This window comes from Homo sapiens, chromosome 18 (assembly GCF_000001405.40).
Source record: "Homo sapiens chromosome 18, GRCh38.p14 Primary Assembly".
Taxonomy (NCBI): Eukaryota; Metazoa; Chordata; class Mammalia; order Primates; family Hominidae; genus Homo; species Homo sapiens.
Genome location: NC_000018.10, coordinates 73,981,002 through 74,537,528, shown reverse-complemented (window position 1 = coordinate 74,537,528; position 556,527 = coordinate 73,981,002). Strand labels below are relative to the sequence as shown.

At 43.4% G+C, this 556,527-nt stretch overlaps 7 protein-coding genes, 1 long non-coding RNA gene and 2 pseudogenes across 30 annotated transcripts in view, besides 52 other annotated features; 4 read left to right on the top strand and 6 right to left on the bottom strand.

Annotated features, from left to right (window-relative positions):
* The window catches only part of CNDP1 (carnosine dipeptidase 1), a 52,713-nt gene extending 49,684 nt beyond the window's left edge, over positions 1-3,029 (bottom strand). Inside the window, exon 1 of the mRNA NM_032649.6 lies at positions 2,838-3,029. Within this exon, the coding sequence (NP_116038.4) occupies positions 2,838-2,861 (24 nt within the window). The 5' untranslated portion in view covers positions 2,862-3,029. The remainder of the gene's footprint in view (positions 1-2,837) is intronic.
* On the bottom strand, positions 14,075-41,166 carry CNDP2 (carnosine dipeptidase 2). Of its 8 annotated transcripts, NM_001370249.1 has the most exons (14): positions 41,098-41,166; positions 39,934-40,020; positions 39,179-39,413; positions 37,496-37,592; positions 36,057-36,200; positions 31,518-31,680; positions 28,601-28,689; positions 26,516-26,716; positions 24,997-25,081; positions 23,810-23,970; positions 21,137-21,301; positions 18,889-19,030; positions 18,433-18,580; positions 14,075-17,530 (listed from the first exon to the last, which is right to left on the bottom strand). In NM_001370249.1, exons 4-14 carry the CDS (start codon positions 37,553-37,555, stop codon positions 17,461-17,463), a joined length of 1,428 nt encoding a protein of 475 aa, NP_001357178.1. In that variant the 5' UTR covers positions 37,556-37,592; positions 39,179-39,413; positions 39,934-40,020; positions 41,098-41,166; the 3' UTR covers positions 14,075-17,460. The 8 variants fall into 8 exon arrangements, with proteins under 8 accessions (NP_001357178.1, XP_047293580.1, NP_001357183.1 ...); XM_047437624.1 differs by having other exon boundaries at positions 39,179-41,166; NM_001370254.1 differs by lacking the exons at positions 39,179-39,413; positions 39,934-40,020 and having other exon boundaries at positions 26,296-26,716; positions 37,496-37,647.
* Positions 26,524-27,023: an enhancer, noted in NCBI's record as "H3K4me1 hESC enhancer chr18:72177741-72178240 (GRCh37/hg19 assembly coordinates)". NCBI's record gives its function as "activates a minimal SCP1, AML or CMV promoter by ChIP-STARR-seq in primed H9 embryonic stem cells {active_cell/tissue: H9 hESC(primed)}" and the evidence as "EXISTENCE:reporter gene assay evidence [ECO:0000049][PMID:30033119]".
* Positions 27,024-27,525: an enhancer, noted in NCBI's record as "H3K4me1 hESC enhancer chr18:72177239-72177740 (GRCh37/hg19 assembly coordinates)". NCBI's record gives its function as "activates a minimal SCP1, AML or CMV promoter by ChIP-STARR-seq in primed H9 embryonic stem cells {active_cell/tissue: H9 hESC(primed)}" and the evidence as "EXISTENCE:reporter gene assay evidence [ECO:0000049][PMID:30033119]".
* Positions 37,729-37,898: an enhancer, noted in NCBI's record as "active region_13499". NCBI's record gives its function as "activates an Ori minimal core promoter by ATAC-STARR-seq in GM12878 lymphoblastoid cells {active_cell/tissue: GM12878}" and the evidence as "EXISTENCE:reporter gene assay evidence [ECO:0000049][PMID:35858748]".
* Positions 37,939-38,138: an enhancer, noted in NCBI's record as "active region_13498". NCBI's record gives its function as "activates an Ori minimal core promoter by ATAC-STARR-seq in GM12878 lymphoblastoid cells {active_cell/tissue: GM12878}" and the evidence as "EXISTENCE:reporter gene assay evidence [ECO:0000049][PMID:35858748]".
* Positions 40,058-40,157: an enhancer, noted in NCBI's record as "active region_13497". NCBI's record gives its function as "activates an Ori minimal core promoter by ATAC-STARR-seq in GM12878 lymphoblastoid cells {active_cell/tissue: GM12878}" and the evidence as "EXISTENCE:reporter gene assay evidence [ECO:0000049][PMID:35858748]".
* Positions 40,541-41,053: an enhancer, noted in NCBI's record as "H3K27ac hESC enhancer chr18:72163711-72164223 (GRCh37/hg19 assembly coordinates)". NCBI's record gives its function as "activates a minimal SCP1, AML or CMV promoter by ChIP-STARR-seq in primed H9 embryonic stem cells {active_cell/tissue: H9 hESC(primed)}" and the evidence as "EXISTENCE:reporter gene assay evidence [ECO:0000049][PMID:30033119]".
* Positions 40,541-41,340: a biological region, named in NCBI's record as "H3K27ac hESC enhancer GRCh37_chr18:72163711-72164223".
* Positions 40,651-40,700: a silencer, noted in NCBI's record as "silent region_9544". NCBI's record gives its function as "represses an Ori minimal core promoter by ATAC-STARR-seq in GM12878 lymphoblastoid cells {active_cell/tissue: GM12878}" and the evidence as "EXISTENCE:reporter gene assay evidence [ECO:0000049][PMID:35858748]".
* Positions 40,831-41,340: a silencer, noted in NCBI's record as "silent region_9543". NCBI's record gives its function as "represses an Ori minimal core promoter by ATAC-STARR-seq in GM12878 lymphoblastoid cells {active_cell/tissue: GM12878}" and the evidence as "EXISTENCE:reporter gene assay evidence [ECO:0000049][PMID:35858748]".
* Positions 41,611-41,880: an enhancer, noted in NCBI's record as "active region_13496". NCBI's record gives its function as "activates an Ori minimal core promoter by ATAC-STARR-seq in GM12878 lymphoblastoid cells {active_cell/tissue: GM12878}" and the evidence as "EXISTENCE:reporter gene assay evidence [ECO:0000049][PMID:35858748]".
* Positions 43,752-43,801: a silencer, noted in NCBI's record as "silent region_9542". NCBI's record gives its function as "represses an Ori minimal core promoter by ATAC-STARR-seq in GM12878 lymphoblastoid cells {active_cell/tissue: GM12878}" and the evidence as "EXISTENCE:reporter gene assay evidence [ECO:0000049][PMID:35858748]".
* Positions 56,812-57,490: a transcriptional cis regulatory region, noted in NCBI's record as "candidate enhancer chr18.1476 targeted for multiplex CRISPR interference". NCBI's record gives its function as "positively regulates DIPK1C gene expression with high confidence in K562 cells {active_cell/tissue: K562}" and the evidence as "EXISTENCE:mutant phenotype evidence [ECO:0000015][PMID:30612741]".
* DIPK1C (divergent protein kinase domain 1C) lies at positions 72,881-102,754 on the top strand. 3 transcript variants are annotated; one of them, XM_017025551.3, is made up of 4 exons: positions 72,881-73,015; positions 90,246-90,923; positions 95,413-95,577; positions 100,810-102,754. In XM_017025551.3, the coding sequence occupies exons 2-4, from the start codon at positions 90,471-90,473 to the stop codon at positions 101,026-101,028; spliced, it is 837 nt and encodes a 278-aa protein (XP_016881040.1). In that variant the 5' UTR covers positions 72,881-73,015; positions 90,246-90,470; the 3' UTR covers positions 101,029-102,754. The 3 variants fall into 3 exon arrangements, with proteins under 3 accessions (XP_016881040.1, NP_001037834.2, XP_047293255.1); NM_001044369.3 differs by lacking the exon at positions 72,881-73,015 and adding an exon at positions 80,221-80,467; XM_047437299.1 differs by lacking the exons at positions 72,881-73,015; positions 100,810-102,754 and adding an exon at positions 80,221-80,467 and having other exon boundaries at positions 90,246-90,936; positions 95,413-95,526.
* Positions 91,858-92,359: an enhancer, noted in NCBI's record as "H3K4me1 hESC enhancer chr18:72112405-72112906 (GRCh37/hg19 assembly coordinates)". NCBI's record gives its function as "activates a minimal SCP1, AML or CMV promoter by ChIP-STARR-seq in primed H9 embryonic stem cells {active_cell/tissue: H9 hESC(primed)}" and the evidence as "EXISTENCE:reporter gene assay evidence [ECO:0000049][PMID:30033119]".
* Positions 124,157-124,915: an enhancer, noted in NCBI's record as "H3K27ac-H3K4me1 hESC enhancer chr18:72079849-72080607 (GRCh37/hg19 assembly coordinates)". NCBI's record gives its function as "activates a minimal SCP1, AML or CMV promoter by ChIP-STARR-seq in naive H9 embryonic stem cells {active_cell/tissue: H9 hESC(naive)}" and the evidence as "EXISTENCE:reporter gene assay evidence [ECO:0000049][PMID:30033119]".
* On the bottom strand, positions 124,320-128,081 carry LINC01922 (long intergenic non-protein coding RNA 1922). The gene is made up of 2 exons (NR_131977.1): positions 127,998-128,081; positions 124,320-125,939 (listed from the first exon to the last, which is right to left on the bottom strand). It is a non-coding gene; the product is annotated as a long intergenic non-protein coding RNA 1922 (long non-coding RNA).
* Positions 124,916-125,674: an enhancer, noted in NCBI's record as "OCT4-NANOG-H3K27ac-H3K4me1 hESC enhancer chr18:72079090-72079848 (GRCh37/hg19 assembly coordinates)". NCBI's record gives its function as "activates a minimal SCP1, AML or CMV promoter by ChIP-STARR-seq in naive H9 embryonic stem cells {active_cell/tissue: H9 hESC(naive)}" and the evidence as "EXISTENCE:reporter gene assay evidence [ECO:0000049][PMID:30033119]".
* Positions 133,977-134,477: an enhancer, noted in NCBI's record as "H3K4me1 hESC enhancer chr18:72070287-72070787 (GRCh37/hg19 assembly coordinates)". NCBI's record gives its function as "activates a minimal SCP1, AML or CMV promoter by ChIP-STARR-seq in naive H9 embryonic stem cells {active_cell/tissue: H9 hESC(naive)}" and the evidence as "EXISTENCE:reporter gene assay evidence [ECO:0000049][PMID:30033119]".
* Positions 147,173-147,699, top strand: FAUP1 (FAU pseudogene 1; annotated as a pseudogene).
* Positions 153,213-154,071: an enhancer, noted in NCBI's record as "NANOG hESC enhancer chr18:72050693-72051551 (GRCh37/hg19 assembly coordinates)". NCBI's record gives its function as "activates a minimal SCP1, AML or CMV promoter by ChIP-STARR-seq in naive H9 embryonic stem cells {active_cell/tissue: H9 hESC(naive)}" and the evidence as "EXISTENCE:reporter gene assay evidence [ECO:0000049][PMID:30033119]".
* Positions 172,573-172,742: an enhancer, noted in NCBI's record as "experimental_50354 CRE fragment used in MPRA reporter constructs". NCBI's record gives its function as "activates a minimal promoter by MPRAs in K562 erythroleukemia cells, with activity observed for the introgressed 18:72032107 variant allele {active_cell/tissue: K562}" and the evidence as "EXISTENCE:reporter gene assay evidence [ECO:0000049][PMID:34662402]".
* Positions 172,573-172,867: a biological region, named in NCBI's record as "Neanderthal introgressed variant-containing enhancers experimental_50353 and experimental_50354".
* Positions 172,698-172,867: an enhancer, noted in NCBI's record as "experimental_50353 CRE fragment used in MPRA reporter constructs". NCBI's record gives its function as "activates a minimal promoter by MPRAs in K562 erythroleukemia cells, with activity observed for both the introgressed and non-introgressed 18:72031982 variant alleles {active_cell/tissue: K562}" and the evidence as "EXISTENCE:reporter gene assay evidence [ECO:0000049][PMID:34662402]".
* On the bottom strand, positions 178,340-221,690 carry C18orf63 (chromosome 18 open reading frame 63). The gene is made up of 14 exons (NM_001174123.2): positions 221,420-221,690; positions 219,530-219,695; positions 216,938-217,016; positions 214,775-214,831; positions 209,471-209,582; positions 208,493-208,534; positions 206,587-206,663; positions 198,705-198,814; positions 195,401-195,497; positions 195,203-195,288; positions 193,827-194,010; positions 183,261-184,283; positions 182,983-183,072; positions 178,340-181,048 (listed from the first exon to the last, which is right to left on the bottom strand). Exons 2-13 carry the CDS (start codon positions 219,661-219,663, stop codon positions 183,016-183,018), a joined length of 2,058 nt encoding a protein of 685 aa, NP_001167594.1. The 5' UTR covers positions 219,664-219,695; positions 221,420-221,690; the 3' UTR covers positions 178,340-181,048; positions 182,983-183,015.
* Positions 188,405-188,574: an enhancer, noted in NCBI's record as "experimental_50347 CRE fragment used in MPRA reporter constructs". NCBI's record gives its function as "activates a minimal promoter by MPRAs in K562 erythroleukemia cells, with activity observed for both the introgressed and non-introgressed 18:72016275 variant alleles {active_cell/tissue: K562}" and the evidence as "EXISTENCE:reporter gene assay evidence [ECO:0000049][PMID:34662402]".
* Positions 221,313-221,482: an enhancer, noted in NCBI's record as "experimental_50341 CRE fragment used in MPRA reporter constructs". NCBI's record gives its function as "activates a minimal promoter by MPRAs in K562 erythroleukemia cells, with activity observed for both the introgressed and non-introgressed 18:71983367 variant alleles {active_cell/tissue: K562}" and the evidence as "EXISTENCE:reporter gene assay evidence [ECO:0000049][PMID:34662402]".
* Positions 226,496-226,665: an enhancer, noted in NCBI's record as "experimental_50334 CRE fragment used in MPRA reporter constructs". NCBI's record gives its function as "activates a minimal promoter by MPRAs in K562 erythroleukemia cells, with activity observed for both the introgressed and non-introgressed 18:71978184 variant alleles {active_cell/tissue: K562}" and the evidence as "EXISTENCE:reporter gene assay evidence [ECO:0000049][PMID:34662402]".
* Positions 227,541-227,710: an enhancer, noted in NCBI's record as "experimental_50330 CRE fragment used in MPRA reporter constructs". NCBI's record gives its function as "activates a minimal promoter by MPRAs in K562 erythroleukemia cells, with activity observed for the non-introgressed 18:71977139 variant allele {active_cell/tissue: K562}" and the evidence as "EXISTENCE:reporter gene assay evidence [ECO:0000049][PMID:34662402]".
* Positions 236,848-237,048: a silencer, noted in NCBI's record as "peak3184 fragment used in MPRA reporter construct". NCBI's record gives its function as "represses an SCP1 promoter by STARR-seq MPRAs in K562 erythroleukemia cells {active_cell/tissue: K562}" and the evidence as "EXISTENCE:reporter gene assay evidence [ECO:0000049][PMID:32103011]".
* Positions 244,478-244,647: an enhancer, noted in NCBI's record as "experimental_50307 CRE fragment used in MPRA reporter constructs". NCBI's record gives its function as "activates a minimal promoter by MPRAs in K562 erythroleukemia cells, with activity observed for the non-introgressed 18:71960202 variant allele {active_cell/tissue: K562}" and the evidence as "EXISTENCE:reporter gene assay evidence [ECO:0000049][PMID:34662402]".
* Positions 245,007-245,066: an enhancer, noted in NCBI's record as "active region_13495". NCBI's record gives its function as "activates an Ori minimal core promoter by ATAC-STARR-seq in GM12878 lymphoblastoid cells {active_cell/tissue: GM12878}" and the evidence as "EXISTENCE:reporter gene assay evidence [ECO:0000049][PMID:35858748]".
* Positions 245,356-245,525: an enhancer, noted in NCBI's record as "experimental_50303 CRE fragment used in MPRA reporter constructs". NCBI's record gives its function as "activates a minimal promoter by MPRAs in K562 erythroleukemia cells, with activity observed for both the introgressed and non-introgressed 18:71959324 variant alleles {active_cell/tissue: K562}" and the evidence as "EXISTENCE:reporter gene assay evidence [ECO:0000049][PMID:34662402]".
* CYB5A (cytochrome b5 type A) lies at positions 245,566-286,683 on the top strand. 4 transcript variants are annotated; one of them, NM_001914.4, is made up of 6 exons: positions 245,566-245,782; positions 274,052-274,180; positions 276,585-276,614; positions 280,676-280,699; positions 281,754-281,788; positions 283,864-286,683. In NM_001914.4, the coding sequence occupies exons 1-4, from the start codon at positions 245,654-245,656 to the stop codon at positions 280,682-280,684; spliced, it is 297 nt and encodes a 98-aa protein (NP_001905.1). In that variant the 5' UTR covers positions 245,566-245,653; the 3' UTR covers positions 280,685-280,699; positions 281,754-281,788; positions 283,864-286,683. The 4 variants fall into 4 exon arrangements, with proteins under 4 accessions (NP_001905.1, NP_683725.1, NP_001177736.1 ...); NM_148923.4 differs by lacking the exon at positions 280,676-280,699; NM_001190807.3 differs by lacking the exons at positions 276,585-276,614; positions 280,676-280,699.
* Positions 245,605-245,774: an enhancer, noted in NCBI's record as "experimental_50301 CRE fragment used in MPRA reporter constructs". NCBI's record gives its function as "activates a minimal promoter by MPRAs in K562 erythroleukemia cells, with activity observed for the non-introgressed 18:71959075 variant allele {active_cell/tissue: K562}" and the evidence as "EXISTENCE:reporter gene assay evidence [ECO:0000049][PMID:34662402]".
* Positions 246,380-246,987: an enhancer, noted in NCBI's record as "H3K4me1 hESC enhancer chr18:71957777-71958384 (GRCh37/hg19 assembly coordinates)". NCBI's record gives its function as "activates a minimal SCP1, AML or CMV promoter by ChIP-STARR-seq in primed H9 embryonic stem cells {active_cell/tissue: H9 hESC(primed)}" and the evidence as "EXISTENCE:reporter gene assay evidence [ECO:0000049][PMID:30033119]".
* Positions 251,475-251,644: an enhancer, noted in NCBI's record as "experimental_50293 CRE fragment used in MPRA reporter constructs". NCBI's record gives its function as "activates a minimal promoter by MPRAs in K562 erythroleukemia cells, with activity observed for both the introgressed and non-introgressed 18:71953205 variant alleles {active_cell/tissue: K562}" and the evidence as "EXISTENCE:reporter gene assay evidence [ECO:0000049][PMID:34662402]".
* Positions 255,923-256,450: an enhancer, noted in NCBI's record as "OCT4-NANOG-H3K27ac-H3K4me1 hESC enhancer chr18:71948314-71948841 (GRCh37/hg19 assembly coordinates)". NCBI's record gives its function as "activates a minimal SCP1, AML or CMV promoter by ChIP-STARR-seq in naive H9 embryonic stem cells {active_cell/tissue: H9 hESC(naive)}" and the evidence as "EXISTENCE:reporter gene assay evidence [ECO:0000049][PMID:30033119]".
* Positions 261,376-261,545: an enhancer, noted in NCBI's record as "experimental_50279 CRE fragment used in MPRA reporter constructs". NCBI's record gives its function as "activates a minimal promoter by MPRAs in K562 erythroleukemia cells, with activity observed for both the introgressed and non-introgressed 18:71943304 variant alleles {active_cell/tissue: K562}" and the evidence as "EXISTENCE:reporter gene assay evidence [ECO:0000049][PMID:34662402]".
* Positions 268,253-268,422: an enhancer, noted in NCBI's record as "experimental_50263 CRE fragment used in MPRA reporter constructs". NCBI's record gives its function as "activates a minimal promoter by MPRAs in K562 erythroleukemia cells, with activity observed for both the introgressed and non-introgressed 18:71936427 or rs4891537 variant alleles {active_cell/tissue: K562}" and the evidence as "EXISTENCE:reporter gene assay evidence [ECO:0000049][PMID:34662402]".
* Position 268,337: a transcriptional cis regulatory region, noted in NCBI's record as "Neanderthal adaptively introgressed variant 18:71936427 (GRCh37/hg19 assembly coordinates) or rs4891537 in the experimental_50263 CRE". NCBI's record gives its function as "modulates activity of the experimental_50263 enhancer by MPRAs in K562 erythroleukemia cells {active_cell/tissue: K562}" and the evidence as "EXISTENCE:reporter gene assay evidence [ECO:0000049][PMID:34662402]".
* Positions 269,132-269,672: an enhancer, noted in NCBI's record as "H3K27ac-H3K4me1 hESC enhancer chr18:71935092-71935632 (GRCh37/hg19 assembly coordinates)". NCBI's record gives its function as "activates a minimal SCP1, AML or CMV promoter by ChIP-STARR-seq in primed H9 embryonic stem cells {active_cell/tissue: H9 hESC(primed)}" and the evidence as "EXISTENCE:reporter gene assay evidence [ECO:0000049][PMID:30033119]".
* Positions 286,314-287,249: an enhancer, noted in NCBI's record as "NANOG-H3K27ac hESC enhancer chr18:71917515-71918450 (GRCh37/hg19 assembly coordinates)". NCBI's record gives its function as "activates a minimal SCP1, AML or CMV promoter by ChIP-STARR-seq in naive H9 embryonic stem cells {active_cell/tissue: H9 hESC(naive)}" and the evidence as "EXISTENCE:reporter gene assay evidence [ECO:0000049][PMID:30033119]".
* Positions 294,621-294,915: an enhancer, noted in NCBI's record as "tiled region #12176 K562 Activating DNase matched - State 5:Enh". NCBI's record gives its function as "activates a minimal TATA promoter and a strong SV40 promoter by Sharpr-MPRA in K562 cells {active_cell/tissue: K562}" and the evidence as "EXISTENCE:reporter gene assay evidence [ECO:0000049][PMID:27701403]".
* Positions 299,398-299,897: an enhancer, noted in NCBI's record as "H3K4me1 hESC enhancer chr18:71904867-71905366 (GRCh37/hg19 assembly coordinates)". NCBI's record gives its function as "activates a minimal SCP1, AML or CMV promoter by ChIP-STARR-seq in primed H9 embryonic stem cells {active_cell/tissue: H9 hESC(primed)}" and the evidence as "EXISTENCE:reporter gene assay evidence [ECO:0000049][PMID:30033119]".
* Positions 309,727-310,023, bottom strand: RN7SL551P (RNA, 7SL, cytoplasmic 551, pseudogene; annotated as a pseudogene).
* Positions 339,272-339,928: an enhancer, noted in NCBI's record as "H3K27ac-H3K4me1 hESC enhancer chr18:71864836-71865492 (GRCh37/hg19 assembly coordinates)". NCBI's record gives its function as "activates a minimal SCP1, AML or CMV promoter by ChIP-STARR-seq in naive H9 embryonic stem cells {active_cell/tissue: H9 hESC(naive)}" and the evidence as "EXISTENCE:reporter gene assay evidence [ECO:0000049][PMID:30033119]".
* Positions 371,060-371,229: an enhancer, noted in NCBI's record as "experimental_50247 CRE fragment used in MPRA reporter constructs". NCBI's record gives its function as "activates a minimal promoter by MPRAs in K562 erythroleukemia cells, with activity observed for both the introgressed and non-introgressed 18:71833620 variant alleles {active_cell/tissue: K562}" and the evidence as "EXISTENCE:reporter gene assay evidence [ECO:0000049][PMID:34662402]".
* Positions 373,928-373,987: an enhancer, noted in NCBI's record as "active region_13494". NCBI's record gives its function as "activates an Ori minimal core promoter by ATAC-STARR-seq in GM12878 lymphoblastoid cells {active_cell/tissue: GM12878}" and the evidence as "EXISTENCE:reporter gene assay evidence [ECO:0000049][PMID:35858748]".
* On the bottom strand, positions 376,998-389,006 carry TIMM21 (translocase of inner mitochondrial membrane 21). Of its 2 annotated transcripts, none has more exons than XM_005266689.5 (6): positions 388,420-389,006; positions 382,305-382,384; positions 382,126-382,223; positions 379,442-379,515; positions 379,253-379,358; positions 376,998-379,153 (listed from the first exon to the last, which is right to left on the bottom strand). In XM_005266689.5, exons 1-6 carry the CDS (start codon positions 388,554-388,556, stop codon positions 379,049-379,051), a joined length of 600 nt encoding a protein of 199 aa, XP_005266746.1. In that variant the 5' UTR covers positions 388,557-389,006; the 3' UTR covers positions 376,998-379,048. The 2 variants fall into 2 exon arrangements, with proteins under 2 accessions (XP_005266746.1, NP_054896.2); NM_014177.3 differs by having other exon boundaries at positions 382,322-382,384.
* Positions 381,427-382,626: an enhancer, noted in NCBI's record as "BRD4-independent group 4 enhancer chr18:71822138-71823337 (GRCh37/hg19 assembly coordinates)". NCBI's record gives its function as "activates an origin of replication core promoter dependent on BRD2, P300/CBP, MED14 and CDK7 cofactors, and independent of BRD4, by STARR-seq in HCT116 cells {active_cell/tissue: HCT116}" and the evidence as "EXISTENCE:reporter gene assay evidence [ECO:0000049][PMID:35650434]".
* Positions 385,813-387,012: an enhancer, noted in NCBI's record as "BRD4-independent group 4 enhancer chr18:71817752-71818951 (GRCh37/hg19 assembly coordinates)". NCBI's record gives its function as "activates an origin of replication core promoter dependent on BRD2, P300/CBP, MED14 and CDK7 cofactors, and independent of BRD4, by STARR-seq in HCT116 cells {active_cell/tissue: HCT116}" and the evidence as "EXISTENCE:reporter gene assay evidence [ECO:0000049][PMID:35650434]".
* Positions 388,756-388,845: an enhancer, noted in NCBI's record as "active region_13493". NCBI's record gives its function as "activates an Ori minimal core promoter by ATAC-STARR-seq in GM12878 lymphoblastoid cells {active_cell/tissue: GM12878}" and the evidence as "EXISTENCE:reporter gene assay evidence [ECO:0000049][PMID:35858748]".
* Positions 388,926-388,975: an enhancer, noted in NCBI's record as "active region_13492". NCBI's record gives its function as "activates an Ori minimal core promoter by ATAC-STARR-seq in GM12878 lymphoblastoid cells {active_cell/tissue: GM12878}" and the evidence as "EXISTENCE:reporter gene assay evidence [ECO:0000049][PMID:35858748]".
* Positions 389,006-389,125: an enhancer, noted in NCBI's record as "active region_13491". NCBI's record gives its function as "activates an Ori minimal core promoter by ATAC-STARR-seq in GM12878 lymphoblastoid cells {active_cell/tissue: GM12878}" and the evidence as "EXISTENCE:reporter gene assay evidence [ECO:0000049][PMID:35858748]".
* Positions 389,695-464,161, top strand: FBXO15 (F-box protein 15). 10 transcript variants are annotated; one of them, NM_001142958.2, is made up of 10 exons: positions 389,695-389,859; positions 397,217-397,327; positions 401,663-401,767; positions 406,871-407,113; positions 407,915-408,124; positions 411,428-411,554; positions 412,958-413,040; positions 414,019-414,161; positions 455,478-455,602; positions 463,799-464,161. In NM_001142958.2, the coding sequence occupies exons 1-10, from the start codon at positions 389,744-389,746 to the stop codon at positions 464,066-464,068; spliced, it is 1,533 nt and encodes a 510-aa protein (NP_001136430.1). In that variant the 5' UTR covers positions 389,695-389,743; the 3' UTR covers positions 464,069-464,161. The 10 variants fall into 10 exon arrangements, with proteins under 10 accessions (NP_001136430.1, NP_689889.1, XP_047293297.1 ...); NM_152676.3 differs by having other exon boundaries at positions 389,695-389,988; XM_047437341.1 differs by having other exon boundaries at positions 389,695-389,988; positions 390,410-397,327.
* Positions 389,816-389,965: a silencer, noted in NCBI's record as "silent region_9541". NCBI's record gives its function as "represses an Ori minimal core promoter by ATAC-STARR-seq in GM12878 lymphoblastoid cells {active_cell/tissue: GM12878}" and the evidence as "EXISTENCE:reporter gene assay evidence [ECO:0000049][PMID:35858748]".
* Positions 496,437-496,566: an enhancer, noted in NCBI's record as "active region_13490". NCBI's record gives its function as "activates an Ori minimal core promoter by ATAC-STARR-seq in GM12878 lymphoblastoid cells {active_cell/tissue: GM12878}" and the evidence as "EXISTENCE:reporter gene assay evidence [ECO:0000049][PMID:35858748]".
* Positions 496,437-496,735: a biological region, named in NCBI's record as "Sharpr-MPRA regulatory region 9472".
* Positions 496,441-496,735: an enhancer, noted in NCBI's record as "tiled region #9472; HepG2 Activating non-DNase unmatched - State 12:CtcfO, and K562 Activating non-DNase unmatched - State 12:CtcfO". NCBI's record gives its function as "activates a minimal TATA promoter and a strong SV40 promoter by Sharpr-MPRA in HepG2 and K562 cells {active_cell/tissue: HepG2 | K562}" and the evidence as "EXISTENCE:reporter gene assay evidence [ECO:0000049][PMID:27701403]".
* Positions 525,112-525,281: an enhancer, noted in NCBI's record as "experimental_50059 CRE fragment used in MPRA reporter constructs". NCBI's record gives its function as "activates a minimal promoter by MPRAs in K562 erythroleukemia cells, with activity observed for both the introgressed and non-introgressed 18:71679568 variant alleles {active_cell/tissue: K562}" and the evidence as "EXISTENCE:reporter gene assay evidence [ECO:0000049][PMID:34662402]".

The window sequence follows — 556,527 nt, the reverse complement described above, 5'->3', positions numbered from 1 at the left end:
AAGAGTTTGCCCAATCTTGGGCTCAAGATCCCAAGAATAGAATTGATGACTTTCTTTTCTCTCTCAGTATTAGAAAAAGGTGATGGTAATAAGTCAGCAATAGCGACAAAAACAAGCAATGGAAAAGGACTCCCTATTCAATAAATGATGCTCGGATAACTGGCTAGCCATTAGCCATATGCAGAAGATTGAAACTGGACCCCTTCCTTACATCATATACAAAAATCAACTCAAGATGGATTAAGGACTTAAACATAAAACCCCAGACTCTAAAAACCCTGGAAGACAACCTAGGCAATACCATCCTGGACATAGGAACAGGCAAAGATTTCATGACAGAGACACCAAAAGCAATTGCAACAAAAGCAAAAATTGACAAATAGAATCTAATTAAACTTAAGAGCTTCTGCACAGTAAAAGAAACTATCAACAGAGTAAACGGACAACCTACAGAATAGGAGAAAATATTTGCAAACTATGCATCTGACCAAGATCTAATATCCAGTATCGAGGAACTTCAACAAATTTACAAGAAAAAACAAACAATCCCATTAAAAACTGGGCAAAGGACATGAACAGACACTTTTCAAAAGAAGATATACATGTGGCCAACAAGCATATGAAAAAAAGCTCAGTATCACTGATCATTAGAGAAATGCAAATCAAAACCACAATGAGATACCATCTCACATCAAACAACTGTATTAAAAAGTCAAAAAATAACAGATGCAAGTGAGGTTGCAGAGAAAAGGGAAAACTTATACGTTGTTGGTAGGAGTGTAAATTAGTTCAATTATTGTGGAAAGCAGTGTGGCAATTCCTCAAACAGCTAAAAACAGAACTACCGTTTGACCCAATAATCCCATTACTGGGTTATATGCTCAGAGGAATATAAATCATTCTACTATAAAGACACATGAATGTGAATGTTAACTGCAGCACTATTCACAATAGCAAAGACATGGAATCAACCTAAATGTCCATCAATGACAGACTGGGTAAAGAAAATGTGGTACATCTACACCATGGTGAATACTATGCAGCCATAAAAAAGAATGAGATCATGTCCTTTGCAGGAATATGGATGGAGCTGGAGGCCATCATCCTTAGCAAACTAATGCAGGAACAGAAAACCAGACACTGCATGTTCTCATTTGTAAGTGGGAGCTAAATGATGAGAACACATGGACACATAGAGGAGAACAACACACACTGGGGCCTATGGGTGGAGGACGGGAGGAGGGAGAGGATCAGCAAAAATAACTAATGAGTACTAGGCTTAATACCTGGGTGATTAAATAATCTGTACAACAAATCACCATGACACAAATTTACCTATGTAAGAAACCTGCACATGTACTGCTAAACCAAAAATAAAAGTTAAAAAAAAGTAAAAGAATAGCAAAGGGGAAAATATATAGTACAATCTCTTCCTCTCTTTCATATCAAAGGGTATTATATTGAGTCCAAAACAAAATATTTCCTTCTTTTTTGTTTCAGACAGGGTCTTACTCTGCCTCCCAGGCTGGAGTGCAGTGGCGCAACCATGGCTCACTGCAGCCTCGACCTCCCAGGTTCAAGCCATCCTCCCACCTTGGTCTCCTGAGTAGCTGAGACCACAGGCATGCTCCACCCTGCCTGGCTACTTTTAAAATTGTTTGTAGAGTCAGGGTCTCACTATGTTGCCCAGGCCAGTCTTGAACTCCTGGGCTCAGGTGATCCTCCTGCTTTGGCCTCCTAAAGTGTTGGGATTGCAGACATAAGCCACCATGCCCAGCCAGGGAAATTATTTTCTTTCATGTTGCTTTTAACTTTAATGTTTTGAATAGATACTATCATGACACAGTTTAAAGATTTTTTAAAGTAAGACAGTATTCAGTGAAATGTCCTCTTCTAACCCCCACCCCAATGCCCTGGCCAGTCATGGGTTCTTTAAAAAAAAAAAAAAGTCAGCAATGGAAAGCATGGCCAGACCACAGGGTGAGGTTCTTTCTCTCAGAGCAGTGATTTTGCAGCATGGTGTGGGAATCTCATGGTCTTGCAGGTGGGCAAAGCCCACTTCTAGAATCCGGCTGTGGTCAGGTCACCACCTGCCTGCTCACTGTGTCTCCAGCCTCGCATTTGCATGTATTTGTTTCAGTATGTCTTTTGAGAGTCTTCTACGTATCAACCTTCCACAAAATTCTGAAAATTTCTGTGTGTGTATGTGTGTGTTTGCAATGGAAATAAAAAGCGTCCATGAATTTTATCTTTCCAAGTAGTCTGGAACACAACCCCACAAAACCTCACAGCCAAAGGTACCTGCCTGCTTGTTTTCCTAGAGAGAAGCCTTCCCGCCACACCCACACTCAGGTTTGCACCTGAACCATGGAAACCTCGCCGAGAAAGGCCTGGGGTGATTTAGCCCGGTGATTAGCTCTTGCAAACTAGCCCTTAAGTCGGGAACCTGGGACCAGGACAAACAGCACACTGTCTGTTACCATTATTTAGGCAAATTCTTCCAGGAAGCAAACTCATTTTTTTTAAAGAGAAAAAGTACAGAAAAAAATTGATTTAAGAAGACTGAGTTCATGAACAATTTGAATATGAACTACTTGACAATAATGCCATTTAATTATTGTTAAGAACACACAACTACCCAAAAGCATTACTGATAAAATATAATTCCAAATACCACATTCCTCGGCCAAGACAGCACCTAAGAACACCATGAGGAGCAGCATCTGGGGCCACGCTGGGTGCCTGCCCTGCCCAACTGGGCTTAACGCACATGCTCCCGGGACAAATGGAATTCTGGCACCCAATGCACGGACTCTGATGGAGGAGGTCCTACTCACCATTCTCCCGAGTTTGGGATCCATTAGGCTGGAGTTCTGAAGCCTCTAGCAACTTTCCCAACCTCCAAAAAATGTGGCAGAGGGAGTCCCATGAAAGCCCCAAGAGGGTGACATTAAATATCTCTCTGTGCCCTGACCCACGTTGTCCCCCGGAAGGAAGACGAGGCTGGTATAGTGGAGCTATTCACATCTGGAGAACAAAGCGGCTTCGGAGGTATTCATTCAGCTCAACTGCAGAGGAAGAGACAATGCATCTCATACGCGCAGATACGGGATGAGGCAGTGGCCCCAAAGTCATGTGATGTCACTGGAAGCCAGCAGCCTGGCCCAGCCTGCGACTCCTCGGGTTCTTCTTTGGGGGCACTTGTGTGTCATCTCTGAGAGGGAGTAGGGCCCCGGCCAGCAGGCAGAGCTGAGCCAGCGGCACAGCCCCCTCAGGTGACAGCCCCCTCACATGACAGGCCCCCACACACTGTGGCTGTGGGCCCTTGTGATGGAATGTTACGGCCGAGGATTAGCTTCCTAGGGCTGTGCAGGGGCCGAGGGTAGAGTTTTCCCAGCTCTCTGAAGGTTCGCTGCAAAATCAGCTTGCAAAGGGCAGTTGAATTGGAGAAGAGGCATAACAGATTGATTTGCTCCTAGTTTTAAGTGACATGGGAGCCTTCAGAAGGAAGGACCAATCCCTAATGGGGTTGGGAAGCTGAGACACCCTCTTGAGGTTCCACAAGGAGTGGCGGCTTAGATTCTCGCGCAACAGGTTATGGGAGGAGAAAAGAGGACTTCAGCTGAGGGCAATCAGCGCTCACGAGGGAGGATTCAGTGGGCTTGAAGAGCACGCCACGGTCTTCGTTCAAGTCTGCTGGGCCCCGGAGCAGACAATGGTCTTGACAAGTCTGTCCAGCGTGTTCGGTGTCAGCCTTCCTTCCTGAGATATGGGTTCAGTTAACGAAAACTCAGGGAAGGGACTAGAGGTCATTCCTTTCTTCTTTGGTGGGTCAGACTTGAAGGAGATAAGGACACTTCAGGAACTCTGGGAGAGATGGTGGGGGTGGGGGAGCCGAGAGGCCTTGAAGTTCCTTTTCAGTTCAGCTTGAACAAAGCACCATATTTTGGGGTATTGGCTTCTGAGCCCCAACATCTGCTCTAACAAAAGTACCCTACACTGGGTGGCTTAAGCAACAGAAATCGGTCTCAATTCTGGAGACTGGAAGTCTGAGATGAAGGTATGGGCAGGGCAGGTTTCTCCTGAGGCTGAGCGGGAAGGGCGTGCTCCAGGCCTTGACCCGCGTGGCTGCTGGCCGTCCTTGGTGTCCCTTGTCTTGTACAAGCATCACCCGATCTCTGCCCTCATCTTCTTATGATGTTCTCCCTGTGTATGTGTGTGTGTCCAGATTGTCCCTTCTCATAAGGACACAGTTGTGTGTAATCAGGGGTCCATCCTATGCCCATGTGACCTTATCTAAAGATAAGTAATTCAATCTGCAATGACCCTATCTCCATAGAAGGTCACATTCTGAGGTCTTGGGGGTTAGGATGTCAACATATAAATTTTGGTGGGAAGGTCAGGGGACAGTAGAGAAAAGGAGGCAGCAGGGCACAGGCCAGAGCCTTGGGTTGAGGGGTCCCGGGGCTTTTCTGGGGGACTGGGATTCTTTTGCATCATTTCTCTCTGAATAACTCTTGCAGGGATTGGCACACTGGAGACTTACTCTAACTGTTTGCTGAATGAAAGGACAAATAATCAAATAATTTTTACCAACAAAGAAATCTCTGGAAAGGCAGAGTTGGAACTCATTATCCCTGCTAGTTAAGGCTAGCTGTGGCTATCAGGGCCGGGCCCCTCTCCCTTGCAGAGGGGCAGCGTCTCCACCAGCTGCGTCTCTGCACCTCCTCCCCATCCTCACACCCTTTCCCTGACACTTGCCAGGCCGGGCTCCTTGAGCTCCAGGCCCAGCACAGCAGCTCCCAGGAAGTGGGCCTGGCCCTTCTTCCGAAGGCCAAGTTGCTGGGATCATACTCAGAATTCCGAGGGCTGGAAAGGAAGGAGAGGGTGAGGCTGGGCCCAGGTGTGGGCTGTGATCCTAGGAGGGTGGGGGCCCTGCTGCCTGCAGTCATCAGTGGAAAACCTTGCCCCTACCCAGCCAAAGTCACCTCTGGCAAGAGCATAGCGCACGGGCGAGCCCAGGGCTTCAAAAGCCCATGTAATTCAGATCAGAGAATTCCTCTTTCTCAGCCTCTGTCAAATGCACTTTACTCTTTCCTTGCAGAAAATATGTGAGATATGAGTGTTCCTCACAATAATTTTTTTTCTAGAAAAGAGGAAAACAGAGCTGGCTCAAATATTTTGTTAGAATCCCAGCACTTTGGGAGGCTGAGGCAGGAGGATTCCTTGTCAGGAGTTGGAGACCAGCCTGGGCAACAGAGTGAGTCCCCATCTTTATAAAAATTAAAAATAAATCAATACAAATTTAAAAAATGTTTTGTTAGTTGATTACAAAAGAAGACATTTGATTCTATTACTAATATAGTTTGGAAGGAAGGAAGGAAAGACTCCAACAGATATTAGCAAGAACGGAAGCCAAACACAGGTCCAGGGGAAAGTGCTCCTACAAGAATTCCAATTATTTTGCCTTCTCAGTCTTCCATCTTCACAGATCTCCATCTCGATGCCAGTTAAATCTGGGAGACAGTGGAGAGAAGAGAGGGGAGAAAGGGAGAGAGGAGAGAGAGATGGTGGTGGAGAGAGAGAGGGGGAGACAGAGAGGGAAAGAGACAGACGAAGAAGCTACTCTGGGTTCCCTACTCCTAACACATGTGAACCTAAGCTAGGCTGTGCTTTTCAGCTTCCCAGGTTTCCATTGGAGAGTACGAGGGGCAATGCCTGGAGCTAGTTTTCCCTCTAACTTTGCTGTGTCAGAGGCCACCACCTGTGTCTGTCGGCGGAGTATGATGTACACCACGTCGGCAGAGAGAAATACATCCTAGGTCTGTGCCTGGTAAGTAAGCTCTGTGCCAATGACATGCCCCATTTACAGACCTCGCTTGGTCAAAATCCTATCACGATTCTTCAGCCAGATCCCCTAGCACCTTCCATACCTTTCATAAGGCATCATCACTCCCCAGGAGGCACTTTACTCACTTACAAGCAGTCTTCTTTTGCATCATTTCTCTCTTGATAACTGTTGCAGGGATTCGCACACTGGAAGTTACTCTGTAACTGTTGAATGAAAGGACAAATACTTTTTACCAACGAAGAAACCTCTGGAGTGGCAGAGTTGGAACTCATTATCCCAGCTAGCTGGGGCTCATGAAGGCTTCCTGAGCATGCCTGGGGCCCTTTTCCCTGCAGTGTGGCATCTTTCTGTATCTGGTGTAGCACAAGCACGTAGCGCCCTGCAGTCACACCCAGTGGAGAGAGAAATGGACCTCAGGCAGCCTGTACTCCCAGGAGGGAGGGAAAGATCTGCTACCTCAGCGGTATTCACCAGCTTCCATTTTCTCCTCTTCCTCAACCATCTAGACCAAGCTACTGCCACCAAGGATCTGTGTAATGACGCACCACGATGCCGATCAGTCTGAATCCTGCAGCACTGAAAACTTCATGCTTTGGTCTGCAAAGAGTCCTCCCTGACTCCAGGACTCAAACAGAGCCGGTGGGAACCACCTCTCCAAGTCTCCCATTTACTTCCCTGGAAAGAGGAGAAAGTAACCTACCTTCTCTGGGTTCAATGAGGCAAAGCTGGTTATTGTTATGATTAGAGATGAAAACAGACCTTTTGCCCTGTCTTGGGACATTAAAACATGTCCAAGAGGGCTCTTAAGAGATGAAGTTGACAGTAACAGCTTCCATTCAAGTTCTGGGAAAATAAATCTCCACACACACTCTCCCGTCTGTCCCTTCAACTCTCTATAACCCCACAGAAATCTAGCTTTTCCTTCTCTCTTGGAAGCTTTCCCAGAAGTGGCAAGCCCAGGTGTGGCCTGCACGCTGTGACCTTCTTGCCCTCTGGGAGCCCTGTCCGGGCAGTGGAAACAGTGTGTATCACAACCGGCGCAGGGCCGAGTACACAGTACTGGACACAGTAGGTGCACAATGAACAGGAGCTGACATGATTCCAGCTCACCCCAGACTCCCCCAGGCCTTGCCCACCTCAGTGAGATTTCACGAGCGCATCTTGGCTGCTGCTCTGCGTTGGGTACAATGGCGGAGCAAGTGCCCAAGCCCTGCCTTCAAGGAGACGGGACAAATGTAGGAAATGGCCCAGCAGCATGCAGCTAACAGTTAAGTGACTCACGTGGACAGAAGTCCTGGGTTTGAACGTGGAAGAGGACGCTTTGGGCAGATGCTGGGGCAGATGCTGGGGCAGGCGTGGGGAGCTGGAGGAGGTGAGCCTTCCTGGAGGGCAGGTGGGACTGGAGAGGTCGGGCCCTCCAGCGGGAAGCATGCTAGAATCACCTGGGAGCTTCAAAAAGGCCAGCGGCGAGGCCCACCCCCAGAGAAATCATCCGATTTCAGATGGGCAGATGAGAAACAGGGATAGGCAGAGGAAGTGGGGGCTTCTGGGTGGGGATGGGGCTGCAACAAGGGCAAGCGGGAAACCCGTCTTCTCAGAAGGGGCGCCCATTAGCAGAAAGCAAGATGCAAGATCCGAGGATTGGATGGGGCTTCGGATCTCCTGGTCTTTTCCACTCCATAGGGCGTCCAGGCCCTGACCTCCTCCGGCGTGGCTCCAGCAGCCTCACCCTGGCTGGTCTCCCGGACCCCAGGGGTTCAGGCCACAGGACCATCTCATGCGAACATCTCAGTCAAAGCCCACTCTGCGCCCTTTTGGGTGGGGTTTGGTCATGACCATCTGTTGTTCTGAGGAAATTCTGCTGTAACTAAACCACTATTTCTTTTGAGTTAGCACCTGTCTGTCGAACCAGACTCCTGTCAAAGGCCATTTGAGGAAACTCAGACTGACAGAATTCTGCATAAGTGAGTGAAAACTCCACTGTCTTACCATGTAGAGTAGTAACAGATTCTACTACACGCAGGCGCCTATGATACTGAAGAGTCATCAACGAGGAACCACCTGCCCAGGGGGCCCTGCAAGCCTGAGAGGGTCCACAGTTGCCTCCTGATTGTGCAGTGGTGAAAGGAACAGGAGGGCCGTGAGCACCATTTACCAGGACTGCTTTCTCCCCCCGTGCTGCATGCTTCCCACAGCTTTGGGGCTGATGCAGATGGTGAGTTTTCTTCAAAACATTGATAACAAAGTGTGTTCCATGGGTATTTCCTCTATCTGTTATATACACTTTAAAAAATTTAGTTGACAAATAAAGATTGTATATATTCAAGGTGTCAAATGCAATCATTTGATATATGTATACATTGTGTAATGATTATCCCAATCAAATGAATGAACACAACATCACCACCCCTCCCGTACAGTAAATCCCCAGCACTTGTTTATCTTGTAACTGAAAGTCTGTACCCTGTGCTCACCATCTCATTCCCCCTCCCTCCAACTTCTGGCAACCACCATCCCAGTCTGTTTCTATGAGTTTGACTTTCGAGTCCACATAGAAGTGAGATTTAACAGCATTGTATTTCTGTGTCTGGCTTAGTTTAACTTAGCTTAAAGTCTCCAAGATCATCTATGTTGTCACAAATAACAGGATTCCCTTGTTTCTATCTGGCTGCATAGTGGTCCATTGTGTATATAGACTACATTTTCTTTATCCATTCATCTGCCGATGGACTTTTAGTTGTTTCCCTATCTTGGCTATTGTGACTAATGCTGCAATGAACATGGGGGTGCAGACATTTCTTTGACATACTGATTTCATTTCCTTTGGATAAATACACAGAAGCAACAAGGCTGGATCATATGGTAGTTCTAGTTTTAGTGTTTTGAGAAATTTTTATAATGGCTGCACTAATTTACATTCCCACCAACAGTGTGCAAGGGTTCCTTTTTCTCTACGTCATCTCCAACACTTATTATCTCTTGTCTTTGCCATACTAACAGGTGTGAGGTGATACCTCATTGTGGTTTGGATTTGCATTTCTCTGATGGTTAGTAATACTGAGTATTTTTTTATATACTTGTTAGCCATTTGTAGATCTTCTTTGAAAAAATGTCTATTCAGATCCTTTGTCCATTTTCAAAATTGGGTTACTTTTTTTTTTTTTTTTTTTGCTACTGAGTTGTGTGAGTTCCTTATATATTTTGCAGGTTAACCCCCTTATCAGATATGTGGTTTGCAAATATTTTCTCCCATTCCATAGGTTGCCTTCTCATTTTGTTGTTTCTTTTGCTGAGCAGAAAATTTTTAGTTTAGTGAAGTCCCAATTGTTTATTTTTTCTTTTGTTACCTATGCATTTGGTGTCATCGCCAAAAAATCATTGCCAGGACCAATGTCATGAAGATTTTCTTCTGTGTTCTAAGATTCTTATGGTTTCAAATCTTACATTTAAGTCTTCAATCCATTTTGAGTTGATTTTTGTATATGGTGTGAGCTAAAGGTCCAATTTCATTCTTCTGTATATGGATATCCAGTTTTCCCATTGTTATTTATTGAAGAAACTGTCCTTTCCCATATGTTCTTGGCACCTTTGTTGAAAATCAATTGGCTGTAAGTGTGTGAATTGATTCCTGGGCTTTCCATTCTGTTCCATTGGTCTAAATGTCTGTTTTTATGCCAGTACCCTATTTTGGTTACTACAGTTTTATAGTATACTTTGAAGTCAGGTAGTGTGATGCCACCAGCTTTGTTCTCTTTTTCAAGGTTGCTTTTGCTATTTGTGGTCTTCCATGATTCTACATAAATTTTAGGATTTTTTTTCTATCTGTGAAAAATGCCATTGATATTTTGATAGGAATTGCACTGACTCTGTAGATCACCTCGGGTACTATGGATACTGTAAAAATATTAATTCTTCCAATCCATGAACGTGGGATACCTTTACATTTGTATCTTCCTTTTCATCAATGTCTTACAGTTTTTGGTTTACAGATCTTTCATCTCCTTGGTTAAATTTATTCCTAAGTATTTTATTCTTTTTGATGCTATTGTAAATAAAATCATTTTCTTAATTTCTTTTTGGGTAATTTATTTTTGGTGTATAGGAGTGCAACTAATTTTTATGTGTTGATTTTGTATTCAAAATCTTTACTGAGTTCATTTAGTAAGTGAACTATTCATTAGTTCTAAGGGTATTTTGGTGGAGTTCTTCTGGGGTTTTCTATATGTAAGATCATAGCATTTGCAAACAGAAAATTTTGCTTTTTCCTTTCCAAATTGGATGCCTTTTCTTTCTTTTTTTTTTCTATTTGTTTTCCTTGGGGCAGGTGTCATGGTATAATTGATGTAATAGAGGAACTTAAAGGTTGACATCCAATTTGCAAAAAACTGATTATTGTTTTCTAACATCTGTTCTCCCTCTCCTACGTAGAATCTTTAGCTAGGCATATTTTCATCCTCTCATACAGTTGGATGTGGCCATCTGACTGTTTTCTGGAGAGTAGAGGCAAGGGGTCGAAACTTTCAATTGTGGCTTGTGCCTTCAAATGGAGGGATCATGTCTTGCCCTCTCTTTTCCTCCTTCCCACTGGCGGCTCCAGCAGGAGCTGGTGCAGAGATCTTGGCCTGTGAGATAAAACTGAGGAAGGAAGAGGCTCATAATGGAAGGAATCCAGGTCCCAAATGATAGAGGAGCCCCCAAAGCAGCCCTGAACTTGCTGCTCAGACTTCTGTGTGAAGAACAAATGCGTAAACCCTCACCCCATGGAAGCCTTGATCATTTTGGTCACAGTAGCTTAGACTTATCCTCATTAATTAATACACTGTTGATTAAGGATCCTGAACATTTCTAGCATGACTTATCTGGCCCAGACACCAAAAAATAACAAGCAAAGAATGAACTTGACTTTCTCTAAATCACATGGGGACGTTAACTGTTCCTTCAGGTCAGAAGGGCTCACTGAGCTGACTCTCTTCTAGGTTAAGAATGTGGCACAACAAGTTCTGTCTTTTTCTACATCAGACAAGATTACGGTGTTTTTCTCACTGGCCAACTTTGTGCTGTGGCCTGAACTTGATACAGGACAGGCTTTTGCTTTTGGCCATAGAGAAAAGGCTCCCAAAGCAGCATCTCCTGGAACTGTTTGTTGATGAATGCAAAGACCCTTGAGGGAGATCTGGGTTACATAAGCACGTGAAATGATTGCTATCAAATTGTTTTTTTAGGATAAACCTGAGAGGACTAGCTGCAGGGCTTAGGGAGGACTTGGGAGAGGTGGGGAACATCTGCTGCTGAAGACCCTGAGGGATGACCCCAGGGCAGGCACCCGGGGAGCAGAGGTATTCCAATTTCTTCCCTCCTTTTTAGTAAGTGCTGGGCATGAGAGGTCTGGGCAATGGCACCTCTTTTTCCCATCCAAGTTCCGACCTATGAGTCAAAATAGCAAAGCGGACTGTAATTAATTAAGCTGATATTTTAAAGCACGGATTGTATGTGTAGGTAATCCTATGCCGATTCCCAGAATGAGGCAGCCTCCCACTGCAGCCCTGGAGGGACAAAGAAGAACATGCCCCTCGTGGACAGCTTCCTGCAGAGGAGCTCCTGTAGCCGCCCATGCTCTTGGAAGCATGGTGACCAGCAGCAACTGGAAGCCGGCATTCCCCTTGACGCCCTCCTGGGGAAGTCTCATCATGCAGTGCCTTCAGCAAGACACTTCCCTGTACACAACTTCCCTGGCATCCCTGGGGGTCACAGTCCAGCAAGTTCTCCACAGGGACTTCTCTGCCGGGCACTGGGCCAGGGCTATGCTATCTCCAGCAAGGTCTGGACTTAGCCCTGAGGAGCGGCTCTTCCTCGGCCTCTCTGTCCCAGGAGTCATGGCTGCTCCCTACGTTTGCCCTCCCAACTCTCGGATTCTACAGGTGTTTGACTATAAGTCTTATCTCTAACCTTCAGGATCTGGAAGCAAGATCATTTTTGTATTGATTGGGTCTAGGGAGAAATGCTGAGATACCATGTCACACCCACTAGAATGGCACGATCAGAAAGATTGCAGGTGTTGTTGAGAGTGTGGACAAATCAGAATCCTGGTACACTGCTGGCGGGAATGTAAAATGGCGCAGCCACTTTGGACAACAGTCTAGCAGTTCCCCAAACAGCTAAAGATGGAATTCCCATATTGCCCAGCAATTCCCCTCCTAGGCATATACCCAAGAGAAATGAGATGTGTCCACACAAAAACTGGGACACGAATATTCATGGCAGCATTATTCATAATAGCCAGAGTGGAGAAAGTCCAAATGTCCACCAACTTATGGATGGATAAGCAAACTGTGGTCTATACTTAAAATCAACACTACTCAGCTATAAGAAGGAATGAAGTACTGACGCATGGGACACCACGGATGAACCTTGAAAACGTTATTCTGAGTGAAGGAAGTCAGACACAAAGGCCACGTATTAGGCCAGGCATGGTGGCTTCATGCCTTTGGGAGGCTGAGGTGGGAGAACTGCTTGAGGCCAGGAGTTCGAGACCAGCTTGGGTAATATAGCAAGACCCCATCTCTACAAAAAATTAGCTGGGCACGGTCACGCACCCTGTAGTCCTAGCTACTTGAGAGGCTGAGGCTGGAGGATCACTTGAACCCAGGAGGTTGAGGCTGCAGTGAGCCAAGATGGTGCCACTGCATTCCAGCCTGGGTGACAGAGCAAGACACTGTTTCTTAAAAACAAACAAACAAACAAACAAAAACCAAAGGCCATATATTGCATAATTCCATTTATATGAAAGTCCAGGCCAGGTGCAGTGGCTCACACCTGTAATCTTGGCACTTTGGGAGGCCGAGGTGGGCGGATCACCTGAGGTTGGGAGTTCGAGACCAGTGTGACCAACATGGTGAAACCCCATCTCTACTAAAAAACACAAAAATTAGCCGGGCGTGGTGGCGTGCGCCTATAATCCCAGCTACTCAGAAGGCTGACGCAGGATAATCGTTTGAACCCGGAAGGCAGAAGTTGCAGCAGTGAGCCGAAATCGCACCATTGCATGCCAGCCTGGGTGACAGAGCCAGACTCCATCTCAAAAAAAAAAAAAAAGAGAAAAGAAAGTCAGTAGAGACAGAAAGTAGATTAGTGGATGCTTGGGCCTGAGGGAGATAGGGTGATTGTGTGGGGGAGGTGATAGGTTACAGGTACTGGGTTTCTTTTGGAGGCAATGAAAATGTCCTGAAATCAACTGGTGATGGTTGTGCAACTCTGTGACTATACGAGAAGCCACTGAATTGTTCACACTAAACAGGCGGATTGTTTGGTCTATGAATTGTAACTTACCAAAGCTGTCAACAATAAATCACCATGGGGGAAACCGAAAGGAGAAATGCTGAGACCTCAGTGGGAAAGGCGGGAGGCCAAGTGCACACCAGGAACAACTGGCCTCCTGCCATGGAGGGGAGGGCATGAGTGTCCCCCAGCGAGGGGAGGGGAAGAGGGGAAGGCCTGGGTCCCAAGGCTGCCTCCCAGGAGCTGAGTGATGGCAGGCCATCACAAGGTCTCTCAGGCCTGTCCCCTCTATAGCACAGGGAAAAAACCTCCTATTTCACCGGGATGCAATGAAACATTAGACAAACATCTTTAAAGCCCTTTGTAACATGAATTCTATAAATAGTAATGAACGAATCCTTTGGGAAGAACTCTAACTCCCCCTAAAGGTACTGTCAATCATTTTTCAAAGGGAAATGATCCATAAAATTGGCAGCTCCTTACTTGGGTGACACAGTAGCAATTTTCCTCTTCAATGTCAGGCAGCAGATATTTACTTTCTCACATTTTTCCATTTAATACAATTTCTTGCAACTGTTAGGCCAGTAGATAGTGTGGACATAAATCTATTGTTGCCCTTCTAGAAATATTCAAATAATTTGTATGTGAATCTCCAGACCACCGTTGGATTCATGGACACTTTTCAAAGGATGTTGTCTTTTCAGTAAATAAAAGAGTTTGATAATATAATGTTTAAAGGGCCAAGTGACTGCAGTTTTCAATGCCTCTTGATGTATGAAACACCTTTCTCTAAAGGACCTAAGATATATCTGCTTTTTGAATAAAAATTAGAAGTGACATTCAGAGAAAGTCTTTTGTTTTTAATAAATTTCAATATTCCTATCATGTACCATATTGTAGTAGTCTGAAAAAAACTTTAGACTTGCTTTAAAAAAAACTGGTCCCATATTACACCAGCTGAAACAACAGTATTTATTTACCACGCCTGTTTCCCACTTGAGAAGATCCAGCTCCATGCATGAGTGGGAACCGTTCTTCATACTTTGCAAAGGGGTCACAGGGTCATTTCTGTCTTCATAACCTCTCTGGGAAAGTGGTTTGTGCTCTTCTGACACAGGACGCTGAGGCTCAAGTTCACAGAACCAGCCGTTAGTCAGACCCATTCAGTCCAGGGTTTTACAAAATTGTTGTTTACATCAAAACCAGCTAGTGGCATGCCAGCTCAGCTTCTAACATAAAGCAGTCTGGACGTGTGCAAATGTCCATGCCACCCCACTTAGGCATTTATCTGATCATGGGCCAGGCTTGGGTCGGGCACTGGGAACGTGGAGCTGTCGAGATTGCCCTTGTGCTCCTGGAAATTCCACGAGGGACTGAGCTTGCAGAGATGGAGGTGAGCATTGGCACTTTACCCAGGAGTCATCGGCCTTCTAGTAGAACACCACTCTGATTTCCTCCGGGAGATCACCCTCCGCTAGCACTTCCAGAGGCGACGACCTCACACTTGCTTCCAGGGGAAGCTGACTGGCCTGAGCCACACAGGCTGCTGCACGTGTTAGCACGGTGACCGCCGCAGGCTGCTGCAGGTGTTAGCACGGTGACTGCCGTAGGCTGCTTTTTGCTGCTGTAACACAATGCCCAAGACTAGGTAATTTACAATGAGCAGAGATGTATTGGCTCAACGTTCGGGAGGCTGGGAGGTCCAAGGTGGAGGGACCGGAACCTGGCAAGGGCCTTCTGGCTGTGTCATCCCACAACACAAGGGCTCAGAGAGGGGTAGAGAGAGCAAGAGGAGGCCAAACAAGCCCACTCCTACAATAACAGCATTCACTCAGTCAGGAGGACAGGGCCCTCATGGCCTGACCAGCTCTTGAAGGCCCTGCCTCTTAATACTGTTACAATGGCTATTAAGTTTCAACACGAGTTTGGGAGGAGCCAAACATTCAAAGCATAGCACCTCTCAGCATGGGTTCCTGACTAACGGGGGCCCATATGCAGCTCGCATGCATGAGACACCAGCAGCTACTCTTAGGATTTCTGGGGGAAGACCATGCAGTTCTTTTTGCAGGATTAGAAGCTGAAAGAATGCATTTCTCACAGTTCTGATGGAGGAGTTGAGTTGGAGCCACAAGCCCAGATAGCACTGAGTGCTGGGTCCAGCTGTACCTGAAGCCGCTACCCTTGTCTTCTTTTTTTGTTTTTACTTTGAAATGACAGGAGACTTAGAGAAAAGATGCAAAAGCCATAGAGGGTCCCCAGATACACTTCACCCAGCTAACCTCTTATGCAGCTACAGCACAATGATCAAAACTAAGAGATTAACATCCACGTAAAACCAACTACAGATTTTCCTCACATTTCATCCGTTTGGGTTTGTCTGATGTTTTGTCACGATGAGTGTGATGTTCCCAGAACTGGCATGTCCTCCTCAGGGAGTGGTGTTGGGGGTGCTGATGTGGACGTGTCATTACTGCTGAGGTTCATTTTGATCTGAGGGTGGTGCCTGCCAGGTCTCTCCACTGTGAAGTTACTGTTTTCCCCTTGGGAGGTGCTTTTAAGCTAAGCAAATATCCCGTTCTTTAAACCTTTGCCTACCAATTTGAGAGTGTGTCAGGGGTCTCACCTGCAGCAGCAAGTGCTCCAGCTTTGATCTCCCACCTTCCTCCCACATGAGCAGAGATTCTTCATCCAGGGGCACTGGTCCTTCTCACCCACTTTGTCACTTTATTTATATTAGTATGGACTCATGGATTGTTGTTTATTCCATGGTAAAAATCCAACACTACTGCTATTTTCTCACTCCAATTGCTCCCCTGGGCCCCTGCAAACTCTTCCAGGCTGGCTCCTGTGTCCTTGGACGCAGCCCCACGCCCTCAGGAGCGCATCCTTACGTTCCGATGTGAGAGGGTCCAGACTCATCTTGCATCTTCCCTGCCCAGCCCTGGAACCAACCACTTCAAGGAGCCTTTTCCTTTCATTGAGTTTACTCTGTTCTTTTATGTCAAGTGGGCCAATCAATTCTTTGTTTAAGCCAGCTGGACTTCCTGTGGCCCCACAGCCGTTAAGGAGCAGAGACAGGGACACTTCTCGGAACATGCAGGGGGCCACGAGTGAGCCTCCACTTGTGTGGACGAGGGAGGGAGTGCTCGCCTGGGAAGACCTGGGTTCTGTTTTCCGGGTCCTGCCTGCTGTCCCCTGCCCTGAGCTGACACCACCAACCAGACACCACTCAATAAGCATGGTGTGCACGCGACGAGCAACTGAGATGGAGCGATTCTTTTAGAGGTGTCATGTTTACTTTTTATTTAGGAGTACAAACTGAGACAAAATCATCCTTCCAGTTAGTGAGGTTTTGAGGGATCATACTAAAGAGAAGACAGGAAAATGCCAGTAATGGTGAAGGTCTTGAGAAAAGGACAGGACCCGCAGATAGCGAGAGATCAGAGGAGGCCCTAATTTCTTTCCTCATTTCCTTTCCAAATATCCCAAATGTGCAATGCATCACCTGAGACAGAAGGCAGAAAGCATCAAGCTCTCTGTTTATCCCAATTCAATGACAACCAGAACTTATTTTTTTTGAGATGGGGTCTCGTTCTGTCGCCCAGGCTGGAGTGCAGTGGGGCATTCATGGCTCATCGCAGCCTCCAACTCTCAGTCTCAAGCAACCCTCCTACGTCAGTGTCCTGAGTAGCTGGAACTACAGGCATGCACCACCACACTTGGCTCATTTTTAAAAAATTTCTTGTAGAGACAGGATCTTGCTACATTGCCCAGGCTTGAGTGCCGTGGTGCATTCACAGCTCACCGCAGGCTCAAACTCTTGGTCTCAAGCGATCCTCCTGCCTCAGCCTTCTGAGTGGCTGGGACTACAGGCATACACCACCATGTCTGGCTCATTTCTTAAACTTTTTGTAGAGACAGAGTCTTGTTTTGTTGCCTAGGCTTGTCTCAGACTCCTGGCCTCAAGTGATCCTCCTGTCTTGGCCTCCCAAAGTGCTCGATTATAGGTGTGAGCCGTGGTGCCCGGCCGACAACCAGAACTTTCCGCAGACCTTGTGCTTTTGGACCTTGGGTATCTTCTGCAGGTCAAGCCATCCTGACCACTCTGAGAACTTACCCAGGGTGACTCAGCTGTCACTCCAGGTCACTCATAAGCCCAACGGGTAGCTCCACCCGTGGACAGCTGGATACACTTGTGTCTGTTCTCTAAAGTCATGGATGACCTGACAAGAGGGAAAGGAAAGAGGGAACCTCCACTTCCCTGGGCAAGTTGGAAAAGGGTGAGGTGAGGGCAGGATTCCTTCTCATTGGAGATGGCACACAGAGGGCTTGGCCTAGTCCTTCAGCTGGGAGACCTCATACAGGTACGCGGCCAGCATCTTGGTTCCCTCTATGTAGTTATACCTGGTAGAGAGGAACACATCATTGTGTTGGCTGGTGTCGTGAGCCAACACCCAGGTGTGGGGTGACTCCTCCCGAGCCCAGACACACTCTGCCTTCTTCCTGGGGAGCATCCCCCATCCCAGCTTGGGGGCCCTGAGCCCTGCTTGCCTTCAGAATTCAGCACCCCGGTTCTCAAGTGCAGCTTCAGTCTGACTGCCCAGCCCAGAGACCAATCCTGGTCCCCTAGTGCCCCGGTAGTAAACGTCAAGCTCGGATCGTGGGCTCCTCCCATTATCCGCTTGTTTCTGAAGACCAGGCCTCCCCACTGGTCCTCGCAGCCAGGTCTCTGTCACCCCTCCCTCCTTCCTGCAGGGTCTTTGCCTCTGTCTTAGTCCTTGATCGTCTGCCTTGGTTACCCCAGGATGCATTCTTGCCTTCTGCCCTCCTCAGCAATTTTAGGGGCCAGAGGCCTCCCCCGGAACTACCCAAGACCCCTGCCTGGTGGGCCCCTCCTGCTCCCAAGGCTGGCTCAGAGGCTGCACCCGCCCCGTTGTGGGAAGAATTCCCATCACGTCCGCCCAAGTCAGGGATGTGTCAAAGCAGCAACGTGTGCAGTTAGCAATGACACTGCAATTCCTCAAAAAGGAAACAGAAAAATGAACAGGAAAAAAAGGAAATGGAGAGAGGGGTAGATGAAGTGCAGAGATAAACACTGCATGAACCTTGTTTTTAGCACCCCTCTCCTGCAAGGCCTCGTCCTGCCTCCCATCTGAAGTTCCCACTTCACACAAATACAGGAGGGCAGGTCACGGGGCCATCACCCCCACCTGCTTCTCTTGGCAGCTGCACACGGGGGGAAGGGGAAGGGGCGAGAGGGACGCTGTGCAGGAGACGCCAACCTGGGCCGCACCCTGGACTCTCACCTGTTGAGCTTTTCATTCTGGGAGTGGGCTCCGTCATCCGCTGACCCCACAGGCAGCAGCATGACGTTCTTGCCCGTGGCCTCCTGAAAGGTCAAGGTCACGGGAATACTGCCGCCTTCCCTGGTCAAGTCTGGCTCAACACCAAAAACTGGGGGGAAATGAAATAAAATAAACGGTGAGCTTTGGGGCCCTAAGGCTGGGGATCTGTCTCAGACCACTACTCAGTAGCACTCAGTCAGATGCTGTGCAAGGCCCTGGGGACAGCAAGCCCGCGTTCAAGGTCCGCCAGGGGTCCAGGCTCATCCCACACACTAGCTGTCCTCATGCTGACTTAACTACACGCCCCCACGATACAGCAGCGCCCCCGACATAGCTACACGCCCACGCGATATAGCAGAGTCCTGTCAGACGTGCGAAGGGCCCTGCGCGGCATCATCCACAAGGAGAGCGTCCAACCTGTCTTCATGGCTCTTCTCCCAGCCAGGTAATGAGGGTGACTGAAGTCGGAGACCCAGGGCTTCCCACCGTGGCCCATGTACACCTTGAACTCATTGGGGCTGCGTAGTTCAGCAAACTTCTTAGTTAGGTAGCTTGTGACCTAAACCACAAATAGAATAGAGGTATACAATGCTTTATAAGCTTGCATTTGATCCAGTGCTAGTGACCTACGGGTCTGCTATCATGGGTCTACAGCGAGCTTACAATCGGCCTCTGACAGGTCTGTGATGGGTCTATGCTGAGTCTACGATGAGTCTCATTTTCTGTTGCTTAATACTGAGCTACATAACTAGAGTAAGGAAAGAGGAGACTTCTTTTTTTATTTTTTATTTTTTCTGAGATGGAGTCTCGCTCTGTTGTCCAGGCTGGAGCACAGTGGCGTGATCTCGGCTCACTGCAAGCTCCGCCTCCCGGGTTCACGCCATTCTCCTGCCTCAGCCTCTCTGAGCAGCTGGGACTACAGGCGCCCGCCACCACACCCGGCTAATTTTTGTCTTTTCAGTAGAGACGGGGTTTCACCGTGGTCTGGATCTCCTGACCTCGTGATCCGCCCGCCTTGGCCTCCCAAAGTGCTGGGATTACAAGTGTGAGCCACCGCGCCCGGCCAGAAAGAGGGGACTTCTTATCAAAAAATAAAACCCAGTTATTTCAAAGTAAAAGACAAAGTTTTAATATCAAGCAATTCACTCTTTCCAAAGATCTTCTAAATGATGATACTATTTAAATTAAGTTTAAAAACAATCTTCCCTGACCTGCTTTATATTATGGACAGAATGTTTGCGTGCCCCCAGAATTCATATATTTAAGCCCTAAACTCCATTATGACTACACTTGGGGACTTAACAGAAGTAACTAAGGTGTGAGACAAAGTCACAAATGTGAGAAGCTGCGTTTGCGCCATTCTGCTTGCCGGCCTTTCACAGGCTCCACCCTGCCACTACCTGTAGCTCTCAGGAAAGATGCTTTGAAGACAAAACGGGGGAGCACACACCACCCCTGCCTCTTGCCCGAGTCGCTGCATTCCTTAGGAGATAAATGACCCTGTCCTTACCTTTTCCCACACATAAGATAGCACCTGACCGCATTAGTGGTTGCGCCTCTGTGACCTTTGACCACATGTGCTCTTACACCGAGGCTCAGTGTGGCTTGGCTGGAATGTAACATCTGAGCAGGTGCGATGTGATTCAGCACGCACCGAAGCTCCTCCACCTGCAGATGAGCTGCGGGCTGAGCCGCTCTCTCAGAGCAGCCCAGCCAAACCTCTCCAAGGCTGCTCCTGGGCCCCGGGCCGCAGTCCGCATTCCTCAGTGAGGCGCCTGAATAAAACTAACTTGAATTCTTTAAAAGCCTAGCTTTTTTTCTTTAGTAGTTTTTTTTTCTCTTTCTAAACCTTATTTAGACAAAGGTTAAATGAGGCCAGAAGGGTGGGCCTGGGTGAGAAGATACCGAGAGCCTGCCCTCTGCCATGTGAGGACAAGCGAGGCCAGCGGCCACGGCCAGGAGGAACCCTCGTCAGATGCCACAGCTGCCGGCACCTTGGTCCTGGACTCATCCGCCTCCGAAACAGTGAGGAATCCGTTTCTGCCACGTAAGCTATCGCGTCTGCCACGTAAGCTACCGCGTCTGTGGTCTTTATTGTGGCAGCCTGAGCAGACCGAGGTACTTCATAAAATCAATGACCACAGGCTACACTGCATCCAGACCCAGGATAGAGCCAGGCGCTGACCCGGGGACACCTCCTCGTGACAAGACCTCAGTATTCAGCATGAAGGGTGAGCCCCAGGCTCCCATTCCCAGTGGGAAGACTCCATCTCCCCAGGAATCCCAGCTGAGGGGGACAGTCAGAAGCTGGGCTGACCTCCAGCCACCAGAGTCCCCTCCACAAGGCACCATGGTAAGGGGCGGCTCTGGGACTCTGACCAGAACACGCTTGGTCCAAAGTTGGTGTTTGGCCTGGAGCCTTGAGGTGAGTGAGGTCAAAGGCCAGATTTTGGCCTGCCTCATCAGTAACAAAGGTCACTTACATGTGATGCATTATCTTTGATTAGCTTCTGAACCGTGACTGTCATAATTACTGACTTGGCCAGAGCCAGGAAGCGGGGGCATGCATGGCCCGGGTGTCTGTCGAGTAACAGCCTATATTACCCAAGTCTCTGCCCGGACACAGTAGCTCTTGGCCCCCACCCCGTGTCCCAGCCCCACATGCCTGCTCGCCGACGACTTCAGGAGTCATGTTCGGCACGAGCCTGATGGAGAACTTGCCAACCACCTTCCTGGGAATCACGGTCTTGGCCCCAGACCCAGAGAAGGCGCCTTCGATGCCATGGAGGGACAGAGACGGGTACCGCCATCGGTGCATGAGGATGTCTTTCTGCAGAAAAATCAGAGGGTCAGGGACACCTCAGGCATTCAGTGCCAGCCCTGTCTGCTCACCGAGGAGCTGGGAATGTTGTCTGGGAAATGAGCGGTATGAAACAGGGCCTGGCCCAGGAGCCTGACAACCACAGGCAGGAGGTCCAGGTGCAGGTGCGACTGCAGTGAGTGACTCAGCACAAAGGAGGCCCCTGACAGGCTGCACACCCTCAGGTGAGGCATTTCACTGCCCGTCGCTGCAGCGTGGGTGGCTCAGGTCCACCTGGCAGAACTAGGCGAGCCACGCTGGCCACTGAGCACCTGTAGAACTGGGGGTGTCAAGGTCCCACAGACTTTGGAGCTCTTGATGAGCCAGAGGCACCAGGAGTAAGAGGGGATGCAGCCCAGGCTGTGTGCAGGCCTCTCCCAGGCCCATGGGACACAGGCGAGCAGCCCGTTCCTACTGAGAGAGGAGAGCCAGGCTGACCAGCACATCCGGTATGGCCCCCTGAATACCGATGATGCCATCTCCTCAGACCAGGAGAGACTTCATCTCCTGTTTCCCAAGTGTGTCATCAATATCATGACCTTCCTGCCTGCCCCCGCCCCCTGCATCCCTGCAGTAGCAGAAGGTGGGTCAAGAGAGTAGGTGTGCCCCCAAAGGGGGCTTCCAGAAGGTTCCTCAGTGACTTATCCACTGAATGTGTAGATTTCTGTTTGTCAACCAAACAGCTCAGTGTTATCTGGGAGGAACAGACAAGGCCCTAAAACACTGTACACAGAAGCAAACACGAGCCTGAGGGTCAGGGCAGGAGAAACAGACCCACCTTCTCCCAGGCCCGCTCCTCCCCGTGCCCAACCCCTCGGTCCCTGACATCACTGTCCAGTCACTGCCGGTGGGGACCTTCTCTTCCTATTCCAGAGGCTCCTCCCTGATGCCAGCCAAGGCTCCCGTGCCTGCAACAGCCTAACGGGTCTCCTAGCTCCACCGACTCAGCTCTGACATCCTGACCCATGATCTTTCCCAATGTGAGATCTGATGAACTCAAATCCTGGCCGGGCTCACCATCTCCTGGAAGACCCGGAGCTCCACAGCAGCGCCCAGGCCATCAGGCCGGCATGTCGGTCTCAGTCCCAGGCCTCACCCTGCTGCCCATCTGTCCCTAAGCAGCTGATATGTCTGTGCTCCTGCTGACCGGGCATGCCAGCCTTGCCCTGCACCTCTGCTGGCTGACAGGACCCTGATGAGCCTCAGCCGCTCCCAGCACCATGACCCTCCCCTCGTGCAGGCCCACAGCCTTTGGTACTGCCCAGCGTGGCCCTCAGCATATCCTTCCAGAGTTCTTGCCTGTCTGTCTCTGGGAGACAAAACTCAAGAGCCCAGCCGGGCCTTATTTCCCTTGTGTCCCAGGGGCTGAGTTGCTTAATTCAACTGATGCTGGCTCAATCAATGGCACAGAACTTTCATCTATACTGCATAACCCTACAGCCTGCAGAACTTACATCCGTACCGCATAAACCCACAGCCTGCGGAACTTACATCCATACCACATAAACCTATAGCCTGCAGAACTTACATCCATACCACATAACCCTACAGCCTGCAGAACTTACATCCATACCACATAAACCTATAGCCTGCAGAACTTACATACGTACCACGTAAGCCCACAGGCTGCAGAACTTACATCCATACCACATAAACCTATAGCCTGCAGAACTTACATACGTACCACGTAAGCCCACAGGCTGCAGAACTTACATCCATACCACATAAACCTATAGCCTGCAGAACTTACATCCATACCACATAAACCTATAGCCTGCAGAACTTACATACGTACCACATAAGCCCACAGCCTGCAGAACTTACATCTGTACCGCATAAACCTACAGCCTGCAGAACTTACATCCATACCACATAAACCTATAGCCTGCGGAACTTACATCCATACCACATAAACCTATAGCCTGCAGAACTTACATCCATACCACATAAATCTATAGCCCGCAGAACTCACATCTGTACCACATAAACCTAGAGCCCGCAGAAGTTACATCTATACCGCATAACCCTACAGCCTGCAGAACTTACATATGTACCGCATAAACCTACAGCCTATTAAGAGAAAAGTCATGACCCACTTTTCCCCTAAGTTAGGTAAACGTTCGGCACAGTTTCCACCTAGCACTTGGCTCTGATGTGGCTTAAATGAGCCCTGGGCCCAGCGGTAAGGAGGTTACTCTATAAACACAAACACAGCAGAGCCGCTGCCAGCAGGAGCCAGCCCATGTCCCCTCTGCATGCTTCTCCAGGTCTGATGGAATCAAAAGTAGATTTTGAAACTAAAAAATTCCAACGACCAGCAACCTGGTCACAGTCTGCTTTCTGAGTGACTCATGTGCATCGGACATTCCAGCTCTTCCCTCAGAGACCCCCTGGACCCAGGGAAGGTGACAGGGCCTGGGGGACACCTGTGTCACAGCGTGGCCTGGGCAGGTGGCAGAGTCGAGCCCTGAACCAGACCTTGTGGCTGTGCAGGAGGATCTGCGCCCCCACATCCTTGGCAAACTCCTCTATGTCAAAGTCGATGTCGTCGTACAGCTTGTGCTCCTCTTCCGTGACGGCGGCCACGGCCTCGTTAATGCCGGGGATCAGGATGTTCCCCCTCTTGTCCACCAAAGAGCCTGAGGGAAGCCGGAGAGGGTTACAGCACTCAGGGGAGGCCGCACCAAGGCGAGCTGCTCTTTCCTGCACCGACCCCAGGAAGCCAGGCTCAGGAGAGATGCGGCTCAGGCCCCACAGCCACGTGGCTGAGGAGGGGCCAAGAGCAGCCACAAGCGTCCACAGAATGATGCTCGCAGATGCATCCCATGCACATATCGCCTGTCAGGCACCGTCCGGGGCCTCAGGCTCAGCCAGTGATGTAATCAGCCAAACAGCCAATGAGGCAGCAGCTTGGGCATTCCCATTTCTCAGGTAAGGAGACTGAGGAACAAGTGGGGAAAGGAAATTGTCCTTGGTCATAGACCACGACGCAAACCAGCAGACTGGCTTCACGCAGCCCCACTCTAACAACCACCACACTGCCCCATGTGCCTTTTTAATGCGCATTCCACAAGAAACAAGCTGCTCCTGAGCTGAGGGGGGTAAACTGTGGGTATAACAGAGTGGACGTCACGCAGGCAGCTGGCGTTGGCAGGGAGGAATGGAGAGCTTGTGGAAGGTGCGGGAAGGGAGGGCTGTGCTTGGCCTGAGAGCAGGAGGACACCGGGAACAGCACGATGGGCTATGCCCGCTCTCAAAGAGCTGATCAGGCGGGGGGACCTGGATGGGGCCAGTTATACATAAGACAGGCCAAAACACACGCCCTGAGAGAGATGGAAAATGACCACACCAGAGAAAGGACAGCACCACGTGCCTCGAGGGGCTTGGCCAGACAGGACCTGGGGGTGACTGAGTTGGGTGCTGGAGGCAGGGCAAGGTTTCACCAGGTGGTGACAGGCACAGGAGGGTTTCAGGGGCAAAAATCAAACAAGGGGGCCTCTCAGAGGGACAAGTGAGTGGAAGGAGGGAGAGGCACAGTAGGAAACTGAGACAGAAGTTGGTTCATGTGGAATGCTGAAATGCACCCAATGCTGATGACAGACAGCCTGGAAGTCACGCCCATCCACTTCCCCTCAACTGCGGACTGAATGCCATCCCGCACTTACCCATCAGCAAAATGAGATCAGTCATGGCCTCATGCACCGAGCCCCCGTACACCCCAGAATGGAGGTCTTTGTTGCTGCACTCCACCTGCACGGAAACAAAGGCCACTGTGTCTGGCTGCCTAGTGGGAGCTTATTTTTATCATGTGACAGTAAATTCAACAAAGAGCATTTACAAGGCCTGACAATTTCCCAAATCAAAATTTGCTCCCTCAGGGAGCAAAGCAAGGCATTTCCCAAATTAAAAACCTAGGCAGGAACAAAAACATACCAGCTTATCTGTGGCATATGCCAACCACAGATAAGACGGTAACACTAGCCACAGGTACAAGCATTCCACAGGGCAATCTGCCTACCACTCAAAGCCTTTGCTAGAAGTTTAACAAAGACCCTGCACCTCTGCTGAGAGGGCAGCCCAACAGGAATGAGACCCACCACAAGCCTGGAGCTGGAGACCTGGGGTCGGACCTCGCCCTTGCACTGAGCAGCTGCATACCCAGCGTAGGGCAGCTGCCTGCTGAGTGCCCGGCCTCCTCGCCTGCAAATGGGAAGAGGCGTAGTGCTCCTCCCAGCACTGGGGATGACAGGCAGCCACTTTTAAAACCAGAACAGTACCTTGCTCAGAGTGAGGGCTCAGGGCAGCAACTGCAGTGATTTCTAGCACTGTTCAGGTTATAAATGACGTCTGCAGACAGGACCTAATTTAATCACCACAGTCATCCTGTGGGGTATTGGGAGATGACCACCAGCCAGTGAGTGGCAGAATCTAGCCAGGCCTGTCCCTTCCCACTCTTGGTGCTGCCTCGGTTTCTCTTTTTTTTTTTTTTTGAAGTGGAGTCTCGCTCTGTAGCTCAGGCTGGAGTGCAATGGTGCAATCTCCACTCACTACAACCTCCACCTCCCGGGTTCAAGCGATTCTCCTTCCTCAGCCTCCCGAGTAGCTGGGATTACAGGCACCTGCCACCACACCTGGCTAACTTTTTGTATTTTTAGTGGAGACGGGGTTTCACCATGTTGGCCAGGCTGGTTTCAAACTCCTGACCTCAAGTGATCCATCTGGCTCGGCCTCCCAAAGTGCTGGGATTACAGGCGTGAGCCACTGCACCCGGCCTCGGTTTCTCTTTTTCCCGTGCGTCACTTAGTCATGGGATAAGGAGCCTAAGTGCTAACATATAAATATTTCCACCTTCAAAAGGAAGTGTTTCTAAAATGCTTTGTATGTGTTTGCATCTTCTGAAATGAACTAGCATTTAATCTCCTCTCAGCCGCTCCAAAGCAACATTACAAATCACACTGTCCTACCTTGATGCTGCTGTGAGATTAACTTCTGATCACTGGAAGTGTTGCTGTCCACCCTGGTGTAGGACGGTGGTTTATGGAAGCTGGGAATTGGGGCACTAAGTGAGCCCTGTGCTTCTCCTTCCTGTGCACCTGACTTCTGGGTCCTTGTCTACTTTGCGTTTGGGAGAACCGGGAGATTCAGGGGTTAGAAAGAAGTGACCCGTACAGCTTGGCACTGTACCTCGATGAAAAAGTAGCAAATGCCCCTGAGGCCGTAGGTGATGCAGGGCTTCTTCTTTCCCAGCCAGTAATTGTCAGAAATGCAGACATAGTCCACATCCTTAAAGAATGTGTCTTTCCGGGCAAAAATCAGCTCGTCTAGGCCCTCAGAGCCTGACTCCTCCATGCCTTCGAGGCAGAATCGGACGTTGACAGGAATCTCCTGTGAGAAGGGAACAGCACGAGTGGATATTCAGCTTTGCGAACCTTCCTTCTAGAAGCCACACTCAGGATTACATATTTCACATCTCCGGCATTCTCCAGACAGACCACATGGGCCTCCGTGTGCACCTGTCATCACCCCCTCCCCAGGTACTGCCAGGCCGCTGTGGCTCCAGGCCACTTGGACTGGTCCAGTCTCGCAAGGTGGGGCTCTCTGGAGTCACCCCACATGACCGAGGGGAGCTTCCAGGAAAGCCTGTGCTGCTCCCTCTGCAATAAGGGCCACGACACGAGGAACACCACGTGAGTCCTGATTATACCAGCGGAGCCACCGACACGAGGAGGTGCGGGTCCTCCTGTGTGACCTTCGCTGCTCCCGGGCACAGAAGCGCTGCTCTCCCCGAGGAGCCTGATGGGAATGTGCCCACCTTGCCGTGTGTCTGGATCATTGTGGCTTTGCAGGTGCTCTCCCGACTCTGACCCCCACACCCAAAGGTGAAAAATGAGGTTGTGCGTGAAGCTGGCGATTTGCCAAAGGCCAGGCAGGCTAAAGAACATCAGGGCCTAAATGAGGACTCAAGGCTACTGAGTCCTATTTCACGACCACCCAGGCTGCCCCCAGACAGCCCTGTTCATGGATGTGCTTCCTCCCCTGCCTCCTCCTCCTCTTCTGCCCGTCACATGAAATCTTCCACAGGACCTCTGCCCGTGCACAGCCACCTGTCACACTTGGTTGCCCCAGAGCCCGAGGTGCCTCCACTGCAGCTGAGGCTGAGGGCTCCACGGGGCCAGAGGTTGGGGAGGCTTCCTAGTTCCCGCCCAGCATGCAGGCTCGGCCGCACCAGGCCAGGTGGTTCTGGGTGTCACCTCCCCACCATGTAAAGTAATCCCCCGGACCAGCAGGGCTAAGACCCTTTTCAGACCTAACATTCCATGCTTTGACAAAAATGCTTATCTTATTCTTATGTCACCATGATACAAGATAAAAGCAAGATGCAAAGATGTCTATACAGCATGATCACAACTAGGAAAAAAGCAACAGAAAATCTTGGTAGATTTCAAAATACTAACTGTCTTTGGATTCTAGGCAAGTATTTTTCTCTCTACTTGTCCGTTTTTTAGCAAACTTTGAACAACGAACAGATATTTCACAGGTAGGAGAATGCTTTTTTTTTTTTTTTGAGACAGAGTCTCGCCCTGTCACCCAGGCTGGAGTGCAGTGGCATGATCTCGGCTCACTGCAACCTCTGCCTCCCTGGTTCAGGCGATTTTCTTGCCTCAGCCTCCCAGGAGCTGGGATTACAGGTGCCCACCACCATGCCCGGTTAATTTTGTAGTTTGAGTAGAGACGGGGTTTCACCATGTTGGCCAGGCTGGTCTTGAACTCCTGACCCCAAGTGATCCACCCACCTCAGCCTCCCAAAGTAATTCCTCCCAAAGGAATTACAGGTGTGAGCCACTGCACCCAGCCAGAGAATACATTTTAAAAATCAGAATTTATTTTTAGGAGGACGTAAACCACACAGAGACAGTGAGGGGCCTGTGTGATGTGACAGAGCCTGCACTATGTTCTGGCAAGGGACCACACTCACAGAGACAGGCAGGGACTGAAAAGTCACATTTCATGCGGTGGCAAAAATCACGCTGAGTCGCCAATATTGTGACCTTTAAGCAGCTGTAAAACAATTACACTTTGAATGTTTCCTAAAGCTGGAAAACAAACCTATACTCTTACATCCGAGTCATCTGTGCTGATAAGGGCTGGGGGACGCTTGTCTTATCTTTTCCTGTGAGCTTTATAAGCTGTTGTGTGAACAGAGAGCCTGTCTTTGTATGGCTCAGATGGAACCCAGGACTCAGGCAGAAGTCAGCGTGGGGGGCATACCTGGCCTGTTTTCTGATACGCTTCCAGGGCGTTTATCCAGCCGGCCACCGGGCCCTTATCATCAGTCGAACCTCTCCCATACAGCTTGCCTAGAACAGCAATCCACAAATTCATAAAGTGATGATTACAAGGAACCCAGAAGCAGCGTGTCTCAGGTGCACATCTGATAACCCCTTAGCCAAGCAAACACGAGAGAGGCTTCCCCTTCCGATCAGGAGCCCCCAATTTCCACCCAACACTATCGTTAAATTTGTCAGAGAATTTGGCATCATCAAAGAGATAAGCCACGTGGATGCTCCCAAGAACCCCTTCCTTCTCCCACCGTGGTCACGGTGGTCAGGTGGGGGCATGGCTTCCTGCTGGGTCAGGGTGGAGACCTCCAGTCTAACTCCAGGGAGTCGCAGCCAGCTGCTTAGTTCATTAAAACCCATTTACCAGAAGCAGCGGGGAGCAATGGGGACAGGAAGCCCAGTCACTTAGGAACCTCAAGGCACCGTTGTCAAAAAAGAACCATAATCTCACCCCCACCCAATTGTGACACCTAATTTGATAAAAAAACAAAGAACATGTTTATCATTTAACCTCTGCTTCTTTCTTTCTGTAGTTATCACTCTGAAAACTACAGACAAGACGCTGCTTCTAATCAGCGTCATCAGTCACAGCGGCCCCTCACCACAATTGCTTCTGGGGAAGCTGACAACACAAGCGACAACTTGAAGACAAGGCCCCACGCCTCCTCCATCCTCTGCCACGCAGTCCCGGCCTCATGGAACCAGAGGAGGGAGCCGTCCTCAAGGCGTGGCCTTCTCGTGGGCCTGGGTCTGCGTGGCCAGTCTCCTGACCTCCCGGGGCTCAGCCTGCTTCCCAGGTCCCGCAGCCTCAGCAGGCCCCAGCCCAAGGTAGTATGAGGCTGAAAGTCATCACCACCTGGGGAATTTCCTTTGACGAATGAAACCCAACTTTTCACAAAAACTGAAGATCAAATATAAGCTTTTCTAAAACAACAATCCTTATCCCTACAACAAACACTGAACAACTACAGCGGCTGGCACGGTGCTGGCTCAGAGCTGCCGACAAATGTGACCTGCCCCCACCCTCCAGGGCTCCCTGACAAGGAGAGGGAGGCCGGGCGGCTGGCAGTGAGTGAAGTTTTCCCACAGTACAGGTGCTCTTCTAGGTTCCTTGACAGTCAGGAGCCTACTGAGACTGGGACAGGGAGGGCTAAGAGGATGGCTGGAGGCAGGCCTCACAGAGGACGAGGCAGCGGTGATGGGGCTGACGCCCGCGCAGGTGCCCAGGTGCAGTTTTGAGCAGCACAGGCTCCTGGGGGCTGCACGTGGTCCCGTGTGGCTGGGTACAGGTGGGAGAAGGGGCAGGCAGAAGGCAGGTGAGGGGAGGGACCCTCTGTGCCATCCTGAGTCCCCCAAGAGGAGTCAAGAAGAGAAGTGGCATGTTGAGGTCACTCTGGGAGCAGCCCAGAAAAGGAGTGGCACCGTGAAGGCCCAGAAGTGGAGAGCAGGACCCAGCCACGGAGTGGGTGAGGGGGACAGGGAGCTTTCAACGTGGGAAGGGCAGTGGTCCCAGAGGAGAGCCTGGCAGGGATGGGGACCCAGTTCCCAGTGCAGGTGGCAGAGAGATGGTGCCATCCGCGGAGACTGTAAGACAGCGGACAAGGAGCAAAGACAAAGACTTCTGTCCAGAGAGAGCGAGTTCCAGGAGTGAGGGCACGGCCAAGCAGACAGGTGGGTCTGACGCTGGAGGGGCGCCCAAGTGCACAGAGAGGGTTAATCCTACAATCCACCGCAAGTTAGTAATTCCACCGTGACAAGGACAATGACATGGAATTACATCTCATAAAAAATGTTGCTTTAAGTAAAGTCAGTTTCAGTTTTGCACAGTAATGAACACAACTGACACTGGGCCAGGAAAGGTTTGAACACAGATGCAATGATCCAGTTGGAAGGGCTTCGATGAGAAGAGCCTGGAACTTAGCCCAGAGGGGCCCAGCATGAGGGTGGGAGGATTCCTCATCTGGTCAAAGCCTCCCGTGCAGGCACATGTGGAAATTCAGAAATGAAAGCAGAAGGCCTTTACACCAGAAGGAACAGGAAGAAAAGAGGCTGGCCTGCGGGGTCCCTCATAGCACGGGCCTCAAAAGGCCTGCAGGTGCCAGGCCCACGGAAGCACTTGGTGAATAACAGGGACATCGCCACCCCCACTGGGGCAGCCAGGGTGAAGGAGGCCACTAACATATACCGCAGAAGCAGCTGTTGGTAAGGGCCGGGGAGGGGGACAAGGGGACAGGCTTTTCAGGAAGGCCCTGCCTGGATTCCAAATGTGCATTCTGAGAAAAAGCATCAGCAGTAGAGGAAGCCTGGCAGACGCCAGCCACGGGGGGCTCATTTGCACAGGAAAAGGCAGGCTTTCTGGAAGTTCAGCAACAGAGGCACCTGTAAGAAACCTCCATTTCTAGCTTACGTTAAAAACAGTCTGTGCCCGGCGTGGTGGCTCAAGCCTGTAATCCCAGCACTTTGGGAGGCTGAGGTGGGGGGGATCACTTGAGGTCAGGAGATCAAGACCAGCCTGGCCAGCATGGTGAAACCCCGTCTCTACTAAAAATAAAAAAACTAGCCAGGCGTGGTGATGGGCGCCCGTAATCCCAGCTACTGGGGAGGCTGAGGCAGGAGAATCGCTTGAACCCCGGGAGGCGGAGGTTGCAGTGAATTGAGATCTTGCCATTGCCCTCCAGCCTGAGCTACAGAGTGAGACTCTGTCTCAAAAAAAGATTTTTAAAAAGTAATAAAATAAATAAAATAAAATAAAAACAGTCTGTACTGGAAACAGAAAAACGGACTAGCAATGACTTTCCAAAAGTCAGTGCCTTTCCTCTGGGCACGCATAGGCGCGCGGCGCTCACCGTCTCGCTCCACCAGGGTGAAGGGCTCGCTGTCCCAGCCGTCCTCCAGGGCTGCAGGCTGCACATCCAGGTGCCCGTAAATGCACACGGTCTTCTTCTGTGGGTCGGAGCCCAGCCTGCCGAGCAGAATAGGAGGGAGCGGGATCTCCGAGCCATCAGGGAGCTGAGCATGGAGAGGAAAGGAACCAAGGACAGCCTTTGTTTAAGAAATTCAGTGCTTAAGGTGGAGATTATTAAAAGACCTTGAGCTTCCTTATCTGTCCTTATCAATCAACCTCTATTGTAGAGTTTAAGAGCACACTGTTCAATGGAGTCACTAATTAAGATTTACTTTCTTACTTTCTTGTACTCCAGAGCACATGTACATGTTTGCCAATTGCAGGCAGTTTGGTAAATTTTTTTTTTTTTTTTTTGAGACAGAATCTTGCTCTGTCACCCAGGCTGGAGCGCAGTGGCGTGATCCCAGCTCATTGCAACCTCTGCCTCCCAGGCTCAAGCGATTCTTAGGTCTCAACCGCCCAAGTAGCTGGGATTACAGGTGCCGGCCACCATGCCTGGTTAATTTTTTGTATTTTAGTAGAGACAGGGTTTCACTGTTGCCCGCACGGTGGTCTCGAATTCCTGAGTTCAGGCAAACCACCCACCTCGGCTTTCCAAAGTGCTAGAATTACAAGCATGAGCCACTGCACCTGGCTGGATTTGGTAAATTCTTAAAGGCTGGTTTTTCTTTGACTTTTATATAACAAAACACGCAGGCTGAGTTCGGGATGCAACTTAGTTTATTATTTTCTGAAATGATGGTTAAAATAAACTATAATCTTAAATCAGAAGAGGTATTTTTGAAATTCTGTACATTGATTACAATTATGCATGGAAAATGCCATAAACCAAGATATATATAAAAAAATCTTTATACCTAAATTCACATTTAGCCATTCTAAAAAGTTAGTGATAGCAGGTACGCCTTCTGAGCTTTGTCCCAGAAGCACTACCAATATTCCACAATCCCATAGGAATGGAGAATGGGACAGGCATCCCAGCCCACCCCTGCATCTAAATGGAGGCAAATCAATCTTAGGTCTTTTCCAGTTTTCACATCAGGTCAGTGGTCTCCACCTTTTACTTTAGACTATGGCCTACTCAGGCTGTGCAAAACTCCTGTGGCCATGTAGCTCCTCTACCAGTGCCTATATTCCAATAGGAAAATACCCCATGATCATCACAAAGTGTCACAAGCAAGTGGCAGGAGATGCTTTTAGCTGTAGGAGGAAGAGACTGTTCATACTAAAACATGACATACATATATATTAGTCTAGTTGCTAGAAAATACTGTTCATGAAAATAGGTATTAACAGACACAACGCAAAAACTAAATTGATAATGAAGTTAAATTAACAGTTTGCAATTAAGAGGTAAAATGAGCAGTCACTGAAATGACAACTGGATCAGGACAGTGCTGGTGATAGGCTGAGAAAAGTGTCCCTTCCAAACTGCAGGGCCTCCAGCTCTAAGTGTACAAGCACTTTACGAAACTGGGCAGGTGGCTGGGATTCTTATGGGATCCAGGATTTGTGTTCCCAGTAATTTAAGTAACCCCTGCAACCTGAAGGCTGCTAGTGTGCTGCGTGTGGCCTGACGCCCCTCATTTGTCCCAGCGGCAGTGTGGCTGCGTGTGCAGTGTATGGCCTGACGCCCCTCATTTGTCCCAGTGGCAGTGTGGCTGCGTGTGCAGTGTATGGCCTGACGCCCATCATTTGTCCCAGCGGCACTGTGGCTGCGTGTGTGGCGTGTGGCCTGACGCCCCTCATTTGTCCCAGTGGCAGTGTGGCTGCGTGTGCAGTGTATGGCCTGACGCCCCTCATTTGTCCCAGCGGCAGTGTGGCTGCGTGTGTGGCGTGTGGCCTGACGCCCCTCATTTGTCCCAGCGGCACTGTGGCTGCGTGTGCAGTGTATGGCCTGACGCCCATCATTTGTCCCAGCAGCAGTGTGGCTGCGTGTGCAGTGTATGGCCTGACGCCCCTCATTTGTCCCAGCGGCAGTGTGGCTGCGTGTGCAGTGTATGGCCTGACGCCCCTCATTTGTCCCAGCGGCAGTGTGGCTGCGTGTGTGGCGTGTGGCCTGACGCCCCTCATTTGTCCCAGCGGCAGTGTGGCTGCGTGTGTGGCGTGTGGCCTGACGCCCCTCATTTGTCCCAGCGGCACTGTGGCTGCGTGTGCAGTGTATGGCCTGACGCCCCTCATTTGTCCCAGCGTCACTGTGGCTGTATCTGTGCCTCAGTTCTCACCAGGACAGCCTGTACCCACCAGGGACAAAGAATTGTGGCTGAAATCTCTCTGCTCTGGTCCCAGGGAACCCATGGCTTTGGCAGTCCCAGCTGGCCCTCAGCTTGCCTGAGCAGAAAAATGATTTTCAAATGACCACAGATTTTCTCTACATAAATTCCTGTTCAATAGGGCTCCTCTGAAATACTTAGGCATTTTCTGAGAAACTGCTTTGGCCCACAGGTAAAATTGTTCTGAAACGCCCAACATCACCTTTCCTTCATCAGCTGAAAATACTCTGACTTCTGCACTGACACAGGAAAACACCCACTTCCACCTTCACCCCTGCATCAAGTCATCATCACTCTGAAAAACAGAACACCACTGCCACATGGACATGCGGGAAGAGAACAGAAGATGTGTGGTCACCCCACACCGCAAGCATCTCTGCAGAAGATTCCACCAGTGATGAAATATTTCAATTCCTTGATAAAAATCAGTGTTATGTAATTCAAAATAGTATAACAGTAATTTAGTTTTTTATGAAAGGCCCTTTCTTAAGAATTGCACAGCAATGTCAGTGATCAACGAAGTAAATATAACTATTGTAATGAAACAACTCCTAAAAATGATTTACCTCACCTAGATTTTTCAATATATTAGGAAAAAAAAAAAAACGAAAGGGAGCAAGGTGAGTCTGACCCTAAAAAGAAACAACATGAAGAAACTTGGTTTAGTCTCCCAAAGATGGGGGGAAAATTGGTGGGAAGCTATAATATACCCTAAGTCAATTATTAAATTTGTTTTCAGAAGAAAACCTCAAATGAATAGCACTGCCTGGGGAATCAGGAGGCCTGGGCATGAACCTGCTCTGCATGAGCCTCCTGTGGGCTCCCAGTGGACAGAGCTGCCTGGCCTCCACTCTCTCCCTCTGATGAAACGAATGCGCTGAACTGAATGGCCACACTCAAGCTTCTAGTGCTGTGATTTCAGATTGACACCCAAATCATCAGGCCAAAGAACCGAGATAAGCCATAGCTTATCATTAGATCAAAGAATATAAAAGAATATTACAAACTTTGAAAATATATGGCATGAAACATGCAATTAACATAAGGCTGAAATCATTTGAAATAAACTAGTGAAATAACATACAGTAAGAGGCCGGGTATGGTGGCGTGACAATTTGGGATGCCAAGGCAGGTAAATCGCTTGAGACTAGAAGTTTGAGACCAGCCTGGAAACATGGTGAAACCCCATCCCGACAAAAAAAAAAACCAAAAAGACAAAAAAAACACACATATATATACACACACACAGTAAGTCCTCACTCAACTTCATGGATAGGCTTTTAGAAACTGTGACTTTAAGTGAACAAAACTACCTTATTCAAGGACCTGTTGTTGTATGTTGTCTTGCTTAAAGTTGCAGTTTCTAAGAACCTATGGATGACGTGAGTACTTACTGTACCACAAAGTGAGACTGTTCATTTAGCAAGAAAACAAACCATTCTCACCTGTCAGAATCCTGCACTGAAAAACAACAGACCCCCACACAAAATATCTCTTATGAAAAAGTGGCTCACACCTGTAATCCTAGCATTTTGGGAGGCTGAGGCAGGCGGATCACCTGAGGTCAGGAGTTCGAGACCAGCCTGGCCAACATGGCAAAACCCCGTCTCTACAAAAAATATAAAAATTAGCTGGGTGTAGTGGCGCTCGCCCAGCTACTCAGGAGGCTGAAGCAGGAGAATCGCTTGAACCCGGGAGGCGGAGGTTGCAGTGGGCCGAGATCACGCCACTGCACTCCAGCCTGGGCGACAGAGGGAGACTCTGTCTCAAAAAAATAAAAAAAATAAAAAAATAAGGCTCAAGGACGCAGCACTGTGTGTGAGGGGGAGCCGGGGGTTGGGGGGAGTCTTTATAATTTTTAAATGGACTTGAATAAAGTGTAACTTCCTAGTTTGAAAGCTTATGGATTGCTGGGAGGGGAATCTCAGCCATTCTCTCAGAATGACTGTTACATTAACTTAGTCCTGAGTAACTGTCAGCAGTTCTCCTTCCTGGAGAAAAATGCTGAGTGCCACAAAACCTTTGCCCCAATCCAACTGAAGCAGTCACGTACAGAACTTACCATCCAAATCAGGCCCTTCCTTTTTTGTTTTAAAGGTGAGTGGGGTATGTGAAGCAAAAGATCTTTTAAGAACTTGTGGCGTCTTGTCAACCCCTCAGGCAGAATCTGTCTACGGTCCTGCAATGCAAAGAATGTTGCCTCCTACCTTTTGTTTTCCGATATCCACCAGTTCCACAGAGCCCCCCAACTGCTTAACATCTGCAGCAGCAACTTCCATCATCCTCCTGATTTCGCCTCTCTTCTCCGGCCACGCAGACACACTCTGGATAGCCACCCATTTTGCGAGTTTCTGTTTGTGGACAAGAAGCAACGAGGGATTCTGAAAAGGTGTCCTTGAGGGAGAAGAGGCTCCCGTAACGTTGCCACATTCCAGGCTCACCCTCTGTGGCTGCTGCAGTTGAACAGGCTGATTGGAAATAGGACAGACCCATCACGTGTGCTTTGGGTTAAAGATTTTAAAAACTGTTTGTACTGAGGGAAGAGAGAGACCCTCTCATATTGTTTTACACTCAGTACCTGTTTAAAAACAAACAAAAAAAAAACAAGGAAGTGAAATCAAAGACAGGCAGCCCGGCGCCAGGCCCAAAACCGGACCCGGGCCTGCCTGGCCTAAACCTAGTAGTTAAAAATCAACTCATGACTTAAAAACCGATGTTATTCATAGATTCCAGACATTGTATAAAAGAACACTGTGAAATTCCCTGCCCTGTTCTGTTTCTCTCTGACCACCGGTGCATACAGCCCCTGTCACGTACTGCCTGCTTGCTCAAATCAATCACGACCCTTTCATGTGAAATCTTTAGTGCTGTGAGCCCTTAAAAGGGACAGAAATTGTGCACTCAGGGAGCTCGGATTTTAAGGCAGTAGCTTGCCGATGCTCCCAGCTGAATAAAGCCCTTCCTTCTACAACTCGGTGTCTGAGAGGTTTTGTCTGTGGCTTGTCCTGCTACAGTACTAACCCTGTACCAAGAACTAGAGTACAAAAGAAAAATGTCACATGGTTTATTTTTAACAATTAAGGAGGAAGTAAATGTAAAATGTACCAGGTTCCGTAAATAAGTTTTTATCTGAATGTGACTAAATTACAACTGAAAGATACAGAAAATACCCAATGTTGCCACAGTCCAAATTAGCTTATTTATCATCCCGACAATGGCCAAATTTTCTAAAGTATAATTTTAGCATGAGAATTCTAAAGATTTCATCTGTAATGTATGTACGAAGAATAACTTTAAAACATAATGCTCTAAGTTAACATCAAGAAACAGATTAATATATAACTATTGAATTACTTAGAACATACTTAATGCAAACTATTTAATCTGTAACTATCACAAGAAATTGTTGATGGAGATGAAACAAAAATTTCAATTAGATTTGCTATTCTTAGAAACATACATTAACACTTTGTCAAAAACCAAAAGTGTAACCTATGCCATAATAAGAAGCTAATGAACAGATCTCTAGGCAGATCTTCTAACCCTGGATTTAAATGGCATAATTCATATTAGCTCTTGACAACTTCTCTGGGCCCCATGGGATTAAATCAGATTTTACTGTTTCCTAAAATGAATATTCCCTTACCTTAATGTAGCGATCCTGATTTTCATCTATGTACTTAAACAGGGTAGTGAGGGCCGCCATCTTTCAACCAGACCCCAGACCGCAGATCTCGAAGGTTCTTGGAAGGAAGAGCAACTGGTCAGTCCTGTCTCTAGTGGAGACTGAGGGGCGACCTGCCCAGAAAGCACGTGTTCAGAATTGTAAATTGTTGCCCCACCCTCCCAGCCAGCACTGCAACACCCAGCCAGAGACGCTCCAGGAAGTGACTGCGGCTTCAGAGACAAAAACTTTGGGAACCAGTTAGAGGCTGGGGCTAAACTTCCCTTCTTTACTTGGAAGGAAAATTACACAAAATTCCGTGTCAGATGGCAGGTAACAACAGAGGGAGGGCCTGAGTTGAAGAAAATACAGTGAAAACTAAAAGTAGGCACTTTTAGTTTTACTGGTACTTTAATAAAAATTTTTACACTCTTAAAGCACAAAGATAAGTTTCACTTTCTGTTATTGCAGAGGATATAGTCACTTCAGGGATCCCAGCAAGAATGTCACATCCTGTGTCCACCACCACAAACCCACAACACAGACGACAGAGCCCAAGGAAAACCAGATTCAGTTTAAGAAAGTTGATGATCTTAGTCCAGAAACAGCCAAAGGGCATCAGCTAAACCTCCACAAGCACCTGACCAAGAGGCCACACAGGCTCCAGCGCGCATGCTCTCACCCCACTTCCATGTGTGACACCCAGCAACTTCCGCCCCACTCACAGATAGAGGTGAAAACACATCCTCAGACTCTTTTTGTTAGTCACAATGAATACAATGGAAAATTGATTCTGGTATTGGGACTTTTATAATTGGCTTTCCGCAGCAGAAAGCACACAGCTGTACGGAGCAAATTCAAAACTGCGGGGACATGAAGTGCCTCAGAGTCACAGCTGTGGAGTGACAGGACCCTACTACAGCCTCGTGTCTACATGCCAGACAAACGCCTGTGCATTGACATGCTGCAGGTAAAGAGCATTGTTTCCTTGGTATAGGCTTTCAAAGTGATTTCTCAACAGAGAGGTGACTTTATCCACCACGACACCAAGCGTGGCAACTGTTCAAAAGTGGCTGTTGCTGTGCAGGGTGATGAAATCGCAGGGCACTGCAAGTTGCAAATGTGATTTCTATGTGGGTGGGACATCCAACCACTGCCTTCTCAAGTGCCCTCTTCCTCCTCTTCAAACACTAGCCACAGAGCATGGAATGGTTATATACCTCCCAGCCAGCTCGGATCTTTCTGCTGAGGCACTCATTTGGAGGAGCCTCAAGTAAGATGGAGCCCATGAGCACGCTGGAGAGGCGTTTATCAGTGTTAATAAATAACACTGTCATCCACCTGTTGCCAAAAATGTACGCAGGGAAGCTACCTGTTCACATTAAAGGAAATCCTATTTAGCAGGACAATATGCTACATGTGGTGATTTTCATCTGGGTTCCTGGTTATTAAATGCCACAAATCCCAAGCTCACTGTGGTACATTCTCATTAATATTATTCTCTTGTAGTCAAATTAACCAGTGGCATTGTAGCTAAAGTCACTCAAAAATATAGTCACGTGCCACATAACATTTCCATCAACAACAGCGGTGGTCCCAAAAGATTATAATGGAGCTAAAAAATTCATTTTCTGTCTAGATATGTTTAGATACACAAATACCTACCACTGTGTTACAACTGCCTACAGCATCCAGTAAAGGTACATGTACGGGTTTGTAGCCTAGGAGCAATAGGCTACACCATATAGCCTAGGTATGTAGGAGGCTGTACCATCCAGGTTTGTGTGAGCGCAGCTCAGGATGTGCACACAACAACGAATCGCCTAACAATGCATTTTCTTGGAATGTATCCCCATCCTTAAGCAACATATGACTGTAATTATCTAAGTTACGACTTTCACTAAAAGAGAGGAAACAGGGATCAGATTGTTCCACCATCAGAGATGGGCTAAAAAGCAACTCCTGTTAATCACTCATCCAGTCAAACCAGGCTAGGCCAGGTTCCAGTTTCTCCTCCCATTCACACTTCTGGGTTACTCCTGTTTCACTTCCCCCCACCTCCCCCGTTACAAAGCCATTAAATGGAACCATTTTTATATGCTCTGGAGAACACCACTAATTAAGGTAAAAGCAGTATGCTGATTTAAGCAAAAGCATTATCCTTTTAAATGACACCTCACTCCCCTCTAAAAATCTAAAGTTCATACGGAGTAACTTTATTTATTTATTTAGAGACAGGTTGTCATTCTGTCACCCAGGCAGGAGTGCATTGCTGTGATTTTGGCTCACTGCAACCTCTGTCTCCCAGGCTCAAATGATCCTCCTGCCTCAGCTTCCCAAGTAGCTGGGACTGCAGGTGCGCACCACCACACCCAGCTAATTTTTGTATTTTTTGTAGAGACGGGGTTTGCTCGTGTTACTCAGGCTGGTCTCGAACTCCTGGACTCAAGCGATCTGTCCGCCTTGGTCTCCCAAAGTGCCGAGGTTACACACATGAGCCACCATGCCTGGCAAGGGAGTAACATGATTTAAATGTTGAGACTAGTGGAGGGCAGGAGAAATTGCTGTGGCACCTGGAACCGTCAGTAGTACACACAAATGAGTCTTCTAGTTCTGAGAATCTCAGTCCCTGTCCCTTGATAATTGAAGGCATATATAACACAAATAACTGAATCACACCTTCATGTCTGATTAAGAACCAATAAAAGAATCTCCAATCTGCCCAAGCTAGAACTTGATCCCTAAGCATAATGTGGACTTCTCTTCCTCCACTCCTGCCTGCAAACATTAGGGACAAGGAAGGTATTGGTAGCAGGCCCCGGGTTCTCCGCCTCTTCCTGCAGTCTATGCTTGGATGATCTACGGAATCTGACCTTGGCAGGCGGTGGGGAGTTTGGTTTGGTGGCCCTGTCTGTGAGGACCAAATATTGTCTCTATTTCACAGATGAGGAAACTGAAGCCAATTGAATAAGACACCTGCCCCAGACCATCAAGCTGGCATGGGAATTTTGTCTCCCCTCAGACGCTTCCTCCTATAGCCTTAAACGCTGCCTCAAATGCTGGCGGGAGCTAGGGACGCTGTCCAGGGCCCTTTGAACCTGGGAGGCTTCTGTCCCGCCACACTCCCCACCCCAGGTCTCCGGGAAAGGGATCCGTTGGAGAAAGGCTGGAGTTCTCAGCAGGCCCCTGGGGAGGGGTGTGGCCTGACCAGCGCTCGGCTCCCCGCAACCCCATCTCCAACCCGGGTCGTTCCACTCGACTCCACCAGGGAGGGCCACGCAGGCTCAGGCCAAGTGCGCCGCCCAGCTTGTCCCTGCGTACCGGGGACGCGCTCGGCGCTGCTGGGACACGAGTGGCCCGGAGGTGCGAGAGGCCCCGGGGCCATGGCCGTCACGGGCCTCCGCCCCCGACCGCGCGCTCGGGAACAGCCCGGACACCATTGTTCCCGCCTGGCTGCGGCCGGGCGCCCCACGCTCCCCCACGAATGAGGCGTGACTCTCGCCGCTGACCCGGGTCCTCCCCGCCCAGCCCGTTCCCAGCTCAGGGCGCCCACCCGGGAAGGAAGGTCCATCAGGAAGACCCACCTGGGAAGGAAGGCCCACTAGGCAAGGCCCTGTTACCAGCAGCAAGCGCGGCGCCGGTTCCGTACCACGTGTCCCGGCCACGACCCCCGGCGCTGGCCCGCCCCGCGGTCGCCCTGGCCACCAACCCCGCCTTGTCCGGAGGGCAGGCATCGCCACGCCCCCGCCACGCCCACCAATCCAGCCACAGGCAGAGGGGTGGTGTCACTCTCTCCCCGCCCCATTTCCGCCCTGAGCCAGGTGCGGAAGGTGACGTCACCTCTCCCAGCTCCATTTCCGTCCCGCCCACCAATCCCGGCCTGGTCCACAAGGCTTTCGCCTCGTCGCCCCTCCCCGACGGTAGACGGGGATGTGGGCGTGGCGAGGGGGCGGAGATTTCGTGGGTTGGGATTCAGGGGAGGCAGGGCACACGGGAGCGCGTGTCCGGAGCTGTGGGCTTGTGCTGTGCTTCCCGGTTGCTCTTGGGTGGGCGGGGGGCCTGGTGCTTCAACGGTGGGGTCCGAGAAGTCGCCTGCAGTGCGGCAATGGAGTCCAAAACTAGGGGGCCCTGACTCCACCCTCTGATCTCCCAGGCTCCGGAGGTCCCACGACGCTCCCATTCCCTTGCGCATCCAGCACTGCACTTTCCGTTGCGTTTCAGTCCCGGCGGAGTCGGGGCACGGACTCCTGCGGGTCACACAAGCTCCAATGAGAGGTCGGTCTGAACTGGATTAGGAAAGCGTTCGCCAGCATCGTTACCAGTAGTGGAAATATTTTAGTATTTGTGTCCCATGACCCTAGGAACTGATGAAGGAAGCAGAGCCAGCACCGTGTTTGAGCGTCTGCGACAGCGCTTTCCTTTTTAATCTTAACAACAATTCTTGGGGGTAAAATTGTTATTCCCTAGTCTGCTCACTTTTCCAATAGAGTGTTCTCAAAAGACTTTCTTTAAACTTGTACCACTACCACATTCTTTAAGGAGTGATGGCTCGGGAGTTATTATTTTTTAAAAATGAATTTAATAGTTGTAAGAGATGTATACGTTCCCACATAAAGTAAAATGTTAAAATTGTCTCCTCCCTTAAAATTTACATGGTTTGTTTCCTCTTTTTATATTTATTTATTTATTTATTTATTTATTTATTTAGAGACAGAGTCTTGCTCTGTTGCCATGCTGGAATGCAGTAGCCCAGTCTCAGCTCACTGCAAGCTCCGCCTCCCAGGTTCAAGCCATTCTGCCTCAGCCTCCCGAGTAGCTGGGACTGCAGGTGCGCACCACCGCACCCAGCTAATTTTTGTATTTTTAGTAGAGACAGGGTTTCACCATATTGGTCAAGATGGTCTCGATTTCTTGACCTACTGATCCACCCGCCTCAGCCTCCTAAAGTGCTGGGATTACAGGCGTGAGCCACCCCGTCCCCCCCATCCCTGCCTCCTCTTTTATTTTTTATTTCTATTCCACATCCCTCATAGAATTTTGTTAAATGTAACATTTTTATACTTAATAGTCTTACTCATATCCTAATCATTTCTCTACAACAGACTATGATAAAAATTTAAATTAATATTTACTTTGCTATAACCAGATGAGATTAGGCATGTTCAGGGTGGTATGGCCATAGACACTTTGCTATAACCAAAAAGCTTTAAGTATTAACATTTTTTCTTCTGGATTAAATTCTCATAATAATTATTGTACATGAATGATAAAAAGAAAAAACTATATTACACATTTTGCAAACATTGCAAAAAGTAAACATTGGTGGAAGATACATCCTTTAATCATATCTACTGGGCTTTTAAATAAATTCGTTCAGGTATCCATAAATGAGATTATTGCTGAAAAGAGGGTTTGGTTAAAAAAAAAAACAAAACACACACACACACACACACACATATGTATATAGCAAAAAGAAGTGATTTAGAGTAGAAGCCATAACACACTACTGTTACCAAAATTTAATAGGCTCAAGGTAAGAATAAATAATGAGCAAAGAAGTAGTTGAGAACTTTAGAGCAATCAGATGCTTCAGTCCAAGTGAAAACATGAAAATGCATTTGCAGTACTCAGTGTTGAAGAAGTTGGTGAACATGTTTCTCCTATGAATCTGAATAAATGTTAAGAAAATACAAAACACAACATTTACCCTTAATATAGAACCCTGTTACCTGGAAATATGTTAATTGTCATTATTCCCCTGGGAACAATGTTAAGTCAGTACCTGATCAGTGTCCTTGATTAAGGAGTTGTCCTCCAGTGATACCATGTGGCATTTCAAATTGTCCCTTTGTCTGGAGCATGCCAGGCTTCAAGAGTTGATGACATACAGCATCAGGAACAATGCCTGGCACTGAGAAGGTGCCTCATGAGTGTTAATTACTCATCCTTGTGCAGGGACCAGGACTCCTAGGAACAGGAGACCCTGGCTGAGGTCAGCAGGTCAGTTGCACCGCCTACATGCTCTAGGAGAGAGCCTCTGGAAAATTTGAGAAGCTGGAGGTTGATGCCCTTTAGAACTCTCTGAGTCCCTAAGTTTCCTTGTGCCCTCAGTCATCTTTCTCAAGACCACTGCCTTACACAGCTGGTAATGCAAGTAGCTGGTATTGGAGCCTGTGTGCTCAGTTCTGATTTTCCAGCAGGTGGCCCTGCAAGTCCATTGCTTCTTAAAGTGTGCATTGCAGGTGGCTCAGTGGCAACAAACCTGAGCTTAAAGAGCTACATAAATGTGTTCCTATTCCTCTCTGATGATTTTGAGGACAACAGGGACATTATGAGAGAAAACAAAGAAGTATGAGGATGAGTGACCACAGGTTAAGTACTTCAGAAAGAGAAAGGCTGTGACTGTTCTCAGAACTTAGGGAATGCAAACATTGTAAAAGTCACTGTTGATAACAGACCCACTCAAAAAACAAAATTATTTCAAAATAAAAAATTAATTTAATATTATGTGATTATTCTAATAAAAATGCTATGGTACAAGAACAACAACAACAACAACAAAACATTAGATCATGCTTCCAATTGCCGAAATTTGTAGTTCTCAGCATGAGATGGAGTTTAGTCTTCAGAATCTGTCATGTCTGTTTAACCAAACTTTTGTTTTTATTTTTTTTTTTTGAGATGGAGTCTCTGTTGCCCAGGGCTGGAGTGCAGTGGCATGATCTCAGCTCACTGCAACTTCTGCTTCCCAAGTTCAAGTGATTCTCCTGCCTCAGCCTCCCGAGTAGCTGAGATTACGGGCGTGCACTCCCACGTCCAGCTAATTTTTGTATTTTTAGTAGAGACTGGGTTTCACCATGTTGGCCAGACTGGTCTCAAACTCCTGACCTCAAGTGTTTGCCCACCTTGGCGTCCCAAAATGCTGGGATTAGAGGCATGAGCCACAACACCTGACCTGTTTAACCAAACTTAACATACAGACAGTGGGAGCATGCATTCCCCTGGAAAACAGAGAACTTTCCTGGGAACAGAGACCACTTTGGAGAGTATAATTCTTCTCCAGAAACCCATATTCAGGGAAGGAGTTGATATTTATGTTAGAGAATCCCTGCCAAGTAGGAAGGCATAAAGAAGAAAGCAGAGTATAAAGAGGTTAGGAAGGAACAACTACACGTAGACGTCACATTTCGTTAGCTGTAAGCAGTTGGTCAGTTCCAGTCCACTCAATAGTTGGTCTCCAGGAGACTCTCTGGCCCTGTGTTCATTCCCATGGCATCACCCAATCTAATTCTCCAGCTCCAAATGATCATATTTTCTCTGACTGGCATATCCCCCAGGCCCTTCAAATATCAGTATGTCCAAAGCCAAACTTGATTTTTCTCACCTCCTGCCACCCCTATGGTAGGCAGAATTCTAAGACTCCTGGCCCTCCCCTTGGGCACTGGTGGGGCTGACCCAATCAGGTGAGCTCTTTGGAAGAGGGTGCAGAAGTCATAGATGAGAGAAGTCAGAGAGATTTGCAGCTGCAGCAGATGTTCTCCCTCTGGCCTTGAGGAGTGAATGCCACATTGTGGAGGGGGTCAAATGGCAGGGTACGAAGGGCGGCCTCTGGGGGCAAGGGCCTCACTTATGTGAATTCTGCCAACAATCCAAATGAGCTTGAAAGCAGATTCTTCCCCAGTCGAACATCCAGATGAGGACACAGCCTGGCCCACACTTTCAGTAGTCTTGTGAGACCCTGAACAGAGGGTCCAGCTAAGAGTAGCTCAGATTTCTGAGCCACAGAAACAGAGACAAGAAGCAGGTGTTGTTTGAAGCTGCAAAGTCTGTGGTGATTTGTTACAGAGCAATAGAAAACCAATACAATCCCACGATGGCTCTTCATTTAATTTGCAACCTTCCAATCAGTTAGGGACCTTTTGGACTTTACTTCTGAGATGACTTCATTTGCTCCCTCTCTCCATCCTCTTGGCCATTGCTCAGATTTGGGCCTCTCTCTTTGCCCAACTGGACCTCTGCTTGTCAGTGGCTGCCATGGCCCCAGAATAAAATGCAGACATCCTCACATGGCACCTAAGCACATCTTGATCCACCTAGACCCACTTCCATCTACATTTTCTGGACATTTCCCTCTTTATTCTGCAAGCAGAGCCTGAGAAACCTACCAGGAGTAGGAAAATACATGTTTTCTTAGTGGATTTTGCTTGTCCCATATATTTGAATGTGTTTCTTGCACAGATACAATTTTAAACTTAAATATCAGGAATTATTCAGTACCTAAGGGAATCATGAATCAATCTCAATGTACTTCACATTTCACATATCCTTTCTCATCAAAGTACCACCCGTGTGGTCAAACTTGCTACAATTCTTATGATAAACATACCTCACCTTAAACATATTGAATTCAGAATTTTTGAAATTGAGAAATTCAAGAATTGGAAATCTCTGATCTATAACCTTTAACATGGTTCTGAGGCCAGTAAAACTGGTAATTTTTAAGGTTATCTCATTCAGATGATCAGGAAAGTAGACCGTTACCCACTGTAAGTCTTATATCAGTGCATATTTATTATTATTTTGAGACGGAGTCTCACTCTGTCTCACCCAGGCTGGAGCACAGTATGCTCTCAGCTCACTGCAGCCTCCACCTCCTAAGTTCAAGCAATTCTCCTGCCTTGGCCTCCTGAGTAGCTGGGATTACAGGCACGTGCCACCACACCCAGCTAAGTTTTGTATTTTTAGTAGAGACAGGGTTTCACCATGTTGGCCAGGCTGATCTCGAACTCCTGACCTCAGGTGATCCATCCACCTCGGCCTCCCAAAGTGCCGGGATTACAGGCATGAGCCACCGCGCCAAGCCTTTTTTTTTTTTTTTTTTTTTTTGCATACGTATTATTAAGCCCTATGTGTACTTCCCTTTGTTTTGCTATTTCTTTGGTTGCATGCCAAATCTAATTTTCACATCATGGTTTGTGAGCTGATTAACCTGTATAGTTGGAACTCTTATGTCTTGTGTAGCAATTGTAATATGCAGACAGCAAACTCTTAAAGAAACAATAACCACCATATTGCTCGTCTTATAATTTAGAGACTTTTCCCATGTGTGAGTCTGTCATCAGAAAGAACACCAGAGGCTGTCACTGCACACACTCTGAATGTGCCACCGTAACAGAAAATGCAAAAAAGGAAATAAAAGATGGCCGGGCACGGTGGCTCATGCCTGTAATCCCAGCACTTTGGGAGGCCGAGGTGGGCAGATCACGAGGTCAGGAGTTCGAGACCAGCCTGACTAACATGGTGAAACCCTGTCTCTACTGAAAATACAAAAATTAACCAGGCGTGGTGGTGCATGCCTGTAATCCCAGCTACTCAGGAGGCTGAGGGAGGAGAATCTCTTGAACCCAGGAGGCGGAGGTTGCACTGAGCCGAGATCGCACCATTGCACTCCAGCCTGGATGACAAAGCGAGACTCCATCTCGAAAAAAAAAAAAAGAAAAAAAAGAAAAAAAAAGAAAAGCTTTGATTTTACTAATAAAGTAGAAGAATGTTTCCTCTTTTAAAAGTAGCATGGATTATTTAACATGTTTCTTTTTAGTAGTTACATTTTCAGGGAAAGATATTATGTTATTTTATGCTTTTATAAAAGTACAGGACATTTAATGGCTTGGTCTAGAAGGTTATATGTGTGTTTTCTGATTTTTTTTTGTTGTTGTTAACAAGCTGATTTAAAAAAAGCTACTAGGCCAATAAATCTTAGTCCCGACTATGCCTCCAGAACTAACTTTCTTAGTAAATTTTATTGCTTCATGCCATGGATTAAATATTTGTGTATCCCTAAAAGTCATATGTTGAACCCCTAATATCCTATCTGATGGTATTTGGAGGTGGAGACTTTGGGAAGTAATTAGGTTTAGATGAGTTCACCAGGTTGGAGTCCCCACGACGGGATTAGTGTTCTTATAAGAAGAGGAAGAGACTTTCTCTCTCCCTCCCTCCCTCCCTCCCTCCCTACATCCCTTCCTCCCTCTTTCTCTTTCTCTTTCCCCTCCCTCCTCCCTTGTTCCCTCCCTCCTGGTCTCTCTCCCCTCTAACGACACAGTAAGAAGACGGCCATCTGTTAACCAGAAGTGGACCCTCATCAAACATGAAATTTGTCGGCACCTTGATGTCGGACTTCCCAGATTCCAGAACTGTGAGAAAAAAATGCCTGTGGTTTAAGCCCTCCATGGCTGTGGTGTTCGGTTATAGCAGCCTGGGCTGACAAAAACATCTCAGTTTATAATTTCAGCTTCTTGGCTAAACACTTAGTTCTCATATTAACCCTTAAATATCAAAGGATGACGGGAAGTTGCAGTTGTCTAGTCTAAGACCAAGCAGTCAGGAACGTCCTCTGAACACCTCATAGATCAGCTGGGGTTTTGATTTGGCAAAGTTCTCAATAAGAATTTGAAGGCTATATGGTTGCATTCTCATATATTCCTCAAGAACATATAGATTATTATAGGAAGAGCCAACATTCCTGGGAGGGCAATATCACAGACATACTGATTGTCTTTGCATTTTCTCCAGACCCTCTCCTGTCTCCAGTTCGCCAATGGATTTGTCACTTCTGAATGTGCCCAGCTGTTAAAGAGCAAACTCCCGAACCTCCACAAGGTCTTCCTGTGCCTTGCCACTTTCACCAATGGATCTAATTCCGGTCCATCTAATTTCTCCAAAGGGTCCCCAGTCCTCCTCTGAGAGGCCAGCATTTGCCTCCTCCCCTCCACCTTCAAGGTCCTTTAGTTACCCAGGTCCATAGGCTTTCAGGATATCACTTCCTTTCGAATTTAACAGGTCTGACCCAGAACTCACGTCACCTGAGGAACGGTCGGCTTTCTCATTGTGGATTCTGCTCGTTAACTTAGGGCTGCTGTACAAGGTGCCATAAATCAGGTGGCCCCAAACGACAGCCGCTTATCTTCTCACAGTTCAGGAGGCCGGAAGTCTAGAATCAAGGTGTCTGTCCTCAGAGTTGGCTCCTTCTGGGGCTTGAAGGCTCTGAGGGAGGGCCTGTTTCATTGTTTTCTCTCCTTTCTGGGCTGTGCCAGCAATCCTTGGTGTCTGCTGGCTTATAGCTGCCTCACTCCAGTCTCTGCCTCCATCTGGACATGGCCATTGTGTGAGTCTGTTCTCACACTGCTGTAAAGAACTACTGAGACTGAGTAATTTACAAAGAAAAGAGTTCCGCAAGACTGGGGAGGCCTCAGGAAACTGACAACCATGGTGGAAGGTGAAGGGGAAGCAAGCACATTTTACCATGGTGGAGCAGGAGAGAAAAGGAGAGTGCCACACACTTTCACACCACCACATCTCATGAGAACACACTCAACGTTACCAGAACGGCAACAGGGATATCCGCCCCCGTGATCCAATCACCTCACACCAGACCGCTCGCCTGATACATGGGGATTGCAGTACCGGATGAGATTTGGGTGGGGGCAGAGACTCAAACCATATCAGCCATCTTCCCTCTGTGTATGTCTGTGTCTATGGCCTAGTAAGAAGGACACCAGTCATTGGATAGGGCCCATCCTAATCCAGGGGACCTCCTTTTACTTTTTTTTTCTTTTGAGACAAGTCTCTCTCCGTCACCCAGGCTGGAGGGCAATGGTATGATCTCAGCTCACTGCAACCTCTGTCTCCCGAGTTCAAGTGATTCTCATGCCTCGGCCTCCTGAGTAGCTGGGACTACAGGCACCCACCACCATGCCTGGCTGGTTTTTGTATTTTTAGTCGAGTGGTTTCACCATGTTGCCCAGGCTGGTCTGGAACTCCTGACCTCAAGTGATCCGCCCACCTCAGCCTCCCAAAGTGCTGGGATTATAGGCGTGAGTCACCGCGCCCAACCCCTTTTAACTTTTTTAAAAAACGTAATTTTTTTTTTTTTTTGGTAGAGGCAGGGTCTGCCTGTGTCGCTCAGGCTGGTCTCAAACTCCTGGGCTCCAGTGATCCTCCCACCTCAGCTTCCTAAAGTGCCAGACTGCAGGCGTGAGCCACTGCGCCTGGCCTGACCTCCTCTTAACTGGATGGCATCTGCGACGACCCCATTTCCAAATAAGCCACATGCATATATTCCAGGTGGGCATGACTTTTGTGGAGACACTATTTGACCAGGACAGATCTATACTTATTTAAATATGACTGACATGATTTTCATCTGAAATGGCTTCCACATTCAAACACTTCTCTTATTTGCACAGCTGCCATTCTCTGGGCCTTTCTCTCCTTGTGTCTCAGCTGCGGCACCCAGTGTGCTAGTCCAGTGCGTCCCTCCCGTCACTCACCACCAGTCCATCCTACTGTATGGGTGGGAGACAGAATACCGGCTTGCCTGGCTACGCACCTGCTGCATGCAGGGGGCTGCAGAAGCGCCTTATGTGTGTTAGAGAATTTAAGCCCCAATGCTTTATCTGCAAAACACGATTTAATTTTTTTATAACTATACTTGATTGTTATCTCAAAGGCCCAGGTCTATCTGATGTAGAAACTAATAGAATCCTTTCCAGATAGAGGCACTCACTCCAGTGAATTTTCTTAGTTCCCATGGGACCTTAGTCGTAGTTAGAATTCATGTCCCTCCCCTCGCCTCCTGTTTTCCCCTCTGCCCCAGGTTGATGTGAAGCTCATGGCTGATGCCAGTGCTGCTGTCTATGGACAGCAGGTGTCTTTTCAATTTGTGTGTCCCCAGCCGCAGGGGGTACGAGTTCTGGCCTAAGTGACAGCAACAGGATAGATGAAGGACTGCAGGGACCAAGTGACCCCTGGATTCCTGCTTCACTTCATCCTGCCACAGTCTCCCACCTAGTAAGTTGTGTGTCCCTGCAGAGAGCATTTATGAGCACAGAAAGTGGGAATGTGCTCTCTGCCCAGAATCTGTTTCTCTAGAATAATGGCTTGTACATGTGGGACAGTACAACACCCCACAGGTAGTAACTTTTGTACCTAACAAATAACCGTGTGTTTTCCAATTCCTAGCCCAGGAAGATGCTTTGAGAATGAGATTGAAAGCAGGTTGGGGAGGGTAAGGCAGCTTCTTCCTTGCTCTCTGTTGATCTTTAGTCTTGTCCCCCCACCCCACCCACCCACCCACCCAGCCTTTACTGCAGGACAGGCTCCTTTAGGGTCGGGACCAGGCCTAACATATTTCCTGAACCTCCCTGGGTTAGACTTTCAAGCAGCCAGGAACAGAGTAGCACACAGGTTGCTAAGGCTACCGGGGCTTACCAGGGAAGAGCTTCTCACGGTGAACTGGGAGAACACGCTGCGTGGGACGGCCAGCCCCCCTCTGATGACCGGCAGCTGCAGAGGCGTCCACACCATGGGATGGTCAGCCCCCCTCTGATGACCGGCAGCTGCCGAGGCGTCCACACCACCCGGCCTTTGTTCCCTGCTGTCTGTCATTCTGCTGCTTCCAGTTTCTACTTGGATACTTTGTTTCCCACATCTCAGGTTGAAATTTCTCAAAAGAGAGCCTGTGATTCATTTAGCAAGTTATCATTAGAACTAAACTTCCCCAGCTGGGCAGGATGCTCACTCCAGGCTCCCTCCAGGCCACCAGAGCCACTGGCCCAATCCCACATGCTGATGGCTGCCTTTGGGTCTGGTGCCCACCTGGCAGAACCGCACAGCACACAGTGCAGCCATCTGTGCTTGGGGACCCCCTAGAGCAGTGTGGGCATGGAGGGCCTTCTGGGACTTGTCCCAGGACACGGGCTGCACAGCTGGCACACCCCACAGGGCCTGTGGGACAGCCCAGCTCACTGGACACATGGCAGGACAGGCCTTTTGGCCATTTTCACTGGCTCACTAGGGAAAGTGCGGGAAAGAAGCAAGCAGCAGGAGGCAGAAGGTTCCCGTGCCTTCTTTCCCCACAGTTTTGGGATCAGGTTGGGACTCTCTCTCTGCATTGTAAAAACAGAGCTATTTTTATCCTTAAGTTAAAAGCTGCCGCTGGACTCAGTGCATGCTTCTTGATTCCATGGTCCCCAGGCAGCATTTTTATCCAAGAATCTAGAGGGGCCAACCTGGGCAGAGAAGTTCAAGTAGGCAGTTAAGAAGATGCAAACAAGCATACAGAATTAAGCCCTTAAAGTCTTGTAAATCACTACTTTGAAGGAACTCCAATTATTCCCATGACTACCCTCCACCCAAAACAGCAGCAGCAGCAGCAAAACCTAGTCTAAACATTTTCTATGAGTACTTCTTGCTCTCTGGTTCAGAACAATTATATAATACCTTAACTCTAAGTATGTTAAAGAAAGTTAATTTAATGAATTCAAAAAATTGGCTGCAATCTCCTCCAATTCAGTGAAATCTTTCTGCACTATGCCACAGATTTTCACATTCAAAAAGCTCAAAAGAGCTTCAAAACATAAGGCATCGCTTTTTCCACTAGTACTTACAGGCTTTTTACAAAGGTCAATAAAAACATCATGGAGGCCGGGCGCGGTGGCTCACGCCTGTAATCCCAGCACTTTGGGAGGCCGAGGCGGGTGGATCATGAGGTCAGGAGATCGAGACCATCCTGGCTAACAAGGTGAAACCCCGTCTCTACTAAAAATACAAAAAATTAGCCGGGCGCGGTGGCGGGCGCCTGTAGTCCCAGCTACTCGGGAGGCTGAGGCAGGAGAATGGCGTGAACCCGGGGAAGCGGAGCTTGCAGTGAGCCGAGATTGCGCCACTGCAGTCCGCAGTCTGGCCTGGGCGACAGAGCGAGACTCCGTCTCAAAAAAAAAAAAAAAAAAAAAAAAAAAAAAAAAAAAAAAAAACATCATGGAATGAGAGTAAATCTCAATGTGGCTGTGGTTAGTGGTTAGATCTGTCGTTCTGGTTTTTTGTCCTGTGCTGTCATGTCTGCGCCTTCCGGACAGTATGTTCTCTGTTTTACTGCCGTTATTTTTAGCCATACATATATTTTTTTTACTAGAGATAGAGTTTGGCTGCCATGTGTCTGAATAGGAGTCTTGTGATCAGCTTAACACTGCGTTTTTCTTTTTTAACGTTTGTCTTTTAGAGATGCATTACTGTTGATGTGTTAGTGTGGCACATAGATTTTCAAAATATGACATTTTGAAAGACTGTTCTGAAATATCACTGTACGTCATGCCAGCACAAAGCACCAGCCAACACCGAACTTTGACCTCAAATACTGAACTAGCCACATGCCTGGCTCCATATGAATTTGAAGAGTAAGTGAATAAATGAATGGGTGGATGAAGCTATTCTTTCTTTGCTTCTTTCCTTCTCTGCTTCAGATCTTCCTCTCAAGCAGGTTTATAGCTGCAGGAAAGTTACCATGCTTTCTCTTCCCCCAACTCTTCCCACACTGGCAAGCAGAATTATATATATACAGTGAGAGTACATATATAAAATATGTATTGGCCAGGTGGAGTGGCTCACGCCTATAATCCCAGCACTTTGGGAGGTCAAGGCAGGCAGATCACCTGAGGTCGGAAGTTCAAGACCAGCCTAACCAACATGGAGAAACCCATCTCTACTAAAAATACAAAACTAGCTGGGTGTGGTGGTGCATGCCTGTAATCCCAGCCACTCGGGAGGCTGAGGCAGGAGAATCACTTGAATCTGGAAGGTGGAGGTTGCAGTGAGCTGAGATCATGCCGTTGCACTCCAGCCTGGGCAACAAGAGTGAAACTCCATCTCAAAATATATATATATATATATATATATATATGTATTATCTATGTGTATATGTACACATATGTGTATTTATATATATTTATGTAGACTATAAAGGTTTGAGACTCAAGATTATAGTTACTTATAATCTGAGACTGCACATCTGAATAAATGCATAAAACTACTTTTGCAGGTTATAAGTGCCTATAGGCAATCTAATTCTATCCAAGGCAAAAAATAAGTATAATCCCTGACCCCAGCAAAACTGCAACACAGTCCAAAATTTCTGCCATATGTACAGTCCTTGGACATAAGGAAAGAAAGCCCCTTCCTCGATTCATGTACAGGTTTTGAGATGCTGGACCAATCGCCAGCTGGGTGTGACAGCTGTTTAAATAGCCTTCACATGGTTCTACGTTTTCAGGTATACTTGAATTGAATCTTTAGATCGTATATGAAACTAAATTATGGTAACTTCCCTTGAGGTTTCTTGCAGTCATTAAATCGAAGAAAAATGCAGAAACGCCCTTTAAAAAATACCGTTCAGTCCAGGTGTGGTGGCTCATGCCTGTAATCCCAGCACTTTGGGAGGCCTAGGTGGGTGGATCACCTGAGGTCAGGAGTTCGAGGCCAGCCTGACCAATATGGTGAAACCCCGCCTCTACTAAAAATACAAAAATTAGCTGGGGTGGTGGCGCACATCTTTAGTCTCAGCTACTCAGGAGGCTGAGACAGGAGAATTGCTTGAATGCGGGAGGTAGAGGTTTCAATGAGCCAAGATCCTGCCACTGCACTCCAGCTTGGGTGACAGAGCGAGACTCCGTCTCAAAAAAAAAAAAAAAAAAGAAACAGTACCGTTCAAAAATTGTAATGCTTAGCAGTTCACAAAGTACGTTTCATTATTCATTTCATTCTTCGATCCTCAGAGCAAACCTCGAGGCTATATTTTTTCCTCTGTAATCTGCCACCTTTCTAGTTACTTTCATTTAACCTGCATGTGTGGCAAGCTGAGGGTGGTGGCTGAGAAGAGGGGCTGTCTTGTCTACATTTGTGAAAACATCCTTGTTAGGCTTTCCAAAACCCTGAAAGGTGACTGGACTCATGCATTTTTGTCTTTTATTGAAAAAAAAAAGACGCTCAACATAAAAAAGTTAACTTTGGCAGAATTTCCAAAATATAGTTTAATTCTCAAAATGTAGTTTAATTTCCATTTGGCATTTCTAAGCACGGCTTCACAAAGTCCCCCATTTTTTGTATTTCAAAGAGAAAACCGTGAACTTCTTGTTGGGAGAAATGGTAGCACTCCACTTGTGGTTAGAGGTTCATGTACCTGAATACATGAAGAGAGAATTTATGTCATGCTGCGGCCCATCACACGAAAGGAGACTTCAGGAAACACACAGGTCGGAAGCGGGCAGCTGCCCCATGAGCAGCACAAGGGGAGCTTTGAGAATCCCGGGCTCTCACACGGATGCCCACGCTGGGAAGGTCTGAGATGGCCGGTGGCCGAGTTTACTTATTGGGTTCTGTTTTCATGTATGCATTGTATTATGACAATAGCTTGAATAAAATGATTTATTTTTATCATAATCATTTGCATCTATTCTACTCTACTAATGTATTTTCATTACCATGCCGTTGTGAGCTTCAAGCTAATTTTGAAACTTTGCAACTAATCATGCTGATTGACAGGTTTGTCACCTTCTACAAGGTGACAAACTGTCAGGATTCATCTGTGAGCCTGGGGTGAGCCTTCTGGATTTATGTCATCCCTAGATACTGCAAGAATGCCATTATTCATTTCCCATTTATTTTTTTAAAAATCCAAATATTTGAAGGTTATATTCACTAATTAATCAGGAAAAAACCTTTGTTTTATGTTGAATCTTGCTTGTCCTCACTCCTCGTATTGCATGGATTATGTAGAAAAGAACTGAATGCTGGATTTAATTATAAACATACAACACTTGTTGCAGCTTACTTCAGATTTAAAATAAAGGGACTAAAACATAATAAAAATATATATGTGTTCACCCAAAATTATACTCATTAATCAATAACTCGTAGTAGATTTCTGCCAAAGCATCTCTGTTGTACTTACTGTTTCACGATTTTTTATATCATCACTATTTCTAAGCCAAGGTGGTTTATTCTTCTGCAAGTAAAGGCAGTTAAGAGATGATGGTTTCAATTTCCCTGTTTTATTTTTAATTAAGTATTATTATTTTTTTTAAACAGGGTCTTACTCTGTCACCCAGGTTGGAGTGCAGTGGTGTGATCTCAGTTCACTGCAGCCTCCATCCCCGGGTTCAAGTGATTCTCCTGCCTCTGCCTTCTGAGTAGCTGGGAGTACAGGCATGTGCCACCATGGCTAGCTTATTTTTGTATTTTTAGTAGAGAAGAGGTTTTGCCATGTTGGCCAGGCTGGTCTCAAACTCCTGACCTCAAGTGATCTGCCTGCGTCAGCCTCCCAGAGTGCTGGGATTAGAGAGGCATGAGACACTGTGCCCAGCCTAATTTTCCCTTTTTGATGGACTGACTTTCCAGTTACCTTCCATTTTCTTATTTGAGAAGAGAAGGGTATATTTGGGGATTTAAAAACATTCATAATTTCTACACCTTTTATTGGCAGTTTGAAACTATTTTCCCAACTTGCTTTTTATGTGAGAGGAGAAAAAAGCACTAGCCTGTTTCAGAATATAAACAGCTTTAAAACCCTTGATAAGGGCTGGGCGCAGTGGCTCACGCCTGTAATCCCAGCACTTTGGGAGGCCGAGGCACATGGATCACAAGGTCAGGAGATCAAGACCATCCTGGCTAACACGTTGAAACCCTGTCTCTACTAAAAATACAAAAAAATTAGCTGGGCGTGGTGGCGGGCACCTGTAGTCCCAGCTACTCAGGAGGCTGAGACAGGAGAATGGTGTGAACCCGGGAGTTGGAGCTTGCAGTGAGCCAAGATTGCGTCACTGCACTCCAGCCTGGGCGACGGAGCAAGACTCCGTCTAAAAAAAAAAAAAAAAAAAAAAAACCCTTGATAAGCAAAGGGAAATTGAAACCATCAAAAGTTCCTGCAAATATCCAAAGTTCTGTGTGCTTTAGGTGATAGCAGTCTACCCAGGGCCAGAGGAATGGAAGAAAGCAGGAGGCAGGCCAAACGCCAGCCCACGCCCTGTGCCTCATGTGTTACCACACAGAGTCCGCAAGCAGAGACCGGAGATTTTCATTCCTTCTTCGGACATAGCAAAATAACCAAATGCATGAAGAAATGTTCACTTATGTGACTGCATTTTCTGTTTGCATTCAAATACTTGGCACTGTCAGTGCCCAAGTAAGGTTTTCAAAACAATGTTTGGCTCAGAAACATCACTTACCATTAAGTCTGAGTCAAATCAATGTATTACCTTTCCTGGACCCATTTGCTTTAAGGTCTTGCATTTAATTAGGAAATGAAAGCCACGCTGAAAAATCCAGGCATAAACAGGCAAGTTGCAGTGTTTTTCTCTCTCAGTACCTTACAGTCAGCCACACACTGGAGACTTGGTTTATCAAAGTAATTTATTTCCATGTATTTTGGGTGCCTGGGGCTGTGGTAACAAATTGCACAAACTGGATGGCTCACAAAACCCAGAAATGCATGGTCTCACAGATCCAGAGACCAGAAGTCTGAGGTCAAGTCACTGTCAGGGACACGCCATCTCTGCAGCCATGAGGGAGAACCCTTCCTCCCCAGCAAACCTCAGGGCTCCTGGGTCACGTCACTCCAACCTCGGCTCTGTCTTCACATGGCCTTTGTCCCTGTGTGTCTCTGTGTGCCCCTCCTCTTCTTATAAGGACATCAGTCATTGGGTTTAGGGCCTGCCCTAATTCAGTACGACCTCATTTTAATGAATTACATCAGTAAAGGCCCTATTTCCAAATAAAGTCCTGTTCTGAAATCCAGGTGGACGTGAATTTTGGGGCATGCTATCCTGAGTCACGTATTATTTACATAGGGTTACAAAGCAGATTCTGTGTTCCTGGCCTCCTGAAACCACTTTGACTCAATCCTCCAATGGCTCCTATTATGGTTTGGCTGTATCCCCAGCCAAATCTTATCTTGAATTCCCACATGTTGTGGGAGGGACCCTATGGGAGGTAATTGAATCATGGGGGCAGGTCTTACCTGTGTTGTTCTCGTGATAGTGAATACGTCTCATGGGATCTGATGGTTTTAAAAAGGAGAGTTTCGCTGCACAAACCCTCTTCTCTTGTCTGCTGCCACGTGAGACATGCCTTTCACCTTCAGCCATGATTGTGAGGCCTCCCAGCCATGTGGAACTGTAAGTCCCTTAAACCTCTTTCCTTTGTAAATTGCCCAGTCTCAGGTATGTCTTTATCAGCAGCGTGGAAACAGACTCATACAGCTCCTATGCCCAACCATGTCTCACGCTGCAGAGTCAGCCAAACAAACCCGCTCATGAGCAATGTCTAGGGCAGCTGAGGGTTACTGGTAGTTCTAAAAGGAAGAAGAGAAATAAAAAGAGGAAGAAAAATTGGTGGGAAATGGGAAGAAAAGAATGCTTAGCGGAGACCAGAAATTGTAGCCAGGAGATGACAGTGCGAACCCCTAGCCGAGGGGCTGACTGTCAGGGCACAGCAGCCTCCCCTGGGCCAGGGTGAGAAATGAATACCCCAGCCACCCACAGTATCGCGGGTGAGTTGCTTTAAGCAACTCATGTGAAGCACAAAAGCATGAGCGAAATGATGCCCAAGACCGGGTCTTCCAGTAATTTCACTGCATGGAACTGTAGTATAGAAATGCTAGTTCCGTCAGGCATGCGGCAGATAACTGCCATTCATCCACGGAGTGTTGGGAGCAGGGCTGGGGAGTCCTGGCACAGATAGCACAGAATGTACAGCCTCTGCCAGCCCACTGTCTAGAGCCTCGTGGCCCTTGAACATAGGAGTCCCTCCTTGGAAGGCCTAAGAACACAACCAGTTATCCACACACGAGAAGCAAGGATGGCTTGTCAGTGACGCTTGATTGATGGTTGATTAGCACCAGAGAGAGCCCAGCCTGTGCTACGATATTGAAGCCGAGTCATAGACGTTATCTACCATGAAATCAATAAAATTTAAGTTGCAGGGCTCCTCCCCAAAGGCTCCTTCTAAATAAGCATTCACTTTTGTGCTTCATTCTTTTACGTGTAGTTTTGAGTTCCTTTTCTTAGGGCAATCCCTAAATTGCAAAACCTTCATGTTGCACAAGCCTGATTCCAGCCTTGGGCTAATTAAGGAGGGTGGAGCTGCTCAGAACCATCAGGCAAAGACAGCTAAGGCACCTGGGTCCCAGCTGCTGCAGCAAATCACTGCCCAGGATATCACATGGGCCCCATTCTGGAGGCTTCTGCCATCTCCTGATTCAAGTCATGATATCTATTTCCAAAAACCGTTTAGCTCTTCGTTGTACTTAATTTGACAAAATAAAATTTAAGAAACCATCTGCGTCAGCAGTTCCACTACCGCTTTTAGCTTAGGATATTGATAACCTTCGAGAATTATCTCGGTCCATGGACAATCTCTTGGGAAGCTTTAAAGAGTACAGCCATATCCCCAGTGCCCCAGAAAGTCTAGGTGACTGGTCTGTGGTGCAGCAAGAGTGTCAAGATGCTCAAGCCGCTGGGGTGTCTCCAAGCCCGGTAGGTCTGAAATCCAGGCCTGCTTTCTGGAGCATGGTGGGCCATTAGGACGGGATGTCTGGGAAGAAGCTAGGGAACTTTCTGTGCACTCAGGGTAATGGGTCATGGGGTTCTGGGCCCATGAAGGAGCCAGGGAGGCAGCTGGGGCATGGGCGGTGGGGTTTCTTCTCCCCATCACTCCTCCTTTGCGGTGTGTTTATGAGATGTGTAAGGAAGGTTTTCCTTCTTTTAGAACTGCGGGTCCAGTGAGGCCTTGGAGTTGGGAGTTGGGTCAAGGGGCAGGAGCAGGCGGGGGCAGAAGTGGTGGGGGGAGGAGTGGGTGGGGGCAGGAGCAGGTGGGGGCAGGAGCAGGAAGGGCTGAGGCTGCAGGCAGGGCTGGGGGCCTGTGGCCAGGGGTGTGAGGACCAGGCCCAGGCAGAATTCGCTTGACCACAAGGGCGCTGCTCTGGGATGCAGTGTGGCCCCAGGCTAGGGAGGCAGCCCCTCTCCTACTTGCATCCCAGGCCAGCAGCACTCTGATGTTGCAGGGCTGTAAGCATAGGGAGCACCCAACTCAGCCTAGAGGGGATGGTGGTGCCCTCAGGTGCTGGAGCTGACAGGAGGGCCAGGAGACCTGGGGTCAGTGTGAGGCCCTGAGCCACCCCATTGGAGACACAGAACTATGGGGGACTTATGGGATGGGCAAATGTATAATGTTAAGCCGACTGGAGTGCTGCGTGGCTAGAACGTGGGCGTAGAGAGGAACTGTGTCATTACTTCTTAGTCACTGTCGGCTAAGACTGGAAACATATGGGTAACTGCTAGAGTCTGAACGTATGTATCCTCCCAAAATTCATACGGCGAAGCCTAAATCCCCAATGTGATGGTATTTGGAGGTGGAATCTTTGGGAGGTACTTAGGTTGTGAAGGTGGAGCTCTTAGGAAGGGAATTAGTGTCCCTATAAGGGGATGAAGAGATCAGAGCGCTCTCTCTTCACCAGGTGAAGATACAACAAGAAGGCGGCCATCCATAAAACAGGAAAAGAGTCCCCACCAGAGCCAGGCCACGCTGGCACCCTGATCTCAGACTTCCAGTCCCCAGAACTTTCAGAAATTAATGTTTGTTGTTTAAGCCACCTAGTTTGTGGCATTCTTTTAGAGCAGCCTGAACTACGGCAGAAATATTAACATAAACTTATCTTGCAATTTGGTGGCTTAAAAATTCCCTCAGTACAACTGAAGAGAAGTTCCCAATTAAAGATTTTACTGAACAGACGGGCTCAGTTGTTAAATGCTGCTGGGAACCCTGAATAAAGTTTTATTTCTCTTTAAAACACATGTTTCCTATTGGATGAACATGGGCAAGAAAAATTAAGTCATGAATTCAGGCAGGTAACCTGGTCATGGATTATTATTCAGGGTTTCAAGCTGTGAACAGTTGTTGTCACTCACAATTCAGGTGTCACTTTTCACTGTGCTTCTGAAAAGAAAAACAAATGAATCAGAGCTTGGCTTTATGGGCATGAGGAACTCATCCTTAAATTAGCCCACAGTGGGATTTCAGCTGAATGTTGGAAGTGTTCCAGTCTCGCCTTTAAGTCTGCTGAAAATCCACAGGAGATACTGGAAAATCCATTTGCATTTAGCACCTGTGTTTGCCTCATAACTGTATATTATTATGCTCTCTAGATGTTGAAAGTGCCTGGAGAACTTTCCTTCCTCTGGGCAAATAAAAGGCAAATAAAAGTTGTGTATACCGTATTAGCTTCCTGTAGCTACTGTAACAAATTAACATAAGCTTAGTGACTGAAAACAGGAGGAATTCATTCTCTTACAGATCTTCAGGTCAGAAGCCTAAAATCCAGGTATTGGCAGGGCTGGTTCTTTCCTGAGGCTTCAGGGGAGGATCCATGTCCTTGCTTCTTCCGGCTTCTGAAGGCCACCGCGATTCCTGGGCCTGTGGCCCCTCCTTCCATCTTCAAAGTGCATCACCCAACCCCTGGCTGCATCCTCACACCTACTTTTTCTGACTTTGACCTTTTGGCCTCCCTTTATTCTAAGGGATCTTCTGATTACAGTATTGGGTCCACCCAGATGATCCAGGATAGTCTCCCATCTCAAGATCCTTCACTTAATCACCTCTGCAAAGACTCCTTTGCCATATAAGGTAACATATTCACAGGTTACAGATATTAGGACATAAGCATCTTTGAGGAGGAGGGGGTCACTATTCAGGCCCCCACACTGTGAGGTATTAGTGGAAAAGTCTGGGAAATGAACAGTCAGTTCTCAGACCCATCCTGCAGTATCCGGAAGGACCACTGGGGGTCTCTTGCTTCCGCACAGCGGGTTTTTGCTTGGATGGGGGATTCGTGTTCACTTGGCTCACAGAAAACATTTCTTCCCTTTCCCGTTCCTCCCTCTTTCCTCTCTCTTGTTAATAACCACCTTGTTTTATGTGTGTGATGAGATGTTACATGAGACTTCCTGTAGCCTTGGAGTTTTGACAGAAAGCTCGAAGACCAGAATAGAATAGGTCCAAGTACTCTGACATCTCAGCGTGAGGGGCTAGACTAGCCAGCAAGACTTGCAAAGGAGATGCCCAAATTGGGTCCTACCAGGGTTAGCCCTTCACCTCTCCCCAGTCCCCTGGTTACCAGCAAAGCTAAGACTATTTAGAGAGGTTGTCTTAGTCCATTTGGGTTGCTATAACAAAAATACCACAAACTGGGTGACTTATAAACAATATAAATGTATTACTGACAGTTCTGGAGGCTGAGAAGTCCAAGATCAAGGTGTTGGCAGATTTGGTTCATGGGTGGCGCCTTCTCACTGCATCCTCACATGGCTGAATGGGACAACAAGCTCCCTTGGGGACAGTTATCAGGGCACTAATCCCATTCATGAAGGCTCTGCCCTTATTTCCTAATCATCTCCCAAAGGCCCTACTTCCTATTCCCACCTCATTGAGGATTAGGTTTCAACATATACATATTTGAGAGACATAAACCTTCAGACCATGGCAGAGGTTGGAGGCAGGTGAAGCGAATCTCTTTGGGGTGAGTTGTCGGGGTGCTAGAATTTGCTCTCCTCTCCCCACTGGGAAGGAGAGGAGGTGCTTGGCCTGTATCTACTGATGTGAGTTTGATTTATGCTGAAAAAGCCTGCAGATGAATGTCTATGGCTGCTGGCTGCCCTAGGAAAGCAGAGAGGAAGTGGCTGGGATGGGACTGGTCTGTTTCTAGAGTTTCCCATGGGCCAGGTATGGATCCCATGGAAGGAATCAGACTGGATCATCTTGTGAGGGCCTCAACTGAATAAGCCAGATTGGGTGGCCATGACAAAACACCATAGTCTGGGTGGCTTAAAGAATGGGAGTTCTTTTCTCATAGTTCTAGAGGGTGAAGTTCAAGATCGAGATGCTAGGAGATTTGGTTCTTGGTGGGGACCATTTTCCTGGCTTGTGGCTGGCTGCCTTCTTGCTGTGTCCTTACATGGAGAGGTTTGGGGGGCCGGGGAGAGAGACAGAGAGAGAGAGAGAGAGAGCGCACATGCTCTGGTCTCTTCCTTTTATAAGGACACTAATTAACTCCACCATAGGGTCTCCACCTTCATGACCTCGTATTAGGTTGGTGCGAAAGTAATTGCAGTTTTTGCTTCCTTTTTTCTTTTCTAATAATCCTAATCACCTTCCAAAGGCTTCACCTACCAATACCATCACATTGGGAGTTAGGGCTTCAATGTATGAATGCAGGGAGGGGTACGCAAACATTCAGACTATGCACCACTCACGGGAACCACCTGGAAGGGGCAGGGGCGGTGGACACAGGTACAAGCAGCCAGAGGAGCCATCAAGGAAATTGTAGGAGAGACACTCAGCTTTTGGAGTGTCATCTCTGAAGAGCCTGTAAAGCATCCCTTGAGGGAAAACCCCCCAGCATTTGAAATACACGATATCTTGGGGGCTTCAATGTCAAATTACAACTGTCCTCCTCAAGTGAGACCCTTCCTGCCCAAGGCTGCCATATGCATGTGAAATCACTCCCTGGAGTTTTGCAGTGTGCAGCCTGCACCATCACACAGGGCAGCATGGCTTCTCACTGTTGCCTACTCCACCATTGCAGGGGCCTGAAACATCAACCAACAAGAGGGGGAGGGACAGCCAGTTTCTGCTAAAATGCAGACTTAGCATGGGCTCTGGCTGTCTTTCCATAAATCAACCTTGGATAAAAGAGAAAAACCTGGAATCAAGAAAACCACAAACAGGCAAATAAAGAAGCCCCTGGGGAGAGGGGAAGGCCGAAGGCTGCTTTTGTTGGTGTGGGAGAGGTTGGGGGGAAGTGGTAGCTGGGGTGGCTGTGAGGGGGTAAGTTAATTGAGAACAAAGCAATTTAAGTTCTCCTCTTGCCTCCCTCATCAGTGCATAGGGATAATCATCGCCCAAGACCAACAATGGAGGTTGTCTGTGGGAGTGGAACCAGGGCAGCACCAAAGCCTTGCTGAGTGACGAGGTGATTCATGCATTCATTTACTCAACAGATATTTACCAAGTTCTCTCTAATCTGGGCCCTGGAAATATAGTTGCACTCCTGGATCTATATTCTTGAGAGGAGACAATATTAAATAACAGAAGCAAAATATATAGTATGTAAGATAATAATGAGTTCTAGAGAGAAAAAAATTAAACAGGGACAAGTAGTGAAGGTGATTTTTGGGTACAGGTCAGAAGGAAGTGAGGGAGTGAGCCAACAGGACTTCTGTGGGATGAGCATTCCTGGTGGGCTCAGTAAGTTCAAAGGCTGTTAGGTGGCCATGTGCCCAGTGCTGCCAAAGAACAGCAAAGGAGCATGTGAGGCTTTCATGGAGAGAGTGGGAAAAAGAAAGCCAGGAGGTGGGGTCTGAGAAGTCACCAAGGGCAGAAACTGTAGAAAGTGGTGAGGATTTGGGCTTTGCTTAAGGGAGATGGAAATCCATGAGAGGGTTTGAGCAGAGGAATATCTGTTCTTGAGTATGAGCTGCAGCAGGACAAGGGTAGAGGTTGGCTGAACAGTTAGCTTACTGTGAGTAGAGATGTGAATGGGTGGCAGTGCGTGGTGATGAGTAACTGAATCTGAATAGATGCTGAGCAGAGCCAACAGGATTTGATGATGAATGGGGTTTGGGAGTAAGAGAAAGACAGAAGGCAAGGAGACGCCAAAGGCTTTTGCCTGAGCAATGGCAAGAAGGAAGTTGTTGTCTCCTGAGTTGGGGAAGAATGCAGAGGGAGTTAGTTAAGGAAGGAAGAGCAGGACCTCCGTTTCAGAAAGGTTAGGTTTAAGATGCATATTCGTTATCCTATTGGAGACCGATTAAACAGGTCAGGAGTCCAGGTCACAGGCCAGAGCTGGAGATACAATTGTGGTAAGTCATGAGCACACAGAAGGTACTTAAAGCCATGAGAATGGATGAAATCAGCAGGGAGTGTGTGTAAGTAGAAAGGAAAAGTCCAAGGTTTGAGCCCCTGGGCACTGCAACATTCAGAGGCCGAGGGGTTGAGAACAAACCAGTAAGCAGAATGAAGCAGAAAAAAGGAGGAAAACCAGGTTAGATTGTGTCCTGGAAGGCAGAGGAATAACAGCATCTAGGAGGAGAGCGTGATGAATGTGGTCAAATGTTGGTGCTCACTCAAATTAAATGTCAGCCAAGAAATCACCGTTGAATATAGCAAGGTAGAGGCAATCGGTGACTTGGAGAGGAGGAGCACTGGTGGGTCATCAGAGTAGTAAGGGCAAAACCATGACTGGAATGGATTCAAAAGACAACATTGACAGAGAATAGATGATTTTCTCAAGGATTTTTGTTGTGCATAGAAGGAGAGAGATTAGGCAGAAGATGGAGGCAAAGAGTTTTTGTTGCTTTTTCCTTTTGTTTTTTAAAGAGGGTGAACTAAGAGCATGCTTGCATGAATGATGAGCTTTGTGCCATTTGAACTTGACCTATTCTCATATTCCCTTTCCCCAGCTCTGCAGTAGCCTAAAAAGCTGCTCAGCCTGGCAGTCACTGGAGAGGTTTGGAGTTATGCAAAAAGTCCCATCCCCAGAGAATTGTCACTATTTGACCTGTCTGGAAGCTTTCTGGAAAAGCTTCGTTTTGTCTCTATTTGACCCTATTTGTCTTAGTTTGACCTGACTCAGAGTTCATGCTGTAAACAGCCCTATCTCCAGAGCATTCCTCAAAAACAGTCAGTAGCAATTGTTTAACATTGTATCCTCCTGAGGTGGTGATAACAGTTAGGACAAAAAAACCTTAAAGAAAAAACTAATGAGTAAGATGACTACGGAGACTTTGAAAAACTCCAACATATTTTTGGGAATTGAGAAAGCCACACACAAATGCAAGGCTTTGTGCCTGCCCAGAGAAAACCTCAGAAGGCTCTAATGTCTCATCTCTGGCTGACCTTGAGGCTCTGAACAAGCAGGAAGTAAAGACTAAGACAGAGTTGTAAGTTGCCTGCAAGAAGAGATGTGCTCCAACAGTGGTTGTACATGGTGAAGAACACAGACTTCATATAATTAGTCCAATAAACTCATTAAACAAGCAAATAGCAACAACAACAACAAACAGAAAAAACAACAAAACTTGGGAATAAAAGAAGAATCTTAATTCCAGATCTGACACACTATATTATTCTAAAGGTACAGATTTCAACAAAAAATGCAAAACATGTAAAGAAGCATGAAAGTATAGCCCATACACAGAGGGGAAAAAAAGCAATCAATAGAAATATCTGAGGAAGCCCAGATGTTGAACTTACTAGACAAAGACTTTAAACCAACTGCTATAAATATACTCCAAGAACTTAAGGAAACCATGCCTAAAGGATTAAAGGAGAGTATGAGAATGATAGCTCAGCAAATAGATAATACAAACAAAGTGATCAAAATTGTAAAAAGGAACAAAAGGAAAATTCTGGAGCTGAAAAGTTCAATAACTGAAATTAAAATTTTATTACAGAGGCTCAGCAATAGATTTGAAATGGCAGAAGAAGGAATCACTGAGCTTGAATATAGGACACTGAGATCATCCAGTCTGAGAAACAGAGGAAAATATGCATTAAGGAAAGTGAAAAGCACTTCTGGGACCTATAGAACACACTTGAACACACCAATATATGCATGATGAGAGTGCCAAAAGGAGAGGAGAAGGAGCAAGAGGCAGGGAGAATATTTGAAGAAATAATGGCTGAACTCTTCTCAAATTTGATGAAGATACTAATCTACACATCCAAGAGGCTGAGCAAACCCCAAGTTGGACAAACTCAAGAAGACAACTAGATACATCATAGTCAAATTGTTGAAAGACAAAGACAGGATCTTGAAAGTAGCAAGAGAGAAGCAATGTGTCATGTGTAAGTCGTCCTCAAAAAGATTAATAGTCAGTTTCTTTTCAGAAACCATGAAGGCCAGAAGTCAGCAGAATGACAGATCTACAATTCTGAAAGGAAAACACTATTAATCAATAATTCTATATCTGGCAAAACTATCCTTCAAAGGTGAAGGGGGAAAACAAGACACACCCAGATGAACAATCAGGAAGTTTATAACTGGTAGACTTGCTCTACAAGAAATGCTAAAGGAAGTCCTCCAGGCTGGAATGAAAGGACATGAGGCAGTAACTCAAAAGCATATGAAGAAAGAAAGAAGAATGGTAAAAGTAACTACCATTTATATATTTATTAATATACACTTATATACAAATATAAAAGCCAGTAGCACTGCATTTTTGATTTGTGACTCCTCTTTTTTCCTACATGATTTAAAAAATAAGTGTATAAATTAATAATTATAAAACCATGTTGATAAGTTTATAATGTTTAAACATGTAATTTGTGATAATAGCACAAAGAAGAAGAGAGAGTAGAGCTATATTAAAGATTTTATATGTGATTGAAATTAAGTTGGTATTAATTCAAACTTTATTGTCTTAAGATGTTATTGTCATCTCTATGGAATCCACTAGGACAATAACTTCAAAAAAATGCATGCATATATGCTGGGGGGAAGAGGAGAGAGAGAGAAAGAGCAGGGAAATTAAAATATTATACTACAAAATATCTAACACAAAAGAAGGCAGTAATAAATAGGGGAACAAAAAACTCTAATACATATGGAAAACAAGTGGTGAAATGGCAGATATAAAGCCTACCTGATCAGTAATTACATTAAATGTAAATGAACTAACCACTCCCTTAAAAGGCAGAGATTGGCAGAATAGGTAAATAAATATGATCCAACTCTATACTGTCTATGAGAGATACACTTTAGATTCAAAGACACAAAGAGGTGAAAAGTAAAAGGATAGAAAAAATTAAACCATGCAAACAGTACCCAAAAGAAAGACGGAGTTGCTATACTAATAGAAGACAAAACAAGTTTTATGGCTTTTTACTAGATACAAAGAATGACATGTTATCAGGTTAAGAGGGTAAATCATCAGAAAGACATAACAACTGTAAACATACACCTGCCTACCAACAGAGTCCCAAAATACATGAAGCAAAAATGGACAGAACTGAAGTGAGATACAGAGAGTTCAAGAGTGAGACTTCTAATCCACTTTCAATAATGGATACACCAACTAGATAGAAGATCAACAAGAAAATAGAAGACCTGAACGTCGTAGAAACCAATGAGACCTAAAGACATGAATGAACACTTTCAATAATGGATACACCAACTAGATAGAAGATCAACAAGAAAATAGAAGACCTGAACGTCGTAAAAACCAATGAGACCTAAAGACATGAATGAACACTTTCTCCAACAACAACAGAATACACGTTTTTTCTCAAGTATATTCTCCAAGCTACATCATATGTTAGGTCATAAAACAAACCTTAGCAGGTTTAAAATGACTGAAATTATACAAAGTATGTTCTCTGACCACAGTGGCATAAAATTAGAAATCAATGAATGAAGGAAATTTGAAAAATTTACAAGTATTTGGATATTAAATAACATACTTCTTGATAATCAATAGGCAAATATAAAGAATCACAAAGACATTTAGAAAATACTTTGAAACAAATTAAATCAAATGTACAACATGCCAAAAATGATGAGATGCAGCTTAAGCAAGAGTTAGGGGTGAGGGGAAGGGTGACTATAAACTAGTAGATGAGGAAGTTTTTTCTGGTGTCAGAACTATTTTATATCCTGATTGTGGTGGCAGTTACACAAATCTATACATGTGTTATAATTCATAGAACAGTACACATTTTCACACAAAGGCTTGTTCTGTTATGCTAATTTAAAAATAAAACTGTAGAAGCTATATCAGAATTTGTACAGATGATTATTATGTATCTTAAATGATAGATATCTGCAAGACCTTCATTAAAGAAGAACTCCTTAAAGCTCCTGGTACCAGCCGTATGCTTTCTTCAGTTATGCAAATAAAATATTTGATTTAATTACAGGAAAAAAAGTAGGAACAAGACAGGGATGTCTACCACTACTACTACTGCAACAACTACTACTTCTAAACAACATTGCACTGGAGGTCCAAAAATAATTGAAGACACAAGGATTGGAAGAAGGAAATAAAAACATCATTATTTGTAAGCAGGGGAGGAGGGAGACCAAGAAATAGAGAGAAAACTGATCATACCCCTCCTTCTTCAGCGCAGATGTTCTGGTCTGAGACTGACCTGAGCCAAGAGAGGAGAGAATTTGTAATGAATTCTGGAGTCCTAATGTTAAACAGGACTAGACGCTTTACTACCTAAAAAAGAGGCTATTGTTTAGCAGGGAAAGTGACTAATCTATAAGAGTTGCCAAAAATGTCAGGAGCCAAGAGCATTAAAAACACTAGATGCTGTGAACAAAAAGGTCTGCTTTCTGATTGCACCATAATAAGACAAGCTAATTAAGTATGCTGATGAGATGTTCACCCCCTGATATGATAAAAGCAAGAGAGAGACATGGAAGGGAGGCCAGGACCTGCTCTGCAACTTCCCTGCCCCAGTTCCCTCCATCTCCTCCACACAGAGGAGCAGGAAACACAGGCAACTTCCCAACTCAAAGTAAACAAAGCCAATACCTACCCTGCGTTCCTGGAATTTACAATCTAAGACAGCATTGATGTGAAGGGGCATGTAAGGCTTATGGACAACTAAACAAGCCTTTCCCATTAAAACTGGAACCCATTAAAGAAAAAGGGTAAGTGCATTTGGCAGAAGGCATGAGTGAACAAGGGGAAAATGACATGATAGAAGGAAAGAAACTTGGCAGCGAGGCTGGAAAGGGAGCCACAGGGCATGCTGGAGGAAGGCCTGTAGGGAATTAGATGATCAAGGTATTGAGTTAATTGATCTGTGCAGATGAAAGTCAACTTTATTTTTTGGCTAGAGTTATCTGATTCCTTGCATTGAGTGGCATTTGTTGTATGAGATTGTCTTCCTGAGTAATACTGTATCTTGGCAAGCTTGTAAAATATAGTTTTTAAACTTAAAAAAAAACACATGGCTATCATATCTTAGTTGCAACAGAAGAGCCATAACCCATGCTTTATAGAGAATCAGGTTTTTTTTTAATTTCACAAAGGCAATCATGCTTTATCAAAAGACATTCTTTACTGCTTGATATTTTTATTTATTAAAAAACAAGTTTTCTAGCAAGGAATCAGACATTTGTATACCAATGTTTATAGCAGCACCATTCACAGTAGCCAAATGGTGGGTGCAACTAAAATGTCCACCGACCGAGGAATGAATAAGCAAAACATGGTATATACAGACAACGGAAGGTGATTCAGCCTTAGGAAGACAATTCTAAATGACATAAGCATCACCTAAAAGACAAATACTACATAATTCCACTTATATGTGGCCCCTAGAATTGTCAAATTCATAGAGACAGAAAGTGGAATGGTGGGTGCCAGAAGCTGGAGGGAGCAGAGAAAAGGGAGTTGGTGTTTAACGGGTACAGATTTTCAGTCTGAAAAGATGAGAAAGTTCTGGAGATGGATGGTGGTGATGCTCATACAACAATGTGAATGCACTTAATGTCTGTACACTCAAAAATGATAAAATGGCAAATTTTATGTTATATATATTTTACCATAATAAAAGAATTATGTTTTATAATGGGGAATTATGTATCTTGCAGTTACTTGTTTTATCATTAAAAATTAATATCAACAAAGAAAAATATATAATATCATTAATCTATTTATGAGCTGCTTTCATGGTTTATCCTTTACTGACTTTTCTTGCCTTTACTCCTTGTTTCGGTGGCAAAATTATCTAGAAAATTTAAAAAGTGCATATTGACTCAGGAAGTCATGATCGCCTTTCCTCCTTTTATGAAGCACTATTTAGTGAGGTAAAAGTTGCAACTAGTGGTAGGATATGAGCAGTAGGCCTTAAGAGAAATGAAAAAGTGTCTTGGGTCTCGGTTATGTCTGTAGCAGAGGTATCCATGGAAACACTATGGAACCAATGTAATTGTAAATTCATTTACCAACTTCTCCTGAAGTGACTTTTATTTCCCAGTATCATCTTTTGGGGTGTTGTCTTCCACAGATTTGCTATCTGCAGGGAAAGTATTCTTTGGAAGGGCTTCCTGCTGATTCTGAATCTCAAAGTTGGTGAGTGAGAAGAGCAGGCTGAGCCCTCTTCACTGCTATCTGAGGACCAACACCGTGCAACGGGCAGGATGCTGAGTCCAGGAGGAATGGGAAGTCCCCCATTAGTGGGAGGACCAGGTCTGTAACAGACACACAGATGTGCACACACACAAACACACAGTTAAACACACGAGGAAGTGTTAGAAGGTGCTGGAGGAGGGAGGAGTCAAGTGAGGCCCCAGGAGGTGGTACTGGAGGTGGTCTTGAAGGATGAGCAGGGGCCCAGGAACAAGGGAGGATCAAGACTTCCAGTGACAAATATCGAGGAGCAGATGGAGACCATGGGGATTGGAGACTTGTGCAGGAAAGGGCGGGAATTGCACCGGCTGGGAGCAGTTAACAGGGCAATCAAAGGACCCTGGTTGGTTTCCTTTTCCAAGAAAATAACTCATAGCTTGACAGAGGCAGGATTAGAAGAGGCCAGCCTAGAGTCTGCGGCCCACGTCTACAGAGATTACAAGGGAGCTGAGCAAATGGCAGCCTTTGGGGAGAGGAAGAGATGTTGTCATAGTGGTCTAGATAGGACTTGCACACTGGGTACGAGGCCTGAGAGGCCAGTGAAGATCTTTCTTTTGTGTCCCAAAGTGCTGAATGATGGCAGTGATCCCCCAAAACTAAGTCAACACAAAAATAATTCTCCACCATAAGTCACATGCAAGGGAGTATATCAAATTTAGCTTCCCATGATGATTATTTCATTGCCTTTCATGAACTATCCAAAATCAAATTATTTTTTAAATTATTTAATATATTTAATTTAATAATTAATATAATTATATTTTAAAAATTATTTTGAGTTTTTGTGCCATCCTTGTGCCTTCAACATTGTAAGTGTGCTTATGATGCCCATTTAAAATTCATTTAACATCATGTGTCATCAGAGAACTGTAAATTAAAACAATGAGATACCACTACACATCTGTTAGAATGACCAAAATCCAGAGCGCTGACGACACCAAATGCCAGTGAGGATATGGAGCAACAGGAACTTTCATTCATTGCTGGTGGGAATGCAAACGATCCAGCTACTTTGGCAGACAGTTTGTCAATTTCTTAGAAAACTAAACATACTCTTACCGTATGATCTAGCAATCATGCTCCTGGCTATTTACCTAAATGAGCTGCAAAGTTAAATCCACACAAAAACCTGCACACATATATTTATAGCATTCATAACTGCCAAAATCTAAAAGCAACCAAGGAGTCCTTCAGTAGGTGAATGGATAAATAAGCTGCAGTACAAGCAGAAAATCAAATATGATGCGCTGATGAAATAAATGAGTTATCAAGCCATGAAAGACATAAATGAAGCTTAAATGATTATTGCTAAATGAAAAAAGCCAATCTGAAGAGGATACATGCTGTATGATTTCCTAGGAAAAAAATCAGTGGTTGCCAGGAGTTAGTGGGGAGGGTGAGATGAGTAAAGTGACATGTAGAGGAATTGTAGGGCCATGAAACAGCTTTGTATCTATATCTGTATCTGTATCAACTGTATCTGTATCTGTAACTGTCACTGTGTCTGTATCTGTAACTGTCACTGTATCTGTATGTGTATCTGCAACTGTATAGTATCTGTATATTTAAAACTGTATCTGTATTTGAAACTATATCTGTGACTGTAACTGTATCTGTTACTGTATCTGTATCAGTAACTGTATCTGTAACTGTATGGGTACCTGTATTTGTATCTGTATCTGTATTTAAAACTGTATCTAGGCCAGGTGCGGTGGCTCACGCCTGTAATCGCAGCACTTTGGGAGGCCGAGGTGGGTGGATCACCTGAGGTCAGGAGTTCGAGACCAGCCTAACCAACATAGAGAAACCCTGTCTCTACTAAAAATACAAAAATTCACTGGGTGCGGTGGCACACGCCTGTAATCCCAGCTACTCGGGAGGCTGAGGCAGGAGAATCACTTGAACCCGGCAGGCGGAGGTTGCAGTGAGGAGAGAGAGCACCATTGCACTCCAGCCTGGGCAACAAGAGCAAAACTCCCTATCAAACCACCCCCCCCACCCCCCACTTGCCACACACACACAAACTGTATCTATAACTGTATCTGTAACTGTAACTGTAACTGGATCTATGTTTGTATCTGCATCTGTGTCTGTAACTGTAACTGTGTCTATCTGTATCTGTATTGGTAACTGTATCTGTATCAACTGTAACTCTCTATCTATAACTGTATGTATAATTGTAACTGTATCTGTATCTGTACCTGAAACTGTATCTATATCTGTAATTCTAATTATATCTGTGTCTGTATCAACTGTAACTGTATCTCTAACTGTATCTGTAACTGATCTGTATCTGTAACTGTCACTGTATCTGTATCTGTAACTCCATCTGTAACTGTTTCTGTATGTTTATGTTTGCCTTGTATTTACAATGGTGGATCCATGTCATATGTTTATCCAAATTCACAGCATGTAGAGCACCAAGAGTGAACCCTAATGTGAACTATGAACTTCAGGTGATAATGACGTGCCAAGTGTAAGTTTATTGATGGTAGCAAATGTACCACTCTGGTGGGAGATGTTGATGTGGGGGAGGATGTGCCTGCCAGGGGGCAGGAGTAGATAGAAAATCTCTGTACCTTCTTAATTTTGTTGTGAATCTAAAACTGCTTTTAAAAATTCTATTTTTAAAAATCTGGTGTTGGGTGTGAGAGAGAGGTGGAACCAAGGATTTTCCTGGCTTTCTGTATTAGGAGGTTACTAGGTAGATTGTGCTTTCATTGGTGGATTTAAGGGCTCCCAGGAGTACTGGGTTTGAGCAAAAGTTGTCTGAGAGTAGAAAGGCTATGAGGCCCTTTTTGGGGAGTGGGGCCAGCTGCCACCAACTCTCCTATGCAATAGTGCAGTCTTCACTGATGAAGCCAGTGCTGTCTTACACCAGCATCCGGAGAGCTGAGATTAAAGGGGGTGAGGGAGATGGTGCTGATGTGACTCTATGGCTTCTTATATGCTGACCTTTAGTAACCACCTGATCCTTTGGTAAGGGGAATCTAACTTCAGAGCCATCAGAATCTTTAAGAGATTATTTGGCAAAGCAGCCATAGCTTTTTGGATGTGAACATCCTGGGCCCACCAAAGAGTAAAGAGCCTTCTTCTTCCGTCTGCTGCTGAGAAGAACCCACCCAGTCGGTGCTGATTTCGTGTCAGGCGAGCAGGTCAGGCTACAGGCTCTTTTGGGCAGGCTTAACAATGGAGCACTGCTCTCTGCAAGAGTTGCACGTTATTTGCTGAAAGAGAAATGACAAATCCTAGGATGTCACTTTTTCCTAAGGACCCTGGTGTGAGAGTTCCAAAGCCAAACAGCACGATATGTTTTCCCCTGCGTTGTGCTTTCGCCTGAGTAGAGTGGGCTTGACAGGAATCTTCATGCGCTTGCCTGAAGACAGTGCCGGGTACGTGGGGGTGAGGGCGGGAAGGAGTAGCATCAAGCATCAGTAGGACTCCTCCTGTCTCTCCCTTTGCACTGGAGGGAAATCTCAACCAGCAGCTGTGTCTCAGTTGGAATGAAAATACAAGAAGGGCGGCCAAAAAACGGTTAGGAATTTCCTAAAGCTTAGTCCCAATGAATGCAGTGCAACTGTGGGTGGTTAGGAAATCCCAGAGGGTTACAAACCAAGCTGAGTCCTATAAGGAACAAAGTGCTTCATTTTGTAAAAAGGTTTCCAGCCAACCTCAACAAACAACAAAAGCATCGCAAAACGGAACAGCAAAGACTCCAGTGAGTGGTTCTAGAGGTATGACATTCAAAACAGCCAAGCAAATAACGTTCAGCATCTTCAGTTTTCCACTTCCCAGGCCTTCATCAATATGGTAGTTGTTCTAAGATCAAAGGATAACACTGTGCTCATGTGTACTCCGGGAGCTGGAATCCCCATGGCACCCACAATGAAGATGGGGCACCCCACGTTCTTGGGCTGCAGCTCCCCTGATAACTCCATGACAAACAGTATTTTCCTCACCTCTTGTGCAGGCTCTTGCCACTAGGTCAACCCAGGCAGTGCCACAAAGTTGAGAGAATGTGGACTAAAATTCCTAAAATGTGGTTCTATCATAAAAGGACCCAGCTGCAGGACAACGAAAGAATGATTACTTAAATTGCAGGGTGACTTCTAGCTATCAAAAATAAAAGCTATGACTCTTCACAGGGAAATGCAATGTAAATGCAGACTGAAATACCACCGTGCACCCTCTAGGATGGTTATAAGGAATATGACAAGTGTTGATGAGGATATGGAGAAACTGGAATCCTTAGACGTGGCTGATAGGAATGTCAAATGGTGCAACCACTTTGGAAAATAGGTTGGCAGTTTTTTTTTTTTTTTTAAGCAAAACATATATGTACTATGAGACTCAGCAATTCTACTCCTAGGAATTGAAGAGACATAAAAACATACGTCCACATAAGACACATGCATATGTGTCACTGTGTACACAGTGTACAATAGCCAAATAGCAGCACTATGTACAATAGCCAAAAAGTAGAAACAATTCAAATGTCCTTCAACTGAAGAGCGGATAACACTGTCTGGTGTATTCACACAGTGCAATGGAATGCTGTTTTTAACACAAAATGAACAAAGTAGTGATACATGGTGCAAGACGGATGACCCTGAAAAGCATTAAGTGAAAGAAGCCAGGTGCAAAAGATGCCTGCTCTATGATTCTGCTTATATGAAGTGTCCAAAAAACCCCAGCTGTAGAGACTGATTAGCAGTTGCCTGGGGCTGGAAGTGGGAGCATGGAGGGAATGCAAGTGAGCAGGAGGGAGCTTCCTGGATGATAGAGACGTTCCACAGCCACACAATGTTGGTGATGGCTGCAGAACTCTGCACATGTCTTGAGAATCACCGAATTGAATGCCTAAAACTCAGGAAATTTCATGGTATACAAATTATACCTCAATAAATCTGCTTAAAAACAATGATAGTAGTCAGGCACCATGGCTCATGCCTGTAATCCTAGCACTTTGGGAGGCCAAGGCAGGAGGATCCCTTGAGCCCAGGAGTTTGAGACCAGACTGGGCAAAATAGCAAGACTCCATCTCTACCAAAAAAGTTTTTTTTTCAATTAGCTGGGAGTGATGGTGTACAACTGTGGTCCCAGCTACTCAGGAGGCTGGGGTGGGAAGATGGCTGGGCCTAGAATGTAGAGGCTGCAGTAAGCTGTGGTGATGTCACTGCACTCCAGGCTGGGCAGCAGAGTGTAACTCTGTCTCAAGATAAGTGAATAAATAAATAAGATGACGACTATAACCCAGCAGTAGTCTGAAGACCTAAGGTGTGGAAGAGCTATGATCCCCCTGCCCTTATAAAGGAGGCATGGGCCAGGCACAGTGACTCACATCTGCAGCCCCAGAACTATGGGAGGCAGAGGCAGGAGGATTGCTTGAGCCCAGGAGTTTGAGACCAGCCTGGACAACGCATTGAGCCCTATCTCTACAAAAAATAAAATTTTAAAAAATTATTGTAACCAGGCAGGAGGATTGCTTGAACCCAGGAGTTGGAGGCCACAGTGAGCTATAATCACAGCACTGTACTCCAGCCTGGGCAACAGAGCGAGACCCTGTCTCAAAAAAAAAAAAGAGAAAGAGAAAGAAAGAAAGGAAGGAAGAAAGGAAGGAAGGAAGGAAGGAAGGAAGGAAGGAAAGAAGGAAGGAAGGAAAAGAAAAAGAAAAAAAGAAAAGAGAGGAGGCATGAGGTTCAAGAATATGTAACCTCTCATCCTACAGGCAGGAGTTGGAGGGGCAAGAGCTGTTGTCCTGAGTTCCTGGGCAGATGGTTGAGAGACTCGCTCAGGCCTGCAAGATGAGGAGATGAAAAGTCATCAGGAGAAAAAGAAAAATGACAGGATCCTGTGCCTTGGCCCACTCCAGTTCCTCTGCTATGGCTCTCACCCGAGTCCTTCTGGGGATCCTTATGGACATTTGGAGTGCAAGACCTCACCCGTGGCCCTGGGACTGGCCTTCGTGAGGGCAGCAGCAGCAGCAGCCCTGGCTCTGGCAAAGCCCCATGGGGCAGGGATAGTGGAAGGGACAGACAGTGACGGACACGCAGCATCTCCCTTTGCACAGAACCCACTGGAGAGCTGCTTGATGGTCTCCCTCACCAAGGAGGGCTGAGCCCACTTTCTCCCATCTTTATATCTTCGACACCAAAATAGAGGTGCTCAGTAGTGCTTTGAATGAATGAATGAATGAATGCATGAATGAATGAATGAACTCCTATCAAGTTAAGCTTTATTACAGAAAAATGAACATGGCTGGGAGATCACAGCAGACGAAGCAATAAGTCTTTCAAAGTGGTTCAGTATGGCCGAGGCTGTATCTTTCCTATGTCCCGCTCATTGGAGCAGCTGCAGAGACCAGAGCGGCGGAGGCCAGGACTCCCATAACTGAGTCTCTTTGGGTAATTCTTCTCTTTAATAACACGGCTTTACTATTACACAAATAATATGTGCTTATCTGAAATAAAATTAGAAAATTGACGTAAGCAAAAAGAATAAAATAAAAATCACCTGCAATCCTTCTACCTGGAGATAACACTAGCAACATTTTCATACCACTTTTCAGATTTTGTGTGTGTGTACATTGCATTAAGGATATGGTATGCTTTAAAAACAAAACAAAAACAAAAACAAGTACGATGGAATCACACGGAACATAATGTTTTGGAACTTGCTTTTTCCCTCGATGATATCATGAACATCTGTACTGGTCAAGGCTCTTTCCATTGTAAATGACAGAAACCCAACCCGAACTTGCTTAAGCCATGAAGAGAATGTATCATTTGGGTAATTGGAAAGTCGGGAACTCGGAGGACATCCTCAGAAGTCCCTCTCCATTCCTCCCCCTTCCTCTGGGCTGGCCTCCCCTTCAGCAGATTCTCCCCTTGTGGTGACTCTTGGCCACCACATCCTCAGAGCCTGGCCATCTCAGCCCAAATAAAGCTTCTCTTTCCCAACTGTTCAGAAAAAGCCTGAGAAGCCTGCGTGCTTGGCTGGGATTGGCGTGTTGGGGCCTGGGCTGCCTGACTGGCCCCTGTGACTGGGGAATGAGTAGCTGATCTCAGCCCAGGGATCGGGAGCCCACCCTGGGCTGGCGCTGCAGATGGGGTCAGAGCTTGAGAGGGTGTGATTTCCCAAGGAAGCTCTGTGCAAGGAGGAGGGGAAGAGGCGCAGGACAAGGAGAAACGGCAAATTTCTCCTGTAATATCTTTCCTGCCCACATACACCTCACATCACAGTTTTTATGCCAGCATCATTTTCCCACCAGCGGAGGACTAAGGCTTATTTCACCAGTCCTCATGGCACACAGTAGGTTACTTCCAATGTTGCTATTACAAACTGTGTTCTAAAGAACATCTTGATGCTAAATATCTGCCTATATCCTACAAAAATTCCTAATTACCTTAAATCAGTGCAAAACAGTTCATAAGCTTTACAAACTAGGCAGCTTCAGGGCCCTAGGCAAAACTGCAAAATAAACAAAACTTCCTGTGGTATCAACCTAAGCTGCACTCTCCACCTTGTGCTAGAGAGCACCATCACTTCCGTGTTAAAACAGTGCTGAATATGAAAAGGATTTCTTTACTGTGGGATTATAAGTTTATTTTCTTCTGAATACTTTATAAAATGCCAAAAGAAGTGGGCTTCATAACGGATTTTTAAAACCCACAAAAGTAAAACACCATGTAGATCTGAATGTGGTTAATTTTGATTTCAAGTTCTGCTTTCCCCCCTGTAATTTCTGTTCCTATGTTTTAAAAGATAAGTAGTCACACTGCTTCATCTCATTCTTCCCATTCCTGCACTCCCCTCCCCACACCAAATACAATTCTTGGGAAAGGAAAACAACTTCACATCAGGTTGAGATTTCTTTTTCTCCTTTTAGGTACAGGGTCTCGTTCTGTTGTCCGGGCTAGAGTGCAGTGGTGTGATAACAGTCATTGCAGCTTCAAATTCCTGGGCTCAAGCAGGTCCCCTGCCTCTACCCCCAGAGCAGCTAGGACTACAAGCCCACATCACCATGCCTGCTAACTTTTTTTTTTTTTTGCCCAGGTTGGTTTCAAACTGTTGGCCTCAAGCAATCCTTCTGCCTTGGCCTCCCAAAACACTGGGATTGCAGGCATGAGCCAGCAGGCTTGGCCTTGAATTGAGAGTTTAATGCAGTATTTTACTAGGATGCTTTCTATGCTCCACACCTATTTTGAAATGAAACAACACAGTTTCCATACAGCCAGCCTGTGAAAATATGGTACTTCTGGTTGGGCGTGTGCTGGGATGGATGGAGGTGGGGGGAAGCTTCACACAGAGAGAGCTTCACCTGGCCTTACCGCTGTTGATTGAGTGACACCCAAACCCTGCTGTTGATTGAGTGACACCCAAACCCCAAGGGTCTGTTGCATTCGGGGCATATTTGTGATGTGCCCGAAGTGCTTCTTGGGGCTCAGGGTTTGTTCATCTGATGTTTGGTCATTCCTGGGGACTCCTACCACCGAGCCAGCCATAAAACAAAGTTAAAGCAGCGAGTTGCAGAAGAGACAAGGGCAAGAAGCCAGCTCCTGTGGGACAATCACAGCACGCAGTGATCAGGGCATGTTTCTATTATCTCTAAACTCGGGAACGGGTCATGTGAAATTCAGGCGCAGGGCAGGCGGGAGAGCGATCCGGGATGGGCTGGCACGTACTGGGCACTGAATAAGCTTTTGTTCAGTGAATGCAGGAGCCCCGGGCGTGGCGGCTTTCACAGCCCCTCAGCTGTGACAGTTCCCCTGGGGTGGCGCCGCCTCCCCCTATCCTGGGGAAAGGCGTTCAGGGAGTGAGAAGCATCCCTGGGTGGGGTGGGGGATGCTGGTGAGAACCAGGGACGCCCTGTGGGCCCAGGGCCAGCCTGCTTTACAGAACAATTGGGATGGGAACACGGATGCCTGCTCTCCCAGATGATACTGCGAATCTATAAATATAGACTTAGACACACGTGGTGGACGTGTTCTCCTCCCCGGGGTAACGGAGATGTTTCCAGAGAGCAGATCTTTGCAGCCCTGAGAAGGACGCCCGAGAGTTTGTGCAGCCTGGGAGACGGCGGGGGGTTTGATTCAGGGGTGCCCGTGGGAAGGGGAGGGCTGGGTCGTCCCAGAACCTACTGACTGTCCTCGACCCCCGACTCTCTGCATGCTCCGGATCTCACTCCCGGGAGGGCCCGGAGAAAACCCAAGTTGGGGTGAGACTCAGAGGGGGGCGGTTCTAGTGGAGAGGTAAACGGGGGGGGACAACGCTGCAGCCCCCTGGGGCGAGGGTGCGCTCTACAGAGCGCTGGGGGCAAGGGCACCTGGCCTCTCAGAGAAGTTGGTGGGGGAGGGCAATGTGACAATTAAAGATATGTAGTCTTGAGGAATCAGTCCCCAAAGAGAGAGGCGATTGAATCTACCCGGATTTCGTTTAAGTGGGGAGCTGGTCTTCTTGGGGGAAAAAAGTGCAAAAAGAAAAGTAGAGAGGGTGGAGCAGGGGATGCGGCGAGTGGACCCCCAGTGGGTGCTCGGGGCGCGCGGGGTGTTGCTGCTGCTGGACGCCCTCCCCGCACCTCCGCCCCAGGCGCGGGGCCTGCCCCAACCCTCGCGCGGCCCCTCCCCCGTTCCCCCTCCCCGCCGAGCGGGCCTGAGCCGCGGAGCAGCTACGCGAGTGCGGAACTCGGGGCGCGGGCGGCGGTGGGGCCCGGGCGCGGGCAGGGCTGGCCATGGCGCGGGCGGCGGGCGCGCGGGGCCCTGCCGGGTGGTGCAGGAGGCGCGGGCGCTGCGGGCGGGGCACGCTCCTCGCCTTCGCCGCGTGGACCGCGGGCTGGGTGCTGGCGGCCGCGCTGCTGCTCCGCGCGCACCCGGGTGTCCTCTCCGAGCGCTGCACCGACGAGAAGAGCCGGCGCATCCTGGCCGCGCTGGTAGGTCCCGCCGCCGCTCTGCCCCGCGCCGCGCGTCCGGGGAGGGGGGATCACACCCGCTCCCGGTCCCCAGCCTTCCCGGGGACTTGGGTGGCGGTGGCACCCGCCGGGGACATGGGTTCCCGACACCTGCGTGGAGTGCCAGAGGCGCACGCCCCGGTCCCCCGAATGGGGACGCAGCCGGCAGTGCTCTGTGGGCGCGCTGGGGGTGTCTCTCCCCTTTTCGCCAGAATTCGCCCTTTGTCCCCAGACAGCCTCTCCGTCCTACCCTCGCCACCCCTGAGCCCGAGCTCCGGAAGAAAGTTTGCGGGTCTGATCCGAGTGTCCAGGGAGGTGCCGCGTCCGGTGTCAGGCCGCCGGGCTCGGGGCGCAAGCCAGTGCGGGGTTCGGGATCCGGGGTGCCACGCCTCTGTCTCTCGGGTCCGCAGCGCTCCAGCCCAGCCCGCGTTCTGTGATTCCACCCTGAGCTGCCAGGTCACCCCCTATCTCACCGAGCCCATGCGGAGGGCTGGTCTGACCCCGGCCCCCCTGCGCTCCAGAGCCCAGGCTCTCCGCGGTCGCGGTCTGTGGGAACCGACGCAGTGTGCGCTCGGGCGAGCAGAGAGCGCTGCGGAGGCGGCTGGGACCGGGAGGATCCCGGGTCCCGGTCCTCGACAGGCGCCTCCTAACCTGGGAGGGCCCGAAAGCTCGCACCCAGCAGCTCCTCAGCTGAGCCAGAGAATTAGGGAGAGAAAGAAACATTTCGCATTTTGCAGACTGCTGCGTACGCTGGGCTCACATCATATGAATGAAACGCCCACCTTTAGTTGATTGGAAACTTGGCTAGCCGTTCTTTCAGGCGCAAAGGAGACTTCAGTAAAGGTGGGAGTCCCCTAAATCCCAGAAAGGGGAAGATAGTAGCAGCTACTCTTACATGACTTCTTAAGCGATTATTCATTTCCTAAAATAGTGACCATCTAAGCATTTGGTTTGAAAAGAGATCTATTTTCTAAAAAATCTTCAAGAAACACATGGGAAGTTTTCAGTCCAGTTGCTTACATATGGGTGGGCCTTTTGAGATTGTAGATTTTCAAAATGTGGGACCACAAAGTTTTTAAAGTAAATGATTTTTTAAGTGAGATTGAAATTGTTTTTTAAAAAAATGAGCCAGGTATACTAGCTAAGACAAGTTATGCTCCTAATTGATTCTGACGCGTGTCATCGTGTCATCGTGAATTGAACATAGGTGAGTCACTCATAGATTCTATTGACCCCTTCTAGTGTTACACTGAAGTTTTAGCAAGTTTTGTTGTTGTTGGTTTGGTTTTTTTTTTCTTTTTCTTTTTCTTTTTTTTTTATGGAGTTTTGCTCTTGTCTCCCAGGCTAAAGTGCAATGGCGTGATCTCGGCTCACCGCAACCTCCACCACCATGCCTGGCTAATTTTGTATTTTTAATAGAGATGGTGGTTTGTCCATGTTGGTCAGGCTCGTCTCGAACTCCCAACCTCAGGCGATCCGCCCACTTCGGCCTTCCAAAGTGCTAGGATTACAGGCGTGAACCACCACACCGGGCCAGTTTTATGAAGTTTTAAGTTGCAAGAGCTCTTTGATTTTTCTTAGTAACCCATAAAAGTCCTTTTCATTTATAAATTTTTCCCCCCTGGTTTTCTTTTTTTGTGAAGGGAGTGCTGATAGACTAATTATAGTAAACAAACATTGATGGTTTAACTAGAGGGGAATACCTATTTACAAATTTAATGTAGTAATCCTTTAGATTAAGATAGAAAACGAATGCCATTTTTCATTTACCTTTGGTTAAGTGAGGAAAGGCTTAATAATGGAAATTAAATCGTCTAGTATAATTTAAGTAATTGCTAATCATGACTTTCCCAGCATTCCAGGTCATGAATTAAAACCAATTCTGTTTAGAGGCTTTACCAATATATCTTCAATGGCAGCCATATGGAATCATTTCTAGTCAGACATAAAGCTGGAGAGGTTGGTTCTGCCCCTGAAGATCGAAGGTTTGGCAGTCTTTCCTATTGCCAAAAGAACGATGTCGGAGGCCACATCCATCTCCCTAGGTGTCGATGTGACGCTGTCTCCACGAACTGGTTTGTGGGGGAGCAGACTTTGCCACAGGCCCTGTTTGAGTTCCTTACTCTTTACACATTCTCAGAACTCTTTCTCCCCCTGTCTTCCTGCCACTTCCTTTTCTACCGTTTTCATCCTGGATGTGTTGATGCGAGATCCACACAGTGCCCTGGCTCAAATTTTACCCAGGACACTCTCAGGACAGGGTTTAAATACGACCCCAATCTTCACAATCCCAACTCTGCTGGGCTGAGTTGCCAAGTAGAGGTTGGCATTGTGGCTTCCGAGGACTTGAACTGAATTGAGCCTCTGTCTCCGCTCCCCTGGCACTTTCCAATTCATTCTGCCTGGCTTTTATCCGTAATAATAAAACTGGTTGTTATTTTCCTGATGGGCCTCCAGACTCTCATTAGCTTTCACTCTGAATACCAGAGCACAGAAGAAACCACTTTGCCAGCTGAGCTGAAGGGAGACTTTCTGGCAGCGCCCAGGGAGTTGTGGTGGATTCCCCACCCCCAGTAGCGGGGGCTGCCAGTGTTCCCAGGCTCTCGCCTGGCGGGGGGCGTTGCTGGCCTGGCAGGGGTGAACCCACCTGTAGGATAAAGGAATCAGAGGAAAAAGCTTAGGGACGAGTCAGGGGATGGGGGTCAGAGGTCTCCATGTTCTCCCCAAGCCCACACTCCACCTCCCCAGGGAGGTTCCCCTCTAGCCAACCACACCCCCCTGACAAGTTTCTAGAAGAGCCAACCTGAATTGTTCCAAAGGAATTGAGTCCCTGGTCTTCCAGCTTGGATTTTCCTGGTCAGACTCTAGGGCTCCTCTTAATGGCAGCTTTAATAGGAACAACACACTGTAATCAAGAAATAGGTGCACTCAGATCTCTGGAGGCCCGCTTTTCTAGTGGGCTGTGTCAGCAGGCCCAGCCAGCTGGGGAGCTAGCTTGGTGCTGGATCACTGATACACCTGGCTTCTCATTCATTCTGCAGGCTGAACTCTTCACACAGAGGCTGAAGATGTGGGCTGCTGCCTGTTGACTCTTCCTCTGGGAAGGCACTGTGCGAATTGTTTCGTGGGGCTTATTTCACTGAATTCCCTCAACAACCTCTATGAAGTATTTGCTTTTAGTATCCCCATTTTACAGATGGCAAAACTGAGCCCCAGGGAGGTGAAGTGACTTGCCCTGCTTCACACGGTGAATATGGTGAGGAGCCAGGACATGACTCTGTGTAGTCTGATGGTAGCAATGACGTGACAGTAAGTGGCTTCTCTAATAATGGAAACCCTACATAACAACTCGTATACTTAACCCTTCCATAGCAAATCATTTTCAAAGCATGTCAAAGATATTCCCACAGACTCTGTTGTCCTGAAGGCTTAACTGCCTTTTGGCTAGTTAGGTCTTGATGGAATTTCATGTAGTTGTCTACATTAGAGATTCGGTTTTAATAGGGCAGGCTTATCTTTCTTTGCTGCTGTGATAGAAACTGTCAAGGTCCCAATGGGACTACAGCATCCAGGGCTCATATCCAGAGAGATTTCTCAGCAGCGAATGGTTCTGCCTGAATGCTCGGCCACATTCCTAAAGTAGGGAGCGGTTACACAGTGGACGAGCTAACTGAGCTGAGATTCTGCAAAGCACAGCATAGCTACTTCGGGAAGGAATACCACTGTGAAGTCTGAATGTTGCTAACTGCCTAGGAGCTTAATGCTCCTTAAAAACAAACACACAAAAGGAAACCCGGCCCTCAGACATGACCTCTGGGACCTTATCAACAGTTTTTCTAGACTAGAGTGGACAGGTTTTGTTTTTGCCTGAGAACCATGACATAAATTAGAGACATACTAAGCAATGATTGCAAAGAGTGCTGCTTACCAAAGCTGGGGCTGATTTGATGGGAATGTGCATCAATGTAGATATTTTCACATCCATGAGAAGCACAAATCCACTGCAAATGTTATTAAATTTTAAAAGCACACTAGAGTTAGCTGCAATGAGACTTTAACTTGTTTTTTTCAGTTTATTTTCAACTCCAATACCTGTGGATTTTATATGCGCACACATTTGGGTACAAAAATGTACCTGTCTTTAAGCTGGCCTTAGGAACTCCTCCTACGCACAGAAGGAGTCTGAGAAAGACTGATTTTTAAAATGGACCTGCATAAACAACTTCTATTGAGTTAAAAAAAAACCCAGCTATTTCAACAGGACATGCTGCTAATAAAATGATTCTACTATTATCTTTAACATGATGAAAGTTTTTGGAGTTTTTGTTTGTTTTCTTGAGACAGGGTGGCTCACTGCAGCCTCTACCTCCCAGCCTCAAGCAATCCTCCTGTCTCAGTCTCCCAAGTAGCTGGGACTATAAGTGTGGCCCAGCTAATTTTTTTTTTTTTTTAATTTTTGTAGAGACAGGGGTCTTGCCATGTTGCCCACCCAGGCTGGTCTTGAATTCCTGGGCTCAAGTGATCCTCCTGCCTCAGCTTCCCAAACTGCTCGGATTACGGGCATGATCCACTGTGCCTGGCCCGATGAAAATTTTAAATTCAAACTTGCAATTTGTACATTAAGTTGACTGTTTTTTTTTAAAAGGCTGGATGAAATCTTTTTCTGTGCTTAGCAGGCACAGACATGCAGAACAATGCTGCAGACTTACTTTAACACTGGTAAGCCATGGGAGACGAATTTTGCACTCTACATAAGAAGAGTAGGAACTGAAACGCCAAAAATACTTCATTGTAAAGGATATCAAGGAATATCTGTGCCATAACCACACTTGTATACAGACGGTCCCTGACTTTTAATGATTTCACTTATGATTTTTCAACTTTATGACAGGGTGAAAGTGAGATGCATTCAGTAGAAACTGCACTTTGAGGATCCATGCAACCGTTCTGCTTTTCACTTTCAAGGCAGTTTTCAATAAATTACGTGAGATAGTCAACACTTTATTTTACATAGGCTTTGTATGAGATGATTTTGCCCTGCCATAGGCTGACGTAAGTGTTCTGAGCATGTTTAAGGTAGGCTGGGCTAAGCGATGATGCTCAGTGCGTTAGGTGTATGAAACGCATTTTCAACTTACTCTGGGGTTGTTGGGGTATCATCCATTTTAAGTTGAGGAAGAGCTGTGTGCGTTTTAATGCTCTCTTAGGACAAGCGCGGTGACTGGGATACTGAAAAGTTAGGTTATAAACCCAAGACCTTACCTGTGGAAGCTGGCAGGTCTGGTCAGCGCTTTTGTCACCTGCTGCACTTTCTGCCCTTTCTGACACCCAGTGTCGCCGCAAGAAGCAGGCGTCAGGGAGGCAGGTTTACAAGTCAATGTGCTGATCTTCAGAAAAACAGCCAAAATGAACGTTTCCTTCCAAAATCCATGAGCTGGATGCCAAATTCAAAGTTATACCATTGTTCTAAATGTCTCACAACTCCTGTTTGGAATCGCCCTCCAAATTCACAGGGGCAAATCTCGTATAGATTTGTATTTCATCGATGAGGCACAGTTTGTGTTAAACACGGTGCTGTGGGGACCTGGCCCAGTGATGCACTCACATGGCCATGATTTAATGAGCACTGGGGTAGGAGAGGAAGACAAGAATTCCACTTAGGGGTGGGACTGGCTTCCGGGCAAAGGTTGATTTGGCCAGGCCGGGTAGGAAGCGTGTAAGTACAATGGAGACACCCAAAACGGCATTTCGAATAGCGCAGCCCAGCCTGTCAGTAGGTGCTTGCTTCAACTGTGCCCTCTCCTCCCAGGGGCTGTTTCTGGTTCTCTGAACACACAGGGCTACTTTGAAACTCGGGGCCTTTGCACAAGTTCTTCTCCGTGACTCAGCTGCCCTCTCCCTTGTCTGCTAAGGCAGACTTCTAATTCGCTTTCAAAATTGAGCTCAGAGGCGTCTCCCCCAGGAAGAAGATGCCCCGGCCCCCCACCCTTTCCTGGCCAGGGCTGGAGAGGGAGCTAGCTTTGAGCGAGCCACCTTAGGCCGGGCACTGTGTTGGGACTGTCTCCCTGTGACCTTGTTTGACTCCATTACACAGTACCATTGTCCTCATTTTCCAGACTCGGAAACAAGCCACACAGCAAGCCAGGGGCAGAGCCCAGAGGCAGACCCAATCTGTGCCAAGCTTAGCCTCACTGTGGCCCTGCCCTGTCACTCTAATGTCATTTAGGAATTTCGAAGCCTGTCCCCTCTGCTCCGTGAACTCCGGAACCTGGCAGCTGTGGCCAGATGGTGGCCCATCCAGGCTCATGCACAGCTGGGAAAGCTGGAGCTGTTGATTTGGGAGTGGCCCAGTCCCAATCCCAGTGAGGCAGAGAGGAGGTGGCTTCTTGGCCGGCAGGTGTCTCTCATGGCTAGTGGCTATGGTGGCCACAGTTCAGATGAGAGGGGTGAGGGCCCTGGCAGTCACAGTAGGCACCCTCCTCACTCTGCTTTTCACAGGCTAATGGAAAACCAGGCCCAGTGTCTCTGACATTTTTCTCCTGAGCCTCCTCTCTCAGTTGCAACCAGGACCACATCTCCCCGCCCTCCCCTCCTCAGCACTGTGGGACTCTGAAGCTCCCAGCTTAGGATCACACCTTTGGCTGCACTGGAGTCCTGTTGTGTGCTTTTCTTTCTTTTTCAATGGTTCTCTACTTTATGCAAAAGTACTTTTGATTAAATTAGATATGTGATAACACTATAAAATTTTATGGGAGTGAATCCAACTATTTTGGGTATCATGCTTACAGAAGCTTTTTTTTAATTTAAAAGGAGATCAGGAAACAATTTTTTTTGCACTTTCTTATCAGATTTATAGAGACGTGAAACTATGTAAATACCAGAACAAGTAGGGGACAAACCCCAACAAGTAAAATGAACAGCCCTTACTGTTCCTGCCATCTATATCTTCTTGCTCACGGTGGCCTCAGTTCCTTATCATTCGTCCTCACCTCACCTCTCAGGGCTCTCCTGAAAGGTCTCAGAGGAGCCTGACCAGCTGCCGCTTTCCTCCGAAGGGCGATGTGGAGGTGATCGCAAGCAAAGCATGCTGGGCGCAAAGGGTCCGGATCCTCCCATGCACCTTTCATGACCCCGTGCCTGGGAAAGAGTGACCCGGGTTAAAGCCAAAGAATGACATTTAACCAAGATTCTGTTGAGTTCAATTCCAAGATGAACACAGGAGGTGCACAACTCCAAATGTGTTTAAAGCAGCTGGTGAGTGTGTGTTCATACAACTTCCTAAAGGATGTGGGTTTCCAAAGACATAAAGTCAGCCCCAGGCAAATAGGGTGGTGTCACTAGCTCCAGGGCGAGGTTCCTGAGTTTCTATCTACAGGCCTGTCTCGCGTGCATCATTGTGTTAGCCAAGCAAGACCCCCCTCATCCCCGCCCAATGCATTATACAGAGATCTAAAATGCAGCGGCTGGCAGGAGCACCCCCGCAGCAGGAAGCCAGGGGGGCAGTCAGACAGCTTGGCATTGGCCTTTCAGGCTGTTGTACTACCTGAAATAGTTCTGAAAAATATCTAGATACCTCTTTTAAGCACTGGGAGTGCTTCTTTTCAGTAAGCGCTTTGAACGATTAGCCTGCAGTGTTTATAAAGGCCCCCAGTCCCTCTCTTATCTGCTGTTTTGGGGCCAGGTGTGTCTCAAAATTCAAATCTTGTTGAATGTTAGAAAGATCATATAGTACCTTATATTTTGCTTATGGGGCAGTGCCAGTAATCAAGTTAATAATTCTACAGCAAAATGTATGCGAATTCACATCAAGTCAAACACATATAGATACAAATAGGCTCGTGTCTTTTCAGCTGGGTTTTGACACCACATAAGGTCAAATGAGTCATGAAAAACTCGTAGTTTTCAGAGGCTTTTTGACTTTGGATTTTTTTTTTTGAGACAGATTCTTGCTCTGTTGCCCAGGCTGGAGTGCAGTGGCACAATTTCAGCTCACTCCAACCTGCGCCTCCCGGTTTCAAGTGATTCTCCTGCCTCAGCCTCCCTAGTAGCTGGGACTACAGGCATGCACCACCATGCCCAGCTAATTTTTGTATTTTTAGTAGAGACCAGGTTTAGCCATGTTGGCCAGGCTGGTCTTGAACTCCTGGCCTCAAGTGATCTGCCCGCCTCGGCCTCCCAAAGTGCTGGGGTTACAGGGGTGAGCCACCATGCTCAGCCTGATTTTGGAATTATTTATACATCTAGACACTGGAGGTCCAGCTTTTGACCTCAAGGAGCTACTTGTAATCTGCTTGGAATGGGTAAAGCTGATCTACCTAGCCACCTGCGAGGCTGGGCAGTATCTGATTATGAACCCAAGGCTGTTCCCAGGCTTCTCCTGATGCCTGGTGCTCGTGCATACACTGTGGTGTGCACACACACTTCCCTCTTGGCCAGTACAATCATCATGCAGGGAGGCAGGGAGTGTGACGCAAGGAAGGAGTTTGAGGCCCAGAGCAGGTAAGGATGTGGCAGCGTGGTTAGACCATGGAATCCAAGCTCAGTGGCCCTTGGCCCCATCCTTTGTCCCAGCACCAAGCTGCCCTTTGCTACTGTTGAGCCTTCAAGGTCCTTTCTCACAAATGAAATGGGGTGAGAACAACAGCTTTGGGATTTGGTATTTCTCATGCCCTTAGAGGAACGAGGGTGACTCTGTTGTTTCATGTGCTATAGAAGTTCCTGGAAGGAAGAGCGGCCTTTATTTGCTGACATGGAGGAAGATTCATTTGTCGGGGAAATGGGCGGGATTAGGAAATACACTCAACCCCTAATCAAAGTGGTCCCATGGTTTAGATTTTCTGAAAAACAAAAGAGAGAAGAGGATGACAGTCTTCTCCTTCCTTCCATTCTGCACTTCTTCCTTCCCTGCCTCTGGCAGGATTATCGGGCTGGACGGGCTTCTCAGGGAATTTGTGGTGTGGTGGGGAAGGTCGCCAGGTCCCCTAGTGGCTCCATCTTAAGGCCTCCTGAGGTTTAGGAGAAACACCCCATCCGGGGGCTCCTGGACAGCCTTGCTCACCGCCGCTCAGATGCAAACACTCCCTACTCTTTTATCCTGCATGGGTCCTCCTTGGTCCCTCCTCTTCTCCAGGTCACCAGCCATGAGCCCTGTGCCCACTCATGTGTCCTCTAGAGGCTTCTCCTCTAAACATCTGCAAACCTGCAGCCTGCAAGCTTTATAGGGCACTCCATTTCATGTGGAAAACAGTAAGCTCAAGGAATGTACTTGCAGGAAGGGTCATTACTGCGGTCAAGCCTGGGGGCAGATAGGGCTCCTGGGGTCCCCTCTGCTGAGACCTGACCTAGCTGCTTAGATGTGGGACTTAGAAGCTCTCCCAGTGACCCTGAAGTGTAGGCAGAGTCGAGAGCTACTGGCCTGGTCCAGCCCCTTCACCTGTTGGTTTCCTGGCCTCTGGCTTTCCCGGAGTCACCCAGCTGAACGATGGGAAGTCGTGCTTCCCGGCCGCAGGTGTCCTGATTCTGTAGACCCGTCCTAGGCCTGACTGAGTCGTGTAATGACTGTGAGCGGCTCCTTTAACCTTCCTCTGAATTACTCACTGGCTGAGTGGCCTCTGAGATCCACAGGGCTGAGGTTTCTCTGCACAGCTGGATTATCAGCGTCCTGAGGGCAGAGGCTAGGCTGTCCCCTTCCCTAACCCGAGCCGAGAGACGGATGGCACCAGGCCCTCCCCATGGTGACCGACTGTTCCCTTCCTTCCAGTGCCAGGACTACCAGGGCGGCACGCTGGCCGGGGACCTCTGCGAGGACCTGTGTGTGGCGGGAGAGCTGCTGTTCCAACGCTGCCTGCACTACAACAGAGGCAAGAAGGTGCTGCAGGCCGACTGGCGCGGCCGGCCCGTGGTCCTCAAGTCCAAGGAGGAGGCCTTCTCCAGCTTCCCGCCCCTCAGCCTGTTGGAAGAGGAGGCAGGGGAGGGTGGCCAGGACATGCCCGAGGCCGAACTCCTCCTGATGGTGGCTGGGGAGGTCAAGAGCGCTCTGGGCCTGGAGTTGTCCAACAGCAGCCTGGGGCCGTGGTGGCCGGGCAGGCGGGGCCCACGCTGGCGGGGACAGCTGGCCAGCCTGTGGGCCCTGCTGCAGCAGGAGGAGTACGTCTACTTCAGCCTGCTGCAGGACCTGAGCCCACACGTGCTGCCCGTGCTGGGTTCCTGCGGCCACTTCTACGCGGTGGAGTTCCTGGCCGCGGGCAGCCCCCACCACAGGGCACTCTTCCCCCTGGACCGGGCCCCAGGTGCCCCTGGGGGTGGCCAGGCCAAGGCCATCAGTGACATCGCACTCAGCTTCTTGGACATGGTGAACCATTTTGACAGTGACTTTTCCCACCGCCTCCACCTCTGCGACATCAAGCCGGAAAACTTTGCCATCCGGAGCGACTTCACAGTAAGTGGCGCAGGTCGGTGTGTTTATGTGCAGAGAACGGAGCTCTCGGGTCTGGAGGGAAGGAAATGAGAAGGTTTCTGAGCTCCTGGCCTGAGTTAGCAAACTACTGTTGCTTCTGCAGCCTTAGAGAACTCCCACCTACCAGAACACTTCCTTCCGGGTGTTAGTAAGGAACAGATGCATCTCCAGTGAGAATCTGAATGAACGGAGCCCACAGTGGGAGGCAGAGGCCGGGCCAGCTTCGTCCTCCCAGAGGGCTGCTCTGGTTCCTTCACCTGAGCTCTGTGGCTGCTTTGAGCTCACGTAACAGCAACCTCTCCTGCGGGCCTGTTTAACTTGTGCGGAAAACAGTCCGCAGGAGGCAAGGAGCTGCAGAAGACCATGAGGGAGGATGGCCTCCGGTGTGGAGAGGCTGCTCTCAAGCTGCCCATGCTCTGTGACAACATGTAACTTTTCCCAGTGCTTTTTGTCTGGAGAGGTTCCAGTCAGTTTCCATTCCGTATGTAAGACTTCTAGAGGAACAAATGGGGTTTTAGTGCCTTCCACAAGGGAAAGCCCTGCCAGGTAGAAATATCTGTCACCGCACCACGGGGCACGTGGGGCCAGGCAGCTGCGTGAGAACAGGGAGGTGTGCAAGAACGGCAGCAGGAGCCTCAGTGTCTCCGTGTAACACAAACCCCTCTCCCTTCACCCAGCTAGGCGAACACTGATGGGTCAGATTCATGCTGCTGCGATCATCCCAGTGCCCTCACGCTGTGCCAGTCGCTGGGACCATCCAACAGGAAGTAGTAATAAGACTGGCAGGCATGTCATGGGTGCGGGATGGGTTTGGGGAGGGCGGAGTGCTCTGCTCCCCCACCTGCTGTAACGAGTTCATTCTTAGGCGGCCAGTGCCGGCAGCTGAACGGCCAGACCAGCTTAGCTCGTCACCTGGGCATGCTGGTCACTGTGGAGCCTGGCTCATGGTGGGGTCGTGCTCTTCAGCATGGTTGCAACATAAAAGGACAAAAAGCAGGCACTGTGACTGCCAGTCATGGCCTCCAAGGCAGGTGGCATAGGAATGGCATGGTCTTCTGAAAGCAGCTGGAAAACTAAATTTGCTGCCGGTGTAAATCCCTTCTCTAAGCATGCCCTCATGCCTGTGAAGGGCATCATACATCTTACCCTCAGTGCTTTGTCCTAATGCCTTGCCCCCTGCTGCCCTGGAGGGGCTGACAACCTACGGGTGCCTCAAAGTGTGGCAAGGAAATAACTAGGAGGTTCTGGGAGGTTCCAGGAGGTCTGTGTGCTGGGCTGGCAGCTCTGGGGGAACTCACCCGCGTCTGCAATTCCCTGAGTGCCATGTGCGTCTCCCAGACACTGTCCTGATATGTGTGTTGGGGGGAAACGACCCACAGCCACACTAAGGCCTTGGGGAGGAAGTCAGGGAGTGTCCACGTACAACCCCCACCCCCAGCTCTGGGCAGCTGCGGGCCAGTTCTCGCCACTCAGTCACTCCCTTCTTCCTCCAGCAGGTATCAGTGGGCATCAATGAGTGGGACCCAGAAGGTGCTGTAATTGTTGAGGGAATTTCAAGGATATCTGCTTCTCGAAGGAGCTGGGGCTGATGGGGTCTGTGATGCCGAGTGGGCGACATCAGATGCTTTTACCTACATACTTGTTGATTATCCAGTTACTGGTTTGTGGGAGCCCCCTAAGTTGTGCCTCCAGTATCTTGCACACCATCAGCAGAAAATATTTGTTCAATGAAATCGTGACTATGCGTCCTCAACCTAGCCCCAGACTGTGTTTTGTCGGCTGGTGCTGCACCGCTCAGGGCTCTTACCTCCACTGCAGCCTTGGCCTGGACAAGAATAGGGAGGGGAGGGCAGGAGGAGTCCCCTTCACCAGTCCGGTTCTCGACCCTTCTTGCAGACCCTGAGGTTCAAGGAGTTATTTTACCCAAGACTGTACAACTTTTAAGTGAAAACCAACAGTATCTGCTTCACCAGAGAGCTCATTTAGAAATGCAAACTTTCAGATGCCACGCCAGACCTATTGAATCTGAAACGATGGGGTGGGAGCCAGCAATCCCTGTCTTCAAAACAAGGCTTCTAGTCGATTCTCATATGTGCTTAAGTTTGAGAGCTAGTGATCTCAGAGTCCCGGCGGGTGGGTCCTGCCTTTGAGCCCAGGTTGCTGGGCTGCCCTGGCAGAAGGAAGGGGCGCCTCCCAGCAGAGGTGTAAGAATTGGTCATTCACAGTCATTCTCTCATCTGCAGGGCAGGTGCCCACTTGCAGATCTTGAGAAAGTGTCCAGTGGCTGTAAATGAATAACTAGGAACCTTCATGATCTGAAACTATTGCCAGCCAGTGCTCTTTTCCAACAGATGGTATGGCTTCCTACTCCAGGGCCACAGTTTTTGGTGAAGAATGAAATAATTCTCATTCATCTTCCTCCTCTGATGCCAGGAGGAAGTCTGAAGAAGATGAGGCAAGTTAGGTAATTTTATGCAGGAAGGACTTTATGATTCTCCTGATATTAAGAAACATGATGTAGGTTTTTCTGTTTTTTTTTTTAATACTGTTCTTATTTTAGGTGCATAGGGTTATGTTTATAACAGCTGCAATCCATTCTAGACCCCATACACTAAAAATTAAAAAATAAACCTGGCTCTCCCTGGGAGATGAGAAGGAAACTATCAGAAATGGGAAGGAGAAGTTGCAAGAAGCTAAAATTCTGAGTAGGGGCCCAGGGGAGGCTGGGGAGATCGGCAGAAACCATAGAAAGAATAGAAGAGTCGTGTAGCCCCAGTAATGAATTATAAAGATGGGAGATTCATTAGCATAGTCCTTATTCACTTATTAACCAGAGTAAATAATGAAATCGGCTATTTGTTGTGGCTAAATAATGGGATAGGAAAGATTAAAATGAGAAGTTGTTTACAGCACCTGAATTAGTAATTAGACAAAACCCCTTACATAGAGAAAAGGTCTATATTGTTTATCTTCATTATTCTCCACATATTTTGAAATAAATAATTCCCCCTACTCTGTTTTACTAAATAATCCCTAAGAAACTTCATTGCCTTCTAGCATCAATCCTGAATGAAAAACTAAAACCAAAACCAAAAGGTGCCTCCCAGACTGCGTAGAATTGAAGAGGGAATGAACAACAAATGCAACCCTTTTTGAAACTCCCAGGGGGAGACAGAAAGGCTGGTATCTCGATGCTGACCTGTGAAGGCTTGTGAAATGCCACTGACTCCATCAAATTCATCAACTGTCCTAGTGGCTGTTTAATACCTCGAAGCTATAAACGGCTTGATTTGGGCAGATTCCAGGTTTTCTCAGGTTTGAGCTCATCTGTTTTTGTTGTTGCATCCAGGTGGCGGAGGAAGAGCTGCATAATTTAGAAGTTATTCTCTCTCTGGTTTTGAAGTCTGTTTGGTTGGATGCCAGGGAGATAAATCTGAAGTTCCAGGGGTCATCAGGTTCTCACAATGACAGTGGAACTCAGGCGTCGCTCCTGTTCAGGGCCTCTGCGTATCAGTCCTAATTCGATAACTTTGATATTTCCCCCACTTTGTCGTCTGACTGGTCAGTCCAAAGCCAGCTGACTCAGGTAACAGACGTGTCATGAAGAGAACGTAGGCACTGCCCGCCTCAGTTTCTCCATCACACCCGGAGACCAGCCACTCGAATGTGGCTTCCCTGGATAGCTTGTATTCACGGAATAGGTTCTCTGTATCTTACAGCTTTTACAGTCCTGAATCTTGAAGGTCACAGACCCAAGTGATAAGGCAGTAGAGGGGAAATTCATGTATAACGCCTCTCAGAGATTCTACTTGCAAAGCTGAGAAAGTGTCTAAAGATGAAAAGCAATACTTGTGGTGATAGTTCCAAATCCTGGGCTTTCACCCATGGCTGCAGAGGTCCTTTTTGCAGTTAAAGCCTTCCGCTGTAGCTATGACAGTTGCCTGTGTAAAAGAAAATGCGGCCGGGCACGGTGGCTCATGCCTATAATCCCAGCACTTTGGGAGGCCGAGGCGGGCAGATCAGGAGGTCAGGAGATCGAGACCATCCTGGCTAACACGGTGAAACCCCGTCTCTACTAAAAATACAAAAAAATTAGCCGGGTGTGGTGGTGGGCACCTGTAGTCCCAGCTACTCTGGAGGCTGAGGAAGGAGAATGGCGTGAACCCGGAAGGCGGAGCTTGCAGTGAGCCCAGATCGCGCCACTGCACTCCAGCCTGGGTGACAGAGTGAGACTCCGTCTCAATTAAAAAAAAAAAAGAAAAAGAAAAAGAAAATGCATGCAGACACTTTAGGGGATGAATCCACTCCCCAGGGCATGGCTGGGGCTTTCCTCTTGGCTCTTGGGACTTCTGGGATCACCTGTGACCTGGACAGTGGCACCCGCACGAGGTGAACAGAAGTTGTGAACAGGCTCCCTCTCTGCAGAGCCCACCAGTAGCCCTTTGATAGCCCCGTGCTGTTTTGATTACAGGTGGTGGCTATTGATGTGGACATGGCCTTTTTTGAACCTAAAATGAGGGAAATCCTTGAGCAAAACTGCACAGGAGATGAAGACTGCAATTTCTTTGACTGTTTTTCAAGATGTGATTTACGAGTCAACAAATGCGGAGCGCAGCGCGTAAACAACAACCTGCAGGTATGAGAGTCCGCCAGGGCTGGGGGAGGAGAGGGTGCTCTTTGGCTGTTTCTGCCCGCTAGCTCTTCAGATACCCTCAGTGGAGCTCAAGGTCGACCTTTTCAGGCCATCCATCTGGATCGATGTGGTCAATAAAGGCAGGACGGTGGGGATGGGACAATCGTGCTCTTGGTTGCCTGCCCCCAGGGTTGTTGGTCAGGCGACCAGGGGCATCTGATGAGGGAGTTCCCTGCAGAGCTGGCTGCTGGGCTTCCTCTTGCCCAGGCTCCACCCCACGTATCTACAACCTCTCATAAACATGGGCACATACACTATGAGAATCCTGAGACTAATCCATCAAAGATAATACTGAGAAGGGTGCAAAGCAGTCCTGAGACACTGGCCTAACTAGAGGTTAGACAGAAACCACCATCCAGACAGGCCAGAGGTCAGGACCAGGAGGTGGTTTAGACAGGAAGAAAGGAGCCAAGTCCAGGAGATCAGCTACAAGTGGAATACATACAGGGTTCAGGCATTCAGAGCTGGCGGGTCTCAGGTCCCCCATCTGGGGTTGGATCATCTCTCTTCTTTTGGCAGAAGCTGTCTCCTTCTGCCCTCACTTGAGGCTCTCAGGTGAGGGAGGATGCATCTGGGCCCACAGGTGCTGATCATACCCGGAGGAGGCCCCACAGTGTCTAGGCAGACCTTCCCCATGGCCTGGTTGCATGCGATGGCTTACAGAGGCTCTGGACCCACACTATCCAACCCGCTCCCCTAGTGGGCCCTCCACTGTAGCTTGTCCTCCTCATTCCTTAAACCTGAAAGGCCAATGTGAGCCCACTGCAGACCCAAAACGCAGGTAAGGTGGGAGCAGGAGAGGGGAGCCCAGCATGGTGCTGCATCAGCTGTGATGGGGGATGATTTGGGAAGGCTGGGACAGGTCCGCTGTTAACCTAGTGGTCCCAGCCAGGCCAAACAAACACCCCGACTCTGCCACCCCAGGGTCTACACAGACCTTCTGGGCCAAAGAATCACTGAGTAATTCCCCTTTCAGGAAGCCTAGGAATGTAGTGGCTTTCAGAGGCGTCTCCATCCCAGCCTCTTTAATGTGGACTCACACCCTTGATGGGGTTCGTCATGAAATCATTCTTCTTGAGCTGTGGGAAGAAGATAACTTTCACCTGAGCATCCACCGCCTTGCGATCCCAACCCTCAAAATGGGAACACAAACGCCTGCTCTTTGCAATGTAACGAGAGGCTGAGTTTATACCCTTTCTGTAGAAAGGGCTCTTACCGATTCATTAAGGGGCAAGAGGAACACACAGAAAATTGGCAGGAGAACAGACACCGAATACACAACCAATGAAATCCAAATGGCCAAACAACTTGGAAAAGTATTTTATCTTACCATTCAAAGACATTCAGATTAAAATCCAATGATAGTAAATTTCACTTACCAATTGGGAATAGTTCTTTAAATGCTATTAATTAACAGTTGAGGCTTCAGGGAAATAGAAAAGTGTCTATATTGTTAACGTGATTGTAATGAATTACTTCTCTCTTGAGGGGATGTGGCTGTTAGACATAGCCATGCTCTTTAGCTGAGCAATTTTATTTGTGCACATATCTGGTTATTGACTTTGAATACAGTCCTAGAAATGAAATTACATTTTCTTTAAGGATATGAGAAAATATGAAGCATTATTAGGTGAAAAAAATGCAGGTTACAAATTAATATTTACAATACGATCCCATAATCCTAGCACTTTGGGAGGCCGAGGTGGGTGGATCACAAGGTCAGGAGATCGAGACCATCCTGGCTAACACGGTGAAACCCCGTCTCTGTTAAATATACAAAAAATTAGCCGGGCGAGGTGGCGGGCGCCTGCAGTCCCAGCTACTCGGGAGGCTGAGGCAGGAGAATGGCGTGAACCCGGGAGGCGGAGCTTGCAGTGAGCCGAGATTGCATCACTGCACTCCAGCCTGGGCAACAGAGCGAGACTCCGTCTCAAAAAAAAAAAAAAAAAAGTATACGATCCCTTATATACCAAAATGTCAAAAGCAAGTATTTATGGAAGGTAGGATTACAATTTTCTTTATCTATTTTATATTTTCTTACTTTTTTACTTTTTATTTCTGTTTTATTTTATTTTAGAGACAGGGTTCGCTTCATCACCCAGGCCAAAGTGCAGTGGCACAATCATAGCTCACTACAGCCTCGAACTCCTGGGCTCAAGTGATCCTCTCACCTCAGCCTCCCAAATAAATGGGACTACAGGTGTGTGCCACCACATGTAGCTAATTTTTTAATTTATTTTTTGCAGAGACATGGTCTCACTATGTTGTCCAGGCTGGTCTCAAACTTCTGGTCTCAAGTGATCCTCCCATCTTGGCCTCCCAAAATTCTGGGATTACAGGCTTGAGCTACCACACCCAGCCTTAATTTTCTGCATTTTGAACCCAAATTACCCCCAAAATTCTTGCTCTATATAAATTTACAAATCAATGAAATGGAATAAAAACTGTCTCAGAGATAGACTAATGAAATACGGGTATTTAGCCCTGATAAAGGGGGCCTTGTAGACCAAGGCAGGGAGAGCTGGGTTGCATAGTGAACGGTGCTGGTAAACTGGCTGGCCAGGCATGACAAACACCATGGTAGCTCCCTCCTCCTAACCTCAGACTAGATTCCAGATGGCTCAGATACTTACACACAAAAAGATGAAATCTTTAAGGTACCAGAAAAAGCTGGGAGAGTTTCAAATATTATTCTAGTGTAGAGAAGGCCTTTGTAAGTATGAACAAAGCCTAAGAGAAACAGTTGACAAATTTAATTATCTTTCAGAAAAAAAAAAACAAAAAACAAAAACCCATGTTGGCATAAATAAAATTACAAAAAAAAGGAGCAAATTTAAAAGTTAAATGAGAAAATTTGCAAAACATTTGTAGTTCTTCTTATAGACCAGGAATGTAGAGGGTGGAAGGGGCCTTATTCCCTGCTGCTGGGGCTCATTCTCCCCAGGACTGGCTTCGCCAAGGGGAGACCCACTTTCCAGGGGCAGCATCTAGTGATTGGTTAAAGAGGGTGGGCCCAACACCAAGCCCCCCTATGCCTCACTAAGGGACAACTCCATAGAGACACCCCAGCCCCACACATTTACTTCTTCCTCAGTTCCATGGAGTGTGGTTCTCAAGGACAGGCCTCAAAGAATCCCTGCATGCAAACCTCCGTCTTGGAGTCTACTTCCTGGGGAACCAACCTAAAGCAAGGGCAATATCCTTAAGATATAAAGAGTATCTACAAATGAACACAACAAAGGCCAAAAATATAAACTTGACCATTCATTGAAAAGGAAGCACAAATAACTCTCAAACTAAGAAAGATGCAAATTAAACCATTTTCACCCACCTGTTGGCAAAATGAATCTGTGGCGTTTGCGTTGGAGAGGCTAAGGGAGGACGAGCAGTCTTGGATACATTGCCGGGGAGTGTAAATGAGTAGAAATTTTATGGAGTCAATTTAACACATCTATCAAAACAAAAAATGCACGTGCCCTTTGACCCAGAAATCCTATTTCTAGAAATGTAGTCACATGCACAAAATGCAATAGCATATATCTGCAAGACATTTATTGCAGTATTATTCATAATGCAAAAGTTATTATGCAACCTCAAGTCCATCAATAGGGAACTGGTTAAATAACTTACGACACACGCACACATTTTAGAAGTAGCCATTAAATCACATGGGATATCCTCATAAGAACTGATTTGGAGGGATGGCTGGGCGTGGTGGCTCATGCCTGTAGTCCCAGCACTTTGGGAGGCCAAGGCAGGTGAATCGCTTGAGCCCTGGAGTTCAAGAACAGTGTTGGCAACATGGCAAAACCCTGTCTCTACAAAATATACAAAAACTAGCCAGGCATGGTGCTATGCCCTTGTAGTCCCAGCTACTCAGGAGGCTGAGGCAGGAGGATCGCTTGAACCAAGGAAGTCAAAGTTGCAGTGAGCCAAGATGGCACCACTGCACTCCAGCCTGGGTCACAGAGTGAGACCTTGTCTCAAAAAGAAAAAGAAATCAATTTGGAGGGATCTCCCTCATATAAATGGGGGTGGAAATTTGAGAACAGTGTGTACAATATATTACCTGTGTGTAAAATGAAAGGAAAAGGAAGTGTGTATGTCAAAGAATGTCTCATTCTCAGAGCGGGAGCTGAGCATCGGGGTGAGGTGGAGCCTGAGATCACGGTCTAGCCTTAAGAACATTTTAAATTTTGCACATGAAAATGTATTCTCTATTTTAAAAAAACCATAATTAGGTTTTGAAAAGAATCCTTGCTTTTGCAGGGATTGTGAAATGGAAGTTGAAGGTTTTTGTCCTCTATGAAGCAGTAGCTCTTTACAATGGAGGCATTTGTTAATTGAGTCTGATATAAAGTGTGATGTAGAGAAATAAAGCATGATGCATCACGCAGCTCGCAGGTCATTTCTCCCAGCGTGGGGGAAGCTGTAGGAGCTATAAAACAAACAACATGTTTACAGGGAGAAATTTCTAGTGATCCTCAGCATCACTGAATTTCATACCCGATTAGAATTAAAGAGAGTGTCTAATTTTTACCTCTGCTCCTAGAATAACACATTTCACAGAGCCTTCAAAGAGCCTTATGCCTGCAGTCTTTTCTGTCAAATATGCCTTTGTTTCATGAGCCTTAAAGTGCTATACAGGCAGCCATACAAGTTCACACACTTCTCCCTCACGCACCATTTGGCCCTCTGGACAGCCCGGTCAGATGGTCATTGTTGTCACTAGGACCAGCTTGTGGATAAGAAACCTCATCTCCAGGTGGTAACAGCAAAGCCGGCCTCCCTCAGGCCTGCAAAGGACCAACTCCTTCTGCAGCAGTGACTGTCTGTGACTTCTGCTTCCCTTCCTCCCTAGAAATGTGTCCAGTCCTTTTACAGTGTCACCCAGAACTTTGTCCATCTGCTAGGGGGCTGGAAAGGGAAGTTTCTGCCTCACACAGATGTTGGCTTCTCCTCTCGGAGGCGTCTTTTGTTCATGGTGCTGAAGGGTTTAAGGGGCAGAAGTGAAGGCATGTTTCCAAATCGGATGGTCTCTGGAGTGTGCTCCCTGAAGGACGGGGGTGGGGGTGGGAGAGAAGCTGAAATCTGTTTCAGAACCAATCCTGGGCTTGGGAAGCTTTTAGGAGGATTTGCTGCCCTAAATTAACTGTCCACCCTTCTTTCCCTCAGGTCATCTGTGACAAAATATTTCGCCATTGGTTTTCCGCGCCTCTCAAGAGCTCTGCGGTCTCTTTCCAGCTTCAGCTGCAGTTACAGGAGGCGGTGCAGGAATGTGCAGACCCTGGGGTCCCCAGTGGGAACACCCGGAGAGCAGCCTCCAGCGTGTTCTGGAAGCTTCGCCAACTCCTCCAAGCCACACTGAGGGAGCTGCAGGAGGCAGAGAAGTAGCCACTCTCTGGCCTTAAACATGCTCACACAGGAAAAGTGACCTTGGCTGGATTTCTTCTGCCATTGTTTTAAAGATGAGCCATTTCCCCTGTGCTCTCTGGGGTGCCGTTCTGGTCTCCACATTGTGGAGTGGCAAGTGCTGCTGCCAGAGACAGTGCTCCCTCGCTCTCGTCCCACCCTGGCCTCTGACCTGTCGCCTTGTGTAAAATGAGATGAGGGAGGAGGTACAGACCTCCCTTCAGGAGGGCTCTCGGTCAGAAGACACCAACCTGTGTGCACTTATTCTCTGCAGAGAGCACTTGTACCTGGTTATCCCAGCACGAGTTCCAGCTGTTCTTTCCTGTAAATCGTTACCACGTTAAAAAGTGTGCGTGTGTGCATACAAATGATGTGTATGCCTGTGTCTGGGTGCAAATGAGCATGTGAGCATGTGTGAGTGTGCCCATGAGTGTCTGCATGTGTGTGAGTGTGCACAGGTGAGTGTGCACAGGTGAGTGTGGTGTGCTCATGAGGAGTATGAGTATGCCTGAGTGTGAATATGTATGAGTGTGAATGAGTGTGTGCACATGAGTGCACGGGTGTCAGCATGTGTATATAAGTGTGGGCATGTGTATGTGATTGTGTGAGTGTGGGCAGGTGAGTGTGTTGGGGATGTGGGTTAGGGTGGGGAGTGGTGCTTTCTCTAGTGTGTCCTCCGGAACATCTTGCCTACCTAGCAAAGAAGTGTGACCATTCTTTCGGAATTAAATACAATAAAAAGAAAATAAGCTGCATCTTTAGGGAAGGGAATTTGCATTGGAGAGCGTGTGTAACGGCAGCTTATAGTATTTTTCATTTTGTGGAATCCACCAAGGTTATGGATGGGTTTTAGGGCGCCTCGTATTGCAATACACCTTCCCCTGGGCAGGGACTTGTAGGTTGGCTTGATGCAGCATTGTCTTCACCTTCAGAGAAAATTTAAAGTAGAGCAAATGCTGAGGTCTGCATTGACTCCAGGCAGGACCAGAGACCAGCACCTTTCTTTTGATGGATTGAAGACCAAGTGATAGGCATCAAATCCTATGGTGGCATGATACGCTCATCAGTGGTGATCCCAAGGAGGCTTTTCCAGCAAAATACAGGCAGGGGGACAGGCCAGGTGAAGCCAGTGAGCTTTCACTTAAAGGGACCTGGTTTCTACCCATAACTGTGACCCACGAGTGCTCAACAAACCAACGGGTCACCCCTTTTCAGAAATCCCATGAAAAGGGAAATCGAGAAAGATGAGAGAATCAGGAAGTCATGTTGGCAGTTTACACATTAAAGAAGACAAATTAATCGGACGTTGTGAAAGTCACAAACTGACACATTCCAAATGGTCTCTTATCTTGGCCTGCAGCCCCTTTCTAAACCAGAGAAACGGGAATGCCTTCTTCCAGACTTTGGGGTCACATTTACTGACTCTGCCCTTCAGGGCACGCTGAGAAATGGTGTGTGAGGGACTAGCATGATCAGAGGCCCCCAGCTCTAAATTCTGCCTTCCCCAAAGACCTGTTGGAAGGCCCACTGCCAGCTGTTATTCTTACCCATCACCACTGGGGATCTTCCAAATGACACAGAGTTCCATAGAGGGCCTCCTCATCATGGACATGAAGACTCGCTTTGCAATTGTATTCTAGCAAGAAGGAAAAAACCCATGTCAGTCACCCTGTGGCACGAGCAAATTAAAACCAAAGTTCAACGGCCAGGCCTAGGACTAGTGGATTCCAAAGGAAAGGGCGGGCTTCGGGCTATTGGGTGGAGGCTCCGATTTTCCCCAGAGCTGCGCTGGGTGCAATGCCTTTCTGTGGTGGTCGGGGCATACTTTGGGCCATGCTCACCTTCTAGGCAGGTTCTCTACAAGCAAAAAGGTTTACAGGAAGACGGGTGTGAGATGGAGGGGGGGAAGGAGGGAAGCCACCAGGGCTTTGCCCTCTGTGCCCTTTAAACAGTGGGGTTTCGCTCTGGGAGGTCAGAGTGGGTCTTTTGTGGGTAGACGCTGGGATGCCAGCCATTCATTAGTGGCCTGAGCTCACTGACCAGGCAGCAAAGCCAGCCTGGAAAAGAGAAATAGTTAGTTTTCATTTCAACCAAAATGGAAACAAATTGTTTTTGTTTACGATGGAGACTGTGCAATATATAATTATCCAACACAATTGTGGTTTTATTGCTGAAAGGGAGCTGTTTTATCTCTTCCCTTTATGTTTGGCTACACAGTTACACACACACACACACACACACACACCCTTTTCCATCCCTGCCTGGGAATTCCCATTAGAGCAGTGGCTCTCAAATTGTGGTGAAGCTCAGTTTTGTTTTTAATTTTGAAACCTTGCAAATCAATGCTTTTATATAACATAATAAATTAACACTGTGTATATCAATATTTAGTATTTTGAATATGACAAATCGGTTTTTTTCTGGCTGATCTAATTGAGCAACAACCGCACTCGTAGAGGAAAATGTCTCCCTAAATGATTTCTATGTTTTGTTGTAATAACACATAGTAGACAGAACACTCTCAGAGACATGTTGATGGGATCTGAAAAAGATTATAAAGTAAACTCATCAAGCTCAGGCTATTCCTCTTTAAGTTGTATCCAAATTAAAGCAAATGGTGCTTTATTCATGTCCAGTCCTTCATCAGGATTCCATTGCCACAGTTTACCTTGACAAATTGTAGTTAAAACTTCATTTGATGAAAAGAAAGAATTCCATAATTGTATACTCCATTGGCTTACAGCTGACAAACCTTAATACACGTGGGTTGTATAGAAATCGTAGGTGGCTCAGGAGACAAGTTCGTGGATACCTAGACTGGTCAATGAGTCAGTTGGCCAATGTCAACTGGCAATGTCACATAACATCACAAACGTTTACAAACACTGCCAATATTGCTAAACCCTCCTCTCAATTCTCATCTCACATGAGACAAATTAAAGCTAACAGTTCAGAGACATGCTGCCTCCTAGAAGTCCACCAGGCTTAGCCTCCCATGCATCCTGCCCCATACTAAGGCCCAGCCTGCTCAGCCCTTCCAGAGTACCTATGATGAACATCCAGGACATTACCTTAAATTACTGGAAGAATAACTCTTTTAAATCTTGATTTGGAAGCTATTCTTTGAACAGCAGTAAGTGGAGGAGTTGGGTTGGAGATTTCTAAAACCAATGACCGCATAAAGATACTCTCGCATTCACCACGCTAGCCCCTGTGGTTGGCAAACAAATGCCACTCTGGCTCTAACATCTATTGGTTCAGTCAGAAAAAAGAAATGCGCCCACCCGGCTCACATTCATGGGCTGCTCCTCCTTAAAACCACCCTTTTACTTCTGTACCTTAAAAAAAAAAAAAGCTATCTGTGTTACAGCTGAAGCTGATGGAGCTGATTATTGATTTTCATTTAAAAACTTACCTCTCAGAGTCCCTTCCTTATCTTCTGAAATGGGCATAATCACCTCGATCACAGCCTATTGTGAGGATTTAAGGAGATGATGAGTACCAAGCCCTTGGCACAGTGTCTGCTGCAGAAACAAGCACAGGAGTGTTCCTCGGTAGCAGTGGACAAATGCCAATGAGAAGGACTCCAGGTAGGGGACCAGCGTCTGAATCCCACTACACCTGCACTGTCTCAAGAAGACCCAGTGGGTTTTAGCTTTGCATGACATTGCACCTGGAGCCACTCTCTGTGGATGCTGGTCTTGGCTAAACGGTTCATCCGGGTTTTCCTTATTGACTTAAAGCAGCGGTCTCCAACCCTTTTGGCATCAGAGACTGGTTTCATGGAAGACAATTTTTCCACAGATGGAGTAGCGGGGGTGGATTCGGGATGATTATTGTGTACTTTATTTATATTATTATTACATTGTAATGCGTAATGAAATAATTACACAACTCACCATCATGTAGAATCAGTGGGAACCCTGAGCTTGTGTTCCTGCAACTAGATGGTCCCATCTGGGGGTGATGGGAGACAGTGACCGATCATCAGGCATTAGATTCTCATAAGGAGCATGTAACCTAGATCCCTCACATGTTCAGTTCACAGTAGGGTTCACAGTCCTGTGAGAATCCAATGCTGCTGCTGTTCTGACAGGAGGCGGAGCTCAGGTGGTGATGTGAGCCATGGGGAGGGGCGGTAAATACAGATGAAGCTTCACTCACTCATCCACTGCTCACCTCCTGTTGTGCAACCCAGATCCTGATAGGGCACAGACCAGTACCCGTCCATGGCCGGGTGTTGGGGACCCCTGCATGAAAGGCGACCAGAGAGTGCATCCAGCTGGACGCTGCTATCAGCGACATTGACATCCTCAGCTAGCTTCTGTTGCCGGGCCCCAGCACACTTTGATAGGTGTTGACAAATTTTTCTTGAGGAAGACTACACCAATTTACCCCCCTGCCCACATGCTTTTCTCATATCCTTACAAAAACTGGATATTATTGGTTGATTCTGTTTCTGCCTATTTAATAGAAGGGGGAGACACAGATCTTATCAATTCACATTTCCACTCACTGGTGAGGCTGTGCTCATGTATTAGCTACATGCGTACTTTTTTGGTGAAGTGTGCACATACTTTGCTCATTTTTCACTAGGCTGTCTTTTCAAGAAATGATTAATCCAGTATATATGCTGCAGATATTTTCTTCCAATGCATGGCCTGTGTAATTATTGACTGCCACTGTCAGTGAGGAAACAGATGACTGAAGCTGGCTACCCTTTGCTAAGAAACATTTTTTTTTCACTGTTGAGTACACTTTAGGGTAAAAGGCTGCCTGCCTGTTTTTCACCCCCAAGTCGAAGGGCTTTCATGCTTGTTTTCTAAAATGCACCCAAGGGACCTGTCTGCTCCTGGGCCACGCCCTCTGCTGGACTAGCTGCTTTTGCTTTGTGAAGTGAGAATACCCAGGAACGATTTGTCCCCACTCTTGGATCCTGAAACCTGCCCTGAGGGCTTTCGATTCCCAAGGTTGGCCTTCCTTCTGCTCCTTGTATTTTTCCAGTGGGGCGTAGTTCACTCTTGCACGTTGCTGAGGCTCAGCCTTTCAAGAAATCCTACAGGACACTTTGAAGAGCAGAGAAAGGCGTTTGCTGGGCTCCACTTTGAGTGTCTCGTCTGAGCAGCTGACGTGGCCTGTGGTGCTGGGCCCATATTAACTGCAGTAGGGATGGCAGTGAAGCAGCTACATTGTCTGAGATCTATGTTCCTGGGGTTCCTTGTTGTGCGCCAGGAAAATTTAGAACACGGACACACATGAGGAGTTTAGGAGCAGAGGTTTGATAGGCAGAAGAGAAAGAGAAACAGCTCTCTCCACAGAGAAAGGGGTCTCCAAGTGGAAAGGACCAGCTGGTGGCCAATGTGCTGGATTTTATAGTCTGGTTTAAGAAGGGGGTGTCTGATTTACAGAGGCCTCACAGATTGGTTGGATCAGGTACGACATTTACATAGTGAGTGGGGAAGGCTGGTCACCCCACCCTAATCTTATTATGCAAATAGACTTTCCAGTGGATCGGGGCCATCTTTTCTGCTCTTTACTGTACACGTGCTGGCAGAGAAGGGAAGATGGAGTTGCTACCCTGGAGATATCTAGTCCCTTGCTCCCATCGGCATTCACTCATACAGACTCCCAGCTTGCTTGTCTCTGTTTGCAGCTCGACTTTACAGGCTGCTCGTTGTTAGAAAATGATTTGGGGCTGCTTTGTCATTAAAAAGAAAGGCCTTACCGAGGACTCCCTGCCCTCACTATCTGCCTAAGTAACTTCTTCTTAACTCATGTATCAGCAGGTTTGGGAGGCTGAAGAAAAGACCCAGAGCCAGCACACAAGACGTAGAGTTCATTGAGGGGAACTTTTATACAGAATGATCCAGCAGTGCTGGGCTGGACAGGAGAACTGCAGTCGCTTGCAAAAGGCATGCAGTTTATATAGCACCTTCACTGAGCGCCCTCCCAGGAACAACCTCCACCCGGCAACCTTCATTTAACCCAAAACAAAGGGCCTCTATCCTTGGTACTGCTCGCATTCTGTGATGTGGGCTGGGGGCTCAGATGTTCCTCTGAGATAAGGAATGAATCTCCAGGATGGCCACTCCCAGATTCCTTGGCTCTGAACGGAGCTAAGGAATCATGCATACATGGCCATTCTGAGGGTGTGCTTAAGTTATCACTGTCAAGTGCACCTGCCATACATGGCCAGGAGTCCAGGAGCTCACAAGCAGAGCACTTTCTTCCTGTCTTTGGAAGTCTCTGTGCTCCAGAAGCTCACCCACCCTTCTCTGCTTCTCCTGCCTCTTCCTTGGGTTACTCTGGGCTCAGACTTTACCTTTTCCTCCTCTAAAGTCACTGGCAGGCTGGGCATGGTGGCTCATGCCTGTAATCCCAGCACTTTGGGAGGCAGGCGGATCAACTGAGGTCGGGAGTTCGAGACCAGCCTGGCCAACATGGCAAAACCCTGTCTCAACCAAAGATACAAAAATTAACTGGGTGTGGTGGGACACGCCTGTAATCCCAGCTACTCGGGAGGCTGAGGCACAAGAATCACTTGAATCTGGGAGGTGGAGGTTGCAGTGAGCTGAGATCATGGGACTGCACTCCAGCCTGGGTGACACAATGAGGCTCTGTCTCAAAAAAATCAAAAAATTAAAGTCACTGGCATCCATTGTATTTCCTACATCTGGTGGCTAAAACATGAACTCTGAGATGAAAATCTGAAATTCTTTTCTCAGCAGCGTCGTCTATCAGTTTATTGATACTGGGCAAGTTACTTAACCTCCCGGTGCCTTAGTTTCCCCATCTGCAAGCACATTAATAATTGTAATTGCCTTATCTCACCAGGGCTGTTGTGAGGGTTTAATGGGACAGTGGACATATCAAGAGAGATCAGTAACTGGTGAGTGCTGACTATTTTAAACCACAAGGTTGGCTTTGATGTAGGAAGTAGTCTCTCCCGCTTCTCTTCCTAACCCCTTCTCACAGCACCCTTGAACTCCTTTCTTGGAACAGACTCTGTTCAGTGATCTAATGCTGCAGCGACAGCCCCATCCCCAGCCCTCTGGAAGCCACATCACACAGGGGAATCCAAACACGGGCTCCAGCTGACACAGGAGCCTCCTCAGCCAGCAGAGTTTGGGCCCCACCTCCTGTCTCAGGAAAGAAAGCCTCAGGGGTGGGGAGCCTGGTACATGTCTTTCTATCACATTCCACACGTGATTCTGATGCGTATCACCTGTCTAAGAACTTACCGAGCTTCCCTGCCTGAGAATGGTGGGCTCTGCTGTGGAGCTGTGGACTGCAGAGAACCTTCTGGCTGTGCAGCTGAGAACTGAGTCAATGCAAGAGCTCCTGGCTCCTGCTTGACCTCGAGCAGCTGAGGTTAGCAGACGGGCAAAGCCTGCAGTTCCTCTGGAGTGGAGGAGGCAGCAGCTTGGTTGTTGTAGACGTCATTTGCCCTGTGGGCAAGAGCCAGTTGTCCCTGGGCAAGCTGGGCAGCAGGATGGAGGGTTTCCCTGCAGAAGCGGCCCTGCCAGCCTGCAGTCTCTAAGTTCATTTCTCTCTCCCTCACCTCCCTGTTTGGCCACCTTGGCCGCTCATCCTTCTCCACAGGAGATGGGCAGGAGGTCGGTTTGTCCCACTGCGATAACAAAGCTTCATCACTCCAAGCGAGTTTAGAAAGATGTTCCCAGATAGGCTCAGGGAGGGAGGACTGTAGGCTAAGGCCTTAATACATGAGATGGACCAGGGTACAGTTGTGGGAGGGGCCTTGGCTTACCTGATAGAGACTCTGCCCCTGATCTGAGAGGGTCACAGCTCCCAGGTTCTGTGTGGAGGGTCTGAGGCAGGTGGGAGCCATGCTGCATGCCAGGGAAGTATAATTAGGGAAGATGCTGTCTTTGAAAGAAAAATCAATGCCCTTGAACTCATTAGCCAGCAACGTCACAAACATTTAGAACAAGAGGCTTTAGCTAACATAGCTAGTGTGAAAAGGGCAAACAGGCAAACCTATTTATGAAAACTTAAAATAGTTTACCTGAGTTGTAAGAGCTATGAACTTTAATTCACTGTGGAGGCTCAGAAATCCCAGAGAAGAAAAGCAACATCTCTACTAAGAACAATTTATAGCCTGGAAAAAAAATCCTGATGTTCTGCCTTTCATAATAATGTAATTTATGCAGTTTCTTGGAAGGAAAGTAGCCAAATTCTTAAATGCTTCTTTAATAGCATAACTTCAGAAGTGCTGTAATCTGGATCACCGAGGGGTATTTATAATCCAGTTTGCTAAGGGAAAGAGTGTGCACACTGGCTTGGTTGGGTCCATGGGCACCAAGAGCAGGCCGACTCTCCCAGACTCTGACCAAGGAGGTCTTCTTTCTTGTTCATGATCAGTGGTGGGACCACAAGGCCTGGGCTGGACCAGGGCATCATTTTTTCCAAGAGCATCTCTGTTAAGGTGCAACAGCCTGCCAGCTTCTGTAGCAACTGCCTCTGGTTCCCCACTCTTTGCTCCTGCTGGGTTTAGAGCTCCAAGTGCTCACTCCAGCCTGCGGGGCATCATTTTCCTCTCTGCTGACACCAGCAGAAAACCCGCGGCCTGTGTTTGACTGCTTCTGGTTAAGAAGCCACCCCCAATCCCAACACACACACACACTCACGTGCACATTTGTACATGCACACACACTCGTGCAAGCCCACACATGCACACACACCATCACACTCATGCACGCATCCTCCTTCTCACACGCATGCTCACACACGCACAGACACCATCATAATCATGCACACATCCTCGCTCCCACGCGCATGCTAACACATGCACACACACCATCACACTCATGCACGCATCCTCACTCCCACGTGCGCGCTCACACGTGCACACACACCATCACACTCATGCACGCATCCTCGCTCCCATGTCCGCTCACACGTGCACACACACACCAGGAATCTAGTTCAGAACTGCCGCTTGCCTCTATGGCTCTAGCACCGTCAGGGATTCCATGAATCAATGGCCGCCGCCTCATTCTGCCTCTCTCCTTCCCACATCATGAACGATACAGACCTGTTTACCCTTCCTAACAGGACTGGCACCCATTTCACTTAAGCGACACTCTGCCCAAGTCACTGAAGGTTTTCTGTCTGTGGGAAAACAAAGGAAACCTACTTTTCAAAATTGCTACTGGTGGAGAGTCACCAAAAATAGGAAACTATGAGTTTTACCTAGCACCAAAGCAACAGCGCAGTCACGCGTTCCAGAATAATCAGCCCTTTACAGAATTTGGGTGGGAAACTAATAACATTAGCATCTGAGATCATTGTATAGTTCATGACACATTGTTGTCATCTGTTTCCCTTTGTCTGTGAGCACTCGCCAAGCTGACGGTGCGTGGACACTGCCCATCCGAGTGGTACCCACAGACCCCCGGGCTCTCTCCCCATCACTGCCCCTGCAGTCCTATTCCATGTTCAAGGTGAAGCCAAATACAATTTTATTTCCCAATCCACACTCCCCAGTTCCATAAGAATCAATCTTCCTTCTTGTTTGGTTCTTAACAGGCTTCACAAACTCAGTTCTCCAAAATGGAATGTGTCAGCTCCCCAGACCAGGGGCTCCTCAGGGCTTTCAGACCCCTGTGCCCCATCCTGAAATGGGGGTCCATCAACACCATCTCTTCCCCCATCCCCAGTTCCCCCACAAGCCCATCAGTGCTTTCCAGTTCACTCCATCCATTCACCTCCACCTACCCTGGCCCAGCCCCACTCTCCTCTGGTACCTGGATCAATGTGGCAGCCTCGTCAGCAGCCTCCACAAACCCGCTCTTAGGTGGAGAAGTCCAAGGCTCTGTTCACAGCCTTCCCTCCTTCAAACCTGATTCATTCCTTCCACACATTTTTATTGAACACCTACAATGTGCCCGGCACCCTGGGGACAGATCAATGAACAAAACAGGCCAAAAATCCATGTCCTCAAAGAGCTGATATTCCGATGCATGGGGATGGGTGTGCTGAAGGCAGATAATAAATAACAAATAACAAATACAGCAAACAGCAAGTTATGTTTACCTTAAGCTAAAACATGGTGAGCACTCTGGGTGGAAGCAGAGCCAGGTGGCCACGTAGGGATATTGTCCGGGGAGGAGAGCGTCTGGGTAGGGACAGAGCCTGGCAAAGGCTGTGAGGCTGGACCGTGGAGGTGGGAGCGGTGTGGCAGAGGAGCTCTCTGGAGGCCAGAGATGAGCAGAGGTTGATGAAGAGGTCAGGGGAGGTCATCCCACAGGCTGGGCTCTGATTCTGAGGGTGGGAAGTGGAGAGGGGGTTTGGAGACTGTGTCGAGAACAGGCCTGGGGGAGGCAAAACAGGAAGACCAGGGTGAAGGCTTTGGTGGGAGCTCAGGGCATGGCTGGGCCCAGCGAGGCCCCGTCGGGGAGTGGCGGCCTCTGCATGGAATCTGCCGACAGACCAGGCGTGGGCTGAGAAAGGACCCCGGCAGCACCCCATGTTTTGTGGCCACTGGAGCGAGAAGATGCAGTTGTTCTTCATTGAGACTTGGTGTCGCTGGGGAGACCAGGAGCCCGCTGAGTTTTCAGCAAGGCAAATGTGGGTGTCTGTCCACCACTGAAGCAGAGATATTGAGTAAACCGAGGGGTATTCCCGGGGAGGAGGGCTAGAGACATCAAAAGTGGTCAGCGGAGGACAGTGTGAGTCCTCAGCAGTGACTTTCCCATTGCCCCAGGACTGGACCGAGACAAGCCCTCTCCATGTTACACTTTCTACCCTGCACCCCACCCACCTTCTTCATCCCCTCCCTGGGCTCTTCCCCAGGGAAGTTATCCCATGCTGCAGGCTTAGCCCCTCTCTCCAGGGTGGCCTCAGCTCCTGACGCTGCCTCCATAGCACCGCACAGTCGGTCACCACTTATGTAAGAAGCCCCGCCAGGGCTGGAGCCACGTCTGTTTGCTTCTTTTTATATTCTCCCACCAGGCACAAGGCCTGGCCTGGAGGAGCTGTGCAATAAACACAGTGGCTATTGACTGAGATGAGGAACCTGCTGCAAATGTCTCCTCCTGAGATCTGTGAAACTCAGGAAGGTGACTTGCTAGGCTCAAAACAGTCATCAAAATGTTCCCTCCCTGATGGGAAACTGACTTCCTGATGGGAAACTGACTTCCTGACAGGAAACTGACTTCCTGATGGGAAACTGACTGACTTCCTGATGGGAAACTGACTTCCTGACGGGAAACTGACTGACTTCCTGACGGGAAACTGACTGACTTCCTGATGGGAAACTGACTTCCTGATGGGAAACTGACTGACTTCCTGATGGGAGACTGACTTCCTGATGGGAAACTGACTGACTTCCTGACGGGAAACTGACTGACTTCCTGACGGGAAACTGACTTCCTGATGGGAAACTGACTGACTTCCTGACGGGAAACTGACTGACTTCCTGATGGGAAACTGACTTGCCCACGGGTGATTTCTAGGCCTGCACACGGTGGAACGGGGCAGAGGCACACAATATGAGGGGTATCGTGACAATTTTCATAATTTCAGGATGGCTGCACAGTTTTCACACTGCTCCTCCGCACGCTGCTGCTTGCACCCTGTACTGTCTGTGCTCTGCAGACTTCTTTCCCATTTGAAGCCCAAGTTTGTCCTGTAGAAGGGGCTCCCCGTGTGCCCGCAGGGCTCAGGAGGATGTGATTTGCGGTTTGCCCTGCCCTGTTTACAGGGTCCTTGCTCTACCCCCGGTCTCACAGGTCGTTGTCTCCTGCTGGTTCTCACTCTGGTGCTTTAAACTTTACTTCTTGGAGTGCAAGGAGTTTGAGCACGCATGGGGAAAAAAGGGGAAACTAAGGCCTGTCCCTGAGCCCCCTCATCCTATTTCAGCCAGAACATTTTTCCTAATGTTCTTAGATACATGTGGCCCAAGTCAGCTTTTATTTGAAAAGCGATCTGTCTGTTTTAAAATAAAAAGTTGGAAACATTTTTCTGGAGCTTCGAGGCCCACTCCCAGTGACTGTGAATCTGAGGCTGGAAGCCACCTCCTGAGGCCAGCAAGGCTCTCCTTGTCCACAGGGTTGTGCCACGCTCATCCTGTCCCTTACTGAGGGACTCAGCACCATTCCAGAGACACACTTGCCCAAGTCAGGAAAGCCGCACGCACAGCAGACTCAGTGCTGGATCTCACAATTACTAAAAATCGACAGCAATCAGCAGCCTACCCACCCCTTGTTAACTGTCCCTCAACAGGGGGTGGGTAAGCAAGGGGCTGTTGTCCCAGCCACACCAGGGGTGGGAAAGTGGGACCTCCCAAGAGAAAGGGGACATGGGAATTGAAAGACGTCCGGGATAGATCATTACATGGAAAAAGCAAGCTGCAGAACAGTTGGTAAATCCCAGTTCCATTTTCGTTAAAGAAAAAACAGTACATCTGTCGGTGCGTGTGTAGCTATACAAATATCTATCTCTATAAATTTTAAACCCTGAAAGGGTACATACACAAAACTACAATTCAATTGTTTCTGAGAGGGAATAAAGGGTGAATGTTTACTTCTTAAGTCGTAATCTTCCGTATTGGAAATTTCTGACTTTTTTTGATAATAAACATTTTAAAAGTCAGTGTTTTCAAAGATATGAGTCAGTTTTTGAAGTTTCCCAGGGAAACTTATTTTGAACTGTTAAATTTAATAAGATTATGGGCCAAGGCCTTGGAAAAAAACACGTCTATAAAAATCAAGTTTATTTTTTGCTCATATCCTTAGTACAGAACTGTTCTGTGAGTTGGGAAGCGAAGCAACTCTGCTCTTACATCCAAAATATGCACTACCTATCTTGGAGTAACATCAGAGGCACGTTCACATTTGTGTGCATGTAAGAGGCTTGATTTCATGTTGTCAGGAACATAGAACTTGTATTCGTGACTATAACCCTGAATAAACCCAGTTTCTACGATATGCTATGCTCATAGTTGAAAAGAAAATTCCATTATTTGAATCTACTGCTCATTCTCAAAATGTTTTAAAATTCAAGGCACTATTTACTCACATGTTGTCTGGATAGAATTTGACTTGACTTCTGATATTGCTTTTTCTTTGTTTTGCACCTTTTTGGATGTAATTAATTCCTATTTTATTTCATTTTTTTGAGCGGAAGAAAAGCAGGTAACAAGGATAAGTAGGCTGTGTACCTAAATATAAGTAGAGACAAATGATATGTCTTCAAAATCTCTTTCTCTCTCTACAAAAATGGGGTAAGTCTGTGGTTGCTGTTGCAGCATATGTCGCAGTGTAATTGACGAAGGACGTTGGATCCCTGCAGCCTTTTTCTGAGACTCTACAGATACGGATAGGAAAAAAACTGAGATGTGTCAGGCAAAGAAAGCAGGTTTGTAAAATTTGTGATAGTAATTTGCTAAAATCTCTTTCGAGTCTTTGATACTTTGTTTTGCTTTGGTTTGATTTTTTATTTTTCTTCTTGAGGATAATTGAGAAAATATATTTACCCCTAAATCACGAACAACGGCTGTAACATAGCCATCTATCTTAAATCCTTTCTGGACCGAGGAGAGGGATGACTAAACACATCCTTTTAGGTCCAGCATGAGCTGTGTGGAGGAACCTGTTGGAAATGTATGTACACACATCTGCAGCTTGGCCATACCTTTTGTTCTTGGATCCATCCTTGGACTCTGTTCTCCAAATCTTCCTGGGACTGTAACCTCCCCACAGGGGGACCATATGGGAGGGGCTCATGGGAGAGCAGGAAGCACCATATGGCAACTTGGAAAGTTCACGGCAGGGTGGCTGAGGAAATTTCTACTTGAGGTCAATGGTGCAACTGATTTTCGGGCCCATTGGCAAGGACCTCAGAAGACAGCTGTTCCTGCTGCTGCTTCCAGGGGTCCATATGGGCTCATAATAAATTCTAATGTGAATTTTCCTTGGAACATATATGCCTGAGATTCCTGATGAAGTTGTCCATACAGTCATCTCCTCCCCAGCTTGATTGAACAGCTGAGTCTGAAGATTAAAACAGGGGGCCCATTTTCAACTAATGAGTAGTCAGAAGGTTTAGGTACTTGCTCTAAGGAAATAGCTGGAATGTGTTAGCTTTAGAGAGAGAAGCTGTTATCTTAGCTATCCACCTATCCATCCATCCATCCATCCATCCATCCATCCATCCATCCATCCATCATCCATCCATATCTATCTATCTATCTATCTATCTATCTATCTATCTATCTATCTATCTATCTATCTATTGTCTAGCCATCTTATGGTAGTATATACCTAAAAGGAGATTCCACAGAAGCTCTCTTATTTTGAAAAGAAAATATTGAGTGAGATGGTACCATTTTTGAGAAGTAATATCTACAATGATGCTGAAAGTATAAATGACATGAATTAGTACAAAAATTGGAAACCTTTCACAGTTGGGGTGCCAAGTCTTCGTAAGTGCACTGGTGGAGCCAACCTGCTGCAAAGCTTACAGAACACTCAGTGTTCCTGGCGGGTGACAGAATGAGGGGCTGGAGAAAGCCACCCCGACCCCTCTCCCCTTCATGAAAGTTTCCTTTTAAAACGCACCCCCCTCCCCGCCGTGTATAAGTGAAAGGAAAATCACATTTCACCCTCAATTTCTCCCCTCCTTTCCCTTTTCTCCCAGGTGAAGAGGATGGCCTGTGTTTTCCAGGCTTTTGTAAGCAGTTCTTTTTAAAGTTGTACCTGGGTCTTTGTGAAGCTAGAGAAGCAGGCAGGTATCTCTGAAACAATCCCATTTTTTACCTCTAACAGGCCCAAGGAAACATAATCTGAAAGGGTTTGGGGACCATCCTAGTCCTTTTCATGCTGCTATAACAGAATACCACTGGCTGGGTCATTTATACTGAAAAGAAATTTATTTCTCATAGTTCTAGAGGCTGGGAAGTCCACTATCTAGATGCTGGCATCTGGCGAGGGCCTTCTTGCTGAGACATTCCATGACAGAAATGCAAAGAGTGTGTTTGAGAGAGAAGGGAAGGGGGCTGAACACGTCCCTTTACCAAGAACCCACTCCCATGATAACAGCAGTAATGGGCTTTGCCTTCATGACATAAGCACTGCTAAAACGCCCTGCCTCTTCACACTGTTGCGTTGGGTTTAAGTTTCCAACACATGAACTTTGGGGGACCCATTCAAATCATAGCAGAGAAAGTTGTGGTGACAAAAATAAAGTCTGCCCAAGATGAGTAATGTACCAGCTCCTATGTCAGCATTCAAGATCTTGCAAATTGGGTTCTTAGGAGGACGTTTGTATTCTTCCTGTTGCTTCTCATGACGTTGAATTTGGGAATGTGTGTGTTTCACCAGTTGGCACCAGAGTGAGGTTTGGGAGAAAGAGACACATGGGTGAGGAGATGTGGGTGGCTGCTGGCAAGAGCCCACACCAACCCAGACTGTTCTTCTAGCACCAAGAGGCACATCCTAAACGGGAAATCCCAGCAGGGGAAGGTACTGCTAGTGGGAACCGCGTTGTCTCTGGGGCAACTTTCTGGGTAAGAGAAGGGGTTAAGCCTGCTTAGGTCTTGGCCTGTTTTGTGTTGTTCTCTGTATTACTCAGGGTTTTCTAGAGGGACAGAACTAATAGGATAGATGTATATATAAAAGGGAATTTATTAAAGAGAATTGACTCGCATGATTACAAGGTGAAATTCCACAATAGGCCATCTGCAAGCTGAGCAGCAGGGAAGCCAGTCCAAGTCCTAAAACCTCAAAAGTAGGGAAGCAGACAGTGCAGTCTTCAGTCTCTGGCCAAAGGCCCAAGAGCCCCTGGCAAACCACCAATGTAAGTCTGAGAGTCCAAAAGCTGAAGAACTTGGAGTCTGATGTTTGAGGGCAGGAAGCATTCAGCATGGGAGAAAAATGAAGATGGGAAGACTCAGAAAATCTGCTCTTTCCGTCTTCTCCTGCCTGCTTTATTTTAGCCATGATGGCAGCTGATTAGATGGTGCCCACCCAGATTGAGGATGAGTCTGCCTCTCCCAATCCACTGACTCAAATGTTAATCTCCTTTGGCAACACCCTCACAGACACACCCAGGAACAATACTTTGCATCCTTCAAACCAATTAAGTTGACATTTAATATTAACCATCACATTCCCCTTGGACTATGGAGGCCATCCTACACTACACAGTTGAAAATCTTCCTATTCAACCACTTGTTTCCCTTTGGTTGTTCTAAACCCTTCAAGAAAATCTTATTCAACTTCACGTGGCATAGAGAATGAAGGGCTGGGGCTGAGAAGGCAGGGCGCTCAGGCCACTGTCATCCTCTGCTCTGCTGGGGTACCCAAGTGAGGACATGGATTCTGGAGAGGCGGAGGAGGAAGGGGTAGCCACAGGGGTGTGGGGGCAGCCCCTGGAGGGTGACTGGATTTCATGTTTGGAGTGGAACCCACTTAAGATGTCTTCAGTCGACTCATAAGGGATCCCAACAAGTCAATTAGCAGCTGTAAATAATTTACAATGCTGAGCAAGCTGCTGAAATGGGCAGAGGAGTCATCAGTTTGAAATCTTGGAGAGGGAGACGTGCTGATACATGGTTGGCAGAAAAGTCACTGAAGTGCATCTTAACAAATGGACCTCACTTCTGGCGATGTGATAATGAGCTTAGTGGATAACAGGAGTGAAGTGAACTAGGGTACCTTTCTGTCTCTTTTAAGCACTTAAGCCTCTCCATAAAGATCTCTCTCAGGGAAAACCAGCTCATTTTATATCCACGTATTGTGGTTCTATTGGCTCTTATGTTTTTCCTGGTGACAGCATATATCAAGTAATTATTAATAGCTCAATGTCAAAGTCAGGAGGAAGTATTGATCTGAAGAAAGCACTTTCTCAATTGCTACCAGCTTTGGAGATTGAAATTGACATTAAGCCTTCTAATTCCTTGGAAGAAACAAATAGAAATCTATAAAAGAAGGTTTATTGGGGACTAAACAAAGAAATGGGTTGGGAGAGAAAAACTAAAACCATAAATGAAAAGTGGTGGAGACAGATGTTTCCGTGGGCAAGAGTATGCCATGGAGGAGGATGAGGAGCAGCCACAGATCCTTTGTGAATGCCTGATGCAACAGTATTGGAGTTTACCACTCATTCACAAGGGGACAGCAAAGTATTTCACAGCCACAAATGGGTGTTGTTGTCATGGACATCAGCTCTAACCTGAGGTCTTCTTGATGGAGTTTCACCAGCTCACGGGTGGGACTTGTCCACATCAATCACACAGTACATGTGGGCTGCTTCCTCTGCTCACAAAAGGGGGATACCTAGAGTCGCATGGCAAAGTTTACTGATCTGGGAAAGTAGACTGGCATTTTGGCAGATTGGCATTTTCCTGAGGTCTGGGAGGGAATTCTGCTGGTCCAGAAATGATTTGGGAGCAGCGAGGCAGGAGGGGACTGTCAGAGGCAAGAATAGGCCTCCTGAAACCAGGGGATCTTTGAGTGAGGATTTTACAGGCGCTTAGGTCATTACTGTGGCTGTTTGAATAATGCGGACTGAGATCCCAAGGACATCCACGCTCCTCTTTTGCCTCCTTGCCTCTTCACATGCTGAAATATTCTCCCCACCTCCTGCACCAGGCAGGTGCCCACCCATCCTTCAGGGTGCTTCCCATTTCTCCTCTTCCTCTTCTCTTTTGAGAAGACCCCTGGCCCCCTTCTCTGCACTCCCCTTAGCCTTGGCACATAGCTCCGTCATTGTGGACACAATCAGCGCATGTCCTTCCTTGAGACTGTGAGGGGACCTCCATGTCCCCATCACTCAGCTTAGTGCCCAGTGATGTCAGTGAGTGACCTGTGATCAGCATGGGATTCTCACAGATCCCTGACCATCTAGGAATAAAGAGAACTTGGAGGTGAATGTAAAGAAGAGCCATGAGGCTAGTAAGTGGATTGCGTCAGGGATGGACTGGAGGATGACCCAGGAAGAAAAGCATGGGTGACAGAAGGGGATAATCAAGTCTAGATTGGAAGGGCAGGTATTTTTACCTGTTTAGTTCACTTGTATACGCCCAGTGCCTGGCACATTACAGATACCCAATGAATGTTTTGCATGGATGTGTCCAACTTACCCTGCAGAATAAGGAGTTTGAGTTGAGTGTGGTGAAGGATTTCCTTGCCACAATTATTACTGGGCTCTGGAATTGATCATGAAATTCTATCTCTGGAGGAAGTCAAGTCCCTGGAGGCAGACTCTGCTTAATAAACATTTCCTGAGGGCTAGAAAGTAAATAGTCTCTTAAACTACTGGGACACTGGGTTTCTTAAACTACTGGGGAAACTGTTTCCCCAAGCTGGCGAACCATGAGAACTCCCACAGAAACGTTTTAAAATGCAAATATGCAGGTTCCATCTCAAACCTCCTTAATCTGTATCTCTAGGGATGACTCCAGAGTCAGCTTTTTTTTTTTTTTTTTTTTTAAGAAAAGCTTCCCCTGTCATTCTGATGATCAGCTAGGTTGGTTTGCCAAATTTTGGTAGAGAAAAGTAATCAACTAGGACATTTTGAAAACTAGTGCTAATTCGAACAGCTAATACTAATATACTTTTGGTATAGTTCTTCATCGCCAGGGGGCCAATGGTACACTAGTAAACTGAGGCAGGGCCAGCTAGAAGTGGGTGCAAAATGCCCCTTTCACAACTCTGCCCTTCACTCTACCGAATACTCCACAAAGTGCATATTAATTCCCAAAACCAAGGACTCCCCTCTACAAAAGCAAACACTGCATTTCAGGGAGAGTCAATTGTTATATAATACACCTGGATTCATTCCCTATGGCTGTAACAAATGACCACAAATTTAGCGGCTTAAAGCAACAACAATTTATTCCCTTACAATTCTGCAGGCCAGAGCCCAAACTCAGGTTCATGAGGTCAAGGTGTCAGAGGGCTGGTTCCTTCTGCAGGATCCAGGGAGAATTTCCTTCTTGCCTCTTCCGGTGCTTGGTGGCTGCTCCTGTTCCTGGGCTTGTGGCCACCTCACTCCAAGCTCTGCTTTCGTGATCACACCTCCTCCCTCCTACAAAGACACTTGTGATGACTTTTAGGGCCCACCTGGATCATCTCTGAATCCTTAAGTTAATCGCATCTGTGAAGTTCCCTTTGCTATAGAAGGCGCTGTTCACAGGTTCCAGGATGAAGATGTGGGCATCTTTGGGGGGGGTCATGATCAGCCAACCACTCACCCTACTCTGGATGAATGAACCATGCAGACACTTGGCAAGTTACTTGACCTCCTAAATGTAACGAAAATCAACTGTGGAGAGTGAAGGTGAATTTTTGTTTGAAGAAAGAGAACTGCAGAGCGAGGAGAGCGAAGGCTGTGGCTCCTGTGTCTGCCAGAGGTGAGTGAACCCTGGGGTCTGAGGAGCAGAGCGAGGCTGCCTGTGGGTTGGAGGGAAAGGGCAGGAAGGGCCAGGCAAGCACCATCTGCTTCTGTGGGAGGCTTTTAGGGGAAAGGGTAAGGATTCCACACCCGCCCTGCCACCTCTGCGTCCGATTGTGAACACTTTGGGAAAGAGACTTTTAGACATGTGTTAGTGATTAATACCGTTGCTATAACCTGTACACAAAGATGGTGCCTATACCAAGGTATCAAGTTCCCAAAAGGAAACACTTAATTTTCACTTTGTTTATTTTATCCTTTTAACCTAAAGCCACAGTGCTCTGAGAAACTTTCTTCTCCTGCAAAAGATTTCACTAACGCGAACCTGAGAGAGTTTTCTAAGCTTCACAGCTGCAAATATTAACATGGAGACTAGCAGATTACAAATCATGCAGAGCTTTTGACAAGGTCTTTAAGGAAGGTCGAAAGGAAGGGGGTATTTTTTAAACGTATCTCAAGATTCCAAATAGAAAGTTCCTGAACTTAAATAACGATATTTTTTAAAAAGAGACATTCTTTTCCTTAAAGCACGAATAAATTACCATGCTTTTGTGTTTGCCACCAAATGAAGTCATTTAAAATGAAACATTTTTTAAGCTGCTCCTACTGGGAACGGGCTTGGAAATGAGTGGGTGTCCCGTTTTCTGGGTGTGTGGGAACGCGTTCTTTCTTTGCGAGCCTTCCAGTGGGAGAATGAGCCCTGTGACCTGTGGCAGGTGGCCAAGAGGAGAGCCCTAGGGAGGGTGTCTCTGTGCAGGCCTTGGAGACCACAGCAGGATCTCAAGCCATCCTTTTCCATTGGGGTCGGAAAGGAAAACGCCGGGACGATGACACCTGCAGCCCATGCCCGGGGAGACAGGCTCTCCTCCCTCAGCACATGCCCGGCCCTGCTGGCCTCTGCCCTTGAATGTAGGAGACTTACTGCTGGCGTGGGGTCTGTGCCATGTCACAACTTCAAATGGAGAGACCTGGGGAAGAGCCAGCCTTGGAGGCTGACAACATATAAGACACGTGGACTGCTGGTGGTCAGTGGTTCACCTTAGCAGAAACGCAGACTCCTGTGTTTCTGAGCTCTGTATTTTGCAGAAACACAGACTCCTGAGTTTCAGAGCTCTTTCTGAGCTCTGTATTTTGTTGGTTTTTGCTTTATTAAGTAGGATCAAATGCCCTCAAACTTCATAAGGATCTGGAGGCAACAATGCATAGTACTGAAGGGCACAGGTGGTTCATGCCACATCATCACTACCTAGTGCATGCGTGCCTTGGTTTCCCTGTTTGTGGGTCAGATGTGGTCAACTCTCAGAAGCACTGGGCACAGTGCACTCAGTGCCTGAGACTAAGCTTTATTTGTTCCTGAATCCTTAGCACCACACACAGTGCCTGGCATATAGTTGGTGCTCAAATGAGTGTTTATGGAGGGATTGTGTGATGGTGTTTTTCTAACTAGAGCACTCTGTAATTGATAGAGGATGATGCTTTGATGATTACCGCTCAGAAAAATGCTGTGAACATTCACAGGGCTTGACTTTCCTATTTAGGGGTGACCACTATAAACTTATTTCCATGGCTACATGGACAGTTACTCTCCTTACACGACACGATTATATTAGAATTATTAATTCAACCCAAACTAAGTACTGCAGCCATTGTGGGAGGAGCAAGGCAGTGAGGAGATGCACCCAGCCCGGATTCGGCTCTGACATGGGGGTGCTGGACACCGGGGCCCTGCCTCCCAGCTGCCCCCTCTGCCCATAGCTCTGGCTCAGGTCTGCCCTGGGGATTCACTTGAAGTGAGCCCTCACATGAGGAGGGTTGGCATGGCTCCAAGGCTGAGATATTCTGGGAGATTCTTGCAGTGTGAACAGGACTTGGTGGGAAACTGTCCGCCCTCTGGCTCAGCACAGGGGCTGTAGCATCTAGAAAGCAGCCCTGTGGCCAGACACCAAAGACAACAGCAGAGAGGGCCCTGGTGTGACGCGTGTCTCCCGCCCAAGACAAATGACTGGAATCAGGGGAAGAGAGCAGGCGAGGCTGCGAGGGTCACAGAAGAAAAACATGGTAGAGCCGCTAGGACCCTATGGAGAAGAATGATATTTGAGGGCTTTAGTGTAACAATGTGCATCATTGGAAGGGAATTTTCACCAATAGCAGGGGTTTAGCCCAGTCTGCAGAGCTTCAGCCAGGCCCTGTGTATTACAAATGAGTGTGACCCACGAAGACACAGGACTTTGCCTAGGAGTGCTTTGTGAGTATTTCAGAATGTTGTCTATACTTGAAAAAAATAAAATTGCACCTTGGAGGGGAAAAGTCTGGATGCGCTGATGCTCCACCCGACCAGGTCCCAGAATGATGGGCCTCCACTGCCCACCGTGCTCTGAATGGCACAAGCAATACTTAAAACCAACATTTACAGAAGCTGCTTCCCCCAAACACCCCTCAACAGCCTGCCAAGAGCTTCCGTAAATTTAACTTCCATGAATTTCAATCTCAATCCTGCTCTGGCATCCATGAGGCTCTGTCTTTGAAACACCTTCAAAGGCTCCATCTCTGCACCCTCCCTCCGCCTCTCTCCTGTCTTCTCTTTCTGGCATTTCTAAGGTGGACTTGCGTCAAACAACACGCAGAGCCCGAGAGGCCTGTGCTGCAGCCTCTCTGTTTCTCAGCGTCTGTGGAGCACCGAGGCCCCTGCTGCACTGTGCTGAGGCCACCCTCTCTGTGAACAACCGCTAAGTCCAGGTGCCTCCTAGCTCTGGGTGACAAAGGCAAGGAGACACTGTCCCTGAGCTCGAGTACCTCCTGGTGTAACTCAGGTGACCTGGGCCATTCTTTAGGAAAATCTGTGACCCAGAAATGATTTCTTTCAAGACTATGACCTGTCCCAGATCAGGCGCACCCCCTTGGTTATAAAACAGAACATGAAGATGCTTTGTTTGTCTCTCGTTTTCGCTTCCCCCCAAGCCAAACAGTGCTGACATCAGTTATGCTGTGCTGCTCCCGTCTTTGGAACCATGGGTGTTCACTTTGTTCTCATTCCTTCTAGTCTGTGCCAGCACTTTGATCAGCGTGACACAGGAGAGCTGATTGGAATGCAGACAGCTTAGGCTAAATGAGCAGAAGGAGGCCGGGCGCACAGTGGCTCACAACTATAATCCCAGCACTTTGGGAGGCCAAGGTGGGTGAACCACCTGAGGTCAGGAGTTTGAGACCAGCCTGGACAATATGGTGAAAGCCCATCTCCACAAAAAATACAAAAATTACCCAGGCGTGGTGGCGTGTACCAGTAATCCCAGCTACTCAGGAGGCTGAGGCAGGAGAATCTCTTGAACCTGGGAGGTGGAGGTGGCAGTAGGCAGAGATTGAGCCACTGCACTCCAGCCTGGGCAACATGGCAAGACTCTGTCTCAAAAATGTGTAATAATAATAATAATAAATGAGCAGAAGGAGAGGGTTCAGGATGTAAATAGCTGTAGACATCTGCAAGAGCATTCTCCAAAGTTGAAGTTGCTCTCTGTCCAGGATGAAACCGCCCTATCGGGGCTTCATATCCTCTTCCCCCTGTTAATCCTTGAATCCTTATGCTCACTCCAGTGGGGAGGACCTTCCTAAGACAAAAACCACAGGATGGCAGATCGCCTTCCCTTTGCACGCATGGCACCAGGGTTGTGTTTGAAAACCCATGCCTATGCAGAGAGAAGATGGCCTGGAGCCACACCACTTCCAGCCATCCCATCTGGGAGCTGAGGACCAGGGCTGTTAGGGCAGGTGTCCCCCAGGGCTACAGGGGAAAAGCAGGTCCTTCCCAACTGTCTTCAGGGGCGATGGGACTAGAATGAAAGCAGCCACCACATCAGAGATTTGTTCGTAATTCTAGTTCTTTTTTCTTTCAAGGCCCTTTGTAGGTATCTGCAAAAGAGGACTTGAGGGAGTCAGCAGAGGGCTTTTTGGTGCTGGCAGCAGAGTTGTTGCTCTTTGTCCTTCATCCACTGCCCTCCTGGGGGTCCAGGGTGAAGGTGAACAGCTTAGAGCCACGGAGATGAGGGTCCTGGGAAGATCAGCGGGCATCTCAGTGCGAAGGCGCCTCAGGTGGAGGGGCCTGCTTTAGGGTGAGGATGAGACCAGGGCCCTGGGAAGGCCAGGAAGCCGAGGTGAGAGCAAGCCAGGACAGATGGGGTGAGGAGGGGCACAGACCACCTGCTCCAGCCGAGACCTGTTCCACAGGCTCGGGCGTGGGCTCCCTTCTCACACAGAACCCAGTAACTCAGCTCTGAACGTGGCTTAGAGAAACTGCCGCTGCACCTGGCAACCCAACTCCTCAGTAAGGAGGGAGCACTTGGACATGGGGCCAGGCCCCACGTACCCTGAGTGCCAGCAGGTCTCGCCTCACGGACCTTCACTTCACTCTCCTTGGACAGGGATGAATTTGTCAGTACTGCAGCAGTGCAGGCACAGCGAGCTCCCTGCTGCAGGGGCAGGGGAAGCCGATCCAAGTCCATTGTTGGAAAACACTTTCAATGGCTCTGTCTCTGCATCCACTTCCCCCCTCTCTCCTTTCTTTCTTCCTCTCCTGGGTTCTACTGCCCACTTCAGTGACCTGATGGGCTTCTCTCCTCTCTTCCCGGGTGAGCTTGTGAGACTGTCACGTGGCAACAGGCGGGGGGGCCCTGCAACCAAAGCTCTCATTAATCCTGACAAGGGGGGACCCACCGTGCATTGCCCACTGTGGAAGAGAAAAGGCGTCCAGTGTGCTCAGCTCCTGTAACTGGACACCCTCCAGGGCGGCTGGCCACCCGCGGAGAGCTACTTGAAGCTATTTGGGTCATCAATCAGATGAAATGGGGCATTATAGTCCAATGAATGGCAGACTCTGAATAGAGAGGAAAACAGTTTCGCTAGAGTCCCAGAAGGGACAGCACCCAGAACGAGCATCTAGGCCATCGCTCAGCTGTGGCAGGGTCCCCTCTGCCCTGTCCCTGCTGGGTCATCCTTTCAGGACCTTGATTCTTCGAATGTCTGGGAACTTGCTGCCCTTCCAGGAGGCTCACTGGCGTCTTTTCACCCATCCCTTACATTCCTTACGTTTAGTTTCCACCCGTTCATCTCATCTCACCACTGAGGTTGTGCAGCGTAATCCCCTTTCCTCCTCAGCACTCACTTGAAAGAAGCCACAGTGTAGTGGCCGCCAAGGCAGGGGCTGTGGACACAGACCTCGGGTGGGATGCCCAGCTTTGCCATTTTCTATCGAGTGACCACAGGCACGTGACTCCGTCTCACTGGGTCCCAGGCTCTGCACTTTAAAATGCGGACTAAGTACATACCTACTTCCAGTCAAGATCAGAGAGACAGAAAGTAGAGGGTGGATGCCAGGGCGGGGAGGGGGATGGGCACCCGGGGCCGAGTTTCAGTTTTGCAGGATGAAGAGAGTTCTGGAGATGGGCGGTGGTGAAGGTTGCACAATGGCATGAATGTATTCCATCCTGAAATGTACACTTAAAAATGGTTACAATGGTATATTTTATTTCAAATGTATTTTAGCACAAAATGGTAAATTTTAAAAAGGAACAAAAGCCATAACATATCTACTTCAAAAAGTTATGAGAATTAGAGACAACGTCTGTAAAGCATGAGCAAGGGGCAGCTGTCTGCTGTGTGGGCACCCAGGAGGGGCTAGGCACAAGGCTGGATCCTAAAAATGGAAGGAGAGGCAGAGATTACCCCTTCCACGGTCCAGGGAACCGCAACAGCTCTCAGACTCGAAGCGCCCACTGCTAGCACCAGGACATAACGTCCTTGGGTTTTCCTTTCAAGCTCAACTTGGTTATATTATGAATTGAGAATTCCAATTCTGCCCCCATAACCCCCATGGTGAACGGAGCTGATAGGGAGATCAACCGCTCACAGAGTGGCCCTGCTCCAAACACATAAATATGCTCCATAAAGTAACAAAATGTTTGGAAATTCAGATCCTCGCTTGAAATTCTCTAGCACCAGAATGAAGGCAACTCCAAGCCACAGCTGAGAACCAAGATGGGAACTCAGTGGACTGTGAAGCGCTCAGAGCTCTGCCTCCACCTGCCTGGAGGAAGGAGTTGAGCCCACAGCTGTCCTCTGTCCCCTGCCTCATGCCCCACACTCCACACAGAGCTGGGATTTGTCATTCATGAGGGAGCCAGGAGGATCGCCCCAACTGTGATCTGGGAGTTAGAAAAATCCACCCATCTGACGGGGGACACAGCTCAGAGGCATCCCCTCCACGCCAGGAGTGGAAAAAGCATTGGCAGAATCCTGGGCCAGTTGAAGGTGCGGGCTCTGAATTCACACTGCCTATAAGCTGAGAAAAGAACACAGGAAACTGGCCCAGAGATGAGGAAACCTGGGGGCTCTGCGGATGTCCCACGCCCCAGGGCAGGTGTGTGTCTACATATGGAACTAGCTCACACTGAAGCCAAGTATTACACATCACGTGGGGAACAAACTGCCTGGTGCCAGTGGCTGGATGTAGCAATGAGAATAAAGCACACCCTGGAAGGATCTGGAAGAGATGTCAACAAAACTGTGCTTGAAGTCTCAGGAGAGGGGATGAAAAAAGTACAGGCAAAATTAAAAAGGAACGAGTAGGAATTCTATTAAGAAATGCAGTTGTGATCATGAAAACTCAACTGATGCACTGCACAGTAAACCAGCCGCGACTGAAAGCATGTGCGAGTGGGAAGGCAGGTCTGCAGAAGCTACCAGGAACATGGGACAGGACGCGGCAGAGGGAACCGCAGGAGGGACACAGAACAGCATGGGACACGAAAGGAAAACTTCCAACACATGCCCAGAGGAAATGTAAACTGGCTTAGACATAATCGAACCCATAGAACTTCCTTCAGAGGGAAGGCATGCAGAGAATGGGAAAGACAAAGTATTTGAAAAAATAAAGGCTAAAAATTTTTAGAATTTTATATTTTTATTTTTTTGAGTCAGAGTCTCGTTCTGTCGCCCAGGCTGGAGTGCAGCAGTGCAATCTCAGCTCACTGCAACCTCCGCCTCTCTAGTTCAAGCAATTCTCCTGTCTCAGCCTCACAAGTAGCTGGGTTACAGGCCCCCCCACACCAAGCCCAGCTAATTTTTTTTTTTTTTTAAGCAGAGACGGGGTTTCGCCATGTTGGCCAGGCTGATCTGGAACTCCTGGCCTTAGGTGATCCACCTGCCTCGGCCTCTCAAAGTGCTGGGATTACAGGCTTCAGACACCATGCCTAGCCATGTTTTAAAATTTAAGAAAGACTTAAGTCTTCATGTCAAAAAGCATGTGAGGTCCGAATCAGGAAAAACAGAAGCAACCTCACACTTAGACTCATCATAACTATTAAATATCAAAGATAAACTTCAGAGAAAAATGGCACATCTCTTACCACGGAATGACAATTAGAGTAATACCAGATTTCTCATCGACAATACAGGCTGAGTATCCCTTACCCACAATGCTTGGCACCAGAATGGTTTCAGATCCTGACTTTTTTTGGATTTTGGAATATTTGCATTATACTTACGCATTGAGCAGGCGTGGTGGCGGGCACCTGTGGTCCCAGCTACTCAGGACGCTGAGGCAGGAGAATGGCGTGAACCCGGGAGGCAGAGCTTACAGTGAGCCGAGATCATGCCACTGCAACCCAGTCTGGGCGACAGAGCGAGACTCCGTCTCAAAAAAAAAAAAAAAGCCAAAATCCTCCAGTGAGGGTTTCTTTGAGCATCATGTCTGCACACATAAGTTTCAGGTTTTGGAGCATTTCAGATTCTTGGCTTAAAGATGCTCAACCTATATTAAACACCAGCAAATAACATTTTTTTTTAATGAGACAAAATAGCTTTCATCCTCGAATTGTGTACTCAGCTAGCTTATCCTTCAAGAGTGAGGGTGAAATAAAGACATTTGCAGTCTAAGATGTTTGCCAGGCCATGCCCTCTGTGAAAGAATGACCAACGGGTATATCCAAGAATGGGATTGGTTTCTGGGAGCAGTGAGTGAGAGAGGCACACAGGAAGAAAAGAAGTCAATAGCATAAGGTAGGAAACCTAGATAAGTTTTAGCTCTTAAAAATGACTGATTTAGGGAAACAAGAATGGAACTAAGATAATAAAAAATGATGTGGGAAGTAGGAGGGAATGTGGAGTGAAGACATTCTGAGGGAGTGGGTTTTTTTTTTCTTTTTTAAAGAAAATAATAGAAATTTTCATTAGCTTTAATTTTGAGTGAGAGGAAATGAATTCCAGAGTATTCAAGGGAGACCTATTCTCCAAAGGGAGGGAAAGACTTTTAGCTTAACTAGGAAAATCTAAGTAAACTAGACCACATTGGGAGAGAAGCCAAGCTGTCACCCATTATCAAAATTAAAATTCCATCCTTTTCACGGCTTGTATGTCTTCTGTTTCATCAAGAAATATGCAAATGGTTCTGACCACTTGGATGCCATTTTAGGGAAATGTGAGTTGTGTTTATTTAAGTTTAGCTAAGGAGATTGGCAATAGGAGTGCTCATACTCCCCAGGATTGTAGTGGAAAATTGGAAGATGGGTCGTGGGCTGCTTGCTAGATGCCATTTGAAGCTGGGAATCTGGCGGCGACTCACTAGGCGCCAATACCTGCCACCCAGGTGTAGGCAGGTGTTGTGACCATTGAGTAGGAAAGAGAGAAACAGGTGTGACATACACCTTATCAATAATCCTGGGTGGAATCAGTGTTGAATAATGAATCACATACAATAATTAATATATGCTAAATTGTCTTAAGCCTTTTTTTTAGCATGACAGCTTGGGAAGAAGCCCCAGAAACCAGAACCTCTGAACTGGAAAAGGCTGCTATTCCTGATGTCTTTTCATCCAGAGCAGTTTGATCCAGAGCTATCTGGACAGAATATTCTGGAATGTTGAGCCTGCCCATAGGGGCAGGTAAGTATGGGGTTAACATTTAGAGGTTTTAAGATTAGGTATGTGTGTTAAAATAGAAATCGAAACTGTAACTGTCTAACAAAGAGAGAAAGAGGAAAACTAAAGAAACCTTGATAAATTCAATTTTAAAAAAGGAAATGATGAAGAAAGGAGCCAAATACGAAGCAAAGCAAATAGAAAACAAAAATGCCACAGTGGGGAGAAATCCTCACCACCCTGGATGAAAGTCCTAGCCAATGCAGCAACATAAGAAAAAGAAATCAAAGTTTAAGTACGAGAAGAAAGAAAGAAAACTGTCATTATTTTTTGGATCATATGATTGTCTAAGTGGAAAACAAAAAGAATTTGTTTTCAGAAAACTCACTGGATGAACCTGGAAGACATTACACTAAGTGAAATAAGCCAGACACAGAAAGACAAATACTGCACGACCTCGCTTTCATGTGGAATCTAAAGAAGTCAAACTCTGAGAAGCAGAGAATAAAGTGGTGGTTATGAGGGCTGGGGGTATGGGGAGATACTGGTCAAAGAGTACATAGTTTCAATTAGGATGGATACATTTAAAACAAAACCCCAAATTAAAAAACAAAAAGAACCAATTAATTGTATTAAATGCAGCAGTTTTGCTGGAAGCAACAAGTGGTTAGAAAATGTAATTGAAAGAGTTGCCATTTATAACAGTAACAACAAGAACAAAATAAAGTAGCAATAAATTTAACATAAGGTGTGTATATCCTTTCTGCAGAAAATTACATAATTTTAAAAAAGGATAGAAAGGAGCCAGGTAGCTCACACCTGTAATCCCAGCATTTTGGGAGGCTGAGGCGGGCGGAGACCAGCCTGGCCAACACGGTGAAACTCCGTCTGTAATAAAAATACAGAAAATTAGCCAGGTGTGGTGGCGGGTACTTGAAATCCAACTACTCAGGAGGCTGAGGCAGGAGAATTGCTTGAACCCAGGAGGCAGAGATTGCAATGAGCCGAGATTGTGCCATTGCACCCCAGCCTGGGCAACAAGAGTGAAACTCTGTCTCGAAAACAATTAAAAATAAAAATAAAAAAAGGATAGAAAGGAGACTTAGGTTAGTGTGAAGACCTGCAATGTCTGTGTATTTGAAGACATAATATTGTAAATGTGTCAGTTTGTCATAGTTGCTACTGCTTTGTAAAAAAATCACCCAAACTTAGTGACATAAAAGCAACCGTTTTTTATTATGCTCACGGATTCTGGAGTCAGAGTTTGGAAAGCCTGCAGTGGGGAAGCCCTCCTTCTATATCTGAGTCTAGAACAGATGAGACAGGAGGATCCACTTCCAAGATGGCTTCTTCCCTGCCAGGGCTGCTCCCTGGCCTGAGATGACTTAAAGTTTAGCTCACCTGGGAGCGTCGCCTGAGCACCTGCATGTGATCTCATCATGACGATTGGGCTTCACATGGAAGGCACTGGGTTCTAACAGGGAGTTGCCAGATGATATTTGATTCCAAATGAGAAGGTTCTTGATCTATATGGTGCAAGAACTGTCTCATTACTGATACTTCATCTCTATGGTTCAAAGAAAAATCAAGCAGTCCTAGACAGCAAAAGAGAATGCCCTATTTATACCACTCCCAAGTAGGTGGTGGTGAGGGAGGGATTGTTAAATTCGATTTAGGCACATGCCTGTAATCTCTGTGTTGTTGTTGTTTTTCATTTTTTTCTCTCCTCTTCCAGCATGAATAGAAGTCTTCGAGTTGTAAACCTAGGCAGCATATTCATTTTCTTGATTTTCTCAATTATATTTAAGCCATAACTGTGTATTTATTACCTGCCTTGAGAAATGGAGAGTGTGCCTGGTGTGAGGCAGTGGGAGAGAAAACAACACTGGCATTTTTAGAATGAGGAGTGACCAATGCCATGAATGCTGATTGTAGCTATGCAGGTCTTCTGATGGCTTATTCTTGGGGACTAAGGGTACCACACAGAAATAGGCTGCCAAACATGCAGATAGAAGCAAACCTTGCCATTCCTTTCCTGGAAAAGAGACAAAATGTTTAGTCAATAAAAAAAGTCCAGGGTTGTTGCAAAATTGTTTCTCAATGGAAGTCATTTTCTTACCTTTCCTCCATGGTGATGACAGATATGTATTTGATTTGATTTGAGAAAAAGTTCTCAAAATGAGAGGAAAACTTCATATTTTTTAGAAAAAAATAGAAGAAGAATACAAGTGGTATAGATTAAATTCATATTCCTCTAGTTGACCTCTGAAAATGACGAAATAACAACTTTTTTAAATTGCTGATTAGATAAGCCACCTAGGACCTACACCTAATCCTCACTGGCATAGCCAGTGTTGGGCATATGAATGCCAAACAGCACACCAAAAGATGCTCACATTAGTCATCAGGGAAATGCACATCAAAACCATGAGAGCTGGGTGTGGTGGCTCATGCCTGTCATCCTAGCACATTGGGAGGCTGAGGTGGGTGGATCACCTGAGCTCAGGAGTTCGAGACCAGCCTGGGCAACATGGTGAGATTCCACATCTACTAAAAATACAAAAAAATAGCCGGGTGTGGTGGCACACACCTGTAATCCAAGCTACTTGGGAGGCTGAGGCATGAGAATCGCTTGAACCTGGGAGGTGGAGGTTGCAGTGAGCTGAGATCATACCACTGCACTCCAGCCTGGACAACAGAGCAAGACTATCTAAAATCAATCAATCAATCAATCATTCAATCATGAGTTATCACATCATACCCACTAGGATGGTCATAACAATAATAAACAACCAGAAAATAACAAGTATTGGTGAGGATGTGGAGAAATTAGAATCCTCATATGCTGCTGGTAGAAATGTTAAATGGTGCAGGTGCTGTGGAAAATGGTTTGGCAGTTCCTCAAAGTTAAAAACAGAATTGCCATACTGCCCAGCAATTCTACTTTTAGGTATATACTGAAAAGAATTGAAAATAGATGTTCAAACAAACATTTGTAAGCCAATGTTCATAGTATCATCATTCACAATTGCCATGAGGGGGAAAAAACACAAAGGCCCATCAGCAGCTGAATAAACAAAATGCCATCTCTCCACACAATGGTGTGTCATCTAGCCATAAAAAAGAGTGCGGCACTGACACAAGCCACAATGCGGATGAACCTTGATCACATAATGCAGAGTGGAAGAAGCTCAGGCACAAACAGCTATGTGTCCTATGATCCCGTTTGTATGTAATAGCCAGAGTCTGCAAATCCAGAGCAAGGGAAAGTGGATCCATGGTTGCCAATGGGCGGGAGGAGATGGAAGTTGAAAGGGACTGGTTTGTGGGTTCCTTTTGGGGTGATGAGAAAGTTCTGGAACTAGGTAGTGGTAATGATCGTCCAAGATTGTGAATGGACTTAATACCATGGAATTGTACACTTTAAAATGATTTAAAAGGTAAATTTTATGTTATATGTATTTTACTACAATAAAAAAATGTGCTGATTAGAGAAGAGAGATGCTAATACTTCTCCATCCCTCAGCTATGGACAGACAAATGTTATTGCACAGGTTTCTTCTGAAGATAACTGGTTTTTGTTTTTGTAGGCCGATACCTGTATTGAGTACTAAAAGATATATTAAATAGGACATTAAGTATACTAATCATAAAGGAAACGTTTGATAAATTGAGCTATATTAAAATCAACCACTTATATGTTCAAAAATGACCAGTAAGAGTGATTTGGCAAGCCACAGAGTAGAAGAAAGTGTTTGCAATACATGGATATGATAATAGATTTGTTTTTGTTTTTGAGACAGAGTCTTGCTCTGTTGCCAGGCTGGAGTGCAATGGCATGACCTCAGCTCACTGCAACCTCTGCCTCCCAGGTTCAAGCGATTCTCCTGCCTCAGCCTCCCAAGTAGCTTGGACTACAGGCGTGTGCCACCACACCCAGCTAATTTTTGTATTTTTAGTAGAGACAGGGTTTCACCATGTTGGCCAGGATAGTCTCAATCTCTTGACTTGGTGATCCACCCACCTCAGCCTCCTAAAGTGCTGGGATTACAGGCATGAGCCACCACACATGGCTATGATAATAGATTCTATGCAGAATACATAAAACATTGAAATCAATCAACAGGAGAAAGAGCATGGAAGGAAAAATGGTGCAAAGTCTTGGCCGGACACCCTAAGTAATATGTGCAAAGAGCCAAGAAATAGGAAGAAGTTTTTACTGATAGGCCTGTGTTCTTTCTTCTAGTCTCAGGAATGTAGTTCCTCATGATCTCTATGAATTTATTTATTATTTTTAATTAATTTTTAAAATTTCTGTCCGGGTTCAGTGGCTCACACCTGTAATGCCAGCACTTTGGGGGACTGAGGTAGGTAGATTGCTTGAGCCCAGGAGTTTACACCAGCCTGAGCAACATGTTAAAACCCTGTTTCTACCAAAAGAAAATGCAAAACATTAGCCAGGCATGGTGGTGCGTGCCTGTAGTCCCAGCTACTCCCGAGGTGGAGGTGGGAAGATCACTTGAGCCTGGGAGGTTGAGGCTGCAGTGAGCCATGATCATGCCACTGCACCATTATAGCCTGGGTGATATAGTGAGACCCTATCTCAAATATATATATATATATATATATTAAATTTCTGATTGACAAATCATAATTGTATACATTATGTTATATTCATGTTTTGATACATGTATACAATGTAATGTTTTGATACATGGTTTTGATACATGTATACAATGTGATGTTTTGAAATATGTATACAATGTGGCATGATTAAATCAAGCTAACCAGCATATCCATGGCCTCATTTACACACACACTTAGATTTATGTTCTTGAACTAGAGTGTTTCTTGAAAAGAACTTGGTCCTATGAAGTTCATACACACATAGAGACACATCTTTGGAAGTGAGAAGACTTTGGCAGCCCGGGTCCGCGGGTTCATGGAGCAGGCTGATTCAAATCCTCCATGCTGGCCGTTTGGGGACAGGTTTCCAGATGTGGCTGGGGGTGCTGTTGTAAACAGTGTTATTCCCTCTTCAGAAGGAGAGGCAGCAGCAATGGAGATGGGAGGAGAGCCAGAGGATGGCATGCAGGCTTAATCCTGCAGAGGCTCTGCAGTGCGGACGAGGCCTGGGGCTTGGTCTCGGGCTTTGGAGATAAGCAGGCTGCTGGTGACTTCCGAGAGCCACTTGCAGAGGGCTGGGCTGCAGGCTTCCCCTGCAGGAAACCCAGCCAGGACAGAAATGGAATAAGAAGAGCCCAGGGTGTGAGAGTTTGAAAAGTGCCACTCAGCTTCTGTTCTTTGGTTGTTTCTCTACCGGAATGCCATTCCCCTTTCACCTGGTGGCCTCTCATACATGCCTCAAGGCTCAGTTCAAATACTGCATACTTTCCTCTAGGAAGCCTCTCAGAGCCCATGCAGTCCGAGTCAGCTCCAACTGCATTTATGTATCTCGTCACTGAAGCTTTGTCACATTTGTAACTCACATGGGGATTTTTGGGCTGCCCCTCTTGTTTTTACTCCACTCCCATTTATAGGTTGGACTAAGTGAAGCAGAGACTGTTCAGTTGGCCTTCAGTGGCCATTCTCTTTTTCCTTAATATCAGAAACCTTATTTTATTGAGAGAATTGGTATATCCTTTTTGCCCTTCCCCCTTCTTTCTTCTCTTTTCTATTTATTTATTATTTATTTATTATTATTATTATTATTTTTTGAGACAGAGTTTCACTCTTGTTGCCCAGGCTGGAGTGCAATGGCGCGATCTCAGCTCATTGCAACCTCCGCCTTCCGGGTTCAAGTGATTCTCCTGACCCAGCCTCCCGAGTAGCTGGGATTACAGGCATGCACCACCACACCCAGCTAATTTTGTATTTTTAGTAGAGGTGGGGTTTCTCCATGTTGATCAGTCTGGTCTCGAACTCCTGACCTCAGGTGATCTGCCCGCCTCGTCCTCCCAAAGTGCTGGAATTACAGGCATGAGCCACCACGCCCAGCCACCCTTCCTCCTTCTTTCTAGCTGCCTGGAAGGCAGATGTGATGACTGAAGCTCCAGCAGCCATGATGGATAAAGAGGTTTCCTTAAGTGTGGAAGCCACTGCTTAGATAGTGAAGCAGAAAACTGGAAGGAGCCTGGATCTTATCATGGACCTGCCATATCAGCCTTGGACTGCCTTTACATGAGAGAGGAATACACATGTCATTTAAGCTACTATTATTTTGGATAGTTCTGTTATACATAGGCTAAGCAGAATCTTAACTGATAGACTTAGCATATCCTTGCAACTCAAAACTCCCTCTACCAACTCCAGAAGCATGGAAAAGTAATGTCAATTTTATGAATATGTCTGAAAAGATGGAGAAGGATATTATATTGCAAACCACATGAATTTCTAAAATCCCTTTAAAAATGTTTCTGTTCTTTCTCCAAGATACTTTTCCCTAGGGCAGCTGTTTAATTCCTATTATTTCCCTCTCTAACCCTCCAAATCTCCTCTTAAGCAGAAGCAACCATTTTCTCCCCAAGATCCTCAAAGCTTTGTCAACTTGCACATTCCAGCCAAGCAGTCTGCTGAGCAAGACAAGACCACCAGTTGCTCACTAAGTATGTCCCATGGAGTCTCAAGTTATTCTGCCACACTTTCTGTTATAAGTAATTACTTACACCTTTGTGGGTGCTTCACTTCCTTCCCCTCTACTCCATATGGTGGAGTCCTGGATGGCCCAGAACTGCTTCTTGCACCATTGTATCTCATTACCTGGCATAGCACCTGGTGCACTGGTGCTCAGAGCTTGTTGGATAAATGATGTGTAGAGTTCAACCCAACAATCCCTGGTCCTCTTTCCTGTGGCCACAGTCCCCATCACAAACGCCAAAGTAAATCAAGTCTTGTATCTCTTTGCCAAGTGAAGAATCTGGCTGAACGATGGTTATGCTCTGAGCCACTGGGAGTCTCTACTCCTCTGACCTTGGGGGACAGGATTTTACCTCCTTTTTGGTCTCTTTCTAAGTAGGGTGCAGGACAGGGAGGACGAACTTCAACTGGTCTGTTAGCTACAAAGTTGAAAGCAAATGTGCATCCAGGCTTCCCGTGTTTTCTGCGGGCTTTGCTCCATGCTTTCACAGGCTTTATCCCAAGCCTATTGGACAATTATTTTTGGCTCATTCAGTGAATGGCTTTCAGTCAATTTCTTCTGTTTTGAATGCTTGATGTAGGGCTCATCCTCATGTACTATAGTATTCAGAATATTACTGGAAAGTATTTCTTGTTAACAAATCTTTTTATCCTTAGCCCAGTTTCCTGTTCTTGGGTGCTGTGTGTGGCCTATCTGGTCACCTCGGTAAAGAATTCTAAGTGGGTTCCCTACTGAGGAGTTGCTTCTCAGATCCCACATCTGAAAAATACTGTCCTAGAATTTACACAATGTTTCATGTGTCCAGAGTCTTTAAGGATTGGTGGTAAGCAGTGGGGGTGAGGAGAACCCTGGCCGAGGCTGTCTGCGCTGCACTTGGAAGCCAAGGTCAGAGGCCCCTGCTGGTAGCTGGGGACAGGTAGCTGGGGATAGGTTGCTGCACCTGGGCCCGGGGCAGGTGCACTCAGGCTCGGGGCAGGCATGTGGGGCACTCAGGCTCGTTCCACATCCTCTCTATGTCCCTCTTCCTCTATATGGTTTCTTATGGCTGCTGTTGCAAACTACCACAAACGTCATGACGTAAAACAATGCAGGTTATGCCCTTACGGTCCTGGAGGAGTCTAAAGTGGGTCTTCTGGGCTGAAACCAAGGTGGTGGCAGGATTGCGTTCCTTCCACATGCTGCAAGGGGGCATCTGTGTCCTTGCATTCTCCAGCTCCTGGGGGTTGCCTGCCCTCCTTCACCCACGGCCCCCTCCCCAACCCTCAGTGCCAGAAGCACACCACCTCCGCGCCTCCCTCCCTTGGACCCCTGCTTCTGTTGTCTCAGCTCCTTCTCTGGCTTTCCCATCTCCCTGTTTCCTTAGAAGGACCCTTTGGAGGACATTGGACCCACCCAAATATTTCAAAAAACTGTCCCTACATCAGGACCCTTTACTTATCAGTACCTGATGCTGTGTAAAGCAACATAGTCATGGTTTCCGGGAATTAGGATGTGCAGCCTCCTTGTGGGGACCATGATTCTGTCTATTACACCCTCCTGGTGCTGTGAGACCCTCAAAAGCAAGGCCTGTGTTGACCCCTCTAGAATGCCGCAGCCCCCATCCAACATCACACTCCATCTAATAGCTGGCCAATTTTTAATTGACCGAGTCTGATCAGAATAATAATTCCAATAATATTCTGAATACTATAGTACATGAGAATGAGCCCTACTTTAAGCATTCAAAACAGAAGAAATTGACTGAAAGCTGTTTATTGAATGAGCCAAAAATAATTGCCGGATAGGCTTGAGATAAAGCCAGTGAAAGCACGGAGCAAAGCCCACAGAAACACAGGAAGGCTGGATGCACATTTGCTTTGAACTTTGTAGCTGACAGACCAATTGAAGATCGTCGACTTGACCATGATTTCTCCACACAGAATGACAGTTGCACTGTTTTGGAGAACCCATGCACCCCCTTCACATTTGTTTTGTTTGCTTTTATTTTGACTTGTCTATTTTCCTCTTGCAAGTCATTTTTCATGCTCTTTGATTGCATAAGAATCCTTCCAGAACTTACCAGAGGAAAAGGAAGAGGAGAACCACTAAGCATGGGGAAACGTTTCTTCTGGCTCCATTCCCCAAATGCAGCTGCGGGTGGAGGAAAAGGAAGAGGAGAACCACTAAGCATGGGGAAACGTTTCTTCTGGCTCCATTCCCCAAATGCAGCTGCGGGTGGAGGGAAAGGAGGTCGTTAAGTGGCAAATGGGGCAGTTTGGAACCCGTTCATCTTAAGCACGGAAATGTGCTAGAGCTTTAAATAATCTCTGCGTCTGTTGGCTTTTTCTGCTTTTAGACTGGGTTCTTTAATATTCCTCTGCTCTTGCCTTAAAACATAGCAACCCTTACATATACTCTGCGGCTGGTAAAACAAGATAAGCTCAGAGGTTGTAGAAAATGTGAGTCTTAAGATGAGGAAGCAGAGTGAAGTACACGTTCACCTGGGTAGCTCAATATTCTCAACAGGAACGCATCAGCACTATTCTGTTCCAAAGGTGAGACTTTCAAAGCCTAGGAATTTTCCTTTAAAAACAACAACAAAACAGTTGATTTTTTTTTTCCCACATTAAAAATTGTTGTTTTTCCCGTAAGTGATTTAGCTCAGTCACTTTAAACACGGTTATTATGGACTGAATGTTTGTGTCCACCCCAAAATTCACATCAAAATCTCATCCCCAGTGTGGTAGTGCTAGGAGGTGGGGCCTTCGGGAGGTGGTCATGAGGATGGGGCTCTCACGAATTGGATTAATGCCTTCATACAAGAGGCCCCCAGGCCAGGTGCTGTGTAATCCCAGCACTTTGAGAGGCTGAGATGGACAATTGCTTGAGCCCAGGAGTTTGAGACCAGCCTTGGCAACATGACAAAAGCCCATCTCTACAAAAAATACAAAAAAAATTTGGCAGATGTGATAGTGTATGCCTGTACTCCCAACTACTCAGGAGCCTGAGGCAAGAAGAGCGCTTGAGTCTAGGAGGTTGAGGCTACAGGGAGCCATGGCCATACCACTGCACTCCAGCATGGATGACAGAGTAAGACCCTGTCTCAAAACAAACACACAAAAGAGGCCCCCAGAGAGCCCTCTAAGCCTCCTTCAGCCATGTGAGGATGTGGCTGGAAGGCAGCAGTCTGTACTCTGGAGAAGCATCCTCCCTAGAGCCCGGCCATGTGGGCACCCCGATCTCAGACCTCCAGCCTCTGGACTGTGAGGAATAAATGCTTGTTGTCTAAGCCCCCCAGTCTATGGTTTGTTTTTGTTTTTTTTTTAATAGACAAATTCTTCCTCTGTCACCAAACCTGGAGTGCAGTGGCGCGATCTCGGCTCACTGCATCCTCCGCCTCCAGGTTCAAGCGATTCTCCTGCCTCAGGCTCCTGAGTAGCTGGGATTATAGGCATCTGCACCACGCCCAGCTAATTTTTGTATTTTTAGGAGAGACAGGGTTTCGCCATGTTGGCCAGGCTGGTCTCAAACTCCTGATGTCAAGTGATCCGCCTGCCTCGGCCTCCCAACGTACTGGGATTACAGGCATGATCCACCATGCCTGGCTGTCAGTCTATGGTATTCTGTTATGGCAGACAGTAAACAGAAAATATGGATGGTGTTGGGGAGAATCGCAGCACACATCTTAGTTCAAATCCAGTGTCTGGCAGCACAGTGAGTAAGAGAAGCGCGGCCTGGATGCTCCTTGTCAGGTACAGCCCAGTGGTTCTCAGAGTGCCCTGGTCCCTCGACCAGCCTCAGGAGCCACCTCGAGGAACTTGTAAGAAATGCGGGCCCCACCCCAACTTACAGGTGATTCTGGTGCACACCAGGCTTTGAGAACCATGGTCCTAGAGTACACCGAGGAGGCCATAGCTGCCTTGTGATCTCCCAGGCAGCTTCCACTGTCTGAGCTGAGACACTGAGGAAGAGGATCCCTCTTCCTGCCCCTCCTTACTCCAGCAGATACCTGAGATTCCACAATGAGTAAAGTAATGCATTCTCTTCTCTTCTTCTTCTTTCTTCTTTCCTTTTCTTCTTCTTCTGCTTCTGCTTCTCCCTCTCGCTCTCGCTCACTCTGTTGCCCAGGCTGGAGTGCAGTAGTGCAGTCTCAGCTTGCTGAAACCTCCACCTCCCAGGCTCAAGCAATCCTCCTGCCTCAACCCCCTGAGTAGCTGGGGCTACAGGTGCGTGCATGCCACCACGCCCAGCTAATTTTTGTATTCTTAGTAGAGACGAGGTGTCACCTCATTGTCCAGGCTGGTCTTGAACTTCTGACCTCAGGTGATCCACCCGCCTTGGCCTCCCAAAGTGCTGAGATTACAGGTGTGAGCCACTGCACCTGGCCAAGTCATGCATTCTTTTATGTTAGATGCCACCTCCTCTTTTAAAAACAGGGGAACTGAGAAGCAATTTCACAGAAGTTGTGCCCCTTCTGGGATCTGGCCCTGCACCCCTCAGACCATCGGCTTTTTAGATTGCACAACTAAAGGCGGAAACTCGTAGTTCCTGCACTTGACATTTTATTGCTTAAAAAAAAAGATGGTTTCCTAAAGAGTATTATGCTGATGTGATGGAATGACATGAAAAAGCTTGAGGAAGCTGGGATTTACCATGTCAGAGAAAAATCATCTAAGTGATTTGTGCATTCTATGTACTGAAGTTCGCTAGGGCGAAGGGTTCCCCTTTTTTGGGTGCTAATGGGGTGGAAGGTTGTAGAGGGCAACCACTTGATCCCGGGTTTATACCCAGCTCTGTGCTGAGGAAGCGCCCCATATGCTTTTCAGGAGCAGACAAACTTGGGCTTGAGAACGGCGAGGATTCTGTCTCCCGCACATGTGTGCTATAACTTTTTGGAACGGCCTAGCAAACTTTCTGGAATACAGCCACCTTCTCACAGGAGAGGGACTGGGAAATGAACGGCCTAAAAGCATTTAAAAGTTCCTTTTGCAATTACAGGGTGCTATCAGCTATAAATGCTTGCTAATCACTATTTTCCCCAGGCTCCTAATTTCTACAGGTGCCAGAGGAATGCAAGATTAAGTGAAACATTAGCAAATACTTCGAGTGCTGTATTTTAAACCTAGATATATTAACTGTGGTATTTCCAGTTGGGAAACATGAGACCGTAATATAGAAATTCGAATCTTAAGTGCCCAAGAGTGCTGTCCCAGGGGGCTTTTAATCACTGGAAGTAGCAGGATTTCTTGGGAACATGCCCAGAGATCTGAAAATGGGCAAAGGTTTTCCAAGTTTAAGAAATAAGAAAATATTAGGTTAGCGATAGTCTGGAAGCATTTTTCTTTCCTTCATTTTCTCATGGTGTTGGGATTTGTCCCTTTTTCTCTCACAGCGTGCGTCTGACATGCTCCAGGTTGGTCCTGGAAGCCAGTGCCTGGGTGTACTCTGTGTGCCTGAAGCCGGCTCCCAGAGTGAGACCCCAGGCACATGGGGAGACCTGCTTTCTGGCCCCCGCTCTACCAGTGCGTCCCTTACGGGTCTCGGGCAAGTCCTAATTTGTGAGGTTGACCTCCAGGCCCCAGCCTGCCACTCTGCATGTGAGTAGCAGACTTGATGCTGGGAAGGTCACTGGGCAAATCCATCTCCAGGGGAGGGAGGATTTTGGTGGCTGGCTGCGGTCTGAGTGGACAGCAGGCAGTCAGCACCAATCGCTCACCTAGTTTCTCTTTGTTCCAATGTTGCATTTTATGTTCTGTCAAGAGGAGCATGTGTGTGTGTGTGTGTGTGTGTGTGTGTGTTGTAATTATCAGACCTGTGAGTTGATTTGGTTAAGTTTTATTTGTCAAACAAAAATAGTTTCAACAAACTGTGTTGATTTTTGTGCAATTTCCTTCCTTCTGTTTAAGCAAATTTGATTTTTTAAAGCAAAACCGTGAAAAGCCCAGTGCTTAATCACATTCCTCAAAAATCTATATATGCTAAATGCAGTGTGGCATCATGGATTGGATCCCAGAAAAAGAAAAAAAAAAAAACCCTAAATGGAAAACTAATCAAATTCAAATAAAGTCTAGAGTTTAATTAGTTCCAAAAAAAAGGAAAGCAAGGGAAAACAATGTATAGCCAGATATGTGGGCACCCTGTGGGCCAGTCAAGTTGGCACATAAAATTAACTATCACCAGGCCTCTAAAATTTTTCAAGAATAGTTGAAAGACCATGAGCACGGGAGTCAGACAGATCTGACTTTGAATACCAAGTACCGGCTCGCTGCTGGCCAGCAATGCTCTTCAGCCTATCAAGAAAAGGAGGTGGTGAAAATGTCTCCTTTTCAGAGATGCTGGTCCATGTTCCCAAAGACCCAGCCCATGGGCCGTGAGCCAATCACAAAGGTGCACACACAAAAAAACAGTCTGCCCAATACGATTGTCTCATAGTTCCATCCCCCTTCCAACATACGACCACCCACGTCACATGAGTGGGTGGTATGGTTTGGCTGTGTCCCCACCCAAGTCACCTTGAATTGTATAATCCCCACATGTCAAGGGTGGGGCCAGGTGGAGATAACTGAATCATGCAGGCAGGTTCCCCCACACTGTTCTCATGGTAGTGAATAAGCATTGCAAGATCGGATGGTTTTATAAAGGGGAGTTCCCCCTGAACACACTGTCTCGCCTGCTGCCATGTAAGCTCTTCCTTCACCTTCTGCCATGATTTGTGAGGCCTCTCCAGCCATGTGGAGCTGTGAGTCCATTAAATCTCTTCCCTTCATAAATTTACCCAGGCTCGGGTATGTCTTTATTAGCAGCATGACAACAGACTAATGCACCGGGTGTGGAGGAAGAGTATTGAGAACACCAGGGTGAATTTCTTTTCCTAACCAAAATTTGCCTTTTTCCCTCAGAGTTCTCTGCCACCTTCAGCTTGTGAGGTCTCTCATTGTGTCGGGGTTAACACCTGCCCACAGGTGTTAATAAACCTGTGACTACAGACCTTGGTGCTTGAGTATCACCCATGGTCAGCACTGATAAGTCACCAGGCTCAGCGTAGTATAGCTCTTACCAAGCAACTAGAGGAAAGGTGAAAAGCATTCTAGAATAGGGGACAGAAGATTACCGCTTAGGTAAGATTATGGGTATTCTCGCTCCACAGGGAATAGAAATATCGCCTTATCCTAGAGCGGGGCACACCCCCAACTGGGAAGCACCTCAAGTTCTACAATTTCATCTGTGCCTCCAAAGTGGTAAGATTTTAATGAAATGGTGAATGCTGGAACTACTCAGTGGTGTGGTGGTTTTATGACAGCAAGAAGTCATGAATACTTAGACACTTTTGAGATCATTTGGACATAGGCTGGGCTGAATATTAAGGTTTTCATTTTTTGTTTTGTGTTCTAGCTTTTATTGTCACCAAAGTTATGTATGCACATAGTTTAAACATTCAAAAAGCTCTGCAAAGATTGTTACAAAAAGCAGTGGCTCCCAGCCCTCCTGTCCCTCATTTCCCCCTCAAGGAAGTAGTCACTTCACTGGGAGCTGAGATTTGAGTATTTACCTCTCTGTCTTTAAAACCCATGCTCAATTGCCACTGCCACCTTTCACCTTGCAACATCAGGCATTATTTACTCACTTGTGATGGAGACGAAGGTTCACTGGACTCTCCACCTGCCCTTACTCCACTTCCATCCCCACCACCTTCACAGACCTCCCCAGTGTTGTCCCACCATCATTTTGCTTACATCAGTGTTCAATGTTTATATCATTATGACTAAAGATTATCCACAGCTGAGCCATGCATTTGCTCTGCAAAGTTTTGTTTTCCCTGTACTTCCTAAGTGTCTTGTTTTGTTTGCTTGGTTTTCATGTTTTTATTAAGAATTCAACCTCAAACTACTTTCCATTTGTCCGAATCTCCTGTCAAGACATTCAGCCACCAGTCCTGCTATCCTGAAGGCGTCTCCCAGGTCCTCCTACCCCACTCCATCTGAGGGTCACCCTCTAGGCCAAGTGAGCAGCTAGATTCCGAGATGGCCGTTCACTACTGTGACACGCATTGTCCTCCTCTCACTTCTTTCTGTATTCCATAGCTTCACTTTCTTGGTTTGGTGGAGCACATTTCAGTGTCTGTCTGAGAAAGGGAGCCTGGGAGTTCATTTATTTTAGACCTTGCTTCTCTGAAATGCCTTGAATCTGCTGTAATGCAATCTGTTTGGCTAGACATAGACGTCTAAGCTGAAAATGTATTTTTCCTTTAGAATAATGAAGAAATTAGGCACCATTGCCTCTGAGTTCCTGCTATTGCCTAGTGAAGTGATTTTGATTTCTGCTTGTTAGATGTCACTTACGCTTTTCTTTCTGGACATTTGTAGTTTTTTTGTGTGTACAGCGTTTTGAACCTTCACCATACTATAAAATTCCATTCATTTTAGTGGGTCTTTAATGAGTCTTTCTATCAGGAAACTCATGCCTTTTACTTGAGAAATTTTCTCGAATTATTTTTTGATTATTTCTTCTGTTTTAGATATTATTTTTATGTTTTTATAAAAATGTTAGGATATTAGGCTTTCTGGAACGATCTACTTTTGTCTTATCTTTTCTCTCCTCTTTTCTGTTCTCTTTTTGCTCTATGTTCTGGAGATTTCCAAATCTTTATCTTCTAATTCTTCTATTGAGTTTTTCATTTTGCCATTATCTTTTCATAGCCAGGAGCCCTTTTATTGTTATTCCCTGAGTGTTCCTGGATTTCCATCTTCTTCACAGTTGGTAACTGGAACCAAGAAGCTGATCAAAGATGTGAGGATTTGTATGGGTTTGGTGGGTGTAGGGTTCTCGTGGGGTGATCTGCTGGGCTGTGTCATTGGGGACCCACTAGCACCACTACCTGTATTTAGGAAATTTCCTCTTGGGCTGGTCAGGTTCCCCAGAACAGCATTTTTCAGTCTGTTGCCTGGAGGTCTTGAGCTTGGTGCTAGAGTTCCAGGAGCAACTTGGAGGAAAGCCGAGGCCCTCTGAATGAGCCAGGGCTCTCCAGAGGAGCGGAGCCAGCAGCAGACTGGCTCAGACCACCACAGGAGCGGTCAGGTGTGCATTCAGCAGGGCAGACCAGCACCTGGAGACTCAGGCCAGAGGGCATGTTGCAGTCTTGAAGCAGAATTTCCTCTTTTCTGGGAAATTTCAGTTTTTGCTATTAAGACTTTCAACTGATCCAACCCATATTATCAAGGGTAATCTGTCTTATTGATCGTAGGTGTTCACCACATCTACAAAAGACCCCATGGCAACACTTAGGTCAGCATTTAATTCAGTAACTGGGTACCATGGCCTGGCCAAGTAGGCAAAGAGGCAAACTATCACAGCCTCCCTATCCAATTAAATCATTACTAATTCATCAAAAATTAATTCAATACATGTTTATGGAGCACCTGCTCTGTGCTGGGCACTGCTGTCGGCCTTTCTCCCCTCTCCTCAGAGCGTGCTCCAGCTTTCAGCCATGTAGTTCTCCCAGCCCAAGAGCCTGGATCATGTCTGTGGAGAAGAAACCCCAGCCTGTCTGTGGCAACCAAGTCACCTACATAGCAGAAGCAGGAAAATATGAGCTTGCTCTTTAGACAAACCTCCGGCAATGCCTTACTTCATCCTACTGCTTCCTAGCCATGCAAAGTCACCCATCAGCTGGCCAGGATGCTGTCCGGATTTTAAAATCACCTTGCCACTAGATTATATCAACTATGTTGTAAGTACATTATCAGTGCCCATTGTCGTCAACTTAACATTGTCAGTGTTTCTCACAAATTAAATAGTATTTGCAAATCTTGAAGGATTTTCACTTGGAAAAACTAAACAACAAACTTGCATTTCTGTGTAATTAGAAGTAATAAAATAACATTTCCTTACTTAGATCCACTAACTGAGTCTTACCTTCCCCTAGTTAATCTGATTTAATGAAGTTTTGCTATATTATAGGATTAAACACACAAAGGCTTTTATTGGATTGACTATCATCTGAAATGTCTTTTTCTCTTCTCAGTGCTAAGCCTAAGTGCTTAGTATCATGAAGATAAGAATCATGAAACTCAGATTTGCTGTAGCTGCATCAAATTGTTAATATTATTAAGCAAGCTATATGGAATAAGATGTTCATCACAGCATTATGTAAAAATGGCAAAAATTATAAGCAACATAAATGCCTAATGTTAGGGAAATGTAAGTTCACGATGAAACATTTTCACCATGAAATCGGAAACATAGTCATTGACACAGTAATTATGTGGATTATACGGGCAACATGGGAAGCTGGTCATGATATACATTTAAGATGAAGAAAATCAAGCTGCAAGATCACCAGAACACGATGAGGAGAACTATTGACTTTTGCATGTAAAAAGTAAAAGAGAAACCACAAAACCGCAACAGTTGGGTCATAATGGTGAGGTTATGAGTAGTTTTCTCCCTATATTTTCCAAGCTTTCTATAGCATGTCATATATAATGTGTTATATGACTTACTTAGTATTTTACCCAAAACATATTCATTCAACCAATACTTATGAGAACTGTGCTGGATGCTTCACTTGTTCTAAAGCAGGTATTTTTTCTGTAGATAATTCTCTGGTGGTCTTATTTAGCAAATCAGAATACTCCAACCCCAAAGGCTAATGTAATTATGTAATCACATTATGTAATTTCTGCATTATGTAATTTTTATGCCTAATTAAAATAAGAGTTGTGACATACAGGGATTGAGAAGGACTTGGAGCACTTTAGGGGAGACCTGTCGGGGGACCATCTGCCCAGCATGAATGAGCCAGTCCCATGAAACCTGGGGTTTTGGCTGCAGCTCTCTGCTCTCTGCTGTGGTGCCCTTGAGGTGGGAGTTGAGACTCAACATGTAGGGCAGGGCTTAGACACTGGACCAAGTTGAGGACTAGCTAAAACTGGAATGGGGTTGAAGCAGCTTTCCATAAGACATAACCACCAGTGTGCCATGTCAGTTTACCATTGCCACGGCAATACCCGGGAGTTACTGCCTTTTTCTATGGCAATGACCTGACAACCCCAAAGTTACTGCCTTTTACCTGGAAATTTCTCCATAAACCACCTCTTAGTCCACATGTAATTAAAAGTAGGTATAAATATGACTGAGCAGTGACGTGACATGCAGCCCGCGGTCTGTACGGACGCGCCCTCGCTTCTTCCTCTTTCTCGACTCCATCTTCGCAGTAGTGGCAGCTGGGACCGCGGTTCAGTCACCAATATGCAGCTCTTTGTCCGCGCCCAGGAGCTACACACCCTTGAGGTGACTGGCCAGGAAATGGTCGCCCAGATCAAGGCTCATGTAGCCTCACTGGAGGGCATTGCCCCGGAAGATCAAGTCGTGCTCCTGGCAGGTGCACCGCTGGAGGATGAGGCCACTCTGGGCCAGTGCGGCGTGGAGGCCTTGACTGCCCTGGAAGTAGCAGGCCGCATGCTTGGAGGTAAAGTCCATGGTTCCCTGGCCCGTGCTGGAAAAGTGAGAGGTCAGACTCCTAAGGTGGCCAAACAGGAGAAGAAGAAGAAGAAGAGGAAGAAGAAGACAGGTCAGGCTACGCGGCGGATGCAGTACAACCGGCGCTTTGTCAATGTCGTGCCCACCTTTAGCAAGAAGAAGGGACCCAATGCCAACTCTTAAGTCCTTTGTAATTCTAGCTTTCTCTAATAAAAAAAAAGCCACTTAGTTCAGTCAAAAAAAAATAATAATAAAATAAATAAATAAGACTGCAGAACTGCCTTGAACTGCTAACCTCTGTCTCTGCAGGAACAGTCACGAAGCTGTCACACTGCTGCTTCAGTTAAGCTGTTTCCTCTGGCTTGCCCTTGAATTCTTTCCTGGGCAAAGCCAAGAACCTCACAGGATAAGCCCCACTTTGGGGCTCACCTACTCTGCATCCCCCTCACACCAGGCTGGCAGTCAGTTCATGGCCTGGGTTTGGAATCCAGGTGATTGTAGGCAGCAGGTCCTAGGACCTGACCCCCAGTGCTCCTCCCCTGGCCTCGTGGCCATGTTATCTCTGACTTTCTCAGAATGCAGGCAGACCACACTAGGATTCATTCCATCTCCCACGGTCTAGGAAAACATTTGAAAGACAAAGATTAATGACTAGGGTTAGGGATCCGGGAAGGAAGGCGAAAAACAAGAGGAAAGAATTTGTTGGTGGGTGTCAGATGGTATCTGGAGCCTGCAGGAACTGCATCCTCTACAACGAGCTGAGCAGACACTTCCTGAAGAGCTAATTTCACCATGAGGCAGGCTTTGATCCAGTTAATCTGGAGAAGTTGTGAAGATCACAGGTTCATCATTTCCTCCCCAGGTTCAGACTCTGTCACAATCAAGAGAAGGAATGGAATGGTGAGTGTCATCTCTCTGGACAGTCTACGGAAAGCCCCAGGACCAGGCTTAAAGAGCCTGGGCCCTGCTGGCAGGGAGGGGAAGGCAGCTCTGCCTTTGTGATTTGAACAAAACCAAGGCTGTCCTCACCGAGCGTAGCTATGTCACTTCCACTGCTTTCCTGGCAGAGAAATGGGCTGTGTTCCCCAAACTCCATGCAGAGAGCTCCAACCCCAACCTTGGCTTCCTCAAACTGAAACCAGGTTCAGGAACTGTATCCTGCTGGGGGTGCCCAAACTAAATCTGACAAAGGAAGGGCCAAGACTCCATGGATTTAGGAACCACTGTCATTGAAGATGCACTGTGCTTTGGGGACCATCAACCGGGCTGGCACCGTCAACCAGGAGCACCTCAATGGCATTTTCAGGCCTATTCTGCCTGTGACCCACAGTAGGTCCTGCATGGATTGACTTTGGGGACCCATTGCAGGTGCTACTCAGCCCTCTCTGCCCTCAGGGAGTCAACACATGAGATGGAGTTGTGCAGTGCCAGGTACCTCCATGCCATAGACATGTCTCTGGGAAGTTGCATGTACATCAAACCATTTGCCTACCTGCTGTTGGATTTTCCAGTTTCTGAATCTGCTGTTGCATCCACATTTCCAGGTTCCAAAACCCTACCCATTCTCTGAGGCACAACTGCAGCCTCACCCGTTGCTAACACTTTCCTGGCAGCCTCAGGCAGCACACCCCATCAGCTTTGAACTGGTCCCAGCAGGCCCAAGGGGCTGATGAAATTTCATTGCACTCCAAGCCAGGAATTTTAAAGCCTTCCCCAGCCTCTTTGTATCTGGTCATTGATTAACATTTTACTGGCAATGCCTTGTGTGTGCCTACATATTTATTTCTAACATTTATATTCTCAATTAATGAGAAACATACTAATATAGGACCCAGACAATACAGAGAGGTGTGTGCAGGAAACAGGTGACTTTGTACCTGCAGATCCTTTTCATTTTTGTTCCTTCTGTAAACAACCATTGTTCTGGCTACAAAACTAACAACAAAAGAAAAGTATCTAGTTAATTTCATGTAAGAAGCAACACTGCACTTTTTTTGGCTGGTTGAACTAGCACAATAATAAATAACATATATAAAAACAACTCATTTCAGGATCTCAGAAGTTCTTTTAATATTTTCTCAGGTGCTGGGTCTGAAAAGAAAAAAATGAAATAACACGAGAATGGCCCTGAAGGAGTTGATGGCCTGGGAGGGAGGTGGTACACCCAAGTAAATGTGAGATGACAGCTGCGTATAAGCTCCATGGACGTGAGAAAAGGGGGAGCAGTGGAGGTGGGCTTTAGAGCTATGCCACCTTGAGAAACGCATTTCTGGCCAAGAGGAAAGATCACAAAGGCCTGGGAGAAGGGTAAGCCATTCGTTGTAGTGGGAACGAAAGGGTCCTGGCAATCATGAAGTTAGAGAGGAGTGAGGCTTGCAGGTTAAGCCAAAACAAGTGAATCATCCTCTGAAAGTTTTGGAGAAGTCGTCATGGTTATAAATCTGGGAGATGGAAATATTACATCTTGAAGGAGCACTCAGGCTGCATTGTAAGAACGGATCAGGTTTGCGAGGCCAGTCCAGAGATGTGTAAACTAGCTGAGGTTATTGCAGCAACTGAGGGAGAATATGGTAAGAGTCAGAACTCAGGCATTTGCTGATGAACGTTGGTGCTAACTAGGCACTGATGTAGAGATGACCAGCTTGAGTGAGCTTAGGCAAAGAGGTTTGCATTGGAAATACAGACTTGGAAATTGTTTGCATATAAGTGGTAATTAGAGCCATGGAGTGATCCAGGTCCCTAGAGAGTGTAGGAGTGAGGACAGAATCCTGGGAACACAACATGCAAGGAGAGGGGGATGAATGGGAATATGTGGAGGAACAACCAAAGACAGAAGAAAGCCAAGGCAGCTGGTGTCCCATAGCCTGGGGACACACCTCAGAAGGAAGGGTGGGGGCCACCCGCTTGATGTCACAGGAGGGTCAGTCCACATGGCTGTGGCTGAGAGGTGGGCATGAGATCCGGCCTTGGTGGCCTCTGTTAGGGATATTTTCAGTGGAGAGATGGGGGTGGCGGTGCGCGTAGCAACTATCTGGGGCCAGTGATGTGGGTGGTAAAAAGAATTTACCAACACAGTTGTAGGTAAGAAAGGCAGGTTTATTAGAAAAAGTAGGAAAATATGTTGCAAGAAAGCAAGACGAAGATTAGCAAGAGACGAGCTGACTGCCAGGAGATGCAGGCTTGCAGGTGTTTTATAGGATGGTGCTTGTGCTGGAGAGGGCTGCCTAGGTTGCAGTGAGCTAACTTGCATGTTTCTATCAGCCAAGGTGTCTGAGGATAAGCCAGGTGCAGGAAGATTGTGAGTTATTTGTGCAGGAGGGCTATGTGTCCTGGACCACAAAGAAAGGCAGACTGAGAGCTTGTCTGCTTTTCTTTCTGCTCTCCCCTATTCTTACCAGGCTGACTCCCTTTCCCTTATTAGGACTCCATAGGTGGGAGAGTCAGAACGCAGTAGCTAAGAGGAAAACGGTGCTGAGAAAATGCAGTGGGTGCAGATGGTGAGTCTGTCTTGGTTTCGTAAATGGACAGACACTTCAGGAGCGTCTTACCTTTACTCTCCATATGCACTGAGGTGGAGTCAGACCACCACCTCCCGTCTGGCCTCTCTGCTCACATTTCCAGAATGGCTTTGAGGTTCTCAACCTTGGCTGCCCTCTGCAATCACCCAGGGTTTTAAAGGCAACACTGAGACCTGGGTCCCATCCTCAGAGCTCTGGTGTAACTGCTGTACGGTACAGCCTGTATATATTACAGGTAGTTAGACAGGCATGAGCCTGGCATGGGCAGAAAAGGGCTCTCCTCCCATCCACTAGGAATGCCAGGTGATGGTTCGACAATTATCACACTGTCTCTCTAAAAACAATAATTTAGCAGCTGGTGCCAGCGCACCAAGGACAGACAGTCTCCTGATGATCCACAGCTGTTAACATTAAAGTGTTCATTGAATGCAGAGCCAGGGAGAAAAGAATTCCTGGGCGTGCACGTTAAGAGACAAAATGGTGAAGTCTGACCTTCCAGGGGCACTCCACAGCAAAGGGAAGAAAGCCTCAGATGGGCATGCATATGACTTCCTAAATGCACTGTGCATGCTCGCTTCCTAAGGGTAAAGAGGGCACTGCACATGTGAGAAGCCCGCCCCGAGGGGAGAATCATGGGAAAGAGGCGGGCCTATAAAGTCCTAGGATCACAGTTAAATGGGCACTTGCTCTTTGACCCTCAGGTGCCCACTTGGGTCCCTTCCAAGTGAATCTTATTTCTTTCCTGTTCTAAAGGAGGTTGCAGTGAGCTGAGATCATGCCACTGCACTCCAGCCTGGGCCACAGAGAGGGCGACTCCACCTCAAAATAATAATAATAATAATAATAATAATAATAATAATAATAATAATAATAATAATCTTCCACTCCTGCTCTGAAACTTTTCTCGGTCTCTTTTTCTGCTTTATGCCCCTCATCGAATTCTTTCTTCTGAGGAGGCAACGGCTGAAGTTGATGCAGACCTGTCCGAATATGCCACCAGTAACTCGTGGTAACTCAGATACCTGCCCCTGGTAACAAATACGGGGATGTTTAAAGTCCCCCACCCATGGGTTCCAATATGTGGCCAGGAGGGAGGGAAATCCTCTGGCTGGCAGGGTGTTGTGAATAGAAGATAGGTGTGTGCGTGCTTGGTCTGGTGTAAGATGCCTCACACATGTAAGGGTTACCATTAGGCAGAATGTTCGTAACAATGATCCTTCATCAAAGTCAGGGAATTCCTATGGAGCTGATACTCTCCTAGCAGAATCACATGCATTAAAAAGACCAGAAGCAAGCTCTGCAGGCAGCATATGCTGTGGACGAGGAAAGGGTGCTTGCTGCAGCTGTGTCGGTAACAGCACACAAAGTTTGAATCAACCATGTCTTCACTAGTACAGAGCTGGTGGTGGGTGAATGGCATTTTATGCACCTGAAGGACTAGGATGTAGCTGTTACCTGTAGGCTTATATGACAAGCTCTCCAAAATGTAGTTGTAGGAAAAGTGAGATGTGGGGCTCTGTGCACGCAGGGTCCCTCTCGTGCCATTAAAAAATAAATGGATAGATTAATGTACGCTTAGAGAAGCACAGTGTGGAAGGGGTTTAAGGAATCATAAGAAACTTAACACCGGCTGCCTTTAGCGGTAAGATTGGGGGCACCAAGAATTCCCCACTCTGTTTAGAAAACCACAGCCACTGGGATTGTCACTTGCTGAAAGACACCATTGCAGCACTTGATGGAGCCCCACCTAGCATCAGGGGAGGACTTGTAACCACCCCATGGGTTCTCCTTGTTTGGTGCCCAGACAGAGCCCATCTATCAAGGCAGGGGAACTGCAGTAGAGAAAGCGATTTACACGAGTAGAGCCAGCTAAATGGAAGACTGGAGTTTTATTACTTGAATCGGCCTCTCCAAAAATTTGGAGGCTAGCGTTTTTCAAGGACAGTTTGGGGGAAGAATGGTGGGGGTGGCTAGGCAATGGGTGCTTGCTGCTGACTGGTTGGGGGTGCAACACAGGGCAGTGGGAAATGGTCTTCATGCACCATGAGTCGCTTCTGGGTGGGGCCACAGGAGCAGTTGGTGGGTCCAGGTGGAGCCTTCAGTCATCAGACATGCAAAAAAAAAAGCCTGAAACGATATCTCACAAGGCCTCTCTAAGGTTCTACAATAGTGATGTTATCCACAGGAGTAACTGGGGAAGGTGCATATCCTGTGGCTCTGGAATAATGGTTTGTAATGTTTATATCCACACCTTAGTGGAATTCAGGCTCCTCTCATCCTCCTAGCCTGGTAGCTTTGCATTAGCTTTACAAAGGTGACTGAGTTTACAGAAAGGCTATTAGCATCTAAACTATAAACTCCGTGTCTCCCAAAGTTTGACCCAAGTCCAGGAATAATCAAGGGTGATTTGAAGGCCTAAGGCAAGATGGGGATTGGCTAGATCAGATCTCCTTCACTGCCATATGAGGACTAAACTCTGATTTTTTTATCTTGCCCAAATTCCTATCTAAGGGGTCTGAGGAGTCATGCCCTACAAATCACAAATTCTCATCAGATGGGTTTTATTTAACCCTATATATTGTGATTTACTTTCCAAAATGACTCCGGCATAACATTATGAGACAAAGAAGAAAATCAAAGTATTTTACCCCAAAACATGTTTCTTTGCCATATTTTGAAAAGGCCCTGCAAAGCTGTTCTTTGTGGGAGAAAATTTGCATCTGTAAAGAATCTCTATTAACACAGCTAGATCTTTTTCTTCCAGACCCTCCCAATCCTGAAGAGATTAACTAAGATCTGAATAGGAAACGTTTGTCACTTATTGTCTCTAAGGGCAGCCACTATAAGACTTCAAAAGAACTTTGGTCTCCACAATCTGTATCTTAACCTGAACATTCCCTTTCTATCTATCCCAGGTCTTTAGACAAAGTCAACCAATCGTCAACCAGAAAATGTTCAAATTCACCTATAGCCTGGAAGTCCCCCAACCCCGCTTTGAGTCTTTGAGTTGTTCCGCCTTTCGGGACCAAACCAATGTATTTCTTTCTTTTTTTTTTTTAGACGAAGTCTCGCTCTGTCCCCAGGCTGGAGTGCAGTGGCGCATTCTCGGCTCACTGCAACCTCCATCTCCTGGGTTCAAGCGATTCTCCTGCCTCAGCCTCCTGAGTAGCTGGGACTACAGGCACGCACCACCACGCCTGGCTAATTTTTTGTATCTTTAGTAGAGACGGGGTTTCACCATGTTGGCCAGGGTGGTCTTGATCTCTTGACCTCGTGATCCGCCCGCCTCGGCCTCCCAAAGTGCTGGGATTACAGGCGTGAGCCACTGTGCCCGGCCAAACCGATGTATTTCTTAAATGTATTTGATTGATGGCTCCTGCCTCTCTAAAATGTATAAAATCAAGCTGTACCCCGACCACCTTGGGCACATGTTCTCAGGACCTCCTGAGGGCTGGGTCACGGGCCATGGTCATTCATTTTTGGTTCAGAGTAAATCTCTTCAAATATTTTACAGACTTCAACTCTTCATCGACACATAATTTTCTCATTGTTATGATTTTTGCCAAGGCCGTTTCAGGTAACAGGGAGGAAGCTGCCCTTCTGGAGTACGTGTGTTCTTGGAAAGGCTGCCCCACCCTGCACCTCCCCAGGGGAGTGGGGAAAGAGGAGCAGCAAGGCCCAAGGGAACCCCTCATCATGTCCCAGGCGTCCTCGAGGAAAGGGCACCTCATGTCCTTCCCAGCGAGGCATCTGCTCAGCCATGGGGAAGCTGACCTGCCCACAGCTCCTGGAGCAGGCATGGTGTGCTGGGACAGCCAGGAGGAGGGGGCAAGGGCCATCACCCAAGATTCCAATCCCAAAGGCAGGGCCCGTGGAGCCAGAGAAAGCTCCGAGCCTCCCTGGGACCAGGGCACAGGGCTCTGCTGGGTGGACGGGGCTGCTGGCCCGTAGACTGCACATTAGCCCTCAGATCCACGGCTGGAAGTGCAGCCATGATCAGCCCAGAGGGAGAGGCTTTGCCAGGGCTGTTGTGTTGGAGATGAGCTGTCTCTGCCTCTCTTCATCCTCCCCGGCCCCTGTCGGAGATTGAGCCAGGAGAGGGAAGGGGAAAGAGCAGCCCCTGCCCCCTACTTTCCTACCACCCCTCCCCACAATGCACAGACTTCACAAATTTCCCAGGGATAGTCTGGGTCTGCTCTGCGGGAGGAGAAGGGCCACAGGTGCGATGTGAGATTTACATCTTAACACGAATATGGCTGAGTCTTGTAGAACTCAAATACAGCTTTTGAAAAACTTGAAGTTATGGCATGGGGCTCAGATGTTCATAAGGAGGACTGTTCACCCGTGGGGAGGAGGGCGTTGGACGGGGCACTGTTAGCAGTTTTGACACAAAAAACTGTCTGCAGGCTGCCCCTCCCCGTGCGGATGGAGGCCCTGGTCCACAGGCCATTAACAGCTGTCCCCCAGAGGTGCAGGGTGGGACAGCCTCTCCAAGAACACATGTACTCCAGAAGGGCAGCTGTCCTCCCCGTTGCCTGAAACTGACTTGGCAAAAATCATAGACAAGGAGGATTTAGAAATGGTTTCCTGTTACTTTGTCCCCCAGAGCCAAAGCCATTGGCTAGAAGGACACGGGGGAGCAGCATTTCTCTCTCTTCTTCCCGGGTGCGGCTCCTGCAGTAGGACGAGGGCACCGCTCAGCCGATGTTGAGCCTCTGGGAAGCTGCATCTGACAAGGACGGCCTTTGAGACCTCAGGCAAGCAGCGGTCTTTGTCTAAAAGCAGTTCTGAGGGCGAGGACTCACTCTTGCCATTTACTGTTGGGAGCAAGCCCCCCAAAATCTGGCCATAAACTGGCCCCAAGACTGGCCGTAAACAAAATCTCTGCAGCACTGTGACATGTTCATAATGGCCCTAGCGCCCAAGCTGGAAGGTTGTGGGTTTACGGGAATGAGGGCAAGGAACACCTGGCCCACCCAGGGTGGAAAACCGCTTAAAGGTGTTCTTAAGCCGAAACAATAGTATGAGCGATTTATGCCTTAAGGGCATGTTCCTGCTGCAGTTAACTACCCCAACCTATTTCTTTAATTCGGCCCATCCCTTCGTATAAGTGATACTTTTAGTTAATTTAATATCTATAGAAACAATGCTAATGACTGGCTTGCTGTTAATAAATATGTGGGTAAATCTCTGTTCGGGGCTCTCAAATCTGAAGGCTGTGAGACCCCTGATTTCCCACTTCACGCCTCTATATTTCTGTGTGTGTCTTTAATTCCTCTAGTGCCGCTGGGTTAGGGTCTCCCCGACTGAGCAGGTCTCGGCAATTTACTGCCTGGTGGGCTTGATTCTCTGGCAGAGGTGACCATGGGGAGGTGACCGTGGGGTCCGTTTTATTTTTCACATGTTGATGGGCTCCACAGCCCGACCATAATCCTTACCCGGCAGTGGGGATGCAGAGCTGCTGCTGCTTGGTTAGTTCTTAGAATTACTGGTATCCAATGTCTTAACAAACACCAATGGTGCCACACAGTGTTGTTTCTAGTTTGAAAATGTGAAGCAAGACAATCCCACCGCCACTGCCAGACACAGCTTGAAAGCCAGTCCCCTCCCCGCACTGGCCCAGGGCTTCTGGCTACAGGCCTGCTCAGTACAGGTAGGAAGCAGACTGTCATCTCTTCCTGTGGCCTTGGAAACTCACTCACATCAGGGGTTTATTTCTACTCAAGTTCATTGAAGGCCCTTGTTTAAGGCCCTGGACTGCATTTTAGGTTCATTCTTACCTGAGATTTATGATTCCATAATGAATCAATGTTCAAACATCTGTAAACAGTTGGCAATAAATGTTTGTTGCCTGAATGAATGCAGGATAGTGGGGATATAGGGTTCCCTGCTGTTGGTTCCCATGGTTGAAAAAAATCTGCATTTCTTTCTTCCCCCTCTGCTGCCATCTCTTACTGGCAGCATGAGGACGTCTACTTGTCTCGGGTCTAGGGGGAAGGCAGCAGAGGCGTGAAATAGAATTGTTAGCAGCCACACTGCGGGAGGAGAACTCAAAATGCAGGTCTCCCTTCTCATCTTTATCATTTATTTTATAAACTTACCGGATGCTTTCTAGTGATTATAAAATCACTGTGGGCCGGGTGCAGTGGCTCATGCCTGTAATTCCAGCACTTTGGGAGGCCAAGATGGATGGATCACTTGAGGTCAAGAGTTCAAGACCAGCCTGGCCAACATAGTGAAACCCCATCTCTACTAAAAATATAAAAATTAGCTGGGCGTGGTGGCGGGCACCTGTAATCCCAGCTACTCGGGAGGCTGAGGCAGGAGAATCACTTGAACCCAGGAGGTGGAGGTTACAGTGAGCCAAGATTACAAATACACCACTGCACTCCAGCCTGGGTGACAGAGTGAGATTCTGTCTCAAAAAAAAAAAAAAAAAGATCATTTTGAGTAAAATCCCAAGCCGCCTGAAGGCCCCCATCATTTGGTCCCAATACACCATTACAACCTAAATTCCTACCACTTCTCTTCATAATCCCCCATTCTAGACAAGCCAGTCTACTCCCTGCCTCCAACACATCTGTAAATTTCCAGCATCAGACATTTGCAAATGTCCTCTTTTGCCTCTCCTACCCATTTCTCAGGGTTCTTCTCAAGTCTGCAATTCACAGAGGCATCTTCTCTACCTGTGCCAGATGGAAGCAGATCCCAGGAGGACCCTCTTTGTCCACTGAACTCAGAGCACTTATTGTCTGGGCCACTTGTTAGTCTTTATTAGCTATGCTGTGTGTCCAAGTTATTTTCCTCCAATGTAATTATATCCTGTAGATCAGGGGTCCCTAACCCCTTGGCCATGGACCAGTACCTGTCCACGGCCTGTTAGAAACTGGGCCACACAGCAGGAGGTGAAGTGGCAGGCAAGTGAGTGAAGCTTCACCTGTGTTTTCAGCCGCTCCCCATCACTCACATCACTGCCTGAGCTCTGCCTCCTGTCAGATCAGTGGCAGCATTAGATTCTCGTAGGAGTGCAAACCCTACTGTGAACTGTGCATGGGAGGGATCCAGGTTGCACGCTCCTTATGAGAATCTAATGCCTGATGATCTGTCACTATCTCCCATCACCCCTAGTTGGGACTTCTAGTTGCAGAAATGCACGCTCAGGGCTCCCACTAATTCTACATGATGGTGAGTTGTGTAATTATTTCACTATATATTACAATGTAATAGTAATAGAAAGAAAGTGCATAATAAATGCAGTGGGCTTGAAGCATCCTCAAACCATCCCCCAACCTTGGTCTGTGGAAAAATTGTCTTCTGTGAAACCAGTCCCTGGTCCCAAAAAGGTTGGGGACTGCTGGTGTAGATTAGGTCCTATTTTTCTGTAACTTTGGGTTACAGAAAATGTAATTTTTATAACTCTGTAGTTCTAAGATGAGGGTCAGCAGGTGTACCTTCATGTTCTCTAGCTCAGGGTCTCTTAACCTCAGCTTCGCATTTTGGGTAGAGAACTCTTTGTTGTGGGGGGCTGAGGCAACAGATACAATAGCATGTCCTGTTGGATCCTAATCTCCTATCTAATAATTTCCACATAGTGTCTTCTGGATTTTCTTCCACAGAATCGTCTTAGAAGAAACCCTCCAGCTCCTACCTGTTACCTTGTGCAGATAGAAAGGTCCTCAGGAGTCCATCAGGGGGACAGATGAAGACTGCTCGGCAGGAAGCTGGTGGAAACTTCTAAGGTAGAAATGCTGGCAGAAATTAAGAAGTCGAAACTATGAACATGGTTGTCAGTGGCATTTATAAGCAATCTTATTTTAGAAAACTTGAGTAAAAGTCTTGTGTGATTTTTGGCCGGGCCCTCTGGTAGCTGCTGGGTGACTGCAGGAGCTGGGCCAGCAGTCAGGGAGGACAGGTCTGCATGTGGAGAGAAGCTGGGCTGTGGGTGCCCAGGCTGGGCAGCTGCATGACGTGTGGAGGTTTCCAGTGGTCATGAGCATGACTAGACAGTGTACAGCCTCTCCCATGAGGCTGCGGTCAAATCAGGACTGGATTCCAAACTGGAGCCTGATGGAGGAATGAACTAAACTGCAAGGGTGGCTGCTGGCACAGAGCTCCTCAAGATGTTGACAGAGGGAGAAATGTGGTGTTCTCAGATGAGGGACGGATGTGGCTAAAAATCCCCAGTTTTAGGGAGTGTGGGTAGAGATCATGGTTTTAAGGACCCGGAGAATAAAACATGTCCTCAAGCTGTTTTGAGTTGAAGCTGTTGCAGGTTACCATTGGACACCATAACTCACTTTATAGTCCTTTCTTCATCCCACTTCCTCTTTCAAAGTACACAATTCTGAATGGCAAAAACAAAAAGCTCTGTTTTCTTCTCTTTAAATATCACCAGGTTCTCTAAAATTTGTGATTTTAAGGACTTACAGGAATTCAAACTACCAGCTCCAGAATTTCTTCACTATATTTTTGTCAACTACTCCTTTGATTGTTAGCTTACAAGGCAGGGACCTTCACAGCATTTCCTGAGGACAGCTCTCACCCAATTAAATCATATTCTAACTCTTCTGCAACAGCAGAAACCACCACAGTGTCTCCAAAGTTACTAGAATTCCAGTGTTGTAACAATGAAGTTGAACAACACTTTCCAGGGACCATTATACTTAGAAAAAGGAGCTGGCATTAGATATCAATAGATACTCATCGAGATTCAGAGGTTATTTTTATGCTGTAGCCACTTATAGAAAACAAAGCAAAATCCACATTTTCTAGCCAGTGCTCCCAATACAGGATTCTCTTCCTTATCAAACAATAGTAATAAAATGCAAGTTGAGACCAGATCCCAAGGTTTTACTTTATTTATTTATTTTTTTTGAGACAGAGACTCACTCTGTCACCCAGGCTGGAGTGCAGTGGCATGATCTTGGCTCACTGCAACCTCTGCCTCCCAGGTTCAAGTGATTCTTCTGCCTCATCCTACCAAGTAGCTGGGACCTGCAGGCACACACCACCACACCCAGCTAATTTTTTTAATTTTTTTATGTATTTTTATTTATTTTATTTTATTTTTAGTAGAGACAGGGTTTCACCATGGTGACCAGGCTGGTCTCGAACTCCTGACTTCAGGTGATCCGCCCCCCTCAGCCTCCCAAAGTGCCACTGCTCCCGGCTGGTTTTATTTATATATAAATGGTACATATATGCGCGCGCGCGCACACACACACACACACACACACACACACACACACACGTCCTTAATGAAGAGATAATATTTAAACGTTGTAAATTTAAAGTTCCTGCGATTTCCTGCCTCCTAAGGGATAGAAACTTGAATTTATTTTTGAGGCCTTCTTTCTTCTTGGAAATCACCCCAGTGGGGAATGAACCTCCTCCAGGAAGAAGATATAATGTGGCTTAGGCTCCAAGGAGCTAACCCCTTTGGATAATAATGTAAAGGTTGTGATTACGGTGTCAGAGTTACATTGCTGCAGATTGTGTTTCTTTAGAATAATTTTTTAGAATAATTTTCTTTCCCAAATATGGCTATAGACCACAATGTGCAAATATTTTATTGCTTATTTTTGTGGAGTTGGTGCATATCTCCTCACAGGCGGTCCCTAGAGAAGTTCCCCATGCTGTAGGAAACCCTGACAGCTTGGCCTTCTCTTCACTTCTCTGCAGTGGGGGAGAGATCATTGTAAAGGAAAAAGAGAAAGACAGGAGGAAAAGTAAGTTAAGGTCAGGTCGGGGGAAAAACAAAGGGAAGGAATGAACTGGGCTTGGGGCTGTGCAACTTACAAAAGGGAAGGAATGAACTGGGCTTGGGGCCGTGCTATGCAAAAAGGAAGGAATGAACTGGGCTTGGGACCGTGCAGCTTGCAAAAGGGAAGGAATGAACTGGGCTTGGGGCCGTGCTACTTGCACTAGGTTACTGGTGTTTCATCTGTTGTGTTGTTTAGAAAGGACAATCCAGCCTTTGGGAAATGTACCAATGCTGGGCCATGCACCCTAATAATTTGGAAGACTGTGGGGCTGGATTATCCCAACTAAATTTCACAAATAAATTTTTCTTCTAAAATAAGTGGTTATAACCACTGCTGATTACCCTGGGAAGGGGTCACTAGTCCATGGCAACTGCAGCCCAGAGTGGAATGAAGAGAAGGAGGTGGAAGCTCGTGAGGGAGCTGTTCTGTAACCTCCACTGCTTACTCGCTTCTTTAATGACTTGCAAGTGACTCAGATCCAACATACACAACAGTAAACCCATGAAGTTCTTTCATGCCCTCCCCTACCCATGTTTATCACCCTGGATTTTGCCATCTCCGTGAATGGGACCATCATCCACCTGCTTGCCCATGGCAGTAACCTCAAAACTGCGCATGACTCATTGCTTTCTCCATCGTCTCTGGATCTCATTAATGATCTGCTAGTGATCTCATGCTTCTGGCCATGAGGGAGTAAGACGGCCTGTGATCTCCCTCCCTCTGTAAGCAACTATAAAAAAAGGATAAAATATAGAAAGCCACTATTTGGATATAGGGCAAAACAAGACTGTGATTCCTGAGAAAAAGGAAGAAGACAAGGTAAGCCCTACCATCAGCTGGCCTTTCTGCCTAGAGATAAGTCCTGGGCTACAGTCCAGGGAGGGAGAACTCCAAAAAAGTGAGGCAGCTTCACAGAGCTGCAGAGACAGAGGTCAGAGATGGGGAAGGCCAGGCGGCTCTGTGAAGAACCTGTGAGGCAGAGTTCTCAAGGGAAGGGGCTACACAGATAAAAGTACTCCGGAAATCTGCACATGAGTTCATGGAATCTTTTTAAAACAGAAGTCTATAGAAATATAAGGCCAGATAAGAAAAGCTTCTGGTGAAAGAGTAATTATGAGGAGTTCTTTTTTTTTTTTTTTTTGAGATGGAGTCTCACTCACTCTGTCGCCCAGGCTGGAGTGCAGTGGCATGATCTCAGCTCATTGCAACCTCCACCTCCCATGTTCAAGTGATTCTCATGCCTTATCCTTTTGAGTAGCTGGGATTACAGGCACCCACCACCACACCCAGCTAATTTTTATATTTTTAGTAGAGATGAAGTCTCACCATGCTGGCCAGGCTGGTCTCAAACTCCTGGCCTCAAGTGATCTGCCAGCCTCGGCCTCCCAAAGCACTGGGATTACAGGCATGAGCCACTGCACCTGGTGAGGAGTTCTAAAATGAACAATTCCCTAAAATTGCAAAGCCAAAAATCACTCAAGTTCCCTCCAGCCAGAGAGAGAGACCTCACTGAATATATGGGGCATTTAGAACAAGCCCCAGAAAGGCCATGACTTAGAAGAGGAGTCAAATCAGTCCTGGAATAAAGGCTACTCTAGGCCCCAAAAAGCTTATAAGTAAACCTCAAGGGAATCAAACTAATTTCTGAATAATTTATAGAACAAGTAGATAAAAAATCAGTAAGGATATAGAAGACTCGAACACAGTATTAATCAATTGACCTCACTGACATGTATAGATGGCTTTACTCAACAACAGCAGAACACATATTTTTCATAAGTGCTTGTAAAACATTCGCTATACCAGATCATACATTAGGCTATAAAATAAGCTTACATAAATTTAAAATAGTAACCACAGTGGAATAAAACTAAATAGCAATAAGAGAAAGGTATAATATATGGAAAAGCCACAAATATTTGGAAATTAATAAGCTTCTAAATGGAAATTGGAAAGTATTTCAAACTGAATGAAAATGAAAATATAACATGTCAAAATTGTGAGATATAGCTAAAGCAGTGATTTGAGGATTATAGCATTTCATGCTTTTATTGGCAAAGAGAAGTCTAAGGTCAGTCATCTAAGCTTTTACCATATTCAGTTAATAGTAAATCCTGTCAATTGTACTTCCTAAATAACTCTTAATCAGTTTCCTTCCCTCTGTCCTGCTGTCACAGCCTCCTGATCCCCCTATCTTAAGTCATCTCCAACCCCAAATTCCCAGTTCTTTCTTGTCAGCTGCACCTCTCACCACTACTTTCTCCTTGCACTTCAGCCTTACTGATGTCTCTAGTTCCTTAAAGCTCTCATGGTCTTCTCTGGGTCATCTCACACACATTTTCCTTGCCTGACCACTCTTTTATTTCCAATTCACCCTGCTAATTCCCACCCATGGAATTTCTCTTCTTTCTGGAAGGCTGGGTCCTGCTATACGCTTCCGTTCTAGCTCATTGTACTTCCTTTGTGGTGGCATTTAACCTATGCTCGTGATTTCTTTAATTGTCTGTCTTCCCCAGCAGCTGGGTCTCGTCTTGTATATCACATTGTGTATCTGTCCCCTTGCACACTTTCTGGCACTTATTGAGTGCTTAACATCTATTTGACAAATGAATGAAAGCCTATTTTAGTGGAAATATGACCACTTAATTTGTAGTTACAGGTTGAGAAGATCAGCATTCCTGGATCACAGTTCGCAGTCAACATTGGGCATCTCCCAGCATCCATTTGTCTTTCTTTTTTAATAACCGCCCTGAATTCTGTTGGGGGCTCATGAGGTTCCTGAGAAGCCACTTATCCCAGCTCAAGTAGTTGCTCAAATATTCATCATTGAGAAAACAGATCTGTTTTTGTGGCTTCAGTTACTTAAAACTATCATTTCTCAGTTAAATATGTTATTGGGATTCCCTGGAAGTGTACAGGGTCCTCCCATTAAGTCATCCCCCTTTAATGAGCGGTACTGGGGTGAAGGTATCTGGCAGGTTCCTGTTAGGCTTTTCTGGCTTGACTATTTACTTTTTTTTTTTTTAATTATACTTTAAGTTTTAGGGTACATGTGCACAACGTGCAAGTTTGTTACATATGTATTAGCTTCGCATGTTCAAAAGGATGTGGGTGCTTACCTAGTGCCCTAGAAACAGCACAAGCCATAACGTGACGTCTCTGAGTGAAACAGGCCTAAAGCCACAAAGGAGATAAAACAGATAAGGTAAGAATAAGACGAGAAAATCAAAGTGGAATTAACCTAAATTTAACACTATCACTCCTGTGGTATCTGCACATATCAAACAAAAGGAAATAGCTATCTGGCTTGACGGCAAAATGCCGTGCCTCGTGCCACCTTTTTTAAAAAAACAATAATATGAATGATTTTTTCCTTGATAATACAAATAATTCATATTCATTATGGAAAATTTGGACACTTTTTAAAAGTATTTAAAAATGGGTCACCCAAAATAATACACAAAATACCCACTGGTAATGTCTTTTTTTTTTTTTTTTTTGAGACAGAGTCTTGCTCTGTTGCCCAGACTTGAGTGGAATGACATGATCTCAACTCACTGCAACCTCCGCCTCCCAGGTTCAAGCAATTCTCTTGCCTCAGCCTCCCAAGCAGCTGAGATTATAGGTGCCCACCACCATGCTGGGCTAATTTTTGTATTTTTAGTAGAGGCGGCTTTCACCATGTTGGTCAAGCTAGTCTCAAACTCCTGACCTCAAATGATCTGCCCACCTCGGCCTCCCATGAGCCACTGCGCCCAGCCCATTGGGAATGTCTTGTTGCATTTCTTTTCATAACTTTTTATACATATACAGACAGATGTGTATTTTTCTTTTCAAAATTAAAATTTTTTTGTACATTACTTTTTTCACATACATCATAACCCAAAAAAGTGATTTTTGGCTGGGCGTGGTGGCTCACACCTGTAATCCCAGCGCTTTGGGAGGCCGAGGCAGGCAGATCACGAGGTCAGGAGTTCGAGACCAGCCTGGCCACCATGGTGAAACCCCGTCTCTACTAAAAATACAAAAATTATCTAGGCGTGGTGGCGAGCGCCTGTAATCCCAGCTACTCAGGAGGCTGAGGCTGGAGAATCATCTGAACCCGGCAGGCAGAGGTTGCAGTGAGCCAAGATCACACCATTGCAATCCAGCCTGGGCCATAGAGCAAGACTCTGTCTCAAAAAAAAAAGAAAAATAATTTTTATGACTTTCTATTTTGTGGATATGCTATAACTATTTAAACAACAATTTTTCTATTGTTGCACATTTAGGTTGCTCCTATTTTTTACTAATATAAATTACTCTGTGTGAGCATCTCGGCTTGAATCACAGGTCACCTTCCCCTCTTGTGTTCTGGGTCATCTTTTGCTTTCTCAAGGACCTCATCCCTGCAGTTAGTCACGTTCTCTCCTGCTCCATCAATGTCTCTCTCTCCCATGAATTCTTCCCATCTGCACACACATTCTCTAATAGCTTCCATCATAAATGAACAAAAGCCCTCGTCTCACCCTGCATTCCCTTCCAGCTTTACACTGATATCTCTGGCTCCCTTGAAAGCTACACTTATTATGGGAAGATCTGATCTTGGTTACAGTCCCCACTTCCTTACCCAGTATTCACTCCCATGCACGCTGACCAGGTATATCATCTACCCCTGAATTAAAACTGCTTTCTGTGAGCTTACCAACCATTGCTGATCAGATCCACGCCTCTGTCCTCATCTTCTCTAGCCCGTTGGCAGCATTCAGTAGAGCAAACCATCCTTCCAGACACACTCTCAGCTCCTGGCTTCTGTCACCCCAACCCTTTTGCCTCTCCTCTCACCCCTGCATCCTCTGCTGGCTTTTCTCCCTCATCTTGTCTAAAAACTGTTGAGGGTACTTTAGGGTTTCCTTTTGGACCTCTTCTTTTCTAGACATTCCCAGGGTAATCTTATTTTCTCCCATGGCTTTAACTACCAGTGATCTGCTGATGATGCCAAGCTGACTTCTCCAACCCAGACCTTTCTCAGAGGTATTCTCTGGGTGTCTATTACGCATCTCAAACCTAACATCGCTAACACAAAAGTTTTATTTTCCTCATATCTCTAAAACACCTCTGTCTTTCCCCTAGCCTTCTGCATCTCCAGTACCCACCATGACAGCCACCTGGTTTCTCAAGGCAGGAAGAATGCAGGACTCAAGCTCAATTGCTCTCTTTTTTTTTTCACGCTTCATGTCCAACCCAGCAACAAATGCATCTCTCTCTCTCCAAAAAATTGTGTTCGTTCTCATCTCTCCACCTCCAGCTCATCTTATCTAAGCCACCATTGCATGTTGCCTGTATTATTTCAACAGCCTCCTCATGGTCCTCCTGCCTTCTGTTTTGTACATGCATAATCGGTTCACTACATGTCACCCAGAATAGCCCCTGTACTCCACTCACTGCATCCAGCCTTGACTGGCCTGCGTGATCTTGCGTCTGTCTGCCTTTTAGATCTCATCTCTACGGCTTTCCCATGGGCTCCCGACACACTGGCCACTCGGGCCTTCTTGCTCTTCCTCTAGCACCCCAAGTTTCTCACCGCAGCCTTGGCACGCGTCGCTCCTGTTTGGAACATTCTGCTCTGTTCATATGGCTGCCTCTTTCTTACCACTGGGGACTCGGCTCAAATGCCACTTCAATTTAAAGGTGGTTCTCCCTTCACTTTCACCTCTAGGGTCCAGAGAAACTTACACATATGCAAATCACACACAAACAAAAACAAACAAATGACAACTGGGGATGATCCAAATTCCTTCAATAGTGGACTAGATAAATTATGGTAGATTCATATGATGAGACTGTATATCTAAATGAAAATGGATAAACTACAACTAAGGCATTGACAGGGTTGAACCTCAAAACATAATGTTGAGAAAAAGAAAAAAGTCACAGAAAAACACATACAGTATTGAGTCCATTTAGATGACATTCCGATGTACTGTATAGAGATGGATACATCAGTGGTGAAACTCTAAAGAAAAGCAAGGGCGACCCCTGGAAGAGCTCTTAGGAAGCTTCTGAAGTTCCTGCGGGGGTCTGTCTCTCAGCCTGGGTGAGAGTGCAAGGTCTCTGTTTCATTATTATTCACTATTATTCTTTCAGTTGTACACATGACTGCATGAACTCTTTTGAATCCATTATATTCTTCACAATAAAATTTTTTTAAAAGAAACAAGGGGAAGATGGAAATATACCAAGTGACATAGTGGTATTTGCTCATAATCATTGTGTGAGTGGGAACAGCATAGCATCCTCATATTTCAGCTCCCTCCCTGACAAGTGAAGGCGCTGGGCTCACAAGGAGGAAGATCCCTTTCTGTTCTGTGTCCTGTGACTCAGTCAACCGCAGGCAGGCTTGACAGAATCTTGAGGGGACATCTGGGGCATCTCCATACTCTCCTTGCAGAATTACTATTTAATTAAAACCAGTTCAGGCAAGAGAGAACCAATCTGATTTGGAAACCCCACCCCTCCCTTTCCCCAGGAAGAAATTACACAGCCTGGTTATATCATCAGCTTTAAGTGTCTGAAAATTCTTTCTCTTGACTTACACAGATTTTCCACAATTTGGAGCCTCTCTCCAAACAATGTTACAACACATTCAAGGCTGGCAAAATTTTGGAGGACTAAATCTAAATGGAGCTGCCTGTCAAAATGTCACAGTTCCCATAAGACAATGGAAATCTATATTCTTTCCTAGACACGACAGGGCCAAGATGCTACAGATAGGGGAGGTGTGTGTGTGTACACAGGTCTGTGAAGAGGTGAGCAGCAAGGAGTGCTGGTTGATGTTCTCCTTGGCCAAATAAAGTTGTGAAGTTGATGGCAAATGCCATGTTCAGTGATCCCTGAAAGTAGAACCTGCCTGCTGTGTGTTAGTATTCCTATCCGGCAGGGAAACTCAAAACCATATGTTTCAATATAAATATTTTCTGATAATTTAGAGTAAGTATTCTGTTTCTCAGAGCCCCAGAATGGAACCGCACTTGAAATCAGGTTAACTAGAGCTAAATTTAATCATTGTGTGACCCGATTGACTATATGCAACCTGGGGTATTGAATATCCTCCTTTATGTTGTTTTTATTCTCAATTTCATCTACTTATTTCCTTAGGGACCACAGAGCAATAGTAGGCAGCAAAGTAATGAAATGTGGTAAATCTGGTTAAAGAGAAATTTAACTAAAAATACTTTCCTTTGTTTCATCTCCACAGCCTTGTACATAGTGTGGTTTACTTTGGTTTACAAAGTCCTAAAGTTCTTGGGAGGAAAATGGCTGAATTTATTGCTCTGGGAAATACCAAGCTTACTCAATTTTACAATATATAAAAGTTCTTTGTTTTATAGATAAGCCATAAAAATCTCAGTTGTAACCATTAGCTGTCATTTACACTGGGAGCCGTAGCAAGTTTACCACATTTCCTGGGGACCTTCTGAGGCGGTGGATCACATGGCCACGTGCGTCGGGGGCTCTGTCAGTCCCCCGGCTTCCCCGCCTGCAAAACAACTGCCTGGCTGGGGACTGGGGATTGGCAGGAAAATGTGTTACTGCTCGATGGACTTTGGATCCTTGATCACAATCTCTGAGGGCCAATCATCTCTGCTGATAACTGAGGAGTGTTTACGCTTGTTTCTCAAAAAGTTCTCAGTGCTGTAAACTAGGAAGATTTCAGGGCACTGGCCCAAGCCGATTAAGAGTGATTCCCGAGGACAACAGAGGAGAAGTGGGGAAGGCACTCCCTGACTATACAGCTAACTTCAGGAGCGGCTTTTCAAATAGATCAGCTCCAGGCACTGCCCTCAAAGCCTCGGTCACCCCTGAGTGAAGTGAGAAGTGAGTTTACATGGGAACAAGGAAGGACAGAAAAGACGGAGAGCTACTAATCTGAAGAAAGGTTTTCAAAGGAGTTGTATGTACATACAGCGGAGACTGCTGACACCCATGAAAATGACCATGTGAACGTGCCTTCTAGGTCCTTCCTTTAAATCACATTTTTCTGTTTGTTTCGTTTTTTGAGACGGAGTTTCACCCTTGTCACCCAGCCTGGAGTGCAGCGGCACGATCACCGCTCACTGAAACCTCCATCTCCCGGCTTCAAGCAATTTTCCTGCCTCAGCCTCTCAAGTAGCAGGGATTACAGGCACACATCACTATGCCCAGCCAATTTTTACATTAAAAAAATTTTTTTTTTAATTTTTTATTTTTTGAGATGGAGTCTCGCTCTGTCACCCAGGCTGGAGTGCAGTGGCGTGATCTCCGCTCACTGCAACCTCTGCCTCCTGTGTTCAAGTGATTCTCCTGCCTCAGCCTCCCAAGTAGCTGGGATTACAGGCGCCTGGCTAATGTTTGTATTTTTAGTAAAGATGGGGTTTCACGATGGCAGCCAGGCTGGTCTTGAACTCCTGACTCCTGACCTCAGGTGATCTGCCCACCTTGGCCTCCCAAAGTGCTGGGATTACAGGCGTGAGCCACCATGCCCGGCCTAGATCACGTGTTTTTAAACACTTCTTGAAAGTAGCGACATACTGTGTGGCTTAGCAGGGAGAATACCGCGCTAAGCATTGAAAGATCCGATTCTTGCTCTGTGTGTCACCGGCCTGCTGAACTGACCTCAGGCAGAGGTCACCTTGCCTCTCACAGCCTTGGCTTTCTTTCCAGGCTGCCAGGCATGGCAATACCACATGGCTCCTGCCACCCAGGACTGGCTCAGGAGGCCAGCACGGCCCAGAGAGAAGTAAAAGGGCAATTACAAAACCAAGAAAGTCCCGTGAAAGGGAAAAGACAGGGTACTGGGAAGGGGGCACCTAACCCTGACTCAGGTTGACCAGGCTCTTGTATGTTAGCAACACTGGGGGGAGTTAACTGGGGAAAGAAGCCCTGGCATTTTGTCATTTCCCAATCTTGAGATAACAGTTAGATCAGTGTTTCCCATGGAGTGGGTGGACTTGGTAAGAACACAGGTTTCCCCAGAGTTTCTGAGGAATCTGTTTTGGGTAGTAAGGCTTCAGAGCTTTGTTCTCCTCCTATGCAAAGTGAGGTGAGAGTGAGCCCAGTCTAATTTGCACAGTCTAATTTGCCAGACATTTTCTCATATTTTTCATATGACTGTTCTCAAGGGCTTACCTAGCCATTTTGCTTGCAAACCCTGGTTCTTGACCTTGTTCCTACACTGCACCACTGTGTTAGTTATCTATTGCCATGTAACAAATTAACCCCAACATCCAGTGGCCGAAAACAGCCGTGAATATTTATTCCTTGCTGTTTCTGTGGGCCAGGGATTTGATTGAGGCTTGGCTATGGGAACAGATGACACAGGCCACACGCAGAGGAAGGTGGGACTCCGTGGGAGCCATCCTGGAGGCCCGCAGTAACCCTGCTGTGATTAATAAGATGCTGGGTGGACTTGCCTCCCATCTATCCATGTTTCCCGTTTTCAATACTGACCATAGCTGTGAATTCTGTTCCCCCATCCATTCTTAAACAATCAAACTTTTTGGTGACTATCTCCTGCTTTTCTGAGTCACTTAATTTTTGGAGGGGGGCATTTCCCCCTCCCTTTAAAATTGAAGATATGCTCGGTCCTGGCTCTTTCTTCATAGTGCTTCCTATTGCGCACTGTAACAACTTGCATTTGCTTTTCAAGTGAGGAAAGGAATAGTTTTCTGGTGTACTCTTGTTCTCTAGTTAATCCTGAAGAAGACACATAAAATAGTAATACCTTAGATTCCCGTGGGTCACAAGTAGCTCCATCATGGAGCTTCCTTCACCACTCTTTGTCCTCAGGTCTATCTCTCAGCATCTTCATTATGTGGATATCTGTTAAACTAAATTGGAAACAGAGAGTATGAGCTATTGTTATTTTCTGGAACTCACATGAGTTGATTTTTTTAAAAAGAGGCCCTCAAAGTAAAAGCCATGCAAGCCAGCTGCAGACCTAAGATCACAGCTCAATTCGCGTTCTTATCACTAACCATGTATAGTATGAACTTCTCTAATAGCCTCATATGATTACATTTCATGCCACAGCAGGTCATATGTGAGGCTTACAATCTAGTTCTACTAAGCTGTGGGTGTATTGGTTGGCAACCACATTGTCTGAGAATTCTGTTTATTTCTAGGACTTTTCAATTCACTCAGAAGTTAAAAATTGCAATACTATCTCAGGAAAGCATTTTATAGTCTTACCATTATATGAAGTGATTTCCATCTTGTGAAGAATTTCCTTATTAATAGACACATTTTCCTACATAAGTAATGGATCTGGAAGACAATCATTTCTTGTTCCACTTTCTAAACTTCCAAAAAAGGAAATACATTTCCTTGGAATCGTGCTGGATCTCTCCCCTGCAAGCGGCTGTCCAAAAGACGACCAGAATTTATCAATAACAAAAACAGGATCCCCCCACTCCAGGGCGAAAAGAGCTCAGCTTGTTGGACAGCAGATTGGACAGTGGAGGCCCCTGTTCCTCAGCTGTGGTCAGAGGCCCCCCACCTGCCAGGCCTCCTTTCCATTTGTAACCCTTTATTTTTCTTACTTTAAATAGACCACTTGTTGGCTGGCCAGAACTTGTGCTTCTCAAGAGGGACGCAGTGGAGGTTAATTACACTCTGGATTAGTAGAACTCTTATATTTCACCCATTTTTACAGAGGAGGAGAAAGAGCAGGAAGGAAGTTCCAGGGTCCGCAGACTGGCTGAAAGCTTCATCTTCAGAACTGCCCTGCAACTCCCCACATTCAAAGATGGATTCTTCTTTTCTTTTTTTTTTTTTTTTTGAGGCAAGAATCTCGCTCTGTCACCCAGGCTGGAGTGCAGTGGCACAATCTCAGCTCACTGCAAGCTCCGCCTCCCGGGTTCACGCCATTCTCCTGCCTCAGCCTCCCGAGTAGCCTGGACTACAGGCACCCCCCACGCCCGGCTAATATTTTGTATTTTTAGTAGAGACGGGGTTTCACCGTGTTAGCCAGGATGGTCTTGATCTCCTGACCTTGTGATCCGTCCTTCTCGGCCTCCCAAAGTGCTGGGATCACAGGCGTGAGCCACCGCGCCCGGCCCCGGATTCTTATTCTTTACTTGGCTCAGCAAAGGCTAACTTACTTTTTTGTGAATGTCACCCTTTTAGAAGGTCAGGAGCCATCACCATCTAAAAGTAAAAATCTAACAGTCTGAAAATCTGGGTTCCAGCCTTAGCATTATCACGTAGTTGGTTGTATGACTTTGAGCACATTTTATAAATTCTTTCCACATCAATTTTTTTTATCTCATCAATGAAAATAATAACCTCAAGATATTGTGAGGAATAACAATGGAAAATTGTAGTGAAAGTGCCTTTAATTATAAAATATAGTACAATTTAACATATTATTATATGTATTTTTTCAGAATTTGTTATAAATAATACTGATCAAAAAGCTATACTTTTGTGACCTTGAAAAGCAACTGTACAAATTTTAAAATGTTTCATAGAATAAAAACAGAAATAAAAAAATTCAGGGCCAAGATGAGTATCTGCAAATTATATAAACTCTTATTTCCTAACTAAAAAAATTTCTAAAGGTGGCGCATTTTACTTAGTTTGTATTTCTTTTTTTGTTAGCTTTTCAAAGTAGAAAGAATTCTGGTAGATCTTAGTTGCTGTAAGCTCATTAATTTGCCACTGTGATGAAACGCTATTGGCTAAAGTAGTATCACTTTTTTTTTTTTGAAAATAAAGGATTCACCTAGTAAGGTTATATAATTATTCCTAGTTTTTTCCTAGCAATAGCAGATATAAAAGAAGAGTCACGTAGACAGTGGACACAGACCCTGTGCTTCTCCCTACACAGATGGCGCGGGTTTCATTCGAGTCAGAATGGCTGGTCCCTAACCCACGAGGCGCCCTTTGACTATGGGGATTTTTATTTCTGTATCCTCAATGCTCATAATAGAATAGAGTCCCAGGAGTCAAAAATGGTTTACTAAATTTCTGCTAATAGCTAAAAGAGTAGAATATCATGCCTGTAATCCCAGCACTTTGGGAGGCCGAGGCGGGTGGATTGCCTGCACTCAGGAGTTTGAGACCAGACTGGACAACGCAGTGAAACCCCGTCTCTACTAAAATACAAAGAAATTAGCCGGGTGTGGTGGCGGGCGCCTGTAGTCCCAGCTACTCGGGAGGCTGAGGGAGGAGAATTGCTTGAACCTGGGAGGTGGAGGTTGCAGTGAGCCAAGATCGCACCACTGCACTCCGGCCTGGGCGACAGAGTGAGACTCTGTCTCTACAAAAAAAAAAAAAAAAAAAAAAAAAAAAAAAAAAAAAAAAGTAGGATAAGAAGAAAACAATTTTTGTGTTTTGGCATATTCACATATTGGAAACTTATACATTTCTTAAAATAATTTTTTGAAGCATATTCAACAAATGAGGGTTATATAAAACAATGTTAACTGAAACAAATCAGGGTACAAAACAGGCAGTATGACGGGAATTTTGTAGAATAAATATAGGTTTATACACATACCCATGAAAATCTAGAGGGAAGAATGCCAATATGTTGACAATGATTATTTTGGGGTGGTGGGGTTTGGGGTGATGATTTTGAATTTCCTTCTTTACATTTTTCTGTATAAACTCTTTATAATTAGGGTGTGTACTGATTATGACTCCTTGAGTCACAAGAGTCAGTAATACCCAACATGAACCAGCTGAAAAGCAAAGGGAAATTTTTTGTTCCCAAGACTGAAGAGCTGGCTTCAAGCACTGTTTCACTGGGACTCAGACATCACTGGGACGAGTTATCATCTTTTTTGTGTTGATCCCAGTTTCACACTGCCAAGACAGCAGCTGACGGTTTAAGTTCAGCAGGAAAAAGTGCCACCGTTTGCTAATAAACACTCTCCTTGCTCACTCTCATCTCTGGAATGAGTTACATCCACATCTCCAAGACTAATCTATGAACGTAACAGAGTTCTCCATTTACTTTGATTTCCTTTAATGCCACTGGATAAAGTTTCATTTTTCTCCCTAAAGTTTTTGATATTTCTGATGTTATTTTAAACTAAATACTTGGTTTGAGGTTTCCTGGATCACGTTGGTGATATGAATATAGGCTGAAATCCACCAGGGATGATGAGGGGGTCTTTTCAGGGATGCTTTTCCCCTACTTTACTCAGCACCAAGGCAACAGACCCCCATGGTGTCCTGCGGGTGGAGGGAGTGGAGCTGGTGACTTGTGGCTTAGGTTTACTCTGAGGGTACAGCCCTTCAGGGACCCAGCAAAATGTGTGTGCGGCTGGGATTGGTGGGCAGCTTTGGGGAGACTGCCATCTTTGGTGGGCCCTGGACTTCTCTGTTTCTGTTCCCCTCACTCCTCGGCATCATCAGAACTGCAGCTCAGCTTCAAATCTAGGTTATCAAATCTTCTCAGAGCAAAATTCATTTTGGTTTCTGCTTACCTTTTTGGTTTTAGACAGGTAATTCCTTATATTATTTTGGTTCTTTGATGTTTCTATAAACTTTAAAAAATCCGTCATGATGAGCTGTGGTCCATGAGAGGCAAATTTGAATAACCTAGGCTGCCAATGGCCCCAGCAGAAAGCCGTTAGTTTTCAAATTCTGATTCAGACCTAAACAAGAGTTTAGAACTAAAGAGGAAAAGAAGGTAGTGAGGCTCTCTTTGCTTAATATATTTATATATTGCTTAATATGCTTATTTGTTTTAGTATGGCAATATTGGTAAATAGCAGAACTAGAAATGAATTTGAAAATTTATATAAAATTTTTATTCTCAGAAATAAAACTTTGTTGTTCTGTGAGTTATCAGGAGAATAAAAAAAAAGACTCCATAATGGTTTAAACAGTTTGTTTATAAAATTCCATTATGTTATTCATTTTAGCTAAATGATTATACTGATGTGTGTTCCCTCTAAGCACTGACCCAGGACTTTATTTTAAGGCAGCTTAACTCATGTTCTTCAGAGATTTGAAGATTTTATTTCAAAATTATTTTAGTGGTGAAGTAGATATAGAATAAACCACACAACAATTATGTTTTGCCAATTTTCTCCTTGAGGATGACTGCAGATTTGTACTTCTTATGCAAGGAATACAGGCTGTTAAGTAGAAATAATTCCTTTCGATGCTTTGGAAAGAAGCTAGTGGAACAAAATTTAAAATATTGTGTGTATACTCTCTATATAATTTCATAGTATCAAAGTGTATAATATATAACCTTTGAATGCAAATAGCAAAACATTTCTTCAGTATTTTTAAATTCAGGGATTTCATAGTACAATGAATATATATATATTAGTAATCAGGATGATCTTTGTGGAATACAATAAAACATTAATGCATTTTATTTTTTATGGAAATTAGAAAAAATTTTACTGCAGAAAACAAGAGTAAAAATATATGTAATATTTAAAAATTCAGTCATATTACTCTTCAATAAACTGACTACTTATGAGTTTTCTTCTGTTAATATTAAGTGGTAGCAGATTCCCCAGATTTAAAAAATCATAGGGGAAAAGGTTAAAATGGAAAAATCCTACCTATTTTTATATTCTCACTAGGTATTTTTGAATTTCCTGGCTAAATTATATAAATTATAAATTATATAATATATGCATATATTACAAATTATATAATATATGCATATATTACAAATTATATAATATATGCATATATTACAAATTATATAATATATGCATATATTACAAATTATATAATATATGCATATGTTACAAATTATATAATATATGCATATGTTACAAATTATATAATATATGCATATGTTACAAATTATATAATATATGCATATATTATAAATTATATTATATATGCATATATTATAAATTATATTATACGTAAATATATAATTATAAATTATATTATACGTAAATATATAATTATAAATTATATTATACGTAAATATATAATTATAAATTATATTATACGTAAATATATAATTATAAATTATATTATATGTAAATATATAATTATAAATTATATTATATGTAAATATATAATTATAAATTATATATAAATATATAATTATATTATATATAATATATAATTATAAATTATATATAAATATATAATTATATTATATATAATTATAATTATAATTATATATAAATATATAATTATAATTATATAATAGATTGTCTATCCATTTGCTTCACATCACAAAGATTCCTTTGATCTTTCTTTGTGCTGCCTCACAGCCAAGCTTCTCGTAGCGGCCTCGGACACTCGTCTCCTCCATGCCCGACCACCTCTCATGTCTTCAGGACCTGAGTTTGGATTGTGGTGGCCATCCGGACCCCCTCAGAGACTAAGTCCCCTCATGTCTTCTCAAGTCCTTTTCCTGGGCTTTTCACCGCACTTGACACTGTGGGCTGCTGACGCTCCCTTCTCCCCGGCCTCCCTGACCTAACAACCTCTGCTTTCTGACTCGAGCCGACTGTCTCCGTCCTCCTTCCTCCCTCCCTACTCCGCCAGCATCAGTTGCGCTTCACTCCCAGCACTCGCACACACACCTCCAGCTGACACGTCTATGTGGATGACTCCCCAAATGCTGACAGTTCCTGATATTCAGTCTCAGTGATTGGTTACCTTTCCCAGGGTCTTCCGCTAATGCCACCAACCCAGTTTGTAACACATAAACCAGGCATCTATCTGCTAGCATTGCTTCCTACCACGCCTTCATTTTCTGTTTTTAAGAAGCAATACTCTCCTTGCAGCGACTCAAGCTTGAAAATGTAGCTTCATCTCTGCCTCCACCTCTATAGCACCCGGTGCTCTCAGCTTTCCAGGAGCTGCCATTTCTGGGTGTGTCCCTGGGGTGATTTTCTATCTCCGCCCTCTGGATTTGTTTTCTGAAAGTCTCCATATGACTTCATGGCCCTGGCCCGGGACAATCTTCCAGTTTCTTCTGCAGTCATTCTGGTCCCAATATGAAGCTCATGCTAAACACACCAGAATCGGCATCCACTGCTCCCTAAACACACATGCATCTTCATACCTCTGCTCATTGTAGTCTTTCTCTTTGGAATGGCCTTCTTCCCATTTCTCCTGTGACCCAAATGTGTTCTTCCTTCAAGGTCCCTGGGGTACTTAATGCCAGTCAGTAAAGGAGACTGAAAAAATGCACCCAGAGATGTAAGACTATAACGGCCATGGGAGAACAGCATTTAAAGAAGGATATAATCAAAAGCAATGATATTTAGGGGAAAATGAAAATAAGGATTTAGAAAAGTCCACTGATGACTCTTCTCTAAGGAGCTGTCTGTTCTTGCGATTTCCAATTCTGGTCTCCCTTCTCTCTTAGATCCACTCCAGTCGGGCTTCTACATCACTCCACGGAAACTGCTCCTCAGGGTAACAGTGGTCCCCATGTGTGAAACCCCATGGTCAATTCCCAGACCTCTTCCTACTCCAAAACCCACTCCTCATCCCAGTTGATGGTAACCCCATGCTTCCAAGTGAGCCAATAATTTTGGTGCCATCTTAGACACCTTTCTCTCAAATCCCCAAGCCCGTGGGCTCTACCCTTCAGAATCCCCACTTCTCATACTCTCTGCTTCCACCACAGTGCTGCAAGCCATCATTGCCATCTGATTCTTGGATTCTTTTTTTTTTGAGACGGAGTCTTGCTCTGTCACCAGGCTGGAGTGCAGTGGTGATCTTGGCTCACTGCAACCTCCGATTCCCAGGTTCAAGTGATTCTCCTGCCTCAGCCTCTCGAGTAGCTGAGATTACAGGCATGTGCCACCACACCCAGATAATTTTTGTATTTTTAGTAGAGACGGGGTTTCACCGTGTTGGCCAGGATGGTCTCGATCTCCTGACCTTGTGATCCGCCCACCTCGGCCTCCCAAAGTGCTGGGATTACAGGCGTGAGCCACCGCGCCCGGCCACTTCTTGCATTCTTAACTGGTGTCCCTGTTTCTTCTCACCCCCACCCCCACCCCAAGTCTATTCATAACACAGCAGCCAGAAAGGTCCTGTTGAAACCTAAGTCAGATCACTTCACTTCTTTGGCCTCAACCCCATTTCAGTCAGGGTAAAGCGAATCCTCCTCTCTGCTGCTTTTACTCTGGCCTGGGCTCCCCCTGAAACATTTTGCAAACACACAGGTTGTTCCTTATGCCTGGGAAGCATATCCTTCAGATGACAACTCCATGTGCTCTCTTCGTTCAAGTCTCTGCTCAAGGAAGCCTACCCTTACTATTTATCTTACCTTACTCTGTTTATTTTTCCACTGTACTTGCCATTTTCTAATGCATTATATAATTTAATTACGTATGCTTATCATCTGTGTCTGCCTGCTAGAATGTAATTTCAGTGTTCACAGATATATTTCAAGTATCTACAATAATGGTTGCACATAGCAAATACTAAAATATGTGTCAAATGAAAGAATAAAACTTTTGAGAATAAAAGTTCTGTGAAGCACTAAGGACCTAAGGTAGTTTACATGGGTCCAGCAGCAAATGTATGTGAAGAAATGGAACCACAGAGGGAAAGAAATTTGTAATTTATCTAAGCCTTTCCATTCCTATACAGTCACTCTGACATATGAAAACTACATCTATTAGAAATACCTTTATTATTTTCAATTTTGAATAAGACACTATGTAACGTACAACAAAGTGAACATTTTAAACATCAAAACATAAGGACCATGACATTCTTAAATATTTATAAATACTGACTATTCCTAAGTATCAATAAATACCCAATATATTAGCAGTTTCAGCATAATACCCCATCATATGCAATTTGAAAACAGAGCAAAATTGGTCAACTGGTTAGTCAAATAAAAGCTAATCATTAACAAGTTCATTTTTTTTTTACCTTTTTACTACAATAAGCAACAAATGCAAATAAAAATGTGTAATTATGATATATAATAAAAATAAAAACAAATATAGTAAGCAACCAATACTGTGAAACCTAATATATGAGTATATGAGAAGCACTTTTGCATTCCTAGAAATATGATTCTTGGCATTTATTTTGACATTGCCATATATTTTTTAAAGTAATCGCTGATTTCTTCAGCTCCTGGACATAGGCAAACATAAAATTATTTTCTTATGGTTTTAAAATTAAAATGGTTCTAAAACTAATGCACAATTGGAATATAAGAATAATTTCTGGGGGGAGGATGGTCCATACTGCATATAAATCACCAATAACTTACACAAAGAAGTAAAATGTAGCTTTCCCTAATTAGATTTGGAATTATCTTGGCTTTCAAAAATTGCAATGTTTAAAATGAACCAAAATCTTAATTGATTTCTCTGGTGATTCTGAACACAGAAATTTGATCTAGAACCTCTTCTTGGAACATGAAATATGAAATCAACAATCTATATACCTATCTATATTAAATCTCACATATAAATATATGCATATATTTTTATAACTTTCATTAGGATAAATATTGTAAGATAAAAATCAAACCTACTTTATACAAAAAAATACACTAAACATGGCAGGTTTTGCCATGTAGGTTAACATTGATCTAAACTCAAGTACTATACTATATATTCTAAATTTTAGACACTAATGGAGTATAGGAGGGGCTATCAAGATTATTTATATAAAGAACTGGAAGATGTTAATACCACTTCAGCAGTGGATGTATGGTTTTCATTATTTTGCTCAGTGTAATAATAAAGTAAGTGTCCATTACCTGAGGCATAGTGACTGGGCAGTAGCAGGAAGGTGGCCTGGGAATGTATGGAACAGTGGGGAAGGCTGGTTTTAGGAATGATTACATGCTGTGGATGACTGTGCTCATCAAAAATGCATATTTACTAATGTTATTTTCACCATAGCCTCATAAACAAAATGACATACCACTCTTTATAACAGTCTACTAGATATCTATAATACAAACTTTGGAATGAGAAAAGCACACTCAAAATGGGCTTCAGACAAAATGCTTATCCTTATGAAAATGGTAAAATAATTGGGAAATAGAGATAATTCTGGAAAACAGAAATGCTTACAATAAAGGTATATAGCAAATTAATTAACTAAACACAATTTCAGGAGCAGGAGTTAACATTTAACGTTTGAAGGAGAGTTTGTTTACTTTTGCTTTTAATTGCAATGGTTTAGTAAAGTGGTGGAGACAATAAATCACATTTACAAAATCAGAGTTCAACTTATACTTGGATCTCTAGTGGCTATTTTTATGTAATTATTGTTTCAGTGGAATAGCCAATGAAGATTTTGGTTTCTTTTAAATATATTACAACAATTATATAATATTTCGTATATCAAACATATAAAATGTTTGAAAGCCAGAATAATATTCATTGTCTGAGAAGCTCCACTTCTGTTTCTCTTTTTTTCAAATGTTAGATAATTTATTTGTAATATGGACTAGAAGGTCATTCTGGACATATGCTTCAATACATACATATCCCTAAGTCTGTGCCAGGAACCCAGAATGAATTTGCTTGAGACTAGACCACCAGCACTCAGGGGCTCAGGCCACGGCTGTCTCATCCATTTCTGCCATGGACACAGTGTTGTCCCCACTGCCTGGCACACAGAAGATGCTAATGAGTACTGGTGGAAACAGAAATCTCCACCCCAATAAAGGCTCCAGTTTTGTTGAGAAATAGCTTTTACATTTATTCAGGGCTTCCTGTTAATTTGCATATAAAAGCAAAAGTGAAATTTAGTGAGCCTGCAGAGATATAGTAGAGATCCCCAAAATGTAATATATATATACACATTCTTTTTTTCTTAAAAAATATACTATATCTTATGTTAGAAATATATACACTTTGGTGTTTATGGGTAAAATTATATGATGTCTTGAATTTGCTTTAAAAGATTATAGCAAAAAAAAGCATGTCTGTGAGGAACAGATGAAACAGTGGCAAAATATTAATAACTGGTAGATCTGGGTGATAGGTACTTAGAGGTTCTTCATACTCTTATCTGTGCTTTATGTGGTTTGATAATTTCAATAAGGGCAAAATAAAGATATTTTCAACTATCAAAACTACTGTATAAGATCATTGGATATTTTGCAAAGATCTGCAGACTACATGATGTTGTAATAGTGAAAAGTTGGGAAGAACTGAAGTGTCTATCAATAGGGGACTAGTTAAATACAGAAACCCACATACAACAAGATGCTATGCAAACAATAAAAAGAAACTGTCAAGTGAAAAAGGAGGTTCCACAGCAGTAAGTAGAGCTGATTTCATGGTCACAGGAGTGTGAGAGGCATCTGGAAGAGTGTTCATCCTATATTCAGAATGCTCATCTCTGCAAAGAGAAATTACAGATGGTTTTTTACTTTTTTCTTGAAACTGCTCTGTACTACTCAAGTATAGGAGTATGTATTAATTTTATATTTAGGGGAAATTATTTTCTATAATGATTCCTGTTATTGGGAGCTAAATAATATATACACGTGGACATAGAGTGCAGAATGATAGAAAGAAGAGTAGGGCGTTGACAGATAGAAGAAGGGAGGGGGGGTGAATGATGAGAAATTACTTAATCAGGTACAATGTACATTATTCCAATGATGAATACACTAAAAGCCCTGACTTTACCCCTACAATACATGCAGGTAACAAAGTTGCACTTGTACCCCACAAATTTATACAAATAAAATATTAAAAATGTTCTCGTTATTCCTTCTACCTGATGAAATTATTTTAAAAATTTAATATTTATTGACTTTGAGACAGGGTCTCACTTTGTCATTCAGGCTGGAGTGCAGTGGCAAACACAGTTCACTGCAACCTCTACCTCCCAGGCTCAAGCAATCCTCCCACCTCAGTCCCCGAAGTAGCTGGGACTATAGGCATGCACCACCACGCCCAGCTAATATTTCTGGCAGGGGACAGAGTCTCACTCTGTCACCCAGGCTGGAGTGCAATGGCGTGATCTCAGCTCACTGCAATCTCCACTTCTCGGGTTCAAGTGATTCTTCTGCCTCAGCCTCCTGAGTAGCACGTCCAGCTAATTTTTTGTACTTTTAGTAGAGAAGGGGTTTTGCCATGTTGCCCAAGCTGGTATCAAACTCCTGATCTCAGGTGATCCACCTGCCTCAGCCTCCCAAAATGCTGGAATTACAGGCGTGAGCCACCATGCCCGGCCCTAATTTTTTATATTTTTTGTGGAGACAGGGTCTCACCCATGTTGCCCAGGCTGGTCTGGAACTCCTGAGCTCAAGCAATCTGCCTGCCTCAGCCTCCCAAAGTGTAGGAATTACAGGTGTAAGCCCCCCCTCCTGGATGACTTTTTAATTTTAAAAATTGTGTCAGGACTTAAGTAGTTCAAAGTGGGAAAGTGCTATATTTCTAAAACAATATGAAACCTAGAATAGATTTCATTGATTTCTAAAAATGCAAGTAACATCTTAAAGGCACATGCATTTTTCCCTCAGTCACCTACTGAGTGCATTAAAATATTAAGATGTCAAAAAGTACATAAAATACAACATCATAACGTATATAGGAATAGACTCAAATACTTTCTGGTTAATTAAAATCAGGCTGAAAATTTTATTAGTTATAGGAAGAAATAGCAGTTGGAAAAGAAAATGTTTTCTAGTTGGTTCTTAAAGAATCTGAATTGAAAGTATTCCAATAGTTCTATGTAAAAAAATAACTTGTGGGTATTTTAGTAATATGTTTGTTCTTAGAATAGAACAGATGGCAGAACAAAATAAAATGTAATTTCCAGATGTATCATGTTGTAAATTCAGTGCCATGAACTGGGCATTATTAACTGAGTATCAAGTTTAAACATAGCCAGCACTGTAGCACTTTTGGAGTAAATTTTAACTAAATGATTAACCTTTGAAACATCATTTAAGGTTTATTATCTTGGGTAGGTATCCCAAAAAGTGGATATTGTAGTAGCTGTTCAAATCTTCTATTTTTAGATAGTCTGCTGCTGCTGTGTGAGCTCTTCCTAGTCTGCAAGGATCCCCAGAACAGAGTGAGGGGGAGCCCACAGTGGACCATTTGCACCCATCCCTCTTTGAAATCATTACAAAACAGCTGCTGTGTATGGTCCTTATTCAAGGAGTGAACTGTTCCCACCATGTCCTATTTCTTTGCTGATTTTACGGTTTCAAAGAATTTAAAAGTAGCTGCTTTTTACCAAGAGGTTGGGGACCCCTAAACTTGGCAATCCCAATTCAGATAATGTAAAAACAAATCAAAAGCTATCACTTCAGTTACCTGGTAGACATTTCCTTCTTTCAGGTCCATGTTCTAAGCATTATGAATGATGAGAGATTTCTTAAGTTTTGATTTATCCGAGTCAAGTATCTGTATTAGATTGAAGAATCACATTTGTTACAAATTAACTGCATAGACTTACAGTCGCTCTAGGGTAGATATTCTGTTTATTAATTAGTATGGTTCTAAATGATCTTAGGGAAATCATTTAAATCCTTATTTAGGGGTTTTAAGGGTCTAGCATATGATAAGTAGTGCCAGATTAATTTTTTTTTTACCTGCTTCTTAGAAGAACTGGATTGGCCATAGTGCACAGTATCGGAATGATGCTTCTTTGAAGTTTTGGAAGACTCTGGACATAATTTTCTTTTAGACCTGTGGGCTATTTTGCTTACTATCAACCTGTGGTCACTTGTACCAACTTCTTTAGCTTGATTTTCTGATTGCTGCTGTAGCAGTCGTGGATCTTCGGTTTCTCCATCTGATTCAAAAATGTGTGGCTGTCTTTTCAGTTTTAGTGACCCATGGCTTTTCCCTAAAATTTGTGTTATACCTTTGCCTGTTAAATTTTCTTTTCCTTTCATTTGGAAGTCAACAGCACTTTTTACCACCCCTAAATTGTTATTTGACACCACAAATACTGCACTATTAGATAGTTGCTTATTTTTGTTTAAACTCACAGTCGATTTTCCACGAGAAGAGGGAAATTTTGTCATATTTTCAGAAGACTCTGTATTTTTTTCTTGCAGAGGTCTGGAATTCTCCTGATTTAAATTGTTAGCAGCCTGCATCTGAATGTTACTACTATAACGGTTTTTTATAGCTGGACCTAAATTCAGTTTGTCATGCTGGATCATACTAGTTTTGAGTGAAAACAATTTAGATTGTGTCACATCATGCTGTTTTCTTTTTGGGCTGCCAAGTACTGAGGTATTTTTGTTCATTTGTAACAATCTATTTTTGAAAACTGGTACAAACTTAGGGGTGATGTTGCTTTGGGAGCTAAGATTTGTGTGCTGAACTTGAGTATTTCCTCTGTTGGGCATTAATACTTCTGAATGTACTTGTGGAGCCCTGATAGACAGGGATTTCTTTCTACCCTGAACAGACTCTGGCTGGAGATGCAAAGCTGAGAAAATGCCTGATGTTGGCTGGCTGACTGAAAGCTCCACCTTGTGGTCCACTGCTACTGAACATGGTAGAAGACTTTGAGCACAGGCAGGCTTTCTGGAAGTGGCTTGAGTCAGAGATGCCCTAAGCATTTTTTTAGTGGTCAAATTGGGTGGCTTGACTTTGTGTTCCTGAAAAGGATAGAGATTAAAAAAAAATTTAAAATGTTAATAATGTCCTTAATGGAAAAGAAATAAAATATAAAGTATCATCCAAATAAGAATATAAAGCAACACTATGATTTACAGAACAGGTAAAGAAAAACAAAATAAAAATGAGCCTTCTGGTGGAAATGAGTACATTTCTTATGGTTTGTATCCTCCTTTAGATACTATCCAAGATACTATCTTAAGATAAAGGTATATACTACATTTCATATAAATCTACCATAAAAACCATTCACACAGCTACCCACTGTCCTCCAAACATGCTCATGCTGCTGCCTTGCTCACTGAGCAAGGTATGACCTCCTTCAGATACTCAAAGTCCCACCTTCTCCCACCCATCAATCTACCACAGAGCGACTGTTTTTCTGTCAACTCTCCAAGGATCTGCTATCAATTAAATAATATTTGTCACAAAAAAATATTACAAGGTAAGCTCTCTTATCTTTTAGTGCACATATTCCATCTTCCTAAGTAGGTACCAGATTCTTGGAGGGTAAGAACCATGACTTATTTACTCTTATATCCTTCACAGTTACTAAAAATCCTTGTTGAAAGAAATTAATGAAGAGGTGGCTGCATCTATACTGGGCCTTTAGGAATAAGTGGGATTTTGACTACAGGGAAGGCGCTATCTGTGTCTTAATCATGTTTACTTTTTCACTGCCTACCACAGTGCCTGGTACGTGGTAGCAATTCAGCAAGTATTTGTCAAAGAAATTTGTCAGATACATTAAAAAGAGCCAAGCGTTTACAGTCTTTTAAAGATGAACTGTGGATACACACACACATACACATAAATAATATAAAATTTACCATTTTAACCATTTTTAAGTGAACGATTCAGTGACTTTAAGTACATTTACCACTGTACTGTATTATATAACCATCAATACTATTTCCAAAAATTTTTTTTCATTCCAAACAGAAACTTTGTACTCTGTAAATAGTAATTTCCTGTTTCCTCTTCCTTCTAGCCCCTGGTAACCTCTATTTTACTTTCTATTCTATGAATTTGCCCATTCTAGGTACCACATGTAAGTGGAATCATACAATATTTGTCTTTTTGTGTCTGGCTTATTTCATTTAGCATAATGTTTTCAGGGTTCATTTATATTGCAACATGAGTCAGGATTTATTCCTTTTAATGACTGACTATTCCACTGTACTTATATAGCATATTTTATCCACTCATCTCTTGGTGGAAGTATTGTCTTTTAAAGTACATATCTTGTCCTGTTGTCTGTAAAAGAGTGATAGGTAGCAATAACCTGAAACACTGAACACCAAGTTCTTTTCTCACTTTCCCCATCAAAACACAGGTTCACAGCTTGAAATAAACATTTTAAAACTGCTAGGAATAATATGCAAACTTGAATGACTGGTTTTTCTCTCCACTACTGGAGGTTCCATTGTTGAATTAGGTTGAGAAGAGAATAGGAAAGATTTTGGGAAATCAGAGTTGGAAATAGGCACAAGTAAGAGACTAATCCAATTATCTATTAGGCATAAACAAATCACACCAACATTTAGTTGCTTAAAACCAATAATAATTATGTTATCATCTCTCACTATTCTGGGGGTTGGCTTGGCTTAGTTTGGCATCTCTCATGCTGTGTGGTTAGATACTCTGCAGCTGGAGTCACCTTGGAGTCACTTCCTCTTTCACATGTGATGCGTGATGCTGGCTGTTGGCTGGAATGCTGACAGGCAGTCTCTTCCTGTGCTGGGGATCTCTCACAGATTGGGTTCCAAGAACAAATGTCCCCAGAAAGACCAGGTGGAAGCTGTTTCTCCTAAAGACCTAGCCTCAGGGTATGTTGCATCACTCTGTCATAGGGACATCCAGACTCAAGAGAACGAGACCCATACCTCAATGGGAGGAGTATTGTCCCATGACCAAAATGATGTGGAGAAGGAAATTCCAGGAAACTTAGTTCCATAATACTTAAGTTGACATAATAGAAAGTCATTATAGAGGACAATACTCCTCCTTCCATGTTGACTATTCTTGGGAAAAACGGAAAGTCCCCAAGAAAATATTGAGTGAGATTTGGGGGCGATGCTGAAAATAGGTGATTGGGATTCATTTCTTATCTGGAGATTACTTCAGTTGGAGGCTTACCCATGCCACCAGGGCAAGAAGACACACCGTCTTAGTTTCTTTTGGCTGCTATAACAAAGTAGGTAGTTTATAAGCAACAGTTTTGGAGGCTGGGAAGTCCAAGATCAAGGCAAATCTCTCTTGGGCCTTTTAAATAAGAGCACTAATCCTGTTTAGCACAGCTCTACCCCTATGACCTAATCACCTCCCAAAGACCCTACCTCCTAATATCATCACCTTGGGAGTTAGGGTTTCAACATTTAAATTTTGGAGAAACACATTCAGAGCATAGCACATCCTTCTTAATTTGCCCATTATTTTCAAGGGGTGCAAAGAAAACCCAGCTAAGTTTCATGACCCTGAATGAAGAAATACAGAAGTTAACCAAGGAAGAATTACTGGCTTACTGCCCCTTGACATTGCTCAGCTGAGTGAAAAAGCATGCATCAAGAAGGGGTTTGTATTAGAACAGAAACATATTATCTCAGTTTTAGAGCCTTGAAGTCTGAAACCAAGGTGTTGGCAGGGCTGGTTCCTTCAGAGGGCCAGGAGGAAAGGATCTGTTCCGGGCCTGTTTCCTCGGCTTGTAGATGACCATCTCCACCTTCACATGGTGTTCTTCCTCTATGTGTGTCTGTATCCAATTGCCCCTTTTCATAAGAACACTAGTCATATTGGATTAAGGGCCCACCCTACTACAGTATAACTTCATTTTAACTAACTATATCTGCAGTGACCCTATGTCAAATAAGGTCACATCCTAAGGAACTGGGGGTTAGGATTTCAGTGTATGTATCTGAGGGGTACACAATTCAACCTGTAACAGGGTTGGATATACACTTCTGGAGAGAACAGAGAGAGGAGGGAGCTGTTTTTCTGAAGACTCCCTGTACAAGGGAGCTAGGGTAAAGCTAAAAAGTAACTGATAAAACCTCATATACTATCTCTGTTGAGATACCATATGAGCAGAGACCACCACCATTAAATCAACCCAGGTCAAGAAGTGAAGGTGTGAAGGCCTCCTACCCCCACACCCCACAGCCAATCTCTATGCTGTGACTGCAATGGATAGGATGGACTGGTGTTCAACCTCCATTCCACCCTCCTCCTTGTGCTCCTATACAGACTAAAGCCTGGAAATCTAAAATTTATATTTCATCTTTTGCAGCTAGGGTTTGGATGTGATTTAGAACCAGCCAATCAGATGCACTCATAAAATATTTGGAAGTAGAAGTAAGGTCTAGCCACACTTCTGTTTTTGCAGAAACGCTTAACTATGAATGCCTTTGATTTTCAGTTACAGAGTTAGCAGCTTAAGTGTAGGGGAGCAGAATGTAGGGCACCATTCTCTTGCTATAGAGGAGTAGTCCTCAATCATTTTGTCACCAGGGACCAGTTTTGTGGAAGACAATTTTTCCATGGACCGGGGTGGTGGGGGGGATGGTTTTGAAATGAAACTGTTCCATCTCAGATCATCAGGCATTCGATTCTCATAAGGAGCATGCAACCTAGATCCCTCGTGTACGCAGTTCACAATAGGGTTCGTGCTCCTACAAGAATCTAATGCTGCTGCTGATCTGACAGGAGGCAGAGCTCAGGCGGTAATGCTCGCTCGCTCTCCTGCTACTCACCTCCTCCTGTGTGGCCTGGTTCCTAACAAGCCATGGACTGGTAGGTCCATGACCTGGGGGGTTGGGGACCCCTGCTATAGAGCATACTAGGCAAACATACCAGTGCACTTCACCACATACCACTGCCCTCATCCTATGCAAGGTTTCTCTGCACAGATGCTATCGTGAGAAGAAGGGTTCCTAAATTGGATTGAAGAACATTTCTACCTTAAAGAGATGTTTTGTCATAAGGGACTGAGTCACTTTGAAGTGTCCAGATTGAATTTTTTTCCGTTTCATGAAAAAAAGTTAAAGAATTAAAATGAATTATAGAAAAGCAAAGAACACCCACTGTTTGGACCCTTGGGTTCTATAAACTGTAGTAACATTTAAACAACATATCTACTACTTGAGATAAAAGAAAACTCATAGGCAGATTCATATAAGTTATTTGTATTCGAACATAAAACTGTACTAGAATATGTGTGTGGTATATGAAATATGTTTATATTCACACACTGTTTCTTCTTCAGCTGTCTTTTGGAAATATACATATGGTGAACATAATTTCCAGAAGTTTCTTTTGCTCCCTAGCCTAGACTGTCAATATATTATTTACTCATTCTTTCAACGTTTAAGATAAAGTAAATAGCTCAAAGGGGGAAACCTCTAGGTTTATATTCAAATTTATAAAAAGACTACAAAAGAGCCTATGTAAACAGCAGATGAGATGATAAATAATTCACAGAACTTAAATATACTTAATAGTCAACAAACTACAGCTTTGTGAAGTCGCAAGCCAACAAAAAAAATATGCTTTATTATATCATTATCATTATTCTGCCAAGTGTCATTGGCAAATGCAACTTGGTTGAATTTTAATTTCTAGAATTTATATACAACTTATGTAACTTTATACATTAACACAACATTATAGAAGAAGGCCAAAAGCTTGAACTTAGATATGAACGAATATTTCACAGAAGCTTAATATTAAAGCAATAATTAAATGAAAATGAAACTTGAGAAATGACAAAGATGACTAATCAAAAGTGTTTTATCGATCAAAATTTGGTTCAGTGCATTGCACCACCTCAGTGTATTTCTTGCTTGCTTCAAGTTGAATCAGAATTCAGTCAAGCTTAGATATAACCACAGGTTTATAGGACATATGGGTTTTTGAAGAATATTTTCTTTAAGTGACATGACACAACAAGGAAGTAGTCAAATTCAGAATATGGGACATTCTCCAGGGAAAACAATCTAGTTTTCTAGCAAATAACTGGCCTAAATAAAAGGGGAGAGAGTTTGAGATGTTACAGAATAAAGAGATTTAAGAGACATACATAAAATTATGTGGACTTTTTTTTGGATTCTGATTTAAATAAAACTCCTAAAAATAAGTCTGTGTGAGATAAATGGGGAACTTCAGTGTGAACTAGTACTTAATAGATATTAAGAAACTATTGTTAATTCTGTTAGGTATAATAATAACATAGGGGTTATATAAAAATATTTTGAAATGAGAGAGAATGTACACCATAGTCTTTACAGGTAAAACACTATATCTGGGATTGGTTCCAAAATCCCCCAGTTTACTCCCTACCCAAAAATATGTCAAGGGGAAACTAGATGAGAAGCACATGAGAGGTGATTATACTAATTTCCTTTATGTATCTTTGACATTTTCTATATGTTAAAACAAAACAAGTTTGACTAAGGATTCCTAATTTTTTTAAGCTGGCTGAGTTTTATCAAGTAGTCTGATCAATTTATTTTCCATTTTTTAAATTTATGCCTTTTACACTGCATGAATCTTAGAGTTAACATGTATATGGTCTAGTAATAACAACTTACTGAGAGCTCACCAAGAAACTTTTCTATGTGTTATCTCATTTAGTCCTAAAAACCCCTCTGAAGTAAGTACTGCAAAAGACATGACCCCCTTCAAAGGAAGGACTTACTGCCTCTGGTAGAGTGCTGTCAGCAGAAATAGGTTACAGAGGGCCAATGCCCAAGGATGTGCCTGTTTCACGGTGGCCCAAATCCAATGACAGATACAGAAAGGGTTATAAAGGCCTGGCTATCTGGACCAGTGCAGAACAACTCTGATGGGCCATTTTAGTCTCAGAGCTCCTCAGAAGAGTGGCCAAGGCCATCTGGTGTCTGCTTTGTTTTTGACTTCTCCCTTTCTCCACTCTTGCTTCCTCCCTGCCTTCCACAGGTATTGTTTCCAAGGGCAGTCCCTAACAAACATCATGTGCACTAGACCACCTCAGAATCAGCTCCTAGAGAACCGAATCTGCGACAAGTTTTATCATTACCACCGCTAGCCTCTGCCTCATTTTACAACTGAGGAAACTGGGGCACACAGAGATCAAATAACTTGTCCCAAATTATACAATTAATAAGAGGTTCAAATTCAGGCAGCCTGTTTCTAGAGCTTGAGCTCTTAGCTACAAATATAAACTTTTTCCAATTACAGGACTAAGAATCTTGGGTTTCAATTCTAATTCTGCAATGCATTTAACTGTGTGGCTTTGGTTAAATTATTTGGATGTTCTGAGCTTCGGTCTCCTCTTCTGCAAAATTGAGTGAATTCTTTATCCAAAGATCAATTTTGATTATTAAATGAAATAATACACATAAAAGCAGCTGGCATGCAGAAAGCACTCAATAGAATTGAGTAGGATAAATTCTTATTGTAAGGAACAATATAAAACCATAACTTCCAATTAAGTGTTATTTTACACTTATGAAGCAAATTTTAACAAGTGCATTGTTCTGATTAACTATTTTTAAAACAGACATGGGCTGGAAATCTTAAGTATTCCAGAAATATATTCAATAAACATGCATGATGTAACAACATATCTTCTTCCAGATTCTTTAGGTTCATATTTGGCCTGCAACTTTAAAAAATATTATGTCTGGACAAAACTTTAATACTGTTTTAAAGATGTCAATGGGCATTTGTCCACTCACTCTCCCTTCTAAGGAGATGACCTTGCCTGTAGGCCTTTGTATCTAGATTGTCAGGTTTTTGTACAATTTTTCTCTAACTAACAGTAGGAGGAGTTGACCCCTGACCAGGAAGATAAACAACTCTCAATTCTAAATTTACATGTATATAATATTGTGGTCTCAGAATACATAAAGCAAAATCTGAAAGTAGGAAAAGTGATAAATCCACATCATGTTGGGAGATTAGAACACACTTCTCAGCAACTGACTGACAGGTCATAATGTATTTAAGCCAGAAACATAAGAAAAAGATAGCTAGAAAATTCCCATATCTTAGAAAGTTAATAAATACATATTAAAATAATTCATGTAATTAATACATTTTGAAGTAATTTATGTATAGGAAGTACAAAAGACTTCCCATACATAAAGTTATAAACTATTATTGAGATAAATTAAAGAATATATATTTAATATGTGGAGAAATATACACTATTCTTAGATTGTAAGACTCAATGAAATTCCCATCAAAATCCCAGCATGCTCTCTCTGTCTCTATGTGTGTGTGTGCACGAGTGTGTCTGTGTCTATGTGTAAGTTGACAAGTTGAAACTCAATGTGTATGGAAATGCACAGATCAATAGATAAGATGCTTTATCAGATTTCAAAAATCTTATAAAATTTAAGATTAAAACACTATTTATAATAAATATAAAATTTAAGATTACATAATTAAGATAATTCTAAAAGCATGGTGCTGGTGCTAGGATCAACAAACTGACCAGAGAAAGAGATTAAAGAGGCCTGAAACAATACCATACACACAAAGACACTGGATTTATGACAAAGGTAGTGCTGCAAAGTACTGAGGGGAGAAAAACTATTGGGGAAAAAGTACTGGGGTAAGAATTGTGTTTTTTATTTTTGGCTTGGACATATGGATATCCATATTAAAGAAATCTGACTCCCTACATCACATTACAAAAATAAATTCCAACTGCATTGCAGATCTAAATGTGAATGCAAAACAACCTTTTATTGGATGATATTAGAGGCGAATACCTTCATGACTTTGGGTACAGAAAGATTTTTTAAACAGGGTACAAAAAGTAGCAACCATAAAGAAAAAGACTGATCATTTTGATTATAAATTAGGACCTGCTGCCAAAAGATACTATTAAGACACCAAGACACCTTTAAGAGAGAAAGCATGTTATAGAATGAAAGAAGATAATTATGTATAACTGATGAAAAACTCATATCTGGCTTATGTTAAAAATACGTATAAATCAATAAAAAAACAAACAAACACGTAACACAGTAGAAAAATGAAAGAATGGCATTTCAAAAAAAATCCAAATGGCCAAAATACATGTGAAAAGATGTTCAATTTCATTAATAATCGGGAAAATGCAAATTAAAAACACACAGTAATAAATACACCTATCAGAAGGGCTGAAATTCAAGACCAACAATACCAAAAATGGGCAAGGATGTGAAGCAGCATAAATTCTCCTATACTGCTTTGGGGCAGAGGGGAATACAGATTGGTTAGGGAAATAGTTTGGTGTAGCCAGCAAAGTTGGAAATACCCATACCAATTCTACTCCTGGAGGTTTCATGTACATGAGCACCAGCAGACATATACAAGAATGTTCATCACAGTATTACTAGTAATAGCCTCCAAAGAGAAACAATCCAAATATTCATCAATAATATTCTGAATAAATTGCAGCATAATCACATAATAAAATGCTACATATAAAGGAAAATAAACCGACTATAGCTAAGTGGAGCAACGTGGATGAATGTCACAAACATGATGCTGAGCCTAAAAAGCCAGGCACAAAGGAATACATACTCTATGATTTATTTTACATGAAGTTCAAAAGCATGCAAAATGAAATATGATGTTTAAGGACACATACTTAGTTGATAAAAACGAAACAAGGAATAATTTCCATAGTAGTGGTCACCTTTTGGGAGGAGGAAAGGAGTTATGACTAGGAAGGTGTTAAGTAGGAGGCTCCTAAGTCCTGGCAAGGTTCTATGTTTCATCTGTGTGATAGTTACATGGACGTTTGATATTCATTAAGCTATACAGTATTACTTTTCTATATGTGTGTCATATGTCACCATAAGAATAGATTTTAAAAATGCAGAGGAGACAAACTCAGTAGAAAACACCCTCCCTCCCCAATAGTTTCCAGCCTCAGTAAAAATAAAAACCGTGAATCTGATTTCAAGTTAAGTCTTCAACAGCTTTGTTCTGACAAACTCTGAGATGTAGGCCAATGCCCATATGGCCATTTCATCTTTAACTTGTCCATTAGCAGACAGCCAATTATATTAATTTCTTAATGAAATCAGACAGGAGCCAGACACTAGCCCTCTGTTTTCCTTATACAGCAGGGATCATACTTCAGTCTCTAAGTGGTTCCATAGAAGCCCCAACTTACTTGATTTGGTGAGGGGCAGGCATCTTACCTTCCATTTAACTGAACTTATACTGTCAGCACAGTATCTCCAAATAAATACTCTTCATAAAACTCTGTCTCTTTAATCTCCAATAACCCAACTCATTTATATCCTTGATGTAGGTGAAACATTTCAGTAAACAACTACTACTATAATACCATGTTAAATATAATAATAATAACAAATGACTAAGTATAGTAATAATAATAACAAATAGTTTTAGGGAAGCATTGAACTGAGATAAAAGAATTACTGCACACTGCGTTGGGTGTTCCACCCCAGAAGACAAGAGATTCAAGTAAAATAGATGGATAGTATGTCTTGGAGAACTAGATAGGACAAGAGATCTCTTACCTGTATATTAGGTTTAGTTAGTTCTTGTGTGTAGTAGCATGGTTTACTTGTCATCTTTATGGGAAATCCACATATATGGGGCAGTTTAGATTTTAAATCTGAAAGAAAACTTTTCAACACAACTTCCGAATCTACCCTTGGAAAGAACTGCATGGGCTGACTTCTGATGCAACTGAGAGGATATCTGAACAATGTTAAAGAACAATGTCTGATTTTATTACATAAGAGGCAGAAATTTATAAGGGATTTTAAAAAGTAGTAAAGTAGCAATGTTAAAAAGGCACACATAAATATATCTTAACTCTTTTATATTGCTTATCTGATACCATCCACAGATGAAAGTATGTTTTCTCACAGGGATCTTCATTCCTTCTATTCTAACATTCCAAATCAAGACAATTCATAATATCTTACTATATGGCTTTCTAAATGGAAAGGCAACTGTGATATTCCAAAAACGATTTATAAGGAAGATACTATAAGCCTTAGCAATTACAAAATAAGTATTATAATAAACAATGAACAGGTTGCACCTCCAAAAACAGTTAGAAATTCAGGACAGAGAAACAACACATATAGATTGTATTCAAGCTGCAAAAGCAGTTCTTTGAGAAAGCAGTTACTTTTTCTGATGAAACATATTCTGTAGATTTTGAATAACATGTTGGCATCTAATGAAATAAAATAACTGATGTATGTTAACCTCAGTTTTACTATTAAAATAAGTTTGGCTTAGGAAACAAAGAACGCAAAAAGACAACACTGAGGCTCTTCCTTCTTCCATTTTTAAACTCCAGCAGGTCAGAAGATGGAAATGGTGAAATCAGTACTAAGATTTAAGAGTTTCACCTGAGCACTTATGCTCTTCTCGTGTGTATATTTCGATTTTAAAAAATATTGTTTAAAAGATATTTTCTTAAGTCAATGGGGTGCAATTAAGTATAAGTCAAATCATCGAAAATTTGCCTATAAAATTAGATAATCTCCTCAAAAGAAAAATCTTGTTTTTGTTTACAACCTAAGCTTTTAATTCAACCCTTTCAATTGTATCTGAAATGCCACTGGAGGGAGCACTTGGCTAAGGAGAATCATGATTGCTTTCTTACTTTCTAAGTACACATTTTTTTCTAACTTTTCTAAGTTATTGAAATGGTGTTTAAGGAAAATATCCTTATTGAGCTCATCCTCAAATAAAAATAGGAAGATATTCTAAGCAAACCAGAAACACTTGTGCAGATAAGAAGTAGGAGGAAATGTACCATAGTTTCAGTTAGACACAGAGAAAGAAGGTTGAAAAGTATGACATGAGAGTGGGAGCAAAACTAGATTATAAGGTGGGCAGACAGCATCTGCTTCAGTTGGTGTGTAAAGGATATGTGAAGGTCCTTTCTCCGAGCATTTTGAAATAGATGTTGCAGTATATTTTAATTTTTCCACAATCACCTGGAAGTTTATAGCCATACTAAAAATTAAGCACAAAATTTTAAATATCTTGGAGAAAGCTAAACTTAGGTTAAGTTACAATAAACAAAAATCAAATAACTTCTAATGTAACATATATTTCCATTCCTTACCAGGGCATCCCAGTGTCTCTGGAAATCTCCATATGAGTGAAAAGGACAGGCAGCGGGGATGGCATGAAAAATATTTATAATTTGTCCCATTTTCATACTATGAAAAATGAGAGGAAGCTATTATGAGCCAATGCTTAAATATAGTTTAATAAGTCAACTACATGATTTAGAAAGTGTTCAAAAAAGATTCAACAACTATCTCACTAGCTATATATAGTAAACTAAACATCTCAAGTTTCAAACACGTTGTACTAAATCTTTTTATTTTGCTTTAATTGACAAATAAAAATAGTATATATTATTTATCATGTATGACATATTTCAAAATATGTATACATTGTGGATTGCTAAGTCGAGCTAATTAACATGCATTTACTCACATACTTTTTTTTTTTGTGGTAGACCACTTAAAATGTACTCTTAGTGCTATTATTTATTTTTTGAGACAGTGTCTCGCTCTGTTGCCCAGGCTGGAGGGCAGTGGTGCGATCTCAGCTCATGGCAACCTCTGCTTCCCGGGTTCAAGCCATCGTTCAAGCGATTCTCCTGCCTTAGCCGCCAGCTGGGATTACAAGCGTGCACCACTATGCTCAGCTAATTTTTGTATTTTTAGTAGAGACAGGGTTTTGCCATGTTGGCCAGGCTGGTCTCAATCCTGGCCTCAGGTGACTGCCTGCCTTGGCCTCCCAAAGTGCTGGGATTACAGATGTGAGCCACCTCACCCCTTCTTAGTGATTTTTAATATGTATGTAAAAAAAGTAATTGCGATTTTTGCCATTACTTTCAATAGCAAAAACTGCAATTACTTTTGCACCAACCTAATACTTTTTTTTTTTTTTTTTTTTTTTTTTTTTTTTTGAGACGGAGTCTCGCTCTGTCGCCCAGGCTGGAGTGCAGTGGCGGGATCTCGGCTCACTGCAAGCTGCAAGCTCCGCCTCCCGGGTTCACGCCATTCTCCTGCCTCAGCCTCCCAAGTAGCTGGGACTACAGGCGCCCACCACTACGCCCGGCTAATTTTTTGTATTTTTAGTAGAGACGGGGTTTCACCGTTTTAGCCGGGATGGTCTCGATCTCCGGACCTCGTGATCCGCCAGCCTCGGCCTCCCAAAGTGCTGGGACTACAGGCGTGAGCCACCGCGCCCGGCCCCAACCTAATACATTTTTATTAACTATAGTCAGTATGCTGTACAACAGATCTTTTGAAGTTATCCTTCCTATATAACTGAAATTTTGTATCCTTTCACCAACATCTCCCCAATCCACTCCTTCACTCCCACCTACCCAGCCCCGGTAAGCACTATTCTACTCTCTGCTTCTGAGAGTTCAATTGTTTTAGAGTCCACAAGGAAGTGAGGTCATAAGGTATTTGTCTTTCTGTGCCTGGCTTATTTCATTTAACATAATATTCCTTAGATTCATCCATGTTGCAAATGACAGGATTTCCTTCTCTTTTAAGGGTGACTACTATTCTATTTGTGTATATACCACATACTTCTTTATCCATTCATCTGTTGCTGGGCACTTAGGTTGATTCCACATCTTGGCTGTTATGAATAATGCTGAAATGAACATGGGGGTGCAGATATCTCTTCAACATACTGATTTAATTTCTTTTGTATGTATCACCAGCAGTGGGATTGCTAGATCATAAGATAGTTCTATTTTTAATTTTTTGAGGAACCTCCATAGTGTTTTCCATGATGGCTGAACTAATTTACATTCTCATCAACAGTGTCCAAGTGTTCCCTTTTCCCCACATCCTTGCCAGTATTTGTTATATTTTGTCGTTTTGATAATAGCCATTCATCAGGTATGAGGTGATCGCTCATTGTGACTTTAATTTGCATTTCCCTGATGATTAGTGGTGTTGAGCATTTTTTCATACACCTGTTGGTCACTTAAATATCTTCTTTTGAGAAATGTTATTCGAGGGCTTTGCCCATTTTAAAATCAGGTTATTTGTTTTCTTGCTATTGAGTTATTTGAGTTCCTTATATACTTTGGATAGTAGCTCTTTATCAGATGTATGGTTTACAAATATTTTCTCTCATTCTGTAAGTTGTCTCTTCACTCTGTTGACTGTTTCCTTTGCCATATAGAAGCTTTTCAGTGATGTAACCACATTTGTCTATTTTTGCTTTTGTTGTCTGTGCTTTTTCACAGATACGTAGTTTTCAGTGTACAGGTCTTTCACCTCCTTGGTTGTTAAATTTATTGCTAAGTATGTTTTTGGTAGCTGTTACAGACAAAATTATTTTCATTGATTTCTTTTACAGATAGTTTGTTGTTAGTATATAGAAATGCTACTTTTTTATGTGATTTTGTATTCTGCAACTTTACTGAATCTGTTTATTAGTTCTAACAGTTTTTTTGTGGAGTCTTTAGGGTTTTCTATACATAAGATCATGTCACCTGCATACAGCAACAATTTAACTTCTTCCTTTACAAGTTGGATGCCTTTTATTTCTTTCTCTTGTCTAACTGCTCTAGCTAGGACTTCTAGTACTATGTTGAACAGAAGTGGAGAGAGTGGGCATCCTTGTCTTGTTCCTGATTTTAGAGAAAAAAGCTTTCAATTTTTCACTGTTGAGTATGATGTTAGCTACAGGTTTGTCATATATGGCCTTTATTTGTATTATATTTTAACAACTAGAATTACTAGAAAAAACTAAATTAGATTTTTGTAAACAATGTGCCAATTGTAAGCACAAAATAATGACTAATAAATTTTTCCACCCAAAGATATTGCTGGTAATTGTTAGACTTTAGGGAAAAGTCTGTAAAGAGAGTCAAACCTATGTTTTCTACCTACCTCCTCCCAGCTTCAATGATTGAATTATTATGTGTATGCTACTGAAGTTCTTTTTCCTAAGCAATTTAAAATTTTATCCCAATAGTCCTGCTTATACTAGTAACAAATTATTTTTTCCTGAAAATAGTACAAACTCAAAACTCAGCTCATATCAAATTATAATGAATCATTATTAGATATAAGTTTATGAGGTTTTATTAATATTATTTTGATAGTTTTCATTTTATAATGAGAAATTTAGAAATATTACCTTTTTTGAAACTAGATCTAATAAGATGTGAATATATAATAAAATTATTAATTTGATAAAGAAAATTCATGGCTTTTGTAAATATGACAATATTGTTTCAATACCTTTGTGAAGTCATAATTCAGTATTTTAAAATTCACCAAAATAGTTTATACTTTTACACATATCAATGTTAAGAAAGCAAAATAAGGGAAACCACCATATTTTGAACCCACCCTAGATATTACAAATTGAAATCTCACCTTGGCAAAACGTAGCACCAGTTGCTTAAAATGGAATGTCTCTCAATGACAGCATGCTTGTTAGCATGAAAATCCTTTATAATACTCTGGGAAATCTCAAACTCTTTTAGCTTTTAATAGAAATAAGATTTGTAAGTCCTCAAATCATTTGGCAAAAAAGGAAACATTTTAAAAGATACATATTTGTTACACACACACAGTAGGTTATAAAGTAGATTTAAAGACTTAAGTTACATTGAATCATGCATAACCACTTTACATAAGTAGTCAAAGTTGCAGCTCACCCTGCTTCTCCTTTATACAATATATGAAGTATTTCATGCTTTCCCTCTTACCATCCAAGCCCAAACTCCTATTTTGCAGTGATTTTAGTTGGTTTTCAGGTGGTTTTTTTAATTATGTTAATTTGCAGGAAGTTGAATCTCTTCCAAAGGAAGGTGTTCATATTTTAAAATAATAGCTTTTAACCTCAATTGTTTTTTTAAATGGAGGATGAGTAAGGGAATTATACCTCCATCTGGTCTTTTGGAGGAGAAAAGACAGAGCCAATGCTCCAGTCTCCTTTTATACCCCTCCCAGCTTCCTAGAACACTTTCTTCCCTGTTCCTCAAGTGTCCTCCCTGTAGGGCATTTTGGCTTGTATTTAACCTACAAGAGTTTGCCAATTACAGCTCTCTTACCCTGGAAAATCTCCCTGAGAGGCACTGTTCCAGTTAGCCAAAGATATAAAGAGACCTCAAGGAGGGTGAAAAAATAAAGTATTAATGGGTGAAAGGACACTATATTAACATTAGACAGAATGATTCATAAACCCTTACCCCATTCTTAACCAACCACCTAACATCTTTTGGGAAACAATGTTCTAACTTCGCTGCCTACTACTTTTCAAGGAAGTCCAACTAAACTGGACAACTTTTTATTGCCTGGACTCCTACCAATAAGGTCCTAATGCCTGGATCTAGACCCATCTTCTCCATGTCCAGTGACTGATCCTTCTCTGAGTTCCTATGTCATTCATTAAGACTAATGGAAATGGAGGAGCAGGGAAGAGCAGAAAACATGAATGCAGGAAGAGGAAGATAAGATATGCTAGTTACGTTGTGAGGTAAAAGAGCAAGGACACGCAGAATGAATAAGGACACATATTTTCCTGTGCACAAGAGATAAATCTTGCACTGTGATGTACTGTGCTTAAGAGATCAGTTGCCTGAAATGTGTGATAAAAACATGGTTAGAGGAGGCATGGTTATGAATGTCAGAAAAGACTGGTTGCAGAGGGAGGACTAAACTGAGAGAAAACAGAACTTAAAATTGAATTCACAGAAGGTAGGTATCAGGTTCAAATGTTTAAAGTTTATGGGTTCCCACATACACCTACTTATATAGCTTGAGTATACATCCTCTGGGTACTTTCTACAGTATTCAGAGACTCAAGTCGATTGCTGCAGGGACCTCAGTAAGTACCAGTACTTATTGTTTACATTGGTCTTTCTCAACACAGATTAAAGACTGGCAAACCACCCAGCTGTTCACCATATACTCCAAGAGACTGCGAATGCTAACCCTTTGTATTTCTTTATTTAGCAAATATTTATAAAGTGCCCTTATATGATGACTAAAACCATACTGAAAAGCAGGTATTCAATAAATATTATTTTCTCCTTATAACGCCAATCTGAACAATTTAGACTTAATTTTCTCTAGGCAATGTTGAAATACTAAAGATATTTAGGCTGGGGACCTTTGTTTTAGAAAGTGAACTCTGTTGACATTGTAAGGAAAAATTAGATAATAAACTTGAAGGAGAAAGGCTGGAAACAGGCCCATATGGAGACTGGTTTAATAGTTCAAGTAAAAAAAGAGAGTCTGAATTAGAGCAACATAAATGGAGGCAGAGAGGAGTCCATTTCAGAGACCACAGTAGGCTATTAAAGACTAACTGGAAAGAGAAAGTGAGAAAGAGGGAAAGCCAAGGATAACTCTGAAGTATTTAGGTAGGTAAATTATTGACTGCTGATGCCACTAATGAAAAGAATAATTACACAGGGGGAACAGATTTGGGGTTGAGGAAGGTGACACATAAATACATTCAGTTTTAGACATAATTGGGTCTGACTGCCATTAGTACATTCATTTGAAAGTATCCAAGAGATGACAGAAAAGTTACAACTATACAAGAATATTTGGGAGGTACTGGTGTATAGGCTGAAGCTACTGAAATGGGTAAGCCTGCTAAGGAAAAGAGGGCTGAAAATGGAACCCTAAGAAACAGCAACATTTAAAATGATAAATGAATGAAGATAAATGAATTCCAGGAGATTCTAGAAAAATCAGTTTCAGATAAATCAAGAGAGGAGATTATTTCAAGAAGAAAAGTGTGAAAAATATTATAAGTGTTTCAAAGATTTCACATATGATTCCCTCAGACATTTTCTTTTTCTCTTAATTCCTCAAGTAACATAGTTCCTATAACACAAATTTTGATACTCCATTAACAAACATTGTTTTTTAATGTATTTTTATTTAACATATATTAGGTTTCTATTTCTGTAAGGCTCTATGGGACATACAAATTTGAACCAAAAAACCTAAGGCTAGGTGAAGGAAGCATGGTACAGCAGAAAGGACAGAGTTGAAGGACAAACTCAGATCCTGAATCTCTTACTACCTTTATGATCCAGAGCAACTTACTTAACTGCTTTGTGTCTTAATTTACTTATTTATAAAATAATAACAATAGCTATCATTTTTTAACCTCTACTGCCAGGTACTATGCTAGGCCCTTAATGTACTTTACACCATAACCTCCTTACAACCCTAGAAGGGATATCATTATCTCCAATTTATAAGAAAAATGGAGATTCTGCGAGATTAACTAACATGCCAAAGAGGCACTGCCAGTAAGTGCCGATCTGAGAATTTTAATGTGATTCTAGGCCTACACTGAATTTTCTGGGTATGTGAATATTAACCAGTACTCAGTAAATGTTCCCTTCTTCTGGTAAGTTTTATGTGTGCATGCTCTTCTTTCTTCTGACCTAGATAAAACATTCTGGGAGGAAAAGGTGTTTTCCATCAGCACTTGGCATATATACATAGTAGTACCCAGTAAATATCCATCTACGAAATAAATAGAAATTTGTTTCGAGGCACTCATTTCCCAAATTTTCCATATAATTAAATTTCAAAGCAAACAGTTTAATATTACATAATGCTTTTCTGAAATATATCCCTCATGTAACTGTGGATTCAATTATAATCTCAATGCACCAAACAGTAAAATGGCAACTTGTGCATATAAATTCCTTTAAGAAACATTTAATTACTTCCAGGAAAGCATTATTTTAAAGTTTAGCACAGTCCAAAATTTGAGAAATGAGTAAATTACTGTTTCAATTACCTCTTAAATTTTTTTATCTCTATTTAAATTGTAAAGATAAGGGCTGAAATCCCATTTTTCATAATGAATTATAATAAACTGCTTCAAAATTTGTCTAAATAGGGTCAAAGGTCAGGATTTAGAAAACTACTCCAATCTCTAGCCCAGAGGAATTAAAAAAGAATTTAGAAACAAAAGTCACCTAGTTCAAAAAATAAATTAGTCTTTCACTCCAGTCAATGCTCCATTCATTCCATAAATCTTTACTAAAGTGAGTGACAGGCACTAGAGTAGGCTCCTATGATAGAAAGATTAATAAGACACAGACCTTCCCTCTAGGACTTCTCAGTTGAATGAGACATTTGCATAGATAATATGTGATAAACAAGGTAGAGAGCACCAAGAGAGATGAGACTTAGGAGCTGGGGAATTCTTCAAAGGGGTGATGTCTGAGATAAGCCTTGAAAGATGAGCAGAAGAAAGGGAATTACAGGCTTAGACAACTGTGAGATCAAAGACATGGAAGGATGAAAGACCATACTATCTTTGAGAAACAATTCATAGTCTGGCTACTTGGAGAGCAGTAATGGGAGATGAGGCTATAAGTAAGATTGGTTTGGATCAGTTTGCTGAAGACCTTGTATATCATAGTAAACAGCTGAGATTTCATCTTATAGTCAATGGAGGCCATGGTAGATTTTTGAAAGGGGAAATGAAAGCAAACAAAATAAACTGGAGGGAAGAGAAACCAGAAACATCCTCCTTCTCACCTCTTCATCCTTATTTCTCCCCTCCCCACAACCTGACCTAATAACTATGAAAGAAAAAAACCAGAATCTCAGAACCCCAAACTCACTATGCCAAAGGGAACATTAAGCTTGGTAACTGAATCACACAAAAACAAAAAACAAACAAAAAACCCCTGCCTTCCTTTCATTCCCAGACAGCTTAGTTTCAGTTTATTACTGTAAATGTAGATTTACTGAGTGAGAGAAATGCATAATTGACTTTTCTGCTACCCCTTTTCATGTGTATAATGTAGATTCACTCAGCTGTAATCAAAGCCTCACAAGAATGTAACCATTTGCCTCATTGCCTACCCTCCTCCTCTTTTCTCCCCTTCCTCTTTCCCCTTCTGCTTGTTCTTTCCCCTTTAAATACTGAAGTCCTCAAAACCCTGTTTGGAAAAAGCATGGGGCACAGATCCTATTGTAACTTGTATTTCTTTTCCCTGGGCATGTCATCAACCTTGGCAAAATAAACCTGAGTCAACTGAGATCTGCCTCAGTCACTTTTTGGTTAACATAACCAATGCCAGATTTTAATAAAAGGAAAATTAAATGCAATTATCTTTTAGGCTCCATGGGGAATAAAAATGAATAACACAGGACCTAGAATCTCAAAAATTTTACAATTTAGTGGGAACATAGGTATATATGAAACTAATTTTTGTAGCAGTCAGAATGTGTAAGACATCATATCAAAAACATAAGTAAAAGTGAGATTCAGAGAAGCTGATGAACAATCATAATTTAGAGAATTGATTTAATTTAACAAGTACATGTTGAGTGTATAATGTTGAATAGAGGAGAGGAATGTTATTGCCCAATTTTTGGTGTTTCCTTCCATGCCCAGAAAGCTCTACTAACACATATTCCTGGAATCATTCTGCTCTGTCATTCATTCCTCCCTAGGGCATATGGATGGTGATATGGTTTGGCTGCACTGCCACCCAAATCTCATCTTGAACTGTAGTTTCCATAATCCCCACATGTTGTGGGAGGGACCCAGTGGGAGGTAATTTACTCATGGGGGCAGTTACCCTCATGCAGTTCTTGTGATAGTGTGTTCTCACGAGATCTGATGGTTTTATAAAGGGCCTTTCCCCCTTTGCTCTGCACTTTTCTCTCCTGCCACCTTGTGAAGAAGGACATGCTTGCTTCCCCTTCCACCATGACTGTAAATTTCCTAAGGCCTTCCCAGTCATGAGGAACTGTGAGTCAATTAAACCTCTTTCCTTTATAAATTATCTAGTCTTAGGTATTTCTTCAGAGCAGCATGAGAATGGACTAATACAGATGGTAAAATTGGGATGAATAACCAGGCATGCTGGCTCACCTCCTCCCCTTCCTCTTGGGAGTTGGCCTGCTGGCAGAGAGTGGTGTTCTGCATTCTGTTTGTCATATCAGAACGAGTGCCTGGTCTCCCAAGGGAGGCCTAAGGTTTTTCCACTACTGCAATAAGTGGGTGGGTAAGTCTGCCTAATTCTAAGGTTCAGATAAACCATGTCCTCCAAGAGCTGTTTTTCCTTTCCAGTAATGAACAGCATGACTATATATCCCAGTTCATGCATGTTGGGCCAGTATCTCATCAGGTTAGTGCCACTTTCACTCTCAGAAGCATCCTATTTTGAGGATAAATTATAATCTCACCCAAGTAATACAAGTGACATTCTGATCTCTATTTATGTCTTACTCCTCTGTCAATCTCTAAATTGGTTCAAACTGAGGTGTAGAACACAGAAGTATCATCTGTAGAAAATTCAAAGTTGAATAAGCCACAATATTAGTCTTCATGATGCTTCTTATAAGGAAATCAGAGGTATAAAAATAGAAATAAGCATGTGAGTATAAACTACAATTTGACTATCTGTCCCCTCCAAAACTCATTTTGGAATTTAATCCCCAATGTGGCAGTATTGAGAGATGGAGCCTTTTTTTTTTTTTTCCCCTCTAAGATGGAGTCTTGCTCTTCTGTAGCCCAGACTGGAGTGCAGTGGCATGATCTTGGCTCACTGCTACCTCTGCCTCCTGGGTCTCAGTTCTAGCAACTCTCCTGCCCCAGCCTCCCGAGTAGCTGGGATTACAGGAATGCACCACCATGCCCAGCTAATGTTTGTATTTTTAGTAGAGACAGGGTTACACCATTTTGGCCAGGCTGGTCTTATACTCCTAACCTCGTGATCCACCCACTTCGGCCTCCCAAAGTGCTGGGATTACAGGTGTGAGCCACCGTGCTGAGCCAATGTGGAGCCTTTAACAGGTGATTGAGTGATGAGGGCTTTGCCCTCATGAATGGATTAATCCATTCATGGATTAGTGGATTAGAAGGTTAATGAATTAATGGTTTATCATGGGAGTAGGACTCATGGCTTTATAAAAGGAAGAGAGACCTCAGCTTCCACACCCTGCCCTCTTGCTATGTGATGCCTTGTGCCACCTCAGGACTCAGCAGAGAGACCCTGAAAGCAAGAAGGTCCTCACCAGACATGGCCTCTATAACTTTAATAAATAAATTCATTTTCTTTACAAATTACCCAATTTCAGGTATTCTAAGCGACAGAAAACAAAGACAGTTTGGTACAGGAGAGTATGAGGGTTTAAATGAGGGTGGGAGATCACACACGGTTTGGAACCTTGGGAAGGTTCCTCATCAGTCCAAGATATACATGTCATGTTACCCATTCCAGTTATTTATATGCAGGTCATCTTCCCTACTGGCTTAAGTGATTCTCCAGGGCAGAAAAGTAGATCCTATTCATCTTGAACTTATCCATTGTCCTTTGTTACTTATCCACATAAGAGGTAATCAAAGAATTAAATGGAAATAAATGAATAGAGGAGTAGCATTTGAGTTGGCCCTTAAATGATGAGCAGGACACGTATAGCCAATCAGAGGGGCATTCTAAGCAAAGAAAGCATCATTTGTTCTATGCCTGGGGTTTCTCAACCTCCACACTATTGACACTTTGGGCTGGATAATTCTGTGGGTGGGGATAAGATGGCTGTCCTGTGCAGGGGAAGATATTCATTAGCATCCCTTCTCTGGCCTCTACCCACTAGATGTCAGTAGCAACACCATCCTTCCTCCACTGTGATAACCAAAATTGTCTCTAGACATTGCCAAATTTCTCATAAGGAGCCAATCATTCATTTCCCTGCCCTCAACCGCTTCCATTGAGAACTACTGGCCTAGAGGAAAGACAATAACATTGAGTGACACTAGTGTGTAAGGTTCTATGCTAGGTGCTATGGGAATCCACAAAATAAAAGACATATCCTTCTACTAAGAAGACAGAAAGTGTTATGTGTAAAAAATAGATGCAAAAAAATGCTACCAGAATATCAAGGGCAGGGGAATTAATATTAAATTTAGTAAGAGCTGAAATCATGCTTTTTATATTTGGAGGTGAAAGAAGAGGCAAGAAGTGGGTGCTAAGACAGGATAGGTTGTGGAGAGTCTCGGATACCATCTTAACAAAGTTTTTGAACAAAGGAATAATATGAAGACCTGTGTTAAATGGACAGAACAATATTTTCTTTGGGGAAGCAGATTTAGAATGACATAAATATATCAAGCATTTAATAATACAGATTTTGATAATAAAAACCTTTCTAGCACGCTTTATGTTAAAAATTAAAACCTAATCACGTTAGTAACAATAATAAATATAAAAAGTATATAGTAAATATAATAAAGTATAGAAATCACAATATATGGTACCTCAGGTGCTGGCAGTCTGATTGTGCAAGCTTCTATACTTAGACAAACTTGAGTTTCTGTTACATTGATGTTTAATACTGAAAATAAAATATTTAACTGTGAACTACCTGGAATTATTACTCTACTATTAAATTAAGTATTTTAGTAACAAAGGAAACTAACTTATTCAAGTCAAAAACAAGAACAGATTTTTTTCCGCACATGGTAAAATTCAAATAATAACCACTTAATATTTGACACTTTACAGATGAGACATCTAAAAGAGGACAAAGGTATGAAACAGCATGAATGTGTGTGGGGGGTGCAGGTCATAGGCAAGGTTAGAATAAAAAAAATGAGACACCCCACAGTTAAGAGAAAAATCCAACAAATACCTTACACAAATCTGACATATATTATATATATAAATATGGAGATTGTCCTCTTCTGTAATCTAAAGAGGTATCACACCATGTTTCTGACTTGAGTAGTCTTTTACTAACAAATATCCTCAAATATACTGGCAGATATATTCCAAATCTCCTAGAGCCTTGAAGTCTTTACCTTTCTTTTTCATAAAGAAAACTACTTCTGAAATGTCAGGATAGTGGTGACTTTGGGAAGGGTTAGTACATGAAAAAAGCATGAGGGGGATTCTGGGGTGCTCTTAATGTTGTTTCTTGATCTGAGAAATGGTTACAAGAATGTTTAGTTTGTTAAAATTCAATGAGCTAGACACTTAAAATTTGTGTATTACATTTCAATAAAAGTAAAAGAAAACAAATCCTAACACAGGAGTGAGGAATTTTCCTCTCCTAAACTGTTATTTTTAATCCCTACAGTTGTAGTCTCATGACAGTGTTTGGAGATGAAACTAGATGTAGGTAATGAACCCATTCACCCAGAGGTAGGGCACACTGACTGACACTACACAAATTAAACATACAACTAGTGCAAGGAGAGCAAACAGGCTTCAGCTGGAAAGTCAACCCAGATCTAATAGCTGTAGATTACAGGTCAGGATTTTAAGGCTATGCCCAAATGATGTGAAAAGCTACCATGATTGATTAATAATGTCTACGGTGGTGACTCAGGATTATCATCTATCTGCTATCTCTGGACTACTGTTTAGGAAAGTGTCTATCTGAAACACAACTGTGCAAATCAATGAAAGAACTGGATTAGGCCATGTAGTAAACTGTATACTTTAGATCATCTGTGTCTCTTTTTCCAATTTTTTAAGGAGAAAATGAATCCTATTCTTATAAGAAATAAAGTTTTGACTTACATCAGTACTAAAGAATTTTTGATGATATGATTCTGGAAACTATACATTATAAATGCCTACAGAATTAAACTCCTTCACAGTCATGATTTTCTTTAAAGTAGAGAGAATAAAAATATAGCTTTTTCCAATTAAGATGAATTTTTCTCATACAGTCTAGAATGTACATTTTGAATAAGAAGTGATTTCCCAGGTGAAATTCTGATTACAATAATATCTGATTAAGGTCTTATACAACCTAATTAATCAATAATTATACAACCCAATGATCTATGTTACTGGTTTTTTTTTTTTTTTTTTTTTTTGAAATAGGGTCTTGCTCTGTCACCCAGGCTGGAATGCAGTGGCACAATCATGGCTCACTGCAGCCTCAACCTCCTGTGCTCAACTGGCTCTCCACTTCAGCCTCCCAAGTAGACGGGGCTACAGGTGTGGTGCCTGGCTAATAATTTTGTAGAGATGGGGTCTTACCATGTTGCCCAGGCTGGTCTTGAACTTGTGGGCTCAAACAATCTACCTACCTTGGCCTCCCAAACCGTTGGGATTACAGGCGTGAGCCACTGTGCCCAGCATATGATACTGTTTTCTTTAGCAACTATGAATTATATTGTTTTATCTATTGACTTATGCATTTTTACTTACCAACAGCACTTTGTTTTCCCATCTGAGAAAGAAAATCTCTTCCTTAAAAAATTCATAGAATATGCCATGTTATTACAACTCATAAATAATCATGCTTGATATTTATAACTATGCTTGATGTGAGATTATCAAAGCTAAAGAAAATACTTTAAAATGCAGTTGTTATATAAAGTAATACCTGATGACAGCTGAAAAAATATAATCATTCAAAAGGTATCTCTTCAATTAAAAGAATGGAAATACCCAATTCTTCCCCCAAATGTCTATTTCCTGCTATAAAATATTTAGAAAACAGTCAGACTTCAAGAAAAATTCAGGATAGCTTCTCAGTTTTAACAGTATTGTGCTCATTTTATCATACTGCTTTGTAACTTACATTTATTCCTAAGTATCAAGTATTACATACTGATTTTTTTAAAGAAACATCAGGCCTCTGTATATAATCCCAAAGTAAAGAAATGACATTTATGTTGTTGTGGGCTTGCTTGAGATTGCTTAATTGGGTCAGTTTTAAGAGTTATTTTCTAAAAATTGTATATCTTAAAATTAAGAACAGATGCACATTCATATGGTTTGGCTGTGTCCCCATCTGAATCTTGAATTGTAGCTCCCATAATTCCCACATGTTGTGGGAAGGACCCGGTGGGAGATCACTGAATCATGGGGGTGGGGCTTCCATGTGCTGTTTTCATGATGGTGAATAAGTCTCATGAGATCTGATGGTTTTATAAAGGGGAGTTCCCATGAGCATGCTCTCTTGCCTGCTGCCAAGTAAGATGTCCCTTTGCTTTTCCTTCATCTTCCGCCATGATTGTGAGGCCTCTCCAGCCATGTGGAACTGTGAATCCACTAAACCTTTCCTTTATAAATTTTCCAGTCTCCAGTATGTCTTTATTAGCAGCATGAGAATAGACTAATACACACATAACAGACGTAATCTAGTTCAGAAAGCCCCAATGACTAAAAAGATAAAGTTACCTTGTATCAAGAGATGACCAGTTCTATTCCAGGCTGGAGCAAGTCTAGCCATGAATGAATATGACAGGCAGTTCTGAAGAATTACAGGAATTACTCTTTGTGGAGCCTCCATCTAAAAATATTAAATGGCAAAATATGGGCCAATTTAGAACAATTGCTGTGTATGCATATACTAATAGGAAATGACTGCCCATTTAGATCACCACCCAACAAACTCGGGTGTTCTAGGTAAAACTTATAGCCATTGCTAGAGCTAATCCCATCTGGTTCTAAAGTTAAAGAAGTGTTAAAATATATTCACTTCAAAACCACTACTATTGTCATGCTATCATGGCCAAATACTACCTGCTGACCCTGGCCAGTAAGTCTAAATCTTGGGAGTTCTGTGCTAAAACCCTTGATCTTCACTTTGTATTCTGCTCCACAAAGAGAAATCCAAACAAGGACAAACTTGTAATCGTTCTCATTATTGTTCACTCTGTTCCTGGACCAAACTGAACGTTGGGCTGCTATTTCTTGCAGCCCAATAACGAGATGCAAATGAACTGGGGAGGAAGAGAGTTTTTATTTTCTGCAACTGGTTACAAGGAGAAGGCCTGGAAATTATTGCCAGACAAACTCAAAATTACAAAGTTTTCCAGAGCTTATACACCTTCTAAGCTATATGTCTATGTGTAAGTGTGCATTTATCTAAAGACATAAGTGATTAACTTCTTTTAATCTATAACTAAGGTCTGAGTCCTGAAGACCTTCCTGTGGAGCCTCATTAAGTTTACTTAATCTAAATGGGTCTAGGTGCTGAGGTGACTACCCTTATCTTGTCTCCTGCTAAATCATAAAGGTTTGGGGAGTTCCTTTAGACCCCAATAAACTTGTTTATGGAGGCCTGGGGAGTTTCTTCAGACTCACAATAAAACTTGTTTAATCCTAAAAGGGTCCGGTTAAGAATTCCTTCGTTATCTTGTCATGCTTCAAGGCCCAGGAAAAGCCTAGGCAAAACTCTTGGTGGGCTCTTTGTTACATTCCAGCCTTTGTATAAGGGCATGGGCTCAATTAGCTTTTAATGTTTAACCTTGCTACTCAGTCAGTGCTGGGACAGTTGTAATGGAGGCCTGAGTTAGTGAGACCTTGCCTGCCACAACTGTAGAAAACAATACATACTTACATGGGCACACGCAACCAAGAGAATATCTCTATTTGTATAATACAAAATTAATTTTAAAAATTAAGATTTTCACTTAAAATTAAGACCAATAAGTAATAGGAACCAGATTTATCCTCCCACTTGAAATGCCTAAAACACCAGGCAAGTTATACGAAATAACAGTTCACAACATATCCGACATCAGGCAACAAAGAAAAGTGATCCCCAAAAGATGGGAAATGAACAAGATAAGTCCTAGGATTTCCCCAGCTTCTTGATGATAGAGGGTTTCTAGGCTGCAGTACAGAGCAGGGGAACCTAGGAACAGGCCAGTAGTCTCCCTGAATTGAGGAGACAGAGCTGAGAGTCTAGGAAGCTAGAGTTTTCAGTGCGAAGTATGGGAGCTGCACAGAAAGCAAACTCTGGAGGTCAACAGAGAGTCTCTTTTGAGTAATCAGCTGAGTATGGATTAGCACAGACATGTGAGGAAGCTACCCAAGGCTGGAGAAAGAGCCAAGGCTGTTTGGCATATAAACATCCTTGAAAATACAGTCCAGAAAAAATTGCTGGCTTTGCCTCTGTGAAAAAGGACATGCAGAAGCATGAGAAAGCCGAGGAAAATTGTCTCCCAATATTATCCATCTCTAATTTTTGTACCATTTTGACTTCTGGTGAATGTTTCCAGGACATAACTGAATAATCTATTGGCAGAGGATGGAACCAAATTTCTTCAGTTTGTCTCATACAGAATTTAATTAAGGACTATCATTAGGACTCCATAATGCTGACCTCAAACATGGCCCCAGGGGCCCAGACCCAAACAGCTGTACAAATCCCATAAACCACCAGGGTCTTCCTCAGAAGGCCAGGTGGATTTCTCTCTTAATTTCTGTATTGACTTTCTCTATGGCCCAAGGAATTAATCCAGATACAGCAAAATCTATCAGCACAGACTCAGCCTTGGCATGCAAAGAGGAAGTATGGGGCAATTCTGTCATTCATAACCATCCTGCTTGGTGACCTGGATGCCTTGCAGTGCAAAGATGGTGTGAGTTATCACTTCAGCTAAAGTCAAGGACAAATTCTCTACCACCTTTTCTATGTGAGTGACTCCCATTGCAGGGAAAACTGCTTTCAGGATGGGCATGAACAATGGATTGTTATCTCTCTAAGAAACTCCTCCAAAATAACCAAGGGCAGCCTCATTTTGGAAAGTTTGCAGCAATTGCCTAAGGGCTATGAATAGAACTTCAAGGAGAAACAGAGAAATTCATAATTACAGGTAAAGACTTCAATACTGCTCTCTTAATAACTGATACAAGTGAACAGAACATAAGTGAGAATATAGCAGACTTAAAAACACTATCAACCAATGTGACCCAATAAACATTTACAGAATACTTGATGACACATTCATAGAATACTCATTCTTCTCAAATGGACAAGGAACATTTACTAAGATAGACTATATTCTGGAGCATAAAATAATCTCAATTAATTTAAAAAGATTCAAGTTATAAAGAACGTATTCTCTAACAACAATTACATTGGAAATCAACAGCAAAAAGATCCCTGGAAAATCCTCAAATATTTGGAAACTATATAACACACTTCAAAATAACCCATAGATCAAAAAAGAAATCAAACAGGAATTAGAACGTGTTTTTTAACTGAAGAAAATCAAAACAAAACGTGATTAGGAAGAAATATATAGCACGAACGTGTTTAGGAAGAAATGTCTCTATATTACAAAACAAAGAAATTCTCAAATCAATGACCTCAGCTTCCACAATAAGAAACTAGAAAAATAAGACCTATAAGATTACCAAGGGCAGAGACTTTATCTGGTTCACAGCTTTATCCCCAGAATCAAGTAGAGTGCTTGACATGTTACAGATGTTCAATAAATATCTGCTGATTATGATTATGTGAAAAGTATTCATATAAAGAAAAACTGAGCATAACCATAAAGGCTCAATGAGGGTAGAAAACCAAGTGATACTGGAAGAAACCTTGTGAATAATAAAGAATTCAGGGTTGGAAAGTCTAGTGAAGGTAACAAAAATTTAGTTTATAGGAATAGAAACTGAGACACATGGAAAAAGGATAAGAGTGTAAACAGAAAAATCTTAAACATTTTGGAAATATGACAGCTTGTACTGATGAAGTCACAGGTGTGAATTAACAAGGTGGAGGAAAAATATAGGACAAAGCATTTTTATTATTGTATAAGGACTATGGGTGATATTTTCTTAATTTTTCATTTTTTCTTGTAAAGTACACATAAAAATGATGATGCTTAGTATAAATGTTGCTTTATTAAATCAATACAGTAAGTCCTCATTTAATGTCATTGATAAGTTCTTACAAACCATGACTTTAAGCAAAATGACATATAACAAAACCAATTTTGTTATATTGGTTTTGGCTATTGCTAAAACTATACGCTGATATAAATAAAAGTTCCTATGGCATAGTTCTGGTCACCAAAAATCACCAAGCTTTTAAATAAAGACCAAAAACACTTGTAATATTAACATTGAAATAAATGTAAGCTATACATACATTTAAGACAGATTAATAAAAACAAGTAAGAATTATTTACCCAATTTTTGGTGAATCAGTGAATGACAGTGGTAGTAGTGGCAGTGGGTAAAATCAAGGAATAAATGTTTGCAAAGCGAAAATTGTAAGGAGCACCTCCTACTACCACACGGTTCAAAACAATCACAAATATGACAGGCTCCCTGAGTGCTTTTGTACCGCGTCATTTACTGTAGTGCATCTGTATGATTATTGTATACTTTACGAACATTTATTTTATAATTTGTATTCATGCAGCAATTTATTCATTTATTTTACAATTAGCTTATTCTAATTCAGGGTGGTGGGTGGCCAGAGCCTATCCTGGCAGCTCCAGGTGCAAGGTGGGCACCAGCCCTGCACAGGACTCCATTCCATTGCAGGGCAAACACACACATACCCACACTTACTCAGCCTGGGACACTTTATACATGCCAATTCACTTAATGTGTGCATATTTGGGATGTGGCAGGAACCTGGAGTATCAAAAGAAAACCCACCCAGACAAGGGGAGAAGGTGCAAACCACACAGACAGTGGCCTTGGCTGGGAACTGAATTATTTTCCTTTCTCATTAATGTTATATTGAAACAACGTTGAACAAAATTAATTTACTCAAGGATCTGCTATACTAAAATGTTACCTATTCTTAGGCCTTAATAAATAATAGAATATGGTAGAGATTGCTTAAAGACCCAAGTCCTAGTTCTAGGTGAATGACATACTATAAATCTGGTTCTCATAGCTAGCTTGTAAATGGCCTTTCAAGATAACCAGAATCCTTAGATGACCAAAGACTTGTCTCAGCAAAAAGATGTAAACATATTCTTTCCTCATTGCTCCTGAATAATACTGTTTTCCCACAGATTGTAACTGATGGCTGGAACCAGCTTTCAGGTCATTCAAAGATTTCTCAGGGAACTGGAAAGTGTTATTGACATTTTACTTCCCTAGGACCTAAAGGCAACATCTCATTTTAAAGATGACTAGAAACCTCATTATTCCAAACTCTACTAGACTTAGGAACAGAGGCCAGCAATAACAGCTGTTGCTTCTGGGATAACCAATGACACAGTGTCTCAGAGTTACATGCAGAGGCATGAAAGGAGCTCTAGTCAAGGCTTCATGACTTACTGAGACACAGAGAGGTCTCAGTAAATGAATACTAACCACTGTATTCATCTTTCTCTTTGTGAAGATCCAGAAGCTCATCACCATGTAGAATACAATCTATAGTATTTTATTTCTCTACATATTAGCTATATAATGTGGACAATAATCCCAACTCTGGGTTTATCTGTGAAAATGACGAGATTCACTTATCTGAAGATGTATATGGCAAATAAGATTATGCCACATAAAATGCCTGAAATAAAGCATCCAACAAAAAAGCCTCTTCTCCTCTTTCTGCACTAATTGTGCACATAATAATTGTTAGAAAAAATTTGTTGGGTTCTTTCATACGCATAACAATGGTCTATGAGAAAGATACTCCAGTTTTTGTTTGTTGACAAAAGGAGTGGAACGTATAATCCCTATAAACAACATATGGTATTAATATCATTTTTTAACACTTACCTTAGCTCCATATTTTTCAACATAGGCATTAAGTTTTCTTGCTTTATAAAATGGTATCTGTAACAAAAATCCACATTTATAAAAAGGACTTAACATATATATATATAATTAAATAATGCAATAAAGATTTTAAGCATTATTCTACAGAGGGCAAAGAATCAGGCCATCATCCAATTAGGGTTTGTGCCTTGGAGAAGAAGTGATGATCATTCTCTCCCTGAATTGGAATCTGTGGGCACATTTTCAAAGTGAGGAAAGCCTTTCTAGGAGTGACATGACCCCAGTATCCATATAAAGGAAAAGGTCAATAAATTTTGTATAATCAATATTTAACGCCTTTCTTAATATAGAATTCTTAGGCATGAATAAGGAAAATGGACATAAACGGAAGATCATGTTCAAAGGCCTAAGTGCTCCAACTTATTAATAAAAGGAATACAAATTAAAGGAAAATATTATTTGTAACCTAACAGACTGACAACTATTTAAAGGCGTGAATATCTACAGTGTTCGTGAGGGTATGGAAAAACAGGTTTCCTCCCAGACTATTTGTTAACATGCAATCCGGCAAAAAGCTTTTCAGACAGCAATTTAGCAGTATCTATATTATAGTTTAAAGTGTATTACAAGCTACCTCTAAAAATGTAACCGACAAATTATCAGACAAATAAAAGTGATACAATTTCAATGATGCTTTCTGAAACACTGTAAGAGCACAGACTCAGATGTGCACTGGAAAGTATTAAGTAAATTACTATACATCCATACAATGAAATATTTCACAGCCTTAAAAGTGAGGAAGATATGTGTACTGACATGGAAAGATATCCAGGAAAGGTTGTTAAAGGGGAAATGAATGGCAAGTTTCAAAATAGTATGTATGTAATCCCATTTTCTACTTTTAAACATCAACTTTTTTTTTTTTTACAGAATACCTTTGTAAGAAAGCAATACATTTTTTAAAAACAGATAGCTACTTTCCTCTTATCGCCCTTGCTTAAATTCACATTCTTGAATTTACTAGTACTCTAAAATAATGTCCTTGTTCCATAAAGATGTTTAGGTAGAAAAAGATACAAATAAGATATTAATTTACCTGTTCACCAACAGCTTGCCTTTTAAAAAAACTATAGTAAGAATAAGAAAATATGGCTGGGCACGGTGGCTCAAGCCTGTAATCTAAGCACTTGGAGAGGTCGAGGTGGGAGGATTGCTTGAGCTCAGGAGTTCGAGACCAGCCTGGGAAACACAGGAAAACCCTCTCTCTACACAAATACAAAACATTAGCTGTGCATGTTGGCATGCACCTGTAGTCCTAGCTACTCGAGAGGCTGATGGAGGAGGATTGCTTGAGCCTGGGAGGTGGAAGTAGCAGTGAGTCGAGATGGAGCCACTGCACTCCAGCCTGGTCAAGAGAGCCATATCCTGTCTCAAAAAAAGGAAGGAAGGGAGAGAGAGAGGGAGGGAGGGAGGGAAAATACGAGGTGGACATATAACCAAGACCTAGGAGAAAAATAAAAGAACTAAACTTTTAGATGATTTATCAGCATTGTCAATAAATGCTGATTTCACTGGATTCTGGGAATTAAAATATCAGAAAAACAGAATTTCCAGGAAGATTTTTGATAAAAATCTCAGGATAATATGATTTTTAGAAAGATTTTTGGCACTTCGCTATAATTCAGGGTTACATACAGAATTGGGAAATATCTTTCTAATACTAATTTTAAAATTTTAAGTGTAAAAATAATTTTAAATAAAATGTTCCATTAGAAGAAATGTTGATCCAAGTTCTTTAAAAACAACTGGAGATTTGTTGAAATGAGAAATTTTTTCCTTTTAGTCTAAAGAATAAAATATGATAAAATGTATCAAGCCCATGCTATCTTAAAAATTATACTGTAGCATGTTTTATTCATTAACAGTCTTTATCTTAGCATTTATAATGAGAAAAATAAATGTTAAATTAGAACCACAAAAATGGATTTTAAGCATCAGGCATTTCAATATTAGTTTGTTAATAATCCAATTAACCTGTAACACATTGTGATTAATCAATTAATCCTCATAAACATCTTAACTTTAGCTATAATACCTAAATTATTATTTATCAATATTGTTCTCAACTAGTAATAACATTTCACAAAATATTAAAATACTAACCGCCATCACCACCCAGATTTGGTTTAATATTCCAGACACAGGTGATGTAAGAATATCTTGATGCAAAAACAGCAATTGCCTGTGGAGATGAAATATATTACAAAGTGGACTGGTATGGTTTGGTTCTGTGTCCCCACCCAAATCTCATGTTGAATTATAATCCCCAGTGTTGGCAAGGGACCTGGTGGGAAGTGATTGGCTCATGGCGGCGGATTTCCCCCCTGTTGCTCTAGTGATAGTGAGTTCCCATTAGATCTTGTTTAAAAGTGTGTAGCACTTCCTCCCCCCACCTCTCTCTCTTGCTGCCATTAGAAGAAGGTGCTTGCTTCCCCTTCACCCTTCTGACATGATTTTAAGTTTCCTGAGGCCTCCAATCATGCTTCCTGTTAAGCTTGCGGAACTGTGAGTCAATTAAACCTCTTTTCTTCATAAATTATCCAGTCTTAGGTAATTCTTTACAGCAGTGTGAAAACAGACTAATACACTCACTATCCGTTTTTACTCTATTGGAACATTTTAAACCTTTGCTTAGCTAAAACGTTAAGTTTCTCCTAGGCAACAATTGTGTTAGAGACTCTCTCCCCACACTTTGCATAGCACCTTGAACAGTGTAGGTGTAGGTACTCAGGCAATATTTGACTTAAGAGAATTAGGAAGTTTTAGATACTAATGCTAACTTGAGAACTTGTCCCCGCATCTGAATTTCCCAATCTCTTTCATCTGTGAACCTAAATTCATCTTTTAGAACTCAATTTTTGTCCTATATACTTGAAGAAATCTACACACAGTGAAGAATCTGTCTCCTTTAACTCCTATTTCTTCCATTTTTCCTTTAAAATAAAAAAAAAGGTGGTGGGCAGGGGGCACCAGAGGCAAGAGTCTAAGGATTCACCTATCAGTGAAGTTACCAACCACTTAAACATTTAGAACTACTGACTAAATCCTTTTCCTTCAGAAAGGAAATTCTTCCCAAGCCAGAAAGAACTGGGTAGTGGTTTCAACAGCCAAATGAACTTAAAACAAACATCATCAGAATCAAATTACCATTAATAATTTCATTTCAAGGTTCAAGGGAAAGATAGGAAAAACACAAAAAGAATACAACTGGAAATCTGAAAACCTTCAACATTACTAATCATCAAAGAAACAAATTAAAATAACCATTAGGATGTGTATGGGGTTACCTTAAAAAGCAACACGGGCCAATCTGTTTCTGGTGGCTTCATATTTGTTGGAACCAAGGTATATCAGGTACTTGCCTTGGCAAGGCCTGCCATTACCTGACACAGCCAAATGCTACTAGAGAGAGCCAAATGCTATTCAAGACTCTCTGTCAATTACCGGGAGGGTGAGTGAAGATAACCCCACTCTGTGGGAATGGCTGCCTTCAATTTGAGGACAAGCAGAAGAAAAACCTCACTTTAGGTTTTCTACCTATTTTAGTATTTCCAAAAGGAGTCACAGATTAAGTCCTTAACAGGTATCATATTATACTTTAGCAGGAAGGGTACAGGCTCCCTGATGCCCCTGGGTGGGAAAATATGCAATGGAGAGAAGAAAAACTTTGTAAATAAGACGAAAATGAAGGACACCCCAAAAGTGGCTTCCTTATTTCTTGCCTCTGGGTATCTTCTAGTTGTTTGTTCTTCTCTAAGCAATTCATTTAAATATAGAATCTTCTCATGTTTTCTATGACTCTTCCTTTGAGTGCCTCAAACAATTTAAAGGAGGGTCCTCAGTAATCATGGAATTATACTTTAGGTTTCCTCTAAGCTGCTTTTCTTTCCTTTTTTTTTTTTTCTGAGACAGAGTCTCGCTCTGTTGCCCAGGCTAGAGTGCAGTGGCACAGTCTTGGCTCACTGCAACCTCTACCTCCCAGGTTCAAACGATTCTCCTGTCTCAGCCTCCTGAGTAGCTGGGATTACAGGTGCCTGCCACCATGCCCAGCTAATTTGTTTTATTTTTAGTAGAGATGGGGTTTCACCATGTTGGCCAGGCTGGTGTCGAACTCCTGACCTCGTGATCCGCTCACCTTGGCCTCCCAAAGCACTGGAATTACAGGTGTGAGCCACCACGCCCGGCCCTCTTAAGCTGTTTTTCAACGACTATGTGGGATCAGATATTTTGAGACAGATCCTAGAGAAATACTCCACAGTGTCTCATACTGACTTGAGAATTAAGAAACTATACTAATCTAAGATGTTTATAGGATCTCTAAGTGCCCCACCTACTGGAAATACCTACTGGAAAACAGTAGGTATTCCATAAATATTGATTAATTAGGACCTCTAAGTTTCTGGGAGCCTGAATTTAATTCATGAATGTCTGTGGAGATTTTAAACTTTTAAAAAGCACATAAGAGGTCACAGATATAAAAACTCAACAGTGAGATAATTCTATTGCAAGTATTTTAAATCCCTCCTTAAATATAATCCAATATACCTGGTCAAAACAAAATCTGACTTCCTTTATTTTAAAATTATAAACACAAGTTGAGTGAATGAGTATTTTGCTTTATAGAAAATTCCTCTAAAACAGCTTTTATAGGTCTCAAAGTTTTAAAAGTCTTAGTTATAAGATGTATTTTTTTACCTGCACATCTTCATTTGTATAGTCCTAATCTCAGTATCTGCCACCTTATTACTCAGTATTATTCTGACAGCACAGAGTTTGTTTAAATCTGGAAGTGTGATGAAGAACAGAGACTGCTGCCTAGAATCATTCATACTTTCCTGACTGAGTGTCTCAGCAATCAGGCCTTTAAAAATAAACAGCAAAAAAAGGTAGTAAATTATCTTACCAATAGAGTTCCAATACCAAGTCAGCACACAATATTTGATATTGTTTTAGAATGGGATGATACAAACAAGTTAGTTTGCAAACTTCAGCAGTTAAGTATCCCTGCCATTTACCTTTAAGGTCTTCTAATGATTTTCTAGGATTTTTGGTACAAGTTTTACTAAGATATAGTTCACATAACATAAAATTCACCCATTTAATGTGTACAATTCACTGTTTTTTACTGTATTCAGAGTTGTGCAACCATCATTGCAATAATTTTTAGAATATTTTCATCACTCCTTTTTCTATAACAATAACTATTTTTTAAAAGTCAAAATGTATAGCAAAGTCTTTTGTTGTTTCAGATTTTTCTGTAAAGCACTTCAAGGTTGAGGAATATATTATTTTTCATTGTACACGACAGAAAATGTTTACTGGTCTCTAAATTGTTACCTAGTTTTTGTTTCCACTAAATTATCCAGCTTTCAAATTCTATTGGAGGCACAGTTTACAGTTGATAATTCATAAGGTATACCTTTGAAGTCTACATTACATTTTACTACAGTAACAAAAACTGGAATATAAAAGTAAAGCAACCCAGTGAAGCTTCAGTACACTAACATGCACAAATACATTAGGGAAAAGTAAGCTGGACTCTAGTACTTTCAACTTTTCAACATCAACATGCTTTTTCTTTTTAAGAAAGAATAATATACTGGCCCGGGAATGTGCAGTGTGACCAGCCTTCTGATCACAGTACTGAAATGAGTTTGTGGTGTCATCTGAGGAATGCTGGCAATGCCAGCAGGAATGTAATACAGTAGGAATGTAAATTCCAGGTCACCAAAAAATTCCTGGGTGCAAGTCCTCCCGTTTTGCCAATCTTCAAATACTCACGGATTGCAACACTGTATGTAAACAAGAGTGATCTGTTCAGGGATAAGCATGAATTTATTAGAATTATTACTATTGTTTAATTTTGTGAGTTCCTAGTTGGCAAAACTTGCAGATTCAAAAAGAATGTTGTTTTCTTTGGCTAGGCTGTAGAACTATATTGTGAAGCTCAAAACGTGGGCCAAGCCTTATTATGATCTACGGATGCGCTATTAACATCCTGTCCAGGGAGTCGCTCCACTACGTTTCTGTCCCAGGATTTCATCTTTATTCCCAATCCCCAGCAGGGCAAGGAACAAGTGCTAGGAGCAGGCAACAGGCACCTACGCAATTCTACACGTGAGGGAGGACTCAGAGAACCCCAAAGGACCAAAACTCTGGGAGCGCCCAGCTCCTGCAGTGCTGTGCGCTAAGCCTCGGGACCGCCGCTACGAGGGACCCTTCCTAAAAATCCTCCCGGGGCGCGGGGTTCAGGGCGGCCCCAGACCCGGCTTGCCGCTGCCCCCAGGCGAGCGCCCACCCCTCTTCCGGCCTGGCTTCTGTGAGAACAGTAATGGACGTGAGTGGAAACGAATCTAAGGTCTTTGTTCAGCTAAATCCATTTTAAAAGGTGATTCTATAAATTTCCGATATAATGAAATGCCCGAAAAATTGGGACTCATGGGTCTTTGCAGATGAATACATTTTTTTCCTGACCCAAACCAACGTCCTCAGGGTGCCGGCGCCGGCACCGGGATCCTGCCCTCATGGCGGCCCTGACCTGCTCCTCCGCAACCGTGGGGAAGAGAATCAGGAAAATGGTCTTACAAACTGGAAAAGCAACACTTCTAACGCCCACGGCCTCCTGCACTGCAGATGCGTCAGGCGTCTCCTCAGGGGGAGGAAAGGGCGGGTGGGCGGCAGGGCCTCCAGCAGTCTCCCTCGCTTCCGCTCTGCCTCCTTCAAGCAGCTGCCCCCCAAGGCCAGGCCTCTTGGTCTCTGTGGGGCGTCGATTGAGAGCCCGCGTGCCTCAGCTCCCTCCTCGCTGCCCTCAGGAGACGCTCCCGGCTCGCCCCGCGTGCCCTGCCTTCATCGGAGTGTCCCCTCGTGCCCTCCTCACAGCCCTCGGGAGCCAATCCCAGTATTTCCCGCGCTCTCCCAGCGTTCCCTGCGCTCTCCCAGCATGCCCTGCAAGCCTTGCGCTCCTGGCACGCAATGTAGGTCAACTTTTCCCGCCAAGGCAGGAACCGACCAAAGCTGGTCACGGATGACCCAGTGAAGCCCTGTGAGATTCTCTCAGCCTGAGCTGGTGTGGGTGGGGCCGGGACACAAGGTTCTGGCCGCCCTCGAAGGCGGGAAAGCTGGGTCAGCGCAACACGTCCAACGGGGAGCTCCGGCGCTGAAGCCCCGGCTAACTGCGTGCTGCACAGGGGCTACCCAGCCTCTTGCCTCGGCACGTTTCTCCTCAGATTCTCATGCCCGAATTTACAGCTTCTGCAGTTCCTTTAGTGGTGGGAATCTCCATGACTGGAACATCTTCATGCCTGGTGTGGAGGGGAAGCGTGGTGCAAGCTCGTGGGAGTAAATCCACGAAGCGCCTACTGTGTGCAGATGCGTTTCTAAGGTCTGCTGATAGAGCACTAAGCAAACAGCATTCCCGGTCCTTGTGGGATGCACATTTTACTTGGTAGTTGGGGGAAAACAGATACGCAAGATAAATGTGCAAAATCTTAGTGTGGCAGATGGTGATAGGTGCATTGGAGAAAAATTAAGTAGGGTAGGGAGGCGGGGAGTGCCGAGGAGAAGTCGTTAGGTTTAATAGCGTGGTCAGGAAGGCCTCGTGGAGAACGGGACGTTTGAGAAAGACATGAAGGCGGTGAGAGTGGGCAGCCTCGTGCATGTCTCGGGGGAGAATGTTTGTTACGAGAGAGGGAATCCTACAAAAGGCCAGGGCAGGAGGGACGCCAGCTGGCTGCAGTAGAGCAGGAAAGAAGTGGCTCCGTGAGGCAGGAGGAGTTACAGAGAGCCAGACAGGGTTAGGCCCGATAAGCCATGGAAGTATTAAAGGTGCATCCAGCCTGCTGTGCTGGAATGGACTGAAGGGGACAGGGAAAGGAAGAAAAGCAGTTAGGAGGCAATGGCAATAAGGAGAGAGGTGGCTTGGATCAGAGCAGTGGCAGTGGAGGGAATGGGATGGGATGGGATTGGATTCTGGATATATTTTGAAATTAGATTTAATAGGATTTGGATATGGATTGATGTGGGATCTGAGAGAGAGGGAGAGGAATCAAGCATCACTCCAAGGTTTTTATACTAAGAATTCAGAAGGATTGGGTTGCCATTAATTACAAAGGGGAAGACTAAGAGGAGCAAGTTTGGGGCTGAAGATCAGGAGGGTTCATGTCAGTTTTGGACTTGTTGACATTGAGAAATGAAGAGGAACAATAAGAGTTCTGGGGAAAGATCTGCATATAATAGATGCTATTTAAAACCTGAGGCCAGATTGGATCTCCATGAGAGTGCATTTAGGAAGAAAAGGAACCCTCACACTGGATCCTGGGACACCCCAATATGAGGTCAGGGAGATGACAAGGAACTTCATGGGTGGAATGTCAGGAAATTTTCATTAAGTCAGAGATTTGCTACTTTTCAATCCCACATCTTGCCAGCTCCCAGAAGTGGTATTGTGAAAGAATGAGATTTTATATTGTGTTTAATGTCTAATCAGTTAAAGTCATTTACCTATTTTATTTGCAAAATAATTTTTGGCAAAGAGGAACATTTTTACATATCTTCCTAGCAATAAGAATGTGTTCAATGTTTACAATTGTTTGGTTACTTATGACCCCAGATGTGAGATTATAGTAAGTGATTATCACAACGTTGTTGAGACAAATCAGCCTCCTAAGACAAAGACACTTTACATTAATTGAACAAAACACAATCTTCTGAAATAGTCTAACAAATGTAATGTCTCAAATTTAACACCTGCGGTCTGAAGGTTTTATGTCACAGTCCTTGCAATTATTAAAACAAACCTTTCGATATTACAGAAAATCTCTTTGTCCTACTTGGTATGTACACATGGGGAAAGAAACCCCTCTGTTTTATGAAGACAGGTAAAAAGTAAATATAGATTCAATTTAAATTTTGTGATAACTGTGGATATTCACTAGCCTTTCCTATCTATCTAAACAAAGGGAAGCCAAGTGTTCTTTATTCCAAAAAGCACATGTATGAACACTTTATGTTCTTAATATCTGTGCTATTGAACTTATGGCCTCTGGTTTCAACAATAATTTTAACCAAGGCAGAATTAAAGACATTTGAAGTTTGTTTGTTTGTTTGTTTGTTTGTTTGTTTGTTTGTTTTGAGATGGAGTCTCGCCCTGTCGCCCAGGCTGGAGTGCTGTGGCGCAATCTCGGCTCACTGCAACCTCCGCCTCACGGGTTCCCACATTTCTCCTGCCTCTGCCTCCCGAGTAGCTGGGACTACAGGCGCACGCCACTACGCCTGGCTAATTTTTGTATTTTTTAGTAGATACAGGGTTTCACCATATTGACCAGGCTGGTCTTGAACTCCTGACCTCGTGATCCGCCCGCCTCGGCCTTGCAAAGTGCTGGGATTACAGACGTGAGTCACAGTGCCTGGTGTGAAGTTTTAAATTATGTTCACATTACCAAATACCCAAATACCAAAAAGGCCATTTCTAATCATATAAAAGGTGCCTAACAAGTATTTATTGAATGGATTCACAAGCAGATGTCTCCCAATCTTTTATAGTATGCCCGTGAGAAACTGGTAAGATTTTATGTCATGAATTCTGAATCTTGCTACCATCTTTGATTTAGCCGATAAGCTCAAAACCAAATTTGAGATCCACTTGGAGCAATTGTGCAGGACTTGAGGAAATGCATCTTTATATATGCATGAGAGGAACTGTTGTTTAGTGGTTAAGAGCATGGTCTTTGGGGCCAGACTGCCTGGATTTGAATTCTGGTTCTGCCAGTTACTAGCTATGTAATGTTAAGGTAGGATACTTAACCTCTCTGTACTGCAGTTTCATTACCTTAAAAACAGGGATTATAATAGTACTTTTTAGGGTGATAATATACCCCTTAACATAATAAAGGAGTTAATGCACATTAAATACATAAAATACTTACATCAGTGCTTGATGAAAGGACAATTTAAGTGTCAGGTATAGTTAATATTAAAACCATGGGGAAGAAGTATAAAACAGGCTATGGAGGCTCTGGTATTAATACTAGTCACGTTTACTATGTGTCCTTCAGCCTGATATTTTGCTTCTCTAAGATACTATTTGACCATATGACACATGGGAATGACAGTCACTAGCTCAGAGTCTTATTGTTAGGATTAAATGAGATAATGTATATATGTATATAAAATGTTTGGAAATACTTCCACATGATAAACACTTACTGAATGTTAGTTCATCTTGTTACTAACTTTACTCTTGTTTTATCTTACTTTACCACCTTGGTCTTCCTTTGCTTTGGTTTTTATCTGCTATAGATTGAGTCATGTGTCTCCCCCAATTCATATGTTGAAGCTTAACCCCCTTACATGTGACTATATTTGGAGACAGGGCCTACAAGGAGGTAATTAAGATTAATGAGATCATAAGGGTGGGGCTGAGCGTATGTCAAGAGGACAAGCTAGAAGAGCTACCCACTCCAGGGCCTCCTCTCTGTGGAGAGCTGCAGAGACATCAGGAGGACCTGTCTACAGAGAGGAGCTACACACTCCAAGTCCTCCTCTGAGCTATTGTGTCACTCAATAAACCTTCTCTTTGCCTTGCTCACCCTTCTTGTGTCCACATACCTCATTCTTCCCGGATGCAGGAGAAGAGCTCAGGACCTACTGAATGGCAGGGCTGAAAAAGCTGTAAGACAAACAGGGTTGAAACACACCCCTTGCTCGCCACGTTGCAGGTGAAAAGGAAAGAACTGTGGCCCTTCAGGGACCCCAGACCTGGGAGCTCCCCAACCCTGGGTTGTGACTCCCTCTTTGGGGCCCTGCAGTTCCTGGAGTCTCCAAGCTTCTGGGCAACACCACATTCCCTGGTGGCAGCCGTGGAAGCTGCTTGCAGGGTGCCTGGTCCAGCTGCAGCCTTGCAGAGAGTCGGTGCCTGTGCCAGCACCTGCAGCTGCCCTGCCCTGCAGCAGCAGCCAGTGTGCCTGACTGTGTGCAGTGGCTGAACCCCATGCTTGCTCATTCACACACCCCTTGTCCCTCCACACCTGGCTCACCCTTGGCAGGCATGGGATCCAGCCAGTAGCGTGAGCTGAGTGCCGCCTGCCAGGCCAAGTGGGTGGAATAAGCCCAGGGGGCCTGCAGGCAAAGGTGCCACCAGCCACAGAGGTTTCCTGCCAGAAAAGTGACACCCCAAAGATCCTGTAACAGAATCATTGTACTTTATGCATAATTCCTTTTTTGCTATCCTTTTGTGAAGTTCATTTTAATATTCTAACAGTGCTATAAGAAAGCAAGGTAAAGGCTATGCATCCCCACTTGTGCCACAGTAATAAAAAAAGAAGAGTAGTGGTGGGTGGCAAGGAGTGATATTGGTAATCACTGAGGGAACTGAGGGAAAGAAGGATCCAATGGATGCAGTTGCATACTTGGACACTGATGTCCAGGGTTTAGTTTCATCTCGAATCAACCTTAGAGTTCCTAGACTATTTTTATCAAAGTAGATAGCTGTGTATCTGACATGTGACTCCTAGCAGCATAGGGTATGAAAATGCCATTGCCCTCTCCATTGTTCCTGTTGTGTTACTTATCAAGCACCTCAGACTTGGACTTAATCAAGTCCAAGTTGATTACAGCACACATTTTCATTTTAAACTATTTTCATGCTGCTGCTGACATTAGCCTCCCTTTCCCTCTGTTTTCTATACTGGAAAAGAAATAAAACAATATTTCAGCTTTAGTAGAAGTCATGGAAAAAATTTAAAACTTTGCTGGTACTCTTGCTAGTGACAGATAAGTAAGTAAATCCACATTTCTCAGTCTGGTTACAATATAATTATGATTTTCCATGTACTTAAAATCTATCTTCTGGATCACGTTTATGCTCTTATTCATTCAAACACACTTACTGAACATCTGTTGAGTGCTAGGCACTGTGCTAGTGCTGGAGATAGCAATGCGACTAACCATCATTGTCCCAAAGAACCCTTGAGCCAATGAGAGAGACAGCCATGTAGATGGACGATGTAGTTGGTGTGTGTGATATAACCAAAGAATCAAGGAAGCACTGAGAGGGCACCTAGTGGAAGGGAAGGGTGTTGTCAGTACATGCCTCCTTCAGGAAGTGACTCCTAAGCTGAGTCGTAAAGAGTCCTCAGCCCTTGTCCAGTACAGAGAAAGTGGGAGAAAGGAGGTAAAGAGAGTACTCTGGCAAGGGAGAGGACTTGAGCAAGGGTATGGAAGTTGGGAAAGTGTGCTGTGTGGAGAACTAAAAATGGCTAATTTTTGCTGGGTTCTAAGGTTTGAGGCAGAAATGACAAAGGATAAAGCTAGAGAGATAGGCAGGTACCAGATTTTGAGTGATCTTTTATGTTGTGGTAAGCAATTTGAACTTTGGTTATCACGAGACGTGGGAAGGTCTTAGGCAAGTAGTGATATGATCAGATTTTAATTTTGAGTCCACTCCTGTATGGAGGATGGATCTGAAGAAGTCAGGACTAGAGGTGAGAGTAACCTGTTAGGAAGTTATTGAAAGCAGTGTATGCAGGTAATCCTGGAAGGAAGATCTGGAGCAAAGATTGTAGGAATAAAGAGAAGAGCACCGATTGGAGAGATGTTTAACAGGTAAAATCTATAGGACTTGGTGATGAATTCTGTTTTGACGATGACGTGGATGATTCCCAAGCTTCTGACTTGGGTCACTGATAAGGTTAGCCTTTGTGTCCCCACCCAAATCTCATCTTGAAATGTAATCCCCAGGTGTTGAGGGAGAGACCTTGTGGGAGGTGATTGGATCATGGGGGCAGTTTCCCCATGCTGTTCTTGTGATAGCGAGTGAGTTCCCAGGACATCTGATGTATTTATAAGTGTTTGATAGTTCCTCTCTTGCTTGCTTCTTCTCTCTCCTGCCATCCTGTGAAGAGGTGCCTTCTGTCATGATTGTAAGTTTCCCATGGCCTCCCCAGCCATGCAGAACTGAGTCAATTAAGCCTTTGTTTCTTTATAAATTACCCAGTCTCAGGTAGTATCTTTATAGCAGTGTGAGAACGAATTAATATAGTGACCTTATGACAGCGGCAGCATCAACTATTTCATGGAACTGTCTAGAACCCTGGACACTTTACAAAGTTAAATATGATATCTGGAATTTCCTTTTTACCATTTTACCCTTGTTCAATTTATGCTGGAGACAAAAAGAGATTTAAAAAATAAATTTTATATTTCAACCATGTCCTACAATTAAACATTTACTGTCCTTATTGGCCTTCTCCTACTTAAAGATGGACCTACAAGAAAAATGTGCCTAAGGACATATTTACAGTAAGTAAGATGCCCTACATAATTAACTTGTCATTGAAGTTACTGAGGAAAATTCCACTATGTCAGCAATGAACTTCAGACATTTGTTTTGGGTTTATGGTGAGATATTATCCGTTGCGCTCTGCTCCTTGTTCTGCCTCGGCAATCCAAATGATCAGAGGCTCCCAGCAGACATGCTGGTGGGTTATAAAGGTACAAGAGGGAAAAACAACTTCAAGTCATAAATGCTTTATTTTAAAATGAATAAAAACTTTAAAAATTTAGCAGAGTTTGGGAATTACTGCTAATAGATGGGGAATTGTTTAGAAATCAACTAAATGTGGTGTTATCTACTAGAAATAGAAATATTTTTGGAAGGAAAAAAGTAACCTGTGCTAACATGATATTTAAAAGACATGGATATATTACAGATAATTTGTGTAGATATTTGAAGATTTCATTTGCATGGAAGTGCTCATTTGCTGAGGGAACCAGCTCTCTATTGTTGATATAACTATTTGCCTATGGGCAGGAAAGATCTGCCCAAGTAGGTCTTGTGGATTGAGTGACAGAAGGAATTAGAAAAAATAATTTAAAAAGTAACATTACTACTTTTTGGTATTATAGTAGAAGAGAAGAATGAGTGCTTTTTACTTTATATTTTTACCTGAGGAACTTTAGGAGTAGGAGTGGTTTTCTAAATATGTATAAAACTGTCTTTACTGTAGGGAAAGTCAGGAGGAGTTTGTAAATATTTGTGTTGCTTTCTCTGTTGTTTGTCTCTAAATTTGCCTAGATTAACTTCACATCGGAGTAACTGCCAGATAGGATGCTTCTTCATCTTTGTTTTAGAATAAGGAAATCTTTTGAGTAATAATAATAATAGCACAAGATAAAATTTATTTTTTTAATGTTTTATTTTTAATGGGGTACATAGTAGATGTATATAGTTATAGGTTCCATGAGATATTTTGATACAGGCTTACAATGCATAATAATCACATCAGGGTGAATGGGTATCTGTCCCCTCAAGTATTTACCTTTTGTGTTACAAATAATTACACTCTTTTAGTTATTTTAAAATGTACAATTAAATTATTTTTTACTATAGTCACTCTGTTGTGCTAATACATACTAGGTCTTATTCATTCTTTCTATTGTTTTTGTACCCATTAACTATCCCCACTTTTCCCCTACTCCCTGTTATTACCCTTTCCAGCCTCTGGTAACCATCATTACACTATCTGTCTCCATGAATTCAGTTGTTCTAAATTTTTAGCTCCCACAAGTAAGTTAAGAACATGTGAAGTTTGTCTTTCTGTGCCTGGCTTATTTCACTTAATGACCCCCATTTTCATCCATGTTGTTGCAAATGACAGGATCTCATTCTTTTTGTGGCTGAATAGTACTCCATTGTGTATATGCACCACATTTTCTTTATTCATCTGTTGATGGACACTTAGGTTTTGTTAGACCCTTATTAGTGGTTCTGCTTTTTGCCCTTTGCAGCATGTGATCTTTGTACCTACTCCCTGTTCTTACACCCCCTCCCCTTTTGAAACCCTTAATAAAAACTTGCTGATCTGTGACTCAGGCCGGCAGCACGGTCCTACCGATATGTGATGTCACCCCTGGCGGCCCAGCTGTAAAATTCCTCTTTGTACTGTCTCTCTTTATTTCTCAGCCAGCTGACACTCACGGAAAATAGAAAGAATGTATGTTGAAATATTGGGGGCGGGTTCCCCCAATATCTGGTGCGCCAACATGGTTTTCTTTTTCCTAAGGGCATGTGGAAACCCGATTCCCTTTGGTAGGTGCGTAGAAACGTTCATCCATTCGGTCCACAGAAACGCTTGTTCGGCTCCCTGACGATTGGTGAGTTGTCTGTGTATTGTCCAGAGTAACTATGGGGCACACGGAGTCTAAACATTATGCCATCTCTGCTATATTAAACTCCTGTTAAAACAGGGAGGAGTTCGGGTGCCCATGGAAAATACGGTCACCCTATTCAGGGCAGTGGAAGAACACTGTCCTTGGTTTCCTGAAAAGGGAACGTTAGATGTGGAACTTTGGGATCATGTTGAAGAATCTCAGATCAATAATCTAAACTCCTACTTCAAGAAACTAGAAAAATAGAGAAAAGTTTACCCAAAGCAAGCAGAAGGGAGGAAGTAATAAAGATAGAAGGAGAAAGTTAATGAAATTGAAGAAAGAAAAACAATAGAAAAAATCGGTGAAACAAAAAGCTTTCCCTTTTAAAAGATCAGTAAATCTCTGGAAATGTTGACAAATAAATAAAAAGACAAAAGTCACAAATTACAAATATCAGGAATTAAACTGAAGATACCATTACAGACCCTGCAGACATGAAAAGGATAATAAAGGACTACTACAAACAACTCTACACACATAGACTTGACAACTTCAATGAAGCAGACCAATTCTCTGGAAGAGTATAAACTGTGACAACACACCCCATATGAAATGGGTAATTTGAATAGTCCTATAACTATTAAAGAAACTTAATTGATAGCTTAAAATCTCAAAAAGAAATCTCTAGACCCATATGGTCTCACTGGAGAATTCTACCAAACCTTTAAAGAAGTCTAACATTAATTTCACAAAATCTTTTTCAGAAAAATAGAAAAAATAGAAAAGAAGGTCCCAATTTATTCTATGAAGTCACTATTAACCTAACATCAAAACCAGACTATTACAGTACATAAAAAGAAAACCATACACCAATATCTCTCATAAGTACAGATACACAAATTATTAACAAAACATTAAAAATATAATTCAGCAATATATAAAAAGAATTATATTCCATAAACAAGTGGGCTTAATTCCAGAGATGCAAGGCTATTTGAATATTTGAAAATCAATAAATGTATTCCATCATATGAAAGTCTGGAAGAAAAATTACATTATCACATTAACTGATACAGAAAAATAATTAGATAAAATTCACACCCATTTATGATAAAAACTCTTAGAAAACTGAGTATAGTGGAGAGCTTCCTCAGTTTCATAAAGAGCATCTAGAAAGATATACAACATTATACTTACTGGTGATAGACTGAATGCTTTCTGTTTAAGAACAAGAATAAGACAAGGGTGTACAGTCACCACTGCTATTTAACATAGTACTGGATGGTCTACCCTGTGTGAAAAGACAAGAAAAGGAAACAAAAGACACACATCATTTATAGGTGACATAATGATCTATGTAGAAAATGCCAAGAAATTTACAAAAAAACTGAGTTCAGCAAGGTTGCAGGGTATAAGACAAACATAAAAATCAATTGTATTTTTATATATTATCAGTGAACCCATAGAAACAAATAAAAACTACAATACCATTTACAGTTACTCAAAAAAAAGAGGAATGTTTAGCTGTAAATCTAACACAACATGTACAGGACTTATATGCTGAAATTAAAGAATGCTGATAAAAATATTAAGAGAGATTTCTAAATAAGTAGAGAGATATTCTGTGCACATGGATTGGAAAAGTCAACAGCAGTTCTCCCAAACTGGCATACAAGTTTAAAGCAGTTCCTATCAAAATCTCCAATGCATCAATAGATACAGACAAGATTATTCTAAAATGTGTATGGAAAGACAAACAAACTCGAATAGCTAAAACAATTCTGGAAAAAAAAGTGGAAAGAATCATTCTACCTGATTTCAGGACTTATTGCCTAGTTACACTAATCAAGACTAGATGATATTGGGGAAGGATAGATATATAGATCAATGGAACAGAACAGAGAACTCAGAAATAGCTTCATACTAGTACAATGAACTAATTTTTGACAAAGGTGCAAAAGCAATTCAATGAAGGAAAGATAGTCTTTTTAAACAAATGGTGCTTGAGCAACTAGATACAAGAAAAATGAACCCCAGTGTAAGTGACTCAAAATAAATTATACAATTAATGTAATACTATAAAATATTTAGAAGATAGCATATGAGAAAATATAGGGCTTGGTAAAGTTCTTAGACATGACACCAAAAACACGATGCATACGAGAAAAAAAGTGATAAATTGGACCTCTTTAAAATGAAAAACTTTTGCTTTGAGGAAGAGTAAGAGGATGAAAATACAAGCTACAAATGGGGATAAAATGTTCCCAAACCACGTATCTAACAATATATAGATCCATATCTAATGTATAAAAAGAACTCTCAAAACTCAACATAAAAAAATTTTAAATGGGCAAATTTTAAAATGGGCAAAAGACATGAAAAGACCTTTTACTGAAGAGGATATCCAGGTGACAAATAAGTACAGGTATATGAAAAGATGTCCCAAATTAAGACTACAATAAGATATCACTGCATACCTATTAGAAAATTGAAAATAAAAAATAGTGACAATACCGATGCTGGTGAGGATATGGAAAAATTGGATCTCTCATACACTGCTGGTAGGAATATAAGATGGTACAACTACTCTGGAAGACTGTTTAGCAGTTTCCAAAAAAACTAAACATACACTAAACCATATGTCCCAACAGTCACACTTCTGGGCATTTATCCTAAAGAAAATAAAAACTTATGTTCACATAAAAACCTATACACTAATTGTTCATAGCAGTTTTGCTGTAATAGCCAAACACTGGAAACAACCAAAATGTCCCTCAATAGGGGAATAGCTAAATAAACTGTGATACTCTTGTACATCCATACCATGCAATAATACTTGGTAATGAAAAGGCACTGACTATCGATACATTTAAAAACTGGGATGGATGTCAGAGGCATTATGTTAAGCGAAAAAAGCCAATCTAAAAGGTCATTTTGTATGGTCCCATTCATATAACATTTTTTAAATGACAAAATTATATGGATGGGAAACGTTGCTGGTTATGAGGGGTTAGGGGTGGTATGGGAAAGGCAGTGGGTACAACTATAAGGAGGTAGCAACAGGGAGACGTTTGTGGTGATAGAACAGTCTGTATCTTGTTTGTGGTGGTTGTCACACATCTACAGAAATCTAAGACAGGATGGAACTAACATAGGCCTCCTTATCCACAGTTTCATTTTCCATGATTTCATTTACCAACTGTCAACCACGGTCCAAAATTATTAGGTAAAAAATCCTAGAAATAAATAATTCATAAGTTTTAAATTGTGCAGCATTCTGAGTAGCAGGATTAAATCTGGCACCTTCCTGCTTTGCCCTCACATCCCAGCATGTGAATCATCCCTTTATCCAGAATACCCACACTGTAGGCATTCCACGCTCATTAGTTAGCCAGTTAGTGGCCTTCTTGGCTATCAGATTGACTGTTGTGGTATTACACTGTGTGTTCCAGTGAACTTTGTTTCACTTAATACATGGCCCCAAAGTGCAAGAGTAGTGATGCTGGCAATTCAGATATGCCAATGAGAAGCTGTGAAGTGCTTCCTTTAAGTGAAAAAAAAAAAAGAAAGTTCTCAATTTAATAAGGAAAGAAAAAAAATAGGCTGAGACTGCTAAGATCTAAGGTAAGAATGATCTTCGACCTGTGCAATTGTGAAGAAAGAAAAATTCAGGTTAGTTTTGCCGTTGCACCTGAAACTGCAGAAGTTATGACCACAGTGTGTGATAACTGCTTAGTTAAGATGCAAAAGGCATTACATTTCTCAGTGGAAGACATGAACAGAAACATGTTTTTATTGATAATGTTGAAGTCAAAATATAGAGATGAATCTCTAAATTTAAAACACTTTATTTGGGAAGCAAGAATTGCAATTCTGGCCCCACACAGAACATTTTATTTTAGTCTTCAGTCTTTAGTACGTCTGAAGAACAAAGAAGGTTGGAGGTTTTATAAAAAGGAGAAATGTTACGTGTTATTCTGAAAGTTCATTGGCACTAGAAAGTTTGGTGAGTGACAGTAGTGGGTAAAACCGGTCTTAGAGTAGCAGCAGGTTGTTTCAGTAGTGAGTAGCTAAAACTGATTTCAGATTACAACAGGCAGTTTCTGAAGCCAGCCTTGCAGACAATTACATTCTTAGTGCAATGTTATTATATTATGTGCTCCGAGTGCTTTTTCCCCCTGGACTCTCAACTTTGTTCTCGTTGAATATAAAAAATGACCCAATTTGTATGATCACCTTTCACATTTCCCTTTTCTGATCAGGATTTTTCTCTGAAAACATCAGGGACCAACCATTATGTAGTAAGGCTTAATTGTTCCTCAGTGACAGGATGAACCTATCTAATATGTCTAACTTATTAGATTTCTGTGAATTTATGTAATTTTTGAAACGTGATTATCAACAACATACCCATAAATGTAACTAAAAGATCTAGTATCACTTATTTGACAATGTTTCCTACACAGTTTACCAAATAAGCCTAACTAATATCTCTACAAGATGACATATATCTTTTGAGGCTTTCCATGGGCTCAACTGAAAAATCCTAAAGTTAATTCTAGGTCAGAAAGACTTAATTTAGGATTTGATTTTAGGGAAGTTTTTCAAAGACGTTAAAAAGCTCGAAACACTTGATCAAAACAGAATAACAGGTCACTGTAAAATAATAGTCATTCATTTAAAAAGAATGATAGTCAAAAGACTCTAAAAGCAATCCAGAAAGTTACACAGATATAAAAAGCTTAACCCTTTCAAAGCTTAGTTTTCCTAAGTAATAAAAAATCTAATAAAAGCAACATAGAAAGTTATCTTGACAAAATGTAAAATCTTTGTTTCTTGGACCCGCTACCAAAAAGGTAGAGAAAAACTTTCTGCAGGGTGAGTGTTTCTCCTTATGGAACCTCATTTAGATAACCTGGAAGTCAAGCCTGATGCAGACATACGAAGACTATGTCCAAAGTTATGAGTGTAACAATTCATATACATCAAGAAAAGCTAAGAGTACAGAATCAAGTTATACTGAAGGAAAATATTGCTTTTCTAGGCCTTTAAGATAAATATTTCAGTGTCACGCCAAAAAAGCAGAGTTAGAACTGGAAAAAAAAAATGTTTTAGGAGCTGATAGCAAAGTTGGAGAAGAGCACTGTTACCCCAGGCCTTCACAAGGGGAGGAAAAAGGTGAAAGCAGGGATGTCGGATCTACAAGTCACGTGTAGCGAGATATAGCAAAAGTTGAATCTCTGAGATGTGAATCTGAGAAATTTCAAAAGGAAAACTTTACCTCAGGAAATGAAATTACCATTTTCAATGAAAAGGGCAGCATTTTAAACCTGAAACTAGAGAAATTAAATAGATCTCAGGAAAAAATGGCAGAAACAAAAATTGTGCAGTTCAGAGCATGGCTGTTAAACAGATTTTAGAATTAAAAATCAAAACTTCTTGCAGTTTTATTAAGGACAGATCAGTACTTCAGGAAATATTTGTTATTTTAAATATAGAGGATTATACTCTGGTCCGGTATCAGCAACTCCTGACACCAGTGTTTAAGTTTTAGAAAAACACATAAACAATTTCTTTCTAATCCCAGCCAATCTGATCACAAATAAAACTTCCTTCATAAAGCCCATCTTCTATAAATCCTCTTCAACTTGTTTAGAACTTTCATTATTTTCCCAAGCCCCCATTCTTAGTCCTATAGTTTTTCTTTTTTGTAAATTTTGGAATAACTAATTATTTAATCTCAGGACAAAAATGTACCACTTAAGATTTTTTTCTCATACAAAGTTATTTTTCCCTAAATTCATATTTTGATTAATAGACCTAAACATATTTAGTATTTTTATAAAATTTAAGAAGCCAAGAAAGAACTTTGATGTATTTACCAATTTGGCTCAATTTTGGATATAACTTGGTCATTTAATGAGTATTATTACTTAATACAACTTTAAAATTTTAAATTGCATAGAAGTTTCATTTATAAATGTTAATTTCATTTCCGATTACCTAATTTATTTTTTAGTAATTACACCTAGATTACTTACGAAAATTAAAATATTAGAGCAAGTCACTATTTTATTTTTTATTAACCAATTTCATAGCCTGTTAATATCCAGTGTTTACCTAAGGTGAAACCTTAAAGTTTAATACATGGGTATCCTGTTCTTAACCCAGAAAATACAGCTGTTTTTATTAAATCAACAATATTAAACCTTATCAATCAAAGAATTGCATACACAAACATTATTTTGTTTTAGGCTGGGTTTATAGCTTTATAACCTTAAGAACTCTAGCAGAGGCAAATATAAAACTGAACAATAAACCCAGCCAAAAATGTTGACAATTTTGAAGACTTTTCTAATTTTATTTTATCAACAATTTAAAAACCAATTAATTTATCAAGGATTTGTTTAAGTAAGGCAAAGCAAAAATATTTGGGGTTGTTACATATTTTATATGAGTACATATTTTATCTAAATAGAATTCCTTAAGGGATTTCTGGCGGACTACACCAGGTTTTATCATGTAGATGCAACACATCACACAATACATGTATATATGCATAAATACATCTAAACACATACACATACATATAAATAAAGATCTTACAGATTTTATTTTAGAATTTTAGTCATGAGATATTAAAACATACATACTGGTTTCCTAAAAAGCAGTTGAATTGAAATTATTTCCTCACAAACTGGGAGAAGGCTAAGCTTTTAACTTGTTGTTTGTAGTCCTGATATGGCTGTGAAACAAATTTTGAGCAAAGCAGTTTGAGGCAGTTACCAACATAGTGGATTGGACAAAGAGTAACTGTGGAAATGTGTCTGAATTACGTGAGGAGGGGTAGAAGGTAAGAGTTACTCTAACAAGGTCTGTACAGTGTTTTCTTGTTCTCAATTATTTGTCCTTGAAGATAAAAATGCTGCCATTCCTTATAGTATAGTGTTTTACATGAGAATTTAATCTTTAGCTTTTAAGAAACAGCACGAAGGTCAAAACAATTTTATTTTATATCTGCTGGTTTCAAGTGTTTAGCTATTCAACAGAATAGCTTAGCTGTTTTAGAAAAAGAAAGTTTAGGTTACAAAAGGGTGAAGAGGAGGAATTGTAAGAAGGGGAGGGGAAGATCCAGAGAGGAAAGCCTCCCAGCTACCTTTGAGACAGTATTTTGTAGTTAGACAGTCTTTGAGTGCTGATTTTTTTTTTTTGCCTCAAAGTATCAATTGAAATCTAATTCTTATTTGCAGTGTATGATTTTATAGCTGTGGTTTTTTAGTTTAGTTTTAAGAACAATAGTCTGTTTGAATGATCTCTGTAATGTTTAAACATGTTACCAGGTGGAGTTAAAAAAAAATTTTGCCATGCCTCTGAACTTTGAGAGCCCATTTGTAACTAAATTTATCTAGGTGATTAAGCACTTGCCAATTAGATGCAAGTGCTAATAAACAAAGGCCAAGTAAATGCAAGAACTGATAGAAAATAAAGTACATATTTACCAAGAAAGATGACAGTCTTCTCCAAATGAAGAGGAAAATTCCCTCATCCAAACCTCAAAGCCAAGATGAGTCAGCTTTGGAATCCCACTTCAGATACCAAGTATGTCCAAGTCAAATACAATACAGAGGTGAATCTAAAACGTTTTATTTGGGAAGCAAGAACTGCAAGTCCAAGCATACACGAGTGGTCTTTGGTATGTCCAACGAACAAAGGGAAAGTTTGAGGTTTTATAAAAAGGAGTCACATGTATTGTTCTGAAAGTTCATTAGCACTTGTAAAGTTTTGGGGACCTGGCAAGTTCTGATTGGTGAGTGTTGGTGGTGGGTAAAAAGTCTTATAGTAGAAGCAGGTTGTTTCAATAGCTATTAGATAAAACTGGTTTTAAGTTAACAATAACCAGTTTCTGTGGGTGGGGTTTCAGACAATTACATTCTTAGGGTAATATATGATGTTTCCTGAGTGCTTTTCTCCCCTGGCCTCTCAACTTTGTTTTAATTGGGCATGATAAGAATGACTCAATTTATATGATCAACTTTCACAGTGGCAATCAGGTTTGGTACTATTGGTGGGTTCAGACATCTACTGGAGTCTTAGAACTATTCCCTGAGGATAAGGGGGGCCTACTGTGGGCACATACATTATACAATGCCAATTTCCTTGTTTTGATATTGTACTATAGTTATAAAAAGATGTAACCATTGGGGGAAACTGGATGAAGGGTACACAGCACCTCTACTATATTTGCAACTTCTTGTGAACCTACAATTATTTCACAATTAAAGATTTGAAATCGTTTCAACATATTTTTGTTGGTTAATGTGAAATAAAATATTTCTATATTATATATGAACCATGACTGATTAGTATATAATAGTACAAATAATTTACCCTCTTAACACTACTTAGTACTTAGAAATATCTCTGAATAACAAAATGTTACACTTGGAAATGTCTGCTTGATATGAAAAAAATGTGATCATTTTGGAATGCTTAAAAAATGTGTGTGTGCATTGTCACGTGTGTCCGTGTGAAGGGACCACCAACAGGCTTTGTGTGAGCAATAAAGCTTTTTAATTGCAGGTGGGCTAAGTCCAAAAAGAGAGTCAGCAAAGGAAGTTAGGGCTGGGGCAGTTTTATAGGATTTGGGTAGGTAGTGGAAAATTACAGTCAAAGGGGGTTGTTCTCTTGAGGGCAGGGGCGGGGGTCACAAGGTGCTCAGTGGGGGAGCTTCTGAGCCAGAAGGAATTTCACAAGGTAATGTCATCAGTTAAGGCAGGAACCGACCATTTTCACTTCTTTTGTGATTCTTCAGTAGCTTCGTGCCATCTGGATGTATATGTGCAGGCTTGGGCTCAGAGTCCTGACATTCTTGTCTTCTTATATTAATAAGAAAAACAAACAGTGGTGAAGTGTTGGGGTGGGGAAAATTTTGGGGGGTGGTATGGAGAGATAATGGGTGATGTTTCTCAGGGCTGCTTCGAGCAGGATTAGGGGTGGCATGGGAACCTAGAGTGGGAGAGATTAAGAGGAAGGAAGATTTTGTGGTAAGGGGTGATATTCTGGGGTTGTTAGAAGGAGCATTTGTCATATAGGATGATTGGTGATGGCCTGGATATGGTTTTGTATGAACTGAGAAACTAAACAGAAGACATAAGGTCCGAATAAGAAAAGGAGAAAAACAAGTATTAAAGGACTAAGAATTGGGAGGACCCAGGACTTCAAATTAGAGAGTGCCTAAGGGGGTTCAGCATGATTATTTGCTTGGCTGGTGAGTTTTTGGCCTCTATCCTTGAATTTTTTTATGTTGTCATATACCAGGCCAGACTGATTTAGGTAAAAACAACAGTCTTCATTTAAAAATATACAGAGTCTTCCTTTTTCAGCAGTGAGTAAGTCAAGGCCTATTCCTGTCTTCTTATATTAATAATAAGAAAAAATAAAATAATAGTGAAGTGTTGGTGTCATGAGGGGAACAGGAAGCTGCTCGGTCTTATTTGCAAATTGATTTTTGGGGTAAGGAAAACTAGTGTACATGTTCCTGTCTCATTAACAGGTGGACACATGCAGGTGGAGGAGCCACAGAGGAAGAAGAGACCTTGCGTAAGGCGAAACTGGAAATGTAAAATGGGTGAAAGAAGTGGAGTGTGCTTTTCCAGCAAAGGCCATTTATCCATTCCAAGAGGGAGTTAAGAGTGGCAGTTAGGGGATAAGACCAGGACCAGCTATGATGGTTTGGAGGAAAAGTATAAGCTGGCAGTGTAGACAAGGGCAGGGCATGTATGGAGAGGTGAAAACGAAGAATAGGAGTATGACTAGACAGAAGAGAGCAGGGATGAAAAGTTTTTGGGATGCAGTCTAAGTAGTGGGGGTGACTGCATAAGGCCCTGTTGCAAAGACTCTGGTAAGGAAGGATAGACCTAACAAAATGAAGGGATGTATTAGGCTCATAAGGGTTACTACTGTTCTTCAGAAATGTGGGTGAGTTTAAGGGAAGTAGGGGTGAGTACTCGCGACTTCCAGAAGGAAGAGGAGAGATCAGGCTGGCTGTCCAATGGACACGGCTTTATTCTGGAACGGTGAACCCAATGGGGAGGGTCCTGCAGGAGGACGGCAGTTAGGGTATTATAGATGACTAAGTAGGGTCCGGTCCGTCGAGGTTGTAGAGTTTGAGGGGTCAGATTCTTAACAAGAACTGATCGTCCAGATAGGGTGTCTTCATAAGGCTGGGAATCTGGAATAGGCAAGAGAAGATTAGCAGCCTGGCAAATTTCCTGTCTAGCCTGCTGGAGGACTGGAAGATAGTCACCTAGAGGGCTGGTGTCTGGGACGAGGTTGGGGCCGAGCAAGAAAGGGCATCCATATAAAAGTTCAAATGGGCTGTACTCTGTAGCATCTCGAGGACAGGCTCTAATTCTGAGAAGGGAAAGTGGTAAAAGTACTATCCGGTCCTTTTTAAATTGGAGGCTGAGCTTAGTGAGGTGTGTCTTTAAAAGACCATTAGTCCGTTCTACCTTTCCTGAAGATTGAGGACGATAAGGGGTATGAAGTTTCCACTGAATACCAAGAGCCTGAGAAACTGCTTGGGTGATTTGACTAATAAAGGCCCGTCCGCTATTGGACTGCACAGAAGTGGGAAGTCCAAACCAAGGAATTATGTCTGACAGAAGGGAAGAAATGACCACGGTGGCCTTCTCAGACCCTGTGGGAAAGGCCTCTACCTATCTGGTGAAAGTGTCTTCCCAGACCAAGAGGTATGTTAGTTTCCTGACTCGGGGCATACGAGTAAAGTCAATTTGCCAGTCCTGGGCAGGGGCAAATCTCCGAGCTTGATGTGTAGGGAAGGGAGGGGGCCTCAACAATCCCTGAGGAGTAGAATAGCAGATAGAACACAGAGAAGCGATTTCCTTGAGAATAGATTTCCACGATGGAAAGGAAATGAGAGGTTCTAAGAGGCGGGTTAGCAGCTTATAACATACATGGAAGAGGTTATGAAGTGACGACAGAATAGAATGGGCCTGTGAGGCTGGAAGGAGATATTTTCCTTGGTCTAAGAACCATTTACCTTGAGTGGGGAGGGATTGATAGGTAGAAACTTCAGTGGGAGAGTAAGTAGGAGTGACTGATGAGAAGGAGAAAAACTGGCCGTGAGGGACAGAAGTAGGAATGCTAGCTGCTTCTTTAGCTACCTTATCAGCATAAGCATTGCCCTGAGCGACGCGATCTGATGCCTTTTGATGGCCCTTGCAGTGAATGACTCCAGCTTCCTTTGGAAGTAAAGTGGCCTTGAGAAGAGTTTTTATTAAAGAGGCATTAATGATGGAGGACCCTTGTGTAGTGAGGAAACCTCTTTCAGCCCATATAACAGCATGGTGGTACGGGATATGGAAGGCATATTTAGAGTCAGTATAAATATTGACATGCAGTCCCTTTGCAAGAGTGAGGGCCCAGGTTAAGACAATGAGTTTGGCTTGCTGAGAGGTAGTGGAGGGGGGCAGAGTGGTAGCCTCAGTGATAGATGTGGAAGACACTATAGCATAGCCTGCCTTTGCCAGTGATTGGCGATTGGGCCTGGAAGAACTATCATCAATAAACCAAGCGTGGTCTGGGTGGGGAACAGGAAAGAGGTAATATGGGGAAATGGGGAGAATGAATGGTTTCGTTAGGATGGCAAAACCAGGTATCTAAAGGCAAAAGTACCTAACCATGCCTAGGAAGGAAAGGAGTTGTTTTGTAGAAGGGGTTGGGGTTTGGGAGATTAGCTGGACATGATTAGCAGGGAGAGCACATGTATTTTTATGAAGAATTATGCCGAGATAGGTAACGGATGAGGAAGAAATTTGGGCTTGACTGAAGTAATGGGGGCTGTCCCTGAAGCCTTGCGCCAGTACAGCCCAGGTAAGTTGCTGAGGCTGATGGGTGTCAGGGTCAGTCTAAGTGAAAGCGAAGAGAGGCTGGGATGAAAGGTGCAAAGGAATAGTAAAGAAAGCATGTTTGAGATCCAGAACAGAATGGGTTATGGAGGGGTAAAATGGGGGAATTGTAAGGAGAGTTTATAGGCTTTATAAGGCCATGCTGTAACAAGTGAGTGATAACAGGCTTTAATTCTTTTAAAGCGTGCTGTGGGATGGGATATTGGTGTTGAGCAGGGTAAGGGTGATTAGGTTTTAATGGGATGGTAAGGGGTGCATGATCAGTTGCCAAGGAGGGAGTAGAGATGTCTCATACTTGTGGATTAAGGTGAGGAGATACAAGGAAAATATGTGAAGGAGGCTTTGAACTGGGAAAAAGGGTGACAATGAGGTGTGGCTGTAGCCTAGGAATAGTCAGGGAAGCAGATAATTTAGTTAAAATGCCTCGACCTAATAAGGGAACTGGGCAGGCGGGAATAACTAAAAAGGAGCGCATAAAAGAATACTGTCCCAGTTGGCACCAGAATTGGGGAGTTTTAAGAGGTTTAGAAGCCTGGCCGTCAATACCCACAACTGTTATGGAGGCAAGGGAAAGAGGCCCTTGAAAAGAAGGTAATGTGCAGTGGATAGCCTCCGTATTAAGAAGGGGATGGACTCATCCTCCACTGTAAGAGTTACCTAAAGCATCTATCATGGTCCAGGAGGCTTCCAAGGCGATCGGGCAGTGTCAGTCTTCAGCCACTAAGCCGAGAAGATCTGGGAAGGAGTCAGTCAGTGAGCCTTGCGCCAGAGTTCCAGGAACTCTAGGAATGGCTGCCAGGTGAGTTGGACAGTCCAATTTCCAGTGGGGTCCTGCACAGATGGGACATTGCTTAGGAGGAATCCGGGCTGCAGACATTCCTTGGCCCAGTGGCCACATTTTCAGTACTTGAAGCAAGATCCTGGGGTAGGAGGTCTTGGAAGAACGCCTGGCCACTGCGGTTTAGGCGTTTTGAAATTCTTGTATGCTGGAGATGTGGCTGAAGTTTCTCTCACAGCAGAGGCAAGTAATTGCCACTCTTCTCTATTATTGTACACCTTGAAGGCAAGGTTAAGTCCTGTTGTGGGGTTTGAGGGCTGGAATCCAATTTTTGGAGCTTTTTCTAACGTCAGGAGTGGGTTGGGTAATAAAATGCATACTGAGAATAAGACGGCCTTCTGGCCTCTCTGGGTCTAGGGCGGTAAGGCGTTTAAGGGTTGTTGCCAAACGGGCCATGAACTGGGCTGGGGTTTTATATTTGATGAAAAAGAGCCTAACTGTTTTGGGAGAGGTCGGATAAAGAAAACAGGAGCAACAACCTTGACTATGCCTTTAGCTCCAGCCACCTCTTTAAGAGGAAATTGTTGGGCAGGTGGGGTAGGGCTAGTCAAGGAACAAAACCATAAGCCGGACTAGGTGTGAGGAGGGGAAGTGATAGAAGGATTATAGAGTGGGGGAACAGAGGCTGCGGAAGAATTGGGACCTGGCTCAGCCCGGCGAGCAGGGGAGAGGTCAGATGGCTCCACAGAAAAGGAGGATTCAAAGTACTCAGAGCTTGGGGTGGAGACCGAAGGAACACACAGGAGAGAAAGAAGAAAGATTTGGGATGAGTCGCATTGGGAGCAGAGACTAGGGCGGGACTGATGTGTAGAAGAATGCCTGGATGTCAGGAACCTCAGACCATTTGCCCATTTTACGACAAGAATTATCTAGATCTTGTAGGGTGGAGAAATTGAAAGTGCCATTTTCTGGCTATTTGGAACCACTGTCAAGTTTGTATTGGGGTCAGGTGGTATTGCAGAAGAAAATAAGGTGTTTAGGTTTTAGGTCAGGCGAGAGTTGAAGAGGTTTTAAGTTCTTGAGAACACAGGCTAAGGGAGAAGAAGGAGGAATGGAGGGTGGAAGGTTGCCCATAGTGAAGGAGGCAAGCCCAGAGAAAAGAGAGGGCAGAGACACAGGGGGGGTCGGTACTTGACACCAAGGTGAAGGATCAAGGCAGGTGTCCCTGTGGTGATCAGACACCTCTGAAATGTGGGTGAATAATCAGGCAGGCATCCCTGCAGTGATTAAACACCAAGGGAAGACTGTCTTCTCGAGTCCGTGACCAGTGCCGGAGTTTTGGGTTCACGGATAAAACACATCTCCTCTGTCTCTATCAGAAAAGGAAAGGAACTGAAATTAAGGGAAGGGATAGATTGAAGGGTGGTGCCAAAATTGAAAGGAGAAAGAGGTTGAGAGATAGTGAGAGAGGTTGGAGAAGAGAGTAAAAAGAAGCTGCTTACCCAATTTAAAATTGGTGAGATGTTCCTGGAGCTGGTTGGTCTGAGGACCCGAGGTTGTAGGTGGATCTTTCTCACAGAGCAAAGAGCAGGAGGACAGGTGACTGTCTTATCAGTTAAGGCAGGAACCGGCCATTTTCACTTCTTTTGTGATTCTTCAGTTGCTTCAGCATTTTCACTTCTTTTGTGATTCTTCAGTTGCTTCAGGCCATCTGGATGTATATGTGCAGGCTTGGGCTCAGAGGCCTGACATGCGTGTGTTTTGTGTTTTTCTGGATAGGCATGCATTCCTATGGAGGAGGTAAGCAGGGGGAAGGGAGCTCACATTCATCAGACACCTAGTATGTGTAGGAACCTTCTGCATCCCTGGAAGGATGGATGACCCCACATGTGAAACCTCTCGTGTGGTTCTTTTTGGAATTAACTACCATTGCTGAAAAGGGCCTACATAAAATATCAAATTTTAACATGCTGGAATTTTTCTTTATTTTTTTTCTCCTTCAAACATTTGTAGCTCTTTATATGTGGTATTTCCTCTGTGTCAGAAGGGAAAGAGGGTGCCCTTTGGGGAAGTTCTCTTCCAGACTCCTAGAAGAGAATCTGATTTACCTTAAATGCACAAACAAGGCCTTGCCATGTCACTGGCCAACCGCAGACAAACTACTTCAGTCACAGAAATAATTTGGACACTTTTGCTTTTTAAGGAAAAGATGATTTCCCTGGATTTTTTTCCTGTGAGGACGAGGCATTCCAAAACCCCAGCGGGGTCAGGCACAGTTCGCCAACTTTATGTTTTGGGGGGCAGCGCATTTGCTTCCCGAAGTGAGTTGCGAAACCGTTTTCTAGCGCGCACGGGGCTTTCATCTCTTCCGTGCATGCGAACGGCTTTCCGAGATGCCCCCTTTATGGGCTTGGCCATCGCTACTTTTGTTACAAATTAACGTCTGGGACTCGGACTGCTGCCAATAGGAAACTCCCGCGATTCGCTGCCTAGTTCGCCGCCCTCACAAGACTGGACTCTGCACAGGCCATCCATGCCCGCTGGTGCACCTCGCTCTCTCGCACGCTTAACCCGCGGGGACGCCCCCGACCTCCCACCTCAGCCCTCGCCACAGTTAGTCCCGCCCTTCCGCGCAGACTCCGTGGAGTCCTGTCACGCTCTCCGCGCGCTGCGGCAGCCGGGAGATTGTGAAGGGCACCTCCGGCAGCCAATTAACACCCGCATACTGGGCGGGACCACGCTTGGGCAGGCGGAGGGGGTCGACCGAAGGCGGGGACTTTTGAGTGACAAGGATGATGGCCAACCGTCGGAGGCCCTTCTACTGCGCCCCGCCCCTGAGCCGGCCGCCCAGCCCCCAGTGGGGTTCCCGGCGCGGGGAATGTCCCGGGTGGAGCTGGCTGAGTCGCGCGCTCTGCTCCACCCGACGGGGCTGTGTGTGCTGGGCCTGGCTCGCGGCGAACCGAGATGGCAGAGCAGTCGGACGAGGCCGTGAAGTACTACACCCTAGAGGAGATTCAGAAGCACAACCACAGCAAGAGCACCTGGCTGATCCTGCACCACAAGGTGTACGATTTGACCAAATTTCTGGAAGAGGTGAGTTGGGGATGAGCGGCTTGGGGCGCAGGGAGCGTGGGCCGGGTTTGGGGGTTCACTGGCATGACCTGTCTTTCGCGGCCCGGAGTCCGCATACCTACGCCTAGGCGCGCCCCCCGAGTTCGCTCACCTGCGCGTGTACGCCTGGGCGCGCTTCCGAGTCCGCACACCTGCGCGTGCAAGCCTGGGCGCCCCCCACCGCCCCAAGTCCGCACACCTGCGCGCTCACACCTGGGAGCGCTCCCCGAGTCCGCACACCTGCTAGTGTACACCTGGGCGCTCTCCTCGAGTCCGCACACCTGCGCGTGCACACCTGGGGAGCGCTCCCTGAGTCCGCACACCTGCGCGTGTACACCTGGGAGCGCTCCCCGAATCCGTACACCTGCGCGTGCACACCTGGGAGCGCCCTGCGCGGCGGCATCCTCGCTAGGTGGTGCTGGAGCAGCCTTCCGGGGATAGCGCGCAGCCATGCGGGGGATTTAAATGATCCCTTTCTCCCTTGAGTTTGAATAGAAGGGTGTCCTTCCAGGACCGGCGGCATTCCCGCAGTGGCCGGCTGGAGACCACCCACCCCGAGAGCTGCGGATCCCGCCGGAGGGGACCCCAAGTGCGGAGGTCGGGTGTGGTCCGGGCCTGCGCTTCCCGCGGCAGCCACTGGCCGACCTTGCGGTCCACACCCACTCGCGTTCGCGTTCACCTGGAAGAGGCTCGGTGTTAATTAACCTTTTCCAGTCACGCCTTGGCAGCCAGGTGCCGTGCTTGACTCCTGAGACCGCGGTGTGTGGCTGGAGCAAGAACACAGAGGCCAGGCAGAGCAGCGGACGTTCTGCGTGGGACTCGCCCCTAACAGCTTTGGAAGGTGTAATAGGAAACGTTGGTTAACTTGAAGACATTCCTTTGATAAGATTCTTTGCATTCGGTTATAATTTTTGCCGCACACGCTAAGGGGCGCTTTTGGTGATTGTCTTAGATCCTCTGGAAGTGTTTTACTACTTTTGGGGGAGTCTCAATCATAAATCTTAACGCATGCTCACGCCCCCTCCCAATAATGAGAAGGTTTAGTGATGGGAATTTTTTACATAGTCGGGGAGCAGGGGACAAAAATAGATGCCTGGTCTGAGCTGGATCACAGTTTATATCAGAGGACTTTGTTTTTGCAGAAAATGTTAAAATCAAAAGGCCTGTTTTAAAAAATGAGGCTGGGCCAAGCACGGTGGCTCACACATGTAATCCCAGCACTTTGGGAGGCTGAGGCGGGTGGATCACTTGAGTCTAGGAGTTCGAGACCAGCTTGACCAACATGGCGAAACCCCATCTCTAACCAAAATACCAAAATTAGCCAGGCCTGGCGGGGCACGCCTGTAGTCCCAGCTACTCGGGAGGCTGAGACAGGAGAATCCCTTAAACCTGGGAGGCAGAGGTTGCAGTGAGCCGAAATCGCACCACTTTGCTCCAGCCTGGGGGACAGAGTGAGACTCTGTCTCTAAATAAATAAATAAAATTAAATAATAAGGCTGGAGTTGATGTTTATTGGTAAGGTATTTCACTCTGGAGCAGTGCCCGAAGATAAAGTCATGTTACCATTTAGTAAGGAGGGGTTTATGTTGGGAAATCAGAGCTGACCTGTCCTCTCCCTCCTGCCCGGCTGCAGATCTTGTCATATAACATCAATTCTCATTAACTCTAAATGTGGAATTTTAAGATACAGTGTGTGCTTTGTCTATTTGTGCTTATAGAAGAAGTAGCATAAGAGAATATTAGGATATTTTATATTATGAAGCATTTTCTTCTTTTCTTGTCTTCTCCTAAAGCGAGTTTTTTCAACCCTGGCACTGTTGACATTTTGGGCCAGCCGATCTTTGTTGTGGCGTCTGTCCTGGGCATTGTAGGATATTGAGCCACCTCCCTGAGTTCTACCCACTAGATGACCGGTACCACCACCTCCCCTATTTTTTTTTTTTTTTTTTTTTGAGACAGAGTTTTGCTCTTGTGGCCCAGGCTGGAGTGCAATGGTGTGATCTCGACTCACTGCAACCTCTGCCTCCTGGGTTCAACCAATTCTCCTGCCTCAGCCTCCCAAGTAGCTGGGATTACAGGCGCACACCATCACGCCCAGCTAATTTTTGTATTTTTAATAGAGACAGGGTTTCAACATGTTGGCCAAGTTGGTCTCGAACTGCTGATCTCAGGTGATCCACCCACCTTAGCCTCCCAAAGTGCTGGGATTACAGGCGTGAGCCACTGCTCCCAGCCCTACCTCCCCTATTTATAGCAACCCAAAATGTCTCCAGATATTGCCAGAGGTCCCCTAGGGCACATAATCTCTCCAACTTGAGAATTACTAAGGTTACTGTGCATGACTTTAGGGGTAGATTTTCAGAGACGATAATAGGGAAGTGAAGATTATTGTTAAAATGTACTCAAAACTATTTACTTTCACATTTCATTCCTGTGAGTCAGGAAAGGAGGGATTGTGCAAAAAATTTTCCGAGAAAAACTGAGAGATGAGAGCAAGCTCTTGAGTGGGTAAATTAGCTGAAAACAAATTTCTTTATTTTTTCTTACTCAAAGTTTTTGTGGAGAATGCATCTCAAATAAAATGAACAAGAGGGTGGCTGACCCCTGGAACGGCTAGGAGGATGGCGTGAGTGAGGAGGCTGGGGTCTGGGAGAAACACAAGGAGTTAGTTTGGTTTTGGTCCTGTTGACTTTAAGAGGTTGGAGGGATCTTCAGGCATTGCGAGAACTGCATGCGTTTCTGCCTCCACTGTCTGCCAACATGTGGTTCTGGGAACAAGCAAGGCCACTTAGCCTTTCACTGGATTGTGTCTGACCTCTGGGCACCTCCCGATTCGACCTCTTATGGACGTGTTTTTCCATTTGCCGTCTTTATTATTTGCTTTGACTTTCTGTGACCATCTCTTGCTTATTGCATGTCCTGGTCATTGGCTTCCCAGCCCCCGGCAAAGCCTCTGGGAGCCTCTCTCTGGGTTCTATCTGAGACTCTAGCCAGGATTCCTTGCAGGTGACTTCCTGTGCTCCTGGGGTTATATCTCCAATAAGCTCACTCGCTCAGAGCTCTTCAGCACACTGCCCTGCCAGGTAGTTTGTTATGAGGCTAGTCTGTTTGTCTGAAACGTACTTTTAAAACAGAAATGAGTGCAGAATGTCTCTGTCTCTCTTCCCCGCTTGCCCGATCCTCTTTCCTGTCTTCTATTGTTGAAAGGCTCCAGAATTTCATGAAGCCTTTGTGTGTTAACTAACAAATATTTTATCTCACCTAATTTACCTAAATAGGAAAGATTTATCTTCTCCTTCTAACTCTCAAATGAACTTTCAGTCATTATGGGCTAGACCTTTGTTTACTGTGAGATCCCCCATCCGTATGGACAGGATTTCTCATGGCTGAGTATTTCCCCTTCTTTCAGAATGTCCTAGATTTATGTGCATGTCCGTGTTCATGTTGAGAAGGTGTGTGGTGAGATGGTGGAGGGATCCTGCTCTGCTGGCAGGTACAAGCCAAGAACACAGGTTGAAGCTCACAGGTGCAGCATGTGCTCCGACCTCCTGAAATAATGGCCACTAAAGCTGTTTTTGTTGTTTAGGCGGAGGGGTAGAAACCTAAGAGGGAAGACTGGCTTATTATTAATGGCAGTCGACATAGCAGCAGGTGCTTAGTTACTGTCTGATACTTAAAAGATTTTGAGCTTTATTGCCTACATATTTTGAACTAGATTTTTTTTTCAATCCTGAGTTCTAGTTTTTGAGTTTATATTTGTGAAATTGAGTCTTTGCTTGATCATAGAACTTTAAGGGACAGTTATTTGAAATGAAAACTTAGGCATTTAGGACCAGGGGGAGAAATGTTTGCATTTCCCTTTCTGTGATTTGGGCAGCAGCATCTATTCAGTTTTTAAAAGAGCTGTGGAGGGGAGAGAGAAAGGTATCCTGTAATTAACAACACTTCCATTAGCTGTTGCTTTTGGTTCAAGTCAGTGGGTGTTTGATTCGTGAAATAGATACTGTCCTGGAAAATTTTATAAAGCAGAATGTCTTTTTGTGAAGTTGTCTCCTCTCCCTTTACATCATAAAAATGGAAACTTGCTTCTGTAGAACATTTTCTAGTGTTCCTGGGATTCTGATAGTCTTGGACCTGAGCCTTAAATGTTCTTTACAGCATTCTGCCTCATAGAAGCTATTGGCTCCTGACTCACTTTGATTTTTGGAGTCTTAAAAGTGTCCTTTCTAGCAGGTTTTATTGTAGGGACTTGCTCTTTGTTATTTTCCATTGAACATGGCTGCCTATGTTGCGTAGACCAGTGGTTCTAAGGCTTGGGAATCGAGGAAGAGAGTATGGGTGCTGAAATTCATTGCCCTTAATTTTGAAAAACATAGAACACGTATCTTTACCCTTGTTAAAGCTACCATATTTAGGGCTAAAATACTAAATGCCTTTGCTTTTTGCAAGAAAATTTGATAGTATTCTGAATCTCATGCTACTAAAGGCTGCAGTTGGCAAATATGCCTTTGATGCATGTAAAATGGGAACATTATTATTATTTAATATATACCGTTAGGTAAATAAAACTTAGAAATTACAGAGTCTGTAGAAGGGAAATATAAAGTTATTGTTGGTAGTGTTGGTGGCTTAGGCATCTTGGGTAAAGTGGTAGTAAAACCACATCTTAGAAGGCCACCTGGGGAATGTGAACCCGTGAGGCTTTTGTATATTTCTATATATATCTCTATATTTTTTGGTAACCTGTTGCTACTTTTGAAAAGAGGTTCCAAGAGGCAACTTTGTTTTGAAACAGTAAAGAAAACAGTAAAGAAACAGCAAATTAACTTTTGCTTTTTGATTATCTTAAAGGTTGATGAAAATTGTAAATAAGGAAGGGAAAACACATGCAAGCCGGCTTTGGTCAATCAAGGAATAAATAACATGCACAATTTTACTGAATGTGAATGTCTGGTATTCTGAAAAGTCCTCCTGGTGAAGATGGCTGATAAGTGCCTTTGTAGTTGAGTGGAGTCTGAACAACCCTGTCCCGCTGGGCATTCATGGGAAAGCACTGGGCTGGGGTTAGGAAAACTAGACCTGGTCTTAGACATATCATGGAGGTGACCTTGGGCAAGTCAGGTATTTCTTTCAGTCACTTTCCTTGTTCTGAAGTGGGAACTATTCTGTCACTGCCATCTGCATTGGGAGAAATGATATATGTGAGAACACTGGAAAAAATATGTAGAGAAGGCATTTAAGTGACTATATTTTGATTGAATTAAAATTTTAAAATAAATTGTTTTTATGTGGAAGGTCCATTTAGTAGGAACATATCTCAGGAATTATAGTGTTAACTAGTAAACAAAATGACTCAAAATACAAATATTCACATGAAATATAATTGTTCAGGAATGTGTGCTTTGCAAGATTGGAAATCATCCCATTTCAGGAGCTTTTAAACATACAACTTTATTGTGTAAGGGGAAAATAATACATGATCATGTTAAGGAAGTGGACAGTGTGGAAAACTGCAAAGAAGAAACTCAAAGCTGCCTGGAGCTCTGCTCCCCGAAGGTGGCCAGCTTGAGCAGTTTGCACACTCACTACTACAACACCTTGCTCGTGGATGTGCTTTACATCCATGGAAATGTGCTCTGCATGCTGCTCTGTAATCTCCCTTTTTCCCCACTAAACTAGGTGTTGAGGGACCAGTCCTGAATTTCAGTAACTCCTGTTCCCAGGCTGCCTCCTTATTGTATAGAGGGATCCTAATATACGGAATCCTCTTTCCTTCCATGTTTTTAGGTTCCCACCTGCAATTACCTCCTTATGGTAGATCTTTGTAAGTGGGATTCTTGGGTGAAAGGATGTACACTTCTACTTTTTTTTTTTTTTTTTTTTTTGAGATGGGGTCTTGCTGTGTTGCCCAGGCCGTGGTGTGATCTCAGCTCACTGCAGCCTTGACCTCCTGGGCTCAACCAGTCCTCCCTCTGGAATAGCTGGGACCACAGGCATGAGCCACCATGCCCAGCTAATTTTTGTATTTTTTGTAGAAATGTAGTCTCTTGTTGCCCAGGCTGGTCTCGAACTCCTAGGCTCAAGTGATCTGCCCCCTTTGGCCTCCCAGAGTGCTGGGATTACAGGCATGAGCCACTCTAAATTTTGATGGATGTTACCAGAGCACCCTGGGGTGGCACACCAGTGTGTGCATTTCTCGGTTCTTAGGAGTGGAGGAACTTGGTTGCGCCTCATTCACCTCCCTTCCTGAATTTGGCTGTGTACTTCTGTTAAAAAGGGAAATGTATGGAATAATTTTTTATCCCCTTTAGCTTATAAATTCTCTTAAAAGTGAAGCTGTGGCAAGTAATACCTTGTCTATTCTATGAAAGAATTTCATTGTCTGAAGGCTCAAAGCATCAGAAAAGTGACCGGAGGCAGCAGCTGACTACATGGGAAACTGAGTAGCAGGCTCAGAGCCATTTCTGGAGTCTCAAGAGTGTCCTTTCTAGCAGGTTTTGTTGTAGGGACTTGCTCTTTGTTATTTTCCTTTGAACATGGCTGCCTACATTGCATAGACCAGTGCTTTCCAAGGCTTGGGGATAGAGGAACAGAGTATGGGTGTTGAAATTCATTGCCCTTAATTCTGAAAAACAGAACATTTTAATCAAGTGTGCTTCCTTTCCTATTACCCTTGGACCTAGTTTTCTTGGGAACATAGTCTTGAGTGTATATAGTAACTGGGTATCTGTGCCTTTTACTGAGTTCCAACATGGGGACCGGGAGGGTGAGCTGAAGATTGGGTGGGGACAGCTCCGTTCTTGCTGTTGAATAGAATCTGGCCTGTGCTGCCTGTTGGCTTAGAGCTGACGGCTCTGTGGATGATGGCAAGAAGTTACTTTCTTACATCCGTAGAATTCTGTCTCTAGCAGGCCCATGCCAAAATGATGGCATCTGAACCAGCACTGACGCTGGGGAGGCTCTGGAGGGGGCGAGGGATAAGGGATGTGGACCTAAGGGAAGGGATGGGGTGATTAACAGCCTCTAGGCTCAGTTAAGGGTCCTCTCTGCCTGGCTGGTGGGCACGGGAGCCTGTCTGAAATGGAATCACTTGAACTCTTCTGTAGTTGAGGGCCTGGGGAGTGTCAGTTTGCAGCTTGTTTCTTTCACTGCCTGCTATTGTTTGTTCTTGGCAGACCTATTCATTAAGCTTTGTGCAGCTGTGTCCAGAATTAGCCAGGTCACAAAATATATCCAGACTTCTTTCCCTCGTCTTCCTCAGAAAGTGTTAATTAAGTAAATGCCATTCATTAATCGTCCCCAAGTAAATGCTATTCTTTAATCCTCCCCTCCCCAACAATCCCTAGTGAGCTAATAAGAAAAGTGATAGCAGTGGACGTTGGCTGAATGTTTATGGACATTCAGTATGTGCTAGGGAGTGTGCCAAGTGCTTTTTGCACATAAAACCTTCTTTGCGTTTGTGCTTTTAATCTCTCTTTTTTTTTTTTTTTTTTTTGGAGATGGAGTTTCACTGTTGTTGCCCAGGCTGGAGTGCAATGGTGCAATCTCGGCTCACTGCAACCTTCCACCTCCCAAGTTCAAGCGATTCTCTTGCCTCAGCCTCCCAAGTAGCTGGGATTACAGGCATGCACCACCAGGCTGACTAATTTTGTATTTTCATTAGAGATGAGGTTTCACCATGTTGGTCAGGTTGGTCTCAAACCCCTGACCTCAAGTGATCCACTCGCCTCGGCCTCCCAAAGTGCTAAGATTACAGGTGTGAGCCACTGCGCCCGGCCTGTGCTTTTAATCTTCAAAACAACCCTATGGGGTCAGTGGTGATTGTGTCCTCCCTTTTAAAGGTAAGACGGTATGTCTTAGGGAGATTTTGCAGCTTGCTCAGCAAGTCCCACAGACGATAAGGAGCAAAGCCAGGGCTTCAGTCCAGGCTGCGGGCGCTGCGACCCAGTGTCTTCAGTGCTGAGTCTGTTGCTGAGGCTTGAGATCCAAGGAGTATTGATGAGAACCTAGCGTAGCTTTAAAAGCAAAAGTGCATCCCACTGATACAGAGTTGCTGTCATTTGCTGGAGACCTTGATCACTGGAGAGTTCTCTGGAGGAACCAGGGAGAAAGCAAAGGGAATTTGTGATGCAAATATCTGAACAAAGCCAAAACCCTTGGAAAGTTAATGGACAAAAATATGCCTTTCTTTCCATCTGTTGTCAGTTTACTATGTTGCCTTCTAGGAGGTGAAGGAAACAGCCATTCCTGTTTCTTGTAGAGGAATTTTTAAATAGAGGGAGTCGGGGTGGAGTCTTCACGGCCTCAGTTTGTTTGTGACCCAGATGCTGCTCTCACCTGGCAGGGGCTGAATCATCGGTGTGGTTTTGGTTCGGAAAGAGATTGTTTGCACGTGTAGTGGGTATGTGTGAGGAGGCATGTGTTGTTTGGTGAAAGGCATCTTAAATGACTGCCCTGGGAAGGATTGTTTAAATGGAAATCCGAGGAGGTTCCTGCTCTGATAAATCCCTCAGTGGGTCCCGCTCATCTCTCGCCCTCCCCTTCCGGGTCCATATCCCCTCTGCATGTGCCACGAGGTTGGTTGCAGGGTGGTTAGAATATCTTTCTCCTCCAAGCTGAGAGCAGATGCCCTGGTGTGGCCTCTCTTGTATCTTTGCCACCTCTCATGGTGGCCACTGGGCAGTCAGTTCTCAGGATTTCATTGGTTCCATCAAATGGGTGGTGGTTTTATGAGTTTTCAGCTTGAGTAATAAATGCTATTTATGGCATTGAAAAGTGTGATTTCTAGGAGAAGCACACAAAAAAAACTTGATCTTTTGGAAACAGATTGTCCTTTTTCTGTTCAGTTCCTTTCAATGGCTTCCTGTTGCATTTAGAATAAAATTGTATCTCTTTGCCCTGGTTTGGAAAGCTCTGAATGATCTGGTCCTTACCTACCTCCCCCACCTCAGCAAATAACACTGTGTCCTCCCTGCTAATGCCCACACCTGATCACATTGACCCTTTCTCTTTGTTTCTCAAACAAGCCAAACTTGTTTTTACCTTGAAACCTTTGCCCTGGTTTCCCCTGTGTCAGGCTTGGCCCTGTTCAGGTCTCAGCATGGTGTCCCATCCCGTTTTGTGCCTCTGCTAGCAGTTAGACCCTCCCGGCTGTGATATGCTGCTTTTTCCACGCGATGAGGGCTCCTGCCTGCCCGCCTGCTGTGCACCTGGCCCATGTCCGGTGCCAGGAAGTCACTCTTCCGGGGATGGAAGAGGAGAGCCTGGTGGAGGAACAGATACGAGCCCCTGCTCTGTGACTATCTTATTTTTTTCCCCCTTTTTCCATACACAGTGCATACTAGTGTGATCCCTTCTTACTCTGTGGCCCTTGTCCGGTGCCAGAAAGTAACTTCCCAGGATGGAAGAGGAGAGCCTGGTGGAGAAACAGACACAAGTCCCTGCTCTGTGACTATCTTATTTTACCCCCTTTTTCCACACACGGCACATGCTAGTGTGATCTCTTCTTACTCTGTAGGCCTTGGCCTGGGATTTTGTCCCTGAGGATTGCACAGTTAGAAACTAGTGGGACTGTATTGTGAAAGTCTGGATTGTGACATAGTCTCAGAGCATGGAACACAAGAATGGCATCGAGGGAGGCTCCCAGGCAGTCAGTAGAAGGGAAGAGGAGAATTAAAGGTGAGGGGAGCACTTTGGTCTGCATTTTCCAGTCTCTTCCTGCCCAGAGCCCGGGCCTCCACCTGTGCCTGAGATCCTGTTCCCCTTCCCACTCACAGACATTCCCTAAGCCACCCGATGTTCCCCAGTATAAACCAGGCCCCTCCAGGCCACACCCTGCTGGGTTATTCTCATCAGTGTTCCTGCTGTTTTCTCCTTTCCTGCAAAACACACACACACACACACACACCCTCCTCTCCTGCAAAAACACACATATTCCCTTCTCCCCTGAAACACACACATACACACACACACACACACACACACAGCCTCCCTTGACTCTTCTGCCCCCTCCAGGATTTCCTCATTTTTCTGCTCCCCTGAATAGTAGAAGCCTCTGAAAGGGTTGTTAAGCCTGGTCTCCAATCCACCTCCTCCATTCCCTTTTAAACCACACCTGTTCACCACAGCTTCTCTTGCCAAGGTCTCCCAGGGTGCCTTGTGTCAGCTCTCAGTTCTCCAACACAGTGGCTCAGCAGACTCTGACATAGATGCTCACCCTCCTGGGTTGCCATCCTCTCCTGGTTCCCTCCTCCCTCCACCTCCTGTCTCCTTTTCCCACTTCTCTTCTGTCCGACCTCCTTATTGGAGGGCCCCCCTGGGGCCTGGGCTTTTCCGCTTTGGCAGGCTCACACAGTAGCATGGCTTTAATGTGCTAATGAATCCTGGATTGTCACATCCTGGCCAGAAAGACCTCTGTCCTGAACTGGCTCTTGTATCCCTGAGGCTACATCACAGTTAGATGTCCAGTAGGCTTCTCACCCTAACGTGGGAAACACACCTGCTCCCTCTGCATGTCCCCATCTCAGCAGATGGCAGTTCCATTCTCCCAGCTGCTCAGGCCAAAAGCCTGGGGGTTGTGCTCCTCTCTTCTCTTGCTCTCATACCCACATCCAGTCCACCAGGACATTCTGTGGGCCTAACTTTCATAATGTCAGAATCTCACCAATTTTTTACCATGTCTACTGCTGCTCCCCTGGTTGGAGCCTCCATCTTCTCTCGCGTGGTCCCCTCCTGCCCCCGACAGCATATTCTCACCATAATAGAGTGACATTTTAAAGTCAGATGGGGTCAGTCCGTATACTCTGTTTAAACCCTTCAAGGGCTGATTACACTGCCCCATTTTAAGACTTAGGATATGGCTGCAGTTGTCAGGAAAGTGTAGTTCTGGCAGAGGGACACATACGTATGTCCATGTAGCAGAATAGAGAGGCCAGAGATAGACTCGCACAAAGATTTCCACCTCATTGTTGACAGAGATGGAAAAGCAAGTCGATAGAGGAAGGATAGCCTTTTCAGCACATAATTCTGGAACAACTGGACATCAATAACCAAAAACATAAACCTTGACTGAAACCTCACACCTTATGCCAATTAACTCAGAATGGATCATAGATCTAAATATAAAATGTAAAACTTTTTTTTTTTTTTTTTGAGACAGGGTCTTACTCTGTCACTCAGGCTGGAGTGCAATGGCATGATCACGGTTCACTGCAGCCTCCACCACCTGGACTCAGGTGATTCTCCAACCTCAGCCTCCCAAGTAGCGAGGACTACAGGTGTGCACCACCATGCCTGGCTAATTTCCCTTTTTTTTTTTTTTTGTAGAGACAGGGTTTTGCCGTGTTGCCCAGCTGCCAGCTGGTCTCAAACTTCTGAGGCTCAAGTGGTCTACCTGCCTTGGCCTCCCAAAGTGCCAGGATTACAGGCATGAGCCACTGCACCTGGCCGACATGTGAAACTTTTTAAGGTGACTTAGGATTAGGCAAAGAATTCTTAGATGTAGTAGAAATGTGATCCATTTTCAATTCTTTGCACTGGAAGGTTATTCCCCCCAAATAACATATGGTTCCCTGCCTCACCTCCTTTGAGTACTCACTCACTATCACCTCAACACTATCACCTGACCACCGTATTTAAGCCTGGATATTACCCCAGCCCCCTGCACTGCTGAGCCCAGTTATGCTGCTGAGTTTTTCCCTGTAGCATGTATTACCTTGTAACATACGGTATAATGTACTCATTTATTAGTTTTTGCTTCTCTGTGTCCTTCCACTAGAAATGTATGCTCTGTGAATGCAGGACTTTTTCTCTTTTATTCACTGATAAATCCAGTTTTTAGAACAATGCTGGCACATAGAAAGGACTAAATAGTTATTTATTGATTGAATAAGAATTAAAAGTTTATAAATATAAAATACTAGAAAGCTGATGTGGAATGGCTGCTGGGTGACATTGAATAATTTTCTGATACCTTATTTTATTTCTCCTTTGTCTCACCTGCATATTTCAACCCAGTTTATTATGATTAAACATGAAAGAGAGGCCTAGTTATTTGGCATTGAGAGGAAAAAAAACAAAAGAGAGAGATGGGCACATGCCACTGTCAATCCTGCTTTCTTTCCACCTCTGGGCTGAGCGTAGGCTATTCTATTATCTCTTTTGTTTTTTATTTATTTTTATTTATTATTTATTTATTTTTGAGACGGAGTCTCACTCTGTCGCCCAGGCTGGAGTGCAGTGGCACGATCTCAACTCACTGCAACTTCTGCCTCCCGGGTTCAAGCAGTTCTCCCTGCCTCAGCTTCCTGAGTAGCTGGGATTACAGGTGGCTGACACCATGCCTGGCTAATTTTTGTATTTTTTAGTAGAGACAGAGTTTTGCCTTGTTGGCCAGGCTGATCTCAAACTCCTGACCTCAGGTGATCCGCCTGCCTTGGCCTCCCAGAGTGCTGGGGTTATAGGCGTGAGCCACCGCGCCCGGCCTTGTCTCATCTTTTGGCCATTCCAGCTTAAGATAGATCGTAGTTAGAGTAACAGCCTCTCTTAGGTCATCACTCATCTACCACTGGGCCCCCAGTTTTGGTGGCTTGCATATTCCTCTGAGGACATCGGGTTGCATTGGGTTACAAAGCAGGAGGTAAGCTGTGGCAGCTCTGGGCCTGGCAGGACTGGTGCCACAGTGCCCTCCTGCTCTTGTCCCTCAGAAGCAGGCCTGTCCCTGGTCCTTCCCTGTACCCCAAGGTCATCATGTCAGAATTGGTGGCTTATGTACTCTTCAGAGATTAGAGGAAGAATTAGCACACCTGCTTTATTTTATCCAATGAGACAAGTGTAGTAATGGTAGAAGTTGAAATACTGGTCAGGGCATAGTGACCAAAATTTGGTTACCAGTACGTTTTAGACCAAACATTTACTAATTCAGTTCTAAAAGTAATTAAGAAGAATTTTGTTTCTCTTTTTCAAGAAGAGGAAATTCTAACAGCATTCTGCAGGATGATTGCCAGCTCACAGGCTGTGCATAAGACCTGTCTGCCCTTGGCCTAACTAACCTTTAAGAACCATCTCATGTAGAAATGTCTATTATTTTTATCATAGGATGTTTCTGTGAATGTGTGCCATTTGGTTCTGTGATTCAGGAGAATCCAGCCAGTTGATTAAATCCAGAGATAACTTTTGAAGATGAAGGAGAGGTGGTGAGAAGGGGGTCCCTTGGGTTTGGTGCTGGAATTGGCCTTCAGCAATTTACAAAGGCCAGGAACTGTGCCAGGGACTATACATAGTCTCTGTGGCAATATAAAATGGGGATGAGGAAGAAGGAAAAGTGAACTGATCTTTCTCGAACATCTCTTACTTGCCACGGAGTCTGCTAATTAATTCACTTAATCCTGCAGATGGGTAGCTGCCAGATAGACTGTGCCTGAGGGACTCAGGAATCATCTGGACTTAGACCCCTGTTAGCAGATCTCAGCGAAGTGGCTCTCCTCTCAGTACACACAGTGGTCAGGAGACTTGGCGTGGAGTCAGGCGGCCTGCGTTCATTCCCCAGGGCCTCCCCTAACTGGCTCCGTCACCTCTGTCTGTAAAGTGGGGATAGTAATGGTAATGCCTGCCTCTTGGGCTTATGAGCTTTAGAAGGGTCCACACAAGTGCTCAGAATACTTCCCTATACACAGTGAGCATTTATTAGATGTTACCCACTGATATTCATCATTATTTGTCCCTAGACTTTTTCCCTGGCTGCTAGAGTGGAAAGGAGAGAAATTGAAGGCATTTGTTCAGGCTGTGAAATGCAGAGATCTTCGGCAGAAACTCCAGGTGCTCTCTTCCAGTCTGGGCTTTCTGGGTTAATTTCTCACTGGAGACCCAAGCCCTCACCTGAGCCATATAAAGTTACCCCTGTATCCTCCATGACACCGTTGTGTTCTGCCTCAGGGCCTCTATGTGTCTGTGTCCCGGGCTTGGGATGCCTCCCCTTGCTCACCTGGCGAGCTCCTGCTGAAATGTTCACACAGAGTCTAAGCGTTGCCTCCTGAGTGACCCCTCCTGGGCCTTTTCTCTGCCTCACACTCCTGGGAGAGTTAATCCCTCCATCTTTTGTGCCATGACTCCTGCACCTGATGCTCGCCACATTTAGCTATCTGTTTACATGTCAGTTTCCTTACTAGACTCTAACTTCTTGAGGGTGGGGCCATGACTTTGCCATTTTGGTAGCAACAGAGCATGGCTTGGCATTCATCAGATGTTTGAATGAGTTTGTGGGTCCCATAGGCAAGCTGGGTGACTGCCAGAGGGGCCTCTTTAGTTTCATGCCATGACCTTCTAGGTGAAATGGGAAGTAATTCCATCAAGGCTTATGGGGATACAGTGAGAGGGTGGATATGAAGCCCCGAGTTGGTGCCCCATGCAGATGCTGGCCCCTCCACAGAGTCCAGAATGGAGCAGGACAGAAGTCTGATGAACTCAAACCAACTTTGAGGCCATCACCCTTTCCCGTCTTAGAAAAACAGCATCCAGAAATGATAGGAAATGTTTGGTCAGGGCATCTTGTTATCTTATTCTAAATCTTGCATCAATTGTTCATTCTCCAAACTCTTTTGAATTGTTTTCATTTTGGGCTTAACTATTGCAGATAAGCTCTTTAAATTAAAGGTTGTTTTTGCCTACTTGTTGTTTATGGACAATCTCTGTACTCCACCTTTTTTGGTATGTTAAGCATTTGGAATGAAAGATCCTGTTTAAAACTCCAGAATGGATGGACTTCAGTCACTTAGCATTGCATTTAGGTGAAAAGGGTTTTTTGTTATGGTTGTCTTTCTCGAACTTCTCTTACTTGCCAAGGAGTCTACTAATTAATTATATGACTTAATCCTGCAGATGGGTAGCTGCCAAACAGACTGTGCCTGAGGGACACGGGAATCATCTCGACTTAGACGCCTGTTAAAGTGGCTCTCCTCTTAGTACATACAGTGGTTAGGAGACCTGGTGTGGAGTCAGGCGGCCTGCGTTCATTCCCCTGGGTTCGGTTCATTTTTGCTTGGTTAAGCAAACCCTCCGAAGGCATGACTTTGACCTGCTGCAGATTGTCATATTGTAGTGTCGTTTTGCATACGCTTTTGACTGTTTAATAGTGACAACCTTGTAGTCAAGTGGAACCCTGACAGAAGGGTGTGTGTGTGTGTGTGTGTGTGTGTGTGTGTGTGCTGAATCTTTTGTACTTCGTAAGACCCAGAAAGGCAGGGCAGATGACAAAATTTCTTGAGGTTTAGAAGTCTGTGAAGTTTTCTCCCAAATTCTCAAAAGGGAAATTTATGAAGAAACTTTATTTTTAAGACATCTTTTTATATTTAAAGATACTTTGTTCAGAAATGTAAAAATGGTCACTTTATTTGCATGTTCAGAAAAAAAGGTGGGGGGAACTGAACTCTCAAAGTCAGAAAGCAGGGTTCCCGTCCCACCTCCCTCGTGAGCTATCAGTGTGGCACTGGGCTTCATTCCTCTGCGTCCCATTTTCTCTGTCTGAAAATTTAGGATGTTGAGTCTCTGAAGGTCCTTTGCACCTCTAAGCCTCTGGGATTTTTCACCTTCACCCTACCGTTTGGAGTCAAGATCTCCAGGTCAGTTGCCTGGTTTTGATGCCAGGCTCACAGAGGAGGTGGAGGATAGTGGGCTGTGCAGGAAGCTGAGGGAGTTAAGTATTAAGGCTGGAGCTTGTGTTGGGTCGAGGGGGAGAAATGGGGTTGGAGACGCCTCTGGGCTGGGTCAGATCCCGGTGCCGCGCTGGTGTTGGGGTATCTGGTCTGCGCACCGCCGGGTCCTCCCTGGCCACCCTACTGTGTGGCGACGGCTCCTCCAGCATGTTCTTCAAGCCTCTCCTTTTCAGCTTCTTCATCTTTATTTATCTGCTCTATTGATCCACATCCTAACTATTCTAAAGGGGCTGAGGTTATTTTTTAATAGCTCCCGCTTTTCCAGACTCTGCTGTGTTCAGGCAACAATTCGGATGCCCCTTCATGTTCCTCTTGTTGCTTGCTGCATGTCAAACCCTGATTGGTAGGAAGCTTCTCGAGGCTCGGACTGTGTATTCGTGAGTTTCAGATGCTTCTGCATGTTTACACAGGTCACTTTTCTTGACTAAATGATTGATGTAGTAATTAGGATTAGGCTCAGGAGATCCTCTAATAACTGGCTTAAGCGGGACAGGAGTTTATTTGCCCTAAAGAAGTGATCTTTGCCACCAGAGCTGTGTGATAACTGCATCCCGCTCCCTTCTCGGCCTGTCCTGGGGACAGCCTCATCCTGGTGCTCGGAGGCGGTATCTCAACTCCAGGCAGCAGGATGAAGGAAGACAGGGCACAGAGGATCCACCACTCCAGAAGGAAGACTTCTGGAAGATTCTTCCATTCCATGAGCCAGAGTTTAACCACATGAGATATGTAGCTGCAAGGAGGCTGGGAAGTATCTGTAACATCTTTCTTTGTTGGCCATTCCCAGCTCAGAGTTTTAAGTATTAGGGAGGAAAGGAGAAACAGACATTGGAGCAATGAACAATTCCACCCCCGTCCCCCTCACCTGATTTGTTCAGCGAAGGGTACCTCCTGTGCTGCACAGGTGTTGACGCTCTCTTCGAGAAGTTCCAGAGGCATTTGATTTAGCTGCAGAAATTCTCCACCGTAGGTTTTTGAGGAGGGTACAAGAAATGGTCAAAACAGTACTTGAGGATGAGATCCCAGCAGCAATATATGCAAGGGACAAAAGTGGGGTAAGGATTGGAGTGAGGAAGACCAGCTGGCGGCTGCAGCCAGAGGCCCTCCCTGGTTTCCTTTACAGGAACGGAAGCCTCTGCTGTCAATTGAGCCAGACTATTAACCTTTGACTTTGAGATTTTATAACTTGTTTCTGCAAGGCCACTAAAATGTAGCAAATTTAGGAGTTAAGGGCAACGTTAGACAAAAATATTATTCTGTATCAAGCTTAAGACAATCTCATTTGACCTAGTTATTTGAAGAATATAGCTGGCAAAGACAATTCCAAAAATATAGTGTATACCCATTTTTACTTTCTGGGTAGAGTATCTAAGGAACTATAAAATGGCCCTAGAAACAACAGGAATGAAGAATGGGCCTGGTAATTGTTTTCACCCAGTGACCAGCTTCTGAATAAGTAACAGTTATAGACTGCAAATTTAAACCTAGAGTGACTGATTTTACCCACAGCATTTTCTTTCTCCTTACGATTATTGCCTTCACACTAAGAATTTATTATTTATTGAAATCATCTGTATCAAGTAGCATCAAATTTATTTTATCTTGCCAGTTTTTATAGATCCACTTTTAGTGTACACTCTTAAGTAGAAAATAGAATTTTCTTGCAGTTTTAAAAATCCTTTATACTGTGGAATCTCTAATAATACATTTATTTAGCATTTCTCTTTGGCCTCATTCTAAAAAGAAGTGGAAACATCGCTCGTTGTGTATATTTTCTCATTTTTGGCCTCAACATACAAACCCATCCCAAGATCATGTCTTTATTGATTGTACTTATTTTACAGCTGACTGTGACATATTCGCACTATTGTGCTATTATAAATCACCTTCTGCTATTTTACTCTGCTATTCATTTTTTCTTGTATGGGAAAGTGGACTCCTTATTTTCATTTCAGCCACGTGTGCACTCTCTCGCTGTTACTTATTACTGAAGTAGGGAGCATTTGGGAACTGGAGAATGGCGTGCAAATGAAGAAGGCCTTCTAGGGATTGGCTGTGCCATGTGAACAGTCCTGGGCGTGCCATCCATGGAGCATGCCAATATTGCCCAGAAGTTTTGGGTCAGCTTCTTTTTTGTGTGACCTTGGTGGAAACCACTGAGCTCCATGGTATTAAGTGGGCCACGTGTCTTCTCAGCGAGGTTCTTATGTAGGTATGAAGGAAGGAAGCCTGTTGTGATCCCCGGGGGAGCTGTGAGTGTAGAGCTGGCTCTGAAAGCCTTGGCATCTCTCCTGCAGGAAGAATCCCAGGAGCAGGTGAATCCCACCTGCATTGAGCATTTTTTCAGTTTAAAGCAAATCCTTACTGCTAGAGTATATTTAGAAAGAGGCAGGGCCAGGGCCGTGGCTAGGCCAGCTTCGTAGGTGATGAGCTCTGTGTTGGCCATCAGCCTTAAGTGTGTTGATTTTTCACAGCAGGTCACTCAGCAGTGTTTATCTGAAAATACTGGCTTGGTGCTATTAATTAAGGATGAAATGAAAAGCTTGTTTCTGTGTTAGCATTGTCTAAAGGACTGTAAATAGTGCTTAATTCATTATGGATATTTGGTGCCCAGTGAAGAATAATTTACCAAGTTTGTAAGAACAGTATTTTCTTCCTTTTTAAACTCTTTTATTTCTTAGGAAACCAGGGCTGTACCTCTTAGATCATTGAATAGTGCAGAGGTGCAGGAAGTGCCGTTTATTGGGATGACTGGTGTTGGGCAGAGGGGTGACCTTACCCTCCAGTCAGTCACTCAGCACACAGGGGCTTCTTCCCTTGACTGTCTTCCTAGCAAAGATGACCTCGTCTTTCCTTGAAGATATTGATACCATTCAGCTAACACTTCATTTTCTGCCATATTTGTGTTCCTTTCATTTTTGTGTGTACGTATTTGGTGGACCGTTGACCTTGATAAATCCTCAGCTTTACAAGTACAATTACAACTGTGTTTCTCACATTACATGAAGTGTAACTGAAAAGGTTCAGACAACAGATTTTTAATGATAGTAAAAACAAGGACTAAAGCCATAAAACACTCTTGTTTTGTTTTGTTTTGTTTTTGCAATGGAGTCTCGCTTTTGTCGCCCAGGCTGGAGTGCAGTGGCGTGATCTCAGCTCACTGCAACCTCTGCCTCCCGGGTTCAAGCAATTCTCCTGCCTCAGCCTCCCAAGTAGCTGAGGATACAGGCGCCCACCACTACACCTGGCTAATATTTTTGTATTTTTAGTAGAGACGGGGGTTTCACCATGTTGGCCAGGCTGGTCTTGAACTCCTGACCTCAGGTGATCTGCCCACCTCGGCCTCCCAAAGTACTGGGATTACAGGCGTGAGGCACTGTGCCCGGCCGCCATAAAACTCTTAATTTATATTAAATTAGTGTAAATAAGAGAAACTCTGCTTGCAAGTGTTCTTTGCCTTGTCATTATCCAGACAGGAACTTCTTCACTTTACCTCTTGTTAGAAATACCAGAATTGTTAGAAATAGATAATTGGTACCACGAGGAACCGTCAGCGTGGAGACAAAAGATCTCTCAGCAAAGCAATCTTTACTTTCTGCAGAAAGGGTGCTCAATGGCAGATGGAACAATGACGAGAGCACACCTGAACAAAGGAAAAGCAGACATATTTATCCCTTACACATTTGGGTCGTCCTTACTGCTGTGTCCTGCATCCATTGGCTGGAGCAGGACCACACACTCTTAAACTGATACCCAGTTTGCTAATCGCCTAAAACTTTCCTAAATAGGTAAGTGCAAAGAAGAACAAAAAAGTTGCTTAGGAAAGGTTTAAGGAAGCAATAACAATTCCAAATGAGAAAGGGGCATAGGCTGTGAGCTGGAACGTGTCTGTGAGCATGTCCAACAGTTACATAGGATAGGGCTTAGCAAAGAGTTATTAGCACAAAGCAAGGAGGCTTGAAGAAAGTTAGTCTTTAAAATAATCTTTTATTTCTAACACTTATGATTTATTCTTTAACAAGAAGGGGAGCTTTAAAGAGGAAACTTTTTACTTTCTACATCTCTTTATGCCTTAGGGTTGGCAAGATGGTGAAACAGGTCAGGCTTGATCCTAAAACCTGCCACAGAGTCATAGGAGACTCATTTGGTCCTTGGCCATCTTCAGCTTTTATGTTGGCCTCTCCTTGCATGAGTCAGTTGACAGTAGCGTATTATGCCAGAGTAGTTTTGTTTGTGGCAAACTCTTGTTCTGGAGATAGTTTGCACACAAGGTAACTACAGTTAATGTTAATGTATTGTGTAGTTGAAGATTGCTGGGAAAATACATCTTAAGTGATCTCACCGCACACACAGACACACACACACACACACACACACGATAAGTACATGAGGTGATGGATATGGTGATTAGCTTGATTGAATCATTTCACAATGTATATGTGTATCAAAGCATCACACTGGATTCCTTACAGATAAACAATTTTTATTTCTTAAGTATACCTTGATTAATCTGGGGAACATTTTTAAAAATTAAAAAAGATAAGGTGAGAATCATCAAACTGCACTGTGGGATGAGGGCTGGAGAGTCAGAGAGGTACCCGTGGTAGCTATGGGGCTCGTTCATTCCTGCCCTCAGGGAAAGTCACTCAAATCCACACTTCAGTGATATCTCAGCTGCTGTGAGTTTAGGACCCATTGGGTCATCTGTAGACAGTCAGAACTACGAGGCTGTCTCAGGGAAGGCCAGAAGTCTCTTCTGTGCTATTTCTTTATCCCCAAATGAACTGTATGCTTCTTCAAGATTGGATCACATTGATTTCTCATGTACTTTTTTCTGTCCCACACAATGCCTTGCACATAGTAGACAGTAAAATATTTTGATGAACTGAATCAGACAGCAGTTAAGTACAAAATCATGTGATCTGAATGGGAAGAACTGTTAGAGCTCCGGAAAAGTAGAGTGCTATGAACTGGAGGAGTTGGAATGAGAGGGAAAGTTCCCATCAGCCACTGAACTGGTTATATATAATAGTTACAAAACCAATGTGTAAGAATGATCTGTGCTTATCTCATTTATTTATCTAATGAATACTTATGGGTATTGAACTAAGAGTTAGAGAAACAGTGATGAACGAGACAGATCCATGAATCTTAGAAACAAATTGATATGAAATGTCGCTGTCACTAGGTGTGCTCCAGGGAGTCCTCTAGGACCTCCCTCGATACCAAACCCCGAAGGTGCTCAAGTCCCTGATGTAGAAGGATGTAGTATTTGCATATAACCTATATGCATCCTCCTGAATATTTTAAATCTAGATTACTTATAATACCTAATGTAAATGTTAGATAAGCAGTTATACTGTATAGTTTAGAAAATATTGACAAGAAAAGAAGCCTGCTCATGTTCAGTACAGAAGCAGTTTTTTTTCCTGGATATTTTCCATCCATGGTTGGTTGAATCTATGGGTAAGGAACCCATGGATATGAGAGCTGACAATAATTGTAGGTAGTGACAAGTACTGAGAGGGAAATACAGCAGTAAAGGATAAAGGCAATAGTGTGGGGACACAGGCAGCCTGCTTTCATTAATTATTTAACTTAATGAATGATGGGGTCTTGCTCTGTTGCCTAGGCTGGAGTGCACTGATGCAGTCATAGCTCACTGCGACATTGAACTTCTTGCCTCAAGCAATCCGCCCACATTGGTCTCCCAAAGTGTTGGGATTACAGGCGTCAGCCACCACACCCAGGCAGGCTGCTTTAGATGGGGAAATCAGGGGAGGGCTCTGAGGTGTTAACGTTTGAGCAGAGCATAAGTGAGGTGATGGATGAAATCTTGTAAAGGTCTGGGACACCAGCATCCCAAGCAGAAGGCAGATGTTGGGTTCTGAGATGGGGACCGAGTGTGGCCAGCTTGAGGGCCTGCCAGAGGCTGTGCGGCCATGACCATGAGCAAGGGCCTTGTAGGACATGGCAAATACTGGATGTTTGTTAACAGCAGTGGGAACGTGTTACTGTTAGAATATCACTGAAGGCATCTGTTTCATCTCTGAAACTCCCCTACTTTATCTTCTACCTCTGCATCACCATTACTGCCACCCCTCTAGACTACGCAAGCATGATCCTTTCCCAGGGTACCATAATCAGCTTCTAAAAGTCTTCATGGCATGGCGATCTCAGGGGAACTGATGCTAGGGAGGATGGGAGACCAGCTCAGTGACAATTGCTGTTGTCCCTGGGTGGTAGCAGGGGAAGTGGTGAGAGGTGGTTAGATTCTCAGTCTGTTTTGAAGGTTGCCAACTGGATTGGCTGATGGAATAGATGAAGAAAGAAAGAGGAATAAAACTTGACTCCTAGGCTTTTGGCTGCAGCAACTGGGTGTGTGGTGGCAGCATTTCCCATGAATGAAAGACTGGAAGGAGTGTATTTTGGGGGGGAAAGTGAGACATGCCATTTGGTCCTGTTACGCTGGAGTGTGCATTAGCTATGGAGTGGAAGTACTGAGTAGCTGCTGTGTGTGGGAGGGACCTGGGGCTCTTCCACTGCTTTCCTTGGCTGACAGATGATTCTCTAAGTGGGGAGACTTGATAAGATCATCAGGAGAGCCAACGCAGATGGAGGAGGGGTGAGGACCAGGGACTGAGCCCCAGGGTGCTCCTGTGTTTAGACACGTAGACGATCAGGAGACTGTGGTGGCCGAGAAGGTTGGATGAACACAAGCGCAGCCTGTTCCCCTGGAAGTCAAATAAAGAAGGCAATTCAAGGAGAAGAGAACCACTGTGCAAAATTCTGCTGCGAACTTTTATGTGTGAGCTGTATAAAGCCATGGAGCGACAGGAGCTGGGAGCCGACATTACTGTTTACAATGCAGGGGTGTACTGTGTCTTCCTGAAAGTCACTTAGTATTGGGTAGGGGTGTGGCAGTTAATGTCTTCTGAATTTAGACTGTGCCGACCTTCAATCTTTTAAAGCATATTTCCTGTTTATTTTCCCATAGCTAACCTTTATAGATGCAAAAAGCAAAAGCCATTTCCAGTTATTGTATTGGTATTCCCTGGGTTGTATCTGGGGATTCTCATATGCTGTCGAGAACAAGGTATATTTGGGTAACTTACAAAGTGGAGATTTCGCAAAAGCCTGTGGGAGGCATTAGGAGCTACAAGATATGTGGGCACGATGAGTGAGTTCCAGTAAGTGGTTTAGCCCTAAACCTGGTCTCTCTGCCTGACACCTGTTCTCAGCATTTGGCCCCATCTTCCATTCAGTTGTGCAAACCAAACATTGGCTCCAGTGGCACTTCCTGTCTCTCCCACCATCCTTACCGTCCGGAAGCCCTCTCGTCCACTCTGCCTCACACCATGCACACCCTTGCACCTGCAGCTGCCCCCACCCTACCCTCTGGAGTGGCTGCAGAGAACAGCCTTCCCTCACCCTCTCTTGCCCTTTTGTCTGCTGTCCACTCTGAAGCCTGGGTTATATTTTAAAATTAAATCTGATCGCGTTACCTCCCCCACTTAGATCCTTACCATGGCCTCTCTCATTGCTCACAGGACAAAGATCAGAATCCTTGGAGAGGCGCAAAAGCAGCACACGGCCTGGCCCTTTCTCCTACCCTGGGGCCCTGTGAGGCCTTCTCTCCCAGGTCCTGAATTCGCTGTTCCCCGCCCCTGCAACACCTTCCCCAGACACCTCTTGGCCCTTGTTGACTGCAGCTCCCACCTTGTGGTACAGCTCAGCAGGGCCCGTCCTGACCCCTTTGTGTGGGTGACATTCCTGTGTCATATTCTTCATGGCACTAAACTCTTTCACCTGAGGACATTTCCTTTCACTTGCAGTGGCATGGTCATAGTTATTCATGTTTCATCTCTCCGGCTGTGAACTCCCCGAGGCGGGAGCCGTCGCTATCTTGGCTCCGACTGTGGCTGCCACGTGGAGACGTTCATGTGTGTTTGTTGGGTGAATTAACTCAAGTGCATAATAACAAAAACAAATGGAAATCTTCCTCTGGAAAGACGGAAGACCGTTAGGGTCAGCTCACGTGGAAACAGCTTTGCATCTCCATGCCCATCCCCACTTCTGGGTCCTCCTTACTGACCCGCGACATCCTCTCCCCACCTTTCTCCCTCTCTCTGGGCACTACAGCTGGTCACTTCCCACACATGGTCGCATGAGTAGAGGCTTAGCAAGGAGTGCGTTATGGAGGACAGATTTCTGCTACTGACTTCGCCGAAGTGGATCCACAGCTTCCATTTGGCTCAGGCTCTTTGGGAGAATTTCACTTCTTTTGTTACCTCTAATCTTACCTATGTGTAACCACACATTTTGGTCTTTTTCTTAAATCTTTTAGATAATCATCAGATAAGTTTACTTACCTGTTATTCTACTACTTTCTGCCTTGCCTTTTCTTCAGGCCACCCCCAAGTGCTATAACCTGCCCAAAGGTTAGGACATAACACCGCTGCCACACGTTTATCTCTGGGCATAACCACGATGGCATAAACACCAGCATTCCCAATTTTTCTTTGTCTCTTCGGAATGCTGACAGGCAAAGAAGAGCATTTTCTTTAGTCTCCAAATGTGTGGCTCACGCCTGTAATCCCAACACTTTGTGAGGCCGAGGCAGGTGGATTACCTGAGGTCAGGAGTTCAAGACCAGCCTGACCAATCTGGTGAAATCCCGTCTCTACTAAAAATACAAAAATTAGCCGGGTGTGGTGGCAGGAGCCTGTAGTCCCAGCTACTCCAGAGGCTGAGACAGGAGAATTGCTTGAACCTGGGAGGCGGAGGTTGCAGTGAGCTGAAATTGCGTCACTGCACTCCAGCCTGGGTGACACAGCGAGACTCCGTCTCAAAAAAAAAAAAAGTGATGTGTGCTTATTAAAATTGCTGCATGTATTTACTAACAAGAGTGAGAAGATTGACAAGTTTCAAAACATGATTTAGATTCAGTTTACTTGGCCAAGTGTCTCTCTCTCTCTCTCCGTAATACATATATTTCAAGGAAAATATTAGATATTACAAAAAGCCACCCTCATCTTTTACTGTCTTATCAAGATGAGTTATTTTTTCCAAAATATCAATTTTTAGGATTTGATTTTCCTACCAATTATTAAGATAGACCTTTAGGATGGAGTGAAAATATTTTAGTATCAGTTAGTTTATTCTAAGCTATGTTTTTTTTTTTTTTAGTTTTTTAAATCTTTAAAATTTTACATGAGTTATCAGTGAAACCAATATAATCCAAGATGTTTCTCTCTCTCTCTTTTTTTTTTTTGTTAGAAAATTGCCCCACAAATGGTTTAGGCAAGGTAAAAACCAGAGGTCGATAGGTAGATTCATACATACCTATCCCTTGTTGCTGTTCTTGGTCAAAAATTAAGGTGAGGAGTTGCCCTGTTGTACTTCTGTTTCAGATTAAGACTGTGGAATTACCCCATGAAATTGAATGTGTATTTTCTCCATTTTAGCACTGTAAAGATCAGAATTCTGTATCTAAAAACTTGTCTAAGTCTGCAATTCTTTATAAAGGGCCAAGTCCATGTTTTTAACCTCACTCGAAGTCGTCCTTTGAACATCGGCTGTCCCTGGCAAATAATGATTGACTCTGGGCGATTTGTCTCCACTGACATATCCTTAACAGGAATCAAAAGTTACGGCAGCTCCTGAGTTCAGCGGTCCCTACGCGAGTAACAGCAGTCTGTGAGTTTACATAGTTGTGGGTCCTGGCTGAGTCATTTTATATCTCACCATGTGGCTTCTCTCTACTCAGTAGGTGAGTGGAAGTGTCCAACCTTAAGCAGACTTTTCTGGAATCAACAAAACCATGTTTTTATTGCTGCAGCCTTGGCGAGGAATCCAGAAGTTTCGGGTTGGCTTTGAGGTAGCCATTCTGTTGTCTGCACATCTAACGTGCATTCCCATGCCTGTTTAAGGTGGACTTTTAATAATCTAAATGGCCCCAGTAGAAGACATTTCAGTAAATTGGGGAATGCCTATACAATGTAACAGCATGTAGCCATGTCAAAGTCCCGTTGAGGAAGAATACTTAGTGACTGACATGGTTTGCACCTGTTCCCTCCAAACCTCATGTTGAAATGTGGCCTCCAGGGTTGGAGGTGGGCCTAGCAGGAATGTTTAGGTCATGGGGGCAGATCCCTTATGAATGGCTTTGTGTCGTCCTCACAGTAGTGAGTGACTTCTCACTTTGTTAGTTCAGGCAGAGTTGGTTGTTTAAAGAGCCTGGGACCACCTCCTCTCTCGCCATGAGATGTGTGGGCTCCCCCGGGCCTTCCACTGTGCGTAAAAGCTTCCCGAGGCCTCACCAGAGGCCGAGCAGATGATGGTGCCGTGCTTGTACAGGCTGCAGAACTGAGAGCCAAAGTAACCCCTGTTTTCTTTGTAAATGATCCAGTCTCAGGTATTTCTTCATAGCAGTACAAAACAGACTAACATAGAGACACTGGAAAGTGTTTAATAAAAATGCTGGGTAATAGTTACTGAGCATAAACGATGTGCCAGACACATATGTTCATAGATTTCATCCTCAAAAACTACATGCGTGTTTTCCCAAGTTCACAGAGTGAGTGGTAACCACTAGGCACCTCTGCCTCTGTACCATGTATCACCTCCTTTTTATTTTCTAAAACAATGCATAGGATAACCATCACAGTTTCTATCCAACATTACATACACATACGTGTGTGTGTATGTCTGGCTCTCTGGAGGCAAGATGATGGGTGATTTTAATTTTTTTCTTTGTGCTTCCCAGTTTTTCTGCAGCATAGATGGATAAATGTTATAAAAAGAAAAAAAAAGAGTGGATGTCCTTAGCACTAGGTATGTTTAGACCAAGTAGGAAGAGAAACAGTTTCAAATCAGAATAATGATCCACCTTCCTACAATGTGATGTGCCCTGATGTCTTCATTACTGGGAGAAATTAAGGACTGACCACAGTCGACTCTGCAAGGGAGACCGGTTTTTGTGCAGTTGTTGGACACTTGCAGGTGACTTGCTCAAGGTCAGGATGAATCTAAAATAACATTCAAGCTCAGTTAAAGAAGTTTTTTTTTTTCCTACAAAAGTACGTATTTAGGATGCTTTGCCCAAGCTCCGCTTTCTTTTTTATTACTCTGAGAGCTGCTTCCCTTGCCTGAGAATCCCCAGACCTCCTTACCTCTGTCCTGTGACTAATCCCCACTTGTCAATCATCTTGGAGAAAAAATTTCCCTCCCTGCATCATGACCATCCTTGTTTCACATATTAAAGCAGCTGAAAGCACTAAAACTCTTTTATTCCACAAGAGGCTCTTCCCGCCTCTCCCCAGTGTGGAGTTGAACCCCTGCCTCCGTGCCTCCATTGTGTCCTGGCAGCACTGTGTCCTGGTGGCAGCATCTTCAGCAAGTTACTTGTTTTGTTTTGTTTTTACCTACCAGAAAGTGAGTTCTGCAAAGGCAGGGACTCATCTATCTGACAGTCTGTGCTGCCCGTGCATTGCCGGCACGCAGGGTGCTTTCCAGAGGGAAGTGACACACGTGCCTCTTGTGAATCGTCATCTTAGGCATGCCAGCTCTTGAGGCCACACTTAGACTAAGATGTCAGAGAAGTCAGTCTCAGGTGCAGGAGTCAAGAAAAAATAGATTGGGTAGAGAATAAGAGCAATTTTGAGAGCCTGATGGAAAAACCAAGCAGACATTACCAAAGGATGAAGGACACGAGCCTCATGCTTTTACTAAGCTGTATGAGTGACATGGGGAAGCAACTTATGTTGTTAGTGAAAGGTTCTTTCTTTCTCGCTCTCTTTTTTTTTTTTTTTTGAGACAGAGTCTCACTTTGTTGCCTAGGCTGGAGTGCAGTGGCGCAATCTCAGCTCACTGCAACCTCGGCCTCCTGGATTCAAGCGATTCTCAAGACTCAGCCTCCTGAATAGCTGGGACTACAGGTGCCCGCCACCACGGCTGGCTAATTTTTGTATTTTTTGTAGAGATGGGGTTTCGCCATGTAGGCCAGGTTGGTCTCGAACTCCTGAACTCAAGTGATCTGCCTAGGATTACAGGCGTGAGCTACCGTGCCCGGCCGGGAAAGGTTGTTTTTAAATTTTTTTTTACTTTTATCTTTTTGAGGGTCTCCCTCTGTTACCCAGGCTGGAGTGCAGTGGTGCAGTCACTGCTCACTGAAGCCTCAGCCCCTTGAGCTTGTGCCATCCTCCCACCTCAGCCTCTCATGTATCTGGGACTGCAGGGGCATGCCACCGTGCCCAGCTAATTTTTTAAAATTGTATTTTATAGTTATGGGGTCTCACAATGTTGCCCAGGTTGGCTTTGAACTTGGGCCCAAGTGATTCTGCTGCCTAGGCCTATTGTACTTGCATGATGGAAATGGAATATAAAGGCCTGTGTTGTTTTAATCCACATTTATGGACAAGTTAGTCTCCTGTTGTCATCTGTGTCTTCTGAAGGAGTCACCTGTTTGGTTAAATAAATTCTGGCCGTTTTCTCTTAATTCATTTGCCTGAAAAAAAAATTTTTATTCTACCTCTCCTTTGAACAGCATCCTGGTGGGGAAGAAGTTTTAAGGGAACAAGCTGGAGGTGACGCTACTGAGAACTTTGAGGATGTCGGGCACTCTACAGATGCCAGGGAAATGTCCAAAACATTCATCATTGGGGAGCTCCATCCAGTAAGTACATTTTGGGGGCCCTTTCTTATTTGTATTTAAGGCTATCAGATGACCTTACCCTAGTCTGTAAGCTTGCATGTATACACATTTTAAAAGGAGTAAAGCAAAAACAACTCCTGATTTTAGGACACCATTTTTTGTTATAAATAAATTGACCAAAAATGTCTTTGCATTTCACTGTTGCTTTTTTTTTTTTTTTTTTGAGACAGGTCTTACTCTGTCACCCAGGCTGGAGTGCAGTGGCACGATCATGGCTCCCTGCAGCCTCAACCTCCTGGGCTCAAGCCATCCTCCTGCCTCAGCCTCTTGGTAGCTGGGACTACAGGCACACACCTCCACGCCTGATAAATTTCATAGTTTTTGTAGAGACGGGGTTTCACCGTGTTGCCCAGGCTGGTCTCAAACTCCTGGACTCAAGCGATCCACCCACCTCGGCCTCTCAAAGTGTTGGGATTACAGGCGTGAGCCCCCACACCTGGCCTGGTTGCATTGTTTACTGGCACTTCGTTTTAGTCAGCAGGCTCCACCCCACAGCCATGCACTGGGGAGTCTGCTCAGTCCTAGAAATTCCATGGGGCAGCACGTTTTACAAGGTGGGGAGAATCAACCCAGCATTGCTTTCTTTCCTTTTCTGACCAAAATATTTTTATTAAGAACCCCACTTCTACTTTCATTAGGCCAAGGATATTTTAGTTCTAAAAAATGATTTAAAAAATATAAAAACGGAGCTATGTGAAATGAATAAGCTCTGCCTTCTGTAGAACTAGCACATTGTCCATATTCTACTCACTGTACCCCAGACCTTCGAGAATATCAGCTCTGGACCAATTCATTGACCAACTTTTGGAAAACACTGGCCTAATTTGGCTTTTCTTTTCTTTTTTTTTTTTTTTGAGACAGAGTCTTGCTCTGTTGCCCAGGCTGGAGTGCAGTGGCGCGATCTCGGCCCACTGCAACCTCCACCTCCTGGGTTCAAGCAATTCTCCTGCCTTAGCCTCCCAAGTATCTGGGATTACAGGCACAGGCCACCATGCCTGGCCAATTGTTTTGTATTTTTAGTAGAGATGGGGTTTCGCCATGTTGGCCAGGTTGGCCTTGTACTCCTGACCTCAGGTAATCCACCTACCTAGGCCTCCCAGAGTGCTAGGATTACAGGTGTGAGTCACCGCACCTAGTCCTAATTTGGCTTTTCTATAAACACTGTGCTGTGTTACGGTTTTAGACCCCTCTGTGGCAGTTGTAAATGACCATGTTAAATGTTACTAGTCTGTCAACCTAAGTTATCAGGAAAATCGCTGAAAACTTGGAAAGAAGTTGCCGAGCGCTCTGAGCTTCTGGAGTGGATCCTGGGGCCGCACACTCAGCTGCCCTGTCCACCTCTGGGAGTGCCTGGCTCCGTCCTGCCTTCCCACTTGTGGTGCATGGTTAGCAGCCCGCCAGAAGGGGACAAAGACCTGCTAGGAGCCCGCTCTGCTCTCGTAAGAAAAAAATGGAGAGGCAAATAGCCTCATTCTAAGTGAGCAAACTGAGAAACTCTTAAAGAATATAGGAAAAGTCTTATCGTATACCACTGATGATCCCTGTAATGACTGTGAATGAAGAAGAGGTTACATTAGGTTCTTTGTAGAAGGCTCGAAAGTAGGAAATCCATTTGAGAACAACTTCATTGAGTTGGGAGGTTTGTTTGATTTTGTTTTTGGTGGTAGGAGATATGTACTTTGAGGGAGTAAGCTTCATTCATCTGACAAGTTTATTTGCCCCGATATTTTCATCCCATACTTCACAAAGGCAAAGTGTCTTAGGGTCATCAGGGAGGCCTGCCGTTACACATGCCTGATCCCATCCTTGTTTCCAGCTGTGGGTCAGGTTTCAGGCCCTGACTGTGGCACTTCTGCTTCACCTGCCCACTGGGCTTCCCCCTGGCCAGCCTTTAAACACACTGTATTTTTGACAGCTTCAGCCTGAAGTTGAAATAGTTTATGACTCTAAAACTGGGAGACTGCAGGGCTTAACTGAAGATATCATACACGTAAGAGATACATGCACAATCTCAAATGGAATTTGAGAGGACAGAAGGGAAGAATCAGTCTTCAGCTCCTCCCTGAATTACGTGTCGCAATCTGAGTCTAATAAATGTGTGTGCACATCAGCATGTACAGAGAGCTGTCATGGGTGCTGTTCGAAACTTTGGAACTCTAGATAGAAAATATCTCTTGGCACTTAATCTGCTACTAATTTTTGCTGTTAAATCAGATGGATCAAACTTTGTGTTTAATAGCTAAATGTTGAATCTGAAATGGTAATTACTGAATTATAATTTTAAAAAGTCTCAAAGTCAGCATTTTGGAAGTGGTACTTTCATAGATTTTTAAATTCCATAATGTGCCTTATCTTTTCATTGCAGGATGACAGACCAAAGTTAAACAAGCCTCCGGTAAGTGTGACCATCTCAAGTATCTCTGGATGTTCTCGTTGTATTTAATACTTGTCAAACTGAAGGCAGAGGGTTTTTATTTACCTGACTGATGCCAGCACAGGTCTTTCTAGATAAATGAATATGTAACCTACTGGCTCAGCAAGTATTTTTTATTTACGGAAACCTGTCAGTATGATTTGTTAGGATGGCGTGTGTGTAATTTTTTTAAGGCTGTCAGTAAACTACTTTTTTCATCATAATTATCAATATATACCATTTGAAGAGCTACTTTTTATGGTAGCACGTGCTTCTGATCTAAAAGATTTGACACAAGCCTTATTTTCAGAGAACTTAAAATCTGAATGGATAGTGGTTTTATTACTTAAATCTTTAAGGGTGTGTCTCATGTCTTCTTCATCTTTAAGTCTCTTGGGCATAGTAGGTGTTCAATAAATACTTGTCAGATGAATTTAATGAAATTAAATAATACCCTTTTGACTTACTTTTCCTTGGGAAAGGAAAATAACTCTGGCAATACTAGTTTTATGTTCTGATTCACTAGCCTTTCTCTCTGAACTGACCATCTCACTTATATTTGAAGATAAATGTAGGGTGAGAATGGAAGAGCACAGCCTAAGTTCCTGAAAAGTACAAGTAGGCAAAATAGTTTCTAGTGTCTAATTAAAGGACTACAGGGGAAAGTTTTGCTTAAATCAAATGACAAAAAAGAAAGTATAATTTTTCGTTTTGGTGTAAATTCTTGGTTTCATTAGAGAAAGTGCAACAGCAAGACCCCACTGAGCTTGTGTCGAGAACTGGTGAGCTGATTTTTTGAGCTGTTGCTGCCAAGACATCATCTTTAATCTACAAAAGGATCAAAGCAGTTAATCCAATAATATAAGCATAAAGGCCACATTTACCTCAACATCCCTGATAGTACAATAAAAGTCTTGTGTAATACTATTTAGTACAAAGCAATTTTTTTTATATTCTCTCCTTATTCAAGAAAGACTTAAGTTCAATGTGAATGATATGAGTACTTCCAGGAGATAAAAAGTTGACTTCAGAATTTCAATGGCCTCTGTGACAATTGCTTAGAATCCTTGCTGTGAGTTCATTTGACTTTAGCATCTTTTTTGAGGCTACTTTTTGGACAGCTGAAATTCTGTGTTGCATAAAGTTTTTCCTTTTTCTCTGAAGTCTCTTAAGGGAAGAATATATATTTTTTTTATCATGTGTTCAGCATGTTAATCATTTTGGTATAAGTCATTTAGCTATAGCAAAACAAAGGTTTAAGATTCATTAGATGAACTTAGATGACCGCAGGGCCAGCCGTCTCGCTAACCATAAAGACTACAAGCAGAAAACACTTGTAGGTGTAAGATTGTACATGTGTCTCCTGCCATAACTACTTTCAGTTTAAAGGACAAAGACTTTCTTCCTTATTTGCTTTTAGAACACGTGTATTACAGCCTATACTCTGTTGGATTAATTGCCCATTACTATTTATTGTTCTTATTTTCTATTTTAAAGTGGCAGTTACTTTGATACTGAGAATATTTTGGGAACAGAGCAAGTTTATGTGGTAAATTCTGGGACTTTAGCTTTTAGTATCAAAGAAAGCTTTCCTGACAACATTGAGGCACAGCCCTTTGTGCGTTAAGACATGGCTTACTTCATTCCAGCATTAGCAGTTGATACTTGATCAGCTTGTTAGATGTAGAAGGTCTCACTGAAGTTTGAGAATCACACTAACTTTTTAAAGTAGATTTTTGTTTGTTTGTTTTTGAGACGGAATTTTGCTCTTGTCACCCAGGCTGGAGTGCAATGGCGTGATCTCGGCTCACTGCAACATCCACCTGCTGGGTTCAAGCAATTCTCCTGCCTCAGCCTCCCGAGTAGCTGGGATTACAGGTGCCTGCCACCATGCCCAGCTAATTTTTGTATTTTTAGTAGAGATGGGGTTTCACCATTGTTGGCCAGGCTTGTCTTGAACTCCTGACCTCAGGCATTCGCCTGCTTCAGCCTCCCAAAATGCCGAGATTACAGGTGTGAGCCACGGCACCCAGCCTAAAGTAGATGTTTTTACTCTCTTCAGAGATTTTACAGATTAACTAACTTCTGAGTATTTTTTAAACAACTCTTCTTTATTGTGACTTTGCTTCAGTGAGAGCAGAACCGGAAGAATGTGGGACAAGAACTTGCTGGCCTTTTTGAGAGGCCATAAGCAGATGAAATGAAAGGAAATACATGAGCATTTTTCTGGATGTATCTTTCTTGTGCTTTTGGTTTAGTGGAAGTAAAGAGTGTCCTTAGGGATTTCTTTTGTCATGTGTCTGTATAACCATCGGCCGATCTCCAGGTTGAAGAATGTACACTGTGGTCTAAAGTTTTGAGATGTTGCCTGCTTAAAATATCTAGTTGAATAGTGAAATAAAATGCAGTAAAGATTATTAGCTTGAACCTGCCCTAAGGAAAGCATAGTGTTAAGTTACCAAATTAAGATATTTGTAGACTTAGAAATCATGCATTTTAATCTAACATAAATGTTTCTATCACATTTGCTTACATAGAGAATATTAGTCGTAGCAATACCCCTTCTTGGTTATAGTTTTGAAAGCATTCTTGTAGAAGTTATTTGGTCCTCACAGTGTCTCCATGTTAGACCTGCCAAGGGAGGTAGGTACATTGCAGCTGGGAAGTGTTAAGCACCCGGCTCACAGACGTGCTCCAGAACCATCTAGCACCCATCTCAGGCTGGTCAGTTGCAGTCCCTTAAGCTTCTCCTCTAGGTTCTGGGCTTGCCGTGTTAGACATCACTCTGTCAGTATTTTAAGGGAGATAGGCTTCCCACTAAAGTTTACGTTAGATGAACTTATAAATGAGATGACTCTGATTCACAAAAGCTTGTTGGGCTTTGCATGCTTTTCATAATTTATGGAGCTTACTGTAATTTACACTGATTCACATGACTTTTATAAGTCATTATGCATGACATACTTATTTTACTTTTTTGAGACGGGGTCTCACTCTGTTGCCCAGGCTGCAATGCAGCGGCATGGATCTGGACTCACTGCACCATCCACCTCCCGGGGTCAAGCAATCCTCCCACCTCAGCCTCCCGAGTAGCTGGACCATAGGCACACAGCACTGTGCCCAGCTAATTTTTGTATTTTTCTGTAGAGACAGGGTTTCACCATGTTGCCCAGACTGGTCTCGAACTGCTGGACTCAAGCAACCCGCCAATCTCGGCCTCCCAAAGTGCTGGGATTACAGGCCTGAGCCACCATGCCCAGACTTTGACACACTGATTTAATTGTTAACCTCTTTTTACTGAAGTTGAACCTCGAAGTCATGGAGTGAACAGGTGGCAGAGCCAATCATAAAAACCATATTCTTTCTCCTTGTTCATTGCTGACATTCTTTGATAGTCACGTCCCTAAACCCAAGTGAGGCCCTCAGAGCACTGACCACTAAAGACCAATTACTTTTCCATCAAAGTGCAAAGTGGTAATTCAAACTTCCTTTAACTGTCAAGCATCCTGGGCTACAGAGCCAAGAAGATAATCAACAATCAAAAGGTGATACGATTATTTCAAGTTCCCCTCTTTAGAGTTCATGGCTGTTGCTGATGATGCTGGTGCCAGAGTAGTGTTTTAACCTTAGCGCTCTCCCATGGTAACCACAAAGGCAGCAGGAGGGCAGGTGGGAGGTTCCAGAGTTGTCAGCACGTTGGTGAAATGCCTGCCCTCATTTTAACGACGCCGTGGATGTTTGTGTTTGCCTTCCGTTGGCTGTTTCAAACTTAACTTTCTAGTTTGACAATCATATTTTACCTTCAGTGATTCTTTTGTTTCAGAACTGATTGTGTCCTCTAATAGCTAACTAATATTTTTGTATATTTTGATTATTTCTAGTAATTTTTGTTAATTTTATTCATATATACACAATTTGGAAAATCCTCTTGCTGTAGTTATGAATACTTTTTATAGATGCTAAGATTTTAAAATTGCTGGAATAGATAATAAATTTGCAATTTTATTTTTAAATGACTTACCTTTTTTCCCCTACTGTGTCAGGAACCTTAAAGGCGGTGTTTCAAGGTTGGTGGGTCTCATAACTGCTTTGCTTGCTTTTCCCTGAAAGGGGTCTGTCTTTTCACGGGAGTTTCTCTAACGTGCTTTGCAGAGTGATGCTTGCCTTACTGCAGGCCGCTGATTGTTTTGCTAATGCTTTTTATCTTTGCTTTGGGAAACTGCAGATCTGAAGCTGTCTTATTTATGGCAACTTCTGTTTGAGGCCCTAATGCTTATGTTGGTGTGGAACATCAAAAGAATGCTTCTTAACCCATTTTCAAGCCCCAAAAAGTTGATATTTCACTAGACCTTAGCTTTTCAGCTGTTGGAGAAGTATGCGTTTTTCCAGAACCATTGTCCATTCACTTTAGTGCTACTCAAAAGAGCTGCTCCCAGAAAGCTCTGGAGGATAAAAACAGGGCTTCCTTATCTGGGGATTTGCTGTTAGGCTGACAGTGACCAGCTGGTGACAAGTGTGACGCCGGGCACAGCAGTCCTGTGAGGCTGGTCTGGTGTCTTGCTGGTTCCGTCTGGTCAGAATTAAAGCAGCCCCCCGGGAAAGTTGGCCTAGAATGTAGAACTTAAAATGGCAGTCCTCTTTTTTCTTTTTGGTTCACATATATTTAATGTAATTTAGGTACACTTTTTTACATCTGTCAGATTTGAATGAAATAACTGATGTTTTTATTGAACATTGTGTTCATGCTTTTGAAGAATTAAACTGCTTTTTCTAAAGGTGACGTGGGATTGTGTGTATGTGAACATGAATGTCTGTTTTCAGTTTCTGCATTATTTAGATGCCTAGCGTGTGCAAGATATTTTATGTAGCATATTAATTTTGAATGTTTTTAAATTATTGAGGTTATGTCCTTAAGTAAATATAATGATTAAAATGTTTTACTCTGGAAGAAAACAAAGTTAGGCATTTTAGTGAAAAGAAGTTTATAATTTTCCCTTTCGACATCTTCTGAAGAATGCATTGCATAAAATATTGTGTTCTTATTTTCAAACAGGATTTTAGTCAATGAAATAAGTTCAGCATTCCCTTGAACTTACTTTACTTTTTCCTCTCGTGTTTCAGGAAACTCTTATCACTACTATTGATTCTAGTTCCAGGTATGTGGTAGCTTTCTTTTAAAGCAGTAGTGGGTGGGAGGGCTCATGGGTCCAGGTTGGACAAGGTGCGTCCCCCACCTTCTGGGTTCCTGGGCCTGACACTGTGCTGTCTCAGCAACCTTCTGCTGAAGGCCAGACTGTTCAGAGCACTCAGCCTCAAACTTTCAGGTAGCCGACTGTGAACACTGTCCACAGCCACGTGATCTAGCTGGCTGGCTGCATCCACCCCAAGGAACAAACAGAACAATTGCATTTCCTTTTCCCCCAGGGCAGCATCTTAGGCGGCCAGTCCCACAGCACCTCCCTGGCTCATCCAAGCAGACATTTCCTTCCTTTCAATCCATGTCTGTTTCTTAAACTCTAGTGATTACATTTCCCTAAACATGGGTCAGTTTTCCTTTGTCATTTTTATTAGCTTTAAAGTTGAAGCTGGTAATCTATGTGTAGCACGACTCAATTGTTCTAGGCACCAGATTTGTTTATGATAGTCCAAGTGCACATTAACATCTTTGGCAGCTCTACCATATTGACTTCAGTAGTAGCCACTTTTTTGGACCCAAGCTCAAAACCACACATTTGTATTTCATCCTGTCAAATTTAACTGCCTCAGTCCGTTGGTGTTCTGGAATATTCCCTGCCTGCAGGCAGTATTTCACCTTACTCTTCATTAACAAGCCAGTTTCTTTCTAAAGTGAAATTGAAAAACCCCACCAAACCCCACTAAGACAAAAGTTACACTTGTAATTCTTATGAAAGTTTCACTTGTAATCCTTATGAAAGGATTATACTTGTAGTCCCTATGAAACACATATGTATACCAAGTCTATTTCTAAAGCCTACACATTAATTTCCATTTTTCTAAGAAATTAAGTCAAAGATCAAAATCTAAAGATTCAAATCTAATTTAAAGATTCAAATAGAGGCCAGGCGCGGTGGCTCACGCCTGTAATCCCAGCACTTTGGGAGGCCGAGGCAGGTGGATCACGAGGTCAGGAGATCGAGACCATCCTGGCTAACACAGTGAAACCCTGTCTCTACTAAAAATACAAAAAAATTAGCCGGGCATGGTGGCGGGCGCCTGTAGTTCCAGCTACTCGGGAGGCTGAGGCAGGAGAATGGTGTGAACCCAGGAGGCGGAGCTTGCAGTGAGCCAAGATCGTGCCACTGCACTCCAGCCTGAGCAACAGAGCAAGACTCTGTATCAAAAAAAAAAAAAAGATTCAAATAGAAATTATAGCTCATCCCTCCTTTGTCCCTGATTTGATTTGTAATCTGTAATTTATAGATCGAAATTCTATGCATCAGGACTGTAAATTTAGGCTTTTTTTTTTTTTTTTTTGGTGAATTTAGACCTGTGGACCACACACCAAGTAGTCTGGCCATTCTGTTTCTTAACCCTTTAAATCCACTTCAGCACAGGTAGTAAAGATTAGATTTTCCAAACCTAAGCTTAAAGCTGTGGTGTTAATGGCAGTGTTAATCATCACAGGGCCCATACTCTTCAACTTTACAGCTGGTGGGGCATTCATTTTTTGGTTTGTTTATTTTTGTTAGTTTGTTTTTGAGACAGTCTCGCTCTATCACACAGGCTGGAGTGCAGTGGCGTGATCTCGGCTCACTGCAACCTCTGCCTCCCAGGTTCAAGCGATTCTCCTGCCCCAGCCTCCCAAGTAGCTGGGATTACAATTAGCTACTGCCACCACGCCCAGCTACTTTTTGTATTTTTTGGTAGAAGGTTTTTACTATGTTGGCCAGGCTGGTCTCAAACTTCTGACCTCAAGTGATCCGTCTGCCTTGGCCTCCCAAAGTGCTGGGATTACAGGCGTGAGCCACTGAGCCCAGCCAAGTGGGGCATGAGTTTTCTCATAAAGCCAGCAGGGCAGAGTGATTCCTAGTATAGCAGGGCATGTGTTACACTCATGTCACTTTTAGCAAATCCACGTTGCCTTTTCAGCAAAATTCATTACAGAGTTAAGAAAAACATGCCCTGGTAATTTTCTGTTAGAAGGAGCAAAGATTTTGAGTCCACCACAGTGCACATCATGTCAGCATCATTGCTTTTTGTGTCTTTCTAGTTGGTGGACCAACTGGGTGATCCCTGCCATCTCTGCAGTGGCCGTCGCCTTGATGTATCGCCTATACATGGCAGAGGACTGAACACCTCCTCAGAAGTCAGCGCAGGAAGAGCCTGCTTTGGACACGGGAGAAAAGAAGCCATTGCTAACTACTTCAACTGACAGAAACCTTCACTTGAAAACAATGATTTTAATATATCTCTTTCTTTTTCTTCCGACATTAGAAACAAAACAAAAAGAACTGTCCTTTCTGCGCTCAAATTTTTCGAGTGTGCCTTTTTATTCATCTACTTTATTTTGATGTTTCCTTAATGTGTAATTTACTTATTATAAGCATGATCTTTTAAAAATATATTTGGCTTTTAAAGTATGCACCGTGTTTGCCTGTTTGGTGTATAATTGTCTTTAATGTTTAGAATCTGGTTATTTAGAGGATTCCTTCAATGTGTTACTCATCCAGACCCACAGAGGCCATATGACTGGAGGTGCGGGAAATAGGTTTGAGTGTCTCCTTTCACATCGTCACATCTCATTGAGTAACCATGTATTGTATGCTTCCGATATAGTTTCTTTTTTTCAAGGAAATTAAGAAAGGCCAGAAATTATAGTTTAAGGATTTCTAATAATTGTCCTACTTGAAATAGATCTTAAAAAGAAAGTAGCGGCTGGGCATCGTGGCTCACACCTGTAAGCCCAGCACTTTGGGAGGCTGAGGTGGGTGGATCACTTGAGGTCAGGAGTTCAAGACCAGCCTGACCAACATGGTGAAACCCTGTCTCTACTAAAAATACAAAATTAGCAGGGCGTAGTGGCGCATGCCTGTAATCCCGGCTACTTGGGAGGCTGAGGCAGGAGAATTGCTTGAACCCAGGAGGCAGAGGTTGTAGTGAGCTGAGATCGCGCCGTTGAACTCCAGCTGGGCAACAAGAGTGAAACTCTGTCTCAAAAAAAAAAGAAAGTAGCCTACAGGGCCTATAAGAGAGACTTCTTATCTTCACTGATTGAAAAACATCAGCAACTTAAAAACACATGAACCATGAGAGGGCATCGCAACTGTCCATTCTCTCAGCTTACACGTATCATTGCAAAGGCACTCACAGCTTCATAGGTTCTAAAGTTTTAAGAATTCCTCATTCAGAGAGTAGAATTGTTTGTAAACTCTTCTAAGGAAAGGCTGGTTTTCTAATTTGTAAGGAGATTGTGGGACATTGGAATCTGATCTTTGAAGAAATTTAGCGGCTAGTGTCAAGCTCTGAAGAGTTCTGGTGTGGCTCTGTCTCCTCCTGGGGGCTCTAAGGGGCTGATTCAGTCATCTTACTTCCCATTTATTATTCTCTGCCTTATGTGTTATTCTTTTAAATGTGGAAACTTGAAAGCTGAATTTGTTAGAACCCAGTACATGTGTCATTGGCTGTGACTGCATTTGCACTGGCATGAGCTGACAAACCACGAGGTTCTTCAGAAGTGACCGCGTGCAGTGGAAAGGAATTGTGTTGTTCTTACAGAGTACAACCTTTATAATCAAATAGGATGCACCGCCTTTGCCTTCTTTAGTCACTGAAAGTTGACAAGTAGTTTCTATTTCAAAATAAATTACAACACTTGTTAAGGGACCTATGTAAATATTTCAATATTTTTGGTTGTGATTTTTAGCTATAAAGCTTCACATTTTAGTAGTTTTTAAAACATTGCTCCTAAATCAACTATGAAGTGAATCGAAGTGGGTCAGTCGTACCTTAGATGACATTAAAGGGTTAACTTGTAAATCATTTTTAAGATGTTGAGTAATAGCATCTGTATATCGTTAAGAAACATAACAGTTGAACTTTGACATTTTTATCAGTGACTCAGCAATTTGCTGCTGTGGCTGGCAATGTTTCTTCATGTGTTTTGGGAACAACATGTGGAGTAAAGGAGAGTTTACTTCCTAATTTTAACATTTACAGTTTGTGCAGCCAGACTCTCAAGGAAAGATATTTGACACTTTTTTCTCTATTGCTTTCCCTTCAGAGAGGTGAGAGACTTCAGAGGCTGCCCTTTCTTTTCATCTGCTGCTTGTGAAAGGAAAACATCTTGGGCCCCCAGAATCACTAAGGAAAACTCAAGCTGGAAACTGCTTAGGGCCAACCTGCCTCCCATTCTACTCAGTCAAGCCTCTGCTCACTGAGAGAGAGGCATATCTGATTGCTTCCTTTGGAAAGGCTAATCAGAAACTCAGAAGAATGCAACCCTTTGTGTCTCACCTCTCTGTGACCTGGAAGCTCCCTCCTGCTTTGAGTCTTCCTGCCTTTGCTTCAAGGTGTCCCGCCTTTCCAAACAGAACCAATGTACTTCTTACATATATTGATCAATGTCTCATGTCTCCCTAAAATGCATAAAACCAAGCTGTGCCCTGACCACCTTGGGTACATGTCATTAGGACCTCCTGATGCTTTGTCACGGGCATGTCCTCAACCTTGGCAAAGTAAACTTTCTTTTTTTTTTTTTTTTGTTTTTGAGACAGAGTCTCACTCTGTCGCCCAGGCTGGAGTGCAGTGGTATGATCTTGGCTCACTGCAACCTCCGACTCCCAGGTTCAAGTGATTCTCCTGCCCCAGCCTCCTGAGTAGCTGGGACTACAGGCGTATGCCACCATGCCTAGCTAATTTTTTTGTATTTTTAGTAGAGACGGGATTTCACCATGTTAGCCAGGCTGGTCTTGAACTCCTGACCTCAGGCAATCCACCCGCCTCAGGCTCGCAAAGTGCTGGAATTACAGGCATGAGCCACTGTGCCGGGCCTATTCCTTGACTTTCTTAATAAAGTTGTTTTCACTTTGCACTGCGGACTTGCCCTGAATTCTTTCATGTGCGAGGTCCAAGAACCCTCTCCTGGGGTCTGGATTGGGACCCCTTTCCTGTAACACAGGGACTGTATTGGGTGCACGTGTGTCAGTTGCTCACCTCCTGGGTTTGAGTTGATGATTAGGGCTCTGGTTGGAACAGGCATCTCCCTTCCTCTGGAGGTGTCTAGATGAAGGCAAGTGGAAGTTCTGGAAGCAGATTCTCCTTTGCAGCGTAGCCTTTCTGAGAGGTGTGCAGACACAGATGGCGTCCGGATCCTCAGCTTCTACCTAGATTGTGGGAGTTTCCCTAGGCTGCTGTAACCAAGTACACCACAACTGGGTGGCTTAGAACGACAGAAATGTGTTCTCATAATTTAGAGGCCAGACGTTGTAAATGAAGGTTTCAGCTGGGCCACTCGCCCTCCGACACTCTGGGTGGAATCCTTCCTCACCTCTTCCAGCTGCCACTGGTGGCCAGCAGTCCTCACCTGGCGGTCCTCACCTGACAGTCCTCACCTGGCGGTCCTCACCTGACAGTCCTCACCTGGTGGTCCTCACTTCACAGTCCTCACCTCATAGTCCTCGCCTGGTGGTCCTCGATGTGGTCCTCACCTGGCGGTCCCCACCTTGTAGTCCTCACCTCGCAGTCCTTGGCTTCCGGCTGCGTCACCCAGGGCTCTGCCTCTATTGTCACTGACATTTTTCTCCCTTTGTGTCTCTGTCATAAGGACACATTGGATTACCTACCCCAGCATGACTTCATCTTAACTAATTACATCTTCATGATCCTGTTTCCAAATAGTCACACTGAGGTGCTGGGGTTAGGACTTCAACATATGTTTTTGGGGGACGTAGGTCAACCCACAGCACATTCTTTTCTCAAAGTGACCTGATGTTTATGCCTGCGCTTCTTCCTTTACTCTCTTTCAACTCAATTCCTCTTCTCCCACTTTTCAGGAAAGAGGCGATCTTAGCTCAGGCCACTCCAACAAAATACCTTGGACTGGGTGGCTTAAAAAGCAAACATTTGCTTCTCACAGTTCTAGAGGCTGGAAGTCCAAGATTAAGGTGCCAGCAGATTCGGCGTACTCACATGGTAGGGAGAGGAAGCAAGCTGTCTCGGGACTCTTATGATGACACGATACTACCCCACCTCCTCATACCTGCACATTAGGGGACAGGGTTTCCATATGGGAATTTGGGGGAGACATTCCATCTGTGACAGAGACCTATTTCTCACCCATCCTGAATTTTAATATTGGATGTGAAAGCTACTGTCAAACATGGTACATAGTGGGGTCGTGAGTCTCTGTAATAGAGACACTTCTTTAATCAAGGTACCCCACCCCAAGTCAGGCTTTGTGCTTTCCTTGTCTGGCGTGTGCTCTGCTGACGGTGAATCATAGAGTAGGAACGGGGCGATTTAGCCTTCTGGAGGGTGGTTGGAGTTCACATGGACAGTCAGCAGCAGGGGTGATGACATTGCATTGAGCAATATCTGTTCTACCATGCTTTCACTGTCTTTGATGAAGGCCTCCCTCCCTCAGGAGTGCCCTGGGAGACTGGTCAGATACATGAAATCATCTTGTGATATGGGTCCACAGAAAATCAAAATCAAATGTTTAATTTCACTGGTATGTGTACATTTCCATTATAGACAATGTGATTGGGAGGCAAAAGACTGTCATAATATTTTTCATTAGGATAAAACTGGGGAGAAGAAATAGACCTATGAGGTCAAGGAGAAAAAGGAACAATGTACAATTTCTTTCTACTAAGAGTGTTTCTGCATCTATTACAAAAGGGTAATGGCAAATTGCATTGATATTTAAATTCCACTTAGCAAATTTTAAAGAGTGATATTTCAGCTTTATTTTAAAATGTCAATATTTCAAATGTTGCATAACGATGCCCTTTGTAAATATTTAAACTCATTATGAAAATTTTAAAGGGCAACTGAAGGTGTTTTTCAACATTCTTGTAAGGGTAATTTAAGTAGAATATGTGAAGAGCACTAGCTCGTGGCAGGAGCTTGTTCTGACTGGCTGCCTCTGCCCGCCACCGCCTCACACACCTGTCCCCACATCCTTTCTCCATGGCCTGGCCACACTGTGAAATCACAACATAAGTTTCAAGCATTGATAGTGTATATTGAGTGAGGTTATGCACTACACACTTAATTTTGACATCAGCCTGCCTGAATGTTTTTCTTGCAAAATATTTAAAAAATTGCTTTTTATTTGTTAGCTCATCAGTCCAAGGCCTCAGCACATAGCCTGGCTCACAGAAACATTCAAGGTTTTGAGTTGAAACTAAATTGTGAATTGTTTTCATATTTTCCGTGGCTTCTAAGTCTTTGATTTGATTTTTTAAGACTCTGTACTCCTAACTGTAAGTTGGAATGACTAAATCTGAAAGTATTGTTTTAAAATAAAGGTAAGGCATCTTTGATACTATAAAGCAGGGACAGAATGAAAAACACCTTCTCTTTCCGGAAGACATCTGTTGTACTGAAAATCTGAAGTCACTCTTGGGCAGAAAGGAAGGCTTGGGAGGCTTGGAGACCGCGGTTGGAAACCTGGCCCTCCTGCTTGCTAGCTGCATCGTTTTGAGTAAATTACTTATCCTTGCGGAATCTTACTTTCCTATTGATATAATTCATGAGCAACGCTTCCCTTAGGCCTCGACTAGAGGTCCTGCCCACTCGGAGGACCCCGTCTGGTCCACTGGCTGTGGGCTTCCCCATGGGCCAAGGATGTGCCCACCTGGAGCCTGTACCCCTCCAAACCCTAGTACCCCCCACACACAGCCCAATCCTGCCTGTAGGTCTGGGTCTCCCCAGCTCATCCTCCTGAGGGTCACCAGGCTCTGGGGGGTGCACATCAGGGCCGAAAGAGTAGACGAGGGCTGGTGGTCTTCAGAGAGTTGGACACCCTGGATGAGCAGGTGGGGTCTGCAGGTAGGGTCTTCCTGAGTGCACTTGGACCCTGCATGTGAGTGGACTGGCGCTGAGAAGGGAAGCGGGGAGCTGGGAGCTGACTCTTCCAATGCCACCACCATCTGGCACAGAACTTTGATGAATCTGAAAATCCTAACTTCAAAAGTGACCTTTCTGGCCATTTGTCAAGGCAGGTGGATGGGGTATATTTTAAGACTTGTCAGTGGCTGCACAACATTAAAACACTCGGACACACGATGTGTGCTCCTCCTGCCCCACAGATGTGAGGGGATGGTGGCTCCTCAGCGGGTGAGGATTGAAATGACCACAGAGCAGCCGTCCACTGCTGGCCCATGTGTCTAATTCGTGTTTGCACTTTCCCATCCGGACCTCTTAAAGATTGCTTTATGTTAAGATGAGGTGTTTGGTGTATAAAATTTGAGCAAAACAAAGCTGATTGCAGTAATTGCAGCTAATAATCACATCCATGTATAGAAATCCCTAGAAGGCCAGGCTGGCCCAGTATATAAAGCTCCCCTTTCTCTCTCCTGTGATCACTGTTGTCCACTCTGTCACCTTATCTGAAGGCACCATTTGGTTTGGCTCCACATCAGGGTGGGGAGCACTGGCATTTGGGGTCGTGCTGTCACCCTGGAAGGTGAGTGTCACTCCTTGGTCATCAGCATTACCAAGGGCAAGGGAAGAGGAATGGCAGGGCCCCTGCTGAGAGCTCTGCCATCTCCTGGGAGGAGTGGACACAGAAGCCAGGAGACAATGGGGAGACAATGGGAGGATGGGGAGATAGTGAGGGGGTGGGGAGACAATGGGGAGGTGAGGAGATAGTGGGGGGTGGGGAGATGACAATGGGGGGATGGGGAGATAGTGGGGGCTGTGGAGATGGGGGTGGGGAGATAGTGGGGGATGATATAGTGGGGGATGGGGAGATAGTGGGCGGATGGGGAGATAGCGGAGGATGGGGAGATAGCGGGGGATGGGGAGATAGGGGATGGGGAGATGGGGGATGGGGAGATAACGGGACAATGGGGAGATAGTGGGGGGATGGGGAGATAGTGGGGTGGTGGGGAGATGGGGTGTGGGGAGATGGGGAATTGGGAGATAGTGGGGGATGGGGAGATAACAGGGGGACAGGCAGATAGCGGGAGGATGGGGAGATAGCAGGAGGATGGGGAGATGGGGGTGGGGAGATAGTGGGGGGACAGGAAGACTATGGGGGACATGGAGACAGTCGGGGTACAGGGAGAGTATGGGGAGGTGGGAAGACAATGGGGGCACGGATTGATGTCAAGTCTGATGCTCAGCTGCTTAGCGGAGGTGTGGCCGGCAGAGGCCAGCAGGAAGAAGTGTGCTGGGCACTCAGCACCTGCCAGGGAAGCTCAGAAGCAATCGAAAAGGGCACGAGTTTGTCCAATAGGGATGGGGTGTCAAAGGGGTTCTGTGAGGAGACATATTTTGTAATCAATCAATAATGTCTGAATATTAAGAGATCACTAAATCATTATGTAAATCCTGAAACATAAATCACAGTCTTCCTTGATTTTTTGACTGAAATGCGAATATTTTAATCAAGATGGAAAACACAACCCAAGTTGTTGGTGGGAAGGAGACATCTGTCAGGAAAAGTCCTTAAAAATGAAAAAATAGTGAGGCTTCTTTCTCTGCTCTTCTCTCTAGCCCCAGCTTCTGGTCACTCCTCCTTCCTACTGAAGGCACAGAGTCCAGTAGGCCATGAAGTTGGACATGGACCACAGCCTCCATGAAGACCAGGAGTAGAATGTCTAGCTTGAGGGTGGGTGGGTGGTCCCGGCATGGTCTCAGTTGCCATGCAGCCAGCTCTGCATCTGGTTGTATTTGGAATCTGTAGGACCAGGCTGAAGTTGACCAAGGGCTTCATGATTGGCCTAGAAACAAGCATACAACCAGAGATGGGATGCCGTGGGCTCCACCATCTCCACTCCTTTTAAAGAAGAAAGAAGCAAGTGAAACAAATTTGCTTTTTGAAAACCTTAGGTCTCCCGAAAAAAAAATGCAAAATGTTACCTTTAGTCCAGATAATTTAAGAAACCATTAAAATGCCATGTTGTCATTTTTAGATTAGAAAGTTTGACTTGTTTTAATATTCTTGCAGCCACGAGGGAATTCTGGAAATAAAGGAACACTTTGAAGTTGCAGTAGAAAGAATTTGAAATTCACTTGATAATTTTAAGTAACATCATATGGAGAACCTTCACCAACTTTGAGAATTATTGTTTCATTATCTTAATATGCTATTGCTAAGCTGAATTTATTTTACCATTATGATTATGCTTGTCATGTTTATAAGTCAATAGCTGTTTAAGGAGAGATCATGTGAGAATTGTCACATGGACACATTTAACATCAGCCATGACCATGGCTCACGCCTGTAATCCCAGCACTTTGGGAGGCCAAGGCAGGTGGATCACCTGAGGTCAAGAGTTCAAGACCAGCCTGACCAATATGGTGAAACCCCGTCTTTACTAAAAATACAAAAATTAGCCGGGTGTGGTGGTGCGTGCTGGTAATCCCAGCTACTCGGGAGGAGAATCGCTTGAACCTGGGAGGCAGAGGTTGCAGTGAGCCGAGATTGGGTAACTGCACTCCAATCTGGGCAACAGGTGAGATCCATCTCAAAAAAAAGAAAAAGAAAAATTTAACCTTGTTATAAGTAATGGTAGCATTACTTCACATTTCTTTTCTTAGTTCGCCAGTTCATGAACATGCACACAAAAATCCATATTTGTCTTGGAAGAAAACATAGGCATAAATCTTAATGACTTTGGATTAGGAAATGGTTTCTTAGATAACAAAAGCACACACAGCAAAAGAAGAAATAGATGAACTGAACTTCATCATAATTAAAAACTTTTGTTTCAAAGGACACCATCAAGTAACCGAAAAGATGACACAGGATGTGAGAAAATACTTACAAATCAGGTATCTGAGGGACCTGTATCTAGAATATATAAAGAACCCTGACAACTCAACAAAAGACAACTCAAGTTAAAAATGGGCAAAAGATCTGAATGGATAGTTCTCCAGATGAAAGTGCATGAATGGCCGATAAGCAGGATTAGCATGCTCAGTATCATTAGTCATTAGGGAAATGCAAATCAAAACCACAAGATGCCATTTCACACCCATGGGGAAGGTTATAATCAAAAAGTCAGACACTACCAAGTTCTGACAAAGGTGGAGAAATTGTAACCCTTGTGCATTGCTGGTGAGAATGTAAAATGGTTCAACCTCTGCGGAAAAGAGTATAGCAGTTCCTCAAAAAGTTAAACAGAATTACTACATGACTTAACAATTCCACTGCTAGGTATATACCGAAAAGAAGGAAAAACATGTGTTTAGACAAAAACTTGTTATGTGAATGCTCATAGCATTATTTATAATAGCCCCAAGCTGGAAACAACCCAAAAGTTCATCAGTAGATGAGTGGATAAACAAGTCGCCTTATGCCTATACAGTGGAATATTACTCTGCAGTAAAATGTACTATACATGCTAGAACATGGCTGAACCTTTGAAAACATTTGCTAAATGAAAGAAGCCATTCGTAACAGGCTACAAATGGTATGATTCTATTGATATGAAATGTTCAGAATAGGCAAATCCATAGAGACAGAAAGTGGTTACCTAGGGCTGGGAAGAAGGCTGAAGAAAACTGGGGAGTGGCTGATAACGGGTGCAGGATTTCTTTGGGGATTGATAAACACGTTCTGAAATGAATTATGGTGATGGTTGCATAACTCTAAATGTACTAAAAGCCATCGAACTGTACACTTTCAATGGGTGAACTGTGTGGTATGGGAATTATATTTCAGCAGAGCTATTGTATAAAAAAACTCAACATAGTCAAGGTGAACTCATTCTCTATGCCCAAGAAATTGTCCCGTCCAGCATTTCTTTCTTTCTTTTCTTTTCTTTCTTTTTTTTTTTTTTTTTTTGAGATGGAATTTCACTCTTGTTGCCCAGGCTGGAGTGCAATGGCGCTATCTCGGCTCACTGAAACCTCTGCCTCCTGGGTTCAAGCGATTCTCCTGCCTCAGCCTCCCAAGTAGCTGGGATTACAGGTGCATGCCACCTGATCTGTCCGCCTCAGCCTCCCAAAGTACTGGGATTACAGGTGTGAGCCATCGTGCCCAGCCTCAGTGTTTCTTATCTCAGGAGCATCCACCCAGGTCATGCCAGAAACAGGGTTTCTTCTTCACACCCCTCACCTTCGGCATTGCTTCCTACAATCACCACTCGGTTAAGAGTGGCTTCTTGTAAAGGGTGAGATGTGAAGCCAGAGGAGGGGCTTTTACTGTTTCACTCCATACTTTGTTCACTTACATATGGTTGGAATTAAATATATGACTTTTGCAGCTGAAGATAAACTGATCGCTGATGTGTACTGTTTGTTTCTAGATAGCCTCAGTGGCTGCTCTGTCTACTCTCTTGCTAGTGCCCATCCCTCCTCTCCACCTCCAGTGCCACGGCCCTCATCTAGGCTGCAGCTCGGCTGCTCTGAGTTACTGCTGCAAAAGCTCACTTCCTACTCGCATCTGGATCTGCCCAGGCCATTATTTCTGTCCTGCAGTGTATTCTCTGAGCCTCATCCAGTTCCTGAGACAAAGGAGGTGATTGTTAACTGAAGTCCCCTAACTGGTCTCCCACTTCCAGTCTCTATTTTCAATCTCTTGTGCCCATCATGATGAGATTATTCTCACTAAAACACCACTTTGATATCACTCTTGCCCCCCAGCCCCAGGCAGCTCTGAAGCACCCTACAAACTCAGCCTTTAGAGGCAGGGGGTTTTGAGAACTGCAGGATGTCCAGGCTGTGCATACTGGAGCACGGGAACTTTCAGACTCCAACAGTTTGTCAGCGTGGCAAGAGGCAGAGACAGATGTTATCTGACAAAGTTTGTCATATTCTTAGTACACCAGATCCTGGAAGCTTGTGAAACACTCTGGAAGGTCAAGCTAGTGCCTAGATCTTAGTGTCAGCCCAAAAGACTGAGGGCGAGGGCGGGCGGAAGATTATCAACAGCAAACATGTAGGAGGGCAGGGCCGGCTCGTTCTCGGAGGTCAGGGGAGTTCTGTGCTCTTGGACCTGAGTTTGATAAACTCAGTTCCTCTTTATCTCTGCTGATCTGCGGTATCTCATAACTTCAGCATGCTCGCCACTACCCTGAGTCTGTAGACTTCGGTGTTGATGAAGTTCACGTTCTTGGCACTATGGCCAGTGCCTAACAGCCTTTCCTTTTAACTAAGAATCTATTGGCTTTAGGCGCCCCCAAGTGACACCCTCCTCCTGGAAAATACTGATTATTTCAGCATCCAAGACTTACTACTGAGACCTAGCAATAACTAAGCACTTTTCTCTCTCCTCTTTGCGCCGGCTTCGTTACTGATTTACTCCTAGACTCGCAGTAACTTGCAGAAACTTGCAGAATTCACAGATGTGATTTAGAGCAGCTAAAATGTTTCTGGTTGGAGTTTTCATGTGTTAGAGAAAACAAAATCCTTTTAGGGAAACCATGGAGTAGATTTTTGCCCTTTTTCTCCAATGGTTCTTCATGTTTCCTTTAATATTTTTTCAGAGTTATCTCTCCTGAGAATCATACCCATTTGTGGCTGCTTCCCTGTATGTTTCGAGTTCAAACTGGATTCCATAACTTTCACTTCTGTCCTCATGAAACCCTTCTCACCCAAGCAAACCTGTAGCACGTGCCTCTCTCCCTGTGTTCCTCTACAGCTTTAAAGCTCTCTTCTCTTTGGGATTACAAAGTATCTAGTATTTGTCAGTTTCCTGAGCCATGACTTTGCAAAGAAAAAACAATACAGGCCTGATGGCATTACAACTTCATAAAAAATTAATTTAACGGTGCTCATAGATTGCCTTAATTTCTTTCATGATTTCGGGTTGGCTGTCTCCTCTCCCTATTTTTAGAATGTAGTAGATAGAATGCCCTTAACTATATGGGTGGATGGTTGATTACTCAAAGTCAGGTAAAGTGGAAAACGATTATATTTTAACTCATTTTAAGTTCATTTGCCAAGAGCTTTTTTGATTTATCTTTTGGGTCTGGATCCTCTGATAGGAGTTCTGTAACCACGATGCATCCGAAATGTCCCTTTCTCTTACTTTAATGTGGAATGAGAACGTAAAGAAGCTTCCAAAGCTATCTCCATACCATAGAAGTCTTAGAGTTTTAGAATTTTTCTTCCTGGTCTTTTACAGCTGCCTTGCACATGCCTAATGAGTCATTTTAACAATCCCTTTATCAAAGCTTTTAACAGCATCCAACATAGTTTTTATGGGGACATCTCTCCTTTTGAACTTGTATTTTTCCTCAGGTTACATCATATTCAATTAGTGTAATTGTAAATACATTTAAAGCTAATATAATGCCGGGCATGGTGGCTCACACCTGTAATCCCAGCACTTTGGGAGGCTGAGGTGGGCGGATCACCTGAGGTCAGGAGTTCGAGATCAGCCTGGCCAACGTGGCAAAACCCCATCTCTACTAAAAATACAAAAATTAGCTGGCCATGGTGGCGGGTGCCTATAATCCCAGCTACGTGGGAGGCTAAGGCAGGAGAATTGCTTGAACTCAGGAGGTAGAGGTTGCAGTGAGCCAAGATCGTGCCACTGCACTCCAGCCTGGGTGACAGAGTGAGACTCCATCTCTAAAAAAATAAAATAAGAAATAAAGCTAAAATAAGCAGAGTGGGAACAAGTACACTGATAAGCGAGTTGGAGCAGGAGTGTGCAGGCAGTCAAGAAGGCAGGCAACTGTGCAGGTCAGTACCCCGTGGGCATTGATTATTTGCATTTCAGAGGACGTGGAGAGAGACAGGTAAGCTGGCGAGTAAGCTGAGCTGAACTGATGGAACTTCCTCTGAAGTTTATACTGCTGAATCTAGACTATCGCTTTGTTCTCCCCTATCTCGAGCTCACATTATAAATTTCCATTTATAATTCTTGGTTCTCTGTGTATTCTCTCAGAAACAACTGCCATTGTATGAGTAGGAGTTACCTGTCTCTCAGTGAAAGAAACCCAAGCAAAGTTCTTTCTAGTAGCTTCTGGCCCAGCCGAATAACAATTAGGCTTAAATGAGTGGCACCTGAAATTCAGAGTGGCCGATCTCTACTTCAAAAAGCAGCTCCAGGGAGTCCTTAGACCTCCAGAAATTACATGAAGCATTCTGTTCATACGTGCATCTTTCTGAGAAGAAATGACTTTTCCAGAATCCTTAAGGGGTCTGTGATCCCCTAAAGATCAAGAATCACTACTTACACGTGACTTTGTCCACTCAGGGGAAGAAAAGTACTTGGTGATCTCAGCGAAAGATGTCTTTAACTGCTAAGCTGCTTTTTCCAACTGGCAGAAGCCCTTGAGAAGAGTTTATTAAGAATGAAGGAAAAAAATAATCCCTGTGTAGTTTACACAACTGTTCCTAAAATTCATCCCCCACCCATGCATTAAGCAGTACCATGTGCCGAGAGCCGTTCTCAGCCTGGGGGTACAGCCCTAAACAAGTGCCCACCGTCCCGGCCCTTTGGAAGCTGCATTCCACGGGGACATCTGCAGACCACAGGTAAGTAAAGAGACATGCATGGAACACCAGTCAGTGAAAAAGTGTTATGGAAAGAGGAAAGTGGAGAGGCTTGGAAAGCCATGTGATTTTAATAAGGGTGATTAGAAGCTCATCTGTGAATTGGGAACATCTGGGTGGCAACCTGCATGAAGTGTAGGAATGAGCTTGAAAATATTTGATGAAAGCATCCCCGAGAGAGGGAAATAAGTGTACAAAGGCTCTGAGGCAGCAGTGTGCCTGGCATATTTGAAGAACAAGGAGGCCAGCATGGCTGCAACAGACAGGATCTGATTTACATTTGGAGAAATGCATCAGAGACTATAGACTGCAGGTGGCCAAGAGCAGGCACAGGGAGGCCTCTGGGTCTCTTTATAAATATGTGAATTTATTGATAGGCTTAGGAAGTGGCCTTCCTAAGCCTATCAAAATGCATGTATTTATAAAAAAGTTTGTTTTTCAGGCATTTAAATTATTTAAATGGAATTTCCATTTAATTAATAATTAATTATTATATATATTCATTTAAAAAAACAAAAGAGGACATACAAATCAGAAATGTGTAAAAATAAATTTAAATCATAACAGTCGCTTGGTGGCCACCTAAAAATAATGACAATAGCATTTTATTTTTTATTTCAATAGTTTTTGGGGTACAGGTGGTTTTTGGTTACATGGATAAGTTCTTTAGTGGTAATTTCTGAGATTTTGGTGCACCTGTCACCCAAACAGTGTACACTATACCCAATGTGTAGTCTTTCATCCCTCACCCCCCTCCCAACCTTCCCCCGGAGTCTCCGAAGTCCATTATTTCATTCTTATGCCTTTGTATCCTCATAGCTTAGCTCCCACTTATAAGTGAGAATACACACTGTTTGCTTTTCCATTCCAGAGTTACTTCACTTGGAATAAGAGCCTCCAGCTCCATCCAAGTAGCTGCAAAGGCCATTGCTTTGTTCCATTTTACAGCTGAGTAGTATTTCATGGTTTACATATACTACCTTTTCTTTATCTACTGATTGGTTGATGGGCACTTAGGTTGGTTCCGTATCTTTTCAATTGCGAGTTGTGCTGCTGTAAACATGTGTGTGCAAGTGTCTTTTTCATATAATGCCTTCTTTTCCTCTGGGTAGATACCCAGCAGTGGGATTGCTTGATCAAATGGTAGTTCTACTTGTCATTCTTTAAGGAATCTCCACACTGTTTCCCACAGTTGTACTAGTTTATGTTCCCACCAGTGGCATAAAAGTGTTCCCTTTTTACCACATCCATGCCAACAGCTATTATTTTTTGACTTTTTAATTATGGCCATTCTTGCAGGAGTAAGGTGGTATTTCATTGTGTTCTTAATTTGCAATTTTCTCATGATTGGTGATGTTGAACATTTTTTCATATGTTTGTTGGATGTCTGTATATCTTCTTTTGAGAATTGTCTATTCATGTCCTTTGGCCACTTTTTGATGGGGTTGTTTTTTCTTGCTGATTCCTTTGAGTTCCTTGTAGATTCCGGATATTAGTCCTTTGTCAGATGCATGGTTTGCAAGTATTTTCTCCCACTCTGTGGGTTGTCTGTTTACTCTGCTGATTTTTCTTTGGCTGTGCAGAAGCTTTTTAGTTTAAATAGGTCCTATTTATTTGTTTTTGTTTTGGGGGCAACTAGCACTTTAACTTATATCCTTTCAGAATTATTTCTCGTATTCCCTTATAAAAATGGAATCCTATTGGAAAGACTGTTTTTCACTTAACAGTTTATTGAAGAAATCCATCCATATCAACAAGCAAAGGGTTACATTATTATTAAAGGTAATCCATATGTACCATTTTTTTTATTGTGATAAAGTATACATGCATTTATTTTTAAGGGGAATTAGCGACCTCTAAACCCCGGCTCCTCAGTGTGTCCTGGGAGACCCACAGCAGTGAGATCTCCAGCAGCTTTTGAGGGACGGAGAATCGTGGGCCCTGCCCTGAAGGAGGAGGAGCCCTGCCCCACCCAGAGTTTTCAGGAGGCCTGCGAGGTGGGAGGGCTGTTCCTTCCACCCCTCTGCTTGGGCTGCTCCCCAGGCCTCTGTCTTGTCTTGTGCCATCTGCTTTTCTCCAGTCACATTCCTTGGCCAAAATCGACTCCTCTTACAACTTCAAGCATATGATAGTGTGACGCTCTGCTTTCATTCCGAATCTCTTATCCATCCAGTCACTCAGGAGTGGGAAACACTTCCCTATGTCAGTTTCTGTAGAAAGCACTGGGGATACATGATGATCAAGGTGCTGTGTCTTCCAGAGAGAACGTTCTGGAAGGGGATGAGGATGTCTGGATGGGAGATATGGCTGGAGGGTCATCAGCTCATGGAAGTCACTGAGGCCACCTGGATGCTGCAGTCCTTGGGAAGGGTATGTGGGATGAGATCAGAGAGCCGGGGATGGGAGCCCATGGGAGACGCAGCCACAGATGGCAGCAGCGTGCTGGGCAGTGCCCTGGGCTGCAGGGCCAGGGAGAGCAAGACCACCAAGACAGCATGTGTGCAGGGCTCACCAGGGCCCAGGCAACCTCAGAGGGTGTGATGTGGATGACCTCATCTCATCCTCATGGCACACAGAGGAGTAGAAAGTGATCAGTATCTCCATTTTAAAAATGCAGCAGCCAAGATCCCAGAAAAGTGGGTGCCGGAGCGAGAGTCAGCTCCTCTTGTTGGTCTCTAAGGTCCCTGTGCTCACCCAGTTATGCTGAGATTAGGACGGAACGTGTCTTCTGGGGGAGCAACAGCAGCCACCACCCACGGGCAGATCCAGGGCAGCCCCCAGGGCAGAGGAAGGCCAGGAGGTGCGCAGTGGACGAGAAGAGCGGGGACTGCCATTTCAGGAACCCTGGCTGTGATCCGGGGGAAAGAGATGGGCAGGTGGTGGTGGCTCTTCATTTCATTTTTGTTTTAAAGGTGGAAGATACTAATGGGTGTTTCAATGCTGCAAGAGCTGTGTATGGGCAGAGGCTGTTGGGGACGGGGCTAACAGACAGCCAAGGTCCTGGGAGTCTCGGAATGAGACTTCCTAGAAGGACCAAGGAGGCAAGAATGTCCCTGACATTGGGAGTAGGGGAAGGGGAGGAAAAAGGGAAATTTAAATTTCACGCCTATTGTCCCCTATTCCTGAAGCCACCCACTGAGAGGGAGAGGGAGGTGGTGGAGAGAAAGAAGAGGTTTGCAACAAGTGCCATAAGAACAAAATAGGGAGTGACCAGGCCTATGGAAGGATATGGAATAGCACTGCGAGGCTGGCTGGCTCCGAGACCACTGTGTGGGCATGTGCTTGGCCTCTGAAGCTTGGGCACAAACACTCTTATCCAGTTTCCATTCAAAGACCAGCTCGAGGCCCTGCATGCCCGACCAGCAGGAGGTTAGGTCCTTTGGTCCCTGAAAGATTCCTCCTTGAGGAAATCTAGCCCTGGGGGGCTCACTAAGTTTAAATGCTTGTTCAGTTGACACCTGTCTCTGTACTTGGAGTGAGCAGTAGGCTTTTTTTTTTTTTAACAACTGAATATCCACTCTCCTTCCAGTAACAGCACCCAGATTTAACTCGGGAGATCTGCTTCCCTCGTTTTCAGCTATGGGACATAGGTGGGATTGACCCCTCACCTAACTCCAGGCTGAGTTAGGATTCACTTGAGCTTAAAGAACATCCCATCCCTGGCCTAGTGGGAAATGATTCCACTCTATCAGAACCAAGGAGGCAGAAGGAATTTCACCAGTGTTCCTTGGAACGTGGACCTGCTTCCCTGCTGTGTGTGTGTTCAGGAGAGACTGCTTTCCTCCCCTGGTGGTGGGATGTAAAGGCATGTGTCTGGAGCTGCCATGGCCATGTTGACGTCATGAGGTATCTTGGGTCCTTCTGGGGTGGGGACTCACAGAGATTGAGGCTGAGCCTGTCAACATGGAAGGTGGGTTAGAAAGACTGGGAAACTCTGAGTCCTTGGACATGCTGGCTGAGCTGCGGATCATGCCTCTCTCGAAGCCACACCTATTGTGGACTTCTAATAAGAAGGTTGGAAGCATATGATATTGCTGATAATTTGGCAAGTGCTGACCTACAAGAATGGAAATCTCTTTCAACTTAAATGTTGAAACTTATAAATTTCCTTGATTTTCTAAGACAATTTTAGGTGGGTGGGTTTTTCTACAACTCAAAGACTTCTAACAAATATAACACAGAACTTAGAATCCTGTCCCTGAGGAAGGAGTGTGTGTATCCCTATGTCCCGGGAACTGGTTGCTCCAGAACCTGTCTCTGCGCAGCTGCTGCCGCCCCTCACTCCTCCTGCTGCAAAGCTCAGGTGATGCACAGAGATGTAAAAGTTTGCTGCTGCCGAGACCACTGCTGGCTCCTATGGCCCTGCCCGAGGGGTCAGACCAACTGGCCTCAGGTTTCCAACAGAACTGGTCCTGACAGTCCCTGGGGATTCTGCCCCAGCCTGAATAAACTATAATTCTGAGCAAAATCCAGCTGAGTTCAGCAAATGGAAGTGGGTTAGCCCTCAGAGCCCCACTTCATGTGGGGTATGACAGCAGCCTCAGCTGTCAGCTGCATCCAAGGTGGACATTCTCTCACCTCAAACATCGGCATGGCCTAAAATTGATGCCTTCCCATACATTTGTTAGAGAATAGATTGAAGGGACTTCAAGTTGCAAAGAGATATTTGAATTTTTTAAAAACCTCAAGCCAGTATTTGGAAACCGCCAGCAAGGATTTGGACATGGTGAGGTAAGTCAGACCAGTGCCAATTTCATAGGCTGAAGGGAGGTTTTCTAGGTTAGAATGCACAAGATGTAAACAGTTGATTTTTCTGCTCATGTTGTTCAACAGGTTTCTTTTTCTGTAAAGCAACTACAGCCTGAACTTGAAGCCATATCTTTTTTTTTTTTTTTTTTTTTTTTTGAGATGGAGTCTCACTCTGTCGCTCAGACTGGAGTGCATTGGCACAATCTCAGCTCACTGCAACCTCTGCCTCCCCAGTCCAAGAGATTCTCCTACCTCAGCCTCCTGAGTAGCTGGGATTACGTAGCTGTGCCACGACACTGAGCTCAGTTTTGTATTTTTAGTCGAGACAGGGTTTCACCATGTTGGCCAGGCTGGTCTAGAACTCCTGACCTCAAGTGATCCATCTGCCTTGGCCTCCCTTGGCTTACAGGCATGAACCACTGCGCCCGGCCTTGAAGTCATAATTAAGTAGTATTAACACATCATGTCTCATCAGGTAATAGGCTTTTGCTTTTTTTTGGAGGAGTCATACCAGAGTTTGCATACAAACTCTTCCTGTGTGTAATGTATCTATTTATTCATTCATATTGACTGAGAGTCTCCGACGTGTCACTGCATAGCCAGTGTGACTTCCCCAGTCAGATGACTTCCCCTATGCTTGTGTCTTTACCTCCCTGTACCCCTCGCCAGCCCTTGCTGGAACAGGCACTAACCCCCAGGCAGAAGAAGGACTTGCTTCATAAGCCTTCAAAGAAGAAACTCTGGCTTTTCTCAGTCTGTCAAAAGTCAGTGGAGGCCTCCAAGCATTTCTCATTTTCCCAATCATCGAATAATAACTTCAACACAATGATATGACTCAACCCATTGCTGACGAATGCTCAGAGCCCAAGCCTTTCAAAGCAAAGGACCTTGCATAGTTCCCCTGTCAAGGCAGGAGATTGAGTTCAGCTCAGTTTATTGGTTAAACATTATCACCCTCTGTTCCTCCCACTGGTATGTCTGTTCCAAATGCTGACCCCAGAAAAAAGTTCACATGCTCTTTCCTGAGCCAAAACATATAAAGAACAGCCTCACTTGTTGATATGTACCCTGTTATGCAATCACTTTCCTTGCAAGGGCCGAAGTTCAAGGAGCTGTTAAAGTTGATGCCCTTTCTTTTTCTCAAGTGTGAAACATAAAGAATTGCACGGGATTTTACCGTGAGAGTCAGATGGTGAGAATTCCTTAGCATTTGCCTTTCTGAAGTGGAAATTGGGTTCCCCAGAATTGTGACTGTTTGATACTCAGGTGAAGAAATTATTTTTATTGTAACCTCTTCCCCTTGGAGATTAAGGGCTGGATGAACACTTTGTTTAGCATTGCTTTTGATTCTTGCGTGGGTGTGAAAGAAAGATGATCTGTTTAATGCCACGTGGCTCCCAGTGTGCCTGCCTCAAGAGCTGTCCTTAAGTATAGCCAAAGGATTATATAATAAGCAAGATTTATATAATAATTTTGTACATGTTGCCACCAGAATATCACTATGATTTCCTATGACATAAAGCTTTCATCTGTTGCTATCAGGAAAGAATCGACTAAGCTTTTTCTGTGGGGGAAATGTGCTAGAAAGCCCTTCTGGAAACCATTCCTCAAAATCATGCGAGCTGGAATGGCAACCTAGAACTAATGCTTTAACAACCACCAGTCATCAGTAAAATAAAACATACAATACTAAAATAGCTAATAAACGACAAAGGCTATATGCCAAATGGATTCAGTAAGATATTTGGGGAACTGATGTGAGACAGACCCATGTCATCGTCAACCTTCTCTGGAAAGTCCAGGAGCAGAGGACAAGAGAAGAAATCTTCTGATATCATATTCATTGATTTGGACACCATGGAGTTAAATGGCAATTATTGTAGTCTACTGTTTATATTGGGCCAGAATCGAGGGGTTATTTCTTACAGCAGAAGTGCAGCTGGGTGGCCTTTCCATTATATCTGTTTAAAACCCACTGAATGGGCATATTTGGGGTGCCAGGGAAATGACTAGAAAAAAATCAGGTTGTGATGAGCAGTCATGCGGTGGCGTTTCTGATAGACAATACTTTCCTCTTCCTCTTAAATACAAACTATAAGCATTGTGACGAGAAAGGACCCCCATTATGAATTTTATGTATTAAATACTAATAGTTTGTTACAGTTTATTACATGGTCAATGTTTAAATTAAAAGCTCTATTCAAATGAATGTATTAGTTTGTTAGGACTGCCGTAATAAGGTAGCACAAACTGGGTGGCTTAAACAACAGAGATTTATTTTCTCACAATTCTGGAGAGAGCTGGCTGGGATCAAGGTACAGTCGGGGTTGTTTCCTCCTGAGGGCAGTAAGGGAGTAGCGTCCCAGGCCTCACTCCCAGCGTCTGGGGGTTGCTGGTGATCTGTGGTGTTCTGTAGCTTGTAGCAGCACCCTGATCTCTGCCTTCGTCTACACAGGGTGTTCCTGTGTCCAAATGCCCCTTTTTAATTTTTATTTATTTATTTATTTTGAGATAGAGTTTCACTCTTGCCGCCCAGGCCAGAGTTCAGTGGCGCCATCTCAGCTCACTGCAACCTCTGCCTCCCGGGCTCAGGCAGTTTTTCTGCCTCAGCCTCCCAAGTAGCTGGGATTACAGGCACACACCACCATGCCCAGCTAATTTTTGTATTTTTAGTAGATACAGGGTTTCACCATGTTGGCCAGGCTGGTCTGGAACTCCTTACCTCAAATGATCTGCCAGCCTCGGCCTCCCAAAATGTTGGGATTACAGGCATGAGCCACCACGCCTGGTCACCCCTTTTTTTAATAGGGACACCAGCCATATTGAATTAGGGCCTGTCCTACTCCAGTATGACCTCATCTTAACTAATAACATCTGCAAGGACCCTATTTCTTTTTTCTTTTTCCTTCTTTCTTGCTTTCTTTTTTTTTTTTTTTTTTGACAGGGTCTCGGTCTGTCGCCCAGGCTGGAGTGCAGTGGCATGATAACAGCTCACTGCAGCCTTGACCTCCCAACATCAAGTGATCCTCCTGCTTTGGCCTCCCAAGTAGTTGGGATTACAATCATGCACCATCACACCTAGCTAACACCTGGCTAATTTTTGTATTTTTTGTAGAAATTGGGTCTCATGATGTTGCCCAGGCTGGTCTTGAACTCCAGGGCTTATGTGATCCTTCCACCTCAGCCTCCCAAAGTGCTGGGATTATAGGCATAAGCACCTGTGCCTGGCTGAGGACCCTATTTCTAAATCAGGTCACCTTCTGAGATACTAAGGGTTAAGACTTCAACATATGAATTGGTTGGGCACAGTTCAAGCCATAACAATAAGTAAACCTAATGTTGGACCAGATATTCAGGGGCAATGTGTCCTGGGCCCATTTTTAAATTAATTAATTGTTTAAAGCAGAAAGGTGCTGTACCAGAAATGGGTTCTACCACTCATAGTGGGGGAAGCAAAACAGTGAGAAGGAAACATGCCCAAATCCAGACTGTGGCTTCTGTTCTGGCAAAGTTGCATCTTGACGACAGTTTGGATCTGCTCGCTGCAGAGGGTCAGAGGGTGCGGCCCGAGTGGCACCCACATCCTGGTTGCCCTGGAGGATGCAGGATGGAGCTGCTCAAGGGCAGGGCACTCTGGAGCCCACCAGCTCCTTGAGTTCTGTCTGGCCCTACAGTGTTGTCCTCACAAGAAACAAAAACAAACAAACAAACAAAAACCCAGGAAAACAGAGAGGGACCAGGTATAAAGGTGAAGCGAGTGAAAGGCAACCTCAGCAGCATTGCAAGAGTGGGTGCCTGTTCCACAGGTTGAAGAGCGCTAGAACTTGGCAGAATGATGCCCAGAACAGGACCCCATTCCTCCACATTGTTAAACCTTGCACCATGGTTCGGGCCAGAGGTGGCTTCACCTGGCTCTGCCATTTCTAAATTGAAAACCCCGTACCTACTTGGCAGTCCCATGCAGGTGACTCAGCAGTTAGCTGGGAGCAGAGCATTGCCAGAAATGTACCATGTGTCTAACAGGCAAAAAGCAAGCCAGGCCTGTGGGAGGCACTCTCTCTGTGCAGGTGGGCATGTAGGTTGGGATTAAGTAGCTCCTATCCCTGGGGTCACTAGTTGTCACTTGAATTCAGACTTTCAGTCTTTAACTGGGGGAAGGGACATTTGCAATGGATGGAATGTTACATACGTTTACCTGTATTGAGTTTGTGACAGGCAAAGAATTAAAAATGACAGCTCTGGGATGGTTGTGGTGGCTCACACCTGTAATCCCAGCGTTTTGGGAGGCCAAGGTGGGAGGATCACTTGAGTCCAGGAGTTCGAGACTAGCCTGGGCAACAGAGCAAGACCCCATCTCTACAAAAGAGTTAAAAATTAGCCCTATGTGGTGGTGCATGACTGTAGTCCCAGAAAGGAGGCTGAGGTGGGAGAATTGCTCGAGTCCAGGAGTTCAAGGCTGCAGTGAGCCATGATTGCACCACTGTACTCCAGCCTGGGCAATAGAGCAAGACCCTGTCTCTAAAAAAAGAAAAAGAAAATTACAACTCTCCACAACTAGTGCTCACTTCCCCCAAGACAGTGATGGGGTGAGCTTTCTAACAGTTTAAAGAGAAACTCTTCAAAAATTCCTTTTCACTCCAATATTTTTATATTTATGGGTTTTTTTTTTTTTTTTTTTTGAGTTGGAGTCTCACTTTGTCACCCAGGCTGGAGTGCAGTGGCGCAATCTCAGCTCACTGCAACCTATGCCTCCCGAGTTCAAGCGATTCTCCTCCCTCAGCCTCCTGAGTAGCTGGGATTATAGGCGTGCGCCACCATGCCTGGCTAATTTTTGTATTTTTAGTAGGGACAGGGTTTCACCATGTTGGTCAGGCTGGTCTTGAACTCCTGACCTTGTGATCCTCCTGCCTTAGCCTCCCAAAGTGCTAGGATTACAGGTGTGAGCCACTGCACCCGGCCTATTTTTACGTTTTTAAAGAGCCGGGATCTCACTACATTTCCCAGGCTGGTCTTAAACTCCTGGGCTCAAGGGATCCTCCCGATTTGGCCTTCCAAATTGCTGGGATTACAAGTGTGAGTCATTGTGCCCAACCTCACTCCAAAATTTTGACCATGTTGATTTTAAGGCACAGAACTGGACTCAGTACATCTTAAAGAAAAAGCAGAGAAGCGGACAGTGCATGGGGTTGAAGCTGGAAGCCGGCAGGAGCAGAGCCGTCTCCAGGCACTGGGTCTCCCTATTTCTCTACCGTGCTCTGCCTCCCGTACTTCCTCAGTGAGGTGGCTTTTCCCCTCCTTCCTTCTGACCGGCCAGTAGGCTTGGCATTGTCCAGCATAGGTGCTGGCGGAGCTGGTCTCTTTGGCTTGGCGAATTAGCTGCTGGAGACTTCGTGCCTCCAAGATGTGCCGTCCTGGTCGGGTAATCTCTCAGGTGCAGTCAGTGGGCCTGTCACAGAGCCAGCCCAGTGAGGGTGACACTGTCTTCCAAAAACAGGGCTGATTTGGAAATGTGTGGCAACCTTTTGTCTTCTGGCGTAATTCTACCCAAGCATTTACAGATTGAAACAAATAGTGTTAGTTAATTATAAATTGCTTTCACTTTATTTTCTCCTTATATTAGGTTTAGTCGTTCTGACAATTCTTTTGATAATCTATATCATCTATGAACCTTATTTCTGATTAAGATGGTATTATATTAGTCTTTTTTTGAGACAGGGTTTCATTCTGTTGCCTGGCTGGAATGTAGTAACCCCTAGGTTTTTCTTTTTTTTCTTTTTTTTTTTTTTGAGATGGAATTTTGCTCTTGTTGCCCAGGCTGGAGTGTGACAGCACAGTCTCAGCTCACTGCAACCTCCACCTCCCGGGCTCAAGTGATTCTCCTGCCTCAGCCTCCCGAGTAGCTGGGATTACAGGCATGCGCCACCATGCTCAGCTAATTTTTTGTATTTTTAGTAGAGATGGGGTTTCACCATGTTGGTCAAGCTGGTCTCTAACTCCTGACCTCAGGTGATCCACCTGCCTCGGCCTCCCAAAGTGCTGGGATTATAGGCGTGAGCCACTGCGCCCAGCCAGCCCCTAACTTTTTAAAAATGTACAACATTTGGAGGAGACTATTCCACTAGAATCTATGAGAAGCCTATAAGTCACAGGTGCTGAATGCAAGGTGAAACCCATTAAGCCGCTGAGCAAAACCTAGCTAGGGAAGTCGCATGTGTCTAAGTGTGTGTTGGAGTGAGTCAGGCATGGCTGGCGGAAGGCATCTGGCCATGACTGTTTTCTTGTTATTTCTTATCTGTGTCCTGGTTATTTATTTGCTCTTGATTCTTGCACTGTAATTTAGACCTTTGATACAATGGTTGGTAACACTTTGTCACAAACTCTAGTTCAGAGTGAGTCCAATATTTTGGGTGGGGAAATAGACTGTGAAACATTTGCATGCATGCTCTTTTTTTTTTTTTTTTTTGCAGTGGAGTCTGTCACTCTTGTCTCCCAGGTTGGAGTGCAGTGGCATGATCTTGGCTCAGTGCAACCTCCGCCTCCTGGGTTCAAGTGATTCTCCTGCCTCAGCCTCCTGAGTGGCTGGGATTACAGGTGCCCGGCAGCACACGCAGCTAATTTTTGTATTTTTAGTAGAGGCAGGGTTTCACCGTGTTGGCCAGGCTCGTCTCGAACTCCTGAACTCAGGTGATCCGCCTGCCTCAGCCTCTCAAAATGCTGGGATTACAGGCGTGAGCCACCGCATCCAGCTTGCTCATTTTTGCATGCATTTAGGGCAATTGCTGTATGGGTTAATATGCTTTTGTGCCCCAATATATTCAGAAAGGTCTCCCCTTTCTAACATCCTTTATGTTGCACTCATGGCCAACCACCTTGTCTCTATGTCCTCATACACAGGAAGTATTAGTAGAGTCTTCCAGACTTTCTTATTTCAGGTGATGAGGCACTTCACCTTTCACAGACATCTTACACACACACTGGCTGATGATCTCACCCTGGCTGTGAATGCCACACGTATGTCCTCTGGTCGTTGCTCCCATAGCTATCCAGCAGAGCAGAGTTTACATCCACAGTTGGCTCCATGGGCCCGTGACGGAGGCAGAGTTTACATCCACAGGATGGAGGCGATTAGGTCCACCAAGGCTCTCATATGCTGGTCTTCAGTTCACACAAACCACATGATGATTGCTTCTCTGTGCTACCTGTGACCCACCTGCAGCTGGGCTGAATGAGGCTGCTCTCCTGTTCATCTGCTCTGCCCATGAACAGGAACAGCATCTCTGCTAAGCTTGTCTCTAGTGTGCACTCACCACCTCAGTGCACCCCAAAAAGCCTGGCAGGAAGTAGGGGAGTAGACATTCACCCAGGGAATGCATCCCCTGTGGATCGGGTTCCAACCATCCCTGTGTGCCTGTCTGGGATGGACCCAAGGTGGGTAACAAGCCCTGCCATTTCCAGAGCACTACGTGCTAAGTAAGCATCATTCATTCATCACGTCACTTAATCCTGACAGCAGCCCTGCCAGGCTCCTGTGGTTGCCTCATTGTTACAGATGAGGAAATGGAACCTCCGAAGAGTTAAGTAACTCGGTGAAGGTTACTCAGCAGGACATGTTAGCATGTTGGCCCAGGTATCTCTAATTCTTACCTCTTCACTCTTGTCACCTTTCTGCTGCTGCTGCTGCTGCTACTTCTTTTTTCTTTTGGAGACAGGATCTCATTATCTTGCCCAGGCTGGAGTGCATTGGCTATTCACAGATGCAATCCCACTACAGATCAGCATGGGAGTTTTGACCTGCTCTGTTTCTGACCTGCGCCAATTCACCCCTCCTTAGGCAACCTGGTGGTCCCCTGCTCCTGGGAGGTCACCATGTTGATGCTGAATATAGTGCAGATGCCCCAGCTGCATAGTGCACTACAGCCCAGGACTCCTGAGCTCAATTGGTCCTCCCACCACAGCCTCCTAGTAGCTGGGACTACTGGAACGGGCCTGCATGCCTGGCCTCCTTTCTTCTCAAAGGTGCAGGTTTCAGGGAGCCTGGCTTTGCTTTCTGAGTTCATTTTTTTCCCCTCCAGCACCAAGCAGCTCTATACTCTCTCCTTGACCACTTCTCTTAGAGCCTTTTAACCCTGGCATACAGGAAGGGAGCTCAGATGTTCACACTGTGCAGGTGGATGGCTTAACGTTGACATGCTGCTTTCCACGAGGGTGGCATCGTACAATACCTCAAAACATTGGTAGCCTGTAGAATTGCATATGTGAGTCTGGACAAGGCAGATACATTACTGTAAGGGGAGAGGGAGTTTGATGGTCTACATTTTATTTGGAGCTACAGCTGCATGCTTAAGTCATATTAAGCTCGCTTATGAAAGGGGGATGATATGGGTGGAATTATGTCTACATTGAAGTCCTAACCCCTAGTACCTGGCAATGTGACCTTACTTGGAACTAGGGTCGCCGCTGGTGAAATTCATAAGTTGAGGTTATACTAGGGTAGGGTGGGCCCCTCATCCAATATGACTGGTGCCCTTATAAGAAGACAGAGACATACAGAGCATTCCAAATGACAAGGCAGAAATTGGAGTGACCTGCAAGCTAAGGAATGCCAAGGATTGACTGCAAATGCCAGAAGCCGGGAGGCAAGAAGGATTCTCCCCTACAGGCCTCAGAGGGAGCGCGGCCCCACGACACCTGGATTTCAGACTTCGGGCCGTTGAACTATGAGAGAACCCATGTCTATGGTTTCAAGCCACCCCATTTGTGGTGTTTTCTAATGGCAGCCCTAGGACATGAATCCAGAAAAGAGATGGGTGTGTCCTCTTTGGGACGCCCGGTCTGGGAGGGTCAGAATTGTCCTTATCGTCCTGCATGGTCACTGGGTCTTTAGCCACATTGTGCCTGTTCTCGTGGATCTTGGCCTCATACCATATCCAGATACTGAAAACAAGATTAAGGTAAAGGTGTAAATTAAATAAAAATGAACACAAAAAGACAAGTGGTTTTAAGATGGGTTTTATTTGTTTGAAAGGCTGTAAAGGTAAGCTGAGGAGTTTTCTTTCCATGGTAAGAATAATTCCAACACAGATACTTCCTGGTAACATGAGCCACGTTGGAGAGAACGATGACCAGACTGAATGCTGGCCAAGGTCCACCATGGAAGCCTGTAGAAAGCCTGACCTCCTTCCACAACCTTTACAGGAAGGACTTCGATTTTCTTTTTCTCTCTTTTTTTTTTTTAGGACTTTGATTTTCTTGTAATCAATGTGCGCCAGCTCACTGGTGCCTGGCCATCAGCTACCAGCTTTCTTTCAGCAGACCCTGGTGTCATGGTTCCTAGAGGCTTTTCCTTGGTCAGAAATGCAGTCTGCCTCTCCCCTTCCTTTCTTCCCATTCCCATGGATTTTTATCACCATGCTTCTTGTCGCCGCATCACCCACCAGGTTCACCATTCATTTATTCGGGTTCGCCTCTGGACAATTTTTCCTGACCTAAACATCCCTTATATATGAGGAGCTACTTGACAACCAGCCATGTCAAGGCTGTGGGAAATTTGATAAGGTCCCCCACAGTCTCTTCAACAAATAAATGGCTCTACATAAAAGGGAAACTATTATGGGTTGAAATACTCAAGCTGTGTATCCATCCAGTGTTATGTATACGTCTTGTTTGTTTAGATCCCAATTTAAACAAAGTGTAAAAAGACATTTTATGAGATAATTGAAGAATGTGAAGCATGGGCTGGACACTACAAACTAAAAATAACATCCTAACTCACCTATATGAATGGACCCCCTCTTGGCCAAGGGGACCCCAGAAAAAACTTTAAAACATGCCCAGCCATGACTACAGGACAAGGCAGACATGCTTGGTTATAACCCCTTTCTTTGCAGTTTAGACACAACAGCCAATCAGCATTAATGCTAAAATGGAGATCAGAAAGACTGATAGGACAGCACGCAGTAAGATAACAAATTAGAAACAGGACCTAGGGCCCTGCCAGGCAAGGGTTAAGTCGCGCTCCTTATGCTGAAAGAATAAGCTATGTTCTCACTGCCACAAGGTTTTCTCTTTCTCTAGCAGCCAAACAAGCACTGGCCTTGAGATAAGCACTGTTAAATCAATTGCACCAGATGCTGACTAATTGACCCCTGTTCCACCAGTCACAGCTACAGCTCTGATTGGACAAGAGACTGATTTCAATAACTTTCTCCTGATAAGTTTACAGAGGCTGCACACCTGAGAACCTTTGGTCCTGAACAGCCCTTTTCACACATACGGCCTAATTGCAATAAATGTGAACGTTAATCTCCAGCCCAAAGTGAACACGGGTCATATGTTGATACATGTTACATATGCACGTGTCAGGACCGCCTTCATGAGTATTCATAGCTCTTCCTATATCCTGCTGAATATGTATGTCTAGTTAACCTTAAACATAAAGCTCCTATCCCAAACCCTCCTGGAAGTGCCTGTCTCTGGTCTTGGCTGGAGGCATCTTCCCAGCCAGAAGAATGGCCACCTTGCAGGCTGAAACCCTTTAATAAAAAATAAAATAAAATTTCTCCTTTTCTAAATATATGTATTATAGGTTTTCTTTTAAAGTTAACAGTACTATAATTAGATAATTATATTAGATAATTAGACTATTACTTTACATTTTGTGGGCTATAAGGACAGTATTGTCCTTAATGTTAGATGCAAATGGATGTGTGTTTACAATTTTCCTTAACGTTTTCTTGACGAAAGCATGGGTGGGGATAGGGGTGGTAGATGAAATAAGAATGGCAGGTGAGGCTACACGTTCTTCCGTGTTCTTCCATGATGTAAATTGTTCACAATAAAATGTTTTTTAAAAAAGGACAAACAGACTGTGTGCTCTTTGGTGCCAGTGCAGATCTAGATTCGTGCCTGGGAATACACGTGGGGCATGGGGCATCCTGGAGTGTCACTGAATTCTTGTAATTGTCACAACAGCAAATGGAGGATTCTTGTGGATCCCCTGATTCCACTAGTGTCCCAGAAAGTGCACTGCTCTGTTTTCTAGTTAAAGCAACCTGGTGGCTTTCTGTCCAAAACCACGACAAAGATGAAAGCCAAGTGGGCAGAGCTAGGGAACAGTTCTTGGAGCCTCTGTCCCGAGTGGAGCCCTTCTCATTGGTTTCCTCCACGGAGGCCATGCGCTTCAGCGCCTGTGCAGGGAACCCCCAGCCTGTATCGCAGATTCTGGTCAACTTTCTACTGTTCTCCCAACCTCTAGGACTCTGTTCCCAAGAGAGAACATACTCTTGTTTCGTAGTGCTGGTTCAGACAAAATGAGCTCTTGGTAAGGACATCTCAATAAAATGCATGCCTTTGCTCATGCATTCCAACAATTGTTGAGCACGATGTCCCCTGAAAGGGCCCAGAAGCAAACGCCCCTCAGCAACTATGAGCACACCCAGTGCCCGCACCTTGGTCTGTAGTGCTATTCCCCACTAACAGGAGCCAGGGGTCCATCAGAGAATGGCTGATTTTATGGCTAGGACAGGGTAGAGATAGGGTCAATATGGAGTCCCTTATGCCACAACATAAGGAGTGATATAAAAAGCTGGGGCCTATCAGAAGGATATGCTGGTGGGCAGGGGGACAACTTGAAGGTCTCCCATTGACCGAGTCGGGCACAATTTGAGCACTCAAACAATGAAGTCCAGGAATGCCTGAGAAGCCACTGGAAAAATAGGAATCCTCAGGTACACAACGATAATAAAAGGAAAAATAAAGCGGGGAGAGAGGAGGGCTCTTGTGCCTAGGAATGGCAAGTGCTGATGGTAAACATGGAGTGGTGTGGGAGATGGAAAATCATTTCCATCATCATTTTCATCATCACCATGAAGGCTGGTTCAGGCAGGAATCTTGGGTGGATACTAAGTCTAAGGGGAAATTTTTATGAGGATCATGATATGTATGTGGTCTCCTAGTGTCTCTCCATAGACTGGTTTCTCATTGCAAGGAAACTCATAGTACGTATGCAGAGGAGAAATGCCTTGACTTGTGCTATGAATAAGCATCACCAAGGAGGGACAATGGATGGCGAACATCTCCAGGTAGGATGCCCTAGAAAGATGCAGCACCACTTATGTCATTCACTGGCCAGAAATGCATCAGACAAACTCCACATGAAAGCAATTCTATTTAAAATGGGAGGAGGAGGCTGTTCTTCAGAAATGCAATGTCATAAAAGATAAAGGCTGTGCAAATGTCTCAGATGAAAGATGACTAAGGAGACACGAAAATGGATGCAGGACCAGATCCAGGGTAGTATCCTGCCCTGGAGGCCAAAATTCTATAAAGAACTTCAGTGGAACAATTACAAAATTGGAAGAATTACAAAACAAGATTGTTTTATCGTCATGCAAGACTGTCTCTGCTCTGAGGAAATGCAGTTTAGGGGGAAAGGGCCATGACGTGTGCAACATATTCTCAAATGGTTCAGAAAAATTATATACACAGTAATAGCAAGTGAGAAAGCAAATGGGATACAATGTGAATCGTAAGAAATCTGGGTAATGGGTGTGGGGGTGTTTTTTGAGCAATTGTTTTTCTCGAGACTCTTCTGTAAGTTTGAAATTATTTGCAAAGAAAAAGTTAAAAAAATGAACACCTACTATGTGCTATCCTATTTTTCTTGGTATTGGACCCATCAAGGTCATTTTAGATGATAGCCTAAATTTCCTTTTTTTTTTTTTTGTATGCACTTAAAACTTGTATAAATGGATTGGCTTGATTTCCCTGCCTCTGTTTTATATTCCTGGAGGTCGATGGATGGCCACGTTTCAGTAGATTAGAAAAAGTATAGGACCTCATTTACAGATGAGCCTCTAGGTGGTTAAGAATATGAAACACTTCACATTGCAATTAAATGGGTACATTCTGAGCCCCACAAGGGTGGCATCGTCTGACTTGTTTAGGTTTCCATCAGCAGGATCCAGCATGTGCCTATCATATGGTGTGCATTCAAATATTTGTTGAATGACTAAATTAATTATTCTAAAGTAAGATTTGAACGTGTAAAATAACCTTTCACCAAGGTTCCAAGTCCTTCATAAAAACAAGTGAAAATGAATCTTTGATATTTGAGATATGCTTTCTAATGAGAAAACTGGTAGGTACCCTAAGGAAGAGATTTTCATTAGCTTTCCTTCCTGGGCTTATCAGAACCTCCCTGTCTGGAGCCAATAAAGGCCTATAATTAAAAAAAGAAAAAAAGAAAAAGAAAAAACTTGGCAGAAAGCTCATATCTGTACCTTTCTTTTTCTTTTCTAAATATTTCCATAAATTATTTAACTTCCGTGAGTCTTTTGCTCTCTGAATGAAGTAGAGTCCTATTTGCATTCTTACCACAGAAAAGACGAGAATAACCAAATAGCGTTTTGGAATACGTTTTCAGAAGAAGGAGATTTACTGCTGTTTTGATTCTCTAGAAATTGAGAGGCCACTTCTTTAAACTGTTAGGAGTGAGTTTGTTAAGCGAGAGAGAACACACAAACAAAATGCCAGCATAAGAGGCCCGATGATGACACGGATATAAGCATGAAGCAAAAACGCCTGAGGAGGGGATGGGGTTCCCACCTGGGGCCTAGTGAGTCCCCTGCATGGCGCGCTGAATTCCCGTCTTCACAACCAGTCTTAGATGAAAGTCCTAAATGAAAAGGTTGCAAGTGGGGAGAACAGGATCTAAAGCCATCTGATCCTGATGGGGGCCTACAAAGTGTATTTTTGGTCTAATTTCCAAAAGGGCACCAAGTGGGGAAGAGGGGAGAGCCCCGGGAGGAGCTGGGGGTCTCAGGCCCAGCATGGGGGAAGAAGGGGAGCTTGCTGACTGCATGACGCTGACAGGAAGGGGGCCCTGGAAGCCCAGGGACTCATGGGGATGTTCACCACAGCACAGACCAAACTGAAAGCTGTCCGTAAAGCAGGAAACCCACGTGTTCAGGTAAGCACAATATTCCTGTAGGCCATTTGTGAAAATGTCTGTGAATGCACAAAACAAAAATACCTCTGAGCGCCTGAAAATAGCTGCTGTACACAGGCCCCTTTCTCAGTAAAACTTGCCTTACTTCCCAACTCAGGCAGCACCCCCTGCCCGCAGCCTGTGTGAAGATGGAAAGGGACTGGCACTGGTCCTCACGTGAGCCCAGGCAGTGCTATTGGGCTACTTCCCCTCCCTGCCCCACTCGGGCCCCTCCTTCTCTCCTTCTCACCTGAGCAGGGAAGGCCAGCTGTATTAGTCCATGTTCACGCTGCTGATAAAGACATACCCGGGAATTAAAAAAAGGTTGAATGAACTTACAGTTCCACGTGGCTGGAGACATCTCACAATCATGGCGGAAGGTGAAAGGCATGTCTCATGTGGTGGCAGACAGGAGACGAGAGATTGTGCAGGGAGACTTTTTTAAAACGATGGGTTTTTAAAACCATCAGATCTCGTGAGAATTATTCACTATCATGAGAACAGCACGGGAAAGACCTACCCCCATGATTCAATTACCTCCCACTGGGTCCCTTCCACAACGTGTAAAATTCAAGATGAGATTTGGGTAGGGACACAGCCAAACCATATCACCAGCATTTCTTTCTCCTTTTTGATTTCCCTGAAGTGCCAAAAGGGGCAAACTGGTAATTCTTAGTAGGTAGGCAGCCAGTGGTTGAGCTAAAGGATATTTTTTGTTTTTTTTTTTTTTGAGACGGAGTCTTGCTCTCTCGCCCAGGCTGGAGTGCAGTGGCGTGATCTCGGCTCACTGTAACCTCTGCCTCCCAAGTTCAAGCAATTCTGCCTCAGCCTCCTGAGTAGCTGGGATTACAGGCACACGCCACCACACCTGGCTAATTTTTAGTAGAGATGGGGTTCCACCATGTTGGTCAGGCTGGTCTCAAACTCCTGACCTCGTGATCTGCCCACCTCGGCCTCCCAAAGTGCTGGGATTATAGGTGTGAGCCACCACACCAGGCCTAAAGGATATTTTTTTCTAGTACAATTGACATTATTTGAATAGTTCATTATATTACGTATATTAGATAATAAGCAGCTTTTCCTGTTTTGGTTTGAAGCGTGAGCCTGTTCTTTTGGTCTCTTGGATTTTTCATATTTGTTTCCAAAATGGCATTCTAGTAAAGAAGTATAGATCACTGGAATGCATGGTTTTCATTAATTATAATATAGCAGAAAACACTGTCATCATGAGACCATGCACCTCACTGCACCTTGGGTGGCCAGAGCCATTCAGGGAAGCTGGGGCCCTTTCAAGTTCTAGGGGAGAATAACTCTGTGGTATGGGGGTTCTAGAAAATAACTAGAAGGGATGATGGTACCTAAGTATGTGTAGCTGCTCCAGTGTTCCCAAGCCTGGCTCAGTACCCCAACCAGGTCCTCTCCCTACCAGGAAATCACCTTGGGGCATTCCCTTTGGGGCTGTTGGCTTCCTGCATCTCTCTCCCTGAGGGAGGGCACTCTCTGGCTCTGCCATGAAATGATCACTGGCAGGCGCAGAGGGCCAGGGAGGTGATGCCCCCAGGAGTGATCTCAGTCAACAAGGGCAAGAGTTGGTGGGTAAATACCCTGGCTTCCTCCCTTCCACCAGGGACAATGCCCGGGCTCCATGCCCTCTCTGGAGCCCCTGCTAGGGTGAGCACCAGCTGTCTGTGGCACTGTCCCAGGCTTCATTGCCTCTCTTCCCTCCCCTGTTTCACGTCCCCACTCTGGGGTCACCTCCCAAATAAAGGATTTGCACTTGCAGACTTGTCCCAGGGTCTACTTTCAGGGGGTGCTGAGTTTGAAAGGCTTGTATTTGTCTGGCAACAATGCAACCTCATTAATTTAGACTCCATCAAATTGGTATTAGTGCTAATGCTCTCATTGGAGTTCATCTTTTCATTGTTCTATTTAAAAATAATTTTCTAAATGAATCGCTCAATGAAGCCTTAATAAATTAAAAACAGAATATCAAAGGCAATGTTAAAACACTTAAGACAGATTTCTGAATTAAAATTAGTCATTTTCATATTATCACTTTATATGGAGTTAATACAGTAGCCCCCCTATCACCAGGGTATATGTTCCAAGACCCACAGCAGATGCTTGAAACCTTGGCTGAATCCTATCTATACCATGTTTTCTTCAGTCTCATAACCAAGGCAGCTACAAAATGACAAATGGGGGCAGGGAGTGTATACAGCACGGATGTGCTGGACAAAGGGTGATTCACATCCCGGGCAGGACAGAGCGGGATGGTGAGAGATTTCATCACACTACTCAGAATGGCGCACAATTTAACACTTGTGAATTATTGATTTCTGGACATTTTCATTTAATATTTTCAGACCATGATTGAATGCGGTTAACTAAAACCACAGATAAGGCGGATATAATATGGTGATAAACGCTGGGCGCGGTGGCTCACGCCTGTAATCCCAGCAGTTTGGGAGGCCGAGGCAGGCAGATCACGAGGTCAGGAGATCAAGACCATCCTGACTAACACGGGGAAACCCCGTCTCTACTAAAAATACAAAAAATTAGCCAGGCTCGGTGGCAGGTGCCTGTAGTCCCAGCTGCTCTGGAGACTGAGGCAGGAGAATGGCGTCAACCCGGGAGGAGGAGCTTGCAGTGAGCCAAGCTCACACCACTGCACTCCAGCCTGGGCGACAGAGCGAGACTCTGTCTCAAAAACAAAAACAAAAACAAAAAACTATATATATTATATATATATACTATATATATAGTATATATATAGTATATATTATATATATATACTATAGTATATATATAGTATATAGTATATATATATACTATAGTATATATATAGTATATAGTATATATATAATATATAGTATATATTATATATATACTATATATATTATATATATAGTATATATTATATATAGTATATATATTATATATATAGTATATATTATATATAGTATATATAGTATATATATAGTATATATTATATATACTATATATATATTATGTTTTTTTATATATATATACTATATATATTATATATAGTATATATAGTATATATATTATATATAGTATATATAGTATATATATACTATATACGGTATATATATAGTATATATATACTGTATATAGTATATATATACTGTATATAGTATATATAGTATATATATACTATATATACAGTATATATATAGTATATATATATGGTGATAAACTATCTACAAATACTCTTCAAGCAGATATTTTTGAAATTATGAATTTATTTCTTGGCTCTTAGTTTTCTAGCAATCTTTATTAAGGACTGTTAATCTAATTTGTTACTGCTTTACATGTATCACCTGGTTGAAGGAATACATCAGGAAAAAATGTACACATGACACATCATATTGACAAATTTTGGAGCTGTCAATCTCTAGAAGGTGTGATGATTGATCATTTACTCATTTATATACTCATTTGTCGAGTAAATATTGATGAGGTACTACTATGGGTTGAAATCTATGCTAATCACTAGAGATACAGAGTTGCAAGCACCAAGGCCAGGTGGAAGGCAGTTGCATGAAGAAAAGGCAATCAAGTGGGCCGTGTGCTATGGCAGAGGTTTGCACTAAATTCTAGAATAGCCCAGAATCAGAGGCTGATCCAAAAAAGAAGTAAATGCACTTAAAATGTCATATTTGAAACACAACATACTTTCTTTCTGAACGAGACCCAGAGTTATCCAAACTCAGATCTCTTCTCACATGAATTTTTCATTTGTAGTCCAGCATGTTACAATCTTAATTGATATTTGAAGCCATCTTGCAACACAGGTTTGACTGGTACAACCCTCAGCAGAGCTGACCTCATGGGACATTTTGGAAAGCGACAGGCTGTTGCCTCATAACTCTGAGGGTTGCGGGTGGCAGCACAGCTCTGCTTCTCCACACCCACCGTTTGCTGAAACAGAAGGGTTGCTGCTTGATTAGAAGTTGGTGGGCAGGTTTTAAATTTCGATTTTGCCTTTAAGTTACTGTGTGACCTTGGACAAGTCACATAACTTCTTTAGGCCCCGATGTATTCAACAGTAAAATATTGAACCGGTAACAAGCAACATTTTGTTGCACAAGAGCCAGTTTTAAGAGAACCAAGGTTGACAGATATCCCTTAAAAAAAGGAAAGAAATAGTAACTTGAAATCAGGGACATTTGTGACCTCTGCCTCCTGAAATTAGATAGTGGGTTGGAGTCAGACGGCTCATTTATAGGCAAGTTTATCTCTAAGACCCCTTACAGCTTTATAATTTTGGTTTGCACTATTTTAGCCTCGTGCAGTACTGAGGGTTGAATTTGACATCTCTTGGGATGCCACATGTGTCTTGAAAATGATACAAGGTTGCAGAGTTGTGTTAAATCTGTGATCCGTGCTTACCTTTGTGTGGTTCTCAGTACACCTGCTGGCACTCAGAGGGTTCTCAGGGATGGTGAGTGTGAGGGTGGTGGTGAGACTCCCAGCCCCCATTTCAAGTTTATACCCAGCCAGTCCACATCCATCTATTTTGTATATTAAAGGGACCCACTCTGTCCAGATCATCACATTGGGGTTGATGAACTTCTTATCTGACATAAATATTTGCTTGTTTGATTTTTCCGACATCACAGTTTTCTTTCTGCCTGTTGTTGACTCACATTCAGTACTTCTATTTACAAGTCACAAGAGTTTATTCCAACCATCATTCAAAGTCAAAAGAATCCACACAGGCCATAGCTAATTTTTTTGAGTGAAACTTCCTTTATGCATGTTGACTCTGGTTATCCTAACCCCACCCTACGGGCTGCTGGTCCTTGGAATTTTCTGCAATCAGATCTATTCCTCACTTGTCCCCTGCTCAGCTCTGTATCACCCGGGCTTCTTTGCAGCCTTCAATGCAGGCTTAATTTTTTAGACTCTCAGAACAGTTGGTTTGGCCATTGAGACAATGGCAGGAGGTTGGAGAGATGGGGAAGGGAGGAGCCAGGAGTTTCCCTCTGTTTTGTGTGGGGTCTCAGGCAGGGGCTGCATCTTCTCTGTGGTGCTAGCTTCTATCTGCCAGGCCTGCTCTGGTTCCCACCTTGACCGGATGGCCCTGCATCCTGGACCAGGAACCCCTTTTTCCTTCTAGCCCAGGATGGCAGTACCTTCTTGTGTTGCTTATCCCTGTTGGTGTCCTTGATTTGGTTTCTCTGCACTTCTGCCACCGGTATAACTAATTCCTTACATTAGATTTCCTCTGCTTTAAATACTGGAATGATCTTTTCAAGTTGGACTCTGAATAATAGAGTTCTTCATACAAGAATTAGTGCCAAAATCAGATCTTTAAGACAAGATCATGGAACGGGATTGCTCATCTGTTTGGGCACACAGTGATGATGTTCTGGCAGAGGGAAGGTGGGACACTAGTCACCTGTGGCATGGAGTTGCATTATCATTGACTAAATCATCACCTGTTGCTGCTGGAGGTGAGGTGTTGGTTGGGTTCAAGGCTTAGGGAGATTAGATAGAGGCTGAATTGGAATGATGTGCAAGTGATGATGATTACAAGGATTGGGGGGTATCTGTTGGTAATGGAGACTTTTCAGAAAACCAGTAGCAAGTTCAGAGCTGGAAATCTTGGTTCAAGGCACAAATATATCCAGAGATCAGCCTCAAAATAATAACTTATATGATGTAGGGACAAGGCAGGCATGGCTGGAGGTCAGGTCCAATGTCTAGCTGTGTCTAGCTCTATGGGTTTCAGAAATGGCAACGCTTCTAAATCCATACATTAAATCCATGGCATTAGTGGGGAAGAGGTGGGGCCTGGGGACTTGGGAAAGAGACATCTGAGTAGACTCAAGAAATCCAAGAATCTTGGCTCTCCCACCCCTGATTCCTGGGAGCCTATCTTGCTAGATTTGTTAGGTTGAGGAAAGCAGGCTTTTCTTGTGTGAAGACTGCTGGTTGCCCTCAAGAATGGCAACTGCTGGTTGCCATTCTCACCATCTGTGGGAACTGCAACCTTTGCCTCCAGACCTATTACCAGAGTCAAGTGTCATCATTCTCTGAGGAGGATGGGGCAGGGCGAGGAACTTCAAGTTTTGCTTCCCGAGCAGGCAGCTTCTACAACAAACTAGTTTGCTAATTTCTAACCCTGGGGAATATGTGAGGAAATAGATTATATGGATCTTACACATAATAGGGTAAAATATAACTTTGGATTGGACCAAAAAGTATATTGGTTTGGGTGCACTTATTCAAGACTCAAGATTTAATGGGCTAGCTGTAGCAGCTGGAGGTGGCTCTAGTTCCTTTCTTGGTTGGATGACCAAACCTCAGGTGTCATGGTGGCCAACATTATTTTTAGCTCGGCTGGGACTGCTGTGCCATTATAGCCCCATACAGAGAAGTCACTGAAAGTTAAAAGTAAAAGAAAATCCTCTGTGGGCAGAACTCCCAGCAGAAGGGTATGTGCTTGTTCACTTTGCATGGGAGGAGAAATCCTCAGAGGTGTGGATTTTCCCTGATTCATGGGCAGTGCAAGGCTCTGCAGTTTTTATGGAGTTTAAAAGAAAAAAATAGAAGATGGGTGACTTGGTGATCAGAAGAGGAGATATATGGATGCTGCTCCTGGAATGGGCACAGAAGGAGAGTGTTTCATGTGAGTGAGCTCCAAAGAATATCTACCATAGAGGATATAACCAGTAGACAAGATGGCCCATTCTATGGAGAACCGTGTCTTCTACCAGCTACTGCAGTGTCTATTCAATGGGCTCATGGTGGCAGGGATAGAGCTGTCTACAGGCTCAGCAGCATGGACATCCTCCTTCTCAAGCCAATGTTGGTACCACCACTGCTGAGGACCCAATCTGCCTACAGCTAGGCTGAGACTGAGCCCAGGATAGGATGCTATGGCCCGGTGGCCTGAGGCTGGGCAGTGCTGCCAGAAGCCAGTGGTATATTGATTACATCACACTCATCTCATGAGGGCTTATGTGTCCCAAGCTGAAAGGCTTTGTTCTGGGTATGGATGTGCCTTCCCTGACTGAAATGTGTCTGTGGGCTTCAGGCATGAGTTACCCGTGGTCATGGGACCCTACATGAGGGAGTAAAGAAGTGCAGTGTTGGGCTCGTCATAGCCCACCACACCCCACCGGGTGGCCTGAAAGAACAGGAGCAGCTTGTGTTGGCTGGGAGGCAGCATGCCCAGAAGCTGGGATGCTGGCCTGCAGGATCTATGTCTTAGACCATGGATAATTGGTGGCGTCTCTTCTCCCACAGCCAACATGCATGGGTCTGGAAACCATAGGGTGGGACCTAAGAACTCGTCTGAAGAGATTTTGCTTTCTATTTTTACAGCCTTGAGGGCTGCTGGTGTAGATGTCTCGGTTCTTGTTTCAAGAGAGGAATGTGTCCATTACAACAATGGTTCCGTGGATTGGAGGTTAAGATTGCCACCAGACTGCCTTGAATTCCTCATGCCACTGAACTCACAGGATAAGATGGGGAGGTTCTGATGTGGTTGGGTTGATTAATCTCATTTTCAAGAAGAAATCAGATTGTTTCTCCCCAGTGGGGAGAGAGAGGAGTAAGACCAGGACCTGGGAATTACAGAGATGCATTGTAGTACTTCCGAGTCTAGCAACCCAATAAATACAGGATAGCAAAGAGCTCAGAAAGCTCAGGTCTGAAGGTGTAGTTCACCCCACCAGGTAAAGAACCCTGACTGCCGCAGATGCTGGCTAAGGCAAGAGGGAAAGGAAAAAGGGGGAAAAAAGAGAAAGTGATAAGTACAACTGACTTTTATTACTCATAGCAGTTATGTTCTATAAAGTCACTGGGAACGCTGAGTTAGCAGATAATGAACACTGCTCATAGGGAAAATACAGGGTGTGTTCCTGTGAACTTGTGTGATGACATATTTGTCAATCATCTATTGCTAAGCTTGTTATATGTGTGTTTCTGCTTGAAGGCACCTTATTCTATATATTATCCATTCATTCATGTAACACTCATGGCTAATGGCACTATAACTCCGGCTGGAATGAAGCTTTTCTCTAACACATGTGTATTCTCCATAAGGCACATCACAGCCCTTCTGGTGCTTAGGAATACAGGACAGCCTCAGCACTGTGCTTAGGGGCCATTTTAAGGAGCAAAATCACCAAGAAAAAGCACAAAAATGTTTAAAAAATGGCTAAATAGACTGAAGAAGAACACTTGTTTACAGTATGAGAGCTGGAACAAGAAGGTAGAGATGGAAAGGGCGAGTTGGACAACTCAACATTTTCACCATTCTGGCATGTCCACGAATGACTATGAAAGCACAGTGAGCACCAATTTGGGGGTTTCAAAAGGTAAATTTTAGGCTGGGCATGGTGGCTCACACCTGTAATCCCAGCACTCTGGGAGGCCGAGGCGGGTGGATCACCTGAGGTCAGGAGTTTGAGACCAACCTAGCCAACATGGTGAAACCACGTCTTTACTAAAAATACAAAAAATTAGCCGGGCATGGGGGCAGGCGTCTGTAATCCCAGCTACTCGGGAGGCTAAGGCAGGAGAATCGCTTGAACTCGGGAGGCGAGGTTGCAGTGAGCCGAGGTCGTGCCATTGCACTCCAGCCTGGGCAATAAGAGCAAAACTCCGTCTCAAAAAATAATAAACAAACAAGCGATAAATTTTAGCGAGTAGGTGAATTTGCAAGTAGGAATCCTCAAATAGTGAGGACTGACTGCGTTAACTTTGGCAGTTACAAGTCAAACTACTAGCAGCTACGCACACTTTCCTTCGGATTTCTTTTCATTTTTCCTTGCCCTGCCCCTTCCTCTGATGATTTGAGTGGTGCTGGCCTGTGTAATGTAACTGATTGGTTACTTGACGACGAGGAGCCTCCTGTGCACCCGATGAAGGCAGTGCGCAAGTCCTTTTCCTCATCAGGGGATGAGCGGGCGCCTTCCTTTGCATGGGGCAGCCCGCCATGTTGTGGCGATGGGAGCTATGTGTGGGTGGGAGAGTGAATTGGATCCTAGGAGTTGATTGGGTCGCCAGGATGACCCTGGGCCTGTCTGCTGCCCTCCCAGCTCGGCTGTGTCACGGGGCCACCTGTGCGGGGCTCATTTCCCAGGAAACTCCAAATGTGTTAGTTTAGACAACATTGTACGTTTTTTGTTTTTTTTTTGTTTTTGAGACGGAGTTTTGCTCTTCTTTCCTGGGCTGGAGTGCAATGGCACGATCTCGGCTAACGGCAACCTTCGCCTCCTGGGTTCAAGCGATTCTCCTACCTCAGCCTCCCAAGTAGCTGGCATTACAGGAGCCCACCATCACGCCTGGCTAATTTTGTATTTTTAGTTGAGACGGGGTTTCACCATGTTGGCCAGGCTGGTCTTGAACTCCTGACCTCAAGTGATCTGTCTGCCTCAGCCTCCCAAAGTGCTGGGATTTCAGGCGTGAGCCACCGTGCCTGGCCTGCATGGTTTTTAAAACAATCACGTAGAGGGGAATGTAGAAGGCAAATTGTAGACACATCCCTCTTTATCAGTAAAAGCTAGCTTTGAATGAATATTTATGGAAAAAGTCACAAAGGACAAGGAACTGAATCTGACTATGAGATGGAATCACTTCCTGAGTTGAAATTTAACTTTTGAACATTTAATCTCATCTAATTCTTCATTCTTGTGGCAAGACTATTTTTGCCCCCTCAGCTTCCAGGTGACCACCTGCCCAGGGCTGTCCCCCCCATCTGGTGGTCAGTGTGAGACACAGGTCATTTCTGCTGCCTCCCCTCTAGACCCAGCTCAGCTAATTTTACTTCCTGGGGTCTTCCCCTTGCTTGAACACACAGGTCCTGTTTCCAGCCCCTTTCCCCTGGCTCCTTGTAGGCAAATGCTACTCCTCTTGCTTCTTTTGACAGTAACGTTATTATGACTGTAAGCAATGCTACTCTGCCTTCACTAGGGAATGATGTACGCCTTGAACCGAACCAGTCAGAAGAAAAAGGAGGTGGTTGACTTTGAGTTGAGTTATTTTCCAACCTCAAGCCTTCAACATCACTTACCCTGTCTCATAAGGGAAACCTGGCTGTCCTCAAAACCAGCATTCAAGATTTAAAATAAATGTTAAAAACAAAAGAAAATTATGTAGTCATTAATTTTGTAGCCATATTAAACTATCTCCCCAATTTCAGTTAGGTGATAATTCACCTACATATTGAGATGGGAAACATTTGTTGGATTAGCGCCCCACTCTAACTTGCCTCTATAGTCTTACTTGCTGGTAAAAGTACATTTTGAATTCAGAATAAGGTATTTGTGCTTTCTGAATATGATATATGCCAGTTTTCAGTTTCCAAGGCTCTCAAACATAATTTTTTTTTACCTGTCAAGAACACTTTATGACAAAACATAACAACAATCTACAGTTACCAGATTTAGCAAATTAAAATACAGCACTTCCCATTACAGCTGAATTGCAGATAAACAATATTTTTTTGGATATTATATCATATATAGTATTTGTTTAATATGCACTATGTGGGAAATACTTAAAGTAATATATCATTTGTTGTTTATCTGACATTCAAGTTAAATTGAGCATCCTGTCTTTTATTCCTAGTTGAATCAAACAAAAATCATCCCAAATTATTTTTCTCTTTTAAGTTTTTATATACCCCCTGCCAAATTTATCCTAAATTATTTATGTTTTTTAAAATTATCTCTTCACTGAAAAGGTCTATAAGCAATATAGCTGATAAGAATCTGATCTGGATACTCTTTTGAAGTTAATCTCTTTTTATTTCTTTTTGCTCATTGTTTGGTTAAGATCCCAAAGGCCAATTAAGGACAAAAAGTGTCTTTAAGTCCAGTATTTGCAATTACATCATCTTTTACATACGAAAAAAGAGATTTGTTAAATTAATAGTTTACAAGTAAGAGATCAGGAGTAAGTCAAGAAACAAAAAGGGGGTTTCTTTTATGTTGACCTATTATATATCTATGTATAAATTTTAAATATGGTCTGTAGAACTTGCCAAAAGAAGACATACTTTTTGCTAAGTTCTGCTATCCAGAAAGTTGGTTTTGTGCTCTGGCCTTGTAATACAGCTCTCTGAATCACCAATGAAATAATTTCTGTGGGGAGGGATAAGATTACAGAAGCAGTTCATGTGTCCCAAAACTCAGCTTTGGGAAGTTCAATCCCCTTGCTCCCTTGAAGCCTGATGTGGTTTGGATTTGTGTCCCTACCTAAATCCCATGTTCACTGGTCATCCCTAGTGTTGGAGGAGGGGCCTGGTGGGAGGTGACTGGATCATGGGGGAAGATTTCCCCCTTGCTGTTCTCGTGAGAGTGAGTTCTCAGGAGATCTGGTTGTTTAGAAGTGTGTGGCACCCCCCCTTTGCTCTCTTTTCCTCCTGCTCTGGCCATGTCAGACATGCCTGCTTCCTCTTTGCCTTCTGCCATGATGGTAAATTTCCTCAGGCCTGGCCAGCCATGCTTCTTGTAGAGCCTGCAGAACCGTGAGCCAATTAAAACTCTTTTCTTTATAAACTACCCAGTCTCAGGTAATTCTTTATGCAATGTGAGAATGGACTAATACAAAGCTCTTGTTTCATAAAGTAGTATTTCAAACTTTGTTTATCTTTATGGCAACTGAGAGGTTTTAGAGGGGGTCACGCCACATTTTGATTACCAAAGGTTGACATTAGGTAAATTTTTTTTTTTTTTTTGAAATGGAGTCTAGCTCTGTCACTCAGGCTGGAGTGTAGTGGCACAATCTCGGCTTACTGCAGCCTCCACCTCCTGGGTTCAAGCAATTCTCCTGCCTCGGCCTTTGGAGCAGCTGGAAATACAGGCATATGCCACCAGACCTGGCTATTTTGTGTATGTTTAGTAGAGAGGGGGTTTCACCATGTTGGCCAGGCTGGTCTCGAATTCCTGACCTCAAGTGATCTGCCTGCCTCGGCCTCCCAAAGTGCTGGGACTACAGGTGTGAGACACCATGTCTGGCTGAAATTAGGTAAATTCTTAATACGTCTGAGCATGCAGGTATTTGAACAGAAAGGAGAAAGCAATAATTGGGCATAGCAACAGGATATGTAGAGCAGAAGGAGGGAAGGAGGCGGCATTTCTGTTGATTCACAGTTTTCCATGAGAGTTTTGAGGGAGGCTCAGTGCTAGTTAGAGATCTCTCTACCCACTGAACATTGGTGTGTCCTTTGGGTTCAGTAGAGTAACCTCTTTAGCCTCTTATAACTAACAGGGGGAATGGAGATCCCAGAGTACTCAGTTTATAACCTCCCAGAGTCACCTAGCAGGACTACATGCAGTGCTGCAATCTTTAGGGAAAACCACCAGTGAACAAGAATGCAGAAGAGGAGTTTTGGATTTACTCTCTAGGGTCCAGGAAAGGGCGGGGAAGACCCTGCTTCTGTCCTCAGGCTCCTGGCCTTCCGGCCCACGGGAAACAATGGCATCAACCACACCGTGGAGCCCATCTGGCAAGTGGTGACTTGAGAGACAGGCAGTGCTTGATGTTGGCTCTGGGGTCCCTGGTCCAAATTTAGCCTCTAGAGGTGACTGAGACCTGTGTCAACCCTGGCATGAAGTCAGTCCCCTGGAGTTCTCAAGATGTTAGTGCTGGGACTCATCTTAAGCTGTCCTGAGGGCCAACCCCAGTATTGCGAAGTTACTTTACCATCGGGGCCCTTCTTCTGGCTTCTTGTTTAGTGCCTTTCCACGATGTCTCTATGCTGAGCTTTGAAAGGGTGCACAGAGTTACAGGGATGTGGCCAGCGGTCCACCGGGAGGCCTCCAGGAGGGCTCAGATTTGGGTGCCAAAGAAAGCACAGACACTTGGCACCCGGTCCTCAGGGCTGTCCTGCTGTAGACCTTCACATCAGAGAGCTCTGCTAATTTCACTGGCCACACTTGGAGCCACACTGCCTAGCGCAGATCCTGGCTTTGCTCCTCACCAACTGCGTGACTTGTGACAATTTATAAAAATCCTGTGTCCTGGCTTCTTTTTTAGAAGGGAGAAAGTGGTGATATCTACTTCCTAGGTCATTGTGAGAATTACACGGTTAGTTCATGTGAAGTGTTTGGAGCTTTTCATGGCACTTAGTACATGTTCAGTAAGTGTTAGCTATCAGCAGGTTTTTGGTAGTAAGGTAAAGTTTATCTGGGTACATATTCTGTGCCAGGATGTTAACATATTAGACTGGCAAAACCTAAATAATGAACCATAGTCTAGGGTCCACTCCCTGAAGATATATATGTTTTATCTGGGATTGTACATGCTCTGTTCTTTTAACAGCTTTATTAAGATATAGTTCACATGGCAATACATGCCCCATTTGGAGAGTGGAAAATATCTAAATCTGAAATACTGGCTAAGACCGAAATAATAAGACCATTATTGGATATGCAAATCTAAAAATAGTGTAAAAATAGTCAGTCTAAAATAATGTAAAAATACATTATTTCCCACAGTTAGAGGTATGTCTGGTTATTTTGATATATAATTCCATTTTCAAAAGTAATAGGAATTATACAGCAGGCACTAGCTCAAATTAAACATTTTGCAATTATTCTGATATTTTGGCTCATGCTTCTCCTATGACGATATTTAATTAATTCTCTTTTTTTTTTTTTTTTTTTCTTTTTGAGATGGAGTTTCGCTTTGTTGCCCAGGCTGGAGTACTGGAGTGCAGTGACATGATCTCCTCTCACTGCAACCTCTGCCTTCCAGGTTCAAGCAATTCTCATGCCTTAGCCTCCTGAGTAGCTAGGATTACAGGCTTCTGCCAACATGTCTGGATAATTTTTGTATTTTTTTAGTAGAGATGGGGTTTCGCTATGTTGGCCAGGCTGGTCTTGAACACCCGACCTCAGGTGATGCACCTGCCTTCGCCTCCCAAAGTGCTGGGATTACAGGTATGAGCCACTGCGTCTGGCCTAATTAATTCTTAGTGCATGCAGCAGATTGAAATTATATCACTTTACTGATTATTGCTTACAAGAGACTTAGTAAAATATTATAAAACAATGTTTTTATTATTGAGTGTGAGTATTCACTTTCTTCAGCGGCTTTTGCTTCCAGCCCTGAGTTTGTTTTAGGCAGGCATAAGTTTCACTGTTCACTCATGGTTTATTGCAGCAAATACTGCTGGCCTTGTCTTTTCTGGGCGCTCTAATTTCTACCAGTAGAATGTCGCAGCCATCCTCCTTTGATTGTTTATTGTTTGTACCTCCTGGGCTTAGACATAATACTCCCAGATCACACACATAGTATAGTTTTTCTGGCAAAATGCTGTTTCTCATTCTTCCATACTAATTCATTTTAAAGTTGACAACACTCATGAAGATCTAAAAACATTTGCTCTTTGGGGGAAGAAAACCCTAAACTTAATGTCTCACGACTCCATTCCTGTTGATCTTGTCCTTGTGTAAACTTTGCATGAAACTCCCCTTCCCAGTGCCTCTTACTCCTGCCCCACCCACCGCTGCTGCTATCTCCCTGGAAGGTGGAATTTTCTATAAGTTTTCCTGGGTGCTCAGCCAGTGAAGGATGAAGTTCCCACCAGTCTCATTGCTCTGACAGCAAGTGAATTGCTCACTTCAAGGCCAGTTAAGAGTGGCAGCTTTGAGTCTCCAGGAAGCTCAAAAGTGCTCTTAAAACCTGAAGTATGGGCCGGGTGCAGAGGTTCACGCCTGTAATCCCAGCACTTTGGGCGGCTGCGGTGGGTGGATCACGAGGTCAGGAGATCAAGACCCTCCTAGACAACACGGTGAAACCCCATCTCTACTAAAAATATAAAAATTAGCTGGGTGTGGTGGCACGCGCCTGTAGTCCCAGCTACTCGGGAGGCTGAGGCAGGAGAATCGCTTGAACCTGGGAGGCGGAGGTTGCAATGAGCTGAGAGATCGTGCCACTGCCCTCCAGTCTGGCGACAGAGCGAGACTCCATCTCAAAACAAAACAAAACAAAACACCTGAAGTATATGACTGATTACTTCTTATGAAGTTTTGACTAAAAAGTAAAAATATATCAATAAAATCAAAGTCTACCCATTGCACTTCATATAGATTTCCTTGTTGGTAAATGACGTTATTCACCTACAAACTTGAAAATATTTTCAATATTACTCTAAAACTTCCCTTTCTTTAATGTCATTTCCAAGGACTTAATTTTCTTGTCATGCTATTATTATAATAAGCCTCTAGTTATCAGAATAGCTGGGGCATGACATTTTTGGTGAACTATTAACTAGCTTTATTAGAAAGCTTAAAGTGTCCTAAACTATCAAGCACCATTCAAATGTTAGGTATTATTATTATTGTTGTTATAAATTAAATATTGTGAGAAACTGAAGGTAAATAATATTTGCTTTAGTTGGGTTTCCAAAATGAAAATAAATTAGGGCAATGCATGTTTAATATTAAAAAGATATAAGACATGTGAATCCCTGAAATCTGAGACAGGTCCCAGTGAATTTAGAAAGTTTACTTTGCCAAGGTTGAGGATGTGCACCTGTGACAGCCCCAGGAGGCCCTGAGGACATGTGCCCAAGGTGGTCAGATCACAGTTTGGTTTTATGCATTCTAGGGAGACATGAGACATCAATCAACCACATGAAAGATGAACAGTGGTTCGGTCTGGAAAGGTGAGACAGCTGGAGGCAAAGGTGGAAGATTCGAAGCGGGGAGGGGGTTTCCAGGTCAGAGGTAGATAAGAGACCCAATGGTTGCACTCTTTTGAGTTTCTGATGAGCCTCTCCAAAGGAAGCAATCAGATATGCATTTATCTCAGTGAGCAGAGGGGTGACCTTGAACAGAATGGGAGGCACGTTGGCCCTAAGGAGTTCCCAGCTTGACTTCCCTTTAGCTTAGTGATGTGGGGGCCCCGAGATATATTTTTCTTTCACAGACAAAACCAGCGTTGGATGTTTTATAGAACGGCAGGTATTAACTAGGCTGCGTCTCCTGATTGCATCTGGGAAAGCAGGTGTTCATGATCTCAGTTATTCTGATGAAGAAACTGAGGTTCCGAAAGGCTCAGTAACTTGCCCACTGACAGTTACGAAGGCTCCTTGAGAAGGATGAAGGCTTCCTCATCCCTGAATTGTCCACACTCTTCCTAACACCTGAAACACCTGGGCAGGCCTTTACTACCTGTGGAAGGAAAGATGTTCCTGCATAGCTGGTCTCAGTATTGAGTATTCTTGATGAAAAAGGTACAGAAAACAAAGTTATGCATGTTCTGACCCAAGGAAACACTCTTAAGAAATAAGCTACTTAAATCAGCTCACTTACTTGTCATTTGGATACTGAGGAAATGTGAGCTTCTCATAGTTTTGGTGCTGAAATTGGGAGACCATGATCATATTTTGCTAATAACATGACAGGCAAGGCTCAAAGGTGTTTCAAGACAGATTTGGTGGTGTGGGGTTGTTCCCGGCAGTTTTATCATTATCCAGAGACTACAATTTTACCCATTATCCAGAGACCTACAATTTAAGACCCGTGATGTCACTCATTGGCTTCTTGGGGCTGGCCAGGCCTTGGGGAAATAACTCAAGCTACCCAGACTTCAGTGTCATGGATGTCTACTTACATTGTAACTTTCCCCCTTCTTCTCGCCCCCTCACCCATCCCCCTCCTTCTCCCACACTCACCCATCCCCCTCCTTCTCCCACACTCACCCATCCCCCTTCTTCTCCCACCCTCACCCATCCCCCTCCTTCTCCCACCCTCACCCATCCCCCTCCTTCTCCCACCCTCACCCATCCCCCTCCTTCTCCCACCCTCGCCCATCCCCCTTCTTCTCCCACCCTCACCCAAACAACTTGCCACTGTGAACCCCCAACATTTGAGACAGGCCTCAGTTAATTTAGAAAGTTCATTTTGCCAAGGTTGAGGACACACCTGTGACAGCCTCAGGAGGTCCTGATGACCTGTGCTGAAGGTGGTCGGGCATAGCTTGGTTTTACACATTTTAGGGAGACATGAGATATCAATCAATATATGTGAGCAGTACATTGGTTCTGTCCAGAAAGGCAGGGACAACTCAAAGTAGGGAGGGGGCTTCCAGGTCACAAACAGTTGCATTCTTTTGAATTTCTGATAAGCCTTCCGAAGGAGGCAATCAGAGTATGCATCTATCTCAGTGAGCAGAGGGATGACTGAATAGAATGAGAGGCAGATTTGCCCTGAGCAGCTCCCAGCTGGAATTTTCCCTTTAGCTCAGTGATTTTGGGGGCCCACGATATGTTCCTTTTGTGCCACTTGTTTTGGGACTGTCCTCACTCCCCTGCCACTCCTGATTCTATGCACGTGGCCTTGGTGAGACTGCTGGGCTTCCCCTGCATCCCACCTCCCAGCCCATAGCTGGCAGGTCCGGGATGGCCTCTCCTGGGACTTTCTGAAGCAGAGCCAAAGAGGAGCCCATCCCTGACACGCAGGCTGTGAGGCCACTGTGCAGCCTTGTTCCTGGCCCACCAAGGAAGCCAGCTGCACCGCGTGGAGGGAGCTGACGTGCAGAGAGGAGATCCTCGTGGGGTCAAGGCCTGACCCAGCTATCCTTGAAGGCAGCTGCATCTCTGGCCTTCTTATATCTGGCTGAACAATCCCCACCCATTTTTTTTTTTTTTTTGATTCCAGAGGTTGTTAAATTTCCTTTATGCCTAAACTTGCTTGAGTTGTGTTTCTGACACTAGATGCTAAAAAAGTCTGACAGCCGCATAGCCTTGGGTTCTGGAAGGCAAGCCACAGAAACCTGTCCATGTGGCTACTGTGTGTTACAGCCTTTAAGGCCTTCCCCCAGCTCCCCTGAAGCTGGAGTCCCGGGGCAAGGGCACCCACCAATTATGGGTTGAAATGTGTCCCTTAAAATTTCATATGTTGAAGTCCTAACCCCCAGTACCTCAGAATGTGACCTTATTTGGAGATAGGGTCTTTATAGAGGCAATCAAATTCCAATGTGGTCATTAGGGTGGGCCCTAAGCCAGTATGACTGTGTCCTTTTCAAAAGGGGAAATGTGGATGCGGAGACAGACATGCATGCAGGGAGAAGGCCCTGTGAAGATGGAGGCAGAAGTCGAGGTGATGCTTCTGCACACCAACGAGCACCAAAGGTTGCCAGCAGCTGCCAGAAGCAGGGAGAGAGGCCAAGAACAGCTTCTCTCTCCGTGCCCTCGGAAGGAACCAGCCCCTGGGCACCTTCATCTCGGAATTCCAGCTTCCACAGCTGTATCTAAGTCTTCCTGGGTGTGGTTCCTTGTTATGGCAGCCCTGGGGAAGAACATGGTGCCATCCCCGTCACGTGGGCACTGAGAGCACCATCATGGCCAGGGAGGCCAGCCCTTCCTTCTGTGGCCATGGGAAGACCGTACTCTGTGGGCCGTGCTGTGACTGGGCTGGTGACCCTCGTGGGCCGTGGCTGTGACTGGGCTGGTGACCCCCAGGCTCCACACATGTGCACATCAGCTTCCTCTAGAGCCATCTTCCATGATCTGATTCAAACGCTGGACTTCTCTTCTACTAGACCAGAGCCTCGAGGCCAACTAATCTTCAACGAAACTGAAAAAATGATTTCCAGCAACTGAGCTACTCTCACAAGTATAGAGGATTGAGTAGGATTGGGCATCAAGCATAAATATGGATTTGAGATGTCCTTTTGGAATAGCACAACTCATATGGTATCACTGCCTCAGGGGCTGGTCTCTTGGGATTCCTGGATCCCCACATTTTGGACTCATTGCGCTACTGAAGTGAGAGGATGGAGAGGACTTGGAGATCACCTGTGTCCCTCATCTTACCAATCACTGGGGTCCTGGGCTCTGACTGGCCTGAGGTCCTTCTGCCATCACAGAGCAAAACAATTCACTTGGCAGCTTCTGCTCCTCCCATGTCCCAAGGACCCCCTGCCCAGGGTTGGGGCCCATTGAGGCATCCAGTCACCAGCTCAGACTGAGACCCTTTCCTGTAAGGCTTCATGCAGATACCCCTCATATCTGTGGGGTCAAACCCCTCAGCTCCAAATCTCTGAGCCTCTGAATGCATAATCTGGTTGTGCGTTTTGGTTAGATTGATCAAAGCACAGCAGGACTCACCTTTAAGTTCTCAGGTGACAGCAGCATTATCAAAGCCCTTCTTGGGTTTATTTCTATTTCTAGTTCCTAGGGAAGAGAAAAAAAAAAAGGGGATGATATATAACACTGAACAAGCATTTACTTACGTAATCTCATTTAATCCTCACAGCCAGCCCACTGTATTAGTTGCCCAGAGATGCTGTAACCAAGTACCATAGACTAGGTGGTGTAGTAACAGAAATTTACTCTCCCACAGCTCTGGAGGCCAGAAGTCCAAAATCAAGGTGTCCTCAGGGCCATTCTCCCTCTGAAGACTCTAGGGGAGGGTCCATCCTGCTTCCTCCAGCCTCTGGAGAGGTGGTTGTTGGCAATCCTCTCTGTTCCTTGATATGTGGGTACATTACTCCAATCGCTGCCTCTGTCCTCGCCTGGCCTCTGCATGTGTATCTCTCTGTGTCCCACCTCTTCCCATAAGAACACCCGGCACTGGACTTAGGGCCCATCCAAATCCAGTATGATCTATCTTCATTCACACATTAATGATATCTGCAATGATTGTATTTCCACATAAGGTCACATTTACATATCTTTTTGGGGGGATGCAGCAAACTTCCAACACTTACCTTGATTTTATAGATGACCAGGTCAATATTTAGAGCAGCTAAGTCATCTTTCAGGTTTTAGTTTGTGTTGGGGATGCAAAATTTCTCCTCAGCCCTTTTAGAGTTGCTAGATGAGCCCAGTGAATCCACTGACAGAGACAGCTTCAGAGGAGAAAAGTAGGCAGATTTTATTAAGTAATTTTTGTATAGACATGGGAGCCCTCACAAGAAAAACGAAGACCCAAAGAAGGAGTTGGGGCCACGAACTTATGCACTAGGTTGAACAAAGTGTCATAAATTGTGGAAACATGACAAGACAAAGGGGCTTGGGTAGGGCAGTCAGTTGGGGGCAAATGACCAGGAAGGTAAGTGTTGGCTTCACAAGGTTTGTTTGTAGAGCACCCTGGGCTTTGACTCTGATGACAAGGATCTCTTCCTTTCTCCTGGTGGAGGGGGGGCATCTTTCACACAGGGTTTCATCTCTTGCTTACAGGAAGAAAAAGGAAAGTCAGGGTCTCCTTCTTGCACCTGCTGGTTTTCAAGTGCCCTGAGCTCAGAATAATCCTTACGCCAAAGCGGCATGTGTTGGGGCGGCCTATTCTACTGCCCTTCATTTTTAAGAGGGCAGAGTCAGGGTTCACAGCCGATTCTGTTAGAGTCGGAGCCTGTGTCCCTTCTTCAGGGCTATGCAGCCCACCTGGGGCCACTGGCATGACCCCTCCTGCACCACTGTCATTCACCTTTAGTCGTGCAGAGCGTGAGTCAAAGTCCCTCCCAGGCGGCTTAGGGCAGCACCCGCAGTGTTGGAATGGAAGCGCCAATGCATCCTCCCTCCATGAGAGCAATGCCCGAGTGGGAATCCTGGCTGGGGAGTGCAGCTCTCCCCACGTGGCCCTGGGCGCTTCCCACGGGGGCTGAGGGGAAAGACGGACTCTGCAAACCACAGTCCAGCCAGGGCCACAAAAGGAGAAGGGGCGCTTCAGACCCCGTGTGCGTTCAGAAGCAGAACAAACAGGACACAAGTCGTGGCGTTGCCGCTCTGTCTCCTGCCCAGATATTCCAGTGGACACACAGGGAGATTTTATGTCCTTTGAACAGAAAGAGAAGCTGTTTGAGGAAATAAAAGAAGAAAAGGAGATTGTGAAATCTAAGAGTCTTTTATTTTCCTGTGTGCGATGTTTGGCAAAGTAGGAGAGGAGCATGAAGAAGGGCCCCTATGTGACTTATGTTAGAAATGTCTTAGTCAAACGGGTCCGCGGAGTCGTCCTTCTCAGGTGCCCTCCCGGGAAAGCTGGCAGCAAAATTATTTTTATCCCAAATAACTAAGGAAGCCGAGGTTTTGTGATTGGCTTCCCACCTCCTTTTCTGTTCTTTGTGGTAGTCATCTGAGCAACTTACACACACTGCATCACAGTTTTCCTCTCCCATGAACTGAAAAACATTTAATTTTTATTTTTTTCCCATGGATTTTGGCTAAATCAAGCACTCTTCACACCAGGCACATAAGAAGAAAATAAGGAAGCTGATCCATTGGAGTTTAGTGAATGAAGAAATCGTGCCTTCTGTCCATGCCCCACACTCCCAGCCCCCCGCCCACAACGGAGAACACACAAGCACCAGTGCCCCACACCACCCAGGGTAGAATGTGGCCATCGCAGGATGAGAGGCTCCTGTGGGAAGGAGAGCCCGAGGAGGCTGGGTGGAGCTGCACCTCGTTAGCCTTCATCTGGACAGTTTCTAAGGGACTCCCTCCTTGGGCCCATCCTGCCTGGCTCACGTCTCCTCTTCCCAAGGACGGGGCTTCGCTCCTTCATAGTCTGGCTGGGAAGTGAGAGAGCCATAACCCCATGGACACAACCTGAGACTTGATTGTTGGGAGACAAGATGATTTTACAGAAACATGTTTTATTTTTTTTCAAATGACTTTGTTGCAAAGTCCCCGCTTTTTTTTTCAAGAGATGGGGTCTCACCCTGTCACCGAGGCTGGAGTGCAGTGGCACCATCATAGCTCACTGCAGTCTCAACTCCTGGGCTCAAGCCATCCTCCTGTCTCAGCCTCCAGAGTAGCTGGGACTACAGGTGCCTGTGACACCAGGCCCAGCTAATTTTTAGTTTTTTTTGTAGAGATAGGGTTGCTAATTTTTAATTTTTTTGTAGAGATAGGGTCTTGCTATGTTGCCCAGGCTGGTCTTGAACCCCTGGCCTCAAGCAGTCCTCCCTCCTGGGCCTCCCAAAGTTCTGGGGTTACAGGTGTGAGCCACCGCACCTGGCCCAATTTATTAATTGCCCCCAACATATCACGGGCATGACGTTTTCCTCTTTCCCAGGGAGAAGATGATGATAATAACAGTTGCTAACACTCTCTGAGCTATATGCCAGGTACCATTATGAGTGCTGTGTATCCAGTAACTCGTTTTTATCCTTGAAAAAGGATTTTGAGGAAAGGAGTGTACGTGTCCGTGTCCTTGTTTCACAGATGAGAAAACAGCTACAAAGAGATTCAGTTACTTATTTAAAGTCTCATAGTTAATAAGGACTCCAAGCTTCAAGCTCTTCACCTCCACTAGGCTGCTGATGTAGCAAACTTCCCAATTTTTCTTATCCTTATCACCCAAGGTATAATAATTTCAAATGAACTTTTAGAAAGTGTCTACAGTCTTGGGTTTTCCAGTAGTTTCTGGCATGGCTTGTTAACCCGCTGGCCATCACTCGTAACCTCCCCACCCCTGACCTGGGCTTTGAAAGCGTTTTCTTCCTCCTTTGCACTGTGGCCTGAGAAGCCTCCCTCCAGCAGTTCACCCGGACCTCAGGTCCATCCTGTCCCCACCTCCAGCTCCCTTACCCAGACCTCAGGCCCATCCTGTCCCCACCTCCAGCTCCCTCACCCGGACCTCAGGTCCATCCTGTCCCCACCTCCAGCACCCGGACCTCAGGTCCATCCTATCCCCACCTCCAGCTCCCTGTCAGAGCGCTGCTAAGTCCTGGGGCCTATTGCCATCTCATAGGCAGTCTGAGTACTTCATGGAAGCCCTATTGTCTTCCATTTCCGACCCTGTCCCATCTTGGCAGGATCTGTTGGCCAGATGATGCTGGCCTCCCATGTTGTACACCCAGGAGCCACTTCCTGCCATGCCCAGCCACTGTGACTGAGTCTGCTCTCCCCTGAGCCACCAGGGCACCTGAGCAACATCCGGACACCTGAGGCCTCAGGGCACCACAGCTGTGCTGGGTGCAGTGCGTCTGTGCCACCTCTGTTGTCTGAGCACTGAGGGGCACAGGGCACAGCCCATCTGCATGGACATGCTGCTCCCTAGGACTTAGGATTTGGATGTAAGGACCAGGACCTGGAGGTGGCTCTTGGAGCTGGCCATGTCATCCAAGTGGACCCTCCTTTGGGGATACCCTCATTCTCTGTTTGCCCTCTCTTCCTGCTCATCCTCTTCTAGCTCTGAGTCCCATCAACAGCTCCTGTTCCAACCTCGTGCCCTTCTGCCTGAAGCCTGAGCAGTGGAGCCAGGCCCCACCATGGCCTGACCTGCAGGCTCTGGCATTGTCCCAGCGCACTGTGTCCGGGAGCTGGACGTCCCCACCTGGCATGGCCCCAGTGGCTGAGCATGGGCTTGCCCCCACCCACAACCTGATTGCTCTCTTTCCCTCTGCCTCAACCCTGGGCAGGGACCAGGGGGACTGAACCACTGCCCCCGCCCCGGCCGAGCCTCCTCAGCCCCCTGGCTCTGACTGCTGCAGGCAAAGCTAGGATGCATGTTGCCCAGGGTTTACAGGTCATTCTCTGCATCCAGCTGACTTATGCCACTGGCTTACAATCCCGGGAAACTCCTGGGGGTGGTGGTGCCGAGCCTAGGTTCCCCTGGGCTCAGGGAAGCTGGGTTAATCTCCGGTGAGCTCCATGCCCAGGGCATGGGGAAGTGGCACAGAGAGCAGCCTCTGGATCGTTGGCCTGGTAGGGATTTCCGGGTTCATGTTCTGCCCTTTGTTTAATGTCCCTTTCAGCTCTCCAGTTATGCAAAACAGAGGAGCCATACCCCACTTCACAGAAACAGGAGGCCCACAGGCATGCACCAGGAGAGCTTCCTGCCCTACTGGCTTCTCCAAGTGGGAGGGGAGGAGCATTTCCGGGACCAGGCTATATACAATGTGGCTTTTGGAGAAAATACATTTAAAAAACTCTTTCTCAAATTAAAATATATCTTTTAAAGTGTTTTTTCTTTTTTTTTAGACAGAGTCTCCCTCTGTCACCCAGGCTGGAGTGCAATGGTGTGAACTCGGCTCAGTGCAAGCTCTGCCTCCCAGGTTAATGCCATTCTCCTGTCTCAGCCTCCCGAGTAGCTGGGACTACAGGTGCCCGCCACTGCTCCTGGCTAACTTTTTGTATTTTTTTTTTTTTTTAGTAGAGACAGGGTTTCACCGTGTTAGCCAGGATGGTCTTGATCTCCTGACCTCATGATCCGCCTACCTCGGCCTCCCAGAGTGCTGGGATTACAGGAGTGAAAGGGTTTTAGCAAATTAAGCTTCTTATGGGGGAAAAACATCAGGGGAATGTTTCATAGTCCCTTTGAGATTTCTAATGCACTTAGGTCTTGGGGATTTTGTACTCACTTTCTTTTTGCTTTTTTCTCTGATAAATCCAGTGATGAACAAAATATTCCCTTTGGGAGAGAGTGGGAATGATTTCAAACTTCCAACATTTCAAGTAATAAACACTTTAAGAGTATATCAATTGCTTCACTTTTCCCATTAAATGCATGTTACTTTACATACTGGCCATATCCCTTTTGTGCAAAATACAACACAAGTTTAGCTGAATTCTCTCCCTCCCCCAAAGAGTGAATTACTCCCTTACCCATGCTGCCTGTCCCTGTGCAAATGTTGGCTCTGGTACTTGTAGTTATTTGTGCTTCCCATTCATCTATTCTTGAGGACAAGGATTGAGTCTTTTTTCAAATTTGTGGCCTCATTGTCTAGCACAAAGGCTTATGGAATGCAAACTGTAATATTTAAATATTTGTTGAATACATGGAGGCTGTGTCCAAATTTTTTAAAATTTAATTGGACTTACTAGGGGATATCGAAATGTAAATAAATGCTATATAAAATATATCTTAAAGAGACAAATACCTTTAAAAGGATATTCTAAAGGAAGAATGGTCTCAAAAGAATGCCTTTATAGTGTAAATAATTATCAACTTAGTTAATATCATAAACCTGGGTGGATCAATTCATTATGGTGGTGTCGGTTGCCCTCTAGTGGCCATGAAGGGGTAAGGCGTCATTTAGGCTCTGAAGACCCTGAATTTCTGTTACGATGGCTGAGAACCAGGAAGCCTTCTCACCCACCCAGCAGAGGGAATTGGTTTGGAGACAGAACAAAACGACAAAAGGCAAACAGTAGAATCAACTCAACGATACCTGGTTCTTTCATATGGAATACTTAACATTCTTCCTCTATTTACAAAGACAAACAAAGAGCCAAAGCCTCAGGTATGAGCAAATGAAGGTTAGGGCTCCCTCTTTTGATGAAACGCATTAATCTACCATTCTGAGCATGTTTGCTGCCGTGTACTGAAAAGTTAAACGCATGGCAGGAAGGAATAGAATCAGTTCTGTCTTCTTTATCTTCATTACTCCTCTCTCCTTTGGATCAATGGAAGACGCAAAGACAAGATGTAGAACTCTGTATGTTTCAGAATACTATGAACGTTTTTGGTTCCATTGCCCATTTTTGGTATGGTGGAATGATTTTGCTATTCTAAGCAGCATATAAATCTGGATTTGGGAAAGTTGTATACCTGGATTCCTCAGCAATGGTTTATTTTCTCTCAGGGCTCTGGCACTCGGGGAGGCAAGAGGAGGACTCACTTTGGGCACCCAATTTAAAGGAAGTGACAAAAACTCAGTCATCAAGATAAATTATACACACACACACACACACACACACACACACACACACACATATATATATATATATATATATATATATATATATATATATACAGAGAGAGAGAGAGAGAGAGAGAGAGAGAGAGAGAGACAGAGTCTCGCTCTGTTGCCCAGGCTGGAGTGCAGTGACGCAATCTTGGCTCACTGCAACCCCTGTCTCCCGAGCTCAAACAATTCTCCTGACTCAGCCTCCCAAGTAGCTGGGATGACAGGCGCACACCACCACCTGGTTAATTTTTGTATTCTTAGCAGAGACAGGATTTCACCATGTTGGCCAGGCTAGTCTCGAACCCCTGACTTCAAATGATCCACCTGCTTTGGCCTCCCAAAATGCTGGGATTACAGGCATGAGCCACTGCACCTGGCCTGGATAAATAATACTTTAAAGAAATATTTTTTAAAATCAAAATCCATGCAGAATATCCAGGATTAACAAAATGTCAACACTTGCAGTAAAGACACGATCAGAGATACTGGTTTTTCCTTTGCCCCAGTCTCCACTGTGGTCTGGCATGGCACTGTTTCCTCTTTGCCCAAAATGAGCTTGTTAAGAGAGCAACATTGGCCGGGCATTGTTGCTCACATCTGTGATCCCAGGACTTTGGGAAGCCGGAGTGGGAGGATTACTTGATACCAGGAGTTTAAGACCAGTCTGGGCAACAGAGTGAGACCCCGTCTCTACAAAAAAAAAAAAAAAAAAAAAAAAATAGCTGGGCGTGGTGGCACGTACTTGTAGTCCAGCTACTTGGGAGGCTGAGGTGGGAGGATGGCTTGAGCCTGGGAGGCCAAGGCATCAGTGAGTCGAGATGGCACCACTGTACTCCAACCCAGGCGACAGAGCAAGACCCTGTTGGGGGAAAAAGAGAGAGAGAGAGAGCAGTGCTTCTGTGTGGGTCAGAGCCCAGCCTCTGTAGCTGGGGGAGCTGGATTTTGAAACAGATGCTGCTGTTGCTTACTCAAGAACCTGATTCTTGGCAAAGTTCATACCTTATCTCATCATCATTGTGAATCCTTAGAAGCACATAGTCGTTCCTGGCTGGGTCAGGCAGATGAGATGAAAGGAGGAGGAGGGATTCTCAGTGTGAAAGACTCATCCCACTGCTGTTGGCTTTGAAGATGGAGGAAGGAGACCAAGAGCCCAGGAGTGTGGCAGCCTCTAGAAGTTGGGAATGGCCCCAGATGACAACCAGTGAGAAAGCAGTGACCTCAGTCCTACAATCTTGAGGAACTGAATTTGCCTGTAACCCAAATGAGCAAGGAAACAGATCCTTCCCAAGAGCCTGTAGTGAGTTTCTCAGCCCTGTGGACACCTTGATTCCTTTCCTTTCTGATCTTCTCCTCTTCTCATTCTACCATCTCCCTTAGCAGTCCCAGCCACTCCTCAGATGTTAATATTTCTATGCCACTTCCAAATCTTTTTGAAAGAAGAGATTTTCCAAGTCTTTGCCCATCTACAATGAAAAAATTCATTAAGGAATGTGAAGAACATTATTATTTCTTCTTACTATAATATTTCTTTTTTTCCTCAAAATGATTCTGACTTTAGGTGAGAGGTTTTCAACTATGATGAAGAGGCAGGGGAGGACATGTTATCTTTAAACTCCCCCCGGGATTTTCAGTGCTAAGGTGGCAGAACAGAGGACAGTGGTGCTGCCTCCTCCTCTCCAGGACTCCTCAGGCCACACTAAGGATTAGGTAGTAGCCAGTGGAGCAAGAGGGCCAGGGCCTGGAGGAAGCAGCTGCTGGTAGGTGGCATTGGGAACAGAGCCTTGGCACAGTGGGCAGCCTCGCCGTTTGCAGAGAAATCAAAGCTGAAACAACCAATCCAACTTCGTTCGAACAGCAGAAGGCTGGCAAAGACCTCTGATAGGGACAGGATATGTGTTCAGACAAAGCACCATGAGGCAGCTGGTGACGGGAATGGGATGGCTTCCATGGAGCAATCTCCAATAACAATCCAAAGTTAAAAGCAAGGGGCAAGGAGCGGGTACAGTCAAGAAGGAGAAAGGAAGCCTTCGTGCTTGCCTTTGCATGGAATGCCTCCTGAAGAAGGAGAGAAACTGCTGATGGAAGCCATCCACGTGGAGGGGGGGATGGTGGAGGGGGATGGATGAGTGGGGGTGATGGAGGGAGGGTGGGGGTGGTGGGGGGGGTGGCAGAGTGGGGGTGATGGAAGAGGGGTGGTGGAGGGGGGATGATGGAGGGGGGTGATGGAGGGGGGTTGGTGGAGGGGACAGTAGTGAGTGTGACCTTCCTTGTCTCTGTGCCTCTTGGAGTAACCTCTGCGCACTAATGCTGTTTGCTGTGCTCAGTTGGAGAATCCTTGTCCTAGATTCTCCTATATTCTTTACATGCCGGCCAAGGCAGTAGGAGATTTGATGTTGCTGAAAAACAGCTTTTAAAATACTACCCTCTGCTTTTTTCATATTTATTACATACTAATTTGGCATAGAATACTATGCCTGATGTGAATATAGAATATGCATTGAATGAACAGCTGTTGCTTTGCTTTTGCTATCCCCATGTGTTAATGGTTTTTTCTTGTAAAAAGCTAAAGAAAATAAAGCCTTCGATTTATTTTATGTGCCTGTTAAAAGTCAAAATAATAGTAGTCTGTATGCTTTGAAGTCTATGATAATAGCACCTTTTCCAGTATTTCATGCAACTTGTGAAATTGCAGCTGACAAGGAGGTAGATGGTAGTAAACTCAACACTGTGTGTCCCTGGTGTGGTGACTGCGACATTCCACGGAAACGTAGGAGCTTTAAGTCTGTTCCCTTTTTCTGACATTTTATTTACCTCCAAGAATTTGTTCAATAATACATTTTTCCCTCATTTTCTTCTCTCATAGATTTCAGTTTTTTTAATTTGCTGATTCTAAGTTTTATTTTCTGACATCTAAGAAGTATTTTGTCTTAGAAATAGTGACATAAAAATAGGCAAGAAGCATCTAAATTTTAGCAACGTCTATCATTCTGATGAAAATTATATAACTATAAACAATTGCTACATTTATGCATTATTATGTAATATATCAAACTTATTTATATGCAATTCTTACATTGTGGGTTATCATGGCAAACAAATATATTATTGCACAGTAATAATAAATGTCACAGTGAAAGAAATAGAAGGCTTAAATTGTCATCTCAGCAATACCATTCTGGTAAATACCCATAAGGAATACAATGGCAAACATTAACTTTATCAAGTGATCTAATAGCAATAGGAGTTCCTTTTTAGTTATTTATTTTTATTTTTGAGAGACAGAGTCTTGCTCTGTTGCCCAGGCTGGAGTGCAGTGGCACGATCTTGGCTCGCTGCAACCTCTGCCTCCCAGGTTCAAGCGATTCTCCTGCTTCAGCTTCCGAAGTAGCTGGGATTACAGGTGTGTGCCACCATGCCCAGCTAATTTTTGTATTTTTTAGTGGAGATGGGGTTTCACTATATGTTGGCCAGGCTGGTCTCGAGCTCCTGACCTCAGGTGATCCGCCTGCCTCAGCCTCCCAAAGTGCTGGGATTACAGGCGTGAGCTACAGTGCCCGGCCGGGGGTTCCTTTTTATGTTTTAAAATGTTTGCTGATCAGTACATCAGCTAGAATTGCAGCTCTTGTTTAGAAACCTGGGCTATTTTAGATCTTATTATATCAATAAAACATTTTGATTATCATTAAAATATTTTGCTGATCAAATCTTTTGATTTGCCAAAGTTATGTTTTGTGACTTGAAGCAGAACTTTTCTCTCTCTCTCTATATGTATATATTGTATATCAGTCCTTGTAGAATAATATGCTTTATTTCTATCATCAGAAAGTTGTCATAATACATTAATTTTTTGTTAAAACAACACCTTTTACTGCTATCTGCCAGAAAACTGTTATAAATATTTTAAAATGCCATCTTTGGGGTTAACAAAATGATAATAATAATGTTAAAAATTGTCATAACGACAAGGTGGCACCTAAGAGGCATGGTGCATCCAGGTATGGCGCCTGAGCGTACATGGGGGCGGCCACACGCCCTGCAGCCTGTGCCGCTGCACTGCGTGCCTGGCTCCAGCTCCCTTCCATCGGCCTTTGGACAGGCCGCACCTCCCACCTGAAATGTCCCCTTCCTGCCACCCACATTGCTCTGGCCCCTTGGACATGCAGCTTGGCTGTCGGCACCCTGTCTGTGTTTACTCCCCTGCCCGCCCTGGGGAATGTTTCACACTCGGTGTTAACTGCCAGGTGCTCAAATGTTGCCCCCACTGTAATGTGCCGTTTCCTCCATCATAGAGACTGACTCTTTCTCGTCTTTCTATCCCCTGGGCTTAACCCAAAGCCTGGTGCGAAGTAGGAACTCAAAGTTTGTGGAATGAAGGAAGGAAATTTTAGTCTATGGCATCGCTAGAAAGAGCTTTACTTCCTTATGGCTTTTATTATTAGTTATTTTCACCATTTTTTGAGGATGTTGGTGTTTAGCCTCTTAGCCTTCTCTGATTGTGAAATGTTTTCCATGATTTTGATGGTTAGAATTGCAACTACATGTTTTTAAAATTGAGCCATCCATCGCCAGGTGCGGTGGCTCATGCCTGTAATCCCAGCACTTTGGGAGGCCAAGGCAGGTAGATCACCAGGTCAGGAGTTCGAGACCAGTCTGGCCAACATAGTGAAACTTCATCTCTACTAAAAATACAAAAAAGTAGCTGGGTGTGGTGGTGTGTGCCTGTAATCCCAGCTACTCAGGAGGCTGAGGCAGGAGAATCGCATGAACCTGGGAGGTGGAGGTTGCAGTTAGCCGAGATCGTGCCACTGTACTCCAGCCTGGGCAGCAGTGCGAGACGCAATCTCAAAAAAAAAAAAAAGAAAAAGAGCCATCCATCGAGGGTAAGGAAGAGCATGGATGGGGAGGATCAGCAAACCTGGACTACTTGCTGAGTGACCTGTAACAGCCGCTCCACCAGTTCTCTGAATCTCAGCTTCCTCCTCGGACAGAGGGAGGCATTAATAGCACATCTCATAGGGCCCTGTGGTTGCAGATTGAGAGTCTAAATTATTGGAAAAGCTCTGGTTGGTATTTATGTTGCTCCTTCTTCTGTTATCATGATGAGTTAAACAGCATAGAATGATGACTTCGTAATTATTTCCACATCAATAATTCTATGATCTTGGAAATAGAAGCATTATATCCACCCCCACCATGACCCCAGTTTTGGTTGACTTACAATTCACTCTTTGGAGTAGAACATGTGTGTTTGTCTTAGATATTAGAGATGTGTGTGTGTGCATGTGTGCGTGTGTGTGCGTGTGTGTGTGACAGAGACACAGACAGAGACACAGAGACAAAGCATTTTTGCAGGTATACCTGCTAAAATGGTTGCTGGAGCAATCAGAAGAGTCCTGAGAGGAGAGATCATCCAGGGAAGGCACTTTTTGAAACATAGATTTGAAAGTTGGAATGAGTTTTATGTTTAAAATACAAAGAGGGTGATCAGTCTGGCTGGAGGCCTGGTATTCTGGGGTGGAGAAGGCAGCAGTCTACTGCACGGTGAGAGATGGCGCATGAATGTGCTGGCTGGATCGTAGCTGTCTCCGAGACAGAGTGTTATGGGAAATACACAATTATGTAGGGGAGAAGGCATTAGAGAATGTTAGAAGTATGAGTTTAAGTGTTGCAAATTGACTTTGAGAGGAAATTTGATACCACAGCATATTTCTGAGCAGGGTAATAACATACTCAAAAGGAAAATAAGCAAGTTGTTTATATTTTGGGAACCACTGGAAAATGCTTAAAGTTTATAGATTCAATTCTAACCATACTAAAATTTTTCAACTCCTTAAGCTCAACAAATAATGACTGTTAGAACCTGAGAGTAACCCTTAAAGGTAACTCTTGCTTTGTAGGAAATACTGTTTTGTTGCATACTCAGAAGTAGGTTGAATCGTAGAAAATAACATATTGCAGAGAATTCAGTAGAACATGAAACAAAATGCTTGACTTGCCAGAGGCTGCATCACAAACCAGAATTGCAACTTAATTTTTACCTAACAAGAACCAATTAGGGACTCCTCACAGAAGATAAGGAGGCAAACTGTGAATTTGCAAAGGAGGCTCTTGGACAAGTAGCTGGGCTGGTAATTAGGATGCTTCACTGTTCCTCTGAGTCATTACCCAGGGGAGTCTGTCCAAGAATTTTAAATCTTTGCCGGAGGTGCAGCAGAGGGGCAGGCGGATTGTGATTTCTTCAGTAGCTTCTGTCTGATTTCATGGTTTTAAATCGGGGAATGATGGTCTAATTTACACTTTAAAAGCATCCCTTCCAATGCCGTGTGGAGAACAGATAGAGAGGCAAGACCAGGCAGGCAGGACCAGAGGTGCCCTCTTGCTGCAGGCAAAGGGTGTTGGTGGTTTGGCCCAGAGAGGTCACAGTGGAGATGTCAGAGGCATGTGAACCAGAGCAACTCCATCTTGAATAGGAGCTGGGTAAAATGAGGCTGAAACCTATTGGGCTGCATTCCCAGATGGTTAGGGCATTCTAAGTCACAGGATGAGACAGGATCCTGGTCAGCACAAAATACAAGTCATAAAGACCTTGCTGATAAAACAACTTGCAGTAAAGAAGCTGGCTAAAATCCACCAAAACCAAAATGGCAACAAGAGTGACCTCCGGTTGACCTCACTGCTACACTCTCACCAGCACCGTGACAGTTTACAAATGCCATGGCAACATCAGGAAGTTACCCTATATGGTCTAAAAGGGGGAGGCATGAATAATCCACCCCTTGTTTAGCATATCATCAGGAAATAACCATAAAAATGGGCAACCAGCAGCCCTCGGGGCTGCTCTATGGAGTAGCCATTCTTTCACTCCTTTACTTTCTTAATAAACTTGCTTTCACTTTTCACTACGGACTCGCCCTGAATTATTTCTTGAGCGAGATCCAAGAACCCTCTCTTGGGGTCTGGATTGGGACCCCTTTCCTGTAACAGAGATAATGAGAAGGGAAGATATTTGGAAGGTATAGCTGGTAAAACTTGTGGAAATGTTAGATCTGAAGTGGAAACAGGGAGGATGGTGGTACCACTTATCAAGGTGGGGAAGGCTGGAGGAGGGAATTTTCTGAGTGAGAGAAATTCAATGTTTTGCTTTACATGTACAAAAATTGAAGATGCCCATTAGATATCCAAGCAGAGATGTCATATAATCTGCTGCTAAAGACAGTCTCAGTGCTGAAGGTAAATCATATATTGATGTTATTAAAAGACATGGGACCAAAACAGATCAACTAAGGAGACAGTGTAGACAAAGAAGAGAAAGGGCTTTGGGCCAAGGCATGAGGTTTTCCAGCCTTTAAAGTTCAGAGAGAAGAGAATATAGCGGCCAGAGTGATGAAGGACAGCAGAGAGGTAGAAGAGGGCCGTGAGAGTAGCACCCTGGAGGCCAAGAGCAGATGGCATCTCAAGAAGTTGTCACCAGCCTCTGTCACCACTAGTAGATCAAGTATAACATTGGCAGATACGTGATAACTGGATTTCACTACACAGAGGGTGCTGGTGACCTTAAAAAGAGCAGTATGGGGACAGGAATGGTAAGGAAAGAAAACTGAATGGGGCCGGGCACAGTGGCTCATGCGTGTAATTCCAGCAATTTGGGAGGCCAAGGCAGGAGGATAGCTTAAGGCCAGTAGTTGAAAATCAGCCTAGGCAACAGAGTGAGACCCCATCTCTACAAAAAGTTTTTTAAAAAAAATTAGCCAAGTTTGGTGGTGCATCAGTAGTCCCAGCTACTTGGGAGATGGAGACAGGAGGATTGTTTGAGCCAGGAGGTCGAGGCTGCAGCAAGCTGTGATTGAGCCACCATACTCCAGCCTGAGTGACAGAGTGAGACCCTGTCAAAAACAAACAAACAAAAACAAACACCTAAATAGAGTGGGTCAAGAAGAGCAGGGACTCAGGAATAATTTTATTTAAGCTAGATGATGGGCACATGGGTGTTTATGATTTTATTTTTGTATGCCTTAAGATTTCATAATGAAATAGTTTGAAGACAAAGAATGTATCACTTATTCTAAAACTTTTTAAAAAATGTGTGGAATTCTTAGGGTTAAGATTAATTTAAAATGTATAATGTGAATTTTACATCAATAAGACAGTAAGATGAGGAACAGTGGGAAAGAGACAAAGTGGCAAGGAGGAGAGAGGAAGGGAGGCCGGGAGGTGAGGATGTGGGAAGAACACTGTTGTCAACTCTGGCAGAAGTAAAGTAAGTCTGGGGCCTGGGTGGGGAGGGCCACCAATGATTTATTTATCTATTGACTTATTTACTTAAGAAATGATGTCTCACTCTGTCACCCTGGTTGGAGTGCAATGGTGAGATCATGGCTCACTGTAGCCTCTAACTCCTGGGCTCAAGGGATCCTCCCGCCTTGGCCTCCCAAAGTGTTGGGGTTACAGATATGAGCCACCTCACCTGGCCTGATTTCTTGTAAAAACATAAATGTGCAGAGGTGGCACAGCTGGGATAAATGACAAGCATGTTGTTAAAAGTTTTGACACCCTTAATATATAATGAGATTCTCCACCTTGGAGCTTGTGCCAATTGCAGCTCCCACCTGTAGAGAATCAGTGCATCTGTTTCATGACTCACCGTTAACAGCCTTGAGTAAATTCTCTAAAACAATCAAAATAAGCCAAAAGAGGCAGGAAAGGGGAAACACAGGAATTAAAAACAGAGGAGGCAAATAGGAAGGCTGGAGTGATGTATTAACTGAAAGGTTCTTGTATCGGTTTGAACCCTGAGAGCGCGCCAACAGACAACACGAGGGAGTGTGGAGCAACATGCTGTTTTAATGAGCACCTGAGTGCAGGTGGGCTAAGGCCCAAAATGGTGTCAGCCCCAACTGAGGATGGGACAGGGGGGTTTATAGTCCTCTGTAAACAGCAAGTGTCCCAGTCTGACATGACTGCTACATAGTATCTGGACAGCCTCTTTCTCGATCTTCAGGGGAGGTGTCTCCTGGCCAGGGGAGGTGTCTTCCTGCTGGCTCTCTTCCTGCTTCTATCTTGCTGACACACGCTGCTGACGCAAGTGGGCCTTGCACCTTGGGACTGGGCCTGAGAAGGGAGGAATCACTCATCCCTTCAAGCTTTCAGGGAGAATCTTTCATTAATGTAAGATAAAGTCCATTTCAAAACAAAATTGATCATGAGAGACAAATAAGGACACTTCATGAGGAAAGGATCAGTTCAGCAGGAAGACATAGCAATCATAAATGTATAAGTGCTCCATAACAGAGCTTCAAAATCCATGAGGCAAAAATGACAGAATTAAAGAAAGAGGTAGACACTACCACCGTCATGATTTGAGGTTTTAGCATTAGGAGATATACCTAATGTAAATGACGAGTTAATGAGTGCAGCACACCAACATGGCACACGTATACATATGTAACAAACCTGCACGTTGTGCCCATGTACCCTAGAACTTAAAGTATAATAAAAAAAAATATATATATATATAAAATTCCTCTCTCAAACATTGATGGAGTAACTGGACAAAAGTCCAGCAGAGATGCAGCAGATCTCAACAGCATGGTCAGCACCTTGGCTTTGGTAACATTTGTATCCATTGTGAAAGTGACGAGGATGGGTTCTGGCCCCCATGGTACAGCCACAGCCTGGGCTGTGTTCTAAAATCACTGCTCCAGGACCTTGCATGGGCTGCTTTCCTACTGGGTGCCTTGATTTTTCCATCTGTAAAGTAAAGTGATAATGGTGCTGACATCACCTGTTTTAAAAAATATTGTGAGATGATGCATAAAAAGCAAGTCAGCATAACAGCTGACCCGTATTAAATGTTCAACATATGTTGGTTATTGCTGTAGAATCAGTTACAATCACCATTCTAGTAGAATGGTAGAATCAGTGGAATCACCATTTGGCTGCCTGGAAGAATCTTAGGGGATTTTAGAAGTATTTAATCAGAACCCAGACATCAATCTGCTGTGGAAACACAGTCTTGCCCAAGCCTCACTCAAAGTTTCCAAACTTTTTCATATTTCCTGCCATTTCAGTTTCCCTCTCAGTCCCAGGATGAGCTCATGATCCTTCCAGTATTTCAAAGCAGCCCTAGTGATATAGGAGTTAAAAAGAAATGATTTAGGCAGGTAGTGAGTGTAGACGTGTCCTTGGTAAGGTTTTCTTTTTAATGAAAAGCAGCCCCCAAATCATTTCTTTTCTACCAAAGAGCAGCCTCTAAAATCGAGCTGCAGACATAGATAAGCAAGCTGGAATCCTGCCCAGGTGAATGCCGGCAGCTATGCCAATAGGAAAAGTCTACCTGGGGGGCAGGTATATTCAACACGAAGGCTCTATCTTCCCTTTTCTTTGTCAACCACGTGTACAATAAGGAACAGACAACATGGTGCCAGCCAGATAGAGAACACATCTGCATAATAAAAATTAAGGTGGGGTGGCCAGCTTCTTTGCACACTACATAAATAGCACACCTGGTCCAACCAATTTTTGGGCCCTTTGTAAATCAGACACCGCCTCTTCAAGACAGTCTATCAGCCTATAAAACCCCCGTGCACTTTGCTGCAGACCAGAAGTCCCACTTAGGAGCCCCTCTCTCTCTGCAAGAGACAGAGCTCTTCTCTTTTCTTTCTTTCACCTATTAAACCTCTGCTCTTTAAACTCACTTTTTGTGTGTCCACATCCTTGATTCCCTTGGTGTGAGACAATGAACTTCTGGTATTTACCCCAGACAATGACGCTGCTTCACTAGGTGCCCGAGGCCAAACCTCACACATTCCAGATTACCTACATTTACTGTCCCACACAGGAAGGCATGCATTTTTCACCTTTCCCACCCCACCCAGGTTCTCATGGGCCTGAAAGGGACCGTAAGCTACAGCCCCACTTTGAGGCCCTTGGAGAGTTTTCCAATGCATTTGGCAAAGGTGAGATGGCAGCTGCTCACTGTACCACCTGGGATACCAGTCAAACCTGCATTTTCCACCTTTTGTGTTATTGGAACTTTAAAAATTAATACCTCTGTATGATTAATGCCTCTGTATGATTGTGAATATTGTTCTAGAATATATAAATTATAATTAAATGTAGTTAAGGGTCTTGCTTTTGGAAAGAAACTGAGATGAATCTTTGGTGAATAGAGGAATCCACCTGTGTTGCAAATCTTTTCTCCCTAACTGGCACATTTGTATTTTCTACCTAATTGGCACATTTGTATTTCTTTAGAGAAGAACAGTGAATAAAAGAGGTAAACAAAGGAAAGTAAATTGCCCTTTTCAAGTCTGCCAGCTGTAACACCCAGAAGAGCGTTTTCTTCTTATTCTTCTAAGAATCAAGGCTCATAGGTATGTGCTAAAGAGTAATGAGGCAAGTTAAGAAGGTCTTCCGAAATACTGCTGGGGAAATTTAGCCCATTGTTACCAAAGACTTACAAAAACTTAAAGCCGTTTCCCTTCATTAAAAAACATGAGCAGTGAAACCTACTACATTGGCTTTCTGGAAACCAAAGAAAAGGACCTTGCTAAATTACTGTTAAGACAAACAATACCTTGTAGACTGACCTTATTAAGTCAGATGGCAGCTTTAGGGGTGAGCCTGGAACCTTTCTTTAAGTGGTGGTGGGCACAGTAATAATGTAGGGAAATGGAAAGGTCCTAGCCCCCCAAAACCTCCCTACCCACTGGCTTGTGCCTTCTAGATCACATTCTAAGCTCGTGTACTTTGTTTGAAGATCTGAATTTCCCAAATACATACACTATGGGCTTCTTAAATGGAACTCTCAATAAACTGTGACAGAAAGATGGTTAATGAGTAAGGTGGAACTTATTAAAGAGAAAGAGGCATAATTACAGTTTGAAGACAGGTTTAAAAATTAAAGCAGATAGGTTGTAGTGGAAATAAAATAGAAATTTCAAACATTTTAATTAAATTGTTTAAATTAAATTACTTCATTTCCATTTTAATTAACTTTAATTAACATAATGTGACATTATGAGCTTTAAAAAAAATGTTTTTCCCGATTTCCTTGGGAAATGTGGCCTAAGGAGAATGGATGGCACTGCCTCTCCGGGTCCTGTGTGCTCCCACTGCCTGAGTCATGATTCTCTCCAGCACCATTCTCCACCCCTCCAGACAGTGCTCTTGGAGGGAATGCATCCCATATATCGGGCCTCTCAATGATATCACGACAAAGGAACTGGCATAAAGAAACTTCTGATGGTCTCATTGCAGTAACGAGCTTAAAAAGAAAATGACAACCTTAGTTCAGGTAAGGTCAGTATTTGCAGACCTGTGGATTTGTAAGGATGCTCTGGAAAGAAAAGCTAATCTCAAATGTGCCAAAAAGGAATGTGAATGTATTAGGGCATGCCTAATTTTTATTGGTGTTAATAAGTAGAGGAATGTTAGTACACACATGTGTGGGGTTTATTCTTTTAAGTTCATGTCTATTATGAAGCACAGATATGCTCTTGTTTCCTCTGTGTAACATGAGACCAGGGAGTAGAAGGGATTGAATTGCCCAGTGAAAGGAGGATCTGTGTGTAGAACAGGAAGTGCTGCTGGGCAGGTGGAGTGGAGAAGAGGGGACAGGTGGGGAAGAGGTGGGGAGAGAAGGGAAGAGGTGGGGGCAGGTCCGGGACAGGAGAGGAGAAGTAGGGGGAGGTGGGAGGAGGAGTGGAGAGGAGCGGGAAGAGGGAGAGGAGGGGAGAGGTCGGGGAGAGGAAGGGAGAGGTGGAGAGAGAAGGGAAGAGGTGAGGGACAGGTTGGGGAGAGGAGGGGAGAGGTAGGGAAGAAGAGGAGAGAGGTGGGGGAGAGGAGGGGACAGGTCGGGGAGAGTAGGGGAGAGGTGGGGGAGAGGAGGGGAGAGGATGGGGAGAGGGAGAGGAGTGGTGGAGGACATGTGGGGAAGATGCAGGGAGAGGCAGGGGAGAGGAGGGGGAGAGTTGGAGGGAGCTGGTGCAGGGGGAGGCACAGCCTCACGAGCCTGGGCACTCAGGAGGACGCAGCACAGAGGCGCCAGTTGAGCCGCCTGGTTGATGGACCAGCTGATTGTCTTAAGCAGAAAGTCACCTGTGCAGACCGCCTCCTGGGAGAAAACCTTTCTAAGTTATCATATGAATTGTAATGAGAGGTGAGTCAGGCACAGGTTGAGGCGTGAGTGCAGCTGAACTAAGCTTAGGAGCAAATCTTTCCTGGGAGAAAGCCCCCTCAGTAGAGCAGCTCCAACCCTCGCGTAGAGCAGCCGCTGACCCAGGCCCCAGGGCTGGAGGGTCCCGCGGAGCCCCTGCGAGGCTGCCCTCTGGAGAGCCCAGCCCGGCCCCGGGGAGGACGGCTCGGAAGCAGGTGCCAGGGTGTCTTCCCGTGGCCCCGAGCTGAGGCTCAGCAGCCCAGGAGGCCGCCCCTGCTTTCCCACCCTGGGTTGCCTTCCTCTCCTTTCCTGTCTCGCTTCCCAGCCCTTCCTGGCGTTTGCTGGGATCACCTCCCGAATAGCCCTGAGCGTCCGCTTCTGGAGGAGCTCACATGGAGGGCCTTGGCGACTGACAGGTGATATTGAAGAGCAGGAGGGCGTCTGGCTCGGGATTGAAGGGCATCACCTGGCCCGCGTGCTAGGGACCGCTGCCCCAGGTGAACCTAGGAGGCCCCAAGCGCAGCTGCTGTGTGCTGGCGGGGTCTCCTGACACCTTTGCCTGTGATGATCACAGTGGCAAGATTAGGTCAGATGGACCGAGAAAGTGAGAGACAGAAGGCCTTCAAGTGAGGCTGCGGGCAGTTCCTAGCCCAGAGCCCGCGAAGAAGACGGTGATGGAGGCTCGCAGACCTCATGAGGTCAGCCTCCCTGCAGGGGGATCAGTGCTGCGACAGCCATCCCACCCCTGTTCAGTGGCCCCAACGGATGATAGCGTTTGCAATGAGGCATTTTCCCTGGGCGTGGGTCATGTGCAGGGGGCAGAAAGGAGATTTATATGAAATTAAGAAGAGGAATGGACAGAGCCTGATAGACCGAGACTGCCTCGTAGGTGCAAACCCTTCATCTGAAGAGCGTAAAGACGCTGAGCCCGCAGGGAACGACCGCTCTCTGTTGGGCATCGCGCTCCACTTCCCGCCTTCTAATTTTTCAGTCTTTTTATGACTCTCTGCCATCTGGTCTCAAAAGCTGAAGAACATTTGTGTACAGATGAGAATTTTCCTCAAGCGAGGCAGAACAGACAGCAGGGTGTAAATATTTTATACTTTCCAGGATCATTTTCTTTCAGAATATTAAGAATTCATGCCAACATTTGAGAATGGATCGCGGGAGGAATGCCGTGCTGAGTGGAACGCTTGCCGTGGACAAAGATCGAGAGAAAGAGCTGGAATACATTCAGAGCTGAGATTTCACAGGGCTGCCACAGCCTTTAATTAAATGTGGTTGACTCACCTACCCAGTAACACACATTTTAAATGCCCCACACGGATTGCTTTTTTTAAAAAAACAATTTTTAAAAACAATTTCCAACTTACAGGAAAATTGCAAGTGCAGTATAAAAACCCTTTTTTCCCACATCACCTGGAAATAAACTGCTGATATGATGCCACGTTACTTCCACATCCTTTAGTGTGTACTTTCTACAAACGAGGACATTCTCCTACTTGGTGAGCCGAATTGGGCCTCCTGTGTGAAATTTAAATGTTGAATATTGAAGTTCTCCCCTCTAGTACCTTACAATGTGGCTGTATTTACAGATAGTGCCTTAAAGAAGAAATTAAGCAAAAATGAGATCATTAGGATATGCCCTAATCTAATCTGATGGGTGTCCTTAAAATAAGACTAGAAAACAGTCATGCAGAGAGGGCTGACCATGTGAGGCCACAGTAAGAAGACGGCTTTGGTTTAATAACATAACAAAATTTATGGTACAGTAGAGAAGTGTAAATTGATCTTTGCTCCAAGGATGTAGCCATCTTAACTGACAATTCTATGAGTTTTACAATTCTTAGGGCAAGTATGTGTGACTTTTTTGCTGCCTTCAAGTATAACAAGGTCTTGCTACCTTAAAATCCTTTTCTTGACTCTCCCAAACACTCCTGGGGCCTGTCCCTTCTGGTTCCTCCTGTTGGTTGCCTAACTTGTGGAGAAGGTGATCTTCCGGCTGGTGTGGACTTCCGCCCACCATCGCTCATGTCTCTGCTTCCTCTGCTCCATGAACGTGCCCCTTACGGTCTCCAGGAACGCCCCCTTTGTTCTTCAATTCCGGATGCCTCTGAAGCAGAAGCCACTGCTTTCCTGTCACTGCCCAATGCCACTCGTGTTTTGGTTCCTGTGTTAGTTGACTGTGGTTGCTGTAACATTTGATCGGGAGCTGGGCGGCTTAACATGGTAGACATTTATTCTCCCACAGTTCTGGAGGCAAGAAGTGTAAAATCAAGGGGTTGGCAGAATGCTTCCCTCTGGAGGCTGCAGGCCGGGGGATCCTTCCTTGGCTCTTTCCAGTTTCTGTGGTTCCAGGCACCCTTGGTGTCCCTGGCTTGTGGCAGCATCACCCCAGTCTCCGCCTTCATCTTCACGTGGCTATCTTTCATCCGTGTGTCCTTTTCTGTCTCTTCTAAGGATGCTCCTGTTGGATTTCGGGCCCCTCCAATGCAGTATGATCTCCTCTCCAGCCTTACCTTGATTACATCTGCAAAGATCCTATTTCCAATTAAGGTCACATTCTGAGATTCCAGGAGAACTTGAATTTTCGGGGCAAGATTTGACTCATGGCAGCGTCTATGTGGAGGCTTGTCTCTGATGCCCGATGTCTGTGGCCAGTGCTGGATTAGGGTGTCTGTCAGACTGTTGCTCTCGACCCAGTGTCACACCCTGAGTCATGCCCTTTCTCATGGCTTCCAGCACTGGATACTCCAAGTATGTGTCTGAATGACACACAGTTCTCAGTCTCCAGTCCTGAACTGCTCAGAACCCAGTATTGTCGGCTGCCGGTGCCACATGCCGGCACACCTGACCCTGGAATCCAGCATGTCTGATGCAAACGTGTGTTCACTCTGTCCCTCCGGCCTCACCAGCCAAGTCCACATCCCAGCTCCTCCACTGTGTCAGAGGCATCTTTCACTCTTGCAACTGTCCGGGCTAAGCTTCTTAGTGTCATGTATGATGTGGCCATTTGAGAATTTATGGCAATGAAAGAGAAACAGCAGGCCCTATATTGGGCTGACTGAGAAAGGAAATCAAGAGGAGACTTCCTTCTTAAGGTAGATTCTTTCTGGGTAAATTATGAAGATAGCTCAGAGTTACTAAAGAATGTATGCTTATAAATGATTATATTGTTCCTAGCTTCTGTTAAAAATAATTTAAATTTTTGCTACTCTTCAAGTATTTACAAATGGAGACAAATGGCTATCGCTAACTAGTAGGAAGGTCAATTATAGAGGGTAAATAATAAGAAAGGAAGATAGGTTTTTTTAGTGGTATTTAGTAAAATAGAATGGAAACAAAGGGCCTACTTTTTCTTAAAAAGCAGTTAAATGCTGCTTTGGTGGTGCTGAGATTCTCCCCAGTTTCTCATTTTTACATTACTCTTTTACTCTTTTGCATTTTGACATGGTGTGGGTCACATGTGTTAGGCTCTACCTGAAAAAAACATTGAATTCTTGTCACACATTTCCACTATGTAGAAAAATGTAGCATTTAATTCTTAAAGTGCATTCTTAGTGAATGTGAGTGGTTACTTTAGAGCAAGGGCTGGGTGACAGCACCACAGCTCATGTTTATTGAGCCTTGAATATTCCAGAGATCGTGCTGGGCTGGGGATGAGTGTTTGCCTCTGACTCTCAGTCTCTGTATCACTGAGAGATAAACTGATACTCAGAGAGGCTGAGCAAAATTATCCACATCCCTCAACAAAGTCAGAGGCAGAATGAGCATTTCATTCCTGGGTTCATCTAGCTCTATAGCTATGCCTGTAACTACTTAACTATGACAACTGAAAACATTTTCAAATCATAGTGGAATACTATTGTACTGTGAAGATTTCTCAGTACTGTGAAGATTTCTCAGGCTGGGCGCAGTGGCTCATGCCTGTAATCCCAGCACTTTGGGAGGCTGAAGCGGGTGGATCATGAGGTCAGGAGATCGAGACCATCCTGGCTAACACGGTGAAGCCCCATCTCTACTAAAAAAAAAAAATACAAAAAAAATTAGCCAGGCATGGTGGCAGGTGCCTGTAGTCCCAGCTACTTGGGAGGCTGAGGCAGGAGAATGGCATGAACCCAGGAGGTGGAGCTTGCGGTGAGCCGAGATTGCGTCACTGCACTCCAGCCTGGGTGACAGAGCAAGACTCCGTCTCAAAAAAAAAAAAAAAAAAAAAAGATTTCTCAGAAGACTTCTTTCCCTATAGAGTGGAAATGTAGGTTACCTAATAATTTCTACAACGTTCCTGCAACCATGCCTAGAAGAAAAGCTGCGTGGAGGTGACACCTTCCTCCCTCTGCTTCCTGGTCAGCTTAGCCCTCATGGTCTCATGTCCAGCACCCTGGGCAGTGAAGTCAGAAGAGGCCATCTGACCTCTGGCTGTGCCGTACTTCAGAGACGGGGTAGCTGATGTTCTCTCACATGGGAAGCAATCAGAGGGAAAGACGAGAAAGGACTCTGATAAGGAAAATCATAATAATGAATAAAGGTGGAGGGCTGATAATGATAATAAAAGTTACATGCAGAGTACACTGTATGAGAAAAGATTTCATAGAATAAAGAAACGATTTCTCCCTTCAGTGACAAATCCGGATCATAACTTTTAAAACGTAGTAAAACTCTAAGACAAGGTTTTAAAACAGACATACAGAGTAGCTTTACTACTTCCCCAAATAGTTCTGCTCAATATAATTTCAAACAAAGTATTTGAATGAGATATTTAAAAAATGCTTCAGAGCTAGGGATTTATTTCCTTTTTGCCACGGAAATGATTTTGTCCCAAAGACAGACTCTAATTAAGCTAAACCCTTTAAGTACACTAAACAATTTATCTTCCTTTTTGTTCTGAAAATACGTTCAAATTTGAAGGCTGGTCTCCTATAAATTGTAATGAACTCTGACTTCCTATGAATACTTCTTCATGTCATAATTTCTGTAAAGAACCAAAGACTGTTCCAAAGCCCATTTCAGGTAAGCAGAAAAATCACATCTGAGATTTCTCTCGGGCAATGATGTCAAAGGGAGTTCATAGCAGCCTCTGTAAGGGGCATTAAGGTGAACAGAGACCCAAATTATATTTTGAGTAGGAAATTATCTGCACTTTCAACCTTGAGCAGGCAGTGACTGCAGCTGTAACAGACTGACGAACCCCTTCGGTTCCTCCTAACCAAGGCTCCTAATGTCTCATCAGATATCACAGAGCACCATACTCATGAATATCATCATCTCTGCCTTTATGGTTTTCAGGAGGAAAAAAAGAAATGGCTCTGCCAATGGCAAGGTTATTTGTAGTACTTTGTTAGTTATAGCCCACTCTATTCTCAGCACTTAACTCGCAATGGCTTTTCCACACTCAGAGCACAGTAGAGGCTGAGCTAGAGACAGCTAAACCTTGCTGTCACCTTCACTGGCCACTGTCCTCGGGCACACACGGAGCCCAGCAGAAGCTGCATTAAGGACATCTTTCTTCGCTCTCACCGGGTAGAGTCAAATAATTTACCTCTGCAGCAGGTTAAATGTCTTCCCAAAGCGGAGCCGCCTTCTGTGTGCCCACGTTTATTAAATTACCACAGATGTCGTGTGAACAGATGGGCGCACCCCTGAGAGGCGAGGCTGCGAGGGAGAGCGGCCGTGCAGCGGGGGCTCTGGAGAAGGAGCTGCTCGCCGGCAGTCCTGCGAGGCATCTTTCCCATTCTCACCGCTGCATGTTTACTGAATCCTTACAAAGGCCCTTGTCCCCAGAAAAAGGACAGCAGAATTAGAGAGCCGGGACCAGCAGCAGGAAACCCTCGGAGAACAAAGTGGTGGCTGAAGACATAAGATCCGAGCGTGGAGGTGTCCTCCTGGCCAGCTGTTCCCAATCACCATGTGACTCGAGGAATTCACTAAAAATGTTAAACTCTTGGGCCGTCATGGATTAAAGGGTGCTCCCTCCCCATATGTCCATGTCCTAATATCCAGACCCTGTGAATGTGACCTTATTTGGAAAGGGTCTTTTGAGATGTAATTAAATGGATGATCTTGAGATGGGTCATCCTGTACTACCAGGGTGAACCCTAAATCCAATGACAGTTGTCCTTAGAAGAGAGGTGATGGAGACACACCCAGAGAGAAGAAGGCTCTGCAGCGAGGGAGGGAGGCAGAGGTTGCAGGGAGGCACCTGAAGCTGCAGAGGCGGGAGGGACTCTTCCCTAGAACCTGCAGAGCAAGCGCTGCCCTGCGGACACCTTGCTCTCAGACTTTTGTGCTGCAGAGCCGCGAGCAATAAACCTCTTCTTGTAAGCCAGGTTGTGGTTGGTCGTTTTGGCAGCTGCAGGAGACAAACACAGACCCTGCCCTGGGCCTCCTGAAATGCAGTTTTAGGAAGCTCTAAAGTGCTTCTGAGGATCAGATAGGCCAGGATGTACCCTCTGTGTCACTGATCAGGATTAGAGGTTTTTGATGCCTACTGCACATCAAATTACCTGGGAAGCTTTAAAATTACCTGGGATGTCCAGGCTGCACCTGCAGAAGTCCTGACTCAGGCGACCTGGGGTGGATGATTCTCATCACAAGACGTTTGAGATCCACCTAAGATGCTAACAAGCTAAGATGTGGATCCTCTTGTCCCTTGAGTGGAGGGGTTGGTTTCTGCTGACTCCACAGCTGCTGATGCTGGAGGCGGCCACTGTCCTTTGCCTCCATGGCTCTGCCCACATTGCACACTCCCGTTTTCCTGCCCTTTCTACACCTGCTTCCACCTTTTCGTTTAAACTGAGGCATTATTACAGAACACCCAGATCATAGATATACGGCCTGAGTTATGACAGCTGTGTGTATTTGTACAACCCCACGGATGTCCCCCTCCTCCATTTAGTTCTCCCAGCCCACAAAGCAAACAATGTTATGACTTCTGTCACTGCACATGACTTCTGTTTGTTCCCTTAACATGACAGTTTTTTCTGACTGTTTTACAACTTCTTTATTTTGGCTTTCATCAATTGGACCCTGACATGCCTCGGTGTTGTTTTCTTTGTTGTATATCTCACTGAGCTTCTTGGATTTCTGGGTTGTTGCTTTTCATCAAATTTGGAATTAACTTTGGCCACAGTGTCTTCAAGAATTGTTTTTTCTCCCCACTTTTGATTGACGCTCTCCTTCTGGGTCTCTAATTTTTTGTCTTTAAAGTATCAATTCTGGCCTGGCACGGTGGATTACACTTGTAATCCCAGCACTTTGGGAGGCCAAGGCGGGTGGATCACTTGAGGCCAGGAGTTCAAGACCAGCCTGGTCAACATAGTGAAACTCCATTTCTATTAATAATATGGAAATTAGCCGGGCATGATGGTGCACACCTGTCGTCCCAGCTACTTGGGAGACTGAGGCAGGATAATTGCTTAAACCTGGGAGGCGGACGTTGCAATGAGCCGAGATTGTGCCTCTGCACTGCAGCCTGGGCAATAGAGTGAGACTTTGTCTCAAAGAAAAAAAAAAAAGACAATAAATAAATAAAGTATCAAAAGTATTAATTCTATGCTAAAAAGCCCCGAATTGGATGTCTCCATTCCTGTTCTTTCTTCTGAGTTCTAAGCTTGCTGCTGAACGCTGGTGGTCTGTGTGTGAGAGGTGTTTCAAATTCCAAAACTGAACTTATAATTTTACTCCCCACACCCACCCCCATTTCTGTGTTACCAGCTTCTATTACCACTTTGATGCTATTATTCTCCTCACATATAAAGTTGTATGCATTAAGGCAGCACTTTCCAAATGGTGTTCCTTGCTTTTTGAGGTGTGAATAAACATTCTCTGTGTGTGTATCTGTGTGTGTGTGTGTGTGTGTGTGTGTGTATCTTTGGGAGAAGGTTCTTTCTTCAAATAACTTTGAGAATGTCTTCGTCCTAACTCCCCACTTAGATATTGACTGTTATAAGTTGTTTTTTCAATGACCTTAGACATCCTGCAGTCGAGAAGATTTTTAACTTAAATGTTAAAGTATGATTTCATATTTTAAAAAAACTATTTTACCATAAAATTCTTTCTTAAAAATAGAAAGTCTGATAAAATCCATGGAGTGAATTTTGGAAAATATTACCACAGGGCCATCTTTGGCTAAGTTTTCTTCTCCATGTACATCTGGTTGGTTTCCAATCCTCCACATCCTACTTACTAACATCTCCCAAACCTGCTTCTGCCCCATGTCCCCATTCACTTTCGCAGCCTGACCGTTAAGCTTCCGTCACCTCTCAGGCCAAGGGCATCCTCTCTGAGCTAGCTCCTCTCTTTTTAACTTCTCACCTTTTAAATTTAGTTTTCGCCAGGTGCAGTGGCTCAGGCCTATAATCCTAGCACTTTGGGAGGCCAAGGCGGGTGTATCGCGAGGTCAGGAGTTCAAGCCCAGCCTGAACAACATGGTGAAACCCCGTGTCTACTAAAACTACAAAAATTAGCCGGACGTGGTGGCGGGTGCCTGTAATCCCAGCTACTGAGGAGATTGAGGCAGGAGAATCGCTTGAACCCGGGAGGCGGAGGTTGCAGTGAGCTGAGATCGCGCCACTGAGCTCTAGCCTGGGCGACAGAGTGAGACTCGGTCTCAAAATAATAATAATAATAAAATAAATAAATAAATAAATAAATAATAAATCCAGTTTTTACTTGGCTGACAGAGTGATCTTGAACGCAAGTCAGTTTCTTAAAAACTTTCAATGGCGGCCGGGCGCGGTGGCTCACTCCTGTAATCCCAGCACTTTGGGAGGCTGAGGCGGGCAGATCACAAGGTCAGGAGATCGAGACCATCCTGGCTAACACGGTGAAACCCCGTCTCTACTAAGAATACAAAAATTAGCCGGGCGTGGTGGCGGGCGCCTGTAGTCCCAGCTACACGGGAGGCTGAGGCAGGAGAATGGCGGGAACCCGGGAGGCGGAGCCTGCAGTGAGCCGAGATCGCGCCACTGCACTCCAGCCTGGGCGACAGAGCGAGACTCCGTCTCAAAACAAAACAAAACAAAACAAATTTTCAATGGCTACCCATCACTCAGGGAAGGAAACCCAATCTCCTCAGCAAAGGATCAAGTATTTGTCACGCTCAGCGTTTCCTCACCACCCCCGCCCCGCACCCAAGGCTGTGGCACCCCGGTGGGAGCCCTCCATGAGGAAAAGGAGGCAGGAAGCCGGTGGAGTTACAGGCAGGGAGGCGAGGCTGGCAGTGTTACCTAGAGGAGCATCCTTGGGACCACAGAGCTGGCGGAGAAGAGAGATGAAAGCACCCTCCAGAGACTGGAGCCCAAGCCAGCTGCTGAGAGAAATAGCGCAGTGAGTGCAGCTGGGAGGACTGGGAGGACTGGGAGGACTGGGAGGACTGGGAGGACTGGGTGAGGAAGGGAGGAGGAACCGGGAGGGGGACAGGGCTGAGAGCGCCGAGCGGGAAGCGGACTTGGCCACGAGGTAAGGAGGGCTGGCATTGCCAGGCTTTCCCTTGAGCGGGTTCTGACCCTCTCCTCAGCATGCAGGACGTGGTGGCCAGGCGGGACCCTCCTCGTCCCATCCTCACTGCTTCCCTACAAGGTGCAGCGATGGCTTAGAGCCCCTTTCTGGGCCCCTGCGCAGAGAAACACCTGAAGCCTTCCCCGGTCCTGCCCTTAGAATGAATAGCTCCCTCTTCTCTGATCTCGGCACTCGCCTTGTTTTTGGCATGTTGTCCTGTTTTGTTGATATTTTTGTTTCCCCCATGGGAGCTCGCCACGGAGCCAGGTGAGACCGTTGGGATTTGCCCGGCGAGATCCTCCCCTCGTTGGCAGCATCTTCCTGCATGTGCAGCGTGCGCAGGCGCGGTGGGAAGAGCCACACTACGGAGTTAGCACTTTTCCTGAGGACTAGATTGCACCCTTTCCTTCACTGCAGTCTTCCTTAGAACTTTAAGGAATAGATTGCACCCTTTCCTTCACTGCAGTCTTCCTTAGAACTTTAAGGAATAGATTGCACCCTTTCCTTCACTGCAGTCTTCCTTAGAACTTTAAGGAATAGATTGCACCCTTTCCTTCACTGCAGTCTTCCTTAGAACTTTACATACAATTAATTATCAGAAAGAGTTACAAGATCAGCACTATCGTTTTCCCACTTACAGATAAGGAACTAGGCAATTTACGGAGAAGTAAAGTAAATGACCTGTCGCAGTGGTAGAATTGGGACTTGACACAGCTACAGCTGTCTGAATTCTGAGCCCAAATGCTCAATTGCGAAGCTGTATTGCTCAAGAGAAGAAAGATTGAGTCTCTGGACCTGTTCACTGCAAACAAGAAAGTGAAACTATGAGGAGCTGGTCTGAGAATGAGATGCGGTCCTGGTATTAATATTAGAAAGATCGGCGGGGTGGGGAGCTCTCTGTTGTGCTGAGCTGACCTGAGGAAAGGGCACCTTTCTCACTTTATGCTTCTCCCAATCCACAAGACTCCTCCTCACCTCTACTGATCCGGTGGCGCCTAAAATGTTCACTTTGCCTGATTTTAAACCAAGAAAAAGGAACATAAACACCTGTCGACATGGTTGTGTTTAGGACCTGTTTAAGGCACTAGTCTTTATTATAGTCTTTATTACAGTCTGAGAGAGTATGGAGATGAGGAAACAGAGGAGGAGGGGGGACAGCAGAGAGAGGAGGGAGGGACATCAGAGACAGAGAAGCAGGAGAAAAAGGGCACAAACGGCCAGGCATGGTGGCTTACGCCTGTAATCCCAGCACCTTGGGAGGCCGAGACAGATGGATCACCTGAGGTCAGGAGTTCAAGACCAGCCTGGCCAACATGCTGAAACCCCGTCTCTACTAAAAATACAAAAAAATTGCTGGGTGTGGTGGTGGGCACTTGTAATCAATCCCAGCTACTTGGGAGGCTGAGGCAGGAGAATTGCTTGAACTCGAGAGGCAGAGGTTGCAGTGAGCCGAGATCACGCCATTGCACTCCAGCCTGAGCAATAAGAGTGAGACTCCGTCTCAAAAAATAAAAAAAAAGAAAAGAGAAAGGGCACAAACAAGGGTTGTAACTTGGGGACACTGAGGCTTGATGGGCTTCCAATGAGAGTTAGCCGGAAGCTGCGTCATGCTGTTTCCTTGGGACATGAGCTTCTGTGTGGAGTCACCTGGATTTTGAAGGGTTTTGTGTCGTTTAACTGCTCATCAGAGCTCTCCACACACTGAAACCTCAATTCTCTTGTTGAGACACTAGAAGTCTGCGGGTGCCCCTCACACAGGAGAAATGCAAGCTGCCCCCTTGAAAAACGTCCTCAGAGTTGCAACCACAGGGGCCAAGTCAAGAACACTTCAAAGACTGGATGCAATCCAGCCAAGAGGTTGGCTCCTTCCCTCAGCCAGATCTCCCATGTGCTACCATAAGGAGAGCCTCGCAGAGCTGTGGCAGGTGGTATTGGCATGGATGAGAAACTTCTGCATGGGTCTTAGTGAATGCATTGGCATTCCTGGATGAAATACATTAAAAATGAAATAAATCCATATTAATAACAAATAATGATACAGTCACCTTTGATAGAGTAAAAATGAACACTTTTGTAATCCTTTGTTATGAAAAATAATGAGCCTATGAAGATTCAATTTCATTATTTGCAACTACTTGAAGCATATTTTTATCTCATTTCTTGTATCTATAGGCTAAATACAAATTGATATCAATGCTGATGATATTTAGCTTAATAAGTTTATATCTTTTATCTGAATTATTCCTAAATAAAATTGACAGCAGTATTCGCAGCTTGTAACACAGAGCAGCCAGTGGCTTCCAGGAAAAGTATAGGTAATTTTCATCATCTTGCCAGAGACAAGGGGTTCTGCTGGGTTCATCTAGAAATCAAGACATATTCCTTTAGAGGCTTCCCTATGGGCAGTAAGCCATTTGCCTCACTTGGCATTTATTTGTTGACAGCATTTACATGTCTTTGAAACAATGCTGACAACTTTGCTTAAATAAATGAACATTTCCATGTCCATTCTCAGGTGGCCAGAATAATCAGTGGATGTGAACAGTAAATTCTCATAAATGTGACTCGTGTTTGGATTAAGTATCGTCATTGACCAAATCATTTTGTCCTTCTCCCCATTTGTCGTGCCACCCTCACATGATGTTATAATACCCATCGAATAATCATGACTGTCAGCAATAAATGCAGCCACTGACGCCAGCTGCAAGGAATGAAGTCAAGATTGTCCATGCGACGAATCTGACCTTTTCAACTAAGCTTTAATTTTGGTACGCTTTTCCCCCCCTTTTTATAAATTACTCAGATCTCAAGGTAATAAGCATGTAAAGGAAAACCTGTTAAACATCTTATGCTGTACTCGCCATTCCTTTAACTATTTTTAAACGAATTCCTTGTTCAGCACAAATTCAAGAAAAAGCAGAGAGTGTAGAAAAAGAGGACAGAGAGGGACATTTTATAATTTTTAGGAGATGTCTGTATTATGATTATAAACCAGAAAAGCACAGACTAATGTTTTTCTAGGTTGGATGAGAAATCTAGAAATAGGATATTGGTGGTAAAAGGGGAAGAGTGCCTTAGGAAGAGTCTTGGGCGTAATTTGGGGAGTACCTTTCTTCCAAGCTACACACAGCCAACTGTTGGTAGCATCATATTCCACACAGTGAGAAGCAAGGTGGGGCCAAGATGCCACTCTGGAAGGTCAACAGATAAGTGCAGAATATCTCATGCAAATGATTGAAAGCAAATGGTGACTCCGAGCTATGTAGGAGCTTCTCATGTAAATGGCTGCACCACCTTCACTGCAGTCGAATAAATGTGTTATCATGAAAACATTCTCTTCTAAACATGAACCACATCTGTAGGGTCAAATCAATAGATACCCATCAAAGCATTTACTGTGGTTCTAGTAACTATTTGATCAGAATATCCTTCCTTTTTGGCATTTTTGTTTTGTCATATTATAAAGTAAGTGGTCTTAGAAGGTGATTGTTCCATAACCATTTTTTTTTTTTTGCTGCCTTATTCCATACCCTGAAGAGCAGCATATGTGTTTCTCCTGCCAGCCCTGCTCCTCATGGTGATTCAGCCTTCTAGAGGCATTAGATTTATGTTGCTTATGCAAGACCACTTTTGTATGCAACGGGACACATCCGTAATTTTTGCAGCCTCCTATCTCTCATGGCTGGCACTCCAGGAATTTGGTAGCTTTCTCAGTCACTTTTTGAATAATGCATTGCTTGGGTATTAGAACTATAGGTACTTATAAGGTTTAGATTTAACACATTTTTTTTTTTCTGAGAACTTATTAACATCCAAATACTGTAGTAACTGGAGATACAGGAATTAAAATGATGCCTTCTCTATGTACAATGTAAAAGGAAGGCAAGAAACATACCGACAGTTGCGGGGTAACCATGTGCCAGCTACTGCTGAAGCCCCTTCCCTATGGCCTCATATGGTCCTTACAAAATCCCTAAGAAGTAGGTATTATTGTCCTCATTTAAGAGATGGGGAAACTGAAATGTAGGCAGGTAAAAAAACAAAAAAAACATGAAAGGCAACATTAGGTGATGTGTAAACACTCAGGATTTGAAAATCAGACATCCCTGGTTCCAGGCGTGTATGGTAAGATGACCTCGGGCCACACACTGCTGTAGCAGATGCTTTTGGTGGCCTCCTGAGGGGTGGTCTCCCACAAGGTGGGTTCACATTTCAATCTGGGAACCTGCGGATATTATCTTCTATGGTAAAATATGTGCTTAAGTTAAGGATTTTGAGAGGATGCATTAGTCCTGGGTTATAGGGGTGGGCCCTAAATTCAAGGGCATGTATTTTTGTAAGACAGACACAGAAGAGAAGACAAGTGCAGAGGAGATTATGATGTAAAGATGGAGGCAGAGACGGGGGTGATGTGGCCACAAGCCTCGGAATGCCGATAATTTTTAGAAAATTTGATTATCATTCCTATAGACATATTACTTCCCCAATTTTTTAATAAATTAAATAGAGAGACCATAGAAAATCCCGAAAGGGCTTCCCATGGATGTTGATGAAAATAATGCTAAATATTATGTTAAAGTAAAGAGCTAACATTAGCTAGAGTATTTCTGAATAAGAAGAGTAGGGAGAGTGACTTTCTCTTACTAGGTATCAGCATCTACTATGAAGCTATGTAGTAAATAGATAAGTGCAGTATTGGTATTAGCAAAAATTAACCAATAGAATGAAAGAGAGCCAAAAAATAGACCTGTACACATATGGGATTTCGGTGTATGACAGACGTAGATGTCAGTTCAGTAAATGGAGCTGGAATGCATGGTCATCCATACGGAAAACATAAAGTTGGATCACTACTTCATACTCTTAAAATAAAAATAATCAACTCCAGATGAATTAATGACTTAATATCAAAAACAAAACTTAAAATGGTTAATAGACAATGGAGATGAATATCCTTTCAATCTTGGTTTAGACTCCTTACACAAAAACTTGAGAAAGAGTACCTACATAAGACACAGTACCTTTTTACTTTAAAAGAAAAGATACACTTGATCTTGACTTTATTATCGTTAAAAACATTTGATCATCCAAAGATATCATATATAAAGCAAAATAGCAAGTTTAAAACTTGGAGATAGTCTTTTATGCACACAACCAATGGAATATTACTATCAAATATATAAAAACCTTCTTACAAATTAATAAGAAAATAGAGGCCAGGCATGGTGGCTCATGCCTGTAATTCCAACACTTTGGGAGGCCAAGGCAGGTGGATCACTTGAGGTCAGGAGTTTGAGACCAGCCTGGCTAATATGGTGAAACCCTGTCTCTACTAAAAATACAAAAATTATCAGGGAGTGGTAGTGGGCACCTGTAATCCCAGCTACTTGGGAGGCAGAGGCAGGAGAATCGTTTGAGCCTGGGAGGAGGAGGTTGTAGTGAGCCCAGATCATGCCACTGCACCTCCAGCCTGGGCAACAGAGTGAGACTTGGTCTCAAAAAAACAAAAACAAACAAATAAACAAACACAAAGAAAACAGAAAAATACCAATAAAAGCACATGCAAAAGACATGAACAGGCATTTGTCCAGAAGAAGGAACACGTAAACCACATAAAAATGTTCATTAATGATTAGTGAATGGGAGTCAAGACCACCAAGAGACCCCTTTTACACCATGTGGCTGGCAAATATGAACAAGACTGACAGTCACAGGGTAGGGCAGGATGCGACGCCACAGGGTTTCTTACAATGCACGGCTGGAAGTCACGCTGCTACAATCACTTACAACTTCTTAAAGTTAGCTGCCATAACAGAATACCACTGGCTTGGGGGATTAAACAACAGACGTTTATTTTCCCACAGTCCTGGAGGCTGAAAGTCCAAGATCAAGGTGTCAGCAGGGTGGGTTTCTCCTGAGATCTCTCCTCGGCTTGCAGATGTCCACCTTCTTGCAGTGTCCTCACATGCTACTTCCTCTGTGCAAATGCCTCCCTGGTGTCTCTGTGTGCCCAGATTTCCTTTCATTATAAGGACAAATCAAATTGGATGAGGGCCCTCCACCCTCATTATAACTTAATCACCCCTTTAAAAGCCCTATCCTCAAATTCAGCTACATTCAGAGGTGCTGGGGTTGGGAGGTTTCATCACAGGGGTTTTGGAGGCCAGAGGGAGACATAGTTCAGTCTGTAACAGGAGGCATCAGCCTCTGCTACCCTTAGCTTTCCCCTCTCTTCTTTCCATGGTTCTGTCCTTGTTTCTTCCTTCTTCCTTTCTGGCCTGTCCATCCATCCAGCTGTCTATTATCTGTGCATCTCACCTGTCCATCCCTGTCATCCACTTGTCCCTCCTCTCCTGTGCAGGCTCCTCTTCCTCTCTTCAGCCCTCAGCATCACTGTCCCTCAGCTTTCAGCCTGCTTTGCTCTTCTTCCTCATCTCACCTTAGGGAGAGTCATTACCATTCACTCTCCCTAGTCACGTTCTGAACAAAAGGCATTCCGGGAAACAAAGCATCCCAGGTGCCACTGCACAGTGACAGTGACATTCTGCTTAGGTGCAACCCAGCTTCCCTGCTTCCTGGCTCTGTGACCAGCCTGTGCATCAGTTACTTCGTAGGTACAGCTGAACTGCTGGCAGTAGCTAGTTGTCAGGAATGTGAAACCAGCTGATATTTGTGTGGTGCTTGGAACAATGGCATGTTGTGAGGGTTACATGGGAGTTTGTTAAATAAATAAATAAAACCGAGAGAAACTCCTTATCTCATGTTTAACTAGAAAGTTCATTTCAACCGTAGGGCTTCAACGGAAGAGTGCCAGCTGCTTCCTCGTGCAGGCAGCATTGAGTGCTGCGGTTCTCCAGGTACCTGCTCAATCAGTACTTGTTAATTTGATAACAAATTATGAGATTTGTTTAAAATGAGCTTATACTGTATTAATTATTACTGAGTAGAGAAATAAGTTGTAAGTGCGAAGACAACTATTCCACTTGGCTCATGGTTCTTTTGTGCAGTTTCTAATAAGATGAAAAAACAATCTTTCAAAAGATCCTGGGCGGGGAGTGTGGAAAGGTAACCTTGCTGTAACAGGGATGAATTGCAGGGGCTCGGGCGGCCTCCAGCCCCGCTGCCCATGACTTTATTCTTAAGCTTGTTGATCTCATAGCTGGAGCCGAGGTGAGCACTGCCTGTTTCTGCTTTGGGTCTAGCTTGGCACCCCGATCTCATGGCAACACTCACACTTCTCTAGGCAGTGGCAGAAAGACAGGAGCTGCTCCTTGTGCGGCAGGCTCACCTTGTCAGTTCCTTTTTGTCTGTCTCTCTGTCAGCATCCCCTGTGTCCCAGCAGCTGCTCACCCCTCCTAACCACAGCCAGGGTGAAGGCAATGGTGACAATGTAGCAGCCACCCCTTCAGGCCTCTGCTCTGCTCTTTCAGGGCCAGCGACCTCTGTCTGGCCTTGGGCCTGTCCTCCCCTCCAGCAGGCAGAGGCTGGCTGCCCCCGGCTCCTCCAGATCTGTCAGGCCTGCAGCTCCACCCCTCATTTCAAGGGTAGAAAAGGGCCTGGATCTTTCTGAGAAGGTCTGGAAGGGAAAAGACTGAGGATGCTAACACTGAACATGGAGGAGCCCTGCATGCTGGATCTCAGAAGACAAGGCTCACATCCAATCAGTGGTAGGCACTATGGTCTCGAACCAGGTCACAGAAATCTTTGTGCCAGATCTGATATCTGATTCCTGGGAAGAGAAGGCCACTTTCTGTAGAGGGGACAGGAGGATGAAAAGGACACTTTCTGTTTTGTCTCATAAAAGGAGGCGAATTTTTGTCATGCATATTTAGTGTACTTAGACTAGCATTATGGCAGAGGAAGGGATGGAAATTACAGAAATTTTGAAAGAATCATCATAGGAGTCAATGATTAATTGGCAATACATGTTTAAAAATACAGAGGATTTAAAGAACAATCTAGGATCTTAAGCCTGGGGAAGGAAGGAGTGGATGGCAATGGTGACTGTACGCTGTGGAAATCAGTAAGAACCTGGGGGAGTTGGAGCTGGTTATAGGGGGATGGCAAGTGCAGGGCTGGGTGTGTGGAAGCTGAGGTGACGGCAGGACTTGTCACATGGAGACTGAACCTGCCCAGCAGGTTCTGGCTGGGCACGGTGGCTCACGCCTGTAATCCCAGCACTTTGGGAGGCCGAGGCAGGTGGATCACGAGGTCAGGAGATCAAGACCATCCTGGCTAACATGGTGAAACCCCATCTTTACTAAAAATACAAAAAAATTAGCCGGGCGTGGTGATGGGTGCCTGTGGTCCCAGCTACTTGGGAGGCTGAAGCAGGAGAATGGCGTGAACCCGGGAGGTGAAGCTTGCAGTGAGCGGAGTTGCGCCACTGCGCTGCAGGCTGGGTGACAGAGCAAGACTCCGTCTCAAAAAAAAAAAAAGAAAAGAAAAGAAAAGAAAAGAAAATTCCAAGTAGCTGGGAATGTCTACTAGCAAAACAGACACAACAGTCTTCAAACAACCCATTACTAGAACTTCTTAAACTAAGGGTATAAAGGAGGGAGCCCAGGGAGGGTTGCCTGTCCAGAAGCTGGACCTTGGTGGGAGGACCGGCAGAACGGTGGAGCCTGACTTCCCAATTAGGCCTTTGCGAACCGGATTCAGCTTTCTCAGGACCACTGGCGATCACAGAAGGACGATAGGAGCATCAGGACACAATCAGCTCCTGTGCAGCAAGGAGGAGAGACACGGAGGAGCGATTTGGGATAGACGGTGATTTTGGAGATGACTCCTAATTTCCTAGCTGACAGCAGCTGTGAGCACCAGACAAAGACAGGGCAGGGGGAATGGGAATAGCACGTGGACTAAGAACCAATTTAAGGAGAATGGAGGAAAAAATGTGTAGCCAAAATTGTGAGGTTAGAGACAAGTTAGGATATAGAAAGAAAAACATGAGTGAAAGAAATAAATGTAATGATTCTATAGTGGGGAAAAAGAACAGAAAGCAGGATTTTCACAGATCTATATATTAATGCATGGAGTTTGGAAGACTTAAGAATTTCATGTAACAAGGTTAATAAAACCTAAGGCTGAGAGCAGGCTGAAGGATACACTCAGGTCTGGAACACAAGCCTGGGAGGGCAAGCAGTGGAATGTTTCCATGCTAAAATTTATGAAATACTTGGTGTGTATAAGGTATAACTTGTATGCAGGTGTGGATCCAAGTTTTCAGGGCCCAAGGGTTAGATAGGTTGTGGAGTCTTCCATAAGAAAGGAAATCATTATCAACACAAAATTAAGTACTGGGCTTTGGAGTCTGCGAAAGTGAGGGGCCCCAAAACTTAAGTTTTGTGACCTTCTGGGTAACTCACCCACCTGCAGTGAAAGGTATATAGTAACAGAATGAACACCCAGCAATCCACCATACTGTGTAAGAATTTGTCTAAGATGAACCCCTGGGAAACTCAATCTCATCCTCCTTCCTCCTCACCAGAAACAACATTCTCTTAAAACCTTGGCTTACCTTTCCCTTGCATTTCTTTACAAGGTTTTCACACATACGTATGTATCTCCAAAAAGTATTTATTTAGCTCCGTGTTTCTGAACTCTATATAAATTGCCAGAATACATATTTAATTTTGCAATTCGCCTTTTTTGCTTGAAGTGTTTGTTAGATTCATTGGTGCTGGCAAATGCAGCTGTTAGTTCCTTTTCCCTTGCTTGTCGAAACAAAGGCAGTTCCTGCTTTGCACATCTGCGGAACTCATGCAAGTCAGAACTCTCGCCTCAACTTGCACGGTCCCATGGTGACTGAAATAGTGTATCACATTTTTTTCCCCCCAATCTTTTGTCAAAACTTGCCAGTTTTTGTTCTTACATATCTTATACTTGGCTCCAGGGACATGGGCAAGAGTTTTTCTACGGTGAATACCCAGGGGAGGAAATTCTGTGTTATGGAGAATCTGCAGTTTCAACTTTTCTAAATAATGCCAAGTTGGGCATCCAAGTGGTTCCACGAATATACATCTCACCAGCAGGGGATGAGAGTTCTCTCTGCTCTATTCACCGTTTTATTCATTAAAAGTTTCTTACAATCTGGCAGATGAAAACGAGTAACCCATTCTACATTTTCTTGATTTTAGTGAGATTGAAAGTATTTTTGGAAGTATATTCGCCTCATGTTTTCCTCTTTACTGAAATGGTCTTTTGCCTGTTAGGGCAGCGTTTTCCTCCTTTTTTGGGGGGTCCTTTGTGTATCTGAAAAGTGATGCTTTCTTAGCTTTGTGTTCTTTAAAGTTTTCTCATTCGTGGCTTATTTTTTTTTTTTTCTGATAAAGTTCTTGATTTTAAAATCAAACTTTTTCTTTATGGTTTCTAATCTTGTGTCTTATTTAAGAAATCCTTTCCAAAATGTCGTAAGGATATTCTCCTGTCTAGTGTTGCAAATGTAAGGGTTTTAATTTTCCTGGAATTGACTCTTATGTGGTGTGGGGTAGAGATTTAATTTCATTTCCTCCCACATGGATATACGACTGTCTCAGCACTATTTGTTGAATACTGTACCCTTTCCATTGCACTGTAATGTAACCTCTGACACGTAACTAGTTTCCACAAATGTGTAAGTCTGTTCTGGGGTCTCTATTTTGTTCCATTTGTTCCACTGCCTTAATTGTCTATCGATGCATGAATGCCTTGCTGCACTTACTGGAGCTTTCTAGGAAGTGCAGATACCTGGTTGGGGAAGTACCTCTACCTCCATCTTCCGTAAAGGTGTGCATTCTTCAAAGAAACAGGTCAGCTCAGAGTAGTCCAGCAGGCTCACCACAGATCAGTCCAGCAGCCTGCCTCACCCATTCCTACACCTGTGAGCCCTGTGTGAGCGGACGGCGCAGCTGTGCAGACCAGCATCATCACCTGCTTTCTGCGGTGTCTCACACTGGCCACTGTTCCCTAGTCAGTTTCCTCCCTTCTCCTTCAGGGCTTCTTCCAAGCTTTCATCTTTCTCTTTAAGTCCCAATGCCACCCTTCCTTGCCACTCAGCTGACGACACACGGAGGCTGACCAGCTGGGCTCAGCTGCCAATGCATCATCTTTCCATAAACTCCTCTGCCTGAGCTGCTCTCCTGCCTCTGGTCAGCTCTGCTCTGAGTCGAACCTGCCGAGACCTTACTCCACTGTTCTCTTTGATCTTCCATGGGTTTCCAACCTCTCCTCCATGGCCTCCCTTCCTTTTGCACATTCCCCATTCCCTTCATCTTTAACAAAAATATAAATCCAATTTACAACTCAAAACAGAAAAATAAAATCCTTTCCTCAGAATCTGCTAACCATTAGAGGGAAAGAGGGGATTGCAAGATGTTGCTGGCCAGATGACCCCAACACACGGCAAGCTTGCCTCAACTGGCCAGCATGCTCCTCCCGGGGAATGCCATTGCCCCCTCGGCTCCAGCTGCTTCCTCTCTGCAGGCCACTCCTAATCTCGTCCAGTTCAGACAGCATCCTGAGCGCCAGACTTGAGAAACCTGTTGCTTCTAGGCCTTCACCTGGCTGACTGATGTACCTTGAGCTCAATGTAGAACTGACTGTTTTCTGCTCATGACCCATCCTGTCCTGGATTTTAACAGTCGATCAGAGGCCTGAGTTATTCTCGACTGCTCCCGCTGTGTGACTCCGGATTTTAACACAGTCAGAGGCCTGAGTTATTCTCGACTCCTCCCCGTGTGACTCCGGATTTTAACGGTCAGAGCCCTGAGTTATTCTCGACTCCTCCCCGTGTGACTCCGGATTTTAACGGTCAGAGGCCTGAGTTATTCTCGACTCCTCACCGTGACTTCCCACATGCACTTGGTCACAAAGTCCTGTCCTTCCCCCAGCCTCACACATTTCTCAAATGTACTACCTCCTCTCTAGCTTTATCCTCTCTCATCTCAACTATTACGGTAACCTCTACCTGGCTTCTGCCAAATGCAAGCCATCCTGCACACAACTACCACTTCTAAATACAGATACAGCAGCTTAATTCCCACTCAGATTCCTGTGATGCTCTTCAGGGCCTACAGGATCAAAACCTTAACACTGTCACACGATATACCTGGCCCCTGCACTCCACACCCCGCCCGCAAGCTTTTCCGTGGCACTAGACGACTCTAGTCTGACATATAGCATACCCTTAATCAATATGTTGCATGAAATCTAACAGATGGAACACATGAGTGGTACTATATAAAATAAATAGTAAGTGTAACCCTGAGTAGAAATCTATGAATTAGGAATTGGGGAACTGTCTCTGGATGAGAATAAGAGAAACAGAAGTAATATTGTAATGGCTTACCAAATGGAAATAAATGGATAAAGTATTACTAGCATTGATCAACAATAGTTATGAAGGGAGCTTGCAGGGTAGTTAGGCTGGAAATCTCACGGGGCTAAAAGCAGAACTTCTGATAAACTCTTGCCTTGCATATAATTTCTTCATTAAGGAGGAAGAGCAAACAGTGACAGGAGAGTCTGCTCTAGAGTTAGTTGTGAAAAGAGTTCACTGATCAGGTGTGGAGGAATGACAGAGGCCTTGGAGGAAAATGACCAGAGCATTTGCAAATTCACAAATATGACGGAAGGGGATACCAGGCAGAGTCAGATAAGTGCCCTAGAATTCAGAGAAAAAGTGGGAGTAAGCCCATGGACAGAGACACCACAATCAAAGTGGATTAAAGAGGGTCTTAAAACACAGAAATTTTAACATTTAGTAGGGTACATCAGAGGGAATGAAAACAGAGATCTAGAGAGTTACACATCACATTTTCCTGTGGCTATACAGAAGAATCTCTTATTGGTACAGAGTTTTTCCTTTTGAAAAAGTAATTTAGTTTTATTTCTAATTATAAAAGCTCAGATCTGTTTTTTGTTTTTTTTTTTTGAGACGAAGTCACACTCCGTCACTCATGCTGGAGTGCAGTGACATGATCTTGGCTCACTGCAACCTCTGCCTCCTGGGTTCAAGCGCTTCTCCTGTCTCCTGAGTAGATGAGATTACAGGAGTGTGTCAACGTGCCTGGTTAATTTTTTTTTTTTTGAATTTTTAGTAGATAGGGTTTCACCATGTTGGCCAGGCTGGTCTTGAACTCCTGACCTCCAGTGATTGACCTGCCTCAGCCTCCCAAAGTGCTGGGATTATAGGCATGAGCCACCTCGCCTGGCCAAAAGCTCAGATCTTAAAGGGGCATGAGCATATTGTAAAATGGCAGGTGCATAAAAATGAATACAGAAAAAGCAAACAGTCTTAAGTCAAATGACAGGGCCATGGAGGGTGGCTAAATCCCCACCTGAGCTCAGATGCCGGGCTTCTTCAGCAAGCTACAGTTTGAGCAGGTTGTTTGAAGAGCAGGGCTGCTTTTTTGAGTTTAGGATAGCAAGTGGAACTTCTCAGCCTGTTAAATGTTGACATTTCAGTGAATCCTGAAACTGAACATTCTATAGCAAAGGAAAAAACGATTAGGAGAGAAAGCCTAAGTTAAGGCCTCATTCAGTCAAAGTGTGTTACGTCAGGGAGACGAGTGTCTGTTATATTTTCTATACTCCTTAAATGTTGGAAATTTTTATAATTAAAAACATCTAAAACAAGCAGTCAAACCAAGAAACTAACTAAATTAAGCAGGGAGATAAAGTAAAAAGGGGAGATAGATTGCCTGGAGGTCTCTCTATCCTGAATATCCCAAAATTTCAAGAACACATCAGAAATTCCTCTACAGACAGTTCTCGGGGAGAAGGAACAAACACATCAGAGGGGATACCTCACACTGAAGCCACCGCAGATAAACATGGTTCTAGACCCCTCCCAATGCACATAGCACTTACATAGATATGGAATCAGGATCTTGTAAGTGAAGGTCACTTTTTTCCAAATCCCCAGCAAATATTTCAAATAAAATAGAATTTCCTTTTTTTTTTTTTTTTTCTTTAAGGGGCCTCACACACGTATTTGAATGTCTCTCATTCACTCCCATGTTCTTTTGGCAGTCAGAAGTATCAGTGCAAGTAAGTTCTAAAGGGGATGAGGGCACTTCATGGCTGCCTTCTATGGTCCAGGCTTGTACCTCTCATCACACTGCCATCCTAACAACCCACACAACAGGGACACTTGACCACGCACCTGCTAGAAAAGGTGGGGTGGGTGCCCAGGTCTACCCAACTTGGGAGTGTGTACTTTTCCCGCTATGTACTAGGCCCTTAATTCATGAAGCGCGAAATATGAGACAGATTCCTAAAACTCACACAATTTTGAAGAATGTATTTACCATCTGGTTCCCTATGGCCCTCAACCATTTTCACATGCTTATCTCAAGTCAGATTCCAAAGTATGCGGAGGGCAGCTGCTAATGACATATTTGTTAGTTTTAATTTTATTCTGCAGACATTATGCAGTTCTATAATATAAAATGAATACAATACTAAAATCTATTTCCTTTATTTACATGGTGTAACATTTCCAATAACAAACATTTCTAATCATGAAAGATGGTGTTAAAGCAGAAATATTGTCATGATTGAGTCAATGGGAGAACATAAAATATGCTGTATTTCATAATTTTTCCGTAAGAAAATGTCTAGTTTGTTTAAATGCAACAAATACTGTATTAGATTCACTTTATAAGCCATACACTCCTTCTTGTCTTTCTTTTGAACACATTCTGGAAGGCAGCTGTGAAGAACGGAGTAGCGAGTCCACGCCATTCAACATCCATCAGAAACCCTATTTTAATCATCTTGGGATCGATTATCTTCAATGATAATAGTTCTTCTAGGATAAGATTCAATTTCTACAAATATATATCGAAAATCATATTCACCACTTCCTGGGTTCTGAAAAAAATGTAGTGTTTCCAGGTATTATTTTCCTTTCCAGAACTTAAATAACACCGCGCTCAGAACCTCTGACCCCACATCCCATGATTCCCACACCTCTTTCACTTGCGCATACACCGTTCCTTGCTTCCCTGGCTCAGAGCCCTCAATGTAGAATTTCACACACGTGTGTTTCAGCCCATCTTTTACATATTCAGTGAACCTGTCGAGAAAACGAAAGATCAGTCTAAGTTCCTTTCATTTAAAAATCTCCCCAGAGCCTCCTCTGAATTCAAGCCACAGTACCTGACATGCTGCCGGCGACCCCGCCTTGTCACCTCCCCATAGCCTTTAACAGACTCACCAAAGACACCGATCACCTGCAGAACAAGGACAGTGCTTTATTTTGTGTTATTTTTTTAAGCTTCTAAAGAAATAATTTTTAACAAACCAGATGATTTTAGGAAAAAAAAATCAGTAAGCTTAGGACCTTTTCAAAAATGACCACTCCTGGCTCACGCCTATAATCCCAGCAATCTGGGAGGCCAAGATGGGTGGATCACAAGGTCAGGAGTTCAAGACTAGCCTGGCCAACTAGGTGAAACCCCGTCTCTACTAAAAAATATAAAAATCAGCTGGGCATGGTGATGCGCATCTGTAGTCCCAGCTACTCAGGAAGCTGAGGCAGGAGAATCGCTTGAACCCAGTAGGCAGAGGCTGCAGTGAGCCAAGATCGTGCCACTGAACTCCAGCCTGGGTGACAGAGCGAGACTCCGTCTCAAAACAAACAAACAAACAAACAAATAAAAAAATGACCACTCCAATAAGAAAACTGAAAAAAGGGTTATTATACAAAAATCATCCCATAAATAATTTAAACAAATATTTCATGCACAAAGATTAAAATAGGTAGCTTTATGGTGTGACTTGTAGTTTCAAAGCAATGTAGGTTGACATGACGCAGTTCCTGCTCCTCTTACAGAAAACAAACATAACAACACAGAGTTCAGATGTTTCTCTACTAACCCCTTATGGTTTGAAGATAAAATGTATGAACATTTTTAATGAAATGTAATTAATTAATAGCATCTAATACTAAAACTATGAGATCAAAAAATTTTTAAAGTTACCAAACACAGTGAGGAAAAAGAAAACAGATAATGACATTTAAAATAAATCAGAGCTACAGGTGTGAATCTACTATTTCTAATGAGAAAATCCACATGAAGTAGAAATGTAGTTTTTATTGAATTCAAAATGCAAATACTGTGGAACCCTCTAAAAAATATAAATTTGATATTAAACTAAAAAAGTTTGACCCTCAACTCTACGAAATTTATCTTATTTTGTCTGTTTGTGGAGTATCTTCAGTATCACATTTTCCAGGATAAAAAGAAGTAATATGTAAGATGATATTGCAGAATTGTATAGCACAAACAAATAGAACAATTTACTTTAATCTATTAAACATATAAATATCAACATCCATCAAGATTTTGTTTTTCAAGCAGACACAGTACCCAGCAAAGAGAAGGGTACCCCTTAAAAAATGTTGACAAAATTGTTAAAGTTTAATTATTATTTGTAGAGTTTTTTCAGGCAGCAAATGAAGTTACGACTTCAATAATATCCCACTTTTGTATATTCTTGTGGAGTTTTTTGTTCAAAATGCTGAAAAATCTACGAAAGGCTGAGTTTGCGAATAAAACAGCAACTCTTCATCTCTTTCCAGAGATGCGTCCTAACATTTAATGAGGTTACCACCCACAGGTATTTCCGGAGTCTGTAAAGAATGTTTCTTGTCAGATAAAATTTGGATTCCCAGTAACTATTATGGGAACGAACCTTCCTTATTTCCTGGTTTTCACCTCTGAGATACTTTATCCTCCCTGCCTTTCTCCATGGTTACCACTGGCTGTCCAGAGCTCAATGAAGAGAAATCAGTGGATTTAAAAGGAAAGATGCCAGAGATCGTTAGCTTCTGAGGTTTCCACCCTGACATGATTAGAAAACTGGTAGAACATTCAGAGCCGGGGCCCCAGGGAAGATCAGCACCGGGCTCTATACTGAGCACGCTGTGGATTGAAATCTTTCTCCTCTTCAGGGGCTGCAAATGCGAGCTATGACATTACTCCTTGGTCTGTGTGAAGAACAGCCCTAATATTTATGATGATAATGGCAGACGATTACCTGCTGTTATCTTTCAGGGTGAATGAAGTTGTATTTCAATGAGTAATATTTTCAGTGCTGAAGGTCTGCAGCAGGGAGTAAGAAATCTGACACTTCCCAGGCCACACCGGCTACGTGTGACTGGAAGGTCACATCTAAAGCCTTCCTTCTTGACAGGGTCCTTCAAAGAACCAAGGCAGCTTCCCCATGTCCACTCCTCCCAGGGAAGGGTAGAGGCAGACTGTGCTTAAGAGCTTAGATTTGGAAGCAAATTTTGGATTTGTGTGGATTCGGGTTCCGGTTCCCCCACTTACTAGCTCAGTGATCCTGGTGAAGTTACTTAATCTCTTTAAGTGTCAGTCTCCCCTTCTGCAAACTGAAGACAAAGTAGTGCCGAACACAAATGGTTTTTGTGAGACTGAATAAAGATGATGCACTGAGACCCTGGGCAGAGTGCTTGCACGGACACATTTTCGGTAAGTGTCAGCAATGACATTATGACCATGAGGTCATGCATCAGGCTTTAAAAAGACTAGAAACTTACCATGAGTTCAATATTTTGGTGTATTCTAAAAATTTAGTATCTATGAACAACCAGCAAAATGACTGTCTTGTACAATTAGCATGAAAACATCTGTACACTGACTTTTGGGTTCTCTTAAAGAGCAAAGACCTAATAATGTAATGATGACTCGACCATTATGTATTATTATGTGAATTTCACTAGCGTGAGAACTGGTTCTTGAATTCTGCCCACTTCCTCCTCCCAGACATTTTCTCCCCCTCATCAGAGTTCATGTAACTCAATCTTGAGAACTAACCTCAGGATGTGATCTGCATTTTTCTAAGGCTCTCCCATATATCTTGCTAGGACTGGATGAAGAAAAAAGTTCTTTGAAAATCGTGTAAAACAAGCCACCTGAAATCACAGAAAACAAAGATGAAGCGAAGCAAGGGCAACATAAAAAGTCCAGTTTAAAAAATATTCAAGGGCTTATACTTGCTGTTTTTTGCAACCTGTAATGCTGATTCCAAAAAGCACCACTATTAAATAGGTAAAATCTCTTCCGGCTTCTTTCACTGTGAAGAGAAAACACCAATGGGTTACGGGTGCCGGCTGGGAGCAGGCAAGCTTGTCTGCTGCTTTTGCACTTCTTGCGAGAGAAAAGCAGCCTCCAGATCAAAGCAAGGGGTCTGTGTGTGTTCAGGGGCAGCTGTTTTGAAAACTCCCTGTGTGTCAGCGCCTCAGCAGAATTCTCAGAGCAGGGCTTGGGAATCTATGTTTTAATTTAGGATGAAGAAATCCTTTTAACAAGTGATCCAGTCCACAACTGCTGTAGGTTAGGCAACACTCCCAGATTAGGAAGAGTGCTGGCTTTTGTCAACCAAATGGGTAAGGGACTGAATGGACCAAAATGGGTGTCAACTCTTAACAGTTAGTAACTAGCTCGAATGCCAGTCCCACCCCACACTGACTGGTGCATAAAAACAGAACTGTGTTCAGAGTAGGAATATGGTTGGCCAGAAAGATTTATGAATTAAACTTAGAAAATGAAGAAAATGCACAGACCAGACATTTGTTTTCCCACACTAATAAAATATGTGCATATGGGTTAAACAGACACTCTGAGAGCTAGAGAAACTCAATCAAGACAGTGTCAGGGGGCCAGGCGCGGTGGCTCATGCCTGTAATCCCAGCACTTTGGGAGGCCGAGGCAGGCGGATCACGAGGTCAGGAGATCGAGACCATCCTGGCTAACACGGTGAAACGCCGTCTCTACAAAAAATACAAAAAATTACCCGGGCGCAGTGGCGGGCGCCTGTAGTCCCAGCTACTCGAGAGGCTGAGGCAGGAGAATGGCGTGAACCCGGGAGGCGGAGCTTGCAGTGAGCCAAGATAGCGCCACTGCACTACGGCCTGGGCGAAAGAGCGAGACTCCGTCCAAAAAAAAAAAGACAGTGTCAGGGGACAGAATATATACATATGTATAGCTATAAATAAATGTATTTGTATTATACAGAAATACATATACAAGTACGCTTATTTGTCCCTATTACCCCAATCACCCTAGATTCCCGATTGTCCCTCCCAACATTTCATTCCTGCCTTGCTTAGCGTATCAGGTGAGTCTTTCTATTTTTTCACTTACCAACAGCTACTGTATATCTACCATGTGTATCTTCATATATATGCAAAGAGCTATAACATTACAGTTACACTACCTTAACATTACAATTACGACTATGCTTTTCACTGATGCTGAGAAAGTGAGTCACCTCCTGGCATTATGTTTATAGACTAATTTATTCACCACATTAGCCATTCAGACTTCTGAAATATAAATCTTTAAAAAATTTTTAAGAAAAAAACTTTTGGAAGAAAATTTTAATAGATGTTGCTGTTATTTTCTCTTCTGTATAAAAAGCTTCTATTATGTTTATAAACAACATTGTTTAAAAGAAGTATTTAGCTAATACAACGCTTGTTTAAAAGTAGTCTTTAGCGTATCACAATCCTTCAAGTTTTCAGCAAGGTTCCCAACTTAGAAGACATTATTCAAATAATAAAAAGACCTCATCTGCCAAAATCTGTGTAATTCATGGGACTGACTCAAACAATTGTCACAAATCCAATTTCCCTTCCAAGGTTCAGGAGTTGGGGCCTACAATGACGACATCTCATTCCACTCTCAGTGTCACAAAATACATTTCAATAAATATTACCTGCCAGTTATGTATCAACTCCCAGGTTGAGAATACAATAACAACTAACTAGTTCTAGTAAGTATCCTTATTTGTCCTTGTTACCCAAACCGGGTCATTGGCCCCAACACCCTGGACTTCTGACTGTCCCTTCCAACAATTCATTCCTACCTTGCTTAGGGTATCTGACAGGTCTTTTCCATTTATTTGATAAACAACAGCTCCTGTATATCTGTTATATATAAAGCCCTGTGCTAAATATTCTCCATATTCTACACACTTGAAAAATTTCTGTTTGTTACTTTATAGCTGTCTCCAATGGAAGCTGCTCACTGTCTAACTTTCTGAACCCTATCAGACCTAATACTTGTATGCAAAAAACCCTCATGCCATTTATTTGCTTCCACAATTCTCTACCCCTCCTATAGTGGGTGCTGTGGTATGGGGCTCCCAGCTGCAGGGAGCACTGGTAGCGGACAGTTGTCAGCTGAGCTCCTCTCTGGGCATTCCATCATAAGAGAGCTTCCTCACTTAGGTCACGGCACTTCCCTGGACCAGCCCATATTCAATGCCTGGTTGATGCAGAAGCATAAGACTCAGCCCCCATATTAGGTAGGACAGTGACTGGCCAGCTCAGCTCCAGAAGTCCCCAGAGCAGCAGCTGAGGCCCCAACTGCAAATGCACTTCGGCCTCTCCCTCTGCCCAGTCCTGCTTCCCTCATCCCTCAAGACGTATTCTGAGAGCACTCCCTGATAAACCTTACGCAAATCCCACTTCCCTGGGAAGCCAACCTACAACGGGTGCTACCAGGAGTGGTAAGCAGCTCTCAATTTGGATTTTGGAGCTGGCTTGCCGGCCACTGGCTGGCAATGAGGACCCTGTCCCTGGTGGTAGGGGGGTACTGACAGCACCTGTCATAGAGCTGTAGTGCAGCTGATGCAGCTCTCACCAATGGGGACCTGGGATGGAATGCTGGCGGAAGGGAATGTACTGGCTGATGTGTTATTCTGGGAGTTTAGGAGGAATCAGCAATTTTAAGGACTTATATCAGACGGCTGTGGCTGGGGCCATGGAGAGGGATGGTGAGATGAAGTGTGTAACTAATCACCAGTGAAGGTGAGTGCCAAGGGCAGGAGCCTCCTCCCCGGCAGAACAAGACTCAAATTGCACCCAGAGGATAGAAAATGCGTGGGTGAGGTCTGGGGCGGAAGGGATTCAGGGAGTTTGGCATTTCAAGCCCATGAGACCTCCCACACCAAGGTCAGGGTCCTGATTTGGGAGGAAAGGCAACCTAAAGCTGGGTAGGGGGCCCTTGAGGTCAATGTTGTAAAAAATCTTGAATCCCAATTCTCCTGACCCCTCTAGCCCTGAAGCAGCAGCTCAGTGTCTGGTAAAGGTTGGCACTTCCTCCACCTTGGAAACTGGGCGAGGGGTGGGTGGGGGTTTCTGCCTAGCAAGATACGTGCTGCTCTCAGGAGGGCTCTCCACCTCCCCTCCTGGCCAAGTTACAACACGACTGGGCATGAGAAGGGTGAGAAGAACAATACTCGGAAGGAGCTGGAGGTCCCCCCGGGGGGGGGGGGAACATAGACACCACTGCTTCTTAAGGGTGGTGTGTCAAGGGCACAGAACACAAAACCAGCTGAGAGTTGATCAGCATGGGGCACGCTCCTGTGATGAATTTAGCAACCAGGCAAGCACCCTGGGAACTGATATGCAGCTGGCTAGGTCTGCTCCTGGAAACTTCGAGACAGTGATGGTCCACATTAAGTAAAAGTGACAGAACAGCCATGGCAAACTGGACGAAAGGCTCAACAGCCTCCAAGAATGGGGATGCTACCATAGATATAAGATATAAAGCCCGAAAACCCACCAGCTGACTATGTTCTTAGGAGGGACAGGAGGACACTGTGTACCAAAGCCACAAGGAAGCCACAGTTACATCTTTATAGAGCAGGATGCCCTGACAGAAATGGAGATGAAAGAATTATGAAGCAGAGACCAGGCTGGGGTGTTAAACAGAAGCCAAGGTGGGTGCAACCATCATAACTAATGGCAAGGCTGGAGTGGCAGTCGGGAGTGTCTGACCTACAGAAAGCAACAGAGTTGATGACTAGAACACAGTGTTTCCAAAGGGAAGACACAAGGGCAGCGGACAAGGCTACTTCTGAATTACACAGTCATGAGAAATTAACTACAGATGATTCCTGAGGCTGAAGGCAGCTGCTCTAATGCAAAGTCCTGAACATTGCCCCAGTTTCTGGACCTGAACCAGTTTTCAGACCTGGAACGCATTTACTGAAGGAAAGCGTATGTAACTGACTCCCCCCGTCCTTCACCAAAAGGACCTACAGTTATCAACTTGGACATAGTCTGTGCTGACAGTGATACCCAAGGACCCAAAGAGTCATGATGACCCCCTGACCGCCCTCCATCACCGGATGTAAGAAGCTCACAGGTGGGTCCAGGGACTTACCTGGCAATAATTTCTGTGATTTCCAAATGTATAAATCAAGGGGATGTACTGAGTAACTGGCAACAATAACTCCCACTTTAGTTCCTTTGGAAGTGGGTTAAGAGCCATCGCAGTGGGAAAAGTCAAATGGAAGCCCCTGAAGCTGCCCTTTCGGTGACCAAGATAGGAAATTAAAAATGATATCACATCTATGGGGAATGGCAGAGTATTCTTAGAGACCTTAGATACAGGCATGGCGATCCCCATCACGGTCCCTTGTAATTTACCAGTCTTCCTTTACAAAACACAAATAGGTGCTGGAGAATGACAGTGGTTAACTGCAAACTCAACCAAGTGGCAGCCGGGGTACACATGTAATACCACAAATGGTAACTTTACAGGGGAATGCATTAACACAATCTCATGGTATTGGCCATTGCTTTGAAGAACGCCTTCTATTCAGAAGCAGCAGCAGTAGTCTGTAGTAACATGAAACAGATAATAACAGTGTATGTTTATGATCCTGCCCAGGATTTGCTAATTCTCTCACCCTCTATCATAACAGTCTTAAGGGACTGAAACCTTCTGGACCTGGGCTGTCTAATACAGTAGCCACTTGCCACTCATGGCTATTTCAGTTCAATTTTAAATTAATTAAAATTAAATCAATTCAGTTCTTCAGTCACAAGTTTTAGCAACATTTCAAGTGCTCAAAATAGCTACAAGTGGCCAGGAACTACCCAAATGGACAGCACAGATATAGGACATTTCTATGCAGAAAGTTTTATTTGAATAATGCTGTTCTGGACATTCAGGAGAATATCACATTTGTCTACTATATTTATGCCATCATGTTAGAGCCCATAAGTAACAAGTGGCAAGTGTGTTAGAAGGCTTGGTCAGAGAAGCTGCAAGTGTGAGAGGTGGGTCCAACAAAGATGCAGAGGCTCATCAACACATGAGCCGACCTCGTGGGGCTACACTGGGGCGTGCCAAGACATGCCCTCCCAAGTAAAAGACAATTGTACCCTATACCTCCTACCACAATGCTTCATAGGCCTGTTTGAATTCTGGACGCAGCATATTCCATATTTGGGAATGTTGCTCCCATCAATTCACTCAGCCACAAGGACTGTCACGTCTGAATGGGGTGCAGATGAGGGAAGGGGTCCCTAAGCAGGCCTGGTGTGCAGTGCAAGCATGAGCACTGTTGCCTGAGCCAGATGACCTGATGCACATGCTGTTTGCCACTTCTATGCCTTTCACCTCTGCATACAGGTTGTTCCTTCGTGCTGAACTAGTATGAATGAAAAGCTAGGTTTTTGGCATAGTCAGCAGACTCTAAAACAATTGGTATGATCCAATTTTTTGGGTTAAAAATTATTAAAAGGTATGTGTATGAAAGTGCAAAATGTTAAAAATAGTCATCTTCGTGTGGTATAATCATGGCGGTCTAAATTGCTTTGTCTTTTTTTTTCCTACAAATCACATGCGAAATGAAGACATTAAAAAAAAATCTTAAAATATCTGTGAATACATCTCTGACTTTCCCTGACAACTTACATTCCATCCTCCCTATTTTATGTTTTTCTATTACTGCAGGTAACATGTGAAAGTTTTCCCTACCAGTTATGAGTCAATAATCTCTCTCTCTCTCTTTTTATCCTATCCAATTACTCTTTATTATATGTAACAGAGCCAATATAACTTGAGAAAAATTTCCCAAACATAATGAAAAAAAGTTATATCAAATTCAAGATCAACTTTCACATCTGAGTTCCAATCTGTGAAGAAAACTGTAGATCTATATGTTCTAGTTCTAAATTATGTTTAAACGGTTTTTAAAAATTCATGTGAATTGCTTTTTCACCTTTAGCAGTGAACTTGGTATAAAAGGGCATTGGCAGCTCTTGTCATGTCTGTTGAAAGCCCAATCATTAAAGTACTCCTTTTTACCTTTTTGTGATGTTGGGACGGCGGTTCCCCCTCTCTGACTCCTGTGCACAGACACTTGTTTGCTGCCATCCTCCTTTGCTTTTCGGGGGCTCGGTCCCTGCGTCCAGATGGTTTTCTGGGTGACTCCAAGAATACATCTAGGTCGCAGCGTTTTCTTTTGATATTGAAGCCCACATCTCAAACTGGGCTCAGTCTTCAAGCACGCTTTGTTAAGCACGATGTATGGCAAAAGCAATCGCTTTGCCGAGGACCTGTGCAGCTTCTCCGTATACTGTACGGCTCGTAGAAAAGTACAAATCATGTTCACGGAAAATCGTTCCGCTTAGGGACGATGCTAACTACAATTAGGAAAGCTTTAGGGTTCACTACACATGCGGCCGGACACGTACTCAAGCCTATACGTTTACATTACATGGGGTGTTAGGCAAAAACGTCAGTTTCCGCAGCGTAAATGAAAACGAAAAGTCTCCAGGGAGAACCTGATGTCTACCTTCCCTTCTGTCTTCTTTCCATTTTAATTAACAGGCTCTGATCACCTTCTGGGCTGACATTCACAGTGTCCCCGCCATGCCTTCGCAAAGTCACCTGGGAAACCCCCGTCTTCCTGGGAATAGTAGTTTGAAAACCTCGCTCTTAACTGGGATACGGCAAAGAGGCGCGCAAAAGAGACTACATCTCCCACAATTCAAGGCGGCCAGAGCACGGCGCAGGTCCTTCCCGCGCCCCCAGACGCCTCCGCGCCCAGCGTCGGCGCAGACGCTGCGCGTCCCTGGAGCGGCGGAAAGTGGGGTGTTGGTGGGGGAATTGGTACCACCCACCCTACGTGGTTCAGGCGGGACTTGCAAAAGCCAAATTAGCAGTTACAATCTACGTGTTTTCCTGATCCTTATAGAGAGGACTGTGCACAGTGGGAAATACCCCCTTGGACTGTGGTCTTGCCAATTCCGCGTGGGCAAATGATTTAGTTTTTGCGTTTTACTGTGTTTTCAGAAAAACTGGACAATAAAGAGTCAGCAAGTGGGGATGAACGAGGCCGCTGCAAAGCAGGCACCGGTTTCCTAAATGGTTAAGCCGCGAACTTGGCTTGGCGCCCTAGGCGGCAGAATGTTAGGGGTGGGTAAGGAAGCCGAGGCCCGGAAGTTTCTAGAAGCCCGCTCTGTGAGCGGGTGTCTGGCGCGGTGCCGTCTGCGCAAGGGTGGGCATACCGTTACTTTTGCTCACGCGCGCATGCGCATAAGGGGTGTGGCGACGTGCGGGCGTGGGGGCGGTGCGTGCACTCTTCGTTTCAGCCCTGGCGCGGTCCTGTGGTGAACTCCTTGTCTCTATGGCGACTGGACGCGGTCGGATCTTGCAGCAGCACTGGCTCGGCCTCCAGACGCTGCGCGGGCCCAGCAGGGGCGGTGGCGCGGCCCGGGGGCGCGCCAGGGCCTTTGGGTGCAGGTGACTGTAGGGCCTGCGGGTGGGGTCCCCTGGCGGGAAGCCCGTCACTGCGCGGCCCCGCTCTCTTCACCGTGTATTTTATTCGTCCAGCTTGGCGCAAGGCCCGTGGCCGTCTTCAACGTGAGAAGGGTATGGAAGAACGACCGGAGGAAATCCTTTCTACCCTGCAACGTGGGGTACCCTAAGTTATGACACAAATAGAGTAGCCTCTCGGGGAAATATTTTTTCTTGCGGCGCCTGTGGCCGGGGATGCGCGCACCTGCCAGGACAGGTGCAGGTCCAAGAGGTCGTTTCTCCGGGATGCGTGCCCTAAATTCACGTGTGCTCCGCCCCTGCCTTCGTATTTTCGCTCTTCTGTAACCAAGAATCTCCCTTCGTGTTTTTCATGACCTTACAACTTAGGGAAGTAGAGTCTGTTCATCAAAACCTTATCAGTTGACACCCTCATCCCCCAAGCAGATACCTCGGGCAGGCAGGTTGGTCTGGCGGGTGGGGGGCAGCACTTTCTGCACCTCCAACGTCAAGGCTAAGTTGCCATCTACATTGCCAGGTCTTGCTCATCTGCTTTCCAGAAGCATCTTCAGCGTGAAGAAGTAAAATGAGCCAGTGCATCAGAAGTATCAGCATGCATAATGGTACCTTATGAAATCCCTCTCATTATATCGTGAGCTGTTCCCTAGCTGTGTACCCATCACTGCAGTTAGTTTACAGATGGAGGGATAATGCCAAGAATGGTTTACATTCTTGAGGATTATCTTTCTGCTTGTAAGACTCCTTGATTTATAAATAGGGAAAGTCATGCATATTTTGCCTTCTAATAAACCAATGGTCTATGTTTAAGCACACAAAGGGAGTCTATTACATACTAGTTGAACTACTTGTTTTTTCCCCCTGAATCTCCAGAACTATGTCCTGTGTCCTCTCTAGGTCTCCATTACTTCCACTTACCTGTTTTCAGAAGCCCAGCCCTGTTGCTTAGTGCTGTGATAATAGTTCTTAATTGAATACCTATAATGCTAGACATACCACAAGCCTTGTCACAAATAGAATGGTGACAATGCCTGCAAAAATTCTTTTATGTAGGAGAAAAAGCAGGAATTTAAATAGGAAACTTGAACTTTTAATCAATTTGCTGCTATTACTAAAATTAGTCTTTACATAGTGCTCTATTAGGGGGAAGCAGAATGATTTTTATATGATGAATCTTTTATCCTTTGTAAGTTGAGTGAACTTCCTGGATTGATATAATTAGAGGGCCTGTCATTATGCCTGGCATGGGAACCTGCATTTCAAGCTGATTTGGAAATGTATGCATTATTTTTGGTAAAGAAAAGTCCGCTGCTAAAAATAGAATGATTGACTATGGTCAAAGCAGGTGGTTATTTTAATATATCGCTGTGGAAAATTAGATGTTGTTAAGGAATCAGTGTTCCCTTTTAACACAAAATGTGAATATGTATAAATATCACAAACTGTAAGAAGTGTAGCAGAAAGCGTATTAAGTTGGCTTAATTTGTACCTGCTGTAATTTATTTGATTTGCCAGATATTTAAAATGAAGCACAGTCATTAGGTTTTTAAAATATTGGACTTATTGAAAGCTATCAGACAAAAACCTGTCACTTGAAAAAAAGTGTTTTCAAACTAAATTTATCTTGCTAAATGTATCAGTGTATGTCTACACTTAACCTTGTAGACGTATAGATTCGCATAAAAACATAAATAGAACTTGCTGATTTGTTAATTATGTGGACCTTAAAAATGTGCAATTGGGGCCGGGTGCAGTGGCTCACGCCTGTGATCCCAGCACTTTGGGAGGCGGAGGCGGGCAGATCTGGAGGTGAGGAGATCGAGACCATCCTGGCTAACACTGTGAAACCCCGTCTCTACTAAAAATACAAAAAAATTAGCCCGGCATGGTGGCGGGCGCCTGTAGGCTCAGGTACTCAGGAGGCTGAGGCAGGAGAATGGCGTGAACCCAGGAGGCGGAGCTTGCAGTGAGCCGAGATAGCGCCACTGCACTCCAGCCTGGGCGACAGAGCCAGACTCTGTCGCAAAAAAAAAAAAAAAAAAAAAGTGCAGTTGGTTTATTTTATGGATAAATAGAAATGTGTTTCCAATAGTGTTAAAAGGTACACTGATAAGATGTATGGTCTCATGTAAGACATGGTACAGAGAGCTCTGACAGGACATTAAGGAGATGGGCGTCTCAGAGACTGTCTTTGCTTCTAGCTTGGGACCTTAAGTTTCTTTAGTTGCCTTGTTAGAGCCTTAGCCTTGTAAACTGAAATGAGGGACTCTATGAGATCCATTTTAATTGTGAAAAAACAAAACAGCAAGAAATAAGCTTTGACGTTTTAAAAGTGTGAAAACATGTTTGTAATAAAATAGCCTTCATATTCCAATTAAATAAAGGATGAAATGTCTTAAAGCACTTACACATTACCTTGTGCAGAGTATATGATTAAGAAGTATTTGTAGAATTGAACTAACTAAGCCCTGTTAAATGTTTTAGCCAAAGATAGAGGCATATCCATTCGTTACTGAATTAGGGTTTCAGATTAGGGAAAAGCATTTGGTACTTAAAAAAAATAACTAGTACCAAACAGGATTTATTTGCTTAATCGTTATTTAAAACTATCTTTGAGTGGGGAGAGTTACAGCATGACTTTGAGGAACTTACTAAGATCATTTTATTTACATATATTTTATATGCATATATGTTTACAAAACAGGTGACTTTATTTCACTGGTGTTTTCACAGTAATCTTTCATAAATTCGGGACACACAAGTTAAGGTTTTCAGTAAGAACTTGGTGGTGGATTAAGCCAGTATGTATTCTTGAAACATCTAAGCACCCTGGCGCTGTGCTTCTCAAACGAGTAGTTGTAGTGGGTGGGGAACACATAGAGCATCTTCTTTGTCTGCAAAATCAACACAAAGGCTTTGGGGAAAATGTTAAATAATTTAACTGGTAAATAATATAATACATTTTTATGATAGGACAAAGACAGATTATTTAGTAGAATGCAGTATTTGCTTTAATTTTTAAGATCAATTGGGAGACTCCTAAGAAATTTTGAGTTTGCTGCAGACTGTACCCCCAGATTTCGGGGGACCTGGTTTCAGTTTCTTTGCAAGAGTTCTGTTGCTAGGAATGCCTTTGAGAACCACTGCTCCAGTCTCAAGGATTGTGCTGTCAAACTGTGATTCCCTGGCCTTCTTTTGCATGTGACTCTTAGGTTTGAAATTAAAACAACACCCCCACCCCCCAACTTATTACAGATTCAATATGCTAAGAAAAATTAGAACATACATGGAGTTATGCCCCCTAAATCGTCCCCATTTAAAAAGACCTTCACCAACAGATTTTGTAATCCTATGAATCAGATCTGTTAACTGTTAAACCTTGGTGTCTCTAGATCTCTTTTCTTTGTATGCATATATTTACTTTTCCTCTTAGAGAAATAGAAAAATAAGTTTATGTATTAGGTTGGTGCAAAAGTAATTGTGGTTTTTGTTACTGAAAGTAATGGCAAAAGCCGCAATTACTTTAGCACCAACCTAGTAGTATATACTGATATAACCTGCTTTCTCAGTTATACTGTTAGTGATTCAGCGATATTTATTGAATGCTGCTCGCATGCCAGGCATATTGTGGGTGCTGAACGATCAGCAGTGAACAAACCCATGCAGTATAACTGCCCATGTCATTCCAGCGATAGTAAGCAAGACAGGCAGGTTAAATGTATAGTGTTGGATGGTGATGTGTGCTAAGGAGAGAAACAGAGAAAGGACACAAAGTGCATGTGTGTGTGGCAGAGGGGACTGGATTGCAGTTTAAATATAACAGCCAAGGAAGGTCTCAGTGAGATGGTGACATTGTAGTAAATGGCTGAAGAAAGTGAGGGAGCAAGCCATATAGACACCTGGAGGCCATCAGGGACCTGTTTCTAATTCAAACACTTAACCTGGGTTGAAAAATCTATATTTTAATTGACTAGACATTGTTAACTCTATGGAGACCATGCAATTTAACCAATCTCTATACCGTTTTTAGTATTTTTTTCCCCCAGTGCAGACAACTCTGAGATGGACATTCTTGAGTGAACTATCTGTGCACATTTCTAGAAGTGGAATTCCTGGCTTAAAAGAGCATATGTGCTTTTTAAGGATCCTGGATTCCAATATCAGATTTGGCTTTCCATAACGTTTGTACCACTGTATCTTGTCTTACGGGCAGTAAATGAGGATGCCTGTTTCTTTGTAACATAGCCAGCATGAATCATCATCATTTATTTGGTATTTGCCAATTGCTAGATTAAAATTGATCCATCAGATGAATTTACTTTTCTTTGGTTCTCTTGGAAAGGCCTAAGGTAACAGTTTTTATTTTTCTGGCTTCTTATTGAGGAAATAAACAATGACAAAAAGCTGTTACTGATTCAGTAAGGTATTTATTTAATATCTTAAATAAAATTATATTTGATGAACTACAATAATATTTATGTTTAAAGTATATATAGAATTATTCATATGATGCTTAGGGTATGTGTGGACTCCGATTCTAGGTACAGCCAACCCCCACACTCCCATAGGCTTAAGGGTTACAGGTTTGGAGCTCCTGATAGGAATTGTTATTGTTTGATGAAGGAATGATAGAAATTCCCTTTATTTGAAGCTTAAGTGTTAGAATCCTTTATCAATTGTAGATATTTTATCTTTGAATATGTAATATAAGTCAATACAGACTTTACAACAATAATAACCATTTAAAAATAAGTCATGCTTTTAAATAATTTTAGAATGTATTACAAATTTGTTTACTGTGTTGACTATTGACAGTAAACAAAGTGTATTATACCTTCTAAAGTTATTTATGTCCTTCTGGAACACCAGGATGTGACTTTCTTTAGATATAGGGTCTCTGCAGGTATAATTAGTTAAGATGAGGTCATACTGGATGAGGGAGGGTCCTAAGTGCAATATGAATGATATCCTTATAAGAAGAGGCACAGAGACAGATATGCCTAGAGGGAAGATTGCTCTGTGAAGATGGGGGCAGAGATTAGAGTTATGCTGACACAAACTAAGGGACACCAAGGATTTCTGGCAACCACCAGAAAAAGGAATGATCCTCTCTAGAGCCTTCAGAGGGAGCACGGCCCTGTTGACAACTTGGGTTTTGGACATCTGGCTACTGAGACATAATACATTTCTGTTGTTCTGAGTCACCCAGTTTGTGAAGGTAGTCTTAGGAGACGAATGCAATTAGGAAATGATATTTTACTTATGATTACTATGTTAGGACCATGTTAATGGAGCCTAAGCTTTTCTCCTGTGGAAATCTGTGTTTAAACAAAATTTCTAACAGAAGTACAAAAATATATAACAGGTAGAATTATCTGATTAAAGGAGGAGAGGGTATTGCAAAAATGTCCCAATTAGCATTTCTTCCTGTCCTTTCTCCCTGTCTTCCTGCCCTGCAGAGCACAGATTGAAAACCATTGGCTAGAAAGTCATATAAGACCAAAAGTATATTAAGCACCTTTTACTGAAGCTGGGATGGAAAGGCATGTGGAGCCAGCATTTTTTTTTCCTCGGTGCATTTTTACTCTTACAGGATCTGGAAAAGTTTACCTTATGCAACTTCTTTGTTGAGATGCCAGTGGAGCAGCTGATCACTAATATTTGTGGAGGGCCTACCCTGTACCAGCTACTGTGCTTTTTTCTAGAGAGAAAAATTCACAAAGGGAAGAGGAATTTACTCTGTAGCTGCTTGGAAGCATGTGGAGACTTGTGCCTGGGAAGCAGGGCAGCCAGGTGCCAGTGGGTGATTTGAGTGCGTGCTGCATATCATGATGCTGTCTTGCGGTAGGCTCCAGGCTACACTGTCACCTGGCCAGCTGATGCCTAGGGCAAGGGCTCCTTTTTCACCACTTGTGTCATCTAATAGGTTGTGCTCAGAGTTGAGGGCCATCCTCTGTTAAGACCAGTTGTGTGTGGATTTCATACTTCAGCTTTCAGGGGGGTTGGTTCATTACTTTTTCTTCCAAGTTCTTAAGGCATCTCTTTTTTTGCTCCCAATTGTTGCCCTCCTTTATGAATGTTGTTTCAACTATATCTGGGGAATTGGCCTGGTGTGAAAAACTGAGGGTGGTTAAACTGTCAGTGCACAAAGTACACATTCAAAGCAATGATGTTGGTGAACTGAGCGTATACATAATGTACTCTCTAGGATTTAGCCACTTCTTAAATAGCACATCAGGAAGGAGGTGCGCCAATATCCAATACCTGTGTGTTGTATGTTGCTTAAAGCAGAAGCTTCCAAACCTTTCCTAGAGAAATAGTGTAACCATTCATGGCTCTCCGGGTGTGCTGCTGCCTAGACATGGAGGCTGTGAGCTGTATGATTTTCTGGTGTTTCAGATTCCCTCAAGGTGCTGCTGAGTACTACTGGTTTTGAGGACTGATCTTAATAAAATTTACTTTAGGAACCTCTGAAAAAGACTCACTGCATAAAAATATTATATGCTATTTCATTGAATCTAAAAAACCATTCATTCTAAGATGCACTACTGTTTTCTGTACCACTAAAATAAAAAGATGGCCAGTGAAAATATATTGCATTGAATGGGAGAGGTTAAAATGTAAAAGTTTGTGGATGAGTATTTGGTAGTTTGTCTATGACTGCAAAAGCTAGAGTTGGAACCCTCAAAGATCAGAAAAGTTGTAGATTGTGTTTTATGTTGACAGTTCTAGTTTACTAATAGTAAGTTTTTTAAAAAAAACTTTAATGGTTTCTGTTTTATCCAAATTGGCTAATCAGTACACTAACTGTATCCTTTTTGTTTCCATTAAATGTATTTGGTAACACCTCTTTGACATGTTGAAAGCCTACAGTGAGAGTGTATATTTCTAAACCTTTGGGTGAAAGCACATCAGAGTAAGTACGGTCTTGAGGTTTCCTTACCAGGACACTAAAGGTTTCACTGCCTCTTCCTCCCTTCTCCCTGCCTTTCTTCCTTCCTTACCATCAAGGTCTCACTGTCTCTTCCTCCCTTCTCCCTGCCTTTCTTCCTTCCTTACCATCAAGGTCTCACTGTCTCTTCCTCCCTTCTCCCTGCCTTTCTTCCTTGCTTACCATCAAGGTTTCACTGTCTCTTCCTCCCTTCTCCCTGCCTTTCTTCCTTCCTTCCATCTTTTCTTCTTCCCTTCCTTTTTTTCTTTGCAGAAATTAAGTTTTTCAGTGAGTAATCTTTGGAGTTTATGAATCCTTTGGAATTTTGTAGAAGGGAATAGATAATTCACCTCATTTGGTAATTACATAATTTGAATTTCCCACATTTACTTTCAGAAAGGGGCCAGGGGTCAAGCTTTCTGCAGGCTCTGCTGCCCTGAGGTGCCATGCCGGAGGTGGACAGCACTGGGAGAGCTCTTTCTCCTGCTGTTCTGGGTTCCTGGATGGGTAAGTAGCAGAAGTAGACTGTCACTTTTGGGGGCCTCTAGGCATGGGGTTATTAGAGAAAGTTATGATGCTGTATATACCAAGTTGCTATTTTGAGCTTGCTAAGAATAGGATTGTGTAGGAAGACAGTACAGCATGGAGCATTTGATGAGTCATGGGCCTGTCACCACTATCCTTATGAGATGAACTTTATGAAACGAAACTTCAAGAAGTGACAAGTAAATTGAATTTTCCTTTTATTAAAACGTTCTTCAAAAATATTCACTTTTGAGTTGATAAAGACCCTTGAAAAAGGAGAAAGAAAGAAGATTAAAGTGTGTTTTCCTGAAAGCTCAAGAGCTCTGTTCATTTCTCAGCTTTCAATATCTGGGAGCCCATTTGCCATGGCAAGATTCTGTGCTGTGACCCTCAGCACCAAGATCCACAGAAGCTTTAAAAAATTATTATGTTTAATTGATGCTCAGAAGTCCATAGATTTGTACTGTAGTAACATTTATGGAACACCGATTATATGCTAAGCCTCATGGGGAGCCTGAAAGCTTGAGATGATCACAGAGAGACATTTTACACTGCAGGAAGCTAGGCCCACGTAGTCTGCATATTGCAGAACTGTGTGATTCAGATATAAGTTGCCTGATTTCAAGTTCTGGGCTTTTAATACTGTATCACAGCTTGCTCAGCTAACAGTGTACATATCTGTATACACATTTCAGTGTATTTTAAAAAAAGCCAGAAAGGATATTTCATTAAGGACATTAATTTCAGCTTAAAACCCTATGCTCTGGGAATAGGCTGTTTTACAGGCATCTGATATGAGAAATGGAGCAAATATTCCTTTGGTTAGTCCATCCATTAAATATTTGAGGACCTACTCTGTAGCAGATACTGTTCTTGGTGCTGGGACAGAAATGGTGAGCCACTCACATGTTCTCATGAAGCTGATGATTAGTCGGGGAGGCAGATTTAAAATACAGTAAGCTGGGATACCTGTTGTTGAGAAAACAAATGGATCCCCCAGTCCAGAATAATGGGGTGGCGTGGTGAGGAAAGACTTACTTCAGGAGGCGCATTTAAGATGAGAACTGAACACTGAGACTCAGGAGCTTCGAGAGGAGCTTGCCAGCGAGGGGAGACCAGAGGTGTGGTGGTGGGGGCTCCAGATGCTGCAGGAACAGTGTGGGGGTCGGGGAGCCCATCAGGTGGGGCTACCAGGCTCTGGGGAGGAGTGTGGATGCCATGTAGTTTCCCAAATTATCTTGTTTATTTGTTTACCTCTCTTCTCTAGAAGTAGGGAAGACGGAGAGACACAGGCAAGTGGGAGATATAGTTGGGGGCATGGCTGACATGATTCATTTATGAATTAATGTAGGTGTGAGGGGGAAACAGGCAAGTAGGAATCCAGAGCTGTTGGCTGAAGCAGTAGCACAGGTTGAGGTGCTGTTGACTGAGATGGAAGAGAGGTGGGGTCAGGGCGGAAGAGAGGGCCATGATAATGACTTTGGACTGGTTACAGCTGAGATGCCTGGGATAGGTGCAAAGGAGGATGCCAGATGGATGATGGATGTGTCAGTCTGGCTCAGGATGAGGCCTGGTGGGGTCAGCAGTCATGGAGCTGGGTGAGGTGGCTTAGGGAAAGGGTGGGGAAGGGAAGGCAAAGGCGACTCAGGAGCAAGCTTGGAGGACCTGCGGCAGTGAGAACCAACCAAGCAGGCAGGGAAGAGCCCTGAGGTCCAAGACATTGAGGAGAGGCTGTGTGTGAAGCAGAAGAGGAGAGAGCCTGCAACACAAGAGCAGTCGGTGACCTGCGGCCTGGGGAGGCGGGGGGAGGAGGCAGCAGGGCATGGTGGCCCCTCACAGCTGTTGCAGGTGAATGCAAGGGAAGGGGCTGGCCGCTCATTTTCCTACTTGCGTGTGTTCTATTCCACACTGGAATGTAGAAAGCAAAAATTAGGGAGCTTGGAGGTGGAGGCAACAGGTGTAGACAAGTGTTTTGTTTTCTTTTGTTCTTTCCCAGAGCTTGGCAGTGCGAGGGAGCCTAGAAATTAGGTGGCGGCTCCAGAGAGATGGGGGTGGGGAGAACCAAAGGAAGAGTGCAGTTTCAGATGAGAGATTCAGGGTGATTCAGAGGCTCCTATGAACAGTGTGGAAGAGGGAGGCAGGAACCGGAGGCTGAGGTCCTTGTGCAGAAACCGTGGGGACCTAGAGCACCGGTGCTTTGATGAGAGGAAGTGAGCATTCTCCATCGGAATAGGGGGAAGAAAGTGAGGAAAGCAGGAATATTGGGATAGATCCACAATATGAAGCAGGGACAAGGACGTGTTCACATTTGAATTCCCACAGTACTGAAAATGAACACGCACAAATTAACATTCTCAGGGAAGCTTGTTGGTTTAGAGCAGTTTCTTTGTTCTACATTCTGAACTTCTTTAACGGTCCTGCCTCTCACCTCCCCTTTCCCTTATCTCCCTATCATCCTGTCTCCTTACCCCACACAAAGTGAAATAACTAGAATCCAACAGAAAGTAATCCAATATGGGTGTAAACATTGTGTACCAGGTTAGAAGAAATTATTTGAACAATGATTAAGAATGTATTCGATCTCCACTGTCTTAACTATAAAGTAGAGATTTTCTCCTTTTGCTAGAAGGACACAGAGTACCCCCCTTTTCATTAGGTTAGTCCAGTGGGGAGGAAGGTAAAAACCTGCTGAATGCCTGTCTTGAATGGGATTTCATTCCAGTTAAATAATTCTGGTAGTTGCTGGATACTTTTCTGAAATGTCTTTAAGCCCAGCTCTGTTTTTTTGTTCAATGGTACTGATTTAAAAAATAATAGATATGAAGTTTTGTGAAATAGTTAAATCAAAATATAAAAATTATATGCAATGAATAATCCAAATGGTCACAAAAATATGTTTTCTTGCAACTTTGCTGTCTCTAGCATTAGAGACTTTTTCTCATTGCAAGGATCTAATTTATTGACTCTGAATGGGAGGGGTTTTATTTTGGGGACTGATTTAATTAATGCTTAAGCAAAGCTTTTCGTTTAAACTCTCAGAACGTCTCTGGTTAACTATAGCTGGAGATTTGAGCAGTGGGGACATTTACATGGTGATGCATATCCAACAGGCATAACGTTAACTGTCTTTTTTCTGAAGATCTACTTTATTCTTTCTCAGTATTATCGGAGTTATAGGACTGATTATTTTCCTGTGAAACACCCAGTTACCTCATTTCCTTGAAAAATAAACAAATTTAAAATCATAACAATCACAAGTAGACAGTATGGGCAAGCCCTTTTAAATTGGACAAAAGATTTCTCCCCTGACTCCTTTATCCCTAGAACTGCCCCCCACCGACCCTTGATACAATCTGTGGTAGCTCTGTTGCCGCTTGCCCTTTTGCTGAAGATTCACAGAGGCGCACTCCTGACTTCTTGACACTAGTGATACTTTCTAGTCGCTTTCAGATTATTACTGTGTTTTATAGAATTCTGAGATCATAGAAATAGGTGGAATATTGAGACTATATCTCACTATCATATTTAGGCATACAAATAAAACAGACACTTCAGAAAAAACTTATGGCCCTTGGTGTCTCCTTGAAGCCCCAGACGAAGCAGTGAAAAGCCCAAGGGTGCTCAGAAGGTGGCGCCTGGGATCGGTGTGGGCGAGGTGGGAATAAGCTGCTATTTCCCATTATACTTACTTTTTTGGGGAAAGAGATTCTGTGTTTTTCTTATTAATACCTAAGAATATGTTCTCTGATTCTCTTTTTATCTCACTAAAGAAACATACCTAGTTTAGGCCAGGTTTGGTGGGCAACATGGTGAAATTGCACAAAAAATACAAAAAATTAGCCAGGCTTGGCGGCGTGCGCCTGTAGTCCAGCTGCTGGGGAGGCTGAGGCGGGAGAATGGCTGGAGCCTAGGAGTTCTGGGCTGCAGTGAACCCTGATCATGCCACTGCATTCTAGCCTGAGTAACAGAGCAAGACCCTATCTCTACAAAAATAATAATAAAAAAATACACAGTTTCATGGGGGACATTGAAATCCTGCCTGTTGATTCACAGTGTATGAACGTGATTAAAATGCTGAGGAAGTTAGCTCTTCCAACCCTTGGCTCTATTTATGGTTTATGTCATGAGAATTAGAATAACCAGAACGTTTCAATAAAGAAAGTAATTGAAGATGAGGGTACAGTTTGCCTCTTGTACAGGAGGGGTCTCTCTACGGCCTTCTATTTAGAGATGAGCAGCCAGTTGTTTTCTGGGTAATCTGCAGATTAAGCCCTGGTCCACTCTGGTGATTTTTTTTTTCTTTTTCTGTTTTTGCAGAATGCCTTCAGAAATCTTGCTGAAGATATTTTCCTACTTGGATGCTGTGAGCCTTCTGTGTACTGGATGTGTGAGCAGGCGCTTTTATCATCTAGCCAATGACAAGTAAGCAGAAATCCAAGTCTCTGTTATGTTTTGATGACAGTTTGATGGAAGTCAGGAAAACTAGTAACTTTTTAACCATTTTTAAGAATTTAAGAGAATTCAAGAGTATTTTTACACACAAGTGGAAATGTCAAATGCTTTAACTATGAAATTTTCAAATATTTGCATTTATATGCTTAAAGGAATATACTTTGCATGGAACAAAAAAATCAAACTTGTTATTGCTGTAGCTGTTACAGAATGCAGCTTCAGGTCTGTTGCCAGGAGGTCTTCGCTGTATTCCCCACAGAATCAGACCTAACCACAGAGTCTCAAGCAGCACTGCAGGGACCTGCTGGCTTTGACCCTAGCCGTGCATTCGCAGAGCAGAATGAGTGCTCTCTGCTGATGGCCAAGCAGATCCTAAAGAAAGAGAAGGAAGAGACTAAGTTAGGTGTACTTAGCTTCTCCTCCCAAACATGCCAATCAAGTTAACTTACTCTGTGGGGAGAGCGAAATGGATAGAGAGAGGCCAAGACTGTCCTCTCCTAGAGGTTGTACGCTTGGATGAAGGGAGCCAAAAGAGAGGGGTTCACCTGTGGTCATCTGGTCTTGCAGGGGGTGGATCTAGGAAGGAAGGGGAGAAACCTCTGCTTCTGTTTGTCACTATAATCTTAGCCTGCATCTCAGAATTGTATCTTGGAGGGAGAGATGGTGGAATCCTCCTTTCAGTGAGGATTTCGTGGCTTACAACAGAACATCTTGGCTTTTTAGGCCCCTCTCTCATTTAGCATCAAAAGATCAGACAAACATCATTCCTACATAGAACCTGCATGTCAGCTGGGGAGATCAGCAAGATGAGAGGGAATGCCGGTTTTAACTGATGGTTTTGTTTGCTAGGTAAGGAGACGGAGAGTGGCAGAATGAGAGCTGTCATATTAGTTAACCCTGGAACATGGTGGACAAGAATGTCATTTAGTGCAGTGGTTCTCAGATGCCATCCAGGGAAGACTACATATGAACCACCTGGGAAAGTTTAAAACATTTCCATCCCTAGTCTGCATTTCTAGGGATTATAATTTAGTGCTCTGAAATCTGTATTTTAAAAATTCTCCAGCCAGGCGCAGTGGCTCACACCTGTAATCCCAGCACTTTGGGAGGCCGAGGCGGGCGGATCACGAGGTCAGGAGATCGAGACCATCCTGGCTAACACGGTGAAACCCCGTCTCTACTAAAAATACAAAAAATTAGCTGGGCATGGTGGCAGGCGCCTGTAGTCCCAGCTACTTGGGAGGCTGAGGCCGGAGAGTGGCATGAACCTGGGAGGCGGAGCTTGCAGTGAGCTGAGATCGCCACTGCACTCTAGCCTGGGTGACAGAGCGAGACTCCATCTCAAAAAAAAAAAAAAAAAAAAAATTCTCCAGGTCATACTAATGAATAGTCAAGTTCCGAAATAACTAATCTAGTCCATCTTTGTTGTTAGGTGTATGCCACTTAAGTGAGGAACTCAGAATAAGCCCTCAGATCTCATTAAAGCTGTCCTCAACCATTGTCATACTCTGAAGAGGACATACACTGTTCCCTAGTTGGAAAGGGTGATTTTTCTTTTAATTTAAAGAGATGTTTCCTATATGGAAGAATATATGTATGTCTATGTCAATACATGCACACACACACAAACACACACATACACATATCAATGAATGAACTAATAATGTTCTTCACAGTAGTTATAGAATGAATTAGAGCAATTTCTACATTTCCCTTCCTTAATGATTGTTGTAGTTTACGTAGTTGAGATTTGTTTGTTTCCCCAAGCCTCATGTTGAAATTTGATCCCCAGTGTTGGAAGTGGGGCCTAATGGGAGTCATCTGGGTCATGGGAACAGATCCCTCCTGAATGGCTTGGTGCCTTCCTTGTAGTTCTTGCTCTAGAGCTGGTTGTTTAAAAGAGCCTGGCAGACCTCCCTTCCTTCTCTCTTGCTCACTCACTCTATTTCTCTCTCTCTGCCGTGTGATCTCTGCACAGTTGGCTCGCCTTGGTTTTCTGCCACGTGTAGAAGCTTCCTGAGGCTTCACCAGAGGCAGATGCTGGTGTTGTGCTCCTTGTATAGCCTGCAGAACTATGAGCCAAATAAACCTCTTTCCTTTGCAGATTACCCAGCCTCAAGTATTCCTTTGTAGCAACACAAAGAGACTATGACAATGATCTAATAAGAGATGAAGGTGGTCACTAAAAGAAAGCACAGCAAGGCATTTTTCAAGGAAGGAGTCAACCAAATATCTAAAACTAGCATTCTGGAGGGTTCCCACTTTATTTAAGGGTAGAACTCAGACTCTTCAGATAAGCTGATACATTGTATATTTCTTAGTTTCTTTACTGTCTTCTCTCTCCACTTCACCTGCATGGTGAAGAAACCAGGCCTGGAATCAGATTTGGAGCATGGCTCTAGTGATGTTTTTTGCATACTTTTAGTATTATTTGTGTGCCCTCCTCACTTTCTTGGAAGTTGCCGTTTGGAAATATGAGCTACTGATGAAATTGCACTCACATTTCTTTTCTTTTTCAAAAGACATATTTAATTGTGCTAAGTTGAATTGCACTTTTTAGGTCCTGTTAAAGGACCTAAAGAGTCATAGTCTGACTCTTAAAGTCAACGTCTGATCATGAAGTCAGACTACAGAAAAGGATGTGTGATAATTGAACAAGTAATCAATATGTGTTTTTGAAAAGTTTACAGTGTATTCTAAGCGTTACTTCTGAAGAGAGGGCAAGCACACATAGTGTAGTGAGTTACACTGATGACTTATGGGCAGGCACACTTGAAGGGCAGGGGGCTCCCCAGTGCCCCATCCCAGCAGCGGGGCTACTCCCTTCTGTGTGAGCCCTGTCTCTGCGTGAGAAAAACAGGGGTGTGTGGATGAGGTGACATCTGGTTTATCACAAGGGGGTTTTATTTGCCATGTACTCTGGCAAACACTATTTATCTGAACATTAAATTGGCCCCATTTTCTAAACAACTTGTTTGAGTTTCCCTGAGCCTGTTGGTAGTTCTGTTGGATAAATATGCCCTCGTCCTCGAATCTGACTAGGCCTTCTAACAGGATGGAGCATTTGGGGATCAAGAAGTAAATGTGTTTGGAGACTGTGAAAGGTATCTGAACCTTAACATTTGTATATTATAAAAAATCAAGGGGAACCATCTGCAATATAAAATGTTTTCACTTAGGTTCACTTACGGTAAGTAATATATGATCATGTATGTGAACATAGTTCATCATACGAATGTTAGTTGTGGTTATGGTTACTCACTGCATGTGGAGTTTATGCTGTGATTCCCATCTCTGCGGCAGTGTTTGTTTTTGCAGTTGGTAAGTGCTAACACATGTAAAAATAGTATCAGAGGTTGTTTAGATAGTGCTGATGTGAGGAATTCAAGGCTCCATAAAGGTCCTGCTAAAGGAATACTTACATAGGGTGAGATGCTGAATAAAATAAATGTGAAGAAAACACAAGCAAGCTTTTATGCAAAGGGAGTTTTAAAAGTGTCTATTCAAAGGATTTTGGTGAAACAGTTTCAGCTTTACTTAAATGTACTCAACTCATCATCGCATTGCATCTGTCCGCTTACATAGGAAAGTCTAGAAATTTCTGAATTGAAAACACAAACACTTTAATATAAAAGCTAGGCATGAAGTGATTTTGCAGAGTGAGAAATGACTGAGAAACCCACACTAGGAAGAGAATTCAACCAGGGTCTGACTGTATGTGAGCTTGCATTTGTTGGGAAGTCCATGTAATGTCTGAGTCAAGGAGGTGGTGTTCCAAAGTCACGTGTTTGAGAAATGGTCCTTTTCTGCTGTGGTTAAGGAAATAGCTCTGCCTCCCCAGAGCACCCAGTTATCCCCAGGGGTCCTGCTGCAGTTCAGGACCACTGCTCTGTGGGGGAATCGCTTTTTCCTTGCAGCCTCCAGGCCGTTGACTGCTTCATCCCATGCTGCTCTGAGTAGTAATGTGGAGACCTAAATGAGCAAATCATTAATGTTTAAAATGCAAAGTTTGCCTTTCAGATAAGGAATTGATTTTAACCGCTGCCTCAGTTTTCCCTGTGTCTTCCTTCTCTTTCCTGGTGGAGAGTACTGGCTGAGAGGGAGGAGCTCTCAGGCCAGCTCACTGCCACCACTCGTGGGGCTTCTCCTGCCCTCTTAGTAGAGATGAGTGGAAGGAACAGACTTTGAGTCAGAGCTGAATTTGAATTCCAACATTGAGGCTTATTGGCTCTCTGAATTTGGGGAGCTTATTCAGTTTCTTTGACCCATTTCTTTGTGATTGAAGAGGCAGTGAAACCCAGGTGATAAGAGTGTGAGCTCTGGTTCCGATCCCAGCTTCACTATACACTTGAGTGCACAGACCTGGGCCAGCTCACCTTGCATCTGAGCCTCAGTTACAGCATCTATGCAGTGGGGACAGGAATACCAGCACCTCCTGGTTTCTTTCTGAGGAATAAATGAGTCATGTATAATACATAAAGTGGTTAAACGATGCTTGACACATAGTAAGTGTTGACAAAATTTAATGTTAACTATTGTTTAGTTGTTACCATTAAAAACCTTCACTTTTTTTCTCTTTGTGAAAGCGTATTCCTTGTTGAAAGTTAAAAAATAGCAAAAAGAGTGTTCAATTCCATTGTTCCCTATTGAAATTTCTTGGTGTGTGTACATACATCCTTTCTGATCTTTTTAAAAGCATGTATGTATTTAAAAACAAGAATCATACTACATATACTTTCTGTTATGTTTAAATAATATATTTCCTATTCCATTACTGGTATAAGAGGGCAGTCGTTTGGATGATCCTAAATAACGTGAGATTACTCACTTGAGACCTGACCCTGGGAAATGGGCTTTTCCTTTTTTTAAAATGTGTTTTTGGTGGTGTTGAATTTAAAACACTAAATCTCAAACTGCAATTCACTTTAACAGATGAACGTTCAACTGTAAATATTCAGCTTGGCTTATTCATGGAATTGGATTATTTGAAAATATGCATCTCTAATTTGATATATTATGACTAAGGTAGGTGACAGTGTCTCTTAGTTAACATATTTCCTCTTTTCCCTCCAGTTTTATTTGGATCGGAATCTACTCAACTGCTTTTTCACCTGCAAGATCAAATTGGAAATTTAATTCAGTAGAGAAGATAGCTATGTCTATGAGCTTTCTGTCAGTTCAGGATAAAGAAGCTGGTTATTGGAAGAAAGAATATATCACAAAACAAATAGCATCTGTAAAAGCCGCACTAGCTGACATTCTCAAACCTGTCAACCCTTACACAGGCCTTCCAGTTAAGACCAAAGAGGCCCTCAGGTACGCAGTGTGTTCCAAAAGAGAATGATGGCATCAGCTCAAAGTATCGTGTACGTAGGACGTATGTGCAGTTTAGATTGTGTGGGACTGTCTCTAGTATTTTTGTGTGTTTTGTGCATCTATAAAATATGTATCATTTTCCTATTCCGCATAGCCTTCTGCATCTGCTGATTCAACCAACTGCAGATCAGAAATATTAGTGGGGGGGAACTTGAAACAATAATAACAGTATAAAAAAGAATACAAATAAAACCAGTACATTATACATAATAACAACAGTTTGCACAGCATTTACATTGTATTAGGTATTATAAGTAATCTCAAGATGATTTAAAGAATACGGGAGGAGGTGCATAGGTTATATGCACATACTATGCCATTTATATAAGGGACTTGAACGTCCACAGATTTTGGTATCATGGGGTTCCTAGAACCAATTTCTTGCGGAGACAGAGGGATAACTAGTAAGTAGCCTAAAGTTTTAATGAAAAGCAGAAGTAACCTACTTATCTGCTATAGTACAATAAGAATGTTCAAGGTCTCTTTTCTGGGCAGAACCTTTGTCTTATTTATATATTGCCAGTACCTGGAAAATCATGGATGTTCAGTGGGTGTTAGGTGAGGAGAAAAAGTCTAAAGAGAGTACTATTGTTGAAGTGAAAATTATACTGGGCACATTCTGAGAATTTTGACTTTGGCTTTTAAGGAACTAGATGCTTTAGAGAAGATACATGAAATTGCCTTTAGCATTTTTTTTTTTTCAATGAGGCAAACATTGTTAGTTTTTTTTTCTTTCTCCAGAATATTTGGTTTAGGTTGGGCAATTATACTGAAAGAAAAAGGTGGAAAAGAATATATCATGGAGCATGTTGATCTTTCCATAAATGACACATCAGTTACTGTTATATGGTATGGCAAAAAATGGCCATGCCTAGCATCATTGTCAACCTTAGATTTATGTGGCATGACACCAGTTTTTACCGACTGGTATAAAACTCCCACCAAACATAGGTAAGTACCAATCAGCAGAACTGTTGAGTGAGAGCATCTTATATGTAAATATTAGTTGGCATTACTTTTGTAATTAAAAAATAAGAGCAGCGTTTTTTAATTTTATCACATATTAAATGTACATTCTGCATTAATGCAGAAGAGGAAAAGAGTGCATTTTATCACATTTCTGATTAGGTCTAAATTTAACTTCCTCGTATCTTGGGGTTGTCTTTAATGGTAAAGAATGATGTTCTAGTTAACAAAATTTCCTGGATGATTGATGGCTAACCTTTGAGGTTTTTCATTTTAACCATCTTAACAGAAAGATATATGTTATCTTCCTTCTTTAGTAAATGGTATACTAATCATAGTCTAAATATGAGGAAACCAAGTCATAATTATGAGTTATTTTGTCTGCCTTCTGTTGAACTTACTAGATATGTGATCTTGTGCAAGTAACTTACTCTTTCTGTGTCTCCATTCTCTCCTCTATGAAATGGAATGATCGTTATACTGGCATAGTATTTAGCATATATGACTGCAATGAATAAGATCGATCAAAAGATATCACTATAAAATGCGTAGATCAGCTAAGTGTGCAGCACATGGGTAATGCTTAGTGAGCCCTTTACTATTCTGTTGTCAGGTGGCTTTGCACTGAGTCCATACTCACTATGAGGCTGGCATTCTGCCTTTCTGAGCAGCTCTCTCGGGCTGTCTTTTTCATCATTGATTGCTTCCTCCTAAAAGCTGGATTATGGCATGCATAGCATCCTCATCTCTGGAGCAAGCTAACATAGCTTTATATAAGATATATTGCAAATATAAAGGTAATACCTGCCTTCTCCTGCGTTGGTTTCCTGCCCTCCCATCTCCTTCACTGTCTCAGTATTCTTTGACTTTTCAGGAGTATTTACCATGTCGTTTTCTTACCATCCTTGCGTGCTGCAGTTCCACCCATTGGTTTCTCTCCTGTCTGTCCTTGCTATGGAGGATACTGTGATATCTGACATTAGTGCCTGCCATCTCTATGGAGGGACAGGGTTCTTTCATGGTTTCCCTGGATACAGACACTTTTTTTTTTTTTTGCAGCTCTGTAACTGGGGACCTTGTTTTTGGCTCCTCTCCATGGCGCCTGCTCTTTGAGCATTGTTTTAGTGATTACTGAGCTCTCTTCCCATGCTCTGAATGTAAGACTATTCAGACCTCTTGGTGCTGGCAAATCCAGGTTTTATTGTACTCTAAAAATATTCTTAATGTTATGATGAAAAATGAATTATTTTTCCTAAATATATTACTGAAGATACTTTGGAAACAGTTACCTTTTAAAAAATGGTACTTTTATTTGGATAAATCTTTGAAATTTCATACGGGATCATGAAGGAAGCCAGCTTTTTCTAATGTAGTAATTAGGCTTTATGCATTTCAAAATTACGTTTGGAGAACAAGTCCACAAACTGTACTAGTTTTGCTAAACAATATGTTACTTGGCATATCATGAAATGTTACTTACAGATATTAGGACAAACTGGCTAACATTAATTCAAATGATCCTGAAGAATTAAGTTAAATGGATAATGTTGAATTATAAAGCTCAGTTAAAGACAGTATTTCCCTGAAATGGTCATCAAGGTCAGAAGTAATAGATACTACATAGTGCCCAATGCTAGAATTCATTGGGAAAATTCATTTGATGTAATTTATTTCTGTGAAACTTCCATGGACTCCAGCCAGCCTTTGATCAACTGTGATAAACAAAACTAAAAGTGTTTTTTAGGATTTGTTTTGATCGGCACTTTTATTGCAAGTTTGTAAGTGAATGCTTTCATTGTGCAGGAATATAAATCCTTGTACGCATCTGTGTGACAGCCAAAAAGAGCCTTTGTGATTTTTATTTGGGTCTTTTTTGTTTCCTCTATGAGAAGTTTTTCAACAACAGTGAAAGCCTCATTGATGTAATCTGGATTTCCCTGTAATTTATACCTTTCTAGTCAGACTCCAAATTTTCTTCCTTGCCAGCACTTTCTGCTCTGCAGCTTGTGCTGTCCCACCCTAAATTTGTGAGAACTGCTGGGGAAACGTCAGCCTTAGTTTCTGTGTCTGTGGCTGTAAGGCCAAGCACATGAGGACTCAGCACATTCCCAGAGTCTATTTAATAAGTACCTCTACAGCCAGATTTTCAGAGAAGAAGGTTTCTCACATCCCCACCCAGCCTCCTCTATCCACATTAATGATACTAGCAGGGACTGCGATTTATTGAGCACCTGCCCCATGCCGTGTGCTCTTGTCCCCACTCAGCAGGCTGGTGATTTCATACACAAAGAACCAGCCTGTGATAGTCGCAAAGTCACTGTAGGTTGAAGCTAAGGTTTTACCTCAGGTTTCTCTGACTCCACAGTGAGGTTCCTGACCCTGCATTTATCCTCCTCCAAGTGTATTCTGCATATGCTGGGTTTATTTCTAATTTCTACATCACACACGTTCACCGACCGTCTCTCCTTACCCAGTTGTTGTTCTCTGCACAAGAAGTTATTTTGAAGAGCTGAACATGGGACTAGGGTCATGTGGCAGCTGCGGATCTGGTTTTGATGCTTCACAGTCCCTTCCACTTTGAAGCTGGACTGCAGCTGGTGTCCTTTTTAACTTATTTATTTAATGTACCTTTGAATTCCTATTGCCTGCTGGCTTGTGCCTGAGGTGCTGGGCACCAACTGTTGAATGAGATGTGGCCCCAGCTCCTCAGGGATTTCAGTCTAATGCTGTGTTAGTGTCTCCTTTATGAAAACACTGGTGATTTAGTTTAAGTTTATTTCTGATGTGTCAACTTTCACTATCTCTGAGTTATCCTTGATGATAACTGTGAAAGGCCCATCTGCTTTCCAGCCATCTCCTGAGACCACCCGTTCTTATGTCACTTGAAATAGTGTATCTTTGCTTCTGTGTTGTTTTACTCACTTGACTAGGAATACACATTGAGAGTCTACTTTAGATTGTATTGTGCTGGATTTGGAGGGAATAGAACAGGAGACAATGCTGCCACTTCATCACTTTCCTGGTCCTTCAACTTCCTCCCGGCTGGGTCATTGAGTTGACAGTAAGAGCAAGACGGAGGGGAAGAAATACCTAGTTGGCTTGGAAATCTGAATGTATCCATTTTGCCTTTTATTCATTTGTGTCCTCACCCTGCCAACATGCCACTTAGTTTGAGCACATCATTAACATGCTCTTCAAACACATTTGTGATACACTAAAGAGAATTGACAACACTATGGACAGGAAAGCTCACTTCTCTCTCTCCTTTCCTTGGCATAACGTTCAAAGACTCCGATGGCATTCTTTAATTGCAAAGTACAATCTGAGTCATTTGACCATATCTACCATGATTGGCTGTGACAGACTCATTCGGATCTTCTGCCTGCACCCTGGCCTCCTGGTGGGAGTGTGGAAGGTAAGACTTGAGTCCCTGTATGTACTGTGTCATTTCCCCATCACAATACCACATTTACTTACCATTATGTATGACTTCAAATGTAAAATCCTTTAAGCTTTTCACTAACTGCAATCCATTTTACCATCTCACCAACTTCATTTTTTCAAGCTAACATGGCCCTCTCTGTTCCACCGAGGCTGCTGTGCTGTTCTGCTATGATAGACAACTCTGCTATCTGTTGTTCTGCTGTTCTGCTATCATAGACAACAACCTCTTCCTGCCTTCATGTTTTCCTTCATGTTATTCCTTTCATGTCATGTGGCTTTCCCACTTCCAATCAGTCCACGTTCCTTCTTCTCTTCCTTTCATGCTCTTTCTCTGACAACATTTCCCTTACTATGTGTTCAGCACGCTTGTCTCCCAAGCCTGTTTCTGATCCTGTAGGTGCGGCATTGAGTGAAATCTGCTCTTCAGGGTCAGCTGTCTACGATGTTATCCTTTCTCTCTGCATAAGATTTCTCGTTTCACCAGGTCTGGCTGATATTTTAAGATAGTAGTTCACAAATCTGTTTCTGAGTTGGCGTTATGCATTAGTTTACAATGACTAGACGGGATTAAGACCCTAGCTTCAGACAACACCATCCTCATCCCTTTTCCTTAGCCAACTGTGGCCGTCACTTTTTCTTTCCCTCCTCCCCTTTCTGTGTGAAGGTGGCTTGTGGGCGAGACCGCAGCTTGCCTGCTCTGCATTCGGTGACTCGCATGCATCCAGCTTTGTTGGTTGCAGAGTTGTGAGCACTCTGGTGGCTTCGATTGTCCTCTGCCTGGCTACTGGAGAGTGGCACCTTCAAATTTACCATTTGGGGGTCACCTATGCCCATCAGTGTCAGCTGTGAATCTGGGGAGAAATGGAGGTCAGTCCCCAAATAGTCGCATTTTCTGCTATTCAACCTCATGGACAAGTGAAGAAGTTGAATCTAATCATTCCCACCACGTTGGCCAAATCAAGCAGTTACTTGCAAGAGGAACATTGTGTCAGTAAAGTTCAGTATTTGTAGAATTAATCTGGTATCTGTGAAAGTCTTTGAAAGGAATTTGAAACAGCCTGGAACTAACTGCATAGTTTCACAACTATCATATATATCTTTTGATATTTCACAAGCTCTAGGCTGTGAGTTCTTTTGGTCCTGTGTGCTCTGCATATTTGGGTGAATTGTGGTCCTGCTGTCAATATGAAATATAAGTCTTATTAGATAGTAGTAACATATTAGCAGTAATAATGCATTAGCACTGTGGTGATCTTATGTTTGTAAGAAAGTGCCTCTATCTGCAAGATGAATGTGCTGTGATCTTCACAATGATCTTGTGAAAAATGTAAGCATTTTGGTTGAAATATGTATTCTTCTCAATTAACTTTTCAGAAGGAGGAAGAACTGGCTTTTGTTATGGCAAATCTTCATTTTCATCACCTTGTGGAGAGGAGCACATTAGGCTCGGCTACTATGTATGTATTTATATGTGGGTGTGTTGAATTTTTGTACAGTAAATATAAAGTATTAGAAGTTGATGCCATCTTAATATCCTGAGAATAGCTGCAGAGATATTCTGTTTTTAATCAGTAAACACAAACCAACAGGCACAATTAGCTGTCGCTAAAATAATTGGATTATTCACGAGTACATATTTGCTTTATTTATTCTGGGTCAAGGAATTTGTACCTAGTAGGTTGTTATTTGTATGGGTAGGATAGCTTGATTACTTCAAGATGCCACTACTGTCCTTCAAGTTCTTGCTCTTATGTGAATTTTCACATCTTGTAAGGCATGTAGACTCATGGCCCTTGGGCTGAACCTGGCCTGCGGATGATTCTGTCCGGTCTGGACAGTGTGTGTCTTTTAATGAATTTGCGCGTCTTTAGGTGGCGCACAGGCTTCCCATTTCACTACAGCTCTCACCCTTTTCCTGTGGACTTAGACTCCCTTACTCATTTTTTTTTTTTTTAATTACCTGAGAAGCTCCTGAGTATTTTTGAGTTTGTCACCTTACGTAGTCATGTTTTTCTTGTTGAATAAAACTTTGTCTTGGCTTTGGGTCTGCCTGGGTGTTTGTCCTGCAGATCGGTATTCAGTGCCTTTTCCTGCTGAGCACTTTTGTCCCCTGGACACTGAGAACAACACGGAGGGCAGAGTGGCTTTTATAGAGTGGCCATGCTGGGATCAGCTGCAGAAACATGTGCACCCGTGCTGGGCGGTGGCTGCCTACAGAACTCACATCATTGCCTGTTTTTATAGAAGTTGGTAAAAGTAACATTGAGCAGTCTTTTAAGTTCACAGTATTGAAGATTATAGGGAATCCTATGGAGTTTCATTTGTAGGAGGTAGTGCTTTGATACAGATGGTAATTTTTTAAAAAGTATTTTCAAACCAAGAATTTTATCCCTGGTGTTGACAAATTTGTATGTTTCTTTTGTTTTGCTTTTCAGCCCCTATGAACTGCCTCCACATAGCCCCTTTTTGGATGATAGCCCCGAGTATGGACTGCACGGCTACCAACTCCATGTTGATCTGCACAGCGGTGGGGTTTTCTACCTATGTGGTACATTTCGCAATCTCTTCACCAAGAGAGGTGAAATTGATTGAGTTTTTATTTCATTATGAAATTAAAGGTTGAGGTGAGGGAACCAATTTTGATGTCCGAGTTAAGAATTGCCCTCACTGGTCACTTTATAATCTTTTGGCACCAGTATCCTCCCAGACCCGTGTGTCATCCCAGGGCTTGTGAAAGTCCTCACTGGACCGAGTCTCTTCAGAACTGGCTCTGTCTCCTTCACCACCATCACTCTCAATGCCACCTTCTGGGGGTAGCCCCTACTCATCTTCTCTACTGATGCTTCCTTATTATTTTTCCATGCTCTCTGCTTTCCCCAGACTTCTTCCCTTCTTTCTTAAAGGAATGTGGTAAATTTGCCAGCAGGGCCCGTGCCGCTCCAGGATGAGAGTAAAGAGAAACCAGCCTTTCTCCTCTACGTACTGCATCACTGTTTGCCACACCTACCAAAGCCAGGACAGAGGCTGGGGCAGACAGAGGAAAGGAGGGAGCTTACGCCAAGCAGGAAAAACGAGGGAGTGGAGAATGCCCCATTCTCACTTATCTGATTATTTCCTTTTGGTTTCATTCTACTGTAGCCTGTAAACTTGGAGTTTCATGTAAGGACTTGCTTAGATTCAAGTTTAACATTTCTGGTAAAAATATTTTAAAAGGGAAGTTATGTACTTCATTTTGCATTATATTGAGAGGTATATAATGTCAGGTTGTCCCATTATTAGTAATGCCTGGTTTTATCATCTGGTTAAGATGGTGACCACTAGATATCTTCATTATTAAAAGTATTCTTTTCCAAATATCCTGGTCCTCCAAAGTCTTTCATCTAGTGGACTTGACACTCATTAATGATATGTGCCTAAATCAAATATTTTGTTTAAAAATGTTGATTTTCTAATTATGTCACTATTTCTATATTTATCAACTGAGATTTTGTAAAGAACTTTCTCTTATCACCTGGGTGAACTTCTATAAAGGCAGAGCAAATGCTTAATTCTTTCCTTTTAACTGCCAATTTTCAGATGAAGAAATTGATGTTACAGAGCACAAGGGGCTTGCTGCCTAATGTGCTGGAACCCAATACTGTGACAGCAGGTTTTTGAGAAAGGAAAAGCTTTTTATGGCTGGCCCACTGATAAGGAGACAGGAGTCCAGCTCAAATCTGTCTCCTCATGCTGGCTTTAATGCAGTAATTTTATTAGAAAAGGTGTAGGGAGTGGATTCTGGGATTAGTAGGTGATCGGTGGAAGGAAAGGGAGGTCTGGAAAGTCCTCAGGCATGGCGCAGTTACCTCTTCATGCCCTCGTAGGTCACTTGCAAATTCAGGAGGAGTTAATATGAAACATGTGGTGGGAATTCAGGCTGTGATGTCAGAAAACTCCATCTGTGAAAACTCCAGTTGGCCATATTGGTTCCGACTGATTTCAGCCAGTTTTATCTTACAAGTGGAGGGCGTTTTATTATTTTAGTAAGTTGCCTCTTTTCTTATCTGCCATCTTGCAAACTCAAGCATTTCTGTTAGTCATTAGCTTCTTTAACTCTGGAGCATGGTTTCACTGAGGCACTAGTCATCTCCTGTGGTGGAAGAAATGTGAGCTCTTCTTCTTTCCTCCTCGCCCCCACCCTTGTTTAATGTCACTTTGGACTCTTGGATATTTATTTATTTAATAATTTATAGTCAGTTATAGACATTTCTTTTTGAAGTTACTTGGTCGGTGGGATCTGCTTTGGGCTGCTTCTGTGTCCTGTAGATATCCTCTTTGTCTTTGAGTCTTCCTTGCTTTTTGGCTCAGGAAGATTGCTAGGTTTTCTCGCGTTTGTTGGCATTTTTATCAGAATTATTCAATTCCACATATTAACCTGAGGTATAGTAACATCTATGTTGTTGAATTGTTCCATCCAAGAATGTGGAACATCTTTCAGTTTGTTTAAAAATACTTTTATGTCTTTGAGGAGTGTTTCAGAATTTTCTTCATGCTAGTTTTGCACATTTCTTGTTAAGATATTTATGAAGTATTTAATTCTTGTTACTTCTCTTTCGTTTTATCTTCCAGCTGTTTTGTGATTTCTTTGTGAGGTTTTGGTCTCATAGAATGAATTGGGAAGTATTCTTTCCTCTTGGATTTTTTGGAGGATTTTGCATAGAATTGGTAGTATTTCTTCCTTGTTTGGTAGAATTCATCCAAGCCTGGACCTTTCTTTATGAGAAGACTTTTAACTACAGTTTCCTTTTCTTTCAAAGAGATGGAGCTATTTAGGTTATCCATTTCTTCTTGAGTCAGCTGTGGTATTTTTTGTCTTTTAAGGAATTTGTCCATTTTATCTAAGTTGCTGACTTTATTGGCATAAAGTTCTTCGTAATAGTCCCTTATTATCTTTTTCATGTCTATAGAATCTAGTGACATGATGTGATTCCTGATATTGGTAATTCATGTATTTCTGTATTTCTTTTTTTTCCTGATCAGTGTGGCTGGAAGTTTATCAATTTTATTCATCTTCTCAGATACCTAACTTTTGGTTTTATTGCCTTTTTTTCTGTATTATTTTGTTTTGTATTTCATTGATTTGCATGTTGATTTCTATTCTTTCTACTTTTTTTCTGCTTATGTTGTAATTTTCTGTTTTTCTAGTTTCTAAAGGGAGAAGTGGAAATTATTGATTTGAGAACTTTCATTTTATCATATTGAGACATTTGGTGCTATGAACTTCCACCTAAGTATTGCTTTAGTGGCATCCCACAAAATCTGATATGTTTTATTTCATTTTCATTCACTTTAAAATACTTTCTAATTTCCTTTTTATTTCTTCTTTGATATATGGGTTAGATAGAAGTGTGTAATATAGTTTCCAAATATCTGAGGATTTTCTAGAGATCTTTCTGTTACTGAGTTCTAATTTAACTCAATTGTGGTCAGGAAATATGCTTTGTATTACTTGAATTTTTAAAAAGTGACTGAAATTTGTTGTATGTTCCAGAATATGATCTATTTTGGTATATGTTCCATGTGTACTTGAGAAGAATGTGTTCTGCTGTTGTTGAGTAGAGTGTTCGAAAATATTAATTAGGTAATACCGGTTGAGAGAGTTGATATTTTTTGCCTACTTGTTTTATCAGTTAGAGAGAGGTGTTGAGATCTCCAACTCTGACAGTGAATTTGTGTACTTTTTTGCTGTTTTATCAGTTTTTGCCATGTGTATTTTGAAGCTCTGTTATATTCATGAACACTGGAGACTATGATATCCCTTTGACTAAGTACACACTGTGTACATTGTTGAGGGTGCCCCCAGTGTGCCCTAGTGCACACCAAGGGTACAAACGCTGTGCCTTCTATGCCAGTATTAGCGGAGAACTGAGTCTCTGCTCTCCATGGCTGCAGCCCTCATGGAGTGTTGAATTCGGCATCTAGCCTGACCTGGTGCCACCACTGTGGGCAGCTGGCCTGGGAAATGGGGGAACAAGATGCGATTTCCACAGAGATGAGGTGAGATGGCTGCCTGGTCCCAGCCACAGCTGCTCCTCAGAGCTCTCCTTCCCCTTTAAACCTTGTGAACCGTTACAGAGCCCTGTGTGTCCCCACTCTGCCTCCCCCACCTCAGCCCACACTGCTGCCATCCCCTCTCTGGCCTTATCCTTTTCTGTCCTCCCCACTCTAGCTCCGCTGCAGCTTTAGTGAGTTCCTCTCTGTTCCTTGACTGTATCAGGCTTTCTGTGGCCTCACATTCTTGGTGTGCCCCTCCTGCCTGCAGTGTTACTGCCCCAGATCTTAGCGTGGGTCCTGGGGGTCATGTCTCTCTGAGCCTGATTCACTGACAGCTTCTCAGTGAGGCTTTACCCACTTTGCTACACCTAGAAGCCCTCACTCTCCCCATTTCTCACCTGCCTGCCTCAATTTTTCTTCATAGCACTGTCTATCACACTGAGTTTACTTATTTAGGTAGTTTATATGTTTAAGAGAAGTAACTTCCATGGGGCAGTATTTTGGTTTATTTTGTTCAGGACTGTCATGGCACATAGTAGGCTTGCACATAAATATCACAAAGAGAATGGGTGGCTCCCAAAGGCCATGCAGTTGAGGGGCTCTTAGATAGACTCTTCTGGGCCTGTTATCTTAAAGCTCTTTCTGTTTCTTTAGCTAAAGGATTCTCAGCCGCATTGGCCAGGATCTTTTTGGTCAAAGCTCTTGCAGTTCTCTGTTGCCTCTAGAGGAAAAGATGCAGCTTCAGGATGCTGCAGAGCAGAGCTGCAGGCTGGCCCTTCTTGTGGGACCAAAGCAAGGCGACAGCGAGGGCCTGAGCCTCTCCACCAGGAGTGGGAAGCCCTGCCCTCATCCCGCCTCCCAGGGCCTGGGGAGGCCCCAGGAGGCTGGTGGGGCCTATTTCCTAGGCCACTGTGCTGTTCCAGAGCTGCCACTGCTGGTCTTCCACCACTGCCTTGATTCCTTTTCTCTTACAACCCAGAGGAAGGGCATCAGAGTTCCCCTTCTAAAGTACATGACTGTGTACTTCTCTCTGGAAATAAAAAGCCTCACAAATTCAACGTCTGGCAGAGTACTTTCTACTTTTGTACCTAGGGTAGGTTACTTGGCTACACAAATAAAAATGAAATTTGTGTTTAGGTACTTAGTGTCTATGTCATCCTCTCATTACAAGGCAAACATCAGGAACTTGTGCCATTTCTCATCTGAGATGGCTTATAAGACATAGTTTTTGCAGAATACCAACTGTTCTATAAAAATTGCTTCCAAGACACTAATTATATTACTTTCAGTTTTAAAAATGTTTATTTTGAAATAATTTTACATTGTACAGAGAACTCCTGTACAGTCTTTATACAGAATTTATTCATTTATAACATTATTTGCCATTAAAAAATCATTTTTCTTTCTCTTTCTCTCTCTCTCTCTCTGTGTATAATGTTAATAGACCCCTTGATGTTTATACAACATGTGTGTGTGTATATACACATATATATATATATGTGTATATATGTGTATATACGCAGGTCATAAAATCGTCAAGGGGAATATTAACATTCTGAATCTCAAAGTGCCGGGATTACAAGCATGAGCCACCACACCCTGGCCTACCTTTATGTGATGTGGTGTGGTGGCTCATGTTTGTACCTAGCAATTTGAAAGGCTGAGGCAGGCAGATCACTTCAGCCCAGAAGTTCCAGACCAGCCTGGGCATCATGGTGAAACCCGGCCTCTACAAAAAAATACAAAAATTAGCTGGGCATGATTACATGCACCTGTAGTCTCAGCTACTTGAGAGGCTGAGGGTGGGAGGATCGAGAGTTCCAGGGTTCAGTGAGACATGATTGTGACCCTGCACTCCAGCCTGGGCAACAGAGCAAGACCCTGTCTCAAAAAAAAAAAAAAAGAAATATGTATGTAGAATTCTGTATGTTGGGATCCATACGCATGTAGAATTATCCCATCACTCTATTCTTGAGGAGTTAGGACCTGTTAGGTGCTAGGTCTGTCTCAGTGGACTGTCTAGAACTTCAGAGAAGAGGGCTCGCCATTCACTATTGCAAACAAATACAGCATAGCGTTGATTAATTTTTATGTTTGCATTCCTCATACTTAAAATATGCCCTTAATAATGATGAATACGATAATAATAGGGAAAATTTTTGAGCACTCATTATAGGTTTCTGCTAAATGTTTCGTGTTATTTCACTTCCTTTTCACAGCACGCCTGAGCTGTGGGTACTTTCACCTCCCCATGTTATTGATGAGGAATCAGAAGGTGGTAGAGAGTCAGGTCTGTGTTCTGTAAAGCTAGTAGGTGGCACAGTCTGCACTCAGGTCCGCGCGACTCCAGAGCTGGGTATGTCCTGCTTCCTGTAATATGCTTCCTGTATATTTTTGCCTTTTAAATGATGTGCTTTTAGAGTGTATCTTCTTGTGTGTGTGTGTGACTGTCAGTGTATTTCCAAAGTTTTGGCACTGTAAGTGTGGTCAGGGTAGGCTGTTGACTTGCTGGAGTAACATTTAAGCCAATTTTGTGTTAACGTTAATAAACCCCTTGATGGTTATATGGTTGTTATAACGCATAAGAGGTTAAGTTAAATGAGGGAGAATGGGAAACTGAGTTAGGAATAATTGGCCTTTTGTGATTTTCCCCCCAGTAAAAAGATGACAAAGTAGGATTTCCAAGGTGGACTCAAATATATTTCTACTTCCCATGGTTGCACTACTAGGAGTCAGCAGAGGGTGCTGTTGCCATCAGAGTGTCTTTGTAACATTTTTAAAAGTATTATACAAATAGAATGTCCTCTGTAGTTTTTGAGAAACTCTCTTGTGGTACCATGTGGTATATTTAGTAAATTTCAGCTATGTCATTGCGTTTGGGTATAAATCACTTTGCCCCCATTTTTTAAAAAAGCCTTTCTCCCTATCAAGGATAAAATGTTCTGTCGTCACGTCTGTGGAATGTAGGTGGCTCTCTGCTCTCTTCATCCTCCGAGAGACCTGTGAAGCCTGGCTCGACGCTAACCAGGCAGGCTGTAGGGAGCTGCAGGAAGTAAAGGGATGAGGCTGGGTCTTCTGGGGTTCATCTATTAACAAACCGTTATTGAATGCAGGACATGGGCCACACAGAGGGAAGCCCTGCCTCCATGTGATCCCTGCCTGATAGGGTTAGGGACAGAGAGAGGCTTGGTAATCCAGGCACAAGCATGAGTGGGGAGGGGTGGCATGAGGGATTTCTGGAATGTTCTGAGGAAGGGCACACCAGGAGGAGCTGGGGTGGGGATGAAGTGACCAGTTGCAGTGTCCAGACAGGTTACTGGGAGGGTCCAGGCCGAGGTAGTAGGGTTGAGTGGAAAGGATAAAACTTCAACTATGACATAATTTATTAATAGAGCCAGAATTTGGTCATTCTGTATGGACATTTCCAGGATTCTATTTTTGAATAAGGGATTTTATGGATGCTCCAATTAAGTCCACCAAGTCATTGCAATCCTATTAAAAACCCCAATAGAAATTTATTATCAAACTTGCAAAGTAGCATCTAAAAAATCACTTTGGAAATGCACATATGCATATGAAATGGCTGAGAAATTTTGTTTCAAATTTTTAATGAGAAAGTATAATCTTTTCTATGTATACAGGCTACAGAAAAACAATACAATAAAAAATCATGTAGCCACCACAGTATAGAAATAGACCAGTACCACAAACTTTGAAGCAGCCTGCATGTCCCCAACCTGCTCTCATTTGCTTCTTTTCCTGCCAGAGGGAACCACCATTCTGTCTGTTGTGTTAATTGTTCCCTTGCTTTTCCTTTTTTTTGGTAATTAAACATCTTTGTATTGTGAAATGACACACAGAGAAATGCATAAGACAGATAATTGTAAAGAAAACACCTGTGTGATCACCATCCAGGTCTTAAGTTTTGAAAATGAATTGAGAGGGGGCTGGCTTAGCAGATGTTAACCACTCTGAAACTACAGTGACCAAGAAAGTACAGTATCACTAAAGAAATAGATACCCAGGAGAGTGGAGCAAAACATCTTTCACATCTTTTGCAGTTCCAGATTTTTCTGTCAAATTATTTTTGTGTACATAAACCCTTTATTCATATTTTAATAAATCTTAGACTCATAGAAAAAGTCATGAGTAGCTATTTAAATTATACATTATGCATTATGATATATCTATATATCAGTGTATATCTTCATCCTTTAAAAGATACATATGTATTTCTTTAGAAAGTATGGAATGCGTTGTGTAGAATAATTTGCCTTATACTGGCTAAAAGGATCTCTAGAATTGAATATGTAGGGAATGCAAATAATCAAAGGATTCGTGTTTGTTTTCAGGCAGAACAATCCCAGTGAAGTATTCAGAGTGAGTTCTGGCAATTTGATGTCATCCACCTCTTGGTCACGATATTTTCTCTGAACAAAATATCCCTTAGTTCTATTTTCTTAACTCTGTCCCATGAACTTTGGTACAAGGTCCTTTGATTTTTTTTCAGTGTCTGTTACTAAAAACAAACCAGAAGAACCCATTTAACTCTTGGTGCCTGGGATTAGGTTCTCAAGTCACAGAGTGGGAGGAATATTTCCAAACTGACTCAGTGGTAAATGCTCAGAAATAAGCATCACCTCATTGGCTGACCAGCAACATCTCCCAGCTCAGCCAGTGCTGCAGTCATCCATTTTGAGGCAACAGCTCGTGTCTCTTAGCTTTGAGTTCTGACATGTCTCCAGCGGGCTCAGCTCCCAGGCCAGTGGACACTAAGTTTTGCTCTACTTTTCTTCCTCTGTTGTCCTTTCAGATCTGAGGATGTTCTATTTTGGCGTGGTTAGGAGGACCGTAGGTCCTCTAATTCCATAAAATATTGCTCATGCTTCTAGACATTATCTCCCTCAGTAAGAAGCTGTGTCTAGGGAAAGGCTTTTTGACCTCTCAGCACTACCTGATAGTGAATAAAAAGGATCTGTGTCCTTTCTTTTTTTCCTTATGGGTTTATTTGACTGCTTCTCCTTGGAACTTTGTCATACTCCTCCTCCAAGGAACTGGGAAGTGTCCTTTCTTTGTATTTTTATGTGTTCTGCCACTTTGTCAAGTCATGGCTATGTGGAAAATTTTAAAAAGGATCTAATTTCTTTTCAAAGAAAAATGTATGATCCCTAGACTTGCACATATTGTTACCTGCTTCTTTGTGTATTGCCACTAAAATTAAGTTAAAAAGAAGTTTAGATGAAGAAGTATTTTGCTATCTGAATTGGATTTATGAGAGGAAAGAGGGAATGTGGGTAAATAGTGAAGGAAATACTGAAAGAGTGATTTGTAAATGAAAACTTAAGGTGAACTTGTAACAGTGCCTGTGGGTTTTTCTGTATAGCTTTTGTTTTCTATTCTTTTGGAAATGTAAATAGATGACATTGGCTCCCTAATTTCAGTGATTCACTAGGAGGACTCCCAGGACTCAGGATATAGTTGCATTATTGGTTAAGATTTATGACAGTGAAAGGATACAGAACAAAGTCAGCCAAGTTAAAAAGGGCATGGGGTGAAATCTGCAGGAAACCAGTGCAAGCTAAGAGTCCTTCCCCATGGAGTCAACACAAAGTGCTCTTAATTCCTCCAAGAATGAGTTGTGACCAGACATGTGAAATGTTGTCTATCATTAGACAGCTCTAATGAGAGCTCATTAGAGACTCAGCACCCCGGGTTTTTACTCTGGGCTTGTCACATAGGCAGTCTCTGCCTGGCACTAGCAGAATTCCAGACTCTCAGAAGCAAAGAGGATGTTCAGCATTAACCACACTGTACAAATTGTTTAGGTACAGGGACCACCCTTACTGGTTAGGGAATGGTGGGTGAGAACACTCCTGAAATCCAAATGCCTAGACCACATCCAAGGGCCAGGCTGGCAAGCAGATCTTCCTAAGAATTGACAGTATGAGGCCTGCTGTGTGAACTATTTTCAGCATAGCTGTCCATGAGCACTTTGATGAGGTGATGGTGCCACCCTGTGAAAGAGAAGACAGGAAATAGTCCAGTTGTGTCTTTGAAGTGTAAATAGAGCTTGCCAAAGGGCCTGATCAGCAATGCAAAGTATGAAGAAATGTATATTTATTTGATCTTTGTATCAGGCTAATGATTACCAATTTTCAGAAGCTGAAGGAAAAATGTTTTGCATGGTACAGTATGTTGTAGTATTTTTATCAGTATTGAGAGGAAGAGGAATACTAAAGAATCTAAGGGAGGTAAATCTTAAATAACAAAGTATGCTGCTTCTATCATTTGAGTTTTTCTAAAAATAGACTGTACTTTTTAGGGCAGTTTTAGGTTCACAGCAAAACTGGGAGGAAGGTACAGAGATTTCCCATATAGCTTCTGCCCCACAAAACCATAACCTCTCCCATTATTAATATCCTGCACTAGAGTGGACAATGTTGACATGTCATAATCACACAAGGTCCTACCATAGTTTATGGCAGGGTTTACTCTTGGTGTTATATATTTAATGAGTTTTGACAAATATTAATGGTCTGTATTCACTATTACAGTAGTATACAGAGCAGTTTCACTACCCTAAAAATCCTCTGAGCTTCACCTATTCATCCTTCCCTCCTCCCTAATTCCTGGCAACCACTAGCCTTTTTGCTGTCTCCATACTTTTTCCTTTTTTAGAATATCATATGGTTGGAATCATACAGTATTAACCTTTTCAGACCAGCGTCTTTCGGTTAGTAATAAGCATTTATGTTTTCTCCATGTCTTTTCATGGCTTGATAGTTAATTTCCTTTTAGTGCTGAATAATATCACATTGTCTGGATGTACCACAGTTTATTCATCTACTGAAAGACATCTTGGTTGCTTCCAAGTTTTAGCAATTATGCATAAAGCTGCTATAAGCATCCATTTGCAGGTTTTCATGGACACAAGTTTTTAACTCCTTTCAGTAAATACCAAGGAGTGTGGTTGCTGGATCATGTGGTACGAGTACGTTTAATTTTGTAAGAACTGGCCAAACTGTCTTCCAAAGTGACTGTAGCATTTTGCATCACTAACAGCCATAAATGAAAGTTACTGTTGCTCCACAGTCTTACCAGCATTTGGTGTTGTCAGTGTCCTGGATTTTGGCCATTCTTTTAGATTCTTTTGGATTTTCTACCAAGATGGTCATGTCATCTCTGAACAAAGAGTTTTATTTCTTCCTTCCCAATCAGGATACCTTCTATTTCCTTTTCTTGTCTTATTGCATTAGCTAGGACTTCCAGGATGATGTGGAAAAGCACTGATGAGAGGAGTCATCCTTGCTCTGTTGCTGATCTTAATGAGAAAGTTTCGAGTTTCTCACCATAAAGCACAATGTTAACTACAGGGTTGATGTAGCTATTCTTTATTAAGTTGAGAAAGTTCCCCTGTATTCCTGTTTTTTTCCTGGATTTTGTTGAATGCTGTTTCTGTGTGTATTGTTATGCTTATGTGATTTTTCTTCTTAAGCCTGTTGTGTGATGGATTGCATTAATTGATTTTCAATGTTGAACCAGCTGTGATGACCTTGGAGAAATTCTACTTGATCACAATATACAATTATTTTTCTACATTGTTGAATTTGACTTGCCAATATTTTGTTGAGGATTGTTGCATCTTTATTCATGAGAGATACTTGTCTATAGTTTTCTTTTCTTGCAATGTTTTTGGTTTCGAAATTAGAGCAAAGCTGGCCTCATAGAGTGAATTAGCAAGTATTCCCTTTGCTTCTATCTTTTGAAAGAGATTTTAGAGAATTGATATTATTTCTTCCTTAAATATTTGGTAGAATTTACCAGTGAACCCATTTGGGCCTGGTGTTTTCTGTTTTACAAGGTTATTAATTATTGATTCAATTTCTTTAATAGCTATAGGCCTGTTCAGATTATCTATTTCTTCTTATGTGAATTTTGGCAGATGGTGTCTTTCAAGGAATTGGTCCATTTCATCTAGATTATCAAATGTGTGGGCATTGCTTTGTTCATAGTATTCTCCTATTATCTTTTTAATATCCATGGGAGCTACACTGATATTCCCATTTTTCATTTCTGATATTAACAATTTGTATTCTCTTGTTTTTTCTTAGTTTACCTTGCTAGATGCTTATTGCTTTTATTGTTATTTCCAAAAAAACCAGCTTTTGGTTTCATGGATTTTTCTGCATTGATCTTCTGTTTTTAATTTTACTGATTATTGCTTTAATTTTTATTATTTCTTTTTTTTCTTCTTAGTTTGGATTTAATTTGCTCACATTTTTCTAGTTTCTTAAGGTGTGAAAGCTTACATTGTTGATTTCAGATCTTTCTTCTTTTCTAATATATGAATTTAATGCCATAAATATCCATTTAAGCACTGCTTTTACTGCCTCCCACAAAATTTGTGAAGTTGTGTTTTCATTCTCATTTACTTCAAAACATTTTAAATTTTTTCTTGGGATTTCTTTTTTGACCCCTGGGTTATTTAGAAATCTGTTATTCAGTCTCCAAGTACTTTGGAATTTTCCAGCTAACTTTCTGTTATTGATATCTAGTTTAATTGTATCAGTTTGCAGACGTTGTATGATTTCCAGTCTTGTAAATTTGTTAAGGTGTGTTTTATGTTTTTTTTTCTTTTTTTTTTTTTTTTTGAGACAGAGACTCAGGTGATCTGCCTGCCTCGGCCTCCCAAGTGCTGGGATTATAGGTGTGAGGCACCGCACTTGGCCAAGGTGTGTTTTATGGTTTTATGGCCCATAATGTGGTCTATCTTTGTAAATGTTCCATGTGAGCTTGAGAAGAATGTGCATTCTGCTCTTGTTGTATGATGTAGTCTGTAAATATTCATTATACCCCGTTGATTTATGACATTGTTGAGTTCACTTATGTCCTTACTGATTTTCTGCCTGCTGGATCTGTCAATTTCTGATAGAGAGGTGTTGATGTCTCCAACTATAATAGTGGACTAGTTTATTTCTCTTTGCTGTTCTATTAGTTTTTGCCGCAGATATTTTGATGTTCTGTTGTTAATCACATACACATTAAGAATTGTTATGGCATTTTGGAAAGTTGATCTCTTTATCAGTATGTGATGGCCCCTTTTTATCCCTGGTAAGTTTCCTTGCTCTGAAGTATGCTCTGTCTGACAGATAGCTACTTATGTTTTCTTTTGATTGGTGTTAGCTTGGTATATTTTTTTTCCTTCCACTTAATTTGTATGTATCTTTACATTTAAAGTGAGTTTCTCATAGGCAATATATAGTTAGGTCTTGTTTTTTTTTTCTACCAACTCTGAGAATCTCTGTCTCTTAATTGGTATATTTAGACCACTGGTGTTTAAAGTTATTATCGATATAGTTGGAGAGATATATACCATATTTTTTATTGTTTTCTATTTGTTACTTTTGTTCTTTATTCCTGTTTATGTATTCTATGCTTTTTCCGCATTTTGTAGTTTTAATTGAGCATTTTATATGATTCCATTTTGTCTTCTTTCTTAGCATATCACTTATACTTCTTTTTAAACTTGTATAGTGGTTGCCTTACAATTTACCATATTTACCACAAATCCAGTTTCACTTTCAAATAACATTCTGCCACTTCATGGTTAGTGCAAATACCTTATAATAACAAAATAATCCAAATTCCTCCCTCCCAATCTTTGTATTACTGCTGTTTCTCATTTCACTTATACATAAACATATATATATATATATATGCACACATATGTGTATATATATATATATATGCACACATATGTATATATATTAGAATATATTATTACTACTACTGTTTTGGGCAAACTGTTATCTGTTAGGTCAATTATGAATAAGGAAGTGAAAGCTTTTATTTTTTCACTTATTCCTTCAGTGCTCTTTATTTCTTTATGTAGATCTAAGTTTCTGATCTTTATCGTTTTCCTTTTTTTTAAATTATTATACTTTAAGTTCTAGGGTACAGGTGCACAACATGCAGGTTTGTTACATAGGTATACATGTGCCATGTTGGTTTGCTGCACTCATCAACTCGTCATCTACATTAGGTATTTCTCCTAATGCTATCCCTCCCCCAGCCCCCCATCCCCTGACAGACCCCGGTGTGTGATGTTCCCTGCCCTGTGTCCATGTGTTCTCGTTGTTCAACTCCCACCTACGAGTGAGAACATGCAGTGTTTGGTTTTCTGTCCTTGTGATAGTTTGTTGAGAATGATAGTTTCCAGCTTCATCCATGTCCCTGCAAAGGACATGAACTCATCCTTTTTTATGGCTGCATAGTATTCCATGGTGTATATGTGCCACATTTTCTTAATCCAGTCTATGATTGATGAACATTTGGGTTGGTTCCAAGTCTTTGCTATTGTGAATAGTGCCACAATAAACGTATGTGTGCATGTGTCTTTATAGTAGCATGATTTATAATCCTTTGGGTATATACCCAGTAATGGGATTGCTGGGTCAAGTGGTATTTCTAGTTCTAGATCCTTGAGGAATTGCCACACTGTCTTCCACAGTGGTTGCACTAATTTACACTCCCACCAACAGTGTAAAAGCATTCCTGTTTCTCCATATCTTCTCAAGCATCTGTTGTTTCCTGGCTTTTTAATGATCACCATTCTAACTGGCGTGAGATGGTGTCTTATTATGGTTTTGATTTGCATTTATCTGATGACCAGTGATGAGCATTTTTTCATATGTCTATTGGCTGTATAAATGTCTTCTTTTGAGAAGTGTCTGTTCATATCCTTCACCCACTTTTTGATGGGGTTATTTTTTTCTTGCAAATTTGTTTAAGTTCTTTGTAGATTCTGGATATTGGCCCTTTGTCAGATGATCATTTTCCTTTTCTTTGAAGAACTTCTTTTACAAGGCAGGTCTAGTGGCAACAAATTCCTTCAATATTTGTTTTTCTAAGAAAACCTTTATTTCCCTTGCACTTTTGATAGATAATTTTGCAGGGTAGAGAATTCTTCATTGGTGGATTTTTTCTCTCAACACTTAATACTTCAAATGTTTTACTGTATTCTCTTCTTACTTGCCTGGTTTCTGAGGAAAAGTCAGATGTAATTCTTATCTTTGGTCCTGTATAGGTAATGTGTTCTTTTCCTCTGGTTTCTTTCAGGATCTTAACATTTTTGATTTTCTGTAGTTTGAAGATTATACACTTAGGTGTAGTTTTGGGGAGCATTTATCCTGTTTGGTGTTCTCTGAGCTTCCTGTATCTATGGTTTGATGTCTGACTTTTAACTTGGGGACATCTTCAGTCATTACTGTTTCAAGTATTTCTTCCGTTTCCTTCTCTTTCTTCTTATTATGGTATTTCCATTGCATGTAAATTACACCTTTTGTGGTTTTCTTGTAGTTATTGGATATTCTGTTCTGTTTTTTTTTTTCCGTCTTTTTTTTTCTCTTTGCTTTTCAATTTTAGAGGTTTATATTAAAATATCCTTAAGTTCAGAAATTATTTACTCAGCTCTAGCCTACTAATAAGCCCAACAAAGGTATTCTTCATCTCTGTTACCGGGTTTTTAATCTCTGGCATTTATTTTGGTTCTCTCTTAGAGTTTCCACTTTTCTGTTTACATTGCTTACCTATTCTTGCATGCTGTCTTTTTTTAAAAAATTTTTTTTATCTCTTACAGTCCTTAGTCTGTTAATCATAGTTGTTTTAAATTCCCAGTCTGATAATTCCAACATCCCTGTCACAGCTGAGTCTGGTTCTGACGCTTGCTCTGTCTCTTCATACTGTGTGTTTTGCTTTTTAGTATGCCTTGTAATTTTTTCTTGATAGCTGGACATGATGTCCTGGGTAAAAGGAACCACAAAAAATAGTAATGTGGTGGTAAGGTGTGTGTGTGTGGTAAGCATTCTCTAGTCCTTTGGTTAGATCTCAGTCTCTGAGTGAGCCTGTGACCCCAGATTGTGAACTTCACAGGCGCTTCTCAGTCCCCCGCTTTACAACCTCCAGAATGGCTAGAGAGAGGGGGCTGCAGTTTAGTGTTTCTCTTCCTTCAGGTAGGTTAGGCTCTGATAATTCCCCTAGTAGGTTATTCTCTAGTTAGTTTCTCTTGAGGAAAAGCCTTGTTAAGTAGCACAGAATGCTCTGGTACATTTTGGTGTTACCTTTCCCCTCCCTTTTCCAGAGGAATAGAGGAATATTTTTCTGATACTCACTGTGAGAACCAGGTGAAGCTTCTAGAGGTAAAACTCACATAAGTGTGCCCACACCCCTTGACTGGGTCCCCCTGAAGTTTTTAACTCTCAGACTTGCCCACACTGAGTCTCTAGCAGCTTATCATTTACAGCTCAGGTTTCCCTTTTTTTTATACTGGTTGCTATGGAGGTTTTGGCTCAATAGAGCTACGCGTCTCTGTATTCTCCTGTCTGTCTCTCCAATTTTGGGACAGTGGTTTGCCCTGTGACTTCACTTTTCTTATAGATCTAACAAGACTTGATTTTTACTTGTTAGGATGGAGTGGTGACTTCCAACGTTTTTAAAAATGGTCTGGAAACCAGTCACATTTTACTTTTTATCTGAGTTGCTGTTAAAATATTTTTTTAAAAAACTAATGTCTTCTTTAACTTCAGCTTTTGAAATTCCACATATAAGTGGGATCATGCGGTATTTGTTTCTCTGTTCTTTGGTTATTTCACTGAATATAATGTCTTCTAGATTCATCCATATTATTACAAATGACAGAATTTGTTGTTTTTTTTTTTTTTACAGAATATCACTGTGTACCCCATAAATATATTTAATTATTTTCAATTAAAAGTGAAATAAAACAAAAAATAATTATCTTTTTGATATGCGATTTGAAAATTCAGAATATGTAGAATTTATAAAGAAGCAAATAATCATTCAGGAAAACTATTGTTTATATTTTGGTTCATTTTCACATATATAGCTCTGTTTATATCCTTAGACAACATTATGTGAACAATATTACATTCTTTTTCCTTTTAAATTGCATTGTGTTTTTCAAATGCCACTAAATAGTTCTTGAAAATTTGTATAATATTCCATTGTTTGGGTTTTTTATAATTTATTGACCCATTCTCCTAATGTTGGACATTTAGTATCCACTTTTCATGATTATAGCACTGTTATCATGACCATTATTTTGAAAAATATCTATTGATTTGAGAGGTGAAAAGGACATCTGATTGTTTTAAATTTCCATATGCCTGAATGTTAGATTGACTATTTTAAAAACTGACTATCACAGAGGTTTATGGTTTTTATAGCAACCATATTGCAGGCTGTTTAAGGGGAATCTTCTTAGGATCTGACTTCAGTACCACCTCTTAACTATGTGTTTAACCTTAATCAATTACCACAGTGTCCTTGCTTGCAAAATAAGGAAAACATTAGTACCTACCTTATGAGGTACTAAAGAATGCTTCACATGTGCTTGGTGCTGTTATTGTTGTTCATTATCATATTTCTTTTCTAATTGAATATTCATTATTCATGTTCAATTGGTTCCATTGTTTTAAATGTTTATAAGATTTATATGCATTACATTTGTTGAAAATCTTTTCCCATTTTATCTTTTGCCTTCTAATTTTGTATATATTGTTTTGAATCTCAGAGGTTTTTAATTGCATGTCAGTAATTAATGTTGCATCTTTCAAATTTTTGTAAATATGGTAAGTTCTACTCTTGAATAAAAGGCAAATACTCAGCTATATTTTCTTTAGATTGAGTATTTCTCCTTTTTCAACCTACACTTCCTTTTGATTAACATAAAAATTACACATAGCCTACAGATTCCTGTACCCTTACCTCTTAGGATTATTCTTGTCTGTTAAGAATAAGTGCACCTTCTTTTATCTCTACTGGGCAAGAAGATACTTCAAGCTTTTCTTGTTCATTTTGTCATGAAAATATGTTCCCAATATAAAATTTCTTACTAATGAACTTTATCAAAGATTTCTTGATTATTTTTATCCATTTATGCTTTTAGATGTTTTTAATATTCACCTGGCCAGATTTTAAAATATCTTCTTTGTATTTTGAGCAGATTCATATTAAATCTGTATTAATTTGGAATGGATATATTTTTATTTGGAGTTTTCATCTATCCCTCCAACTACAGACATACCTTGCTTTATTGTTCTTTGTTTTATTATGCTTCACACATATTGCATTTAAAAAATATTTTGGGGGCCAGGCACAGTGTCTCATGCCTGTAATCCCAGCACTTTGGGAGGCTGAGATGGGCAGGTCACAAGGTCAGGAGTTTGAGACCAGCCTGACCAACATGCTGAAACCCTACCTCTCCTAAAAATACAAAAAAAAAACCATAAGCTGGGTATGGTGGCACACACCTGTAATCCCAGCTACTCAGGAGGCTGAGGCAGGAGAATCGTTTGAACCTGGGAGGCAGAGGTTGCAGTGAGCCAAGATCATGCAACTGCACTCCAGCCTGGGTAACAGGGCAAGACTCCATCTCAAAAAAAAACCTTTGGGAAATAATTTTTTTAAATTGATGCCTAATAGATGTACATATTTTCAGGATACATGTGATAATACATTTATATAACTTTTGCAGATCAAATAATATACTTGTGAGGTTCATCATTTTAAGGGTTTTTATGTTAGAAACATTTGAATTATTTAATTCTAACTATTTTGAAATATATAATAGGCAATCATAGACTGTAGTCACTCTACTGGTCTAACACTAGGTTTTATCTCTTCTGTCAAACTATGTATTTGTACCCATTAACTTCTCCTCATCTCTGTCCTTCCTTGCCTCCAGTAATGACTAGTCTACTCTCTGTCTTCATGAGATACACATTTTAAGCTCCCACATATAAGTGAGAACGTGCAATATTTGTTTTCCTGTTCTTAGATTATTTTACTTAATATAATTACCTCCAGTTTCATCCATGTTGCTGCAGATGACAGGATTTCATTCATTTTAGTGGCTGAATAATATTTAATTTTGTATATATTTCACATTTTCCTTATTCATTCAGCCATTGATTTACACTTAGATTAATTCCATATTTTAGTTATTGTGAATAGTGCTGCAGTAGACATGGGATGGTGCAGACATGTTAAAGCACTCTATTATTACTGTATTGTATCCTGTCCCTTCCCTTAGATCTATTAATATTTGATTTATATAATTGGGAGCTCTGCTGTTGGATGCACAGATATTTATAATTGTTGTATCCTTTTGCCAAATTGACCCCTTTATCATTATTTAGTGACCTTCTTTCTCCATTATTACCGTCTATTTTATCCTGATTTGTAGTTTATTTGGTAGAAGCACAGCTACACTTTTTCTTTTTTGGTTTGCAGTTGTATGGAATATCTTTTTTTAACCCTTTCATTTCAGTAAACGTGTGTCTTCATAGGTGAAGTGGGTCTCTTGTAGGCAGCATATAGTTAGATTCTATTTCTTTATCCATTCTGCCACTCTGCCTTTTAATTGGAGAATTGAGTCAATTTACATTCAGTGTTGTTACTGATAAGGAAACACTTACTACTGCCACTTTGTTGCTTGTTTTCTGGTTGTTTTGTAACCCTTCTGTCCTTTTCTTCCTGTCTTTTTTTGTTGTTATATTATCTGGTAGAATATTTTAATTTGTTGCTTTTTATTTTTAGTTAATCTATTAATAGGTTTTTTCATTCTTGTACCATGAGGCTTATAAAAACATCTTATAGATATAACAAGTTATTTTAAAGAGATGAAAACTTAGAACACAAAGAAAAGAATAGACGCAAATAAAGAAATGAGAAAAAAATTACATACTTTAATTACCACTCCTCACCTTATGTTTTGACCTTTAGTTGTCTCAGTTTACATATTTTTATATTACCTATCTCCTAACACGTTGCTGTAGCTGTTATTGCTGATAGATTTGTCTTTTGGGCTTCATAGTAGAGTTATGAATGGATTGCACACCACAGTTACAGTGTTAGAATATTCTGAGTTTTGTGCTTAATTTTACCAGTAAGTTTTCTATCTTCCAATGTTTTCTTTTCACATATTAGTATTTATTTCTTCCAGACTGAATAACTCCTTTTAGCATTTCTTATAAGATAGGTCTGGTGTTGGTGAATTGCCTCAGCTTTTGTTTGTGTGGGAGATACTTTATCTGTCCTTCATATTTGAAAGATAGATTTTCCAGATACAATATTCTTGGATGGCAATTTTCTTTTTCTTTCAGCACTTTGAAAATGTCATTTCATTCCCTCCTGGCCTGTATGGTTTCTATTGAGAAATCTATTGCCAGATGAATTTGTGCTCTTTTACGTTATTTGCTTCTTTTCTCTTGCTGCTTTTAGGATCCTCTCTTTGTGCTTGACCTTTGAGTATTTGATTATTATATGTCCTGGAGTAGTCTTATTTGAGTCAAATCTGTTTGGTGTTGTCTAGTATTCTTGTACCTGGATATATCTTTCTCAAGTTTTGGAAAGTTTTCTGTTATTATTTATTTGAGTAAGATTTCTACTACTTGTTCTTGCTCAACTTTCAATCGAACACCAATAGTTATTAGACTTGGCCTTTTGAGGTAATTTTCTATATCTTGTAGGCAGTCTTCATTCCTTTTCATTCTTTTTTCTTTTTTCCTCTGACTAAGTGTTTTCAAAAGGCCTGCCTTCTACCTCACTGATACTTTTCTTTGCTTGATCCATTCTGTTTTTGAGAGCCTCCTATGAATTTTTCAGTTCAGCAAAAGTATTCATTAGTTCCAAGATTTCTGTTTGACTTTTTATAATTATTTCAATCTGTTTGCTAAATTTCTCTGATACATTTCTGAATTGCTTTTCTTTTTTTAAAAAAATTTTATTTCCACAGGTTTTTGGGGGAACAGGTGGTATCTGGTTACATGAGTAAGTTATTTAGTGGTGATTTGTGAAATTTTGGTGCACCCGTCTCCTCAGCAGTATACAATGAACCCAATTTGTAGTCTTTTATCCCTCACCCACTTCCCACCCTTTCCCCTTGAGTCCCCAAAGTCCATTGTGTCATTACGCCTTTGCATCCTCATAGCTTAGTTCCCACTTATGAGTGAAAACATGTGATGTTTGGTTTTCCATTCCTGAGTTACTTCACTTAGAATAATAGTCTCCAGTCCCATCCAGGTTGCTGCAAATGCCATTGATTCATCCCTTTTTATGCTGAGTAGTATTCCATTGTATACATATACACCACAGTTTCTTTATCCATTTGTTGATTGATGGGCATTTGTGTGGGTTCCACATTTTTGCAATTGTGAACTGTGCTGCTATAAAAATGCATGAGCAAGTATCTTTTTTGTATAATGACTTATTTTCCTCTGGTTAGATACCCAGTAGTGGAATTGCTGGATCAAATGGTAGTTCTACTTTTAGTTCTTTAAGGAGTCTCCACACTATTTTCCACAGTGGTTGTACTAGTTTACATTCCCTTCAGCAGTACAGGAGTTTTCCCTTTGTGCCACATCAATGCCAGCATCTGTTATGTTTTGATTTTTTGATTATGGCCTTTCTTGCAGGAGTAAGGTATTATCGCATTGTGGTTTTGATTTGCACTACCCTGATCATTAGTGATGCTGAGCATTTTTTTTGTGTTTGTTGGCCATTTGTATATCTTCTTTTGAGAATTATCTATTCATATCCTTAGCCCACTTTTTGATGGGATTGTTTTTTTCTTGCTAATTTGTTTGAATTTTTGTAGATTCTGGATGTTAGTCCTTTGTCAGATGTATAGATGGTGAAGATTTTCCCCCACTCTGTAGGTTGTCTGTTTACTAACTGTTCTTTTGCCGTGAAAAAGCTCTTTAGTTTAATTAAGTCCCAGCTATTTATCTTTATTTTTATTGCATTTCCTTTTGGGTTCTTGGTCATGAAATCCTTGACTAAGCCAATGTCTAGAAGGGTTTTTCCAGTGTTATCTTCTAGAGTTTTTATAGTTTCACGCCTTAGGTTTAAGTCTTTGATTCATCTTGAGTTGATTTTTGTGTATGGCAGGAGATGAGGATCCCATTTCATTCTCCTACATGTGACTTGCCAATTATCCCAGCACATTTGTTGAATAGGGTATCCTTTCCCCACTGTATGTTTTTGTTTGCTTTGTTCAAGATCAATTGACTGTAAGTATTTGGGTTTGTTTCTGGATTCTCTATTCTGTTCCACTGGTCTATGTGCCTATTTTTATACCAGTACCATGCTGTTTTGGTGACTGTGGCCTTATAGTATAGTTTGAAATCAGGTTAATGTGTTGCCACCAGATTTGTTCTTTTTGCTTAGTCTTGCTTTGGCTATGCAGGCTCTTTTTTGTTTCCATATGAATTTTGGGATTGTTTTTTCTAGTTTTGTGAAGAATTATGGTGGTATTTTGATGGGAATTGTATTGAATTTATAGATCGCTTTTGGCAATATGGTCATTTTCACAATATCAATTCTACCCATCCATGAGCATGGGATGTGTTTTCATTTGTTTGTGTCATCTGTGATTTCTTTCAGCAGTGTTTTGTAGTTTTCCTTGTAGGCTTTTATTACATTGAGGTATGTGCTTTGTATGCCAATTTTGCTGAGAGCTCTAATCATAAAGCCATGCTGCATTTTGTCAAATGCTTTTACAGCATCTACTGAGATGATCATGTGATTTTTGTTTGTAATTCTGTTTATGTGGTGTATCACATTTATTGGCTTGCATTATGTAAAACCATCCTTGCATCCCTGGTATGAAACCCACTTGATCATGGTGGATTATCTTTTTGATATGTTGTTGGATTCAGTTAGTTAGTATTTTGTTAAGGATTTTTGCATCTGTGTTCATCAGGGATATTGGTCTTTAGTTTTCTTTTTTGGTTATGTCCTATCCTGGTTTTAGTATGAGGGTGATACTGGCTTCATAGAATGATCTGGGGAGGATTCTTTCTTTCTCTATCTTGTGGAATAGTGTCAATAGGATTGGTACCAATTCTTTGAGTGTCTGGTAGAATTCAGCTGTGAATCCATCTGTCCCTGGACTTTTTTGTTGGTGGTAATTTTTAAATTACCATTTCAATCTCACTGCTTGTTACTGGTCTGTTCAGAGTATCTAATTCTTTCTGATTTAAGCTAGGAGGGTTGTATCTTTCCGGGAATTTATCCATCTCACCTAGGTTTTCTAGTTTATGTGCATAAAGGTGTTCATAGTAGCCTTGAATGATCTTTTCTATTTCTGTGGTATCAGTTGTAATATCTCCCATTTCATTTCTAATTGTTCTTATTTGGGTTTTCTCTCTTCTTGATTAATCTTGCTAATGGTCTATCAATTTTATTTATTTTTTCAAAGAACCACCATTTTGTTTCATTTATCTTTTGTATTTTTTTTGTTTCAATTTCATTTAGTTCTCCTCTGATCTTGGTTATTTCCTTTATTCTGCCGAGTTTGGGTTTGGTTTGTTCTTTTTTCTCTAGTTCCTTGAGGTATGACCTTAGATTGTCTATTTGTGCTTTTCCAGACTTTTTGATGTAGGGATTTAGGGCTATGAACTTTCCTCTTAGCACCACTTTTGCTGTATCCTAGAGGTTTGATAGGTTGTCTCATTTTGTCATTCAGTTCAAATAATTTTTAAATTTCCATCTTGATCTTATTGTTGACCCAGTGCTCACTCAGGAGCAGGTTATTTAATTTCCATGTATTTGTGTGGCTTTGAAGGTTTCTTTTGGAGTTGATTTCCGTTTTTATTCCACTGTAGTCTGAGAGAGTACCTGATATAATTTCAGTTTTCTTAAATTCATTGAGACTTGTTTTGTGGCTTATCATATGGCCTATCTTGGAGAAAGTTCCATGCACTGATGAATAGAATGTATATTCTGTGGTTGCTGGGTATAATGTTCTGTAAGTATCTGTTATGTCCATTTGTTCCAGGGTATAGTTTAAATCCATTGTTTCTTTGTTGACTTTCTGTCTTGATGACCTGTCTAGAGCTGTCAGTGGAGTATTGAAGTTTCCCACTGTTATTGTGTTGCTGTGTATCTCATTTCTTAGGTCTAGTAGTAATTGTTTTATAAATTTGGGAGCTCCAGTGTTAGGTGCATATATTTTTAGGACTGTGATATTTTCCTGTTGGACAAAGCGTTTTATCATTACATAATGTCCCCCTTTGTCTTTTTAAACTGCTGTTGCTGTAAAGTTTGTTTTAATGATATAAGAATAGCTACTTTTGCTTGCTGTTGGTGTCCATTTGCATGGAATGTATTTTCCCACCCCTTTACCTTAAGTTTATGTGAGTCCTTATGTGTTAGGTGAGTTTCTTGAAAGCAGCAACTAGTAGGTTGGTGAATTATCTATTCTGCCATTCTGTATCTTTTAAATGGAGCATTTAGGCCACATTCAATGTTAGTATTGGGATGTAAGGTACTATTCCATTCATTGTGCTATTTGTTGCCTGTATACCTTTTTTTAATTGTATTTTTGTTTTATAGGTCCTGTGAGATTTATGCTTTTAGAGGTTTTGTTTTATGTGTTTCCAGGATTTGTTTCAAGATTTAGCCCTCCTTTTGGCCGTTCTTGTAGTGCTGGCTTGATAGTGGCAAATTCTCTCAGTGTTAGTTTATCTGAAGAAGACTGTATCTTTCTTTCATTTATGAAGCTTAATTTCACTGGATACAAAATTTTTGGCTGATAGTTGTTTTGTTTAAGGAGGCTTAACATAGGGCCCCAATCCCTTCTAGCTTGTAGAATTTCTGCTGAGAAATCTGTTGTTAATCTGATAGATTTTTATAGGTTACCTGGTGCTTTTGCCTCACAGCTCTTAAGATTCTTTCCTTTGTCTTAACTTTTGTTTTTTTTCTTTGAGATGGAGTCTCGCTCTTTGCCCATACTGGAGTGCAGTGGCGTAATCTTGGCTCAGTGCAACCTTTACCTCCTGGGTTCAAGTGATTCTCCTGCCTCAGCCTCCTGAATAGCTGGGACTAAAGGCATGTGCCACCACGCCCAGCTAATTTTTGTATTTTTAGTATAGATGGAGTTCTGCTATGTTGGCCAAGCTAGTCTTGAACTCCTGGCCTCAAGTGATCTGCCCACCTTGGCCTCCCAAAGTGCTGGGATTACAGATGTGAGCCACCGCGCCTTGCCTACTTTGTCTTAACTTTAGATAACCTGATGACAGTGTGCCTAGATGGTGATCTTTTTGTGATGAATCTCCCAGGTGTTCTTTGTGCTTCTTATATTTGGATGTCTAGGTCTCTAGCAAGGCCAGTGAAGTTTCCCGGATTATTCCCCCAAATATGTTTTCCAAACTTTTAGATTTCTCTTCTTTCCCAGGAATGCCAATTATTCTTAGGTTTGGTCATTTAACATATCTTCAAACTTCTTGGAGGCTTTGTTCATTTTTTCTTATTCTTTTTTCTGTGTCTTTGTTAGACTGGGTTAATTCAAAAACCTTGTCTTTGAGCTCTGAAGTTCTTTCTTCTGCCATGTTCAGTTCTATTGCTGAGACTTTCCTGAGCATTTTGCATTTCTCTAAGTGCATTTATTTCCTGAAGTTTTAATTGTTTTTTATTTATGCTCTCAATTTCACTGAAGATTTCCCCCCTCATTTCTTATATCTTTTTTTGGTTTCCTTAAATTGGACTTTACCTTTCTCTGGTGCCTCCTTGATTAGCTTATTAACTGACCTTCTGGATTCTTTTTCAGGTAAATCAAGGATTTTTTCTTGGTTTGGATTTATTGCTGGTAAGCTAGTGTGATTTTTGGGGGATATTAGCCTTGTTTTGTCGTATTACCTGAATTGTTTTTCTGGTTCTTTCTCATTTGGGTAGGCTATGTTAGAAGGAAGGTCTAGGGTTCAAGGCTGCTGTTCAGATTCTTTTGTCCCATGGGGTGTTCTCTTGATGTAGTACTCTCTGTGTTTTCCTAGGGATGTGGTTTCCTGAGGGCTAAGTTGTAGTGATTGTTATCTCTCTTCTGGATCTAGCCATCTGGTAGGTCTACCTGCTCCAGGCTGGTACTGGGGGAAGGAGGGGGTGTCTGCACAGAGTCCTGTGATGTGAACTGTCTGCAGGTCTCTCAGCCATGGATACCAGCTCCTGTTCCAGTGGAGGTGGCAAGGGAGTGAAGTGGACTCTGCAAGGGTCCTTAGTTGTAATTTTGTTTATTGCACTATTTTTGTGCTAGTTGGCCTCCTGCCAGGAGGTTGTGCTTTTAAGAGAGCATCGGCTGTAGTAGTATAGGGAGGATCAGGTGGTAGGTGGGGCCCTAGAACTCCCAAGAGTATATGCCCTTTGTCTTCAGCTACCAGGGTGGGCAGGGAAGGACCATCAGGTGGAGACAGGGCTAGGCGTATCTGAGCTCAGACTCTCCTTGGGTGGGTCTTGCTGTGGCTGCTGTGGGGGATGGAGGTGTGGTTCCCACATCAATGGAGCTGTGTTCCCAGGAAGACTATGGCTGCCTCTGCTGTGTCATGCAGGTTGTCAGGGAAGCGGGGCAAAGCCAATAGTCACAGGCCTCACCCAGCTCCCACGCAACCTAAAAGGCTGATCTCACTTCCACCGCACCCGCCCCCCTCATCCTCCCAACCCCCCAACCCCCCAACAGCACCAAGTCTGTTTCCAGGCAGTGGCTGTGCAGGGCTGAGAACTTGCCCCAGCCTACCTGCCTCTCAACTGTGAAAGCAAGGAGGGCTTTCGTGCCTCCCAACCTGTGGAGTCTGCACACCGGATTCACACCCTCCCCCAAGTTCTGGCCAGGAGACATTGCGTTCAGCTGGAGTTGTTACAAAGTTTAGCTGGAGGTTTCCTTTTCCTTTTGGTCTTTTCCCAGTTCCTCTGGCAACCCTCCCCAAGGATCCTTCCTAGGCAAGGCAGAAATGGCTTCCTTGTGGATCCAGAGAGCCCACAGGGCTTTTCCCACTGCTTCCTCTGCCCCAGTATTTCACTCGGCTCTCTAAACTGACTCAGCTCCAGGTAAGGACCCGTGATCTAGACCTTCTCCCGTGATCTAGACCTTCAAGTTCTCCAATGAGGGTGTGTTTTCGGGGTGGGTGATTCCTCTTTCCTACTTCCATAGCTTGGGTACTCACAGTATTTGGTGTGTGTCCTGTATCCTGCAGGAGTAATCTGCTTCTTTCAGAGGGTCTGTGTCTTTTCTCATCTTTCCTTGTTTATCAACATGTTTATTTTCCTGAATTGCTTTTCTGTGTTATCTTGGAGATCACTGAGTTTCCTTAAAACTACCATTTTGAATTATTGGTCAGAAAGCTCACATATCGCCATCTTGTTAGGGTCAGTTACTGTTTTTTGTTGTTGTTTGTTTTTTGTGTTTTTTTTTTTTGTTTGCTTTGGGAGATTATGGCTCCCTGTTCGCTCTTCTTTCTTGTGGCTATATGGCTATATCTTTCCACTGAATGATTAGTTATTTATTCCAGTCTTCTCTGTCTGGCTTTTGTTTTTTTTTATGGGATGTATTTGCTTAGATATTATTTACTGCCAAGTTGTTGGCTCCTTTTTGGCTCTAGGTGGTGCCTTAAGCCCATTTTCACCTTGGCTGTAGTAACTAATTGGAGTACTACTTGTCTCAGATGCAGGAGGCCCCAAAGAGTATATCCTGGCGGTGTGAGAAGGCTGGCTAGGGGTTTGTGCCCAGGAACCAGTGGAACACCCATCCTGTAGTGTGGTGCTACTGAACAGCCACAGTGATTTGGCATCTCCTTTGTCTGAGTTACTGAGCTGCATTTCCAGGGCTGGGGATGATAGTCTCACCTCTCCATTTTGACTTTGTCTGTCCTCAAGGATATTTCTCTCTCAGGCACGCTCAGTACTTCCCATGGCTTAAAGTAGGGACAGGTCTCCTGCCAGGGAACCCAAGATGGTGGGGAAGCTGGTTGTCCACCTTAATCTCATGGTTTGCATTGTGGAGACCATGAGTTGCAGGAAAATTTTCGACGCCCTTGGTTATGGGTAGAATCGGGGGAGGGGTGTCACAGATGTGAAATCCAATTCTATCACCATCTGCTCAGGGTCTTTCACTTCTCTGTGGCCTCAGGGACTATCTCATTCTTGTGTTTGAGTTCTGGAATATTTCTGGTGATAATCTTAGCATTGTGCATTTGTTTCAGTTTTCTGTTGAGGGGAGTGAATCCAGCTTGCTTCTGTGCTACCATGTTGGATCTGGAAGTCTAAGATATTGTAGTTTTTACAGCTTCAAAGTTTGTGGCACCTCTGCATGAAGCACATCTATTGGTGCCAGTTTTCTAATAGCATGTACTCACTTTGAATTTCTATGTCACATGTTGGTAATTCCCAATGTTTTAAACTTTTTCATTATTATTATTATATCTGTTCCGGTGATTTGTGATCAGAGATCTTTGATGTTACTATTGTAACTGTTTTGGGGCACCTCAGACAGTGCCCATGTAAGATGGCAAACCTAATAGATAACTGTTGTATGTGTTCTGACTACTCCACTGGCCAGCTGTTCAGCCGTCCTTCTCCCTCCCCTCAGGCCTTTCTATTCCCTGGTAAAAAAGAATGTTGAAATTAGGCCAGTTAATAATCCTACAGTGGCCTCTAAGCATTCAAGTGAAGAGTTGCATGTCTCTCACTTTACATCAAAAGCTAGAAGTGATTAAGTTTAGTGAGGAAGGCATGTTAAAAGCCAAGAGAGGTTGAAAGCTAGGCCTCTTGCACCAAACAGCCAAGTCATTAATACAAAGGAAAAGTTCTTGAAGGAAATTAAAGTGCCACTCCAGTGAACATACAAATGATAAAAAATCAAAACAGCCTTATGGCTGATATGAAGAAAGCTTTAGTTGTTGAATGGAAGATCCAGCTGGCCACAATATTCCCTTAAGCCAGTACCTAATCCAGAGCAAGGACCTAACTCCCTTTTATTCTGTGAATGCTGATAAAAGGTAGGAAGCTGCAGAAGAAAAGTTTGAAGCTAGCAGAGGTTGGATTATAAGGTTTAAGAAAACAAGAAATATCCACAGCATAAAAGTGCAAGGTACAGCAGCAAGTGCTGAGGGGAAGTTGCAGCAAGTTCTCCGGAAGATCTAGTTAAGATCATTGATGAAGGTGGCTACACTAAACAATGGATTCTCAATTTAGATGAGACAGTCTTCCATGGGAAGGAGCCACTATCGAGGACTTTCATAGCTAGAGAAGAGAAGTCACTGCCTGGCTTCAAAGGACAGGTTGACTTTCTTGTTCATGGCTAATGCAGCTGTTTACTTTAAGTTCAAGCCAATCCTCTTTTACCATTCTGAAATCCTAGGGATCTTAAGGAGGCTGCTAAATCTACTTTGTCTCTGCTGTATAAATGAGACAACACAGCCGAGATGACAGCATATCTGTTTATAGCATGGTTTACTGAATAAGTCCACTATTGAGACCCACTTCTCAGAAAGCAAGATTCCTGTATTAGTCTGTTCTCACATTGCTAAAAAGAAATACTCAGGATTAGGTAATTTATAAAGAAAAGATATTTTATTGGCTCGAGGTTCTGTAGGCTGTACAGGATATAGAATGGCATCAGCTTTTAAGGAGGCCTCGGGAAGCTTACAATCAGGGTGGAAGGCGAAGTGGGGAGTAGGCACATCATATGGCAAAAGCTGGAGCAAGAGAAAGGAGGGGAGAGGCCACATACTTTTAAACAACCAGATTTTGCAAGAATTCACTCACTATCATAAGAATAGTACCAAGAGGGTGGCACTAAAGCATTCATGAGAAATCTACCCTCCAATACAGTCAGCTCCCACCAGGCCCTACCTCCAACACTGGAGATTACATTTCAACATGAAATTTTGGCAGAGATACATATCTAGACTATATCAATTTCTTTCAAGGTATTACTGCTCATTGAGAATACATCTAGTCATGCAAGAGCTCTGATGGAGATGTACAAAAAGATTAATGTTGTTTTCATGCCTGCTAACGCAACATCCATTCTGTAATCCATAAAGGGTAATTTCATCCATTAAGTCTTATTTAAGCAATACATTTTATAAGTCTGTAGTCTCTCTTTTGTCTCTCTCTTGTCTTTTTACAAGTCTATAGTTTTATAAGTCTATAGTTTCCAGAGATGGTGATTCATTTGATGGATCTGGGCAAAGTCAATTGAAAACCTTTCAGAAAGGATTCACTATTCTAGATGCCATTAAGAACGCACATGATTCAAGGGAGGAGGTCAAAATATCAACATTAACAGGAGTTTGGAAGAAGTTGATTCTAACCCTCATGGATGACTTTGAGAGGTTCAAGACTTCACTGGAGGAAGAAACTGCAGATGTGGTGGAAATAGCAAGAGAACTACAGTTAGAAGTGGGGCCTGCTGTGACTAAATTGCTTTAATCTCATGATAAAACTTGAATGGATAAGGAGTTGCTTCTTACAGATGAGCAGGGAAAGTGGTTTCTTGAATGGAGCAGGGTGATCTTGCCCATGAAATGAGGCCAGACTCACCTGAGCACCCTTATGTCTGCTGGCCTCTCCCAGGGCCCCAACTTGGCTGTACCTGCTTGCAGTGCTGCCTTGGAAGCCCAAATATGGCTTGGACCCACATCATAGCTCCTGCACTGGCAGACCACACCTGACCATCAGAGAGCTCCAGCAGAGTGGCCCTCGCTGACACGCACCAGCCACATGCATTCATTCCTCATTGCAGACTACCCTATGCCACTTTGCTAGCATGTACTTGTCTGCAGCCACCCCCCCCCCATTGTTTTGCCAGCACACGTGTATGAGTGAACCTTGCCTTACCTTTCTTTCCAGCATGTGGGTGTATGTGCACTCCACCATGCTATTGCTGCTGGCATGAGCACACCCACCACCCGCCTGTTGCTGTTGTCCATGTGCATTACTGGCACAAACATGTGCATGGACAACAGCAGGCCTGCCCCCACCCTGTGTTGCCACTTCTGCTGGTATGAACACATGCATGGAGGTTGCCAGCTCTGCGCCTGCCAGCACCCTGCCCCTGTGCCAACACAGCTGTGGGTGTGAATGTGTGTATGGACCCTAGCAGCCTGCCCCCTTCTCTGCCCCACCCCCTTCTCTGGGCCCACCAGCCCTGTGTCTCAGCTGACAAGCATGCACCCTGCTGTGCTGCTGCTGCTGCTGCTCGCCCATGCAAACAAGCATGGATCCTGCTGCCACCACATGATGCTTTATCTGGCACCACCCATCAGAGTGTTGTGACCAGCATTCTGGGAACACTTTGGCTCTTCTGACACAGCAGGTTTCCATCCTGAGGGGGGTCAAAGAACAAAGCTGGGGTCATGATATCAGTCTTCCAGAGTTAAAACATGCAGCCTAGGGGTGCTGAGCTGAGCGTTGGCCCCCACAAAATCTACCAGAAATGAAACGAGTCAACTCAGCCTACCTTACGTCACAATCATACCCCCACGGACATCAAAGATAAAAGCAAAAACATACAGCTATCCAAAGGACAGCAACTTCGAAGATTGAAGAAACATCAGCCCACACAGATGAGAAAGAACCATTGCAAGAACTCTGGCAACTCAGGAAGCCAGAGTGTCTTCTCACCTCCAAACGACCACACTAGTTCCCCCACAATGGTTCTTAACCAGGCTGAAATGACTAAAATGACAGAAATATTATTCAGAATATGGATAAGAACAAAAATCATCAACATTCAGAAGAATGTCAAAACCCAATCCAAGAAATCTAAGGACTACAATAAAATGACACAGAAGATGGAAAATGAAATGGCCATGTAAGAAAGAACCAAACTGAGCTGATGTAGCTGAAAAACTCACTTCAAGAATTTCAGAATGCAATCACAAGTATTAACAACAGAATCAACCAAGCATGAGGAAAGAATCTGAGCTTAAAGACCAGCTCTACAAAAGAACTCAGTCAGACAAAAATAAGGAAAAAACAAGAAGAATGAAAAAAATCTCCAAGAAATATGGGATTAAAGAGACCAAATCTACGATGCATCGGCCTCCCTGAAAGACATGGAGAGAAAGCAAACGCCTTGAAAAACATATTTTATGATAAGGTCTGTGAAAATTCCCTCAACCTCTCTAGAGAGGCCAACATTCAAATTCAGGAAGTGCAGAGAACCCTTGTGAAACACTACACAAGAAGACCATCCCCAAGACATGTAGTCATCGGATTCTCCAAGGTCAAAATGAAAGAAAAAACATTAAAGGCAGCTGGGGGAAGGGGCATGTTACCTGCAAAGGGAGCTTCATCAAACTAACAGTGGACCTTTTAGCAGAAACCCTACAGAAAAGAATGAGTGCCTTTAGTCAGCATTCTTGAAGAAAATAATTTTCAACTAAGAATTTGATATCCAGACAAATGAAGCTTCATAAGGGAAAGAGAAATAAGATCCTTTTCAGACAAGCAAATGCTAAGAGATTTTGATACCATCAGACCTGCCTTACAAGAGGTCCTCAAGGTAGTTGTAAACATGAAAGACTATTACTGACCACTACAAAAACACATTAAGTACATAGACCAGTGACACTATAAAGCAACCACACAAATAAATATACATAGTAACTGCTGACAACATGATGACAGCAACAAATCTAGACACAGCAGCACAAATCTTGAATATAATCAGGCTAAATAGCCCAATTAAAAGGCACAGAGTGACAAGTGGATTTAGAGAAGCAAGACCCAATGGTTTGCTGTCTTCGGGACACCCATCTCACATGCAGTGACACCTATAGACTCAAGGGATGTAGAATGAGAAAAATCTACCAAGCAAACAGAAAAGAGAAAAAAAGCAGGGGTTACTATTCCAACTTCAGACGAAACAGACTTTAAACCAACAAAAATCAAAATTGAGAAAGAAGGGCATTACATAATGATAAAGGGCTCAATTCAACACGAAGAACTAACTCTCCTAAATATGTATGCACCCAACACAGGAACACCCAGATTTATATAGCAAGTTCTTAGAGACCTATGAAGAGACTTAGATAACCAAACAATAATAGTGGGAGACTTTAGTACCCCACTAACAGTATTTGATCATCAAGGCAGAAAACTAACAAAGATATTCAGGACCTGAACTTGACACTTGACCAAATAGCCATGTACAGAACACTTCACCCCAAAACAACAGAATATACGCTCTTCTCATCTGTGCATGGCATATACTCCAAAATCGACCACACAACCAGACATAAAACAATCATCAGCAAATGAAAATAAAGAAAACTAAAATCATACCAACCATGCTCTTGGACCACAGCACAATAAAAATAGAAATCAATACTAAGAAAATAACTCAAAACCATACAATTACATGGAAATTAGACAACTTGCTCCTGAGTGACTTTTTGGGAAATGATTGAGGCAGAAATAAAGAAATTATTTGAAACTAATGAGAACAAAGATACAATATATCAAAATCTCTGCGACAAAGCTAAGGCAGTGTTATGAAGGAAGTTTATAGCACTAAACACCCACATCGAAAAGTTAGAAAGATCTCAGATTAACAATATAACATCACAACTGGAGGAACTAGAAAACCAAGAGCAAATCAACCCCAAAGTTAGCAGAAGACAAGAGATAACCAAAATCAGAGCTGAACTAAAGGAAATTGAGATGTGAAAAATTGTACAAAATATTAATGAATTCAGGAGTTGTTTTTTTGAAAAAATTAAGACAGACTGCTAGCTAGAGTTATAAAAAATAGAGAAGATACAAATAAATACAATCAGAAATGACAAAGGGGGCATTACCACTGACCCTAGAGGAATACAAAAACCCTGAGACTATTATGAGCACCTCTATGCACGTAAAGCTAGAAAACATAGAAGAAATGGATAAATTCCTGGGCGCATACACCCTCCCAAGACTGAACCAGGAAGAAATTGAATCCCTGAACAGATCAGTAATGAGTTCAAAAATTGAATCAGTAATAAAAAGCCTGCCAACCAAAAGAAAGCCACAGACCAGAAGGACTCACAGCCAAATTCTACCAGCTGTATAAAGAAGAGCTGGTACTATTCCTAGGGAAACTATTCCAAAAAATTGAGGTGGAGGGACTCCTCTCTAAGTCATTCTGTGAGGCCAGCATCATCCTGATACCAAAACCTGGCAGAGACACAATTAAAAAGAAAACTTCAGGCCAATATCCTTGATGAACATAGATGCCAAAATCCTCAACAAAATACTAGCAAACTGAATATAGCAGCACATCAAAAAGCTAATCCACCATGATCAAGTAGGTTTTATCTCCAGGATGCAAGGTTGGTTCAACATATGCAAATCGATAAATGTGACTCATAACATAAAGAAAACTAAAAACAAAAACCACATGATTATCAATAGATGCAGAAAAAGCTTTTGATAAAATTCAACATCACTTCATGATAAAAACCTTCAAGAAACTAGGCATTGAAGGAACATACTTCAAAATAATAACAGCCATCTATTTCAAAACCAATATTATACTGAATGGGCAAAAACTGGAAGCATTCCCCTTGAAAACTGGAACAAGACAAGGATGCCCTCTCTCACCACTCCAACATAGTACTGGAAGTCCTGGCTAGAGCAATCAGACAAGACAAAGAAATAAAGGCATCCAAATAGGAAGTCAAATTATCCCTGTTTGCAGGCAAGATGATTATATGCCTAAAACCCCCCATAGTCTCTGCTCAAAAGCTCTTTGATCTGATAAACAACTTCACCGAAGTTTCAGGATACAAAATTAATGTACAAAAATTAGTAGCATTTCTGTACACCAACAACATCCATGCTGACAGCCAAATCAAGAACACATTCACATTCACAATTGCCACAAAAAGAATAAAATACCTAGGGGAACAACGCACACTGGGGCCTGTCGAGGGGTGTGTGTGTGGAAAGAGAGAGCATCAGGATAAATAGCTAAGGCATGTGGGGCTTAATACCTAAGTGATAGGTTGATAGGTGCAGCAAACCACCATGACACACATTTATCTGTGTAACAAACCTGTACGTCATGTACATGTATCCCAGAACTTAAATTAAGAGAAAAAGAATAAAATACCTACAAATAGGAATACAGCTGACCAGGGAGGTGAAAGACTTCTATGAGATCTATTTTATAATTCTGTGAGAATTACAAAACACTGCTCAGTGAAATTCAGGATGACACAAATGGAAAAACATTCATGCTGATGGATAGGAAAAATCAATATTGTTAAAATAGCCAGACTGCCTAAAGTAATTTATAGATTCAGTGTTATTCCTATCAAACTACCAATGACATTCTCCACAGAATTAGATAAAAACTATTTAAAAATTCATATGGAACAAAAAAAGAGCCCAAATAGTCAAGGCAATCCTAAGCAAAAAGAACAAAGCTGGAGGCATCACATTTCCTGACTTCAAACTATATTACAAGGCTACAGTAGCCAAAACAGCATGGTACTTGCATAAAAACAGACACATAGACCAATGGAACAGAATACAGTGCCCAGAAATAATGCCACACACACCTACAACCATCTGATCTTCAACAAAGAGACAAAAACATGCAATGGGGAAAGGACTTCCTATTCAATAAATGATGCAGGGATAACTGGCTAGCCATATGCAGATGATTGAAGCTGGACCAATTCCTTACACCACATATAAAAATCAACTCAAGATGTATTGAAGACTGAAATGTAAAACCTAAAACTATAAAATCCCTGGAAGATAGCCTAATAAATACCATTCTGAACATAGGACTGGCAAAGATTTCATGATGAAGACACCAAAAATAATTGCAACAAAACCAAAAATTGACAAATGGGACTTACTTTAAAGAGCTTCTGCACAGCAAAAGAAACTATCAACCAAGTAAACAGACACCTATCAAATGGGATAAAACATTTGCAAACTGTGCATTTGATAAAGGTCTAACATCCAGCATCTGTAAGGAACTTAAATTCACAAGCAAAAAAAACCCCATTAAAAAGTAGGCAAAGGACATGAACAGACAATTTTCAAAAGAAGACGTACATGCTGCCAACAAGCATATGATAAAATGCTCAACATCACTAATCATTAGAGAAGTGCAAATCAAAACCACAGTGAGATACCATCTTATACCAATCAGAATGGCTATTATTAAAAATTCAAAAAAATGACACAGGCTCACAAGGTTGTGGAGAAAAGGGAACACTTATACACTGCTGGTGTGAATGTAAATTAGTTCAGCCATTGTGGAAAGCAGTTTGGCAATTTCTCAGAGAACTGCAAAGAGAATTACCATTTGACCTAGCAATCCCATTATTGGGTATGTTCCCAAAGGACTATAAGTTATTCTACCATGAAGACACATGCATGTATCTGTTCACTACAGCACTATTCACAATAGCAAAGACATAGAGTCAACTTAAATGCCCATCAGTGGTAGACTGGATAAAATGTGGTACTTGTATACCATGCAATATTATGCAGCCATGTCCTTTACACCAACATAGATGGAGCTAGAGGCCATTATCTTAAGTGAACTAATGAACAGAAAACAAAATACCGTATGTTCTTACTTATAAGTGAAAGCTAAACATAGAGTACATATGAACACAAAGAAGGGAACAACAGATACCACCAGGTCCTACTTGAGGGTGGAGGGTTGGAGGAAGGTGAAGATCCAAAAACTACCTATCGGGTACTATGCTTATTACTTGGGTGATGAAATAATCTCTACAAACCCCTGCAACATGCGGTTTACCTATATAACAAACCTCCACATGCACACCCGAACCAAAATAAAAGTTTAAAAAAATGCCACAGCCACATTCAGCAACTACCATCCTGATCAGTCATCAGCCATCAACATTGAGGCAAGACCTTCCACCAGCAAAAAGATAATGCTTTGCGGAAGGCTCAGATGGTCATTAGCATTTTTTAGCAATAAAGTATTTTTGAATTAAAATATGTACATTATTTTTTAGACATAATGCTATTGCACATTTAAAAGAGTATAGTATAAACATAACTTTTATATGCATTGGGAAACCAGAAAATTTATGTGACTTGCTTTTTTGTGATATTTGCTTTATTCCTGTGGTCTAGAACTGAATCTGCGGTACGTCTGAGATATGCTTGTGTTTAAGTTTCCCTCTAGTACCCTGGAGAAATGCTTTTATGTAGATCCTGCATCTTTCTCCATTTATTAATACTTATTTTTGTGTTGCCTTTGTGAACAAATTCTTATTATGTTTCCATATTTTGTTAGATGTGCTCTATATCCTATAGACTTTCTGTAATATAGTTTCTATTAAAATACCAATTAAAAACTATTCAGTGCTGGCTGGGCATGGTGGCTCACGCCTATAATCCCAGTACTTTGGGAGGCTGAGGTGGGCGGATCATGAGGTCAGGAGATCGAGACCATTCTGGCTAACACGGTGAAACCCCATCTCTACTAAAAATACAAAAAATTAGTCAGGCGTGGTGGCGGGCGCCTGTAGTCCCAGCTACTTGGGGGGCTGAACCCAGGAGGCAGAGCTTGCAGTGAGTTGAGATCGCACCACTGCACTGCAGCCTGTGCGACAGAGTGAGACTCCGTCTAAAAACAAAACAAAACAAAACGCTATTCAGTGCTTACTCTGTAAGACACAATAGAAAATGTCAAGGGTATGAAAAACAAGTTATGGGCCTCAGAGGTAGGAGATTGTTTAGCTCTTTAGCAGCAGAACCTGAGAAGTGCAGGTGATCTCCTTATGAAATTCTTCTTTAATGTTTTTGAGTTTTTTTCAGTTATTTTTGTATATATCATGTTATTGTCTTTTTTATTGTTGTAATTCCAAAAATAGGTGACTTTTCGTTCCATCTTGATATTATCAAGTTTCTTGATATTAATTTTTTTTCTGTGTCTAGTTCAGATTATACTCCCCAAGAATTTATAATAGGTAAAGCATTAGAAACAGTATACTCCTTTCTGAGTGGTAATTACCTAGAAAAGTCAAAGCAGATAATTCATTATAGCATATTTATTAGTACTTGTTAGTACATGTTTTCTTGGTTTGTACATCTGATGACTTATTATGAAAGTGTTACAAATTAGTGTTTCTCATTTGATGAAATCTAATCAATTTTAAATTTCCTGGTTGTTTTTTCCTGTTTTAAAACTTTTTCTATCCCAGGTTATAAAGATATTCTTCTTTGTTTTTCCTACCATTGTTATGGTTTCAGCTTTTGCATTTCGGTTTGTTATCTGTGTTTTGTGTAAATTAGAAGATAAGTTGATGTTCTTTCCCAGTGTGGATGTCCAGTTGTTTTTGTACCATTTGTGAAAAGACTTTCTTTGCTCATCAAATCATTTTGATGACTTTGTCAAAAATCAATTGCTTGTAAAAGTGTAGGTCTATTTCTGAACCAATCTATTCCATTTTATTGATCTGTGTGTCTTTTTTTTGTTGTTTTGAGACGGAGTCTCACTCTGTTGCCCAGACTGGAGTGCAGTGGTGCGATCTCGGCTCACTGCAACTTCTGCCTCCTTGGTTCAAGCGATTCTCCCACCTCAGCCTCCTGAGTAGCTGGGATTACAGATGCCTGCCACCACACCTGGCTAATTTTTGTATTTTTAGTAGGATGGTGTTTCACCATGTTGGCCAGGCTGGTCTCGGACTCCTGCCCTCAGGTGATCCACCTACCTTGGCCTCCAAAGTGCTGGGATTACAGGTGTGAGCCACTGCACCCAGCCAATCTGTGTGTCTTTATAAATAATCCCACACTGTCTTGATTTCTGTAGCTCTATAGTAAGTCTTGAAGTCAACTTTTTTTTTTCCAAGATTGTTTTGGCTATTTTAGGTCCATAGCATTTTCATATGGAGTTTAGAATCATCTTGCCAATATTATTATTTATATAAGTATTAATTATTTATAAACCATTTTCTGAAGTACCTATTGGGATTATGCTTGTGATTGTGTGAAACTATAATAGATAAGTTTGGGTAATTGGACATCTTCACTATATTGGGTCTTCCAGTCTACAAACATGGCACATCTCCACATTCTGCTTGACAATGCACTTGACAGTCTTTAGATAGAATATTATTATTGAGATAAAGTATAGAGGGTACTTAACACACTTAGCTTGGCATACATAATCAACTACTGCATAATGTTAATATTATCAGTTCCATTCATCCTCACAAGGCCTTATCAAGTGCTGTTTGTATCCGTATTTTACTGAGTTCGGAACTTGACCGTGGTTATACAGTTAATAAATGGCTGAGCAGGGTTTGGAATGAGGTCTTTATGAGTCTAAAGGCCATGCTTACCAGTACAGTGTCACTGGAAACCAAGGATGGTGAGCCTCAAATTGTATTTTGCTGAATTTTGCAGATGGTCTTGTGTATTGGTAAGTTAAGATTAGAGTCTCCAAGAACAGAGTTTATTCTGAATGACTTAAGGAGCACGGGAATTTAATGAAGGCTATACTTGCTCATAGTCTCTCTAGGAGAGCCACACTCTGTGTTTATAGATGCAAAGCCATGCTCTGTGGCTTCTCTTGTGAAACTATCAGCAGTATAGTAACCATTAGCAGCCTCAGAACCTCTGCTCCTGCCCGCCTGAGGCGCAGGCCCCTGCCACTGCCTCTGCCAGCAGATGGCTCTTCCCGTTCTCTTCCTCCTCTCATGCTCATTTCCGACTCCAGGTTTACAGGAACACATGTGTCTCACTGAAGGAGCCTGCATCACCAGTGACCGGCTTATAAGGAGGGCTGGGAGCAGAGGCTGTGGGACTCATAGGCTGAGCCATTACTTCAAGTATTGGGAAGCCATAGTGATTCCCCAGTGTATCCTGCTTGCTAATTTATAAATAGGCTTTTCTCTTGGGAGTAGTATGAAAACAAACATGAGAATCTGAATCTGCATTATAAATTATTGGCTAGTAATTAATTAGTGCTATGTTTTGCATATTTCTTACTCTATTGTAACATAGACTCTGGACACAGAACAGGGTTTGGATCATGTTTCTGCCGTTGACCAGGGATCTGACCTTGGGCGAGTTACTGTTAACCTCTCTGCATCAGTTTTATCACCTATGAATTCAGAAAATTATATTACCCAGTTAATATTATTATTAAGGTGTTAAAGTATTCTTCTAAGCTGTTAAGTGTCTAACTCAGTGGTTGGTATACAATAAGTACTCAAAAATACACCTATTTTATATACACACACTTTCACACATCTGTTCCATGTGCAGACTGTTTAAATGTAGGAAGAGCTTAACCTTTCTCTGTCTTATAAGTGGTTACAGAGGGTTGGCGGAAAGAGCTCTGACCTTTGGAGACACCACAGTGTTATAATTGTTCTGAAGTGGGAGAATACCTGGTAATAACAAAATAACAGTCTCTGCTTCCTACAGGGATTTGAGGTTTATTAGCTCAGGCAGTTGCCACTGAGACGTTATTGGCTGCTGTATTTGGAGTGCATTTTCTGCCGTGTCCTGGGGACAAGCTGTGTGGAAGATGAGCTCCTGGTTTTCTGTAGGCGCCGTCGGCTGCCTGCCTTTGCCGCACCAGTCAGAGGCCTCCCTTGGTTTTGCACGTGGCTGCAGTAGTGCAGGGCAGAGCAGAGTCACATCTGGTCCATTCAGAATGTCATTACTGTGCCTCCACTGAGGCCTCGCTTTTCATACACTTCCTCCCTGCTTCCGTCGAGCCCTGCTGAGGTGACGAGGTGATGAGGTGACAGCAGAGCTGTTGCCTGGGAAGGGTCCGTGTCATTTGGCATTTCTTCCTATGCCTGGGGAGAGTGGAAGGGAAGCTACACAGCTCTTGCTAATTACTCAGCATTAGAGAGGAAAATGTGGGCTGCCTCTGTCCTTGGAACAGAAGTAAGACGTGGAGAAACCAGCAGTGTGGCATCTGGGCAAGGAGCTCCCGTTTGCGGGGCTGGAAACCCTGCCTCTGCGTCCTCTTTCACTTAAAGCATATTACTGGGTCACAAAAGAGGCCCCAGGCAAAGTGTGGGCTTTAACCTTCTGGTGACACTGAAGTTGGAGAACACTGTATAACATTTCTAGAGCAGAGCTTTGGCTCCCAAGGCAGCTTGGCTTTGGTTTTATTTTGTCTCATGAAATAACCAGGCCAGGGCTGGAGAACATTTGCTCTTTTCCATGATTTTTCTGTTTGCTTTGCCCTGTGACTTGCATCTTCCCTTTGTTCAGACTTCCATCTCTGGAGAATTCTCGGGTATGAGTTGTGTTGCTGTCGGTTGGTTTGTGTGAGAAGCAACTGATGGTCGCTTCTCAGGGTGCGTTCAGACAGAACCAGGAAGCTTGTGTCTGTGTGAGACCGAGTGGTGCTGCGGCTCTCCCTGCCACAAGAGGCCTGTGGCAGCAGGGCTAGTGTGCTGTGTGGGTGCGAGGGCTCCTCCGTGTGGCCAGGCTGCCAGTAGCTGGCTTGGAGCTGGCAGCAGAGGGCCAGGGTTTGGCCTCCAGCTAGGTGGGCATGTGCACGGACTCTCACTCAGTTACAAGCATGTGCAGAGGTGTTGGTTTATTTCATGTGAGTTTCTTCCACTCCTCTTCATGTTCGCCTGCTCTCCAGCCCCTTGTTTCTTTGCCATTTCTGCACCTGCTTTCTTCAGCTGTGTAATTCTAGATATCGGTTTCCAACACTGTTGGCTTACCCACATCAGAAGAACCCTTTCCTCCTTCAGCGACCACCTTTCCATCAGTGACAGGTGGCTATCCAGGCTCGCCTCAGCCAGCTTCCCCTGACTCACCTTTGACATCACCTTTCTGGGCACTTGTTAATGTTTCTGCCTCTGGGACACAGATGCATCACTCTGGCCTCAAGCCAGAGGCTGGGATTGCTGTGCCCATGTTGCCCTCATCGCTGAGGCCAGGGCTTACCAGGGTGAGGTATCCTTATAAAGTCGCCGACTGAACGTGCTTGGTTTGTCATCTTGCACTGGAAGACAGTGATTGAAACAATCTTATATCTTTTCAGGAAATATTGAAAATGGACATGTGAAGCTCATTGTTATACATTTAAAAAATAACAGAGAACACCTACCTCTTATTGGAAAAGTTGGCCTCTCGTGGAAAACTGATATTTTTGATGGCTGTATAAAGGTAAAAACAGAACCGTTTTCTTTTCTTCAAGTAACTTGATTTCTATATAATAAAAAGTCTGTTTATATATATAAATTATATTGTCATATATGTATGATGTTTCTTTTATAGTTCTGGATTTATTGTTCTGGTTTCTGAAGGTTGGTGCACATTCTGTTAGCCATTGACAGCCAGTGGATTCACTCATGAGATGCTTATTGAGTACCTTTCATTTGTCACTGAGTATGGTGGAGTTGGAGGGGCAGGTAGTCTGCAGCAGCATTTCAGAACACTGTTGATCACAGTCCCCTACTCTCTCAAAGCCCCTCTGTTTTGTGGAAAGAGAGTGGAACTGAAGGTTGGACCACGCAGGCAGCATCTACTCAAAACATCTTGATCATCCATGTACCAATTTAAAACTTATTGCAGTTATAAATTCTTAGTCCAGGATATAGGGATTTCCTTGAACTGTTAAATAAAGATTAGCCACATGGGTGGGAGAGTTGACTTAGTGGTTGGGAAGTAGCAGGGAAGGAGGGAGGAGGAGGAAGAGGAGAAAGATGTTCTCACAGTTTTGCTTTCTTCTGTCCTTGTGCCCATGGCTGCTCCTGGTTCTTGTCACTCTCCAACTTTATTTTATGGGATGAACAAGATTTTCATTGTCCCAGGGACCAGTGGGATCAATCTCCTGTGACTGCGGGGGCCTCCTGTAACATGGCTTTATACGGCGCTATGCATGCGCACCTTGTTAGAACTATTAATGATGACGACTGGGACCAAGAGTGGTGTTATCATGAAGCACTGTCCCTTGAGCCACTTGATATTTGATGCAATGAGATATTTTACAAATCCTATTTATTCATAGCAAATGTTTAAGTTTTGGTAAAAATGATGTTTATCACACACCATGTTGTTTCATGCCTTTAAGAGCACAGACCTACCTTCTTTCTTTTTCTTCAGATTTCAATAAAGCCTATAATAAAAGTAGGTACTAAGATAAAATATTCACGTCAAAATAGACCTTGAGGATCAAGAAAGGCAGAATGTGAATGTGACTGTCTTTTAAAGGGTCAGCATAATTTTTAAAAATAATTTGTTCTGTGTTTTCTGGTAGTCCAGAGAAAGATGAGAGCAGTCATTTAGTTCTCATTGGGAGAAAAAAGGGAAATGTAGTAATTATACAAAGAAAGCTTTATCCCAGTTCTGATCATTAAAAACAAAATTTCCAATGGGACTTTATGTAGGGCAGACTAAGCTACATAATGGACCCACCCTGAATAGCATCTTAGCAGCAGATGCACTCACAGATTTCTCATAGAAGTTCTCAGAGAAGCTGAAGATACGGCTTCAAAATTGGACCTTTACATGAGCTCCAAGCAGTGATTCTGTAGGTTGCTAAACCAATGTGACTGAGGTGCACAGGTGTTTAGAAAAACAGCTTGATCTGAAAGCAGGATTTTGAGTTTTTAAAGTAGAGAATGGATTGCATGTCCCTGGACAGTTTTCCCCATAAATTCCTTCTCTCAGATGGGCTTTGGGAAAAGATAGCAGATAGCTCAAAAGCTTGTACCTTCTCCCTTGGGCCTGGAGGGTAGATGTGGTTTATTTTCTGTTTGCCTTTTATGCTCTTGGATTCAGTATTAAGACTAAGCCGTCCTCAGAATTCCCAAAAGAATAAAAAGTCAGATCAGTGATGTCATATGTCTTGTATTTGCTGTGCAGCTCAGGTATTTCTCTCCAGGAATCTGATCACCCTAAGAATAGTGAAATGATAACATTTATTTTAAGAAATTGCTTGGAAGGAGTTAAAAACTTTTTTTTTAAAGCATGGACATAAGCTTAGAAAGTTTCTTAGGTACATATGACTTTTAAAAAAATGTAAAATAAAAACCCGGCTCCTTCTGGAAATTGTAGACACAACCTCTGGTGAGGAGCTTCTACTAAATAGTTTACGATGCCTGTCAGAGCATAGGCTACTGAGAAAGTACGTCACCCAAATACGATGCTGGTGGAAGGACAAAGAAGTGAGAAAATATTAATGATAATGACGGAGGATGCTGCCTAGTTGTGTCGTGTTGGTTGAAGTGATGTGCAGTCGTGAAAGGACATCTGATGTCCTTGGGACCTGCTGTTCCCATGAGAATCTCCGTCTTCCTCCAACCTCAGAGTTGAGTGACCTCCAACACTTACTGGTGTGGAGGTAATTCAGGTGGAAAGTATCTTTAGTTTGAGTTCCTAGAGCAAAAACTCAACAGATCATAAGTTTATGTGGTAAATTATTAAACTTTAAAATTCTTTAAAAATCACATTCTAAGTAGGTCAGTTTTTTATTCTTTTTTTAAAAAACTCAAAAGATACTGATAATTATTACAATAATATTATGAATGAGCTGTATTTTAATTGTGGTAAAATAAACATAAAATTTACCACCTTCACCACTTGACTTCTATATTTCAGTGGCTTACATACCTTCTCATTGTTGTATAACCATCACTACTGTCTAATCTCCAGAACTTTTCATTTAAAGATGCTTTCAGTGGCCACGTGTTAGTACTGAATCCATGCAGGACGCTTGCTCTGTAAGTGGTTACCATGCTATTTTACAAAGTCATGTTGAAACAGCTAGGCTACCCTCTCAAGGTAACCTTGCTGCAGTCTTCAGCATAAGTCAAGTAATCAAAGTGAAATACTCTCCTGCTCTGTCTCCTCCCAGCGCCTATCAGAATTTCAGATGGATGGATTTTCTTTTGGTGAGGCTTTTCCCGTATGTTTCTTTTATGTTTTTCTTTCACTCCTTGGCATTTTTGATGTTATTTTAATGTTACTTCTAAATCTATATGGAGATTGGCATCAATTTTTATTTAGACTAGATATTTCAGTGTAGTTCTGTGGTTCTGCTTTATGTAAGAACAGCTGAGTTCAGTAGAGCCTGCTGTGGGTACATCGTGGGTCAGCATGTTGTGGGTGGCCGTGGCCCATGAGAAAGGCATCCTGGCCACTTCACTTGACAAGCACTGCAGCTGCATGGGTGATTAAGGCTGCTGGTGCTGATACAACCGAAAATCGCAGGAAGAACAGAACAGTCCCACACGTGCGAGTGCTGCACTCTCCCCAGACACTGAGTTTTGAGCCTGGCGTAGTTCACTGGTCCATGGGAGCGCAGGTGAGGAGAGACTTCCTCCTGCAAGGAGGGTGAGGTCTGCCGACTGCTCAGATGTGTGCCTCCTGGACGTTCAGGGTGAGAGGGACTGATTTAGGAGAGGGATGATTGAAAACAAGTTCTGTGAGGAGAAAGAGGAAAGGGGCCAGTGGGAGGAAGGCTCATGAGAGGTTCTGACATGCATCCCCCCCCAGAAGGTTGGGAGTGATTTATTCTGGAGAAGGAACCCAGTGGAGAAAGAGATGCTTCGGACAGGATGGGAAATAAGGAGCGAGCTTCTAGAGGTGAGGGGCAGCTGGCCCGGGGAGGGGTGCGAGACCCACTGTGCCGCTGCGGCTGGTGCTGAGGCGGGCCTCTTCCTAGCTGGCTGTCCTGCCTGGGGTGGGCTAGCACCCGGGGACAGGAGGGACAGTGACTGGGGGGCATTGGAAAGGCTGCTGGGGCAGGTCGGGGGGGGGCCTTGAAACCCTCAGGAAAGAATTTGGATTTTGGTGTATCTGTGGATGTTGTTAAAGAGTTTGATGTGCCTATCGTGTGCTAGGCCATGTTTTAGGTTAGGAGGGAATTGGAGAATGCTGGACTTTGAGAACTAGGAGGGCTTCAGAGGAGAGTCAGCTCCCAGCTCTTGATCTGGCAGCAGAGGAGGTGGGAGAGCAGAAAGACTGAGACACCCACCGACGGCTTAGGGCTGTGAGCAGCGTCCTCACCAAGGAGCCCTTGTGCCCCACCGGCCGCTCCTTCCTGACTTCTGCCAGGGTTTCTCCTCCTCAACCTTCTCGCAGGTGATGGGACCCAGGGCTCCACCTCCTTCCTCCCATAGGATCTAACCACCATCTCTATGCTGGTGGGTTTGGTGAGGTTGTAAGTAACACAGTCAAGTGACTGCTAGCCCAGTGGCTAAGGTCGTGCAGGGTGGTGGGGTGTGGAAGATGGATGCACCATGCAGTCCCACCTGCTGTGTTATCTCAGAGGTGCTTAGACCTCAGAGCCTTCTCTCTAAAACGGCCACAGTGGTAATGCCCATTCCAGGAGGGCTCCGGCTGCCTGCCAAAGACAGAGCCATCTGCTGGCCCTCAGTATTGGCTTCAACTCCCCCATTCTCAGCCTCAGTGAGGCTGCAGTGTAGGGTGTTTTTTCTTATTCCCCACCTGCTCCCCACTCTGGTGTCCTCCTCGCAGCCCAGGCTCTGTGTGTGGTGGTCCCTGTCATGCAGGAAGCAGTGGGTGCTGTGGAACAGGCTGTGTGGGGCTGGTCGCTGCTGTTCCAGGACCACTGCAGCCGATTGCCTGGGAAAGGCATCAGGGAGCAAGGTCAGGTGTCTGAGGGGTTCCTGGGTGGTCTCACTGTGTAGCTCATCTGATGTGAGGGGCCTTAGGCTCTGGCGTGCACTCTCCCATCAGGGATTAGTGTGTTTCATGCTGGCTGCTTCTTCACCCATCTCTTCTTTCCTGGTGTTTGCTGCCCCTGATGCATTAGGGCTCCTGCTGTCCTACCTTAGTGTTTAATAACAACCAGCACCTCCATCACTACTCTTACCACCTCCCTCTCATTTTATCACACTCATTCATTCATTCAGCACATAGTGGTTGAGCTTCAGTGACTGTGTGCATATGCAGGTGGCCAGGGGCACGATGCTGAACCAAGCTGGCCTAAGTCCTGCCCTCTTGGTGCTTAGCATCCATCTCTACCTGCACTGGCCGGGCCGAGTCAGTTTCAGCACTGCAGCTGTATCAAGTTCTGCATTCAACACACTGGTGTTTCTGCCCATTGGGTACATGGTCAGTTGAGATGAGAGTATCAGGGAAACTTCCTCAAGGGACTGGTATTCGAACTGAATGCTGAGATGGACAAAGAGAAGATGGGAAGAGGATCTCTCAGCAGGGGAGCTTGGGTGGCTCTTTGTCAGCTGGGGGCATGGTGTGTTCAAGGGTGAAGGGTCAGTGTGGCTGGAGCACAGATGGCAAGATGTGTGCAATGAGGTGGGATGGGCGGATGAGGCCAGGTCAGGCCTTAATGGTAGCCGGAAGGAATTTGGTTCTTTCTTGAGAGCCGTGGAAAGTTGTCTCAGGGTGATATGCTCAGACTCATGTTTTGTAAAGGTTTGTCTTCTGAATATGGCGAATGAGTGGGGAGATCAGTTAGATGGCTGCCTCCTTAAAGGAAGAGCAGTCACTTGGTTTCCTAGTCTGCTTGGCATGCTATCACATATCACCATCAGCTGGGTGGCTTTTAAGCAATAGAAACTTACTTCTTACAGTTCTGGAGGCTGGAAGCACCAAGGTCAAAGCACCAGCAGATGGGTGTCTGGTGAGGGCCCTCTTCCTAGTTCCTAGAGGCACCTTCTAGCAGTGTCCTCACCTGGTAAAAGGAGTGAGACAGCTCTGTGGGCCTCTTTTATAAGGACCTCAGTCCTATTCATGAGAGCTCTGCCCCCGTGACCTAATCACCTCCTAGAGGCCGCACTGCCTAAACAGTCACATTGGTGATCAGATTTTAAGACACGGATTTTGGGACGCACAAACATTCAGACCATAGCACTTGGACTAGGGCAGTGGCAATGGAGATGGACAAAATTAAAGCGATTCGAAAGAGAGGTAAGAACTAACGGGATTGGGTGATGGTTGGCTCGTCAGGGCTAGGAGGGAGGCCCCTAGAAGGACGCCCACATTTCAGGCATGCACAGCCAGATGACTGATGATGGTTCCACCAGTCCCTGGGACGAGGAGTACCAGGAGAGCTTTGCTGGGAGGGTCCTGAGTTTGGGCATAGTCCTGCTGGACTTGAGGGACCGTTGAAAGATCCAGAAGTTGAGTACGCACTTGAATATTTAGGTCTTGAACTTAGAAAAGAAGTTCGGCCTGGAGATAAACTTTTGGGAATCACAGGCATGTTGGTGATAACTTAGGATGTGAATGTAGATGAGTTCCATTTATGGGGAGAGATTACATAGAGTGAAAATAGGGCCTAGGACCAAGCTGTAGGAACCTCAGCAATGGGAGTGGGTAGAGAGCTGCAGGGCTTGTGGGTTCTGGATGCATTTGGAGAGGTAGAATTACTCTTCACTGTTCTCTTGAAAAACTAAACACTGCTGAGAAGCAGACTGACAGATGGTCACTGGATTTAGTGGCCTTATCAAGAGATGTTCGGTCAGATGATGGAAAAAGGATACCAGGCCAGAGTGGTTTGATGAGTGAATGGGTATTAATGGACAAATCCAGCGGAGACAGCTCTTTGGAGAGGGTTGTCTGGGAAGCGAGGAAAGAGCAGGGGCCTGCGGGGCCCAGGGAGGCTGTTTCCCTCTCTCTGCCTCTCTAAGATGGGAGTTACTTGAATGTGTTAAAGACTAAAAGCTGATGGGAGGACAGAAGTAGTCACTTGAGAGGGACATCATGCCTTTGCAAGATGGGCTACGCTGCAGCAGGAGGTTACTGGGCCACACCCGGGAGGAGCAGATGAGAAACACATGTGAGGAGAGGTGGGCGCAGAGGAGCTGGGCTGTGGATCTGCAGTGGGAAGTTGAGGAAAACATCCTTCTCCCCTGTCTGTGAAGGCCGAGGTTCTCTGCAGAGATCACCCTCCTAGCAGGATGCAGAGGGCTGAGGGAGGGGATGAGGTGTTGTTCCATGAGGCGGAGAGGGAGCCACCCAGAGAGCCAGGGTGGGACCGTCAGGCCGAGCTGAGGATGGTGCAGCTGCATGGGCACCCAGCAGCTCTGCGTGCAGCCCTCCCGCTGTGCTTGGTGCTCAGGTCCAGACAGATAGAAAATAACTGCGCTCCTCTGGGGCTGGGGTTTTGCTGGACCTGGCCCTAAGGTGTGTTGCAAGGGGAGTGAGGGAGGTATGTGCATTGGCAAGAGTGTTATTCCAGCAAAGGCCAGTGAAATCTAAAGTGGAAAGGAAGAGGCGGGAGAAGGAAGGGCTGGCTAGTGGGTGGGCTAGGTCCATGGGCAGTGCTCTTCAGGCCTTTTTACATATCCACTGCGGTATGGGCATATACAGACCACACATTCATGTGCAATGAAAGCAGCGTTCATGAAATGACGTTTATGCTTAGTGTATGTAATGCATGCCGACTATGTTCTTTTTCATTTTATTTTGACAAACAGTTGTGTCCTGCTAAATTTACTTCAGGATACATTAATAGGTCATGGCTTGCAGGGTGAAAACACTGGGTAAATCTGAAGTACAGTTGTAGTGGAAGTCATCCAGTGAGTCAGCTGGAAGACGAAGGGTGGCAGTTAGAAGACAGGGTGCCTGAGGCATGGATAGTGAAAGTGGACCACTTCCGGGAAGTGCTGTGTCGGCCATGTGACTGTGGGAGTGAATAACTGAGGTCAAGTCGAGGAGGAGGTCATGGAGTTGACCAGCTCAGGAGTTGAGAGTCCAGGATACTGGAGGCTCCACCAGGGTCCCCACGGATGTTGGGATCACTTGGGATGACAGTGAGACTTGGAAGACTTGGGAGAGAGTGAGAGGGAGAGGCAGACAGCAGGGCTGGTGCCAGAGTCCTGGAAATGAGAGTGGGTGGACAGGAGGCTGGCACATGTCAGAGACAGGCATGGAGCATGGGTGCAGAGCTGCAGTTCAGAGCCTCAGAGAAGCAGGTTTCTCAGAAGAGGGGAGGGGTCGGCCTGGTGGTGGCAGTGAAGACCCAGGAACACAGGCACACTGCTTCTCAGGGTGATGCGGTGCCTCACGCTCGGAAGCGCTGACTGGTTGTTGGTGTGATTTGTGTCACATCTGTAGCCACTGTACTTTAACTTCCATGAGGAGAGGGACAATATTTGTGACACATTTCTCTGAGCTCCCAGTGCTAAGTCCTAAACTGAGCCCTGTGAGAGCTCCTGTGTATATTTGAGAATGAATATTAAGTGATGAGACACACAAAAGCCCAAGTATAATCTAGGTTATGAAGTAGGCCATGAAAAACCAATGATAGTATTCTGGATTTTGATGCCACACGCAGCATTTCTAGTGAGTTTTACAGAGTCACGATTTTCTGTGAAAATCAGGTCTGATTGGCCTTTTTATCCTTGTCAATCTGTGTTTATTTTGCAGAGTTGTTCCATGATGGACGTAACTCTTTTGGATGAACATGGGAAACCCTTTTGGTGTTTCAGTTCCCCGGTGTGCCTGAGATCGCCTGCCACACCCTCTGACAGCTCTAGCTTCTTGGGACAGACATACAACGTGGACTACGTTGATGCGGAAGGAAGAGTGCACGTGGAGCTGGTGTGGATCAGAGAGACCGAAGAATACCTTATTGTCAACCTGGTCCTTTATCTTAGTATCGCAAAAATCAACCATTGGTTTGGGACTGAATATTAGCAGTAGGTGGCAAATTATTGTTGTTATTTAGTTGTTTATTTTTGACTGGCTTTGTTCTTGGTGTTGAAAATTAAAATAAAGCAAATCTGCAGAGTGCTGTGCAATGCCTTTCATCTCACATTAGAAATTATGATTTATGGGTCATTTTTAAGTTAATGTTTGAAGGATTCAGTTATATTTTAAAAACAAAAATAACAGTGAAACTTCATATAAAAAGAAGAAAAGGTATTTACTTCTCTTCCGCCCTTCGTTAAAAATCTAAGAACTTTTACTTAAGCAAATGATCATGTGATCACTCTGTGTGTGTGTGTGTATGTGTGTGTAGGGGTGTGTTCTTACAGATAACGGTTTTTCTTTTTCTTTATTGGTAAGAAGCTCAAATGAGAAAATGTACTTAAATATTAATATAAATTTCATTATATTCACTAGAATTAGAAAGTGCTACATTCTTGACAGTCAGCAGCCATATCGGTATTTAATAAAGTTAAATAGACCAGTGGCCTCATTCACAAGGAAAGATATATCTGAAATCATAAGGAAGTTATAACTTAAAAGAGCAAGGCACAGTACAAGTCCAGTGGGGACACCAGCTCTGTGTGAGTGGGGATAGAGACGGATGAGTTATTGAAACTTCCTCTGCAGAAATATTTTAAGAAAATTGACAGATGATCAGGATTCAAATAGGGGTGATAAGTATCTAAGCCTATGTTATTTTAGGGCATTTGGTTCTACATTTGTTTTAGATTGTGTTGGTTGTTTTGATTATATTTTTATCCCCTACTTGAAAGATCCCCTCCAAGGTGGTTTTCGACGTCCTGCCATGTTCCTCCTTCTCAGGCGTGCATGAGCACATTCCCCCTCTCTGTGTTTCATTCTTCTCCTGTTTAGTGACCTGGCCACTTTCTCTTTGGAGGTATGTGTATGATAGTGAGCATGTGAGAGTGCAGAATAAAGAGCCTGAAGACAGCAATCAAGTGAAGATGGGGGACAGATATTATGTTCTTGCCCCAAAAAATGAGAGAGTAAAAGGATTTCTGCTGCTGACACCGTCCTCCACCCTCCTGTCCTCCATGACCTTGGGCCAAAGTCCTTGGGAAGAGAGGAATTTGAAATGCGGTCAGATGTTGTGAGCACTGGGCTGTGTTATTTCATGGTGTCACCAATGAGGGAATGTGGAGTGTCTTCCCCAGCTGAGTGAGCATCAGGGGAAGAAGGAGGCACTGGCCTCAGCACTGAGCCCAGATGAGGACTAGGAGTCAGGGAGGCCAGGGATGCTGAGTGCCGCTTACAGAGCTGCGTTGGAATACAACCACGAGAAAATGCATGGAGACCCCCCTGAACCCCCTGGGTTAAATTGTGAGGGACTAGATGTCCTGACAATACTGGAAACATAGTAGAGCGGGGGAAGAAGCCCTGTTCTCTACCTCCTGTTTAATTATGTTGGGATGGAGGAGGGAAGGAAGCAAGGACCTCCAGGGATGGCACAGTGGAGCTCCGTGGACATGAACGCCTGCCTTCCCTGCTAGACTGCTAGTCCTGTGAGCAGGGACAATGGTTCACTGCTTCATCTCCAGCACCTAGGAGCATGCCAGGTGCTCCATAATCGATACTCAATAACGATTTGTCAAACCAATGGAAACCGTTATCGGGATATACCAGCAGCTATGGGAGCATGAAGGAAACAGGGAGCAATTCTGACCGATGAGTCTGGGAGTCCCTTACATCTCAGGTGACATCTGAGTTCACCCTGGAAGGAAGGTTTACTGGGCAGCAATGGGGAAGGGTGAGGCGGAGGAGGCAGTGCTCATAAAGCCTTGGTGCTTTGAAGAGTCTCATGAAAACAGGTGTGCATGCCACACACAACTGAAAGATGCCAGCGGACAGCCCTGTCCCAGTGTCACTTACACATGTCTGAGATATTAATATTCAGCTTTTAAAGCTGTCTCTTATATTTGCCTCCATATTTCTAAATAATTTTAAACATATCAGATTATGAATTCTACTTTTTGTTTCTCCCAGGATACTTCAGCCCTGGAGATCCATCTCTTTTTGCTGTGAAATGCTTGTTCTCTAGCCATGCTGGGCAGCTGTCATTCTGGGGTTCCCTGCATGCATCCTCCATTTTATGGAATCCTGTCTTCCTCTTTACTGGTTCATATCCTTTTTTTCAGTGGTACATGTTCTCCTGTGGCTTTCTAAGAAAGATGACACGGAAGATATATTTTGAATCTATGAATTTCTGAAAAATATCTGATGGATAGTTTAATTGGGTACCAAACTGTAGGAAGAAAAATGTTTTCACTGGGAACTTTGAAGACAGTTGTTATCATTGTTGCTGTATCTAATGCCACTTTGCCTTTTCTTCCTCTGTATGTGGTCTTCTCTCTTTCTCTAGTCGCTGAAGGCTTTTAGGGTTTACTCTTCTCTCCTGGTATCTTAAAATCTCAAGATGATGTGCGTTGGAATAGGTTTTTTGCATTCATTATGGGTCATTTTTATCTATGAACTTGTGTACTTAAGTCTTGGATTTAAAAAAAATCGGACAGTAGTTTCTTTGCTGTCTTTCAGTTTTGTTAACTGTGATTCTTTCTGGATTGATTCTCTCAAATGCCTTATCTTTTCCATCTTATCGTCTGTCTTTTAGTCTTTTGTTCTGCTTTATGGAATATTGCATCATTTTTGTATTTTATTTTTTATTTTGATGATCAGGGTTTTACTTTGTAAGAACTCTGTTTTCTAGTTCCTTCTAAAGCATTTGTGTCTGTTTTATAAATGTAATATTTTCTCTAAAGCAGGTGTTGGCAAACTTTTTCTGCACAGGCCAGATAATAATTGAGGCTTTGTGGGCCATATGGTGTCTGCTGTAACTCCTCAACTGTGCCATTGTCGTGTGAAGTCAGCTATAGGTGGTACACAAATGGGCATGGTTGTGTTCCAAAAAGACTTTATTTATAAAAACAGCAGCTGAATTTGGCCTTCAGGCTGTAGTTTGCCAAGTTCTGCACACATCTCTAGGTTATTGATTTCAGTTTTCAATAAAGTTTTTATCTTAACTATTTGGCAAAACCATAGTAGTAATAATAGTCTTAGGCAAGACTCTTCAGTAGATACTAAAATATGTGGGTGAAAGTATGATGAGAAAGGAGATATTGACATAGTCTCAAAGATTTTGCCACAAAATAATATTAGTTACAAAGGAAAAAATAGGAAGTTCACAGTGAAGGAGCCTAGGACAGCACCTTAACCAGTGCTTAGCAGCGTCAGCAATGGGCAGACGTTTGCCTCCTGATCATGCCATGAGAAAGACACCTTATCACTTTGTGGCATTTTATCAAAAATGTATAACAAGGATGGTAACATGGGGAAACATCAGACAAATATAGGTTGGAGGGAACTCTGCACTTAAATTTGTACTTGTAGTCTACATTCCCCTTTAAAAGTGTCGGGGTCATAAAAGGCAATGTCTCCTCGACTGGAGGGGGCAGATGAAAGCAACGCGTGATCTCAGATGGGATCCTGGATCAGAAGATGGCACTAATGGAACCACAGGTGAAATGCGAAAAGGGCTGTAGTTTATAGCATGTCAGCATTCATTTCCTGACTTTAATATCAAAATGTGACGTCACCATTTGGTGAGTCTGAATGACGGGCATATGGGAAAACTTTGTTATATTTTTGCAACTGTTTTGTAAACCTGAAATTGTTTCAAAGTAAAAAGTTAACAAAAAAAAAAAAAGGTTTTCACATCTTCCCATGCCCTTTGTTTTGTGGAATTCAGGCTGTCTTTGTCAGTCTATTTGCCTTGCTCTCAGGGTTGCCTGTTGGAGCCTCTGTGTCTGCTCATATTTAAGACTGAGGCCCTCAGAAGTGCAGCAGGAGGTCAGCCGAGGGAACCCACTTGTGCAGGAGGTCTGCCGAGGGGACCCACTTGTCAACTGATGGGTACACTGGAGTAATTGGGCCCTGCACTGCGTTTGGTACTGGGACCTCCAAATATGCGTATTAGGAAGTCTGTTCTTTAGGGCTGCCAGTTTCTTCACAGGAGAATTCTCCCATTTCACAAGAGCCCAGGGTTGCACAAGAGTCCCTCGTGTAAAGGGTGTGGAGAGGGGCTTGCTGTGGTTACAGCCTGGAGAAAGTAAACCTGCCACAGCTTGGGCCATGCTGAGAAGGGAACAGCATGTCCAGATAGAGTTGGACTTGATTCTTTACATGATCGGAAGTTCTTAAATGTTTTGCTTTGTTTTCATATACAAAGGTAATACATTCAAATAATAGGAAGATATAAATCAGAATATAAATGAAAATTTTGTTTCTAAACTACTCCACCTCCATTTGGCCAAAGCAAACTGTCATTGGTTGGACGTGGTTTCCACACAGATGGGAAAGGATGGATTGGAGCAGGAGGACGTGAAGGCAGGGATAACAGGTGGGAGGTCGTGGTGGGAATCTGAGCAGAAGTAACATTTGTGTGCTTTTGGCCTCCTATGATTAAGGGTGTGAGAAAGGGAAGTGGACCAGGACATGAAGCAAAAGATCTTAGGGGAAAATAATTTACCTTAGTAGTATTTAGGTGACCAGAGCTTTCCAAACGTTAGCAATTTGAAAACAACTGGGAAATCTACTTTGGGAGACACTTAAAAATGTCTTTCTCCAGGTTCCTAAATGACAAGACAATATATATTTTTTTTAAATCAAGGAGTTCAGTTTGATAATTATTTTTAGTTTTTTTCTTTTGAAGCACTCTCAAAACTTACAGAACTGTTACAAGTGCAGTTCAAATAACTTTTTTTTAAATGACTGAATCATTTGAGAGTAAGTTGCTAACAGGTTGCCCCATCACCTCTCAATACTTTAATGTATATTTCCTACAAACAAGGATAGTTTCCTAATAACATAATCACAGCCACCACAATCAGGAGATCAACACAACTGATGACAATGATCTCATGCTTAGACCGCCCCCATTCACGTTTCCCCAGTTGTCCCAGTAATGACCTCATAGCAGAAGGTCCAGTTCAGGATCAGGTGCTGTGTTTGGTTGGCCCATGGCTCTCCTCCCCTTCACTCTGGAATGGCTCACCAGGCTTCTTGACTATTACGACCTTGATACTTTTGAATGTCACAGGCCAGTTATTTAAAAGAATGTCCCTCAATATGAGCTTGTCTGATAATATGTATTTGATACTGTTTGGCTGTGTTCCCACCACATCTCATATTGAATTGTAGTTTCCATAATTCCCACGTGTTGTGGGAGGGACCTGGTGGGAGGTAATTGAATCATAGGGGCAGTTACCTCCATGCTGTTCTCATGATAGTGAGTTCTCATGAGATCTGATGATTTTATAAGGGGCTTCTCCCCCACTTCGTTCTACACTCTCCTTGTTGCTGCCATGTGAAGAAGGACATGTTTGCTTCCCCTTCCACCATGAATGTAAGTTTCCTGAGGCCTCTCCAGCCATACAGAACTGTGAGTCCATTAAACCTCTTTTCTTTATAAATTGCCCAGTCTCAGGTATCTCTTCATGGCAGCATGAGAATGGACTAATACAGCATCTTTGTCAGAAAATATTGCAGAAGTGGTGCTGTGTTCTCACTGTGTCCTATCGGGGTCATAGGATTTCAATTTGTCCCCTTACCAAACTGTTCCCTGCAGGCCCTGGATGAGAATGGTGTCTGGCATCTTCTCTGGTTACTTTTCCCACCTTAGTGATGATTATTTTGTGGGAGGTACTTTGAAACTAGGTAACTGTCCTATTCATTGGCAAACTTTTAACATATTTATTTGTTTCTATCAGTATAGAATCATGGTTTTCTTTTTTTCCTCACTGGGTTGTCATCAGTTACCATTATTATTTATTTCTGTGCTCAAATTTTCTCAGGTCTGTCTGGCAGAAGCCCTGGCTAGTGATATGTCCCCCATCACTCTCTGGACACTTCCTTTCTGGAATAAGGTGGTTCAGACTCATCCTGTACTTTCCCTGCCACAGCCCTGGAATCAGCCTTTCTTCAAAGAGCGTGGCTTCCTTCTGGTGGAGAGTATTTGGAAACAAAGATGTGGGTGCCAGGCATGCTCATTCCTACTGAGGTGTCACTGCTTCACTTCCTCTCCAAGAACAGCATCAGGAATGTAAGTATTCCCCCTCATATGTATGCTACACATTCACTTATATCCTTTTTTTAGGTTGTTGCAAAAGTAATTGCGGTTTTGCCATTACTTTTAATGGCGAAAACCGCAATTACTTATGCACGAACTTAATATATCCGCAGATATTGAAAAGCACGAATTCACTCCTGTATCTTCAGTTTCAACACAGCACCACAAGGTCATTCTTGTTTTCTCCTTTGGATGCTTGGTGCTCGCATGCCCACCTGACTCCCATCATCCTGAATCTCTTTCCTCCTCGGGGCATCCCATCCCATCTCCCATCACACCTCTCCTGCAGATGCCTCGCTTCCTCTCCTGGGCTCTGACAGATTGTGATGAGAGGCTCAGGCACAAGGAGACCCTCTGCACTATGCCAGGGCCCCCACCCCTCATGCCTCAGGGCGCCCACTCCTGTTTGTGCGGCCCTCTCATCTACTGAGGCTCAGAAATGTCACACTCAACCATTGACCTATAGGATTAAAGATTACTTTTCATGCCCACAACATCCTGGCATTCGGATGGATGATGGGCAGAACTCGTGGTTACTTGCAGCTCCAAATGAGAGAAGGCTGCCAGATAGGGCTGCTTGGGGGTTGCCCCTGGGGACAGGGTAACAGCAAGCTGGCATTGCAGAAGCAGCCTATTAATGGTGAGCTGGATGTGGAGGGAGACTAGCTAGGTCTGGCAGCCTCCCTGTGGATTGGCTGACTTGAATAATTCTGTGGGCATATCCTAGTTGTCTGGTACCTGGCCCCGGAGCCATTAAGGCTGGCACATAGTGGACATTGACGATGAGAGCCTGATAAGGGAACTGGTTGGGGTGTGGACTTAACTGCTCAGGAAGGGAACTGACCAGCCTCTATCCTCAAAATCGGGTCAAGCATTAAATGGGTACAGCATTAAAAAAAACTGATATGGTTTGGATTTGTGTCCCCACACAAATCACATTTCAAATTGTAATCCCCATATGTCTGGGGAAGGGTCTGATGGGAGGTGATTGGATCATGGGGCCAGTTTCCCCATGCTGTTCTCGTGATAGTGAGTGAGTTCTCACGAGATCGGATAGTTTAAAAGTGTGGCACTTAACCCCCTCGCTTTCTCTTTCCGGCCACTACGTGAAGAAGGTCCTTGCCTCCCCTTCATCTTCTGGGAGCCCTCCCAGTCATGCTTCCTGTTAAGCCTGCAGAACTGTGAGTCAATTACACCTCTTTTCTTCATAAATTACCCAGTCTCAGGTAATTCTTTATAGCAATGTGAAAACGATACAATAACAAACCAATTTTCAGCCACTCCTTCTAAGCCCTGCCTCCTCTACCAGGCACCCCAGTCACTCCACCTGGGCCTTAAGGATCGCTCATCCCACCAGCTGCAGGTACTGCCTTGCTCTGCTCCACTTAATGGCTTTAGGAATCCACAGTGGGTGAAGGGGAGATATTTCTCAAGGATTAAATATGCTAACATCATGTAAGTTCTGTGTGTCATCACTGTTCACAGATTATACCCAGTAGAAGTACTAGCTTTTTGCGGGGACTGACCATCTTAATATTGTGTGTGTTAATATTGTGTGTGTGTTAATATTGTGTGAAATGCAGTTGTCAGACACATGAAAAGAAAGCATTTACTAATCATACTCCTTTGTCAGAGATAAAGCTTTTTGTTTGCAAAGCAAGAGGAATTATTGTGCTGGGGTATCTTGACTACGAAGAAAAAATCACGAGGCAGGGCTCATTGAGCTGAATCAAGTCAAGAAAAGTAACAGGTGCAAACTCTTAATCATGCAGCTGGCAAAGAAAACAAGTTTGAGTTACAAGAAAGCATACCTACCACTAGTGTAGAAAAAAAGGACATGTTTTTTATTTCAAGTAAACTCCAGATGCAAAATCTTGTCTGATTCAAAATTAAGTCAAAGATCTGACCGTCCTTTGGAAAGTTGACTTTTATATGTAACTCCATAGTTGTCTCTTATTTTCATTAACATCCACCTAAGTCTAATGATCATAACTTCTTCAGAAACAAAATGTTCTCCTGGGAAAATCTATGGAAACTGTTTTCCCAATACTTGTAATGGAAAGAGGTTGTACCTTTAACACATTGGATGGTTTCAGGCACCTGTGAACCTTTGGTGCCTGGAATATCATGGCATTTACCTGCAGGCTAGGGAGTATTTTGTGGTCTTCCGTGGCTGCAAGGAGTAACCCTAGGTTCCCGTGAGCTATGGGGAATATGAGCCAGATCACTACTGGGTACATCTCGAGCTGCAGAAGCCCCTGGGGCTGCGAGGCAGGTTCACTAAGCACTGCTCTGGGAATTAAACACAAGGCAAGAAAGGAGGGGAGTGTGTAGGACACCCAAAGAAATGAGGGCTGCTATGGGGAAATGAAATGCATGTTCGAGAGCAGCTGAATGGCAGCTCTCCTTTGCTCACTGCAGCCGAGGAGGTCCACCAGGCTCCCGGGGAAGAGCTTAGAAGAAAAGGCTGGGCTGTGGGCAAAGCAGGTTAAAGGTGCAGCCACAGACCATGTCAGGTCCCCTGCCACCAGCACAACATGCAAGCTCTGGCAGGGATGCAGGATGCGTGCTCACACATCCATCACTGCAGCTGTGCAGGATGTTGTGGGCGTCAGTTTGTTCCTGAATATGCGTGCAGAGATGAGCGCATGCCCTGAGAAATGTGTAAACATTGGGGATTTGTCAGGTTTTAGAGTCACATGGGATGGGGCACACAGGTCCTCAGCCTCTTTCACCTGCCTCAGCCTGGACAGCTGGCCTGTGCCAACCCCCTCACTTTACCTTCTGGCCTCCTGGTGATGATAAAAATGAACTCCGAGAGGTGCTCCTAAGGAAAATGTGTGTTTACTGCTTGACATACTGTCACATGATTGAGTCAGTGAAACGGCTATAAGAAATACATTAATCTTTATGTGTTTTGTTCAGAAAAGTGCCCAGAAATGCAAGATGAAACACCTGTGATTTCTCACTGACTTAATCTTGGTAAAGGAGAAAGTGAAAAATTCACCATGAAATAATAATAGTAGCTTTCATTTTTAAAAGTTGGAACCTTATTGTGTGCCAGGCATTATGCAATAAGCTTCACCTATATTTTTTAAAATCTTCCCAAAACACTATGGGCAGTTGGTATGAAAATGGCATTTAAAATGAGGAACTGAGCAGAGAGGTTAAATGCCCAGAGGTGCACATCTGGTACTGGACAAAGCTAGGATTGGCCTGGACAAAGCTAGGATTGACCTGATTCTAAAGCCCATGGCCTGTTGTCCCATATTGCCACCTGTGCACCCATAGTGCTGGACGGTGGATGATGGATTATGAACATTTGACACACAAGGAAAGGTCATCACATAGGTATTTAGCAGAGCATAAATAAACACACGCAGTGAAGCTTATTCTGCCTAACAGGGATAAGGCCGTTTGAAAGAACTATGTCTTAAATCAATGAAACTGGTATATACTAACACAAAGAACTGAGAATAACCAAGTCACTTTGAAGAAGCGGAAGGTGACAGGGCTTGCTCTATCACATGGGAAGGCTTTGTGTAACACCACAGGAAATTAGAGTGCCCTTTGGTGCAAGAAAAGAGTAAATAGACAAATGGGGCAGAACACAGAACTCAAACAGACGCACAGAGAAGGGCAGCTGTTTTATGGCAAAGGTGGCATCTCAGAGCAGTGGGGGAAGGATGGACATTTTCATAATGATGCCGGGACAATTGTGTAGCCATCTGGAAGAAAGAAAAGTGGACCTACTTATACCATGCCCTAAATGTGGAAAGCAAAGTAAGGAAGCTTCAGGAAGACAATATGGGCAGTATTTCCATGTTCCGTCATCTCTGACGGGCACTCAAGTTGGGAACCATTCTTTTACTTTTTTAGAAATAGGACTCTCACTTTTCTTAGGAAACATACTCTCTCCTTTGATAACTCTTGCTGGAATATTCCTCTCCAAGTTGAATCAGCCCAGAGGCGACACCTGCCCATAAGTAAGTTTCAGAAAAATATGACTCATTGGTCTTATTTCCCCCTACTGGGGGTTCATAGAATAAGTCTAACCCCGCCCGGCCTCATCTCAGTTGTTTTTAAAGAGGAAGAGGAGATGGGCCTCAAAGCTTCAACTAAAAAAGCTGGAGGAACAATCTATGTTGCATCTAAGCAGACAGTGCCCTATCTTCTCAGTTAGGGCTGTAAGGGACATCTTAGTCATCTACAATCAACTCTGTGAAAAACAAAAGGAAAGTCTTATTATATGATGTATATATAAAGAGAACAGGGCATTTAACTCTGCCATTTTAGCCACAATGATGTTTGTTGGGTGCATTATTTAAAAAAAAAACTAGACTTGGTGGAAATAACCAATCTAAAGTAAAACTGAGAGTAGTTAAAACTTCACATAAGAACATTAGCCTGGGAAGAAATAATGGTCATTTCAGAAAATGCTCAGGGGCAGACATGTTGATTGGTAAAATTTGATAGGGATCAAAAAAAATCAATGAATCAAATTTATATTGTGAAATTTACATGGATGAGAACTGGTCCCAGTGAAAAGGAAAAACTGAAAACAGTTCACTTATGCAGTCTTGGTAATTAATCAAACGATCAAGTTGCTTTAATGGCATTTCATCTTGCTATAATTCTGAGAAAAATATTTTATTGATAAATAGAGCCTAAACATCCTCAAGGTTAAAATAGTAAGGTTAAAACATTCTAAACATTCTGTATTGATTTAAAATATCAAGTACTTCTTAACTGCAGCATTCTTTAAGCTAAGCAAAAGTTAGATATTTTAATAAGAGACTAGAAGTAATAATGGACAAATAAACGCAATTTGATTTGTTGAAGTCAAGAGATTCTAAGTACATTTTATTTGTAATTTTATTAATGTTGCTATAATAAAATATTTTAAAATGAGAAATTTAGTTCATGGTTACATTAATTCTACTATTAAATTCTGATGTAACTAGACTCTGGAGCCAGCCATAAAAATGATTCAATGTTTTATTTACATACAGCCTACATCCCAGCGGTCTTATATTGCCCCCGATTCTTGTGTTTGTGCAATACACACTGATCTTTGCACTATTAGGCAAGAATTGCTGTTGTCTTGGAATAAGATACTAAGTGGCTGTCTGCTTGCTTACAGATTTATAGACCCCATCTACCCATTTTCCCAGAACAAGATACTTTCTTTCCGTAATAAGATTCTGTTGGCCACTGTTTTGCAGCTAAATTGTGAATTTGCCCTATTATTGGTTTTGCTTAAGTGGAATGAATGGCCATGCCGGAGAAATGCATTTCTGTGGCAGCCCTGTAAAATGACTGTGCTGATGTATCTATTTAGTAAGGGCTCCATGGACAGCTGAAAGAGACCTGCGTGATGCCTGACCTGAAATTGTAGGCGTTTGCTCTTCTCTTTCACAAGGAGATAATTATGGTACATCTATAACTGTTGTAAAAAGAGATTCTCAAAGCTATACTGTATAAAAAAGTCCCCAGTCCCCAGATGGTAAAACTTTGTTTCATGGAGGGGCAAAAAACGGAAAACCTGCCACACTGGCATTAGGAAAATGTTGAAAGTTTTATTCTGGAGGCAGACAATGCATTATAGTCTCATGGTTTATGTTCCCATCACTTTTATTCCTCAGGGTGTTATTAAATTAGGAAGTATAACCATGCATTTTAATCACTGTGATTTATGAAAATCCTAATAGCAACAGAGAATATTACTTCTGTGTGCAGAATCTCCCCTGTCCCCATCTGTGGATGTGAGAAAATCGTTCCCTTAATTGTGAATATGGGTTTGAAACTTGTTCTTGTATCAGGAGTTAAATATGGCTTTTCGGACAGAATACTTAGGATTACCTTCAATTATTTTAAATGCTCTAGTCTCCCCATGAAAATGGTGAGAGGATCGTGTAGCAGACGAATGTAAGCCCTTTGTTTCAGATTTCAGCATGAGCTCTGGGTTTTAGATGTATGCATTCTCTGTGAGCTGCAGCTGATACTTTACACTTAAGTAGCAGGCTCTTGCTCGCATTTCGTGCCACTCATTCTAAAACACAGGCAAGAAAACTGTTCTTCCCCTAACAATAGCCAGGGACCCTAAGAAGGAAAGCCAGCAGGCATTTATTTTGTGCTTCTTCAGCATAAGGCAACACCCTGGCTACTTTGGATTCCAAGAGGAGAAGACATGGATGACCAGAGAAGCAGACCATGACGTGTGCCGTGTCCCAGTTCTGTTCTCTGTGGAGGGAAGAAGGGGGATGAGGTCTGAGGAGGGAATGAAAAAGTCTCCATGGGCCTTTGATGCAGGGCAGGTGAGCCCCAACTTGGGGCTTAACCCAGGAGGGTTATTGGCTTCAGCTAGGAAAGAATTCAAGGGTAAGCTGGTGGTAGAAGAAAACAGCTTTATTGAGGTGGCAGTTACAGCTCCGTGACTGCATCTGCAGAGCAGGGCTACCCACAGGTGGTGCACTGAGAGTAGCTGCTCAAAGGCCCTTCTGCAGCCGTGTTTATACCCACTTTAAATTACATGCAAACTAAGGAGCAGATTGTGCAGACATTTCTAGAAAAAGGGGGGTAACATCTGGGTCACCAGGTTGTTGCCATGGAAAGGGGCAGTGGCTTCTGCATGTTGCTATGGCAATGGTAAACTGACATCCACACTGGTGGGTGTGTCTTAGGAGAGGTGCGTCTGCTTCTTCCCTATTTTAGCTAGTCCTCAATTTGGTCTGGTGTCCAAGCTCCACCTCTGGAGTCAAGTTGTGCCTTCTACCTCACTTTGAAATATGGGTTGATTTTTGTTTTGTAAAACTGAGGTTATCCAGGTAGGAGAAAAGCATAAGGAAAAAGAAAGGAAAGAAAAGGGAAGAACGTGGGGAAAATGCAGCTTCCTTTTCAGTATTCAATACAGCCTATTTTTTAAGTATTGAGCATAACAGTTGATCTCAAAGCATAGCAAGTCCTCAACAAGTGTGTGGAAAGGAGAAGGTAGGAGATAAATCACAGGGCCAGGAGAGCTGTAGACAGAGGGAGCCACAAGTACAAGTAGGATGAGAACTGGAGAAAAAGAAAGAGCTGGGGTTCGGCTTTGGGTAGAGGCCAAAAAGACACCAGGCAAGGTGGCCCGGAGCTGAGGAGGGCCCAGGGGAAAGTGGAATGGGCAGGCTCCTTTCTTGCAAGGCCCAGTGTTTTCCTCTTCTTTGCCTAAATAATCCAAATATTTTAATATTCTTGTTACAAAGTCTTTTACTCATAGATATTATTGATATGGGTATAACAATATCCATATCAGTAATCCCAGTATGATTCTTTATTTTTTCAATCCATGCATGCTGCTTACATAGCCTATACCTTATCTACTGGCACTCTTTTTTTTTTGAGACAGAGTCTTGCTCTGTCGTAGTGCAGTGGTTCGATCATGGCTCACTGCAGCCTCAACCTCCCCAGCTCAAGTGATCTTCCCATGTCAGCTTCCTGAGTAGCTGAGACTACAGGTGGATGTCACCACATTAAGCTAATTTTTCTATTTTTTGTAGAGATGGGGGCCTCCCTATGTTGTCCAGGATGGTTTTGAACTCCTGGGCTCAAGTGATGCTCTTGCTTGATCTTCCATAGTGCTGGAATTATATGCGTGTGCCACCACACCTGGCTACTGGCACTCTTTAGTTAGGACACTTTCATAGATGCCATAAATACTTGGTGTATGTTGCCAGAGGCAATGACGCATTTCTGAGTTCTATACAACAGGCAGAAAGGTTCATACCCACCATTTCAGGAGCACAATTTTGGGAAAAAATATTAAAAGACTTCATATTTTATATAGTTTGCTATAATTTCTTTTTCTAAATAAATATGTGACCGTGTCCAGTTTAATTGATTTCACACATGAAACACCTCAAACCTTCAGGTTATCCCTTTTTTATTTTTATTTTTTATTATACTTTAAGTTTTAGGGTACATGTGCACAATGTGCAGGTTTGTTACATATGTATACATGTGCCATGTTGGTGTGCTGCACCCATTAACTCATCATTTAACATTAGGTATATCTCCTAATGCTATCCCTCCCCACTCCCCCTACCCCACAACAGGCCCTGGTGTGTGATGTTCCCCTTCCTGTGTCCATGTGTTCTGATTGTTCAATTCCCACCTATGAGTGAGACCATGTGGTGTTTGGTTTTTTGACCTTGTGATAGTTTGCTGAGAATGATGGTTTCCAGCTTCATCCATGTCCCTACACAGGACATGAACTCATCATTTTTTATGGCTGCATAGTATTCCACGTAGTATATGTGCCATAGTTTCTTAATCCAGTCTATCATTGTTGGACATTTGGGTTGGTTCCAAGTCTTCACTATTGTGAATAGTGCCGCAATAAACATATGTGTGCATGTGTCTTTATAGCAGCATGATTTATAATCCTTTGGGTATATACCCAGTAATGGGATGGCTGGGTCAAATGGTATTTCTAGTTCTAGATCCCTGAGGAATCGCCACAGTGACTTCCACGATGGTTGAACTAGTTTACAGTCCCACCAACAGTGTAAAAGTGTTCTTATTTCTCCACATCCTCTCCAGCACCTGTTGTTTCCTGACTTTTTAATGATCGCCATTCTAACTGGTGTGAGATGGTATCTCATTGTGGTTTTGATTTGCATTTCTCTGATGGCCAGTGATGATGAGCATTTTTTCATGTGTCTTTTGGCTGCATAAATGTCTTCTTTGAGGAAGTGCCTGTTCATATCCTTTGCCCACTTGTTGATGGGGTTGTTTGTTTTTTTCTTGTAAATTTGTTTGAGTTCTTTGTAGATTCTGGATATTAGCCCTTTGTCAGATGAGTAGATTGCAAAAATCTTCTCCCATTCTGTAGGTTGCCTGTTCACTCTGATGGTAGTTTCTTTTGCTGTGCAGAAGCTGTTTAGTTTAATTAGATCCCATTTGTCAATTTTGGCTTTTGTTGCCATTGCTTTTGGTGTTTTAGTCATGAAGTCTTTGCCCATGCCTATCTCGTGAATGGTACTGCCTAGGTTTTCTTCTAGGGTTTTTATGGTTTTAGGTCTTAGGTTTAAATCTTTAATCCATCTTGAATTAATTTTTGTATAAGGTGTAAGGAAGGGGCCCAGTTTCAGTTTTCTGCATATGGCTAGCCAGTTTTCCCAACACCATTTATTAAATAGGGAATCCTTTCCCCATTGCTTGTTTTTGTCAGATTTCTCAAAGATCAGATGATTGTAGATGTGTGGTGTTATTTCTGAGGCCTCTGTTCTGTTCATTGGTCTATATATCTGTTTTGGTACCAGTACCATGCTGTTTTGGTTACTGTAGCCTTGTAGTATAGTTTGAAGTCGGGTAGTGTGTTGCCTCCAGCTTTGTTCTTTTTGCTTAGGACTGTTTTGGCTATTTGGGCCTTTTTTTTGGTTTCAGATGAAGATTAAAGTAGTTTTTTCTAATTCTGTGTAGAAAGTCAATGGTAGCTTGATGGGAATAGCATGGAATCTATAAATTACTTTGGGCAGTGTGGCCATTTTCACAATATTCATTCTTCCTATCCATGAGCATGGGATGTTTTTCCATTTGTTTGTGTCCTCTCTTATTTCCTTGAGCAGTGGTTTGTAGTTCTCCTTGAAGAGGTCCTTCACATCCCTTGTAAGTTGTATTCCTAGGTATTTTATTCTCTTTGTAGCAATTGTGAATGGGAGTTTACTCATGATTTGGCTCTCTATTATTGGTGTATAGGAATGTTTGTGACTTTTGCACATTGATTTTGTATCCTGAGACTTTGCTGAAGTTGCTTATCAGCTTAAAGAGTTTTTGGGCTGAGACGATGGGGTTTTCTAAATACACAGTCATGTCACCTGCAAACAGAGATTATCTGACTTCCTCTCTTCCTATTTGAATACCCTTTATTTCTTTCTTTTGTCTGATTGCCTGGCCAGAACTTCCAATACTATGTTGAATAGAAGTGGTGAAAGAGGGCATCCTTTTCTTGTGCGGGTTTTTGAAGGGAATGCTTCCAGCTTTTGCCCATTCAGTATGATATTGGCTGTGGGTTTGTCATAAATAGCTTTTATTATTTTGAGATACATTCCATCAATACCTAGTTTATTGAGTGTTTTTAGCATGAAGGGGTGTTGAATTTTATTGAAGGCCTTTTCTGCATCTATCAAGATAATCATGTGGTTTTTGTCATTGGTTCTGTTTATGTGATGGATTATATTTATTGATTTGCATATGTTGAACCAGCCTTGCATCCCAGAGATGAAGCCAACTTGATCCTGGTGGATAAGGTTTTTAATGAGCTGCTGGATTTGGTTTGCCAGTATTTTATTGAAGATTTTCACATTGATGTTCATCAGGGATATTGGCCTGAAATTTTCTTTTTTTTGCTGTGTCTCTGCCAGGTTTTGGTATCAGGATGATGCTGGCCTCATAAAATGAGTTAGAGAGGACTCCCTCTTTTTCTATAGTATGGAATAGTTTCAGAAGGAATGGTACCAGCTCCTCTTTGTACCTTTGATAGAATTCAGCTGTGAATCCATCTGGTCCTGGGCTTTTTTGGTTGGTAGGCTATTAATTACTGCCTCAATTTCAGAACTTGTTATTGGTCTATTCAGGGATTCGACTTCTTGGTTTAGTCTTGGTAGGGTGTATGTGTCCAGGAATTTATCAGTTTCTTCTAGATTTTCTAGTTTATTTGCGTAGAGGTGTTTATAGTATTCTCTGATGGTAGTTTGTATTTCTGTGGGATCAGTGGTGATATCCCCTTTATCATTTTTTATTGTGTCTATTTTATTCTTCTCTCTTTTCTTCTTTATTAATCTGGCTAGCAGTCTATCTATTTTGTTAATCTTTTCAAAAAACCGGCTCCTGGATTCATTTATTTTTTTTGAAGGGTTTTTCATGTCTCTATCTCCTTCAGTTCTGCTCTGGTCTTAGTTATTTCTTGTCTTCTGCTAGCTTTTGAATTTGTTTGCTCTTGCTTCTCTAGTTCGTTTAATTGTGATGTTAGGGTGTCAATTTTAGATGTTTCCTGCTTTCTCCTGTGGGCATTTAGTGCTATAAATTTCCCTTTAAACACTGCTTTAGCTGTGTCTCAGACATTCTGGTACATTGTGTCTTTGTTCTCACTGGCTTCAAAGAACTTATTTATTTCTGCCTTAATTTTGTTATTTACCCAGTAGTCATTCAGGAGCAAGTTGTTCAGTTTCCATGTAGTTGTGTGGTTTCGAGTGAGTTTCTTAATCCTGAGTTCTAATTTGATTGCACTGTGGTCTGAGAGACTGTTTGTTATGATTCATTCTTTTGCACTTGCTGAGGAGTGTTTTACTTCCAATTATGTGGTCTACTTTAGAATAAGTGTGATGTGGTGCTGAGAAGAATGTATAGTCTGTTGATTTGTGGTGGAGAGTTCTGTAGATGGTCTGCTTGGTCCAGAGCTGAGTTCAAGTCCTGAATATCCTTGTTAATTTTCTGTCTCGTCATTCTGTCTAATATTGACATTGGAGTGTTAAAGTCTCCCACTATTATTGTGTGGGTATCTAAGTCTCTTTTTATGTCTCTAAGGACTTGCTTTATGAATCTGGGTGCTCCTGTATCGGGTGCATATGTATTTAGGATAGTTAGCTCTTCTTGTTGCATTGATCCCTTTACCATTATGTAATGCCCTTTGTCTTTTTTTGTTGTTGTTGGTTGAAACTCTGGTTTATCAGAGACTAGGACTGCAATCCCTGCTTTTTTTTGCTTTCCATTTGCTTGGTTAATCTTCCTCCATCCCTTTATTTTGAGCCTATGTGTGTCTTTCCACATGAGATGGGTCTCCTGAATACAGCACACTGATGGATATTGACTCTTTATTCAATTTGCCAGTCTGTGTCTTTTAATTGGGGCATTTAACCTGTTTACATTTAAGGTTAATATTGTTATGTATGGATTCGATCCTGTCATTATGATGCTAGCTGGTTATTTTGCCCATTAGTTGATGCAGTTGCTTCATAGTGTCAATGGGTCTTTACATTTTGGTATGTTTTTGCAATGGCTGGTACCGGTTTTTCCTTTCCATATTTAGTGCGTCCTTCAGGAGCTCTTGTAAGGCAGGCCTGGTAGTGACAAAATCCATTAGCATTTGCTTGTCTGTAAAGGATTTTATTACTCCTTCACTTATGAAGCTTACTTTGGCTGGATATAAAATTCTGGGTTGAAAATTCTTCTCTTTAAGAATGTCGAATATTGGCCCCCGCTCTCTTCTGGCTTATAGTCTGATGGGCTTCCCTTTGTGGGTAACCCGACCTTTCTCTCTGGCTGCTCTTAAAATTTTTTTTCCTTCATTTCAACTTTGATGAATCTGATGATTATGTGTCTTGGGGTTGCTTTTCTCGAGGAGTATCTTTGTGGTGTTCTCTGTATTTTTTGAATTTTGAATGTTGGCCTATCTTGCTAGGTTGGGGAAGTTCTGGATAACATCCTGAAGTGTGTTTTCCAACTTTGTTCCATTCTCCCTGTCACTTTCAGGTACACCAATCAAGCATAGGTTTGGTCTTTTTACATAGTCCCATATTTCTTGGAGGCTTTGTTCATTCCTTTTCATTCCTTTTTCTCTAATCTTGTCTTCATACTTTATTTCATTTAGTTGATCTTTGATCTCTGATATACTTTCTTCTGCTTGATCAATTCAGCTATTGATACTTGTATATGCTTCACAAAGTTCTTGTGCTGTGTTTTTCAGCTCCATCAGGTCGTTTATGTTCTTCTCTAAACTGCTTATTCTAGTTAGCAGTTCCTGTAACCTTATATCAAGGTTCTTAGCTTCCTTGCGTTGGATTAGAACATGCTCCTTTAGCTCTGAGAAGTTTGTTATTACCCACCTTCTGAAGCCTACTTCTGTCAATTTGTCAAACTCATTCTCTGTCCAGTTTTTTCCCTTGCTGGCAAGGAGTTATGATCCTTTGGAGGAGAAGAGGCATTCTGATTTTTGGAATTTTCAGCCTTTTCTGCACTGGTTTTTCCTCATCTTCATGGATTTATCTACCTTCGGTCTTTGATGTTGGTGACCTTTGGAAGGGGTTTTTGCGTGATTGTTCTTTTTGTTGATGTTGATGCTATTCCTTTCTATTTGTTAGTTTCCCTTCTGACAGTTAGTCCCCTCTTCTGCAGGTCTGCTGGAGTTTGCTGGAGGTCCACTCCAGACCCTATTTGCCTGGGTATTACCAGCAGAGGCTGCAGAACAGCAAAGATTGCTGCCTGCTCCTTCCTCTGGAAGCGTAGTCCCAAGGGGGCACCTGCCAGATGCCAGCCAGAGCTCTCCTTTATAGGGTGTCTGTCGACCCCTGCTGGGAGGTGTCTGTCTCCCCATCAGGAGGCACGGGGGTCAGGGACACACTTGAGGAGGCAGTCTATCCTTTAGCAGAGCTCGAGCGCTGTGCTGGGAGATCCGCTGCTCTCTTCAGAGCTGGCAGGCGGGAATGTTTAAGTCTGCTGAAGCTGCGCCCACAGCCACCCCTTCCCCTAGGTGCTCTATCCCAGGGAGATGGGAGTTTTATCTATAAGCCCCTGATTGGGGCTGCTGCCTTTCTTTCAGAGATGCCCTGCCCAGAGAGGAGGAATCTAGAGAGGCAGTCTGGCTGCAGTGGCTTTGTGGTGCTGTGGTGGGCTCCACCCAGTCTGAACTTCCAGGTGGCTTTGTTTACACTGTGAGGGGAAAACCACCTATCAGTCCTCAGTAATGGCAGATGCCCCTTTCCTCGCCAAGCTAGAGTGTCCCAGGTCGACTTCAGACTGCTGTGCTGGCAGTGAGAATTTCAAGCCAGTGGATTTTAGTTTGTTGGACTCTGTGGGGGTGGGATCCACTGAGCAAGGCCACTCAGCTCCCTGGCTTCAGCCCCCTTTTCAGGGGAGTGAAGGTTCTGTCTTGCTGGTGTTCCAGGTGCCACTGGGGTACGAAAAAAAACTCCTGCAGCTAGGTCAGTGTCTGCCCAAATGGCCGCCTAGTTTTGTGCTTGAAAGCCAGGGCCCTGGTGGTGTAGGCACCCGAGGGAATCTCCTGGTTTGTGAGTTGTGAGGACTGTGGGAAAAGCATAGTGTCTGGGCTAAATAGCACTGTCGTTCATGGCACAGTCCCTCATGACTTCCCTTGGCTAGGGGAGGGAGTTCCCTGACCCCTTGCACTTCCAAGGTGAGGTGACGTCCCACGCTGCTTCTGCTCACCCTCCATGGGCTGCACCCACTGTCTAACCAGTCCCAATGAGATGAACCCGGTGCCTCAGTTGGAAATGCAGAAATCACCCACCTTCTGCATTAGTCTCACTGGGAGCTGCAGACCTGAGCTGTTCCTATTTGGCCATCTTGTCCGGACATCAGAATCTGAATTTCCAGCAGGTCCCTGGATGGTGCCACTGGCCGTCAGGCCCAGTGCTGAGAACCCTGGAGTCTCCCATCCGCCTCTCACAGCTCAGGAGTCACCAGAGAATCTGGAATCAAAGCAGAGGAAAGGTCAAAAGGATGTCCCCGCTTTAGGAAATAACTCTTCATCCACATATAGGGTGAGAGGAGTGAGGTGGGGCATAGTCAGGACAGGGGTCAGGGGAGTGGTGGGGAGCCCAGTGAGAAATGGCCCTGAGAGAGCCTAAACCAGGAGAGGCAGACGCTTGGGGAAGAAGGTTTATACCCTGGTGCAGGATGGGTGAGTTTGTATTCACCATTGTGTCCCCAAAACATGTTCCTTTGCTCATAAAAAAGACTTACTCAGAAAGTGCTCATTGAAATAGATTAATATCCCCCTTTGAAAGTCATGACTAGATGACAGACTCCAGGGTAATGACAGATATTTGGTCAGGGCGGGAAGACTTTCCCTGTTTGTATCTGCCCTGAATCAACCAGGTGATGTGTGTCCATCTCCCTGAGAAACTGCAGCTAGCAGAAGGAGCTACACAGCAGAAAATGTGTCTATGGGGTCTACATTCATGCGTTCATTCATTCATGTACAAAACTCTCATTAAGTTCCTAGGGTATAAAAGGCATTGTTCTGTATACATGGGGGATAGCCCAGATCCTCACTGCCTTCAAGACTCACACAACCTAACCCAGGGACTGTTGAAACTGTGATCTTAGTGTGGGCAGAGGCAGCACTCTGTCTGAGCTAAGGAATCTATGGATCTCTTAGCGGTCAGACGGAGCAGCACTGACTGCAGGACAGGAACCATCCTGCCTTGGACTTGGGAATATGCTGCCTGCCTGCGGGACATCCCAGGTGATCAATGCCAAAAGGTTACTGTTGTTTATCCTGGCATTCCATGCTGAGCAATGATATTACTCTCTGAGTAAGCAACTCTACACTTCTTAATATGATAACAATCTTCATGTCCTACAACCCAAAATGGAGTTCTCCAAAGAAATCAATGAGGGATGAAAATAACAGTTTCTGATGTAGTACAAGTAGAATGCAACTCAGCAGTACTCGTCCCTGTATAAAAACTTGCAGGGTGATAGAGTAGAGTGTGGATTTACTAGCTTGCAATGACAAACACACAGTAACACTCTTAATGCACAAAGATATATTGTGTCTGCACACTCCCTGTCTCCTCTCTTTCCTCCAGAAACATTAACAGGGCTAATTTTCTGGGAAAATATTCCATAAGAGTTCTGAACCTTAAATCAAGGCCATCAGGATTTCACCCTGAGGTAGATAATTGTGTGCTCACTCTCCCATTGGTGCAGTGTACAGAATGACAAATCACATTGTAATGAGAGGAGAATCCCTTGTGGGGCTAATGCATGTCCTTAGAAAGTCTGTTGGAGGACAGGGTTCAATACTGAGAAACACAGGAGAAACTACAGCTAGGAGCGAGTGAAAAGAACTGCTTTTATTCACACTCCTTCCCAAGTTATTACATTCAACAAATATTTACTGAGTACATAACAGGTGTAAATTATTACCTGTCTCCCTACAGTATTTACTCTATCACACTCTATAATAAGATCTGTCTGTGATTCAATAGTAATTTCACTGTTTTCAACCATCACTGTCTATTTAACTTTAAGATAAGGCCTAAATTTTCAGAGCCCAAATTAAAGTTCCTGGGCAACTTGCGGCGAGGAAATAGACACTTTCTATGAATTAAAAATGGGTTCATGATTCTGTTTTTTTCACTTGCCATGTTGGAATCTTAGAGAAATGGCTCCACATGAGAGGAAGTCAGCTATGCCTATCCTGGGATCAGAAATCCAATGCATATATAACAAGCAGCTGCAGATGGTGCTGGATGCCGCAGTGTAGTTCTTTCCCTCCTCCTCAGCAACTCCCCTGGCATGTGTCTAAAGGAAGACGGTGGATGTGTGGATGAGGAAGGCGGGATGCAGCTGAAAACGTTCAATTTTAGAAAGTTACAAGCATTGTGACTGCATGAAGGTTAGAGTGTTTATTGTAACCATCTGGGCACTAGAGAGGGAGTCAATGATGTTATATGTCCTGCTTCTAACTTTGAGGTTCACTTTCAGAAGGACCTTTAGGATGTCATTTAGAAGAGAATCTTGCTGATCAAGTTGGCATGCTAAATAAAGCCCACAAAGAGAACACGTTGAATTGATGAAGCTTCATAGTTCATTACAGTTTGCCAAGGGAGAGAAATTGCAGTAATGAACTGATGTCATCCTTCATGTAGCAGACAGTCAACAAATGTTGAATCCAAGCAAGTTTGTGGCAGTGAATGCAATTACACATCTTCTTCTGACTTGACTCAAATAATTAAACCGCTAATATCCATTAGAAAAGCAGTACTATGTTTATATAATTAGGCAAGTTATTTTTAGAGTCAGATGAATACTAGAAATTGTGCCCAAGTCTCTGCCCGTAGGACATTTTATAGCTGCCTGTGTCCAGAGAAGTTAATAGCTTAGTTTTGGGGATGTAGCTTTAGTATAATTCCTTAGCCAGAGCTGAGATCTCTGAAGAACCTGTATAATTGGGATGGAATTCACCTAAGAAACAGTGGGATAAGCCTCCTTTTATTAATCTATGAATCTTAGATATGATGTTCCTACTTCTGTCATTTGTAGAATTACCTTCCAATCCACCAACTCTGCAGACAATGTAGAGCAGGGAAGAAGGGATGATTAGTTAGAGAGCTTATCTGTCTTATGAGAAGTAAAAATAGAAATTGATAGTTAAGTCTGACCTATGGGGATGACAGTTTTCACTTGTTTGCTGTACAATTTCAAATACAAGATAAAGGCCAATTGAGACCATGCAGTAGTACTATTTAAAATAAAAACTGAGATGCAGCTAAGCAGCATGGAAAATATAAAGTAAGGTATTGATAGATGACTCCTGGCTAAAAGAGCAAATAATTTTCCTAATACATTGCATTCCTACACTCTCTCACAGAATATTAGAATTTGGTGAAAATAGTTAAATCCACTTTCTTTCCATTGGGGGAAGTGACCTTTCTAAATATGTTGCCAAATATTTTATTCCAATACTGAGATGAATTATTTCCATAAAGATAAACATTATCCTGGCTTTCAGGATATTATGTGCTTACTTTTCTTCATAGTTTATTTTCTTTTTTCTTTCTTTTTTTTTTTTTTCTGTGACAGCATCTTACTTTGTTGCCCAGGCTGGAGTGCAGTGGCCCGATCTCGGCTCACTGCAACTTCTGCCTCCTGGGTTCAAGCGATTCTCCTGCCTCAGCCTCCTGAGTAGCTGGGATTACAGGCACGTGCCACCATGCCCAGCTAATTTTTGTATTTTTAGTAGAGACGGGGTTTCACCATGTTGGTCAGGCTGGTCTCAAACTCCTGACCTCATGATCCCTCAGCCTTGGCCTCCCAAAGTGTTGGGATTACAGATGTGAGCCACCGCGCCCAGCCTCTTCATACTTTCATTATCTTACTATGCATTCCTAAGTGTTTCAGTTTCTTCTGTTTGTGAACTTTATACAAATGGCTTTGATGGGGTCCGTGGACAGTGCAGTAAGTTTGTAAAGAGAAAAAATGCATAAGAATTAGAAGTAACTAAGCTGTTAATTGCAAATGATGTGATTTTCTATATCGACACCCGAAACTAACCTATTGACAAGTTTTAAAATAAGAAAGTTCAGTAAGAATTCTGGATAAAATATGTATGTATGAAAATCAATTTAATTCCGTTAAAAACCCACCAATCAGAAAGTTAAACTAAATAATATGGTATTTATAATTGCCAAAAAGCCTGACTGAAACAAAGATAGATAACTCTATGGTACTTGGGAACAAGTTCAACAAAGGACATATAAAACCTTTATGGAGAAAATTTACAACTTTCTCAAAAGCCACAGACAAAAATGTAAATAAATGGAGAGTTACCATTTTCATAGATGGAAAGGCTCTAGCAATGTCTGTTCCCACTAAATCTACAAATACAATATCACTGCAATCTGATTGCTAAAGAGTTTTTTTATTTAATAAGTGAATTAAAACACTTGGAAAACTACAGGACTAAGAATGGAGAAGACGATTCTGAAGAACAGTGTGGAGGGCATACTTTCAAGACGTAGCTCGAGGGTAAACGTTGCTTTATAAACCAAGTCATGCATAATGGTAACAATTTACAGCAAAGTAGCATTATCAATTAGATGGAAATGATAGACCATTTAATAAATTGGATATCCATATGCAAAATATTAAAATTAGGCTTTTACTTTACACCATACGCTGAGATACATTCCAGGTAAAGATATAAGCAAAATTTCAAATTTGAGATGAAAATATTGGAGAATATCTAATCCCAGTATAGGGAGGGATTTAAATAAAGACACAAAAAACACAAGCCATGGGAAGAATGCACATCAAATTGTCTATATTTAAAACAAAAATTTCCATACATAAACTACAGAATGAGAGATATTTGTAAAACCTATAACTGATAAATGAGCGGTGTTGAGAATAACTTTAAAAACCCCAAACTCCTTCAAAGCAGTAAGCTGCAGACCAGAAACTCACTAGGAAGATGATAAAGAATATGAACAAACAAGTCACAGGAGAGGAACCAACATGAAAATAATCGACATCACTAGTCCTCAGAGAAGTTCACATTAAAACCCAAGTGAGATTCCGTTTCACATTCTTCAACTGGCAAAAATGTAAAAATCTGACAATTCCAAGTGTTAGGATGTGGAGCATAAAAACTCACATGCCCTGTGATGGGAGTACAAACTGGTATAACCACTTTGTAAAATAATTTTGCATTCTCTAATAAAGTTCAAAATGTGCATAATCTACAATCTACTAATTCCATTTCTAAGTACATGCCAATGGAAACTTGTGCACATGTACACAGAGATGAAAAATGCTTATAAAAATATTGTTTGTGATAACAAGAAATGGGAAACATCCTATATATTTGTCAACAGGAAAATGAATAAATTGTGCTATATTCATAAAATGTTAATATTATACAGCAAGGTGAATGTACCAGAGCCACATGCATGAATATGGATAAATCTAAAAAACAGAGCATTGCAGTATGATATCATTTATGTAAGACTTTAAGACCTTCAAAACCAACACTCAATATGTTTTATGAAAACATGCATTTATAGTAAAATCATTAAACATATGAATGGAGATGATAAACATCAATTCAAGTGAGAGATTATGTTTAGGAAGGGAGGGAGAGAGGGTTAGTGGGACTGAGGATACTTTAAAGAGTGATATAAAACCAATATGGCAAATATGAAAAAGCAATGAAGAATGATGGTATGCTTGAAATATTTCATACAGAAAGGAAAACCATCATTAGTATGTACCATCATATCGCTGTGCTCAATTTTGATATCTAAATAGTGTTCCTTAGTAAGGTCATATTTCATAGACATATCGAATAGTAATTTCATGATCATACTTATATATGCATATAAAGTTTAGGTTTATTTAAGTTTTTAGAAACCAGTATAGTTAAATAAGGCCAAATATGCAATATATAAATTACATACGCCTACAATCTCATTTACTACAATTAATCAGCAATTCTCAAGACGATCATATAAAAAAAAAGTGGTTGGATGTTGTTAACCTCTGACCTCCTTCCAACTCTTTTCTAACTCACCCTTCCATGCCAATCCCCTACACTTGAAGGCCTGAGGAAAGGATACTATAAATGCAAATTAAACCTGAGATATAAAAACAGGATCTAGGAAGCATCTGCAGAGTTTTAAAATATTAATGTATTAGGCCAACAAGAGAGTGATGTTATTGCAAACATTTCCATCACTTTCCTTGATGTTGTTTTCTTTATACGCTAGATTGCCAGCCATTAGACATTAGGAGTGACCCAGTCTTTGAATGGAAGAGAATTAACTCTATGTAACACTAGAACTGACGCAAAACAATGGGTAATTTCTGCTGTGAGGAAGTTACCAGTAACGTGCGACTGTGTAATCTAAGCTCTGCTGTAACTTACAGATTTAAATGGGAAGAATGACAAAATACCACTGTCTTATTTTCTCAGGCAACGACACCAAAATACCATAGATCAGGTGGCTTAGACAGCAGACATTTATTTCTCACAGTTCTGGAGGCTGGAGGTCCAAGATCAGGTTCTAGCTGATTTGGGCAGCTGCTTTCTTGCTGTGTCCCCACGTGGCAGGGGAAGGAGAGAACTCTGGAGTCTCTTTTTATAGGGACACTAATCCCATCAGATCAGGGCTCCACCCTCATGGCCTCATTTAACCTTAGTTTCTTCCTTACTCCAAATACAGCCACATTGGTGGTGAAGACTTTAACATATGCATTTTGAAAGGACACATACGTCCGTCCCATATTACCAACTAAGGCAATTGTCCTCGAGCCACCCTGGGGCCATTTGTTATTATGTATCATTTGCACAACCAGTTAGGCAATGGATACATCAACTGGGATTGGTTTTGAGTGCCACTCCGTGCACTTCCTGCTGCTCTCTTGTTAGAAATGAATATCAAAGACATTGGTATCAACTTTGGGCTCTCATAAAGGGGTTTGAAAATAGCACTATGCTACCTTTCAGAAAAAAAGATGGAAATTTAGATGAAAATTTTCAAAAGTATTTGACTTAATAGCTCTAACCTAATAGCTCTTATTCAACTGCTGGATGAAAGATGGTTCTGAATAGTAGAGACAGACAAAATATTTGGGCTTCTTGTTCCTCCCTAGAGCACTGATAAAGCACAGTGCCTAGCACACGTCAAATACCCAGTGAAAATGTAATTTACATAATGAACAAATCAATGAAAATTCGTTATTGTTTTGCCACCATAACCCAACTTGGCTTAGTGAGTGACTTGTTAATGGCTTATATTTCTGAACGTACCACGCTGTTTTCTTTGCTATGCTTGGCAAGTTCCTTAACACTTTTCTACTTTTTGTAGGTCAAGGAGATAATTGCTACTTAATATTTAAAAGTAAATCGATGTCTTGGATAGTGAAGGACAGTTCTGAGGCTTTTTATTTATAGCTTTATCTCCCATGTCCCCATTTCATTCTCTGACTTGTCCTTTTGGTTCTAACCATTATTTGCTTGGTGTGACTCAGAAAGCCCTAAAGAAGATGGAAAGAATAAATAAAATGATATCTCCAATGGGCAGGTGCTTTGGAGATGATAAAATGAAACACTTTGTAAATTAATGTTTGGCCTATAATTTTGATGACATGTATATATATATTTTTTTGCAGTGATAGAAAATAGGGGAAGGGCCACCATCCTTTGGTTTTGGTTGCCAGGACCTGCAAGGTGGCGGGCATTAGGAAGAGGGCAGGAGTTCTGCTGGGGCCAGAGAGAGCACAGAGAGGCCAATGGGCAGCTGGGTCTGAGGAGGCTCTGGCCAGGTAAAGCTCTGATTAAAAGGCACTAATTTAGGAGCTTTCGGCCCCACAAGAAATTGTCTTCACCCCAGCCTTTGCACTTTGGCTACCTGTGTTGGCTATATTGAAATAAAGTCACTTTAAAAATCTGAGTTACTTAGAGAAACTGCTTGATAAACTTGTCGAAATAGGAGATGATGTGGAAAGCATGAGCATTTGGAAGTTGGACAAATCCAGATCCCAGTCGTAGCTGTGTCACTGACTAGAATGTGATCTGGGTAACATTTTTAACTTCAGATCCTGAGTTCTCCAGCCATCACCAGGAAGCAACACCTGCCCGTGGCAGTGGATTATTGCAGAGCTAATGGGAGGAAGGCGGCTGGCCCTGCATCTACACGTGGGAGGCACTGGTGCTCCTTTCATTCCTTTCCCATTCCAGGTGGAATTTTGGAAATCTGAATGGACATGAAGCCAGACAAGCAATGTAAAGGGAGAACTAAGACTTCTTATTTTATTTTATTATTATTATACTTTAAGTTCTAGGGTACATGTGCACAATGTGCAGGTTAGTTACATATGTATACATGTGCCATGTTGGTGTGCTGCACCCATTAACTCGTCATTTAGCATTAGGTATATCTCCTAATGCTATCCCTACCCCCTACCCCCACCCCACAACAGGCCCTGGTGTGTAATGTTCCCCTTCCTGTGTCCAAGTGTTCTCATCGTTCAGTTCCCATCTATGAGTGAGAACATGCAGTGTTTGGTTTTTTGTCCTTGCGATAGTTTACTGAGAATGATGATTTCCAATTTCACCCATGTCCCTACAAAGGACATGAACTCATTGTTTTTTATGGCTGCATAGTATTCCATGGTGTATATGTGCCACATTTTCTTAATCCAGTCTATCATTGTTGGACATTTGGGTTGGTTCCAAGTCTTTGCTATTGTGAATAGTGCCGCAATAAACATACGTGTGCCTGTGTCTTTATAGCAGCATGATTTATAGTCCTTTGGGTATATACCCAGTAATGGGATGGCTGAGTCAAATGTTATTTCTAGTTCTAGATCCCTGAGGAATCGCCACACTGACTTCCACAATGGTTGAACTAGTTTACAGTCCCACCAACAGTGTAAAAGTGTTCCTATTTCTCCACATCCTCTCCAGCACCTGTTGTTTCCTGACTTTTTAATGATTGTCATTCTAACTGGTGTGAGATGGTATCTCATTGTGGTTTTGATTTGCATTTCTCTGATGGCCAGTGATAGTGAGCATTTTTTCATGTGTTTTTCAACATTCTTAAAGGAAAGAATTTTCAACCCAGAATTTCATATCCAGCCAAACTAAGCTTCATAAGTGAAGGAGAACTAAGACTTCTTGGGAGCAGCCAGTGGCCCAGGGTTGGGCCAAGAGCGTCACACCCAGAGGAGTTGTGGGCATGTTTCTGTGATAGAATATTGGGTGAGCACATTTTAAAACTTTGACTTTGCTTTTTTCAGTTATATTAGAATGACAGTTGATGGTACTATGTTTTTATCACATGCTCTGGACTTCCACATGTGGTTTCTATTGTGTGATGTGGAAGTGACAAGCTTGTGCTTAAGGGTGCAGGAGGAAAGGGTGACTCCTGTGCCCGCCTCCCAGGCTTGAGGGATGTAGAGGTGGACACGGGATTTATGCATGGAATCATACAACAGCCTCGGTTGGATGGGTCCTGTAATTAGCACATTTCTTAAAATATATTTTATGACGGCTATTTATACTGTGGCATTTAGTGTGGCTTGCCTGTCTTAATTTGCTGAAATGCTTCTTGTTTCTTTTTAGGAGACATGAAAATGAAAATAGGGAGAAGTAGTAAGGATAGCTCTTTGTGTGTGTGCGTGTGTGTAAGCAAGAGAGAAAGAGGGAGAGAGAGTTTTTAAAATTTAATGTGATTTTAAGTTCCTGGATACACATGCAGGATGTGCAGGTTTGTTACACAGGTAAACGTGTGCTATGGTTGTTTGCTGCACCTATCAGCCGATCACCTAAGCATTAACCCCTGCATGCATTAGTTATTTATCCTGATGCTCTCCCTCCCCCACCACCACAGGCCCCAGTGTGTGTTGTTCTCCTCCTTTTGTCCATGTGTTCTCATTGTTCAGCTCCCACTTATAAGTGAGAACATGTGGTGTTTGATTTTCTGTTCCTATGATAGTTTGCTGAGGATAATGGCTTCCAGCTCCATTCATGTCCCTGCAAAGGACATGATCTTGCTCCTTTTTATGACTGCATAATATTCCATGGTGTATATGTGCCACATTTACTTTATCCAGTCTATGATTGATGGGCATTTGAGTTGATACTATGTCTTTGCTATTGTGGATGGTGCTGCAATGAACATACGTGTGCATGTATCTTTATAACTGAATGATTTATATTTCTTTGAGTATATACCAAGTAATGGGATTGCTGGGTCAAATGGTATTTCTGGTTCTAGGTCTTTGAGGAATTGCCACACTGTGATCCACAATGGTTGAACTAATTTACATTCCCACCAACAACGTGAAAGTGTTCCTATTTCTCTGTAGCCTCGCCAGCATCTGTTTCTTGACTTTTTAATAATCACTGTTCTGACTGGCATGAGATGATATCTCATTGTGGTTTTGATTTGCATTTCTCTAATGATCAGTGATGTTGAACGTTTTTTCATATGTTTGTTGGCTGCATGTATGCCTTCTTTTGAGAAGTGTCTGTCTGTTTATGTCCTTTGCCCACTTTTTAATGGGGTTGTTTTTTCTCTGTAAATTTGTTTAAGTTCCTTGTAGATTCTTTGTCAGATGGATAGATTGGAAAAAATTTAGAGAGAGAGAGTTTAATAGGAAACACATTGACACCTTCAGAGAAGGAAATATTTAAATATTTTGAGAGAAAAGCCATTATAAAGTTGAAAAGTTTTTCTAGCCTCCGTATAAACATATCCCCCCTCTAAGTTTTTAGAAAAGTTTTATTATTCTTATTAAGATAACTTTATGTTGAGGTTTTGGTGTGGTGATTTAATAGCACAGAATAAAGAAAAAAAATGTGATAGAGACCAGATAATTTAAAAAGTTGAGGAGTGTTAGTCTCTTTTGAGATAAATCTGTTAGTCTCTTTTGAGATAAATCACTACTAGTCTTTCAAATTGGGTTTGCATTTGTTTGTAGTTGGCCTTCAGGGTGGAGCAGCAAGGACAATGGCTAGAGCATTGCTTTTGCCACTGGGGCAGCTTTGCTTCTGTTCTGCACTCTGCTGCCCATTAATCGAGTCACCTTGTATGTGTGATTTGGTTCCCTGGGTCTCAGTTTTGTCATTTGTGAAATATCATCTGTGTAATGATAGAAAATGTCTCATAAGATTGCTGTGTTAAATAACGTGGGTAGCACCTGGCCCATAATAAATGTCCAGCTAATACAGTTATCATTTCTCCGTGTTTATACTGAGCAGTGTATTACAGAGAATTATGTCTGTGCGTATTACTTAGCAGCACGGCTGAAAAGGGAAAAGTAGAGTAGAATTGGGAATCAGGTACAGAGGCTTGGAATTTATCTACTGCAAGAATTGGCATTATTTCTTTTTGCTTTGTTTCTTTTCCTATCCTGTTGAATCATGTCCTTGGAAAGCTGAAATTAATCTCATCCTAAAATCTAGAAACTGCTAGTGTAATACATACAAAATACATACTCTTCTCATAGTTTGCATTCCTTCTGATTTAAAATAAGTTATTGAAAGATTTGTTTTCTTTTTCCAGTTCATTTATGTGATCATTTCATTGCACTCTTACTAGCATTCACAGTGTGGTATGCACTCTGCTGAATATAAGCCAGAAAGCTGAGAAAAGAGGAAGAAAAATTCAAAGAGGAAGAGTAGGAGAAAGCTTTGGTCTGGGGAGAGCTTGCAGACCCATGGGGCACATGGTCCTGAGGGCAAGTGGTCTCCATGTATTGTGGTGTATGGGCAGTGGTCTTTGCATGCTGTAGTCTCCACATACAGTGGGCTCCACATGCTGTGGTCTCTGCATGCTGTGGTCTCTGTATGCTGTGGCCGCTGTGTGCTGTGGCCTCCACGTGCAGTGGTCTCTGTGTGCCGTGGCCCCTGTGTGCTGTGGTCTCTGAGTGCTGTGGTCTCTGCGTGCTATGGCTTCTGTGTGCTCTGGTCTCTGTGTGCTGTGGTCTCTGTGTGCTGTGGCCCCCGTGTGCAGTAGTCTCTGTGTGCTGTGGCTTCTGTGTGCTGTGGTCTCCGTGTGCTGTGGTCTCTGTGTGCTGTGGTCTCCACGTGCTATGGCCCCCGTGTGCAGTGGTCTCTGCATACTGTGGTCTCTGTGTGCTGTGGCTTCTGTGTGCTGTGGTCTCTGTTTGCTGTGGTCTTTGTGTGCTGTGGTCTCCACGTACTATGGCCCCCGCGTGCAGTGGTCTCTGTGTACTGTGGTCTCTGTGTGCTGTGGTCTCTGCGTGCAGTGGTCTCTGTGCCCTGTGGCCTCTGCGTGCAGTGTTCTCTGCCTGCTGTGGTCTCTGCTTGCTGTAGGAAGGCCTCCATGGGAGCCATGTGGAGCAGGCCTGCTGCCCCCTGCTGGCGGGGTGAGGAGGCATCACCGAGACTGTTCTGTGGTGGGAAAAGGAAAGTTGTAGAAGAAAAATTTCACTAGAGGCCTGTTAAAAACGGCCAGAAAGACTTTACCCAAGACTATTGCAATAGGAGAGAGAGAGAGAGACAGAGAGAGAGAGAGAGTGCGAGAGCACGCGCGCACGCTAGAACTCAACTGTGTTGAGACGAAAAGCAGGAGTGGTTTGAAGGGTAGAAAGCTCTAAGTATGTCAGGGCAGAGGCCGGTCCGTGGGATTAGGAAAGCTGTGCTTGCTAAGTGACCTTTGTTTTCCAGGTTCCTACCTTCCCATAGAGACTGAGGAATAAGGATGCTGTCTTTCTTTTCCTCCAGCTTTATTGAGGTATAAGTGACAAAAATTGTATATCTTTAAGGTGTACTTTTTGGTGTCTTAGTATCTGTGTGCACTGTGAAATGATCACCATAATCAAGGAGGTATCTTTCTTGATGATTATATTTCAAAGTGATGGCCCTCAGGTCCTTGAGGAAGACAATTCTGGGCTATAAAACTGGCTAGAGGCTGGAGGAAGCTTTACATCTCAAAGCGGCAGATAAAGGAATCACAATGGCAAGTTTTCTAAAGTAAATGCTCTAGGAAAAGCGAAATCGGGCTCTACAGTCAGGAGGAAGCCTGCCTAAAGTTTAGTGCAGCTGAGGGGATAGTGAGGCCCTGTGAATCACAGTGAGGGGGCCAGGGAAGGATATGAGGGAGAACAAAGGGGCTCAAGGCCCAGAGAGGCTGTAGAGTGGGAATGCTCAAGCCATGGCTCCAAAAGGCACTGGCCGGCTTCAAATCCAACACCCTCACTTCCTAAGTATGTGACAGAGCCAAGTGACTTGAGCTCTTGGGCCTTGACTTCCTTTCATGTAAAATGGGCATATTGTCTGAAGGATTAAATCAAGTAATTCCTGTGAATGCTTAGCCGACTGCCTGGTGTGTGCTACGGGATAATGTAAGGGTTTTATTTGATATGATTGCATAGAGATCGCAGGCAAATAGTGTGATATTCTTGAATGGCAGGGGTTGGAGCTGAATGTCTTCATCGGGCCAGGATGGGAGGGCCTGTGTGTGTGTTCCTAAAGAGTTCAACCTTAGGGGAGGACATGAGAGTTTTAAGCAGGTTGTGACATGGTAACATGTAGATTCTTAGAACAATCTGGCATTCATGAAGAGAGTATGTGTGTTAGTCCATTTTCACACTGCTATAAAGAAATACTTGAGATTGGGTAATATATATAGAAAAGAGATTTCGTTGGCTCATGGTTCTGCAGGCTGTACAGGAAGCATGGTGGCATCAGCTTCTGGGGAGGCCTCAGAAAACTTAGAATCATGGCGGAAGGCGAACAGGAAGCTGGCACTTTACACAGCCAGGAGCAGGAGGAAGGGGGAGGGGAGGTGCTACACACTTTTAAACACCAGATCTTGTGAGAACTCTATCGCGATACAGTACCAAGGGAGGAGGCTGCTAAACCATCATGAAAACTCCACCTCCATGATCCAGTCACCTCCCACCAGGCCCCACTTCCAACCCTGGGGATTACAATTCGACATGAGATTTGGGCGGGGACACAGATTCAACCATACCAGTCCATTACATACACAGAGCAGTAATTTTTTTTCTGTTATTTTTGGGAATAATAATTTTTTTTTTTTGAGACAAAGTCTCTCTCTTGTTGCCCAGGCTGGAGTGCAATGGCATGATCTTGGCTCACTGATACAAAGTTGATCAAATGTATAAGTTCTGAGAGGATATTTGAGACATTTCCACACTGTATTCATCATGGGTTTTATTTTCTGTGTTTTATGATGCTTCAGCGTCTTGGGAGCTTTGGTTGTTGGGATGAGACAGCCCTTCCCAGGGCTGGCGAGTTCCTAGAGACAGCAAATGACTGCCCTGAGGGTGTGCCTTTCATACGAAAACCAACAACCCAAAGCCTGTATCCCACCTACGTCCTTGATCTGCCTCTCACACCCCCAGCCAGCATTTCTCCTGCCCTGAACCACCCCAGGGCCAGGCACTGAACTGAGGATCACCCTGCCCCTAGAGTCCACTATAACTCAAACTGTCCAATCCTAGACTTGTTCTTGCTCACACTTGCCTCTCCTGCCACACCCACTCCTTCCTGTTGCCCACACAGTGCGGGCATGGGGCTGTCCTCTCCCTCCACGTCTGCTGCCTCCTGACCGCCCTGATGCTTCCTTCCGCCCATGGCCCTGTGCTGCATCCTGTGGCCCCTTGTCTTAGGAGCTGCAAGTAAGAATCCTTCCTTCAAGGGCATTGACCTGTCTGTGTTGTGCAGTCACCTCTGCAGATTAAATCTCAGTGTGATGGACCACACACCTTGCCCTTCTGTTCTCCTGGGCTGCCATCTCCTTTCCTCTTCACAGGCAACTGTTGGCCCTGGGTGTTTCCTGGCACCTGCTTGCCTCGATGGCTCTTCCCACTTCCTGGTAGGCTCATGTCCTCCAGATGTCATGGCCCAGGGCACACACTCAGCGAGACTCAAACCTTCCTGCTCATGTGGGTGCCTGGCCAGCATGGAGATAGGACATCTGCCTGTGAACCACAGCCACTTCTGAGAGCTTGTGACCTCTGCTTCTCCCCAGGACCTTCTTCAGTGCAGGGACAGAGCCTGTCTTCTGACTTTGTGTACATTTTAGCTATGAGGGTTTTTTTCATGCCTTCCTTGTTGGATGGATGCCAAGCCATTTGGGCAATATGCTAGGCCGAGAGGAACCAGAAAAGAGGGATGGCTCAGCCAGGAGGGGAGACAAAATCAGAGGTAGACGGCTCATTTCCTTTGAAAAGTGGCAGCTATTTTGTGTTTTGGGGGCAGTGATGAGAACACTGCAGGACTTCTTTAGAGTCCTTACCCAGTCTGTGCAGGGGGTGACGACATCCTTCTTTGCTCACTGAAGGCCGGGGGGTCTTCAAAGAGTGAGGGCAAGGCTGGAGAATGTCTTTCCAGGGAAGGCAAGCAGAGCCTACGAGAGAGGAGTGAGTGGAAGAGGCCACCTGGGCTGCGAGGACAAGTGAGGACATGCAGAAACAAACAGGGAGGTCATTGCAGAAACAGGGAGGTCATTGCACGGTGAGAGATGTGAGGACATGGGGCCAGGAGACATCAAAGCCCTAATCCCCAGTACCTGTGCATGTGACCTTATTTGGAAATAGGGTCTTTGCAGAAGTGAACAAGTGAAGATGAGGTCATTGAATGGGACTTTATCCAACATGGTCATGTTCTTATGAAAAAGGGAAATCTGGACACAGAGACAGAGAGTCCCAGAGGGAAGATGAAGGGAAGACACAGGGAGAAGATGGCCATTGCCAAGCCGAGGAGAGCACTCAGAACAGGTCCTTTTCTCATGACCTTCAGAAGGAACCAGCCCTGCGAAACCTTGATCTTGGACTTCTGGCCTCCAGAACTGGGAGAGGATATATTTGCATTGTTTTCAGCCAGGGGTCCCCAACCCCTGGGCCACAGACCAGTACCACTTCATGGCCTGTCAGGATCTGGGTTGCACAATGGGAGGTGAACAGCAGATGAGTGAGTGAAGATTCATTTGTATTTAGAGCCACTCACTGTTGCTCACATTACCACCTGAGCTCCACCTCCTGTCAGATCAGTGGCAGCATTAGATTCTCATAGTAGTGCAAACACTATTATCAAAAGTGCATGCCAGGGATCTACGTTGCACTCTCCTTATGAGAATCTAATGCCTGATAATCAGTCACTGTCTCCCATCATCCTCAGATGGGGCTGTCTAGTTGCAGGAAAACAAGCTCAAGGTTCCCACTGATTCTACATGATGGTGAGTTGTATAATTACTTCATTACATATTACAATGTGATAATAATAGAAATAAAGTAGACAACAAATGTAATGTGCTTTAATCATCCTCAAACCATCACCACCAACACTGATCCGTGGAAAAATTTTTTCCACAAAACTGGTGCCAAAAAGCTTGGGGACCACTGTTTCAGGCCACCCAGGTGTGATATTCTGTTCCAGGAGCCCCAGGAAGTGAATGTGCCTTGTTGACGGTTAGCAAGCTCCCTCTAACATTTCTGGATATTCCTTTCCTCAAGGAGATGTCTGAAAAACCAACTAAACCAAGGAGGAGTTTACCAGCAGGACCCTGGGTGTCCTAGGAATCAAACGAAGAGGGATACAGCCCCACCCTGGCAAGGCATGCAGGAGTGGACTGTGGGCTGCCAGCCATGAATCAGAGCAAAAAGAGCAGGGGGGTCTTTGTCAGCTGTTTCCTTTTCTGTTTTTTCCTGTCCCTGCTTGTTTTCTCAACCGTCCCAAGTGTTGGGGGATAGAACTGCTGGCCACTTTGAAATCACAACCTTGGGGCTCCTCAGCAAGAGACAAGGCAAAATTCTCTCTCCCTTTTCAGGTAATATCCTGGGAGGTCCATCTCTGGCTGATGGCAGGGATGGAGGCAGGGGCAGAACTCTGCTGGCTGAGTGGAAGAGGAGCCTTTCCCAGAGTAGGGTGGTCAGCTGGCTGTCAAGCAGAAGGAAGGGCTGGCTCTGTTGCATGCTGCCCACCCCGTAGTCTTCCCTGTAAGCCTCAGTTGACATGGGAGGAACGCTGCGCTCCATGATAAGGGCACAGGCCTTTCTCTAAGTGTTTATTTCTGTGGCCTCTGGGGCAAGTTTGTGTGTTTTGCCCATTTGGTCTGGTTTCCAGCTATAACCCTTTGTTCTGGGTTTCTGCCCCAAGTACCTCCCTGGACCATGTCGTGATTGGACAACTTCAGCTCCAATATGCACACAGCTCCTGTCTTGATTCCTGCAAACTCAGCCAGTTCCAGCCTGCAGCGTTTCACTGATTTTATTGAAGGTACAAGAGTGAAGGAAGGCCCTTGTGATTCTGAAAAGGAAAACATAAAGCTCATTAGAAGCTCCCAGTGAACCTGGAATCTGTCGTGGTCCTTCTCGGAGGGCTAAGATCAAGCTGTTCGTCCCTAAGCCTTGCTTTTCCACCATGCTGGAAGGACATCATTCACTGCTCTCGAAGATCAGTTTCTTCACTTCTCCTCTCCCCTTCATGAGTGTCTTCAGCCTCCAGAGAGAAAGGCCAGGTCCTCCTTGATACCAGTCTAAGATCAACTTCATTTCTCCACCTCCAGATGAATGAAAGGAGGAACACCCATTTTCTTCAGTGTTAGACTGGCTTCACGTGACACAAGGAAGATGTTCACAATGCAATCCACTTCTCAAAGTCTGTGCTATGCAATAGTAAATGCAGAAGAAGCCCCTGTACCTGAAGTACTCCAATATTTGGGTAGTTAATTAAAAGCATCAGTTAAATGGGGAATCATAAGGAAATGCTGCATACGTGCATGAATTTATTTTAACTTCAAACATAAGTACATGGTTTCATTTGCCAATATTTAGATGAAGAACCAAGGTTTATTCTCTGAGTATAGTGTTTAATTCTGTGTCATCTTTCTTGCATAAACCATGGCCATATTTCATCATCTACTGTGTTCAACTTTGCTTTCTTGAAAGTAGTGTAAACCAAAAGTATCTGAGACAGGTCTCAATCAATTTAGAAAATTTATTTTGCCACGGTTAAGGATGTGCCTGTGATACAGCCTCAGGAGGTCCTGATGACATGTGCCCAAGGTGTTTGGGGGTACAGCTTGATTTTATACATTTTAGGGAGACATGGGATGTCAATCAAGGCATGTAAGGTGTACGTTAGTTCAGTCTAGAAAGGCGGGACTACTCAAAGCAGGGGCTTCCAGATCATAGGTGGTTTTAAACGTTTTACTGATTAGCAATTGGTTGAAAGAGTTATTATCAATAGAAAGGAATGTCTGGGTTATGATAAGGAGTTGTGAAGACCAAGGTTTTATCATGCAGATGAAGCCTCTAGGTAGCAGGCTTCAGAGAGAATAGATTTCAAATGTTTATTATCAGACTTAAAGAGTCTGTTCTATCAGTAATTCTAAAAGGAAAGGGGGGTACAAATGAGGTACGTCTGGCTCCCCATTCCCATCGTGGCCTGATCTAGTTTTTCAGGTTAACTTTGGAGTGCGCTTGGCCAAGGGAAGGGATCCATTCAGATGGTTGGGGGACTTAGAATTTTATTTATGGCTTACAGTAGAATGAGAACTTAAAGACACTTGCAAAGGAATCTGAGTTCAGAATCCCTTTAAAAATATATTTTTGATTAGTTGTAGAGAGTGGGATTAACCTGATTCTTCAGGTCATAATGGACTTGTAATGGGCCCCTGCAAGGGTCCTTTCTTTGTTATGCTGTATTATGAGTGAGATTACATCAAGTCATGTTACATTATGCCACATTGTGGAATTTCTACTCTTCCTCAGCTGTCTTGACTCCTGCTGCCCTCCCCTAGATTCCCATTCTTGTTGATTACCCTTAAACAGATGTGTACCCTTGTAGATGGTGAGTTTTCTGTTTTCAATTCACCTAAATGGTGTTAATTTATGAATCTCATTCTTACTCCTTTTTTCTCTTCACTTTTTTTTGGTAGACTATTCATACTGCTGAGTATATACCTAGTTTGGGTCTTTTTTGACCACAGCATCATAATCCACAGTCTATATTTTTCCACACGTTTCTTATTCATTTCCCATAATGATAGCACAATTGTTTCTTGCTGCATCACAAAACGCCCCAAAGGTTTGTGCCTGAAGATGACACTTTACTTGCTCATGATTCTGTGGGACTACGGTTTGAGAGCTGAGCAGTTCTTCCAGCCTGGCCCAGGGTCTCTCATATGCCTGTGGCCATCTGGTTGCTCGGCAGGGGTTGGATCATCTCAGGCAGCTCCTCAGTAACATGTCTGGAGGCAAGTGCTGGCTATCTTCTGGACTCTCTTCTGGACTGTGTGTCACCAGTGTCTAGCAAGTAGCTTTGGCTCCTTTACACACCCCCATGTACAAGAACTTTCAAGCCTCTGCTATATCATGTTTGCTAATATCTTATCGGCAAAAGCAATTCAAGTGGCCAACCTGAGAGTGTGTAAAGATGGGTATGCATACAGGGAGGTGCAATTCATCAGGAGCTGTTGCTGTAACAACCTACCACAGACATTGGGATACCTTAACATCCTGCTACCCAAACAGATGGATAGGCTAGTACGTGAGTCTTACAAATCTGTTTGAGTTGTGTGTGTGTGTGTGTGTGTGTGTGTGTGTGTGTGTGTGTTTTCTGGGAATTATAGCTAGGAGTGAGACTACTGGATCCTGGAGCATATATATATATACTTTCTTTAACAAAATTGTACCACTTTGCATTTGAGAGCTGTGATAACAGTTTCCATTTCACCAGTTGTGCACAGAATTTCTACCTCCCATCTTTCTCACCTATATAGTATATGATATTATCTGTCTTACTAAAACTTTACCATTTTGATGGTTGTAAAATTATACACTATTTATTCCGTATTTCTTTGATTACTTGTATGAGATCAAGTAACAGTTCATATATTTCTTAGCCATCTGGGCTCCTCTATGAATTGTATATTTCTATCCTTTGCCCATTTTCCTATTAAGTGTATTTTTGCTTGTTGATTTGTAGGTGCTCTTTATATATCATAGGTATTATATTTTGCAGACTCTCATCTGCCAGCTTTTCCCACATGGTTTGTGTTTTTGTACTTTTAAAGAAGTTTTCCCCCTCCACACCTAGGTCATAAAGTGATTCCAGTGCATTTACATCTATTAGCCTTTTAGTTTTACAGTTTACATATAGGTCTTTAATTTGTATGTGGTGTAAAATAGAAATACACCTGTTTTTTTCCTTGCAGAGTATATGAAGTTTTTCTATCATTAATTACCTGTTTGTTTTCTATTTTTCTTGTAAAATTACAGGCAAATCTGTGAGCTCTCTCTTTTATCCTATGGGAATATGTCTCTGTCTCTGTGCTAGCACAATATGACTTTTGTTACACTAATTTGTAGTATGTTTTAATATCACATAGGGAGAGTCCTCTCTGCTTACTCTTCTTTTAAAAAGTTTACTTAGCTATTTGCAGACCTTTATGTATTTTAATATGAGTTTGAGAAATTCTTCAAAAATTTTATTCTGGAATGTTGGTTGGGATTATATTGATAATTTATAGGTTATTTGGGGGGCAGAAATTAACATCTCACAAGCCCAAAATAATGAAAGCACAATGATAGTGGCAAAAAAACTTAAGAAATATTGAAGCAGTAATTATAGCCATTACCCCTGAATTCCTTCATCTATGTGTGAGCTTTAATAAACTTTCAAACACACCTATTCTGTTTCATCATGCACTAATTTTGTCATTTTATATTTCTATAAAAATTTATAGTACAAAAATAACATATAAGTGTAATTTATTTTTGTATAGTGATTTTGGGTTTCATGACTTTGATAAACTCATTTATTTGTTCTAACAGTGTGTGTGTGTGTGTGGGGGGGAGAGAGAGAGAGAGAGATAGAAATAGAGAATTTCTTTGGGATTTTCTACATCCAAGATTATAAGATAGTTTTACTTCTTTATTTCCAAATTAGATGACTCTATTTTTTTCTATCCATTTCTTTTGCTTTTTCCTCTTCAGTCCTCCTCTTCTTCCTTTCCTTCTCCTCTCTCTTCCTTCTTCTTCCACATCTCTTTCTTTCTCCTTCTTCTCCTCTTTCTTTTTATACTTATCTTACTGCATTGACTAAAACCATCCAGTTCAGTGTTGAATAGAAGTTTCTGATCTTGTTCTAAAACTTAGGGACCAAAGCAATCTGCCTTTCAGCAATAAATATGATACTACCTGTTGGTTTCTCATAGTTACCCTTGACCAGGCTGATGAAGTTCCCTTCCATTCCTATTTTGCTGAAACTTGTTATCATGAATGGATTTTAGATTTTGCCAAGTACATTTCCTGCATCTATTAAGATGATCATGTGTTTTTTGTCTTTTTGTCTGTTAATATAGTTTATCATAGTAATTGATGTTCAAATGTTAAACCAACCTTCCATTCTTGGGAAAATATCACTTGATCAAAATGTGTAGTCCTTTTTATATGTTACTGGATTTGGTTCGCTAATATGTATATGTAATAAGCATTGCTGTCTATGTTAATGAGGAATATTGATTTGTAGTTTTCTTGTCTTGTCTTTTTACAGCTTTGTAATGTTAGTAGATAGTAGTAGTATACTAGGAAGTACTACTCATTAAATGATTTGAAAAATCTTCTCTATTTTCTGAAATTGTGGAGGATTGGTATTATTGCTTTCAATATTTGCTGAAATTTGACAATGAAGTCACCTGGGCCTTGGTTTCTCTTTGTGGGAAATTTTTTTATTACCATTTCACATTCTTTTCTTGTATTGGGTTGTTATTTTCTTGTTATAGGCTTATGTTAGAATATACATTCTTCTTCAGTCAGTTTTGATAGTTGTATTTCTAGATTTTGCCCACTTCATCTCAGTTGTCTCATTTGTTAACATATCATGGTTCATATATTCTCTTATAATCTTTTAAATTTCTCCAGTTTCCTTAATGACATCCTCTTTCTTTTTCCAATTTTGCTAATTTTTGTCTTCTTTATTTTCCTCCTGGTCTTGTGAAAGATTTGTTATTTTTTTTAGATTTTTTTTTAAAAGAACACACTTTTAATTTCATTGATATTTTCCTACAGTCTGTTTTCTATTTCATTGATTTTTGCTCTAATTTACTACTTGTTTCTTCTGTGTACTTTGGGTTTAATTTGCTCTTCTTTTCCTAGATTCTTAAGGTAGAAGCTTAGGTTATTTATTTGTTACTTTTTTTTTTTTTTTTTGATGGATTCTCGCTCTGTTGCCCAGGCTGGAGTCCAGTGGCACAATCTCGGCCCACTTCAAGCTCCGTCTCCCGGGTTCACGCCATTCTCCTACCTCAGCCTCCCGAGTAGCTGGGACTACAGGCGCCCGCCACCTCGCCCGGCTAATTTTTTGTATTTTTAGTAGAGATGGGGTTTCACCATGTTAGCCAGAATGGTCTCGATCTTCTGACCTCGTGATCCGCCCACCTCGGCCTCCCAAAGTGCTGGGATTACAGGCGTGAACCACCGCGTCCAGCCACCTTTTTCTTTTATGATATAAGGTTTAAAGTTCTAATTTCCCTGTAATTACTTCTTTAGCTCCATCCCATAAATTTGATATTTTAAAAACTTTTATTCACTTCAAAATATTCTCTAATTTCCCTTATGATTTCTTTGACTTGTGGAGTATTTAGAAGCATGTTGCTTAGTTTTCCAATATATGAAGATTTTCCAGATTTTCTTTCTATTGCTACAGACAAATTTCTATCCAGTGTTAATACCATTGTAATTTGAGAACACACTTTGTATAATTTCAAACTATTTAAATTTTTGGAAACTTGTTTTTTGAACCAGCATATGCTCTACGCTGGAGAGTTTTCCATACGTGCTTGCAAAGATTATGTGTTTTGTAGTTGTTGTGTGGCATGTTCTATAAGTGTCAATGTGATGGAACTAGTTGATAGTGCTTTTCACATCTTCTATATTCTTGATGATTTCTCTCTTAATATTCTAATAATGATTGGGAGCAGGATACTGAAATCTTCAACAATTATTGTGGTTGAAGATTCTAATCATTACTAGAATCATCCGTATATTTCTTTCAATTCTGTCAGATTGTATTTCGTGTATTTTGAAACTGTGTTTAGGTATGCATATGTTGTTATATCTTCCTGATATATTGATCCTTTTATCATTATAAAGTGTTTCTTTTTATTTTTAAAACTATTTGTCTTAAAATCAATTTAGTATTAACATAGCCATTCTAGCTTTCTTACAGCTGCAGTTTGCATTGTATACCTTTTTTTATCTACTTATTTTCAGTCTATTTACATGTTTGAATTTAAGGTGTATCCTTTGTAGACAGAATATATTTGGATCTGTGTTTTGTCCAGTTTGACAGTGTCTTCCTGTTAATTAGGGTTTTTGAACATTCGCATTTGATATAATTGTTCATACAGTGAGATTTACACTTGACATTTTACTGTTATTTTCTTTATGCCTTCTGTCTTTTCTGCTTCTCCCGTCTTCCCTTACTGTTTTATTTTGTGCTAAATATTTTTAATGTACAATTTTAATTCATTTGTAGATTTAAGAATAATTTTTGTTTTTAATCATTTTGTGGTTTTTAAAACAGTTGCTCTATGAATTAAATGATGCATTTTACTTTATTGCAGTCTCCTTCTAACTTAATTCTGGCAAAATGAGAAACTTACTCCAATGTAGCTCCATCATCTCCTCCTTCTCTGAGCCATTGTTGTCATATTGTTACATATAAATATGTTATGAACCTAACAATATAATATTACAGTGATCACTTTAAGCAATCTCATGTTATTAAAGAAGTTAAAAGAAGAAATGAGAAGAAATATATTTGGAGTTTTTTATATTAACTTACAAATTTACCATTTCCAGTGTTCTCCATTTCCTTCATTTCCTATGGATTGAAGTGACTATCTGGTGTGATTTCCTTTTAGCTTGAAGCTTTATAGTTGTTTTCTGGGCCATTTCACCCAGTTGTTTTCAGCCATTTTTAGTTGGCTATAGCCAAAACCTATAAACCAACTAACCAACCTTCCTTCCTTCCTTCCTTCCTTCCTTCCTTCCTTCCTTCCTTCCTCTCTTTCTTTCTCTCCTTCTTTCCTTCTTTCTCTTTTTCTTTCTCTTCTGTCTTTTCTGTTTTTTCTTTCTTTCCTTTTTGGTCTTTGTATTTTAACTCTGAGTTGGATATTTAGTTTATTTGTTTATAATATTTTGAGTTTTTTGATAAATTTATTTAAAGTTACGTATTTCCCTATAAATAATTGCTCTTTCTGTTATCACAAAAATTGGTATGCAATATTTTCAAGGTATTCGGGTTAAACAATTCCTTAATTTTTCTTTTCATTTCTTCTTCAACAGAATATTGCTTAGTAATATGCAATTTGTTCCTAGGTATATTATTTATTTATTTATTTACTTTTCTGTTTGTTATTTATTTCTAATTTTAAAGCAATACAATTAGAGAACAGAATTTTATAATGTTATTTTTTGGAATTTATTTGAAGAATATTTTGGGGATTAATTTTTGTGTATGTGTGTGTGTATGTGTGTCTGAGTAAATGTACTAAATGAAACCAAAAGATTATGTGCAATGTGCAGACTTGTTAGATGTATATTACTGGAAGTTTACTGCATTATTTAAAATTTAAATATATCTGCTTATATTTCATCCAGTTGTATTTATCATTTTGAGAAGGGTATGTTTAAAAAATTACAATGTAAATTTCTTTAAGTATTTATTGCTTCCCGTTTTTTGACAATTGTTTTTATAAATTTTAAAATCTGTATTGTTAGGTATAGATCAGTTCATAATCATTGTTTTTTTATGTACTGCTCCTTTTAGCAGAAGACAGTATTCCTCTTACTTAACAACATTTTGTTTTCTTTGCATTCCATTTCTTCTAATATTAAGCTTGTTACCTCGATTGTATTTTAGTTAAAATAAAATTTGGTGTATCATTTTATTCATGTATTTTAAACTTTTATTTAAATTTTTTTATGCACAATATATTACTAGATCTAGTTTTTCTGTTTTTTTTTTAGGTTTAATCTGAGAGTTTCTATCTTTTGATTGGCTAATTTAATCCTATTTTATTTATCATGACTACTATAATATTAGGAATTATTTATACCTTCTTATTTCCTATTTTCTATATATCAAATTAATTTTTTCTGCCTTTCACTAGACAGATTAAATTTATCTTTCTATTGTCGTAAAAACCATGAACTATTTTCATCCTTTGTGTGGTTACTCCTAACTTATTATACTTATTATCTTTTTTTGAGATAGGGTCTCACCCTGTCACCCAGGCTGGAGTTCAGTGGTGTGATCTCGGCTCACTGCAACTTTTGCCTCCCAGGTTTAAGTGATTCTCATGCTTCAGCCTCTAGAGTAGCTTGGATTACAGGCATGTGCCACCATGCCCAGCTAATTTTTGTATTTTTAGTAGAGATTGGGTTTCATGTTGTCCAGGCTGGTCTCGAACTCCTGGCCTCAAGTGGTCTGCCTACCTCGGCCTCCCAAAGTGCTGGGGATTACAGGTGTGAGCCACTGCACCCAGTCTATACTTATTATCTTAAACTTATTAATTTCAGTATTACTTCTCTGAATAGGACAAGTGATTTAATATGACTGACTTTTCTCTGGTTCCCTCTACTTCACCTCCAAGATGCTGTCCTCATTAAAAAAAAACTTTTAGGCCAGGTGTGATGGCTTATGCCTGTAATCCCAGCACTTTGGGAGGCCAAGGCAGGTGGATCACGAGATCAGAAGTTTGAGATCAGCCTGGCCAATATGGTGAAACCCTGTCTCTACTAAAAATACAAAAATTAGCCGGGCATGGTGGCACGTGCCTGTAATCTCAGCTACTTGGGAGGCTGAGGCGGAAGAATCACTTAAACCCTGGAGGCAGAGGTTGCAGTGAGCCGAGATCGTGTCACTGCACTCCAGCCTGGGTGACAGAGCGAGAATCTGTCTCAAAAAAAAAAAACAAAAAACCTTTTAGTTAAAGTATGATAAGTATACATAAAGTACACAAATCATAAGTGTATAGGTAAGTGAACGTTCACAAACTGAATTCACATCTACCAGCAGAACACGACAAGCATTCCAGACTCCTGTGTCCTTAATGCACCTTCCTAGTTATTACCTTGCCTCCACTCGCCAGAAGGATGCCTAGTGCCTTGGATTACTTTTGTTTCGGTTCTTCACACAGATGGAATCATGTTGTGTCATCCACATTGTTGCACTTAGTTGTGGATGATTAATTCCCACTTTTGTTTAGTGTTCCATTGCATGCCTATACAGTTTATTGATTGATTCTGTTGTTTAAAGGCATTTGGGTTGTTTCCAGCTTTTGGTATTGCAAATAGCGCTGGGATGAACATGGTGGTGCACGTCTATTGGTGTTTGAGCCTATATAAGGCTTTATTTTGGATGTATGCCTTGGGAATGGAATTGGTAGGGCATAGGGTATGCACACATTTAGCTTTAGTAGATGCTGCCAAACAGTTCTCTGAAGTGATGTTCTGATTCACATTCCCACCAGCACTTTATGAGAATTTTAATTGTTTCACATTATTGTCTATCCTTGATACTTTCCTTTGTTTCCATTTTAGTTATTCTGGTGGTGTGAATTGCTATTTCATATTCCTCCAGCTTCTAAATTCTGAGTTGTTATAGATATTCATCCTCGCTCCCTTCCTCCTTTACTTTTTGTTTTTGTTGTTCTTTAACTCTTTTTAGGTTCTTCTTTTCTTAAACAACATTAAAACCCTACTAATTTATTTACTCACCATTCTCATATATTTCATTGTATCCTCCTGTATACATCTATTAAGAGTGTTTTCTTTTAAGATCCTTGTATGATAATCCTTCTGAATCTATATGTATCTGAGAATATAGTTTTTGTTTACTCACCTTTAAATAATTCAGTTGTACCAAAATCATAGGCTTGGCATTCTTTTTCTTTAATTCTTTTTCAAAGTATAATTTTTGAAAAGTTAAAAAAAAAGACTCACATGCAAATAAGAAATGAACACATACTAAAGATTTTATGCAACTTAGTAATTAATGAGGAAACCATCAAGATTCAAAAGAGTATTTGAAGAACACATACAACACATATCAGAGTTAAGCATTCTGAAATCAATTTGCTAATAGATGCATCCCTATAGGGGAGTAAAATGTAATGTGTGGAGTTATCTTTTCTACCCAGAAGAAATTAATTTTATCTCTTCCAGATGAATTTTTTTGCATAACTGTGGACAATGACATTTGCATTTCTCACAGTTTTCTACAAGCAAACTTCTACCCCTGCAGAGTCATAAAGGAAATCATTCAATAGATAATCAATCAAAGACGCATGTCCCTATAGGAACGGATGCTCCCAGAGGCCCTGTGAATGACATCCTGCACTATACTGAATGAATACCCATTGCCTCTTCTGCTTATGTTCAAGCATTGGAGGTTTTTTTTTTTGATGCTTTGAAAATACTACCTTGTGGTTTATTCAAAGATGCTCTTGAGAAGCCTGATGCTAACCCATTTGTTTTTTTTTTTGTTTTTGTTTTTGTTTTAGCTTTGGAGAAATTTATTATTTTTGACCAGCCCTTCTAGAATTTTCATATCAACCTTAATGTCCTTAAGTTTTATTATAATATATTAATATCTAGGTATGAATTCTCTTTCTTGTCTCTGCTGTCATTCCAGAAGTCTTTCACCTTTCTTTAACTCAGTACATTTTTAGGGATTGTTTTTCCAATATTTTCTCTCAATTAATTTTTTTCTCTTTCTCTGATATCTCTTATTAGTCCACAAACACTTTTACTTCTTAGCTCACATAACTTTTATGTATTCTTTTATATTTTGTCTCTTTATTCCCAATAATGATTGGTAAGTTTCTTTACCTGATTGTTCAGCTCCTGAGATTTTATTTACCTTTATTCAGTTTATTTATTCCATCTACTGAGTTTATTATTTCAAACCCAATGATTTTTCTTGTTAACTGCCTGTTCTTCATTTATGTTATTCATATCACCTCCTATCTCTTTGTCAAGCTTATTTTAAAGTCTCGATCTGGCAGTTCTATCATTTCTGGTCCCCACAGTGCTGGTTGTTTCTTTCTACCCCTGAGGGCTTTTCTCCCTTGAATGTAGTAGCCTAATGTTCCCTGTGAGGAGGGAGGGGAGGAAAGGGGCCATAGGGGCTGGCCCATCCACCTGCATTTCTTGCCTGTCACTCTTCACCTTCCTGGTCTCTGGTGAGTCACTAGCAATATCTGTAGCATCTGTGGCATGGGGTGGTCTGCTCATTTTCCAGGGCTGTTGCAGCAAAATACAGTTATACATCACATAATGACATTTCAGACTGCATATGCAACAGTGGTCCCGTAAGACTATCAGCCATCATGGAGCTGAAAATTTCCTGTAATCTAGTGATGCTGTAGCCATCGTAATGTTGTAGCGTAACATATTACTCATGCACATCCGTGGCAGAAAAAAGAAACAAACCAAGCAAACCACCCTGAACATATTTCAGGAAAGGGCAGCACCTCATCAAGAAGAACCTCAGGCAGGTCCTTCAGGGGGTGTCCAGAAGAAGGCATTGTTATCACACGAGAAGGTTCCATGCATGTTATGACTCCTGAAGACCTTCCTGTGGGACAAGATATGAAAGTGGAAGATAGTGATATTGATCATCTTGACGTGGGTAGATGTACGCTAATGTGTGTGTGTGTGTGTGTGTGTGTGTGTGTGTGTCTCTTAGTTTTTTAATGAAAGAAGTTTGAAAAGTAAAAAATAATAAGCAACTTAAAAATTAGAGATAAGCTTATAGAATAAGGGTATAAAGAAAAACTTTTTTTGTATAGTTGTACAATATGTTTGTGTTTTAAGCTGAATGTTATTACAAAAGGGTCAAAAAGTTTAAAAAAATTAAAACATTTATAAAGTAAAAATGTTACAGTAAGCTAAGGTTAATTTATTATTGAAGAGAGAAAATTTTAAAAATAAATTTAGTGTCGCCTAAGTGTACAGTGTTTACAAAGTCAACATTAGCATATAGTAATGTCCTAGGCCTTCACATTCACTCACCACTCACTAATTCACCCAGGGCAACTTCCAGTCCTATAAGCTCAGTAAGTGTCCTATACATTTTTCATCTTTTATACCATATTTTTAATGTACCTTTTTAACCTTTAGTTGTTTAGATGCATAAATACTTACCATTCTGTCACAGTTGCCTGTAGTATTCAGTATAGTAACATGCTCTGCAGCTTTGTAGCCTGGAAGCAATAGGCTATACCATATAGCCTAGGTGTGTAACAGACTTTGCCATCTAGGTTTGTGTAAGTGCACTCTGTGATGTTTGCACAGGTACAAAATTGCCTAAAGATGCATTTGTGAAGTGAGGCGTTAGTGTACCACAAAAATGCTTAAAACAATAGAAATGTGTTCTCTCACGCTTTGGAGCCTAGAAATCTAAAATCAAGGTGTTAGCAGTTACACGCTCTCTGAAGGCCTAGGGGAATGTCTTAGTCCATTTTGTCTTGCTACAAAATAATACATGAAACTGGGTAATTTATAAAGAAAAGAGGTATTTGGCTCACAGTTCTGCAGGTGGTACAAGAAGCGTGGCACCCACATCTGCATCTGAAGTGAAGAGGGCCTTGGCTGCTTCCACCACTGGCAGAAGGTGAAGGGGAGCTTGTATGTGCAGACATCACATGGGGAGAGGGGAAGCGAGAAAGAGAGATGGGGAAGGTTTCAGGCTCTTTTTAACAACCGATTCTCAAGGGAACTAATAGAGTGAGAACAGACTCCCCTGCTCCTCCAGGGAGGTCATTAATTTATTCATGAGGGATTCTCTCCCAGGACTCAGACCCCTCCCACTAGGACCCACCTGCAACATTGGGATCAAATTTCAACATGAGGTCTGTGGGGATAAACATTCAAACTATAGCAAGGAGGATCCTTCCTTGTCCCTTTCAGCTTCTGGTGGCTCCCAGCAGTCCTTGGCCTTCCCTGCTTGTCAGAGGATCACTCTGCCTGTTATCCTCTGGCATGCTCCGTGTTTCTGAGTCCACACTTACCCTTTCTTAAAGGACACCAGTTATTGCATTAGGGCCTGTGTGAATAATCAAAGATAATCATTCTGCATTCATTTCCTAGAGCTGCTGAAACAAAGTGCACAAGCTAGGTGACTTATGACAGAAATTTATTCTCAGAGTTCTGAAGGTCAGAAGTCCAAAATCAAGTTGTTGGCAGGGTTGATTCCTGCTGACCGCTCTGGAGAAGAATCTATTCCAGGCCTCGCTTCCAGCTTCTGGAAGTTTTCTGGCAATTTTTGGTGTTTCTAGCTTTGTTGAAGCATCACCCCGACCTTTGTCATCATCTTCTCATGGTGTTCTTCCTGTGTGCATGTCTGTCTGTTTCCAAATTTCCTCATTTTATAAGGACATAGTCATATTGAACTCAGGATTACTCTGATCCAGTGCAACCTCATCTAAATTGATACCTCTGCAAAGACCCTATTTCCAAATACGGCTGCATTGTGAGGTTCTGGGACTTAGGATTCCAACATATTTTATTGGAGGACACAATTCAACCCCCAGGAGGAAGTGCTGCTGTTTTTTAATCTCATGGTGGTCAGAGCGGGGGGTCAGTCAGTGGCCTTCCCAGGGGAATGTGACAGGGAGCAAAGAGCTCAGAGGGGAAGCCTTCCCCTCAGCTCCTTTCCAATGCTAGCCTTTGCTCCAGGTCATCACTGTCTTCCACAAATGCTTCCTCCCTGACCCAGTAGGTTAAATACAAATAACTTAAATAAATAAAATAAAATAATTAAGTAAAAGTCATTTGTCCAAGAAAAGCTATTTATGATGGAGTAATGACCAGTGCTTTCTGGTTTACCAAGAAAATTCATGAGAATTTATGCTTTTAAGTTAACAAAAGAAAAGAGAGAGAGAGAGAGATAAAGTTGAATATTATTACCAGGGCCAAAAATTTTTAGTATGACACCCTGTTAGAATGTCAAGTTTCTTAAATGGTCACAGAACACACCATCAAGGACTGACTATGAATGTCCTACAATATTTATTTGCTAGAAATAACATTTGCAAAGGCAGTTTCATAATGCATAGTATCTGTATTTGTTTAGTTGAAGGAATAGAAGCAGCATTTTCAACTTATTTTTCTGAGCTTTCTTTCATGCGCAGTTAGCACCTGCATATTTTTGGCCAGACATTAGAATTCTAATAGTTAAACCTCTGGGCGGGTTGCAAGGATGGAGTGTGCATGGTTGAGAAAACAAAAACTTACAATATGGAAGGAAAACAGCAACACGGGATGAACAGTTGGAAGGCAGGGCATGTGGTCTTTTGCATCTGCGTAATTTTCATTTTATTCCCTAGGTCCTGTGTCTTTCTTGTCACTTGTGTGGGCTCTCTAGCATTGGACAGGAGGAAGGAACCAGCATTTCATGCTAATTTACCATCTTGCTGGGGACTCAAAATCATCCCTGTAGAATTTTAGATACATTTTCCTAAACATTTTATTATGAAAATGTTGAAACTTACAGAAACATTGAAAGAATTTTATAATGAACCTGAATAGCTGCAGGACAAAAAATCTTTAATTACTTATTTGCTAGGTCTCTTCTTTGGATTTTGTTATTCTTCCCCTTAAACTTTTAGCTTTTTTTTTTTTTCTGAAATGGAGTCTTGCTATGTCACCCAGGGTGGAGTGCAATGGCACAATCTCGGCTCACTGCAACCTCCACCTCCCAGGTTCAAGCGATTCTCCTGCCTCAACCTCCCAAGCAGCTGGGGTTACAGGCGCATGCCACCATGCCTGCATAATTTTTGTATTTTTTAGTAGAGCGAGGGTTTCACCATGTTGGTCAGGCTGGTCTCGAACTCCTGACCTCAGGCAATCCACCCGCCTGGGCCATCCAAAGTGCTGGGATTACAGGCGTGAACCACCACTCCCGGCCCCCCTTAAGCTTTTACAAGTGGTTTGACAATATCTGAATTGACCCCTGATATGGTTTGGATCTGTGTCCCTGCCCAGGCTTATGTCAAAATATAATCCCCAATGTTGAGGTGGCCTGGTGGGAGGTGGTTGGATCAGGGGCAGTTTTTCATGAGTGGGTTAGCACCTTCCACTTGGTGCTGCTCTCATGATGGTGAGTGAGTGCTTTCAAGATCTGGTTGTTTAAAAGTGTGTAGCACCTCCTTGCTCTCTCTCTTCCTCCTGCTCTGGCCATGTAAGATGTACTTGCTTCCCCTTTGCTTCCGCCATGATTGTAAGTTTCCTGAGGTTTCCTGCAAGCAAAAGCTGCCTGTTTCCTGTACAGCCTACAGAACCATGAGCCAATTAAACCTCTTTGCTTTTTTTCTTTTTCTTTTCTTTCTTTCTTTTTTTTCTTTTTTTTTTTTTTAAGAGAGTTTCACTCTGTTGCCAGGCTGGAGTGCAGTGGCGTGATCTCGGCTAACTGCAACCTCTGCCTCCAGGGTTCAAGCAATTCTCCTGCCTCAGCCTCCCAAGTAGCTGGGACTACAGATGTGTGCCATCATGCCCAGCTAATTTTTGTATTTTTAGTAGAGACAGGGTTTCACCATATTGGCCAGGATGGTCTTGATCTCTTGACCTAATGATCTGCCCACCTCAGCCTCCCAAAGTGCTGGGATTACAAGCGTGAGCCACCGCACCCAGCCTAAACCTCTTTTCTTTATAAATTACCCAGTCTCGGGTATTTCTTTATAGCAGTGTGAGAATGGGCTAATACAACACCATTTTTAGCAATTCATATTTAATGAGTTTTTCTCAGCGTTCAAATTTATAGAAAGAACGAATCTTCTTTTGCATTCGTATTTATATGCCATTCAGTTGGCTTAGAAAACTATAATTTCTGTACCAACAAAGCTTTGGTATGTGCAATTTTTCAGTCTTGAAAATAGATGTGTCCTTGTTGGTGTACTTCAGGAGCTCTTTGGGATGCATTGTACTCTGGATCTGAGTCTGAGCTTCTGCAGAAGGCATGGGGGGCACTGACAATTTGCAGAGTTGAACACTGGAGTTTGATTAAGAGAATTCTAGCACAGTCCCATGGGTGGGACATCCAGTTCCAATGGTTCTGTGCTAAGTCCTATATTGTTTCTGGTCTTCCCTTCAGACTGAGGTGTAGAAACAATGTGACTCTCCTGCTAAGGTGTGCTCCTGTGAGCACGTGGTCAGGCATGTGTGCCCGTGTAACCCACAGGTGTGTGCACATGCACTGACATGTTATGGATAGTCCTGCCTTAATTGGTATTTAGAAAGAAAGAAACCAACAAACAAAACTAAGCCATACGCCTCTTTGCCAGGCCAAAGGTGCACTTCCATTCTTTTACCAAACAATATGCTTAACACCTGGGCCCCAGGAGCCTGCTTGGAATGACATCATCTATATACCCATCTCCCAAGTCAAGGCTTGGATACCTGCCTGACACCTGGCGGACTACAATGTACCACCAAGGTACGCACAGACACCTGCAATGTCCCCACGCAGAAGCTGTTATGAAGAGCAAAGCTGGAAGCTTTCTAGCTTTGGTGTTTTCACTCTCCAGAGTCTACCTTCAGCAATGGAAAGAGAAACCTACTGGCAATTCAAAAAGAGCAGTTTATCCCCACATCACAAACAGTACCATTGCCATTCAAGTCCTCCTCCTAATTTTTCACTTAATATTCACCTCCAGTTGAATCATTACTGCTTTTGATTGCTTTTACTGGCCTTCAGCTGCTCCCCGTGCTTCCTGTGCCTGCTGGATACTGCTTCTGGAGGACATGAGATCATTGCAGAGCATTCTCCATGGTTTCCCATGGACTTAAGAACACAGTCCTCATTTCCCAGCATGGCTTGCAAAGTGTTCATGTTCAGCCTGACCTTGGACGACTTCCTCCCACCTCTCCCTCCTGCACAGACTGAGGCAGCCTCATGTGAGCTGGCTCCCCAGTGTTGCCATCCCTCCAGCGTTCTCTTTGCCATTATTATCCTGATATAATTCTCCAAGGGCCACAGCAAATGCCACTGTCCTCTGGCTGAAGGTAATGCCTCTTTTGTCCATGCTCCAGAGTCCGTTATCCCTCCTGTGCCTCACCTGTCTAATCTACCTGTGTAATGGACATTTGTGTGGTGAATGCTTCTATTCTAAGATCAGCTCCCATGGGTAGAGACTGTGACCTCCTCATCTTTATTTTCTCCTGGGCACTTCCCTCAATGCCTTCTACATGGCCATTGCTCAGTTGTTAATTTGAATCACACACCACTTACTAAGAATGTTATCACAAAGTGTCCTTAACTCCAAAGTCATTATGTGTCTGTAGGATAAGAGCTTAGCACGTTTAGGTGTAGAAAAAATTATATTTATGAGACATCTGCAGAAATACTGCTAATCAGTAATTATGTTAGCTGGAAACCTGTTCAACTTACTTCTTTGCATAGGAAAGCTAAGCCATAAAGCTTTTCTCAGAATGAATGTCTGCTGGGGTAACTATAGCTATAATCTCTAAGTTGATAATACTATATCCAAATGACACCTTTGAGAGAAGAAGGCAGCAACAAGATTCTTGCTATACCTTAGAAGCTTCTGGATTTGCATACCGTTTGAGATCTTTCACATTTGATTTTAAATGAAATGTAGTATGCACCCCTATTGTGCAGTGAAAAGTAGAGTCCCATAGACAAGCCATGTATTATCATGTCAGATGTCAAATCGATGCAAGCGATTTTTTAGTTTGCATCCCTGAGATGAACAGAAGGGCAGGAGAACTGTTCACAACTACACTTTGCAGAGGAATGGTCAATTCCAGCACCTTCCCTGCACCTGAAGGCTTATCCAGGCTCCTGTGCCGAAGCCAGAGGCTTGGAATGACTTTCAAACCCTTATGCTGCTTTCAGAGCCCCTGGGGTCCTACTGCCAGGATGTGCTATCATGATAATTGTGTAGAGAATCACTAGAGCCAAAAATTTAGAATCTTCTGTAAAGAGAACTTCAAAATTGCTCATTTTTTTTGTTGTTCTTGTTGTTGGAAATAGCTCATAATTATACACAGCACAAAATTTTCTGCATTGTCACTAAAATGATCATTCTTGGTAAAAAGAAATTACCTTCACTTTCTGCACTTTTGTGGTGACAGTTTATTACAAAACCCCATAAGGAGTGAAGAATGAGTTCTCTAAGACTCATTATAAATATGACATCAGCAGTTGAAGTAGAAGAATCTTAAAAAGTTTGAGATGCTTCATTTGTATTCGCTGGGCCATTTGGTTATTCACCAAATTTATCTTTCAACTAGCATTTATTGAATGCACTTTTATACTGGACTATAGGAAAAACAGAGTGGAATAAAACAACTTCCTCCCAAGGAAATAATAATCCAGATGGAAAGACGTGACATGTTCCTAAAAAATGATAATACAAGACAGAGCCAGATAAATATCATAAGGGATGTTTGGACCAAGTGCTATAAGACTTGCAGGAGCAAATGTTTTCCTCTAGCTAGAAAGGAAGGAACTCAGACTAAGCAGATACTATGTGCTAAAGAACCATGTAATCTGGGTCTTAAAAGATGGGACCTATGATGAGGTTAGAGGAAGGAAGATGGGAAGTATAGTCAGGGCAATGGAGTGAGCAAAAGCTGGGTTGAGGTGGGGACATGAAACAGAAAGTGGGCATGGTGGCTCATGCCTATAATCCCAGCACTTTGGGAGGCTGAGGTGAGTGGATTGCTTGAGCCTAGGAGTTTGAGATCAGCCTGGGCAACACTGTGAGACCTGGTCTCTCAAAAAAAAAAAAAAATTTGCTGGGTGTGGTGGTGTATGCCTGTTGTCCCAGCTCCTTGGGAGGCTGAGGTGGGAGGATTGCTTGAGCCCAGGAGGTTGAGGTTGCAGTGACCTGTGATCATGTCACTGCACTCCAGCCTGGGCAATGGAGTGAGACAGACCCTGTCTGAAACAAACAAACAAAGAAACAAACAAACAAAACTGTGAAAGTGAGCAAGCATTTCCAAAGATTAACAAGATGGAAAGGTTTAGACCAAACTGTAGAGGGCCTTGGATACCAATAAATTATTTGGACATTACTTTGTAGGAAATGAGAAGCCAACACAGCTTTTTAAATAAGAGAATGATGCAATCAAAATTATTTTTTAGGAAAATAAACTTGAATGAATTCTGAGTTTGCTTAAAGCTCTTTCCTGAGGTAGCAGAAACTGAAAATGAGCTAAGAAAATACTAGAAAAATAAACCAAAAAACAAAAACAGATAAAAATAAAAGGAGAGCTCTCCAATGTGGGGGAAGATGGTGCAATTTAATGTAGTCCATTCTCCCCAGATGGCCCCGTCTTGTTCCCTCCTGGTGCTTATCATTAATGGATCACTCTGTTTGTTTTTTAAGTTTGTCCCTACCTCCACACTAGAATAGAATCTCAGGACCCTTGTCACAGTTGTTCATCCTCTGTGCCAGGGATGATGTCTCACATACAACAGACAATTGTTAATTATATTTTGAATGAATAAAGATTACTAGAATGCAGGGAGAGGTTAGAAATACTCAACTCCTAGATTGATTTTATTTTCTCTAGTAAGAATAGGTTTGGAGACTGATAGGGAGAAAGATCAAATTCCTTTTCAGAAGCTGTACTGATTTTAAAGGGCTTATACACATTTATTCCTCCTAACAGCCACAGAAGGCGATCTGAAAGGTAGTCATTCATTCACTCGACATTTATTGGGCCAGATGTTGTCCTATGTGTTGTGTTTACAAAGATGCATTTGGGGCAATTCTTGCAATGGAAGGTCTCACAGTCTGATGAAGAAAATCAATGTATACAGAGAATTATAATACAATGTATCTCTATTAGTGTTCTCCAGAGAAATAGAATCAATAGGATGCATACAACTGTATATATATATATATATGCACACACACACAAATAGATTTATGATAAGAAATTGGCTCAAGTGATTATGGAGGCTAAGAAGTCCTAAGATCTGCAGTTGGCAAGCTGAAGACCCAGAAAGCCAGTGTTTCAGTTTGACTCTGAAGGCAGGAAAAGCCAATGTCCCAGGTTGAAGACAGCTGGGCAGGAGAAATTCCCTCTTACTCATGGGAAGGTCAACCTTTGTATTTGCTTCAGGCCTTCAACTGATTGGATGAGGCTTGCTTACATTAGGGAGGGCCATCTGCTTTACTCAGTCTACCCACTCAAATGTTAATCTCATCCATAAACCCCCTCACAGACATATTCAGAGTAATGTTTGACTAAATGTCTGGGCACCCCATGGCCCAGTCAAGTTGGCATGTAAAATTAACCATCACAATGTCCATTCTTACTATAGAGATATAAACAAAGTTCATTCAAATGAATTCCATCTTGGGCAATGAGAGCAGGTTTTGTAAAGGAGGTAATAATAGTAACAATACAAGTAGTGGATAGATATTACTATCATCTCTATTTTTGTTTTTTTTTTTTGAGATGGAGTGTCCTTCTGTCACCTAGGCTGGAGTGCAGTTGCACAGTCTTGGCTCACTGCAACATCTGCCTCCCAGGTTCAAGCGATTCTTTTGCCTCAGCCTCCCGAGTAGCTGGGGCTACAGGTGCGCACCACCACACATGGCTAATTTTTGTATTTTTAGTAGAGATGGGGTTTTGCCATGTTGGGCAGACTGGTCTTGAACTCCTGACCTCAAGTGATCCACCCACCTTGGCCTCCCAAAGTCCTGACATTACTGGTGTGAGCCACCATGCCTGGCCATCTCTATTTTTAAAAAGAGGAAATAGTGAAAGATCACCTGATTTAAAAAAAAATGCATTTGTGCATTCAGTTAGTTCAGTTATACCCTAAGCTGCCAAAGGGTCTGAGGGTGATTTCAGACTCATGGTGGAAGAGGCTTCCTGCATGGGTCCCTGGGCCCACAGCATGATCCCCATAGTGGGGGCAGTGGAGTCTTTGTCATTGGTACCTGGGGTTTCACAGTTATCCTGGCTTTCCAGATGAGTGAGGATCTATGGTAATGATATCACAGAGTCTTATAGCTGTAGGAGTTGGGCCTGGGGTCATTGGGAATGGTCTCATGTCCTCCTCATCTCTCTGAGCCTAGGAAACTTGTTTCTCGCGTGTGTCCACTTTATGTGATTTGTGCAGACTGGATGCTGTATGGGCTTTTTGTCTCTTGCTTCCTCATAACATTGGCAAAGAAGTGGCTTTGGGTGCAGGATGTGTCCCCATCTCTGTATGAGTTTATGTAGTCAATACCCAACAAAATCGAGTGCAGGTGGAGTTTTTTCTTTTTCATTCAAATGCTTTTATTAATTGAAAAAGCAAAATTGTACTTATTTATGGTGTAATGTTTTGATATACATATACATTGTGAAATGGTTAAATCAAGCTAATTAACATACACATTATCCCACATACTTACAAATTTTTTGTGGTGAGAACACAAAGTCTGCTCTCCCAGTGATTTTCAAGTTCACAATACACTGTTATTCAGTATAGTCACCATGCTGTAAGTGAATCTCTTGAACTTGTACCTCCTGTGTAAGAGAAAAAATTTTTAAATTATTATTTATTTTTAATTGACAAACATTGTATATATTTATGGTGTACAGCATGATGTTTTGAAACATGTAAGCTTATGAGGCAGCTAAGTCAAGCTAGTTACCGTATGCATTACTTACGGCTTAAAAAAAATCTTATTAGTCCACTTTGGGTCCAATGCCCATCCTGGCACCTTGCTGGCTAGCCCACCCCTTCACAAAGAATGCTGGGGGGTATTCTAAACAAGGGGATGGGCTAAGCAGGAGTGTTTGCTACAAGAGTCCTACTTGTGGCCAGTCTAAGAGTGCAAGTTGCTTATCTCTTAATGACTGAGTTTGCCAAAGTCTCATTATGTGACCCCTGGGAACCCAGCAATTATGACTTCTCCCCACTATTTTCAGGGTCCTCAAGAAACCATAAGGGTCTACAGGATGTCACATGTACCCGCTAAATATTGCTGAGTTACAGAAGGAACAATTGCATAATCTCTACTCCTCCCAAATCTGCAGTCAAATCACTTTCAGGCTGTTCTCTTGATGTGGTTTTTCAATTGCCATCTGAAAGGAGTGTTAGTCATCTTAATAACGTGAATTAATCATCAGTCTGGCCGGCTGGACAATATCGCAATCACAACAACACAGAAATGTTCCAGCCAGAATGAGAACGTATGAACATAACTTAACTCAGAAATATTGCAGCTGCATTCAACAAACTTCCAATCAAAAGAGACCTACCAGTCATTTCTAAAATTTTTTGGCTGTTAAAGTGCTTTTGTCACAAAAGGGATGTCAGCAGTGTAATTTCAGACTCAAACAAGTAACAGAATTGCAGGAATTATGGACATTTTGTGATCAGAATACCTTTAGCCAAATGATAAAGTTATATTTTGTAGAACAAATTGAATTCTGTCCTGTGTATCAATTTCTGAAGAATGTAATTTTTATTAATAAGCCATTAACAGGATATAATTTCCTTTGACAATAACTTGATCTCCTCATAAAAATGTGTGATTAGAACAATTAGAAACTGCATCAGATTTTACGATCTAACAAGCTCCAGTGTTTTCCCCGTTTCTGACATATTTGATGCTTTTGAAAATGTGCCCAATCCTTTATTTTTACCAATCTGTTTTAAGTGTTACTGAGGTAGAAGGCAGGACTCTACTCCAGGGACAGGGCTTGGACTCTGGACCAGATTGAGGACTAGCTGAAAGGGTGAAGAGGCAAAAGCCCCTTTCCATAAGACAGGCCCACCAGTGCCATGTCAGTTACATTGCCATGACAACACCCTGAAGGTACCAACCGTTTCCATGGCAACGCCAAAGGACTCAGAAGTTACCACCCTTTTTCTAGAAATTTTTCTATAATCTGCCCCTTAATTTGCATGTAATTGAAAGTAGGTAAAAATGTGACTGCAGACCTGCCCCTCAGCTGCTTCTCGGGACACCCTGCCTATGGGGTCGCCCCGAGCTGCTTCTTGGGACACCTTGCCTATGGGGTCGCCCTGCTCTGCTTCTCAGGACACCCTGCCTATGGGGTCGCCCCTGAGCTGCTGCTCGGGACACCCTGCCCTATGGGGTCGCCCTGCTCTGCAAGGAGCAGCACCTCTGCCGCGGCTGTGCACGGCCACTTCAGTGAAAGTTCCTGTTTACAACACTGTCCGCCTTTGAATTCTTTCCTAGGCAAAGCCAAGGCCTCCCCCGGTCAGCCCCAATTTTGGGCTCACCTGTCCTACATCATTATGGGAGCCAAAAACTGCCCCTTCATTTTTTATTTTTATTTTTTTTTAAGACGGAGTTTCACTCTTGTGGCCCAGGCTGGAGTGCAGTGGCGCGATCTCGGCTCACAGCAACCTCAGCCTCCTGGGTTCAAGCGATTCTCTTGCCTCAGTCTCCCGAGCAGCTGGGATTACAGGCATGAGCCACCACTTCCGGCCCCTTTGTTCTTTTTGAAGATTTCACAACAACTTGCTTTTGGAATGATTGTGCAACTTTAGAATACCGTGTTCTCCTTATTGTTAACCCGATTGTAAAGCCGAATAGAAAACAAGAAGAGAGACCATCATTTGCTGTGCACCGCCCTGTGTCAACACTTTCAGATCCCGCAAACATCTCATTTATCCTCACAGCAGTCTTGGGACACAAGAGGCAACTGAAGGTCACTGAATGGCAGAAGTCCTGCGTGACACTCAAGGTATCTGAGCCCCAAGTCCAGCTCTGTCTTCCAGTTTCCCCTAGAGCTGTAATTGATCACTTAGCAACCGAAGTCTTTCTTAGATGTCTATTCGTTCTCAAGCCTGTGCCACAAATGCTGTCGATGAGGCCGGAAGAAAGGGCGCTCTGCTGTCTCCCCAGGCCCAGGCCCAGGCCTCTGCTCAGAGGGTTCATGCCATAGCAAGCACCTAATCTAAGCCGCGGTCCTTCTCCAGGTAACCGAGCCGCCACTCAGTATCAGGTGTGTGAGTCGAGCTCTTTGGTGATACTTCAGGACTCAGCACAGCAGTGGGGGTCCCTTGACACTAGGGGCACAACCTGTACCCCGCGAACTAGGAAAATACTTTTCTCTCATTGCGAGTGTGGGGTTTGCTGTCTCTGAAGGAGACATGCTGACCTTAGGAGTTAACTCATAAAGGGTCTGTGGAAACTGTTCATCCGTGAAAATACAGAAAAGGAAAGTTCCATGAAGGATCAGCATTTGGAGATTCCCCCAGGATAGAAACCCATCCATCCATCCCTCTCCTGTCCCCTCGCTCTGCCCCACCCCTGCAGGGCACTGAGACTGACAGCTGCGGGCATCAAGTGATGCGATACCCTCAGTGTCCAGAGGGAGGGGTCCCTGGATTGGGACCTTCCCAAGGAAATGGGTTGAGTTTCCTCAGTGGAGAACTGAAGTTCTTGGGCTTAACAACTAGGTAACAGAGGTCTCCAAGAGCAGGTGAGCCATCTTGGTAGTGTGTGTCTGTGTCCCTAAATAAGTGTCCCTTTCTTATGAGGGCCAAGTGTCGCTTCTCATTGTACTTTGCCTTTGAAATTACCTTTATCCTCAGGGACAAGGTCTGCCTCTCCCAGCACAGTTTGGGGCATTCTTCTTGTGAGGGCTGAGAGACAGGGTGGCCGGGGTCACTTGGACCTGCTTCTCCATCCTGAGGTCTCCTGGGCTCCAGTGGAGAGTGGCATCAGGTTATGGGTGGTCCTGGACTCCCGGATCCAGACGGCGCTGAGGATATGAGACAATAACCTCAGGGAGGCTTCTGGTGGTGGCAAGACCCCATTCTCCATCAGCAGAGACAGCAGAAGGCCATGCCTCCCTTCATGAGCCCCAGAGATGAGGGAGCTGCCTTCTTGGCAGAGGAGAAAGGAGCGACACTGGTGAGCTTCCAACTCCTTGTCCACAGAACCTCCCCTGGGGGAATGCGGTGCTCTGCAGGCTCAGTCCTGCCACAAGCAGTTTGCACTTTCTACCTAAAGCTGGGACCTGGAATAAGACCACTTGCAAGAAGGGCACCATGAAGGTCTAGAACTGTCCTGGGAAAAGATGACCTAATTGCCCCCCACAGCTTGGCAGCTCTATTCCTAAAGTGGATGCCAATATACCATCAAACTTAACAACAAATGCATTCCTGGGAAGGGATTTTTTTTTAATTCTTATTCACTTAAAAACTCAGCTTTCCCCAACTTCAGCAAAGTCTCAGGATACAAAATCAATGTACAAAAATCACAAGCATTCTTATACACCAATAACAGACAAACAGAGAGCCAAATCATGAGTGAACTCCCATTCACAATTGCTTCAAAGAGAATAAAATACCTAGGAATCCAACTTACAAGGGATGTGAAGGACCTCTTCAAGGAGAACTACAGACCACTGCTCAATGAAATAAAAGAGGATACAAACAAATGGAAAACATTCCATGCTCATGGGTAGGAAGAATCAATATCGTGAAAATGGCCATACTGCCCAAGGTAATTTATAGATTCAATGCCATCCCCATCAAGCTACCAATGACTTTCTTCACAGAATTGGAAAAAACTACTTTAAAGTTCATATGGAACCAAAAAAGAGCCCACATCGCCAAGTCAATCCTAAGCCAAAAGAACAAAGCTGGAGGCATCACGCTACCTGACTTCAAACTATACTACAAGGCTACAGTAACCAAAACAGCATGGTACTGGTACCAAAACAGAGATATAGATCAATGGAACAGAACAGAGCCCTCAGAAATAACCCCGCATATCTACAACTATCTGATCTTTGACAAACCTGAGAAAAACAAGCAATGGGGAAAGGATTCCCTGTTTAATAAATGGTGCTGGGAAAACTGGCTAGCCATATGTATAAAGCTGAAACTGGATCCCTTCCTTACACCTTATACAAAAATTAATTCAAGATGGATTAAAGACTTAAACGTTAGACCTAAAACCATAAAAACCCTAGAAGAAAACCTAGGCATTACCATTCAGGACATAGGCATGGGCAAGGACTTCATGTCTAAAACACCAAAAGCAATGGCAACAAAAGCCAAAATTGACAAATGGGATCTAACTAAACTAAAGAGCTTCTGCACAGCAAAAGAAACTACCATCAGAATGAACAGGCAACCTACAAAATGGGAGAAAATTTTCGCAACCTACTTATCTGACAAAGGGCTAATATCCAGAATCTACAATGAACTCAAACAAATTTACAAGAAAAAAACAAACAACCCCATCAAAAAGTGGGCGAAGGACATGAACAGACACTTCTCAAAAGAAGACATTTATGCAGCCAAAAAACACATGAAAAAATGCTCATCATCACTGGCCATCAGAGAAATGCAAATCAAAACCACAATGAGATACCGTCTCACACCAGTTAGAATGGCAATCATTAAAAAGTCAGGAAACAACAGGTGCTGGAGAGGATGTGGAGAAATAGGGACACTTTTACACTGTTGGTGGGACTGTAAACTAGTTCAACCATTGTGCAAGTCAGTGTGGCGATTCCTCAGGGATCTAGAACTAGAAATACCATTTGACCCAGCCATCCCATTACTGGGTATATACTCAAAGGACTATAAATCATGCTGCTATAAAGACACATGCACACGTATGTTTATTGCGGCACTATTCACAATAGCAAAGACTTGGAACCAACCCAAATGTCCAACACTGATAGACTGGATTAAGAAAATGTGGCACATATACACCATGGAATACTATGCAGCCATAAAAAATGATGAGTTCAGGTCCTTTGTAGGGACATGGATGAAATTGGAAATCATCATTCTCAGTAAACTATCGCAAGGACAAAAACCAAACAGCACATGTTCTCACTCATAGGTGGGAACTGAGCAATGAGAACACATGGACACAGGAAAGGAAACATCACACTCTGGGGACTGTTGTGGGGTGGGGGTAGGGGGTAGGGATAGCATTAGGAGATATACCTAATGCTAAATGACGAGTTAATGGTTGCAGCACACCAGCATGGCACATGTATACATATGTAACTAACCTGCACATTGTGCACATGTACCCTAAAACTTAAAGTATAATAAAAAAAAACAAACTCAGCTTTCCCATGGCAATTGCCATCTTGATAATATAATGTATGTCTATGCTACCAAAACAATATAATATCTTGATCATATATTTATCATCTTCATAATGTAACATTAGCTGTCTAGTGGAAAAAACAAACAAACAAAAACCTCACACACAATAGTTTGTGTGTGTAATGATAATGGACTTATCAATGTCATTTCCATGGGGTCAACTACACACTCATGTCTGTGGACTTAGGACAGCAGAGGCTGCTCACTGCAAAGGAAAGAGAAACTGTGGCCTGTGGGGGTCCAGGACAAAGCGTTGGTGAAGTTCACTGTCGCTCTGCGTACCCTCCAGCATCCGGGTGCAGGAGTCCTTTGGCTCTGAGGTGCAGGTCTCAGGAAGCCTCCTCAGCACCGAGGTGTTTGGATGAACTTGATTTCTAGGTGTATTACTCTTCTGAAATGATGCACGTCAAAATGACAGCTAATTAACCTGGGAAAAGTGACCTCTGTAGTAAAGAGGAATGGAAATCCAGCACAAACTCCACTGGGAAGACACAGAAACCCTAAGGGTGAGGAAGGGAGGCATGGAAGAATTGCTGAGCGGTGACTAGCCTGCCTTCAGCAGCTGTGGTGGAGCTGGGGCCGGAGTCTGGAGGTGATGGAGCCACCCAAGGCTTTCAGGCAGGGATGTGAAGCTGCCAGATTTGTGTGTGGGGAAAATGACTCCTTCAGTGGTGTTGAGGGGTAGATTGAAGGAGGAGCAAGTGAAGACCAGGAACAAGCTGGCAGGCTGTAGTCCTATTACAAATTGAGTGAGGGAAACCATTTGGGAGATATTTTAGAGGTGGAATCGACAGCAATTTTAACCTGACTTCTGATTACTTCACACATGCTGTTCCACCCACCTGGAGCCTCCTACCTCTGTGTTAGGTTTTCCATTTTCCTTCATATCTTACTCTCTACCTTTTCTGACACCCTCACCCTTGCTGCACAACAGCCTGGCCTCGATTTGTATCTTGTGCTATGCTTTTATGCCATTTCATAGGATGACTTTTGTGTACATTTCAATGGATTTTCCATCTTCCCCATGAGAACGTGAGTTAGCACCAGGGTCTGTGTTTACAGAGAATTGTCCGCTGCTGTATGTCCAAGGCCTGGCACACAGCACATAGTGCAGGTGTGCAGGGGAAGGGGACAGGAGAGTCCCAGGGTCTTCGGGTCTCCATTGTGGATCATCACATAGCTAGCATATGTCTATGTCAAACAGCAAAGGTCTGTAGAATGGGATGCAGGTTTGCGAGGAGAGGCTAGGGTTGGGTTTCAGGCATGTCACTTTCGGGGTGGTGCCTGTGGGACATGCAAGTGGCAATGTCTCCTAGTGGGACTGATTCACGGCGCTGCAGCACGGAGAGAATTGGGACTAAAGACATAGACTTGGAAGCACTCTGGCACTACATATCGACACCGAGTTTATGGTGCCAGTCTAGTCAGAGAGAGAGAGAGTATTTTACAACTTTGGCAGGTTACTTAACCTCTTTAACTTTCAATTTCCTCCTTTGTCAGTCAGGGCCAATCATACCCACCTCAGGCTACTGTGGTTATTAAGCATCCGCGAAGACTGATGTCTGCGAGGAGTTTAGCCCGATTTCTAGCACGCAGCACACAAATAATAAATAGTGGCTGAAAGAAGAGAACAAAAGCAGAACCTGGGGGAAATATTTAACGGGTTGATGAGGGGAGTACCATAAGTGAAATAAAAACCTACAAGGAAAGTGAGCAAAAAGTAAGTTGCTTTTCTTCTTAATGACAATGGGGAAAATGCAACTTAATTCTAAAATTATATTTGTGACATTCTGTAAGATAATAACTCCATGTGGAATCTAAATATCTAAACTTTTAAGCCATTTTCTTATTTCCTGTCACTTATCTCAAATAAGTAAAACTAAATAAACATTTTCAATGAAGTTGTTATTTTAATAAATTCTGTTTTTATAGCATGTCACATTATAAATGATGTTTGCTTAGACCTGTTCTTTGTTTGATGATCTTTTGGTGCCAAGGGTGACTTTTCACCTATAATACCTGTTGAGGGTTAGACATATTTAATTAAAAATTTAGGGCTGGGCATGGTTGCTCACACCTGGAATCCTAGCACTTTGGGAGGCCAAGGCAGGTGGATCACCCAAGGTCAGGAGTTTGAGACCAGCCTGGCCAACATGGTGAAACCCCATCTCTACTAAAAACAACACAAAAATCAGCTGCTTATGGTGGCACGTGCCTGTAATTCCAGCTCCTTGGGAGGCCGAGGCAGGGGAATCACTTGAACCTGGGAGGCGGCGGTTGCAGTGAGCCAAGATCCCGCCACTGCACACTAGTCTGGGTGACAGAGTGAGATTTCGTCTTAAAAAAATTTTTTTTTACTTGTGTGGAAGAGAAATTTGAGAATTAGTTTCTCTTAACTAAAATTTATAGTATAAAATAATTGTCTCTGAAGTTTTATCAGGTTGAAATTTATTTTCACAATTAGTGGTTGGCTCAAGAAATGATTTACAGTTTCCTATAAACATAGGTAACAAAGATGAGTGGCAGGTACAAGTGCCCTAGAAATGTCATCACCAATCCAGGCGATTCTAAATCAATGGATTGTGAAATTCTTCTGTCAGGGAAATTGATTATGACTCTTTAGGCCCTATGATAAAATTATTCCTGTCATCCATATATTAAAAACATTCTTTCCATCATGTAGTTTTCATAGTAGCTTTGTTCATTTAACCTTGACTGTCAGACGGTGTTATGTACAGCGTGGTTCTGCAGGCAAGGCAGCCAAGTGCGGAGCGTGGGCATCGCACCGTCACGAGGAAAGGTCTAACCCTCATTAGTGAAAGGAAAATTAAAACAACCGTGAGAATCCATTTGTCATCTGCCAAATTGGAATAGAGTAATGAAAAGTACCTGGTGTTGCTAGATCATGTGTGAAGAGAGTAGAGTGCTGGTTCCCAGCTGGGGGGACTGTAATTGGAGAGTTTTTGTTGAGGGCAATTTGGCCAGAACCATACAAATATGTAGTGCTTTAACGCTCAAATAACATGCCCAGAATTCATCCAAAGAATATAGTGGGATATTTGTGCACAGATTTGTGTTGACGAACACTCATGGCAGGTCTCAGGTATAATAAGGAAAATGGAGAAGCCACCAACTGCCCAACAATATGGAACCCTTCCATGAGCTATGATACCTCCAGATGAGTAGATACCTTGTGGCCACTAAGAAGTCAAGTTACAGAAGAATGTGAATATTCACTGAAAGTGAAAGTGATTCTAAATAAGAAAAGCAGAGTACAAAATGGTTTTGAATATGCATAGAAACATACATCCATATATACAGAGAATATCTATGAGGATGAAGCCTTAGTTATCTATTAGTCTTAGTTATTGCTATGTAACAAACTACTGCAAAATGTGGTAGCTTGAAACAACAGAAATCTATTCTTTCTCATGATTCTGTGGCTTGACTGGGCTCCGGCGGTGGCTGGGGATGGGGTTCCTCTGCTCTAGGGGCTTGGCTGGGGTACCTCACTGCATCATATTCAACTGGGGTGGGGCTGGGCTACTGGATCCAAGAAGGCTTCACTCACAGGTCTGGGACTTCCGTTTTGTTTCATGCCTCTCTCCACATGGGTGGCTGAGGTTTCCTAACAGCAAGGTGGTCTTGGGTAGTCAGAGTTCTTAAGTGGCAGTTGGTTTTTTCCCCTGAGAAAAGACAGAAGCTGCTAGATCTCTCAAAGGCCAGACTGAAGCTGGCATAGCATCACCTCTGCCATTTTCCATTGGTCAAGATGAGCCACAGGCCAGATGCCAGAGGAAGGCAGAGGATTTGCATCTTCAGGGAGAGAAGCAATTGATAGCAGCCATCTTTGCAGATGCTCAAGTGCAAGTTATATCACAATATTAAAAGTGGTTCTCTCTGGGTGGTGTAATTGCAGATTTACATTTTTTTTCCTTTATGCTGTCTCCTTCAAATTGTTTACACTGCATTTCTGCTTTATCATCATCAAAAACAAAACAAAGCAGACCCCAAACATTCACTACACCAAATTATAACTGCATATATGAGGACACTAGAATAGGATTTGAATTCCAACTTTATTATTTTCTGTGCATTTGGGATGGTTACTTACATTTGCTGTTACAATGTCATCATACATGAAGTGGGGATAATCAAAATAAGACAAGGTCTGTAAAGTAACTAGCACAATGCTCACCTAGCAGGTGTTCAAGAAAAATGTCTTTTTCTTCTTCACAGGCCATCTTTTCTTAGAGCTTTGATATGCAATTGACATAGCAGGACCTCCTGTATATTTTTGTGCTTTTTTGAGCTTTGTGATATTGCACATCATTTTATTTACGATATTGTATCAATAACCTCAACTCAGCAGATTTCTTTGTTCAAACAGAAAAATATTCTTTGGTCTTATGATATTTCTTGGGGAGAGAAATTCTTCAATCTCCACCACTAGGTGATATTTACTTAGGGCTATGTAGGCCTGTCCAGAGAACCAACGTTTCCTCTTACAGGTATTAATTGCAGAATGCTGGGCTGCTCGGAACACAGTCTGAATTGTACAAGTCATCATGTGTATAGCTCATATCCAGATTTGGGACTTAGAACACCCAGCTTTTAATTTTGGTTCTGTAGCTGAATAGCTATATGGTTTTAGGAATGACATTTTCTCTGTTTCATTTTTGTAATATTTAAGATGAGAAAGATCAGACTAGGGTAATTTCTAAAGCTTCTTTCATCTCTAAAATATTGATCCTACAAGTTTAAGTTCATGTCAAGAAGACTAGATGAAGTGTGTAATAACTGTATGTCTTTTGAGAGAGAATTGAAGGCTAATGTTTAGCAAGGAAACTGGTATTGTTTAATGGATGGGGCAGCCATGGGGCTTTAGACATTTTGTTTCTATTTTAAATATTACCCTGACCTGCAGGTTGACCTGTGGGAAATTAAATCCTATCTGTGTGCTTCAGCTCACTTAAGGATCTAAGAGCAATTTTTCTTCTTACCTCAAAATGTTGTTATGAGATGACTATATCCAAAGAATGACATTGTCCAAAAAGGATATTTATAATGGTTATATAATAATGTTTTACTATTAATGAAGAATCACTAGAAAAATGACCCAATATTATGGCCATAAACATGAATCGACACTCACTATCAATCTAGAACTGTGTTGGCATAGTACCTGTTTCCCACAAAATCTCCAACTCAGGTCTGCATCTGTAATTGTGACTGCTACACTGAACTTACAATTTTGCATAACTAGACACTCTGGGGAACACAGGGCGTGGACAGTGTTGGAAAGGCTGCTAACAACTCCAGTTTGGAACCATGCTCATCTCATAAACCACAACTTTTGAAATATAAGATATCAACATCACATCATGTTACCTGATTTTTTTTCAAGTTGATTTTTTAAAAAGTTTACAATTTGAAAAATCAATGACAAAAGACACAATGGAAAATGGTGGTAATATCACATGGAAATCAATCAATGAATCTGTCTAATGAGTTACAATTTCACACTGAGAAGATAAGTAAAAATGGAAAATTCTGATGATATCAAGTTTTGGAAAGTTTAAGGAGCAGAGGAAACCATTTTATACACTGGTGGTGGCTATATATATTGGAACATCCACTTTCCGAGCAATTTGCATCCAGTCCTGGGCATCACAGAGATGCCCATATATACGTACCATGAGGCATATATTACTATGTCCACAGCAGTATCACTGAACACTGCAAAACTGGAAACAACCCACCAGCAACAGAATGGACAAATAGAATTCAGTGTACTCAGACAGCAGCAAGAACGAGCTCCAGGTACACATACCAACCTGAAGAGTCTCACAGAATTACTGTATTTTCTAAGGCTGCCCTGACAAGTACCACAAACTGTTGGCTTAAACAACAGAAATCTGTTGTCTCATAGTTCCAAAGGCTCCAAGTCTGAGATCAAGGTGTGAGCAGGGTTGGTTTCTTGTGAAGCTGCGAGGGAAGACTGTTCCAGGCCTCTCTCTTTGGCTTGTAGATGGCCACCTTCTCCCATGTCTGTTCACATTGTCTTCCCTCTATGTGTATCTCGGTGTTTAAATTTTTCGTTTTTATAAAGGACACTAGGAATATTGGATTAGGGTCCAGCCTAATAATCCCATTTTAACTTGATAACCTCTGAAAGACCCTATTGCCAAATAAAGTCACATTCTGAGGTACTGGGGGTAAAGACTTCAACATACAAATTTTGAGGAATACAGTTCAACCCATAATAATCATTCTATATATTTTATAATTAGGCTATGAATATTTATTTGTATTTATTAAATCAAAATGTGTCTGTGTGTCTGTACATTAGTCTACCACACTGAGCAAGATGTTCATGGCTGTCAAAAGGTTCTCAACAAGATCAATGACCTGGGAGAGAGGCAAAGTAAGATGGTGGAATAGAAGGCTTCACCAGTCATTTCCTTTGCAAGGACATCGATATAACATCATCAACACATGACAAGCACCTTCATAAGAACCACAAGCCAGGTGAGCACTCGCAGTACCTGGTTTTAACTTCATATCACTGAAAGAGGCACTAAGGAGGTAGGAAAAACAGTCTTGAATTGTCAATGCCACCCTGGCCATGGTAGTGTGGTACAGAGGACATTGCTGTGCACTGGGGATGGGGAGAGTGCGGTAAGTGTGAGGCATTGAACTTAGTGCTGTCCTGTCATAACAGAAGGCAAAGCCAGACCAAACTCAGCAGATGCCCACCCATGGAAGGAGCATTTAAACCAGCCCTAGCCAGAGGGGAATTGCTGATCCAAGTGGGTGAAGAGTTCCTGCAAGCCTCACCACTGCAGGCTAAAGTACTCTGAAGCCTGAAATAAACTTGAAAGGCAGCCTAGGCCACAAGGACTCCAACTCCTAGGCGAGTCGTAGTGCTGAAATGGGCCCAGAGACAATGGACTCAGGGTGGGAGGGCACATGACCTACTGAGATACCAGCCAGGGCAGATAAGAGAGGGCTGGCATCATCCCTCCACTAACCTCAAGCTGCAGAGCTCATAGCTTCAAAAGAGACCCCTTCCTTCTGCTTGAGGAGAAAAGATGGAACAGTGGGGAAAACTTTGTCTTGCATCTTTGATACCAGCTAGGCCACAGCAAGATAAGACACCAGTCAAACTCATGAGGCCCTCTTTCCAGGTCCTAACTCCTGGATGACATGTCTAGATACATGCTGGGCCAGAAAGGAACCTGCTGCCTTGAAGGGAAGGACCTAGTTCTGTCAAGATTTATCTCTTGCTAACTGAAGAGTCCTTGGGCCCTGAATAACCAGCAGCAATAAGCAGGTTACACTGAGGACATCACCTTTGGGTGAGACTCTTGAGACTTGTTGCCTTCAGGTAAGACTCAACACATTTCCAGCTGTGCTGGCTAACAGATGAGACTCCTTCTGCTTGAGAAAAACAGAAAAAGTAAGGGGACTTTATCTTGTACCTTAGGTACCAGCTCAGCCATAGGGGAATAGAGCACCAAGCGGGCTCTTGGTGTACTGAATTCTAGGGCTTAGCTCTTAGATGGCATTTCCAGATCTGCACTGGGCTGGAGGGGAGCCCACTGCCCTAAAAGAAGAGTCCCAAGCCAGGCTTTACCGCAAGCTCCTTGCTTGGGCCTTAAGGGAACATTGGTGGTAGTCTGGCAGTACTCCCCATGGACCTATGATGGCAGTGACCACGGGGTGAGGCTCCTCTGCCTTTGGAAAGGGGAGGAAAAAGTAGGAAGGGCTGCATCTTTTGGTTTGGGTGCCAGCTCAGCTGCAGTTCAATAGAACACTGGGTAGTTTCTGACTCTTGTCCCTGGCTCCTGGATGGCAACTCTGGACCCACCTGGGGCCTGGGGAAACTTTTCATCTTGAAGGGAAGGAAACAGGCCTGGCTGGCTTTGTTACTTGCTGATTATAGAGCCCCAGGGACTTAAGTGAACATAGGCAGTAACCAAAGAGTGGTTACAGCAGGACTTGGGGTAGACCCAATGCTGTGCTGGCTTCAGGTCTGATCCAGCATAGTCCTAGTGCTGGTGGCCACAGGGGTGCTTGGGTCAATCTAACCGCATCCCCAGGTGGCTCAGAACAGAGAGAGAGTCTCCATTTGTTTGGGAGAAAGTAAGGAAAGAGAACAAGAGTCACTGCCTGGTAATCCAGAGATTTCTTCTGGATCTTATCTAAGACCATCAAGGTCGTACCTCTATGAGTCTGAAAGAACCACAGTGTTAGTAGGCTTGGGATGCCCCTTAAAGCAGATACAGCTTAGATCAAAACACTCAAGGCCTTTCAAATATCTGGAAAGCCTTCCCAAGAAGGATGGGTACAAAGAAGTCCAGACTGTGAAGACTATAATATATACCTAACTCTTCAGTGCCCAGGCATAGACAAACATCTACAAGTATCAAGACCATCCAGGAAAACGTGACCTTGCCAAATGAATTAAATAAGGCACCAAGGATCAATCCTGAAGAAATAGAGATATGTGGCCTTTCAGACAGAAAATTCAAAATAGCTGTACTGAGGAAACTCAAATAAATTTAAGATAACACAGAGAAGAAATTCAGAATTCCATCAGGTAAATTTAACAGAGATTAAAATAATTAAAAAGAATCAAGCAGAAATTCTTGAGCTGAAAAATGCAATTGGCATACTGAAGAATGCATCAGAGTCTTTTAATGGCAGAATTGATCAAGCAGAAGAAAGAGTTGGTGAGTTTGAAGACAGGCTATTTGAAAATACACAGAGGAGACAAAAGAAAAAAGAATAAAAAACAATGAAGTGTGCCTACTGGATCTAGAAAAGAGCCTCAAAAAGGCAAATCTAAGAGTTACTGGCTTTAAGGAGGAAGTAGAGATGGAGATAAGGGTAGAAATTTATCCAAAGCGATAATAACAGAGAACTTCCCAAACCTAGAGAAAAATATCGACATCCAAATACAAGAAGGTTATAGAACGCTAAATAGATTTAACCCGAAGAAGACTACCTTAAGGTATTTAATAATCAAGCTCCCAAAGGTCAAGGATCCAGGTCAAAGGATCCTTTGATCCTAAAAGCAGCAAGAGAAAAGGATCAAGTAACATAAAATGGAGCTCCAATACATCTGGCTGCAGATTTTTCAGTGGAAAATTTACAAGCCAAGAAAGTGGCATGACATATTTAAAGTGCTGAAGGAAAAAAACCTTCACCCTAGACTAGTATATCTGTTGAAAATATGCTTCAAACATGAAGGAGAAATAAAGACTTTCCTAGACAAACAAAAGCTGAGGGATTTCATCAACATCTGTCCTATTCTATAAGAAATGCCAAAGGGAGTACTTCAATCAGAAAGAAAAGGATGTTAGTGAGCAATAAGAAATCATCTGAAGGTACAAAACTCACTGGCAATAGTAAGTGCACAGAAAACCACAGAATATTATAACACTGTAACTGTGGTGTGTAAACTACTCTTACTCTTAAGTAGAAAGACTAAAAATGAACCAATAAAAAACAACTACAACAACTTTTCAACACATAGTACAATAATATATAAGTAGAAGCAATAAAATGATAAAAAGTGGGGATGAAGTTAAGGCATAATGTTTTAGTTTTCTTTTTGTTTGTTTATGCAAACAGTATTAAGTTGTTATTAGCTTAAAATAATGGGTTATAAGATAGTATTTGCAAGCCTCAGGGTAACTTCAAACTGAAAAAACATACAACAGATACAAAAAAAATAAAAAGCAAGAAACTAAATCATGTCACCAGAGAAAATCACCTTCATGAAAAGGAAGACAGGAAGTAAAGATAAAAGGAATAGAAGACCAAAAAAACAACCAGAAAACAAATAACAAAATGGCAGGAGTAAGCCCTTAATTGTCAATAATAACATTAATTGTAAATGGACTAAACTCTCCAGTCAAAAGACTTAGAGTGGGTGGATGGATAAAAAGACAAGACCCAATGACCTGTTGCCTACAAGACACACACACTTCACCTGTAAAGACACACATGGAGTCAAAATAATAGGATGGAAAATGATATTCCATACCAATGTAAATAAAAAAGCAAGAGTAGCTATAATTATATCAGACAAAATAGATTTCCAGACAAAAAGTATAAAATACAAATAAGGTCTCTTCTTATCTAATGATAAAGAAGTCAATTCAGCATGAGGATATAACAATTTTAAATATATATGCACCCAACACTGGAGTATCCAGATATATAAAGCAAATATTATTAGAGCTAAAGAGAGAGATAGGCCCCAATACAATAATTGCTGGAGACTTCAACACCCCACTTTCAGCATTGGGCAGATCTTCCAGACAGAAAATCAACAAAGAAACATCAGACTTAATCTGAACTATAGACCAAATGGACTTAATAAATATTTACAGAACATTTCATCCAATGGCTGCAGAATACATATTCTTTTCCTCAGCACATGGATCATTCTCAAAGATAGGTCATATGTGAGGTCACAAAACGAGTCTTAAAACATTCAAAAAATTGAAATAAAATCAAGAATCTTCAGTGACCACATGACATAAAACTAGAAATCAAGAAGAAGAGGAATTTTGAAAACTATATAAGAACATGGAAATTAAATAATATGCTCCTGAAGGACCAGTGGGTCAATAAAAAAATTAAGAAGAGAATTGAAAAATTTCTTGAAACAAATGATAAAGGAAACAAAATACACCAAAACCTATGGGATACAGCAAAAGCAGTGCACAGAGGGAATTTTATAGCTATAAGTGCCTAACATCAAATAAGAAGAAAAACTTCAAATAAACAATACAGGGCAAAAAACTTCAAATAAATAATACAGGGCATCCAAATTGGAAAGGAAGATGTCAAATTATCCTTGTTTGCAGATGATGTGATCTTATATTTGAAAAAAACCTAAAGATGCCACAAAAAACCATTAGAACTGATAAATTCAGTAAAGTTGCAGGATACAAAATCAACATACAAAATTCAGTAGCATTTCTATATGCCAACAGTGAACAATTTGAAAAAGAAATCATGAAAGTAATCCCATTTACAATAGCCACAAATAAAATTAGCTACCTAGGAATTAACCAAACAAGTCAATGATCTCTGTAATAAAAACTATGAAGCACTGATGAAGGAAATTGAAGAGGACACCAAAAAATGGAAATACATTTCATGTTCATAGATTGGAAGTATCAATATTGTTAAAATGTCCATAGTCCAAAGCAATCTACAAATTCAATGCAGTTCCTATCAAAATACCAGTGACATTCTTCACAGAAGTAGAAAAAACAATGCTAAAATTTATATGGAACCACAAAAGACCCAGAAGAGACAACTCTACCCTAAGCAGAAAGAACAAAATGAGAAATCACATTACCTGACTTCAAATTATACTGCAGAGTGATGGAATCAAAACAGCATGGTCCTGGCATAAAAAAAAAGACACACAGACTAATGGAACAGAATAGAGTAACCAGAAACAAATTGTATTAGTCTGTTCTCACACTGCTAATAAAGACATACCTGAAACTGGGTAACTTATAAAGAAAAAGAGGTTTAATGGACTTACAATTCCACGTGGCTGAGGAGGCCTCACAATCATGGTGGAGGTGAAGGAGGAGCAAAGGCACATCTTACATGGTGGCAGGCAAGAAAGTGTGTGCAGGGGAACCACCTTTATAAGACCATCAGACCTCATGAGACTTATTCACTATCATGAGAACAGTATGGGAAAACCTACCCCCGTGGTTCGATTACCTCCCACTAGGTCCCTCCTACAACATGTGGAGATTATGGGAGGTACAATTCAAGATGAGATTTGGGTGGGGACACAGCCAAAACATATCATTTCACCCCAACCCCTCCCAAATCTCATGTCCCCACATTTCAAAACCAATCATGCCTTTCCAACAGTCCCCCAAAGTCTTAACTCATTTCATCATTAACTCAAAACTCCACAGTCCAAAGCCTCATCTGAGACGAGGCAAATCCCTTTTGCCTATGAGCCTGTAAAGTCAAAAGCGAGTTAGTTACTTCCTAGATACAATAAGGGCACAGGCATTGGGTAAATGCATCTGTTCCAAATGGGAGAAATTGGCCAAAACAAAGGAGCTACAGGCACCATGCAAGTCCGAAATCCAATAGGGCAGTCATTAAACCTTAAAGTTCCAAAATGATCTATTTTGACTCCATGTCTCACATCAGGTCATGCTGATGCAAGAGGTGAGTTCCCATGGTCTTCAGCAGCTCCACCCCTGTTGCTTTGCAGGGTACAGCCCCCCTCCTGGCTGCTTTCACAAGCTGGTGGTGTGTCTGAGGCTTTTCCAGGTGCATGGTGCAAGCTATCGGTACCATTCTGGGGTCTGGAGTACAGTGACCCTTTTCTCACAGCTCCACTAGGGAGTGCTCCAGTAGGGACTCTGTGTGGGGGCTCCCACTGCACATTTTCCTTCCATACTGTCCTAGCAGAGGTTCTCCATGAGGGTTCTGCCCCTGCAGCAGAGGACAGGTGGATGTTCACCTCTGCTTGGACATCCAGGCATTTCCATACATCCTCCGAAATCTAGGCGGAGGTTCCCAAACCTCAATTCTTGACCTTTGTACACCTGCAGGTCCAACACTACATGTACGCAGCCAATGCTTGGGGCTTGCACCCTCTGAAGCAACAGCCTAAGCTGTACATTGGCCCCTTTTAGCCATAGCTGGAGCAGCTGGGGTGCAGGAAACCAAGTCCCTAAGCTGCATACAGCAGGGGTATCCATGAAACCATTTTTTTTTCCTCCTAGGCCCCCACACCTGTGATGGGAGGGGCTGCTGCAAAGGTCTCTGACATGCCCTGGAGACACCTTCCCCATTGTCTTGGTAATTAACATTCTGCTCCTTGTTACTTATACAAATTTCTGCAGCTGGCTTAAATTTCTCCCCAGAAAATGGGTTTGTCTTTTCTATTGGATTGTCAGGCTACAAATTTTCCAGACTTTTATGCTCTGCTTCCTCTTGAATGCTTTGCCACTTAGAAATGTCTTCCACCAGGTATCCTAAATCATTTCTTTCAAGTACCACAGATCTCTAGGGCAGGGGCAAAATGCCACCAGTCTCTTTGCTAAAGCATAACAAGAGTCACCTTTGCTCCAGTTCCCAACAAGGTCCTCATCTCCATCTGAGACCATCTCAGCCTGGACTTTATTGTCCATATCATTATCAGCATTTTGGTCAAAGCCATTCAACAAATCTCTAGGAAGTTTCAAATTTCTTCCTCTCTTCTGAGCCCTCCAAATGTCTAGGAAATTCCAACCTCTGCCTGTTACCCACTTCCAAAGTCACTTCCACATTTTCAGATATCTTTACAGTAGCACCCCACTCTCTGTGGTACAAATTTACTGTATTAATCTGTTTTCACACTGCTAATAAAGACATACCCAAGACCTGGTAATTTATATAAAAAAAGAAGTTTAATGGACTCACAGTTCCACATGGCTGGGGAGAACTCACAATCATGGTGGAAGGTGAAGGAGGAGCAAAGGCATGTTTTACATTGTGGCAGGCAAGAGAGCTTACGCAGGGGAGCTCCCATTTATAAAACCATCAGATCTTGTGAAACTTATTCACTATCATGAGAACAGCAAAGGAAAACTCGCCCTCATGATTTTGTTACCTCCCACTAGGTCCCTCTGATGACACGTGGGGATTATGGGAGCTACAATTCTAGATGAGATTTGGGTGGGGACACAGTCAAACCCTGTTACAAATCTACACATCTACACTGAACTCATTTTCAACAAACATGCCAAGAAAATACACTGGGGAAAAGACAGTTTCCTCAATGAATGGTGCTGGGAAAACTGGATATTCATATACAGAAGAATGAAACTAGACCCTTATCTCTCACCATATATAAAAATCTGATAAAAATGAATTGATGAGTTAAATCTACGACCTCAAACTATCATGAAGCTACTATAAGAAAACATTGGGGAAAATCTCCAGGACATTGGTCTGGGCAAAAATTTGTTGAGTAATACACCATAAAGGCAACCAAATTAAAAATGGACAAATGGGATCACACCAAATTACAAAGCTTTTGCACAGCAAAGGAAACAGTCAACAAAGTGAAGAGACTCCCACAGAATGGGAGAAAATATTTGTAAGCTACCCATCTGACAAGGGATTAATAACCAGAATATATAAGGAGCTCAAACAACTCTATAAGGGAAAAATCTAATAATTCAATTAAAAAATAGGCAAAATATTTGCCTAGACATTTCTCAAAAGAAGACATGCAGATGGCAAACAGGCATATGGAAAGGTGCTCAACATCATTGATCATCAGAGAAATGCAAATCAAAACTACAATGAGGTATCATCTCATCCTAGTTAAAATGGCTGTATCCAAAAGATAGGCAATAACAAATTCTGACAAGGATGTGGAGAAAAAAGAACCCCTTTCGCTGTTGGTGGGTATATAAATTACTATAATTACCAAGGAGAACAGTTTGGAGGTTCCTCAAAAAACTAAAAATAGAGCTACCATACAATCCACCAATCCACTGCTAGGTATATACCCAAAAGAAAGAGAAATTAGTACATCAAAGAGATACCTGTACTCTCATGTTTGTTCCAGTATTGTTCACAATAGCCAAGATTTGGAAGCAATCTAAGTGTGCATCAACAGATGAATGGATAAAGAAAATGTCGTACTTATACACAATGGTGGACTAATGAGCCATAAAAAAGAATGTGGCTGGGTGCAGTGGCTCACGCCTGTAATCCCAGCACTTTGGGAGGCTGAGGCGGGCAGATTACAAGGTCAGGAGATCGAGACCATCGTGGCTAACATGGTGAAACCCCGTTTCTACTAAAAATACAAAAAAAATTAGCCAGGCGTGTTGGCAGGCGCCTGTAGTCCCAGATACTCGGGAGGCTGAGGCAGGAGAATGGCGTGAACCCGGGAGGAGGAGCTTGGAGTGAGCTGAGATCGCGCCACTGCACTCCAGCCTGGGTGACAGAGTGAGACTCTGTCTCAAAAAAAAAAAAAAAAAAAATGAATGAGATCCTATCATTTGCAACAGCATGGATGGAACTAAAGTTCATAATGTTAAGGAAAATCAGCCACACATCAAAAGGAAAACTTTGCATGCTCTCACTTATTTGTGGGATCTAAAAATCAAAACAAGTGAGACTCCAGTCTCATGGAGATACAGAATAGAATGATGGTTATCAGAGGCTGGGAAGGGTAGTGGGCCAGTAGGGCTAAGGTGGGAATGGTTAATGAGTAGAAAAATAGAAAGTATACATAAGACCTAGTATTTGATAGCAAACAGGGTGACTATAGTCAATAATAATTTAATTGTACATTTTAAAATAAAAGATTATAATTGGATTGTTTGTAACACAAAGGATAAAGTCTTGAGGGGCTGAATACTCCATTCTCCATGATGTGATTATTACACATTGCATTGCAAATATCTCATGTACTCCATAAATATATACACCTACAATGTAACCACACAAAAATAAAAAAATTAAAAACGATTAATGACCTTTTAAAAAGTTAGGAATCGTTCTCACATTAAAAGCAGAATGTCTACCAGGAAGGGTTATTTAATGTTACAGAAACTTATAAGGAATCCGTGTAGAATCTTATTTGTAGGGCATTTAAAAAATAGGACATTTTTATTGATACGGTTTTTATGTATTACTGTTGAGAGTTGTTTTAATAAGTCATCTAGTCCACCTTCTTGTCTTTAGGAAGGATTGTATTTAAGCCATTTTAGATATATTGTTGCTCAGCTTTCCATGAGAAATCTCTTTTAGTATATCATTTATCAGCTGACATGCTTTCTTTATTGTGTACTTTTGGACATAAGAAATGTTTAAGACAATATAAGGGAAATCATATGGTCCATAAACTTCCTACCAAATTCTCCCATACAGAGGCCTGTTCTCAGTGCCATATTTTAGAGCTATAATGAGCGGCAAACCCAGGGAGAATAACTTCATTAAGTAATCCTCACTACTTAACTGCTGTGTTGCTTTGGGGCCTGAGAGTCTCTGTGATTATAGTCAGGTGAAGGCCTCCCCGTCAGGCATCTACATGCTGGCAACACTGAGACTAGGGTTCTTTCATGGGGACTTTGTCAAAATGGACACAAACATTTGTTGAGAATGATTAAACTCATAAAGGAAGAAGTGTCTATATTTTACTAGAGATTAATTGAAACTTACTACAAAACACTTCAAAGCTTCCTGTGGGGTTCTGATGTAAACTTTCATTTCTCCTTCACTAAGGGCATAATGCGAATGCTTAACCAGAAGGATGAATCATGTAAAGCTTCATTGTGTCTATCTGGCCATGAACCCTTTCCCCATTATATAAATCCTCCTGGTTGCTGATGAAAGAGGTACTTCTTGACTGAAGTCCGAGCTACACACAGTCTCTTCCATTGGATGCTAAGCTCTGTCTAATTTCAGTCAATGTTCCCTACAGCCAGCAGCAGTTGGGGTTGGAATCTCCAAGCCACGGAATTATTTCTAAAGAGCTTTAACAATGGATTTTCTATGAAAAAGTCATGACACTGTTTGGAAGGCAGAATGGGTATGTTGCAGGGTGCATTGTGTAGGGAGGTGTCTGCCACTGGGCAGTGAGTGTCATGGCTACCCATCCTTGAGGAAAGAGGAGAGTGGTATGAGTCACAGGGGATAATTCCAGTCCCATCAGCGTGGTTTTAGTAATGCCTAATTCTGACTACTCGTTTCATGGGTTGGAGGGTGACAACTGTTGTGAGGCACTGCACTGCAATTGTGTGTCTGTGTGCAGGTATATGTGTCTGTCTGTATGTAAGTAGCTAGGGATAAAATGTCTCTCCTTCATCCCTATGCTTTTTCAGATTCAGTGTAAGAGGAAACATCATTTTAAAGTACTTTTTGATGTATCAGTAAGTCAGATTCTCTGCTTGCACTCTGTCTGCTGTTAAGTGTTGAAAAAGAGGTCAGGGATTGCTAATGGCAGATAGGTCCGTAAGGTCAGGAAGAAGGAAGATAAAGATGAAGCAATAGTTTCTATGGGATATCAAGGGCACATTGCACTTTTTCCTGGGCATGAAGAATGATTTGGGAGGGTAAAGGGGGTGATAGAGAGATGAATCCTAGTGTACTGTTTCCATTTTTTTTGAGTCTCATCCCTCAAATAGAGGAAACATTGGCAAAAGGAGAGAAAACCATAATAAATGTATGAGAAAGCTAAAAGTAGAGTGGCATTTGCTCGACTGTGCATCTGGAAATCTGGGATGGGGCTGCCTACAGGGATGCACCCCACCACATGGGGTGGCTACAGCAGGTGGAGGGGACCGTGCAGGATGGGGAGAGTGCCTGGGATAGCCCCCACCTTGCTCTTGATCTATGCTGTGGATACACCTGGACCTACCTGCTTCCTTCCTGGGGAAGTTGCAGGAGGCAGCTGAGAGAGAAGCCCCACACAGAACCACAGTAGCAAGGGGTTGGTCCAGGTAGAAATTAGAGCATAGGTGGCCCCACTGGAGGGAGATGAGGCCCCATCAGGACCTTCTCGGTGACTGTGAACCAACAGGTTGGTGGAGGCCTGGAGGCGTGGGCCTCTGCTTTCCCAGCCCCAGATTCCCCTACACATGAAGATGACCAGGATACGAAGGAGGATGGAGAAAATCTGAAAGCTAGGCTTTTGCCTAAGACTAGGATGAAGCAAAAGCAGGGGCTGTATTCAAGCAAAATTTGAGGTGTTGTGCTAGTTAGTGTGATACTATTCACTGCAACAAATAAACTCTCACATTTCAAAAGGTTAACACACTAGGCCTTTCTTCCTTGATCCCATCATACTTCTGTGTGTGTATAGTGGGGTAGTAGTTGCCTTTCTCCTACATGGTGTTCCAGGGACCCAAGCACCTCCTCTCTGAGACCTTCTGTCTCCAGCCAGCAGAAGGGAAGAGAGGGTGGACTTCTGAGAACCCCAGCCTGGAGGTGACACATTTCTTCCTCTCACATTTTATTGGCAAGACCATAAGTCAAATGGCTGCACCTAATGCTGTGGGGGTTGTCAGCAGGAAAAGCGGTCCCTGTCACCTCCTCAACACAACCACACACTAAGGACAGGAAACACGAATTTTCGATAGGCGGCTGTCTCTGCCCCATACATCCTTAATTGAGATCAACACGTGGCTCTCAGCTTTACTCTCTGCTATGCAGCCTGATGATGTTTAGGTGAAAAAGAGAGAAATAAAGTTGTAATTTTTTACTTCCAAATGGTAGCCTATAAATCATATCCCACTATAGTAAAATAGCTAAGTTCTGGAATTTTCCTTAATCAAGGATGTTTCAGTTTGCATATTATGGACTGTATTAAACTTCTTTTCACAATCAAATTGAACCTCTTGTGAAAATGGTGCCTGTGTTATTTTACTTACACATGCAGGAAAGAAAACATTCCATACTATACCTTTATAGAAGTATTCGACCCAATATGAGCTTAATTTAGGCACCTAGTCTCTTGTGTACCCAAGGGTTCCACTGGGCCACTGGCTCTATCCCCTAGAGCAATAGTTTTTCAATTTGATGCTTGTGACTCATTGGTGGGTCATTGATATGGTTTGGCTGTGTCCCCACCCAACTCTCATCTTGAATTTTAGCTCCCGCAATTCCCACGTGTTGTGGGAGGGACCCGGTGGGAGGTAACTGAATCATGGGATGAGTCTTTCCCGTACTGTTGTCATGATAGTGAATAAGTCTCATGAGATCTGATGGTTTTATATGGGGGAGTTTCCCTTCACAAACTCTCTTTGCTTGCCGCCATCCACATAAGATGTGGCTTGCTTCTCCTTGCCTTCTGCCATGATTGTCAGGCTTCCCCAGCCATGTGGAACTGTAAGTTCATTAAAACTCTTTTTCTTCCAGTCTTGGGTATGTCTTTATCAGCAGCATGAAAACAGACTAATACAGTCATGAAGCTAATTTATTATGTCATGACCAGCCTATTTTAAATAATGAAATAAAATTGAAATAAAATTAAAGCTATCAGAAAGTATCTATGAAAAATGTGAAGAATTATTGTGTGTGTGTGTGTGTGTGTGTGTGTGTGTGTCTGTGTACTGTGTTGTGCTGTATTAATGAAATGTATTTCTTATCATGGATTATGGTAAAAAAAAAAATTGAAGCCACTGGTCTAGGGAAAAGTCCAGGGCTATTTCTCTCCCCACCTACAAAACATGAGGCCCACCTGGCAGAGGTGAAGGGCACTGTTAGTCCACTTTGTGGGGTCCCCTTTAGATCCCTTTTCTTTGCTCCTGCTTTCAAAGAAGCCAGATCAGTGAGACAGCCCTTCCCACATCTCCCCATCTTGAAAGTCAGGTAGGAACCTGTTGGAGCTAAAAGTGAGGAGGGCACATGGCAGGCCTCACTTTCATCCAGGAGGACAGATGGGGCCCTGCATATCTTATGGGACCCTCTGGCTTTACCAGGATGGGAGAATTGAGAGGCACTTGAGCCACAGTTCCAGCCAGTAAGGTTGTGTTTAACCTGGAGGGCCCTCTGGTATTCTCAGGAATCTGTGGCAATGGTAATACCTGGTCTTGGATTTGGGACATCAAGAGCTTACCTAGGTAAGACTTCTCATCAGTACACAGCTTTTAAAAGTATGGTTTTCATTGTCTGGGAGTTTGTTTTCTCCCAGCTTTGGAAATTGTACTTACCACCTGTTTCCAATCCAGAGCGGAATCAAGGGGTGGCCTGTCCCACACTGGTTGTCAGAGTAGGGGGTGGGCACAGGAGGGGAGGAGTATGCTCAGGTGACTATTTTCTGTCTTGTGAAAATAAATGAGGATCACCCAAATGAGAACAAACATGCAATTAATTCAGAGCTTGCCATAGCAAGGAAGTCCATCTCCATTCCTCAAAGCATTCCTCAAAGCAGTCAGGAGACTGGGAAAGTTTTATAGCAGAAAAGCAGGGAGGCTTCAGGGGTGCCCTGGTTGGAGTTGGTTGGCCTGGGGAAGCTGGAGGCAGCTGACAAACAGTCGGGCCATCTTATTTTTGAAGTTTGGGAGCATACTTGGTTTTCTCTGTTTGGTCCTGAATTGTAGGAGGAACAAAAATAAATAATAAGGCATTTGGCAGTTATTGTCCAAGTCTTGCCCCTTCTTGGCTGATTACTGCGGAGGGTGTGGGTCTGACATCTATTGTCATTGTCCACTGAAGAATCATGAGGGTCATACATTTGGAAAGGAGAATTTTATTTCTCAGAAGTGGCTGAGGGCTGGGAAGTCTCAGGTATTTCCTTACAGAAATGTGAGAACAGACTAATACAATGTCTTTCAAATGGAAACAAATTTGATTACTACTAATACTTATTGAGAAGCCTACATTTGGAATTGTGCTATTACAAAGGCTCCTCTCATCAGTAGCATCACGGAAAGAACCAAACCCTTGAGGAAGGACTTGGAAAAGATGTCTATGCTTGGAGTGGGAGCACTGAATGAGGCAGGGCCAGCACCATCTACTGATCAGCTTCATTCTCTTGGTCATGGATGCTGTTCTGCTTGCTGGAGCCTTGCAAGACTGTACTGAACAACAGACCACAGCCTTTATTGCTTTCTTCACTCAGTCTCTTCTCTTTATACTTTTTCATGGAGGACAGTGCTGGCCCAGTAGAAATGTTGGGAAATAAGTAGAAATCAAGAAAGCTGAGGAGAGGGGTATAACTGCCTGATGGGTTCATCTTGCCTGCTGCCCAGGCAGACACAATTTATCAAGAGAAGGGAATTGCAATGAAGAAAGAGTTTAGGCCAGGCATGGTGGCTCATGCCTGTAATCCCAGCACTTTGGGAGGCCAAGGTGGGCAGATCATGAGGTCAGGAGATTGAGACCATCCTGGCTAACATGGTGAAACCCTGTTTCTATTAAAAATACAAAAAATGAGCCGGGCGTGGTGGCAGGCGCCTGTAGTCCCAGCTACTCGGGAGGCTGAGGCAGGAGAATGGCATGAACCTGGGAGACGGAGCTTGCAGTGAGCTGAGATTGCGCCACTGCACTCCAGCCTGGGTGACAGAGCGAGACTCCATCTCAAAAAAAAACACAAAAAAACAAAAAGAGTTTCATACACGTAGACTGGCTCAACAGGAGACAAGAGTTTTATTATTACTCAGATCAATCTCCCTGAAAATATGGAGGCTAAGGTTTTTCAAAGATAGTTTGGCAGGCAGGGGGCTAGGGAATGGGTGTTGCTGATTGGTTGGGGATGCAATCACAGGGGTGTGGAAAATGGTCCTCATGGGCTGAGCCAGCTTCTGAGTGGAGATAACAGGAGCAGTGGAGTCATGAGTCATGGATCTGCGTGGAGTCGTCTGGTCATCAGAATGCAAAAGTCTGAAGAGATATCTCAAAAGGCCAATCTTAAGTTCTACAATGGTGATGTTATTTACAGGATTAATTGGGGGAGTTACAAATCTTGTGACCTCCAGAACACTGGCTGATAATTGTTTAACTACACCCACATCTTAGCAGCATTCAGGCCCTTCTCATAATCCTAACCTTGTAGCCTTTATTAGTTTTATAAAGGTGGTTTAGTTTTGGGAGAAGCTATTGTCATCTAAACCAAATTTCTCCCAAAGTTAGCTTGGCCTACACCCAGAAATGACCAAAGTTATCTTGGCCCACAGCCAAGAATGAGCCAGGCAGTTAGGAGGCTAAAAGCAAGATGGAGTTGGTTAGATCAGATCTCTTTCATTGTCATAATTCAATGTTATACTTTTTGCAAAGGTGGTTTTGGGTAGGGAGGGGTGCACAGTAAGTAGGAGTGTACCAAACACCTCTAGTTTGCTCTAGATTTAATGATTAATCTCTCAATTTTGAATATGGAGATGACTCTTAGACAACAATGCTTTTTTCATGGAAAGTTTTTTATTTGCCAAATCGTATATTCTCATCCAATATAGTTAAAGAATAAATTTATTTGCTTTGGATGCAGAAGTTGTATTTCAGGAAAGAAAACTCTTTCTGAGCTGTGGAAAGAAGAAAAAGCTAAGAACTGTTGTAGAGGAAAATAAAGAAATCATATTCTTTGTTTTAAGCTGAAGGAGAAAACTAATGTTTTAAACATATGCAGTGCTGAAAATCATTGTGTTTTGGAATGAATCACTGTGTGATTTAATCGTTACTAATCTAGAACAGAATAAATTTTGAAAGGCTCCGTGCCGCTGACTCTGTTTAGTTTAGGATTTACTACCTTTTATTATCCTTAGAGAGTAGGAAGTCTGAATAAATTACCTCTAGATTCCAGGCCTCTGCTTTCTAACTTGTTTTGCTTGTGTTTAATTGCTCTTAGAAGAAAAATAAATAAGTTATTTGGAGGCTTTACATTGTATAGAGCACATGTTTCCTTCACAGAACCTAGGACTCTTATGAAATTGTACTGTGTCTTAATGATGAAATTCCAGTGCATTTCATATTCATAGCACTGGTCAAAAACTGGACATGATAGAGTTCCCGTCAAAGCATAGATGGTCAATAAATATTGCTGAACAGCTCACTCACTGACTTAAGGCACTTAAAAATGAGTTTGGTCTGTTGGCAGTTTTGGTTAAATTCCCTTTAAGAGGCATTGTAGCTGGAGTTTTATGTATGCAGGGATAAAGATTCATGGAGTGAGTCTTTATGCTACTGGCAGAAGACAAATGTTTTCTGTAGGGTGTTTTGTGGAGTGCCAGGAAGCTACAACCCAGTGCCTGCAATCCTGACATTATACTGTGAGATAATTTTTTCTTAGGAGTAGGGCACATTCTGCATTAAAGTACAAATATATCTGTTAGGTGGCAAATTGCTTCACTATTACCAGTAGTAACATCTTTGTATGAATTAGTTGTTTAAATCCTTTATGATACACATTGAGGGTAGGTTGTGATGAGAGAGGAGACACAGGATCAGGACAAGGGTCACTGTATGTGGGACAGCTGGTAGTTTACAATCCAAACTAGTCCATCTGGGGAACTGTGTGTGTTGGGGGCAGCACTTATGTTATCCACTACAGCAGGCATCAACCAAGATTGTCTGCTCAGCATTTTGCCAAGGTGAGGGCGAATATTGTCTGAGGCCACACTTTTTCAACCTCACAGTCATTTCAGGCTATATTTTGGGGAGTGGAGATGGGAGATTGATGGACATCTGTGTGGGATTTTTGGTCCACATATCACACAGGGGGCTCAGGTAACCATTAGGGTCCTAGCACAAACAGCTTGTCTGCACAGATGGGGTCTGGAGCTCCCATCCAGATAATTCCACCCCTCACTGTGATGCTCTCAGGGTCCCTCTGCTCTGTTTCCTGTTCCTTCGCTGATGTGATCTTGTTCCGTATTTCAATACATCTTCATTGCTGGGCTCCTTCCACTAGAATGGATCAGGGACCTTGTGTGCAGTTTGTTTTTTAACCTGGACCCTAGAACAGTCCTGGGTCCATGGTTCTGAGTGCAGGTCGTGGAAAGAATCTTCCACTCAGGTGAGTCAAGTAATCTCTAGGAACAAGGGTGGGGCCTGGTGAAGGTGGCAGGAGGGGAGTCGTGTGAGTCACAGACTAGAACTGCCTAATCTGTGCTCACCAGTCAGGAGCTCACCCCAACCTTGGTCTTGACCATGATGGTGGTGATGGTCTCCCCTGGGCAGTGATGTCAGCCCCCAGAAGGACAAGGTAGAAGAGATGTGGCTGCATCTCATGACAACTCCAATTTTCACCTTAGAAGAATGATGCCTGCCTTGGTCTATTTATTTTAATCAATCAGTAAATTAATTAATTATTGTGGTTGGAATATAACATGAGAGCTACACTCTTAACAAATTTTAATGGAAACTCCCTAATATTCCTTAAATACGTGATGTTTTGTGAGCAATCAGCTCCATGAGCCCTCTTTCTAGGAAATAACACTGTAGGATTATAAGAGGGTACTGTGCTACTTACAGGCTGGCTCTGTGACAAGATGGGATCCTATAGGAAGGGAAGCCCCATCAGCTTAGAGTCTGAAGCCTCGTTGAGAATCAATCAGACTCTTAGTCTCAACTTAACACCTACCAGTAAAGAAGAAAAGCACGATGAGAAAATTTTGCAGTAAATCTTTGTTAATGTTAGGATAATGGTCTTAGCACTCAAAAGTGTCTGTGTAGAAAGAAAGTCTTTAAAAAGTATATGTTCAGTGGGCATGCATGAACTGCCTTGCTGCCTAAAACCATTGCTGCAGACTTTTTGGTGGATAAGGAAATGTCCAGACTTCAGGCCCTGTTCCAGATGACATTGGAGCATCCTTCCCTGAGGACAGGGAGATTTTATACATGCCAGAGTTAATGTTGGTGTCTTCTTGACAGAGTTTGTCAGATCTTGTCAGCATGTGGCCTAAACCACTACTGTCAGGGGCTGGTGAGCCTCCTGTTTCAGCTTAAGTGTAGTTTCTTTTCTTTTCTTTTCTTTTTTTTTTTGAGACTGAGTCTCGCTCTGTCGCCCGGGCTGGAATGTAGTGGTGTGATCTCGGCTCACTGCAACTTCTGCATCCCAGGTTCAAGCTATTCTCCTGCCCTAGCCTCTTGAGTAGCTGGGATTACAGGCAGGCACCACCACACCTGGCTAATTTTTTTGTATTTTTAGTAGAGACAGGGTTTCACCACGTTGGTCAGGCTGGTCTCGTACTCCTGATCTCATGATCCGCCTGTCTCAGCCTCCCAAAGTGCTGAGATTACAGGCGTGAGTGACTGCGCCCGGCCCTTAAGTGTCCTTTCTAAGACAAGTTGGAACCCTTTAAGGGCAGAATTTGTTGTTATGTTGCTGACACCACTTAATTCAAACTAGCACAATTGGTGGCTCTGCAATTATCTCTCCCACATAAGAAGACAGACCGCAGCAACAATGGTGTTCGCCTTCATAATGAGTGCTTTATAGAGGTGGTGGGAGGCAAGAACGTGGATTATTTGCGAAGTTTCTTGATTGACTCTTACATTTATTCTCAAGTGACAATCCCAGCTATGTGCCGAGACAGCCAGATGACTATTTAAGGGAACACTTTATTTTTGGAAATGTTATTTTTTTTTTCCTAAAAGGGTAAGAGACTTTAGTGACTTTTTTTTTTTTTTTTGGTTCCTAGAGAACTTTGTCAGTTTGATGATGGCTTGACAGGGGGTGAAGTTTTAAGGAGGAATATACAGTATCATTGGATTTGGGATCTGGAGGGGATCTTAGAATCATCCATTGCAACTGTCCTTGTTTTACAGATGAACATAAAAGGAAGTGCAGACAGGTGAGTTGATCCCTCCCGGGTCACTGGATGGGATGGGAAGATCAAGGACACGGTGCTTCCTGACCTCTGGGCTGCTCAGATTCTTGCTACTTGATTTTCCAGATTGTGGACTGCATTTTTGTTCCCTGCTGCTGGACAGTTCTCTGGGTAGCCTTGGGCTGACTCAGTTCTCCCTGCTTTCTCACTTGTTCTCAAGAATAAATATAGAATGTGGCGGGTATGCAACCTTCAGAGGTAGGAAGGGACTGGCAGAACAGCCAGGGCTCTGTCCCAGTACCCTCTAGAGAGAGGGTGCCTGTGAACACTTTCGCCAGTGAGCAACACGACCCTGGGATAGGAAGCCCGTGGTGGGCTGCTCTTTGGGGTCCGTCACCTTCAGTGCAAGTAGGCCATGTGCAAATGCAAGTCCATCCACCCAGCGGCTTTCTGGAGATGGGGGGACTGGCTGGCAACGAGTCCTGGGCTTAGGTTTTCCTCCCTGTCTATCCAGAAGTAAGAAATCTGCTTCATGTAGCCTGTGCCTGGGTGTTCTGTCTCACTGGACTCAGACGGAGTGATCCCCAGTGCACAGCGGCCCTGCTGCATACCCACCACCTCCTCTACTGCCTCCTTCTACAGAGTCTCTCAATGTGTGTGACGTCTGGGCAGAGGTTCTTAAAATCGGTCTAAGGACTTCTAGAGATTCAGATGTACCATGAAGGTATATATGTTGTGTGAAATACTCATAGATGTTTTCAGATGTGCACTTCTCAGGGGAAAGGGCTCAGCATTTGCCATATTCCCTCAAAGCACTTACTATATTCCACATTTACATTTATTGTATGTGACTTAAAGCAGTCTTATGAACCACTGTCATTAGGCTGCCCCAAGGCAGGGCTAGGGGGATAAGCTCTGGTCCTTTCACTCCTTTCCTCAAGTAGTTTTTTTTTTTTTTTTTTTTTTTTTTTTTGAGATGGAGTCTCATCCTATCGCCCAGACTGGAGTGCAGTGGCGCGATCTTGGCTCACTGCAACCTCCGCCTCCCAGGTTCAAGTGATTCTCCTGCCTCAGCCTCCCAAGTAGCTGGGATTACAGGCACCTGCCACCATGCCTAATTTTTTGTATCTTTAGTAGAGACGGGATTTCACCATGTTGGCCAGGCTGGCTTCAAACTCCTGACCTCGTGATCTGTCCACCTCAGCCTCCCAAAGTGCTGGGATTACAAGCGTGAGCCACCGTACCTAGCCTCAAGTAGCTTTTTATTAAGCACTGACCATGTGTGTCTGGGTTTGTGCTAGGCTGATTGGTTCTTTGTAATTCTGGTAAAAGAACCAGATATTGGAAGAAGTTGGATAGCCTTGAGTTTAGATACAGTTTAGTTGATCTCTATTATTCTCATTTCCAATTGGTCTACTGGAGGCCGTGTGTTTTATTTCACCTGACTGAAGCATCATTAGGAAAGGGTGCGGTTGCAAACCTGCCAGCCGTCTGGGTGAGCAGAATATGGAAAATACTGGAAAAGCCAGAGGAAGGGGCTCCTGGTTCCAGTGTGCTCAGTGCCCTGCAATCATGGAACAGCTTGGAGCACACCCTCAATCCTAATCCTGATCTTCTCACTGGGAAAGAAGGAAAGGCCACTGGCTGTGCAATGGCAGTGGGGAACGAGGACACCTGGGAGGAAGCCCGGTTCTGATGGAGTTTGATGTTTGCTCCAAGAATGGACAACTGCAAGCAGGGACTTGACCTGAGGCCTCTCAGGGCATAACCCAGAAACACAACCGTGGAGGGGTTTGTTCTTATAAAATGTTAGATAACTTACTGCTGCCAGATTTAGTTCATTTTAGATGCTTCTGGCCTGAATTCAAACGGATGAATCAGAGATATATAGATTTAGATCTTGGCATCAGTTTCCTTTCAAAATCCTTTCAAAACTTTTTTATCTTGCTTTCTACAGAATTTTAATATAAATTGGTATCTTTTTAAAAGTTCTACATGAGTCTCTTAGGGGCTGTGAGGGAGCACATCAAATACAAGATATTTCTGTTTATGGGAGACTTAGACTCATTTCAACCTGTCGATCAACAACTGTTTATTGAGAACCTATTATTTACTGTGACTCAGTGTTAGTAAGGCTCATTTTCTGCCCCCAAGAAGTTTATCTTTTACAGTGGGAGAGAGATAGTAAACATGTAAGCAGCCAGTCTTTTTTTCCTGTTCCCTTGCCCCTGCAGTATTTATCAGGATCTAGCATACTGTATCATTTACCTAGTATATTTGCTTATTGCTACCCATGTCCCAGGAGAATGTGAGTTCTAGCTTTGTCTTTTTGTGCCCTGAGATGCTGAGAACATTGTAGGCTCTCAATAATGTCTGTTGAATTAATGATAATTTTCCTCTCATGGGCACGAGATAGAGGCACTCCAACCTCACACCCACATTTTGGGCAGGAAAATAAGAAAATAAAGATGAATGCAAAGACAAAGATGAACAGGAGTAGGAGGAAAGGAAAAAAGGAGTAGAATGGGGAAAAAGAGGAGGAGGAAGAAGAAAGAAGCAGTGTCTATTTCATGAAAAAAATCTGAAATACTTAGCAAAACTTCACATCTGCTTCACTGGCTAGAACTGTGTCGGTGAGGGTGAGTATTGTGAGTAGTTTGTCAAGTTAAACAAAACTAGAACTTTTGCTAATAAGAAAGGAGAGAATCAATGTGAATTAGATCATTTCAGGTGGTGATAAGTACGAACCAGTCAGAGTCCTTGGTAGCGAACAATGTATATCAGAACTTCGGCTATTAGACAAGGACATTTGGAGTCCTATGAGGGGGCTGACGGAATCAGCTAGAAGACTTGA

Excerpts from the sequence above, each read along its gene's own strand:
- CNDP2 (XM_047437624.1), bottom strand. The coding sequence starts at position 37,555 with ATGGCGGCCCTCACTACCCTGTTTAAGTACATAGATGAAAATCAGGAT. Across the intron at positions 36,201-37,495 it reads ATCAGGATCGCTACATTAAG|AAACTCGCAAAATGGGTGGC; the intron begins GTAAGGGAATAT and ends GTCCACAAACAG. Across the intron at positions 31,681-36,056 it reads TGGATATCGGAAAACAAAAG|CTCCCTGATGGCTCGGAGAT; the intron begins GTAGGAGGCAAC and ends CTCCATGCTCAG.
- DIPK1C (NM_001044369.3), top strand. The coding sequence starts at position 80,270 with ATGGCGCGGGCGGCGGGCGCGCGGGGCCCTGCCGGGTGGTGCAGGAGG. Across the intron at positions 90,924-95,412 it reads CCATCCGGAGCGACTTCACA|GTGGTGGCTATTGATGTGGA; the intron begins GTAAGTGGCGCA and ends TTTTGATTACAG. Across the intron at positions 95,578-100,809 it reads GCGTAAACAACAACCTGCAG|GTCATCTGTGACAAAATATT; the intron begins GTATGAGAGTCC and ends TCTTTCCCTCAG.
- C18orf63 (NM_001174123.2), bottom strand. The coding sequence starts at position 219,663 with ATGAATGATTCTAGGCAGCAGTCTCTGTTCTTCATCACACTTCCAGAT. Across the intron at positions 198,815-206,586 it reads TCAGACTGCCAGCACCTGAG|CTAAAAGAGTTTGAGATTTC; the intron begins GTACCATATATT and ends TTCTATTAAAAG. Across the intron at positions 195,498-198,704 it reads TGGTGCTACGTTTTGCCAAG|TATGAAAATGGGACAAATTA; the intron begins GTGAGATTTCAA and ends CATTTTTCATAG.
- CYB5A (NM_148923.4), top strand. The coding sequence starts at position 245,654 with ATGGCAGAGCAGTCGGACGAGGCCGTGAAGTACTACACCCTAGAGGAG. Across the intron at positions 274,181-276,584 it reads TCATTGGGGAGCTCCATCCA|GATGACAGACCAAAGTTAAA; the intron begins GTAAGTACATTT and ends TTTTCATTGCAG. Across the intron at positions 276,615-281,753 it reads CAAAGTTAAACAAGCCTCCG|GAAACTCTTATCACTACTAT; the intron begins GTAAGTGTGACC and ends CTCGTGTTTCAG.
- TIMM21 (NM_014177.3), bottom strand. The coding sequence starts at position 388,720 with ATGATTTGTACTTTTCTACGAGCCGTACAGTATACGGAGAAGCTGCAC. Across the intron at positions 382,224-382,321 it reads TTTTGGAATCAGCATTACAG|GTGGCTTGTTTTACACGATT; the intron begins GTTGCAAAAAAC and ends CTGTGATTTCAG. Across the intron at positions 379,359-379,441 it reads GGTCGCCGGCAGCATGTCAG|GTTCACTGAATATGTAAAAG; the intron begins GTACTGTGGCTT and ends TTTTCTCGACAG.
- FBXO15 (NM_001142958.2), top strand. The coding sequence starts at position 389,744 with ATGGCGACTGGACGCGGTCGGATCTTGCAGCAGCACTGGCTCGGCCTC. Across the intron at positions 407,114-407,914 it reads AAGACCAAAGAGGCCCTCAG|AATATTTGGTTTAGGTTGGG; the intron begins GTACGCAGTGTG and ends TTCTTTCTCCAG. Across the intron at positions 411,555-412,957 it reads TCCTGGTGGGAGTGTGGAAG|AAGGAGGAAGAACTGGCTTT; the intron begins GTAAGACTTGAG and ends TTAACTTTTCAG.